General features: G+C 41.0%; 1 pseudogene; it reads left to right on the top strand.

Annotated features, from left to right (window-relative positions):
• Positions 1-134,421: 134,421 nt before the first annotated feature.
• Positions 134,422-569,586, top strand: LOC133344243 (CUB and sushi domain-containing protein 3-like; annotated as a pseudogene).
• Positions 569,587-576,716: the final 7,130 nt, after the last annotated feature.

Below are 576,716 nucleotides of genomic sequence, written 5' to 3'. Positions count from 1 at the left end.
CCATAGTGTAGATGCTTGCCCCGAGCTCTCATACTCTGATGGTGCATTGTCCTTGAGTTGTGCGCCTTTTGGCGTCATCTGGTCCAACCCATATGAGACTAGGCTCGAAGGAAAGCTGTCTTGGGTGTGGACCAATCAACTTCAAGGACAGTGCACATTATCAGAGTTATGTTCTTTTGTTTGTATTATGACTGCAGGTATTGCGGTCTATGCAAACATGACTCCTTGCAAAAAGGTGTCAGTTTTGTTGCCAGATAGAAGGGTAAAAAACCAATTATCATATTTTTACTGGCAAATGAGGTCCCCATAGTGTAGATGCTTGCCCCGAGCTCTCATACTCTGATGGTGCATTGTCCTTGAGTTGTGCGCCTTTTGGCGTCATCTGGTCCAACCCATATGAGACTAGGCTCGAAGGAAAGCTGTCTCGGGTGTGGACCAATCAACTTCAAGGACAGTGCACATTATCAGAGTTATGTTCTTTTGTTTGTATTATGACTGCAGGTATTGCGGTCTATGCAAACATGACTCCTTGCAAAAAGGTGTCAGTTTTGTTGCCAGATAGAAGGGTAAAAAACCAATTATCATATTTTTACTGCCAAATGAGGTCCCCATAGTGTAGATGCTTGCCCCGAGCTCTCATACTCTGATGGTGCATTGTCCTTGAGTTGTGCGCCTTTTGGCGTCATCTGGTCCAACCCATATGAGACTAGGCTCGAAGGAAAGCTGTCTCGGGTGTGGACCAATCAACTTCAAGGACAGTGCACATTATCAGAGTTATGTTCTTTTGTTTGTATTATGACTGCAGGTATTGCGGTCTATGCAAACATGACTCCTTGCAAAAAGGTGTCAGTTTTGTTGCCAGATAGAAGGGTAAAAAACCAATTATCATATTTTTACTGCCAAATGAGGTCCCCATAGTGTAGATGCTTGCCCCGAGCTCTCATACTCTGATGGTGCATTGTCCTTGAGTTGTGCGCCTTTTGGCGTCATCTGGTCCAACCCATATGAGACTAGGCTCGAAGGAAAGCTGTCTCGGGTGTGGACCAATCAACTTCAAGGACAGTGCACATTATCAGAGTTATGTTCTTTTGTTTGTATTATGACTGCAGGTATTGCGGTCTATGCAAACATGACTCCTTGCAAAAAGGTGTCAGTTTTGTTGCCAGATAGAAGGGTAAAAAACCAATTATCATATTTTTACTGCCAAATGAGGTCCCCATAGTCAGTAATGGTAATGAGTAAACAGCAAAGGTAATACATGTTTTAAGGGAGCTGCAAATCTGTGTTACCTTGTGTCCACACGAATGAGAATTGAGCCCTCTCCCCCATCTAACGCGTGTATTTTATATATAACAATTTAAAAGTAGCACTTAGTAGTCGGGGAGAAAAATAGTGTTACTTAGATGAACCATCATCAAACATTGGTTAATCGCTATCATGTAATTTTAAAGAACAGTAATGGTAATGAATAAACAGCATTGGGAAGAAATGTTTTATGGGGAGCTGCAAATGTGTGTTACCTTGTGGCCACACGAATGAGAATTCCCCCCTCCGAACGCGTGCGTCGGTAGGGGTGCGCATGCGTATATGCGTGGTTTGGCGCGCAAGGTAATTAATAAAGAACATAAATCAGCACTAAATGGCTAATTAAAGTACTTTGAAGGCGATGGACGCGAAATCGGAATAGCGATTGCAAACAGCAAAAGTAATACATGTTTTAAGGAAGCTGAAAATGGTTGTGTGTTACCTTGTGTCGACACGAAAGAGAATTGCGCCCTCCCCTCCACGAATGCATGTATTTTGTAGATAACACTTTGAAAGTAGCGCATAGTAGTCGGGGAGAGAAATCGTGTTACTTAGATGAACCATCATCAAACATTGGTTAATCCCTATCATTTAATATTAAATAACAGTCATGGTAATGAGTAAGCAGCAATGTGAATTTAGATTTGAAGTTTTTTTCCGAGACCAAGATGCTCTGCAAACCTTCGGGCTACTATCAAAGGTTTGTTCATGAAACCATCCAGATATATAAACATAGACATCACTTCAACCGGGAAGATGGATACAGATTGAGCAATCATGGGAAGGATGTTATTAACCAGATAAAACCATAACTGCTTTTGGCCTGCCTTCATATCTGCATTTCCAGTCTCCTAACACTCCCACTCCCAGCCCCGTCCACTTCCCCTCCCCACCCCGAAATGTTTTGCCGTACTTGTGTCCTCCCTACCCCTGCCCCACACTACCTGTATCTCTTCTCTGGCTCCTAACCCTCCCACTCCCAGCCCCGTCCACTTCCCCTCCCCACCCTGGCATTTTTTGCTGTGCTATCGTCTTACTTGTAGCATCCACTCCCCGTACCCCACACCCCCACTCTCCCTGTCTTGCCGTACTTGTGCCCTCCCTACCCCACACCCCCACCCTCCCTGGCTCCTCCCCTCTTTCTCTTGCCTATATGGCCTTTTTTTGCAGCAGCCCTTTTGCCCACTTCAGCAATTGTTTCTTGCTGTGGTTGTCCCACCTGATGACGAACGCTTGTGTTGCGCCTGAAATGTCGTGATTTAATTTATTTTATTTTATACCTACGTGACTTTACCGAAGGAACCAAAGAGTATAGCAATGTGAATGAATGTTTTAAGGGAGCTGCAAATGTGTGTGTTACGAATGAAAATTGGGCCCTCCAAATGCGTGAGTTGGTAAGGTCCAGCATGCACATATGCACCGAGTAGTGCATATAATACATAAATGAATAACCATAGAACTTTAAGTCTTTCAATATTAAATAGCAGTAATAGCAATGAATGAACAGTGATGTTAATACAAGTTTTAAGGGAGCTGTAAATCGGTGTCTCACCTTGTACTAAAGTATAAACTACATAGTAGTTTACGTGGTGGTTTAATTACTGCAGCTACTTACTATTAACATTCCTTCCCTTTATTAATGTTACCCCTATCCCCTCCCTTTGATGCTGCTAATCCTGCATAATGCACGGGCATAATGACCCCGCGCCAAACCTCCTACGCATTTCACAAGTAGTACTAATCGCATATCTGCATTCCCCATACATATGCTAAATTCCTATTGATATGCAAATTATTTTGTCAAGGCGCCCTTCCCCCCTCCATCCCAGCTTAAATAGTCGCTCCAAGCCTGGAGTGTGTCATTCAGACTCTGTCTTCTCGACAGACCTGTTCTTCACCTGAGGACGGCTGCTTGCGTTGTGGCCGAAACGTCGTGAGAATTATTTTATGTTTTATTATTATTATTTTATTATTTCCATTCTACGTGATTTTGCCGAAAGAACCAAGAAGATGAATCCCTGCAGTCACGAAAGCTTTAAATCGAAAAAGAATGTCCTACTGTTTGTAAATGGCAACATATAGTGGGAACCTTGTTTAAGGAGTTCTAGAGGTGCTGTCTAAAGCTCACTCGATTGAACGCCTTTCCACCAGAAGTAGCATAGCGACAGTTAGAGGCTCGCAATTTTGAACATGGTTGCGAGTTAAAATCTTGATCGGGGGTCAACTCAGGTCCTTCATCCCTCCGCGGACATATACAATGGGTACCACTTTGTGGGGAATTCAAAAGCCGTTGGGTGAGAGAATAATTGCCCCACCATATGTATGTGGAAATTCCACCGTTGGCTCAAGGATATAGATAGGAATTAGGATTGCCTCGTGTTCAATAGCATGGGAGACCTCTTTGAAATGTACTTATTTTGAGCGATTTTACCGATCTCTATCTTGTGTTGATATAGAATGCAACACTACCATTTATATGTTAATTGATTATGCAAGATACCTAAACAAATTAGCATGTTTTCCTCATGAAATGCAGTCAACTTCGATGAGAACGTGGACATCTTAAATTTATTTCATTGGCAATATCAATGCCTGTGCTGATGATTAAATGTTGAAAAATGCTCACTCTAATTAACATTTTTGCTACCATTGTGTTACCATGGAGATAAATTATAACCCACAGCGCAGCTTGTGGTCCTTACAAGCAAGACTATTTTTTTTCAATATAAAATGTGGAGAATTTTGGAATGCCAGGGACACAAACACTTAATCAGAAAAGTGCTCAGGATGTGATGCAGACAAGATCACTTTTTGATGTTTCTTGCATTCATGAGTGCTGCATCAATTGCACTGCCTTTAAAAGCACAGCTTTAGCACAAGGCGGGGGCACTTCGACACTGAAGGTTGTGCAGAGATTCACCAAGTGTGGTCTCATTGAAAGTCATATTTTTATTCCACCATATGTTACTACAGTGAGGGAAAAAAGTATTTGATCCCCTGCTGATTTTGTACGTTTGCCCACTGACAAAGAAATGGTCAGTCTATAATTTTAATGGTAGGTTTATTTGAACAGTGAGAGACAGAATAACAACAACAAAATCCAGAAAAACGCATGTCAAAATTTGTATAGATTGATTTGCATTATGAGGGAAATAAGTATTTGACCCCTCTGCTAAACATGACTTAGAACTTGGTGGCAAAACCCTTGTTGGCAATCACAGAGGTCAGACGTTTCTTGTAGTTGGCCACCAGGTTTGCACACATCTCAGGAGGGATTTTGTCCCACTCCTCTTTGCAGATCTTTTCCAAGTCATTAAGGTTTCGAGGCTGACTTTTTTTATGGGATTAAGGTCTGGAGACTGGCTAGGCCACTCCAGGACCTTAATGTGCTTCTTCTTGAGCCACTCCTTTGTTGCCTTGGCCGTGTGTTTTGGATAATTGTCATGCTGGAATACCCATCCACGACCCATTTTCAATGCCCTGGCTGAGGAAAGGAGGTTCTCACCCAAGATTTGACTGTACATGGCCCCGTCCATCGTCCCTTTGAGGCGGTGAAGTTGGCCTGTCCCCTTAGCAGAAAAACACCCCCAAAGCATAATGTTTCCACCTCCATGTTTGACGGTAGGGATGGTGTTCTTGGGGTCATAGGCAGCATTCCTCCCCCGCCAAACACGGCGAGTTGAGTTGATGCCAAAGAGCTCCATTTTGGTCTCATCTGACCACAACACTTTCACCCAGTTGTCCTCTGAATCATTCAGATGTTCATTGGCAAACTTCAGACGGGCATTAATATGTGCTTTCTTGAGCAGGGGGACCTTGCGGGCGCTGCAGGATTTCAGTCCTTCATGGCGTAGTGTGTTACCAACTGTTTTCTTGGTGACTATTGTCCCAGCTGCCTTGAGATCACTGACAAGATCCTCCTATGTAGTTCTGGGCTGATTCCTCACCGTTCTCAAGATCATTGCAACTCCACGAGGTGAGATCTTGCATGGAGCCCCAGGCCGGGGGAGATTGACAGTTCTTTTGTGTTTCTTACATTTGCGAATAATCGCACCAACTGTTGTCACCTTCTCACCAAGCTGCTTGGCGATGGTCTTGTAGCCCATTCCAGCCTTGTGTAGGTCTACAATCTTGTCCCTGACATCCTTGGAGAGCTATTTGGTCTTGGCCATGGTGGAGAGTTTGGAATCTGACTGATTGATTTCTTCTGTGAACAGGTGTCTTTAATACGGGTAACGCAGAAGCAATCAATCAATCAGATTCCAAACTCTCCACCATGGGAGCCAGAAATCTTTCTGATTGAGAGGGGGTCAAATACTTATTTCCCTCATTAAAATGCAAATCAATTTATAACATTTTTGACATGCGTTTTTCTGGTTTTCTTTGTTGTTATTCTGTATATCACTGTTCAAATAAACCTACCATTAAAAGTATAGACTGATCATTTCTTTGTCAGTGGGAAAACGTACAAAATCAGCAGGGGATCAAATACTTTTTTCCCTCACTGTAAATATAAAACTCTCACTTTTCAATATACACCCCTAACTATTTTGTATGTTTTTTGCATGAAAGATTTTATGTGAAAAGCATTAAAACGTACGACCAGCATCGCAGTTAAATGGTTTAAAATATATGCAATGGTGTATGAAGAAACGTGAAAAAATAATTACAATGAAAATTATATTTTCTCAATGTCTTTGGAATATGCATGTATATGATTATGAAAGTTATATGCTCAGACATTTTGACCTGATTTCCATAACATTAAATATAACTGGTCCGCTAAACATTTATGTGTGGTGCCACGGCCTCGAAGCAACTCTGCAAGTGCCGCGACCCCCCCCCCCCCCCCCATGGCCCCCACACTGAGCACACACATGCAGCGCACACACATAGTGTTCTGGCGGGGGATAGCCTGGCACAACGGGATTTAATCCGAAGGGTCCCTAGGAGGAAAATCCCACGGTTTTCCGTTGCCAGGAGATTGGCCGACCCTCGCAGGACAGGTTAAATTGCAGTGTCCCTGAGTTGACTTAATATTGTATGGGCGCAAAAAGGTTCACCGAGCAAGCCGCAATGAGTCATTCACGACATCGGGAGGGGCTGTGGTGGAATATTAATTGAGAAGGGCAGACCATGAGATCAGGGGATCGCAGCGCCACGACCACCCCCGACCCCCATACTGTATTCGCCAGTTGGGCGTCATTCCGGATTAACAAGAGTGAGTTATAAATAAACGGGCTGTAATCACAGGTAGGTGCACGACTGGCCGTGCGGTGCAACTCGACCCCGGGATTTTGAAGTGATGGGGATAAAAGGGGAGCCTGCGGCCATTCAAAGGAGACTCTTGGTCGCCAAGACCCCCACCCCCCGCCGTCCTGCCTTCTTGAGCCGCTTGCAGCATCTGTTATGCCAGCGAGTGCTGCTACAAAGCAGTGATAGGCAAGGTTTTTTTTCGTCCTCTTCCCTCCGACTCCTCACAGCATATGTGTGACGCCGTGAGTACAGCTACGAGGTACGTGGCAGGGTGTTTTATAATCTGGGGACTGAAGCAGCAGTAGGCTAGGCTCTTCTCGCAAAATATCTTCCACCCCGAGTAGTGTGGGGAATAAAAGTTAGCATAAAGCATAGGTGTGGTATCTGTGATTTCTGTGTGGAGCGACTGCGTAGGGGGACGCACGGCGAGAGTGAACGTGGGGCCGCAGCGTGCACATCAAGAGGTAATCCCTCATAGGTGTGAACGCATGCGTGCCGCTGTGTTAGCGATAGCTGCGGTGTGTAAGTCCGTGTGGCTCCAAAGCCAGCAGCACGAGGATGTCCCTCAGAGAGGGTGCTAGCACGGGGGGCCCCGTCACTCAGTTGGCGGTGGCCCAGCAGGAGCCAACCGACGCTGTGGAGGAGGGAGCGGAATGGGTGGACGTGGCACCCCACCTGCCTAGTGAGGGCGGTGGAGTGGACGTCAGGCCTTACAAATGCAGACTTTTAATAAAACAAAATATAATCAGTAAATTAAAGTGTTTTATTACAAGTAATTACATTATGTCTAATCTAATACATATATAAGTATTTCCATTTTTTTAAAAGAAAATTATATATCCCCAATATCCCAGTGAGAACACCACACTCCTGCACCAAATACGCTGTGAATGGTCATTCCGCAGACTGCTCCATATGATAGTTTTACTAAATATGTAGTTCATTAAAAGTTTAAAGCAATCCATTGCCAATCACGGGGGTTAGATTCCTGAAAAGGCCAAGGTAGGCAATTCCATGGTTAGTAAAATACAGGGGGCTACGGGAAATAGGGGATTAGGACCAACCACGGCCATACTCGTCAAAGCTTTAGTAACTTGCCTTTTTAATAACAAAACACCGAATAAAATATGGTACATTGCACAATAACATAGTAAAACATAAAGAAACATGACATTCACTTTGCATACCTTTGTAATGACGTAAGTGGAGTCACTATGGCGTTTAGTCCCAGCTGCTATCAAAGAGTGAAACTGTGTGTCTTGAGCCTCTCTCTGGCACCAGAGTAGATATGGCATGGAAGCAGGCCATAGGGGGCATGGTTCTGGTGACTGTCAGAGAGAGGGCAATAAAGGACGTGGCTTGAGGGACACGTGGTGCTCGGTCGAGAATCTTCTGGTGAGATCCAGAAGGGGGGTGTGGCTGAGGGTAGAGCGAGGCCATTCTCGGGAGCATAAGAGTGAGGTCCCGAGAGCAATAGCGGCTGTCTGCTGGAACGGAACTCTCGGTGCTACGTCTCTTCGGTCTTCAGTCTTCGGTCGTCGGTCTTCGGTCGTTACGCTCGGCATCGTAGCTCAGGCAGTTTGTTGCTGACCTGCCCCGTTTATGTAGTTAACCTGTTGGGGTCTAGTACTGTGGACGTTTATGTAGTTACCCTGTTGGAGCGTGAAAATAAACGTGTAGCTTCCAAGTCAAGTGTGTGCCTCCATGGAACCCACTACACCTTTAATACAGTGTGCTTCAAATTTTTTTTACACTTATATGGGACTATCGGTTTTAATGGAAAAAGAACGGATAATACCTGGTAACATAATAACAAATGTATGTTAATTGCTTCAAAAAGGCAAAGTCTCCACTTGTTTGCCATCATTGTCGACACATGCCTGGAATCTTCACCAGGTGGTCTCCAGAGCCCGGAGGGACATTTCTCGTGGTATTGTTAAAAATTCTCAGAAGTTTAAACATTTTTTTGAAGCACCCTGTATTGACGATGATGACAATGAGATGATGGGGGAAGGGCTGATTAGAAGGAGGTGGAGCTCAGCCCACCATCCCCCTCTTCTTCCAGGACATCAATGACAAAGGAGTGGCCAGGTGTACATCATCGAAAATGAATCAGAAGAAAACTAAAATTAAATAACTTTACCGATACGTCTTCAGGTCGGAAGATGGCAAGCATTCTCTCACACAACGGCTGTTGAATTCCCCACAAAGTGCTACCCATTGTACATTTCCGCGGATAGATGAAGGGTTTGAGTTGACCCCCCATCAGGATTTTAACTCGCAACCATGTCCATATTGTGAGCTCACTCAACTATATATAGGCTACTCATTAGATTCCTTAAGTAAAAAGGTAAAGGTGCAGCCCTGCAATTGATTGTTCATGCTACTGCTGGTGGAAGGGCGATCACTTGAGTGAGCTTTAGACAGCGCCTCTAGAAGACTCCTTAAACAAGGTTCCCACTATATGTTGCCATTTACAAACAGTAGGATATTCTATGTTTGCATTTCTCTGACACATGGAAGTGCACACATGCGATATCCTGGCATATTTCTGCTCTGCAGGAATTAAACACACCAGCTTTAATAAATGAGCACTGAAACAAAGCTTAATCTCAAGACAATGCCAGAGGCACTACTTTGTTCATTACTTGCACATTTTTGTGAAGGACAATATCAGTGCGGTCGTGTCGCTACAGTTCTCTGCGGTGAGTACAATGTATTTTAAAACAACGAGGCTATGCCTCTCTTAATAAAATTAACGCAAACCGCTTGCAACTTTCCGAGATTCCGCGGTGGACGGGGACCCACCATGCAACTTGCAGACGTCTTGGAATGGGAAAGCGTGAATGCAGTTGCGATGCGATTTATGCGCTGCAAGAATTACAGTACAGTACAAGAAAAAAGACGTACAGCTGATCACCTATGCAGTGCCATGGGTGGCGCTGGAGCATGGAGAACAGCTTCCCCGTGAAATTTGTAAATCCGCGTTGCCGACCCGTGCTTACCCGTGGATACTCGAATTTCCAGGACACAATTAGTAAATTGGTACAGTATACAAATAACAAACCATGTATACAAGGATCCGTGGTTGGCAAGTCCGCGATTGGCGAAGGATTGCTGTATTTGGTTTAGCTTATTTAGAAAATGAATGTCCAATAGGAGAAAATCACTTCCAGCAGACCACGTAATCAGTGAACCTGTGACTTCGGGTGACCACACTACCACACGATGTGCCCGTGAGAACCGTACTCTATGTTTTTTTGTAAATTAATCCCGCAATGTAAGTTACTCTATACATTTTGGAATATTTTGTGTTGATGCCCACAACTTCCATTCCTACCTCTGTTCAACAGACTCCGATTTTGTCGACAGAATCATTTGTTTATTGCATGTGTAATGCGAGCAAGAACAGGGTGAGTGCTGGCCTCCGCACCACTCACGCGGGCCGGAGTATTGAGGGGCGGAGCCTGGTTGACGGAGCATGTGGGAGGAGCCACTGCTCACCTGGGCTCCAATGGGAGTCGGGGTGAGCGGGGGCGGAAGACGGGGGCAGTACAGGAAGAAGGGGTCAGGGTCACGTGATAGGGAGGATATAGGGAGAGAGCCGGAAGAGATCTGGGAGTTGGAAGAGAGTGGAAATAGGGGAAATCCACGCTGGGCGGTGGCGGAGGAGTGGCGCCATTTGCCACGTGGTCGGCCAGCGGTGTACGTGGGGTAGCTAGCAGAGTGTAAGGAGCTAGTGGAGTGTGAGGAGCTAGCGGGGTGTGAGGAGTTAGTGGAGTGTGCGGGGCACACGGAGCAGCGGTGTGGCTGCGGAGTGTGCGGGGCACACGGAGCAGCGGTGAGGCTGCGGAGTGTGCGGGGCACACGGAGCAGCGGTGAGGCTGCGGAGTGTGTGGGGGCACACGGAGCAGCGGTGAGGCTGCGGAGTGTGTGGGGGCACACGGAGCAGCGGTGAGGCTGCGGAGTGTGTGGGGGCACACGGAGCAGCGGTGAGGCTGCGGAGTGTGCGGGGCACACGAAGCGTGCGCGGGGTGCACAGCAGTAGAGGCACGGGTCCGACAGTGGACGCCGCAGGGTGCGAGACAAGAACCCAATAAAGGACAAACGGAGACCTACATCGCCTGCAGAGTCCTCTATTACACATGCAATAGGTGAGGTCAGAAGTTAGGGTATAGTCAGAAGTAAGTTGTTGCGGCTTTCTCCATTATTGTATTTTAGTTGTGGTGGTGCATTTAAAGTGGTTCTTTTTTGCCGTTCCTGAAAGGAGTTACTAGTAATGGCTGTTGTTGGTTCCAATGTTTGTTTTTAGAGAAATGCAAGAAATACTGCTGGGTTTGTCATTACTATGTTGGCTTAGTTATCGAATACGTGAGGTGGGAGGAATACGTCATCCTCAAAAGTGAGAAGGATGGAGGTGGCTGGTACTGGAATTTTTTTTTTATTGCGCTCAGCAGGTCGGCACAATGTGCCAAGGGAAATTGCTATTAGTGGAGAAGTGTGTTGCTGCGTGGGTGTCGTCCCTGTGGGGCAAAAGCATCATTAATATAAGTGTCGGGTGATATGGTTAGCACACTAGACTTGCAGTCCAGATGTTCGTAGTTCAATCTCTCGGCACAGCAGTTGAAGCAACAGTAAAGTGTCTTAAATCTCCCACGTATGTACGTATGTATGTTGAACTTCTTTCGCACCATACGTAACCAACCGTGCTAATCATATAAATAGGTACAACCGCAGGTTATAGGCATGCCGTTTATGGTGGGGATAAATACATCCAATATGTCAAACCAGCATGAAGGAGTTGGCCAATCCCATGGAGAAGGGTTCTTTAGAGTTCCCTCTCGTGGATACCCTTTCAAAAGCAGTGGTGTGAGCAAGATATTTCAGGGCTGCATCTTGACTACCTATGTACGTATAAGCTAGTCCAGGGGTCGGCAACCTACGGCTCCGGAGCCGCATGCGGCTCTTTACGGGCTGCTTCTTGACGATATGTACTTATGTACAGTATGTACTCAGATGCATTGCGGCTCTTGAAATACTGAATTTTGTACCGAATTGGAAAGAAATGTCTCTTCTTGTTATTTTGGTTGCCGACCCCTGAGCTAGTCTATTCTTACATGCGGATGTTTCTGTTTGCTCATATTTTGTAGTCCACGGAATTTTTAATATTTTGAGAATATCTAACAATATTGTTCTATTAGAAGTATAGTTATTTCTAAATTGTTTGGGGCTATAAGGATATAGCCGAAGAATGCCTTGACTACCTATGTACGTATAAGCTAGTCCAGGGGTCGGCAACCTACGGCTCCAGAGCCGCATGCGGCTCTTTACGGGCTGCTTCTTGACGATATGTACGTATGTACAGTATGTACTCAGATGCATTGCGGCTCTTGAAATACTGAATTTTGTACCGAATTGGAAAGAAATGGCTCTTCTTGTTATTTTGGTTGCCGACCCCTGAGCTAGTCTATTCTTACATGCGGACGTTTCTGTTTGCTCATATTTTGTAGTCCACGGAATTTTTAATATTTTGAGAATATCTAACAATATTGTTCTATTAGAAGTATAGTTATTTCTAAATTGTTTGGGGCTATAAGGATATAGCCGAAGAATGCCGTAACAAGATGGATGCTCCTTAGTGGACTGGCTTGCCAGAGTGTTATGCTTTTAATTCACTTATGTTTCATTAATTATGGAGATATTTACTGTAATACGTGTTCAGTGTCCATCCACATGGGTAGCAGCACATCGAACAATGAGTGTTTTGGAGTTGGTGAACAGGAACCAAGCTTTGCATGTTAATTGTGACAACATCAACATTTTTGGGTAAGGTTAATATTAACAGTATTACAGTGATCCCTCGCTTATCGCGGTTAATGGGGACCGGAACCCCTCGTGATAGGTGAAAATCCGCGAAGTAGGATTGGCCCCCTAGGAATTTCCGTATATGTGTGTGTGGGTACCAGAATGTTTAAAATATGTATATTTATACTTTATATATATATTTTACTTAAATCTATTTAATTATAAAACCTTAATATTATACATTCACTCTCTCTCTCATACGATACGTATTATGGTGTTCTACACTCACCAATGACAGTAGTATCTTGAGACTTGACTCTAGTAATGACGACGACGACGATGACAATGACGATGACAATGACGACGATGACAGACCTGTGCAGTTCGATGAATGTGATGATGAATGATGATGATGATGGTGTTACTGCACAGGTATAATGAGGCCTTTAAATCAGTTAGAAAAATCCGCGATGCACTGAGGCCGCAAAACTTGAACCGCGAAGTGGCGAGGGATTAGTGTATATCAAATCACCACTTACTTTACAACGGGTGATTGCATTAGATGATCCACATTGACGTAATGTGTTCGAATAGCTTTTTGTTTAAAGTGGCTTTCAACTCGGTACTCAAGGCATGTATGCAAAATCTTAAACCAAGGAGACGAGAAACTAACATGATATAGGATATAGAAGTTAATTTAGAGAACCAAAAGCATGAGAAAATAAATTGGGTGCTGAAATAATAAAATTCACTGACACGAGTTTGCTTACTAATATCTGGATGAATTTGGTTGTCCTATTTCGTATTCACATTCACAGCCAATTTGTATGAATTTAGCACATTCCAGCAACTACTTCTTGGTAAATTCTCTCAACGAATAAATGTGTAGATTAAGGACATCTGTGGAAGAAGTCTAGTACAGTTATGTAGTGTCGTATAGTGGTGCAGTGCAGTGCTGCACTGCAGTGTAATGTACTGGTTCAGTTTAGTGGAGTGCAAAACATCCGAGGACGACACTGCACTGCACCACTAAACTACAGCAATAATAAACATCCGAGCCAGATTTGGCACGGTACATAAAATACAGAAATTAATATCTGGTAAAAATGTATTACCGAAGCAGTCAACAGAAGGTGTGTACATGATTAACTTCACTTGTGGCAAATGCTATGTTGGGCAAACAGGACGAATGATCGGCGCGAGACATAAAGAACATCAGAGAAGTATTAAATACTCCCAAGTACAACTGTCAGCAGTAGCCGAACACGCGTGCCAACAAGAACACTCAATTGATTTTGATAATGTTGAAATTATGTGCAAAACTAGCGACTACTGGCCAAGACTAATTAGATAATCTATCGAAATTGAAAGAAAAATAATTTTAACTGTTCAGATAGCTACCGACTTAGTGCCGCGTGGAAGCGAATCATCAAATAATACATTGTTTAAATGCATGCCTATACAGGCCACCATACTTCAATAGGGATTACAGTTGGTACGGCTATTTTAATACACACAATGGACAGGAAGGACAAGATCAAAGGGCTCGCATAATGCGCATGCATAATGTACGTTGACTCATTAATCCCCTCCCCCACCCACTTTGTGCAAGAGCGCAGAAGTGTGGTCACCACATCTACGCCTCTATATAAGGAACGAAACAGGTGGACTTCTCCAAAAATCTGGCTGTCATCTGATGAAGCAAGTTGTAATTACTGGCGAAACGTCGTACTCAGATTGTTAATGTTGTGGCTTGGCTCTCCAACACACCGGTGTGCTGTACTAGTGACGAATTGGCATGTTCTGTTTACGTGACAATCCTTACTAGTTGTCTGTGTCGGATGGTGGTGGGTTTTAACATCACATTTATATATTTACGCAATCTAACCCAAAAAACCTCTATTGTGGATGCTATTTTCTCCATACATATTCTCCTTTGTTAGCCTTCCCCTTGCCTACTGACCTCGAAGCTGGTCTACCCTTTTCCAACTTCCCCTCCTCCTTTCTGCTCACTCCTTGTCACGTCCGCTTGTCCTCCTGTCTCTACTCCCCATCGTTCCCCATAGACCTTGCTCGCCCTGGGCTCCTGTAGCCTCACGTCCAGCCTGTACCCAGTCAACCTATCTCCTGCTCCAAAATGTATAGGTATAACTGCTGCCCTAGGACTTACCACAATGTAGCCCTCTCTCTCCTCATATAGCCCTCTTTCTCTCTCTCTCTCTTCATATAATGAATGTGATTTTAAAGTTGTAACTTAATTGCACGTAATTTTGTTTTCCCGACGTAATTAACTTTCATAGCATAAATTAACGTTGAATGCTTTCGTGAACTACATGGCATTCATCGTTTACCATTATCTGTACATTGCTGAAGGAAAGCCTCCCCACAACGATCATATGATGTTTCCACCCCATCTCGCTTATCGGTATGTTGAATTCATGATTAAATCTAGATTTCTAAACACGCTTTATTTGCTTTTGTTATCTATTTCACAATTTTTATCCCAAAATGCCATCAATAAATGTCCTAAATATAAATGTTTTACTCATTAATTTTTAACCAAACGTCTTTGTTAAGTTGTTCAGTTATTTCCTGTAGTTAATTTAGATTGATGTTTTTATTCTGAATTATTATCAATAGGTGAAGAAACGAATGTTCTGTCAGCAATGCCAAACATAAAGTTCTCAGAAAATATGATTTATAATGTAACTGTATCCAGCAGATTATAACTGTGTATCAAGACTGTTGGAGTTGGGCATTTTAAGCATCTCCTATAGCCACTGTCTAATAGAATATCCAGTGCGGTAGCAAAAACTGGTCTGGTAGCTGCAACGTCCTGAGCCCAACCGGCGTGTGTACACGTCGAGATGTTCAGCAACAGCTTCCCTCACCCCAATGTTAGAGGGGAATTACTTGTATCCTGTGAGCCTGCCCCAGGCCTCACTGGATGGCTGCCACACACAGGCCACAGCGAGCTTAACGGATTCTGGCCCTTGCAGGCCAGCAAAAGCAAGTAGCATTGAGATGTTTGGCCAATACCATGGAGGATTGTTTTTGTAAAGAATAAAGAACAAGTGTAAATCAATCAGCACATGTTGTTCAGAACATTATTGTCCAGAGAAAATTACATCCCTTTCAACTCTTACAAGAACATGTGTTATCTCTATGAGCCTGATGAAATGAAGGACTTTTACATCACACAGTGTCCTCTAAAGCCCTGCTGTTTTATCTGAAGACTGTCTCATAAAATTGCATTCTTAAATGACAAATAATATTCTGTAATCTTTAGAGTTTGTTGAAATGTATCTAATTAGCCTTTTAAATGGGATCATTACCATAGATTTAAAACAAAAGCAAACAATGAAGGCTTTTTTCTTCAATTGTTTTTGATTCATGCAATTATTCAATGATTGAATCACCCAATCTTCCATTTGTCTTACAATTATCGCATCCCAATCATGTGCTATTTTTGTTGTTGTGTGTTTACTGTAGCTAGATCACAGAAAGAAAGCCTGCACATATCGACAAATGTCATGCACACGTGTACGAACTTATACAAAACAATATAGAAACAAAACGATCCCCTGTTCAGCAAAATAGACTGTTGAGTCTAGTGTCTTTTCCAAGAACCCCGAAGACTGGCAAAGCTAGCGAGGGAGTGATGCGGTGTGGTCAGCACTACACATGTCTGGCAATACAATACGTATGTTGACTAGATCACACCAGATATGACATTTTAGCTAAATCAACAGAAGGGAAGGTGCAGACTAGGTTTAGACACCAATTGCCATTGGATGTTGCGCACATGACTCATCGAGCTAAGAATCAAACGTGGGGGTCACTGGGTTGCTCGTTCAATGTGTATGGCAACCGGTGAGTACATTTGAATCACTGTGCACTTTTATGCGAGCAATCTCTGAGAGCCAGCCGGTGCATGCAACAGTTAATGGGGGAGGAAGAAAAAATTTACACATTTCAGCCGTGTCGTACCTGCGTGCTTCCGCACAGGGGAAATGCCACGTTTGTGTCTACGTGGACGGTCAGCTGCTCCAATACGTTTTTTTTTTTTTGAACTCTAAAAAGCCGAAATACGTCAGTGGGATTGTGGAGAGAAAAAAAAGCTCACGTGTATTTCCAGGTTGAAAAGAGAAAGGTCCTTCAGGGAAATAAAATTTGATGATGTCTTTGGTTTAAAGTGGAAGGGCCTTGAACGCACGGATGTGGAGGTTTTTGTAAAGCTTGCATGCGGAGCGGTACCCTCTTATCTCCATTGCTTCTTTTCTCCTCAACCAGAAGGAAAAATAACCTTCATGCTTCACGTTTTTATTCACATGCAAACAATGTTTTTGTCCACTTGTTTTTACGTGATTCTATTCAGTCTTGGCAGCCTCGGCAGCAATCACATGCATACATGGACATCAATGCATAACTGCCTAGATGCAATATCCAGTTGTGCGTCATTATTCTATGACTATATACTATATCATCATTCTAGGTGAAAGGAAACAAAGTGTTTTATGACCTTTCGTATGCATGGTTCGTGGTTTTCTGTGCCAAAGAATGGTAATCGTTAAAAGATAACACAAACAGCAAACCTTGCCTTAGCCTTCGCATGTTAACAGCTATAAAAGCTGGTACTCTCAAAGTGTATGTATAGCAGCAGGAGATCTTTACATTCATAAATCCTATCACTAATTACCGTCCAGCCATTATCTGCATTAGGGGAAACATGGCCACAAAGGGTTAATGTTTTCACTGAGAACTTGCGTAACTGCCCCTCAAGTAATACAATACAGGATTAGGTCTTGGGTAATAATATTCTATCATGACGTTTCAATAGAAGCAGTTATTCGTTGTGGTATGAGGACAGCCTACATAGAGCTATGCGCTACCGTGTTGTTCAACATTGGTGTACGAAAGCGATGAGACTTCCCAGTGGGTGAGCTGCAGGGGCCATGCTCACTGACTCATTGGGATTACACAGGCTTTCGCGACCACAGCCACTGGGACTGCACCAGGGCAGCTTATGTAGGCTTTAGATGTCTAAATAGTACTCAGGGTAAGATAAGGTCAGTTGCAAGTGTCAGCCTTAAGCAACTCATCACTAAACTTTTTCGAACATGTGTAGCAGAGGCCCACATGGTTGTGTGAATAGTGGGTGATGGAAAAATAGCCCCAACCGCAGCACTTTAAAACTGATGGTGAATGCGATTTGTTCATGGTCACCGAGATAACATTTTGAAAGACATCCTGGAAACTTTTCCAAACAGCTTTTACGATCCAACAACTAGTGGAACGAACAACAGTTGGCCCTGAAGGATCCACACAACTCCCTATGGGTTGCACTGAAGTTTAGAACACGACCGCAAATGAAAACTATTTTAAGCCGTGGTGTCTCCATCCATAGCTCTTGTGCTGCATTCGCCTGCCCTGATTTTAAGCATGACTTACATCACTCATGGTAAATTCACCTTCGTCGAGCCAATGCATGTGTAGTTAGTTGCAGGAGGCTTGGACGACGTGGTTGGAGGCACACTTATTTATTAATACCAACTTGTGTACAGTAACGGGAATACACAGCACTTGAAGGGGTATCGTCCCCTTCACTCGTCTAACAGGGAGACACCAACCTACGCCCGAGTCCTCCACTACAGAGCTAGGGGAGGCTACCTATCCCAGCCCTGGTCAAGCTGGGATCCCGGCACCCTGAGTCTCCAGACCGACTCTTATAAGAACGTCAGTCTGGGCTCTCGCGGCCACGCCACCGGCTTGCCCTGGTCGGTCCTGACAAGGACAGCGAGCCAGGGGAGCTCCGGGGTCTATTCTAGCTGGTCTTCACTCTTTGCTGGTTAAAGCTAACACTCGACCTCGAGCCCTCCGGCTCACCACCTTTTATAGCACTCGGCCCCCAGGAGGGGCCCGTGGGGGATGCAGGTGCGGACGTCGGTGTGAGCACCTCCTCTGTGTACGGCCCTAACCACGCCCCTTGTGTTTGTTACCCATCCGTGCCCATACGTCTTTACAATTACACCTCTACATCACCCCCCCCTGTACAACCCGCAGCCGTCCCCGGCTGCAACAAAATCACAATAAAGGTGCATCCCCCCCCAAACCCGTGTGTGCCTCGCGTAATTTTAACAAGAACAACAACAATAACAACAGGAAAAAGAAAAATAACCCGACGCACCCCCCCTGAATAAATACCCCATTCCGTAAAAGCAACATATATACAGTACCCCAGACGCCCCCTCCTCCTTCCGCAAGGGCCCCCCAACGGCCGACCTCACAAAAGTCTGCGCGTTTTGGCGCGTGTTCTCGCGGCGGGCCCGTCACAAGGGGCCGCCCCGGCTCGCCCAGTGGCGGGTGTCGACAGTCCGGGTGTGAGAGTGTCCGGCTTCGCTGCTGAGTGACCCCCGACCCCCCCGGGAGGGGTTGGCGGTCATGGGCACGTCACTCCTGGTGCACCTGGAGATGGAACAGTCGGTGTCAGGTTAGGCGAAAGCAGCGAAGCCGGGGAGTCGGCGGACCCCTCACACGTTTGGCCACGCATGTGTGTGTGAGGAACATGGGGCGGCGCAATGAGCGGTTTCAACCTGGAGGGGTGCACGTACCACCGACGCTTCCCCCACTTGACGCGTACACATTGCGGCCGCAAGACCTGTATGACCTCCACGGGCCCCCGCCACGGCCGCACCAGCTTCGACGAGGTCGCCAGTGGCACCTGGGGACAGTGCAACCATGCCCTGTCCCCCGGTTTCCATTGGGACACATGTGCCCGCCTCAGCCTAAGCCTCTCATTCGCCCTTTGGCGGAGTTCCGAATTTTGCACGGCCGCTTCCCGCGCCTCTGTTAATTTCCCGATGTTAAATTTAACGTGGTCGGACAATTTAGAATTTGCCTGAGGCGCCGAGAGCTTCAGCTGAGTCGTCACAGGCGGGTTAGCCTCGCGGCCATACAATAAGAAGAAAGGTGAAAATCCGGTGGCCGCATGGGGACCCATCCTGTAGGCTTGCAACACATCCGCAATGTGAAGGTCCCAATCGGTCTGGGATTCCGATACCTGCTGGGACAGCATGGACGTGATAGTCCGATGCAGCCGTTCCACCATCCCGTCAGTTTTTGGGTGATATGGGGAGGTCCGAATTTTCTCCGTACCCATGAGGTCACACACCTCGCGGAGGAGTTTCCCCGAAATTTTTTTACCCTGGTCAGTCAGAAGCCGTTCCGGAGCACCCTTGTCGAGGACGTAGCCCTGGACAAAGGCCTCTGCGACGGCTGCTGCCAACTGGTTGGCCAGGGGCCAGGCCATGGGCCATCTCGTGAAATATTCGACCCCTGTCAATAAGTACCTATTTCCCCTGGGTGTAGCGGGAAATGGCCCGAGAATATCCAGGGCAACGAGCTCGTTAATCCGGGAAACCTTTATTGACTGCAGTGGAGGGTTGGACCCCTTCGCTGGTGGCTTCCGCTGCGCACATTGAGTGCACGACCCCAGGAGATCCCCCACGTCCTTTGCCATGCCCGGCCAGAAGAAATCGAGCTGGAGCATGGCAAGGGTCTTGTGAGTCCCCAAGTGCAGGAGCCGCTCATGCGCAGCCCACACCACTTTACCCCTCAATGCTGAAGGCACCACCAGCTGTTAACGGCGAGATTTCCCGTCCCAGTGCATTAAAAGACCCTGTAACAACCCCCACGAGTCAACGTTCGCCGCCCCCTGACCAACCCCCCCTATGCAACGGCGCAAAGCGAGGAGGGAGGTGTCCTCCATTTGGAGGCATCCCCACTCCGCAACGGACAACCCCAGCAAGGAATCCCTCCCTTCTTGCTCGATAGGACCCGAAGTTGAAGGCGCATCGGCGGTGGCCACAAGGACCGAATCCGTGGTCACGTTCGGAGGCCTACAACGCCCCGAACCCAAGAGGCAAGCGCACTCTGAAGTGGGCGGCAACCGCGACAGAGCGTCAGCATTCGTGTGGCGGACGCCCTTACGATATGTGGTGACAAAATCGTAGTCTTGGAGAATCTCCAACCATCGAGACAACTGTCCCGATGGTTGTTGAATCCGCAAGGCGTACTGGAGTGCCGCATGATCTGTACGGACGGTGAAACGCCGACCGTACAGATACGGGCAGTACTGCTGAATGAAATAAACGATCGCCAATAGTTCACGACGGGTAACGCAGTACCGTTGTTCCGCCGGAGACAACACCCGACTACCGTAAGCCACCACATGCTCTACGCCACCAATGAGCTGCGACAGCACGCCCCCAATGCCCATGTTACTTGTGTCTGTATCGAACAAGAAGGGTTGTGAGAAATCGGGATAATTCAACGGCGGAGCCCCCACCAGGGCATCCCGGAGGGAGCGAAAAGCAGCCTCTTCCTCTGGTCCCCAACGAAACCTGACTCCCATGGACGTCAAGGCATGCAAGGGTTTCGCGATCGTAGCGAAGTCAGCCACAAACCGTCGGTAGTACGACGCGAACCCAATGAAACTCCTGACCTCCCCCACCGAGGTGGGAGTCGGCCAGGAGCTGACGCATTTCGTTTTGGCGGGATCAGTGGATATCCAAGAGCGTCCAACAACATGACCCAAATACCACACCGATTCGCGGAGCAAATGGCACTTCTGCAGTTTAAATTTCAAATTGGCAGCCCGCATTTTGAGAAAAACAGCACACAACCTCTGGAGGTGTTCATCGAATGTTTTGCTAAAGACGATGACATCGTCCAAGTAAATTAAACACGAATCCCATTGCAAGCCCGCCAAGACCAGTTCCATTAACCGCTGAAAAGTTGCCGGCGCGGAATGTAAGCCCATCGGCAAGCGGCTAAATTCGAAAAGGCCGTGCGGTGTACGGAAAGCAGTCTTAGGTTTAGATTCGTCATCCAGAGGAAGCTGCCAGAATCCAGGAAGTAAATCCAGGGTGGAAAAGAATCACGCCCCCGCCAAGGCATCAAGCGACTCATCCATTCGAGGAAGCGGGTACGCGTCGGCTACTGAAATTTTGTTCAACCGCCGAAAGTCGACACAAAACTGCAGTGAGCCGTCGTGTTTTTTCACCAAAACGATCGGTGCGCCCCACGGGCTGTTGGAAGGGGATATGATATCGGCGGCTCGCATGTCGTCAACGGCCGATTTGACATGATCCTTTTCGGCGGGACTCAACCGAAAGGGGATTTTGGCGGATTGGCGCGCTGTCACCCGTGTCAATGTGGTGTCGCAGCAATTTAGTACAACCAATATCAAATTTGTGTTGACTAAAAACGTCAGCAAACTCTTTCAGGAGAACTCGCAGCCTCTCACGCTGTGAATCGGACAGGTCCACTGATCCCGTGCAAAGCGCATCCAGCCATCCGTCATCACAGTCCGAATGCGGTCGCGACAGAGGATCGGTGCTTACCTGACACACGAGCGGTTCCTCATAGGGTGCCGGCGCAAGCACGGTCCCTTGAGGAACCACGGCCGTTCACGATCCCACATTAAGGACTGCAATGAAGGGGTCGCCATCCCCTTTCACCATGGTCTGAGCCGCTAGCAAATCGGGTCCATTGACCCCGGCTCGAGATGGTCCCAACAAGACCCCCCGATCCGCAACCCCCTCAGCAAACGGCCGACGCAACTTAAGAGGGACGAGCATCTAAGCTCCCAGGGGTACGCGTATAGTCCTTGCCACGAGCGCCTGCACGGTTGCAAATGCCCGATGCTCCGCGGTGGGGGAAGATTAAAATGTTACACATCGGCCCGACGGGAGTTCGAGGCACCCCTGGTCGATCGATATACGGATAGACATTTTGGCCAAGAAATCCGTTCCCAACAGGCACGGAACCGCCAGCGAGGAGGAAACCAATACCGGGCCGGATAATTTGATGTCCCCAATGCAAATTTTGGCGCAGATCTGCCCAATGATGCCCAGCGAGCCCCTGTTAGCAGCATAGCATGGCACGTCAACGGGGAGCAAAATACGGCTTTGAACGGGAAGGATGTTATAAATCAAATCAGATATAATGGTCGCCGATGCTCCCGTGTCAATTAAAATCCGCACCTCAACCCCATCAATGTGACCGACCATGACCGACGACCCCGCCAACGCTGCAACGACACGATGGGCGAGCTCCGACCACTGGCCCGGTTGGAGCGCTCGCCGCATTTCAGAACATTCCGACGCAACGCCCGGCGATTTTCGAGCCCTGTTTGTTTTAGCGAGTGAGTGTGTGACAGATGTGTGCACGGGCCAAACGTGTGAGGTGCCACGACTCGCCGTATTTCTCTGCTGGAGCTTGAGTGGAGGCGGCGCGGCGTCCTGACGAGGTGTCGCCCCGCGCTGACGAGGAGCCCGGCATCCTGAAGCCACGTGGCCTTGAAGGCCACAGTTGTAGCAGCGTGTGAGCGCCCCAGATGGCCTGGGCTGCTCTTGGCGGCTCGGTCCATTCCGAGCCTGTGGTCCCGCAGATCTCCATTCCCCCCGCCGCTCCACCCCGCAGACCTCCTTCGATGGGAGGGTGGGAGCCGCCATGGCATGGCCGGCCACCCCCTTGGCGGCCTTGCGATGCAGGGACCGCAAGCCCCCATGGATGTGGCGCGCGACCAGCAAGGAAGACATCTCTGTGTCGTCTTGAGCCAAGACGGCGACGTCCAGCTTGTCCGCGAGTAGCAACAGCTTTTCCGCCACCATAGCGTCCACTCCCTCCTCGTCCAGCCGTGGAAAAGCTGCCTTCGCCAGGGCCAGGAGAGCCGTCCGGAAAGCCAGAGGCGATTCGTTGGCGCCCCGATGGCGATCGTGGAACAGCTGCCTGCAGTCCGAAGGCGGGCCGTAGACAGCGGACAGCAGTGCAGCGTGGCGCGCTTTTCCTTAGGCGCCGAGGTGATGGTAGCCAGGGCGTCGTTGTCCAGCATCGCCGGCAGCGCGCGTAGTGCTTCGCCGTCCGTCCAGTTCGCCATCTCCTGATGAGCGAGGAACCGTCTCTTGAAGCCACCCCAGTCCCCGTCCGTGCCCACAAACTCTTTGAGAGGCGGCAGTCGCTGCTGTAACGCGACGTCTGTGGTTGTGGATCGTGCTCCGTCGTTCCCGGCACTTGGTACAGTGCGGGCGGGCTGCGCGTATGGCATCGCCGGTCGCTCCGTCGTCGACGCGCTGGCCGGTGTTGATGATGTCACGGCTTCTGCTTGGCCCTCGGCGGTCACCTGACGCGAGCCGGCCCAGCTCTCTGCTCCCACTGTAGCGATGGCGGGAAATTTGACTGCGAGCCGCGTCGGGGTGGTGGGAAACGGCGCTGCGCGTCGGCTGCCATCGTCGTCCTGCGCAGCCTCTCCAGCCCCCAGCCACGTGATCTCCTCCAACGTGGCAGCCGCAGCGTAGAGCAGCTCCGCCAGGCGGGAGTGAGCCAGCCGAAGTCCCTCGGCCGACGCACCCCACCCTTCCCGTCGTAGCGGCGTGGGTGTACTCGGCCCCAGCTGCTCGGATCCAACCTCGGCCATCTCTGGTGCCGAGCCGGCCGAGGTGTCCTCCATCTCCGGCTCCCTGGTACGCGTCGTCCCTCGTGTGTCCATTGTTGAACGATCACTTCTGACCCCAGATGTAGTATCGTCCCCTTCACTCGTCTAACAGGGAGACACCACGTCTAACCCCGCTAACCTACGCCCGAGTCCTCCACTACGGAGCTAGGGGAGGCTACCTATCCCAGCCCTGGTCAAGCTGGGATCCCGGCACCCTGAGTCTTCAGACCGGCTCTTATAAGAACATCAGTCTGGGCTCTCGGAGCCACGCCACCGGCTTGCCCTGGTCGGTCCTGACAAGGACAGCGAGCCGGGGAGCTCCGGGGCCTATTCTAGCTGGTCTTCACTCTTTGCTGGTTAAAGCTAACACTCGACCTCGAGCCCTCTGGCTCACCACCTTTTATAGCACTCGGCCCCTGGGAGGGGCCCGTGGGGGATGCAGGTGCGGACGTCGGTGTGAGCACCTCCTCTGTGTACGGCCCTAACCACGCCCCTTGTGTTTGTTACCCATCCGTGCCCATACGTATTTACAATTACAACTCTACACATGTATCAAAGACAAAGACCCCCGTATACCCTTGACAGACTGTTTAGGCAAATGCTATTAGCGAGCACCTATGAAGGCCGGAATGGCACACCACGCCAGCACTACATCCGGTCGCCTTTGTCTCCCGAGAGGCGATGTTCACACATCGCACCATGTACTGAGGACCAGTTCAGATAATCGTCACTGGTGTTGGCCGTGGGCGGGAATCGAACTCGGGTCACCGGGTTCGTAGCCCTACTGCTTCCCACAGACAATATATATTTACACATGGATGCACACATCAAAGAAATACTTTGGTCAAGAATGAGTTTGGTAAGAAATTAAACATTACTGGAGTAAAATGATGTTTCAATAACCTGTTCAAACTTGCCTCATTTGAATATGCACTGATTGTAATAGTAATTATAAACCTGCAGCCGAAATTAGACCTTTCAGTTGTGTTGTAAAAAATAGATTTGAAATTAGCATTATTATTTTTGCTGATTAAATATATATATCAGTAATTATTGTTCTATGGTTCTTTCGGTAAAGTCACGTAGATAAAAAAATAAAAAAATAAAGTGATTAAAAATATCACGACATTTCGATCGCAACACAAGCAGTCGTCATCAGGAACAGGGAGGTTAGCCTCTGAGGACAAGCTGTTTATAAAGGTTTAGAGATGGGCAGCGCAGCTAATGTTAATGTAGTAGAAATCTCCGACACCGGCAGTAGATCTACACCAATCAAAGCATTGCACCTCGCTCCACACACCCACATTGCTGACGGTGGAGGTTGACAAGAAAACCCAAATCAAGTCATGACCCAAAGTGGTTGATGACATCTTTCCAATGATTGCTGAGCTTATAACCATCCTGTCGGTTGAAATTGTGTCTGTTAAAATGGATGGCTTCATGAACGAATCTTTGTTGATAGCCAGTGGTCTTGCAAAGTACCATCGTCAAGAGAAATCAATTTCGTGTGAGCTAGCTGCATTAAAATAATGATCAGCCACGGCAGAAGTATTGGTCCTACCGTGTTTCAAATCTGCCTTATGTTCACGAACACGGTCCGAGACATGTTGCTTAGTTTCCCAAATGTAACTGCTGCCGCAGATACAGCTTAGTTTGTAGACGCCGGGATATTGCATGTGAGGAATCTTGTCCTTCACAGATGGGATCAGATCACTAAGCGACATGTCTCGGACAGTGTTCGTGAGCATAAGGCTGATTTGAAACACGGTAGGACCAATGCTTCTGCCGTGGCTGATCACTTTGGGCCATGGCTTGATTTGTGTTTTCTTGTCAACCTCCACCGTCAGCAGTGTGGGTGTGTGGAGCGAGGTGCAATACTTTGATTGGTGTAGAACAACTGCCGGTCTCGGAGCTTTCTCCTACATTAACATTAGCTGCCCCGCCCATCTCTAAACCTTGATAAACAGCTTGCCCTCAGAGGCTAACCTCCCTGTTCCTGTTGACGACCGTTCGAAACGTTGTGATATTTTTTTATATATTTTTTACTATCTACGTGACTTTACCGAAAGAACCGTAGAATATGAATTCCTGCAGTCACAAAAGTTTTAAGTCAAAATATCAGTAATTGTTAATTGCAAATTGGTAATTCTGCTTTAATGTTCATTTAATTTGTTATGCAGACGTTTCCGTTTTTTTTTCAGTGTCCTGGCTATTTTACAAGAGATATCCGTGGGGTTTGAGCACAACAGCAACAACAAAAAGACGAAAACGTCATTATTACAGAGAACCAGTACAGGATCTTAAATGATTATTGCATACTGTCTTCACACAGACGTGCTTTCTTTAGGTTACTTCATATTAAATTAAGCGCACCTGCTGTGTGACTAGTCACAGTCCAGATGTGCTACAATTTGCATTGGAACATCCAAAGAGAAAGGGTCATTGGTCTTTTATAATGCCCACTACATGCTTAGAAATTAATCCATGAATGTTATTGACACTAATTAATTGCATTCGCAGGTGATGCAAACTAATGTACAGACTGCAGATGCCACTTCTGATAAAGTGACCACATAAAAGGCCACTCTGCTGCATCCTGGCCATATTAATCCTTTTCCATCGCTGGAAAAGCTTACAATGTCTTCCTGCAAGCTGTCTGATGAGCTTTTCCCCTATTACGCTATCCAGCGATAACAAGTCTCGTAGGAAACCCAGAGGTAATTCTATTGACAAAAACAACAACAGTTGTTGCATATAGAAACACATAAAAAAAAAACTTTGACCATACCGAAATCTTGGCAGAACGTGCAGGATACTTGTCAGATAATGTCAAGCTCAGTTTTACACTGTGGCTAACCCACTGGTAAGCATGCCGGTAGGCACATGTAGCAGGGAGTATTTGTGTTGTGCTTTGAGAATAGAACATCTGTCCACAGTGTCCTTCAGCGGATTATATGCAAACTCCTGCACACGGTGATCTCGTACATGCACTGAATATAGCAAAAGTTATATGTATACAGCACTGAAGTGGATGCAGTTCATATATTTAAAATTACATTTCAGCATTCGTTATTTCAATGAGGGTTTGCACAACGTTAACTGCATGCACACTAAAACATGGTTTTCGTTTTACCGCACGTATAGAAATGTCTAATACAGTAGACGAAGGATAAATATGAGCTAAAGGTCATGTACAAGTTCCCTAAAGAATCTTACATTTGTCGGAGACACACAAATGGCAAAATAGCAGAATCTGTATTGTACCTGGGATGGTTATTATAGAAGGACCAGGATCGAAATTATGGAATTAAAAGGTGATTGAGAGCATGTCAGAGTGCCTAACAATCCCAATGCACACTCTGCCTTCCAACTAGATGAGACTGAATGGTTCATGCCCGCATATTGAGAGAATTCCATGCATTCAAATGTGTATTTTTGTCCCAAATTCACGTAGCAAATAAAGAAGCACTAAAGCTACCTTTGAGAAGCAAATCAATTGAGGAAACACAAAAAAGACATTTAATCTCTGGGAAGAAATGTGATATTAACCAGTGAACAAGCCAAAACGAACAACATATTACATTTATAATAACGATATATTAGGGTTTTTTTTTGGGGGGGGGGGGGAATCGCATAAATACAAAGGTGTTGTTAACCCACCACCACCCGACACCGCCAATTGGTAAGGTTTGTCATGCAAACAAAACGTGCCATTAGTTGCTACTTCAGCACACCGGTATGTTGGAGAGTAAATCCACATTATTTACAATTTGAGTACAAAGTTTTTCTGGTAAATTACAACCAGGTTTATCAGTCGATTTGCCAGAATTGGAGGTGGGTTAATGACACATATTTACGTGATCTAACCCAAAAAAAACTGTATTATGAATATTGGTCGTGAAAGCCTACAAGTTAAATGTATGAAATATTAACATGGCTTAGATTTTAAAGAGGCATTAAACAAAGTTTAAATATCAATGAATAATGTAATTATCACAACTACATTTAGCACTATTACTAATAATTCTAAATGTGATTATTGCAATTAAGTAATGAAATGTCATTGTGAATTGGCAGCATGTCACATCACTTTGTAACAATATCAATGTGCAGTTGTTTTATTGCGTGGAAATTCACAAGTTATATACACACTATTGAACATTTTTATAAAACGTACACACTTTATGGGGAAACATGTGATCGTTTGAAAAGAGCTGTATTACCCTTAACCGTTACAATCGTCATTTACAGTATATCAATGTTTTAGTGATAAACATGCCATATTCATATTCCTATTTTATTACTGTAATATTATTGTACGTACTATAATTTTATATCACACGATTTATTCCTAAGTGCATCGAAAAATTCTGAACATTGCGGACATTTTCACATTAAGAAAGGAACGAGAACAAATTACTTGTAACCACAGAACAAATGCACTATAAGAAGGGCCATTTCCCAACACTTCCTTTTTAAGGCAACTGTTATTTACAAATGATTGTCGTTGTGCCTGCGCACCACTGCCAATGCAGCATTGCCATATAACTTTGAAACCATGGAAGATATATTCCTTGGATCTTTCGGTAAAGTCACGTAGATAGAAAAAATAATAACAATAAAATAATAAAAATAAAGTGAATAAAAAATCATCAAAATATCATGATGTTTCGATCGCAACACAAGCATTCGTCATCAGGAGAAAAAAAGAGTGGTAAAGCTGCTGAGGTAGGCTGTTTTAAAGGTTTGAAATGGGTGTAGCCCAAGGGTCCTAAACGAGGTGGGCAGATCTAGAGATGTTAAAGTGAGAAATTTGCATGTAAATAATATCGGGGAGCTACCTCCACAACAAGGGCATGGAGGTGGCCATTAGGATAAGTGACAGCAGTAGAACTCAGTGGAAAGGCGATCGGCATTACCTTAGTGTCGCGGCATCTCTTCAGGAATGTGAGCGACTCGATCAGATGAACCTTCTTGTCTCGAAGTTTGTTAAAATATCTAATAGTTGTGTGGAAACCTTCCCAGTATTGGCGGTTAAATATTGACTTAAAGCTTTCGTGAATGCAGGAATTGATATTCTTTGGGTATTTTGGTAAAGTCACGTAGATAGAAAAAATAAAAACAATTAAATAATAAAAATAACAAACTTCGAGACATTTCTGAAGAGATGGCACGACACTAAGGTAATACCGATCGCCTTTACACTGACATTTGCTGCTGTCACTTCTCCTAATGCTAAACAGATCTTGTTCAGGGCTAGCCTAGCCCTGATCTTAGAGGGAATAAGATTGCTCCGATTTTAACTAGCACACTAACACAGCCGCCATTGCTCGTGTCCTCGATGTAGCAGTGACTCCGCGATCTTACATTGACATGCTAATCTCTGATTTACCATTAACAGGTTAAATGTCTCACACTAACACAGCCGCCGTTGCTCGTGTCCTCGAGGTGGCGGCAGCTCTGCGATCTTACATTGACATGCTAATCTCTCACAATACAATGGCCACCTCCGTGCCCTAGTCGTGGACATAGCTCTCTGATCTTACATTTACATGCAAATTTTTCACTTTAACATCACTAACCAGCCCACTTCGTTTATGACCCTTGGGCTACACCCATTTCAAACCTTTAAAACAGCCTGCCTCAGCAGCTTTCCCCTCTTTTTTCTCCTGGTGACGATTGCTTGTGTTGTGATCGAAATATTATATTTTTCTTATTTTTTATTCACTTTATTTTCCTTTTTATTATTTTATTGTTATTATTTTGTCTATCTACGTGTCTTTACCAAAAGACCCAATGAATATTAATTTCTGCAGTCACGAAAGCTTAAAGTCACGGAAGACATGTTGAGGAAGACTAGAGGTACAGAGAAGGCCACACCTCGCAGCCCCACACCTACAATACTTGGCAAGTCGTCCTGGTGACCCATCCAATTACAGTAATGCTATACCTCTATTTACGTCTCTCCCTTTTACGTCGTTTTGCAAATACGTCGTCACTCTATTCACACCGCTACCGGATTTGTGTTGCCTCAATCGCACACTTACGTTGCTGACAGAATTGTCCATACTTTATGGTAATTCATCTCCTCCCCAGCCTTTTCCTCCACCACCTACAATATAAATATATTTGATTTATGTTGTTTAGATATTCGTTATTGTACCTTTCAGAAACGCATCCCCGACGTAAACCTGAGGTATTACTTTACTGACTACACTGGCCAGGTTTAAATTCCGATGTCCAATCAGTTCACTGTAGGTATATACTGTACATCTAAGGGGAAAACATATTACTTGTGAATAATACGATGGGAATGGATCGTTTCCTCATGAACACCTATCGAGGAGATGGAGCCATGAAATCATCACAGGATTGTGAGAGCTGGTGGGGAGGCTTGGGGAGGTCTTCATCCAGTAGTGGATAGGGCATGCCTTACGATGTGCTGATAAACAATGGGATAGATATTTGCTGACTGTAATATTATATAGCACCATGATCGTTCAACACAAGCGCTCTTATCCTTCTGCTGGAGTAACATATTACGAAATTCACTTCAAATCATTTACATGTGTATGGAAGAACACAAATGCGTTGGGCCATTTTAAATTGAAGCAATGTAACCTGGGATTATGGAGTGTTAATATGGATGAATTTCCAAAAAAAACAATCTGTTCTGAGTTATCTGGGCTGCGGAAATACTTGCTGGTAGGTGTGATTAATTACCTGAATGCCGGCTTGAATCTGAGCAGACCGCACTGCATGCAGTTAATATCAGGCAATCACTCACACCTGTAGACACCAAGATTTAAACAGATTTCTTATCCACGTTCTGGCTCTGCACTTGGTGCACTCTACTGATTTCTATTAAGCTTGGGGAATTTCAAGCCTCCTATGTTAAAAAGGTTTTTAGACTTACATAATCAATCACTTCACTGGGGGTTTTCAATAGTTGAATGCCAATGTTGGCACATCCTGTCATTTTGTTCCTCAATCATCCAAATTAAGTTAGACTATCCTGCCATCTCACTACATCTGTCAATCTCACTTAATCAATATTTGAGAATTAAAAAACCCTTTAAGTCAATCAAACTGCTTGAAAAGTTATAATACGGTGCATGCGTCTTTTCTATTGTAAATGCAGGCGCGGTTCGTCTACTAAGGGTGTCGGAGCGCCACCCCACCAAGCAGCTGGAGATGAGAAAATATTTTTCTACTAAAATACATTTCTATAAATTGTTTGTTGTGTTTAAAACAATTAAAATATTATTCTTTTAACATGAATTGCCTGATGAAGATAACATTTTGAGTTGTTCATATTAGAAACCGCTGCAACACAGTCTGATTTGTGCCTCGGGGAGGTATCTGGTTGTCTGTGAAGGCGTCCGAGTGAGAAATAGCCCCTTCATTCGTTGCAATCAACTTCGCAATGTAGCCACACCATTTGAGACCCATTCAGGGTGGTGAAAATCCGCCCATGGCTGTAATGATGGCGTCATAACGCTAGGTTGAACTGAGCAAATGTAGCAGGTCACAGCCCTAGGGCTGTTGGCAGTGTCAAAGGGGTTGTGTAGTGTGGACTTGAGGGTCATGGGGACAGCATTTTAGTGCTTTGTTGTTTTGTTTCATAATGTTTATAAATGCCTACCGTTGCTAATATGTACTCAAATTGTAAATGTTGTGGCTTCAACACACCGGTGGGCTAAAGCAGTGAACTATTTGTCTTTTGTCAACGTGACACTTTTTTACTGATTGGCCGTGTCGGGTGGTGGAGGGTTACGACACATTTATAAATAACGCGATCTAAACCCAAAAACGTTGATTATGAATAACATTGGTCGCGAAAGCCTACGTGTTAAACTAAATATGGCAGTTATATATCTTTCATGGGAAGGCCAAACACAAGTTTTTTTCTTAATTAGAACACCATCTATTCAGAGGTCACTCACAACAGCCCCACCTAGTGTAAATGTCATGAGCATCCACCTTGCGAATGTGTAATGACAGGGTGACACCTGCTGGCCAGAAAGGGAATCACAGGTAAGGGCACGGTTAAGTATCAACCAATCAGAGAATGAGGTGTTTCTGGGGCAAAGGTAACAGGTGGGATTAGCCGAAATACTCCGGGAACTTGCTCGAAGGTTCCACGAGAGGGCGTGGCCATAGGTGGGGTCTAGCCACGCCTGGGGGAATATAAGGGGGAGCGGACCCAGGGCTCGGGGCTCGTGTGTGGGGTCTTAGCTCCTGGCTGCATCACTTTTTCGCCGACATCTCTCCCCATCGTCCGGCCACGTGGAAGATTTCCTGCGTGGTTTCCATCACCGTTATCGTCACGCCACCAGCCAGCGGTGTAGCCGAGTGAGGGTGATGGGACCACGCTGAGTGATCGGCTGTGTGTATAGCTGGTAGAGATGTTAATGCATAGAGTTATACTCAGTGTGAGGAAGAACAAGTGTTGGCCTGTGTTGTGCTCAGTTTGAGTAATAAAGAAGAAGTACCCTCTACACGACGTGTCGCGGAAGTCGCTCATTACAAATGTATGAACCAAATACCTTGCTGATCTCACCAATGAGCATAAACCATCACGCAAACACCGGTAATCCTCGCAGTGGGTTTTAGTTAACCATTGAACAAAGACGGCCACTGCATAGTGTGCTTTCAGATACGTTTCTGCAGCCACCTGCAACTCTCTTCCTTCTCATATTAGGAAGCCACTGGAGGGACGCACTCTTAAATCTAGATTGAAAACTCATTTCCTTAGACCAGTTTTTTCTTGTGTTTAGTATATCTTCCTTCCACTGCGCATCCGATTAAGACAGTTGGCTACGGTGCAAAATTAATTCCACGTATATTCCTACATTGTAACAGAAAAAATGTTGACCAATAAATAGCAATCCAGGTTTGTTTGATTTCAAAAAGCTCAACACGTAACCATGTTATTGTTTTTTTAGCAAGGCGTGCTCAAATAGGGCAACTAAATGCAATGATGCTCTAAAGGAACTTCAGATAGCAACATTCACATAAGCTAAGTTTGAAATATTGTGCTTGAGGTGATTATAACAAAAAACTGTAGCAGTCATTCACATGCTATTTAAAACGACAAGGTAATGGAAAAGGTCCTACATTGCTTCAACTTCACCACGTGTTTCGTGACATTAATTAAAAATGTTAACAGCATTGCGATGTGTGTAAAATTGTATACAAAACATGCCATTATTTCCGAGTACTTAATTATGATGTATTTAATGTACTTTTTGACGTACTATTTCCAGGAAATAACCGTAAGCAAAGAGTTTCAAAAATATAAATCCTAAAAATGTCAGGTAGAATACGAGAAGCATTTTTAAGTAAACACTAACGGAGGACATGGGATTTTATATGCTAGTAATTCTAAAACTAAATGATTATTGTAATAGCATAAATGTATCTATTCTTGTAAATACAAAAGAGATATTAATGTATTAATTATGTTTGTGAAACAGCAAAATAGCTATACAGATGCAGGACTATTTGAAGATGCAGGACACCTATACATTTTTTAACATGCCCACCTATTAAAATTACAATAAAATAATGGCTGATATGGTATATACCCTCTGGTAGGATTCACTCGCAAGGGTTTGGTTCAAAGAGATGTAAAAACGTTGCATTCTCTTTTTCATCATTTAACCAACTTTTGTGCAATAATAAAATTGCTGTATCACACATTGTTAAATGTTATACTGCCACGAGCTTTTACAAGTGTAGTGACATGAAATGGGTCACTACATAGCATAGCGCTGGCTGCTGGTAGGTAAGAGGATCTGCAAAGTGAAGCAGCCCTGATTGATAGCAGGCCACGTGATAGACCCGAGAGGGATCTAGGGTAAAGGTTACGGAGGGAACGCGTCGTGAGCCCGCTCGTGTGTTCCAGAAGGATGGCGTGGCCGGGGCGGAGCGAGGCCACGCTAACAGAATAAAAGGGGACCCTGAGCGGGGGATCGGGGCCGTCGTTGGAGTGGGATCCCCTCGTTGTCGTCGTCTTTAGCTGCTGTCCCCTTCGCCGCTGTCATCTCGTGCCGTCGTCGCTGTTGTCGTCCACTTGATAATTGCGCCGCTAGCAGGAGTTGGTTGTCTTAGCTCAGTGCCGTCAGTGTCAGATGGCTAGCGTTGTGTGCTAGGCTAGCAACCAGGATAGAGTTGTGTTTAAGTGAGAGAGACAGAGCGTTGTGTAACAGCAGAGAGTGTTTAACAGTGTGCTCGGTGTTAAATTAAATAATTGCCTCAAAGAGTTACGTTTCCAAGACAGTCACTACACAAGTGTAAGAGTGTACACGGAGAGAGAGCATGTAACAGCATCCACCCCCCCTTGTGCCAATACCTCGGGTTCCTCCTTGAAAGATTCCAAGCGAGCACCCTTCCTATTCCATAGTCTCGACTATGGCCAACTTGTTGGCCTCCACCCACGAGGTTCTCTTGCATAGAGCACGTGGTGGGTAGGAGAGCGAGGAGCCACATTCTGCAATTGTCACAGTAGGTGATCTCGTATCAGGCAGGTAGGAAATCTCATCGTAGTTTGCTGTAGTATAGCCTATGGTTAGACACAAAGTCTCGCCATCGGTACTGTAAAATTACGTCGAAATCTGGCAAATAAAGAGTCCAGTTTTTGCCCTCAATGTTTCTTAAGTGTCCACATTTCAGCTCCGCAAACTAAGACAGTAAACACAAAAACTTTATAAATATCGGGCTTTGGCCTTCTGTTCACGTAACACACAACACGATGTTAAGCAATTCCGTTAATCTGAATGCCGAATCCAGTTGTCATGAGACTTTTTGATTCCCAATTTCCATTGCTGTGAATGATATTATGTGAACATATCTAAGACATCTGCATTCTTACCACAAACTTGCGAGAGATTGCACAACACCATCCAAAGAATAGGTTTTCCCCTTTTTTCTTGCAACAAAACAGGTGTTAAGATGTTAAAACACCAACCTGAAACCTTTTACAAGGACTGATGTCTGCATTAACCGCAATACTTGTGGTCAGAATGCAAACAAAAAACATACGCTGATAATGTATGTATTGTCTTTGAAACTGATTGGTCCACACCAGAGACAACTTTCTTTGGAGCCTAGTCTCAAAGGTGTATGGTTAATGCAGACATGATTCCTTGTAAAATGTTTCAGTTTGGTGTTTTAACATCTTAACACCTGTTTTGTTGCCAGAAAAAAGGGAAAAACCTATTCTCATATTTTGGTACTGGCAAATGGGGTAGCATGATGTAGCTGCTCACCCAGAGCTATCATTACTCTGATAGTGCTTGTCTTTGTGCTGTACGCCTTTTGGCGTCCTCTGGTCTAACACCGTTTTGAGACCTGGCTCAAAAGAAAGCTGTCTCTGGTGTGGACCAATCAGTTACATTGGAGAAACCAAACGACATGTCTCGGACCGCATCCGTGAACATAAAGCAGACCTGAAACACGGTAGGACAAACACCTCAGCCGTGGCAGATCACTGTTACAATTCAGTGGGCTCACATGACATTGACTTCTCCAAGACAGAGGTTCTCTGCAAGCCATCTGGCTACCATGAGAGATTCGTTCATGAGGCGATCCACATATGCAAACACAGTGACAATTTCAACCGAGAAGATGGATTCTGGCTCAGAAATCATTGGAAGGACGTAATAAACCATTTCGGATCTTAACTGATTGTTGTTCACGTTTACGGTGACTTTCAGACCGCAGTCCACTCACTGGCATTGACTGTTTATCTTGTGTTCTCCACAGGGAAGGCATTATTTGCTCCGCTGCGGGTCTCCTACCACCGCTCTCCCATTGACATATTTCGTTGCTTCTACATACTATTAACATTCCCTCCCTTTGTTAATGCTACCCCCTACCCCCTCCCTTTGATGCTGCTAATCCTGCATAATGCATGGGCATAATATGACTTTGAAACCCCCCAGCCCACCTCCAATGCATTTCCCATAAATATTCTAAATTCCTCTTGATATGCAAATTATTTTGTCAAGGCGCTCTTCTTCCACCTCCAACCCAGCTTATATATACGCTCCAAGCTTGGCAGTGTTTCATTCTTCACCTGAAGATGGCTGCTTGCGTTGTAGCCGAAACGTCGTGAGAATTATTTTATTATGTTTAATTTTTATTATTTTATTACTTCCCTTCTTCGTGACTTTACCAAAAGAACCAAGAAGATGAATCCCTGCAGTCACGAAAGCTTTAAATCGAAATTTAACCATATTCAGTTAGTAATACGCGTTTAACAACTTTACCACATTGCAGCTACCATTTTGGCCTCGTGGTCTGCTAAGCCGCATATTAAATTATTAACACTCTCTAACCTTATCCCAGTAATCCCTACATCATAGCTATATCTAATACAGTAAGACCTTGTTTAATGCGATAGATGCATTCCTGAAAATTGTCGCTTTAAGTGAAAAAATTAAGAATGTCGCGATAAAGTTTGGGGAGATACGATGTACACACACACAGTGAGATGGCGGGACACATGAGGGAACGCTGCCGTGTTACTATATGATTCCGCGTACTGTTCTGTATCGCACCGCTCATCCGCTCAGATAAAGAAAGTAGTTCGTCGTCGACCGGTCATATTCCACGTTATAATGGGGGTGCGCGTTCCGCATTGTGCGAAAAGTGTTCCCAAATGGAAAAAACGCTTTATAGCGAAAACACGTTAGTGTGAACACACGCGTTACCATGCACACTACCAGTGACTTAATTCCACGTGCTTATACAGTACACACGTGTCACACGAGGTTTCTCAGTCCACATGGTGCAGAAGCACTGACCGGCTACAGCCAGATCTTACAGGAGGCTGCAGGATACGCAACTGTGCAGGGTGGGTGTATCCAGTGTTACACTGCGATTGTGTACATGCTGTACTGAGCCCTGGACCAGTCATATAGGCTAGGGATGCAACAAGTTACACCCTATTGTGAAGTTTTAATGGGGCAGTCTTCTCTCAGACCCCTTACTTGACATCCTGTGCCTCACCAGCCATCTAATCAATCATCTCTGCCGAAATTTCAACTGTTGCAGGACCTCCCATAGTGTCTCCTGATGCACTGAATTAAACATACTTTTTCACATCAACGCAGGTTTGAAGCAAATTTTAGCCGGAACTCCTGAACAGAAATTCAACAATGGCAAGAAGTGTGAATATTCCGTCAACCGTTAAGCTTTTGGGTGTGAAGGCAGAATTTTCTCACTGCGGTCAGCAGCAGATGATCGCACACCCTTGCCAAAAGTGCACAAACTGGAATTTTTCCAGACACTGAGAACAAATTAACACCATAACAGGTCTTCCAATCCTGCTGGTCTCCATGGTTTTTTGCATATTGGGACCACAAGTCCTAACTTCCAGTCTGCTGAGATACCAGAAATGCCAAACGGCACACAGAGCCGCATGTAACCACGTCACGATCATGTCATTCCTCTAACTTCAGCATTTGGCAGCTTTTCCACACACTGTGGCGGGTTGCCCACTGTCAATAAAGTGTCTTCAATTTGCAGTGCCGAATCACCTCATGGTGGGCAGCAGCCACAACGGCAACATCTTCTGATGTCAAGCTGAAAATAAAGGGTAGCATACATTATAATAAGAATGCCATTTGTAACACGCTCAATATTTCATAGACGTAAATGATCATAACTCTGAGGCATGGAGCCAAGCTCAATGTCACTCAAAAGCCAGGCACAAAATAAGCAGATGCTCAAAGTCCTCAGCCCAATAGGTCCTACATACATCAGTATCAGACGATATCTGACCATCATCGGTTACCCTAATGGCAGTTCCCTGAGACACGAGTTTCGAACGCAGCAGTTCATCTTCACTCACTAGTTTCCGCTCCTCCCTCAAAACTTAATTTTTTTCTCCTAGCTCATCCCACGACCTCTCAATCTCCCCGTTCTCACCATTACCGTTCCTGTTTCTTCCTCATAATCTCTCTCCATGGCTACCGCTCACTCCCCATCCATCCAACACATTCAATCAATTAATCATCATTTGCTCTCGTCAATTTATATTTTATTTAATTCACGCATTACAGTTTCGCCAATTATTTCCTCTCGTCTATTGTATTTATCCCATCTTCACCATTACGTTTGTATGTACCGTTCATAATATCTGTACAGTGCTTAGCCAAGACGCCAGATAAATTACGCAAAGATAAGATGAGCGCTTGATAAGAAAGATGAGGGTCATTTGACCGACGGTGGCTCTCGACTTTGCGAATAATACGTTTGTAATGCGGGCGTAAACGGCCTCGCGGATATGACGTCACGGGGGGAGGAGTTAGGTCACGTGAGAGAGAGGGATGAGGTCTTAATGGAGAGATACCGGAAGAGACAGGGAGAGAGTTGGAGATAGAGACAGAGTGAGGCCACGCAGGGCGGAGGTTGGAGAGTGGCGAGATCGCCACACACACGGTAAGACTCGGCACCGTCGGCCAGCGGTGACCGAGCACGGAGGAACGGGGAGCAGCGGTGGGGCTGCAGTGAGGGCAGCCGGAGGCCTGCACGAGGGAACCTGCAGCGGAGCTGCATCGGAGTGGAGAGAGGCTACGGGAGCAACGGCAGCATCGAGCTGCCAAGCGGGGAGGCTCTGAGCGAGGGCCGTGTGGGACAAGTTATAAAGAACCCGAATAAAGGACAACAGAGACAGACACAGTGAACGAGTCCTTTATTACACGTTGAACTCAATGATCCATGTCCCTCCCCAAAGAGGATTGCACCTGATGACTCAGCTGTCTGTGCAGACCATATTTGTGCTCCACCCTGACTGTGCAACTTCACTCAATGGTCTGAAGCGTCTCACCAGACTCAATGCTCTTGTTTTTTTGTTCTGGGCTTGATCCCAAGGCAGCCACAAAATTTCTCGCTTAAAAATATCCCATATTTGATCAGGGTCTCCCAGACGACTGAGCTTCTCTAACCAATTTAAGACTGTCAGAGTAATGCATTATAATAATGTAAAGGTGGGCATGCTTGGACTGCTATGTTATTCCTTTATACATTCACCTGAAGCTTGCCTTTTTCACGACCTTTGTGAGAGGAGGAAAAAAGTATCCGGCTTTTAAAGAGTTTTGATTGAAATTAGTTTTGGCATTAATGCTCTTAATCCTGACCTCCCCACTTACCAGTCTGCCAATTTCAAAATTGTCGTGCATGCCAACCACCGCCCACCATTCACCTTCCCACCTCATTGTAAATAATCCTAGCAATATAACATGCATGCATGCACTTTGAAAAATAGGAAGGAAAAAAATCCCACGGAGTCCAACTATTTATGGATTTACATTGATTTTAAATTTAAAGATAAGAATATTGCTTATATTCACACCGGATATCTATTTCATAGCTTTCAAGTACACTCATGAGCGATGATCCTTTTTAGCTTTTCAATGACGCAATAACTAATTGATTGTTGAGCACCGTTTACCACGTCTATGCATAACTGCATGGTAGAAGCATGTTAATACACGTCTTGTCCACGTGACTCTTGAATTTCACTTAATTAAATGACATGCCACTAAACGTGGGACACTATCCAGTGAGTGATATGAAATATGAATTCAGTACAGTGTATACTTAATACAAATACTGACATGGACAATGGACAAAACAGGTCCTAAAGCTGTGTAATTTACCATTTATTCTCCTTTTGATTTCATGAAATATATGTTTTTGCTCTACTTTACATTCATTATGGCTTGTCTATTTACATTCCCAAACACCAATGTCTTTATGGCTCATTTGATCTGATTGGATTTTTCTGCACACCTATTTATTAAGTCTTAAGAAGGGCACATTCACTCCACTTTTCCATTGATTTTACAGAATTATCCATAAGATCATTTTCAATTCGTTCATTTCATTTCCATGCTCTGGTATGCTTTACTAAAGTTTGTTTTTTAGGATTGTGCTAATATTTGCTCTACCTAAAGCCTCATGGTAATATGAAATTTAATACGGCCATGATGACTTCAATCATGATTTCAAGCCAATAGCTCGACTTCCTGGCCATTCCTCATTCTATACCAAAGTACTGCATCTACTCCCATTCTTTGTTGGTCTATTCAAAAATTGCTTTAAAAACAGTGCTTTAAAAAGAATACACCCCAACCCTTCATCTCTAGTCTGAGATTCAATCAGCCCCAAATCAATATCTGGAAAATTGAAGTCCCCCATGACAATAATATTCCCCATTTCTGATGACAGTCTAATCTGCTGAACCAACTTCACATCAGCTTTCTCATTGCAACCTGCGGGTCTCCAGAAATTGCTTATGAACGTGTCTATTGTTGTCTCCTACTTTTACAAAAAATAATATCTCAGCCATATAGCCGACACCCATTAACTTCTCCCCTTTTTGCATAATGTCCCTCTCTATGTAAAATAAGAATTTGGTTGTTCTGGGTCATTGTATCCTCTATGATATAAAATGTCAAATAATTAACCGAAAACCACTAACTTTAGGTTGTTCCAATGTGACCAATATGATGTAGTGCAATCCAAACACTTTCTGCGCATATCAGTGTCGTTTTACAATGTTAAATCATTTAAGATTCATATTAAATATAATCATGACAATATTATTCTGTCCTAGCCACATATTTAATTCATATCAATATAAATGCTTATTTGGATAAATATATTGTTGTCATCAATGTCCTTATTCCAAGGAGGCAAAAACAATTTATTCAAATCTACTTCATTCACCAATTATGCCCATAATAAAAGTTACACATTGTTATAGCATCTAGACTGCAATTGTATGTACAGCATATTTCATTACATGTTCATTTCTATTGACCTAGATTCAGCATTGCTTAATTTCCTTGTCATAGAACTGAAACCTGCAGTTTATTTCGTAAATAGTAATGTTCTTGTATCAGTTATTTTCAAATAAGATTGAATCCATACTATCTCCATCTAAGTGGCAGGGGTGAGTGGGGGGGGGGGATTAGGGGGACTCGCAAAATTGATCTATTCTAAATGGAGATTTTACTATGAAATAGTTTTGGTATTCGCAAGGTGATGGCTTCATCTTTTCTCCACGTGCCATCATCTCTCAATGTCACACATCACACAGCGTGTCATGGAAGCCCTTTTGTGCGGTTTGGAACTTGATGCCATCCAGATTATAAGCATGTTTAATTATGTTGACGACTTTCTTTGCCTTTCAAGAAGAAAATTTAACAACCATTTCCAATTACAACTTGTTAAGAGCGTGCCAGTATATGCAGGCATTGATACAAAAAATCACTCTTAACGATAGGTTTACCAAAGATTTGTTTTGTTTGGGTGTTAAATTAAACCACGGAAATGACAGCACCGTAATTGATTTTGGAGACTACTGGAAAGTCATCAAAACAGTGGTGCAAAAATGTAATTGCAACTAATTGAGTAGGCTTCATACTGTTGAGCATGCTGTGACTGTGTCACTGCGTTTCTTGCACCATGCCATATATAATTATGCCTTGTTTAGCTTTACAAACTGCAAAAATAAAGTTCAGATTGTGAGCACGTACACTACATGAGACAGTGGTGTGGACGACACCACATTCATGGTCAGTCACATCTGCCTCTACAGGGCTGACAATTACATTAGGTACAAAGTACATTGTACAAAATTTGCCGTCATGCATTGTCAGTGATGCATAAGCACAACAAACAAAAGCTCAACACATCGGTCAATAACACTACCCTGAAAGGAAAATAATAATAAATAAATAGAGCCTGCGTTTCTTCTTCATAGCAGAGAGATATGGAATCCAGAGAGAGAGACATTATAATAAAGCCCATACAGTCTCGAATGTATTTGCAGTCCCATCCTCCAGTCACACGACTGAGCTCAAACGACCCTGACTGGTGCTCGTGCCATGTGTGTGTGCAAGGCTATTACAATCAGTGCAATCCACCCCCTCCAGAAGACCTCGCCCACCGTAGTCTAGAACTGGTTATCCCTTTCACCAGTTAAATCTGGGTCGAGTCAATCTTACGATCCTGCAGCACAGCCAGTTTCTGAGCCGGGCTCCTGCAATTAAATCAGGGAGCTAGAAAGACGACTGTCTAGTTTATCCTTGGGAAGATTGAATCATCATCAGCCATGGTCAACGAAGTCACCGCCACCTCTCAAAATCACGTGATGCAACAATTCTCCCAACACCTGCTCGCAGACCAATTTCATCGCTCCATAACATAAAAAATTAAATCGGAAGACATTTTAAAAAAATTAAATGTTATTTCCCCTGCAGATTGAGGAGTGGCAGTATAGTATCGGCTCTTCTCTTCGTGGTGGGAGGTTCGGAGCATCCCCCGTCTAGTCTTTCTAATCCTAACCCTTTATATAGCAGTGTCTGTGCGAGTCAAATGTTCGCCCACAGCTTTCCCACCCACTGCCGCCTAGCACACCATGGCTTTCCCATGAGTGTACATGAGGGGTGAGTTTTTTCTCACAGATTTCCCCCGTGAGCTCGCATAAGGCCATATGTAATATTCCTGCTCTACGACAGCTGTTACTTTCTCCTGGGCACAGTCGTAGCCCTTGGATTCTAGCGCCGTGGCCAGTTTCATGATAAATTTACACCAAATTTGTGAGTTTCTTTGTTTATCTAGGCCATGTGGTTCATGATGCACCATGGCTGCTGTAGCTGATTTGTTTCAGGCACAAGCTGGGCCAGGTGCATGAGGCCACTCTTCTACATCAGCTGTGCTGGACCGGAGGTACGGGACCCCTGGGGTCGTGGCAATGTCCCAGGGGGTACGTGAGGTGATTTATAAATGTGCGAAATTATATCATACATGAGAGTCGTTGGTGAAAGATTAATCATCTATGAATTTTGCCAACATAAAATAACTCACGATACAATTTAAATCTACATGGTAACCTTGAAATATATGAAATACTTTTCTAAACTCACTCATTGAAAACGATGTGGTTTCCAATAGTAACCAGCGAGCACAAACATATCACATCACGCGTGTAGAGTGTCCGTTGATTTTATTTATTCGCTTGCAGTTACTAGCTATTTATGATTCCTCACAAAATGGACAATTGGTTATATACTCTTAGTTTTTTAGGGAAAGTCACGTATGTAAAAAAATTAATTAAAATTAATAAAAATAAAATAATAAAGATCACGACGTTTCGGAGGCAACACAAGTCTCCGTCATCAGGTGGGACCGTCACAGCCAGATTTGCTGTATCAAGTGAGGCAGGGATTCCAAGATGCAAGTTCTTAAATACAAGTTAAGGGGGAGGAGAGGGGGGGAGCTTATCAGAATGTGGTAGCCAATGAATGGAACGTATCGGGAGGGGGGGGGGGCTAAAAGAGATCACGAGGTGCACGTGTACGTGGACATACCTGTGCACAAGTACCTGTTGGTGCGCATGATAGAAGAGAACGAAAATTACCATGTTGTTTATACCAGTGTTGACTGACAATAAAAAGAGTACTGTTAAACGCTGGGGATGTTATTAACCATGCAAAAAAGATTTAACTACACATTTTTGGACCATCTTATCTGACAAGCACTATTTTACTTTACCGAGTGTTAACATCCCCATCGTTTAACAGTACTCTCTTTATTGTCAGCCAACACTGGTATAAACAACATGGGCATTTTCGTTCTCTTCTATCATGTGCTCCAACAGGGACTTGCGCACAAACACGTCCACGTACACGTGCACCTTGTGCTCTCTTTTACCCCCCCCCCCTCTCCCGATATGTTCCATTCATTCCTTCCCTTTATTAATGCTAACCCTACTCCCTCCATTTGATGCTGCTAATTCTGCATAATGCACGGGCATAATATGACTTTGAAAAACCCCCACCCACCTCCTACGCATTCTACAATGACTAATCCCATATCTGCATTTCCCATAAATATGCTAAATTCCTCTTGATATGCAAATCCCTTTGTCAAGGCGCTCTTCCCCCTCCAACCCAGCTTAAATATACACTGCCAAGCATGGTGGTGTTCATTCAGACGCTGTCTTTCCGACAGACCTGTTCTTCACCTGAAGACGGCTGCTTGCGTTGTGGCCGAAACGTCGTGAGAATTATTTTATCATGTTTTATTTTTATTATTTTATTATTTCCCTTCTACGTGACTTTACCGAAAGAACCAAGAAGATACCACATTCTGATAAGCTCGCTCCCCCCCTCTCCTCCCCCTTAACTTGTATTTAAGAACTTGCATCTTGGAATCCCTGCCTCACTTGATACAGCAAATCTGGCTCTGACGGTCCCACCTGATGATGGAGACTTGTGTTGCCTCCGAAACGTCGTGCTTTATTATTATTTTATTTTTTATTATTTTTTATTTCATTTTTTACCTACGTGACTTTACCGAAAAAACTAAGAGTATGAATCCTTGCAGTCACGAAAGCTTCAAATCTAGAATTGGTTATATATAGATATGTTCATTATTCATACATTTATTTCTCAGACCCATGTTGTGTAAGCCAATGGGTTACTCGGTTGAAACACAATTCAACAAGGGGTGCAGTTGCCAAAAAAGGTTGAGAACCACTGATCTACATTGACCCGGAGATATTGCGACTGTTTCTGAGGGCTCGGGTCCTGGGTCCACTTGCAGCCTCACTGGCTCAGGCTGGTAAGGTGACTTTCCCAGCTATAAAAGTGTGTGCTAGCTTCAAATTAGTCAAATGAATGCGACATATATAGTGTTTATATATTTACACTGTTTTCTAATAATTACGTATACAAAATAATTAATGAACAAATACAATCACTTCAGCCTACTTCATGATGTCATACAACATTAAGAAAAAAAATAACTTTTCTGAGTGGCTTCCTGCTACTCAGAGCTGGGTTCGTTTATGCTGCTGTCACACCTCTGCCCAGTCTGGGTGCCATTCTAGGATGGTGAGAGCAGCGAATTCCCAGAAGGGGCATTGGTCGGTGGCGAGGTGATTTTCGAGGTCTTGGTTGAAGGGTTTGTGGTCGTCGTTGGCAAGAAAACGAGTAAACCCCTTAGCAGTTTGCACGTTTCTGCGGATATTAGTGGCGGAATATTCGCCAGGGGATTGATGCGCATTGCGTGATTTAACTGTGCATCTAGCAGTTTTGTGTACGAGCTCCCGGATGAGTCTGGAGCACAGCGACTCTGCCACTGAATAGATCAGTGAGAGGCGGCAGTTCACAGCACATCAGCTGAGGTGCCTCAGTTCATTCCTGCAAGTAACTGTATCATGACGAGTCTTGATTTTGTCTTTTCACAGATATGTTTTACGTGGGGCTTGAAGGTCAGCCGTCTGTCCATGATAACCCACAGATTTATATTAAGTGTCATTGTTATCATTAGGAGGGAGGTGTGGGAGCGAGATATAAGAGAGGGGAAAATATGGAGAGGAACGGAGAGGGGTGAATCGAGAGTGAAGGGCGTGGACCAGAGAGGAAAGAGAGAGCAAAACAGAAAGACGAGAATGAGTAATCGTGACAAGCAGTGATGATTAGGGAGAGGCAAAAGAGATTGAGACAGGCAAAGGAGATGTGGGAATAAGGAGAGTGAGGATGAGAGGTGAGAGGGGGAATAGACAGAGGGATATGGGATGGAAGTGAGTGAGATACAGCGGAGGAAGGAGGGGAATATTGTGGGAGGGAGAAGTAGAAGAGTGGATAGAGGAATCGAGAAACAGATAGAGATAGACAAAGCGAGAAATCAAGATAAATTGGGATATACAGTATGTGTGTATGTATATTGAAAGGTAGAGAGAGACAGGCCTCTATACAGTATAAGGTTAAACGTTTTGCTGGCTGGCTGGGAGGGAAGGATGGACCGTCACGTCCAAGGGATGTGCGGGATACTATCTATTATTGAAACATGCAAATGAGCTATCACTGAGATATGATTGGTCATAACAGATTGGTCATATATGCTAAATCTTTTATCAGCACTGGCATGGCATTTGAATTTTATGCAGATAGCAATGATGTATTCATAATTTACATATTTTCTTTGAGCCAGCACAATGTGTTACGTGGTCTAGCATATGCCGAAAAATACATTATTTGTAAGCTCCGTGCAGCTTTAAGACATGCATAGGTAATATGGAATTTGTGTTCAAAAAATAAATAGGGGACATCTCTAAGGCAGCAAAGCCCAAAGGAAAGCAAAGGAAAAGCAGACGAGTGCACGCAATGCCACGAGGCCCGGGGGAATTTAAAAGATGAACACTTCCAAAAGTGTTTGACTAAAATTTGACAGTTTAAATGCAAATGCAGTGGAATATGATGTGCGTGGGACAAATATGGTCCTTTTGGCACTCAATTGCTTTTGGAGAGTAATATTGCTGCCTGCAGGGAAGACACAAAGTGCTTTTGGCGGCATTAAGGGGATGTGGAGCAAAGAGCTCATGTGGGTCAAGCGATGCGAATTGGGTCTTGTTAAGCCACAGAAGGTTAAACTGCTGGAGATAAAGTTATCCGTAGATTGCATAGTGACACGCTTCAAAAACTGTAATGAATGGCCATAATAGTATAATTTGACAGCAATAGCAGTGCTCTGACAAATTTTGAAAGTCCCTTTTATAGAAACTCTTGTTGGTGTTCAAGAATATTAAAGTAAACTATCAATACATATATTCTGTATAAGACAACAAAGCATAATTTATTTGGGATATCATTCAGTCATCTTTTCAAGTTACAATTATAGCAAAGTAAAATGGCCCCTATTTCAACTTTATCCTCACAGCCCTTAAATGACTCATTTAAAAGTTACAGCCTACAGGCAGACTTCACTTAAAATTATGACTCATACTCATAAACGTGCCTTGCATCTAAATGTTAAATAATCAGTCAACAATTATCAATATTATATAAAACACTCCATCATATACCATTAATACTTGTAGTACAAGTTTATATCCAAGCATAATTGAGCCACATATTACGTGAGGCAGCCTTGTCAAACACCAGTAATTACACCTGCAAAGCATATTTTAATGAATTTTTGAAACCAACAAATCACTTCAATAAAAATGTTTTAAGATGTACAGCGCGATGGGGAATTTTCATAAAGCCAGCAGGTAGGATAATTATATTAAATGTCTTCGTAAATGTGAGGGGAGGGAATCAATACAAGATATACCCTAGGCAGAGATAGTTTAATGACAAGGCCATTTGGCTGGTCAAATGTTGATTGATGCCTTTTTCAAAATTTGCCAGCACCACCGGTGGTGCTCTGTGGCAAAGCAAGCATTATCAGAGCATGCCATTCCTCAGAGGGAATCCTAAGCTGGCTGCATCCTTCTGGATGCTAAAGATCCCATTATATTATTTTCAGATGGGGATCTCCGTGTGCCAAGCATCATGATCAAACATGCCAATAGCCCAGTAGCGTCCTTCAAGAGCCTCCTCCAAAGAGGCCGATCTTGACACCGCTGGCACCAGTCATCGGCAAGTCTACTCAGCTCCACATCCTCTCATGTCACATCACTCCATCTCTTCTCTAGCCCGAGTCGCGCCCGTTTAGCCCCCTCTATCCGATGGCTGGGCAAGCGGGCTACATGATCCAGCCAACGCAGCCTTGCCTGCCAGAGGCGCTCACCGATGGGACTTTGTCCAGATCTTTCAAGGATTAGTGAGCTCCTCACACAATCCAGCTTGCTTAAACACAAGATAGATCATAGGCAGGTGTTGCACACTCGAAATGAAGGACATGGGCAGGTGCTCCAAATCGAGGGCAAACACATTTGTGGTTAATCTGTAAAATGCAACAGCACGTGTTTCACACACAGCAATAGTCAACCGAGTCGTCATTAACCATCTGACTGGTGTACAAGTGTGGTCAATCAATCACAGTTTCTCTTAAACCCAATTCTACTACTGATAAACCATCTTTGTCTTTGACAGTAACCGTTGCACTTCACTATTCGCGTATTACTTTAATCCTAAGCTGTATGTCTATCTATACCATCGACATATATCAGTATCTTACACCCATTATCTGTACTGTATGTGTACAATATACGAACTGTACTTGTCACCATTGTACCACTTACGACTGTACATGCATTCTATTATCAATAGCATTGCAAGTAGTCATACTCTGGGTGTATGGGCGTGGTTATAGACTAAACAGTGTTAGGGTTAGAGAATTACAATTACAGTACGTAATTACAGTACGTCATCCTTTACAGTGCATGGTGCTAAAACCCGTCCTATTGGATATATCACAAACTAACAATTCAAAGCCAAGCTGGAAGTCTAGAACAAGTCTAGAACGTTTCTAGAACGATCAAAAACAACCTTTTGGTCCTTTACCTGTAAAATGCAACAGCACGTGTGTCACACACAGCAATCCTCAACCGAGTCGCCATTAACCATGTGCCTGGTGTACAAGTCCGGTTAATCATTAACCCTGCCAGCCCCCTACAGGCCCAACTCCGTTATCGCATGCTGGTGTACACACATGCATCGATGTACTGCACAGCACATAAGGACTTTCACAAAACCACACTTTACTTCCTTGCTGCACGAGGAAATAAGTAAAAGAGTGGTCTATTCCTAATGTGCCAAACAGGCCAGCCTACATTTTTCTAACCGGCGAAGATGTTTCATTATGGGGGTCCACGTTTCGCAAGCATAGAGAAGAGAGGGCATGACTGTGACCAAGAAGACCTGAAGCTTAGTGTGGAGCAACAGGCCATGTAGCTTCCACACAGCGTTATGCAACCAATCAAAAGATAATGCCGCTCGACTAATTTGGAGTGCAACCTTGGCTGTCAAACCAGTACCGATCATGAGCGCACTTCCCAGGTATGGGAAACTTTCCACTCTCTCCACAACCGCCCCATCACCAATTGGGAGTTGTAGGGGTGGAGTGTCTGATGGTACAAAATACTCAGGCAGGTGCTTAGTTTTGGTGGGGCTGAGGGTAAGGCCCCACCTCTTAGTGGCATGCTCCAGGTTCAGCAGCAGCGCTTCCAACTCCTCCTCTGAGTGAGCAGCAGCTACCAGATCATCTGCATACAGAACATGGTTGACCAATAGGGAGCCATCCCTTGACCGCACCCAGGCATCGATAAGCCTCCCACTGTATATGTACCAGATGGAAATTCCTCCGGTACAGCCATCGAAGGCTGCATGAACTATGCGGTAGAAATAGATGTTAAATAATGTGGGAGCCAGAGGACATCCCTGTCGCACCCCAAGGTGAACAGAGAATGGCTCCGACTAACAGCCATGTAGTTTTACCTGGGCCTGCTCACCATCATGAAGGTCCTTAATTATTGTGAGCAAAGAGTCAGGGACTCCAAAAGCATGAATAACAACGCATAGCCCAGGCCTACTGATGGTATCATAGGCCTTGACCAGGTCTTGTTGGAATTCCCTACACCTCTGCTGTAGCAGATGGACAGAACATATGGCATCTGTGCAGGACCGCCCTTTCCTGAAACCACATTGGGGCTCCAAAAGCCTCTCCTCAGCGTGCCTGACAAAACGATGTTGAATAATCCTTTCCCGGTGCACCGAGGAGTGAGATGCCCCTGTAAGCCACCACCGCCACCATTCCTTGCTTCCTGTTGATGAGGAGGTGAGCTGACATTGGTCTGGGAATCAGCTTCCCACACTTCAGCCCCAAACTCCCACACCACCATTCTTTTATTCAGAAGAAGAGCCACTCCCCGTTGTTGGACAGATTTCCACCCCGATTAGAGGACTAAACACCTCTCTGCCCCCGAATAGAAAACCAGTCCACCGGACCTTCTGTATTCCAGAGATGTCCAGGCGATATCAGTCAAGCTCCCAACAGAGGAATGGTGACCTCTCCTCACCAGGGGAGCATTTTGACATTCCATGTGGCCAGCCACAGTGATCTGCTTCTGGAGGAACCCCGAGTGCGTGGAGTTCAATCTCCTGGCTCAGCCATATGAGGTTGGTTAAATAGACGTCATAGGCCCATGTCCCTCCACGCATCCGTATACGGTTATTTTGACTATTGTTTATTGTTGCATATTTAACACCTAATCAAGGGATTAAAGCGGCATTATATTTTCAAATTCTGGAAATCCTGCATTTGAAAACGTAACTTTAAATAGTTGGTTTTACACAATATAGGCGTTACCCCCCCCCCCACACACTTTACATGATATGAATGCTTATAATTCCCCAGTGTACTTCCATCGTTTCCAAGACGTCTGGGCAGCGTGCTAGAGTAGGCCAACGTAACATTAAGAGTAACTCTCTAAAATCTCACTCTCGTGGAGGATCTTCCAGTGGTGTGAGCTGCACCTTAAACATCTCAAGGTGATATTTCCCAGTCCATAATTCATAATTAATTTAGAAAGGATGGACAGGAGGGGTGAATGGGGTAGATGTATGCTTAACAGAGATTAGTATGGGGAGATCAGAAAGCCCCCCCAGCTCTGTGGGAGGAAAACAAGAAACTTGAGTCAATTAGTTTTGAGATTGCTGTTGGGAAGACGTTGTGTGGCGTGGATGCACGGATGGAGCCTTTAAAGGAAGTCATGGCAAGAATATGTTAAATGAAATACCGTGTAGTAACATTTTCTGTGATTGTAAATATTATTTTGTGCGGGTCTGCTGTGGCATGAAATGATACACTTCGTGGGAGTGGTGAAATCGACCCAAGCAACACAGTGGAACAGTTCACACAATGGCAGACTAGCATGGCACAGAGCTGTGGACAAGATCAAATGGTCACATCATCCTCTTTTTCTGTATTGGAGCTCAGCTCAGCGACTGCACAGCATTGTCCGCTGTTTTGCTACGTAACTTGAACTAGCACCTGCACTGCTGTGAATAGCCAACAGCAAACAACTGTGCTGTGACATGTGGCCACTAATAATGGACATGTCAAGCGCCCTGTTGGCTGCTGTGCTGATATATACTGTATCTTGTGCCGTTTTTTTCAAGTGCAGCTTGCAGCTGCGAAGGCATTCTGAAGACTTTGATACATATTTAGTTATTTGCCAGGCACTGGGGTAGCTGGACCAGCACTCATCTCAGCAATATAATGAGCAATGCTGCTGCTCACTGATGGAGAGATTCTTCTGTGGGAACTGCTTGGGACATAGCAACATCCAGTAATGAGACTTGCAGAACAGCTGATGAGCCACACGACTAAACCAAGGCTTAATTTCAGTCTGGTGGCGAAGCACTAAAACATATTTTCCCATCTATATAACCTCTAACATCTGGATGGAACAGCAGTTTTGATGCCGAACTAGGATCAGCATTTGCCACAAGAGAGTGGTTGCGTGGGGGGCAGCGGACCGCTGCCTGCGTGGCCACTGCTGACTGCCTAGGACAGGGGTCGGCAACCAAAATAACAAGAAGAGCCATTTCTTTCCAATTCGGTACAAAATTCAGTATTTCAAGAGCCGCAATGCATCTGAGTACATACTGTACATGTGTACATATCGTCAAGAAGCAGCCCGTAAAGAGCCGCATGCGGCTCCGGAGCCGTAGGTTGCCAACCCCTGGCCTAGAGCATGGCTGGAGGCGGTCATGGAGGCAGCATGTGGCTACATGTGGAGCCGTGTGTCCATCGAGAGCCACATGCCGCTGTGTGGTGTTTTCTGTGCAAGGACTGTGCTCTGCAGAAACTGATCAGTCACCTGCTGGCAGTATCAGTCACCTGCTGTCGGCATTGAACAAGGCGGCATGGGGCTGTGCAAAGAAAGGCCATGTGCAGTAATTGGAGGTCCCAATGGGTGTATTCCTGTAGTGCAGCATAACAAACGGCTCTCAACAAGTGGAAGGTCAATTACTGGCGCCATTCTGTGTCATCTGGTACCCCGTGGAGTGAATAGTAGATTAATTACTTTAAATGTCATGAGAACTCTGGCCATCTTGAATTCAGTTGCTGTTATTGGCTACGTTACAATCTCCAGCTCTGCTGCTTTGGGCAGGTTGGTTGTGGATATAATGACAATGATAGGAGCCGGATGCTATTTAAAAAAAAAAAGTTCTTTAAGATCCTGTTATTATAATGTGGACTAGAAGACCGGAGCACGCAAGTCCAATTGCAGGGCATTCATATCCATAATGCTGGACTTGGCAACTTGACTGGCGAATCATGGGACACGGTCATGTTCAATCCACCACGCTGAAATGCGGCACACTATATACAAGTCTTTGACTCTACACTTCCGCGATGCACCGGGCAATAGCAGAATCCACATCTCACTGTCTCACTGTGCCTGCTACTATTATATTTTGGGAACGGTAGTATAGCGGTTAGTGTGATTCACAACAAACCTGGCAGCCCGAGTTCGATTCCCGCTCATGACCTACACCAGTGATGATTATCTGAACCGGTTCCGGGCCTCCCCTAGGTCGACTCAGGCTCAAATGAGTGCCTAGTGCGATGTGTAAAGATCTCCACTCAGGAGAGACCCCTTCGTGTGCCGTTCTGGCTTTTATAGGTGCTACTCGTGAACAGAACTTGCCCCAACAGTATGTTAAGGCTATACGGGGGATCTTTGTATTTGCTACTGTTATATTCAACTCTCTCAGGTCCCTCATGGCCTCTTCCAAAGCAGACAGGTCTTTACATCTCCAATCCACACCATGCACTGTGGAAGGTCATCAACTGTACTTCTAGTTCTCCACCGAAGCCATTCACATACTGTTTGTCTCATTTCCTGAGGTTTTCTTATCAGGTATCAAATAAAATCATTAGTACATTTTTGATTCGTGCCATTCTTATAGCACAAGGTTTCCGCGAAGACACTATATATTACGAATGATTGTAGTTTGCAGTAGTTTCACAGGAGGGTGCATTGTTGCTATGCAGCCTTTGTGATTGCTGGCATACAATGGCCCACTCTATTTAAAATAATGCCACGGGATCTTTAATGTCCATTGTGACGCAGGTGGTCCAGTTATTACACCGGCAGTGTATCAAGCAAGAGAGAAACCAACCAAACAGTTCTGTAGTAAAAAGAAAATCACTTTGCAAAATGTACCGGTCAAAATAAAATAAAACGACATCAATATAAAAAAACACTATTAATTTGCTCATTTGTTATTTTACCACCATTTATGGAAAAAATGCATGCAAATTAAAATGATGAATCCGTATCACATGAAAAATTCACCAATACTGTCGATATTATTATTATCTCAAGAATTTTGACTGCAATTGAAGGAAGAGAAGAAGGATAACATGTATTGTTTTCCTTCTGACAAATGAGGTGTGACGGGCATATGTTCTCTTCAAACCTCCTCTTAAGCGTCAATGTGAACAAAATAAAAAACAAGGCACCAAAGCGAGAGACAAAAAATTCACAAAGGAAACACGTAGCTAGAAAACCACGCACTTCTGTAACCAAAGTGCTTGGCTACATCAAGACTCTGCAGAATCTTGAAGCCAAGAACATAGATCAAACACCAAATGCCAAGGACCACAGGCTTTGTTGTGCGCCTGCAGAATACCAACAACCTGAAAATTGCCACTACTCTAGATGAGGCCAGGTCCTTTGGATCAGCATTAGGACAGGCTGCATATAGAGTCCTGCAGTTGATAATAAAAAAAACACCATAAATAATGTTTCCGTGACCCTTGAACATCGGAGCCTTGCATCTTTACCAAAAAATAAATCTAAATCTCAATTAGGTATACAGTGAGGGAAAAAAGTATTTAATCCCCTGCTGATTTTGTACGTTTGCCCACTGACAAAGAAATAATCAGTCTATAATTTTAATGGTAGGTTTATTTGAACAGTGAGAGACAGAATAACAACAACAAAATCCAGAAAAACGCATGTCAAAATTTTTATAAATTGATTTACATGTTAATGAGGGAAATAAGTATTTGACCCCTCTCAATCAGAACGATTTCTGGCTCCCAGGTGTCTTTTATACAGGTAACGAGCTGAGATTAGGAGCACACTCTTAAAGGGAGTGCTCCTAATCTCAGCTTGTTACCTGTATAAAAGACACCTGTTCACAAAAGCAATCAATCAATCAGATTCCAAACTCTCCACCATGGCCAAGACCAAAGAGCTCTCCAAGGATGTTAGGGACAAGATTGTAGACCTACACAAGGCTGGAATGGTCTACAAGACCATCGCCAAGCAGCTTGGTGAGAGGGTGACAACAGTTGGTGCGATTATCGCAAATGGAAGAAACACAAAATAACTGTCAATCTCCCTCGGCCTGGGGCTCCATGCAAGATCTCACCTCGTGGAGTTGCAATGATCATGAGAACGGTGAGGAATCAGCCCAGAACTACACGGGAGGATCTTGTCAATGACCTCAAGGCAGCTGGGACCATAGTCACCAAGAAAACAGTTGGTAACACACTACGCCATGAAGGTTTGAAATCCTGCAGCGCCCGCAAGGTCCCCCTGCTCAAGAAAGCACATATACATGCTCGTCTGAAGTTTGCCAATGAACATCTGAATGATTCAGAAGACAACTGGTGAAAGTGTTGTGGTCAGATGAGACCAAAATGGAGCTCTTTGGCATCAACTCAACTCGCTGTGTTTGGAGGAGGAGGAATGCTGCCTATGACCACAAAAACACCATCCCCACCGTCAAACATGGAGGTGGAAACATTATACTTTGGGGGTGTTTTTTCTGCTAAGGGGACAGGACAACTTCACCGCATCAAAAGGACGATGGACGGGGCCATGTACCGTCAAATCTTGGGTGAGAACCTCCTTCCCTCAGCCAGGGCATTGAAAATGGGTCGTGGATGGGTATTCCAGCATGACAATGACCCGAAACACACGGCCAAGGCAACAAAGGAGTGGCTCAAGAAGAAGCACATTAAGGTCCTGGAGTGGCCTAGCCAGTCTCCAGACCTTAATCCCATAGAAAATCTGTGTAGGGAGCTGAAGGTTCGAGTTGCCAAACGTCAGCCTCGAAACCTTAATGACTTGGAGAAGATCTGCAAAGAGGAGTGGGACAATATCACTCCTGAGATGTGTGCAAACCTGGTGGCCAACTACAAGAAACGTCTGACCTCTGTGATTGCCAACAAGGGTTTTGCCACCAAGTACTAAGTCATGTTTTGCAGAGGGGTCAAATACTTATTTCCCTCATTAAAATGCCAATCAATTTATAACATTTTTACATGCGTTTTTGGATTTTGTTGTTGTTATTCTGTCTCTCACTGTTCAAATAAACCTACCATTAAAATTATAGACTAATCATTTCTTTGTCAGTGGGCAAACGTACAAAATCAGCAGGGGATCAAATACTTTTTTTCCTCACTGTATATGCCTGAAGCAAGTTGCGAATTTGTTTATTTAATGAGTGCTCTTTTGATTGAAAGTGACTTTGGACTTCAAACATTCAGGTGCACAGCAAAGGCCCCAAAGGTGCACTTTGTATTAAGTACTTTTGAGAGGGGAGCGGATAGTGCTTGTCAAGAAAATTACGGGCCCTCGAATGTATCATGTTGTTAGCTCTTCTATATGCACAACCCCAAAGAGAGCCAGCATCAAAAGACTTCAGGTTTTCTTTACCTGCATCTGCCAACACATGGGCACTTTGCAGCATCAATTTTTTTTAGATCAGCAGATGTCCTACATTTTAGCCGCCGAGTAACCATGCATTCAAAGGGAATTGTACATCATTCTGGACACCTATTGAAGCAACCTGAAGATAACCTACTATCAAATTGAATGGCAAGGCGTCACAAGCCTTATACTGTACCAACACTCGCAGATGAACTGAGGGCCATAGGTCGCAATGACAGAGATAGTATAATGTTTGAAGGTTATAGTCGGTTACAGATGCCCATTTTTCAAAAATATGGCCAGAACGCCAACAAAATCCAGTGTTAATTTCACCAACACTCAACAAATCCGAAGAATATAAATACAGAACTGTAAAGGAATGTGTAAGCATTTAAAGGAAAAGTCAAACATGTAAAAACCGATAGGTTCTTGTCATAACTGGACCAAGACCTTTCAGATATCCTAATGCTCATTAAAATGTCCACAGGAGTATAATACAGGAATACAGAGAATATTCTTGGCCAATAGCATGTATGTGCTGTAGGCGTGGTGATATTTAAAGTCATTGAGTTTAGAATTACAAGAACATAAATTACAAGAGTTACAAGAACAAAATAATGAAGGACATGTGTTGATGATCTCAAGCATGGCATCAGCATGGAGTTGATAGCTTTATCAAAACCAGGTGAGAGAACCATTCATACATTATTTTGCTGGTATGATGCAGTCACAAATACATAGTTAATGTGGTTTCCAAATATTACTACTTTGCATACATACTAGTACACAGCCTTCAGTCGATCCACTGCTGGACGAAGGCCTCCCAATGTAATTTTTGTCACAGGGGTTGTTGGATTATATTTTTGCCCAAGCTCGTCAAATTGCGGGTTGGTGAAAAGGGGCAGTCCCGGTGATCAACTCAGACATCACTCGCCACTGGTGTCGGCCATGGCCGGGAATAAAACTGATGCCGCCAAAGCTTTCGAGCACATGGGGGCTATTTGACCACAGTTCACCATGCTGGCTGGTGCAGATTGGTGATACAATTCAGCATACAATTCAGTGCTACATTGAATTTTAAAGCACTGCCCTCTGTTGCCTAGCCTGTAGGAATATTAAAAAATATATATTTAATCGAAATTTCTAATTCATTTATTCAGAACTGCTTTTGGGTTAGTTTGTTCTTCTTCCTCCACACCTCAGATTATCAGGGTTGGCTATGTACGGTGCGAAAGAAGTTCAACATACACACATATATCCTATAATACCTGTAATGCATATAGGTCAATCGTCAACGCACTATCCAGGCTTCCCAGATCTGATTAGACTGGGCACATTCTGGGCGATTTTGTCATAGGCATGGGATACATAACCTTTATGTTTTTCGTGCTTTGTGCAGACATTTTATAATGACATTTATATTTGGATACACTTTGCATGACTATGAAGCCTTAAGTCTAAGTAGTTCAACATTTAACTATGTTAAAGTGATTCCTAAATTCATGAAAATGGCTAGCATACTTGTACATATTTTCTATGTTATGAAACTGCTATTTCAAGGATTGTTATCTAATCTTTGTCAATGCCAAATAGGACAGTATGCATACTAACTCTCTAAATGTCAGTGTTTTTAGTCATACTACTAATGCAAATAGATTCGGTTACACATTTTATTTACATATGTTGGAGACTAAATAATTATTCAGGTGAGTTTTAGTGTGTGAATGAACGTAAATGAGGGTGGATGTGTAAGAATGCACTGTGCACACACCTATAATGAACTACACTAATTATTTACTCAGAAAATCCTTACCGAGTTCCATGACTCTATTTTGTAGAAGAGATGATTTGCCAAATGCTAGTGTAATAAACCCACTCCGGACGATATCGTATTCTCTTGTCTTGTCTTTATTCGTTCTTCATTTACACAGCTCTCTCTCACACGGCCGGGTTCCTTTTCCCCGTTACTACCGTTATTCCCGTTACTCCCATTACTCGAGCGTGGCGTTTGCTTGCTTTCCTCGCCCCCTCACACCGCTGGCTAACGGCGTTCGGGAGACAGCCTCTGGCCTGCCACGTGGCCGCTGGCGTGCCGGAGGCGCAGACGTGGTTTCTCCTCAACCGCTCCACACTGACCACGAGCAGTCTCTCTCCACCCCTTATATCACCTGGCTCACGTGATGCCACGCAGCCAATCATAAGCCTCACCCCTGGAACCTTATAGATGTTGCTATACAGCCCCAGGGCTACGCCCCTGGCTCGACGTCCCATTTGCTGCGGCCTGAGGCTGGCAGAGCCTATCACCATCGCCCAGTTACCCCCGGGTGCATCCTCATATTACACTAGGAAGGAGTGATTGCCATATGAGAGGAAATTGAAGTCAATGAAAAAAAAATTAACCCGTAAAAACAAAGTTTTTCACTATAAATCCTTTAAATGCGTATTCAATGGGCCACAACCCAGCCCACATTGGTCTTTGAAACGGGCGGCTAGAGTCCTCTCGTCCTCTGGCTTGAGATGGCTGCCACCTATGGGTTAAGCAATTGGTAATTAAATATAATTTTTTTTCCTAAAAAGTGTAAAATTTTGGGGAAAAAATTTCACGAAAATAAATTGTCACGCACAACGAGTCTGTGTGCAAAATGTCAGCTCGATTGGATCACGGGAAGTGGGTTAAAAAACGACCGAAACATTTGCACGGTCGTAAGCGTGCAAGCAAGTGAACTTAATATAAAGGATTTAAAACAACACGCATATGAGGGGGTGATGCTCACCCAATCCAAATCTTGACCACCTGACAGCCCCAAGCCCACGTGTGTTTAGTCTCATCTATGATCTCATTGAGTATAATCCACATACGTTTGTTCGTTTGTTTACAATGATGAGAACAGCTTCAATAATTAGTGTACATTCCATCACTTTGACAGTGTCGGTGGCACTGCACAATCAACTTCTGCATAGTTGACTGGAAATACACGGCAATCTGAAATATGATATCAGTTTCAGCAAGATGCCGAAGTGACTTGACTCTTAATAAACAAAAGAGTCTGCCTGAGGCTGTCACTTGTCTTTATTCAAGCATTAATGTCAGGATAGAATCAATTTCCCAAAAAAATGTCGACGTGAAAAATTAGATGACTGAATAAATTACCCCAATCCTTCAAGCAACATACCCATGGCACCATTCAGCATTGTTATCAGCAGGTATCTAACGCCGATTTTCAGGATGTGCTAAAATTTATGGGGATTGTGGTATCACACACTTGGCATGTATACAGCTAAATATATGAAATTATATGATATACATGCATCAAATAGTGTGCATAAGAATACGTGTGGTGCATTGATGTACGTTGTATGCAGGGCAAATTTCTCACTCGATATTTTCAAATTATTCTGCTGCGTGGCTGGCTTGGAGTAAAGATTATCGGCATAAGGCTCCGCCATTAATGCGGGAGGGATGCTTATTCATAATAATAATGTATCATTGTACCCCATATTGCTATAATTGAATACAGAATCTTAAACCTTTTATTGAAAACCAACTTGAAATAAAAACCAACATTGTTTATTACCAGCCAGCTGTTCTGGCTTAGATGAAGCACTGATTGCATGGAATGTGGTAGCGTTTCTTCCCCATGTTCACTCACAAAGCACCTCTTCAAAACTATTTAACTATTTTATATATTACCAGGTAACACCCACTGAGCTACATAGCTCTTTTTCAAGCAACCTGGCCACAAATGATAGCTCAACAAAGTGGCTTATCATGTGGAAATGTATTGCAGCCACAGACTCTGAACGCATTTTGATTCTACGTGTGGAGGGAGAAACAGGAGGACCCGGATAAAAATCTACGCGACCACAGAGAGAACATGCAAACTCCAAATATACGGGCATCATGGTTGATATCGAACCCATGATCTCCTGTATACCAGGCGAGGTATTTAACATCTTACCACATAGCACCCAAAACGCAGAAGCTGGCCCTACTGCCTTCCTTCTGTATACCCTCAAGGCAAATGCATCCCATTTTCATTTCAGTTTTGACTGATTATTCATACTGGAATATCAACTATTATAACAGTTGAGGGTATTTTCACGCATGAATGACTGCAGAAATTATTTGTCGTCACGTCTATTCAGGTCGTGTTTATAGTTTCCATATTTCTGTGATAGCGGTGGATTTTGGATGCGAAAAATACAATTATTTTGAAATGAACACACTTACTCTTTGGCAATCCAATCTCGTATTGTGTGCATATCATCACAAAGCAGGATTTGATGTAATTGTCATGGCTTAATCTGAGAACAGCACTGGCAGACTGCGGAACTCCTCTCGCTAAGAGAATCATTAACCTCCAGAGGCAGATAGCACACGCAAGCTCAAATTGACCTTTGGCGGACATCACGCAGCACACTGCTTTGCCTGCCACACAACACAAACCCAGGGTTCTGGCAGTTTGTTAAAGCGATCAATCACCATCTGACTGGCCAAATGGCATTGTCCTTAAACTGTTTCTGCCTTGAGGTTTTCACTCCTTAAGTTGACTCCCCTGATACGTACCCGGATTCGCATGCTAATAGTCCCTGACTGTTGGTCTAAGGATGATTTCCCCATTATACTATAATTTTACAAAATTCGTAATAATATGGTTTGTCACTGGCCAATGCCTTGTTATGAAATTACGTACTTGTCCACGCACCTCTATTTCTGGCATACTGGCAAGTGTTGCGGTTTGCAGTTCTGGGAAATATTTTTCTTCTTTCTTGGTGAAGTTCACCTACATCAATCTTTGAAACTGCCCAAGTGGGCCCTGAGAGCTGTCTTCAGGCTTAACTTTATACCAGTACTTTTTATTGATCATGAAATACAAATTGGATATTTTCAAAATACATTTGTCATACATATGTAATGCGAGCGAAAATCGGGTTGTTGCTGGGCTCTGGCCAATCACACGGCCCGGGGTATTGGGGGGCGGAGCCTGGTCTGCGGGGCGTGTGGGAGGGGCCACCGTTCACCTCGGCTCCAATGGGAGGCGAGGTGAATAGGGGCGGAGCCAGCAGGGCAGTATGGGATGCCCGGATCTGACGATCCGGAAGGGGAGGAGTCAAGGTCACGTGGGGGGAGAGGATATAAGTGGGAGCCCGGAAGAGATCGGGGTCAGTTGGGGAAGTTAAGAGGCTGAGCCACGCTGGGTGGTGAGAGAGATCCGCGCCATCGGCCACGTGGCCGAAGGACCTCAGCACGCCGTCGGCCAGCGGTGTGCGGAGTGCGGGAGTACAGGAGCTAACGGAGGAGCGTGCGCGGCACGCGAGAGGAAACACTGGTCCCTTACCAGGACCAGCGGGGTGTGAGGAAGAGTGGAGGAGCTGACAAGGGAGCGCGTGCAGGGCGCGCGCGAGACGACGCTGGTCCGCGGAGGAGACCAGTGGGGTGCGGAGAAGAACCTAAATAAAAGACAAGCGGAGACCAGCAGTGCCTGACGGAGTCTTTTATTACACATATTTGATGCTGCAGTACATAATCTATGTGGTTTTAAAATGTGTATGAATTCAATGCATATATATCATGATAACGTGTTTTGAAAATTAACAGGCACATATAACTGTTGGGCCCTTTTAAACCATTCCCTAAATTGAAGTAAATAGAGCAATGATTAAGCACATGCATTTCATAATGTTCAAAATTAGTTGTGCACTTCATGACAGCCACACAGGAATGGGTCTTCTAAGGTCACGAAAGCATGGCGCCTTCATGGAAATTCCCTATTAGGTGATCGATGTTCAATTCATGAAATGATATGACTTAACCTTTTATTAGACGGAGCTGATAAACCAATTCCATCGCTGGTGACCTGGATGATAGCCATTCAGAATGCCCTTCATGCTTTATTCTCACAAACAAGTTAAGATTATATTTTATCCCTCGTAAGATTTCTTGATATTGATTGTATGCAATCTGGGCAATTAATATCACAAGTGACCAATAAAAACACTTCTAAATGTTTGGCATATCGAGTTTTAGACCACGTTTTTATTTTATACGTAGGCTTTCACGACCAATATTATAATTCATAATTGTTCAGATTGCATAAGTAAAATGTCTGTCGTAAACCCTCCTCCACCCAACAGTCGATTAATTAAAGTGTCACGCAAAAAAAACGTGTCAAATGTATTACCGATGTGTTGGGGAGTAATCTCACAACATGTACATGGGTACTGACGTTTCGCTTTTAAGTGATGTTTGATGATTGCTTAGCTGTTGAATAATAAGTGCATATTATAACGTATGAAAGTGTGCACATTTACAAGCACAATTTAGATACATAAGATGTCAGCCTCGACAATAATTTGTTTTCTGAATACAAAATCTGCCGTCCTGAATATCTGGGTCAGTTGAAACAGCATGCACATCACCAATAAAGCAACGCTGACACATTTCGCCATATATGATATCATTTAGACTGCATTCAAGTAAAATGAGATTTAAAAGTGGACATTAATGAGTCATTCAAGCTTGGTAGACAAGCATTGACTGTTCATGATTGTTGCATGTTCAACACTTAATCAAGGGATTTGAGCGACATTTTAAAATTCTGGTAATGGTAAATTTTAAAACGTAACTTTAAATAGTTGCTTTAACACGCAATGGAAGTAAATCGGTCAGTGTTAGATGTAAAGTAATAATAAGAAACCCATTTTATTTTACAAAAAAAATTGTCTTTTGGGATACCTGAACCGTCAGATCCTAATTCAACATCTACATTAGCCAATATAATCTTAATATGGACATTTATACACTGTGCATTGTATTAAAATATGCCTTTGTTAAGTCGTCTTGGGAGTTATATTATTAAATGTGAGTTGGTGAAGAAGGCAATTAAGGACACATTCAGATATTGGTTCACATCCGTGGCCAGGAAATTTATTTAGTGCAGTTGCTATCAACTGGGCCACCACTCTGCCCCCCAACCCTCGAGAAGAGCTCTCTAGATCTGCATCTAATGTAGGTCCTTCTGCTGACAGTAGTGGCAGCAAGTCATTTCAGGGATACACCTTTTCTATACAGGCAGTCTCTGGTTTACAACGGTCAAATTTGCGACACACATTTACGACGCTTATGTAATGCCACCATGTATCGATTTATGACGACGCAGAAACTTGACAATTCCGAAAACATTTCAATAGTCAGTCTGGTGTCCAATGTGACTTGGCGTGGAGCTTTTCTTAATCTCAAATGTTTTTTTGTGGATTTTTATTTATCAAACCCTGTTAAAGATGTCTGATAAAAGAAAGAGCACATCAGCAGGTGATGTTTATACTGTCTCAATTATCTATGAGAAAATAGGGTCTGATTTACAATGATCCGGGAATGAATTCTGTCGTGAGTCGTGAAAATGAGGACGACCAGTACTTTCGCATACTTTTTCTGACTTAAACAAAAATGAAGTATCGAATTATATATTTCAGAAACAATGCAATTACGCATTCACTCTCTCACGCCATTCTGACCTGGAAAACTTTACATTCAATGAAGCCTCAAGCTCAACTTTCACATTGATATTCTGAAACAAATCATATCAGTCAAGGTATTCATATTTATTTTACAGCGCTGCTTATATAGGATGGAGGCGAATCAGTGTGCATGAGCAGACACTGCCGCAACTGCATATGCAAGGTCAGGGCTGCTAAGAGGATGGAGGTGGTGGTAGGGGCAGTGACGTGGGAGTCGCAAGACCCAACGTTTATTACGAGAGCCTGCAGGGCTATTGTCGTGGCTGCAAGGTTCAAGGTTCAAGGAAGTGGAAAAAGTGACCTAAATTGTTATATCTCTAAACTGTTGTGTGCAAATATTTGAAAGTGAATAAATGGTTATCGTATACAGATTATATCACACACCACTTCAACCATATTTAATATTGCATTATATAAAATATTTTTTTTTATAAACAATGTCATATGCTGCATCTAATTTTTGCACTCATACTAATGTATTATTGCTTTGGAAGCCTTTATTCAGTCGTGGATTGATCATGGTGCGATTAAATGCACGAGATGGATTGTGGCATTGTAGAATTATGAGGGATGGAGATAGCTCGGAGGCCTTAAACCAGCAGAGTGTTAACCATGACTGATGATGAGATATAAACATCACAAATGTATACTAACACTATTTTTTCTGGTGACCAAAACTTTGATCATATATATTTATTATGGCTGATCATTTATAATAATTGCATCTTTTCACGACCTTCATATACACCCAAAATGAGAGCCCTTTGAGAATATTCATTTTCTACAGAGTCATTGGGTGGAAATTGTCATGCTATAGGGTAAGGTGCATTATGCAATTGTAAATAACGTTAATCAATATACCGACATTTTGCTGTATACTAATTTATTTTCCAAAATCCATTTGCAATGCACACACCTGTCTGCAAACGTGAGGTTCAAGAGTGATAAACTCAATACATATTGACATGTGCCACTTAATAAATATCATTGCCTAGGGATTTAATGCATACTACACTTGACTAAAGTATTAATAACACAGATACACCTCAGTCCTCAATGCCCGCGTGGCACAAATGCGAGCCAAGCTCATTGCAAAAGACAATTTGTGCATTGGTGGTTGTGGCAACTTTGGGGATACGTGTGCTTGTTGGTGATTACTTCCCAGTTGGTATCTGCAAACAACCACCTGGAAGAAGAAAAAAGTAATTTCAAAATATTGCCTTGTTAGTAACATTGTGCTCATAATTCCTACACGTGCACAATAGACACAACATTGAGGTTGCACGTGTACAAATTGCGCAATCAACACCCTTAAGCCTGACACCACTTTAATGCCTGCAGAATAATGCAATGTTAGAATTGCCATGGCTACTACTTTAAGTGTTGATATCAGGTGGACATGTTTTTCTTCTGGTATTCATGATTTGTAAAAAAAAAAACTTTATCGGGGACAGCTCCGACAGACAAGTTGGTGTCAAAATCCAAAAATGTTTTCAATCGGTTTTCTGTCCAAATCACGAGCGAAAGATCAGCAACCTTTTGACAGAGAATGCATTACTTGGATGCCTTTAAACGGGAAGACATTAAATGTGTGATTGTTAATGACACTCATTCTAATCGATTATTATGATATATTTTTTTACTATTAAGAACATGACATTATATTACATTATTCAAAATCAAATTATCTACATATCTCAATACATATCGCACCTGAAAAGCCCTGACACAAGTTGAAACTCGGCTTAATCAATACATGTTGTCGACAACTATTTAAAGAATAAGTCAGTGTCCAATATTAGTGTTGGTGTATTGTATATGCCTGAAAATAATGCAATGACTTTTAGGATAGGTTTTTCAAGCAAAAACAACAGAATATATTCCAGTTATTTATGGTATGGACCTTTTGCTCAAGAGAAGAAGTTTCAAGCCACAACAGTTTAAGCATGTTGCACTGTTTCACCCGGGAAATGTTTCAGACTTAAATTGATGTAATACCAAGACATACCAAAAAATTAAATCATTTTATATAAAAATTGCAGTTGTATTGAAGAAATGTGACTTAATATAAAAAAATGTACAACATGATTTATCCATCTAATCTAAGATTTTTTCACACAGTATTTCACGTACAACTTTATAGTAAATGCCATTATTATTACGACAAAGCCTTGCATGACAACAAAGTCACATGGATACATCCACGAATTGCATTGATGTGTCAGAAACAAAAAACCCAAAACATCTCGGTTCTCTAAAGTGGCCTTGAACTCGGCATTCCGGAACAGAGCCCACAGACTTGAAGATGCGGCCTTGACTGCTTCAGTTGTCTCAGCTACAGTTATGTATCAGTGACAGTGCCCCGGAGGCCACTTTCCTTACCTTGTCATATAGTTCTGCTACAGCGCTTGCCTGGTCCATCAGAGGGAAAGTTATCCTCCAAGATGTTGCACCATACAGTTTTGCCATTAATGCCGCCAAAGTGTGTCTGTTGCCTGGCAACAGGTGTTTGCACAGTATTCTTTTTGTGTTTATGCACACGCCGTTTGAGGATTTTGCAGAACGCTAAAAGCAGCACAATTTCGCTCCAGTGTCTCCGTAACACTCACACTGTTGCTGCTCTTGCTGCTGCTGCCGCTGTCCACGGTACTGAATGGAAGGAATGGGCTAGGGCTGAACAATTAATCGATTTCAAATCGAAATCGCAATTTAAAACAATGCGATTAGCAAATCGCAAAGGCTGCGATTTTTTGCGATTTGAAAAGTCCTATTACTTTATTATTGGAATTGTTTTATTTTTTATTTTAACTTTAGTTATTTCACTTAACAATTGTTCTATGTTTGATTGTTTTATTTGAATTCAACCATTTTAAAAATACATGTTGAAAGCAAATTCATATATTTTAAGTTCTCATCCTTGCATTAGAATATATATAGAAGTTCATATTTTAATGGTATCATGTGGTAATACTCCATCACATGTTTTAAATCAATTACACAGTGAATATTGAACTGAAGCTTGACTTACAAAATAATAATCGCAAATCAAATCGCAATCGCAATATCTGTGAGAAAAATTGTAATTAGAATGTAACTGCTACTGCAGCCACAACTCAGTTTATAGACACCCGTGTATTGCATATCAGGAATCACATCCGTTTACAGATGGGATCAAATCACGGATTTTTTTGTACTGTGTTGAAACGAACCTGGATCTTGTGTTTGTTTTAGATTTTGGAAATATTTTTAGTAACCCCTGCTATGTATGACAAAGTGATGGTATTGGTTTGATCCTCAGATGGTTGTGGCTGCGGCAGCAGTTACATTGGGGAATCGAAACGACATGTCTCGGACCGCGTTTGCGAACACAAGGCAGATCTGAAACACGGTAGGACCAATACCTCTGCCGTTGCTGATTATTGTTTTAACGCAGTGGGCACACACGAAATTGACTTTTCCAAGACGAAGGTACTTTGTAAACCCACCGGAAATTATCAGAGATGTGTTCATGAAGCCATCCAAATATATAAACACAGACACAACTTCAACCGAGGAGATGGGTACAAACTGAGCAATCATTGGAAGGACGTTATTATTCAGGTAAAGTCTTAACTGACTGCGATGTTTCCATCCTACCTGCCCATGTCAGCAGTTATTTCCGACTCTCTGTTTGTCTTTCTCTCTCTGTGTGCTGCCCTGCTCGCACCCTTCTCCCCCCCCTTCTCTCTCCTCTACTGCAGCCGATCTCTCCATAGCTGCCGCGGTGGTCCACTTTACTCTAGTGACCCGGGTGCTGCGGGGTCCACTTTATGCCCTGCCTCCTTCCCCCCCCCCCTTCTCTCTCCCCCCTACTGCCGAGGCCTATATAACCTCGTGGCACGGCAGATCTCTCGCTTACTTTAGCAATTGTTTCTTGCTGTGGTTGTCCCACCTGATGACGATTGCTTGTGTTGCGATCAAAACGTCGTGATCTATTATTTTTCTACCTACGTGACTTTACCTAAAGAACCAAAGAGTGTGGATCCTGCAGTCACGAAAGCTTCAAATCACTTGTTTTTTTATTTATAAAAAAAATCCTCATGGGTCTCAAAACTAGTTTGTGTATTTGTAAAATTATATTAATGAGTGGCAATTATTCAAAAATGTTTAATTACATTGTAAATATAAAAAAGACAAATTAAATGTTGCTTCGAGAACACATTTTAAATCAATACAGCATTGACTATGCAAACATTAATTGTATAAAGTATCTATCATATGAACATGAATTCATGAAAAAAATTGGGTTATTTGCTAAGCAACATTTATTTACCAATGTGCCTGGCAAAAACCTACGCATTACAACCTACAAACTCTGAACACGCAGAGGAAAAGTTGTTAGAAGAAAGTTTCTTCTCGAAGATTCTCTCAGCGTGGGAAGCCAATTAAAGCGAGCACATCCACCAGCTGTGTGGGCACCGGAAAGGGAGGGATTGTGTTTTGGTTGAATAGACAACATCAGGGACATTGCTGATGGTGACAAGATCGGCAGGCTCGTCATTTTGAGAAATGCAGAGCTTCTTCCGAACTACATAGTGTTATATATATATATGTTTTAGCTGAGCAAAGAGGAATCAGTTCACTGAACAACGAAAGTGTGATGGCATGTCGAGACAACTGATCTTTTATATCTGTCTGCAGATGTGTGTGTTGAACATAAGTGGATGATGTTTACGTTTTGTTGTTGGAGCAATGGATTTAAATGACCACCGCAAAAAAAAAAACTACCAAAGGCGCAGTACATATGTAACTAAATTATTAATGCTAGCAGTAATGTTTCAGAGTAAATATCTATTTCTTACAATGAATGTATTCCAAAAATAAAAATTATATTTTTCAATTATTTTATTTTTTATTGAACACAGAGTACCCTATTGCTTAATTTGTGATTATTTCTGGTTTATTTGGATGCTTTCTTTCTTGAGTATTTTAGTGTGGAAGGAAACACTCTAAATGTCATACACCTAAGATAGCAACCTCCACGCTGTACTGTCTACTAAGCATATGTTCGCCGCCTTTAGGTGTCACATAGATTATCTGTGCATGACCCGTAAACTCTTTGCAAGTCACTAAATTACAGGCACGAACCAGCCACGGTTGCCTGACATTAATACATACAAGGTTTCATTATTAAACAGTTACACAAACAAGGCTAATGTGCTCCAAATACTCCAATGTAAATTTAATCTGGCATTAGAATTGTCATCCGGCAAATCGCCCGATAATGCTCGATGTAATTACCAGCAAAACGTCGTACTAAAATTGTAAATGTTGTGGATTTACTCTCCAACACACCGGTGTAGTGAAGTAGTAACTAATTAAAGTTTTGTTTACGTGACAAATCTCTTACGAATTGGCTGTGTCGGGTGGTGGAGGGTTACGACACATTTATATCTTAAATTTGGAGCTTTCGTGACTGCAAGAATTACTCTTTGGTTCTTTCGGTAAAGTCACGTATAAAGATAAAATAATAAATTAAATAATATTATTTTATCTTTATACGTGACTTTACCGAAAGAGAGTGACACATTTATACTTACGCGCTCTAACCCAAAAATCTTTATTAGAAATAATATTGATCGTGAAAGCCTACGTGTTACATTGCCAAGACGTTGCATCGCAAGAATTTGCGAGGGGCCAAGGAGTGGGATTGTCACTGTGGTAATAGCTGTCTCCATCACATTTATACATGATGGCAGATGTACAAGCAGGTGTTTCTTCAAAAGAAAAGTATAAGTTCCGGAAGGTTCGTGGGCTTTTAAATTGCAACTTGCATAATATTCCAGTTCTCATACACTACTCTCTGCACTGCTGTCAGAAATTGCATGAGGGATGCTGTAAATCAGGTTACGTAACAATATTCCGAATACATACCACGACACACATTTCCAGATGGGTTACAATTACCTTCATTAGAGCTGTTCACAAACATCTATCCACAGTTTTTTTTAGATCAGTTTTATTTCCCTATCTTTTTGATGTTCACAATATACATATCAACGAACATTTTTATGGAAGATATTAGGCGTAAATGGTTCAACCGGTCAGGCAGAGGTACCAGACTACATTTTCTGCAAGAGAAAAGCAAAGGAATAGGTATTGGTGCATGGCAGTCAAGTGCAGAGGCCATGATTGATACACTAGGGCTTCTCTCTTGGGAGGGCTGCCTGCCGTCTCATTAGCTTCCTTTTCTGACACAGAGCCAAAATCACAGCGTACAGCTCTCCGCGGAATAATAATCACAAAGGTAGCAGATTGCCTTTGGTGGAGCTACATGAAATTCGTTCATCATTGTCTTCCTACCGCATAAACACAGCGCGTTGCAACAAACGATATCAAGCATTTACCTACCATTCTGATGCTATTGTGATAAAGTTGTATGGTTGAGCATACTTCACTCTGTGGATATTTGTGAGCCATAGTGTTATAGTGGTTATCGCACTGCTATAATTCCGGCAAGCTATGCTGGTTTCCAGGGCATGCACAACACAAGTAACATTTGCCCGATGAACCTGGATTGAGTTTCACCTACAGCTGAGTTTAAAATGAGTACTTGGTGTAGAATACTTAATATAAGCACTGAGAAGACACAGGTGGTCATGAATTATGCTGCCTTCACCAGCCTCTCATGAGATTTTAATTGGTGCCACAAACATAATTTCCCCAACAGTCTGATGCTAAACAGTGGCTTGTTCTTTGCATTGGTATTTTATACCGCAACTCACCAAATAAATATGTTCAAAGACGTGATAGTTTAAATAGCAGAAGTTCAAAACACTGCTGATCAACAATACACCTCGTGAATCAATATCACCAGTTTCAAATGGACTATTTACATGATTGTGAAAGAATCACTGTGAAGTGCATCGTGAAAATCTCACCGTGGAAGCTCGTAATTAGCTGCAGGGCGGCTGGTTCAGGTAATTAACACACTTTCACGATATCTTGCAACAATCCATCACCATTACGGATTATTTTGGTGTAAATGTAACTTGTGAGCAAAAACCCCAGCAGTCACATTCCCATAGCAGCTGCTTATGCAGAAACGGTTCTGTGACTGCACGGCCATAAATATGCAGTTGTTAATTTCATGCCAGCGAGATTATTTCACGCTTGCGAAAACCCCCCGGTTGTTTACGTGTTGTGCACACTGTGAAAGACATTCTGTGACCTCAAAGTTGTTGAACGAGGCTGTTATGCTGTGGTTCACATTAACATTGCTTAAACATGTACACGAAGGTCTCACAAATGAAGTGAGACAACCAAGCTCATTACACACGAGAACCTCTTTAACTCACGTGGTCACTGAGGCTCAAACGTAGGTGTTAGCAATGTTGGCTTAACATTTCTGAAGGGCCAATACGACGTTTCCATGGGCATTCCATATCAGATGCGAACCATGCTGGTACAGTCCCGGAATAGCCTTCACAGCTTGGATTTTTCGCAAACGCATGGCTCTGTGGACTCAGACCCTCACCCCTTCCAAACCCCCACGTACCCTTCCCTCTGCTTGGAGAGAAGCCATCATATTAAAAAATAAGTTTAAATGCGCTTGGATTAGCTTACACCATCCCAAGTCGTTACATGTTAGTTTTATTATTTTCATCCACAGTCTTCTCAAAATAAAAAAAAATATGACACTGACGCAGACCTGTGGAGGTTTGTCACATCTCTTCCCCATTGGTCCCATGGCATCACGTGTGTTTCTGAGGGTGGATCAGCTACAAGTGGATAACCCTTCAGAAAATTGAGCTACAGTACTTGGCCCAGATAAAGGGGCTTGCTTGCAGCTTGAATGGTCAAGGAAGGTTGCTGTGGGAATCCTGTCTGAGCTTACTTGCCCTGTTTGCAAACCAGGCCACATCGGGTTTAATTATTTATAGGAACGCAGCGCAAGCTTCATTTGCATCTTATAATGAATGTCTACAAATGTAGGCATGTCTTCCCTACGTCCTACATTCATATGCATATGCTTTTAGGAGCAACTATAAATCAATATCAAAGTTGTCAATGTAGATCTTTCTTTTTTCGCTAGACGCCCGTGAAAACCACTCATACGATCAGAGAACATTCACAGTGGACATTCATTCACGATGTGCTTCACTGTTGTCAGTGTTTATTTTATTTTCCATTTGTGTAAAAGACGATTGCACCTGCTATAGCCAATTTACATGTGATTTCAGGTTACCGATGCCCATTTTCAAACTGAAATATCTAAGCCGAGCCAGCAAGAGGGCTTCACGGGGCGAGTGGTTTTCCACTGGCGATTTGCTGCACCGAGCAATATCCACACCGTGCTCTACTAGCATCAAGACATCTCAATATACCTTGGGGACATGCAGGGCTAGTGCTAATGAAGCCATTCATTGTGTGTGACGTCAAGTTCAGTGCATATCCAACATAGTGTCACTCGACCAGCTACACGTGTTTCAATGTGACACATTTTGTGTGATGCCAACGGCACGGCTCATCTTCTAGAGTGGAAAAAAAAAACTGTACCCTCTTGGTCCGCGTTGGCCGAGTTCAGCATGGCCCCGGCATAGCTCGGATATTCCAGAAGTAAACAGGTATTACAAAACGCATGATGACTTTTAAGTGATTTGTTATATGCTTTTGTATGCAACTATTCTGTGCAGTTCTTTGAATTATGCTTCACGGTATTTAAATATGTACGTGAATGGTTGAACTATATGGTGTGATGACACGATAGTTGCCGCACTAACATCAATCACTGATTTGGGCTACCTTACAAATGACCATAGATTATGCCTTACAAATGACACTGTGATGTGTTTACATGACTCTTATATGAATTCCTTCCAAAGGTCCGAAATCAATACCAGCCGATCGATTCGCTTATATTGAGACCACTTTGGCATTGTTGAACTGTGAACAGCACATTGCACGTTCAATTGAATTGGCTACTTGTTCTATCAAAAGTACAATTCAAGGATAGAAAAGTACCTCTTTAACTGAGATTAGGTCTGTTTATATAAAAAAAAATATGAACAATTTCCACTTGAATAGGCTTTTTGGTAACTATTTGACACCGAGTAAAATTACTAAATTGAGTTTTCAAAAATCGCGACTACATCCTTGCTCTTGTTTTATTAATTGCTTTTTTTATCCCAAACTTAATTTAGTAAGAAGAACGTTGTCAATGATATTATCATCTACGACATGCATCAGAAGAATAGAATATCATAAAACTAAATGGAACAAAAGGCTAAAAATTGTACAAAGAAGCAATGGTAGTTTTTTGGAATTACACTGAGAGACAAAATGGGGAAGACATAGATCATGAAATAAACACAAGATGGAATTTGGCCTACACTTCCATGCTGAGCAGATGTCTTCATAGAGGTAGGAGTCCCACACTTTACCCTACTACACGTGACCTACAAACTGTGACATTACCCATTCAAACTGCTGTATGCATTGAGGTATGCGCGGATTTAAATCACTTGCCCCATTGTTTGAATGGTTTCGCCGGGAGATAACATTTATAAGAATAGGTTTTACCCTTTCTGCCAGTATTTTTATATTTTGATACTGGCAGGTGAGGTCCCATCACGTAGTTGTTCACCCCGAGCTCTCAATGTCCTGATAGTGTGTTGTCTTTGTGCTGGTCGCCTTATGGCGTCCTCTGGTCTAACACTGTTAAGACGAGGCTCTAAAGAAATATGTCTCTGGTGGACCAATCAGTTTCAAAGACAATGCATATATTATCAGAGTATGTTTTTTGTTTGTATTCTGACCACACATATTGTGGTTAAAGACTCCGTCAGGCGATGCTGGTCTCCATCTGTCTTTTATTTAGGTTCTTCTCTGCACTCCCCACTGGCCTCCTCTCGGACCAGTGTCGTCTCCGCGCGCGCTCCGCGCACGCTCCCTCTCGCGTGCCACGCACGCTCTCACATGCTCCTCTGCTACCTCCTCTACTCCCGCACTCCGCACACCGCTGGCCGACGGCGTGCAGATGTCCTTCGGCCACATGGCCGATGGCGCGGATCTTTCCTCGCCACCCAACGTGGATCAGCCTCTTAACTTCCCCGACTGCCCCGATCTCTTCCGGGCTCCCACTTATATACATTCCCCCCACGTGACCCTGACTCCTCCCCTTCCGGATCCTCAGATCCGGCCTTCCCATACCATCCCGCTGGCTCCGCCCCATTCACCTCGCCTCCCATTGGAGCCGAGGTGAACGGTGGCCCCTCCCACACGCCCCGCAGACCAGGCTCCGCCCCCCAATACCTCGGGCCGTGTGATTGGACCAGAGCCCAGCAACAACCCCATTTCTGCTCGCATTACACTTGTACAAGGTTTCAGTTTGGTGTTTTAACATCTTAACACCTGTTTTGTTGCCAGAAAAAGGGGGAAACCTATTCTCATATTTTGGTACTGGCAAAGGAGGTCCCATCATGTAGATCAAATTAAACTGGCAAATACTGGACTGCAAGTCCAAGGTTTTCACACTGCCTGCAAGTATTAAATAATGTTTAAAACGTAAAAAAGATATAGTCGCAGCTACTCAAATTAATAATTTGACAGCAATCAAGCATTAAGCACAGGCTGCATGCCATAGGATACATTAAAGTTATTATTATCCCAGGATTTATATAATCTGAGCTAAAGTGCCACTAGAGAACAAACCACATCTTCTCGAATGCCTGACAGATTGGATTGTTTCCCCTTGTTATTAGTCTACTGCTGTGCATATTATTAAGTGCGATTCGTGGTTATATACATAAACAAACACCATAAGTACACCACAATTGCGATTTAATCAAATGTACCAAAGTTGTAGTTTATTGTTGCACAGCTGATAATGTGTGAACAACTATTTGCAGGAAAACAGAGATGCTCTTTGCATGTAAATACAAGTTTGATATTAATGTGACAGTATATATATATAAAACATTACAGATGCAAGTAAAATGTGTGTAGATAATGTCCACTATAACTACAAAGGCAGTACCTTGCAATATGTTAGATGCTTTCATGTTAAACCATATTCTCGTAAACAATGTACCAGGGAATTGCTAAGATGAATTTAAGCGCCAAGCATAGTGAGGTGGCTGGGTTTCTCAGCGGTCAGAGCACCAAGCTGGCACCGTCAAATTCCTGGGTTCAAATCCAGGTCGCTGTGATTAAACCGGTTCCTCAAATAGAGTGAGTTGATGGTTCATGGTCTCAGCCTGGTCACCAATGATTGCACGAGAAAACACCATCACATAAAATTTGGTTCTGCACTTAATTTTGCTAAACATGTCAGTTTGACCGTCACGTGACGAACATTACTGTTGGTGACAGGAGGCGGGGGTAATTTATAGGTAGCTCTCTAATATCTGTTTCCGTAAGTCATTCTATAACATGTAAGCTGGCACTGCTCCGCAACAGATATACATTCATGTTTAATTTCATATCATGATGGTGAGAACACACTCGTGTGATACATTTGTGGGGGAGAGTGTTGCAGAGTGGGGATTACAAACTGTAAACAATCGTACAAATAATACAATATTCACCCCTTTAATTCTGCTTTATCAAAGGAATGACCAGGACAGGTTCTGCTGTGGCTGGAAACCAAGCTCTAAGTGACTAATATGCAAAGCGCAGTACCCCAACTGCTTGCACTAGTGCTGGTTATTGGCCATTAATATGGTGCATGGCCACCTGTCCTGGTTTTCTCAGGATAATCCTCTTTTTGAGGAAGCTGTACTTATAAATCTGCAAGTCTTCCCAGGTCATTACAAATCCAGGTTTTTGTCAGTTGCATAATTACACGTGACTCAAGGCAATGGATTTTCGGTATTGTGCGATATTCTTTCTTTCATGATATCCCAGTTTTTGTACTCTGGAGGTGGCAACCGTAGACATTATGCTCGTAAAATGTGGTCTTAAATTACCAATGTGCTCGAGCGTTATTAAACAGAGGAAAGTAAAAAATGTTTGATCGTGGTACGTATGTCACAAATAAGTATCGGTCTGCTCATCTCTACAAGTTCCATATGACATCACTCCCATTACAAATTGTTATCCAGAATATTCCAATTAGTAACTTTGGCCAAGGTTTTTCATGGCACCTGCTGGAGCAATTTTCAGGATGGTGGATGTTGGAGGGATTCCACAGTAACCACCAGGCAGTTATGGGTGTTTGAGTGCTCTGTATAAAAAATGGAAATAGAACTGTATTCTTGTGTTGCCTCCGAAACGTCGTGATTTTTATTTAATTTTACTTTTATTAATTTTAATGTTTTACCTACGTGATTTTACCGAAAAAACCTAAGAATATGAATCCTTGCAGTCACGAAAGCTTCAAATCTAGAAATAGAACTGGTAGACATTCTGTCTTTCTCACTCTCCACACACACACATCACTTGGCAGACCTTTAAATTATGTCTTGTATTTCGATTTAAAGCTTTCGTGACTGCAGGGATTCATCTTCTTGGTTTTTTCGGTAAAGTCACGTAGAAGGGAAGTAATAAAATAATAAAAATAAAACGTAATAAAATAATTTTCACGACGTTTCGGCCACAACGCAAGCAGCCGTCCTCCGGTGAAAACCAGGTCTGTCGAGGCGACAGCGTCTGAATGAAACAGCACACGTGCTTGGAGCATATATATAAGCTGGTTTGGAAGGGGGGGGGGGGAAAGAGCGCCTTGACAAAATAATTTACATATCAAGAGGAATTTAGCAAATATATATGGGAAATGCAGGTATGTGATTGGTACTACTTATGCCCGTGCATTATGCAGGATTAGCAGCATCAAAGAGAGTGGAAATGGGAAATGCAGGTATGTGAATAATACTACTTATGCCCGTGCATTATGCAGGATTAGCAGCATCAAAGGGAATGGATAGGGGTAGCATTAATAAAGGGAAGGAGTGTTAATAGTATGCAGCTGTAGTAACTAAAACCACCACGTAAACAACTAAAGTATAAACTACATAGTATCATCAGTATACTAAATATACTCTACAATAAGCTGTATGTTTTTTTTTTACTTCTTTCGCATCACACAGCAAACAGTGCTAATTGGGAGTGCCTGAGAAGAACAGCAGACACAAAAGAAAAAATAATTTCTCAATAAATACGTTTTCAATCTAGGCTTACAAGTGCATAGCTCCAGTGTCTTCCTCGCATCGGAAGGAAGAGCTTTCCAGATGACCGCAGAAGCGCATCAAGAGTACTCCTCTTCTTGGAGTTACTGAGTTGAGCACTCTGGCTGCTTACACCCACATATGGGTAATGGCTTGACCAGCAACCCTACTTCACCAGCCTCGTACAAGCTGGCATGCCATTGCACGAATGTGTGGCAACCCACAAGTTTACACGTCACAAGAGGGTAGTGTTGCAGCTCATTGCGCAATCTCCTCCCTGTCAATGAGTCATAACACGGCCACGCCACATCCCATCTCTACTAGCTGTGTTACTTGGGCATTGTCCTCGGAGACTGGTCGACAAAGCCTAGATCATATACTCCTATAATAGAGGTTTTTGGGTTAGATCACGTACATATATAAATTTGTCGTTAAAACCCGCCACCACCCGACACAGCCAACTAGTAAGGATTGTCACGCAAACAGAACATCCCAATTCGTCACTAGTACAGCACACCAGTGTGTTGGAGAGCTAAGCCACAACATTTACAATCTGATGATAATATACACCTAGTCTTGATAAACCAGTGTCTCTTACACCTGTAGGGAAGAAAATTGTCCTATAACACATGCATGATTATGGGGTCTGTATACAGCTGAGAAGCTCTGAGGGTGTCTGTAAAGTAAAAATATTGTTTCTCCAAGTCAGTCCCTCTCTCATTGTCCTTCCCATCCTTCTCTGATCTGGATTTTACCAAACTGTCTTTAACCGGTGGTCGAGTCACGAGTTATGTTACGGCCCCTTACAACACTGTGGTAAGTCTCCATTCGAATTTTGAGAAATTATGTAAGGAACCATCATCATAAGCCAATCTCTATCAACTGGTGGATGAAGGCCTCCTGATGTTGTCACCATCCTTCAGTCTTTACGAGGCCACATTCCTTCTCGCTGATGCACATGCACGAATATTATTGTTGTATCTTCACAGTGATTATCCTTTTGGGTGCATTTCCTTTTGTTGCCATTCTATCACCGATCTCATCCTTTGCCCATCAATATGATGTCTCTATGTTGCTTGTAAAGCTCTCAAGGATTTCACACTGCCATTGGAAATGTAGGCATTTGGTTACCCAATGCCACATTTCATGTGATTTGATCATAATCATTTAATTTTATGATTACCTTTCATTCGAACTTTTATCCGAAACAACTTTATATCAACAAACGCATGGATGTCCGAAAAAACATCCTCAAATGACACTAACGTCACCACAGTCCATCCCTTTCACAGCAGACTTTTCCAATGATTGCCAGATTATTCTTTTGTTCTTTCGGTAAAGTCACGTAGATAGAAACAAAAATATTCACTTTACAAAATAATAATACAAATATTAACTTTATTTATTATTATTATTTTTTTTTATCAATGTGACTTCACCGAAAGAACCAAAGAATATGAATTCCTGCAGTCACGAAAGTTTTAAGTCAACTGATTACCAGATTATCCTGAAAATGCAACACACCTCTAATTTTACATTGAGGGGCCTCGCGGGGTTGACAAAGGAAAAGAGAAAGGGAGGAATAACAAACGAACTAAATTAGACCCCTGGGTAGATATGAGTGAAACATATCCTATATTAGCTTCATCAGAATGGCCGGGAGACTGTTGGCAGGGGTATTTAGCACTAGGTTTCAAGCCTAGAATGGCCGGAAAGGCTTGCTAATTACTGCATTAGTATCTCTACAATAATCAATCACGTTTCGACAGGTGATGTTTGAAATATGCTGTGTTTGGAACACGGTGACATTTTAAGAGTCCCAAGGCTACAGATGTTGAAAGAGACGACCTTTAAGGAGCCATCTCATGAATACGGAAACGGAATAGACCGTGCACAATTGAAACATTTAAATTATTTATTAAACAAAGCAAGGCATACAAACACGTTACCCGTATGTCACCCATTCAAATGAAACAAGTAAACATCAATGCGGTGCAGTGTTTTGTACTACTCTTCAAATGTAAGCTTAAAGTTGACTTCATACAGGTCTGTACAAGCTATAGATCCCTTTGCCCATCAGTATTGCATTGCATATTTTTGTTCAAATAACATAATAAATATTACGACGTAACATTACCATTTCATTCTCAATTGTCCGCATGCAGATTGTTTGGTGAAGAGTTGAATTACACTCTCACAGCCATACTTCATCATCAGCCATTGTCAGTCCACTGCTGGATGGAGACCTTCTCAATTCGCTGCCCTTTCTCACGATAATGCAACTTCCCATCACGTTGTGGTTGGTAAGGCGTTGAAAGAGAAGGTTATATTTACTGTAGGATGCGAGCATTAACGATGCTCGTAAAGATATTTACTTTCTTATTGTTGAAAACATACAACGTGCCAGTTCTATTATTATCTGCTGCTCCTGCTGTGACTCAGTGGCCCATTACTTGAAGAAACCATACCATAGATGACATTCTGCAACTTCAACCCAATTTTATGTAAGTTTGCAAAGCGCAATATATATTCTTAATGCTTTACGCCCCCCCCCCCCCCCATTCCCCCGGATAATCGAGAATTAGTCGGAATCGTTATTTATTATGGAGAAATAAAATAAGCTATAACGCTCTTTTTCACGGATGTCCAGTAGGGGCGGGTCAGAAAGTTACAAACCAACAAACAATTTAATCCAAAAACAGAGTTGACAGTAGGCAAGCGTTGGATTATGGGTAACTGAATGATTCATGGGTAACTGAATGATGGTCAACCAATCTACGTCTCTATATAAGGAACGAAACAGTAAGACTTCTACACAAATCTGGCTGTCGCCTGATGAAGCTAGTTAATTACCGGCGAAACGTAGTGCTCAGATTGTAAATGTTGTGGCTTGGCTCTCCAACACACCGGTGTGCTGTACTAGTGACTAATTGGCCTGTTCTGTTTAAGTGACAACCCTTAATAGTTGGCTGTGTGGGGTGGTGGTGGGTTTTAACGACACATTTACATATTTACGCGATCTAACCCAAAAAACCTATATTATGTTGTTTGCCTATTGTAATATTTCACATGTATATACCTGAACCTGTTTGGATGGGTATTTCACTAGATGTGTGAGCCTGCACTTGTCTGTATATCACATTTTTCATTGTTGTGTTTTCTGTTTGGTTTTGTGTGTGTGTATATTATGGTAATCTACATTTCAATTTGGTTTCCTTTTGTAATGCACGTCTCCCTTAAAAGAGAGACTAGTCGAGGCTGGTTCATGCCATCATAATGGCCATAATTCCACCACTCTTTTTCGGAAAGGTTAGCCAATTCCATATAAAATTGGAAACGTATGGATTTGACAATTCATGTAACGCCAATACTGTGCAAAATTTAAATAATACTTACACTACTCATCGCATTATAGCAGAATGGCCAAAAGCGGATGGATTTAGGGTAGAGTTGTTACTGCAAACTTTTTTGCAACGTTTCACTGGATTCTCACCTGGTTATGAATACATATTTCCATCTGACTGCCTGTGTTTGAATCGATTCAGTGTGTGTGTGTTTTATTTTAATACAAATTAAGAACAGGTAAATACAAAAATTAACTGTGCTGATAGATTAACACTATTTACATTCCGTGAGTGCTTGTGTAGTGAGTCACTTCGGAACCACTATTTGGGAGGCAACAACATTTATTCTACATTACATAACACTGTTACACACGGAACTACAATACACATTACTCTCTGGTTCTTTCGGTAAAGTCACGTAGATAGAAAAAAAACACCTGAAGACGGATGCTTGTGTTGCGATACGAAACATCGTGTTTTCTTTTGAAGCTTTCGCAGTCACGAAAGCTTCAAATCAAGACTACAATACACCTGTCTCTTACATTCGTTACACTATAACACGCCTATCTCTTGCGCATATGGGATAACTATAACCGGGTCAGAGCAGCCAACGTGCTGTCTGACCTACGATGTCGGAGACAGACACGTAGCACTGGGTTCCACTTCACCTGCAGACAGCCCCGATATTTGATCGGGGCTCCCCTTTTATCCCTCTCGGCACGGGCTGGCTCCACCCTCGGCCGAGCCCCCTCTGGAACATTCCCGAAGGTTCCAGACTACCTTGCACGTCTCACCTGCCCGGATCCGCCCTTAACCACGCCCCCTTCAGGAACTCTCCAAAAGATTCCCGACTATACTTCCCGTGTCCCCTCTGTCACCTTTGCCCCCCCATTCCCCACGTGCTTCACCCGATGCCGGGGTGACTCGTCCTTACATGCCCCCCTCCGCCAGCAGCCCTCATCATGCTCCCCCGTGAGCAAGTACGTGGCAATTACTGGCTGCGCTGACAGAGTGGATGCTATTCCATATTCTGTCGGTAGAGCTCCTTTGCCTCTTTCTTCTAGCACCCGGTACCACGCCCCTAGTGACTCACTATTGTACTGCAAGGTGTGCTCGCCTCTGCACCCATATTCCCTTGTTTTACAGCACTTAGCGCTACGCGCCGCAGTGATCCATTTTACATCACTACACTTTGTATAGAGCCCAGTTACATTTCTTACGACAATAAGTTTGTACAGAATATGTAGTATCCACTCAAAGGGTATACTTAGAACTCTCCAGTCTCTGCTACCACTTATCACTCACGGAACGTGTATGCAAAATAATAACGTAAAAATACACTTAACAGGGCGACTGCTTCATTTGTCGCAATATTAATACTCTATTCAGAGCAGAGACGAATGATGATAATTCACTGAATGCCATTATTTGAGTTAACTACCAGCTAGGGTATTTATGCAATATATAATTAATTTACCAATTAGTGTAATTTTTATTATTATTTTGTTCTCACATTTGCTTTCAAAACCCATAATTATTCTATCATAACCACACGCTACATACACATGAAAAAGAATGTAATGTTGTAGATGAGTGAATGCTGTTTGTAACCATGTTGTGACAGTGACACACACGGTTTGTGTCCCAGAACCCTGAAAGATGACAACGACTTGGGGAGGCCTTCATCTAGCAGTGGATGTATAGTGGCTGATGATGGTATACACGTAAACGACTGTTCACACAACTGTAAAGCTATACGTGCATTTTTTGTACCCCATTTTAGGATTTTTTTTTCGAACGCAATAGCCATTTAACTGTGCATTTTGTGAGAAAGGCAAACCAAACAGAATGATTCCTATGTGCAATTACTACAAGGGTCCATTTGCGATCATAAAGCTAGCAACCAAACACCTGCCAGGGAATAATCTTACTTCTAATTGGACCTTTGTAAAATGGCCTTACATTACGCTAACTCTCTTGGAAATGTCCTTTAAGGATTATAAACAATAAAGGGTGTTGGAAAGTGTCTTTAGCACAGTTCCCATCTGTACCCTCTAAGCATCAACTATGCATTTGGTACAACAAAAACTACAGCGCAGAATCATTTAGCTAGCTGCATAAAATGTTACGTTTAACATATGAATACAACAGTTACATTTATGCGTTTAAATGAGAAGCACAAGTGTAGAAGCATTACAAAATCTGTAAAATATGGATTATAGCCAAAACATTCCTTCTTGAATGCATATTATCGTTTTCTTTAAAGACACCTTAATCTGCAAATGACAGTACAGCACGAAAATAAGGGTTTTAAAATAAAATAAAAACACTGCCTGCCTGGGGAGGACACATAACTGACATGTGGGGATTGGCACAGATGGCCCAGAGAAAGAATTTGGTAAAGCAAGTCAGGTTAAGTGGCTTACGTTGAGGAAGATGATAATACAAGGGGATTGGCTTGCTTGTTGTTTGTGACTGTGACAGAATTGGAATTTAAAATCAATACGGAGAAGTCAACAGGGCAAGCTTTATCTCACGTGCAAGGCATTTTCCAGCACGTCACCCCAAAGCACGGACATTCAATTACACTCCAGCGTTACAATAGAAACTTCGTTGAGCCCTGCAGCCATCAGCATTTAGTGCCATTCCAACACTCAAATCATTTACGGATTGCATTTCAGCAACGCCGCAATAACACCCGTGCCCTATAGTAGCAGTCAAGGAAAGCCACAGAAGGCAACTATTAAAATAACTGTACGTTCTTTTGAAGGTGTCTTCCAAAGCAATCTTTGTAACTGCTATCAAACGGTGTCGATTGTAAAGACTCCCCCTCCCCTCTCCCCGAGGCTCGATTGCTTGTTAATTCCACACGCGCCTGAGATTAAATGGTCGCAATGATCACTGTAGCATCTTGGTGCGCGTTGCTTTGAGTACCACCGTTACGTGGACATTGCTGAGAATCTTTACAACATCAAGGTGATGAGGCAGTGTGCACTGTTGCCGTGAATGTATGCAAGGCCAATCAATACTGCTGGATTGTGCCCTTTGCTTTTTATTCCCTGTAAGGTTACACACGGAGAAAGGAATCGCGTCACTTGTTGTGCGCGCTACAATATACTACTGTGTGTTGATAATTGTTTATAGGATAACATACAAGCATTCCAAATTGATAATTCCGTTACAATTGTTTCCCTTGTTATTTCAAGCCGTCAACATTATTACAACATCGTCCATGAGTGTATAGGCTTGGCGAGGCATGCACCCAGCAGTTGATTGACCATGGCTGATGACTGTTGATGCCATTATTTACGGGCGATATGAATGATACACCTTTCACAAATGCAAAACCCCCTTGATACTTCTCTAAACTAAATTCCCCCTCATAACCTTGACAGACTGTTGGGGCAAGTGCTGTTAGCGAGCAGCTATGAAGGCCGCCACGGCACACGAGGGGGTGGGTGGCCAGCACCACGCCGGGCCGCCTTTGTCTCCCGAGTGGCGATTTTTACACACCACACCAAGTACTCATTTGAGGCTGAGTCGACCTCGGGGAGGCCCAGGACCGGCTCAGATTATCGTCAATGATGGTGGCCATGAACGGGAATCAAATTCGGGGTGCCGGGTTCGTAGCGCAGTGCGCTAACCACTGCACTCCCATTCCCCCACGACACTGCCGCTCCATATACACACACACAGAGGGCCACCAAATGTAAAACTGTCTCGCAATGTGTGGGTTGAAGTTAATGTCCCATGAGTGTTACACAAGAACTGCCATAAAGCAGTGGACTAACAAGGTTGTATGTATATGGTTTTGTGCTGTGGCAGCAGTTACTCTGTCACGTGGGATTTTGCCTGCAGTGTTGTGGTGCTGACTGCATTTTTGCTCATATCTCATAAGGCCAATAAATAAAGTGATGGCAAGATTGCACATTTGTTTTTTTCCGCAAGGGTCCAGCAGCACCTGTGCATAAATGCAGCATTATAATTGTAAGAATCTACTTGTTAAATGCCTCTCGTCTAATAAATGCTGTCAGTGGCCTGGGTCCTCCCATTTAATTCCTATTCTATCCCCCGAATCTTCCAGCTTCTTCTTCTTTCGTGTGTAATATAACCCTTTTTTTTAAACGTCTTACCCACCACAAACTGATGGGAAGTTGCATTACACAGGATCGTGAGAAAGGGCAGCAGATTGGGAAGGTCTTCATCCAGCAGTGGATTGATCATGGCTGTGAGAATGGAATTCAATTCTTCGCCGAGAAAGGGCACTTAACATCTACAACTGCACACTTTTTTCCGTGGCCTTTATTCTGTTCATTGGGAAGCACAGAGATTTGTTTATCCCAATGTATTTTCAGTGACAGATAATTATGACCGCACACATTAAGTAAACATACCGTAGTTGAATCCTAATATTTTATGTACTTCAAAGAAAAAAACCCCTTCAACATTTTCATTATCTAATGTAGCGGTGCAAGGAATTTTAGCTAATTGCAAAGGCTGTATCTTGTTGTCAATCTTTGTAATTTCCATTAATTAACCTGTCCAATTTTTTAAGCGACACCAAATCCCTTCTAATGTGTCTCGGATCATGTATCAATCAGGAGTGAAGTCAGACCCACCCCATGTACCATACAATCTGGACATAGCGAGCCATCAATCCCCACCATGAATGGCTTAATAAATAATGTTGGAAAGAGAGTGTGTTGGTTTAAACACAATTTGCAGATTGTTAAATTAATCAGCAACAATTTCAAGGCATATATACGGAAATGCATTTGGCTTCTAAATTTTAATATTGTGTATAAAAACAACTTAAGTTCTGAACATGAAATAGATCAAACAATCCATTACAAAATTAACACAAAATAAATAAATACAATTCTTCGAAATATTCTGTTCCTGGAAATGGTATTTTCTCACAAACTATTGTGATGATGCTACAGGCATCCATTTACTTTGAAACCATATAGCTCTATTTGAATTTCTATTGGTAGAATGAGTGACAGAGAGCAGGTTGGCACACCCCCATATCAGATGTTGAGCAGAGACTACAAAGGTGGTTTAGTCTTGGGACAATATTGTAAAAATTTCCCAGGAGATTTGGAAGCATCAATACAATCACACCGAGTGAACATGAACATATTTCAAAGGGAGGATGCGTGAGTGGGTGTAAGTAATGTTAGACAGACATCTGGAATTTGTTTTACTCTATAAACCCTAAATTATACTTTCATTCCTGCTGCAATGTATCATATACACCATACATTTAAATTTTTTGTCCGTGACAAGCATTTAAGACAATAAAAATAACCACATAAATATAGAGAATTCTTATCTTGACCAGTGAGCAAAGTGAAAATAGTTTATTTTATTTTTGTAGCAAAGCAAGGCCAGGTAATGATCTATGACTCAGAGTGCACGTTGGCCTTCTCTTGCTAATGTAAAGAAAAGGCCAATGACGTTAGCCTTCTCTTCAATGTAATATCACAGGGCTTTGAATCCCCACTTTGCAGCAATAGTGAGGTATGAATACTCCACATCGTCACTAAGCACGAACAGAATTTTGATCAATTAAGTTACACTCTTGCATTCCTCAGTGATTATATGAGCCAGTAACGTCATCGTCAGCTTTGATCTATCCACTGCTGGTTTAAGCCCCCCCCCCAAAGCTGTTAGCGTCGATCACGGTCCTGCGTTGTAGACGTCCATTTGGCTTCTGCACACGAGCTTATCTCATTGCTCTGTCTCGCCGAGGTGGATGTCTTCTTGTTACAGTAAATACAGCTCACATCAATCAACAGACCTGTGCCAGTGGTGAAAATTCCTAATTCACATCGCTGGAACCAGTCGCTGCATTGGAAACTGCTCAATTACGTCCTATAGCCACCGAACTATTTTACCAATGAAGTACTATTACTAAGGGGGTTGCATTGCAATTGCTCCTTAAAAATAGCATCTTACATTATTTATAGTTTATCCAGTGTAAATAATGCTTAAAGATGGACCTCAACTATTCTGTACACAAGTAATGATGCTAATTATCGCATCAATATTCACAATGACCTGCAATTAACAGTCCAATGTGGGACACCGTGAATGGCTCAATATATTTCATCAACAGGGCATCAAACATGCGTGGTAAATATTTATATATGAGACTATAAAAAATACTATATATTACAGTATATCAAAATAAGGGTGTTTAGCAATATGACCTCAACAAAACACCCACAATAATGGTAGACAAACATAGAGATAGTGTTATGATTGTAATGTATATGTTGATAAGAGCACGCTTCACACTGCATTGTGAATGCATTTTTAAATTTCCCACTGTGGTTTATAAAATAAATGTGTGCTCATTGCATGAAATACTGGCAGTTTTTATATTTAACGTTTAGTTTTATGATGTTATTGAACTGCACCAAAGTATGGAGAATATAGGGTCAATAATAAAGGACTTAGTGGAGCAATGTTTCATAATGCCAACATGTTCAGCAGACGTATAACGGTATTGCTTATGGCATATAAAACCAACGGTGTGCATTGATGCTGGGGAGATAATTCTCAGAGCAACTCCAGCAGGCCTGTTTGAAAATGGACATATTTTTCTTTATTGGAAACCAATTTACCATGTTAGTTTCCTGTGCTAAAGAAGTTCTTGTCCACAAACCCTGGAGTCCATTGGAAAATTTATGAAAAACCAATAAGCAATCCCACACGTGGACCAATTCTGTGTGCACATAAATGTGTGTGATCAAGTCTGTGCAATGGTGCACAAGCAGAAGATTTGAAAATCACCAAGGGAATTCCTATGCATCCGATTTTTTTGGGAAACAGGATAAAATAGTGTGATAAGCTGGGTTGGGATTGAAAGAAAAAAAAACTGCTGCTATTTTTTCAGCAATGCTATGAGTCACGGTTTTTATTTCTACCGAGTGGACAAGATGCGAAACGAAGAATTCCCACCCAAGATTCTGCTGCTAAAGTAACTAAAATGCAGCACAGATTTGTAAAGCCTTGATTTGTGCCATGCCCTCACTAAAACTGATTTAAAAACTGGGTTTCCATTATCGTCTCTACTGCCAGTATAAATAAGCTGGAGGGTGCTCGTGCATGGACTTTATCTGTAAAAGCTCCACCGGTGCATCAATGCCGTGTGGAAACACACGGAAGCATACATTCAGCCGGATGCACAATTATACTAGGATTCAGTATGTTCATCCTCATATGAGTGACTGATAGGTATTAGGTATTGAGCCTGTAAATTGTGGGCTAATACAAGTCTTCAGTGCATCTGAGACATTCTGCAGTGTTTACCTGGTTATAGATGCTTTTGACTCGTTTACAGTAGAACTCCTCTGATCCGTGACTATTTTATTTACGACTGCTACCGTCCATGGGACCGATAGGGTTTGTAAAAATGCTTATTATCCTCTCCCTCTTCGTTTTCTTTATCCATAATTGTCCACGTCTTTACCACCCCACATTGTGGAATGGTGTATTATTGTTTGCATTTTTCAGAGACATTGACAAATTCAATTGCGTTTACCCGCAATTATTTTGGCAGTTAAATGGAGCAAATTCACAGATAACCACGTAGATAATATGATTGTCAATGTTAATTTCCCATATGACTGTGGATAAGAAGAGTTCTGCGGTATATTATAACTTAATCAAATACTATTAAATAAACTAGCTGCATATATACACAGTAATCATTTTGAGTAAACTGCTGTAAAACATATCTTAGAAGTCACGTAGTGTTGACCCTTTTTCTAAAATCTAAGTCATAACACATTTCATTAAAATGTCATTAACAAACTTTTTTTTTAGTAACCCGCGTTTTTTATATACAGTCCTTGTATTAATTTCCTATTCTTATGAATGTGCGTAGCGTTACCTCAAATGTACAAGCACAGGGTGCTTTTTTCTTTCTTTCTACCAAGCAGTTATCGGTGAGTGACCTGATGCTATAAAGACTCAGTGCACTGGAACCCCCGTTGCTCTAAGGGATCACCCCAATTTTAGATTTTTCCACAAAAACCCAGAGGTCCCAGAGGCACTGTCTAAGTGCCCTGACAAGGGCATTAGCCCCGCGAGCCACCCGGACACTTTTTTTCCCTTTTCGACAGCTCTGCTAACATTCCCTCTGCACAATGAGCCCCTTGCCTGTGGAAGCCTTTCCCAACATCAATCAGGAAGCACAACTGCAGTGGGGGAGGCTTGGAGGAGGCTCGTGCATGTCTGACTCTTCCCCCCTCCACCCCGCACGAGGCATCAACGGCCAAGTTGACTTGCGTCAACGATGGCGCTGAACCGTTCGGCAGATACATGGGAGCCTGTGCTTGTAGGTCAGTGATCGTATCAATGCAATACTTTGTCAATCGAATTTGAGCGCTGCAGGAATACGACCTGTTAGTTATCCCCTTCAAGGGTATTGCGATTTTGGATCGCAGCGCTATTCTTTTTTGTGTTTCGGGAAATAACTAAAAGACCTCGTCCAACATTGGGCTGATAAATCATTGAACGGATCTTTGGACATAATCACACAGGCGGCAGAAGGGTTTACCTCACAATATTTTCCTCTTTCTTGCACATATGTACATTTTAAAGAAAGTGTGAACCGTTTTCCAGATATAAACGTGGATATGTTATATGGTATTGTTATGAATAGAAGTACACATAGCTTCTTTGATATGAGCAGAATATCATTGTGACTTTATTTAAAAGACTAGCTGTACTACCCGGCTTCGCCCGGGACTTGTATCCACCACGGCCGGCCGCCTTTGTCTCCCCAGTGGCGATGTTAATACGCCACACCAGTTACTCGTTTTGCGGCTGAGTCCCTCCCTCACCACTCTCCCTCCCTCACCACTCTCCCTCCCTCACCACTCTCCCTCCCACACCACTCACGCACGGCCGCCTTTGTCTCCCCAGTGGCGATGTTAATACGCCACACCAGTTACTCGTTTGAGGCTGAGTCGACCTAGGGGAGGTTCAAATAATCGTCACCGGTGGTGGCCGTGAGCGGGAATGGAACTCGGTTCGCCGGGTTTGTAGCGCAGCGTAGCGTTAACCACTACACCCACCGCTCCTCACACACCACACACGCACAGACACACACACAGACACACACACAGACACACGCAGACACACACAGACAGACACACACACACAGACACACAGACAGCACGCTAACCACTACACTACCGCTCCCCACACACCACACACGCACACACACAGACACACACACAGACACACACACACAGACACACACACACAGACACAGACAGCACGCTAAGCACTACACTACCGTTCCCCCTACACAACACACGCGCGCGCGTCCATAGGTACACATACACGCGCTTGCTGCAGACACACATGACTGTCAGGGTGCGTACGGCAGTAAACGACTGAAAAAAGAAAGCGGCAATGCTGCGCGAGGAACGCCTTAGACCTGCAACACATTTGTGTAATGCGAGCGTAAACACACAAACACATACAAACACATACACACACATACATACACACACATACACACAAACACATACACACACATACACACACATACATACACACAGACATACACATACACACAAACACACACATACATACACACAAAAACATAGACAATACACACACACATACATGCAGACACACAGACAGACACATAACACACATACATACACACACATACATACACATAAACACATCCACAGACGTACATACACACATACATACAGACACGCAGACATACACATAAACACATACAAAAAAACCCACATACATACACACACACATACACACAAACACATACACACACATACATACACACATGCATACAGACACACAGACATACACAAACATATACACACATACACATGACCCGGCTTCGCCCGGGACTTGGATCCACCACGCCCGGCCGCCTTTGTCTCCCCAGTGCCGATGTTAATACGCCACACCAGTTACTCGTTTGAGGCTGAGTCGACCTAGGGGAGGTTCAAATAATCGTCACCGGTGGTGGCCGTGAGCGGGAATCGAACTCGGTTCGCCGGGTTGGTAGCGCAGCGTAGCGTTAACCACTACACCCACCGCTCCTCACACACCACACACGCACAGACACACACACAGACACACACACAGACACACGCAGACACACACAGACAGACACAGACAGACACACACACACACAGACACACAGACAGCACGCTAAGCACTACACTACCGCTCCCCACACACCACACACAGACACCCACACAGACACACACACAGACACACACACACAGACACAGACAGCACGCTAAGCACTACACTACCGTTCCCCCTACACAACACACGCGCGCGCGTCTATAGGTACACATACACGCGCTTGCTGCAGACACACACGACTTTCAGGGTGCGCACGGCAGTAAACGACTGCAATAATAAAGCGGCAATGCTGCGCGAGGAACGCCTTAGACCTGCAAGACATTTGTGTAATGCGAGCGTAAACACACAAACACATACAAACACATACACACACATACATACACACACATACACACAAACACATACACACACATACACACACATACATACACACAGACATACACATACACACAAACACACACATACATACACACAAACACATACACAATACCCACAGACATACATGCAGACACACAGAGACACACATAACACACATACATACACACACATACATACACAGAAACACATACACACACACATACATACACACACATACATACACACAAACACATACACACACGTACATACACACATACATACAGACACACAGACATAGACATAAACACATAAAAAAACCCACATACATACACACACAGACATACACACAAACACATACACACACATACATACACACATACATACACAGAGACAAACACATACACACAAACACACACATACACACAAACACATACACAATACACACACACATACATGCAGACACACAGACACACACATAACACACATACGTACACACGCATACATACACAGAAACACATACACACACATACATACACACACACATACATGCACACAAACACATGCACACACGTACATACACACATACATACAGACACACAGACATACACATAAAGACATACAAAAAAACCGACATACATACACACACACATACACAGAAACACATACACATACATACATACACACATACATAGAGACACACAGACATACACATAAACACATACACACATACACATGACCCGGCTTCGCCCGGGACTTGGATCCACGATGGCCGGCCGCCTTTGTCTCCCCAGTGACGATGTTCACACACGACAGCAGTTACGCGTTTGAGGCTGAGTCGACCTAGGGGAGGCCCAGGTCCGTTTCAAATAATCGTCAGCGGTGGTGGGCGTGAGTTGGAATGGAACTGGGGTCGCTCAACCAGCTTAATGACTTTGTACAAAGAACATATAAAGAATCGATTATAATAACCAGGCTACAGTCCACATTATAGACTGGCAGTACACGCACTCAGCTTCATAAGCAGGCTAGAGTGTACATGATAGAGTGGCAGTACGCTCACCGAGTTTAATAAGCAGGCTACAGTCTACATGATAGACTGGCAGTACGCTGACCCAGCTTAATGACTATTTGTACAATGAACATTTAAGTAATCGATTGTTGGCGCGTTGGGTTTAAAAGTAATATAAATTGCACACATTGTGGTGGGGGTGGAGTGAATAGTAGGAAAAACTTTGATGAATTTACCTCAGAGTGGCGTGGTGGGTGTCGAGGCCTAGTAGCGTGCAGAGCCTGCGGCCTCGCCAAAATTGTCCAGCCGGCAAAGGCAGGGTACGGGTGGCGTGCCTTCCCCCCCCCCCCCTCAGCGCTCCAACAATACTGTGTAATGGCTATTATTTAATTATTTACGGAGCCTATGAAAGTGGCGAAGGCGTGGCTAGCCGTTGGCAGGGGCAACTGCCGTCCAATGAAACTGCAGCCCTTGGCGAAGGCGTCGCTAGCCGTTGCCAGGTCCAATGAAAGCGGCGAAGGCGTCGCTAGCCGTTGCCAGGGGCAACCGCCGTCCAATGAAAGTGCGTATGGTCCGAAATCCACACACACACACACACAGACAGACAGACATGCACGATTATATATATAGATGATGTTCGGTATTAGGTATCATATTTAAGAAAACACGATAACAAGCCAGTGTTTGTAACAATAGAGTATGAGATATGATTCAGACAGTGTGACGTTGCACTATCCCTGTAATAGCCATGGAAACAAACCTGCTTTTATTTCCCTGTCACTGAATGGTCCAAGGAGATGAACTCATGTCGCATAATAAAAAAAAATGTCGTAAAATGATAACTAAACATGGCTCTCTATGCAAAGTAACATTGCAAAAACAGCACTGCTGGCTTTAAACAGAGAAAGTTATTGGTCCATTCGCTGGGATGCAACATTGTGGAGGTACAACCCCTTGGGCAGTGGATGTCAAAGTAAAAAAGTATTTCCTACTTCAAAACAATCGTTGAGGGGTCCTAATATCCTGAGTTTTAGAGCCCTGCATCAGTAGTGAAATTCCAGATTCCCTTCACATAGGGCGAGTCTATCCACAGGATAGACTGTTGACTTCCCCTTTAAAGCGGTACGCATTGTATTTTAAGAGCCCCAGATGGATAAAGGACTGAGTCAACCTCAAACCAGGATTTGAACTCGCATCCTTTGGATTGCTGCAAGCCACCCACGTGCCCACTGAGCCACTAGAGGGCCTGTACTGGATGATACGGAAGCAAGTGATGTGAACCAACCGTAGTTAGAAGGAAAATTCCGATTCAGAACTAGGGAGTACAGAGCTCGCTTAACTTCTTGAGGCAAAAAATCTGTCTACGGGAAAGAAACCCTGATTCCAGCACCTGCAGAGATTGGGTGCATTACCCCTTGGCATGCAGCTGATCGAGGATAAGGAAAACGCCGGCTTTAAACTCTGCAGGAATGGAGACGAGTTCCGCCTCTGATTTCTGTGCAAGCCAAATGGAGCTAATGCAGAGGTCTACAAAGGGCAATATACTGGTGTTCGCTCCGACTAGGAAAACAAGGAGCGCCATTGAGTTGAGACCAGGGACGCAACCACGCATTGGTAGTTGAGGATATCCACTACTTGGGTAATGGAATCGTGCATTCAGAGTCCTACTTCCTTAAACAGGATCATCTACTTAGATTTGACCAACTATAAAATATAAGCTTAATGAAACATACCAAAAAAAACTTTTTTTGATAATACTCTTAAACCACGTGAAACAAAAAGTCGAGGAGATGTAATTTGAAGAACAGGATGGATTCAGCGCTGGAAGAAGTGCCTGCAGACGTGTTTTTGCAATTAGACTCCTCGCGGGAAAACGAGTGTGACTGGGACTGTCTGTCTGCACTTAGGCATGAGTCCTTAAATGCTTTATACAATTTTCCAAAAAATAGGTGTTGCACACTCTAAATGAAGAACGTGGGAAGGTGCTCCAAATCGAGGGCAAACACATTTATTGTGGTCAATCTATAAAAGCACGCGTGTAACACACAGCAATCCTCAACCGAGTCGCCATTAACCACGTGCCAGGTGTCCAAGTCCGGTGAATCAATACCAGTTTCTCTTAAACCCAATTCTACTACTGATAAACCATCTTTGTCATTGCCAATAACCCTTGCACTTACTTTAATCCTAGATGTATGTCTATTTATACCATCCACTCATGTCGGTATCTTACACCCATTATCTGTACTGTATGTGTAAAGTATATGTACTGTACTTGTCACCATTGTACAACTTAATACTATACATGTGTAGTGAGGTCAACTGAGTCGCAGACGTACTCTTGGAGGCAACACATTTATGTAACACCAACACACGGGGTAACTGCCCCTTAACAGAATAACAACCTATGGTGGTGACCACCAGGCTAACTACACTAGGTACAACGTAAATAGTTACTACGGACCGGACCACAACTCGGGTCCAGGTCCACGTGTTGGAGACTCGGTAGAAAGTAGAATGCAGACGAAGGCCTCCTCAGGATGAATAACAACGCCAGTACCCCTGGGGGACCCACTTATATTCTCTGCGGCGTGGCTGGCTCCGCCCTTGGCCACGACCACCTTCCAGAATCCTTGAGCAGGATCTTGCCCCCGACCACGTGACCAACCCTAGCCCCCACTTGGGGCCCCTTTGTAGACTTATCGAGTCAACCAGAGTGCCATGGCCTTTACTAACCCCATTCCTACGGCCGGCACTCCCACACCCTATCCTGTAGGGCCGACACTGCATGCCAAGCGTGGTGCCATCCAGCACTATCAATCAGCGCTGACCGAGCCCCTCTTGGGCCGGTACTACACCCACGTAATAGCGGTATCCGCGATGTCGCTACACCGCACGCCGTGACTCTCTAGGGCCAGCACTACACAGTGACATCCCGCGATGTCACTAATCATGTGTTCTATTCTCAATAGCATTGCAAGTCGTCATACTCTGGGTGCATGTGCATGGTTATAGAATAAACAGCATTCGGGTTAGAGAATTACAAGTATTAACTACAGTACGTCATCCTTTACAGTGCACAGTGCTAAAACCCGTCCTATTGAATATATCACAAACTAACAATGCAAAGCCAAGCTGGAAGTCTAGAACAAGTCTAGAACAATTTTATAACGATCAAAAACAACCTTTGGGTCCTTTACCTGTAAAATGCAGCAGCACGTGTGTCACACACAGCAATCCTCAACCAAGTCGCCATTAACCACGTGAATGGTGTACAAGTCAAGGTAATCAATAACCCTGCCAGCCACCCACAGGCCCAACTCAGTTATCGCATGCTGGTGTACACACGTGCATTGATGTATTGCACAGCATATCAGGACTTTCATAAAACCACACTTTACTCTCTTGCTGCACGAGGAAATAATTAAAAGAGTGGTCCATTCTAATGTGCCACATAGGCACTGGCATGCTTCTGTAAAAAACCCGCTCCGGACGATATCGCGTCTTGTTGTCTTTTCTTTATTCGTTCCTTGGTTACACGGCTCCCTCACACGGCGGGTCCCTTTTTCCTGTTCCTTGAGCGTGGCGTCGCTCGCTTCCACGCTCCCTCACGCCGCTGGCTGACAGCGTGTGGGAGACAGCCTCCGGCCTGCCACGTGGCCGCTGGCGTGCCGGAGGCACAGACGTGGTCTCTCTCTTCAGCCCATCTTCACTCTCCCATGAGCTGTCTCTCTCCACCCCTTATAACCCCTGGCCCACGTGATACCACGCAGCCAATCCTCAGCCTCTCCCCTGGAACCTTCCAGATGTTGCTATGCAGCCACAGGGCTATGCCCCTGGCTCGCCATCCCATTGGCTGCGGGCTGAGGCCGGCAGAGCCTATCACCCTCGCCCAGTTACCCCCCGGGTGTATCCTCATATTACACTTCTATAATATTTCCCTATTGGAGGCGATAGCTGAGATCGACCCTCAAATATGGATGTGAGACAAGGACATTGAACAAGGGTGACAAACGTAGAATACAGGCATTTCAAAATTCTGAGATTACTCTATACTTACCACGTGATAAATTACCAACAAATTATTGTCAAAGAAGCAAGTGGAATGGAGTGAAGAGTAATACATTAAGATAACCATCTGGTAAAACACTAAGATACTTTGACAACACAATACTTTCACATTTGCAATTTGTAAAGAGGGCTGCAAAGTTGTTTTGAAGTTAAATATGAGCAAAACAGACATGTACAATGGGTTTGTTGAACAGAAGACATTCATTTTTGGAGGGACAAACTGCAAAACACGACAACATATGTACCGTATGTGGACATGGAGTGATGAGATTATCTCATCTGCACGATCGAGATGAATAACGGCATCGGAAAACTATCAGGGATGGCGATGACCTGGGGAAGCCTTCATCCAACAGCAGATTGATCATGGCTGTTTGATTAATGATGATGCAGTGGAATGTTTTGCCCGGGTTTTTGGACAACATATTCGCACTGAAAAAGTGTTCACCTGCAACATACACACCAATTTATTTATACATGGTATGCAAGGCAAAAAAAGATTAAGATGTAGAGGGAATCAATCATATCTGTAAATAAAAAAATCAGTCTGACAGGCAAAGGAAATTAACATGTAAATTCCACAGGTATGGTTTTCCTGTGCCCAATAAATTTTGAACAAAAAAAAAACATGCCTATTGTTATATTTGTAGTACAATGCTTCTGTGCATGTTGTCTTGCAATTTTTGCCAATTTGTGAAGCTCCAATGAAAGTTATGATCCTGACACCACACGACCATCAAATGGCAGTAATCTATGGCTGAATTTGTTCTTGAATTTGCAGGCTGAATTCTCCAAGGGAGAAAATGTCCAGTCTGCAGCAAAAAAAAAACATGTTATGAATGCACAAATAAACACCAATTTGGCCTGAATATGGTGCCATAAATGGCAACTGCAAATTGTCACTAACTCAATTTTTTGCACAAATTGAATTTTCTTCGCTCTTGGCAGCATCCACATTTTAAATGTTACATTTAACATTATTATATAAATGCGCGTTTCTATTACAAATAACCTAAGCCCTGCTTTCAGTGTCACACAGACAGTGTTCGACGAGATTTAATCACCAGAATTATCTGTATAGAGTTTATACACTGCAGTTTTATTTTTGGAGCTCGCAAGCGACACGTTAGTTATGGTGCATAAGCCTCATTTTATTTGCATAATAAAGTGGAATGTTTACAATGAATACATTATTTAACTCATTCACATTTACGGTACATGTTTTTTCTGGTTTCATGAGCATTTCAACAACTGAATGGACTCATTATTTTTTAAATGATGTACTGTATGGCATACATCGATAATGCATAATTTATTCCAATTATTTTATCAGGTGGAGTGCTGCTGTGGTGTAACGGTCAGTACACGGGACTTGCAATACAGAAATGTGGCAAGTTTATTTTATGCTTCCCATCTCTGTCCACCTAGCAATAAAAATGGGACGGACGTAGTCGGTGGGCAGATCACGTGTCAGACGTGGTGGTGTCATTGTGGCCATTCCCACTTCTCCAAAATGTCTGGCTAGCATGGAATAATAGTCCAAAATACTCTCAAGATGAGCACTCTGGAGCTACATCTAGTGGAGGCCCTTTTGACGAAAGTGTTGTACGCAAGCAATTTCAGGGCTACACCTACCTTCTTTTGATCTATTTCATCACGAACGTTAGTTATATAATCTGATTAGCATAATGTACACATGTAAACACAGTTGCCACCCTACTTTTTAATATCCAATTTTTTATAATATTGAAAATTACATCCTTCAGGTTGTACGTGTGTCTATCCTCGTAGAGGTTATCATTTTTTTGAAAAGAAATTGACAAGTAGCTTTACCCTTGTTGTTTTTTTTGTTTCTACCTACAGCTGTTATTTTCTCCCACACTACGGTACTACAGCCTTCGTGCCTTGAACCCCAAAAGAAAATTACGGCAGGAGCACGAGACCTTAAGTGCTTGATAAAAATTTCCAAAAAATAGGCACTTTGCAGTTAGTGTCAATGAGCATGATGAATGACCGGACTATAAGTTTGCGACACCAAATATACTGCGGGGAATCTTAAAGCCTCGCTCTCGCTCAAGAAACTTGCCATCCTATTTTTGTGCATACGTAATGAAAGTGCGCAATGGTAATGTGCACACCCGTCCTGCTCAACAAAGATCGATATATATTACAAACAAGCATGTGCATATAATAATAGGAGAATGGATATGTCTGGATATAAATTATTAGGTTATCTTTTATTAAAGAGGTTTGGTCCAACTTATAAATGGAGGGAAATATTTTAACACTGTTGACCTTAGCCTTAATGCACCGTTATTTTTGGCAAAATACTGCGAAGCAGCTTACCTTCAACTGATATTGTAAAACAAACGAAAAAGTAATATCTTTGGGGAAACGTCACATATCAGTAGGGGACTGAGACTGGGCATTGTTCAACTTTCGACAAATTATTTGAGTGAACAAGACTAGTAATGTATACAGGTGCCCTCACACAGTATAATACATAGCCAAGGTTCTTGACCCACAATTTGAGTAACAATGAAAATGTTGTTCTTCCATGATAACTTAAAAACATGAGTTCCAATGGTGCAATGCAGGTGCAAATTCACGTATCAATTCTTAAACAAGGTGGAAAAATAATGGATATGCATCGATTATGTAAGGCTTTCTGACAAATGCATGATCATGTTTACTTATAACAGTGATTAATCGCTTTTGACATATCCAATGAAAGCATTCAAATGTCACACTATAGCTATCAGTTAATGGCCGTGCTTGCAGAGAAAACACAATCAAAAGCTTTGTTAAACACTGCTTCATCACATTTGTTGGCAAGTATCCCACAAAATTTAGAAAATATGAATCCCAAGACTCTTGATAGAACTGAGCACAGTGCCAGGCCTGAAAAATTGTATGTCAACGTGTGGTTTTCTATAATAGAATGCGTTAAACTGTAGGATTTTCATTGCAATAGCTGAAAATCACATTGTAATGCTGAACAGCCTTAGTATGTAATAAATGAACATTCTATTTACAATTTTTACTGTAGATGTTTATCGTGATTACCAGTTCAGTGCTCCCAATTATATTACGTAATCTATACATTATCAGCTTAATAAACATTGCCAACATACAATACGCTCTTTCCCTTACTATGAATTACTGCCGTATCCAAGTATTCGACCTCCGTGGGGAGACAATGATATCATATCTGTGTTGCACGTATTTCTAATCTCTGTGCACAGGTGATTGAGACCTAATGAAAAAAGCTAATTTAAACTACGGGTCTCAGAAACCTCATTCTCACACCTATCTTTGTCACAAAGAAAACACAGAAAACACGGCAGGCTCCCCCAACACCTCTGCTGTGTCAAAGGACTATGAAACATCTGGACATGCAGGTGAAGGGCATCTCATTTCACGGGTCATGGTCAGAAGACCTCATTATCACGTATTGGCCCTCCCGGTGGTGAGCACAGGCCATTCCAAAAGCAACGCAATCTGCAGAGATTTCAGAGTTCGTTTAGTGCCATGGTAGTTACTGTTACACTCGCGTGGCTAAATAATAACTGTGGAGGGTTGCTGGCACACTGCTTGGTCATGTTTTGTATGAATCCGTGACGACAGCACATAAACTTGAGAGCGTCCCGTATATACGGTATACGTTCTGAAACTTAGTATGCGTACATATGCCAGCAGTTTAATTCTATGATGGCATTTGTTTACATGTTAGTAATGCATATGAACTTTAACGTGATGATTTATTGGATGATAATGTTTGGATGATGATAATTTGCTAAATTAGCCCGACTTTAAAACATAACATTTTGTTAATATACATATGTAGATAACTGAATATGTATTTTTAATGAAAATGTTAATGTTTAAGTGAATCATAGGCAACTGATTCAACTGTAATGCTTTGGGTGATTTTACAAAATGACGATGTGTTATATGCTTTTCAATACCAGCCAATATCAAAGCTCCAGTGTTCTATATGTTCTTCAAACAATGTTCATTGAAGACTCGGCTTGGTGAGTGGTAAGGGGCAACGCTTGCTATTGTCACTTCTCCACAAAGCAGAGGAGACGGACAACAACAACTGCCATTTGCCACTAAGTGGCGGTGACATCACCACGGCGCTTGTGCCAGGCCATATGCCCTTTAAGTCCACTTGAAGTGTCGAAAGCCCGCTGGCAGGAGGTCACGGGACAGACCCAGGTGCAATAGGTTGACTGAGATGACTGGCCGATGCACCACCTGTGGCCTCTACTATATCAACTTGCTGTATTTTAGCCGCCCGCCACTCTACTTGTTGTTGTGAGTGTCACTCCTCTGCACTCCGCTATTGCTTGAGGGAGTCTGCCTCCAACTGTCCAGTAGCATCCTTCACGAACCTCCTCCACAGAGGCCGATCTTGACACTGCTGGTACCAGTTATCGACAAGTCCACTCAGCTCCATATCATCTCGTCAGTGTCTACACTGTCAAGCAACTTGGAATGTAAAATCACCGTACAGGTATCACTAACAACTGAGGGCCCTGGGGATGTATCAGGAAAATTAGTGTCTGTCATTCACTGAGCATGGATTGGTATGGCTATTTTCTTTTCCACTGCACGACTCAGGTGTCACACCTGTGGAAATCTATATATATAAGTAAAAAATTGTAGGTTTGTGGGTTTGTGTGCGGTCGCGCGCTTGGCTCTCCAATGGTGGGGTTTACACCCAAAAAAAGATAGCCAGGCACCACGCCGTAAATCCCGCGGTCAGCAAGCACTATTCCTTTTACACATCCGTCAACTTTAAATTAGTTTAATTAGCGATTTACTGCGATTTTTGTGCGCTTAGCCTTTATTTATCTATTATGCGTGCACGGCCATACCAACTCACGAGCCTCTGGTGGGGGCGGGGGGGGGGCTGCCCATGCCAAGTCACACGCCTTCGGTGGGAGTGAGGGTCGCGTTAAAAATCCTATAAAAATACACTTAACGCTCAGGTAAATTCGTCACTGTCTCATGTCCCCCCCACCACGATGCATGCAGTTATTACTACTATACAGTCGGTAGATGGCCGTAGATATTTCTGCAGAGCGGCCAGGGACATCGTGCCTGTGGGAGGTGGGGCAGGGGTAGCAGCCCAGCCCCAGACTGCCAAGGTGCCACCTCGGCCGGCTGGACAATCTAGGCGAGGCCGGAGGCTCTGCATGGGACTAGAACTCACCACGCCACTCTGTCAGGTGAGTACTTTGTGCTATAGAGTCGATAAATACTGCTATAGAGTCAGCATGTACTACTGTAGTGATAGCAGGTACCACCACAGTCCGAATGCACTGCTGTAGTGATAGCAGGTACCACCACAGTCAGTATGCACTGCTGTTATCATAGGTACCACCACAGTATGCACTGCTGTAATCATAGCCGGTACCACCACAGTATGCACTGCTGTAATCATAGCAGGTACCACAATAGTGGGTATGCACTGCTGTAATCATAGCAGCTACCAACACAGTATGCATTGCTACAGTGAAAAAGGTACCACCACAGTATGCACTGCTGTAATCATGGCAGGTACTACCACAGTATGCACTGCTGTAGTGAAAGCAGGTAGCACCACAGTTTGCACTGATGTCATCATAGCAGGTACCACCACAGTCAGTACGCACTGCTGTTACATTTTTAAGAGTAGTTTTGAAATATTTTTAAGACCCGGGCAATGCCGGGTACTTCCTGCTAGTAAGAAATAATTCCAAAAGCAAAGCCACTGCTGCTGCTTTTGCAGCTGTTTGGTTATTTTAGAGGACACAATGTTGCGTGTATGTGTGTGTGCACGCTCTGATGCCAATGACCCTGGCCTAAATTCTCAACCAGTGAACAAACACAAACCAAGTATGGTTTTCGCGACTTAGCCCCCAATCTTCTTGGTTCTTTCGGTAAAGTCACGTAGAAGGGAAGTAATGAAATAATAAAAATAAAACATAATAAAATAATTCTCACGACGTTTCGGCCACAACGCAATCAGCCGTCCTCAGGTGAAAACCAGGTCTGTCGAGGCGACAGCGTCTGAATGAAACAGCACACGTGCTTAGAGCATATATATAAGCTGGGTTGGAAGGGAGGAAAGGGCGTCTTGACAAAAGAATATGCATATCAAGAGAAATTTAGCATACTTCCCTTCTACGTGACTTTACCGAAAGAACCAAGAAGATGAATCCTTGCAGTCACGAAAGCTTTAAATCGAAATTTAGCCCCCAATGTTGAGAATGTATGCTCTCAAGGTTTATCCACGGACTACAGCGGGTATCTCTAGGAGTTGAAATAGGTAATATCATCTCATGTTCACGTTTATACACGTTGTTTGTCGTACAGTTTACCGAGCCAGTTTTAGAAAGTCTGATGTATCATCACCCACAGAATGCCTCCTCCAAATGCCAATTGTTCTCTGCCTGTTTGAATAAAAGGACATGGCATTCCAAGAAGCCTTCCATAGGCAAACATAACCTCGCATGTATACCTTGTGCAGTATGTGCACTGGGGAGACAAGAGGTGGCCCGGGTTGTTGCTGAATACACCACTCCCTTATGTGCCATGGATGCCTCACAATTAATGATCATTGTCAGCATGTGTCCAATGGTCTATGAGCCTTTATGTGGGAATCTGTGTTTCATTTGTAGACATGTGTAACTTTATTTCGTGGAGTTCCAAAATAAGTATAATGGTTTCATACATTTCAAAATTGTCTGCACGAGATGCTATTAATGTGCTCTCCATGTGTGTTATGCGCTGAAGATATAGTCGAGATCTCTCATTTATTATACATATGCATGCAGTCGTTAATTGGCATTCAGTAAATGATTAAGTTCTGCATGCTCGCGTCAAACTCTCATTAAAATGAGAAAGGGCATTGAAACACTGTATACAATTATTGCAATGATGCTCATGGAGGCCAATTATATTCTGGTTGAAGTATAATTGATCAACTTAATGACTGATATCCTTTATTTTTCCAGGTAAAATGCAAATTGAGATTCATTATCTATTTCTCAAAGGAGAGCTGTGCCACCATAGACACATAATTTTGTTGGAGGGTAATTTAAAAAAAGAGCTATGACACTGACAAGCAATGTCCAGGTTTTAATAACGGATGATGTCAGAAAGAAACGTATTTAATTAATTATTATTAATGATGTTATGGGTTTCTTAAGGTCTATATTTCCAAATACTCTTACTTCCCATGTGTCACACACAATGAACAATAACATTGCAAGTTTTTCGCCAACAATGCGTCCCAAAGTGTCAACACTATTATCCATGAATAGTTACATAACAGGCACATTTTCAGTATCCAATAGTATTTTAATGACTTGAATTATTTTAATAGCTCCATTATGATTGTCTTAGCATGTCTAGGCATTTTTTGGCTTTCCGACTATAGAGCATATTCGTAAATATATTCCTTAAATATCACATGTCCCTGGAACGATTTATTTGCTAAGATGCATCTCCTTGAATAACCTTCTCTTACTTTCTCCAGATCCACCATTTTTCAAAGGCACTGGCATAGGGAAATTCATTAGTGTAGCAAAGTACGTGAAATTCGCGCGTGCCTATTATGTAAGTGCTGTCTATTAAATAATTAAATTCAGATATTGCTGAGGATTGCTTCCCTTAAATTACTATTCCGCCTGACTCTTATCCCCAACAAATACTTGGTGAGGCTTTCGGGAGCGAATGCTGCCCGCCTCCTGGCCTTGTGCTCGTAGAAACCAATTCACAAATCACAGCCACAGTCAATAGGCTCGCCGCTCAGGCCATGCTAAGCTAATTGTGGGGCGGAGAGGACTCTGCCACTCAGCGAGTCATGCGCGCATTGTGACTCGCTGAGATTTAGACCTGCGTGAGCCCTATTCTTGGCAGTCGACATGAAGCGCCCTGACGATACGTTGACCGAATATGCCTCGGTAAACCTTCCCGGTTGAAGTAAAAAAATATAGATACTTATACATGTTTTTCTTATTTTATTTTTACCAGGTAAGGCCCACTGAGATATGTAGCTTTCTTTCAGAAGCGACTTGGCTCTTCTAATGATAGCTCAAAAAAGTGGCTTTATCATGTGGCAAGTTATAATTGCCAAGTACTCTAAAGGTATGCTTCTAAATGTGGCGGAGAAAGCTGGAGGACCCGGAGAAAAATCTACGCGACAACATTGAGTACATGCAAACTCCAAATATACAGGCGTCAGGGTCAGGCTCGAACCCATGACCTCCTGCATACCGAGCGAGGTAGTTAACATCTTGCCACCATGGTATCCTATTAGCTGACAACATGCGACTTCAGTTACAGGCCGGTCACTGTGACGGGTTAGTTTATCATATTTTTTGAACTCTTTACTAAAAATTAGTAGCTTATTTATTGATGTCTCTGCGCAAACAGTTACGTTTCCAATATGGTCTTTCAACATGTATTTTTAAACGTGGGGAGTTTTCATTTGGATGTTTGTTGTTTTATTATTAATCGTACACGATACAATTTTTCTTCACGTCGGCAATCTCTGCTAGACAAATATTGGCAGTTTTTGTTAAATAAAACATTGTATATGAAACTCAGCAGAAAGTCTAAGAAAAACGGATCTTGCCACCCCAGGTCATGTAATATTGACACTTTGCTGTTATATTTTTGTAACTTGGGAACATAAAATACGACTGTGCCAACGCATATGTCGGTCTGTATTCGTGTCAGCCACATATGATGCAGCAAAGGCCCTCAATTAAATTTTTATAACATAAGTCACGGAATAGTTATGGTTATTGAGTTTCCCCAAATGCATTAATCACTGAACCATGCGATAATTAACCCTGCTGCAATTTATTTGAAACATATGAACGGTGAAAAAAATCTAATGTCATAGAGTACCTGTTGATATTAAAAATGCTTAACATACCTTGAATGCATACATGCATAATTATATACCTACTGAAATGTACACGACAATATTGTACATTAATAGAGCATCGTATACATTCCAGCACGTTTCGACAATGCAACATCTTCAGGGCATTCATAGGCACCTAAATCGGCACGGCTTAAATGGCATCCTTCGGCATACTCGTGATGCCACTGCGTGGCGTTTCGTGTCAAGCTGTGCCCACGCTGCGTGTCCATACTCGTACAGATGGAAGGCTCATAAGGAGAAGCAAACATGACCTCGTGCGATTCGATATAAAGTGTCTGTACAAAAGGGCACCACCTGCTTCGAAAAAAACAAGTAAACAATGAAGTAATCCTATCTTGATCACACATACGAAAATACACGTTTTTTTATATCATTATTTTTACAAGACAATTGAGTTTTGTGTGTGTGTGTGCGTGTGTGATGGAACAGTGAGCATCTCTCGATAAGTGTTCAGCCTGCTGTGTGGTGCTGTGGTTAAATTGCAGGGCACACAATTGGAATCTTGCGAATTCAAATCCTGGTTACAATTACAATTCGGATTGGTATAGCATCTAAATGTGACCGCACCACAAGAAGCTTTAAAGAAACAGTGGGGGGAAATTATATATTTCACTGATGGAAAACTTTAAAAAAGTAGAGTGTTCCCAAAATAGCATTGCTCTTTGCGGTAAGAAAAATAGGACAGCTCATGGACCAGATGGAAAAATCTGTTGGCATCATCCAAGAAGATGGGTACACTTTTTAAACAAAATTACCAGACATATTTATCAAATGTTTACACATTAGTGAAATGCAATATTGTTTTGCCTGCAGAATAGAGCAAAGAGAACAATGCATGCTTAGAAATGTAGTTGAGCGTAGGGAGTGTTCGATACAAATCAGCAGTGTTACAGTGCTGCTGCCTGTGTTGTGCCCATCATGTGCACACACCACGGCAAGTGAGGAAAGTAGAGGAGGATTCTTCCAGGATTTTAGATTTCCCATCGATCTCTGTTGACAGTCAGTGCCACAGCCGGAGAGTACACGCTTAGTAGCTGCCCAGAGCAATGGTGATATTATCTCGGTCACAACAGGCCCACAGCAACTGGTCTGCCTGACGGAGAAATAGCGTCGTTCTTGCCCAGATCTTGCAAAGTCTTCATGAGGCCGCTTGGAGCCGTCAATAGATTATATTTTCTCTGACTGATGTCATTAATGATGATAGCAACGTCAACACAACGGTGTTGCATCACTCTATCCTGGAACGACCACATTTTGCTTCCGATGTGCATGCAGAAACTGCCATTGTAATGTGTGCCAAAACGGGAACAGTGCATAACGATTTGTAATGAACAATTTTGAAAACATTATATATCAGCAGCGTTTTTGTTGATGTAATATTTATGTATATACACAATTTAATTCAATCCGTTACATTCAACACAGATCGAGAGGAGCCAGTTTAGGAGGTTTGGCCATCTGGTAAGGATGTCCCCCGGTAGACTCCACCTGTAACTCTACCTGGGTAAGTCCCACTGGGTGAAGACCCCGGGGCCGGCCCAGGACACGCTGCTCGGCTGGCCTGGGAACGCCTGGGAATTCCCCAGGAAGAGTTAGAGTATAGTAGTGTGGTGCTGGAGTCTGTCTCCAGGGAAAGGGAGGTTTGGACTGCCCTACACAAGCGGTCTGAGAAACGAACGAACGGACATTAAACACATCTGTAATACGGTTAAGCAGTGTTTTAGAACTAAGAAAATACACCAATGTATCTATACTTGAAAATTATAACTTCAACAAGTGCAGTTTCCAACAAATATGCTTCGTGTACTTTTAAGCACCCAGTAATAAAAAACGTTTGACTGTCAACCATATATACATGTATCTATTTGAATGTTTGTATGCAAGCATGCAGGATGAATTTAAATTACCAAAGAAATGTGTCCGCTTGTTGTCAAACAGGATTTTGTTCTCTCTCTTTTTCTTTTCCAAAAGGAAGGTCTCCCACACCCCCCCCCCCCCTCTGCCACATTCCCAAGTGATGTCGACATATAGCCTGAAGCTCATGAATATTCACGAGCAATTTGCATGTCTTTGGCCCTGCTCAAACAAATTTACAAATTACATTTAACCATCGCAACGTGTGAACTTTACATTGTAACTTGCTATAGCGAGAGCTTTGAAATGTGTAAAAAATGAATAAAAAGTAGTCCAAATATCTGCCCCTTCATTTGTTTGCACAAATATTAGCATGTGTTCAATATCGGGTAAGTTTTTCGCAGTTTATTTTTATTTGAATGGGTAATTTGTATTTCATGCCCACATGTTCTGGAACATTTTCCCCTCTGAATATTAATTTAAATGTCGACGCAATAATGCTCAAAAATAGGTCAATAGAATTATAAACTTAAAAATGCTCCACGATTTAGCTTAGTGTCCTGTTAAGTGTTGAGAGTGAAAATATATCAAAAACATATTTAGCAGTGATTAAAAGATGCAATATTTTATTTCCATCAAGACCATAATACAAGCTGCTTTTGTGTTTAAATTCACATTTAGGAATTTAAGAAAATGTTAATGAAATTAAAGTGAAAAAACTATTCAATTGTGTTTTTTACTGGAAGAGGAAATGGATTTAAAGCCCGAGACAGTGCACTGTGAACCTAGGACATTTATGAAAATAATCGCGCTCACGCTGCCTTTGAAGTCTTCTTATTGAATTACCCAGAAGCAATATACTCAGGCCCAGGGCATAGTAGGGGGCATAACAGTGAGTGGAAGACGTGGATCTGACCGAGTTGAAGTAGCAACTTTTTTTACCCACCCTATGGCCTCGGGGGATGTGGATATATATATATGTGTGTCCTTTTTTATTCATCATAGTTGAAAGAGTTTGGTGCAATGGCTATTGAAAGAGAACATAACAAACACAAAATACATCACATGCCCCCCCCATGTCCCATCGCACCCATGCCTAGAGGAGATGTTCAGAGAACATACCTCCTCAAGAGGCTTCAGTCTACCATATAGGCAAAATATACTGCCATAGGTAGTGCACATTGATACGTAGCATGATCCATTTTAACAACAGAGGCTCGGCACTTTTACGGAATTATTACCTATTTCATATTACATTATGTTTGACTGAAACATGTTGATCATTCGACACGTTGAGTTCCATTAATAATAATACAAAAAAATAACAACAGGCATCGGGTCTGCATTTGTTATAATTTGCCAAGCTGTTCAACAGGGTTTTCATCAATGAAAACAAATACCGCCATTCCAGAGCCGCTCGTGAAGGAGGCCAGGCATCTTCTTGACACAACGCGAGGCTCCCCCCCCCCGGAGAGGACAGAAGTCCTTGCTTCGGCAAGGTCAGTCTCGTCACAATGCCGAGCGGCGAGGCAACCACGGGCAAGCAGATATCTCTGGCCTCTCTCGCCCACAGCCAAGCAGCCACACATGCCACGGCGCAGCAAGCGCGTGGAGAAATGACTGGGCCAAGGTTAATTCTGACCACAGCCATTCCTTCCGATGGTATGCTGGGAATGATTCTTTCGCCTCCACTGAGCGTACTGTAAAATAGGATTTACTGTAAATCGCACGGTGTCGTGAGTGAGGCTCAGATTATATGTCTTGGTGAACATGACAGCTAGCAGACTTCAGCCATTAGCTCAAGATAATTTCGACAAATGTGTGTGTGTGTGTTAGGGAAAGGGCGCAGGTGGAGGGGAAGTGGTGGTATACAGTTGTTTTTTTGTACTGTGCTGTGATCCTCCTAGTCATCAGTGGCAAGTGATATCTGAACTTGTTTTGGGTCTCTCTTCGGGTGACTTAAATGAATACAGTACTAGGTTCAGTGGGTAAACATCATCTCGGGGGAGACAAATGTGACAGGTGACCGGGACTGAGTTAATAGTCTTAGCCTGGTCACCAAAGACTGCACACACACACACAAAACATCACGTAAAATTGTGTTTAGCTATTAAACATATCCGGTGAACATTACCCTCTGTGGTAAGGTGGGTGGAAATGTGCTGCCCGCTTGTATGGATAAGGGGGTCACTTAAAACAGATTTCATAAGTAGTTCTTAAAGATCGCATTCTGTCGTTCTCCAGCATGGAGTTATGCAACTGCGAGAGTTACAATCAACGATTCCTCTCATGACGTGATGTCGCTGGCAATTGTCGTATGAAAGTGCGATGAAACATGAGTAGCACTTTCCCCTAAAGACTGTGACATTCAAAGGGGAATAGTTTTTGTATGCGTGTGTTTCAGCGTAAATGTGTTGTAAAAATGTCTCCTCATGAAAGAAGATACTTTTCTTACGTATTCAATTAAACAGGTTAATGTTATTTATTTTAACAAAGTAAAGTAAAAATGCATTTGTAATCATAATAGCGAACACGTATAGAAGATGTTTAAACGTCAAAATATGTCCATTTTAAATTAAATACTTGTTACATCATAAAGAAGGAAAAGAGTTGACGTTTTTTTCGAAACTGTTATGAGACTCATTTAGAATAGTACATTTTATTTTTCCAATGAAAATATAATGTTGGCTCGTTATGCTTGGTGATTTGGTACATGTAAGCCATTGAATGCACTGTTTATATATAAAACATAAATTGGCATTAAGCAACGTGCTTTCACAATGATGGCATCTCAAATAAAGGGAATGTAAAAAAAAAAACATGGCGTTCACAATAAATGACAAATTGTTCTTGTTCAATGTGTTTATCAAAACAAAGGTTTAAATAATGTTATCAGATCCAATCTCATCTAAATTCATCACCCCTTTTCTATATTTGTCTGTAAAGTAATGAATAGGCAATATGACTACTTATAGAATATACCACCACACAATTGGTTTATAGACATTCATTAATTCATTGATTCGCATAGATTTTTAGGCTCATAATGCATGATTTAAATGGTATGTCCAATAACTGAGTATTCACAATGTATGCATACTGAAAGCTGATTAGATAATAATGTACATTTAGTCTAATGGACAAATGAGAAAGATGAACTAAACGGAAGATCTGAGACAATACCCAAATGAGATAGCAAAAGACAAACAAACGCATAACTTCCTGACTGAACTCGAATCATGACACCTTTATTCCGGAGGAATCGTACACAGTTAATAAACATACATATGACAAAACACATGTTGCTACCACATTCATGAATGACTGACTGATAACTGATAGAGTATTCCATTGCGACCACTGTAAATTTGACTCCCGATTAACATGACCTCATAAAAGTCTTCCATTTATAAACGCATTTCCTTTATGGATACATATTTATAGTAGACGCCTGCATCCATGGGGTGCAGTAAAATATAGGCAATTAATCAATTTGCCACCATTGGATATATGCCTGACAAGTTAACCAATAATACAGGGCGATCGATTTATAGATACACAACTGGTTTTTAATAACCTATTCCTCTCTTCTTAACAGGTGATTGAATGTTGTTAAAGCTATGGCTCCATATCTTACAGAGGAGAATGTTGCAATATTTAATGAGTTTACTGATATGGTGGGGAGACATGTAGATACTTTGAGTTAATGGTGTTGTTTTCTCAATTATTTTTGCTATTTATTTGCGTGGATGTCTATCAAGGAGTCACCCCTCAAAACAAGCGATCCAACAAAGTCTAGTCTCATTTATATTTCATGTGTTCACTCAAACACTTAGGGAAACACCGGCAGTGGCGGCTCCTGCAAAATCTCTCAGGGGGGGCAAATGTCTGACCGCCCCCCATAGGTGCATGACGTCATTTATGGACGGCCCCATAAAACACATTTTCCCTGTTATCATTATTACTATTGACCATCGGCATTAGATTGGCCATGGCTGATGATGACAATAATCATATTTCCCGCGATACGGGTGCATTTGGGCACTTTGTTAATACAACACGTTCTGCAGGGCTAGTGTCGACAAAGTAAAGGCGAAAGTAATGGAATTAAGTAACTTAATTTTTAATGTCATAGGCCCGTGTGCTCGTGTGACAATATGCGGACATACAGTGGCGGCTCCTGCAAAATCTTTCAGGGGGGCAAATGTCTGGATGATTGATAAGGATAAGGTCCACCCATGCAATGGATAAATTAACAGCTTAAGCATGTAAAGGCAACTTCACTTCTTTAATATTAATGAAAAATAAAGTGACTCTTACAATACATCTTGTTTGTTTCTATACTCACTATTAAAACAAACCACTCAAGTTTATTTTATTAAAGATTCCACTAGGTGGCGATAAATTATATTGTTGAATGAAACGTGCTTACGTATGATGACGTTAGCACGTATGATGACGTAAGCACGTTAGTGCGAGCCCTCCCGGAAGCCATAGAGAATGCATTGGAGCGCCCCCCGGTCGAAAAAAAACATCTTTCAATGTAAGTCTATGGGGCCACTCGGGGCGATTCTCAGCCGGAGTGAAATCGCCCAAAAAGAGGCGGTACTCCACAGAACGTGACATGACGCTGATTGGACTATATCCAGAGGCTGACAGTGACGGCTAGCGTGACTCTGTGGTTCAATGACATTGGTGGTGCGTCGCCCAATCGCCCTAATGAAGAAACCGCCCCTGAAGACAGGTAATTGAAAGCATTAACATACTGTAATTGCACTGCGATACATCCCAGAATGTGCCTCTTTAGTATTGCTCAGCGTGGCAGCGAATATGCGTCACTGGTGTATCAGGGTGTCAAGAAAGCAATTCCATACTCTTGCATACTACCGAGGTCCAGGCACTTTCAATGTGGTTATGAATCAGGATGGGTGGCGATTCTGATTTTTCACAATGGCAGGGTGATGTAATCATGGCCTCACTGTATCTCAAGTCAAACAGTTCCATCAGTAACAGTGATTGACATCACGCAATAACCAACAGACAGGTATAGACACCATTGTGCACGAAAACTCAAGTAATATTGTGAAGTCATGTCCAATTAAAATTCATTTTGCGGTGTTTTTTTCCTCTCGCGTGATTTCTATATTCATTCTAGCACTTATCTGCATGCAGTCAACAGCAAAAGATCATAGGCATTCAGGGCGTTTTAGCTTAAACAACAGCACGGTTCATCAACAACAATGCTGGACGAGGGCCTCTACACCGTGCGGGTCATGTTGTTTTTTGTTACTGTACCCCACCACGCTGGTCAATGTGGGTTGGTGATAGCGTGGAGCATGGGCACGGGGGCATAGAAGTACAGTTCAACAATGACTTTTCCACACTGCCCTCTAGTACCCACCACATAACCTTGCATGGTGGTCACTAATCCAAGCAAGATCCCAGCTCATGCCTGCTTGGCTTCTGAGATCCGATGAGACGCGTTATGGGTGTTTGTGTGATAGGCTTAGGTTATTACCCCTAAGCAAGAATTAATGACATGATACGCCCACAGTAGCCTTGGTCTTACAGCTTTCCACACCTCACCGCCACCCTCTCACGAACCCCTTAATTCTTTTGTTCGGAAGAGCCACTCTGCTGTTTGGCAGTTTTCTACCCCGAGTGGAGGACTGCCCACCCCTCATGGTGACTGGAGCCAGAACCACTCCACCGGATGTCCTGAATGTCACAGAAATCGATGCAGTAGCAGTCCAGCTCCTGGCAGAGGAGTGTCAGCCTCTCCTTCCACTGTGAGCATTCAAACATTCCACGTAACCACTCGAAGTGGCTTTTGACATATCTGGAGGAACTCCGAGGGTTCTGATTCAGTCTCCTGGCTCCACCAAATGCGGTTTGGCCAGGAGACATCATAGACGTACAAAGATAAAGATTCCACGTAACATACTGTTGTGGCAAGTGCTGTTAGCGAGCACCTCCACATCTACACACACACCATTAACACATTTTGGGCCAGTGTACTGTGTCACACTGAAATTGTGTCACATTTGAAAAGATTTGTTTTTACATTCCAGGACGATGGGTATGGACACTTGTTTTTAAGTCACGCGAGTTATATCCTTTTACGTGTGTGTGCTTCTTAAATGTTTTACTGCATATAACGGTAACGTTGGTGGTATTCTAAATCATTGCCGAAATACTTTTTGGAAGAATGTGCGTGTTTTTAAACTCATTAAAACTCTTCATGGAATCCATTAACCAACACATCTACCGTGTATGACCACTACCTTGCCCACACATGATGCTCGTGCTTGCTCACAGCAGCGGCAATGCTCCCGAGCTGGGCAATGGCGTAAGAGCGTGAATAAAGAGCCATTCAAAGAGAGGCAAGCATCAAAACAAGAAGCTTCGCACTTAATTCACTAGCAGACTTCTTCTACGCCATACCTCACTGAGAGAAAAGCTCGACTGCCACATTATTATTAATCACCCTCGTAGAATTAACTAAAGCAGTAAAACATCAATCTTGTTTAACGACAAAGAAACTCTGCAGAGGTATATTTATGTGTCCCTGACATCTCTTGTATTTTTTTCTGAAGGCCATAACAGTTAACAGAGAGTTCTGCTCGAGTACCCCAATAATAGTTTGTCTTGTGTCAAGCATATCGTCTGTACGAACTCAGGTGTGCATTTATTGCCTCTGAAGACGCACTTTCTTGCCTCAATTGGTATTTGGAACCGTTTAACAAGTGAGCACATGTACAGGACTTCTCAGTTAATGTTTAAATATTTTTCAACTTATGATAAGCACAACACATTATATGTGTATTGCTATTTGTATGCCCGTCCCCCTCCCTCCCGATACGTTCCATTCATTGGCTACCACATTCTGATGAGCTCCCCCCCCTCTCCTCCCCCCTCAACTCGCTTTTAAGGGATTACATCTTGAATCATTGCCTCACTTGATGCAGCTAATCTGGCTGTGACGGTCCCACCTGATGACGGAGACTTGTGTTGCCTCCGAAACGTCGTGATCTTTATTTTATTTTTATTAATTTTGATGTTTTACCCACGTGACTTTACCGAAAAAACCTAAGAATATGAATCCTTGCAGTGACGAAAGCTCCAAATCTCGAGAGAAGATCCCCGAGACCACCACGGGAGTCCGGTCACAGGGCCCACCCGTCAACAGCTTGCCACACGGATCGTCGCTGAGCACATTCACGGAGCGGGCAGTCGTCTCGTTGGACCCCGGGGGTGGAGATTGGTTGCTCATTTGAGAAGGAAATCACTTCGTTGACCTCCTACGCAAATGGAAACAAAGAGATGTAGTCGAGGCAGGGAGGAGGATGGTGGTGGCGGGGAGGATGAAGAACGCAAAGCAACTGACAACAGGTTATGAAAAGCAGTCTAAACGTTTTTTACTACGAATTGTAAAAGTTTCCACTGAATTCACGATTTGCAAAGTGTGTCCCACTTGTTCACCGTCCTGATACCGTAGTCATGGAGAGGAGTGGACTGACAGAGTGTTACCGTATTCTCCAGATTATGATGTACTATATCCCCCTATATGTTAAAGATACAGTTGAGGGTGAATGTTATATTACGGTGTGTGTGTGTGATCAAATTTACATAACTCTATCCACACATTTGTGGTGTCTCATTTTATGAGAGAGGGTCCCCGAGACCACCACGGGAGAGACACCACAATCCAGATATTATGGTAAGCGTGGGTGTAAACTCACTCTCATGATTTTCCAAAATAATTGATCAGCACTTTGTCTTAATTTAGGGATTACCAGCTCCAAGCTAAGAAAAAAAGACACTGAGCACAAAAGGCAAGCTTACAACAACAACAAAAAACCGGAGTGATTTGGTCTAATACACATTACGACAGCCTCTGCCATATTGTCTATGCAGAAATGAAGGGCGCATGCTGTAATTACGCCTGTGCAGTGTAATAAACGCATTGGAAACAGAACTAATGACTCCAAAAATACAGCTTACATTATTTACAAAATCTGTTTGCCGTGTATAAAGATTCCTTGCCTATAAATTAACAACGTAATATTTAATCTTTTGGCAAATTAAATGACAAAAAACTGTCATTGAATTCCACACCCTTTGTTTCCAGTTGACAACTACACAATAGGAAATTGTTTATAGGGTGATGCATCCTCGGACTGAAATGAATGCATTCGTAAATACACACATACATACCAATTGGGGCAGTAATATTGCTTCTGAAATATATACACGTTTTTTTAAAAATAGAGTGCACACTTAACAAGAGGGAGGAAAGTGGCTGGGTTATTACTGAACCATCATATGCACCAAATTAAGGCTCCAAAAAATAATAATGCATAAATCAGAACCCATGTCACTATATATTACACAGAAGATTATTCATTATGACCATGCATCAAATCCAGGTAATTTGCAAGGGCACGGGAAGATATTCAGAGTGCAGCCCGGATACTTTATTATATTGTCTTCAAAGAAAGAAAAAGGTAATTTGGTACAGCTAAATGTGAATTCTTTTCAAAGAACAGTGCCTACCAAAGATGTCAGATGCCTCAAATTCATTTTATTGTGGTGCCCGTCGCGTTTATGAGCTCGTAAGGTTTTAACTACGACACATCTTTCACCAATTAACCACATTACATTTTTATTCTACAGGCATATATAAGTAGTGGTACCTTAGACACGCAAAAAGTAACTGACATGAAGATATTATTATTACTTTAAATGTCCAGATAGTTTAGGATTGAATGGCATGTGGATATGTATGCCATTTAATATATATTATTATTGGTTCATTGTGTAACATCCATTGTTTTATTTCCCATTCCCCAAGCCATCACCATCTCTCTTGGTCTCACGATACCGCAATCTCTCTAGGTCCTGCACACAAGCTGATACTGGTAAGAACCTCCTGGTTACACCAGCCCACAGGGGATTATTGTGTCCGTCCGTCCATCGTGCAGGGAGGGGCTGGGTGGGGAGGGGAGGGTGGGGAGGGGCTGGGTGGGGAGGGTGGGGCTGGGGCTGGGTGGGGAGGGGCTGGTCACCCCGTAGTGCCCTTATAAAATTCAACGTTTAACCTACTCACGCCGGCTTGTGACCGCCCTCACAGTCAGGCATATTTGCGGAATACACCACGCCGCCGTTGACCCTGGCCATTGACCGAGCAACCCAACGTTCCTACCAGCTCCCTCCGCAGGAATGTGTTTATATCACTCCATCTCAGTTATGGAAATTCCCTTGGGTGTATTCTCTCCTTTGCTTGTCACTCAATTGTTAGTCTCGACCACGAGTCATCATCCCTTCCAGCAATGGGTCCTGCCGAAACCTGCTGACCCTTCATTAGCAGTCAATACGATGTCTGTGTTATAGTCAATGTTTTCCTCTTCCTGTCTCACAATTCAATCCAAATAAGCACACCTCTCCATGCTTCTTTGGACACTTTTCCGATTTTGTTCAATTTTATTTGTCAATGTCCATGTTTCTTATTCTTTGGACATATTGGTATGTAGCTGTTTATTATTGAGTTTTGTTTTACAAAAAAACACTCCAGCCTGTTCATGTTCACTTCATTTGTCAGCATACCGATCCTGTATGCCCTCAATGACTGCCTTACGTATACATACTGTGACGTGTGTTCCAGTTATATTTCAACAACTGGTCCCACATGGAGCTTGCCTTGTTACATACAGTGACATGCAACATTTGCTTCTTCAAGAGTAATATGAACAACATTTTTAGCATGCTGAAATCATTATATGAAAGTTAAGTTCGCTAAACCCAAGAATCGCTGGTCCCAAATTGCTGCATACATTTTCCAAAGTTCCCCTTTCTGGATGAACAGAAACATTCTTCTTTTATTCATTATTTTTATAGGTGGGAAAATAAAATACAATTGGTGCCTTCCCTGTGTCCCTGGAAACTAGGAAATGTGCATTGCTGTCCAAAGCTCAAAACATTATACCCAAATATAAACAAAACAAACGGAAGTCTTAATTGAAACGTAGATGTTTTAAAATAATTAATTTGAAATGCAATGTTGTGGATATGACATAGTTATATATAATGCGAAAAAAACTACGTTTTTATGATTTAACTTTACAAATTAAACATGGTTTGTAATAGAATGACCACAAACGAAATGTTGACAATTTTATAGCGTAATATACAATTTTGAATTTGGATGCCTGTATTCTCATTAGTGTGAATTTGCTACATTAAAAATGTGGGAAAAGTGTGCCTTGTCAGTGTTCACTGACATTTCAAACACAAGATGAGTGCCGTTGCCTACGAACAGAACCTGCAAGAATTCAGCACGACACATTCAGGAGGCAGCAATTCCCCTCTGAATTTGACAGCGCGATGTCATCGTTATGGAATTCCTGCAATTATAGAATGGACATGAAAATCCCATCTTGCTATGTATGGATAGTGCACTCTCATCCTGCAGCAATCTACAACCTCGGCCTTTGAGATAGATTACAGCTGAGGCTCGACATGACCCAGTCGGAACCCAGTATCTAACTCCGTTAGCATGTTCTTCACGTTTAGAGAATTTATCTTGGCATTCTGGTGTGCTATCACACACTAAAATATTCAGTCAGTAATTTATCAGTAATCTCCAGCAGGAAGCTCTTGAAAAAAAGGCTTTGGACTCAATTCTGTCTTCCTGGATTCATGAAAGGCATTCTGTTGCCACCAGTAACATAAACCCTTTCGTCGTGTTATTGCCAATGGACATGTGCTTGGCATTCAGGTGAGGAAATTGTTAGTGCCTGTATCCTGCTGTTTCCCTCACTCTGAGGACATACACACACACACAATATTGTTGCTCGCAAATGCCGAGTCTTAAGATCCAATTAAGAATGCATGGTACAGAGTTACTGTTGGGTTGCATTATGAACGCTCAACGTGCACCTGTGCAGTGGCAACGAAATGACGTCGTGTTTCCCGCGTCTTTAACACAGGGAGAAAACAGCCGCATGCCTTGTTGTGACACTGGATGCTGAGAGATGGCTATATTAGCAAATGCACATGCCTGACTACATATTTCACCAATGCCTAATTCAATCCAGATTTTCACTTTACTGACATGAGACATTATTCAACACCTTTGATTTATTTCTCAACATTTAGAATCGAATACATTCTTTTTTTAACAGCTCCTTTGAGATGTTTTTTTTACGTTATTTTACCACGCATGCCAAATGCTGTGCTTTCCACAAACAGTTTGATAAGATATAAACACACATATATGTTATCGGAATATATAATGTCAAAGTGGTTTATTGCTCAATTGAACGTGGGGTCATGCTCATCTTCTGCTTATTGCCTGGAGCCCAGTGTTAGAAATACCACATTGCTATGGTAAGGGGTTAACACTCCAAAGGACGAACCACTTTAGAATTCACCACAAAGTGGCCCTAATTTTATCGATCCTGGAAGCATTTATGCACAAGTCGAAGCCAAAATGGGATTTTAAATCGCAACTTATGATAACTGCTATGCCACCCGGCTTGACTTATAGTATAATAGTATACATGTTTAATTAACAGTACGTTTTTGAAACCACAGCCAAATATTTCACAATTAATTGGTATCTATATTTTTGCAATAACATACATCAATAAGAAGAGTAAACTTATATCTCTATAAATCAATATGAAATGGTTAATGTGACAAGCTATACCACATACAATGAGCTGGAAGGTGGATTTGATTTAAATTCCAATAACCTATATTTAGGTATTAGTGCATGTGCATGCATGGCTGTTGAGAAAGAAACACAATATATAAGTTACATTACAGGCAGCATCAATAAGGCACAGATAATCCAGTCATATATCATGAAGATGGGTTTTGAAAATGTGGAGTGGATTCTGGGAGAGTCATTGCATTTGTGCGCTTTATTGTGAAGACCTCTCATTAAATCTCAAAATAAATAATTGTATCAATAATTGTATGTAATACGCCTAGCTTGCAGAGAAAATCCAGTGCTCGTGTTATAATGTCCGGGAGATATTATTTAAAATTGTATTGTTTGAAATGTCGACCGTGTGCATAGTCTTCAAATTTCATTTAAATATTTCCTATAGTGGATCAAAATTCCATGTTATAATCTAAAACTCGGGTTGGTATTTCAGAGTAAGCCACGGGCAAACTCCTTGTCACAATACTGCACTTGCTTGACGATTCATGTCAATGGCCTACATGACAATACACTCTGCACATTGATACCTCCACGTTGTGCTGTTTATATATTTGTTCCGAATGCAATACCATGCCTCGTACATGCTGTATAAATGTTGGGCAGATTTATTCTTTGTCTCCTTAGATTAATCTAATATTTCCATAATCTAATGTTTATATTAGATTAAACTCAGTAATATTTAGAGGCTAGCGTCTGCTATATTCCACACCGATCATACAAATATACCCAAAACATTGCAGGACTTCACATTAACAAAATATGGAGAAATATGTAAATATTTTGTTAAGCCACTGCTGGATGATGACTTCCCCACACCTGCACACCCAATGGAGGTTATTTGACCTCGGGGCTACAGTAAATAACAACAGCTTCAACCCCCACCCCCGACTCCACAAGCCCCCCTGCCCCTGCATCCCTCCTCCCATGCTCTTACCCTATATAATCGCTTGTCACATACAAGCTCTCTCTGCCCACTACAGTAAAAAAAAATTGCTCGGGTTGTTCCTCCTGATGACGGAAGCTTGTGTTGCCCCAGAAACGTCGTGATTTAGTTATTTTAATTTTATTTTCACCTACGTGACTTTACCGAAAGAACCAAACAGTATTTGACCGTACGTGACTACATTGGTGAGTGTAGGTCGAAGGCGGGAGATACAGATGTGGAAACATAGCAGTAAAGTACAACGATGCGTATTGCTGCATTTTCCTCCACTGCACACCACATATCCCTGCAGCCTACAACAACCTGTTGTGCATTCAAGCACAGGCTCGAATTTGCATAGATTCCAAGATCTAATGCGATGGGCACACTCCCGGTTATTTGGTCGTTAAGAATACTGCACATTAATCGCATCCGCAAGCAATTTAATATGACATATGCACTCAAATTGTAACAATCTGACTATTTGGCATCGCCATTAGGGTGTTTGATGCGCGACGTTGTGAGTTTAAATTCTGATGGGGTGTCAACTCCGACTATCATCGCCATGAGGTTGATACAAATGTGTGCTATTGTATGAGCAGTCAGCAGTGGTGGTTCTATGGTGAAATTGTAACGCACCATGGACTTATAGAATGTTTAATACTGGCTCAAGACCACTAACAGAGATGATTGCTGCTTCATTGCTCAGTTGAGAGAGATTGCTTAGACTTGGCTGATATAATTATGTAGATTTGTAAAACAATAAAGTACCTAATATTATGTCAATGAACAACATTTGTAACGCGCTTTGTTAAGCTTATCTTGTCTCATGATATCAGGAGAATTTGCCATCACAATGCAGACAGATTGTTACTTGTTGTTCTCTGTCCCATGATGTCAAGAAGTGTCTCTGAAGGCAACACAAAGCACTCTTCTTCCTCACGGAAAGCAATCACTATATTTCTTAGTTTCACTGCTTTTATGAGTTTCGTGAGTTTATTTTTCTTCACCAGTCCGAATGAGCTTCATGCAAATTGTAAGGGCTTTACTTGCTTTTCATTTTATTTTATTCCACACACACACGGATGCACAACGACACACGTGCGGTTTTAATTTTCTTCATCATTGCTGTGTAAGATGAGAACAATTTGGCGAGCCTCGTAATACATGTGCACAGATTTGCCGTGTTGTTTAAATTATTGATTTGAGCCGAATATATAACGGTATTTCCAGACTGGTAAATGGTTGAAATTCAACTGAGCCGCTCTGCTGGAACATTTTAGAATACTCTTTGGTTCATTCGGTAAAGTCACGTAGGTATAGAATGTCTGCAATTTTAAAATGTACTCCATTTTAACCCACACAATATAATTCCAATCATCTCATTCATAATTGTTTTCATTTTAAAATCTAATATTATTAGTGATGAAAGATGGTTTTCATTTGCAGTAAAAATATATTCTCAAAACGACACTGTGGAATCTTAAAGTGAAACAGGCAAGGTAAATAGACTTAATGATATTAAATTCATTGACACAAACTATGAAAAAAAACCATACGTGTTTATTTTGACAAAGGGGATATTATGGGCGATGCATATTCTTTTTATGGGGGAGCTTGACAAGGAATATCCTTGAAGTGGCAGTAAGAGTATATTTGTAATAACCATTTTTCTGTTTTGATATTTGAATGCAGCACACATTGATGGCACGTGCTGCTTGCCCTCAGAGAGTTGTATTGAAATCTGACCATATCAAAGGGATAGGGCAGTCAAACAATCTCATTCAAACGCCTACTTGACCGTTCAGTGTTATTGTTATTAATTATGGAATTGCACATATTACAGAATGATCATCAATACATCGTTACATTATCTATAAATATTTGGCACATGGCTATCCTGTCTACTGTTTCTAAGATGACGGTAAATCAAACACTTTGAATGTTTTGACTGTTGGTACATCACAAATAAGATATTCATCAAATATATATTCGTTTTTTTTCACCATCACTGAGAGGAAATAATGGGCATTATATTATGATACCCTTCTTCATAAATTATAGTTTTTCACTCAGTAATATTCACTGAGGCATCACCTTTAAGTGGTACTTTATGAATGGCTTTGTGCTACATACATCTTAAATAGTACAGGGAACAAAGCCAACGGAATAACTGGGTACGCACACAACTTTGACGTGACTTTTTTGTGAAGTGCCAATTGTAGAGATGGGCAATGTAGCATAGGATGTATTTAAAACTCAATGCATTCGTCAATAACACTGCCTTAAAATGAATATAAATTAGATTACATCTTGGGCAATGGCCCTTCATAGCAGAATGAAGATTGGACACTTGCCCAAATGTTGCCGATAACTGTATACATTTCGTTCCCTTCTAGCGCAGTCCTATCGACACACGTGTTGAGTTTGTTTTTGTTATTTGTGCACTGCCAATGCAAGTATCAAGACAACATTCATGCATCGTGTTGATTTGGCTATTAGCTGCAGTCAGTGGCAGACACAAGGGTGATGTGAGTTGGAGGTGAACCCTCCCCCCTCACCCACCACTCCCCTGCACAAATGAGAGAGACCTCAACAATCGGTGTTTTATTCATATTTATGAGACCAAACATGTATTGTTTTATTTGTTGCAGGGTCATATTTGAAAGCTTGAAACTTCAGGACACTCCCCCCCCATCCTCCATTGGGACGTTTCTAGATGCACCTGCGTCTGCAGTCTGATCTTCTCGCCAGATATCCGTGGCATCACCCTTTCGTGGGAACAACAGGACTTGATTAATAGCCATTGCAGGGGACACTTTATGAGCGAAGCAACAATGCAAGGTTGCAGTGCAAGGGAATGTTGCACGCTTTGATGTAATCATTATTCACCTGCCGCAGCATACGCTGGCAATTTCAGGAAAGAATGAAAATGTGCTTTGTGTGGTGTGTCTCCGTTGTCTAACCCTATGGTACTCGAGCAGATGATTCTCCACGTGCTTGGTGGCTTCTTCAAATTAGAAATTCCATTCAGAATTCCATAATGGGACACTAATCCATGGTTCAGAATCGTGATGGCTTGCAGAGGGCTTGATACTATGATCACAATTGCAACCGTGATTGCTAAAAATCCTGGCTTAGGATATTGTATGAAAGTACGCCTGTCTGTAATTAAGCTATTGAAATGCACCTTTATCCAAAAAGGTGTGCCAATGTCAATTTCAATGAAATGTAAATACACTAACACTTTAGTGTGACGAACACATTAATCACATAAAACACCCCAAACACTGACTCAGTGGACAAGAACTCAACCATGCTGAAATCTACATCCACTCCGGGTCTGTAGGAGACTCCAGTGTTGCACGTGTTCCCGGGGTGAAGTTAATTCTAATTTAGGTGAAGGCGTGTACTTAGTGATAATTTTTAATGGGCAGTCAACCCTCGTAGAAGGGACCTGGGAGGGGGGGGGAATAACTTGCAGCTTGAGTACCTTTATCCTCATTAGACAAGTTTTCATTGCATCTCTCAGGGGCTCAAGACGACCACCAATGGAGGTACAGCTGCGGTACTATAAATAGTATTGCACACTTCGTTCACCCATCCACTTACCCTTTAAATATTTAGGGATGTCATAACCTATGTAATCCTTAACGTTGGGGCAGAGGTTGGCGATCGATCAATAAAAAGCCGTACCTGATGTGGACACTAGGAAAAACGTAATGATTGAAGACAGCATGTCGATACTGCGCGTTTTGTTAACTGAATCCCTGTATCTAACAGTTCCTCTGACCCAAGAGCACAATTTCATGATGTTGCTTTTTCGACTTAATGACTTATGCTATGTCAATGACCTAATGCTCATCGATGCACAGTAAGCTGCAGGACGGGGCATCAATCATAACAACGTGAAGGCTTGATGAGAACTCTCCATCAATGGATCGTAAAGCACTTGCGTTATGACTCTCCTGAGCGAGCTCGTGCTGTGGAAGGATTACATCCCTGAGCTTAACCAGTCAATGTTGAACAAGCCCTCTGAGCTGCCAATGCCATGTCCACTACAGCCTATAAATGGGAACTTTTCACGTGACCATTTTTCACAAAACAGCTCATGAAGCCACATTATCTACCCGAGGTTGTTATTCTTGGACCCTATTTCGAAGCTACACAGGATGAGATTAACAGTCTAGTGACTTTTCAGTCGGCAAGAGCCATTCCTCGTGTTCCCTTCATATGCCAATCAGTCAGTGCACTGTGAGCACACAACGTCGCCACGTCATTTGCACGTGCCTCGACTTGCTTCTTGCGTGTGACACCAGCAGCACAGCTCAGTTGTACAATGGACGGAATATGCATGAACGTCTTTTGCGAGATCACTGTTTACGTGGCTGATATTCACTGCTCCTGAAAAATTGTACGAATTGGGGGTGAGGGCCGATTAGATGAAAGCCATGTCTTTGGGACAGTGGCTCTGAAGTCCGTTCAACATCAGTCCCCAACATCTTCTAAGTATCTGCTGCTCACTTTCTTTTAGATGCTAAATACACTTCACGGTTGCATGTTATGTCTTAAAGGCTACCATTGTTGTCGCATGATGGAAATATTTACTTATGCTCACTTTTTCGTGATGAAAGCTCCAACTCCATACTTATATGCTCTCATACAAGCAGGTACATTTGTTACAAAAAAATATTAAAAGTAGTTATTTGTAGGGCCATGACTATATTCTCAAAATTCTAGCATAACACAATTGCATTCAAGTAGAAGTGTAAAACAGGTATATTATGGTCCACGTTCTGGAGGCAGTTGTTTACCAATTAAATGCCAATTAGAGTACCTGAAAATATTAACAGGTCTCTTTCAGAATGTTACTGACTCAGATGTGCAATTATGCATTGAATATAATTGTATAAATGTGTGCCTGTGGTACCTGTACCAGATAATGATTTGGCTATTAGGGCAACTGTTATTAAAGTGCTACGAAGAAGTGCTTCAGTTCATCAAGTGCAAAGCCAATTCAATTTAATCATTTAATTCCATCCGTGAATTAAAGGTCAAAGGGATAATTAATGAAGCCTTCCGGAACAAAATATGTATTTTGATCCTCCAGCAGCTTTAACTTGCACCCACAGGGTAATGCTCTCGTTGGCTTGACAAGACTCTGCTTAAATCCAGATATGCATGCTGTGCCCTAATACAGTACAGTTGGTGAGAAGCAGATAAGGGACAGTTGAAATGTGTCCGATTCTTCACACCTTAACTGTGATGCTTGCACGACAAGAACGGCAGAATAAAGTTTTCGTGGTCATAGTGCACGTAAGCACGTTGCTTTTTAACATCTGTTCCAAATGACCGTTGCATCATTCTATGCTAATTGGGCTTTTGAAATTATGTTGAAACAAAGTATACATTCACGCCACACATTACACTTCACTCATCGTACATGTAAATGTCCTTAAGTAATTCTACTGGATGTTTAATGCTGAAGACTGTCAGTCAATCATTAAGTGGAATTAAAATATAATAACCTGCAACATCCAACACTGATTGTAATTAATAGTTTACCAATCACGTCTGTTCACATGTGGAATAATTTGTGGTGAATGCATCTATCGGACAGATGGACATGAAAACTGGACTTTGGTATGCAATAAATTGGAACATACTTTTGTGTTATAAAATATCCCAGTCTACGCTTTGTCTCAGCCTACATCTAGTTTTAAACTACGTTCATTTTCGTATTCCTTTTTTGTCAAATCAATTGAGTGCTTTCCATACCACATGCATATGTTCATAAAACAAACAGTATTCATGAAGTGTAATATTTATAGCTATTTTACAAATAGTGGTGGGCATTCTGTCACTTAAAAAGTGGAAATTTAGCACGTTATCCGACGTCCACAACCATCTCTACAAATACGATGGAGAGACGTGATCGTCAATTACATTGGGATAAGGCTTCACAGCGGACAAACGTAAGCACATTCCCTGTTATTGCTTAACCCAGTGGCTGTGGAATGTGAGTGGCTTTTAATGTATTTTCTTAAATGTGATGTTGCGGTGGGTATTGCTGAAAAAAAAAAACAGACTCTATCCGTGTGAAAGATTGATGCTCGAAAAACTGCCCATCAGTGTCCATGCTGGGTGCAATATTGTAAAAAAAAATCCGTGTGATTCTATTTATGCTTGAATTTAAGGCTATGGGGAATGATGAGTGAACAGAATATTGTATCGCCAACTTCAAAATCTAAACTTGTTATGTTCAGTGCTTCTGTCTTCTCCAAGCATGTGCTCCTGAACTCAAATTTAGTAGCTCTCGGGGGATTTCTACTAATTGAAATTAATTACATTTTCACGGAAAATAAAACATGACCTGCAATACTTAGCCACAATATTGACTTTTTCCCTTCCCTTTAATCTGCATTTAAATAAATATCACGAGCAAAGGACATCCATAAGTGTTTCTTGAGTAGGTCACCTTAAAGTATAAAAATGGCACCACTTCAATTTATTATTTTGGAGTTACACAACATATATGCACATACAGTATTGCATGTAAATACACTGAATTTTAATAGTATAAAAAGTAAAGTACAAAAATATGTATATTGATTATATTCGCCTCGACTCAAAATAGTGATAACAAGTAATCAAGTCATCGGTCTGCGTGAATTTGGGGAGGATGAGACTTACCACTTCAACAATATCTTGACAATCACATTTCCTGTAAAATAAAATGTCACTCTCCATTGTTGTCATTTGCAAAGCAGCACAATCTAATGGTTAGAGGCTGCACCAAGACAAGCATGAAATTGGAGCCTTGACCCAGTTCCAGTGGGTGAAATTTAATATTTTTTTGCATAAATGATCACTTGCATAGTACATTACTGGAACCCTGTGCTGCAAACAATAGGAATCCTCAATCTGACTGAATGACTCAACTTATTTAGCATTGGTAGTGGGTACACTGATAATGATCAATTATCCAAATTATCAGATTATAATCTGATCATTCCTTTCACTTTTTAGTTTTAGCATCGTTTCAGATTTCTACAACCTGATTATTAGTAATATTTCTGAGACGCAAGCCTTCTGCTTTAATTACCCTTCAACCTACCGTGCTTCCCATTTGTACCCCTGCGAGAGTTGACGTAATACCAATGCTCCATCGCACTGCTGGGCTTCCATGCAATCTTCTGTCATGCAAAGTGAACAAATAAATAAGAATCAATCAAGGTCGGCAAAAATACTTTGCATCGCAGATATTTTTTTTCTCACAAACCTTTTCGAAGTAAGTCGACCATACAAAACAATCGGGGTGGATCAGAGGTGCAGCAGTTAGCACCGTGTGCTACAAACATTGCAACCTGAATTAGATTCCCAGCCACGTGCTGACATCAGTCATGAGTAAAATGTGAAACGGATCTATGCCCCATCCCAGTTCACCAATCAACACTGACCCGCATATGGTCAAACAAACTCTCCGTGAGCAACATGGTATGGGGAGGCCTTCATCCCATCCGTGGATTGACAATTGTCTGTTATTTATTATTGCTATTAGAATTGATTCCAGTCTGGCGCACAGTTAAGGTCCATTAACAATAAACTATGAAACTATATACATTTATAATATTACACTTTACAAAAATTGAAGAGGCAATGTAGGTAAAACTAGTACCATGTATCCTCAGATACTCACAGCTTTGCATCGAAATGCTTACTCTGTCAATACCATTTGAATAAACAACCTCACATGCCCAACTTACAGGCTATTTTATATTGACCTGCAAATTCAACTCCTACAACTACCTGGTGAAATAAACTGGTGAAATGTGTAATTTGTTATCAAATAGTTGTAAAAAAAAACCTTTATAAATCAAGTTAACTATTGTGAGCTGGTGTCAAAACCAAAATTAGAATATGTACTGCAATTACATGACGCAATATATCAGTTTAACACGTAGGCTTGCGTGACCAATATTATCCACAATAATTTGTTTTTGGGATTATGCGATCTTACCCAAAAACACTTTTATGATGGATACAATTTATTTTAATATTTTTTATATTTTTTATGGCCTCCAGGTGTCATTTGTAGAAGATATTGTGTATTTCAATGCACTCTCACATGGATTTAATCAAACAATCATAGTCCATCGCAGATCATCAGTCCTATTTTGAACTCTGCAATCTTGTGAATATTCAAGCGTGCGTTGTCAAATTGTTAGTCTATGCATGAACGAGAAGACAGCTTGACATTTCAGTGATGTCAATGAAAATGCTCGTATTTTAATGTATATCAAATGTCAACCTTATTGATTACATACCAAGTATCCAGTAAATCAACTGCATTCATCTTTGAGATATCTCCAGAAAACAGATAAAGGGATAAATGGCTTGATGAAAAATATAGCTTCTGGAAAATATTTCATGGTGCGAATGATTATATATAAATATTTTTTTTGTTCTTTTAACAATTTTCATTAGCTCATGAGCTCTAGGATAAGGTTGTGTACAATTTTCCAAGCCTTTATTTCCACAATCAGTCCAAAAGGATCCCAGTAAAAGTGAGCGTCTGATATCACCGATGATGCATCTCTAAATGTGATAATTTGAGTATATCATAAAAAATGTGATTATAACCCATGGAAGTAGAGTAGAAAAGGTGCAATACCACCCAATGTTCTCGTATCAGTTTAAAACTACAACAATAAAGTGACCCTTACACTTTGGTTCTTTCGGTAAAGTCACGTAGGTATAAAATAATATATATCACGACGTTTTGATTGCAACACAAGCAATCATCATCAGATGGGAAAACCACAGCAATATTTTTTTTTTGCTGAAGTGGGAGAGAGAGCTGCCGTGGCAAGAGGTTATATAGGTAAAAAAGGGGGGAGGAGCATGGGGGGAGAGAGAGCGGGGGAGTGCTGCATGGACGCTTGGAAGTGGAGAGATAGGGGAGAGTGGAGATAGCGGTGGGGGAGTGGAGAGAGTGGGGAGAGAGTTGAGAGAAGGAGGAGGGCAGAGCGTGAAATCTTTCATTTAAAAGGGGGGGGGGGGGTTACATAAAGAAAAGCATAAAAGAAACGAAATGATGAACGAAGCAAAGTGCCGACTACACCGAGCATATTCTTGTTTCCTTTGATTGTAAAAAATTAACCCGTAAAAACAAAGTTTTTCACTATAAATCCTTTATATGCGTGGCGGCTAGAGTCCTCTCGTCCTCTGGCTTGAGATGGCTGCCACCTATGGGTCAGATGATTGCCTGCCACTATTAAGCAATTGGTAATTAAATATAATTTATTTTTTCCTAAAAAGTGTAAAATTTTGGAAAAATTTTTTCACGAAAATAAATTGTCACGCACAACGAGTCTGTGTGCAAAATGTCAGCTCGATTGGATCACGGGAAGTGGTTAAAAAACGACCGAAAGATGTGCATGGTCGTAAGCACGTAAGCAAGCAAGTGAACTTAATATAAAGGATTTTTAAATAAGTATAACCCGTAAAAACAAAGTTTTTCACTATAAATCCTTTATACGCGTGGCGGCTAGAGTCCTCTCGTCCTCTGGCTTGAGATGGCTGCCACCTATGGGTCAGATGATTGTCTGCCAGTATTAAGCAATTGGTAATTAAATATTTTATTTGTTTTCCCTAAACAGTGTAAAATTTTGGAAAAAAATTTCCACGAACATTAATTGTCTCGCACAACGAGTCTGTGTGCAAAATGTCAGCTCGATTGGATCACGGGAAGTGGGTTAAAAACGAGCGAAAGATTTGCACGGACCATGCGTGGCAGTGAACTTAATATAAAGGATTTTAAAATATATTCGCCTGTGGAGGACGCGGGGATCGATCCCGCGACCTTTGGCATGGGAAGCGAGGGCGCTACCAAGTGCGCTACTCCGCCACGGCCTGTGGAGGGGTTACGCTCTGGGCTCCTACACTGTGACGTTCAGCCAAAGCCATGAATGAGTTCTATTTGAATAAATGTAAAATAAAAAAATTTTGCCTAAAAAGTGTAACATTTTGGAAAAAAAAATTCACGAAAATTAATTGTCACGCACAACGAGTCTGTGTGCAAAATGTCAGCTCGATTGGATCACGGGAAGTGGGTTAAAAAACGACCGAAAGATTTGCACGGTCGTAAGCGCGCAAGCAAGCAAGCAAGCGAACTTAATATAAAGGATTTAACAAAAAAAGAGACGGGACGTGAGGCTGGGTGTGGAAGTGGGTGGGGCTGGAAGTGGAAGGCCGAGAGAACTGGGGATGCGGTGGGGGGAAGTTAACTCGGAAAAATAGACTAGTACCCGACACAATTTCAATTTAAAGCTTTCGTGACTGCAGGGATTCATCTTCTTGGTTCTTTCGGTAAAGTCACATAGAATGGGAATAATAAAATAACAAAAATAAAACATTCTACGTGACTTTACCGAAAGAACCAAGAAGATAGTACCCGACAGATATGATAGACAACAACCATAAAGCAGTTAGGGTTGTACCTGGTTAATAACATCTTTCCAATAATTGCTCAATTTGTATTCATCTTCACGGTTGAAGTTATGTCTATGTTTATATATCTGGATGGCTTCATGAACAAACCTTGATAGTAGCGTGAAGGTTTGCAGAGTACCTTGGTCTCAGAAAAAACAATATCATGCGAGCCCACAGCATTATAACAATGGTCAGTAACGTCAGAGGTATTGGTTCTGCCGTGTTTCAGATATGCCTTGTGTTCGCGGACACAGTCCGAGACATGTCGTTTCGTTTCCCCAATGTAACTGCTACCGCAGGTACAACTCAGTTTGTAAACTCCAGGATATTGCATGTCAAGAATGACATCCTTCACAGATCGGATTAGATCACGGATTTTGTGTACTGTATTAAATCGGACCTGGATCTTGTGTTTGTTTAAGATTTTGGAAATATTTTTGGTAACACCTGCTATGTATGGTAACATGATGGTTTTGATTGGCTTCTCAGGGGGTTGTTTCTCCATGGTTGGAGAAACAGCTTTGCAAATAATGCAGTCCGAGTACCCATTCATCTTGAGGGCCTGGTGTACGTGTTCCATTTCACTGGCTAGGTGGTGTTGGTCGGAAATGCAGTGGGCCCGAGGGTGTAGTGTTTTGATAAGGGAATTCTTCTGTGCCGGATGGTGGTGGGAATCAGGTTTCAGATAGGAATCTGTGTGGGTGGCTTTCCTGTAGACAGAGTGTCCCAACGAGCCGTCATGTCTCTTCTCAAACAAAACATCCAGGAAAGGTAGCTTACCATCCTTTTCCACTTCCATTGTGAATTTGATGGATGAGTGTATGAAATTGATGTGGTTGAGAAATTGGTTCAAAGCTGGCAGGCCATGTGGCCAAATGACGAAAGTGTCATCTACAAATTTCTTCCACAAGGAAGGACGTAGGGTGGATGTCTGGATGGCATCTGTTTCAAATTTATCCATGAAAACATTCGCTATCACTGGTGATAAGGGGGAACCCATGGGGGTACCTTCATTTTGTTTGTAGAAAGTACCATTCCAGGTGAAGTAAGTGTTGGTAAGGCAGTGCCTAACCAGAGTAGGATTCAGTCCATGTTGGACTAAGTCTTCAATTATTGCTAAGATGTCAGGTACAGGAACCTTGGTGGACAGAGAAACTACATCAAAGCTGACGAGCAAATCATCTGGGGACAGTGAAATACCCTTGATTAGAGAGACCAATTGAGCTGATTTACGTACTGCTGAGGTAGTCTTGTTGTGAATGGAAGCAAGGTGTCAGACAGAAAACGGGCCAGTTTTTAGGTAGGTGAGTTGATAGTGGAAACAATGGGCAGAAGTGGAGAATCTTCTTTATGGAGCCAGTGAAAACAATGTTTCATTTTAGAATCAGGGGATAAAAAGTATCTAAAGTCTAGTGGGGCATATGATCAATTCACCTTTGTTTTAGGAATGAGGCTTGACCATTTAATGACAAAGCAATACTCTTCAAATAATAGTTGAGAATGTGCTTGATATCAAACAAGAAGAATTTTTATTATGAGGAAGGGCCATGGTCGAAAATTAGTCGTTTGTGGTGTTATAATCAGGTTTGAATATGTATTTGTGTAGATAATCATCAAAACGCAATGTCAAATGTTGCGGGTGTCTTTTATTTTGGCGTGTCACCGCACATCCATTCACAATGACTGCCAAAAGAAACAGTTTCTCTGAACTGTAAAATGTTTTAAAATGAAGTACAAAACAACTACCTTTGAACGCGCACCCATTAAACCCAATGCCAATCATCGGGTCAATACATGTGCACATGCACATACCTCATGCTCAGTTGAATCATGCCGTTAGTCTGTTACATGCTTACCATTCCCCCACCGCATTTCAGTGCAGTCCCACTTTTATTTTGTATGAAACATGCCTTCTAACGTGCATATACATTGACTTTAGTCACCATCTTTATTTACAGCCATTATTAAAAGCAGCGTTATATCGGCTCAAACGCAAACACCGAAACACCCTCAAATCCCCCTGAAAATCACTACACTACGTTCCCTTTAATGCTGAATCTCTCGATAATTATGCTACCACCTGAAGGCACATCACAGGGCTAAATATGTTTTACATCTTGGACATCCCTGCAATGAATCAACATTCCCGATGTTTGGCATCAACACTCTTATATAGGTCACATAGTCATGCAGTTTCGAGACATGTGGACCTACCTTACCCAACCTGTATTCTTTCCGATACCACCCTTCCTCCTAGAAATATACAACACAAAACCAAATGGTATCATCCGGAATTCATATAGTCTGAGCGGTATCACAAAACTGTCCCCCACCCCGCCACCCCATTTTGCCAATAGCCACGAGCTAAGTTCATAGTTGAGAAGTACAATGCACATGAGAATGCGTGAACACTTTCCTCATTATGTTGTATGGGATTGGTATCATTCGCTGTCACTTTGTTTAGACGTCTATAGTTGCCAACAAAATAAAAAAAACTACCATACTTTTTCTGTCACCAGTGCCACTGATGTAGCAGGTTGCACATTCTGAACGCATTCTGTTGAATTGGGGCTGCATCCCCAATGCATTTTCGGCATGATTGATGTTGCAACTGCTAGGACTCTCCATGTCATGCCAGTCATAGGTGTTTTGACCATACTTCACCACACTACACAGTACAAATTGTTGATTGGGGGGTGGGGGGGAGGAAGAACCCAACGTGGTTCAGATAAAACCCGCCGCTGGTGTTCGCCATGGTTGATACAAACTCAGTTCTCCAGGTTCATGGAGCAGTGTACAAACCACTGCGCCACCACTCACCGTGCCTGTTACATGGTGACGTTAATGAGAACTGTGGTAAGTGGGTTTTTTTTTTAAGCAGAGACATGTATGACACAAATTGTCACTTTGGTTCAAGTTATTACTATAAATTAAACTCACTCCTATACTTTCATTATAATATTTCTGATTTTTTTTACGTTTGAAAACGTTGGATCTGTAGTACAATACAGAAGTTGCAGTAACAATAAAACGTATTTTATATGTAGATGGACCCAAATAAAAAATGTCCATTAAAATGTAAATGAGTCATGATTATAAACCTATTCTATGTTAATTGTGTTGTATATTTGTTCGCAGAATCTGATTTCTAAACAAGGAACTTGACCTGTCAGTCAGTCACGGCACTAACTTGAGTTATGTTTATTGTGCAGAGGCAAACAATGGCAAATTCTTAAAGGAAGGTACAAGGGATGCATTGTATTGACAATGACCTACGAACACCTTATACATCCTGATACGGGCCAGAATATAGGTCAAGGTAGATTTTGTTATCATGCCACACCGCATTATGAGAGCATCGGAAGATGGTACCGGTCAATCCTATGGATGATGTTAATTATTTTTCTAAATTTAAACGGACATTGTCATCCTTTGGCCATATTTACATATTTGAGCAAATCCATTAAACTAGTAAACGTCAAATGTGATTCTAAAGTAATCAACTCCATATATTAGTTGACCTTTTATCTGTCTTTTAAAAATAAAATAACATAAAAACCCGTTTTCCAAACATTGCCAGATAAAAGTTTGGCTCAGAGATGAAGACGGATCACACATTACAAAAAGCGGCAACAAAGTGATTTAGATGCATTGAAACCAAACTTTTCACGCATGGCAATTGAAATGAAGTTCTGAATTTTATATAGAAAGTACTGGTAGATGCAGAGCAAGAATATGTTGTACCATCGTCGCTATGGGACTACATTAGGCAGCAATCAGAAGCTCGCGTGCACATGTTGTAAGCAGAGCCACATGTGAGCTATAAATGTGTGAACATTAAGCAATAAAATAGGTGCCAATTTAATTGTTTCCTATAAGAGGCTCTGAAGACGTGTGGATATTTAAAACTCCAGTTGGTGAAATTGATTTGTACAACATTTTATAAAAACGAGAGCCAACATTAAAATGTTTTTCAGACTGTCGCCTTGACGGACCTGGTTTTCACCTGAGGACGGCTGCTTGCGTTGTGGCCGAAACGTCGTGAGAATAATTGTATTGTTTTATTTTTATTATTTTATTACTTCCCTTCTAGGTGACTTTACCGAAAGAACCAAGAAGATGAATCCCTGCAGTCACGAAAGCTTTAAATCAAAATTTAACATTAAAATGGTCAAATTTACTTGTGTGCTCAAACAAGCATGGGGCAATGCTCATCCCACGTTATCACGGAGCCAGTGGCCAAAGAAAGGTCCACATTACAATCAAATCAATGTATCTTTATGCATTAACTGATGAATTCCCAAAACTTAGTGCTCTATGTTATTGATTGCAGAGGGATGATGAAGGGTTGACTTAACCTCTGTCTGGGATTTAACGATGTAATATCCTGTCATCTGAATGTCACCACGGCACAGTATGCATTCGTATTCGATTTTAAAGAATGTAGCAGTAATTAATGCGCATTTTGCTTTAATTTACCAAGTAGATTCACTGTATAACTAAGCACGCCGCATGAACTAAAATCAGCTATCAACGCTTCAAGGAAAGTCCGTTGCTCACAGCACAGGACATGCTACTTTATTTATAGATCGCATCTGAAATTTCCAAGACAAATTAAATAAATATTACTCATCATGCTCCATGTACGTATTGAGTATAGCTTGGAATAAAAAATGCACTGCAGATTTTGTGAAACGTGTTGTGACACAACAGCCAAAAACATTGCAAGGGAATTTCAGCTTGTACCTCTTATTTGCTTCACAGTGGGAACGTTTGAATATGTGGACATTAAGACCACCTTTCACGACACGAGCAGAATGCTTCAGCATGTCGTCTGTAGGTGGAGATAGTAGACCACGGATTATTATTATTATTATGCTCATGGAAACGGCGTGGAGTGTATATTCTCTTACAACCATCAGGCGCATACATTCGCAATTCCACGAGAACGTAAATATTATGTTATTCTAAAAACGCGTACGACTTGAAAAATATAATATCGACAAATATAATATTCATGCCCAGAGAAAGGCTGGAAGAATTTCATTGCAGAGAATATAAATCACCACCACACGCAAATCATTTATAACGGAACTCACTACAATACATGCTGGGGAATTGTTATGATATATTCTGTAACATATTGTCTATTAAATACATTAAAGCGTACGGATGTTGTGGTTGAATTTTCCAAGTGGCTGGTAAGCACTCACGAACTTGCACATATGTCGTTGACGTGTGTTTATTTTTCGTTCCTACCCCTCCACACCAAAGTGTCTCTGTGCGTGCGTGCGCGTGAACGTGCGCTGCTGAGCGAGCGTGCGCGCACGCGTGAACGCGCGCAACGCCAGCGCGAGTCTGCATGCGTCTGCGCTCGGTGCGCGAGCAAACAGCGCGTGTTTCCTTCTCTCTCCCATCCCACCCTACCCATTCACCCCGGCCAGATGGTAGCGTCCGCAAGCGCTCCTACTGGATATTTTAGTCACGGGCGCTCCATCCCTCTCGCGGCTCAGCTCCGTGATTCAGGCGCTCTGGCTCCTACATTCCATCGGTGACATGCTGCCGACACGTCGTAGATGTGTTGCCGTGAAGAGCGGCTGCTCCGAGGGCATTAACAGTGCGGGGCGCGGGAGCCACAGAAGCCCACCTCTCTCGCAAGTAGCACAGACGATGGCTCAAGTTAAATCCGCAAGTGTTTTTGTGCTCGTTTTGGGAATGCTCGTGAGCGCAAAAGGTGAGTTGTGTGTGTGTTTCCCCCCCCCCGCTCCGTTCATTCTAAGCTCTGCACCTGTGTACACCGGCTGCTTTAGCAAGGAACATCAAGCGAGTACAACATTACGCATAGCCGACCCGGCAGGTATGTGGTCAGATTTGGGGGTCGTATCTTAAAAGGAACGGATTGTTGTTCCTTCAATAATTGTACTTTTGAATTCACTTTATCGAAGAGAACGCCAATATAGATTTTCAACAACTAATCTCTTTACTGCTCCACGAGGATAAATTGAAATTGATTACAGTCAGGGTTTTTTCAAACATGTCTCTTTTCTGGCATGTCTTTTCTTAGCCGGGCACAACTACAAATCTGCATTATTCCAATAGGAGTGCTGCTTCTGTCAGTTTCAAAAAGGCTAAAAGAATACAAAAGCTGCTTTTTTATCTCCTGCTGTGCTGAAGAGTGTGATGTTGGCACCTTGCAACCAGGGCTTGGCATCAACGTAAACTCTCAATAAGTAGCGTGCAAATGGCATCGCTTGTGGCTGCATTGGTAATGAGAAGAAAAAGTGGAAGAAAAAAAAACTCGCTTGATGGAGACATAAAGCACAACTGTGTGTCTTCGTCTCTTAAATTGGTTGATTGGAGGCTGTTGTTGAAAATATTTCCAGGTTCTCTTGCATATGCCTAAATATTTCAACATCTATATGAATGTGTTCTTGGAGGTACATACAAAAGTGCGTTACGTTTGCATGTATCGATGCGTTTACAGAACGAAGCATTTAAAAATATAAATATACATGCAACGTATATGTAATATAAAAGTATAAGCATGATGTACAAGCAACTATTAATCAGGCATGCGAGCGTGTAAATAATTTTGCTGTATGCAAATGTGTACATGTAACCATGTATAATTGCAACAAAAAGTGGATTGGCTGGATGCATTCAGAATTGATGTCGCAACTATACTATACAAAGCCTGGCTCTAACCACTTTAAACAAACTGCCAGTTGATCACGAATATGTGGATTCTGGCATGTAAAACAACACAACGCCTGCTAGAAATGCAGGTTTGGTTTGAGCTTAACAATAATTTCTGGTTCAATCCCTCTAAGAAAAAAAAAACATCAAAGTATGCCGCAGTCGGATCCAGCAATACCAGCGTGCTCCATCACGTTAATCGGCACCTTGCAGCAATAATAACCAAATGTGCTCATTTAGCAGGAAAGCTTTTGTCTGGTCTGTCTTAAACGGGAAGCATAATTTTTTTCCTATTTAAATTAAAGCTTACGTGAAGTGCCATTCGATTAATCTGAAATAAAAGAAATCACGTATGAGTTTCGACTCTCGCTCGAGGCTTTTTAATGCATGTGCGGCTTGTGGCACATGAGAACTGATTTGTGCGTGGTCTATTTATAATTTATAGAATCGTATGTTTTGTATCACACTTCATTTTTTGCCACCTAACGTCCTCGTCCACAAAAATGGTAATTTGCTAATTTACGACATTCCACCACAGCAGTGGTTTTAAAAATGCCCGCTCATGATAAAGGGCACGTATTTATCTCCTGATATGAATGCCAATTGCTCATATAACTCTTAAAAATGATCACGTAAACCCTGTTATGAATTATGAAACAAGCTGTGCCTAAAAATATTTCAGTCTATGTTATGCTTTGCCCAAAAGCATTCAATGTATTATTTGTTTATAATTTCAACAGCCAGGTCAATTTTAAAACTAAAGATGCACATACAATGTATCTGAAAACATAAGGGACATACCAACTATTATGGGAAATGCTACATAATTAGTGAAATATCTGTGGTGACATTTGTCTAAGCATTCAAGGGAAAATCATCCTTACAATAATAAGTTGATTTTAAAAACATGTACTCGACACAGATGTTGTATAGTTTTTGGAGGGGAAAAAACTGAAATCATCATGAATCATTTCAGTAGCAGCTTCTCAGCTACATGGGAGCGCACTTCCATGGCATTATTAGCGCTACTTCATGCAGACAAGCAACGCGGAGAGAAGAAATGAGCATTTACCCCATTGCAGCGCTGTTGTCTGGAATGTAATGGGTTAAATCATGGTTTATATCTTCGTATTCCAGTGTGGGTTTTTTCTGCAAGCTGTTTTTTTAACCATTGTGATGAAACTGAATTTATTAAAAAAAACGTATTTATTTTCAGTCAGCATTATGGTCAGTCCTATTATTGTGCAACCATTATTGTGTGTGAACAGAGGGAGGAGTGTATATTATTTGTGTACATTTCTTTCCTGTATGTAGCAATCGGCTGAAAGATGAGTGGAAATGGAAAGATTCCAGAAATATTGGTATACTGTGCCCCTGTCCTGAGGCAATCAATCTTGTTGTCCAGGACAATCATATTACCGGTCTGTACCATTTGACGAGCCTCAATTTGTTTAATAAACTATTTGGATTGGTATTTTCTAACGTAAGTATTCTATACAGAGCAAAAAATATATACCAGCTTATTCCAGTGGATATGATTATGAATGTGGCTAACGAGCCCATGACTGATGATATGCAACCATGACCTAATCCATCTGAACGAATTGTCTCACTGCTATGTACCACAATATAAATTCCTGCAAAAGGCCACTGCCCATGACTTCTCACATTGGCTATGCTTTTTACCTTTGCTGCACATGTGCAACCCAGAATCATATCCTTTCAAATTAAACCTGCTTTTTTTGTTATTCTCACCTTGGCTCGTCAAAAGCAGACAGCAACACATTCCAAATTCAATCAATCAGGATGTGCCACACATATTCTGCCGCTGAATGATGTGCAAAATCCCACGTGTTAATGAATGCAAGGTGTTTGGAGAATGCTATCAAAAAATGCGTGTGAGTGTCAACCATATGGCAGCCCACAGAAGACTGAAATTAGCATCCTGATTACTATTTTCAAGTAAAAGGAAACACATTTTGAATTAATAAATAAATACACCTACATGTGTCTGGTCCTTGTCAATCCAGGACTGGATGAAGGTCTCCCCATGTTATGTCAGTCGTGGGGTTGATTAATTCTACTTCACCTCACCGGTCAGTGCAAGTTGGTTGAAGGGGATGACGAGGACTGGATCAGGCAATTTGCAGTTGCTGAGAATCAAACCCATATCGCTGGGTTCATAGCATAGCATTCTCACCACTGTGTCAATGCTCAAGCCACGCTATGTCTGAAAAAAAACACCAATACCACGCTGTAAAAATATTGCATTTTTTATGCATATAGGCAATCTAGTTGTAAGAGGTGATTCTAATGCAAATTATACGCGTAATTCTAATACTCATATGCATTGCGTTTTCCATGAAACCACCATTACAGTGTATTTATTTGCAAAAGGGCTGCAGTAAACTGTGAATCCTAATGATATGTCAGAAGATTAGCTTTCATGTTTGGTTCCTCTGCATATTTTTTCGAGAAATTACTTTTTAAAATTAATTTATTATAGTTATGCACTCCATCGCTGTGTAAAATTGTTTATTTTATCAAATAATTGTAAGCATGTCCCAAACAATATGGATCATTTTGGTAATCATGGTCCATCTTGTGAAATGTAATCCGAACATCTCAAAAGCATTAAAATAAGAGCATCTTATGATCATTGTGCACATTAAACTATACCCATAGGTATCATAGGAAACACATCTATTCATGATATATTATAAGTTTGAAGTCTAATAATGCTTCTGCATTCCTAAAACAATAGTCACGATTTACTTTGATCAATATAAACCCCAATGCATTATGCATGCGTTGTTTAATTTATTACAACTAATTCATGTTTAATTTGGCAAGTTGGCTTCATGGAAGAACCGGGAAACTCGCAATCATACGGTTCTGAGCTCAAATCCTGGTTGGGGATTGGCACAGTCCATCATCCCTCTGTGATCCATAAAATAGGAACCACTTTGTGGGGAAGTCAACAGTTATTGTCATATGGATAGACTCACGCCTGCCATAGATACGTGGAATTTCCACCACTAGCTTAGGGCTGTATAAAACAGGAGATTAGCACCGCCTTAATGCTCATTTGAGCAGAAAATCACTTGGACTTTTTTTACTTTTCAGAAGTTGTGTTTTACAGTCGCAAAAATATGTTTTCATTACTTGCTTTGCCAGGGGGATGGGTTAACGTTGAAACTGCAGTTGCTATGTGAATGTGAATATTTTTTGGCTGGTGGTTTTGAACATTCTCTTGTTATAAGCTTCTCTGCGCAGTGCCTGCAGCCTAGGACAGTCAACTTAACAGGCTCCCACCTGCTGCTAGAACACAATATTGCACTGGCATGCTCACGCATGATTGTCGAAATGATATGGGCGCCCCCTGAAAGCCCGACCAACACATTTATTGAAAATGTAACGGTGCATACGCGCACCGGCAGATGAACCGCTAATGGGGCACGTTCCGTGTTTACACGACCTTTGCGTAACACACAATTGCACGCCGAACTGCTCGTTGTGCCAGCGGTGCTCTCAGTCACGTGGAAGCGTGCACGAGAGGAAATTTAGTTTCAAGGGTCATTTTTACATTCGTGTCGTTTAAGCGCGCATGCCCTCGCACAAATATTGTGTGACCAAGTGGAAAGTTGTTGGTGGCAAGGTCCTGTGATCTAGAGAATTTTAGGTATTATTGATCGCACTAGGGAACATGTGAATGATGACAGAGGGCATGCTGGGCATTGGAGTGCATGTATGTGGCAATATAGCAAATCCATTGGTAAGCTGTAAAGAGTGTTTTATATACCGTATGTATTTTGCTGATGAATGGGTTTAATGCATCCACTGTGGTTTACTTGCACAAATTCAAGAGAACTGCGTTTATCTGAAACCCTATTACATTCTCTTTCCTTTTGTCCACGGGCTCAGGCCAATCCACAGATTTTCCCCGTTATCGCAGAGTTTGTTTTACTGTAATCTGCATTCATCTGTGATTTTTTTTCTCCCCGCAGGATGGGAAGATATATTTGCAATGATAGTTAGGGATTATCAGATTCTCAAATGGCAACTTGCCCTCGCCCCCCCCCACGACTTCATCACAGATAAGGGAGATGCTACTATTGAAAGGGGTGTTAGTCAGGGGTTCTTGGATATTTTTATGCATGAAAAAAAACTTCAGAACTGTTCTACGATAATGTAATATTGTGTTTTTTCCATTTATATTCTGCCATTTACAAGTCATCTCTCTATATATAAATACGTCATGGTCTTTGTGTTCCCCTAGCATTATACGACTCACATGAATCATCAATGTGTTCCTATGGTGTCATACGATTCACAGAGTAAACGAGATGTTAGATGTCAGCATTGCTTCCTGGAAAAATCAATACATAAGGCTGCTGCTGTTCCTATACAATCCTATACCAAGCTGATTGATTCATATACAAACCTTGAGGACCCTAACAGGATGCCAATATTTTTTTTTGGCCAATGCATGACATTTAAAATATCATATTTTTCACATAAAAACGCACAATTGCACATAATTGTAACAAACATGCCTAATGTATTAATTTTCAATAACTTAGCCACACCTTATCTCAGTTCAAACACTACATCTCACAACCAAATGCATGTCTCAATGGTGAAATTGACATTGCTATATATAATAATAATAATGATGCCCTGTCGGTGATATTCTAATGGAAAACGTGCGTTCATGCTATGCTCTTTACGGTGCAAGTCAAACAGGTATTTCATTGCGATGAAGGGGTCAGGGTAGAGTAGCTCTTAGTGACATACATCACACGACGATCAAATCTGCAACCTCCTGTACACCAGGCGAGGTAGTTAACATCTCGCCACCGAGGCACCCCTTGTGGTAGCCAGTTCCGTTTGACCTCCCGGTGTCGCAGTTCAATGGCCAAATGTATTTAATCCCCCTACCTCTTCCAAAGCCGTCCCTGTCCACCCAGTAGTGTACATGGGTGGACAAGGGTGGGGGGGGGGTGAGCTACATTAACCGTGGCAACCTACCACTAATCATTATACTCTGTCACCCACCTACAGTTATTTCCCCATTTTTTTCTCTTTCAATTTCTGTTTCGAATAATCTCCCAGAGGATGTTACGCTTGACCAATGCGGTCGACACAAACTAACGGGTAATTTTATATGTAATGAGCCACATGAGTGCTGTACAAATGGAGCATTCTGGCAAAGTGGTAATTTCATACAGCACGGTGCCCTTGTTTGCCCCCCAATGCCCTTCCCCCACCCCCCTTTGTACTTTTTAATTGCTTGTGCTACGATACCGTTCCAGCGTGTTTACCTTCCTGTCTTTCCATTTTCAACTTAACTTTCTCTACCATTTCCCAGTGGAGGTGGACAAAAATCTATTCTCAGACAGAATACACGATCTGCATGCTCAGCACATTTTGTCCACTACTGGGCCAGGGCTTCCCATTTAACCCTCATGAGGGACATGATGGTTAATTGACCATACTTCCTCCATGCTGTTCAGTGCAATTTGGTGAATGTAGTAGGAGCACTGATTGATTTTTGTGCACTGCCCTCTACATGCCACAATGCCTATTACACTGGTATGTTTGTGCTTGGTGACTCTGCATCCAAGCTCCATCCTGGTTTTAAAAAATCCTGCTTAGCTACTGAGGCCTCGTAGAATCAGGTGCATGACTAGTCGTTCAGTAATATGCAGACTACAACGACGATATTGAATTCTCAATAACCCAGCAATATACAGGTTAGTAATCACATTAAATGTCACAACTAAATGAAAAAAATTATCCTCTGAATTTAATATAACCTATTGTGATGAGTCGTTATTTGATGGTCTTTTCTATCAAATTACGAACCCAATATATCCTTTGTCATGAAAGGAATAAACTGATGTTTACAACAGTTGTGTGCTATACACACCAATGGATTGTCAAAAATTGAAATGTCTTCTCATAGACAACAATGTCTTTTACAACAATTGAACTAATTGAACTAAATAATGTTTCTGTATAAATTCAAAATCTTGTCAGGAAATTGTAACTACTATGCAGATTTTAACTGCATCATCTATCTACTTGGCATCATACCTGTGCTCTACACTTTGACTTTGTGCATAATGTACCTATTTTCCTCTGCATGACATCAAGCTTTTGGACTATGTGTTTGGACTATACCGAATTGAACAAATAGTGTACATGAATAAATAATGGAGACAAATATGTTCCCTTCGTGACACGAAGAAACTTTTGACCATGGCAATTTTAAACTCTCTCAGGCTACATTAAATTAAATAACTTCGGGTCTCAGCAGGCATTGAGGTTAATCGTTTAATTTATAAAAGAATCCTGTAAACGGATCCATCATAAAATATATGTTTACTGGATTATAAAAAATGTCCAGGGCTGCTGTACTGTTTAGTTTGTGATGATTATTGCAGAGACAAACCCCTCTGCAAATGCCCAGAGCTGATAATGATGACAATTAGGTGTTCATAACCTATGCATAATGTAACTATTTAAAATTTTAATGCATTCAATGATGCCCTTGCCTGATCTATGAACATGCAGTAATTAGTATTTATTGACAATTAGCTGGGTACACAGCTATCAGCATGTGCTCAGTATTGATTTCTGCTTGAGTAAGGTGTTGGAAATAACATATGTGACCAACGCATGAAGTGGATTTGTCAGACTAATGCTCTGAAATGCTGACCTTCGAACGTAGAAGCAAGTATGATGCATGTGGGCAATGCATTAAAGTCTTATCTCCTATGTACACACGTGGGGAGGATATAAATGAATGCTACATATGTCGCCAAATTCAATAGAGAGTAAGTTGAGCACATCCTATTAATAATTGATACTAATTGCATGCATAATATATTACTTTTCATTATTTATCGATTAAATGTAGGCAATTTAAACAAGTGGTATTAATTTTATTTAAAAATGTTGTTGCCTGAGCAAAGCTTACAATATGTATTAGATGATAATGATAATGGCACATCCAGGGTTTGCAAGGCACATTGTGTGAGATGAAAACCTAAATGTATTGACTCGCCTTTTAATCACGTCTCTGTGCACGTATTATTTTGGGGAGCGGTAGCATAGCGAGGTTAGCACACTGTGCAACAAACCCGACGGCCCGCGTTCGATTCCCACTCGTGACCAATATCAGTGGCAGATATCTGAAGCAGTCCTGCGCCTCTTCTAAGTTTCGTCAGCCTAAAATTCGCATCTGGTGCGATATGTAAACGTTAGCACTGGGGAAATAAAGGCGACCAGGTGTGGTGTTAGCCACCCACCCCTCACGTGCCGCGTTGGTAGGTATTCGCGACCAGCACTTGCCCTAACAGTCCATTAAAAGCTACAGAAACGATATTTATATGGAGGAAGGAGGGGGATATGGTGGCACACTGGTTAGTCTGCTGCACATCAAACCACGGTGACCTAAGTTACACAAATAATGTTAATGACAAAGTGATATTAGAACTTGTCCCGGGCCTCCCCTAGGTTGACTTAGCCTTACATGAGTTATCAAGTTGCTGATAATAGTGTCACAGGGTACTTGTTGCAGTGTGTAACATCATCATTCGGGATACAAATGCGACAGAGGGATGCTAGCCACGCCCATCCTCTTGTTCATCATTCAAATCATAATAGTTGCTCACTAACAGTACCGGCCCCATCAGTCTGCACGGCTATAACAGGATGTTTGCAATTGCATTAAATGTGTTTTAAAACTGGCACAGTAACTTTGCCTGTACTCTTTGTGCATCGTTAATTGTCTTATTATGATTGCCGCACATTCATTACATGTGTCATAAATTCACGTCCATTATTTTCAAGTGATACACCCATCGGCCTAGAAATACGAATACATAACCCCACGTTGATTCAAGGAACAGGAACACAATGGAGATTGCCTGCAGTGGCACGATGGGAGCCTTCCATATTCACACTAGAAATCAGCAGGTGGCATACTTATGTTATGCCGTCCGAGCATACATTTTTGTTTCATTAGGATTAATTTGAATTCAATATAGTGAACTCCAGAATAACATCTTTTTAAGATGACAAATTAGCACGTACGAGTTAGGTGTGCGCATTCACATTCAAAGCATGTGGCCAATTGCTTCATGGAAAGGCTTCCAGTTTACAAAGCGTTAATAATGCTTTGGAAGGAATGCAGAATAATTAAAGCAGGCAAGTTGTCACATTGTTCCTTTCGACATCTCAATTCTCCTCTCAGAACAAGGGGAGTCCCTGTGCCCTATTGGCTACGTGAAGTACCATTTAAGATATTGAACTCCCTTTGTTCATAAATAGACCACCACTGGCACATTGTGTTTGTTAATAGTCCACTTGTGCCTGATTTTGAATTAAATGCATATTGGAGAATCTGTTTAAAGCAACAATAGCAGACTGTCAAGTCCATGAGTGTTCAAGCATATGAGTAAAGTGGCCACGAGAAGGCATGTCTAAAAATGGACAACAAATCCACTTTGCAGTATGAATTGCGATAAGTTATTGTATTACTTCAAAATGATTTCCATCATAAATGAAGCTGGCATTGTCCGAATAAAGAGACGCGCCATGTGTTCATTGCGTAGAAGGCTTTGCCCTTAAACGTCCTCGAAGCTGCGCACCTATTTCTTTAATAAAAATAAAACAATGTTTTATTTGTATTAATTTTTATTTCATTTTTTTTACCTACGTGACTTTACCGAAATAACTAAGAGTATGAATCCTTGCAGTCACGAAAGCTTCACATCTAGAATGGACACGGAGGTAACCTGTACATCCCGGGTTTAGACTGCTCTCCCGTCCGCATGCCTATCGCCGACTGTCCCTTTGACTCGTTTGACTCGGTCTTTGAATCTCTCTCTCTTGGTTGCTGACCTCGTACATCGCAGCAGCATGACATCCCTCTCACCTTGAACCTCATGCGACAGAGCCTTTCGAGTATCGTTCGAGGATCTGTGCCATTAGTGCATTTGCAAAGCAGCGATGAGTGGTGAAGTTGGCTCATTTATGGAACCTTCCACTCGCACACTTCCAAATCGACCACAGGCCATGTCCAATGCTACGAAGACTCCACCTCAGTTACCAACAACGTTTAATCAATACTCGAAGAAAATTAAACGCTGTTAAATATCCAAGGCATTGTCTTATATAATCTGTTTAATTCATACTGAGGGCGGAGTAGTGGCACAGTGGTTAGCACACCCCTCTGCAAAAATGGCAACCTTAGTTTGATTCCCGGCCACATCTAACATTAGTGTTAAGTGATATCTGAACCAGTCCAATCCATCACCCCAGCTTCACTAACCTGCATTGACCAGTAATGCTCACGTATGGTAAAACCCCCACGACTGGCACGGTGTTTGGAGGCCTTCATCATGATTGACAATGGGTTTGAAATAGCAATTATTTTGACTTCGTAATCATATACGTTGTTCACATAAATTATCATCATCAGCCACGTTCTGTCCACTGTCAAATGGTGGTCTCTGCCAAGTGTATATATATTTAGCTTTTCAGTGGAGACAATAATTTATGTACATGGTTGAAAAGTTTTGAATCGTTTATGCTAATGTAAAATTATTATTTGCCCAGTTTATGGAAATAGCAAGGCACCTGACTGGGCAATTTATATTTCAATTAATATATTAAAAATCTGTTCCTTTATTAATACTAACATAGCACGCTGGTCTTCTGACAACAGAGGACCATGGGAAGGACAGATGTTTTTCACATGCAGTACAAGCTCCTTATGGAGAGGATTAACTTGTAGTTGCTTGCCAAAATTAATTTATACATATAATGCTATGTGCAATGTGCAGTACCTGCTTATAAGGAAGTTAGCAGCTGTTCCAGAGGAGCGTTTCTAATTATAAATAACCCCTAAAGGTGCAGAGGTTTCGAGGGAGGAAGAAAAGGATGGAGTGGTAGGGGATTTGGGGATGTTATGATTTCATAGAAAAAGGAATATCCCTAAAGAAATTAAAATTGCCCTTAATCATTGTTACCACCTGTATGCCCAGCAGTAGACCTTACAGTTAGTAATTAGTTGCACGACATACTTACAGCATCCTCTGTCACGGCATTGTAGCTGAGGGAATCTGTCATGGAAAGAGATATGGAATGTTCCATTACCAAATGCCCTACATGTGTGTGTGTGACCCCAAATTCAATGTCAGAGCATGTCCAACACCGGTCCTTTGGAATAAAGGAGCCCTATTGGGTTGTCATGACCTAGGTCAAAACCTCCTACAATTGTGGTATTTTCCTGACTGCCTCAAAGGAGCTCGACAGCCGAACTTAACAGCAGTAATAGGCGACAGAAGCTCCTGGGGAAAGTGTTCCCACTGAAATTCAAGATCTGGCTTCATCACACGCACATTGTCTTATGCTGGACACATTAATTTACAACAGAAGGTTCACTCAGCAGAACTGAATGGAATGTAAAACACCAAAATGTTTACCCTGCACAGTGTTGAAATCGGTGCAACAAGAGACTGCCTCCCTCTTTCAAGGATGATGCAGCTCATGCGCGAGCCGTAGATGAAAAGTAGCATGTTTGGGTTACTCCTCTTTTCCCCACAACATGTGATTCATCAACTGACTCGGTGAAATCATTTTACATCACAGACAATTAGAACGCACAGCCAATTAAGAACCTTGCCAATGGCCTTTCATTTTCACTGGCAATTACATGCCTACGTATGTTTTGCCGGGTCAATAATGCTACCCTCTAAACCTCTATCACCGTAACAGAATGATATAAAGCAGGGTACATGCCATGTTTTAATTACATGCCGAAACAGAGCAACATCAAACAGAGTGGGCATTAAAAACGAAGCATAAGGAATTAGGTACACAGAGATTAGCTTCATCTGAACCAAGAACACAGCTTGACATCCATGACATTATGCTCCATCCCCTCTGGCTGTCTGCACAGCTGATGTCATCCCTCTTTTCAAGTCCAGGCTTACGACTTTCCTCTTCTCCTCTGATTATGGTTGACCATTTTAATGGATCCAAATAATTTGATGAGTACAGTTACTATCTTCTCTAGCACCCTAACCCTCTGCTTAAGTAACTCGCTTCACTTACAAAGTGCATTGTTCCTCCATATGATGTTATAATGTGCGTGTCTTGCTTTTTTATCCAGTGTTGTGATATGCAGTGGTGTTTAAATTAGTTATGAATGCAAATTGCATTGTGTTGTATTTATGAATGCAAGTCAACATATTCCAGCTGGGTGGCTGACAGGTCATTGGCCACAAATCAACCACAATATCTTGCTGATCTCGTCAAGGAGCATAAACCATCACGAAAACTCCGGTCACTCTCGCTGCAGCTTTTGGCTAACCATCGAACAAAGACGGCCACTGCATCGCGCGCATTCAGATGTGCTTCCATAGCCGTCTGGAATGATCTTCCTTCCGAAATTAGGAAGCCACTGGATCTATGCACCTTTCAATAATGTAGATTGAAAAGTGATTTCTTTAGAACTGAGTTTTGTGATTGTAATTTGATCTCCTTCTCCCACACCTCCGATTTGCCCAATTAGCTGCATACGGTGCAAAATAAGTTCAACATATATACATGTAAGAGTGCTGATCTTGCACCACTGAGATATCGTATTTGAATCCAAATATCCACGAGTCGTTAAACCAGGTTCCCATGTGGAGCCACGTGGTGACCTAAGCCGAATCACTAATGACAGCACAAAGAAGAAACATACTCCATCACATTAAATTTGTTGTTGCACTTAATCTGGAGAAATTCCAGCTCTTGGGATTGGAAAATATTGGTTTGACTGTCAAACCAACATTGCTTTCAGTGACAAAGTGGGTGGGGAAGTGCCGGCACTACTGTGTGGGCCAGAGGTCACGTGAAGGTATCTCAAAAGTAGTTTTGTGATATTTGCTTCTGTGGGTCACACGCAAAAAAACACAAAGGGTCACACTGCTCTGTTAGAGATCTGAATGAATACGTGATCTCATGACGTGACGCCGATAGCACAATCGGGATACAATTGGGGAGAAACACAACAGCAATTCCAAGATTATATACCCGGAGAGAAAGAAAAAAAACTCAACACATTAGTCAATATCACTGCCATGAAAGGAAAACTATACATAGGTGATGTTTCAGGCAATGGCCTTTCATAGCATATAAATTGAGAATGCTGTAATATAAATTGTTCGAGAAATTGTAGCCTGTTGTGCACAATATACAGAACATCTAGATTTGACAACCAATCAACCATTTGTAACACATCATTATGACTATAATAACCAATTGTAGAGTAGGACTAAGGTAAATGCCTCGTACTCACAATACATATAAATGCACGTGTGTGTGTGGAGGTGATATGGGTAGAGAGGTGGTGTAGCGGTTAGCGCTCTACGCTACGAACCCAGCGAACCGACTTCGATTGCCGCTCACGGTCAACACCAGTGACTATTATCTGAACTGGTTCTGGGCCTCCCCTATGTAGACTCAGCCTCAAATGAGTACCTGGTGCAGTGCATTAACAGCGCCACTGGGCAGACAAAAGGGGCGTGATGCTGGCCACCCACCCTCTCGTGTGCTGTGCTGGCCTTCATAGGTGCTCGCTAACAAAACCTGCCCCAACTGTCTGTTACAGGCAATACAGATAATCTTTGTCTTTGATATGGCTGTTGTTTCATTAAGTCGGCACAACAATACTAAATACGTACAGACACACTGTAATATTAACATACTTATGCAGTAACTTATTCTACTGCTACTGAGATCCTGATCTTAATCATAATAAGCATAGCCATGTCCTCTAGTGATTGGCAGTAGTTCTATGTTATCCAACCAAAACACGCAGTCCAGGATTTTTTTTTCTTTCTGGAAAATAGCCATTGGGGCTGAAGCTTGGAATATTATTCAGCTTCAGCAAAAATTGAAATCTATATATTTGACAGCGAGTGGCATAAGCTAAGGATTATGATGAGAACAGGCCTCTTAGTGCATTTCATCTTCATTTTTAGATTGGAGTTGTGGAATAATTTTTAAAGACATTTATTTCAATTATATGGAATTATATTTGTAAGTAAATTCGCCCGATGATTCCCAAATTATATTTTTCTATCAAAATTATTTCGATTAATTGCATGTTACTCTTATTACAGCTTACCTCAATGAAACAAAACAAATATTTTTACGTATGTTTTTGTTAATTTATGACATTTATTTGTTCATATACTTACTCAATATCTATAATATTGCGTGGTTTTATTGTACAGGTTTTATTGGCTGGTTTAATATTTTGACGATAGTGCCTTCTTCAAAGAAGGTTTCTGAATGTAAAAATATTCCTGTTTTTTATGCTTATCTGGGACCTGTCATGTATTGAATTGTGTACATATATATGTATGTTTGACAAAGTTATCCATGCCCGTAGTTTTAATGTATTACAATGACAAAGATCCCCATGTGGCGTCAACAGCCTATTGGGGCAAGTAGCGAGTAGCACCTATGAAGGCCAGCAGAGGACACACAGGGGTGGGTGGCCAACACTACGCCCGGCCGCCTTTGTCTCCCCAGTGTTGATGTTTACCACAACGCAGAAGTTACTCATTAAAGGCTAAGTTTACCTAGTATAGGGCCAGAACCGGTTCATGTATATAGGACTTCTTTCACACTCTACGGAGGTGCTGTGGAAGGACAACCGATGTTGGCTGTGAGCAAGATTCAAACTTGGGTCGCTAGGTTTGTAGCACAGCAACACTAACCACTGCGCCACCACTCCTCATATATTACACGCACACATACATACACAAATAAACTCACACATATAGATGTTGATCATTCCAATATGTATAGATTTTATTTAAATATTTATGAAATTAATAAAGATACCGATATCACAAAATGGTCTCATCAATTTTCTTTCATAGCATAAATTAGGCAGCGATAGCCACAAGTGACATACAGTGAAAGATGATGTTGCCAAGGATTTGTTTCCTGATATTTTCCAAAGCATTGTAGTGACCTATTTGATTCGAAAGGTGCTGATTGTAGGCTCACAAAGGAGTAGATACAATTTCACGAATGATTTTTGGTTTTAGGTCACGAGCAAAGCAGAGAGAGCTTTGACTGGTGATGTTCTCAATTTGAAAAGAATGGGGGCGTGTTCCTTGACTGCAACATCACCCACCAACCAATGATTTACATGCCCTAACAGGATTGCTTTAATTATCCTAAGATGTCACAGCTACTCCAAAGTCCCATCGTAATAATATGCAGAGAAATATTCACAGCAAAACTAATTCATTTTAATTCATTGCTGTCGCAAAACTATAGAAAATTAGAATTATGCATCATGCTATGTAAATAAATTAAATATATTTAAAGAACGGCGACTTTATATTGTGCTATGTGTGATGATGATGACCTTAATTGTACAAATATAGTATAGCCATTCTTTTAGCAGACATTAACATAAATTATTGTAATCAATAATCCAAAACCTTCCATCTCTCCGCAGTGAAAAGAAGCCATGAATTATTTCTACGTGAAATAGCTCAATGAGGGACTGGGGAACGACCTGGTGATGTGCTAGGTCATCGTGTGAATTGTTTTGATACATTGATATGCTAGTGCTCCCTTGACTTAAAGAATATGTAAGTGAACCCACATACAATAACTTCATACTCCAGCTCCCCTGCTGACTGTAACTCCATGATATTAATCAGAGAGGGCAGTTGAGAAGGTTGGCTTTCTTTTTATTGAGTCCTTTTCATGCCAGTTTTAAAGTCAAGCTGGCCTTACTCAGTGTTATGGGAAGATCATTGCAAACCATAGTGTTCTACAGAGGCTGGTTGGCAGCATTCCTTATTCATTTTACAATATTAAATAGCCCATAGTGGTTTTCAAAGGTACTGGCCACTGAGTGATTGTGCAAATGCCAAACTAACTTTCCAGTGAAAAAAACCCAACACAAAGCAACCGAAGGTAGCCTTGCAGCTTCACATAAACATCAATATATACAAATACGAAGCACAATAATGGATGAATACTGCCAATTAGAATTACCATTTTGTAAAAGCAGAACAGGTGCTACTGCGGTGTCCTGTGGTTGTAATGAAACGTAATATAAGAATACTTTTTCCCCTTTCTGGCAATAAAACAGGTGTTAAAATGTTAAAACACTAAACAGAAACCTTTTGCAAGGAATCATGTCTGCATTAAGCACATACTTGTGGTGAACATGCAAAGAAAAACGCATGCTCTGGTAGTATATGCATTGTCTTTAAAATTGATTGGTCCACACCAGAGACAGCTTTTGTTAAGAGCCTAGTCTCAAACAGTGTTAGGCGCCAAAAGGGGTACAGCACAAAGACAATCTACTATCAGGACATTGGGAGCTCGTGGTAATACTGGCAACGGAGGTCCCAATCAAACGTAACTTCATCGCGCAATTCACTGGGACACAAGTGGACTGATAATTCATATAATGGACTGTAAATTAATTATTCTTGATGCTAAAGATCAAATAGAGGCAGCATATGAAGGCTGCTAACACAGCACACATGGACATAACAGTGCATGCCTTAAGCACTGCTGAAACCGCAAAGACTGAAATGCTGCTTGTTTTTCTAGCAATAATAATACAGTGTAACATACAATTTAGAGTACAATTTTTGGTGAGGATAAAGGCCTCCCTATGCCATATCGGTCGTGGAAATTGTTTGACCATGCTTCATCATACTGATCAGTGCGAGATGAAGATCGGATTGTGGATCAGCACTGGTTCCGATATCAATCACTAGTTATGTTAGCCGTTTCCAAGAATCAAAATTGGGTAACCAGGTGCAGATGCAATGCACTAACCACTGAGCCACCATAACCCCCATTTAGTTTTTATAGGTGCACGTATATTGTATGGTTTAGAACATTGATTAATAGGCAGGTTATTTGCAGATTAACTGCTAGTTTACTCCTAGATAACCTACCAACTGTGCATAGATGATTTATACATCTTACCTCTACTAGGAAATGTTTCAGGGTATAAGAATACTGCGTAATTGACTGATGGTAAACATTGGTAATTATACGTTGGCATTATAGATCTGTGTCAAATTTGAAATAGCCTTTTCCCAAATTGTCAATGTTGGTAAATTGGCCCTTTTACTGTACAGTTATTTTATCTTCAAGGTAAGAAAACCCGGTGCTGTATCAAACGAAGGTGAATACGCTGCAGCCCTTGCTACTGAGCAACGATGAGATGGGATGCACAGACACACACATGCCCCCCCCCCCCAACTTATTTCAAAGGTTCTCATTTGTACCCACGCATCCTCTGCAATTTTGCTTCAGCTTCACGGAACACGTTTCCACATCGTGACCTTGCTTCTTAGAAGCACAATCACGTTGCCTTGGGTCAGCTCTGCGTCTGGTTGCAGTGTGTCCTGCCAGCTCGTACACGGGTGTCCTTGGTGGTGTCGTTTGAATACGGTTCCCTTGCAAGCACTGCTGTGGTGAGCCGCTAGTTACCATTTGAAGCACATGTCCCGGAGAGTATTTAGGAGGGTCAGTGCATCTGAGCGAGTGGCATTTTTGCCATTTCATTCTTCTTTTCACATAAATATGAATGCGGCCAAATTTGCAGCAGTTAGTTCACCCCTTTTTATAGATGAAGAATGTTGTGCAATTGAAATTGCAGTGACTCACGCGTCTATCTTTCAGAGGTTAGGCAAATTATTATGCAGTGTCTGTTGAAACTAGATCGCACTAGGTTTAAACACATATGTGGGTTAATGATATTGGTTGCGACTGCTTCGTTGCTTTTACAAGGTCATGAATCTTCGTTTGACGATTTTTGCTTATTTAGTGCTTCGACACAGGAGACATATCTTACTGGCCAGACGTGTTTCTGCATGATCACCTTCATCATTTGAAAACTTCTAATATATTTACGTGATGACAAACCATGAAATGTGGTTTGATGGTCGCTGTTGTAACATCCATTCAAATGTGATTTAACTGTTGCTATTATTGACTTGGAGTGGACCTATTTGTCTACCGTTAACATACTATTATCAAGCTCATATACTCTAAGAGAGACATCCAATTTAAAGGCAAGCTCATTTCCTCATGAGATGTACATATTTCTGTCCAACAAGTCAGGCAAATACTCAAAGTCTAACACGCACACATGAAGAGCATTGCCATTTATGTTACATTAAATAATTTGTTTAATGTACATATAATTGGGAGCAGGAACTTTGTACAGATTGGAAAGAAGCAAATGCACGTTTTTTGTGTCTCTGCTGTGCACCATTGAATGGAGTGTCGTTTAATTAGCACAGCTTAGTTTAACACTAGCATGTCAAGTGAATACCAAAAAGTGTTTCAGCTCTATAGGTTACATAATACAGCACGAACTATGTGGGTGGCAGTGGATAATGAAATGTTAACATAACGTCACACAAGGCGCCGCACAGACATTGCTCATTTTTATGCGGTGTTCAAAATGGGATTTGACATTTGCGTAATCGCACATCTAAGTGACAGAGTAGTAACACTTTTGCCTCATCGCAAAAATAACCGAGGTTTTTTTTCCTGACCCGGGCACCTTTCTGCGTCGAGTTTGTAAGCTCTTGCTTGGTTCTGCATTGGTTTCCTCCGGGTTCCCCAGTTATCTCCGAAAGGTACAAGCATCGAATATCGTTGGTGTTGGTTAAACATCACAAAGCAGGACTCTCCTGAAAAATAGTCTGAGCACTCAGTGTGGCTTTGCTCAGTCAAAAAAATGTTGCACCTTCTAGATATCAAGATGCCAGGGTTTGAAAAAATAACACAACATGGCTGCTTATGATTAGTGCCTTATTCTTTAAAAAAATGTTGACTCTTATGTAGCTATATCACACACACTCGCGGGTGCTGGAAACTAATTTGAAATCAAGCAACGTACTAAGCCTACTTAAATAGTTTATAACAGTGCAGTCAGTATTAGGCGTTTTTTTTGTTCCTCAAGCAATGGTATGAATCACATAATGAGCACAGCCAATTTATGCATTAATCATTATAATGTAATTTCCAGCATGGTGGGCCCAAGTACGGTGCGAAAGAAGTTCAATATACGTACATGCATGTATGAAAACGACACCATTTTTGTTGGTGATCGGGTTTGTTATGGCTACACTTCACCATACTAGTCCTTTCCAGCTAAAACCCCGCTTGCTTGCCCATCGCCACATATATAACCTTGTTGTAGCTGCTCTCTCGCTGGTTCAGCAGTTCCACTGCTGGATTATATTGTTTCCGCCTGAGGACGACCGCTTGTGTTGCGATCAAAACGTCGTGATTTATTTTATTTCATACCTACGTGACTTTAACGAAAGAACCAAAGAGTATGGATTCCTGCAGTCACGAAAGCTTCAAATCAAGATAGTCAATTGAAGTTGGTGAAGGTGGGTGCCCGAAACCGATTAAGATACCATTGATGTCACTCACCGCTGTTTTTAGCGATAGCCACCACTTTGCCCTAACCAAGTATCATCATCGTCATCATCGATGGCCGTGTTCTCCTCTACTGTTGCATGGCTTTCATCAACACTTCCAATGGTCCCGTGATGTCACAACCCATCTAGCTCCACAGTCTATGAACGTATCACTCCATTTCCATGGTGGATGTCTTCTCATGAGGCCTCCCTGCCCTCACTGCCACTCCGTTACCATTCTTGTCCATTGACCTTCAACACTCCGAGCAGCTTGTCCTGTCTTCCTAACAGCTGTTAAGATATCTCTGATTTGCCTTTGTTCCCTTATCTGTGGTTCATCTTTCTGTCGCTCAGATGTAATGCCCGATATTTATCTCTCTGTGCGTCTCTGTGTACTTTTCAGCTTGTACAATATTTCCCTTGTATTTGTCAATGTCTGTTCTGATACATCCATCATAGCTGGTAATATGCAGCACACTGGTTCTAAACGTTATTCGGTGTTATTTTTTTATCGCAGTATTAAACTCAGTTTTCTAAGGGACATTCCTACATTGGCGTATTCATCATTTTGACCACAGCCCACCTTCAATAACTGCAATAGGTATACAGCTTCAGTTTTGTCCCTCCAAAATACGCCCTTAATTGTTAGGTAATCTTCTTGTGTTTGACTTTTGTTTAACTGAGATTTAATGATCAGAATATTTATTTATACTGGAGAAATCCGATGAGCTATGAAGCTCTTTTTTACAGATGTCCAGTAGGTGCAGGTCAGAACATTACAACAAACAATGCAAAACACGACAGGCATACACAGTATAGGAAAGGTAAGAAAATCACTTGAACATTTATACTAACAAAACAAAATGTTTTACCTTCCCAGGTAAATCCCACTGAGCTATTACCTTCTTTTTCACAAGTGACCTGGCCATATTTATGTTTAACACAACTTCACAGCCTTATGTATTAAGTTCTTCAATCAATTTCTGTTTTTAATTTCCATTGGTTGTCGTGAGGATTGTCAACAACAAATTAATAATTTTCTCAACGTAAGTTCGCGCCTTGATTTTTAAAAATGCTTTTTGAGGAAAACATCTAATATCGCTATGCATAATATCCAATATTTTACAAACTCATCTTGGATCAATCACAAAAAACATTCCAACTACATCACTAAACATGTGTGCAGATTTACCACCTCTGCTATGCTACTGACAGGTCAACGTTGTATGCATACCAATATTACCGTTATTATTGATTATTCGCTAATGACGATTGTGCTCCTGTTTTCATATAATAACTGCATATTTGGGAGAGATGCTATATATATGAGATGAGTTCTCATATTATTGTTGTTGGCCAGTGAATTCTGCTTGCTCATTATTTTTAATGAAGCGTTGCAGCAGTGTTTGCGAAGACATCTGGGGAACCAATACGTTTTAATTAATTTATACGTGTGTAATTTCACTCGCGTATCATTATTATTATTATAACAAGTCATTTTGTTAAAACAATGTTGGTCAGAATTTTCTGAGTAAACTAAATAACGGATTTAATTGGCTCGTGCCTTTTCATATTTTTGTAGTCATCATCCCTGACGCGATAAATATTTGCGTTTGCAGTTTTGTGGAGGTGCATCACTGTAAACAACAGAAATTCCGTGTCGCTGCTCTCAGAAATGTGCTCTGCTTTAGCTTCAGACAAGGCCATTATATGTGCAATATATCTATAAGCTTGTCTGTGCACGAGCATCAGTAAATCACTGCATTTCAGTTCCCCTTCATATTCATTTCCAAAGTTGCATTCTCACTCATGGGTGCTTCAGCCATATCATTACACGTACGTAGCCATCTGATGAATGCCGTTATGTTTTTCATATTAATGATAGCTTTGTTGTAATTGCCATAGGGCATACGTGACTAAAACCACATTTTATTAACTTGAGAAATAAATTGCTCTTGTAAGAAATGGTTGATAATACAGGTGTGTGCTGCAGGGTTTTTACATTTGTATTTTATATAGATCATCACATGGCCTGGATCGCGTCTCAAGTTTTATTATGAACAAAATGGATCCAATTTACTATTCCACATAATCTATCAGAACAAAATGCTTCGAGTGAATAATGTAAATTTTAATCGCACACATAGACAGATATTTTTAGATGTAGAACTGTGATGAATAATAACTGGAACACACACACACACGCACTTTCCTGAGGATCTCTAATTATAGTATCCTCTTCAGCACGAACCAAACCACCCTACAAATACAGTACACCGATAAGAAATTCCATAAACATAAATAACTCCATGAGTAAACCACCTTTTAAAGAGAAAAATCACGTGGGGAAGAGTAATGACAAACACTGAGAGCAAAAGTGTAGACACAGCTAAACTGTGCAGGTAGCTCAGCCACCTGTCAGAAAACTTTTCAATTTTACTTGCTCGCCGAGAGAACAATGCTTTCTATGGGCTGCAAAGATTGAAAACAATTAAGCGACGTTGGCATCCTGGTGCCAAAGTAGATTGAAGTGCTGACGTTCAACCATTCGAAATGTCACGAACACACTTAAATAGAACTCCCAAGTAGTGGGTCTGTGACTTAAATAAATAAAAAATACAGACAGGGGTGAATTCTGCCTTCCTGCAGTGTTGGGAAGGAGCATTCATGACCGTGCATCCACACAACAGCAAGTGCACATTAGCATCACACAGCACTAACACTGGGATTGAAGGCATTAACTGATTTAGACTGATGTATGCAAATGTACGTGCCAGATGTGGCTAAAGCCAAGGGAATTGAGTTAGTTCGACAGCACAAAGAAGTATCATGTGAATCGGGCTTTCTGAATCCATTTAGGTTGCTACTGATGTTTACTTAGCCATAACAAACTTTCCCTTAAAAAAATGGTCAGCTTGGCATTGAGAATTTAAATGTAATGTACGCTTTCCTGGTAAACACTAAACATTTACATAGAGATAATAGAGGGAACACACGCTGTGAACAGGAAGAAGAGGTGGGGGGGGGGGGACACATTTCCTCTTTATTGTGGCTCCTTATGAATGTGTTTTTTATTCTGGAATGTTTAATAACACTGTAATTGAAGGTGTCACAGACTGGCCCTTTTATTCAAAGTGTGTGGCCCTGAGTCTGTGACGTGCTAATACGTGGCATGGGAACTCAATTACAGTACTGCGAGGCTGCATGGCAGATACAAAGTCTTGATTACTGCTCACCCATGCACAATCTAAAGCACCGGGGAATTCTCGAAGCATATTGTTTGCATGCTCTGACTGGTCAGAAATATTCTTTGCACTGGAATGGCATGCCAATGAGACTGATGGCTTTTATTGGATGCCATTATAAACAGCTATTGTAACGGCGCATTGTCTCTATATATACACACACATTTTGTTTGTTTATTTTCACACTTCCCAACTGCAATCTGTGTTCTGAGCAGCCTTAGACATCACCTTCTGCCTGACTACCCCATCCCTCTCAGGGGTTACATTTCGATCCCACGTGACTTCCTCTCTTGCCAACCGAACCTCAAGGCAACGTATCACAGCTACCTGTAACACATTGTAATGTGCCATAGCAAGGGACGCTTCCCAGACATGTGGTCTTCCACTCATTGCACATCCCACAAACCTCTTTGCAGCACTACATAAACACTCGGTACCACCTGCATACTGTGGTCTAGCGTAGACTTGTAACATTTTTTTGCGTTGAATTACCTGGCTGCCTGAACGTTTGCGAAAGTACTTCTGGCAGGGGTCACGTGCTACACAGCCATTATGAACTGCGTGAAATAGCATTGCTGTTCATGCCGAATGTACGACAGGCCAATGTCCAATATCCGGTTTACGACATTCGTTGTCTTGTCTGACTGTGCATTGTTTGTGTGTGCATATAATAGTATTAGGTAGTATAGGGGAGTGGTGGTGTAGTGGTTAGCGTGCTGCGCTAGGACCCTGGCGACCCGAGTTCGATTCCCGCTCATGGCCAACACTGGTGACGAATATCTGAACCGGTCCTGGGCCTCCCCTAAGGTCGACTCAGCCTTAAATTAGTACATGGTGCGGTGTGTAAACATCGCCACTGGGCAAAACGCGGCCGGGACGCAGTCCTGTGGCCACCCTTGTGTGCTGTGCCGGCCTTCATAGGTGCTCGCTAACAGCACCTGCCCCAAGAGTCTTTTACAGGCTATACGGGGGATCTTTGTCTTATACAATAGTATACACGTATATTGTTGCAAATTTCACCTTGCCATATGAAAGAATAAACACTGCTTTATAAAGAATAAAGAGAAAATAGCAATTGAACAACAACAAAAACACCTTTGCCTTGGAGACAGAAGACAATTTGGTAGCACTTGGTCTGCTTGGCATTCTAATTGGACTAAAACAAAAAACAGAAAATGGCACACTTTGAAGTGATAAGCAGAAAAAATGCAACACTGCCAACATGCTGCGTGACAGGATTAGAATTAAATCTAGCTAAATTTAGTCAGTCGATCGGGAAGAGCAAAGCGTGTTTAAGGGAGGATTTTTAAAAAGTAATATTGTTTGCATGCAAATGAGGTGTATGCTCTTAACACCCCTATCAAGAGCAATATCCCATATGGCTTACACACACAAACACGCAGAAAACAATGGTTTCTCATTTAGGCTTGAAGCACCGAGGTGATCTAGGGCAGGCTCAAGACATGTTTAAGATGATTTTTGCCACGAATGTTGTCTTTGGCGGAGAATTGAGCCAACATTGTTCGGATGATAACACAGTGTGAGACCACTATCATAAATGCAAAGATCCCCCATATAGTCTGAACAGACTGCTGGTGCAAGTGCTGTTAGCAAGCCACAATGAAGGCCAGAACGGCACACGGGGCTTTTACACATCACTCAAGGTACTCAATTGAGGCGAGGGGAGGCCCAGGACCGATTCGAATAATCATCACTTGTGTTTGTCGCAAGTGGGAATCGAACAGTGTTTTCACTGCTGGGGAAATTGGCAAGCATACACACAAACCCAGGCACAAAGGTATACATGCATATGTTTCCACAATCATGAACCTGGACAAATGTCTATATCTAAAGAAAAATCACCCCACGTCAATGCTATTTTAAAAAAAAATCTACTTCAGTAAATAGGATTGACATTTCTCAGCCATTAGTGCACGGCCGTTTTAAACAACGGGAAATTTCCTTAAACAGCCCCACCCCACCAGCCTCTGTCCACCCCGTAGTATAAATGACTGGGGCCAGCGTTTGTCGATTGGTAGACCGCATGCGGCAGGGTAAAGTGTGAGTGATCCCTCATCGTTCAAGATATCTGGCCAGCGTGGGTCGGCCGAATACTCTTTAAAGGGGGTGTCTAGAGCTCCCTCTCGTGGTGAGCCTGAGCAAACAATTACCTTCATTTGTTGTCACTATTATCATGGCAAATACTACCCATGTGTATCCTGGAAAAAAAAAAGGATCTCTTGTTGTTGAAGGTTTTCACGAAAGTGCTTTGTTGGCAATGCCACTTTAGCTGGGTTCACAGTGGAAGGACCACAATGCAATAGCGTGGTGCTTCTCCCATGAGACTAAAACAGCGAACATCAAATGCGGTTCTGGACAGCGCGTACGGCACGCATGCACGCTTCATCATACAGGGTTCACGCCTCTTATGCCGTGCCTCTTCCACCCTCCGCCATAGTTCAACGCCGCCTAATGATTGGTATGATGAGCCAGCGTAACACGGGTGTTTCCGTGAGAACTGCACTGCCCTTGGCATGCAAATGTTTGAGACGATGGTGGGTGAAGTACGACCATTTTAAAGGCCGTAACACAAGTATAATGGTCCCTTCAAGTGACAAATGTAACTGCTAATGTGCTGTAAATGGTGTGAAGTGGCCACGCAAGTGTGAACGTCACAGTATTCGACATACAAAATGCAATTTTTGCAAAAGAATGAAAACAATATATTACAAAATACACTGAAAGCATACATTTAAGGCATTACGTGCGCATGGCAATAGAGAAAGTAATGCCTGCAATCAGTCTTGTCTTAGGTGTGCTCAATTTCTCATGTGAATGCCATTATTCAATCGTGGGAGGCTGCCGTGGTATAATGGTTATTAGCACAATGGACTTGACATCTAGAGGTCACTTGTGTCCATTCGATCTCCCATCACAGCAGTTTTAACAATTGCATGTAGGTATGTTTCACTTATTTCGCACCGTACATAGGTGTGGGAAGGACAACAAACTACACGCAAAAAAGTAGTTCTAAAGAAATTCGTTTTCATCTAGATGTAAAAGTGCATAGCTCAGTGGCTTCCTAATATCGGATGGAGAACATTTCCTGATGGCCGCAGAAACACACGTTGGGCAAGTTTAATAAATTCCCCCACTCAGTAGTATTAATCCTCCATGATAGAGGTTTTTGGGTTAGATCGCGTAAATATATACATGTGTCGTTAAAACCCACCATCACCCAACACAGTCAACTGGTAAGGGTTGTCACGTAAACAGAACATGCCAATTCGTCACTAGTACAGCACGAGTGTATAGTGTAGTGTATAGTGTAGTAGTGTAGTGTATAGTGCAGTAGTGTATAGTGTAGTAGTTTATCGTGTAGTAGTGTAGTAGTGTATAGTGTAGTAGTTTATCGTGTAGTAGTGTAGTAGTGTATAGTGTAGTGTAGTAGTGTATCGTGGTGTATAGTGTAGTAGTGTATATTGTAGTAGTGTATAGTGTAGCAGTGTATAGTAGTGTATAGTGTAGTGTAGTATAATAGTACAGCACACCGATGTGTTGGAGAGCCAAGCCACAACATTTACAAACTGAGCACGACGTTTCGCCAGTAATTACAACTAGCTTCATCAGGCGACAGCCAGATTTGTGGAGAAGTGTTACTGTTTCGTTCCTTATATAGAGGCGTAGACGTGTTGACCACACTTCTGCGCTCTTGCACAATGATGGGGGTGGGGGGCGGGATTACTGAGGCAACGTTCATTATGCATGTGCATTATGCGAGCCCTTTGAACTTGTCCTTCCTGTCTTGTGTTTATTAAAATAGCCCTACCAACGGTAATCCTTATTAAAGTACGATGCTGTTTGTAGGCATGCATTTAAATAACGTATTATTTGATGAATCACTTCCACGCAGCACTAAGACGGTAACTATCCGAACGGTTAAAGTTATTTTAATTTCTTTCAATTGAGTGTCCTTGTTGGCACGCATGTTCTGCTACTGCTGACAGTTGCATTTGGGAGAATTTAATATTTCTCTGATGTTCTTATGGATGATATTGGTCGCGAAAGCCTACGTGTTAAACTGACTAACCAGTATAAATCCTCTTACACAATGTTTGCCCAGTGTGGGAGAGTAGGCCTAAATAGCCTCTGGTAGGGTTCTCTAGAATTCCCCCGAGTTGAGTCCCATCCGTCATTAGTGGCATGGGCAAGGAATGTCAACGCTGAACTTTTACCTATGGGTTGTTAGAACTGTACCCACACTTTGGCAAAAATATGCTTGTAATAGCATTATCAGTCATTAGTGCACAATTGAAGCTCTACAGTATTTTTTTCTGAAAGTGTTAACCGATCAAACAAAATTATTAGAACACTTTATAACTAAAAGAAATGACTAAGTGCTGCAACAACTCTTGAGAAGCGACACAGGCTTGGGCGAGTTAATCTTTGTTTGGCCTATTAACATCAACAAAGGGATACTGGAAGTCTTTCTTTGCCCCATTAAAGAGTGTGGGAGAAATACAGTTGTAATAACAATTGGGCTTCATGGCTGACTGCTTTATAAAGGTTCTCCTGATAATATTTCCTCTCTGCCTCAAAGCTGTTTTAAGACATTCATGTTTACCAATAGTATGCAATAATATTTTTATAAAATTTAATGGCGTCAGCTTCTCTTGACAGTTGTAATATTTTCGGTAGACGGCCTTTTAAAAACAATTGTGCTATATTTTTGACGAGAAAAAAATAAAAAATTTACCTTTCACATTGCTGTTTTTTTTCTGGCTCCTTGGCATTTTGGGCTTTTGGGCATGTGATCAGATATTAAAATATACATAGTATGAAAAGCAGTAATTTGATATTCGAGGCTATTGCTAAAATACCTTTGCAACTAGTGAATACACCTTGTATCCTGACACAAAATTACGTTATGATGGTTTCTCAGGTACAGATACAAATTCAGATAATTTATGAAGCAATGACCTCTATGATATTGTGCTTTTCACATTTCACCTGTCAATATCAGAACACATTTAATATCGTTGCATCGCAAAGTTGAATGTGCACTTGTAGAATGTCACTGGGATATTTTACGAGTTTACTTTAGATACAGGACTCTTAACCTTATTTGACAGTCAGGGTTAATTGATTTGACCCACGCCTGCCAGAATATACATGATTGACAATGCATTCTTCAGATATGGATGGACAGGGAGAACTGGCCAACCAATTCGGAGAGATGAAGGAACAGCTGTGCTGAGTGATTCAGACTGTGCAGAGTCCTAATACAATTTCATGGAACCTCATACATAGTTTTTTTGCTGCATGAGCCAATGACCCGTTTTATTCTGCTAAATCCTTGCCCTCATATCTATTACTATTATTAGACCCTCTATCCTTTTCCCCCAAAGTGAGGGCTGACAGATTATATTTAATGTCAGTGGTGAACTGCGGCGGCTTTGATATCTTTTTTCTCGTGAGGAATGCATTTACATGTAATCTTACAATCACAACTTTCAAACACCCCCCCCCCCCCCCCAAAAAAAAAGTTCACGGTGATGACGTCATTTCGCTCTCTTTAAGACCGGAAGCAGGAAGACTACTTCACAATTCTGGCAAATTGCCTGATGAAGCTGGTTGTAATTTTGAGCGAAACGTCGTACTCAAGTGTAAATGTTGTGGGTTTACTCTCCATCACACCGATGTGCTGAAGTAATAGCTGATTGGTACGTTTTATTCACGTGACACACCTTACTAATTGTCTGTGTCCGGTGGTGGTGGGTTAACGACACATTTGTATTTACACGATCTCACTCAAAAATAACCTTTATTATGAAAAAAAGTGTTTTCAACAAAGATGCAGCTCGATAAATTGCAATGTAGTTGTGTTATAAATGTACAATGTGTTACAGGCCAGGAGAGTTGCGGTGGAGTTCTGCAAGAATTAAGTGGAATTATTGAAAGCCCTGGATTTCCTCAGGGATATCCAAATAAAGCCAACTGCAGCTGGAAGATACTGGGCCAGGAGGAAAACCGGATCCAGTTAACGTTCGTCTCGTTTGCCTTGGAGGAGGAGTTTGACTTCTTATTTGTTTACGATGGAGAGCCAAATGCGGACAACTTGATGTTGAGGTAAGGAACACGATGACCAACCTTGACGTCGTGGAAATGATGTAAAAGCATTGACGTATTGATGGAGAGAGGCACAAAATAATTGTGGTGAATAAAACTGAATGACTAAAAATCATGGACTCGAAGAAGTGTTCTGAAAACGGTGTTGTTAGAAACAACAATGCTGTTGCGTATGTAACAATTTAAATTGAAAGAAAACGAATTGTATCGTGGTCTTGCTGAATTTGCTTCACGTTATTATAAGTAAAGCGTGCACGCATCCAGAATTACAATTATAAATGAACACAATTGATTAAATTATCACCACTTCATCATCAACCATGATCAATCTGCCATCGACAAAATATCTACGGCCAATTAAATTCTGGAAAAAGATTTTAAAATTTACAATCACGGGGTGGCACAGTGATTAGAAGACTGGGCTATGAGTGATATTTGAACCACTTGTGCGTGCTCCCTTCACCTACTGACACTGACCGGCGTGGTGAAGTATGGTAAAACATCTCCACGACTGAAATGGCATGCGTAGGTCTTCATCCAGCAATGGATTCCCAAATGGCTGTAAAGTAGAATAATGATTTCTAGTGGAATTAAATATATAACAACTGCAACATTTTTATTGTCATGGTCAAAAGTTACAAACAAAGCTAATTATAAAAAATGTAAGTGAAAATTGTGATGAGAATGACAGATGTCTTAGGAACGTTTGGTTAAAATAATAATCAATGAACACTTCAGACTGCACTGGATATCCATCCATTGGTGATGCTGGGCAAGTGCAATGATGAGGCCATTTTTAGTTTAACTATATTGTATAGAATGGGTCCAAGGTAAGGAAATTTATGCAATTGGCATTCTTTTTAATACCCAAGCAAGGGAAACATAGTGCAGGAGTTGTGGAGATTGCAGGTACTTTTAATATGAGTTTAATGGAATAGCGTACAATCTGTGATGACGAATGGCAATGTGCTTTCAAGAACACGATGATTTCCTAAGACGTTCTGCTCCGTGCTGCCTCCATCTAAATGGCAAAACATGTTATTAAACATTATTATGATGAAAATCGCAATTTTAAAACTGACACATTGGTAACATAAGAGTCCGCATTTTTTCCTAACATAGTCTGCGTGTGCTGAGTATTTGGTTAATTTACGGGAAAGAAGAAAGGGGAAAACAATTTAGTTTAAGGATGTATGCCCCCACTTTCAGGGTCACCCTGATCACTATCAACAGGAAAATAAACCTGTATCACCTGTACAATGGCCTAATGCAATGTATACGTAATACCACTCGACCCACGTATTCTTATTTAAGGCACATTATACTATACCATATTATGGTTCTTTCACAATTACGATGTGTTGTACTTAAAAGCAAAAGTGGAGGGACTTACCACTAAACCTCAGCCACTCGCCACAGACAACGTAATAAGTCAAGTTAACATCATGGAGACATCACAGAATCTCGCAAAAAAAACCTAAGTGTTCTTTTTTTTACACCCTTGGGTGTACTTTCAGAGATAACAAAAACAAGATCAAGCACCAGCACACATTTTTGTGACGGGTGCATCTTTCGTGCAATCATCACTGACAGATGCCGCCAAGCTTGCTGTGCATTAAAGTCAGGTTATTCCTGAGAAAATTATAAATATTTAACCAGACTCTCTTGGGGCATGAACCCACAATCATAGGGGGGATGGTTCGGTACCTCAAAACTACGACTTCGGTATTCAAACCTTTTTGTTTAGGCCATGCAACAAATGTAATCTTGTTTGATTGGGAACATATTAAACTTTAGGCCAGACTATTGTAAATGATGACGATGCAATTGATTTGAGCTTTCATTTATCTATTTGTTCATCACAAGTTAGTGCTGTGAAATAATTTATTTTAAAATAATATACGTGCATAAACATACGGACATCTATATTTAAAGGAGTTGCATAAATAAGTAACACCCACACAGGTAATTTCATAACTGATAATCATGCATTTGTCCACCATCACTAATTGTATCACTTGTAATGATATTTAAAATAATCGCAGAGGTCAACATGGACCTACCAGCAAGTCTGCATCAGCTGTAAATAATTAACAACTACAGCATTCTCTTTTACCTTTTCAAAGGGCCTATATGGCCCTTGTATAAATATTTAATGTATTTAAAAGTGTCTGGGATATAGTTGTCCCTTTCCACACGTTGATAATTGTTTTACATTGCCTACAAGACGTATAAATATAATTGAGAACAAAAGACAAATTATTTCCTCCAACATATTTGTGGGGCAAAATTTTTTTTTTTTACCACTTCGCTTTCAGTTATGGCACCCTTTCGTCAGTGTGAAGACATCATTTTCCTTTCAAACTACATGAGGTTTCGGTCACCCTCAGTGTAATAAATGGCATTATGTAATTTTATACCACTTAGCAATGATACACTTTTGTCCCTGGCAAAGGTGCCCATTTACAGTTCAGGTATAAATCAGTCAATGAGGTCATCTATGACACAAAATATGTTGGGTACAGAGTGTCTCATAAATATTCCCAACTGTCAGTTATACAATGTAGATAGTTTGCGCTGATGTGGGTTGCACAAGCCCTTTGTATAAAACTTGAGCAGAGATTCGGTGTCTCCAGAGATTTCAGTGACAGCGTTGACATTTTTGTTGTATATCCTGCCAAGGACAAAAGTAATGCATTCACTCGGATAATTAACTGGTGGTCATTTTGGATGCTCATGTTGCTGGGATTCACCAGTTGATAATACATTCCTCACAAGACGATTTACATTGCACCACAGACAGTACTTTCTTTAAAATGTCATGCAGGGTTTTCTTTGGTTATATCAAATGAGTAAAATTTCTGTGTGTTTTAAAATTCACGTGTATTTCGTAAAATGTCGGCAAAAATGAAATAATGCTGATCACTATTGTACTTATTTTATGAAAATCTATCGCTATAACATAATTCAGCAATAAAGATGTTCATGATACATAAAAAATATATTTTTGGCCTTTGCATTAATATGTAAAGATAGATATGCATGAAACTGCAATTAAATTACTTAATATATATGATCATGAGAATGTAGAATGTCCCACCTGATGACGGAGACTTGTGTTGCCTCCAAAACGTCGTGATCTTTATTTTAATTTTATTATTTTTATTAATTTTGATGTTTTACCTACGTGACTTTACCGAAAACACCTAAGAATAGAATGTAAGCATTTATACTTAAAGAGCATCATACATAAATCAAATTGTGTTATCTATCAATGTAGATGTGTTAAATATTGAAAGTATGCATAAAAAGATACATTATCATAAGTGACATTTAAACACAATTATAAATCAGATACAGATACGATTGACTTTTTTCTGTAATTTTGTGTGGCATGGATTTTTTTTCTACAAATGGGCAGTTGTGAATCTGAAAGATCCATTTTCTCTTGCAACCTTATCACTTGTTTTAACCAAACACATGTCATCTCTGGCAATCGACCAAAAGGGATAGCACAGATTTAAGAGGATAACTAGGTTTTGCTGTCACTTGTTCCTTGGCTTTCTGAAAACTCGTAACTTTGCCACTACTGCAAACTTCTCCCATAAAGAGTGGTCTCGAACACTGCTGCTGCCTTAATTTTTGATTCAGCATCCTTGGCTCTAAAGAAAATTACACGGATGAATGTGCATCGTGAAGATCACCAGCTGATAAGAAAAGAACACAGAGTTCTTGAAGCACGCAGCATATATGCTTCAAAATAAGTCATGCAGTACAAATTCATCAGTATGTTCTCATGTGAATTTTAAAGCCTGCCATTGGCATTACTATTGATGACTCAGAATGGTGGTTATGCTCTTCACCTGTCACCTTGATTAGCACAAAGTTTGTAAAAGGTTGAGGCAAGGGTCTAAATAGGGTGCGTGCACGCACAGGTGGTAAAAAATATACATAGACAGGCTACTTTATATATTTATATACAGCCTGCTTTATATAAACCGCAGGGCAGTGTGTTAATTCACATCCAGCAACTGAACACACATAAAACAGTAATGATGTTGCATCAGCAAAGGGCAGGACCTTTTGATGGTTACAATGATGCGGGTGTTTGAGTGACGTTTCATTTTATTTTAAATTGAACACCTACGAGCAAACATTGATTACAAAACATCAATTCCGTTGCCAAGGTGTGAATGCACAGACAATATAATGCATACTTGTATTTGCTATAAGTAGTTCAAGGATTCTGGCCTTACTGCTTACAATGTCACGTGTTTAAATGTATCCATAAATCAATGAGAGGCCATACATTCAGCATGATGTGGTCTTTTTAAAAGTACTTGAAATCGTATTCCTCATTAATTGTCTACCCCACTGTGATAATTCGTGTTTTTTTATGACATTGGGTTAATTTTTACAATGTTTAATAATTTCCATTGTGTTGTTACGAAAAATGTATCTCAATTAGCATGCTGCTGCTTTGTATTGGCTGTAGATAGGTCTGCTGTCTTATTTTTTTCAGACTCAGTGTCAGAAGGGGACTAATGTTTGTAGATATCACTCTGCATGTTGAATCAGCAAACATTAAATGCAAGTTACAAAACAAACCATGGTGATTTCAAGATGATGTGGTAGAGCAGATAATAAAATTGTCCCTATTTTGTGAACTATACAACCCTGGTCCATTGTTCAGCATGTACCTCGAAGGTGGCATCCTAAATGTCACGGTTATTCTGCACCAGTGAACATGTATGCACATGCAGATGCTGTGACATTACCAGAATTGTTCATTAATTAACAGTTGAAGCACATTTTGCTGCAGGGAAAAAGGGACATGAATTCATGATTGTTACATGCAATTCTGAAATTGTGCTACTTTTCATTGGATGCTTACATTTCAGGATGATCATGTTTGGGATTGAAAACTTTAATGTTTCATACTAAAGCATGCACTGGACACCGAATTAATGTAATGCTCAGCAACCAAACTTTCAGGGTACACCTCGCTGATAAAGAGTCACAATAAATGTATGTACAATGGCCTCCCTCGAGGCTTGGTGTGCACACCGTCACTATTTAACACGTATATGTGACCTGCCATGTACATCATCTCGCACATTCATTTATGCAGATGACATAGTCCTTGCTACACAGGGCACAAACCTTGTGAACATTGCCATTAGAATGGCAGCTGAACTAACTGTATTTGTGGCATATTGCTGTCACTGGAGGCTCCAACCAAATCCTTCCAAAACCAGCAAAAGCACTTTCCACTTGAACTATCATGCAGCAGATGACACCATTGATGTGTCCTGTGATAGCCCAGTGCACTATGAACCCACTCCAATCTAGGGGTTATCATGGACAGAAGTCTGACCTTCAAGCCCCACATAAAACAGTTCTGTGAAAAGACCAAATCAAGAATCGCCCTGCAAAAGAAACATGTGCGAACAAACCGGGGCGCCTCAGCGGATGTGCTGCCAACTCCCACCCTCTGGTCCGGGGGCTCGTACGCAAAACTGATATATGCACAGTTAAATACCGAAATGCACATCATAACCAGACCACTGAAACTGACACCAATACCCTGGCTCCATGTTCTGGGGAACAATCTGCCGCTAAATATCCACAGATGCATGCAAACTAGGAAGGAGTTTACACGTTATCTTGCCAACGACAACCACCTTCCAATCAACCGAGACCTCAACGATGTACGATGCTGCTGACTCAGATACCAATCCCCCTTCTGGATTCATGATGTCACCATCCTAGAATCTTGTAAAAATGTGGAAAAATATTCTTTGGGTCTTTCGGTAAAGTCACGTAGAACAAAAACAAATTTACAAAAAACTACGACGTTTCAATCGCCACACGAGCAATCTCCTGATGACGATTGCTTGTGTTGCAATCGAAACGTCGTAGTTTTTGGTCCAAAAAAATATTCTACGTGACTTTACCGAAAGACCCAAAGAATATGAATTCCTGCAGTCACGAAAGCTTTAAGTCAATGTGTAAGAATGTTGGCAAACAGAGTGGTACGTCGTGGATGCCAGAATAGATACCCAATTTTGGACGAAAAAATCGCACCTCCTGGCTTTGGCATTCCTCAAAGACACTCTGGTGTAACCATCAACTGCATCAAAACATCGACAGACCACAATGCACATCTCCTTCATGAATAGAAAAATAAAAAGAAGCTACAGAGTGAGTGTCAAATTACCAGAGGTGGGACAAAGTCATTGTTATGCAAGTCCAAGTCGAGTTGCAAGTCTTTGTACATTTTGCCGAGTCGAGTCTGAAGTCATCAAATTCATGACTCGAGTCTGACTCGAGTCCAAGTCACATGACTCGAGTCCACACCTCAGAGGTGGGACAAAGTCATTGTTATGCAAGTCCAAGTCGAGTTGCAAGTCTTTGTACATTTTGCCGAGTCGAGTCTGAAGTCATCAAATTCATGACTCGAGTCTGACTCGAGTCCAAGTCACATGACTCGAGTCCACACCTCTGCAAATTACAACCCAAACTATGAACCATCTCGTGAACCACCGTAGTCTGTGCTTCTTCAATGCAGGAGCAATAGCAACACCACATAAACTCTAGCAAACATTGACATTGGAAAACAAAAATATTTATTTCACGTGTGAAATGTGCACCATTGTGTATTTGCATAGATTCACTTGCTAGTGTGTATATTGCACATATATCTTATAAATTTAATTAAATCAACACAACTCAGGATATATGTTCATGTTCAAAACATATATAATTTTTGTCTACCGACTACCACATGTGATATAGCATAAGTTCATTATTTAGTTGCACGTTTTTCTTGCTCCCATTATTTTGGTAGCTTTATGAATGTTGCACAGACTTTGGAGTGCACCATTTGTAAAGCTAAGTGAGCACGTCCTTGCCGTAGCCTTTTTATAACATTAAAAGAACCAATAGCTTCATTAAGCCAGCTTGACCAGGAGCCAGACATTGATGGATGTCTAAGTGCTTCTTAATGCAAATTACACATAAACAGCAGCCGCACAATTTTCCAGCGTTAGGATTTAAGATCCAGTTCAATGGCTCTGAGGTAATCTTAATGTTGTGTTTCATTGGCTTTTAAAATGATTATTTAACACGTTGAATTGTACTGATTGGTTCTGTTTGTTTTATTTCAGTCAAGTACTTACAAAAATAAACAAAGTATAGCATTGATGTGAAGCTTTCGTGACTGCAGGAATCCATACTCTTTGGTTTTTTCGGTAAAGTCACGTGGGTAGAAGAAAAAATAATATTAGAGTATAAAGTATAGCATAGCTTTAGTTGCATATAATTAGTATGTTCTCTACATTAACTAAAGGTAAAGGTGTGGACCTGGAATTGCTTCCTCGTACGACTGCAGGTGGATGGGCCCCTGCTGGAGCAAACTCCACAGATATTTGACCTTCCACTGTGACTCGCCTTGTTAGAAACTAAACTATTGCTTTTATTTTATCAGCTAAGGTCCCTTTTGAGCTATATAGCTCTTTTTTTCAGAAGCGCCCTGGCCAAAAATAATAGCGGAGCAAAGTGGCTAATCATGTGGAAATTTATAGCAGCCAAATGCTCGAAACGCATGATTCTAGATGCTGCTGAGGGGAAAAATGCACGTGACCACGGGGAGAACAACTCCAAATAGACGGGCGTCAGGGTCGGGATCGAACACGAAACCTCCTGTATACCAGGCGAAAGTACCTAACATCTTGACACCGTGGCACATAGTCACCCTTTGCCCAACCACACATGGCCTGCCAATCGTCCAACATTGTGGTGCACTCATTTATACTGCGACCCCTGGATTGTAATCCCAGTGTGCTAACCGTAACACCACAGCAGCTTCCACCTATATAGTAAATAATATTGGAAAACAACACCGTAAATGTTTAAATAGATGGACGTCAAAAAGGTTGCTGGATATTAATGAGAATAATCTTCAAATCAATGGCTTATGTGTGACTTTAGCAGTGTAAAACAACATGCTAGGGCAGAGGTTTAGATATTGTTTGCCAGCGTCCCGTGGAAGTATTGTTTCGAACATTAACAACAAAAACATTATTTTCAAATACCATTTAGGATGTCTGTACATTTCCTGCACACCGAGGTGTGTTGGAAGAATATACATTTCCTTAAAGAATATTGTAAGTACGGTGTTTTTTTTGTACTGAAAAATTGAGCAGACATGTCACTTTTACAATGCAGCTTATCTAGAAATATCTCTTCATCGCTGTGGCAAACATTTGGAAAGATTTGCTGCTGAGCTATTATGCTCCAATTCTCACACTATCAGTGACCTGTCAATCAATGTTACTTTTAGTGAATGAGAAAAATAAACTTCAATAATTAAAATTACTTAATTTTTTTTACAAAAAACCCAACCCCTACATATTATAAGATGAAAACTCAAGTGCTATTTAAACAGCACGACAGTTACAGTTAGTTTCAAAGTCCACATAATGGGAATTTGAGAGCTAGAGTTAAGACTTCCAGATTTTGTGCCAGTGGGTAGTCCACTGCTGTATAAACCTGTCAACACCATAACTCAACATTTTAATCTTATTAAGACGAACCCCCGCAGGATGCTTGAAATCAAGTAATGCTCGGCAGTTGGCGGGGTAAATTTAGCCGGGGAAATTTAAAAGGAATGTTTTTCATCGAAATATAACTGTGAATAGCTGCAATAATCAATCTGTTTATAATCATATTTCATATTACCTGGGGAGTACGATAATCCAGTTTAATTGTGTGCAGCATTTTTAGATGACCTGCAATTATTTATGATGATTTTTTTCTTGTAATTGGGTACAACAAGTGTCCAAAACATTTCTATTTTAAATAGGCAAAAAATCCCCCCTGCTCATATGATCATTGAGTTGTGGTGCTCATTGCTATTGGTAGTCCAGAGTCAGTGATGGAAATGAACCATTCTTATGGAAAGTGCTAGTCTATGAAAGGGAACTAAAATTGCAAAATTAACACAGTTATTGCAATCAATTATGCAAGGAAGTTCAGGAATAAATACTGTAATGATAGAGTAAAATGCATTGAACAACTCTAAAGCTAAATTTTAAAAGTGTAGAGAGTGGTTCAATAAGTAAGCCTAGGTTTCCTGGAGAGGTTGTCAGCTGTGACCAATAGGTTTATTATGAATTGTATAGAAACCATCAGTCATTACATTGACTTAACTGTATATATTTGATAGAGGTACATTGTAGAAATATTATTTGTAACATTGTGTCGCTCATTGATTAAATTAAATTGATTCTGGGAAAACTGAATTAAAAACTGAACCCTACACAAATAGAGTCCGAGAGGTAATTACTCAAAGTATGTTACAATACAGAAAATATTTTGCTCTATAATGGTATGAACAAGAAGAATGTACAGCGCTTTGTCAATCCACTGCTGGATGAAGGCCTGCACATGTAGAGTCATTCGTCTTAGTTATTTCACCATACTTCATCATGCTGCTCTATGCAGTAAGATGAATGAGGTTGTCAGGACCTGTGCACATATCACTTACCACTAATGATAGCTGTGACCAGGAATCAAACCCAGGTTACACATTTTCATAATGCAGTGGACAAAGCACTGTGCTTCTGCTCCCACCAGAAACAAAATAATGTAGAAATCAACTTACCATGCAAGATACATTCATCAGTGTGCTGTCTGTGTAGTTAAAGCCCTGTCTTAACTGATGTTGGGTTAAAAGTGTTTCGCATTTGAAGCTATGGTCAATATGGAATAGATCTAATCCAGCAAAGCACTAATTGGACCGTAGGGTCCCGTGTGATTCTATTAACGGACTCTATACAGGAGATATTAAGCGTTTGCTTAATACCGTTTGGCAAAATAGCATCGAGTATTTAGGATAAAAATGTCTGCATTCCTTAAAACACATAAATGAAAGAGGGAGTCACAAATTTGGTCAACATTTTTAGTTTACATTTGGGGTTTGATTAAACATGTCGGTTAAAATCCCGTCATCTGAAAACTAAAACATTGCAAGAAGAAATTAGGTGAAAAGTTTAATGTTTATCACGCCTAATCGGCATTTGTCAAGGTGAGACTATTGCATTGCATCCATATCTAAACGACTGAGCTTGCATGGATGTTGTAAAGGGAACACGTGTGCACTGTTAACAGCAACTCCGTTGAACCGTTACTGAATGGCGAACGAGTTTTTTTTTGCTGTGTGTTTCTTTTCTCTAATTCACTTGGCTGGTATTTGGCACATTTAGCCTCAGCTACTTTCTGTGAATCCTAAGAACCTCGGGCTGGCTTGCACCTCCCCGTGCATCACCATGGAGATGGGCAGCACAAAGCATTGTGGGAAAGCCGTCCAAAGTCCCCAATGACCTCGCACTGAATGATTGGCTTCGATGTGAAAAACGCGGAGCCGTCATGAATGACTGACATTATTTACATGGGCTCACTGATGTGCACGCATCGTTAAAGTGTCATGAAGGACCAGTGACCCATCCATGTGGCTACTGATCAGACTCCCTTGTTCACTTAATGGTGGCCTCAAAAATATATATTGATGCTATTTCAGTGCGAAAGGCTTTGTCTGAGAGTAATTACATGGCATAATTTAGGAAGATATGGTTCTGATGTCTCCTTTTAACCAAGTAAGGGATTTAAGAAGAATCTGTTGGCACATTAAAAGTGCATCGTAAATAGAGTTGTTTAAAAACAAATGATGACCAGTAGCGTCTACCCAAAATGCAAAGATTATATTTAAAATACTTTAATGTGTGTTTGACTAGACTTGAATTTGCCAGAATTGTTTTGAGAACAAACATCACTTGCCATTTGGCATTGCCCAGACAATGTATTCAAATTGTGTCAAAATGTAAAACGGTTTATTATCAAAAGCATTCTTATGAGGCTTCATTGCTGATGAATTTCTTATTTTTGGGCTACACGCATGAAGCGTAATCCACTTAGAGGCATCTAATGCATCCAGGTGAAATCAATTCAGCCAGACTTCCTCTCAATCTCCACCATAGGCCAAAACAAAGATATGTTCCAACGTGTAGAAACTGATTAATAATCCTTGGATATGCCCCAGGTGGATGGTAATTCCAAGCTTGAACCCATTACACTTGGATCATTGTGGCTGCAAATAAGATGTACACAAAAACAGTCCCATAAACACTTTTCTACATTGCTACCTCCTGGTTCCCGGATGAAGAACTATTAAAGCGTACAATTGTGTTCACTCACTGTGCCATCAGATCAAGAACATTAATTAGGGCAAGTTCCTGAAGGTCACACAAGGAATGTAAATAGTATTCCAGTATTGTATTCTAAACAGTTATCTCCTCCCTATTAAGGACAGCCCAAGGCTTCAATAATTAAAAAAAACACGCTAACCTTGTGCATTCAAAAACCTAATCTCGTATACTGTTTGTGTGGAGTAGTGATAATACGAATTGAAAAAAAGTCCAAATGTGCCAATATCCAAGAATATAAATAAACAAAACTGAAAAGAAAAAAAACCTTGTAATTTTTTTTGGGAAACTCCAATAAGCACAAGATTAAGGTCGGAGGAGTGATTTTCCGGTAGGACCACAGATGTGCCTTTAATATAAATTACCAATGCGTGAAATTAAATGATATGTTAAGTGCAGGCAAAGCATATGCATAAGTATTGACAGTTACCACTCATGTAGGGGCTTAATTGTGACCTTGCTGCCATGGCAATTGTCAGTAGTGCTGCTCTCCCTCTCAATGAAAAGCTTTATTAAACCATCGCATGCACTCCACCGCAACATAGCACATTTTCTAATTGAGAGAAATGTCATGCAGTTCATCAAGGTGATAGGAACGTGAGACAAATGATATCTTAAGTATGCCATCCAGTGTACTTGTACAGCCCTGATGTCAATCAACTGTTGGATGAGGGCCTCTCCATCCCATGTGTGCTGATTCTTTTACCACACTTCGCCACGCTCCCCCGTGTGGGTTTAAGTTGAGCAGCGAAGACGTTCGACCATAGAACAGTACAACAATGTTGTTGTCTGCACTAGAGCAACTATTTCATGCATGGTGGTCACACTGACGCAACTAATCTAACTGTAGGTTATAGACATTAACCATTACTGGACATATGTGAAAGAGAGCTTCATAGCTCATCGGATTTCCCCAGGATAAATAAAGCTTCTGATTCAAAGTAAACCAAGTCGGCTGTGGTATGAAAATGTCACTCGAAGGAACGGTGGCCGATGGTCAAGAAAAATGACAGAGTGGTAGCCAAGTCATGGAATGCATCCAAGAGTATGTCCACCAGGGACATGGAAGGGTATGCAGGATTGTGAGAGAAGGCAGTGGCTTCGGTAGTTCTTCATTCAGCAGTGGATGGACTATGGGTGATGATGATCAAACTCTATTGATATCGCAGATAGCATACATTTCAGTACATTTACATGCATATGATTTTTTTTAGGTTATACGATGTAACATTGCATATGTCAACAATACAATGGTAAGTGTATACATACGCCTGGTTGGTAAAATACATGAAATGAGGTATGCTGAGTCGGTATTTTTCCCCAATATGGGGAGTCAGAGACACAGACACGAATGAGATGGCTGTGTTATAATGCAGGAGCAGCGGTGCTGCAAGTAGTGGCCACCCACTGTGTGCAGATTGATGGGACGCTGAGGGAGGAAGGAGGCAGTGCATTTCTGTTCTAAGAGCTCGACGAGGAGAATAAGGTCATGACGGTAATGGGAGATAGTTGGTAGTTGATGCAAATTAACTGGGATCCAGATCACATTTCGCGCATGGCGCAGCGCGGTTTTGTCAAACCACTACTGGATGAGGGCCACCGCAAATCCTTGCGGGCGGTGAAGGAACATTTCGGACTATACGATGCTGCTCAGTTGCAGGATGTTGAAGGTCATGGAGGAGGGGGAAGATGAAATCACCAAATACTCTCCACCACGTCCGCTAATGTACTTGTAAACATTCCAAAATGCAATGCTAAAGCTCACATTTGTAAATATACTTGCAATCCATGGTTTCTACATGCGGTAATACAGTGCACGTGACTGCAGAAGGCTAAAGTGGCTGAGGGAAATGGGTGGTGGGGTTGGCATGCCCACAGAAAAAGATAAACGACAAAATGTAATTTGTGAGTGGAACGGTTTGATTGCCCAACAGATCTTGTTAATATATACTCTAGATACCGTACTCACAGTAAACAAAACAGCATTGGGAATGAAGGGCAATAAAAGCACCTTGTACTTGCTAGGTCATCTGCCACGTTTAGCAAGTTTCTATTCACGTTTTGTTATGCATTGTTATGCATTTCCGTCCACCTCTTCCGATGTTTCACGATCTTCTCTGCCGTTGCAATTGTTCGATTACAATGGTGGAGACATGTTAAATACCTCGCCTGGTGTACAGGAGCTCGTGGGTTCGATCCCGACCATGACGACTGTATATTTGGAGTTGGCATGTTCTTCCCATGGTCGTGTGGATTTTTCACCCGTTCCTCCGTATTTTCTCTCCACATTTAGAAACATCAGTTTAGAGTATTTGACTGCAGTACACTTCAACGTCATAAGCTACTTGGTTGGCGTTATCATTTGTGGCCAGGTTGCTTCTGAAAAGAGCTATATAGCTCAGTGGGCCTTACCTGCTAAAATTGAAAACGGTTCATCGTTTAGTTTATAATTATGCCGAATCTATGTCTACCGTGTCTTCCCATTGCCCCCTGGGCCTTCCTATTTTTAATCTTCCACGTGATTGCATCTGTTTTTGTGTCAACCTCTTTGCGGTACCGGTCCTTAGTTTATTCTTTGTAAATCTTAAAAAATGTGCTTGATTCCAAACAGATTGTTGAAGAACTTTATTTTACCAGGTAAGACCCAAATAAGACAAGGCTGTCCTGGATCACACAAGCGACAGCTGCACAGTGCGATACGTTATTGATCTAACATACACAACAGGAACAGATCTATATGCGAAATTAAAGTATTTTTTTCTTATACAATAACACTTTTAGTTAGATGCATTATTACTATAATATTGCCCAGTTGGTGTCAGTGCTAACAGCGTTTCGTGGAATATTGTGCTTTTTTGTGCAACGTGTTTAGTTGAACCAGAAGATCACGTTTTAATTGTTATATTCATCATGTTTAATTCAAGTAATACAATTGGACAGCTCATACTGAAAAATGCACACGTTTTTGCCTCTGTGTTCCCACATCTGTCATTACTTTTTGGCATGCATGCATGCACTTCTGAATGTATTTTTTTTATGTAATCAACCATGTTAAATCATAGCTTATTGTTGGATATATATTCCAAACAACTTCAAAATGCATTGTTATTGCTTCAATTACTGTTTGGTTACACGTTTGTGCATGTAAACTGCAAATATATACACGCAACATTCACATTTATTGAATAACTCACATGTATATGCATAAGCAGTCGGCCAATCATTATGCAAATTGTAATAGAGTATGGATAGATTCATGCAGAGGTCGCTATTCGATATCCTGGTGCAGCAGCTGATGCTCGTGCAGCAGTAGACATGAGTACACCAGTTAGTTCATTAGACGTTTGCGTTGTGGTATCAGTATTTGAGCTACTGATCCAGTGTGAAAGAGTAGGCAGAATGCCCACAAGAGGGACACCCTAGAGATCCGTGTAGTAGAGGCCTCTCCAACAGGCAATTGGTAGGGCTGCAACCTTTATCTTAAATATTTAAACGTATGCCCTCACAATAACACATTTTAAACCATCTTCAGGCAGGTAATTATTTATTTATTCATGCTTGTGAAGATCTTACTCTTAATCCTTGCCTTCAGCTGGCAATTTATATGCCGTGAATGTGTTTGTAGATTAAGTCGCACTGTTAATGTCGTATATATCTCTGAACACCATACAGAAACTAATGCATAGCTCCTGTAATTAACTGACCATAAATCATACATTTTAGTGTTATAACATTTTCCATTCTGTTGGTGTATTTTATACTCTACAGCATACACACTAATCTAGGAAGATAAATATTGAACAAATATAAATTTTGAGTAAAAAATACAGTATGTAGTACTTATGAATATTCACCTACAAGATATGATTAATTATCAACTGCAATGCTATATTATTGTCTCACACATATGGGAAGGCATTATCAATCAGGGATCTGCATGGACAAGGATGTATATAAGTTTAACTTATTTCCCACCATACGTAGCCAACTGTGTTATTCGGAGGTGCAGGCTTATCGGAGGTGATGATGATGATGATTATGAGCTCGTCAAATGGTGCATCGGAGGTTAAAGAAGCAGGCCTACACTCTTTTATACCTGACCTCACTTTACATTATTTCAGTTAAGGGGTATAAAATGGACTACTGGGTTACGGAGGTGGGCGGGTGGGGGTCTTGGGAAATAATAATAGCTTCTGAAGAGTGAAGGAGGGCTCCACCGAATGCGTATGAAGAGTGTTGGTACAGATATAGGGATGGCTTTTGTTAGGAGGGAAGACAAATACATATTTATCCACGACCATTGCGAGAGTGATCAACGTGCAGAAGCAGCCTTAAAAGGCTGTCAATGGCATCAGAATTCACTCAGTATTATCCCTTTAGCTCCCAGGCATAAATTACTGTTCAGTTAGTGCGCTTTGTTTAATGTGTTATATGTAATATACAGATACATGCACACTCAAATGTATGCATCAGTTAATTATTTAATTGGATTATCCAGCCTGGGTATCTGTGCACATCATTAATTATCATAACATTCCCAAAAATAAACTTCAAAGAGCTGTAGTGCATTCGCAGTGTGATTTATGCTTATGTGAACAAATTATATGAAAAATATAAAAATGAATTTAATTGGATATTCATAGATTGACCGAATTTGGACAATTTACCAACCTCGAATACAGTCCATAGCTACAGTCAGTTCATAATATCTCCAAAATCTAAATATGTTTATTCATGTACTGTATTTGGTGCGCAATATAGTACTAGATGTCATTACTCAGTTACTTAGTTTGACATGATCTAACAATACAGTAGACCATCTGCAAAACACCTCCAAAATCTATGATTTTAGCAGGCCTTAGTTTGAGGGATAACCGAAGTATGTATCAAAGATGTGCATTTGTGTACGCACATTGCCCAGTCTACGTATTTTGCAATACAAGTACCACGTCTACTCAGGCTTAGGCACTACCTTTGTGGAATACTACAAATATTCTGAGATTTCAGGGAGAGGATTAATTGTGGTAAATGCATTCGTTGAACCACGCGGTTAGCTCACATATTGCACATCGCTCTGTTGTGCCAAATTTCACTTGCACAAATGCATTTCCTAATAACCTCTTGCTCTTTGCACGTGAAAACTTTTTTTGTCATTTGGAAAACGACTTAAGGCACGGTCTTGCTATCTACTCAGTAGGCACTTGGGAGATAAACGGGTTAATATTTTATATTGAGGGGAATAATCTGCTTAGCATCCTGTCTGAAGGACACTGCCCATGGTGGTGCTTCGCCTGCCATGGAGTATGGGGCTCTACATTAAGACCTTGAACCAAGACACAGATTCTCTGGCTGAGTCTACCTGCCACCACTACATAACAAGATGAGCTGTCCGTCTTGATATTTCCACTCAAGGTGTGACATATAGATAGCACAACTATATATTTTTTTTCTGCCACTGCCCATGAGCATGAAGCACTAAATACCACCATCGCATAGGCTTTGTGGTTTAAACTTCTTACCTGATTTATTTTGCTTGTCGTGAACTATTCACATGCGGTTTGTAGCAAATGTTGCAAGTGTCTGGTAGCTTGATGGAATGCTGATGGAAAAGCACAAGGACTCTTCAGCAGCTGTGGCCATGTGTTCCAAACACTGCATTAGATATATGGTTACATTTGCTCTTACTACAAAAATTACATATTTAACTGTAGGATTTGGATAAATATTGTATAGGGTCCACTCTTAATATAAAGCACTGCAGTTATCATATCGACATACATGTGAGGAATTATTAGAATTTTACCAAGCCATTTTTCTCCCACTGCATAGGTATCTATCCAAGGATCTGCACATTTGGCTTATTTGCATCAATTGGAAAGGGCCTATGCCTCAGAAAAAAACAAATTAAGGCAACATGGTGAAAATAAAAACATTGGACATGTTCCAATTCATAAGAGGTAGGGGACAATACTACCCTGTACGACCATACATTTTCTGTTTATGTACTGACATTTTTTGCAATAAAAATAATTCAGATTTTTACGGTGTCAATACGCTGTGCTGAAACATTGGGAAAGTTTATTTTATAGAGGCAATCATTCATAGGCAGTGACAAAAAAGAAAAATAGGAATTTGAACGGGGGCAGGGCATTAACGACACGGATAGTTGGGGGGGGGGGGGGGGAGAGCTCCAGATATGAGGGCAGCAGAAGAGAATAACCGACCTCCCACTGAGTAAAGATTGAAAACATTCCTGCGGAGGGAGTTGGTAGGAACGTTGGGTTGCTCGGTCAATGGCCAGGGTCAACGGCGGCGTGGTGTATTCCGCAAATATGCCCGACTGTGAGGGCGGGCACAAGCCGGCGTGAGTAGGTTAAACGTTGAGTATAGCCCCACCCTCCCTACCCAGCCCCACCCTCCCCACCCAGCCCCACCCTCCCCACCCTCCCCTTCCCACCCAGCCCCTCCCGCCCCACCCAGCTCCTCCCTGCACGACGGACGGACGTACGGACACAATAATCCCCTGTGGGCTGGTGTAACCAGGAGGTTCCTACCAGTATTAGAGCTTCTATAGAAAGCCTTGGTTGCTGGAGCTGAGAGTGCGTGGAGGGAAGGAGCGGTAGGCAGTAATGTTATTTATTTCGTGCATTTATTGGGTTGTAGATATTTTGTGAGGTCACGGGGTATGCGACCGTGTCAAGAGGGTAATTCCCTTACGTTTATATATCACACACACACACACATACCTACATACCGCTCCAGCCTTTTATGATAACTTTCAGTTGTTAGAGAGAAACGGACACTTGGAAAGGATCAGTCTTGATTTGTTTGTGCTAACGCAGGTGAGAAAAGCAGCAACAACAAAAGCTGTTGTGCAAAATGTGCACGCGTGGATGTATGCCATGCAGTTATTGGTCACGCCACGAGCATTGGTCTCTTTTGAAAGTATCTCTTCACACTGTTGATAACTTTTATTGTCAAACATAAGTTATGAAGGGAAAGCACATTTATAATAATTGCTCATTTAATGAGAGGCTAATATAGCTGGGAACTTTCACGTATTTCAGAAATGAAGAATCATCTAATTTTCGCTTGCATAGCGGAGATAGGTTGAACATAAATAAGCCCGAAGCAGAAATAATACCCTTGTCTTTGCAGCGACGTAATTGGACATGATGACAGAGTCAAGTGAATGTTTTAGCGTGCCATTAGAGTCTGATAAGATGGTAATGTTTAAATATGTGACAACTGTAAAACAAATGTGCCTGACAAATGAGGTATACACAAAACCACACTTTGTATCGGTCGATTTAAGGTGGACAAAGAAGCTATACATGGACATACGTGTGACTGGAGGCTCAATCACAATATTACAATTTGCATCTGTGAGGCGCATTTTTTATTACCTCAGTAAAATTAAGCCACACTTCATGAAATTTCGTGATCAGAGTTTGGGAATAGTTCAATTGAAAAATATCATTAAAATTATTTAGTACCAAAACAACATATACAATTGTAAATGAAATTACTAAATATGTTAGGCATATACAAAAAAGGAAATGTATTTTATGAACTGATTTTTGTAAGATAACTCCGTATAAATACCCCAAATTGCCAAAACAGATAGAAATTGTAGTTGTAACATGTTTGAAAATCTATGTAACCATTTTCCCTACTGGTAATTTTTGTTATCACTTCTCAATGTTATTTTTATTAAGTCAACTTTATTTTGTTGAACGCTTAAAAATGTTTAAAGCTGATGTGTATTTTCAATTTTCTCACAATGACGGTGAATTTGATTATTTAGAAAAGCAATGTGTTTGTGAAAATGGTAAATAATTTTAGCAACGAACAATGCTATTTGGAAGCATTGTGAAAAGCCTTTTGAGGATTAAACAAAATCCCAATCTAATCAAACTCAACGTCATAAGTACATGCTTTGCAAAAAACCCTCCCACCCCTCATCACTAAACTACTGGATGAACACGTGTATCGCTGAACTACGAGAATAATTTATTGAGTACATACGAGGTGAGAGTAAACCTAATCAAAAGTGACTGCCATTGATTGCTAAAGGAACAACTCTTGCAAAATGTAAATTAAGTTGTGAAGAATTCACTCATTATTATTACTATTTCAAGGTTGTTTGTGGATTCTCCAACTCCTCCCCACCAACCCAATCACCACAATGAAATTACCACGGGATCAGCAATCAGGGGCAGTGGTGTCTCAACAGTGGGTGAGCTGTGCTCAAGAGCAGACAGACTTTCTAGAAACATGAGACGAGACTGAGCCCCGAAAATTGTATTTGTAATCGTCTCGAAGAGAGGACACATCTCAATTTGAGCTGTTTGAAATTTCACCACTTTATGTTCCCAAAATGAGCAAGCTATGCTTGAATATGCATCTGCAGCAGTAGATGCATATTCCCTTTCCTCTTAATTTCATGGGGATTCTATGGATTAAAATGGTGGGGGGGTTTGCGGGAGAATTATTATAGAAATGCTTGACTCCGATATACTGAGTACGCATGTGTGAATGCATTTTCCCCTAAAATACCAGAAGTGAATGTTAGCATAGACAAGCTAAAAATTGTTTAAACAAGGCATGTTGTTGCACAAACTTTTGATGGTCTTGATAATCATCTCTAACTAAAAATTAATTGATAAAATAACATGTGAGTTTGCCGAGCACTATAACATGACATATATTACTTAAATTACTTGCTAGAGATATATAGTTTGAACTGTGAATTGCACATTTGACTTTTTACATCACAGAATACAATGTATGAACAGCAGTGTATAATGCCTGCACTACCCATATATAAATGTCCCCCAAATAATAGAATGAGAGTTGATTTCATTTTAAAGTTTGGTGATAGAAAAGCAATACACTTTGTTGTAGATTAATAGCTCTTTGATCATTTTCCTTCACATCATCAAGAAAAATATGAACAATGCTATAATCCATGTAAACAAATTTGTTTAACATCATGATATTCTAATAAAAGTTTCTGAATTAATTCCATAAAACATCTGGTTTGTTGGTGAAATAACACGAAATACACTTCGGCATTTAGGAGGGAAAAATACCTGAATACAAATAAAGCACAAATACATTCTATTCAACTGCTTGTTCATTAATCTTTCGAATAAAATAAAATACATCTCATGAATAGAATGGAAGACCATTCAAATTACACTTTGGAGATATATTACACGTAGAGAATGTAGATTTTATTTCCAAGCTAGGCCATCTTCTCACGCGACTGTCCTGTACTGTATGTATTTCATAGCAGGTGATATACGGAGGTAGTGCATGCCATAAAACACACGAGGTATAAATTGTCTTCACGGCAAAAAAAGTCGGTGTGTTCTAAGGAATGCATGTTTTGTCACATCGATTGCATGTGCATGTACATGCGCACACACACACAATTATCATTCTTCTCATATGGCATGTGTTGATTGAAAGAAACAACTATGATTTTACATTGAGGTGATTGAGCCAGATAATTGCATTAGGAGTAACAGAATGTATCGCTGTGATACCTCCTTATATTTGTGAATCGGGCATTGAGTCGGTATTTGTTCCATGGCCTGTTCTGGGCGATAACAATTGCCTTCCGAAGAGTTTTTAAATTTCCATTTGTGCATCAAACATCTGCATCTACCATGGTTATCTGCCGATTATCATTTACTTGTGCATGAAATATACACATGCAGATGTGACCTGCAATCCAAACGATTTAGGGAATGTCACTTCTGCATACACAGTTTTAAATAATCGATAGATCGGTTTGATAATTGACATATTACCTAAACATTTTTTATAAAAAAGATTGAAATGGATAGGATAGAAGATATTACAGTGCTTAAATATTCAGAAAACCAGACCATCCAATTATTTCAAAGCTGGAATTCAGTTAAACAAAGTTAAAAACTGAATTGTACGTGATTTTAATATATGGTTATTAGTGACCAAGCTGAGAGAATAAAACATTGGGAATCCAGTTTAATAATAGATGGCTGCCCTGATTCGAATTCTCATATAGCTATCTCAACACTCTGAATCCTGGGTCACCTGGACACCTTGCACTAGTTTTCTTTTGAAATCCTGTAAAGAAAGCCACGAATACAAAAATATATTTACGTTTTATTGAATTTGCCACCCAATAATTTGTAAGTGTGAATTGTTTCCGAGATTGAATTAGCTGTCATTCCACTAACGAAAAGTGGAATAATGGCGAAAATAGCAGCATGACCCATGCTCATTGTCTTTATATATATTTTATAAATACCGTGAGCCATAGTTAATCGACGTCTGGATGAAGGCTTCCGCAAGAAAGCAACATCTCTTTGTAATACATTTAACTTACGTTAATTTACCGCATTCAAAACAAGAGACCGACTTGCGATTAGCATTTACAAAAAAAAATTAGAAAATATATAAATAACCTGGCAAGGATATGCACGTATAATTTGCAAAATAGTAAATGATTGTAGGTGCTACTAACACCTTAATTGCAGATCTAATAGACCTGCAGGTGTAATGGAAGAATAGTGCTTGATATACAAGATTTATTTAGTGCATTGATGTGCTGGTTGCATTAGGGCAACTGGTTGTAGCGAGGGCACAAAAGGGCCAATCACTATTCTTTAACTGGCCACTTTTGGCCTCTAGGCTATAGTTTAACAGAACTGTTGCAGCTTTGCTGCCACAGCCAAAAATAGGCAGCTTATATTAGGCTGCCCCTGCACACTAGCAATAAATTGTCTTGACATAATTAGCCACCCATGAACAGATATAGTGTATCATGAAACACATTAAATTGCCTTACAAGTTTGTGCATTTATAGCGAGTCACCATAATACGCTCAAGAAAAATGTTTAGCTGACCTAAAACATATCCATTATTGGCAACACAAGGTTACTAGCCACCTGCCTTTGCCTAGCGTGCATGTCAGTTTTTGGCATGAAATTGGCACCATAAACAGTGCCAATGGCCAATTCACAACAAAACAACATTCACAATATCTTAGCAGCATTAAATGGAAAATTCTTCACATTTTACGTTAGATGTCAAGTGAATTTACATTGAAAATATTGCACCAAACCCAATTGTACATTCTACGTTTTTAGTTACAATCTATTGAAATAAATACATAAAAATCTACAGCCATTAAGCTCCCGCTCAACCAAATAAGTCTGCTCTTGTACACTATATTGTGGTGGAGTAGAATGCAAAAAACCCCACAAAAAACAAAACCCTGGTGTACACTGCAGCCAAATTAAATTAAGCAGCATGGTTTTTTGCATTACTGTCTATGGAATATCAGTGCTACACAGTTCTGCATGTTTCTATTACCTCGAGTTTAAGATAGATATTGCCTGCAGCTTTGTTTTCAATTCCTGCTCGGCAATAGAGTTTTAAAATAGCCTTTCTGCAAGATCCTTAAGTGTATTTTTTTTTGCAAGCGTATGTTATGGCAATTGAAAACCATTTTGCACTTTTTACAAATGAACCTAATTAAAAAAAACATGCATTTGGGGCACGTAAAGTTATATTTTGGAGATATTTTATCTCTACGGGAAGTGCTTCTGCACTCACTACAATTTTTGGAAGTAAGTGTCAAATTGGGAGGAATAAGGGTTTGGTACCTTTCGTAATGCTGTAAGAATCAGAATCTTGGTTTAGACTAGAGGAATGTGATGAGCTATGAAGCTCTTCTTCACATATATCCAGTAGGTGAAGGTCAGTAAGTTACATAAATAAACAATACAAAAACAGCAAAACAAGAGCAAGTTAGAATCAGGTAAAAAAAAGTGGATAAAACAGACAAATAAATAGAACCTAAGTATAGAAGTACAAATTTCACAAGTACATAAATCCGGCAGCCATGGTACAACCATTACATATATACGTAATGTATATATATATATCTTCTACTATATATAATGTAGAGACATCATAAAGCAAGAAACATGCGGTCTCCAACAATAACAAAAAAACAGCCACACACCCAGCAGAAGACATATTTACGGTTGCCGTTCAAGCAATAGGGTAATGCAGCGGTCGGGAACCTATGGCTCGCGAGCCATATATGGCTCTTCTGGTGACGGCATATGGCTCCCAGACAATTTTGAGTTGAAAAAAATAATAATTTTAAAATAAAAATAAAATCAGTTTGGAACTGATTTTAAAATACTTGTGATATTGCTTAATAATAGTGTCATTTTAAAGTAAACAGAAATTAGTTTTGAAGATAAAATTTCTCGGGTCACGGGTCCCGTGACCAGAAGTCGCATTAAAAGTAAGACATTTAATTTATTATACGTTAAAAATACTATATGGCTCTCAATGAAATATATTTAGAAATATTGGCTTTTATGGCTCTGCCAATCAAAAAGATTCCCGACCCCTGGGGTAATGTAACTTTTCCAATACTGTGGTTCTTTGTGAAACGCACCCTTTAATATGGCGCGATTCTACACCCAGCACTAACTGTGATAATAGTGACCGCGTCCCTCGCTGCAGAAAACATTGCACAGTGATTAAAACGTAAGCAGCAGAATTCGCATGCATAGTCCAAGTATTTCCAGTTTGTACAACAACGGATCCACCCATAACACGATTGTCCCGGAACAGTATTGTTATTTGGTAAATGCAGGTACACATCACGATGTTTCAAATCAATTGTGCATAGTAGCCTGCACGTCGTGGTGTTTGTTGCTGCATTAAATTAAAAGTGAATCAACGACATATAGTGGCGAGGGAATTGCAATCCACAAGGCCAGCTGTGGGATGGAGGTATGTATCCAGGTTGTTTATTTCAATGAGACCTGTAAGGACACTGTCAAAATCTCTGCATAACATTACAAGCATGTCTTCTTGGTTCTTTCGGTAAAGTCACGTAGAAGGGAAGTAATAAAATAATAAAAATAAAACATAATAAAATTATTCTCACGACGTTTCGACCACAACGCAAGCACAGCCGTCCTCAGGTGAAAACCAGGTCCGTCGAGGCGACAGAGTCTGAATGAGGGCATCAAACAAGACTATTTGCATGCACGCAGGGACAATCGACAAATGCATTGCGAGGCAAGTTGCGTGCGAGGTAGTCGCCGTTCAAATCCAGCGCTCGCTCTGATCGTTAATGCGGGAGCCTATTGGCACAATAATATGATGCACCATCTGCTTATCAAGATTCTGATTCTGCTTCAGAGTCGACGTTAAATATCCCCTGACGTAACGCATAAGAGGAGGCCATTGTGTGCCAGCGTCAGCATCCAAATTTGCCAAATTCGAAAATTACCCACACATTACTGGATTGTGATTTTACATAAGTAATGTAGTCACAGTCTGAAGCCCCAGGTGGCCGACCGTGCTTATCGAAGGTGCGGGTTGGGACAACAAAATAAACATAAATGCATTAAACTGTATGTTGATTAACTGTGAATAACCCAACTAATTATAGATACTGCATATTCTCAGAATAACGTGATCCATTTTGATTTATGACTGCACTAACCCCCCTCTGGTCTTCGCACCTGATAAGCTCACAGAGATGACATCACCTTTACTCTATTATGACCGAAACAGGAAGACTTTGTAACAATTCTTGCGAATAGCCTAATGAAGCTGGTTGTAATCACCAGCGAAACGTCGTACTCGAATTGTAAATGTTGTGGGTTAACTCTCCAACACACATGTCTGCTGCAGGAGTAACTAGCTGGCACGTTTTGTTTAAGTGACAAACCTTACTCATTGGCTGTGTCAAGTGGTGTGGGGTTTAACGACGCATTTTTATCTACGCGATCTAACCCAAACAACCTTTATTATAGATAATATTGGTCGAAAAAGCCGACGTGTTAAACCAAAATGAGACTCATCCTGGGTAAACAAAACAAACTCGAAACTTGCACCGAGTATACCACATACTAAATCGCGCACTGCTGCTCAATAAACTAACAAACTAACAAGTACGATACAATGTAGCATATGTTCTTGGTTCTTTCGGTAAAGTTACGTAGAAGGGAAATAAAAAAATAATAAAAAATAAAACATAATAAAATACATAATAAAATACAATTCTCGTGAGAATTGTATTTTATTATGTTTTATCTATATTATTTTATTATTTCCCTTCTACGTGACTTTACCGAAAGAACCAAGAAGATGAATCCCTGCAGTCACGAAAGCTTTAAATCGAAATTTAATGTAGCATATCTGACTATCACGTATCTGCCCAGAACAATTAACTGCCAAAAACAAAAAAAAATTCGATTGAAAAAAATGCGAATGTACAAACTCGACGAAGAGAGGCACGTTCGCCAGGAATCTCAAAACCGTGAGGCACAAGCTTGCGAATAGCACCACCCTGCCACTCGGCTTTGCAACACATTCCTGCGGAGGGAGCTGGTAGGAACGTTGGGTTGCTCGGTCAATGGCCTGCAGGGTCAACGGCGGCGTGGTGTATTCCGCAAATATGCCCGACTGTGAGGGCGGGCACAAGCCGGCGTGAGTAGGTTAAACGTTGAGTTTTATAAGGGCACCACGGGGTGACCAGCCCCTCCCCACCCAGCCCCTCCCGACCCAGCCCCTCCCTCCCCACCCAGCCCCTCCCTGCACGACGGACGGACACAATAATCCTCTGTGGGCTGGTAGAACCAGTGGGTTCCTACCAGTATTATTGTTACACGTTGCTCTCTAATGCAGTGATGGGCACCCTGTGGCCTTCATGGTGGCCTGGTGGGTGGGGGTCATGGTGAGTGCGCAAGCACGATGTGAAACTTGCGACACGCAGAGGTGAAGGAGAGCCACTACCGTGGCCCCACTCTCTCGTCTGGCTTGCCCACCACTGCTCTAAGGACTCCTACACACATTTGCATCTTGAAAATCATCAACTTTCTTTTTGCTCCAATTGTTTTCGAATGGCTTTACAAAGTTCTCGGAAATGTTTTAAGAATTGCATGACCGATGATAACCTTTAGTCTGTCATAGAAAATGGAACAAAGGTCAATGTAAAAACTGACAGACCATGAGAGAAGGCTGCGTTTTGAAAAACGTTTTTTACAATGGACCACATACATAGTGTCAATCAGATTGTAGAAAATACATCAATATTATTTACTGTAACATTGTCCTGTTTTTTGCTGACTAAGAAAAGGAATTTGTCTCGGCAGAAATTCATCCAGTTATCCAAGCTCACAATAAATGAGGCCTGCATTATATATATAAAAAAATGAATACAACCATTTAACTCGATTGATTGGTTTTGGTCTGCCATTGGGAGTGTGTGGACGTCAGTCCACGTTGCCCGGCTTACTCATTGAATACGGGAAGTTTTGCAAAATGTGTCGATTCATACCACGCAGAATTTGTCGGAATCACTTGTGCATACAAATTTACACATTATACCAGACACCTCCAAACGTGCCGAAACAAACCCTACTTTAAAAAAAAACAGGCGCTTTTGTTTGTAAACAAACACTGAAACGTGAGTTGTCGACCAGAGGTGGCTTGCTGAGCTGCATACTGCTCTGGCGTCTCATCCGTATTGATTGCCTCGCGGGCTCAGCATGTTCGTGTGGATAGTTGGATTAACTTCCTAAGGTGAGGCTCTTCTGTGATTATAAGAGGCCAAGGGCAGTTTACCTACTGGCAAAAAAAATATGCGCGTGCAGTTGTTGGAGGACCACTGGCTGAGAGGGGATAGTCTATTTACACGAAGCTTATGGCTAATGTATCATAATTTACAGCCCTTTGCCAATTCGCTGCCATGTCGGTCACAGTGGTTGTTTGACCATACTTCACCCTGATGGTTTGTGTGGGTTGCTGAAATGGAGCCCAATACTGGTCCAGATGTCACTCGCCACCGATTTTAGCCGCAGCTAAGCAATTACGTCAGCTAGTCAAAGACGCGGGGTGCATAGCGCAGGACGCTAACCGCTGCGCCACTGCTCCACTCGTAATTACCATTATATGACGATTTATTCATACGGAAATATCTGTGTCCATGTACTCCTGTGTGTGCGTCCGTGCACAAGTATATCCACATGTAATGCATGCATTTACTTAGCAAATATAATACCGACTGCATATACAATCCCTAAAGTAGCCTTCGCAAGACCTATGCACGGATTAAGCCAAAATAATGATTTTGAAAGTACATGACCAAATACAATGTTGGTCATTCCACTGAGGGATTCTAGAATGTGGTTAATGTACAGTGAGGGAAAAAAGTATTTGATCCCCTGCTGATTTTGTACGTTTGCCCACTGACAAAGAAATGATCAGTCTATAATTTTAATGGTAGGTTTATTTGAACAGTGAGAGACAGAATAACAACAAAACAATCCAGAAAAACGCATGTCAAAAATGTTATAAATTGATTTGCATTTTAATGAGGGAAAAGTATTTGACCCCTCTGCAAAACATGACTTAGTACTTGGTGGCAAAACCCATGTTGGCAATCACAGAGGTCAGACGTTTCTTGTAGATGGCCACCAGGTCTACACACATTTCAGGAGGGATGTTGTCCCACTCCTCTTTGCAGATCTTCTCCAAGTCATTAAGGTTTCGAGGCTGACGTTTGGCAACTCGAACCTTCAGTTCCCTCCACAGATTTTCTATGGGATTAAGGTCTGGAGACTGGCGAGGCTACTCCAGGACCTTAATGTGCTTCTTCTTGAGCCACTCCTTTGTTGCCTTGGCCGTGTGTTTTGGGTCATTGTCATGCTGGAATACCCATCCACGACCCATTTTCAATACCCTGGCTGAGGGAAGGAGGTTCTCACCCAATATTTGACAGTACATGGCCCCGTCCATCGCCCCTTTCATGCGGTGAAGTTGTCCTGTCCCCTTAGCAGAAAAACACCCCCAAAGCATAATGTTTCCACCTCCATGTTTGACGGTGGGGATGGTGTTCTTGGGGTCATAGGCAGCATTCCTCCTCCAAACACGGCGAGTTGAGTTGATGCCAAAGAGCTCCATTTTGGTCTCATCTGACCACAACACTTTCACCCAGTTGTCCTTTGAATCATTCAGATGTTCATTGGCAAACATCAGACGGGCATGTATATGTGCTTTCTTGAGCAGAGGGACCTTGCGGGCGCTGCAGGAGTTCAGTCCTTCACGGCGTAGTGTGTTACCAACTGTTTTCTTGGTGACTATGGTCCCAGTTGCCTTGAGATCATTGACAATATCCTCCCGTGTAGTTCTGGGCTGATTCTTCACCGTTCTCATGATCATTGCAACTCCACGAGGTGAGATCTTGCATGGAGCCCCAGGCCGAGGGAGATTGACAGTTCTTTTGTGTTTCTTCCATTTGCAAATAATCGCACCAACTGTTGTCACCATCTCAACAAGCTGCTTGGCGATGGTCTTGTAGCCCATTCCAGCCTTGTGTAGGTCTACAATCATGTCCCTGACATCCTTGGAGAGCTCTTTGGTCTTGGCCATGGTGGAGAGTTTGGAATCTGATTGATTGATTGCTTCTGTGAACAGGTGTCTTTTATACAGGTACCAAGCTGAGATTAGGAGCACTCCCTTTAAGAGTGTACTCCTAATCTCAGCTCGTTACCTGTATAAAAGACACCTGGGAGCCAGAAATCGTTCTGATTGAGAGGGGGTCAAATACTTATTTCCCTCGTTAACATGTAAATCAATATATAACATTTTTGACATGCGTTTTTCTGGATTTTGTTGTTGTTATTCTGTCTCTCACTGTTCAAATTAACCTACCATTAAAATTATAGACTGATAATTTCTTTATCAGTGGGCAAGTGTACAAAATACTTTTTTCCCTCACTGTACATATTTAGCCCTGCAATTTCTTATTCACCCCACTGTTATAATGGCCTCAACTAAAGGGAATTCTATAGAGCTGCTCAGAGAGGCATTCGACCTACTCTTTTACGCCAACCGGATGTCGTAGAAGAGGTAGGAGTATCCATATTTCATGTCACCAACGTGGCCTGCCAGTCGACTTGTAGTGCATCATTTATACTAAACTATAAATTAACTCTTTTATGAGCCATGCAGATGTTTTTTCAGAAGCGACCTAGACCACAAAGCTCAACGAATTGGCTTATCGTGTGAAAATATATAGCAGCCAAATACTCTAAATGCTGTTTCTAAATGCAGAGGGAAACACTTGAGGACCCTGGAGAAAATTCTGTTTGGTGGACAGAGGTGGGAGAATTTAATAAACTTGTACTTATTTCAAATGCCAATGTGGGATTTGAAGCACAGTGTGCTAATCATTACACCACAGCAGCATCCCTACATATCAAAAGAACACGTGGTATATTCCACCGAGGGTTACCTGCATATGAATAGCAATATAATGCCAGCTGAGAATATTGTAGGTGCAATCAGTGATGCCCGTCGTGTACACCTTGTACATGCATACATTACACATGCATACACTTGTGCACTGATGCATACACCCCAATACACATATAATTGTGGATGAGTAAACCCTGATCATCGCATGAGCTGTCTTTATAACCATACCAACTCTAGTCCCTCCACTAATCTCACACACATTGCCATCCTCTGAGCGTATTGCATGCAATGCTGAGCGCATGTATCATTTCTTTGCAAACATACAGCACGTCTGATAATATGAAAGTACCTATTATGTAGATGTTAGCTATAGCTAACATTGATTATAATGTTTGCACATGGTTACATTTGCCTTGTTTAAACATGCATGAGTGATAACACGATGAATGGAGACTCAAACTCTGACTTGTACTGTATCAGGCCAATAATGAAGTGTTTTCTAAGCAAGCAGTTTTCTGTTTGAACTTTCCTCCATACAAACATGATAAGAATCCTGAAATCAGTAGAAGCCTCCTGATTTATGATGAAAATGTTGATCTTTGACTATGCACAAACACCCTTCGATTTGCAAGCTCCTCTGCATGTACTGAATTGAAAGCAAGGGAAACCCCCCCCCACCCCCATTGTGACTTTGCAACCAGAGGATCGACCGATATCAGCAATTGCCTGCCCAGATAGTTGACTTAGCTGATATGCAAATATGATACTGTGACATGTTATGTTTTATAGAGTGCATATGGTAAATGGAAAAGCTTGCACTCTGTGAAAGTGGCTGCATGTCCTTGACACTAGCTCTATGGCGGAATAGGCATGGCCCAGAGAGCATGTATAGCATCCGCTGAGTGATGTGGATGTGTGCACAATGTCCAGGTTAAAACAGAAAACGCATCTCGGGCACTCAGTTTGAAGTAACTACTGATTGTTGAAATGATACGTGAGATGTGTGGACAATTGTGCGAATTATATATTTTTGAGCTATTAAGGTACATTTTGTTCATACAGTGATGTACGAGTAGAGAATCTGTTGCTCTGCAATGGAAAATAAGAGACAGCGGTCATTGTAATATGCTTCTGACAATCTTGTATTTGGAGCATTACAAGTAATAAGCTTTTTCCGAAATAAAATGGCAATATAATACGTATTGTGAGATATTTAATTACATTCTGTAGGATTTTAATGATAATCTGGTGAAAGAATGGCTTTCATATGAGCACAAATTAAAATGTTTGCTTAATTTTTTATGAACTGTGGTCAGTCTTCTGTATAAGTTGCTGTCACCTCTTCGGTGTCGCTATCTTACTAAATGTATTCAGAACTTCTTCCGCCGTTTCAAATCAATTCAATTGTTATTTGTTACGTGGAAAATCCCGTTTAGCAAGTTACCCAGCTAGTTTCAGTGGCCACGGCCCACAGCCTGTAGCCACGAACAGCAACAACAGAGTTACTGTTGGGGTGGAGAGGAGCCCAGCCAGCAGCCAGCCAGGAAACTTGAGGCATACATTTTTTAATAGTATGATCCATGATATATCATTACTCCATAACTGTATTAATGGTGAATGTTATCGTAATTACAATTTGATTAGTGGTGATGGTAGTCATAGTGTATTGTTAAAATAATGTAAAATAATGAATTAACCATTGATCTAGATAAGTCTCACAAGGTCTGGTGTCGTTGACAGGAGGGCCCTGTATTGGGGATGTTTGACCAGTTGCATTCATTATTGTTTGCATGTATGCATCTTGAACTTCTTTCGCACCTTACATAGATAACCGTGCTGATGGGAAGTGTGGAGAAGGACAACAAACTAAGCACATAAAGCGGTTCTAACAAAAATCAGTTTTCAATCTAGATTTTAAAGTTCATGGCTCCAGTGGCTTCCAAATATGGAAAGGAAGAGCGTTTCAGAGGGCCGCAGAAGCACATCTGAAAGCGCCGCGTGATGCGGTGACCGTCTTTGTTCGATGGCTAGCCAAAAGCCACTAGGGGGATGACCGGAGTTTGCGTGGTGGTTTATGCTCCTTGAGAGTTTATGCTCCTTGAGGAGAAATCCAACACTACAACTGACGATTTGACATGAGTGTAGCATCCACACGGAAAACCCATGTATGCAAGGAGGTGGCATCAAAATCTCTGGACAGCGATATAAAAAAAGTGCTATTGATGTACTGCTAGATAATATAAAAATAAGAAAAGCAATATTCTTACACGACTGTATGATACAAATAATCCATTCCACCTTGTTATTTCGGGATGCAATACAACATATTTCCATCGTATTCAAAAATGTATGCATTAAACCAAATGTGGACCAGCCATTAATCCCCCTGATACGAAAATACAAAGCGATTAATAATTGTTAGTTGTAGTGTTGGATTTTGTTTTCTTCTTCTTCTCAAGACATACTGCAAGCTGTAAATTACATTCATTGGACATCTGGGGTTGTCAGGAGCTTAGAGAACAAGGAAATTGCATTTCCCCATGTGGAGTGAGGTTTAGGGCACAAGGATTACAGGGGATATGACCCTGGAATTTTCTTCAGATGGGCTTATAATGGCCCATTTGTCCACTGTGATTTTGTAGTGTCTTTCAGCTGTTCACTACCACTGCTATAAGGCATTCTGAATATATGCAGTACAGTATATATAAGCTGCACATTAATCTCTGTCTGAATTATACACTCAAAGTGCATTTGTAAAGGATGCTGAAATTTGGCTAAGGCTTCTCCTTGAAGAAATGTTTAAAACCGCATCACATGATAAGGCATTGTTCATGATTATATGAGGAATTTATCTGGACTGGACCATCCTGTTTTCAAGCATACCCAGCTGGTATGAACAGCATATCACCACCATCAACCATTGTGTATGAATGTTATGTATTAAATTTCAGAACTGAAAATTTTAATGCAGTGTATTTCACCGCAAGTTGCCTAAATGTGTACCGTTTTACGGACATGATGTGCAAATTTGCTTGTTTTGTACAAATACACATTGACTTATAGCCACGAACATTGGTAGACCGTGATTACTGGCCAGTTTGCTTTCAAGGTGGCTCTAAACACCACGGGCTAAAACATCAAGCGCACTGAGCAATGCACTGACAACCTCGTGCATTCGGTTCACACATCTTCCAGTCTAAATAGAGATTCTGATTCTGAAATGCAAGTATAAATAATTACCATGAAATGTGAGAAAAAAGGTGCAGCCCTGCAATTCCCTGCTCACGCCACTGCTGGTAGAAGGGCCTCGGCGAGATTGAACTCAAGGGAGTCCCTGTATAGGGTATTTGGCCTAATTTTCCACACTGGTTCGGCATTTTGGAGAGATAAGGAGTTACACACACTTTACCCCAACACATGTGACCAGCCAATTGGTAATGATGATTGATACTGTCATTTTATAGCAATAGAATTTAATATATTATATCGTACCATAATTATATATTGTTTTATTTTCCGTCTGACATGGCATGAGAGAGCACTTCTGATTTCGATATCACTTTGAAATCCAAAGTCTGGTGACAAATTGTATACTTCAAACAATTGAAACAATACAATTTACGTCAGAAAATAACGTTTTATATTTGTGTTTCCGTGTGTTCTTTGTAATTGATGACATATTTTACAACGCATGTTGTTTCATATCATAATATTATCTAAAGACAACACACAAGACAATAACAACTCCTTTAGGAATAAATAGTTAATTATTAAACCACGTAGCACACAATGGCCCTCATGCACAAAGCCGAGAGGCCAGAGAGTTGGAATGTGATGTTATTAATCACATTGTAAACTAATATTGAACCCATTTACATACATTTGTTAAGAAGGCTTACCAATTTTAAAAGCGGACATGCAATGAAAAGATGTGGGTCTTTAATCTTCTCAGGCCGTAGGCAAAAAGTTGCAGCATTAACGTAAGTGTTGACAAACCAACCAGCAACCAGCGAATACCACAAATGGGTACACAGGCTTAATAAGGTTCTTCTTCGCTGCATTGAGTCATAAGCTCTTAGAGATGACTCTACAAGGTTACGATGTTACATAGACCTAAGGGCAAAATACAACTCAAAAAGTAATCAACTTGACTTGAACAAAACATTTTAATTGTTGGGAGTAATTGAAGAAATTATGTCAAACCAGTCTCAGGACACATGTTGGGATGGAGTCAAATTTTGTAGATTTTTTTTTCATTTTAATTCAAATGCAGCCATCAGGGTCTATTAACCCATTGCACATTGTATTTCTCATTAATAAAATTGCTGTACCACGAATAACGCCAAGAATAAAATCTTCGCATTTTCACGCATTATGTCCCCTATTTTAATCAGTGTAGGCTTTCCAGTGTTTTGGAAGTGGTGAGCAATAAAAAAAAATACCACAAATGGCTATGTTGTACATCCACTCCTGAATATTTGGATATACTATTAACAGTGAGTGTACAGTTGTTCCAGATGCATCCGTTATTGTGCGTGATTAATAATGTTACAAATGTAGAGGTGGGAAGTTGTCTGATATAGGTCTGCATTTGAGTCATGTTGCACCAAACAGCCAATGAACTCTTGCTCTTGTCATGAATAATGCACTGGAGATGGAAGTTGCTGAGAAGTATGTGTGCAGCCAGACACATTAATTGCAAAGAAAGTGCGAGCAGAGCTTTTATTTTTGGTCCAATGTATCTCTTTAATTATCATCCCAACCTGCTGATTGTGAACATAGTTCTACACATTGCTTACTTCCCCATCAACATGAAGTTAAACGACTTTTAAAACCCACATTTAGCCTGCAATGCACTAAGGCAATGATACCATTTAAGGCCCTTTATAGCTAGTGGACCCATGGTGTCAATTTTAATAGCTAATTAAAAATTTGCCAACAGGGAAAGTGATGCGCACTCGTGTTAAATGCTGCCCTACTATTATATAATTGTATTTTTATTTTCACTGGCTACCTGCTTTCAGGCAACCACCTGCAGCGATGGTTTGTCTCGTGAAAAAAAACCCGTCGCTTTATGCCCTTTGAAAGACACCATACTGCGAGAAGGTTCGCTGTGACTGGGTTTTAAATGCACTGAGATATGGGGAGGTTGTGTGACCAACCATGTGAAGCCACTACAAGTTAATACCAGTCTGCAAGGCACTAACCCTGTTCTGGTGCTGGAAAATTGGCTGAAAGCTCGTGGTGGTGTCAAGCTTCCATGATTTCACAAAAAGTGCAACTTTAACCCTTTGTCTTCCTGACATCTCTTAAATGTTAAATGCACAACTTCTGCAGAGTGCTACACACCTATATTATTCAAACAGAATATATTTTAACAAAATGTTTATAATTTGGACTTACAGATTGAACTGTCAGGTCAGAGATAAAGTTCGTTCACAATCACTTGTGCATGAAACAGTGATGATCTCTTGTATACAGCCCAGAGTCAATGATGACAATTACACATTCCTACGGTAGGGTGGGTCCATTAAGATGAAAACCACTTAATGTGTGCCTTGTGCCGTCTTCATTTACTGAGGGAGAAGATATTTTTGAAATAATATCAACACTTTCACCAAAGTCAACCTAATTCCATCATATAAAATGAGATATGGTTTGTTATGCTACAATGCTATGGAAAAACGTGGAATATCATATATATTCTAAAGACACACAGGCCCTATGCCCAAAGCATTTTAGATCTCCACGGAACATTCCCACTTAAATAATTAAAATTAGTGGTGGCCAGATGACCTATAGTTCAAAGCAGTGAGCAAGCACTGCTGAGATCCTGGGTTTAATGGCCAATAACTGCACACAAATGTCATCATGTTAAATTTGGTTTTCATATCATTTGGAAAAATTCCAGCTCTAAAAATTTAAAATATCAGCCTGCATTGTCCTGTAAAAATTTATGCGAAGAATTGTCTGTAGCTGGACACGTGGGAGTGTTCTAAGAAATGTCTTTATAAACAGGTCCCTTAAATGTATGTACGGTGAGCTTCTTTTGCACCGTACCATGCTTATCGGAGGTGCAAATTGATCTTGGAGGTAGTATTTGAAATCACTTCCTTGGGCTTTTCTCTAACACACAGGGTGATGCACTGTTCTCTGAGAGTTGTAAAAGGATTCTCAATTTCATGACATGGACAGCGATGGCAACTTTGTATGAAAATCGGAGGAAAGCCAAGCAAATATTTAAATAGTTTTCTGTAAATATTTAGTTTTTTTCTTATTATTTTAAACATGGCGTAAATATAAGGTGTTTTCATTGATATTGATAGTACAGAATTGACAAAGCAGGATAATGGAATTAAATCTAGAAGGTATCGCTCGAGTACAAGTAACTTAAATAATGTTTTGAAGTTTGTTATGAGTAGATATTTATTTTGAATGTGTTGGACTTGCATAAGCAGAATACATTAATGTTTTGAAATTAAAACATTTACCAATGGAAAGTTAAATGAACAATGCAGCTCGCAGCATGATCTGTTTTGTTAATTGTACAGATATCATATTTTAAAACACCTATAACAATTGGTGAATCTAGTTTAGTTATATATACAAATTTTAATACACATACAGACAGTCTCCTTTGCTATTATCTAATAAAACATTTATATTGGTTTGAAACATTGGTTTGTATATCAGTCTTGCAGTAATAATTCATTTTAATGGGTGGTAAAATTTCTCATAAATGATGTAGACACAGTTGGAGAATGCCTCACAATTTTCTACAAGCTAACCTTCATACTGACCTTCATCTTAAGTGCATGGCTATTATAACCGGGAGACAATTTGATGGCCTTGGTGATGTAAACAAAGAATAAAAATACCCTAATTAAAACAAATTTAAATGATAGGACAACAATGTTAACGAATATGCTACCCATGATACATCACATCTGTACATTCCGTCAAGTTGCTGTATCATTTGGTGTGAATGGAAACACATTTCTAAAATTGTATGAGCACTGCAATGCATGACGGAACATTTCACTGCTGTCAATCAACTATGGTACCAGAGAAGAAGAATTGTGAAGCAATGCTTAAAAACCACTTTGCAGACAACAACTGTTACCATGGTTGCATTGATATTTTACATTTTACAAAGTGTTGTCATTTGAGAGTTAACGACATGGATTATGTGCAGTGTCTGGCTGAAACATACCCCGTGTTTGCATGAGACACAGCACTTTGCCGTTTGGTCAGCTACGTAGCTTACATATAGGAGACTAGTGCACAACACAGCCTTTTCACAATTAAATTACAACTTAATGCACTATTTTTGGACATTTTAGGAAATTGTGTTGAGCACTGTAGCTTTTAACAAATGGGTACCTGCGAGAAAATATATTGTGGGCTGGGATGGGCTGTGATCGCATTCATTGCCGAATGATAATATCTAACAGCTGTCTTCTTAGGGATATGTTTTGTTTATTAAGTAAATATATAAACATACTGTGTTACAAACACAGTTTCGAGCAAAGTTATAGACAAAAAGTAAAAAAAAAATTGACAAATAACCTAAGATAACATCAACCTTTGGAATAAATAAAATCAGAAAGCATTCACCTAAAAAATGGTTCACATTGTTGAATTTTGAGTATACTAACAATCTGTGGCATTATGATGATTGTTGCGATTGTATTTATAGTACATACAGCTTATTTCAAACGTAGTTTTTTTTATTTAAAATAAATGCGTATTTTTTCTAATAAACATGCTGTTTATAGTGTGCACACTTACCATTCAATGGCCCCATCTAGCTATTTGTTATTTAACATATTTGCGTGTGCATGGTACAAAAATATATATTGCTGTAGCCATGAGACTGTTGGGGTAAGTGCTGCACCTCACATTAGAGCGGTTGGCTATCATCGGTCTGAAATAAGTTCAACATACACTATATACTTACGTTAGAGAGCACCTATTAAGGCCAGAACGGTGCACAAGTAGGTGGTGCAGTTAACACCATTAGGGCCCACTTTCCCCTTCCCCCAGTGCTGATGTTCACATATGGTACCTGGACCCATTTAAGGCTGACTCAACCTTGGGGAGGCACAGGGCAAGTTCTGATACCCCTTGCCACTGATGTTTGCTGTATCCGGGAATCCAACTCAGATCACCAGGTTTGTAGTGGAGGATGCATAACAACTGTGCCAGCGTGCACACACACGCATACTCAAAATATCAATCAAAGAAAAACATGCTCAGCATTGGGTCTTGATTAAAGACTCAAGACCCAACCAAAGTGTTGACTGCTGCATATTTATCGCTCGTCAGCATTACTTAAATTGCCATATGTTTGCCTGATAGGCGTTGCTCCGAAAATGAATAAATAGTTACGTGGCAGGCTCAGCAATAACAGCAGAATAAAGTATATATATAATGGGCATGCATCTGTAGAGAGGATATACTGAAGTATTTTTAGTGCACAGGGGTCGATGCAATAATTTAATTCATTATATTATCATCATCATAATCATTATTAGCAGCCATCCTTCCCAGTGCAACACATCAATCAATTTAGTTGCAGCATACAAACTCTTCTCATTGCTCCGGCTGCTCAATGGACTTTGTTGGTGTGTTGTCTCCTTACGTTGCCTCCGAAACGTCGTGATTTAATTGATTTATTTGTTCTTGTGATGTGTGCTGCTCAAGCCTACTTTCTTTTCTTAATATGCAGCATGATGTGTAAACATGTTTTTTGCTGTCTGGTATTTGCGTTTTTCTTTCTGGCTCTCAGCGTACATCCAATAATGCACCTCTCCAGGTTTCGTTGTGCACATTTCAGCCTTAATTTCCTCAATTGTTGTCCCATTCTGGCTTCTGTAACTGCCAGAGGTATACATGCCCTCAAGTGTTTTCCAGTAGTCCCTCCGACAAAAAAAACCTGTGCATGTATTTTGTTTTGATGATTTATCTTCAGCCTAACTTTGCAGACCTCTTTTACGACTGTCTTAGATCATTTGCTGAAGTTCAGCAACTAAATCGCTTCTGAAACGTCAGACTTTATGTCAAACAACGTGCGGTAAAACTTTAAAAAGACATCGGAGAGCAGTTGTCATTTTTTAAATACTATAATTATACTACCACGCTATACATTTTTTGCTATAGATGAAGACAATTACTCAATCCTATTGAGCCTTACGAAGCTCTGAATGTTTCACTACTGCTTGTAACCTACGGTGGAATGTGCTCGGCGGCACTATACAATTAATATATGTACATTTATTTCTTCAAGTTGATCAACATTACGTATATATCTGCTTCTTATCATGTTTTATATTGTTTGTCACTTCTACTATATGTTTGACAATGTTATTACCCATAACCGATAGTTAAACGTTTTATCTACGGCAGTGCCCACAAATACAATAGTGATATAATATTGTAACCACAATGATAATTACTATAATGGTAATAAGCAATAGAACAGAAAAAAGCAACAATACAAAAGAACAATAATACCATTCATATAACACGAATCACTTGTATTAATGTAATTTCCACGGTCAGCGAGATTATGCCTTACGCAGAGGGCATCGCTTTAATATTATTACTTCCTCGCTGTTTTCACTGCCTCGCGATTATGATATTAAACCAAAGCTAACTAAAAAAATAATTTCCACAAATGTAAAAGTAAACAAATATATAAATACCCTTTTAAAACACGCTTATATATGGATGCTACCATCGTGTAACGTTTTGCACACTGGACTTTTAATCGAAAGGTCGCCAGTTTGATTCAATATATCGGTGCCGCAGCTGAAACTATTAGTCAAGCTTATGTCTACCCAGCAGTACAATGGGTACATGATATAAATATATCTTCTTGGTTCTTTCGGTAAAGTCACGTAGAAGGGAAGTAATAAAATAATAAAAATAAAACATAATAAAATAATTCTCACGACGTTTCGGCTACAACGCAAGCAGCCGTCCTCAGGTGAAAACCAGGTCTGTCGGGGAGACAGACAAAAAGATATAAATGTATTTTTCGATATATATTCTCTTCACAATGATTAAGGCTGGCGAGTTACTCTGCCATGCATCAGCTCCCATTTTTTACGATGTCAACTCTTATTCACTTATATCAATGCGTTCATTTTCACTCTTTAATGGTAGGATCAGCTTTGGAAAATACAATTGATGAAAGTAAATCGTATGCATGAATTCTTATTGGTTTAACCTTCCAAACCAACAATTGAATAGTGTCTAGAGTTTGAGACAGCAATAATATACAACATGTTGTCGGGGATGTTTTGTTGCTGTTCAACCAGCATTATCTCACATCCCATGTGATTCACGATCATTTAATGAGACTCCATGGCTCATAATGTTCTTGAATATTCATGAAATTCATTTGGCAGGCTGTTTACATTTTGACTTTGTTACAAGATTGTTCACACACAGAGCTTGTTTCCATAATTGATGCACTCTGTTCTGAAGGACAAAGCCATACCAGCATGTGGTATTTTTCACTGAATGTCCTAATAACTTAATAGAAACACTTAAATATTTGGCTATGGCAGTAAAGTCTGAGTGAAAAATCAATGTGCCAAAGTAATGAAATGGCAAAAAATTAGTTGTGTGATTGTTTTGTTATTCATTTGGAGCTTCAATATCATTGGCTCTCAGTTAAAGGAGATTTATAGCATATTTTAACACAGCTGTCAATGTAGTCTATAGCAAAACCACATCTAGAAAGAATGTGGTGATGCATCGATTCATGCGTTGAATCGTGCTTTAAGAATAAAAAAAACATATTATTTCAAAGCCTCTATAAGTCTTTCCACAAATCTCGATACACTTATTACACCTTTAAATGCACTCCTCTGTGATATTTGAAACCATCGATTTCACAATATTCAATCAGGTGTTGAGAAGGAAGAAAGGAATCGGCCCATTTGAATAAGTGGAGTATCTTTAAATACATCGTCCTGTATAACAATGCTTGATCAACATTAACAAGGGTTAAATGTAAATGCAATTGCACGTATATATATGTATGATTATACACAACTGCTATTATATACACATATCTAAAATACGCCAAGTGTCTGCTCAAACCAGCTGCTGGTCTGTCAGCTACGTCGGGACAAAGGAGTCTCAAGCACAACCACCATTGGAAACTGCTCATGGGTATTATTATCGTTATATCATTAAACAGCAGATGTCACATCTGGAACTTTTCAGAGAGTTAGAATTATATCAATATTCTCCTGCTTAGAATTTCATAGAAAATACATTCGCAATAGATAGGTTCAAAGGAAATAACAAAAAAACTACGACTATTTCGATCGCAACACAAGCGTTCGTCATCTTCCTGATGATGGCGAACGCTTGTGTTGCGATGATGGCGAACGTTTGTGTTGCGATAGAAACGTCCGTAGTTTTTTGTTATTTTTTGTTATTTTCTTTGAACCTATCTACGTGACTTGAATATGAATTCCTGCAGTCACGAAAGCTTTAAGTCTACATTTGCAATATTGATACATATTTATTACGTTTTATTTATTTCAGTCCTTATGCAATGTGTGGCACTTTTCAGCAAGTTAGCATTAAATAAATTAAGTACAGCATACTTACATTTTCATACATAATATTTAAGCAACATTGAACTGTATGTGTGCAGTTTTATTTATTTATATGTTTTTCCACTTCTAAACTTTCCCATTGTATCTTAAAATAAATAGTTACGAGGCAGAAGCAAGGGAGTTTAAACTTACATTGAAATCGCAGTTCACACCATGCCGGTCAAGTTAGTTACTAAGCCATTTCTTAAGCTGGGGTGAATGGTGCTCGGTCTCAGCCAGCTCTTTATCCCTCCTACCTTCGAGCGTTAATCCTTGACCTCATTAAGGATCGCAGGGAGCATGCCATTATCGTGCCTCACCAGCAGAGGCAGCCTCGCCTCTCGGCAAACGCTGCTGCGAAAATGTCACAATTGCCATGCGGGGATAAATTAAATTGCAACTTTTTCCACTCTAAAACGATATTTTTTTCACCCTTCTACTTACTCCCTGAAGCAGTTTCAATGTCATCATTATAACGATGTCTTTGTGGTGGCGTATCTCCTTATCTTTCCACCGTAAAAGTGATCTTGAAAATGTTGGTTGAAGGGAATCTGTCTCCAGCAATCTTTCAGACATGTTTTTTTAAATAAGGGTAATTTTCTCAAAATGTCCATAACACCAGCATACCTATTTGCCTACATTTTAAAACAATGCTCCAGGATATGTCACATCTAATTTACTTATTGCTGCAAGTCATTACATGATGACAGTGTTAATACAGTATATCCAAGGGAGTGGCATACCATGTCATCGATTCTTGTTGGAGGCCTTACGAAGCTGGCACTATCCATACGTATACAATTATATTTTTTCAGGTAACATAAAGTGCTACCGTATTTGCACACAGTAAACATGAACGTCACCCATTTTAATGAACTATTCATCACGCACTGGTGAGAAAATTCCATAGTTCTGTTATTTTTCCCTTTTCTAGATATTCATTTGAATCCAAAATATTAATTCCACAATAGTCTGCTTTTTAATGAGTAACTAATTAAATTGTAACCAACCACTGTAATTAAATATATACATACCAACAAATATGATAATTTACCATTTTATTTTAGTTAAATATGTGAAGATTACAATAAGATGATACAATGTATGGCAATTATATATTAATCAACTACCAATTTAAATGAATATATTAATGACTGGTATATTGCGTTGACCAAATACAGCAATCAATACAATTTAAATATTAAACAGCATCAAAGTTATAGTAGTTATTTCACAGTGTGTTAAAAAATAAAAATAGCTCATATAACCTTTAGAGAGTGCCGAGCCAACTGTTGTTAGCCAACACCCATGAAGGGTGACACGACACACAAGGGGTTGGGTGGCTAGCATAGTCCCTGACCACCTTTGTTTCCCCAAAAGCTGATAATTAAACATCGTACCCAGTACTCATCTTAAGGCTGAGTTGACCTTGAGGAGAATCACAACTGGTTCAGATATATGTTAACGATGTTGACTGTGACCGGGAATTGAACACTGATCGTGGGTTCAAAGCACAGTGTGCTTACGACTCCACTGGCACTCCTCATGTTTTCATATGAATAATGTGTGCATCCAAATCAAATACCAGTGCATAGTACAACGTATAAGAGCACCTATTTAGGTAATGGCAGATGTATTTAAAAGAGTGGATAATTTAGCAATGAATGAGACCCTAGAATCAGTGAGATGGCATGACAAGACGAGATAATGAGCAGGCTGATGATCTATCGGAGTATTATCTCTGTATCTCTCTCTGAGTTTGAAGTATTATTATCTCACACAGCGAGAGTTTTTTTTTCTCACGAGTTTCCTCTTGCATCCAAGAAAAAGACCCCAAAATAATTAGTAAAATGTCACCAGGAGGACCTGTCTGAAAAGTCATTAGATTTTGTGAGGCTCTTCTGGGTAATGTGTAATTAAATTGTCAATAATATATCGCGTTTTGTCAAACCACTGTTGGATGATGACCTATCCGTCATGGGAGGTGTTTGAACGGAGACAAATGTCTACTTTGTGGTTTAAAAATGGCAATATTACGTGCTTTGTGGTTGCATACAAAAATCAGTAAATGACTCCACGTGGTTACTTTATATTCACATCACATGCCATGGACTAAATAAAAAATTTGAGTGAATTTAAAATGAAACTAAAATCTTGATTGCAAGCAAAATAGTTTGCTACAGCAGGAGTGAAATACCTGTCCATACAAGGGGTTTTGGAGTCAAATCATCCTATTTCTCCTTCAATATCTTTTATTTAACAACTTTTTGCCTTTTTTCAGAGGCGATCTGGCCACACATGATAGCTCATTGATGTTGTTTATCGTCATATGTGTACATTTATCGTCGTAGCAAATAACCTAAATGCATGTTTCTAAATGTGGAGGGCAAAACTGGATGACCCGGAGAAAAATCCACGCGAACGCGGGGAGAACATTTGAACTACAAATACTGTATTCAAGCGTCAGGCTCGGGATTGAGCCCACGACCTCCTGCGGACCAGGCAAGGGATATAACATCCCTTCACCAATGTGGAAAATACCCCATTTGTAATAACTGTTTGTTTCAGTCTTAGTTTGTGCTCTAGGAATTAAATTAAGAAATTATGTAATCCCATAAATCCAATAACAGCACAAATGCAATGAATTCGCTCCAGGCTGTTTTTACCTGACAATCAGGCAAGCAAACACTGGAATTAGTTTTGGTTACTAGGCAAGTGGCCTGATGATGGTGAACTGTGCCCACACGTCACTACACTATTCATTAGCAAGAATTTCCGCACACCACACATTTGATTTGTGCTATTGGCTTTACATGTGTTTCAATTGCATAAATGACCTTCAACAAACCATGTACATTTGCCCTATTGACCTCTTGCTACGTCTGACCGTGCAACGCAACGGAACCCATGGGTTTCCTGAGTGTGAAAAATGCAACAGTTATTTATAGATCCAGAACTCTCCATCTGAGCTGAAAAAAACTGCAGCAATTCTTCCTTGGCTAATTTTTACACATTTCAGTTTATATAATACAAAAAATGCACCAGTAATTTTTGCATTTTCATTGAAAAATAGCCATATGTGTAGTAAAGGTAAAAAATATGCAGCCCTGCAATTGCTTGCTCATACCACTGCTGGCTGGCTGAATGGCAAACACAGCTTGAGGGTAGTTGGCCTTACTCTTTTATACTGGACCTATGTGATATTGTAAAACCAAAAAATGGGACCATTATATTACTTATTTTAATTATCATTTCGAAATTTTGAATTTTAGGTGGACCGTGACACCAGCACACAACAATCTTCTCTTTTAAAACAATATATATTGCACTGGTTCTTTATTATTGATGTTCCTATGGTTGCAAGCCCCAAATCGACCCCCACTCAACGAGAGATCGCTCCTCCACTGCCACCCACATGTTCTTTGTGCTCCTGTCCTATGGCTGCATTGGTTAACCGTCCCTCTCTGCTCACGTCCAAGTTTCAGAACTGCCTCTGTCCTGTGCTCCAATGAGCATGGTTTTACACCTTCGATTAGCACAGATGGCTACATGTGGTGCGAAAGAAGTTCAACATACATACGTATGTACATAATGTACCTAGTACACTCCTCTCCATAACTTCTCCATTACATGTTTAGTGTAGTACAAGTCGGAGACAAGTTAGTTGCAGGAGGCACCTTCTTTTATTGTAACATCTTTCCGGGAGGCAACAGCAGCCCTGAGACATGCTGACATTGTGGGTCATGTTCAGCAAGGGAGAGGAGGCTTTGGACTAACTAGCCGTGCTGCTTGGAGTAAGGCCACTGCACCAGAGCGGCGGAAGATGGTAGTGCAGGAAGTACGCCATCAGGAGGAAGCTGCAAGGTGGGCCAAGGCAGTCTCTCTTGCCAAACAGGGACAGTGGACTCGATGGGACAGTGTGGAGAAGAGGAAGATCAGCTGGAAGGATCTGTGGGCCATGGAAGCGAGGCGGTTGAGCTTTTCCATCAGAGCAACATATGACGTCCTTCCAACACCAGTTAATCTTCACCAATGGTATGGTGAAGATCCGGACTGTGCCCTCTGTTCCATGCCAGCCAACCTCAGGCACATTCTCACAGGGTGTAAAACAAGCCTCACCCAAGGACGCTACACTTGGCGTCACAACCAAGTCCTTAAAAACCTTGCATCCGCCCTGGAGGACAAGCGAACTGCCACCAACTCCCTACCACCCCCAGCAGCATCACACCCCTTACGGACGACCTTTGTCCGCAAAGGGGCTAAACCACCAAAGAGCGGCTCTACACCAATAGAGCGAGACCAGCTGCGCTTGGCCCGCGACTGGAAAATGCTAGCTGACATTGGCCGGCAACTTGTGTTTCCTCCGGAGATCGCAACCACCACCCTAAGACCTGACATGGTGCTCTGGTCCCGTTCGCTCAAGAAGGTCTTCATCATTGAGCTCACAGTACCCTGGGAGGACTCAGTAGATGAGGCTTATGAGCGAAAACATCTGCGCTATGCCGATCTAGCTGCTGAAGCACGGAATCATGGCTGGAACACAGAAGTCCGACCAGTGGAGGTGGGCTGCAGAGGTTTTGTGGCAACATCTACAACCAGACTGCTTAGAGACCTGGGAATTAAGGGCCAGAGCCAGCGTTCGGCAATCAGAGCTGTATCGGAGGCGGCAGAAGGCAGCAGTCAGTGGCTCTGGATGAAGAGGAAAGACCCCAGCTGGGCCCCAAAGTGAGAGGGCCAGGAGGTATGCAGTCAACAATGCTTGACTCAGGGATGAGGACGCCCCTGCCATGCATAGTCCCATGGGATGTTGGCTATCAACAACAAGGCAACTCCTATGACTAATTGGGAATGGGACGCAAGCGTAGGATTGATCACCCTGTCGCTGGCCGCCTTTGGGGAGGGTGTATAGTATGAAAGGCCGAAACACCCTAGGACCCAAAGGTTCACTACTGACGATGCGCTCCCCAAATTTCACCAGGCTCACTGTTCATGAACTCTTGGAAGTGCTTGCACAAAGGATAATAACATCTCATCCTGTGTTCTTTGGAATCCGGCCATTCACACAAAGGATTGCCTCCTCTCTCGCTCAAGTTGCCGTACAGCCTGGCCTAGACACAACCCTAACCGCACTGCACCGACGGCGTCGACCGAGACAGCCAACAACTGTCCGGCCACGCAATTATCGTGTGAAGGCTGTAGCGACGAAGGCAGTAAAGATGACAGCGTCGGCGAAATGAGTCCACTCCCAGAACCGGCAGCCTGGAGCTCTCGCTCTCTGCTGCTTTCATTCTCTCCGGGTTGGCAAGGCAGAGCCAGGCCACGCCGGACCAGAGGTCGCAACTGGGTACCCGATACCCATACCCTACCCGATACCCGGCTACCCGTACCCGGTCGGGTACGGGTACCCGTTTGCAACCCTGGTGCGGCCGGGTACGGGTACGGGTAAGAAATCAAAACCCGTTTGCGACCTCTGCGCCGGACCCACTAGCGAGTTCCAGGGGCTTCCCAATGAGGTCTTCCATGACCCTTGCCCCAGTTCCTCCACCCTGCCGGCACACCCGTGTATATGCTCAACGGCATGTGCGCTAACTGTCCACCACAGTTGCCGCTACTGGACAGCAGTCGGCGCTATATCACTACACATGTGTAGGGACAGTTTGGAAAGAGAGAGACAGTGCGTGGGTGGAGACAATGAGGGGAAAGGGAACGTGCGTGGCCAAATGGTCACGAGCGATAATTACAGGAGGGAACCATGGGGGGATGTTCGGGATTGGTTGAGACAGTTCGGGAAAGATGGCGTGGCCAAGGGCAGGGCGAGGCCACGCCGGGGGGACTGTCTCCACGCCGCCGTCGTCTTCGGGCCGTCGCTGTCTCCGTGTCGTCACTGTCTCCATGCGGTCGTTGCTTGCGTGCTGTCCTAGCCATGTGTTGCGATCAAAACTTCGTGAGTTTTTTTGCTTTTAGTTTAGATTTTTTGTTTTCTATTTATGTGACTTTACCGAAAGAACCAAGAATATGAATTCCTGCAGTCACGAAGGTTTTAAGTCTAAATTCAATTTATTAATTGTCCTTAAAACACACTGATTTAATTATATTTCAATTTTTTGCCACTTTATTCAAAATATATTTTTCATACTGATGTTTTTAATTTAGGCAAATAGTAAAATATCAAGCCATTTTATCTTATGCAATAATTAATGATAATTCAACTGATTCCAAAGGTTTTGCCATAGTTAGTATATAATATGAAAACAAATTGCATATATTATGTACGAGGGGGTGGGTGACAGCACCACGCCCGGCCGCCTTTGTCCCCCCAGTGGCGATGTTCACACAGCAGACCAGTTACTCGTTTGAGTCGACCTAGGGGAGGCCCAGGAGCGGTTAAAATAATCGTCACCAGTGGTGGCTGTGAGAAGGAATCGAACTCGGGTCGCCGGGTTCGATTTTGGGTACCCGAGCCCCCCCCCCCCCCCCCCCCCAAAAAGTGTATTTTTCAAATTTTTGCATGGTGAACAGACACTTATTAAACTTATTTTGTGCCGTACGTAGCCAATCATACTTATTGGAGGTGTTTGGTTTTCATGGGGTCTTTTCTTCACATAATGTATGTGATTACTACATTCTTAATTTAGTTCATATATAATGCTTTTATAATAATTAAATTTACTTAAGACATAATTTATTAATCATACATTATCTTTTTTTTCCTTCAAATGCAGATTATCCTTCAGAAGGGACACTTTAAATTATTCATGAAAAATTGAATAAACATTTAGATAATTATGAACCTGGCAAGCGTATTCGGTGCAGTCTCCTTAGCAATTTTACAGGATGTTGAGAATTGGATTAAACTGACCGTATCTTAATAACACCTAGATCCATAAAATGTGCGTGGAAATAAATGCGGCCCATCATACAGTTTATACCTTAATCCCACGTGTTATATAAAAAGGACATGTATCGTTTGGATGTACGGATACAGTCTCCAAGGATGTGTACATTTACAAATTTTTGCTTTGCTTGTTGAGGGGGCGTTTGGAATGCATGATTTATTATTCTCTACTGTGCAAATTGTTAGTGCGGTGCAAATTATACACAGCCTCTCTGTAAACAATGACTTGAATAATAAACTGCTCATTGTTTAAACAGGAAGCATCACTATAACATGGATATGTATTGAGATATTTTGGTGTAATACCTCATCTATGTTAAATTACGATGTTTGGTAATATCTTATGTCTCCATCAATCTGTTAAATCTAAGTACCTTTAAAAACGTACGTGTTTAGAATAAGTAATTTCTGTTATTGAATATCTCCTGGGAAACACAAATATTTTAAGTGTTAATATTTAGTTCACAACGTAACGAATGTTGGTTCTAAACAGCAAAGGGATATTCAGGTTATTTTGTTGATATGAATCCCATGACCCTTTCACTTTTTCTCAACAGGTGATTGTATATTGTGAAAGAGATGGCTCCGTATTTTACAGATGAAATAAATCAACTGCATTTTGATTAGCACGTAGGTTTTCGCGACCAATATTATTCATAATAAACGTTTTTGGGTTAGATCGCGATATTTATAAATGTTTTGTAACCCTCCACCACCCGACACTGCCAAACAGTAAAAAATGTGTCACGTTTGCAAAAGGCAAATAGTTCACTCATCAAATTGCCTGATGATACTGGATGTAATTACCAGCGAAACGTCGTACTAAAAAAATGTAAATGATGTTAAATCACTCTTCAACACACCGGTGGACTAAAGTACTGAAATATTTGTATTTGTAAACGTGACGCATGTTTTACTGTTTGGCAGTGTCGGGTGGTGGAGGGTTGTGACACATTTATAAATAACGTGATCTAACCCAAACACGTTTATTATGCATTGAGATTGGCAAGGACACATTTGGAGGCTTTGGATAGAAAGTTGTTATTTCTAGAATTTCTCCCCATTATTTTAGTCGGGTATCTAAATATGATTCACCCATGCTGCGTGCTCTATATTTGCAAGCATGCAGTTACTCGGACTTCCACACCATATTAGAAATACATCTGTCATATTGCAAAGTGACTTAGAAATCTGTGAGAAATGCAGATTCATTAACTATGGTAACTTCTTATTGTTCATGAGCTGTGCCTAACTGCAAATCCATGAGCTGTGGTTAATTGGTAATTGAAATTTGATGACCGGATTTTGGGTCTGCAGTTTGAAGACACCCCTAAACTTGTGACCGGTGACAATAGAATTATACAAGTCTGGTCTCACACATGCACACAGTAGATTGTAGAATGCCACCCCTAACTTGTTTTCAAAAACAGGAACAAAAGTGTGTTTTATAATCTGGAAAATATGGCAATAGTCAACTATTGTATGCCTTCGGGTAAATCGATTTTTATAGACTAGCGTTTATTTTTTTTTGAAAGAATAACTGTAGTTGTCTAATTGTACCGCCGAAATGTAACTTTATATCAACACATTAAAAGCATAAAAAATATCTGTATATATTTAAATATATATAAAATATATACATTTTCTATGTAAAATTAGGGCTTAATTTCTCACGTAATATTTTCCAGGGCACTGGTAGACTGGGTTAGACACATCACTCGTAACAACAGCCATAGCAAGCCGGAGCGCTCCTGGATGTGGCGTGCTGGGTGTGGACGTATTTTTTGGCTCACTGACCCAGACAGACCCTGCTGAAAATAATCCCCGATTATAAATATACATATTAATAGGATATTAAGTTGCACACTGTAATTTGTGTGTGTTGAAAGGAAATCATATATTTGAGATAATCCATTTTAGTATTTAGTGAACTCAATTAACATGTATTATGCTTATGTTTACTGTCGAATACATTTCAAAAAACATAAACGCCTTTACAATGAGCTAACTTGTTATTCTAACAATGTACACTGTTGTACCCAACACCTAATTTTCCTTATTGTGCACATTTTTATACTGCAATTAAATTATATTAAAGTTATCAAAACTCACTTTAAATCCAGCTGTACTCTACTAATCTACTGTTGAACATTTAATGTAATTTGTTATTGAAAGTTTATCCATGTATATAACATTGTGGATTTTCCATTGCCTATGAACAAATCAACCAGGCTGTGTCCGATCTCGTCAGATCTCAGAAGCCAAGCAAGATTGAGCCTAGATAGTCCCTCGATAGTGCTTGGATGGGTGACCACTATACACAAACACAGGTGTTGTAGGCTTCTGCAGAGGGCAGTGGAACAAAATCCATTGTTCTACTGCACAATTGGACCATGCCTAATGATATCCGCCTTCACCAACCTGCCAGCGTGCTGAAGTATGGTCAATAACCCCCATGACTCATATGACATAAGGAGGCCCTCATCCAGCAGTGGATTGACAGACGGGCTGGGCTGTACGTGTACACGTTATAACAACCGTGCCCACCGTTTGCAAGTAAAGTGTTTCAATACTGCCTTTGCTTGCACCTAGTAAAACTAAGTGTCATGCATACGTACATGTACACCGACACTGTGGATATGTATCAAGATTATCCTCAACATATATCTTCCTAGTAGTTCAGTACTATCTACTGTTTGTAACCTGAGTGATGCTTGGTATGGTTTAAATAATTAAAAATTAAATACATCCATGAATAGCATTGCCCTAAAAGTGAAAACGCAAATAACATGCAATATTTCTGGCAATGGTTCTTCGTAGCAGAGAGTTTTGATAAAATAACTCCTAGGAATAACAACAGCGTGAGAGGCCGTTATCTAGAAGTGGATTGGAAAATTAAGAATGACCCTGCAACAATGTCACCTATCATATGTATTTTCCTTTTTAGGGCAGTGTTATTGACAAATGTTGGTATTTTTTGTAACTGTGCATGCACACTCTGTAAATGTAGTATCACATAAACATGTTGGAGGTATGGTTATATTTTTACAGGGTCCTGTTTATTTGTCATACTTAGCCAGAGTTGCCAGTTCAATGTTTATCTCACCTCCATTTTTTTGCATTTGGCTCATAAGGTCAAATGTGGTCATGTTCAAGTTCACGATGACAATGTATTCTCACTCACAATCAAACATTTCTATTTCCATTGTAGGAATATGCTCTCAGTTATATACTGTAATACAAAATACGAAATTCGTAAACATGGAATATTGGAAGTTGGCTGTTTTTATATATGCATTTCAGAGACACCCACCATATCAATATTATAATCCTGAATGCTATATATATAAAAACATGGTCGTAGTGTTTTTTTTTGTGAAATAGTATTCAAATTACTTGTGGCTGTGCATATTTGTTGTAGAATACAGATGCAATTGAAAGTGTGTTTCTCATCCGAAAGTTTGAAAAGTTCTCATCAGAATTAAAATGAATTTGTCAAGCTGGAATTATGCACGTATTTTCATATCTTTATTATGATTGCTTAGCTGCTACCACAGTTCTGGGCTGATATGTTAAAATGTAATTGCATTTTTGTTCATTCTTGTGAACATCCAATTGTGGACTTTAGGGCATATCAAACATTAGGGAAATTTCATATTAAGATATAACTAATCATATTATGACTTCTTATACCAATACTTAATTGGTTAACTGGGTCGGAAAATCCAAGTACAATGCATTTGTAATACCTATTATTTTAAATTGGTCGTTGCATGCAGTCATCTTATACAGTAACATCCATTTCTGAATCCAGCAAAGTTTAGATATAATTTTGTTTCCGTTCACTACAGAATTTTAAAGATGCATTATTTGTCAATTTAAGTACGACCAGATTTATCACATTTTAAAATTCAACACTAATGCACCAATGTAAACAGGATATTATTACAGGAAATTATTGCATCATAGCAGGCTACTTGTTTACAATATGCAATATTGTGCAGATCTGTAGAGTGTATATAAATCCCCAACTCGATATATGGAAAATCCAAATATTTTCACAGTAAACTTGTACCCTTGCCTTTCCTTCTGTTATCTCCCTTCTCTATCCAAACACCTTTCTAATCCTCTCGCTCTCAGTTTACCCAAACCACCGTAAACATCTTTCCCACAACACTTTACACTTGTGTAGAGGTGATACGCGCTGGGATTAGAGATCGTATGCCAGCGCGTAATGATTGGCTGTGTAGGTGGTGACGTGCGCTGACGGTGGAGGATCAGGGGTCAGCGCGGGGTCGTGGGTTACGGGGTACTGATTGGCTGTGGACGGGTGACGTGCTGAGAGGGAGTGATCGGGTGGCAGCGCGGTGTGATTGGTGGAGGAGTGTTAACACGCGCTGGGGAAAACGGATCGTAGAGAGAGTGCGTCGTGATTGGTTCATTAAGGAGCGATGCTCACGTTGAAGTACGCATCAGCTCCGCCTCTCGTGAGCAGGGGCTATAAAAGGGGATGCACACAGGCGTGAGGGCAGTGTGTAACCAGCGAAGAATGAAGACGGGGATGAAGACCTAGGGCCCTGCGGTACCTAGTCCCGCTGTCCTAACGGGACCGGGACTCTGTGTAACCCAGAGGCGAGTGTAGTGTGTGTAGCCATAGGCGTAAGGTCTACACGAGCCGAATGCAGTGTATTGTGTAGCCAGGGACATAGGGTCTACACGAGTCGAGTGTATTGTGTAGCCAGGGACATAGGGTCTACACGAGTCGAGTGTATTGTGTAGCCAGGGACATAGGGTCTACACGAGTCGAGTGAATTGTGTAGCCAGAGGCGTAGGGTCTACACGAGTGAAGGGTATCGTGTGTAGCCAGAGGCCTAGAGTTTACACGAGAGTAGTGGAGTGTGAAGTCGGAAGAAAGGAGACTACACGTTGTATTTTGATACGTAAAGATTTAATAAAAGTGTGTTCCCGTCAAGAAGTTCCTGCCGTCAATTCCCATACTTCACTTGTAACCACAAGTCCAACTTTTCCCAGCACCTTTTTTTCCACTTTATATGTATGAGGCGATAGTTGAATTCGTCCCAAACGCCGCTCAAAGTGTCTTCTTCCACTGAAGTCACCGCTGCTGTGATTCTGTTTTTGACGTCATCCAGATTAGTCGCTAATGGTGGCACAAAAACACGGTCTTTGATGTATCTCCACAAGAAAAAGTCGCAGGGTGTGGTGATGTATGGGGATCTTGGGGGCCAAGAGTGTAGCGCCAAGTCTTGGGGTCCCGTGCGACCTATCCAACGTTGAGGCAGTGTGTCTTGCGAATGACTGAGGCTAGGGGCTGTTTGTGCGCTGGGAGAGGCATCTAGTGGTAATCATGTGAAACTCTATGCCCCTCCCTCTCTATGCCCCGCCCTTTCTATGCCCCGCCCTTTCAAGTGGTAAGAGGTTCATTCATGGGCGGTTCGTGGTTGCAGAGATATAGCGATTTCAAATCGGGTCCTTGATTAATGAACACCCTGTATAATTGCAGCAATTAAAGCAATATGGTAATATTTTACCTGGTTTAAAAGTGACTGAACGTTTGTCTCTGTTATAAAAGGAATAGCTATTTAGAAAAACAAATATATATTGTTTATATATTCTTAATAAAACTATATTCTGAAAGAGAGAACACAATCACTTTCAAAGGGTATTCACCACATACATGCTGAACTTTGTTTAAGTGTGATATGTTAAGTAATATCACAATCATGCACAAATTAATCATTCATGACCATCAAGGCAAACACTGGCTTGTGTGAGTGTAACGGATTAATAAAGTGTATTCACAAAATGTGATGAACTTTCTGTGCTTTACACGTGATTATGTTTATGATATATAGCAGTAATTATTTGCACACGCCATTGTCGGCAGAATGACCTCCATTGGAGTGAGCTATGCATGTATGTTGAACTTCTTTCACACTGTAAGTAGCCATCCGTGGTAATCGGAGGTGCGGGGAACGACAACTATTTTATACACAAAAAAACAGTTCTAAAGAAATGAGTTTTCAATCTAGAACTAAAACTCTATAGCTCCAGTAGTTTCCTAATTTCGTAAGGAAGAGTGTTCTAGACGGCCGCAGACGCGCATCTGAAAGCTCACGATGCACTGACCATCTTTGGAGAGCTACTCGAGGGAGTATTTTACTCTTTAGCAATGGTCAAGCTGCTCGGAAAAGGTGGAAGAACCCACACTTTACCCCACCATATTCAGCCTACTGATAGCCTGTTTAGTATCCATTTATACTGCTGTGTAGACAGAGACAAGGGGATTCAAGACACTTACCAATTGCTTCCACTGCAGGATGATTGCACCGGTTACCACTGGTTTTCAAATCCAGTCTGATAACCATTACGCCATGTCAGAATCCCTCATGATTTTGAAATCTGCGATAATGTACTTGTTTTTCACAATGAAAAATATATCTCCTACCTCAACAGATTAACTGGGTTCTTGGAGCCGCCCCCGATCACAAGCTCAGGACCCCAGCTCAGCCTGCATCTCTCCAGTGACTTTGCCGTCAGTGCCCAGGGATTCAAGCTGCTGTATGAAGGTGAGTGTTGTGCTGCTACATAGCAGCAGGGTGCACAGCCACACAACATTAACCCCGTGCCGCATATCCCTGGCAATCGACTCAGCTGCTCAACGTCTCCCAAGGTTGCTGCCGCATACATTTTCAAGATATCAACTTTCTCGATGTGATATCAAATTTCACAATGATGACTATCACAAAATCAGCTTCCCCTGTATTTCAATTGTTTTTATGTATAAATGTATGTCACAATACAAATAGAGATTTCTTGTGAAACAGGTGTGTTGGATTTCTTTAAGTGTTCACTCAGAGTTAGCATTCATGTACAAGATCAGTAGTCTCTGCTGATTGTGTTTAGCCCTCGCCTACCGCCCTGCAGCTCGACTCCACTGGGACACGCTCATCATCAGCAGTGTTGCTCAGACTGTGGAGAGACGAGCCAGGTGGTGGAATGTGGTGTGAGAACGACGATAAATTCTTTTTTTTAAATCCTTTATATTAAGTTCGCTTGCTTGCTTGCGTGCTTGCTTGCTTGCTTACGACCGTGCAAATCTTTCGGTCGTTTTTTAACCCACTTCCCGTGATCCAATCGAGCTGACATTTTGCACACAGACTCGTTGTGCGAGACAATTAATGTTCGTGAAAATTCCCAAATTTTACACTGTTTAGGGAAAACAAATTAAATATTTAATTACCAATTGCTTAATACTGGCAGACAATCATCTGACCCATAGGTGGCAGCCATCTCAAGCCAGAGGACGAGAAGACTCTAGCCGCCACGCATATAAAGGATTTATAGTGAAAAACTTTTTTTTACGGGTTATATTTGTTACATTTTGCAACCTCGTGAGTTTATGAATACAATTTGCCAGCCACTTGAGCTCCATTTTCGGATCAACTTCTGGTCATTCACAGGCAGGTCATTCATGAAAAGCGCGACAGAACACAATGCAGAGCATTATGATTACCCATCCATGTAAGGCTGGTAGAGCAGTAGCAAAAACTGCTGCACTTGAACGTCTTTCTACTGCAATTTACTCGACTTAAGCCTGCCATTAAGCTTCTAGTCATGGGAACTTTGGAGTCTATAATGCCGATAATGCACATCCCGCTGAACATGGAATGAGGTATTAAACATTATTCTCTTCAAAAAGGGCAATACAGTTAACTTGAAAATTTGATTTATTTTGCCATGTTTTAGACCACAAACACACAAGTGTAAAAATTGGTGCCATTTTAATTTAGACAACAGGACAACTCGTTTTTGGAAAAGTTTTAATATCACACTTTTCATTGTATACGAGCATGCATTTCCATTTGTTTATTCAAACGGGAATGCTACAAAAAATGTAATCCTACAGCTTAAACTTTAAACACCAATATGTATAGATAATGGGATTCAGCTATCCATGGAGCCATAAACTGAGCACAGCATGAAATTGAGAGAAATTTTGCTTGCATAATCTGTATAATAGTTGTAAACATATGTGCAGTGGTTGAATAATAAAACTGGCAACCAGAAAAACAAAAACTGTAGTTTAATTGTTATATTCCCTATCACATGAATTCGAGTTACAGAATTATTACAGCAAATATTATGTAAATATATCATTTTAAGCAATCCTACATACAAGTGGTGGAATGCGTAGAACTGTTTATTTTATTAGTGTTATCAAATCTTAAAACCTGGGATGAATACAGTGTAATAGTAAAATACATGAACAAGAAATACCTAATCATATATGAACTTAAAATTAATGAAGATAAACAATTAAGGTGCAAAGTCAAATAACGTGCCAAACAACAGATATATGTTAACAGTTGTGATATATCAAATTTATTTTTCAATACAACCAATGACAATGCCTTTATGTCATCATATCAGTATAATATGCATGAACAATTTTCTGCCTCTAAGCATCTGCTGTGATTCTTATGATGGTTATTCACATATTTATTTTGGGTGGGGCGGGGGGGGGTTATTTCCAAACTAACAAGTCACAATATTTACATGCATCGCTCAGTTTGAATGACACTTTGAGGGCATAACCAGCAGTGGAACATTTGTATGCATTGTGCGCGTCTTTAAAGTTTGTGTGGCTGGCTTGGTAGATAGGTGGGGGAGGGGTGTACCTGAACGTGCTTTTTTGTTGTTTACAGCATGAATCCATATATTGCATCTGTGCACCGAAATTTCGGCTGAACTACGCTCACCGATTTGTACAAAACACTCAGACCAATGCCCTTTGAACGCATGTATGCCCGTCTGCTCAAGTCTGGGTTTGGATTCTTTGACTTACCATGAAGATGTGTTTGTATTGTACTTGTATACAACTGCTAGATGTTGGGAATTGACCACTTCGCAAAATGTAGGTCCACCTCGTTTATGCAATGCATGTATATAAATATTAATAATCGATGTGATTACGTGAAGTGAACCATTCAAAGATGTATGCTTATATTTTGTCGACATGTTTGTGTCTTGTTTGCATATTTGTTTGTATGTGTGCTATGAAGAAGGGACTTTGGCTGAAACGTCACCAATTATACATTTGCAACTTTAAGGCAGTGTGGTTGACGAGTGTGGGAGTTGTTTTTGTTGTTAATTGTGCTTGTGCACCACTGCTAAATGCAGCGTCATCCAAATAATTGATTTCGTATGGAACATAATGATTTTTGAAATGTTTACATGAGGATTTTAGTTTGCTTTTTTTTTCTGTGACAATCCACTGCAACAGGGCCACTGGATCAGAATGTGCGGTGTTAAAAGGAGAGATCTGCTGGGTCTCAAACTGAAAATCACCAAATAGTTTGCCTCCCAAAAATGTTTACTGACCAATATTTATATTAGCCACAGGAGGAAACTATCCACTCTCGGTTCTGGCATTACAATTACCACTGCTCATACAATTGTACCCTGCCATTACTCATTTGTCATACATTTGCAAAGTGCAATAGAAAACAATGTTGACTTTCACAAAGACCTTGTAATGTTTTTTTTTAATACATAATATCTTGTATTACACATTTCAGTGTTCAAATTCCGTAACAGATGCTTCGGCAAAATTATGGTCTTTATAGCTTCCCCCCCTTGATAATGTAATTAGTAATTATACTCACGATGCATCGTATACGTATTTCACATTCACATATGGCTAATGCAGTATTGTATGACTAAAAAAATAGACTTTAATACAATTTATGCCACACGCAATCAATATAATTTCATCATCATCAGCCTTGGTCAATCCACTGCTGGATGAAGGCCTCCAGAAGCCGTGATCCTGCTATGCAATTATCCACTTCGCACCTGCACACCGGCCAATTTCATCGCTCCATCTCCTCTCGTATGCATGCCATTACGATATAAATGGTACATGTAAAAAAATAGGATGGCAATGGTAGTGTATACTGAGTTTTAAAATACACGCAAAGGCATTACTGCTGCTGTATTTAGTCAATGTAGAGTAAATCATCGTTACGTCACTCATCACCAGCCTGGAAAGAGAGAAAACATGACTTCATGCCGAACTTAAAGACAGTCTTATTGCTGTAATGCTCCATTGAAATGGCCGAACTCGTTCGAATGACGACCACCCAAGTGTGAGAATGGAGAGCCATGTCAGTAAATACGTGGCCTCCTGCTGCTAGCTTAACTTAGTGGAGCATTATACCCATCTGCCTTGGGCTGCCGTGATCTAGGGGGGGATTTGTTTTGTTATTGGACTGTTTTTAAATAGAAATCAGAATTTTCCAAAGGAATAGCACAAATTTGGTATTGAATTTGATCACACTTTATAGACTGTCAAAATTAACGTGTTGTTAAACTATTGATAGCATCTTCATCGTGACAAGCCTTGGGCAATACACTGCTGAATGAAGGTCCTCCTTTCACAATCCTGCGATATCTCGCATTCAACTAACACATGTACATTGACCAATTTCATCACGCCATCTCCTTCCTGGACGTGTTCCACTGTCTTCTTCATCAGAGGAGTATAACAATGCTGTATCGAGGAGGTCTGGGACCCCTATGGTCTGAGGAGCTATCGTGAATAGGGGTACCTAAACCAGCTCGGTACCCAGCGAGAGACAAGACAAACCGTGTCCTTCCCCAGTCCGCATTGACCCCACATTGATATAAGATCATGTATTAATTATTATACGTAAATAATTCAAAACAATGTATAGGCCAGTTGATGATATATTCTCCATACCATCTGAACATATATAAATAAATCATGTATTCTTATGCCTCGAGTCTAGAGAATTCCTTTCGGTAATACAATGGTCTCCTACTACATATCTTAGATCCTCAAGAGATGTATTCGACATAGTTAGAGAGTATGAATTTCAAATTCATTTGTGTGTTGTAAATATACAAATGCATTTTAGGTTGTTCATCTCCACATTATGCCTAAAATATACGTAAAAATTAACTCATATTTATATACACCAACATATTATTATATTTTAATGGGAACTGTTTTCTAGACATGATTTAAACTGGTTTGGAAAAGGTTGTTCACTCATTTCAAGAGTCAGGTTATTTGTGGGTTCCACTGTATGAGATGTGATGCTCTTCAGAGTGGGAAAGGTTATAATTTAAATCCCCAGCAGTAGAAGAGTTCTGCATGTATCCATTTTTATTATTAAATTATATTATGAATGCCATGTTCATGCTCTTCATGTTCATGGTCTACGTTATGCTGGCTTATGGGTTTTCTAGAACAAAAAACTACGTTTTAATGATTTGCTAAATCTTAATTGCTGAGCCGGCAGAATTTTACTTTTTTCCCTTATGTCAGTTCTTTGTCCTAGCTCTATGAGAAGATGAATCGAGCATGGGTTATCTTCATGCACTTGCTACTAATTGTTTTACTACAATTGTGACAAGTTCAGCTCGTAAACATATGCATGCGATTATAGGGTTGTCATGAATTGCCTCCAATTTAAGCGTTTTTCCTTGCATGTTCCTGATGATATAGCTCTTTCAAAATAGCAGGATTTTTTCAGAAGGCTGGTCGGAATGAGATTAAAAATACTATTACACATTCATGCATCGTGAAGGACTCAATTCTGGCCTTATTTCATGGGATGTGCCATCTTGTGCTAAGGCCATTTGCTCAATGGGTGGAACATTTTTCAAGAACATGAGCTTATAATACTGCACCTGCACCCAATACCCGTATGTTGGATTCGAAGAATGAATAATGCCATCATATTTCTCCCAGCCACAAATGAAAATACACTAAAGTGTGCAATAAATAAACAGAATGATTTTCACCATTTGCAAATAAAATATAATGAATAGCAGGGGAAGAAATAAACAAAACTTTAGACTTTTTTTAGTTAATTAAAAGGGAGCTACCCACTCGTGTTAAGGGTGGTCATGTCATGTTGAATTACAGGTATCCCTCGATAAACTAAATTTCGTAAATCGGAATGGCTTTTCCCATGAATAAAAAAAAATAGGGATGCGTTTTGAATAGTCGTTCCAACTACACTCATAACCTAAATATATACATCGACATCACTTTTCACAATACAATAATGTTAATAAAAATATATAAATATTCAAACGATTGAATAATAACTAATTTAAAACAAAAGTAAGTATCATTTTTAGGGAACTCACCAAAAGAGCTGCACGTTGGAATGACTGGAAATGTGATATGGAGGCGTTACTGTTGAACTGGAGGGACACCGTGACCCTTTCGCGGATGAATGACGCAGCCTCCCAGGAGATTTTTGTTGTTGATCTCATGGCGTGTGCCATGTAAAAGTTAATTCATGTGAATTTTAAATATCGTTAGTTGAAATTTGCCAATTGCTTTAATGTGAAATGTCACAAACAGTACGTTCATAAATAAAAGGTTACCTGAATTTTTTTAAGTGTTTGGTAATATCTTTAGGCAATTGGGACTCTCTATCCTAGTCAAGCATTTAACACGGATTAATATATTAATTCATGTAAATAATCTTCAAAACACATTTTTACGTATGTGTGTATGTTGAACTTAATTCACACCGTACGTAGACAACCGTGCTAATTGGCCAAAAAAAACCGAGACCGTCTCGAATAACGGTTATATGTTTTAAAGTGAGCACACAACTAAGAGACAACAGTTAGCTCATGAAACCAGTAGACAAACCCAACAACATGCCTCGCGTCTACGACCCGTGCGCACACTCACACACTCACACCGCTCCTCCGCCTGAGCCACCACGCCTCTACGTTCGGTCGTCCAACCGTTACCCTGCATTGCAGCTCACGGTAGGGGGCCGTTCATAAATGATGTCACGCACCTAGGGGGGAGGGGGGGCGTCAGACATTTGTGACGATGTGTGACGAGGGGGAGGGGGGGAGATTGAGAAATGTGACGTCACATCAAAATGCGCAACTTTAAATATATATAGACAAAAAGTTCTACTTAATCAAATATACTTTTAAATACATGTTTTTTTCCTACAACAGCAGAGTGCAGCGCCGCATTAGATACGCACTACGATGACAATAGTTTAAACCGATTTGAAGCATGTTTTATTTGGGGGGGGGGGGGGGCAGAGCTTTGTGACGTCATATTTGAGGGGGGGTTTGACTTTTTGTGACGCCGTGTGACTAAGGGGGGTGGGGGGGGTTAAAAATCGTCCAAAATCGCGTGACGTCATTTATGGACGGCCCATAGGACTCCATACCAAGGACCAAGAACGTGACTGCCAGGCATCGTTTCTCCGTGGCACCTTCTACCCTCTGGAACGCTGTCATCCCACTGCAAATTCGCAGCACCGTTCAATATACGTGGACTTTTAAGAGACACGTAAAGGCCCCTGTCATTTTGATGTGAAATATCGTGCATGTCATAATTTTTTATTTACTATGATCATATACTATCCCATGGCCACTCCACATTTCAGGACAGCCCCACATTTGTTTTATATAAAACTTAGAAAGTATTTTAATTTATTTCCATGATCACCTTTGTCAAAAACTATATTTTATCGGGAAAAGCAAGGGCATCTAAAATGACCCTCAAATCCCTCCGGCATTACCACACTCCATCCACTTCACATTCGAATCTGCTGATAATAACGACAGTCTCTTCAAAATGCAACACTTGTTTCCATTCACATGGGGAACGCATCACATTGAGTTAAGTCCGTTTGAAACACTTTAACGCAGATTTCTGAAGGTGATCCTTATCCTTGGACCCTATCTGAAAAGTGCTTATCGTTGTATACTTAATTGTGTTGGAGGCATTACTCTTCCTCTTATTCCTGTGTTACTTCATGGAATTATCTCTCACATGTTTCATACGTGTTAATTGTGTATGCTACTGTGAGAGATTTCAACGGGAGCACCACTGAGGTTTAAAAAAAAAACCTATACTCCTAATTATTATTCTTTCGGTAAAGTCACGTGGATAGGTTCAAAGAAAATATCAAAAAAGAGCATTATTTTATTTTAACCTATCTACGTAACGTTACAGAAAGACCCAAAGAATATGAATTCCTGAAGTCACGAAAGCTCTAAGTCAAGATTTACTCCTAATTATTGTTAATCATTCATGGTAAAAGCAAATAATGACCAGACAATATTGCGATAACACTCCTATCGCTGTATATCTAAGTGGAACCAGTATAACTTATGATGATTGAGATAAACTAATATTTTCGGCATATTTAATAGCCATAATGTCTCTTTGCAATGCAGTGCCATGAAAATGAGCCTGTAGAGATTCCACGCTTATCGCTTTGGTGAAATGTGAATTAATTAGTTGTACTTTTCCTGCCATTAGTTCCACCTATTTACTTCACTTATGGTCACAAGTAACCCAATAGTCTCCTGTGAAAAGTGTAATTATACCCAACTTTCATTGCTGTTTGTCAGCTGGGAAATGACATCTTTCTATTCCTCTACAAAGCAATTGGGAGTGTTGTTTCGAAATACATTTTGATTGGAACCAAAAATAAACTGTATGTTGGACTTGGAAATGTGATTCATGTGAATATTTAAATACAAATTAAGATATTCCGCCTCCTCAATGTTACATAATTCAAATGTAATGCGTCTACATGCAAGCTTATTTAATTGAACAATATGATCAAAGTATAGTAACAATGAGATGTTATAATGCATATGAACGTTTATATATGTATAATTTAGAAGACATTTATAATTTTGGACTCGAAAAAAAAAACAAGGGTTAATACTAAACTGATATCTATTTATTGAGTAATAAGGATGACTCGAATGCATATTACCTATGTCAGATTTCTTGCGTGAGCATGTGAATACACGTTTCAATTTTGTGGTAAGAATACAATTAATTAAATACTATTTAAATCATATTCTAGTTAAATTTCCCGACCATAGTTTTAGGGTAGCAGTATATCCAGACGAATAAGCATCTCACCCAGATTAATGTACCAACCAAATCTGCCTCAGGGAAGATAGTGTTAAATATCTACAACAAAAGGAGTATGAAGCTATATCTCGATGTGCATGTTGGTGCTGCTCAACAGTAAGCACTCAGCAAGGACGGCTGGATTATGTTTTACTTATATTTTATCTTAGGAATATCAGCTGTTCTCATTGTTGGATGTGAAAACACAACGGGATCGTGGCTTCACACTTTGCGTCAAGAGGTCAAATAATGATGTGGTTATATCTATGTATTTAATACTCCGTTGTTTACATTTGTACGCAAGGCACTAATGATCACACTGTGAATTTAAACCTTCTTTTACGTAACGCTGTCAAGATACTACAAACAAAAAGTCAATGGTTTTGTGTTTTTAATCGACTAAAAAAAACATGCAGATGCGAATTTAAACAACAACAATGTTTTACGTTAAGAACTGTTAAAAACAACATTTATTATGTATCTTAATTTAATGTTATTGTTTATCGTTATGCTTGTTTACCCAGGAAAGCCTCCGTCTCACGACTCTTTTTTTCGGGAGGGTCCTGCCAAGTTTTCACAATCCCAATTGAGTACGTTGCTTGTCATTTTTCAGCATAGGGATATTTGGCCAATGCCAGTTACGTCATATTTTTTTTTTGTTACGGGAGGAAACTGGGGAGCCTGGAGAAAACCCATGCAGAACACGGGGGAGGGGGAGAACATGCAGACTCCACGCAGAAAAGTACCCGAATCAGGAATTCTACTTTCTGCGATGCACAAGTGCTACCAGGGTGCCACCCTTAAATGTTTCAACTGTCAAATGGTCTTATTGTTTTCAGTTTTTGGGACTTTGGAAAAAAATCACTAAAAGTGGATTTTTTGAAATGTGTAATTGGATCATTACCTGTAAACTAAACTTTTTTATTTGTGCCAGGTAAGGCCCACTGAGCCATATATCTCTTTTTCAGAAGCGACCTGGTCACAAATGATAGCTCAACAAAGTGGCTTATTACGTGGAAATGGATAGCAGCCAAATACTCCATACTGTATATGTTAATATATACACATTTCTTGAAGTTTTCTCATTGTCGTATAATAACGATAAATAACTGTGAAAGTTTGGCCTCGTGGCTGTCTATTTTGATATTCCCATGGCCCATGGGTGATCTCTGCAGGGCTTATACATAGTGACACCATTTTAAGCTTTCAATTAGAGACCAATTTATTCTAAATTTATACACAGAACCATATGGCAGGGCTTTTCCCAAACCGATCACTTGTTCTTATAGTCAGCCCTAAGTTCAGAAGAAACAAATAAAAACATGAAAAGAGCTGCAGGCAATACATTGTCCTAATTCCATCAGAGAACGAAATAATACTCATTGATATGTATATTGTGCAGTAGAACACTGCACTCTTTGTGTGTGCCTGTGTGTCAGATGCTCAGTTCTATATACATTTTCCAAACCACGTATTGCAATTCTGTGTGTTGTTTAAAATGTAGCATGATAAACAAATAGACATATTGTCCCTGTTCTGGACAACAGTGGAGTGCTATATTGTGTTCAAAAAAGATACTGCATTGATCAGCTTATAATCCTTAACATGAACATATTGAGGATAAAAGAAAAATCCCAAATATCAACATTAAAAGGCAGCAGATATTTTCAAAATAGACATATTACTGTTATATATCTTTGTAAATGAGATCTGATATTATAGTAAAGCTATGTCATCTACTCTACACGCTAACGCACGCATTTGTGGAAATGTAATTGTATCAGCGCACAATAACCTGTCATGCTATATCTGATTGGACAAATGGAACAAAACCTACAATGTTTGCAAAGACGCATGGATAGATGCAAGCTGGGAATTCAAATAAGCAAATAGAAAGAAGAACACACGGATAAAAGAATAAACACACATTAGAGAGCCATCATATTGATTCTTAACGAATGTAACAAGTGGGCTTGGGCAGGATACACAGTTAGAAGGTATGATAGCATATGGACAAGACTGGCTATGGAATGCCAGCCAAAGGAGTAAACACACCCACAAGTATGACCCACCATGGCAATGGATTGATGACATCAGCTCATGTGTATGAGCGAGATGGCTGGTGGTATATCATAAGTGTGGCATTGCAGGACCGTCAGGGTTCACGGTGATGAGGTGGGCAGGCAATAATCTAGTCGTGGATTGAGCATGGCTAATTATACGAATGGTGACGAATTGTTTAAAGAGGGGAAAGCGCAGAACGAATAAGAAATACCCCATCAACTCTATGTTGCACGTTACAAATGTGTTTTAAAGAATGCACAGGTACGATAGCTACACAGACAGAACGTTCCATGCACAGTCTCAGTGTCCTCACACAGCAAATGTACTGGAGATCTGAGTTGATAATGGGAATCCTTTGAAGGCACGAACCCATTGCATGGCAGCACAGAAATCATGGCAGTGCAAAAATCATCATTATCTGTCACACGGTGAATGGGTTGCTTGTTGAAGTCATGCAGTGGCATTGTGATTAGTAGGCACACCAGATGAATGTATCACCATGTTCTATGTTTGGAATTTGCTATGGGCAGGACCGGTAATGTGTGTATTCATTGAATTAGACTTCGTAAACTAAAATGTAAAAAAAAAAATCACTTGAATTGGATGGCTTATGCCAATAATCCCCACATTTTACATGAAAGCTCATGTTACCCGTAGATTTTCTGTTATAATCAAACTAGTAGAGCGTAGTTTGATGTAATTTTAGTTTACGTCATCTCAGCATTTCCAGGGTTTATTTTCCCATTCCATCAGTGCAGCATTGGGGAGGAGGAGTTCGTGCATTTACCCTTGAACAACAATTCAGTGACATGCAAAAGCATGATATCTTGTCTAAGACCACATATTTAAGTGGTGCAGCAATGCGTTACTTTCAGCAATTGCCTGCATGTTGGTTTTGACAATCGTACTCGATTGGGACAGTTTTGGAAATTGAATGACAGGACAACTATTCAACCAAAAGTCTCCATCATTAAATTTTATTAAAACCCCTTTAGAATAATGACATGGCCAGCAGCGTTGCATCCTCGACACAATATCCTATGCTGTGCATCTGATGCATTTTCTGTTTTTGATTGTTCCTATTCATGCTGCCTGGACTGATTCAAAGCAGTATATTCTGTTGATCTTTTGGTTCTTTTCATTGAAAATACCACTTTACGAATGATAAGTACACACTGTACTTGTGTCATTGTGTATCAACCTTCCACCTGGTCCTAGATGGCTTTAGAAGCATCTCTCTCACATTCCAGAAAGTGCCAGTGTGTGTGTTGTAAATATGAAATGGGCCCCACAGCGAATGCAGCACAACTGCTAATTTGACGTCATACTGTGCTTACTCACTCTTGCAAGATGTCTGGCCATTGTGGAAGAGTAGACCAACAAAACCCTCTAGAGGGCCTCTCCAAAGCTCTCTGTCTCTAATGGGGGCCCTTCTGTCAGAAGTGCTCTAAGAAGCAATTGCAGGGCAACACCTTTATCTTTTTTTACAGAATCACCCATTACATCATCATCGAAATTAGGATCGCTTAGAATCTTGAAGACCGTGTTTTTCAGGCAAGTGGAAGGCTGTCAGTCAAATGCTTTCACAACAAAGCTGGCAGTGGTTACATGTCTCCAGACTAAGCACCCGTAAATCCCTCAGGGTTAATGTTTCTCAAAGTAGTAGCCATTTTTTGTTGTTTAATACATGTGTAATGAGCGACTTCCGAGACTCGTCATGTCGAGGGCTTCTTCTTATTTATTCTCACACCGGGCACAACACAGGCCGATACATATATGTCTCCTCTCACTGGGCACAACACTGGGTAATATTTATACATCTCTACTTTAGCTACGCACAGCCAACCTCTCTACATAGCCCCATCGCCTACATCCAACCACACAGCTGACTGACTAGTGTGACGATCGTGGCGATGGGAGCCATGCAGAGGATCTTCCATCCAGCCGGACGACGAAGAGAGATGACGGCGAGCAGCGGCGCAGCCAGGACCCGGGACTCCGCAACAACCCTGAACCCTCGGTTCCATACCTTTCTGCGTGGCCAGGCCCCACCTCTGGCCAGGCCCCCTTCCAGAACTTTCGAGCAGGTTCCCGGAGCTTCCCGACTAACCCCGCCTTTTACCTTTAACCCACATATGCCCCCCTTCTGATTAGTTGTTACATAACCTTGTCCATACCCGTGATTACCCTTCCAGGCCGACAGGTGGCACCCTGCCATTACGCAGGTAAGAAGCCAATACACAAAATGAAGAATAAGCAGTCATATTATCATTGGGAATATGAACAACTTCCTGGGAATTATGAAAGAGTATTCAACTAAAATAAGATGTATAATAGTATCATGCTGCGTGCATAAAATATCAGGGACAATGTTAATAGCCTGGGTATCTTTGGTCATGTATTTTTTAGAAACAATTTGGATGTGTATGTATTGGTATACTGTATTTTATTTGAAACTAGCTTTACTACCCGGCTTCGTCCGGGACTTGGATTCACCACGCCCGGCCGCCTATGTCTCCCCAGTGGCGATGTTCACACACCACACCAATTACTCGTTTGAGGCTGAGTCGACCTAGGGGAGGCCCAGGACCGGTTCAAATAATCGTCACCAGTGGTGGCCGTGAGCGTGAGCGGTGGTGGCCGTGAGGGGGAATCGAACTTGGGTCACCGGGTTCGTAGCGCGGCGCGCTAACCACTACATTACACTGCGTTACGCTTCCACATGCGCGGGTCACATGACAGATGTGACGTTACAGCTCACTTGCCGTGCAAAAAAATATGCATTATTGAGCCCCCCCCCCCAAAAAAAAATATATACAAAAGTCTATTTTTATAAATTTTGCATGCTGTACAGTCTGGAAAGTTCCCACATGGCAAATTTCAAGTTTGTTGCATGTCGGGAAGTACGCTAAACATTTTGAACAGACACACATAATCACAAATTTCTCTTTTATATATATTGATGTTAGCGCCTGTTGGCTATGTATACTGCAAAATAAGTTCAACATACATACATCGGTTGTTACCCATATTGCCCCCGGCACCCGACTGAAAATCCACTTTGATAAGCCACGTCTCAAACCTCTAAAGTAGAGGGTTTTTGTTTTGTTTTTACAAATTGAGGTATTATGAAATAACATATGCAACATTAATACATCAGAAAATATATGATTGAAAGCTATGGGAGGAATTACATTACTATAGGGGGAATTTAATTGCAAGCCTGCCTGTTTTCATCTCCCTGACAAGCATTGTAGGGTTCCCCTAAAATTCTAATTACCTTCAAACCATCTGGTCAATAAAAGGGAAGTACAGGATTGTCTTACAAGTGTGTTTTCTCTTTTCTTCAGCAGTTAGTTCCCTCCAGGTGATTGTATTACTTTGCTTGCCTGCAAACTCATCGTGGTCTTCATGTGTGTGCGTGTATTAAATTACTGCTAAATCAATTAATGCAATCAGATGGTATGCCATAAATGAAATACTATTATGTATGACATACAGACATTGATCATATTGTCTGCTTAATTACTTGCTGTCAAGAAGACGGTATATAGTAGTATGATGTTTGTATGTGTAGAAAAGTACGATGTTTTTATGTTATTGTAAAGGAAGCACATTCTCTGAGGCGTTTTCCCTCCTTTGGCTGCCTGTCTTTCGTTAATCTACACCGGCCATTGTCTTTTCTATTGATGCATCTTGCTTGAGTGCGCTTTTGATGCCCCAAATGCACCCATGTTCTATGATCCTTGTGTTCCAATTCCTGTGGCTCAGTGTAATTCAAATCAAGCATGGACCCCCAATGCTTCTTTATGCATTCTGCAGCTTTAATTATATTGTCAATATCTCTGTGTTTATGATCTATATTTCATAGCAGGTGATATGCACTGTTTACAACGTTTTTGACGAGGCACATCGGTAGGCATAATTGTAATCATTAACTTGAGTTTTCCAAAACGACATATACACATGTGTACTGAACACGTTATTCTGGTAAACGTGCTGCATAAACACGTAGGCTTTCGTGACCAATATTATTATGAGGACTCAAAATTTGAGTACTCAAAATTTGAGTACTCAAATTGTAAATATTGTGGAATTACTCTCCAACACACCAGTGGGCTGAAGTAGTAACTAATTGGCGTTTTGTTTACGTGACAAATCCCTTACTAATTGGCTGTGTTGGGTGGTGGAGGGTTACGACACATTTATACTTACGCGCTCTAACCCAACAAACCTTTCTTATGAATGCTGCATAAAATAAAAATACTATATCTCAAGAGCTGGGAGTATACGAGGAATTGTCCAATATATCACCTGGGAACAAAATTAATTGCAAAAATATTGATAACTGTGAAGGAACACACACTAATGTTTAAGGCATTAAGTAGGAACTTTACAGTAGAAGTTGTGAATTGGTCATTTGGCCCTTCGGAAATTGCCATGGTTCGAAACATGAAATAAATCCATTTTGGCTTTATTTGCCCAAAGGTCTATATATACACACTTTTAATACATAGGCGGTTTAAATTAATATTTCAGATAATTAGATACAAAAACATTAGCCTTCCCGTAGCAATTATGATGATGTCTGCTCACCATCATTGCCAATACAACTTGTCCAGTGGTTCTTTAACCGACATTTTTGTAAGCGTTTAACTAAACAGCATATTAGCAACAACAACAAAAGCCACCTTGGTGAGTACCGAGAGGCACTGGGTGGAATTTAAGCAAAACTCCGTTGATATATTTTATGTTTTTCGCGAGTTGCCATCATAGTTTTGATGTGTGTGTCTCAACACGATGGATTTCTGCATCGCGTAATTTCGAAGCTCCCTCCGGGTAAAGAAAGGGCAGTGTTAATATTGAATGGAAATTACGTTAATATTAAATACCTCTGTTTTGCAATTTGTTCTTCACCTTCAAAGATAATTAAAGCTTTACAAGCGTATATAAGGATATATATATATTCCATATGTGCTTATATATGCTTGTCTGCACACCTCCAATAAGCATGGTTGGCTCCATAAGGTGCGAAATAAGTTCTACTTACATAGTATTTGTCTAACGTCATAGTACGGTGGCCTATGCATATAAATCATTGACACAATAACATCGGGACTTAAAATGCAAGTCACAGATGAAATTACATAGTTTTGTTGCATGTGATATTTCAGATAAATGGAGGACTATAACCAGTTGAGGATGCAATCCAGTAAATATTTTGCTGTGGAAACATTGTCCTTGTTATATATATATATATATTTTAATCATGTTTACAAACAGTAAGCCGATTATATATTTACGAAATAATTATCCATTCACTAAAAATACAATAATCACTCGAACCTTGTCAGCTCTAGAGGTTTTGGCAAATATAAATTAAACTTATTTAAACTTTATTGTCCGTTCGTTGTGATAATTATTTGCATTGTGTTAACATAAAGCCCTGGTTTTTATAGTTTTATCAAACTTAATAGGTTATTTCCTACTGAGAGAAAGGATTCATGAAATTATGGCATCGCCAATATCATCTCATCGCGTGACATCAAGTTCCACCGATATGCTGATGACACACAATTGCACACCACAGTGAAAGTCAAAGCTGATATGGAGAGCCTCAACAACCTCGAAGAATGCTTGCAAGCGATGTACGTTTGGTTTTGCACAATACGTGATGCTACTTAATCCAGAAAAATCGAAGGTTCTGCTGTTTGGCTTTCAGGCTCAGGCAAAAAAAATATGGGATGATCAGGTGTAGCGGTCACAGACTCCATGATTCAGTTTTCTACTCCTCTAAAGAGCCTCGGCACCACACTCGACCAGAATATGTCGTTTGATCACCACGTGCAAAATGTAGTCAAGTCCTGCAATTTTTATATCAGGGCTCTACGACACATTCGGCCACTATTGACTCATGACATATCCAACACGGTGGTGTGTAGCATAGTATCGACAATGCTCGATTATTGCAACTCACTACTCGAAGGGACATCTGGCAAAAAAACATTACCAAGTTGCAGTGTGTATTAAATTCTCTGGCACGTGTCGTGAAGGGTGCTGCACGATCTGACCATGTCCGTCCAGTGTTCGCTCAGATGCATTGGCTTCCGGTTGCCCAACGAATACATTATAAGGTCAAACTCATTACACACACAGTGCTTGCCACAAATGAACCACAATACCTTGCTGATCTTGTCAGCTAGCATAAATGATCACACAAACTCCGGTCATCCTCACAGCAGCGGCTTTTGGCGAGCCGTTGAACAAAGACGGCTACCGCATCGCGTGCTTTCAGATGCACTTCTACGGCGGTCTGGAACGCTCTTCCTTCCTATGTTAGGAAGCTACTGGAGCTATGCACTTTCACATCTAGATTGGAAACTAATTTATTTGGAACTGCTTTTATGTTTAGTTTGTTGTCCTTCCCCGCACCTCCGATTAGTATGGTTGGCTACGTACGGTGTGAAAGGAGTTCAGCATACATACATACATGTAGAGCGCCTTGTCAATCCCCGACTGAATGAACCCCCCCACTCTCCCCCATGTAGTGTCTGTCATGTTGCTAGTTTGACCATATTTCGCCATACTGGTCATTGTCAGTTGGCGAAAGGGGGACGGACAGGACTGGTTCAGCTATGGTCAGGAATCAAATTCAAATCTCCAGGTTCAAAGTGCAGGGTGTGAGCCACTGCAGCATTACTCCACTTGACACTAATTTAATGATCCAAAAATAAAATAATGATGTTAGTCAAATCTATATTTAAAACGTACATGGTTGGAACAAAAAAAACTTTGCGCATTCATCAAACTCACAGTTGCTGACAGCTGTGGAAATTTCCCCAAAAATTTAACTGAATAAATCTGCTGTGGCAGGGTTCTGCAGTCCTGGCCTGCCATCTCTCAAAAGAACAGCTCCTGTTTGAAACAGGCTTTCCAATTTTCAGCTACTTTAATACAAAGTGACAATAGAAGCAGTCATTTTTCACAGCATATGGGGATTTATAAAAGCACAATGCTCCCCTTTATAAACATTTGTTATCGCGTCACAACAGCAAGTTGAGGAAGTCCAACTTGGTGAATATTGCCATCGAGTGTAGTGCTTTAAGTTGTTTCAATTATGTGGTGGATTGACGCGAGTCATTTTAAAACTATCAACAGATCTGTTCAGCAAACATGTATAGTGAATTACTTCGGAGACACTAGTAATAGGAGGCACTCTCATTTATTCCAGCCATCACAGGCACAGGGGATAACTATATACTTGGTCAGGAAAACCGGCACACTGCCTGACAAACAACGCCGAGGAGGTGAAGGATGATGAAGACGTGACACAACAGATTTCATTTCAGACGACAGCTCCGACCCAGAGTCGGGGCCTCCCTTTTATCCCTACAACGTGGCCTGCCTCCGCCCTCGGCCACGCCCTCTTCTGGAACCTACCAGAAGGTTCTGGGCTTCACCTCACATGTCCCCTCAGTCACCTTTGCCCTACATCCCTTTCCCCGGCCTATCACATGCCCTGCTAGCAGACTGGGCTGCTGCACTCTCAGATCCCCCTCTCTCCCACTACCAGCGCTACTCGTCCTAGTGATCCATTCTATGTCACTACACATGTATTCCACAGCATGTTACATTATTGAATGGACCGTTTAATATGTGGTGGATTAGTAATATGTGCAAAATGCAGCTGCAAAATGCTAAATGCAGCTGCACTCATACCCGTAAGCATCATCATATTACACCCATTTTAGGATCCCTCCACTGGCTACCTATTGAGTCCAGAATCAACTTCAAGATTGCGCTCACTGTTGTCAAAATTCTTCATAGGCTATCCCCTGCCTATCTTTTCCCCTCTCATTTCAGTTTATTCTGCACCTAGGGTTATCCGCTCTTCTTCACTACATTTGCTGTTCACCCGAAAAATGTAACCCAAATCAGTTGGTGAACAAGCTGTCGCATGTGCAGCCTCCAAAGTCTGGAACACTTTCCCGCTACACATCCGACAAATTGAATCAATTAACTTATTGAAATCTGAACTGAAGGTCTATTTATTTGTCCAGGCATACGTCGGAAAATGGCCATTTATATTATGGTTCAACTGGCTCATAACTTTTTGGCCACTCCACCACCTCTCCTGTGAAGGTTCTCTAAAATCCTATGAAATGTTGGGATTGTTGTCTGGGGTATGGAGACTGAACGGATTTATTTACTTCAATGTATTTTCTCGGTGATGATAATTTTCTTGTTATGTGCATTTTTTCTTGTTCTTAATTTTTTATTTGCTAAGTAAGTTGGGTTTTGTTCTTGTATTATCTGCGTAAGGGACTGTCTAATTGATGTGCAGCATTGTGGGATACTATTGAATCAATGACGCTTGAAAACATGAAATGATTGTATTCATATTATGTTATTACTCATGATTGTTTTATTGAAGAAAGAGTTTGAAAGGAATATAACTGGATTATCGTGCCTTGTTTAAACCCCAGTACCTGCAGCATATTGTGAAGTAATTGGTTCTAAGGTGACTCAACAACACAACTCGCGCTCGTGTCGGTGAACATTTGCAGCTATAAATAACTACTGGAATAATGCTGATACTTCAGTATTGTTCGAAGTCTAAATTATATCTCAATAATTTCCAACTGTACTTACAATACATTACATTTCCAACTTCCAGAGTAGTTACCAACATCTTGCTCCTTACACTAACACCAGCCACCTCTAATGTTACGTTGAAGGCAACAATGCCAAGTTACCTTTCATCATCATCACGATTACCATAATCTGCCATTTCCCATCCACGAGCGGATGAAGGCCTCCCTACATCGTCGCCATCCGTTATGGTCCTACGATGCCACAGTTCCTCTTTCCTCTGCGCCACGAGCTTATCTCAACACTTATTGGGATTTCAATCAACAATCCATGCGTTCCTCTTTCTGTCTCAGTTGTAATTCCCAGCATGCTTCACTGCATGTTTCTTGGTGTACTTTTTAGCTTTTGTTCCATGTTCTTCATCGGAGAGGATGCTTCCATAGTATACACTGATCGTAACCTTTCGTATTTAGGCGCATAGTTATGTTGCTTTTATTGTAAAATAAACATATCCAAAAGCAAGTCATCTTGGTCTTGCTTGCCTTTTCACTTCGTGTTATTGACCCCCATTGGCATTCAATCACTCTCTTGCATCGAACTGCATAAATAGCAACGTGTAGGTCTATGGCTAAATTAGCCAGACCATGACTTCAAATTATGGTGAGCCCTTTTTTATTTTCCACTGTTGGATTTGATATAATGTGGACCATTGATTTAAGGTAGATCAATCACTTGTTTAAATCGACCTTAAATAACTGCCCTCGACATACATATTCCGTTTTCCAGTGGTATCCATCCAACACCTATATATTAATTTATTTAGAGAAATTGATGATGATCTTGACTGATTTTAAGAAACCATAAGCCTTCTTTGGCTCGGTGAATTCTGGTGTGCAGTTAATGTTTGGATATTTCAATCTTTACATTATGAAGAACCGCATGTAAACAATCAGTCCTAACGGATGCACTTTTTGGATGTGAGCTGCATCTGATGTAGGAACAGACGTGACCAGTTGTGAACACTGATCATAATTGTATTAATATGTTCATAAACTGTGACATAACATATTACTTTTATTATAAATAGTAATGAGAAAATACAAAGAAACACTATTGTTTAAGATTAACTGAAGCTTCCACACTAAATATCGATTTAGACCGTGGTGTAATGTGCTGCAGATAATTAATGCTAAATTTGCCATTGGTAACTAGAGCAGCACAATTAGTCTCAAAATAATAAATTGAATGGCAAGTCAAAGGAAAGCAAACGACATTGTGCATGGATTTGCATGGTTTGTGCTAATTGTGTATTACACAGGAAAACTAGCATTATTTCCATAAAACTTTCTGTGTGGTAGAAATATATATTCTGCGTTGACATAGAAATGTGGCAAAAACATACGCTGCCAGGCACATGTTTACATTTGTAAACATGAGATGCTACTTGTTCTATATTATTTCATGTGTGTGGGGATGTAAGCAGTCGTTTAGCACATCACTGCTCACTGGGGCATATTGTTTCATTCATGAATGTGAAAGTGTTTGAATTATACCATTCTCCTCTGCACTCTACACTCTACTCGCCCAGTAATTTGAAGTGGATTAAGATTTGAAAAAAGGTTAGTCCAACATAAGTGGTCACGTGGTATTATTCAAGTGCCCTGGAGGTTGTTTTTGAAGCATTTCTTTCATGTGAAAATAAATAAACGCTGTTTTCACCTTATCCTGTACAAAATACATGTCCCAAGGTGCTTTGATACAGTTTTCCGTTGGCCTGCAGAACAGCCTATTAAAGACAGCTCTGGCAAACTGTTATAGAAGATAATGTCCTCCCTTTTCAACTTGCATTCTAAAAACAGTAAAAAAATACGTCTATGTTGTGTTACTTTTTGTGTTGGTAATGCAATAGAATTGAAGTTGCTTGCTCATCACACCGGTGGTGGAAGAGCCTCTTCCAGAGAGGGCTCTATAAAGCCCTTCTCGACTCTTCGCTTACACACTGGCTCGACTAACTGTGGTGTTCCCGTTTATACTGCTGGGTGCCACAGTGGCAATATGTTATCTCCCTTGCCTGGTATACAGGAGGTCATGGATTTGATCCTGACCCCGATGCATATATATTTAGTGTTTGCACGTTCTCTCTCCCCGCGGTCACGTGGATTTTTTTCGGGTCCTCCGGCTTTTCCCTCCACTTCATTTAGAATTGACATACGTTCAGAGTATGTGGCTGCTATACATTTTCTACATGATAAGCCACTTCTGTTGAGCTATCATTTGTGGCCAGGTCGCTTTGGGAAATAAAAATATAGCTCAGTGGGCCTTACCTGGTGCAATATATAAAAATATATAGTTAAGAAAAATAGGGAAGATCGAGGCACGGGGGGGGGGGGGGTATTAGAAACATGCTCATTATTTTAACTGCCATTACAGGAGATCACATCTTACCGGCGACCTCTGGATTGCAAGTCCAGTGAGATAGCTGTTACCCCATGGCAGGATTCCTTATTGCCTTGTAGGTGGGGGGGGAAAGTTTCCAATCATCAATCATCGGTGATACGCCTAGCTGTGTTGAGAGCAGACTGCGATGTAAAATAAAATTAACATTTGTGTAGGTCAAAATGGGCGATGAGAAGGCAAAGTAGGCCAGTTAGTTTTCCAAGAAAGAAATCTGGGGAGTGATTGACCAAACCAGAGTGCATCCAAGCATGCCGAGATATAATCAGACAAGTAGTAAATCAATTGGGCAAGCCAGAAAAGAGATTGGCCAAGCAAGACATGACACAGTGACACATGCATTCAACCGTATTTATATTTAATGGAGCACTCCTGTTTGAAACTTTACAATATGCAGGGAATGCATGCTGCTGCATATGTCCTTTCCATGGTTTTAGTAAAAATACACGTGTCAATTATAAAACAACAATGGCTTAGAGACAATATACAGTTTAAGCTTGGAAAAGAGTACAAATCGTGTATGCTATTTATGTAATGTTCTTGTTTGTAATTCTTGACTTAAAGCTTTCGTGACTGCAGGAACTCATATTCTTGGGTCTTTCGGTAAAGTCACGAAGATAGGTTCAAAGAAAATAACAAAAAAATAACAAAAAACTACGACCGCTTGTGTTGCGATTGAAACGTCATAGTTTTTTTGGTATTTTTTTGTTATTTTCTTTGAACCTATCTACGTGACTTTACCGAAAGACCCAAGAATATGAATTCTTGTTTGTACTTTATAGTTGTATTTAGGATACATGCAATTTGATCATTTGTTTCACATACTATTGCATAATTGATATATATATACTGTATATGTAGTGTACAAAACAGTCACCCTCACGAATGAGTGTGGACAATATAACACTATTCTTTACCCTGGGAGAATGTCATGGCTTCAAATTGTATATTTGTGCTTTAAGAATATATTGTTTTGAATCGCAGATATTATCGATATCGGGTGCTCAGAACTGGTTCTCATATCACTCAAGAAACAAGTTAGCTATTGCCTGGAATTAAGCACATGTACCACGGGGCATGAACAACTACCACCCCCATGCTACAAATAATGGGAATGTCATGCTTAAAATGCTTGACTGTCTTCAGAAATGTACAATACATTTATGAATATTTGTTGAGCATGTCTGCTTAAACTCACGTTTGTGTTTGTTTTGAATGCGCATTACTTGTGTGTGTGTATACGCAAGTGTTCGTGGGGAGCGACTGTCCTGCAAACCTGGCGACCCAAGTTCAATGTCTGCTCACGATGAATAACAATGGCATTTATGTGAACTGGTCTGGGCAATCCTTTAGGTTGATTCAGCCTGAGTACCTTGTTTGGTGTCTGGGGAGACAATGATGGTCAGTCATGGTGCTGGCCACCCACCCTCTTGTGTGCCCTGCAATCAATCTTAATTAAATCCTTTATACTAAGTTCGCTTGCTTGTTTGCTGAGGACCGTGCAAATCTTTCGGTCGTTTTTTAACCCACTTCCCGTGATCCAATCGAGCTGACATTTTGCACACATACTGGTTGTGCGTGACAATGCATTTTCGTGAAAAAAAAATTCCAAAATTTTACACTGTTTAGGGGAAATATATATTTATTTATTTACCAATGTGTTAATGCTGGCACACAATAATCTGACCCTATAGATGGCAGCCATCTCAAGCCAGAGGACGAGAGGACTCTCGCCGCCCCGATGCCACGCATATAAAGGATTTATAGTGAAAAACTTTGTTTTTACGGGTTAATTTTTTTTAGAGCTTTCGTGACTGCAGGAATTACTCTTTGGTTCTTTCGGTAAAGTCACGTATAAAGATGAAATAATACATTAAATAATACCATACAATTACTTAATTTATTATTTTATCTTTATACGTGACTTTACCGAAAGAACCAAAGAGTATGCCCTGCAATCCTTAATAGGTTCTCGCTAACAGCACTCCCTCTAACAGTCTGTTCAAGGTTATACATATACGTGTCTTGTTTTTGCACGCAAGCGTTGTTCTGATGTAAGATGGCCCGTGGTTATGTATGCGTGCAAATCTACGTCTGTGCTGTTGTAGACCACGAATCCACTCGCCCTACTCCATCATGGCAAATGGTTGGGCATGTGCTGCAATTCGGTGCTTTTAGAGCATTTTTTTCTCTTCTTTCTAAAAGCGATGGTTGATGTATGTTATGACCTGCATCGAGTAGTTAATTTTCACCATAATGCCAAAACACAATGACCTATATGAGAAGAAGACTGAGGGATTGCTATCGTTTGCAGTCAGTCAGCAATAGGGCATATAAATTTTATAGTGGCATGTGATTTCACCTGAAAGGGTATATTATTTAGCTTAAATGAATAATGCCTTTGCAGTTAAATACATTTACCCTTGGTTTTGCATATACAACCCAATAACTATTTTACTTGATTTTTAAATAAATGTATTGATGGCATCGAGGCATATGACTTGTACATTGTTGGGGGTTGTGGGAAGTAATATGGTTAGCAAATATGAAATAATATTTGTATCGGAGTGAAATGTACCGTCTGTGCATGATATTGATTTATTTTCATGATTTTCAAAGCAAAGGTTTGGGGCGCATCTTATAATCTGGTAGGTGTGTATGTGTTACCAAATTATTTGAACTCTATTGACATTGGGCTCAGGTTTTGGATGCCTCTTAGTTCTGTGGCATTTGTAATCTAGACAATATGGTGTGTATATACCTACAATTTCAGGAACACCAGCAGTATATACAGGTTTTACAAATAAAGGTCACAATGCCAGTATTCAAATAGGGATTTTGGATTGTAAGCATCTGTTAGAAGACCTCCCTGGTGCTAATTGTGTTGAATATGATGATTGCGGTTTCAAAGAACAGAAATACATTATTCTGAAAATATTTAATCTTGAGAACAGCTTCAGATAGATAACACTATATATACACAATATTTTTTTCTTTTAAATCCTGGCAGGATGATGACAACTTCATTGGGTTCCAAATTTAATTCCTCCTACATATCTGGAAACTCACCTCTGTGTGCTGTGACAATTTCAGGATTATTACATTTGTTGAAAAGCTCCCATATCAGGTCATATCTCATAATGGCCCATAATTCTTAGTTAATCATTGAAAAGATACAAATGCATTTTTGTTGGCATATATGTAAATTAATATGCCACTTATTTCCATTGACCTGTTAACATACGTGTATATTTCCATAAAATTATCCATTCAATTTAAAATTACAAATACCATATACAATTAGGAAGACCGGTATAAATACATATTTACCATTCCTCAAAGTTTACATTACAACACATCAAGGGTGAATTACTGATTTCATGCAAACAACAATCTAAACATGCAATATAAGTAAAACAATATAGTTATGGGCATTACATAGAATATATATTCTGTAAATAAGATATGTTTTCATCACACGCATGGAATATGTTCTTAGAAATACATACTAAAATAAATGTTTGTATTCATGTTATCATTGAAAATAATACACGTTTATAATTAAAGTTTTAATATTTTATTTATAGTACAGTATGAAGCCAGCTTAGAATGATCTGCAAAGTCAGTTCTCTACAGCATAACCAAAATCACTGCATGAGTATGAACACACACATTGACATATTGCTCTTTGTTTAAAAACATGATTTTGAGAATCTTTGCATTCATAGATACCTTTTGTTATTCGGCATTCCAGTTTAATTTACGATTGCATATGTGTATGATTTTAGGAAATCACAAATGAATTTCCGTCACTTACTTTGTTTATCCTGCAAAATATATAAATCATGTCTAATTTCGAAAACACTACTATATGCTCCCAACAAGTTACGATTGAGAAATATAAGGAGTCATCATTTATATATATGGTCTGTCTGCTTGTTGGTCAATTGATTGTTGAATGTCGGTGGGCCACAGTGTGCGTGTGCCATTCATAACTATATTCAACAGATAATCGTGTACGTGCACTGACATCGTATGGTCAATACATATTTACATGTTTTCTTTGTACAGCTGAACAGCACCTACCATTTTTTAAAAATAGTGATGAATCTGCTATTCAGCATCATCACTCCCACTAGGAAATTTGCACCATATTCAATGTAATTTTGTGGGGGGAAATGGTCATGTATCGTGCATAAATGCATTCGAGAACATACAATATCCAAACATGCTTGAATTACGTACGTTCATAATGGTTCCTTGACATGTTTGTGGGTACAAATGATATTCGTCGCACATTATGCTTTGCTTGAGCAGGTGGCAGTAATTAGTACTGATTAAAACATGGTCTTAACAAGGCGCTATTTGAGGATATCAAATAGAATATAAAGCCTCTTACAAGAATGCAAATCATTTTAAACACCTGCAATGATTGATAAACGATGTAGTTCCATGTGCAGGTCGTTTTTGTGCTAAATGTATTCGATGTAGCGCACCACTACGGTTTGAACACTCATAAGATATTTGAACATGAGTATTAAATTAATGAAGCAACATATGCAATTATTACATTTTGCTGTTTACTCAGGGGGGTCTAAAGCATATTATTTGTTTTCATAATACCATCTTGAAGATTGGCCATATTTATGATAATTGTCTACGGTTAACTACTTTGTTTTAAATCTTGATTTAAAGCTTTCGTGACTGCAGGAATTAAAACTCTTTGGTTATTTCGGTAAAGTCACGTGAATAGAAATAATGACATCACGACGTTTCAATCGTAACACAAGCAATCGACTTCAGGTGAAAGAGGGGAATACTGGGAATACTCTCTCACCTGAAGACGATTGCTTGTGTTGCGATCGGAATGTTGTGATCTATTGTTTATATTTACGTGACTTTACCGAAAGACCCAAAGAGTACTTTGTTTTACTTATTCGGAACAAGAATATGAACAAAAGCGAGTGAAGGTTTTAAACCAAGGAAATGTAAAACTACATTCCTGAAGAACTAAAAAAAACCTTGCATGTGCACATTTTGCCCATGTCACGGTCACTTGCCTTTATTCGTTCATGGCATTGCAGTGGAATTGCATGCGAGCTTATGCTGAGCTGCATTAGTGCTGTGCGGATGTGGTGGATAGGATTTTACGGAGCAGTTGGGAATTGCACATCAGCACTAACATAAATGGCTTTGGGTGTCTGCCCACACCAAAAGTTTGAGCATGAGACCCCAGCTGTTCTGGAAATTGCACTGCTGGTCTCTACCAATATTAAGCGATGGCCTCTTTTGTGATACTATGTCTTACAATCCCTGCCTATGCCACTTGTTATATTTGTAATGCATTTTCTCTGTTTGATCACGAGTGCTTGACCTAAAGCGAAGTCAGTGGTTAAATAGTGACGGTTTTCTCATGTTGATATTGATGTGCATGTCACGAATGCTCTCCATCCAATGTTAGTGGGTGTCTTGATTTTGAGTTTGTGTGCGTGCATGTGTATGTAAAAACCCATACCAGCTCAAGGACACCGGTAGGAGGCTGCTAGACTTTTGTGCAGCCCATGGGCTTGTAATCACCAACACGCTGTTCCCGCATCAGCACATCCACGCAACATCATAAATGCATGCCGGATCCAAGCGAGAACATCTGCTGGATTATACAGTGATGGAACAGCAAATGCAGGCCCATGTCCTTGACACCAGCACCTACTGTGGAGCTGAGCTTCCCACTGATCATCGGCTTGTCATCTATAAACTGTGCCCTGCCATTCTTCCACTGTGGTGGTGGACCCCATTCAAACCCACAAGAGACTGGTATCGGCGTGATGATTTAATTTGCAAACGAGAATTTCATCACCGCTTGCAGCTGGGGTTGGCATCGTCGCCCCCTCCACACGATGCCAAGAGGAAATGGTGAGGTTCAGGATTGCGCCTCATTCAGCTTCTATGGCTACATTGGGTACACAGTCCAGACCTACCCAGAGACCCTAGATGACGGAAGAGGTGTTCCGGCTAGCTGAGAGAAAGTGATGGGCTCACTTCCACCATCCCCTTCGGAGAATGAGGAGGCTTACTGCAGCCTTCGCTCGGAGGTTCAAAGAGCCATGTGGTGCTCAAGGATAACAGTGGTGGTCACAGGTTGCCGAGGACATTGAAAATGTCTCAGTAGCTCGAAATTACAAATCACCATTTAATTTTCTTAAAAAGTAACTTGCAGTGACACACCTATTACCATCTTTTAGGGAAATAATTGTAGTTTGATCTCTGACCCCAGGAACAGGTCTACAGGTTCGTATGTCTACAGGCATTTACGTGAGGTTTTGGGGGAGGAAAAACATCTTCATCCCAGATAACATCATGGGGCAATGTGCCTGGAATATTGTAGGAAGTAGCACCCCCATGTGAGTGGCTGACTGGTGTGTCATCTGTTGAGGAAGTGCAAAGAGTGACCCAGAGTCTGAGATCAAGCAAAGCATTGGGCAGAAATGATCTCCCAGGTGAATTTCTGCGGGTGGGTGGCGATTTTGTGCAGGCTGTTCCTATATGACATAATTACAAATGTCTGGACCACAGGACGGGTTCTCCAGGATTGGATAAATGCCTTGATGATCCCCCTCTTTAAAAAAGGGGATCACACAATGTGGTTTCCGAATAGGGGTGGTCCTGCATCAACGTCAAATTATCTTCTCTCAGAGCCATTCCCTGTTCACCTTTGGGTGTCCTCTGCCCCTTCATTATTTGACAAAAAATGTTTATCACCTAGTTCCAGAAACTTTCTAAGGCTGTATAAGGTAGAATGCCCATCTGTTACAGTAGTGATCAACCATGTTATGTATGTTGATGAGTTGTGGAGAGAGTGGAGATGTACTCATACCTCGGCAGTGTGCTTACGATCAGTTTCAGTTTGGCAGCAGAGATTTCACTCCGAATGAGTAGAGCATTATATATCCATCAGCTGTGTAACACTGCGTAGGAGCTATCTAGCCTGTCACTCCACACGAAGCTGCATGTCTTCTTGGCACCAGTCATACCCTTCATTCTCTATCCTTGTCAAACGTGGACACCTCTGAAGGAACATCCACACTTGTTTCAAACATTCAGGCTGTCCTGCCTACGATCCATCTTGGGTTTAACCTGACTGGATTGTGTGAGGAGCTCACAGATCCTTGAAAGATCTGGACACAGTCTCATTGGTGAGCTCCTCTAGTAGGGAAGGCTGCGTTGGCAGGGTCACATAGCCCACATGCCCAGCCACTGTACGTGCAAGCAGCTTCTGTTTTGCCAAATATAGAGAGCTAAACGGACATGGCAATGGGCTGGAGAAGAGATGGACTGACGATGTAAAGAGAATGTGGAGCTGACTGGTATATGCGGTGTCAAGATCAGCCTTTATGTAGGAGGTTCGTGAAGGGCGCTCCTAGGCAGTTGGAAATCCTCCAACAACAATGGAGGGCCGATGAGCGACGCTCACTACAAGAAGCAGAGCACTGGGTGGCTAAACACACAGCAAGTTGGCACAGTAGCAAACACAGGTGATGTATCCGTTCGTCATCCCTGTCAGTCAACACCTGGGTATGTGAGCCTTTGGAATTCTACGTGGCCTCAAAGTTCACCTTGCCTGGTACAATCACTTTGGTGACATCTTATTAGCGAATGACGGCTTTTGTTTAATTCACTGTGTACTAGTTAGCTACTGTGCCATGAACCCGGTGACATGAAGTCGATTATCATGACCACTAAGTAGACTCAGCCTAAAATTAGTACTTAGTGTGGAATTTAAATATGTGCATTGGGGTAACAGACAAAGGTGGCTGAACGTGGTGCTGGTCAAACCACCCACTCGTGCACCATTCTGGCCTTAATAGGTGCTCGCTATCAACACTTCCCCCAGCAGCCTGTATGGTTATGCAGGAGATCTTTGTTTTGCATGTTGTTGTAATTGCTGTCAGCCCGTAACTTCACATTGCTTGGCAACAGCCTCCTTTGTTGCGTGGGTTTTTCCTGTGCACATTATATGGACAGTGTTGAATGCAAATTTCTTAATGAAAGGAAGTCTTAAAATTGTTGTTGCTATCTTTGCTTGTGCATCACTGCCAATTTAGTTTCACCAAATACATTCTTATAACTATTTTGCTATTTTTCGATTTAAAGCTTTCGTGACTGCAGGGATTCATCTTCTTGGTTCTTTCGGTAAAGTCACGTAGAAGGGAAGTAATAAAATAATTAAAAAAAACATAATAAAATAAAAATAAAACATAATTAAATATTTTGCAATTGAAAACTCAAAGATTATAGACGTTAATAAACTGCGTGCAGATAAACCAATGCAAAAGCAATGCAGGAAATTTAGCAAAAAAAGGTTACATGGTCCTAAAGATTCTATTGATTCTTGGAATTGCGGCTATATTGTTTGGCCGCTTATTGTGAAATAGAAAAATAGAGCACAGCAAGACATTTGCTAGTGATCTGACCTGCAGTGCTGATGGCTCTCTGTGACAAAGCTCTTGCCTCTGGCTAATGGTCTTGCTGCTGTATCTGTCGCTTTTCTTTAGACAAGTGTTGTCAGTTGGCAAGAACTGTGAAGCAAAAGGCAAATATAATCAAAGTTTTTTACCTTAACATTTCGTGAGCAGAGATTACGTGTCACGCGTCTGTGACTGCTGTGAGCAAATCTCTAACTTTACAGATAAACTATTCTATTGATCGTTTTTGAAACACCCAGTCATATCCCTCTTGCTTTCTCTCTTCTCGGTATTGTTTTGTGTTTTGTTGGTGTATTTGAAAAGAGCTGTCTAGGAACTGTTTTGGCCTTGATGCGGTCAATTACATGTTTGAGTGTAATTTGATGTGTGCGTCAGGGCTTTACGAACAGCTTGTGAAACTGGCTTGCTCAGCATTATAGCAAATAAAATATTGCTCCTGTTATCTTGAAAGACGCATATTTAGAAAGGGCAATGTATGGTAACTGGTATTGTAGAAAAACTGCTAGTGGTGGTTAGAATGACATGATGAGACCTTTAAGTGCATCTGTGCGTGCAAGTCTGTATATGTATAGTATAGCAATACGTTTGAAGTTTATTTAGTTTAACCAGGTGATAACTCAAGAGACCAGGATAGTCTAATTTGGAAGTGTGACCTGAAACATCATCATGCCCATCGGGGCAACGGTGGCCATGTATAGTCCCAGTTGAGTAATTTGATCAATTTGGACCATGACACCGGCACACAATGGCCTACTGTTGCAAACGTTGTTAGTCCGCTGTGTTTTCTTTTACTAACGTTTTTGCCTAATTTCCAAGCCATTTCTAGCCTGTAATTACCATGGCATGTCATACCATTGTTACAGTGTAACTTTCTACGTGTGTTTTCGTGCAAGTTTGTATCTATTTTGATTACATTGTCTAATATGGTGGGTGGTAACGAATTGTTAATTAAGCTAAAGGCTTGATAATTATTGTGTGTGGGTGCGGGTGGTGCACCCCTGTGATCCAGCAATGTGTAGGCAAGGGTGGATCACGCAAATGTTGCAGAATTCCATTTCCGTGGGTGTTGAGGTGCCATACCCTGGCTTACCAGGAGAAGGTGGAATAGCATGTGTGGACTAATCCTCCATCTGTTCCATCCGAGGGAATAATAGTTATTGTCCCTTGCATGCGTGGGTTTTCTCAGGGTGCTTACATTTTCTCCCACATGTATTAGCATTCATTAATTGACTGAAAACATTTTGATATATCGAGAACCAAAGAGCTTGGGCAATTAGTTGCAATGGTTCACTGTCTGGGTTCCTTTCAGCTTGGCTGTGGTTCCTCAGCAATTGTGAGATGCAATTTGCATGGATGACGCTTAAAAAAAAAGCATTATCATTCATTACCAGAAGCACATTCAACCAATATTCTCCTGCTACTAACAGTCAGGGATGATATTTGCTGCTATTAATCCAATGCTGTCTATATAATTTGTTTTCAAATTTATGTTTTATTCATCATGATTACACTAACACGTACATAAACACAGTAGCTTGATAACACAAACACGGTACAGCTGACGTTTTAATTAAAACCCATTTTAAAAAAAGAACCTCCTGACCTTTTCAGCAATTGTATTAGGCATGGTCTGTATCCATTTGTTATGAACAGATAGGTTTTTGTTTATTGTGTGCATTTACGTTCGTTTTTTTACAACAAGAGTTGTTCTTTTAAGTTGCCTGTTGCTTGGGCAACAAGAGCTCGTGGCAAACACAGACATTCTCCGCTTGCAAACCATAATAATTATCCATTCAAAATGCAACAGCACAAAAATATGCAAAATGGACAATGGTAAACAATACGAGCAATTCCATGGACTATGTATGAGGAATTATAATTAGGGCACCATGAGTTTTGAATTGAAGGTAATAAGAAATTAATAATGATCTATAAAAATAATTCATTATGTTGTTGAATGTAACTAAATACATACGTGTATGTATTTTGTGTAAATGCACGTGTGTGTTTACACAAAACAACACTACATATTAGAATGCAGTCTGGAATTACAATAAGAGTGTTTTGGTATAAGATATTCTCATATTTTTCGTGTCAAAACATATTTTTATATATATAACTTGTTCTCAACAATTATCCATGCACAGCATATATGGCGTATGTACAACTGGTTAATTTAGAGTTGATTTCCCCCCAAAAATGTATAATAATAAAAAATAAGACACTGCAGCTTTCTGATGTGTGTTCGAAGTATGATGTTTTGCTCCATGTTATCAGAGTTTCTTCAAGAAACCGAAATTATTAAGAACTTCCAATCTCTTACATCCTCCCGTTTACAATATGCACTGCTCATAAAATCAAAAGGATGAATATTCTCATGGCCACGGTGTTATGCTATGGATTGCCTCAGCTAAACAAATTGCAACATTTAGGATCCTTAAGATTCGAAGAGAAACACAAAGAAACAAGCCAATAAGAATCTGTTGAGAATTGTAGGAGTGGTGAAAATATGGCCCTGGTTGACCTGCACAGCCACATTATTACCTGTGGCACGAGGCTTTGCCTTAGAACAAGTAACCATGGATTACATGTCATAAGAACATGCTGTTGTCACCAGTATGCCCTCCGGCCTTCAAGTCTAGCAAACTTAATTTTAGTGCACCAGGCCTCGGTGAAGAAATTGCCATTAAAAAAATGTTGAAATCACAATGCTGTGTCAAGAAGAAAGAGGAAGGTGGAGACAATAGCAGCCAGTACAGAAGTTGACCCCACCAGTTGATCCCATCTTTCTCTTGTCTGCATGCATAATTAAAGATTTAAAACACAAACAAAATTTGTGGTCTTTTTTAAAACTCTAAATGAACTATGCACACAGTTACTGCTATGCCATTAATCAGTAATTTTCAACCAATTAATCAGTGTCTCTGATAAACAGTTTTGACAGCCTGTGCAGCATTTTATGCTGGTTGGCGATTTTCATACCGCTATTATTAAAAATGATTAAAGCATAATAATGAATAATTAATTATCCCATTTTCTCATGAATGCCCTTTTTTGTTTATCCAGTTCGCCAGCTGACTGACAAAACTATGCATTCCTTGTACACACATTACGTGATGTTCCCTTGAATTGTGTCCGTAATGTTCTGCTGTGACCAGTGGGCCTTTCAAGTATTTTACATGTAAAAGTGTCATTACTTGTAAGAGATTGTTTGACAAACAGCTCAGATTTTAATTATGTCATGCTTTATCTGCAATATGAGTTAATACATACAAGAATGTACTTGCATTGAACAGCTGTGGGGATAATTTGTATAAGCCATGGGACAATTAATAATGCAGCTTCAGAAAATTCCTCTAAGGCGGGTGTTACTAATTTAGCTAAAGAGTGTGAAACAGCCGACACTGTTTTCCATGCGCATGCATGCCATTGCATCAAACCTGCAAATTGTGAGAAAACCCATCATAGCACAAAGTGCAGAGGTCCGAACACCATACGTTTTATATGTGCTTTTTACACTTATTTGCGTGCTGATTGAAACTTATCCCATTGGGTATTGCATACTTTCAAGCAGGTGTAACAGTGTGTTTCAAATAATAATAGTTCAAATTTATAATGCGTGTTCCATCCTAGGATCCCATTGCACAATATACCCTTCACATTATTTGTCTGTCCATCATTATGTTTTCAAAACATTATCTTTGTCACAGGTGTTCACGTTGCTTGTGTGGGTCATATGTATATGCTGTACGTATATCTGCCAGGCATCTCATTCACTTCACCCATATCACCTTGGTTTGTCCCGTGACCTCCTGCCACCAAGCCTTTAACAAATCAGGGAGCCTCAAAGTGCACCTAGCCTGGCACAATTGCTACCGTAATGTCAATTAGTGGTAAATGGCAGCTGTTGGTGTCTATATATTGCTCAATTCACGACCTAGGTTATTGTTTCTGTTTTTACATGTATTTTTTTTCTCCAAAGTACTTCTTGCTTAGGTGTCTTCAAATTAACTGCAATGTATATATTTTATGAGTCGCATGGCCTCTAAAGCAATCAGTGCCACAATATAGTGGCTTCCACGTTTATAATGCAAAATGTCTGAATGCAAAATTAATTATACGTTGTTAAAAATCCCAATATCTATATTCATATCTGGTTTATGTATGCTCAAATAATTTGCATTCCATTATATTCCACAACCGTAATCATGATGGCTTCGCTCTTTTTTTGGCCACATTGCTCATCCCCAGGCAAACAAGGCTGAGTGAAATGTGACACCAAGTGAAGTCTGCTACAGACAATTCAGAGAAGGACCCACAGAAACATCAGTGAATTGTACTTGAAGGTGGCTTACTTTAGAACTCCCTAATGTGTTGTTTGGCGATGTTACACGTGTGTTGTTCGGAATGAGGTCTGATTTTTCACTCCACGTGTTGGGGGCTTCTAAATTATCTGAAAGGAGCAGCAAGTCGTTCGCCCCTCATTTGTATATTAGGTTGCCAGCCGCTGCTGCTGTTTGATGTCAGTCAGATGATGTTATTTCCTGTTCTGCCACTTGCACTTACAAGCTGATCAATGTTGAGCGTGATCTTCTTGCTATGGCACCCTATGAAGGAATATGTACGACTTTTTTTGCTTGCATTTTTTTTAGTTTTAATATTGTATAAATTAGCAGTGAAACCATAATTTAAAAAAACTACAACAATGTGGTGCAACATAGCCTCCAGTGCATTACTTGTGACTGCGATTGTGTGCTTCAAATGTCATTACTTTGCCCTGATATATTTGAAAGGTGACACAAAAGTTATTGAATGATGTGAATACAGATTCACGCAGACGCAGCAAGGGACATGCATTTTTCTTTTTAAAAAAACTAGTATTTTTTTAATTGAGAAACTGCTTTTTTTTCTTTATATTATTTTCGATTTCGTGACCTTAGGGGCCGTCCATAAATGACGTCACGCACCTAGGGGGGATGGGGGGTCAGACATTTGTGACGATGTGTGACGAGGGGGGGTTTGAGAAATGTGACGTCACGTCAAAATGCGCAACTTTAAATAAATTTAGACAACACGTTATACTTCATTAAATAGATGGGGCGTTTTCACATGTTGTGTATTGTCGGGGGCCAGACATCAGAACCCGCACTAAAGGCCACCAGGGGCCGCCAGTGGCCCGCAGGCCTTGCAATGAAGAACACAAACCAATGCGCCTCCTCTCCTCTTCCCTTTTATACGTGTAAATATATATTATTTTTGCATAACCCTAAAGCACATGGTTTATTTATCCTCAGAAATGGGAAAACGATTTGATTTTCTTTGGAATTCATGATAAATATTAAATAACCAGTCACAATTCTCATGGGCTCTGATGTTTAAAATGTAAAGCTCTTCATTCTTAAGAATATCAATATACTTGCAGAACCTTAGATGGTTGCGGCCACTTCACGAGAATACACACGATATGGGCACAAGCAAGAATAACATTTATGCTATTTTGGAAGAATCAATGACATTCATTCTGAGCAGCTACCCAAGACATGTGACCCGAAGCTCACCCCGAACGGAGACAGCCAAAGACGAATCATGGAGAAAGCTTCCTCATGTTGCCTCACAATATAAACCCACCCATCAATCCAGAAACAAGTTTCTCTGGCTAATACTTGTCTCATATGACCTGGCCCTGCCATGCTCTTTCAGATTATTATTTTTTTGCTTCGAACATGTGTACAGGTGGGGAAAATTGTTTATAGATGTGTCTGTGCGTGTGTGTGCATGTGTGTGTATGGATGCATGTCCCGAGTTCGATTCCAACTCACAGACAACACCAATGACGATTTTATGAATCCATCCTGGGCCTCCCCTAGGTTGACGCAGCCTATAATGTATACCTGGTGCGGTGTATAAACATTGCCACTAGGGAGCCAAAGGTCATGTTACTGCCCACCCACTGGGTGCTCGCTAACAGCACTTTCCACAACAGTCCTCTGAAGGCTATACGTGGGAGATTTTTGTCCTCGTTATTTTGTGGATGTCCATGTAAAAGTTTGTGTATGTGTTTTCATAAAAAGTAATTCTCATTTGCAATTACATACCTCATATGTGGAGCATACGTTTACATCATGCAACCCCTCATAAACAAATAACCCCAGAATATGTGAAAAAATAAGGTATCTTGAAGGCCGTAGATATATATTAAATAAAGCCATGCATATATCAAGCAGTCACATTGAATTTATGCAAAAGGATTGAAAACAAATCCTGAATGGTATTGCAAAATACAGAACTGCAACGCAGAAACATTTTTAACGTACGTACATTAGTACGTTTGTTAGTATTTATATTTATTATCATGGTGTGGTGGCACAAAATACAGCCCCTTTTTCAATCCACTGCTGAATGAGGGCCTCAGAATTCCATGTGATTTTTATTGAAGTTGAAGTATGAAGTATTTCGAACGTATTTCGCACCATACGTAGCTGACCGTGCTAATCGATTCGTGGGGATTATTTGACCATAATTCACTACGCTGGTCAGTTTGGATTGTTGAAGGTGGGGAAACAGATGTAGGGAACACGTAATTAAATTGGTAATGTTTTTTTTTGCTGCAATGCCCTCTTCTGACCAAAGCTTAGCCCTGCAGGTTTCCATTACACCTGTTGAATGCTTCACTTCTGAGATCTCATGAGATCAGGCACATTCCCAGTGATTGATTATAGGCAATCGAGTATAAATTGTATGAAATCGCGTCATTGAATTGATGACCTAAATATTTAGCCTCAATGTATTTCTCTTGGATATATATATATAAATAAAGCACTGTCAAGGTTGTATTTAGGCAAAATATATCAAAGGCTAAACACTTTCTAAATGGTAATAAAATAAAAAAAAGTTAGATTTTGAGTTCAAAATTTGCAAGGCCCGATCACAATAATAGTTTCCGCATATCCTTGTGATTGAACAACACACGATGAGATGGATCTTCATGTAACATCAGTATCATCAGAACATACTGGTGGATCCAGGCCCTTCAACAGGTTCATGCAGATAAGTGGAATAATGTAGTCTCAATTGCTCTGGAAATGTCAGAAATTGGCGGCTGCTTCGAGTTAAATGTGGAGTGCCCACTCAGAGGAAGGATGAGAGCCTTGGAAAAGGTAACTCAATATCAAATTGGCTCTCAGATCCAAAGACGAACACTCGGCCAGTCTTCTATGAAGCAGGCCAAACAATGAACTGCATGACGAGTTTTAGACAAAGATTGAGCGAGGCTTGTTAAGTTAAGTCCCATTCTGCATACATTTGTGGTGACACACGCATGTGTGGTGTATTTGGCAGCATATTAACGATGACGTCTCAATGGATGCCATTGCACTTACAGATATGTACGCTTGCTTGTTAATATGTTAACTCTGTTGCAAATAAATGTTTATTCTCGCTCGGGCATTTTTGTTGGCAATAGGAAATAGCTCAGTGGAGTCAACGCTTTGCAAAGAAGTTGAAATTCTGAAGCTTAATGCAGTTTCAACGTTTGAGAAGTCACTTTCATGAAATGCTAAGCATACACATGTTGAGTGTTTTCATGATTTCAAATTTTTTTTTTTAAAGAACGTGTCCATGTCTCCACTATAGATGGAGACATGGACACTGACACGCACAAAAGACGTGGAACAAAAGCTGAAAAGTGGACAAAGAAACAGTGGAGACGTGCATGTGTGAATTAAATTAATACAAATATAATTGTAAACTATACAACTATAAACAATGTTTATTTTACTAGGTAAGGCCCACTGAGCGACTTGGCCACAAGTGATCGCCCAATGAAGTGGCCTGTTATGTGGAAATTGTAGCAGTCAAATATTCTAAACGCATGTTTCTTAAATGTGCAGGGAAAACCGGAGGATCCGGAAAAAATCCACACGACCACTGGAAAAACATACAGGCATCAGGGTCATGATCGAACCCACGACCTCCTTGTATACCAGGCAACGCAGTTAACATCTCGCCACAGTGGCACCAACAGGACCCTGCGGGGTGGGCTGGTAGGAATAATACTTAGTACCGGTACAGAGATATCGACCAGGTATAGAACAGAGATATCGACCGGGTATAGAGGAGTTAAAGAAAAAATTACTGTATTCTAGTGTAACGTTAATTAAAAGTGTTTGTTTTGACAAGAAACGCTGTGAGATTTAAAGACTCGTAGTCTTTCATTTCCAACACCACCCTCAACACCACCCCTCCCACGGACGGACGGACGATATAATCTATTGGTGGTCTGGTCCACTTCGTTCCTACCAGTATAAACACACGTATCACACATGCAAGACATCACATTGACTGTTAAGGAGAGTAATTTGACCTTGGTCAGGACATGGGTCATCGCTGTGTAGATGATGGCTGATGGTCGAGAGCGCCGATGTCGTGGCGAATGAAAGCGAGAACACCCATGAGAGGTGGACCACCGTGGAGATGGATGCGTGAGATTAGCTCGTGAGTAGTGGTTCGAAGGTTTGTCACATTATGAGACCGTGAGTTGAGGCGCAGACTTGTAGAAGAGGCGCTTATTCAGCAGTAGATAGAGCATAGCTGGTGATTAGGACGATGATAATTCTGAGGATGTGTAATTCGAACGAGAACTACAACTTATTATAATATGCAATTGAACCATATATTCATTGGAAACTTTAAATGGGCCTGAAGTGTAATTGTATGACCAGCAGGAGTGCATTTTAGTGGGTTGTAGAGTGAGGTTGAATTTATAGTAAAATCGACCCATCATCTGACATTTCGTTTCTATAATTCGTAGAATATGGGTGAGTTGGTGATATAAAGGTTATAGATTAGAATGTGTTTTACACAATATATTAGAGAAAGGCAGATTAATGGTGGGAATATAAACATAACGTTATTACATACTATTAACCCCCCGCCCCTTCCCCCTTTGAATCAACATGTGCTGCGTTTTTGTTTGAAATTTAATTCTAAAGTTGTCTGATTCTGCAATTAAAATTTTCAAGAAAGTGCTTTCACATATGTGCATTGGAATTGCTGCTGTTTCATAAGAAGTATCATGTTCATGGATTACGTCGTGGTATGAATAGCTATAAATGTGCAGTTATTTTAGATGTCAGTCCTTTTGTTTTTATTTAAATACTTTTTGGCTGGATTAGTGCAGTTGAAAGACAGCAAGGTCTTTCTGCCTTATACATAAATGCACGATAACGTCCATATTTCTGAATGTGTTTGCATAAGCCATTGCTTCATTCATATTGGATTATCCCATATGATGGCATTATAAATACAAAGGAGAATGTTAATTAATTATAATATATATGTGTAAAATAATGTATCTATAGATGCATTGTTACTCAAGCTGCATTTGTAAAACACGTTTACACCATACATAGCCATATATGTCATGAATATTTTCGCAGTACAGATTTTGAAATAGAGATATGGATACTAAATTATGAAACAACAGAAATCATTAGACTCCAACCATATTTGAATGTAAGTCTTGTATCTAAGTGAACAAATTCATTGCTATTTTTATTTCTAAAAAATTTATTCAACATAAGCCATCAGAATTTGCTTAACTCGCCTCACTCTGCTGATGAGACCCAGGGGGTTGAAATTGGTTTAGAGTTTTCATCTTTCATCAAATGACGTGGGAGAATATTGGTCTGATAAGCCGAGAGGTCAAAGGACTAACACAGTTATATCTAAATAGAACAGAGTTCTGCATATGTATAATACATATAAGGCATGTTTTATGCATGGTATGCATATATTCATCTGAATTACCATTTACCTCCACATTTCTACATGATAAAAATCTACATTCGAAATGTTAGTTGGATGTAGCATTTAACATGTTTTTAAAGTATTACTATTCTGCATACAGCACTCTCTCGTTCCAGCTTCATAATCACTGGTTTGTCCGATTGGTTAAAGTGAGTGGTAAGGAGCCCATAATATAGTCAAAATTAGATTAACCTGTGAATAAAATACTGACGTAATCTCAGTTGGAGGATATGCAACACCAAGGTAGGTCCTGGTGTTAAGAACATGGGCCCGTATCTGCTCTTCCATCACTATATAGTCCAGCAGATAGTCTTGCTTGGCCCCGGCGTGCATCCGTAATTTTGTGTGGATGCCTGATGCTGGAACAGCATGTTGGTAATTACAAGTCCACGGCCTGTACATAAGTCTAGTAGCCTCCTCCCATTGCTATAGAGGTGATAACTCCAACCCAAGTGCCTGCATCATAACCCATTCGGGTATTAAAGTCACCCAACATGATGACTATCCCGATGGGCCTCTTTAGCTAGCACCTGTGACAGGAGGTCATAGAAGACATCTGACTCATCGGCCTGTATCCCTGCACTGATGTTCATCTTCTCTCGGGGCGTAAACCACCACCACCACGATTCCTCACCTTCTGTTGATGGGGAGGTGAGCCCACAGTAACCTGGGACTTCGAGCTTCCTACACCTCACCCTCACACTCCTATGCCCCCTCCATTATATTTTTCAAAAGAAGAGCTACTCTCTGCAGAAAGTAGAAGGCTGTCCACCCCTCATAGTGACTGGAGCCAGAACCAGTTCACATGACCTCCTGAATACCACAGAGATCCAGACGTATCAGTCCAGCTCCTGACAGAGGAGTATCAGCCTCTCCCTCACAGTGGCTTTTTTCTGTTTCGGGAAGAACTCCACGGGTGTGGGATCAATCTCTTGGCTCTGCCAAATGGGATTTGGCCAGGAGACGTCATAGATGCCTCTCCACCCAGAGTTTCCAGTACATGCTTAGATTGATATTTAAATTATTATATTATGGTAATGTTATTGAAGGTGGATGGGTCACCAGCTACTCGTACCCATACAGAGCCCCTGTTTGCCGCTATGGTGACTATGAGCGCCATGAGGGGAATAGTCAATTGGATTTGGCCTTCTCAAAATGTCATTGACTACAGCCACGACAGTGTTACCGACTGAAGTGGGGTTGTTGTTGCCCAGCCAAATAAGACACACACTACCACGGACATATAGGCACACTGAGAGATAGTCATACAAACACACACTCTCATTCACTCACTACTAAACATAAACACACACGTAAATAGCAATATTAGGGCACCTTACAAATACCACAACACGGAGTAGACTGCATGGGCAGCCCTTCCCTTGCCATTCTGAATATGGCGCAAATCTTTAAAAACAGCCATGCACATAGACGGTATTTTGTCATATGTCATCATTAAAACAGTTTCAAAAATTAAATTAAAGGAATTAATCAGTTCTCCACTAGCTACATTTGTAAACACTTTCTCAGAATGCTGATGGGAACTCAGATTGTTGGGGATATGCCAGAGGGAGGAACAAGACTTATTTCTTTCCACCATTAGTTTGACATTAAATCTTTAAATAACGCTAGGGAACAAGATGTAGCAAGCTAATTGCCCACTTGTACGCTTCTTATTAAGGTTAATAGTAGCAAACAGCTTATACATCTCCAGCCATTGAAGGCCGTGTTTGCATTTTAATTAAGGATTAATTTACGTGCAGTAGGACCCCATCAGAAACGTTATTAATTGAATAGATTGGACAGGAGAATTGCTGAAATTGAATGACCATATGTAATTAATCATGTATTTTTATCCTTAAAAAAACATGTACTTAGAAAGCATATTAATGATCTTTACATGAAGTCCTACATCCCAGCCTAGTGTATTTAATGATGACGTATTTTTATAATCGTTTGGTCATTTAATGTTCAAAAGGCATTTCCTTTTATGCATCTACATTTGAGAAAAATATATCTTTGAAAATCTAAATTATTTTAACCAGCTGTAATAAAATCGATAGTGACTGCTTTGCAAAATGGTTCAATATTTAAACTATGATGCTATTTAAGGAAAAGGCATACTTTTTAACGCAAGTTTTTAAATATAAACACACTTTTCAACATGTGGGCAGCAGCATGATGCAGTGGTAACATTGGGGCCTCACAGCAAGAAGACTTTGGGTTAGATTTTCAACAGATGTGCTTTTCTGAGTTTGTATATTCTCCCGCTGTTTCACATACATTTTCTCTGAATTCTCCAGGTTCCTCCAATAGCAAAAAAAATACATACCATTTAATTGGTGTTGACCAAACCTCCCTTTTCTGAAATATTACCTGAAATTAGCTCAATTGGGATTACACATAATATCACCCCCGACTGTGATATTTTGACAGACTCAGTAAAGTCTTTCCTGGGGCAAAGAAGTTGTACATAAATGAAATGGCCTTATTGCCTCCTGCTTGAGCTTCAAACACATTCTTATTTGTGCTGCATATATATATATATGTACTTTTGTGCATTCTGATGTTAATTGTAATTGGTGAAGAGACGTCTCATGGTTTTGTGGAAGGTGGGCCTCTAAGGCTTCCTCGTGGTTGAAGTGAGAACGTTATATATAAAACACGTTCCTTCGGAGTGGGCAGGTAGGAACTTGGTTGGACAGCGCATTCGTGCACGACAGACAGACAAATAATCCCTGGTGGGCAGTGTGGAACCTGTTGTTCCTACCTGTGTACAAGATAATTTGACTTGAGGTAGCCAGGCAGACAGCCAGGTAGCCAGCCCCCTTAACTATCGGCCCCTCCCCCTTGCTTAGGCCCCTCCCATTACCCCCCCTCCCTTAGGCCCCTCCCCTGACCCCCCCTCCCTCCCTTAGGCCCCTCCCCTGACCAACGCCCCATATCCTTAGGCCCCTCCCCTGACCCCCCCTCCCTTAGGCCCCTCCTCTGAACCCCCCCCCCCCCCTCAGGCCCCTTTCATGACTCCCCCCTTCCTTAGGCCCCTCCCCTGACCCTCCTCCCTTAGGCACCTCCCCTCTCCGTACCCGGCAGTAGGTCTCCACCAATCAAAGAGCTGTTTGTAAGGTCTCCACCAATCAAAGAGCTGTGTGTATTATATATTTATGTATGCACGACAGACAGACAGACAATAAATCCCTGGTGGGCAGTGTGGAACTTTGTTCCTACCTGTATCATCCACTGAGAGAGAGACGATGCCCATGCTTGTTCAGCACAGCCTACTTCCTCACAGGGAGGGGTGTAAGATGTTAACTACCTCGCTTGGTATACAGTAGGTCGTGGGTTCGATTCCGACCCTGACGTCACCTCTATATTTGGAGTTTGCATGTTCTCCCAGTGGTCGCTTGGAATTGTCTCCGGATTTTGTCTCCACATCATTTAAAGTTAACATGCGTTCAGAGTATTTGGCTGCATTTAATTTCCACGTGATAAACCTCTTCGTTGAGATATCATTTGTGGCCAGGTTGCTTCTGAAAAGAGCTACACAACTCAGTGGGGCTTAGCTGGTTAAATAAAAAAAATACATATTTTAACTCCAAACATCCTATGGAAATGTTCACAAGCCTCGGCTATTGTGTGCAGTTTAATGGACAAATTTGCCGTAAGAATAACCTATAATGATTTGAATTATCCAGCTGAGGCTGAGACAAGACAGGGCCTTCTTATAAACGGCTACAACATATATCAGTACATATTATAGTTTTCAAGACACGGAATTCATATGCATTGGTCACAAACAGGTACTAAACCTATACAGTTGAAAATAATATCGATGCCTTTACTGAGTCAGAAACATAATTAATATGATTTAGTATCATTACAGTGTTGGCATGTGTTTAAAAGGATATCCGTGAATTATGAATTAATAGAAGACTCCACATGGACCACACAAATTAATGATATAACATCAAGTTTGAATGGGCTAAACGGAACAGTTACGCTGAGGTGCACTTCTCATAATGGTTAGTACACTGTAATAAGAACTTGGTGACCTTACTTCGATTCCTAGCTATGGCTGACATTAGTGGGGAGTGCTATCTGAATCTCCACTCTCCTCCAAATATACCGTCTTGATTTATTCATGTCTCTGCTAGGAAATGAAAGGCTGTTGCCTGGAACGTTGCCGATTGTTTATATTCCCTCTTTAGGGCAGTGTCATTGACGAATGTGTATCATGTTTGTTGCGCGCGCTTGTGCACCACTGCCAATGCAGTATTGTAATTGTTGTTGTTGTTTTAGTTCCACAATAATAGTCAAACAACGCCATGACTGACATGGCATGGAGAGGTCATCATGCAGAAGTAGATTAACAAAGAACTGTAAAATATTTTTGTCCTTCATGCCTCGCTGTTAGATGTTTTTTTTTTAAGAATGAGCGCAACATTGTATTGCATCTACACTACTGTGTTTTGTCTTTCCACGGTGAATTTCATATTCCAAGACTTTTGATTAGCATGGAAGAGTAGACCGAAAATACCCTTGAGAGCGGCTCTAGAGCTCTATCTCGTAGGGGTTTTTTCCAGCAGCAGTGGCCTAAGCAAGTAATTTCACGGCTGCACATTTACGTTCTTGGCTATGGAGAATTTACCCCCCACTGTGGGAATGTAACAAATCTCTTACTGGCCTGTGGCTGCCAGAAGAGATGAGCACTGCCCCTTTCTCTGTTGAACATGCTGACATTGTGACTTTTTGACTTTGACTTAATTAGTGACATGCTGTGTCTGAGGTAAGCAATCAAAAACAAGGCCATGATTGAACAGAACATAGTAATGCATCAAGTTATCCGAGTCAGAAATGCAACACTACACCATGATTGAACCGAACATGCAAATCAATCACGTTATCTCTGACGGGTGTGCAATACACCGTCTTGATGAAAAAGGATCCTACAATGTGACGTGTTATTTAAGAAAATGCACATATCACGCCCATATGATTGAAATGAACATGCCAATATGCACATCTTCTGCTGAGTCCATATGGTGAATTTCCAGCCAGTAAATAACTTATTCAAGGTTTGCGTGACTGAACAAAGGTGGCAGGCACTGCTGTGGTAAGTTTATGTCTTTGACTGGATTAGCAGGTGCAGTACAATATCACGTTTCTTACTTGCTTGGAACTGAGGCATAGGCAGATATCTGGTAGTATTCTTAGGGGTTTTCGGTAAAGTGACGTAGATAGAAAAAATAATAACAATAAAATAATAATAAAAAAGTGAATACTAAATAATAAAATATCACGACCTTTCGATCACAACACAAGCAATTGTCATCAGGAGAAAAAAGAGGGGGAAAGCTACTGAGGCAATTTGTTTTAAAGGTTTGAAATGGGTGTAGCCCAAGGGTCATAAACGAAGTGGGCTGGTTAGTGATGTTAACGTGAGAAATTTGCATGTCAATGTAAGATCGGAGAGCTACCTCCACGACCAGGGCACGGAGGTGGCCATTGTATTGTGAGAGATTAGCATGTTATTGCAAGATCGCAGAGCGGCCGCCACATCGAGGGCACGAGTAACGGCGGCTGTGTTAGTGTGAGACATTTAACCTGTTAATATAAAATCAGAGAGTCGAAAATAACTGCTAATATTGGAAGGTAGGATGAAAACATCACAGCCAGTTATGCCTTAAAATGGTTAATAACGTTCTTCCAATGATTGCTTAGTTTGTACCCATCTTCTCAGTTGAAATTGTGTCTGTGTCTATATATCTGGATGGCTTCATGAACACATCTTTGTTGATAGCCAGTGGGTTTGCAGAGTACCTTCGTGTTGGAGAAATACATTTCGTGTGAGCCCACCGCATTAAAACAACAAACAGCCTGCCTCAGCAGCTTTCAAATCAAGATGATCATTCAATAAACTCCCGCATGTGCCATGATTTTGCACCAACATTTAGAAAATTAAACATTTATTTTAACATCTAAGTAAAGTTTTTTAAAATATATTTTGCCTCTTACCTTTTTTTGTATTTAATCCAATGCAATAAAATACATATACCTTAACTTAAATATATTCAGCTACACAATAAGTACCATTTGTGCCATTTGATGTTTATAAAGATGCCAATTGTAGATATGCAGTTTCGAATTCCAAACGAACTCAATACTTCACACAGCATGCTACGCCTGATGCTGCGAAGGTTTCTTTATGCAAAACACAAAACCCGTGTCCACAGTGCCTCCTTGCCCTCTCGCTCTCCAGATTAAAGCATTCATTCTTCATTTATGAGCCATTTTAACAAGGCGGTGCAATCTCAAGAAGGTGATGCCAGCTAACAATCCACCTTATGTGTTGATTTTCAATGCAAGTGCTCTCTCTCTCCAGTGTATTTGCTTCGCGAGTGCCTATAAAACGCATCACATGTAAAGTAAGTGCTGTTATTTAAGAAAATCAAACTAACCGTTCCTTATTAGATGCTCACTCTCGTGCAATGAGAATGGGAATTCAAGGTTGATTTAGACAGCCTGCCATTGTGTAGAATAAAACACCGTTGAATCAAAACAATAATTTCTCACTTCAACGAAAAGTAATACAAAGTACTCTTCGGTTCTTTCAGTAAAGTCACGTAGGTAGAAAAAATAATAGATCAATAGATTGCGACGTTTCGATCGCAACACAAGCAACCGTCATCAGGTGTGAAACAAACACAGCGGTAGGACTACTGACGTAGAAATGCTCCTCCTATGTCAGCACTCACGAAAGCTTCAAATCAAGATTAATACAAAGTACTTTATCAATAATAACATTCTTAATAATTATTTTAATAAAATGCAATGAATGGATGTTTGAAATAACATTTCTGAGAACTACAGAAGTGGTTATAATCTGCATTGTCAAGGCAAAATCCTATTCCACCTGTGTAATGTTTTTCATAATATGTTACTTTTTACTCTTTCGAGAGCATGCTTCATATTTTTTTACGATAAAAAAAAATGTTGCCTACGAAATACATTTCTTCAGAACAAATGCACTCTGATAACTTTCAACTCGGTTGTTCACCTTCATTTTTTTGGCGTTTTCCTGTCCATTATATCTGACACAAGTTCAATACAAGATTGGCAAGGAAAGTATCCTCGGCACAGTAATTTTTCAAAAAATGACTTGATCTTTGCTCCTGATTGATTTCATATCCTCTGAACAATCTTTATCAGAAATGGGCCTCCATTTGTCTTTGGGCCTCATTGATGTTATACAGTAGCCGGCTGAATCGTGGAGACAAGCATTCCATTTCATACAATTATCTATGAATTAACTGGCAAAACTGTTGGACATATTTCATATCTGCAAGATTTTTTTAGGATAAACAAAACTAACAGAATGTGAGATATGCCTCTACGATACTCATTCAGAGGCATGCTTTTGGCACAAATTTGCTACATTTACGTGTTGTGCATTTGCACGCATCTGTACAACTGCTGCCATTTTCTCGGGGCACACATTACGGGGAGAGGTGTTACGTTGATGAGACCTAGAAATGAAAAAACATGGAAATTACACGAATTAAATATTTCAAGAATTTTGACTCGCCACTTCCCAGAGCACTCTCTTGACATTTGTTGATAGCCGGCATTTTGTGAAACATTTCCAAAGAGGAATTTCTTCGTGTGCAGGGCTTTCGCAAGAAAAAAAAGTTATCCAGATATTCACGCCCCTGTGGACTTGGACGTCTTATTGACATTTACACTCTTGCTTTGATTCATACTTTTTTTACTTTCAATACATCAAAGCGTTGTACGTAATGATTTGTGAGTCCATAAATGTTTAATTGCACGTGAAGAAATAATTATTTTTATGGCAGTGTTGAAGGTTGTTGGTTAAAAATGAGGTTATATTTTATTACACTTTATGAAGGGAGAAAGTTAACATAAATACTGAAGTTCACGAAAAAATGCCATTGAGTTTTATCCCATCCCAAAACCACTACATGCCCAACCTCTCCCTCTCTTGAATGAATGATCATTAAATGTTTAACGTCTCCGCTAACATTATATTCAAATATGTATATGTATGTGACTTCACCTGGAATGGGTAGATAATAATAATAAAGCGTTAACTATTTTAACATCTGATGTTTGCATCTTAAATATTGCAACATAGAAATCTAGTGTACGTACTATCTACTTTTTCAATCTTGATTTGAAGCTTTCGTGACTGCAGGAATCCATACTCTTTGGTTCTTTCGGTAAAGTCACCTAGGTAGAAAAAAGAATAGATCACGACGTTTTGATCGCAACACAAGCGACCGTCTTCATGTACTTTTTGTCCGACTATATTCCAGAGGCAAAGTTTTCCGTGCAAATGATATAATCACACATTTGAAAATATATACCAAGCACTCTCCCGGCATGGCAGTTAAAACAATGGGCAAGTTGTTTCAATTCCCCATTTCTTTCCACTCGGCAGTATAAATAGATAGACCACAGTCGTTTTTGCAGGTCGCGGCTGGTAGGATAAAGTGTGGGTACCTACTTCCACCTCTTCCAAAACATCTGGCCAGCTTACAAGAAGGGAAAACGCCCTCTTGAGGAGCTCCCTGGAGCTCCCTATACTGGAAGCCCTTTCACCAGCAGTGGCACGAGCAGGAGATTGCAGGGTTGCACCTTTGCCAATCATTCTGTCTCATGTGTCTATCAGTGCAGCAAAAGGATGAAGCTTGTGCCAACAGCCAAAGTTCCTCCATTCCCCCCCTTATGCGAACATTTAATCTGAATTGGAAGTAACTCACAATTAATTAAACTTTGACCACTACAAAAACTGCAGCAAATGAGTTATTGTAAATGCAAATTCACATATTTTTGTAACGTCCCTCAAAACATAAAGTGCTACTTTTAGCCGTTTGTTACCTAGGCAAACTGGTAGTGTAGTCTATACTGTCATTCATTGTGCTAAATTTGTCAAAGAGAAGAGGATGATACAATCCTTGAACTTAATATTTTAGTTCATAATGATAACTCTTGAACCAGTGTCCTTATTTTTCCACAATTATTAACTTGTAGCTGTACTTACAATACACATACAATTAGTATCATTTTAGAAATTCACTATGTCAGTAAAAATGTTCAAGTGCTTCATGATGCCAGTTGTAATTACTGGCAAAACAACGTCCTCAAATTGTAAATGTTGTGGGTTTACGCTCCAACACACTGGTGTGCTGTACTAGTAACAATTTGCCATGTTCTGTTTATGTGACAAACCTTACTAATTGGCTGTGTCAGGTGGTGGAGGGTTTAACTACACATTTATATTGACGCGATCTAACCCAAAAAAAAACCTCTATTGTGGATAATATTGGTTGTGAAAGCCTACGTGTTAAGTTATTCTTCGTTTGCAATATGAAATTCCAATCTGTCTCCATTCCCACAATTGCTCTAATAAATACAGTAGAACCTCCCTTAACGATGGTAATTGGGTCCACGAAACCAGTCATTAAGTAATTTGGTCATTAAACGAGTATAGGAAATACATGTAAACGGCTTAATTCGCTCTGATAGCATCAAAAGTTACTTTTTTTCACCCAAAAAAATACTTTATAATAGTTAAACAATGAATATGAATACCTAAAGATACTAACAACATTATAAATGCATGTTAAAAGAAACATGGTTAATCAATGCATCAATAATATTTACTGTACCTACAACAGCCAGACGTTAACAGTGGATTGCTTGGTAAGCGGACACATTGGGCTGTATGGAGGCACTACTCTACTATCCACTACACTATCCACTATACACTACACTATGCAATACTATACACGACACTATACACTACACTATACACTACTATATACTACACTATACACTACACTACTATAGACTACAAATGGTGCTCTACGGAGGGCCGTCGTTAAGTGATTAGTTATTTTTCGATTTAAAGCTTTCGTGACTGCAGGGATTCATCTTCTTGGTTCTTTCGGTAAAGTCACGTAGAAGGGAAGTAATAAAATAATAAAAATAAGACATAATAAAATAAAATAATTCTCAAGACGTTTCGGCTACAACGCAAGCAGCCGTCTTCATTCTTCACCTGAAGACGGCTGCTTGCGTTGTAGCCGAAACGTCGTGAGAATTATTTTATTGTTTTATTTTATTATTTTATTACTTCCCTTCTACGTGACTTTACCGAAATAACCAAGAAGATGATTAGTCATTAACAGGCGTGGTGGTTAAGAGGGGTTCTACTGTTGCTCCATCTCCTCCTTAATTATTTGCTTAACCTTGATTCCCGATTTGTTTTATTTCAGTAAATATGAGTACAGTACATAATATACAATTGTGATTTAAATATCTACTGATAGGTGATTTTATATGTTGCGTATATGAGGAGTTTTTGTTTCATTAATGGCAAAAAAAATAAATACGTCTGTGGTAATTTTAACACAAATAATTATCTGCCAAAATGTTACTTTCTAATTTTAAGTCGCTAACACCTTTACTCTTTGAAGGGAAAAAATGTATAAGCAATATATATTTCTCAATTGCAATCGGAAATTAAATAATCTAATCACATGGCTGGCTATGCTGAACATGTGTCCATTTCTTGTAAATTATCAATGTTTAACTAATGTGCATGCCTTGCTGGACCAGGCTTTGGGTTATTATGCATATTACAGTCTAATTTGGAGTGTATGTGCGAGTAAACATACGACACCCAACTCACATGACAGCAATGGACCATAGTGTTTTTTGCATGTTGGCTCAAAAGATTCCTTTAAAAAAAGGCGAAATGTCCTGCTGGCTGTTTTTATTATTATTACACGCTTTTATTTAACTCACTCTGTCTGTTGTATCCTCAACTCTGTCTGTTGTCGTATCTTCAAATATTGTAAATCAATTTCAACCCACTTCCCAATGTCGTATCGACTGCAAACTTGGTATACGCATGTCATACTGGTGACAATACTATATTCTATCATTCAAAATAAAAATGTATATTTTAAGCAATCTTTTTTACATCTTATGTTTCCGCTTGGGTCTAATTGTCCACGCTCAACTCACGTTGGCTGTAAATCACCATGGCCCCTTACGTTGTGGCAAGCTTCGGGGCCACTTCCTGGAGTCGTGGAGTTCTGCCATTACTCATACGGTACATTTCATTAAAGCGTGTTTTTAAAAAAATATTTTAAATATTACTCATTTGGGACTGTGTTGGCATGTTGTCCAACTCCAACATGACACTTGCACATCAGCACGGGGAGCTAAACCGTGCGGCTTTTTAATGTATTTCCTTACATATATTTGCGTGATATTTGAAACGTTTAACTTTGTTTGGAGGTTAGTAATGCGCTGAAATAAGTGATTGGCTTTTACTACTTTCTTTTTCATAGTAATTGTTTATGTATAAATGTATTGTGCTTAAATATTGTAAGTATTTAATTTGCTTCTGAATTTAAATAAACTGTTTTAAAGTTAAGCCTAATTTTACTTTTCCAATTTTCTAAATGGATTAATATATCAGCTGCAGTCATGGTTGAGTTAATTTTAATTACTTGCAGCAGGCATATTTGATTAAATAGCGTTGTTCTATGCGGTGCATTAATGATATTGGTAAACATAAGTTGGACGCATCTTTAGTTACCAGGACATGATTGAAAGTATGCAGTAATTCCAATCATTGTTGAGGCTAGAACCCATTGTTTAAATGTTTTAGGTATACAATAAATGCATGATTCTATTAACGGCATTGGTTCCTAATACCACTAAAAACTAATTTATTTTGACTTAAAACTTTCGGTAAAATCACGTAGATAGAAAAAAAATGTAATTAAACAAAAACTATGACATTTCGATCACAACACAAGTGAAGTATTCTGAATGACGGCAGGAAACCACTTGACGGGTAGCACACTCTTTTATTAAATCTTGACTTGTTACGATACGTGTGGTCTCTATTCTCACACTACACACTCCACTGACACGTGTGGTCACTACTTCTCCCGCTACACACTCCACTGACACGTGTAGTTACTATAGCTTACGCTGCATGCTCACACTGCATTCCAGCCCCGTAACGTCCATGGAGCCTACAGACCCACCCCAAGCTTGGGGGTGGGTCACAACCTCTGGGTCCCGCGAGCCGGCCCTCACACGGACGTTCGGCCCGGGGTCCCAGGGTCCCGCCTCTGGGTCACACAGAGCTCCGGTCCTTACAAGGACAGCGGAACTAGGTGCCGCAGGGCCCTATCTCTTCCTCCGCCGTCTTCAGTCTTCGCTGGTCACCAACTCCCCGAGCGCCCGCGCGCACCGCCTTATATAGCCCTCTTGCGGACCGCGATGTGAGCACCCACTAGTCGACCAATCACGGCGCGCTGTTCCTACGATCCGTTTTCCCAGCGCGTGTTACCACTCCACAACCAATCGCCCCGCGCTGCCACACGATCACTCCCTGTCAGCGCGCGTCACCAACACACAGCCAATCACCACCACATAACCCATGACCCCGCGCTGCCCTGTGATCCCTCACCGGCAGCGCGCGTCACCGGCACACAGCCAATCACCACGCGCTGCCCCACGATCCCCACTGTCAGCGCGTATCACCACAACACAAGCGAGCGTAGTTTTTATTTTATTTACTTTTATTATTATTATTTCTTCTATCTACTTGACTTTACCAAAATAACCAAACAATATATTTTTTTTACGTAAGGTGCTTTATCAATATAATAATTTCTGTCGTGTTAATGGTCAGCGGACTGCACTTGCAATCTAGTCAACGGTGGGTTCTCCTGGCACGGCAGATTAATCTTTGGGTGAGTTTTTTGTATCCCTCCACCTCTATGAAGCCAGCAGTCTAAATGCGTACACCAAAGTTAGTTGATTACCAGGTTGTGTACGGACAGTAACGTTTAGGCACTCCTAGCTCTTCCAAGACATCCGGCAAATGTGGAAGAGTAGACCAAAACATCCTCTAGAGGACCTTTCTCGAGCTTCCTCTCGTGGAGGAACTTCTGCCTGCAGAGTATTTAACAAGCAGTTGCAGGGTTGCACCGTTTACCGACCTTATGGGATGGTGTAACGTGGCCTAGTGGTAGCGCATTCACCGCTCGTTGTTCAGGTTCATGGTTCGAATCCAGTGGCATGTTACATATTTTGTGACATTATTCGCAAGAGTAGGCTGTAGTGTGTAGGCAACATGGTCTAAATATAAGTATAACCAGTAAAAACAAAGTTTTTCACTATAAATCCTTTATATGCGTGGCGGCGAGAGTCCTCTCGTCTTCTGGCTTGAGATGGCTGCCACCTATGGGTCAGATGATTGCATTGCACCATTAAGCAATTGGTAATTAAATATAATATTTTTGTCCTAAAAAGTGTAAAATTTTGGAAAAAAATGTTCACGATCATTAATTGTCACGCACAACGAGTCTGTGTGGAAAATGTCAGCTTGATTGGATGACGGGAAGTGGGTTAAAAAACGACCGAAAGATTTGCACGGTCCTAAGCAAGCAAGCTAACTTAATATAAAGGATTAAAAAAAAAACATCACCAGCAAATTGGTCGTATGGAATATATACGCGGTAATAATTGCTTCCTACTGCAAGAAACTTGGCATGTCATGAAAATCAGTATGGCTTTCCTGAGTAAAAAAGTCGTGAAAATAATACTATATACCCTTATTTATTTCAGCAGACAAAATCCCATTTATAAGCACAATGGAAAAACAGGTGCTGAGATAAAGTTATTTAATACATGCTTTAAAAAAATATTGCATAGGATGAATTGAAATACTTTATATGGGTTCATATTTAACACACCATCAACAAAACGTCCCATACTTTTGTGATAAATCAACCATGCATACAACATCAAAAGGCATTGTATAGTATGTCTTTAAATTGTTATGCATACATGTTATTTCATTTTATTTAACTTGTACGCTTTCACAATCAAAATGATTCATGATACCATTGTATGGGTCCCAAACTGTAAATGTTGTAGGTTTTCTTTCCAACACACCGATGTGCTGAAGTAGTAACTCATTGGCATGTGCTGTTCACATGGCAAACCTTACTAATTGCCGGTGTGAGGTGGATGTGGGTTTACGACACATTTACATTTATGTGATCTAACCCAAAAATCGTTATCATTAATTAATTGAAATTATGAGCTTATAAAATAGACATGCGATTAAAGATCAAACAAATAGTTGTTAGCATTTATATTATCCAATTGTGAGCTTATGTAAAAATTATTAGTTATTGTGATATGATTTATATTTAAAAGTTTCATCTGCCAAAATGAAGAATGTATAATTTCCCCACAGCCTTTGCAAAGTTTCTAGATGACTGAGTGAATTACGTATGATCGTCCATTTGCTCTTTTGTGAGTAACTAAAATCAATATAACTCATGCGAGACAAATATCGAAGTTTCATACAAACATGTATCATGCCGAATCTTTGGTTTGTCTCTCATGTAACTCAAAGGATACCGAAATTAGTACAGTCTGGCTCCATAGCATATTTACCAGTTTTGGTTGTGAAATTTCCCAACGTACATTTTTTTACACGTGTAATTATGTTATACTTGTCATGTTAATCTAATAATTACCAGCACTGATGTACTGGATGAATACCCATCTATTCTGGGACCATAGCCTTTGTTTATTTGCATGAATGATAATTTTCCCTTAAAACAAATTTTTATGTCAGTTATTTATAATTATATTTTATTGTGAATGCAGTTGAAATATTTAACTATTCTTTTACATACATGTTTAATAACATCTATACTCATTTATATTGTTTCAAGTTTTTTTTTTTTAACGAAGTAAGAACTCAACAGACCAGCATGAGTCTCATTAGCAAGGTGATTTGAATCACCAATATGACAAAAATAAAACATTAAATAAAATACAGCAATAATGCAAATGGCAATCAGAGCGTTACATCAGAAATCGACACAATAAATCAATGTTCAATGTTTTCTCGGGACGATTATTTTATACTGATGATCACACAATTATATGCAAACAAAACAGGTCAACATCAGTCCATTACATATCTTGTCCAACATATACAAATCATTTTCCTGAGTAGCCTTTGTGTAAAAAAATCAATAGTGTAAATATCAACTCTATAGAAACAGTCGGTTTCATAATGTCAGGTTTCATTATAACTAAAGGGCTTTTTAAAACCTGAACCTTTTGCACATATATGAATAATAGTATCCCATAAACTACTCTTCTTACAAAAAAATGCAGGTTTATTAAAGGACAATAGCGCAGAGAATATGTTCCTCTGACAAGCCTGACTTGATCGGTAAGGGTGGACCAGTGGATACAAGGTCAGTCCTGGACACCATTTAACAGAAGCAAAGTGATCTATTGTGGGTCTTTACACCCCCCCCCCCTCCCATCAGGAGTGGGAAATGGGGGTAATTGAATACATTGTTGTACAGCCCCTCTGCCAATTGCCTGTATTGACTACACCTGGCATCAGACATTTTTAAGACCCACAATGGGTCAATCTGTGTCCTTTAAATGGAGTCTAGAGCCAACCCAGGATATGCGGGCAACTGCTGTCAGAAGCAATGAGTGCATATGGGTCATTGGGCAAAAGAGTTTTAAAGGAGATTATTTGTGAACTCTTGATATCCTGAGGTCACCCCTGCCACTGCCATCTCCTATAAAGATGTGCAGATTGAAGCAGCATTCTTCTGAAACTCACACGGTCATCATCAGACGTTAAATGGCAGAAATATATAGGTGTGATTTGTATTCCATAGGGTGTTATTATAGCATGTTACATTTTGTTCCAACAATTTGTTCGCTATTTAGCTCCGTGCAGTGGCAAATCAAACGGTTGTAAGTTTAAGTCCGAGTCAAGGGCAACTCTCTCTGTTGATGACATTCAAGTTCTGCCAATACTTTCTGTTAAGAGTCAACAGATTTGACCTCGCTTTCATCTTCACGAGCCATAGTCAATCCACTGCTAGATGAACGCATCCACAAGCGGCTGCCATTACCGGCCATTCCGCAATAAACAATCCACCTAGCACGTGTACACGAGCTGATTTCATCGCTCCTTCTCCTTGGGAATGTTCCACTATTCCTTCCCGTGATGTGTCCTGCTCAAGTCATGGACATTTTGCACCAGTTTCAATTATGTGTTCCTCTAATCCACGCATTTCTCTCTCTGTCAATCTTTGTACTGGAAGTCCCTGCTTAACGTGCGGCATTCTCAGAATGCCTTTTCGCGATAATGCCATTCTTCCATGAGGGCACACCTTTCTCACAACACGAAACACACACCGTTATAATGTAAAACGCGTGCCATTATAACGCGGTTTCTGTTGAGCTGCATAGCTGAGCAGCTCAAGATACAGTACACGGAATAATACAGAATCACAGTAGCATACCATTAATCATTTGGCCCGCCATCTTGCTGTGTGTCCATGCATCGTATGTCGCCAAACTTTAACGTCGTTACATTCATGAGGAAATAGTTTTCGCATAACGCGGCTCATTTCAGGAACGCATCTACCGCTTTGAATGAGGACTCAGTGTAATTCCAAGTTTGCATCTTTTTCACGAATGTGACATTTTCACCAATTGCCCAGGGGTACAAACAAACAAATGAGCACCTCCATGCAAAATGAAATGTGATATGAATATGACCACGTACGTCAGTGCATTAAAGCAGCGCTACATCTGGTTTTCTCAAAATTCATGGATGATAAAACTTAAAGGAATGAAAACTAATTTCATTCAAGACCACCATACGAATGTCTCCATCTTTGTATTTACAAAACAAAAACGAGTAGTGAACCAGTTGATCTTCGGTGAAAAATAAGACAGCTGTCATTTCCACGCTCTTCTCACAATCCTGTGCACTAAAAGTAATCTCTATTTTTACGTCATGAAATAGTAAAATAATATAAACCGTGATTGTTTTTTTTTCCCATTCTTATGCTGGTGAAATTATTTCACGAATAGGAGCACAAACTGAAACGTTGGAACACTTCTAAATGAACTCTGTCCGTCTTCTGTATTTATTACTCGTACAAAATAATGTCTTGAATATACCTTTGTGTATGCAACATCTGCACGCACTAGTGTGTGGTATTTCCCACACTCTATTCAAATACAAAATTTCCGCAAAATGTGCCTGATGATTGGTAAACACCTCCACTTAACGCAGAAAGTGCTGACTGAAACTATGATAGAGATCTTGTGTATGTTTGTATGTATGTATGTAGTGACCCTCACAATATGTTTGTTTACCAATGATCAGGCAAATGCAACATGTAAAAAAATACTTTGTATTTGAATGTAGACGATAGGTAAATATTGGTAAGGGGACCGTTGTAGGCCATGAGGACTGCTGTTTGGAAACCCTTTTGTCATGCTTTGTCATTGACTGATAAATAACATTCTCCCAGAATTCCATCAAAATAAAACAACAAATAGAATCGGTGACAGCATACAACCTTGTGTAACCCCAGTCTTTACAGAAAACCATTCACTTTGGTGTCTGCTTATATGTATTGATGGCTTGCTACTGTTCTTATTTCTATGAATTCTTTATTTTTTTATTTTTCTCAAGACACATCCACAAATTTCATTTCACGATATATGTTCCAATAACATGTTCCTGAGTACTCATTCGGTAGTAGTTTACATGTCTTCTTAAATATGATGATAGTTCATATATAATCAAGTATACTTATATTTCTGAAATAATACATTACATACAAAATACTGATCAGAATATTTGTAAAATAATATGATTATACTGTATGGAGTAATTCAATATTCACACAACAAAGTTGGGCAATGTTTAACTGTTGTCTGCAACATTATTGTATCGCGTTTGTGTAATTTCACGGGCACTAGTTTAATATTTAAAAAAACACTCATCTCGTCTGGATGCTACCCTATAAACTAAATTACAATGAGCATACTTCATTCCTAGTTGGAGGAATACATTTTGAACAATCGATTGGATCACAGGGGCACATATTAGACATCAGACAGCTTAGATTGAATGCAATTAAATAGCCATAGCCAAGCAAAACACAGCAGCTGACTGCAAATCAGCACAGACGCTGGATGATCAAACACTTCAACGACTGGAAAAAAAAGACGATGCTTGCTGTATCAGCATATCGTGATTTTGTTGAATAATAAACAAAGTCAACTAAAACAAAGATTGTCAATTGAAAGGGAACGGTGCTCGAATGTTTGAGTGGACATTCATGGCTGGATCGCCAGTGTTGTTGTGGCTCGGTGAATCTCGCGATCACACGCAAGGGGGTTGTGTGCGATTATTCCCGCGAAGTTCGGAGCTACATCAGCGGCGTGTTGACCCTCCTCGCACATGGGCAGCTGATGAGATGTCATGGAAGAGCGATAGGTGAAATGGGAGACAATCCAGGCAGCCGGGGACACATCATACATTTTGCATTCAAAATATGTGGGATCAAAAAAAAAAGATGTGCTGTAACAGTAACGATCCATTATTACACTTCAATAGCTATGACTGAGAGCAGTTACCCTCCTGTAAATGGCAGACAGACTGAACATCAGGGTCTTGCAATTTTTTTCATCCTGGAAACAAATTCCAAAACACCGCATGCAGGAATACACAGCCATTCTCGGGTTGTCATGCTGTGTATGTGGTCTCTTGTATAGCTGCATATACAAGATCATGTACATGTGGGATTGCAAAACACCTATTAAGACAATTTGCTAAATTCACCAATCCAAGACCCTGTTTTAAAAGTCTTAAGACTCCACAAATCTTTTGTCTGAACACATAAAGAATATTATTTTTGCATGGAGTGGTAGCATCGTGGTTAGCACTCATATGGATCCAGAGCCCTGGGTTTCATTCCCTGCCATGGCTAACAGTGGCAAGTGGTATCTGACCAGCATGGTGAAATATGGTTAAATAACTCCGAGGACTAAAACATTGTGGTTCGGCCTTTATTAAGAAGTGGATTGATAAAGTGCTGATAATAATAATAAGTATTTCATTTCTAATTATGGCCTGGTCCAATTGAAATGTTTGAGATAAAGTTATAAAATGCTGTACTATCCTAATGTAAGGCTTTATATAGTAATAATATAATATTAAAGGTGACATTATATTTTATTATTATATGAAACATGAATACAAAAACATAATCTATTTCTTTTTACATTTCCCCTCTCTAACATATTTAACATATACATACAGATATATCATTACATAGGCTTTGCATTTTGTATATTTTAAGGCCATAGAGATTGCACAACTTTGAGACGAACTTGCCTTTAATTTTTCTTTGGTTCTTTCGGTAAAGTAACGTATAAAGATAAAATAATTAATTAAAATTGATACTTGCATACGACGTTTCGATTGCAACACAAGCAATCGTCATCAGGTATAAATTAAATAGAAACACAAATCTAGTATACTTAGAAATGTAATGTAATACAATAGAGAGTCGGATAACATAACAGTCAACACCCTATCTGGTTGATTACGTTCTTCCTGAGAATGCTACATTTGAGAGAGAGATTAAACTTTACCGAAAGAACCAAAGAATAATTCCTGCAGTCACGAAAGCTCCAAATTAAGTTTGCATTTAATTCATTCATAAGTTTGCAAACGGTAATTTGGGCAATTTGAAATCATGAACGTTTCTTGGATCCCTCCAACCTGTATGTGTCCAGAAGTATAAATGGATACACCGCAGTTAATCAATCGTCAGGTTGCTTGTGGTGTGGTTTGGCTATTCTCACTTCTTCCAAGAAGTCTGGACCGCGTTGTAGCACAGAACAAAATACCACCCCGCCCTGCATCGCCTGCCAGCATTGGTGTGAGCATAGAAAACTATCTAATACTTGGAATTCGTTTTTGTAAGCGTGGTGAAGTGTACATTTGATTACGGGGGATAGTCGTTGTCTTCTTTGGTAGGTTCGCGGTTTCTGCTCCAATGAGCGTGGAGCAGTAATCATTCTCTGTTCACAGCCCTGAGCCAGTGGTGGACATTTCGCATTCGTATGATGGGAGTGGATCTTTTCGTAGGACAACCGCTGTTAAGTTCCCCACAAAGTGGTACAGATTGTAAGAACCATCGAGGGATGAATAGATCAATAATGATTTGAACTCACCACCTTCCAATTGCAAACCATGCACACTCTACTTCTACACCACGTGGCCCCTGTGGCGCTGTATTGCCCACAGTAATCTAGATGTGAAGTTTTCATGACTGCAGGGATCCATACTCTTTGGTTTATTCGGTAAAGTCACGTAGGTATAAAATAAAATAAATTAAATCACGACGTTTCGGGCGCAACACAAGCGTCAGTCATCAGGTGGGACGACCACAGCAAGAAACAATTGGTGAATTGGGCAAATCGCTGAATTGGGCAAGTTTTGCCCACTTCATAAATTATTTCTTGCTTTGGTTGTCCCACCTGATGACGGACGCTAGTGTTGCGCCCGAAATGTCGTGATTTAATTTATTTTATTCGATACCTACGTGACTTTAGCGAAAGAACCAAAGAGTATATCTAATTGAGTCACGGGAGGACAGAATGCAACAAGATATTCTTCCCCAGATCAAACTCCGCTGCACAGACGGTAATTCAAGACTGGGGCAGATTGAATTTTCTCTCTCAAACTAGAAATCCCAAATTATAAAAAAAATGTCACACGACAGTAAATGTCGGTGACTGTCACAATGTGCGTCTTATACTCAGTGCATGGGGTGAGCGGTGGTGTAGCTGCCTCACTGTGCTTTCGAACCCTGCTGCCCAAGTTCGTTTGTTGGAATAGCAAAACGTCAGTGGTGATTATTTGAACTGCTTCTGGTCCTGTGCTCGATCAACTCAGTCTTGAATGAGTGCGTGGTGCAGTGTGTAAAAATCATCACTGGGGAGACAAAGACGGCCGGGTCCTATGCCGGCAACACCACCCTACCTTGCACCGTACCAGTCTTAATAGCTGCTCCCAAACAGAACTTGCCTCAACAGTCTGTGAAAGGCTATACGGGGACTCTTTTATGCTAAATGCAGTATGTGTGTATGCATTGCATACATGGTATGATATTAAAGCGGTATATATGTATATACGCATATAGTGTAACAATATTCCATATCATAAGGGAGATGTATTTATTAATGACATTTGAAATAGGAAAGGGCAAGAACGTGCTGGCATCAAAATATGTGATAGCCTGTCATATTCAATTTGCCTCTGGCTGATACTACAGTACGTTGATTTATATTCCTTTCTCCCCCATTTTGGACCATTTTTATTGCTTCCCTCATTTGTCTTAGATTTTTATTTAGACCATTTAACGTTTTATTCTTCATTTTTTTTGCCAAATGCTACCGAGGGCAGCTGCTGAGGTATTTTATTTTCATGTTTTTATCCATTTCTGAGGAAAATATAATTCATTAGAAAACATGAAATCTGGCCTCAAGCTGAACTGACATTTGAAATATGTAAATGCTTGTGTATTTAGGAGCATATATATGTATGCGCACATTCAATTTGGTGGTTCATTTATCAAACGTTTTAATCCAAGAATGTGTCCATATTGTATTGAACAATATACAATATGAATAAATGTGTTATTTTATTTGATTAGAACGTGGTATTTTTAAAATAAAAATGAGGATAATTTCGCGTCCTGAAATCGTATTTGATATCTGTGGTATGCTTTCCTGCGATACATTTAGTTATTTACTGATGGCCAAAAATATTGAATGATGGACTGTGACAATAATCCTTTGGAGGAAGCTAACGCAAAATAGCAGCAGCAACAACAATAACAATATAAATAATGGCAATATTTGCAATGTTGCTATATTATTGTACGATTAAATCATTTTAACGTTTTATTGCGTACTTAAATCCCACCTTCAACTATTCTGCGATGTTAACATATGCCGCACGCCACGTATTCGTAGCCTATAACAGCCTTCACAAGCACGCTCGTGATAGTTTTATCACCCAGACGCAACGGTGGCCACTACTCCCGTCCTACTGCGACTCCTTCCATGCCCGTCCGCTCCCCTGCAGTCCACCACACGCCATCAACCCCCTTTGGCTGCACGGAGCCCCCCCGTCCTCTATCCACATAATGCAGTAACGGAGATTTACTGGCCCTTGGCTGATTTATAGCTGTGCCACACCGGCACCCCTTGGTCGTGGCGCTGCGCAGAATGCAGCCGACTGGTATATATTTTTTTTCACTTGCTTCCTGGCAGCACTTTGCAAACCCTTCACATCTGTTGACTCGTCTGCCCTTGCTGTGGCCTTGCCAGACCCCATTCGCTCCATCATTCGTTACACTACAAGCGCGGGCTGTCCGCGCAGAGTTAATCTTCTTAGGGCTCCTCGCAGGTCTGCCGTGCATGCTCAAAAAGGTTTGCATTATGATGATCGTTCTGTTCTCCTGTTCAGAGTGAAACAATTGGACGTTGCATTTGCAAATAGTCTTGCATTGGGATATGTGTTTGTTGGGCGGAATTAGACTTGATGTTTATTTTTGTATCATCGCATGATTAAAGGGCTTTCGTAGAGACGAGCTTTTTCTTCACCATGAGTGAAGCGCAGATACGTACATCGCCGTGACCGTTTGTACTTTGCACCATTAAACTTAGACTGGCGATTGATAAGCAGGCCAGAAGCCAAACATGGAAGAAGACAAAAACATGACAAGTAGCAAAATCTAAAAAAATTGAATGTTGACATTTATTTATTTCTCCCGCACATTTACATTTCAAAAAGATGCGGTTTTGTGTCAAGAGCTTCTGCTGCAAGGGCCAAGCCCTAAAAGAGATGTGGTGTTTTGTTTGCCTCAGCTCCTCAGCCACTGCACTTCAGTGCTGCACTCTGCTCTTGTCCCTATCAGCTTTGAAAAGAATAGCAGTGCAGAGTGAGCCCTAAGTGCACTGTAGTGTAAGGCTTTTTAAAGAGGCTGCTGGCAGCATAGGTATGGTTGCCTTATTAACCACGATGTGACGTTACATGTGAAAACGTCAAATAATAACATGCAATCATCTCAACGGTAAAGGTGCAGCCCTGCAATTGTTTTGCTCGCGCTACTGCTGATGGAAGGCCCTCCACTAGAGGATGCTCTATTTCGCCCCTCTAGACGGTATATGACCTATTCTTACATGCTCGCCAGACATCTGAGAAGAGAAGGCAGTACCCGCATTTCAACCCACTACATGCAACCTGACGAGTTGACTAACTCTGACCACAATAAGTAAAACAAACTTTTGCGTGCATAAATAAATATACTACATTATTTAAAAAAATATATATATTTTTTTAAATCCCATTTACTCTCCATTGTGATACACTGATTTTATATACATACTTGGTGAACATTAATAAAATATTCTTTTGGTCTTTCGGTAAAGTCACGTAGATAGGTTCAAAGAAAATAACAAAAAACTGCGACGACGTTGCTATTGCAACACAAGCGGTCGTGATCAGGAAAATGGAGTTAGCTTCTAAAGGCAAACTGTTTATAAAGGTTTGAAATGGGCGTAGCCAAAATGTCAGCAGCCAATGATTATGTAAGTGGTGGGCAGCGACCACGACAGTGGTGGGTTTTCCACCAATCAAAGGGCTCCACGGCAAGCACGCTGAGGTGGCTATGTTGATTGGTGGAAAACCCACCACCGTCGCGGTCGCGGCCCACCACTTACGTTATCATTGGCTGCTGACATTTGGGCTATGCCCATTTCAAACCTTTATAAACAGTTTGCCTTTAGAAGCTAACCCCCTTTTCCTGAAACGTCGTCGCAGTTTTTTTGTTATATTTTTTGAACCGATCTACGTGACTTTACCGAAAGACCCAAAGAATATCAATTTCTGCAGTCATGAAAGCTTTCAATCAAGATGCATAAAATAGTATAGTTTTATTTTGTATACTGTATGATACGTGAATTAATGCTCCAAATATCTAAACAGTTAGTAGCATTCAATCATCCTCTATACATAGATTTTTTTGGTTTTTAGTATAGAAAGAAGATTTAAAATACACATCACAAAGTGGATTTTGTCTGCCTGCTTTGAGGCATCTTTTTCACAGCACGTGGACATAGTCAGATAGCAAACTGCAATATACCTTTGTCTTTGGTTCTTTCGGTAAACTCACGTAGGTATAAAATAAATCACCTGATGATGGACGCTTGTGTTGCGCCCAAAACGTCGTAATTTATTTTATTTTATATCTATGTGACTTTACTGAAAGAACCAAAAAGTATGGATTCCTGTAGTCATGAAAGCTTCAAATCAAGAATATACCTTTGGGCAAGGGAAATTTGTTTTATACTCTATCAGATAATTTAACAGGGGAATATAGTATTTACTGAATCTTCTTAGCTTTGCATGACTATGGGTTTATAATTTATGGTTCTGTGCACTGGGTTGACCCCTGCACCACATGGCACGACATGACGCATGTTGCTGCTCATGTTTTTCTGATACTTTTGTTTTATGTAGTGCTATGTATGCACTGATGGTTATATAAGAGGACGTTTTAAAATCTATAATTTATAAGTACATGCATAGTTTCAAAGGACACCAAAGCGTGTCTATGTGCTATATTCCTGCAATAAAATAGTGTGTGTGTGTGCACATTACTCTTTAAATGTGTGATTTTGGCAGTATTTGGCAGTATTTGGCAGTATTTCAACAGCACTGTACTTCACTCTCGACAAGTCAATATGTGTTCTTATTTTCCACCAGCATCACATTCCCATTATTCTCATATCATCCTGACCTCCATTTTTTTCTGGCCAAACTTTGCCATTTCGTGCTCCCTCTGTTGAAATATCACTCGCAACCTTCGTATGTACTGTACAGTCATAAGCATGTGAGCTCTCCAATAATGAATCCATTAGTATTCTGATCATTTTCGAAAGTGAAAGAGTCAGCTGCAGTGGTCACTTGTGAACTAAGTGTGGATGTTGTCAAGTTTCTTTTCACAGTCCTTCAAGCTTATCCTTGCACCTGTTCTGGATCAGATTTGTGAGGGGTGTTTTTTTGTTGTGCTTTGTGCGGATTTGGCAGAAGGATTTCCCAGTTGAACACAATGTTTGGCAAGTTCATCCAATACTTTAAGGGATGCATGGTGGAGATTTTCAAATCTGACATTCCCCCCCCCCCCCACACACACAATTTCAAATATACCGATGGTGAAAGTAATAGCATGAAGAAAAAAAATCAGTTGCAAAATTTGTATTTCATTATTAGTACATTTAAAAGCATTGTCATGTTATTTTGGTAAAAACTACATTATGGGATTAACAAAACCATCATTGCAATTACATTGCAGTACAACTAAAACAGATATTGTATACAAGAAGCCTCCCATGTTGTTAATGAAACATCCCCTGAACGTTGCACAAATAATGACTCCATTGATGCTCCACTTTCATATACTATTATATAACTTTTTTTCATGATGCCACTGGGATATGTATGATTCCTTTGAAGGGTGCTTTAATCTCTCCAAAAAGGACTGTCTTTAATCCTGGTCAAGCAAACCATGAACTTGAAGGCATTCATGCTGGCTCCTAGTCTACTCGTCTGTCATCAGTTTGAGAAGAAGGAGGATGAGAGTGTGCATCTTGTGCAAATGGGGGTCATTGAGGAAATGGGATTTTCTGTGTTTGGATGAACTCAATACTATATTTAGTACCCATTGGGTATTATTGGGGAGAGTCTAAGACATGTATGTGCCAAGTGTGGCTCTTGGGTTGCCTATGCACACAGTGGCATGCAATTTAAATTTTAATTACCACTGTCGGTCGCTTGTGGCATAAGGTATAATATACATGTGCCCCTAGACAACATTCCTCCGTGAAAGATAAGTACGTTGTCTTGGAAATAAAATGGTGAACAATTAACGTGCTATATGTTAACTGCATTGTTTGTTTTTATATAGCCGGTGATTTTAAACAGTATATTGTTTGATTCACTTTTAATTTATGAAAAAAAAAACATGAAAGTAATTTTATACAAAATGAATAACCAGAGTTTTCAACTGACTCAGTGAAAAACAAATATGTAATTTGCATTTTGTTCCAGATTCAACATGTCTTAAATGGTGCCAAATTTATTCAATAAAGATACTTTTGTTTCAGAGCTCAATTAACCAATTAATGTATCCCATGTAATCACCAAAAGCATGAACTCAATGGGATAACTCTTTGGGTCTTTCGGTAAAGTCACGTAGATAGAAAAATAATAAAATGACAAAAAATCACGACGTTTCGATCGCAACACAAGCAATCGTGGTTAATGCAGACATGATTAGCCGAGGTATGCCTAGCTCTGCGATCTTATATTTATTTGCAAATTCCATCTCTAGCCCCGCCCACTTACCCTTGTGTTGTGCCCATCTCAAGTATATGTAACCTTTGGCTGCAGTAGCTCTCTCGCTGCATTTATTCCCGCCTCAGCAGTCCGCCTGCTGTGTTTTTCACCTGAGGACGATTGCTTGTGCTGCAATCAAAACGTCGTGATTTTTGAAAATCATTTTATTATTTTTCTATCTACGTGACTTTACCGAAAGACCCAAAGAGTATGAATTCCTGCAGTCACGGAAGCTTTAAGTCAAGATTCAATGGGATAAGTATAATAAACCCATTGTATATTCAAAATATGTTCCAAATGCAATGGAATTAAATATCATGTGCTATGCTCAAAAAACATCTCTGCCATTATAATGCTTGAAACCACATTGTGCGTGTGTATATATACATAGTATAAACAACTGCCACATTTATCTCACGCTAATTAGGAGAGTTCTATTGAGACTCCCGATGGCAAGTAATGTGCAGAGGTGCAGAGTTGCCCAAGATTAATAACAGGTTAGAGCTCACAGTGACGGTGGGGTTGGCAGGCCTGTGTTTTTTGTATGCAAGGCGTGAGCGAGCTTCACGGCTCCACGTTATTTAATTTTACCGTCCCCGTGATTGGCATCGTGAATCGGCTAAAGGGGGAATTGCTTCAGTGCTTGTCACCTCCACTCAGCCCCTGTTCCTTCCTTCCTGCCAGCTCACAGTGAACAAAAAAATGGCTGCATCTCCATTTTGTCTATCACAATAGGTTATTCGTTGTTTTGTTTCCTTCTCCGCAATATTGCACTGGTCCTTGGACAAACGTTACAGCGTATGAAAAAAACGCCCACAGTATTTTGTAACAGTTTTACGACACCTGTAATTCATATTCCCAAATTTTGAATAACAAAATGCCCCCAACTACTCTCCCCATCCCTGCTATGCTTCTTTCATTCATTCATTCTGTTATAGCACAGCGAGACAATCCACAATTACAAAACAGTCACGATCCCTTCATAATAAAATACTCAGAAAATGAGGAGGGACTATCATACTGCGCTCTCACCCTCACACCTTAACCCACCCTCAAGGCGAGAGCGCAGAGTGGCGGGTGTCTCTGTGTGCATGGCAAGTGTGCTGTAGCACTGATGTTCACCTTTACCCTTTAAACATGCTGTCTGCTGTGGGGGCTCAGATGGTCATGCTACATACAACCATAAACCAGGAGTATTGATTCAATTGACCATGGAATTGGATGGTAGAAAATTGTGCTTGCTTTTAGTTAAGGGGAACACACCATAAAAAATGCATTAGCATTTAGATAAAGGTGCTGCCACTTGTGCTTTCCATACTGATGATGTGCGGGTTAATTCCTATGACTTGCCTAGAAAGTGGTATGATGATACATACGTATATAAACATAATGTCAAGCATATATTGTTTAATTTCGGAAAATCAATCATTGCTGCTTCAGCTGTACTATCCGGAACAAACCAACTGTGCTGAAATTGTCGGTCTGTTATCTTTCTTTCAGCGCGATGAAATGATTTTATTTTATTTTGCGAATGACCAATGAAAACTCGAGTGGTTTATTGGCATAAAGAGTGGCATCAGTCATCGTCGTGACACACAACACGAGAAGATTCCACAGAACAATTATCACCAATATTATTCATAGTAAAGATATTATTGGTTCTTTCGGTAAAGTCACGTAACTTTACCGAAAGAACCAAGAATATGAATCGCTGCAGTCACGAAAGCTTTAAATCGAAACATAATAAAGATGTTTTTGGGTTAGATCACGAAAATATAAATGTGTCGTTAACCCGCCACCACATGACAGCCAATTAATAAGATTTGTCATGTCAACAAAACGTGTCCACTGGTTACTACTTCAGCACACAACTGTGTTGGAGAGTAAAACTACAACATTTAAAATTTGAGTAAGACGTTTCGCTGGTGATTACAATCAACTTCAACAGACAATTTGCCTGATGACGTTGGTTGTGCTGGAGCTAACTAATTGGCGCGTTTTTTACGTGGCAAACCTTACTAATTGGCTGTGTCGGGTGGTGGTGAGTAAACGACACATTTGTATGTACGTGATCTAACGGGAAAAAAACCCCTTCATTAAGAGTGCACAAAACAAGTTTGTCTCCCTGAGCGTCTCCGTGACTCCTTCTGCTCTGCAAATTAGTGATATTTCAGTATAGCTGGGCAGTGGTGGAAGCAGCAAGCACCGTGGAGGCAGCAGCAAGGGTTGGTAGATCACACCCAAACGTTGTGAAACTCCCTTCCTATGGGCGTCGAGGTGCCATACTGCATGTGGCTCTTCGCGAAAAGGTGGTACAAAACAAAATGCGGACTCCACCTGTTCCATCTGCAATGGAAAGAGTGTTTTTTTTCCCCCGCACCTCTGTTTGGCATGGTTGGCTATGTTCGGAGCGAAATAAGTTCGAAATACAATACTTACATGGTGTTTCCATACCGCACGCCTGGGTTTACTCTGGAAGCTCCTGTTTGTTCCCAAATGTAAGCACTCATTGATTCACCGACAACACCTTAATATATAGAGGACCGCAGATGTTGGGCAATTGTTGGTGCCGGCTCACTGTGTGGCTGCCTTCCTGCTTGTCTGCAGTTGTTTACTGCGCCTCTCAATGAGTTTTCCCCCTTCAAGAGTGAGTTTATACTGCGCGTGCTGTAAGTTTTCATTATTACATTACTAGACAGACCTTCCTTAAAACATCAATTATCTAAACATAACATTGGATTGTGACCCAGTGCTCATATTTGTTTACTCACAAAATAATATCCAACAGCTTAAAATAGTCACGTTAATTGTTGCATGCAGTAAACGGAATTACTTTATTTGTATGCAGAATTTATACAAATAGCAGAAGCCATGAGGCTTATTGAGATAGCATCAGTTTGAAAAGTCAGTCACACATAGTGTCAAGCAGTGGCCTAAGAAGGTTAAATGTCCACCTTCAGCAAAGATCATACCTGTACATTTGCCGGCGTGGCTAAATGTTAACTACCGCACCGGATATGCAGGAGGCCATGGGTTCGATCCCAGTCCTGATTGCCTGCTGTATGTTTGGAGTTTCCCTGCTCTCACCCTGGTCGTGTTGGTTTTTCTCCCGGTCTTCTAGTTTTTCCATCCACATTTACAATCAACGTGCGTTTATAGTATTTGACTGCTAAAAATGTCCACATGATGATAAGCCACTTCGTTGAGCTATGAATTGTGGCCAGGTCACTTCTTAAAAAATAGCTATATTGCTCAGTGAGCCTTAGCTGGTAAAATAAAAAATAGTTTACTATACTCTTTGGTTCTATCGGTAAAGTCACGTAGGTAGCAAATAAAATAAATCACGGACATTTCGACTTCCCGTATACCAGGCGAGGTAGCTAACATCTCATAGCCATCGAGTTTGAGCTGGTTAGATTGAAAGTGAGTCATTGGGCCAGGAACATCCGATTAGCATGGTTGGCTATGTACGGTGCGAAAGAAGTTCACCATACATACATATATGTGTGTAAGTATGCTCAGTGGATGTCGCACACCCACACACACACGAGTGAAGCAGTTTAACATCAGTGAATTCAAAGCTCTGCGTAAGTCGACATTCTTTTCCCCTTTTCACTAAAAAGTAAAACAACATTTATTTCATCCCCGAGATGTAAGATGAATATGAAACATTTTATTCACTTGGCTTTTTTAAACCAAAAAAAAGCGAGGCCATTATAGGCATGCGAAATATCACCGATGTCAATATTTTAGTTGTATTATGTTCCAGTTGCATGAATACGGCTTGCGGGCCAAAATAGAGGATTCATTCATGGGAGTTTTTTGTTTCGCTCTTCCAACAGTACAATTCATAATTGATGTAATATCGCCGCGTGAGTAGCGTGTGTCGCTCACCCTTCTCCACCCGACACAGCTGATCCATAACGTTGCCACGCGGTGACCAAGCGCGTGAGTCCTGCTTTGGCAACAGTGGTACGTTGGAGAGCAATCCACACAGTATGGATTCCTGCAGTCACGAAAGCTTCAAATCAAAATAGTTTACTAGTTTTAGTAGCTTGCTGACATACTATATAAACACACCACACTGTAATTGCAAACGAAATACATATGCAAATTATAGGCATGGAATTGAATGTTAAGACAAGTGGGCTTGGGAAGGACACATTACTAGGAGAAATGATTGCATGTGGTTGAGACTAATGACGATGTGGCAACCAAAGGAGGGAACACAATCCCAAGAGGACGTGCATCACAGAGATGGAGCAGTAAAATCAGCATGCATGCGCAAGCTAGATGCATTGTTGCATCACAAGAACGTGAGGGGTGGAAATGGCTTTGGTAGGTCTTCATTCAGCTGTGGATAGATAATGGCCAATGATGATGATTGTTTACTCGAGGCAAACGCATCCATTAATATTGATGGTGAAGATTGTTAGCTTTTTGGTTTCATATTTTGTCACTTAAAGCAGCTGGATTTCCTCAGATCAGTGATTCATAGGAGCAGCAATTTAAGCTATGGATGGTGTTCACAAATATAATTTGAGAACTGTCAATTAATAGCAGAGTCGGAATATTAGTACAGGGTGAATATGATTGTATCTCTCGCTATCTCGAATACAACTTATGTTTAGCCAGAAAACAAACTAGGGTACTATAAAAAAGTACCATTGAATTGATTTAAAATATGACTTGCCATCACCACCTAATTGAGAAAAATGAGTCGCTGGTTTGAGAATACAGTTGCTGAACCACAGGGGGGCTGAGAGGCGACGTGAGTCTGAATGCCTCTGTGCATTTGGTCATGGTGGCTTTGTTGAAATGCTCTATTATACAAATCACTGGACCAAACATGATTGATGTATATAAAATTACAATACAGTGGCAAGGAAATACATCATACTTATGGACAACAGGGCTTAAGAATGTTGTGGCATGTGTACGTGGCGAAAGAGTGCTGGCAATTACGAATGAAAATGTCCTTTTCTTTTGTTCTGTAACACGACAACCATAAACCTGTGCAGGATATCACCTTTGGAAAATTATGAATACAGTTGATATTATATGCGATGTATGTAAGTAGTTCACTGGAATAAAAACAGCTTTTCTCGACCATTTCAGTTATTCATCTTTGATTAAAATGCTATTTATTTACTCCCCTAAATGGCAAATTGCACTCTATGAAGCCTTAAAACACTTGAGCATATGCATAAAATAATAAGAATAATAATGACAGGATGCGGAGTGTAATTAGACTTCTGGATTGCGTATACGTCGATGTGCAGGTACTGCAGGTAGTTTGCAAAAAAAATTGAGCGACTGCTCATGCATTTAAACTTTACTTTCAAATTTTTTTCTTTGGAAGTATAATTTTGGTAGGACAGCACAGCCAGGCATTTGTTCTTCTTTCCCAGGGGATAACAAGAATACCTTATAGTATGACAAGGAAACAAACACATAGAAAGTAACATCAGGTCAACTCTACAAATATCATGCATTATCTTAGCCAGCTGTTCAGTAATTTGAAATACTTAACAATTATAATTTGATAATAGGTTTTCCCCTTTTTTCTGGCAACAAACCAGGTGTTAAGATGTTAAAACACCAAACTGAAACCTTTTACAAAGAATCATGTCTGCATTAACCACAATGCTTGTGGTCAGAACGCAAACAAAAACATACTCTGATAATATATGCATTGTCTTTGAAACTGATTGGTCCACACCAGAGACAGCTTTCTTTTGAGCCTCGTCTCAAACGGTGTTAGACCAGAGGACGCCAAAATATGTACAACATTAAAGTATTACAACTACTCTCATGCACACTTAGTGTACCATAAACAATTTTACATTGTGGCCGGATCAATAAAACATGTTTTAATATTTCCCCAAGAGATTTCTTTTTGGCAACAATAATTGACCTGACTGACCGAATGAAGGAATGTGGTTCCAAATGTCTCCAGCCCGTTTTATTGGGTCATGCCTGAAACAAAATTGTTTTATAAACCCAATAACTATAGATCAGAGGGGCTCCAAGGGACCTTCCAGAGTTGTCCTGTATTGGTGAGACAATTGCTATGCACACCGCCGTGTACCTGTGAGCCTCTGTGGGAAGCAGTTGGTTTGGTCATTTTGTCGATGTCCTCCGAAGGAAAGGAAACACATCTTTGGGGACAAGTGGTTTTCTCTTTTAAAATTCCAAAGACAAGTCGGGGGGATTTGAGACTTTTTTTTTAGAAGTTGATTACATAAACTACCATTGTTATTCACACATTCCTTATCTTAGCTGCAAAGAAAATTACGCCTCTTCCTTTGATAATTTGGATAAATGAGGACACATTTGAATTTTTTACGTGTCCTATTTTTTGTGCAGTTTGGATGACAAACACGCACACTTCACATCAATCATCAGTCCCTACTATAGTTGGTCATGGCTATGCGATTGTTATGTTGTACTTTTATTATTATTTCATTATTTTTCAGCTACCAATGTGAGTCTCATCTGTTTACATTTCCTATTCAGAGCTGGTCAGTATTTTGCCAACCACATTATATTAAATCTTGACTTAAAGCCTTCGTGACTGCAGGAATTAATATTATTTAGGTCTTTCGGTGAAGTCACGTAGATAGGCTAAAATAAAATAACAAGAAACGACGACGAGTGGTCGTCATCAGGTGATTAGTTGTGTGGAAACCCTCGCAGTAGAGGTGGTTAAATCTTGACTTCAAGCTTTCGTGACTGCAGGAATTCATATTCTTTGGGTCTCTCGGTGACTTTACCATTTATACTGTCGCGTTCTATCCCCAAAACCTTTATTATGGATTTCTTATGGCACTCTGCAATTAACAATTTTTTTTTAATGAATTTGTGTAGTTTTCATATTCCATGAATCATAGCACACTGCAAAGCAAATATCCCAACAATTAATCTGGAAGTTGTGTGTGTGGAGGAAAGCAAAAAAGTAACGTGTAATGTTAAAAGGACATAGAACTGCACATTGCATATTCATTCTCCAGTGAGTTAGATATATGTACTTTTCTATGGTTGGAGCTTCCAAATTCCTACTCCATTTTGAGAAAATATAACCAGGCAGCGACACCGATGAGGCAGCTGCTTGTTTTGAATACCGACGTACTGTTTCTTGTACTCATACCTGGACATGGATGGCACAAACATTTCCATATTTCATACTTTAACTTACGTCCCGGACACCGAGAGTTTGTGTTTCCTAATAGCAGAAAATATGATATTTAATCTTGATTTGAAGCTTTCGTGACTGCAGGAATCCATACTCTTTGGTTCTTTCGGTAAAGATGATATTTGTTTGACATTGGCACTGGCAAGCTATGAAAACGCTTTACCAACCATAGGCAAAACTATCCCAGTTGTGTCCTCAAAGAGCGCAAAATATAATCAATGGACTACGGCAGGTGCATGCAAATGTTATCACAATCACCGCAGGGCATGTTGTTTTATTAATGCTTTGCAAATAAAAATGTTGATGCAGTGATCACAAAGACACAAAGAAGATCAATTAAAATATTAAACAACGTTGTGAATAATGTAGGTAACAGTGACTATTTCACCACCAGTAGAATGCATTTGTGGAGATAGCAGGCTTTCAATATCCTATTGGATTAAGATATGGCTTGGAGTTTGAATTGTTATTTAAAGGTTGTTGTTTTCAAGTTAATAATTAGGAATCTATTGTCAATACCTGAGCTACTCAATGTGTCATTAGCCTGTTTGTACGTACTATATGTCTGAATCCTATGTAAGAACATAGCACAATGTTCCACTCTTAATGGCCTGCAATCAGTCGTGTTTCCACAGGTTGCTTAGAGGGGGTAAAATTACGTATGGTACACAAAACACAACAGAAGACCCACCAGCACAGATAAAATAACAACTTAATGATTGTCATTGCAATTGTCACATTTTTATATTCATACCAAAAAGAACAAGAAAATAAATATAAAAATTTGTATTTTGACCGCACTGAATGGCGATGACTTCATCCAACAATGGATGGATCATGGCTGATGATGATGACGACGCGTAGATTAATGCAATGTTTATATATCAATGTCTTTACCATTAGAGGATGAAAGGGATATAAAAAAATACTTTTACACAAATGTACTTGGGATACATTATAACTTTGAAGATTTAGATTCAATGCATAATTTTAAATAAACTTCTGGCCTGTATATATGCAAGTGAGATGATTAATATATATTACAATTATTATTACATATCAGACAATCTATTCTTTTACACATGTCAAAAATTACATATTACTTTTCAAAAAATCAGGCTGTGCTTTAGTACCATTAGGTTCTGTTTAAGTCTTGAGAAAATAGTACTATATTAAAATAATGTATCCTTATCCAATAATATTATGGAATTCTACATGGTATTAATTAGACGGTAGTACCAGTAGACAACATAATATCAGAATAAAAAAAATTATAATGGTGAACATATCAAGGAAATACATTCCAATGAGCTGGAGCAATGAAATTAATTTATGTGCACGGACGAGGTGGATCATTATGTTTCAAGATCATGAGAGGTGGTGGCGGCTTGGGAAAGTCTTAATCCAGCAGTGTATTGACCGTGGCTGGTGATACGCTTTCAAGTAAAACTCAAGTTTAGTTATTAGTGGCATAAATTGCTGTGTTTAGCATTTTTGTTTTTTCTAATTAAATAGTAATATACTGACCTTATAGATGGACACTCATTGTGTTGTCCTTGTTTATGCCGACCCTTAAGCCCAGCACGCCAGGAACAATTCCCCCAGTCCCTTTCCCTTCAAAGCCCATCACTGTCAGCATCCTTTTGTGCTTGTGCATGCCCTGTCAATTGCCCTTCATAATGAATCTGTTTTTTTAACAAGACCTAGACATTTTTACTGCATCCCGAGAATCCTCAAACGTATCCATCCAGACACTTTGGTTCATTCGGTCAGATGCAGAAGTATTTGCCATGATGTACCGTGCATGACGAAAAGGAATGGAGTGTGCCTGAGAAGTCCGTTCAGTGTGGAGATTGAAGGATGAATTAATTTCATACACAGTATCTGGGTGGATTGTTGTATCACGGAATCATGAAAGGTGGCAGTGGTTTGGGTTGGCATTCATCCAACAGTAGATTGGCCGTGGCTGATGATAATACCATTGTAGTACTGCAGGGCTGCAACGATGGAGAGGGCACAAGTACGCTTTCACCCAGCAGTGAATATACTATCCCTGTTCATGTCAAAAGACTATAATATATCTAATCTGCTTATTAAACGCTAGTTAGTGCACAATTATAACTGTAAAAGGTGATGCAATATAAACAAATAAAATAGATTAATATACAACTTAAGTGTGTGCTAGATAATTGGGGTCAATTGGTGCATGCATTGTTGTGATTTCACAATTTGATGGGTGATGTTATGGGTCACACCTTCCTGCCAGGGCCTATATTATTTCCAAGATATCATCGTTTATACGATGCCTAGAGGCTGAAAAGGAGATATGTGTAAAATGGATGGACATTTGATTTTCGACTGCTGCTCATATGACAGATGCCTGATCTGATTTGGCAGACATAGATGGAAATGCCTCTCTAAACATGTGTGTCAACACCCTTTGGCATTCATCAAGAGGAGGGGCAAAGGATGCTCATTGGCCTATGATTATTTGAATATATTGCATGACAAGAGCCAGAGGAAACATTAAAGACGGTGACTGTGGGTATTTATTTATGACATGGACAATGCACTGGTGGCTTCTTGATGTTGATCCATATCACAGATGCTGATAATCAGCTGATAGTTGCAGACTCAAGAGGAGGCATCAGCTTTATAATATAGACCTAAGCTTGTGATGAATCGATGTTTCGCTGTGGACCTTGCCAAAAGCAATACTCTGGTCAATACCGTGGTTTAAGATGCACTTTTTTGCTACTGTGCCCCGTTTTGAGAAATTCTATTGTTAACCAGAAGTTTGTAGAGTTTTGACAATTGAGGATCTTGATAACATTCACCCCAATCCGCACATCTGTGGTTAAAGAATGAGTGCAGTCGCAATAGTATGACCTCTCTATATGTAGGTTGCACATGGTATACTGTGCATCAACACAAGCTAGAGGAGTAATATCTAGAGCCAGTGTTATTCTTAGATCTCACTATGTCAGGTTATATTCCAGGCCTACCTTCCACCATCCACGCATTAACACAACCACCTGGAACACACGTGTGATGACACATGAAATATATACAGCATTCCCTCGTTATTTGCGAGGGATACATTGCAGAGATACTCGTGAATAGTACATTTCACGGATAATGATAATGGCCTTCAAAAACCGATATTTTGAATGAATTACCTTAAAAAAATACGTACATAAGCTATTAAATATATGGACATTATAAAAATAATAAAACAACATTTTAAATAATCAACATCAAGTAAATACATATGGAAGTTATTTAATAATATATTAAAATGAATATTCTTAGGTTTTTTCGGTAAAGTCACATAGGTAAAAAATTAAAATTAATAAAAGTAAAATAAAAATAAATTTCTCTTACTTGATACAGCTATCGTGCTGTGACGGTTCCACGTGAAGACAGAAGCTTGTGTTGCCTCCAAAACGTCGTGATTTTTATTTTATTTTTATTTTACTTTTATTAATTTAAATTTTACATTTTTACCTACGTGACTTTACCGAAAAACCTAAGAATATGAATCCTTGCAGTCACGAAAGCTTCAAATCTAGAATAGATTAAAATGAACTTACCTCAAATTATGATGATGCTGCCCAGTAGTAGGGTGCAAAACTTTCTCGAATCACATTTTCTCTCATCACTTTATCTCATCTCTTTCTCTCTCGATGCAGTCGTGTAGAGTTCCAGATACGACTCGTGGATAGCCAAAATCGTGGATAACAAATTTGTGAATAACGAGGGTATACTGTATGTGCATACTTGCTGTCTTTCCGGTAATCAGTCCTGGGATTAATACAAATGTTCGGTATAAAATGCACACTAGTTCCCACAATTTCTTGGCAATAGCGGTCTATGACCATCAATGTAATGAATATGTGCAAACTCTGCACTGCAGTAATCAAAATATGTATTTGTACTGGAGGAATCCGATGAGCTATGAAGCTCTTTTTCACAAACGTCCAGTAGTGAATGGTTACTTCTGGGGTGTGCGGACGGGCGGAGGGCACAGTAGGAGGGATGATCTTGACATTTATGAGTGATGTGCTCATGTGGCTCAGTGGTACACGCAGCTAAGTGGTCTGGCAACTGGTTCGATTCCAGTGGTGTCAACACAAGTCAATGTAGCAGGAGCTGGCACGCAGCACTTTGAAGGCACTGGCAAAAATCTGCCCTCGAGTGTTGGCTACGGGAGAATGAAGGATGCTGCTGTCCGAGCTGAATGGCAAAGTAGGTGCTGGAGCAGGTATGGGGTGTAGCAAGCGCTACCACCCATGCTGACAGCAGCGCAGATGCTGAAATCCCTTGCTTTGAGAATGACGATAGGCTTGGTGCACAGCATATGAAGAGCTTTGTGGTTGGGAGATGACGATCCTTTATAAAAAAAAATATATAATGAATGTGTTTTTGCCAGTGTGTTTGTGTGTGGAGCAGTGGTTTGCAGTGGTCAACCTAACTGCGCTTTAAACATACCAAATCTGGGTTCAATTCCTAGCTATGGATAACGTCGGTCAGAACTCCGGCCTGAATCTTTCCTGGGCTTTTGCTTTGGGATTCATCAAGAAGGTTGACTCAGCCTGGACTAGGTTGACTCAGCCTAAAATTATTGCCTGATGTGGTGTATAGACAACACAACTCAGGAAAAAAAGGGGGCAGGCATATGATGGTCACGTCAGAACTTGCCCCAACAGTCTATTGTGTTACCTCAGAGAAGTGTGCTTGTGTGTCTGTAAGACAGATTGTGTTTGTGAAACGGCGTGGACATTTTTGATAGAATTAGAGTCTGACTGTTCATGCAATGGCACACGTTTAAAATTATTTCTGTTTGAGGTAAAAAATATGATGTTTTCAAGGACATTAATTTGCAATAATGTGCACAACACAAGTGTTTTTAAATGCATTCATTTGCAATAATGTGCACAGCAGAAGTGTGAGCTTTAAGTCAAGATTTAAGTGTCAGCAAGCTGCTAAAATACATAAAATTGGACGTCTCATTACATTTGTATGGAGTATGGACCAAAGGTATTGTGGTGTTATGCTCGTCATAAACTCGAAACTATTTTTCGATTTTATCAGGTAAGGTCCACTGAGCTATATAGCTGTTGTTTCAAAAGCGACCTGGCCACACATGATAAATCAACGAATTGGCTTATCACATGGACATTTATAGCAGCCAAATCTTCCAAACGAAAATATACGCCACCACGGGGAGAGCATGCAAACTCTAAATATACTGGCGTCAGGGTCGGGATTGAACCCTTGACCCCCTGTATACCAGGCGAGGGAGTTAACATCTTGCCATCGTGGCACCCTTCACATGCTGTGCTCCTCGTAATGTACAAAAATGTTCCATTGACACCTGACCCAGCATTGCCTATCGGTCCACAGGGAAATCTTTTTCTCTCCATGTGCTTGTGTTTGTGGGTTTGAGTGTTATAGTCTAAACGCATGTTTGTCTACGCATATAGATTGGGAGCATAACACTTTTACGTTAAAGATTGGATCGTGAGCAAACGTGATAAGCATGCTAGGATCACAAAGGGCAAGAGGACTGGTTCAATACCGTTAACCTAGGTCAGAGTTTATGGATACACAACCCATGGTCAAATACGCATCATGGATTGAAGTGTTCATGGCCACTAATTACCGTTGTATTATTTACTATAATATATGCCATGGTATAAACTAAATACTATCTAAATGACAAGTGTTTGAATTAACTAATTTAAGACCACGCCACAATTTTAATGCATGAGCTTTAATCAGATAGCGTCTAATATGCAGTTTGTAAGAATCAGGTTAACATTTCAAAACAGTTTTACAATTGAACCCATAATTCAGCATATCTGTTCAACTGCTGCTTGTCCATTCGATCATTATTCATTTCGTGTGATATTGAAAAATAGCTGACAAAATATTCGTAATCTATGCTGATTTTGGTAATCCAATCGATGGCGCATCAGCAGTAGCTTGACGCGTCGTGTCTGTATCGCCCGTGAGAGCGTCTTAGTGGTCAAATGGGTCGCTTATCCGACGGGCAGATTGCACGTTACTACGTTCACAATTGAACGCCTCTTTCATGCGCCATTTGTGAAGGAAATAGACGGACCTGCCACGTGTTGCAAGCTGAAGCCAGATCAATCCTGCATTGGGTATTTGATGAATTGCTTGTTTGGGACATCGTGGAGCCATTCGGTTTGGCACGGTACTGATCGCCAATGTCCTCTTTAGCCATCAGACGTCTCTCTGCGTGACCCAAGAAAGGCTCACAATCCATGTGCTGCTGTACGGGCAGTTGTGGGCTAGCCATGATCTTATTTTTTATTTTCATATATTTTCTCTGTGCTGATAGTGTTCTTGTTATGTGTATTTATTTTCTCGTTATTTAAGTATTCATGTTTAAGTTTTTGATTTGCTAAGTAGTGGGGTTTTGTTTTTGTATTGACTGTGCAAGCGATTGGCTAATTGATGTCCAGTGTTGTGGGATGCAATTGCATGAATAACTCTAGAGAACATGAAATTATTAGTATTGTTATTGTACTCTCGAACTACAGCACCTTATCACCTGATATCCAATTGAAGGGATGTTGGAACGGCTCTACCATTAATAATTACCCAGTGCAGTATGAGTCCTATTTAAACAAATCGTACAACATTTTTGTGTCACCTTAGCAGCAGTTTCATTTGTTCTTTGGACCGACCCTTGAAGTTGAGTTATTTTCTTATTTCTGTGTTGTTATTTTTAAACTATATATTGCTTCTAGATTTGAAGCTTTCGTGACTGCAAGGATTCATACTCTTAGGTTTTTTCGGCAAAGTCACGTAGGTTGCTGTGGTTGTCCCACCTGATGACGGACGCTTGTGTTGCGCCCGAAACGTCGTTGATTATTATTTTATTTCTATCATTACCTCGACCATTTAATTATTATTTATTTATTTATTTCGTTTATTTTTTACCTACGTGACTTTACCGAAAAAACCTAAGAGTACTATATATTGCTATTCTTATTAATTGTGCATAGTAATTAATCAAATTCATTCAATTAAACGCATTTAAATATGGGCTTGTTCAAGTAATAATTCATTGACATGCATTTGTATGTGTGCAAACTTACATTTAATTTATACCTGATTATGATTGCTTGTGTTGCAATCGAAACGTCGTATGCTAGTATTTAATTTATTATTTTATCTTTATACGTGACTTTACCGAAAGAACCAAAGAGTAATTCCTGCAGTCACGAAAGCTCCAAATTAAGTTTGCAAACTTATAGTCTAATATTAAATATTGTTTTGTAATTATTATTGTTCGATTGTTTTTATTCACGTATTGCATGATCATAGTATTAATTATGTTGAATTCTCCCTAGTATGCATTCATTTATTTATTCATTCACGGATTAACGGGGGCACACAATTAAGATACCACACTGCGCAATTTCTGTGGCCCTGCTGAGATCCAATAACCCAGTTGAATTGGAGAACAGAATCTTGTGCAGAGCAAGCAGTAATGAAACCTCTCTAAAGATCCATAATGCCCGAAAAAATGGAATGCTATTGAATGTTCCGACCCTTACATTTAATTATGGTCATAACCAAAGTAACGACGTGTGCGCATGTGTGTCGTTTTGGGGAACAATAGCATATCCTTTAGCACACTGTACTACGGAACCGGTATCCTGAGTTTGATACCTGGCCATGGCTAACATGAGCGGAGAGTGATATTTTAACTGGTACTGGATCTCTTCCTTGTTCAACAAGCCTCAAATGAGTACCTGGTAAAGTATCTGCACAAAATTATACAAAGGTGGTTTGTCAAGGTGCTTGGCCCACCACGCTGTCATTCACCATTCCAGCATTACTTGGAACTCTCTAACACCACTTTCTCCAAACGGTCTATAGAGATGGAACCTGGTGAACTGGCATCAATTCCTCACCACACGTATCATAAAAGTAGTTATCAACTTTTCTTCTGCTGTCCTGCACTTCCAATAAGACAACTCCGAGTTTAATTAGTTTGCAATCGGGTTCAGTGAGTCCACATTAGGCCTACTTGACAGAGAATACAAAGGTGGATAACCACACTACTCTCTAATGCATAGTGACTGCGTTAATGCATGTTCATTAACAGCAATTTCCAAAAACGTAAACTGTATTTTGTTTTCAATCTGCTGCCGGATGAAGGCCCTGAGGGTTGCCACCTTTTCCACAGACCAATAATCCAGGACACATTTTTTCAGCCAGCGTCGGTGAGTCAAAACAGTGCATACTGCAATAAAGTTTAACACAATGCCAGTGCCGGATGTTCGTCCAAATCAATTCCCGCCACCCGAACGCAGATGTCATTTATCAGACTGTCCCGGTGGCAACCCAAAAAGGCCTCAACATCTCATGTCAAACTCATGTCATTCAATGAGTCATTTGCCACAGTGGTCAGTGATAGTTGGTGAAGGTTGGGGTGACCAGTTCATAATATCCACTCACCACTGATGTTTGTGATAACCAGGTATAGAACTCAGATAACTTGATTCATAGTGCCATGCGCAAACCACTGTATCACTCCTCATGCATTCATTTAGTATCATTATCTTCCTATCGAAATCTAAACAATTTTATAATATTTTTTATGCATCTTGAGTAATATATATTTTACCTAACAGGCACAAATGTATTTAAAAAATAAGTAGCATTTGCATACATGGTTACATTCGTCACACATTGCTTTATTAATGCGCTGTGACCCTTTAACATTTTTTTCCCATAACATGTTAATAAAATGCTGTCATTGGGTGAACGAAGTTGAAGATATAACAAAAATACTTGCCATTTTAACCAAATATTTATATTAGATTGCTACGAACAATTATTTGTGCTCATACCGATGGCTGTTTGAACATCAATTGAGTGATATATGCATCAACCGCATATATATATATACCCCAAGTAAGTCACAAGAGACATAAGGTCGGGGACATGTAATCCCACCACAATTAAAAGCCCAAATAACGTGTGGAGCCAATAAACTTGATCATAAGCGTATTGTACACATGCTTACTGGATATAGCCAATGTGTATTTATTTGCTAATCACAAGTCCCCCTGGGTGGGTTCAAAGTGAAATGAGTAGTAGGTGTGGGTGGTAAACAAGCACTCCACATGCATGTTTGTGTGAGAACTTATCCAGATTGTATTCCAAAATCCCTGATACCCTCAGTGTGCCATGGATGACACTCGAGATTTATCTGGCCCTTATTCATTAAACTTGCATTACAGCATGGCACCACTTTGTGCAATATTTTTCTTTGAGATGCACTTAAATGAGATATTAATGTCTACCTCATGCCAAACAGTGGGATGTCCAAGGTCGTGCATAGTGTGAAAGTAAATTGTGAGAAAATAGATAACAAGACTGCCCATGGAATGGGCAAGGCGTTGTTAAAATATACGTGGGAATATGATCTCTGTCTTGAAGAGAAAAATATGATGGAAATTTCAAATAAAGTATCTTCTTGAGCTTAGAGTAGTGCCCACTCTTTCTGTACAATTTTACGTAAAAAAATAAGTAGTCTTTAAATATATAAAAGTTTAAAACTGCTTGATTAAATTAAAGTATGTCTGTAGTTTGAGATTCCAGCGGCAATTTAAATATGAACTGGGCCTGAGCTTCTCACTTGCCCTTCACCAACCCATACGGACGATGGGGGTGAGGTCTGGTTGCCACGGTGGTGAGATGTTAACTACCTTGCCTGGTGTACAAGAGGTCGTGGGTTCTATCCTGACACTGACGCCTGTATATTTGGGGTTTGCATGTTCTCCCCGTGGTTGTGTGGATTTTTCTCCGGGTCCCCTAGTTTTTCCCTCCAAATTTAGAAATGTGCATTAAGAGAATATGGCTGCTATAAATGTTCACATCATAAGCCACTTCGTTGAGCTATAATTTGTGGGCAGGTTGCTTCTGAAAAGGAGCTATGTGGTCCTTACCTGGTAAAGAAAATACTTTATTGTTGATATTTTTGGTCAAACAGCCCTCATGACCAAAATTATTAATTCGGCCTTTATCAGTAGGGCATTGACAGAAGGCTGGAAAACAGTATTTTTTTATCACAATATTTTATCTGGTGATAGTTAATTCAATTAATAACGCAAACATTAACAATGAATATGCTTAACCACAATTAAGAGTGCCTTCACACAGGTAGTTTATTTATTTATTTTCAAGCAGTTTCAACTATTTCCTTGCAATTGATTTTCCCAGCTCCCCACCATAAACTAGCTCCTCCATGGGATCTCAATGGTGTAACTGCTCACCCCGAGCTCTCAATGTCCTGATAGTGCGTTGTCTTTGTGCTGTTCGCCTTTTGGCGTCCTCTGGTCTAACACTGTTTGAGACTAGGCTCTAAAGAAAGCTGTCTCTGGTGTGAACCAATCAGTTTCAAAGACAATGCATATACTGTCATAGGAATGTGTTTTTTATTGCATGTTCACCACAAGTATTGTGGTTCATGCATACCTGATTCCTTGCAAAGGTTTCAGTTTGGTGTTTTAACATCTTAACAGCTGTTTTATTGCCAGAAAGGGGAAAAACCTAATATTATAAACTAGCTCTTGTTTGACAGCTACAAGAAGGAAGCAAGACTCTCTCCCCTGGCCATGGCATGTATAATCTGCCCTTGAAATGCATGACTTTGGATAATTTGTTATGCATCTCAAGGGGTGGCGTGTCAGGCTTAAATAGAATGCCAGCACAAGAGTGAATTGGTAGTATTAAATGTGCTTTCAGAGGGGCCACCTGTCATCTCAAGCATTTCTCTGTACCGATAGTTGTTTCAGAATAAGACGCATTAAACATTATTTGTCAGCAACTCTGTGAGGACAGAAGTTGTGGCTTTGATGTTTATTGGTCTGGTGATGGGATGTCCTTTAATATATTTGTCTCATGTCAGACACAGTTTATTAGTAAGTTCTCAGGATGTTCTCTTTGCTTCAACATTTTTTTTACGTACAAATTGAACAAGTGCCAGGGTGACACAGTTATTTTGAAGAAAAAAAAAGATTGATGATCGTCTTATCAGATTATACCTGTCATTAAAAACACAATAACAAATTACATTTATTATGGCCAGTCTCATATCATAATCATATTTTCATGGCTTGATGACATCTCTACTTTTCACACAACTTTTACATTTAACGCGAACATTGTTTATAGAAATGAGGGATATTTTACTTAAGTGAAAGCATATTTCCTTTGTTTTTCGTCTCGTAAATGCACGAACTGCATACCTTGACACCAAATATAATTATTTAATGGGTAAAGGCTTTCTGGCCAGGTGAGTCTTGAACTTCATCTTCATTCAATCTTCCACGTCAAACATAAGAGAATAAATATTTACAGCCCCCCCCCCCCAATCCCCTTTTATCCCCATTACACTCTTCCCCAACTTTTCCAAAACTTTCCATCACTCTCTGCGAATCCCATTCATTTCCCCTATAACGTTCTCCCAACCGATCCCTTGCTTCCATTTCCTTTTCCCTAACGACCGATCCCATTTGAATGGATCTTCACCTTCAAATCCGATTGGCAGTGCCCTACTTCGGCTCCCCCCGTGATAGCTCGCCAATGAGTATCGGCCATGCTATTCGAACTCGCTGAGCTGTTAAGACTTGGCGAGTGGATATTTATGTATTTCCTAATAGGCTTTGCCTCTCGGCATCCCTTACACATATATTATTAGGATAGTGAGCTAGCATGTTCTTTGAAACAAAAAGAAAATGTATCACAAATGTTATTCAGGCCATGTTTTTGCGTTATAAAATAGTGGTCCATGTCTGCATACATTTATGGCACCTGAGAATGGTTCTGCATGGATGACTTTAGATTCAATGTCTGTTGAAAGTACATTCTTCTATTTTGCAGTCCCATCTAAAATACTCATTTATACATTTAAATGGGGTAGTCAAAAAGCTTTGGAAATGTAGAGAAATAAAGTGTGCAACCATCTCAGATACCTACAGCATGTGTTTCTGCATATACAGATAAATAATGCATGTGCACATTGATGAACAATAATGCAACAGATAAGATACTTAATTATGTCGGGCACTTATAGTGCCAACACATTGGGGGCCCTAAGCAAAAAAGAAAAATATAAGAGGCCCCACTTTCAATTCATAATATCCTAGTGAGGTGAACGTAGAATTGTCTACAAGAGATATAGATGTAACGAGATTAAAACTAAAATGTGTAAAAAAGATATGGGTGTAATGGCAAGAGAGAAGAGAGCCACACACAAGATGCAATGAGAGAGATTACCTAGCCATGTACGTTCATTGACTTTTATATTTATTGGAATCTGTGTTCGATAAGCTATTTTGTACATCCACATGTTTTTCATGAACCTGGGACACCTTGAGCCATTTATGGTCGTGCACTTTGCTTCATTTGGGCATGCCTACACCACTACGCTGTGGACATTGCACTCTGAAGATAAAATCTGGAGCCACTAGTCATGAGCATTACTCGGTATGATGATCACACTGCACCTGATTGGAAGGACACAGTGGCACAGTGGCACATTGCTTGCATGGACATATCAGTTAGGGTTGGTACTGATAAAATAAGACAAGGGGTAGATAAAAAAAATCTACATCTAAAAATGTAAATGTAAAAGTCTCACATCAGTTAATTTGTTGCACCAAAGGGACAGTGAGGTGTTCTTTCAAGTATCGATGGTGCAACACTGTAACAGCAAGAAATGATCGTGCCACTTAGCTGTGACTTGGGCTAAGTGCCATGCACAAGGTCCTGTAGCCGAGTATGATGAATTGCCTCTCCCTGCTCCTTATAGACACTTTGGTGGTTGCAGGAAGACGCAACAACATGCATGAAATTGATCTGCCATGGCCCCATATCTCCAGCAGATTATAAAATAGCAACGTGCTATGTGACCTAATGTTGGTTTATGAAGCTGAACAAAGTTTATAGAGTGTAGATAAATGTCCTGTATATTTTAAGACACCGCTTATATCTGCCCGTGTAGTGTTTCAAATGTGTCTGCTTTTTTTGATAATTCAGTTTTTTCATAATAATTAACAAAGACACTTTGATAAAAAAAATATTGTACTGTGATAATAATCTAGTACAAAGTATTATTTTATATCCATATATAATTTACCTAAATTAGCCATACCAGCTGTGTGATACGTAAAGCATTAAGCAGAAAACAATATTTTATCAACGAAACTTTACATCACAGCATTACTTTACCGTGACTTGATTGTAGAATTTAGTAAGTGGAGTATTTGACCAGTGATCAGCATTCTGAAGAGCGTTTCTATTTCTGGCAACCTTCATTAGTGCTTGATATGCAATTGTCGTTTTTATATTTGTTTTATCTCTCAAGAACGGAAAGGAGAAATAGAGGACTGCACTTTACCAGCGTGGAGGATATTTGTTTTTGCATATAGAATGGGAAGCCACTGGTGATACACCTTGAAATGTTATTTTACAAAGTAAGGCATCGAACCTTAAACGATGTGCTGAAACATGGAGCTCTCGTGTTTTTCTTTTCTTATAAGTTACAAATACTAATCTGTCATCAATATATCCTCGTAAAAAAATCTATAACTGACGATTCCAACACTTTTATTGCAAGGCCAATTACTATTAACATTTTAAATTGCATTCCTTAGACTCGTGGAAAAAAACTGTTCTTAAAAATTTAACTTTGCATTACACCGTGACATCTGCGCATAGTCGCGTGTTATACAAACACATAAGAAACATATTTGTTTGGATGACTGATCATAAACACATAACAGCATGCTATATTTTATGTGCTGCTATATGAGGCAAACCTGTCTGTTCAATGTCACAACATTAGAATTAATGTACATGTATTTCATTTGTTTAATTTCGTTTGTCAGCACTCTGAGATTGATGGCTTTCAAATACACAATATAATACAATTATTGAATTTCTAAATGGATTTTCAGTGTGAAGCTTGCGTTTTTTCTTTGTAAATTGATGACTTGTACAGCACAAAAAAATAAAAATTGCACAATGTTTGCTCAAAAAGCATGTTTTATTGGATTCGTAATGCAATCTATCTGTACTGAAATTGTAGTTTCAAATTAACTCACAGAATAACTGAAGGGGAAAATAAATAAACAAACAATATTTCAACATCGTTACTCTTCGTACATAACTGGCAATACACACCTAAAATGACGACCTTGCAAATGTAATTTCAGATGCCAGTGAAAATAATTCTCGAAGTTTAGGTTCTTGCCATATGAACACAATTTCTGAATATAGTTTCAAAAAATTCCTCAACTCTAAATATAAATGCATTGCTTGAAACATTTAAATTAATGGCGCATGGATTTATGCACTATTAAAGGCAGATAACATAAAGCACACTGGAAAAACTGTATTCACTTTTAGTGTGGTGGGACACGGGTCATTGAAGGAGTGGAAGTTAGAAAGTGATGGTTGTTTATTAACATCAACACTCTATTGGTTAACGATGTGGCAACATTTATTGGTATACATTTATATATATATATATGTCTTAAGGAACCTGGGTGGCCTAGAGATCAGAGCAATGAGACAGCACTGCCAAGATACTGGGTATTAATCGAAGTTTCTACCAGCAGTGATTTGACCAGGATCTCCAGTGTAATAAGCGTATGGTTTCAGCCTTGTGGTCACCAATGACTACAAAACCAAAATAAACGCCAGATTAAGTTTGGGATTTCATGTGTGGATAAAATGTGTGGATAAAAAAGTCACTTAGGATCTCATGAGTAGCTCTGTGATATCTGCTTATGAAAGCCATTCTCTACACACGGGGTATGTACTCCCCTGCTAACGTTTCAAATGGATATTTCAGCTCATGACATAATGCCAATCGTACAAATATAAGTTTTGTAACAACAACAAATGTAAACCGAAGAAAAAATATAAACAAAGTTGTGGCTTTCTTACCCACAGTTTTTACCCACAAATAAATGTACTAAATACAAAACCATTTTGTTATTTAAAATTACAACTGGAAACATGATTTGTCATCATCATTATTAGCCATGATCATTCCAAAAGTGGATGAATGATTCCATAACCCTTTGCCATCTCTCACAGTCTTGTGATGTTACAATATGCTTAGCACCAGCACATTTTATGTCATGGATATACTGTTGCTACTCATGCATTGCAATTCTCACCCACTGGTTTCCCTTCATTACTTCAAGAAATGTGTTCAGTCAAACTCACATACTTTCCTTAGCAGCCATTGAGGCCCCAACTTGCATATTATTTCATCCATGTGTTCTCATCCTGTATGTCTGTGTAATTCTGATGCATCTCTGCATATGCTTCTTCACGCACGAATTCAGTTTTTGTTTCACTTCCTTCATCAGTGTCCTTGTTTCTGATCCATATGTCATTGCAGGTAATGTGCATTGATTAAACACATTCTTCTAGAGACACATTTCTCTGTCATATTTCATTATCAAGTGCAACGTTCTGAAGGCACTCCCTCTCATCTGCCTCTTTATTTTCAGAATTTTCCTCATCTACGTCCATATTTGACCTTGTTTTCCAGTTGTATCCCTCCAACAGCTATCTACGATTGTTAGCGAACTGGTTGTACATGGCCCTGTTTGCTGACATTTATCTTGAGCCCAACTTTGCAGCCATCTTAATTAAGTTGTTCTAGCATCTCCTATAGATCATTCCCAGTTAACTTTATTATGATCCGTCATCAGCAAAACTGGGATATGCGTTCCCCTTTTATATTCATGTTTTTACGTCTCAAATCCAAATTTTGGAAAGTATCTTCCTTAATGTCGCTATGAAATTCATGCAAGTATGTCATCTTGCCTGACTCCCCTTCAATATGAATTAAATTTTCAAGTTACTATGACAAATAAAAATCAAAGAACTTTTGGTTTTCATTGTTATTTATACGCGTGCTTCTTGATGTTGCAAATGTAATTCTCAGCAGAAGGTGAGTACACATATATATATCAATTCCAGTTATGAAAATATTCCTTGTGATACCTATGGTTTGAAAGGTGTGGCATATTTCGATTTAAAGCTTTCGTGACTGCAGGGATTCATCTTCTTGGTTGTTTCGGTAAAGTCACGTAGAAGAGAAGTAATACAATAATAAAAATAAAACATACTAAAATAAAATTATGAAATAAAATAATATAATAATATAATATTATTTTATTTTATTATGTTTTATTTTTATTATTTTATTACTTCCCTTCTACGTGACTTTACCGAAAGAACAAAGAAGGTGTGGCATAAATAAAACAGATAATGGTATTACTGTGGTCATAAATTAGGCATGCATTCAATAATCACACCTTTCGACAGCATGATACCCCTCCTTAGTTATTAATACTACACAACCATTCCCAGAAAGAGGGACATGCTTTCTCAGAAAACAGCACCTCTGGCCAGGTTAGTTTGTGCTTGAGATTGGTGTTGTATGTCAGGGGACTCTTGTAAGATGCCTCCCAAAAGAAATAATCCTCACTCTGACCTTCCCAGGTGTAAAAAATAAACTTTGTTTGAACATCCAAAGTTTTTGCTTCTTCAGAATTGAAACATTTAAACCCTCTGGCCAAAGTGTGTGAATTTAATAACATTTTATCACTGCAATGGATTAAAGCTATAACATGGCATCGTACATTTATGAGCGTGAAAGCTGGATTAATGGTTGACCCTGAGTCATGGCCTCTTATGTATGTATATTAAACTTCTTTTGCACCTTACGTAGCAAACTGTGATTATCGGCGATCTGAAAGGTCTGTGATGTGATGTCTTGTGCAATTTCTGTGCACTTTCAAACGAGTGCTTAAAAACACGATTCACACCAGGGACCCTTATCCTACACCATCGGTGCCTCGAGCTCAAACTGATGTAGGTTTCTATCAGCTAGAATAAATATGTACTATACTGTATAAATATGTGCGCATAAATGTGCACGTGTATGTGTGTAAATATACATATGTAAATTATCTGTGACTTCAGATTTAAATATATTTGCAAGGTGCTTTTTTTCTTTCTTTTAACTTAGAATTTAAAAATGTTATCGCATTCGTGATTCCACCTGGATTCGAGTTGGCTTTGCATCTTTTGATTTGCCCTTTTCCTTTGCAGTTCTACAGATCCACTCCTGCGGAAACCCAGGAGTGCCAACCAATGGGATAATGCACGGCGAGCACTTCAACATTGGGGACAAAGTGCGATACAGCTGTGCCAAAGGACACGTGCTGGAGGGCCAGCCCATCGTCACATGTGTGGTGTACTCGGGCAACAACGTGGCCTGGGACTTTCCCATCCCGCAGTGCAGAGGTAAATAGAATGACAATAGCAGCACCAGCAGCAACAACATCAGCTTTGTTTCACCTGCTAAAATCAGCACTTGATTTATCATGTCTTCAACTATGTGTAATGTGAGGATATATCCGGGTTGCTGATGGATCACACCTCGTTACGATGATTGGCTCTGTCGGTCCTGGCCCATAGCCAATGGGGTGAAGTCTAGGGGCGTGGCCCTGATGTAATGGGAAGGTGACATCTGTAAGTAGAGGATTGGTTCTGCTGGCTTTAGCCACAGCCAATGGAGGGACGAGTCAGGGGCGTGGTCCTGGGAGCGTATGATGGAGTCTAGAAGATTCTATAGAGGGTAACCAGGATTGGTGGAAAGGTACCACGTGACGCGGGTATTAAAAGGGGTGGAGACGGACAACACGTGATCAGATCTGGAATGAACAGAGGGTGAGGCCACGCGGGAGCGGGGTCCAGGCTGCCACGTGGTCCAGGCTGCCCACGTGGTCCAGGCTGCCCACGTGGTCCAGGCTGCCCACGTGGTCCAGGCTGCCCACGTGGTCCAGGCTGCCCACGTGGTCCAGGCTGCCCACGTGGTCCAGGCTGCCACGTGGCCGCGCGTGTCTCTCTCTCCCTCTCACGCTGTCTGTCAGCAGCGTGAAGGAGTAAGATGGGAGTTTTGTGAACGAAAGATAAATAAAGACCGGATTCCAGAAGTCGCTTCCACGACCTTTATTACATATGTATTAAAATGCATATAAACGTGTCGCATAATCCCCATATGTATTCAATCTCGCATATTCCACATGAAAAGCGACTGTATCTCCGATGCAGCCTGTAAGTTATTTCTGGTCTTACTGACTGCTCCCTCTCTCTGCCCGACCTTGGTAATATAAAAAAACGGGCTATTGTTAAATATGTCAGAATCTGAGGCCATGATCATAGGCAGTCGACAGGGGCTTTCTTGTACACTCTTTCTCTCCCTGACCTGGCAATAGCTGAGTGCCTCATTTTGCCAACCACCCATCTTAAGATTCCTATGAGATCAGAACTTGAGTTTCGACTTCAACATTTCATCCATTGTCCACATTTCCAATGACGATCATGCTGGGCTTCATCAGATTCATCCTATCCTGTATAATGGTTGGTAAACACCACTACCTACCGTTTCGTTAGATCGGGACTGAACTATTGCAATGTTGTCTTCTCCAGCATGCCTACAAAATATCTGAAGATTCTAGAGTGCATCCAAAACTGCCTCACCTGCACAATATCTAGCACTAGACATAAACCCTTCACCTATTCCTCATACCTTTACAATGAACTCCACTGGCTTCCAGTTCAACATTGCATCCTGTCCAAAGTCGCTGTTCTCTGTTACAAAGTGGACACGCACTGTCTTATCGTACATTCCATCTCAAGTGGCCTCCTTGTCAAGCCCCAAATCGTTCTGACCAGACAAGGCAAATGTCGCTTCTCTGTCTCATCTCTGATCATCTGCAATTCACTTCCTCTTTGGGGCCGTCCATAAATGACGTCACGCACCTGGGGGGGGGGGGGGTGGTCAGACATTTGTGACGATGTGTGACGAGGGGGGGGTGGGTTGAGAAATGTGACGTCACATCAAAATAAATATAGACAACACGTTCTACTTAATTAAATAGACTTTTTAATAAATGTTTTCTCCTACAACATCAGAGTGCAGCGCCACATTTAATACGCACTGCAATGACAATAGTTTAAAGTGATTTGAAGCATATTTTATTTTCAAAATGGAATTATGGTTTTTTTTGGGGGGGGGCAGAGCTTTGTGACGTCATATTTGAGGGGGGGTCTGACTTTTTGCGACGCCGTGTGACGAGGGGGGGAGGGTCAAAAATCGTCCAAAATCGCGTGACGTCATTTATGGACAGCCCCTTACATTGGAGATGGTGCCGACCTGCTATCAGAATCTGAAGACTTCTTTCTCTTTAATTTATTCTCCCGCATGTCTAAATGTAATTTTAAAGTTGAAGTTGTGTAAGTGGTAACATAGAAAATAATAATTTATTAATTAGCGTTAGTGCATTGTGCTTGCAATCCAGAGGCCGGTGTCCTCTGGATTGCAAACACAATGCACTCCAAGTACAGCAGTTGAACAATTGGCAAGTTCCTTAAATGTCTCCGTCTCTGTGCACCCAACGTCATATATTAGTGGGTACACCAGTTAGTAAATAAGCAGGTGGTGTGTGATTTGGTCACGTGTGGGTATTCCCACTTATTCTAAGATGTCTGGCCAGCATGTAAGAATAGCCCAAATACCTTAGAACTCAGTGGAAGCCATTCCACCAGTCGTGGCGTGAGCTAGAAAGAGGTGTGACACATTAACCTCATACCTGTACCTATATTCATATGTGAATAATCATACATTATTGAACGTAATTTTTTTTTCAACATGAGCCCGTTACAGAGCACAAACTCCACGGACAAAAGTCCCAAACTCTCTGATCCTGGGTTTAGAGGAGGGGATAAATTGGGCTCACTGCCCCACCTCGGTGGGGATTGCGAGCATGCACTTGTATATGGAGAGGGGAAGACAATGGAGGAATAACTTTAGCAGTGAGGTGGATGAAAGAGATGGGGATTTATTTAAATATATGGGACCCTTTTATGTGAGTCTATCCGAAATATAAGTATATACTTTTGCTTGAAATGCTCTTAGATATGGTAATACAATAACATGCAAATTACATGAACCTATTTAAATTAAAATATATGTTAATGAAATAAATAAGTCTTGCATAATGTTACAATGACATATTTTGTCGTAATTTAAAAGTTGTTTTTCAAGCAAAATTGGAATATAACTACTGACATTGGTATAAATAAATCAGCATTTTTTCGTGAAAAAAGTAGTGCCTTCAATGTAAAGTGGTGCATTGTTGAGTTAATGTCGAATTATGGTTAACCTATACTACATTATAATTTGGTAAGGCTGCCGTATTTTACAACAGACATCCAACAACATGTTTAATGTCTATTATACAGCGACAAAATAGTGCAGAATATTTATGGTCTGCCAGACACTACTTATCTATGCTTGTTGCACAAAAGAAAACATTTTAAGTAATAATTTGATTAAAGTAAAGCATATGCACTTGGATGGAATCGCTAAGCATGCAGTTATAATTCTAAAATATCATTACCATATTGTGTATCCACGTGGGTAAAAATAACCCCCAGTTTGCCGTTGCTGTGATTTGCGATGATGCATAATCATGCTGTTAGATACGCCAACTTCGCCATGAAAATGATCAAGTTTCACTTTAATACCCAAAAATATAATTTAGAGTAAAGATTTAATCTCATCTTCATCATCACTAGCATTATTCATGATCTTTCCACTGCTATAAGTAATGTTTACATTCAAGCAAACACATTTTACCAAACATATTTTCTTTAGTTCCAAGGGTCGTGAGTGCATTTAATGTATCCCTTTTTTTGTAAGGGCAATTCCACGTGGTCTCGGTTGCATAGTCTCACTGTCATACCCTTCATAGTCTCATTATGACACCCGTACTGTTTGAACAAGACTCATATGTGACTCGAATGTTCTATTTACAATCCGTACCGTGGTTCTAATGAGTCGGTCATGCTCAATTAAACTCTCTCACATCACCTCAGGAGAAAGATGCAATTACTTGTACATGTGTTCATCCATTCATATTATTATTAGATGGAACATACTCTACCTCCTCCAAACATGACAGTGATTAACACTGCCTGCAAGGGCAATTGTCATCTTTGGAAAGGATATTAAAATTGGTAATCAATCGAGGCACATTTTATGCTTATAAGCATGCTTTGTCCTCGACAGTCATGGTCTGCATAAATCTATCACTCGTTTAAAGTATCTCACTAACATAACAAATGCGTGGATGTTCAGGGTCATTATATTGGGGATGGACATAAAGTATTCATTGAGTTGACACATGCTATAAACATCCAATTCCTACAAATTGATTGGCTAACTTGAGCACACCCAACCAACATATGATTATTATAACAGGTGGAGCAATGCGATGGACACATTGAGATTGTTCCAAATCGATTCTTCCCTTGCCCATCTCACTTCCTGCCTGCACTCAATGAGAGCAACAAGCAGTTCCATGCTGACCTACTTTTTCCCACGCAGCCACTCCATGGAGGCCGCTGGATTCACGGACATTCAGCAGCAGCAGTATGCGATCACCATCATCTGTTGATGATGTTTCATTGCTCTTACTCTTGCTTGTCTATGTGGATGATTAATTCAGAATTCGTTTTATTATAAAAGCTGATTTGTCCCATTTTCTTCCTAAAGGTGTTCTTGAGCAAAGCATATCATTGAGTTTATATACATTGAGTTAAGTTTAGGGTTTGAGCAATAGCACAGTGCTTAGGGCACTGCACTATGAACCCAGCAACCGGAGTAAAATTCCTGGTCACGGATAACGTGAGTGCCGATTGATATCTAAACTGGTCCTGGACCCACATTCACCTGCTCACACTGACCAGCTTGGCAAAGTACGTTCAGATTACCTCCATGATCAATTTGGCAGTGGGTTTACAAAAGCCTGTACATAACATCACATTGACTTTGCACTAAGTGGCCACTTGGAACATTTCTCCAGCTCAAGAGAACCTCTCTGAAAAGATCTTCATAGCTCATGAGATTCCTCCAGCATAAATACATATTCTGATTATTTTATTGTTCACCAAACACCATGATTGATTTCTCATCTTATGGCCTTGAAAGTGAATGGTTTCCTAAAAGCATACATTTAGGTGACATTGAGACTTGTGGCTTCAATGCACTCATGCCCATTTATTTAGACAATGAATGAATTACAGTCAAAGTAGCATATCATTACTTGTCACCGCTTTCTTGATGAGATGAGAAGCCGATTATTTGTGTTTGTTAATCCTACTCAAACTTGTCTAAAATCAGCAAATGCGTTTATATTTTCAGTTTGGTCTTGGGAAAGCAAAGCAATAAACTGTTTAATAACTTTATTACGTGGGCTAAATCGCAAGTAACATTTTAGGGCATTAAATCATGTTTGTAAACTAAAATAAATTAACAATCATGTATCTGAACCTACTTTAAATTTCCTTCAATTATGACATTTCTAAATGGCATAAAAAAGGTCTTCCTGCAAATGCAATGATAAATATCTGCTTATTGGAGATTTTTTCTCTAAGTAATTTATTTTCCTACCTAATAGAAAGTGATTTAATTTTGACTTAAAACTTTCGTGACTGCAGGAATTCATATTCTTTAGTTCTTTCGGTAAAGTCATGTAGATAGTGTGTCAGCAGCACACTTGGGCTACGCCCATCTCTAAACCTTTATAAACAATTTGCCTTTAGAGGCTAACCCCCCTTTTCCTGATGATGACCTTTTTAAGGAGTGTATTCATTATTGAAAGAACCAATAATAAGTCTACATTATAGACTGCCAGTACGCTCACTCTGGTTAAGAACCAGGCTACAATCGACATTATAGACTGCCAATACACTTAACAGCTTAAAAACCAGGCTACAATCTACATTATAGACTGCCAGTACACTCACCGAGGTTAAGAACCAGGCGACAGTCTACATTATAGACTGCCAGTACGCTCACCGAGGTTAAGAATCCAGGCTACATTCTACATTATAGACTGCCAGTACACTCACCCAGCTTAATCACCATTGCTACAGTCTACATTATGGACTACCAGTACACTAACCAAACTTAATAACCAGGCTACAGTCTACATTATAGATTTCCAGTACACTCTCCGATTAAGAACCAGGCTACAGTCTACATTAGAGTTTTTTATTCACTTTATTTTTTATTATTTTTCTATCTACGTGACTTTACCGAAAGAACCAAAGAATAGTAAGTGATTCTCAGTGAGTAAATGTACCTCGAGTTTTTGTTGTGGTTAAAAGCGAGTTATTGATATGCTGTGTGAATAACCAACTTGAAAGGCCCTTATTTATATTCAGGGAGGGGTGTGTACTTGCACACAATGATTGCGCCTTCAGCAATACTTTCTGAATGCCTTAGTTCTATGATTGTCATAGTGCATGGACATTGGGAATTGGTGCCAAAATGTTCCCTGAATGCGTCTTAATGGGTAACCCTTCATAATAACATGCAGTACCAGACGTTAAATAATATGGACTATTCATAGAGTGCATGAACAGAATATTTATTCTTGTCTCAAACTACTTTTCCACATTTTTTTCCAACTATGAAGTTGTGTTTGGTAATGATGTTGATCTTGCTAAAGTATTGTCATTGCAACTACAATTCTTTATTTTGAACTCAGTTATTGAGAATTCACAGTTATATATACAGCAGTTATGGAATCAGACGACTGAATATGCATTAAACATATGGGGATAGTTAATATTGGTTGCAATTATTTCTGGTTGGTGTAATTATTTCTGTACTTCGGATGTAATGCAATTAGGTTCCATAATTACAGAAAAGTGATGTGCTTGACGGAATACAAATAAATTGCCATTTCCCCATGTGAAAATTCGTATTACTATGGCAGAGACTAGTTTATACAAACAACGATCACTGTTTATTCTACACTCGCTGAATAAGCGGCAGGTGATGCTTATTATACCCACCATAGACGGATGATTGGGATGAGTCAATGTTGACTGTTAATTCGAGTTGTATCTATTAAAGAAGAGGTTCGTACTAACGTTATTAAACCTGGATCTTGTGCTCTTTTCTATTCGACAATAAACACAATGTCAATCCTGCAACTCTCACGGTCCCAGCAATGCAAATGACAGCGGTCTCGGAACTTTCTCGCTCTTCATCCAACCACCTCCACTCCTAAATAAAACAAACCGTTTTCTCGCATGCACATCCCCCCTTGGGTTATCTCCAAATTCACAACCGACATCTTAAAATAGACCTGTCCATTCAAAGTAAAACATGTTTTTCCAGATGTAACCAACGAACAACTGCCACCCACCTATCACTTATTGTTGCTTATTTCTCATAACACTGCACATGGCGGTAACCCTGAACACAGCTATACGCATAATAAAATGCACATAACCTCCTCATCACTCCAAGCCAATTCAAACCGATGCACCACAAGTCCCAATACACCGCGCAACCACAACCCATTGCTAAACACACACTACTCTTAGGTTTTTTCGGTAAAGTCACGTAGGTAAAAAAATAAATAAGAATAATAGAAATAATAGAATAATAGAAATACATCTATTTTTATTTTATTTTTTATGTACGTGACTTTACCAAAAAACCTAAGAGTATGAATCCTTGCAGTCACGAAAGCTTCAAATCTAGCATAAACACACACTGTACATACAATGTCCATTCTCATCACGTTTCCTGGCTGAAACCCCCAATGTCTCAACAATATATGCAGCAATACGGTACAAAAATCTCTCAGCCTTAAGCGTAATGTTAAACCACCAGATCCTTAATAAATGATTTGAAATAAACTTGTCTCAAGTCACCAGCAATACATTGACAAAACGTCACTTTTGGTTGGCTATTCACATTTTGCTTAATTTACTGATAGTGGCCTAAGACAATATGACCACAATGCATTTCTTCAGGAAGTGGTGGTTTTGCATGATGCTTAAGGCTGAACTTGTTTTTGTACACACGCAGTGCAAGCTTTCTAAAGTTGTAAAAACTTTTCGTTTCATGGCCTGAGCTATTGGTTCTGTTGTGATGGGCTTTCTCGTCATTTACATATTTGAGTTATTGAACCCCAAATGTGGCACTCTATAGTTCTGAGCCTCAAGATGTGCCCTGCCTCTGCCTCATTGTGACAGAATGAATCTGTGGAGTTTGGCAATGGACCATATCTGGTCACATCAGAGAGGCTGTGGGCTCTGGACATAACATGTTCAGCTATTGGTTTAGCGAAGTCTGCAATGACAATGCATGTTAGGTGTTGGCTGAATCAGTTTGCCAGCCTTGCCTGGGTTTCACCAAAGTACAATGGCTGCATGAGATATAGTCACCACATTGGTCGTGGTACACGTGGATACCTGAATCATGTGACAAAAGTCCCCTTGGTCACTGCACAAAGGTGGCATTGATGAACTGTGCACATGTTTTCTGGTGACTCCCTTATATATGTTTTTCCAGATCACTGTGAATTCCTGTGTTGTCTCTATCATAGACTTACAGTATCTTTACTTCACAAATTATGTAACAAAAAACATTCCCACCAATTGATCTCCCTACTGATTTTATAACGTGGAATCATACTTCGTATATAATGTTGTCCCTTTGTCTGGTTTAACAAATTATCTACGAGAGAAAAAAACCTTAACCGCCAAAGCTTGCCCTCTTACAAAGGTGTTTAAATTGGTGCTGTTATTAACATTGATGATTGTTCGCATGTCGTGGTGGATCAAGGGAGAGTGACGAATGGCTCTGTTGTGTCGTTTAGCTGAAGGGGCTTGTGGAAGGACTCTCCGGGAAAACAGTGGAGTGATATCCAGCCCCAACTACCCGTCGGAGTACGACAATGACGCGGACTGCACGTGGATTGTGCTGGCCGAGCAGGGAGACACCATCTCATTGGTCTTCAACGATTTCCAGCTGGAGGAGAGATTCGACTCCTTGGAAGTAGAAGGAGCTGATCCAACATCAATTTGGCAAGTTATTTTTGTTTTTTATTTGCCTACATACACAGCTGTGTGCATGCTTAAATATATTAGCACACTGCACTATGCAACCGGAAGCCTGACTTGAATTACTTGCCACTGATGTGACATATCTTCTCGTAATTCCAAGGCAGTGATGCTTTGAGGCAAGTGGTTTATAAACGGGTTCTGGGCCCACCTTCACCATCCACAGTGACCAATGTGGTAAAGAACAGTATGGTCAAACAATCTCCATAACTGACATGGTATGTGGAGGCAGTAGATTGACCAGTGGCTAAATCATGTGTATTGAGTCACTTCATTTTAAGCAAAGCACAATTTCATAAATGTTTGCATTTAGTTTGATGTTACAACTTTACCCCTTATGAAACCGTGATGATATATATATGAACACGCGGCTAAATGATTGATAATATATTTTTGGGTTCGGCCACAGTAATGATCTTGTCAAATTTGTTTCATAAGACCTTCGACCACCTGTCTCGTTTACAAGTGTTTAACACACCAGCTATTATTGTTTCAAATCACGAGTAAGTTGAAGACATATCTCACAACAAAATAGCACAATTAGATGCGACGCTTTGCTTCAAACTATGTTAAGTGTCTTTAGGAAATTCTAGGAAGTCTGAATAAACTGAGAATAACCGTGTCATCTTGCCTGGCCTGACTAACTTTTAAATTCATAATATAATAATACAATAACATCTTTTTTTATTATGATACAATTTATTAAATTTAGAATTTAAACTTTCCTGACTGCAGGAATTCATATTCTTCGTATAAAAGAAAAGAAAATTAAAGTAAAATTTTAATTTAAAATAAAGGCAAAAAACCCACGACGTTTCGATCTCAACACAAGCGGTCTTCATCAGGCGGAGAGAAAAGAGGGGGCAAGCCTCCAAATCCAACTGCTTATAAGGGCTTCCACAGTGAGTGGGTGGGGACGAGAGTTGAAAGGCAGCAGCAAAAAAAGCTGTGCGGCGTAAACAGCATGGGCGGGCCAGCCAGTGCTAATGTCGGAGTAAAGCGCGAGATCGAGGTGGAGCTGAAGGCGAGGGGCACAGTCCATGTGTGTTAGACAACGGGGGGAGGAAGGGGGTAGAGATTCACATTTTTCATCACAATACTCTCTGTATAGTTGGAATATTTAAGGTGTTTCTAACCGAGATGTGTTTTAGAAGCTGATCAAACTTGGCTTCAAAAGAAGCATTGTTTACATGCTTATTCATTTTTTTTAAACGAATAATGAAACAACTCCCAGGCGGCCTTGCTGTAAAATCAAGTCTGGTACCATAAAAAAATCACCGATGTAACATCTTTATTTTCTTAATGCCAAGGCCGTTTTATTCCAAGGCTTATTAGATAACACCGAGAGTAAGAGAACAAACATCAATCAGCATTGCTTGGGAAATGCTACCATAATTGCCATTTAAGGTTGAGGTTAGAACACTTTAAAATGACTTCAAATGGCAGGTAAATTTACTGCTTATTGTAATTTTTGTTATTTTTCCCCCATTTTTAAATAACGTGTTAAGCGGCAGTGACTGCTTTGGCACACAGTCACACTTGCACGTGTTGGGTTTTTGAAAGGTTTAGAACGATGCGATTTATTTACACCAATTACCATATGGAACATTCACTCTCGGTATTGCATGAAGTTGGTTGCAATGCCAGGTTAAGTCCTGTCAATAACACGTCTAGTCAGTGGTAAAGACTGCATTGTTGTAGACATAAATTGGCATTCGTTAAATGTATCTCTACATCCTGTGATGCATGAGAAACGGAACCTATTTACATTAAACTGCTATGCTTTCACGGCTGTCGCATACTTTATGTGTACAGAAATGCTATTGCCATTACATAGATAATGCGATTTATAAAAATGCTACATGAAAATGCACCATTTTAATGTAAACGTCAACAAGTGTAAAAAAAAATTGCCAATTATTTATCTTGGTTGTGGGCTATTGTGCAATTTGTCATGCTGCCCAATAAATTCTCAGCGTAAGTCAACACTGTAACATAGATTAAAAAAAAAGTTTCTATCTTACAGAAAACTTTAATCAGTGGCTTTATCAGACAGATAGCTTCCATTAAAATAATTTGCAGATAGTTGTCTCTCCTGGGCAATGAAAACACAAGGAGATTAATGGAAGTGTCCCCTCCTTCCCTGATTTGACGTAAAATATCATGATTACATTTTCCTCAGATTACTGGCTTCAAATGTAATGTGTCATGGATATATTTGAGGGAATAAATGTGCCATACTTGCTCTCGTTTAATAATTTCATGTAGATGTATTGATGACGGCACAAACATATGAACGTACCAAACAGTATAACAAACAAAGTCGGTATAATTATTGAAAAAGGAATACATTACTGGAATGCTACCCACTAGAGATCTGCATTGACTTTGAACCAATTCTTAATTTAGATGCGAATCTCCGTTTGAAAATTGTAGTTGAAAAAACACGTGCAAAGAATGTAAGCGCTTACAAAGTAAGAATGGCAGCAAGTGTGTATTTATACATTTTTCTGCATATATTAATTTCAATAAAAACAGTGTCGCTTGCTGAGCGGGCACATGCAATGTCATGCATTAAAAAGGTAAACATTTTGATCGATATGTCAAGCAAACTTAACAGGCTAGAGCATCTTGCTCAAACAAGCAATGGCTCGAGGCATGTTCTTACTAACACAGATATATATACCTCACTGCCTGAACAGCAAAAACATACATATTCCGCACGTAGCTCTGACTGATGTGGTAATCCAGTGTACCCTCTTGTAGTACATGTACAGCACCACGTGGCATATAGAAGAGGATAATTATCAACATCAGACATTTTGGCCATGTGGCCAGAACCATTTATTTTACTTGTTTGAAGCATTGTTATTGTTCAAACGTTATAACTGTACAAGTTAAAGTGTAGCTTTGTTATAGTTCAGTTTCCACTGTAACATGTGATATGGCTGTCAAATATTTTACACTAGTTATAATTGTTCTAGCCGATGAGACAAACACATTATAAGCATGACACTGAATCACGAAAATGCCTTGTAATTCAGTGGGACATGACGATAATGCGGCATCTATCATACATTAGAGACTCTGGGACATAATTTGCAAGAGTAAGATATTGTTATGCCCTGTTATGGCCCATATTTGAAAATGACTAAGAACTACATAAATGCGTGTACAAAATTAATAATGCCCCTTTTTAGTTAAAATAAATATGATATCTTAATGGGATCTTTCCCATTTCTAAAGCATATTGATTGAGATAAATGTATACTAAAGCACGCTGTCTACATGTACATATGTGGCCAGAACCAGTTGCTTCCTCTCGTTTGCCTTGTGGCACTGAACAACACCAAAGGGCTTCATCAGAATTCCAAGCAGGTAATAGAAAAACATTTTACCGTGGAACATCTCCAACTTGTGCATTTTGTTGTATTCTTGTCACTGACGTAATGTGCAAGGATAAGATAAAAGCACACACTGCATGAGTTTTATAGAGCAAAGTAATTGGTTGTATTTGGCTCCACGTGTGTTAACATTTAAAGGTCACCCACATAGGGGATTATATAAACTAAGGAAAAACCACAAAAAGACAATGCAAGCATCTTTAAGGTTTATAAAATAAATGGAAGATCAAATGAATTTCAGTTTCTCTTTCAGTTGAGTACAGTACTTATGTTTTAATGATGGACATGTTCAAAGTGCAATAAATATTAAAATAACATCATGTACACGTCACAAGTCTATGTGGACATTGTGTGAACAATTGCCGCTGGTCTCTTCACCTTGGATTTAAGAGTGCAATGGAGGAAGCGCTGAACTACCGTTTTTTTTTACATCACAGTCTCCCTTGGGACTTTGACAAGACTAACAATAGAAAGAGCATTCCAGCTGGATGATGCTGAACATTAGTAATAACGATTTGCATACATATCTCTCCACACCACGAGGTTGAAGAGGACCCAGGAACGGTATACACCGCTTGCCGCTGTGTTGCCAGTTATGACCGGAATTTGAACTGGGATGTTAGATTCTGAACACAGTGTGCTAATCGCTGTGCCACCACTGAACACCGCTTACAGTCGATGATATCACACTTTACATTTTCAAAAGATACCCTACGTAGTTACACATTTGTACCGTGCACAGAATTACTCTAGTTCAGAGGCTCAGGAGACCACCGATTGGATGGAAGGCAGACTGAAGAGGTTCCAACAATTGGCCAAGCTCTGTGACACCTATATTGGGATGTATGGCGAACTCCATTCATAAGTGATTATGCATGTGGGAGGAAACCGGAGTACTGAGAGAATCTTATTTTATGACGGGGGAAATCGTAGTTGTGTGGATTTTCTCCGGGTACTTCAGTTTTTCCCTCTACATGTATAAACAAGCGTTTAGAGTATTTGGCTGCTATATATTTCCACATGATGAGCCACTTCGTTTAGTTATCATTTGTGCTCGCTTCTGAAAAAGAGATATATAGCTCCGTGGGCCTTACCTGATATTTTTTTCGAATAGTTTAGTTTTATTCATATTCTGCTGGAAAAGCAAGTGGCCATATTGCCCGTGTCCTGTGTGGATTCCGTTGAGTGCTGTCCACTGTCTTCAAGGGATGTTGAAGCCAGCAGTGTCTGCTGCTGGGTCAGTAACGAGGTGTTGGTTATTGATGTTGCATTCGTCCCATGATTCCATACATCTGGATGATGGTTAGGTGCCAGATTAAGGCTCAGTGCCTCCGATTAGTACGGTTAGCTACGTACGTTGCGAAATAAGTTAATTATACACACATAGATAGATAGATAGATCGTTTATTGTCATTGTCACCAGTACAACGAAATTTAAAATGCTCACCAGTCAGGGCATCATTCATAAATTTAAATTAAATAAAACAAGAAAATAAAAATAAAATTAAATGAAAGATAATCAATTTATACTATATTTAAAAACAGCCCAAGTATACCCACATACCCACATAAGGTTACATTTTGTCATTGCACATCTCTATTTCACAGTCAATTGTAAACACTATTACTTAATAATTAATTAGCATTATTGAGTGTGGTGATCGCTGTAGGATAAAAGCTCTGTTTGAATCTGTTTGTCCTTGTTTTGACTGATCTGAATCGTCTGCCTGATGGCAACAGCTCAAACAGTGAGTGTCCAGGGTGAGAAGAGTCCTTTATAATGTTCTGTGCTTTTTTTATGCAACGTGAACTGTGTAGTTCTTCCAGTGTGGGGAGATAGCAGCCGGCGATCTTTTGGGCTGTGTTGATGACATACGTAATGACTGGTGATTCCCAGAATTGCTGGCATGCTTGTCAGCGCATTAGTGGTGGGGTTGTTCCAGTCTTCATAGATTGAAAAGTTGAAGTTGCTTTTAATTTGTCCCATCTCGTATAGCACGGTGGTGTTGCAAAAGATGGCAGGCGGGATCACGTGGGAAATCACCGGGAGCCACTCAGTTGGAGTGGACTTCAGCGTCCCTGACACCATCCTCATAGCAGTGTTTAGCTGCATATCTATGATATGTGTGTGATGGCTGCAGGACCATTCGAATTATTGCTGGACCAGAAGTGGAATATCTCAAAAACTTTGGAACTCTTGAGCTGATCACCACCCCACCTCAATGCTTCCTGAAGGAGGTCATTCAGGTCCTTCACTCATCTCGGTGATAGTGTGAAAACACTTAACATTTCAATTAATCTGGTCAGTGCAGGTTTGTGAAGGGAGGACATGGACGAGTTTAGATATCGCTCACCACTGATGTTAGCTAAGGCTGGGGGGGAAAAAACATCTGAAGCACGTGATGTCAATGTATGTCTGCATATTCCATCTGAAATTAACCCTGCCTGCAACTGGTCCCTATTGTTCTTGTGTCCCGTACAAACCACAGGGAGTTGAAGCCACAGGGAGGCTTAAATATACGTGTTCAATGAGACTGTTCAGGTAAATGGGATTTCCTACAGCTACTGTAACCATCCATGATGAGAGCTTATATTCCTCTCTTAAGCACACAACCCTACATGTAGAAATGTCCAAATATTGAGTCATCTATATTATATATATTTTTAATCTGAATACATAAGCACAATTAAGTAAATTCACAGTATGCACTTTTATACGACCGTAGGATTTTTATTGCACAATAATTAAGTTCCCTATGTCTATAGCAAATCTAGAAGAGAGCGGTGGCACAGTGGTGAGCACACTGCCCCATGAGCCCGACGGGCTGAGTTCGTTTCCCGGCCATGGCTAACATCAGTGGCGAACGATACCTGAAATTGCCTGCCAATCCCCCCCAAAGACAACCTGCATGGACCCAATGACCAACATGGCATAGACAGGCTTTAATTCAGCAGTGGATTGGGGGCACATGAAAACAGGATACTGTCATTAGGGGTACGTACATCTAATCAATGAGCCCAGAGCAGATATTGTCTTATGGATACTACCTGAGGTGGCATATATTAAGCGGTTCCAATTTCTTCATGTGGATAATAAGTGAATAAGGTGATAACTGTTGGAAATGGGTGGATGTTTAAAATAATTAACTCTTAGCCATAATTAAACCATGACAACTTGCGTATTTGCTACCTTAGGTGGTGCCAACCGCTGCTCTGGCCCATGGACTAATCCAATTCTGGTCGATATTTAAGACCACCTCCTATGCCGGAATCAACGTTCAGGAAAAACTAAGTAACACTTCTCACAATAGTAACCAATAACTGTGTGGTCAGCAAGGGCTGCAAACTAAAATGGCAATCAAGTGAATTCCAGCTTTTGTCTGAGCAGTGTAACTCCTTTGTTCTGTGAACCCCAGATGCATCAATGCAGGGACAGCTGAAGATGCAGTCTATCTGTCACATAGATCCCTCATTAAATCTCCCACCATCTTACCACCTGTGGTATGCAGAAGCCTGACTTGTCACCAATGGTTTACACCGTGCACGTAAAAAAATGCATCGCAATTTGGTTATAAGCTTACAAAATATGTGCTGTCATAATACTTGTGACACTATGCAAATCACATGACTGTGACCATATTTTTTGTTTCTAATCTCAGATGTGTCTCAAGCGTAACTGACATGTTTTATGTAGCTCACATATTTTTGGCAGAACAAAATTGCGTTGCCTTTGGCTTAAGGCAGTTGTGGCCTTTACAATGTAATGTGTGATGGAACATTGCAAAGTACAACGGGAGACCACACCAAGACTGTGCGAACTTTGTGTTCACGTGATTCACCTGACCGCAGTTTCTTACAGGGCTTGTTTACACCAATACGTTTCCAAGGTACGCATTAACAGTGGTGTAGAAGCGCATTTTGAAAATACTGTGCCATAATTTTCATGAGCAAACCCTGTCGTGCAAATGAAAAACAAATCTATAAAATTATAACGCGTCTGTTTTGTGGTGTCTTAGCAGATGTGTGCTCTGCATAAATGCCTCAACCCCCTTCCCCCCATCTTAAACTGTAAAGGAAAGTGTAACCTGTATCTTCACGTGGTCATAGATTTTAGTGGTGGCACTCTTAGTCTTGGGATAGTATTTATTTTTTAATGCCTGTTCACAGGGACTATATCGCACATGGACTTCAGTAGTGGAAATGCATTTTCATGAAGGGGGGACTAGGTCATAGATATGAATTTCAGCGGAATAGGATTAAGGTGATGGCAGTGGTCTAGATAGGGCACTGTGCGCACATGAGGAACGGGTTGAAAAGATTGATGAAGAAAACATTAGCCGTTATGATGCATGCACGATTTAGACAATATTCAATCGCATGGCAAATGATTTGAATAATTTCTTATGGGGAAGAAATTACATTACATCAGGTTAAAGCCGTTTTAAGATTGAGATCTGGTACTTTCAGCCTCAGATGGATTTCAGCAATTTAGAACACAAAATAATACATTCAGCTCTTTAATCAAGTAGTCTACTAGCTAAATCATTTTGTGGTGCAATCCATGAGGGTGTTTTTCCCTCCAGTGGCAAAACTTAACATCGTCATGAATTCAAGTGAGATATTTTTGTTATATAACATTTACATGAATTACTATTACTGCCCTGGGTAACCCTTCTTACAAGGGAAATCTGCTGCACTGATTTAGAGCACAAATTATACAGGGCAGGGATTGTAATCGCTCGCTATTGAGCCTCAACCGGGGTTGACATATGCCAAACCAATTGACATCGTCAGTGGGCCGTGGATTTACTGCATTTCAGTTTGAATGGGAACGTTGTACAACATAGAAAAAGGTGGACTGTCGCGAGCTTAGGGAATCAGAGGAATAAGAAATGTCAAGTAGATGGGAAATAGGCCAGTTCGCATTTGTGCCATTCTTATAGCACAAATGCGATTACGAAGGATCTGGTTTTGAAAGTAGGAAACAGAGAAAACTGTGGCTGGATATGGTACAGCTTCATTGCTGCACGGGTAATGTGATCGGAACGTTATATAAGTGTGGACATGTTTTCCTGGAACAACTGATTCTGGCCACCTGGCGAGCTTCATCCAATTAAAGTGGGAAACAACGCACACGCATGTTCACTATCGACTCTCAGCCATTAGGGATATCGTGATTCTGCACGCTGTGCATTTGAAGCTCAGCAAGCAAGAATGTAATTGAACATTAGCCAGGCAATTGAATTTTCTTCTGCTTTAGACGGACTCCATTGCTATTGTATACGCATTCACCTGTCTCCTCGACAGTTTGCTTTGCAAACTTGGTGATTATTAAAGCAAGCTGTGAGATTGTTATTATTCGGGTTTTAACTAACTAGGGGAAGCATTGTAAACTTCACGTGTTACTATGTGGGGCTCTTAATATCAACGCCATATACGATATCTGTATGAAATTTGTTTTCCCCGAGTTTTCACGTATTATTTTAATTGATCAATTTAAGTTCAGTCAAACTGCATATGTCCAGGGTTAAACGGGGCAATGGGTTGCCCCGAATCAAAATATCAGGGGTCTCAACTGGGAATTCACTCTATTATCTGGTATTATCCGGGGGTCGTGACCACGGACAATCCCGGAAAAATTAGAAGAATTGTCCACATAATTCGGTCGTTATTCCGTGGTCCTCACCCCGGATAAATGGAAGTATTTGCCAAACAACTATATTTAAGCATGTCCTGAACCCCAGATATGTGGATGGCCACACTCGAGAACCGGGTTTTACTGACCCCAGGGTACGAAATTTCACGGATTATTGAGTCACGAATAAACGGCGTTTTGCTATATAATATAGAAATGTGTAACGTAGTATGCTGGAAACGGTGTTGCTTCACCTGCCAGTCGTAGGAGCTACTTGACCATACTTAATCATGCCAGGCAGTGTAGATTTGTGACATGAGTACCCAGAACCAGTTCAGATATCACCAGCCAATGAAGTTAGCTGTGGCCAGAAATCCAATTCAAATTGCGGAGTTCATCGTAAATTGCGGGTGCCACTGTGTCACCACTCCACCACAGGTGTTTTATGTTTATTTTGAAGCGTTTTTTATATTATGCTCATGCATTGTCTATACATTGCTGTAAATATCAGTACAGCATTCCCTCGTTATTCGCGATCAATACGTTCTGTAGATGCTCGTGAATGTCAAATTTAGGAGATAATGATGTTTGAATGAATTACCTTAAATAAATCTAAATACGGACCTGTTCAATACTGTGCCTGAAAATTATCATAATAACACAAAAAAAGTTTGGTTATAATAATTAAAAATTTGGTACGAATAAATATTAAAGTGTTAAATAATAGTTTATAAATCAACTTACCTTTATCTCATCACTTCATCTTATCACTCTTGCATCACATTTCCTCTCATCACTCTCTCTCTCTATGCAGCCGTGCAGAGTTCCAGATGCGATTCGAGGATAGCCAAAATCGCGGGTAGCAAGTCTGTGTTGAATGGCTGTTTTATTATGATTATGCATTACACTATGTAACACGAGTTTTGTTCCTGGGTAGTAAGTGTTATTTTCTAAACGCTTATGCCTCAAAAGTATAGAAAATTTATATTATTCCCCACAAACTGTATTTTTGTGACCAAGACTTTATGTGAAGGAATAACACAACATACATACGTTTTCTCATTGAAAATAGGTAAATATCAAAATAGCAATGTCTTGGTCACAAAAGCAAAGTTTGTGGGGAATAATAGCCATTTTCTGTACGTTTGAGGCATAAACAATTAGGAAATAATACTGAGTAGACAGGAACAAAAAAAATTGTTAAAAAGTGTAATTGTCGTCGGTCCACAGTATTATCTATACATTGCTGTGAATAGTAGTACTATACAGTATTCTACCGTTATTTACGAACTTGCAATTTGGGCTTTGCTGAACTACCATGAAATATTTCTGCCATGTTTACAACTGTCTACTCGAAAATATTATTTTAGGCTAGACTGGTGCATTGTGATTCTGGCCACCCATAATTTTGTACCAAAATGTGAAATGTAGCTGACCCACAACAGCTGATATCCTTAAGGACAATAGATTAAAATTCCTGCATGCTTGAATGAAACTTACATGTGTGTCGATCCACTGCTGGATGAAGCTTTTAGCATTGGGACATTATTGTGGATTGACAACATTGGTTGTACATCATTGCTTTACATATAATTGGCTTGATAATAATTAGACAATTACAGTCATATTAGTGTTGTTAATCAACATTTACATTTCTCCATACTTATTTCACTTCATTGTTAACACTCAGTACCCATGTCTTGCAAACAGCAGTCTTAGCTTATTTAAGTGTACGGGAAAGTATATGTGACGGCAAGATTAGCACAACCCCAGAGGGTGGAAGGGTCTATTGATGATGTGTCTACAACACATTATCAGAGGCCGGAATGGGATCCCGAACTGGTGAACCATAGGATTCTCAGTCGTGATGCAGTTACTAGCTGAGTGTGCATCCGTGCATGTGTTATTCGTGCCCAGTATAATTTAGATTGTCTCTTGTGTTTTGTTTTGCCTGTGGCCAAATCACACGGAAATGTGCCCCAACTCGTCATATCTTAGAAGCGGAGTGGGCGTTGAGCCAAGATATTTCTATGATGGACAACCAACCGAGCATAAAAACAGATGCTGTAAGGCTGCGGCGGAGATACGTTATTACTGTAAACGGCAAAAAGGCCGTGTAGAAAAAAACATTGTATTCTACTATGTTCCGATGTCTATGCTAGCTGTCCTGATTAACCGATACTGACTAGCATGAAGTATCGGTTAAATACTCATGACCCATGCAGTCTATAAAAGTCCCCATCCAGCAGTAGATTAGCAAAAGGGCGGTAGGTGTGTGTCTTTTACTTTTTAGTAGATCATTAAACACGTTTTCATTTTGGGACATTAGCCATTAATAACTGATGTTATTTCTTTATTTAATGCATTCCTTATCATAGTATGTGTCACATATCCCGTGTAGCGTATTTCATTTTGGTTTGGTTTGACTGCAGAGTAGATGTGTATGGAATACAGTAAAATGGGACATTATATTGCATCCGTGGAGCATTTGCTGGTGTGTGCAGTGGCATTTGAATCAGAAATGTATACTATTGCCAGAGCGCATTGTTCTGGTGGGATCACCAAAACTAAGTTTAGTAGCTTGACCTGCACACCAAGCACACACCATTAACTTCGGGGGAATTTTTATACAAGAACAGTACCTTCCTTGCCGCAGTTTCTTTTGTGTTTGACTTGTGAAATGTCAAGGCATGCCTTGCTGGCATTTCAGGCAGCATTGTTTGTGATAGAATTAATAAGTGGCTAACAAAAATAAAACACAAATAAAAGGAGCGAACCCAGGACTAGTGGCTTTCGAACTTGTGATGCCTGCAGTCTTTTAAGGGGATGTGACCTATAGTTTATGAAGGAGAGTGAGGATGTATGACCTTTAACATGAACATATTTTAAATTAGAAAAAATACCGCATTTTTTTCTTCAATAAATGGCTTGAGAAATATCACAAGTTAGGAATACTGTAGGCATGCATTTTCGATTAGTGTTGATCCATAACATCGCTGTGATACTTTTATTACGTAGGCTTTCCAGCTTCATTACTAACACGAGGATGGCCTATATTCACCAACTGCTGAAAAGCTTCACCTTATTACAATAACCTAACCTGAAAGTCACAACTAATCAACTAGGAATCTACTATTCTTTGGGTCTTTCAGTAAAGTCACGTAGATAGGTTCAAAGAAAATAACAAAAAACTATGACGTTTCGATCGCAACACAAGCGCTCGTCATCAGGATATGATAACGAACCCTTGTGTTGCGATGGATACGTTGTAGTCTTTTGTGATTTTCTTTGAACCTATCTACGTGACTTTACCAAAAGACCCAAAGAATATGAATTCCTGCAGTCCCGAAAGCTTTAAGTCAAGATTTAGGGATCTTCCAATTATTTAATTAGATCACGTGCATGTCTGTGCCGATAATGACGTCATGCCATCTACTTACAGTCCCGGGATAAGAGAGCGTTTTCACTCGAGATCCGAGCTCCTATTAACAACCTCATGGTTGTCGTGAGGTTATACTCAAACACGCTAGTGTGCTGATGAAACGTTTGGCACGTTTGAGACGTTTGGCACGTTTTAGTCGGGTAACGCTTTTATTAATTGGCTGTGGCAGGTGGATGAGGCTTTAGGACACATTTCTACGAGACCTAATCCAAAATAAACCAATTGATTCATTGTGATGGTTAATTTATTTCTCTCTTTTTCATTCAGATGACTTCAGGTTTGTCCGATTAGTGCTGTCTGTTGTGGAAAACGTCAAATGAGTTACGCAAAACAGTTCAGCTTCATTTTGTGTTTACGCTAATTTTTCTTAACGGGGCTTCATTAGAAACAGCAAGCCGACATTTTGAGTGGCTTAAATACTTCCATGGTGATGCATTTACATTACCAGATGTGGTTGTTTTTTTCCCTATGAAAATTGAAGCTGTCATCCAAACAAAAAAGCTACCACATGATGTTGATCATGGCACAGATGGCTTTGAGCCTCAGCAATATTTTACGAAAGTGATTTTTTTTCCAGCATGTGTTGCCCTCTATAGCTCATTTCCCAAGACACAGTCCAATTTCATTAAGCACCTGTATCTCACAGGAGATGTAGTCACACCAGAGTGCACATTCAATTGTCATTAAATTATTGTTAATTAAGGAATATAATCTTATAAATAATTCATTCTGCTGAATAACACACCGGTATATGTGATGGCATCATTATTTGCAGCACACTAATACTGAAGTGATAATGTGCCTTTCAAAACAGAGATTAGTGATTCAGTTGGAGCTTGTGAATTCAGTCACCACTGATTTGATCATTAGCCTCTCCCAGTAGGTGGGAGGGGCGGCCTGGATACTGACGAGGGCGAGACGTGAACCCTGATCCATTGCCCCCGTAACACAGTAGTGAATCGGATTATCATTTTATTATGGTGGCGCAGTGGTTCACGCACTGCGCTGTGAATTCACAGCAAGCATCAGTGGTGAGTGCTTCCTGAACCAACCTGGGCTAGTCACTCGAACTAACCAAGTTTGGCAAAATAACCCCTGTGTCCGACATGATATGGACAGGCCTTCAGCAATAGCTTATCATGTGTATGTTGTATTGTTTGAATGAATTTCAGCACCCAATGTAGAAACTGTTTTTTTTTACTTGTCAATTCTTAGCACTTTTGATAGGATCAATGATGTTTAATTATCAATAATTATCTGATGCAGGAGTTTTTTTTTTATTCCTACAGTGTATATTTATATATGGAAATAAAAAGTTGCATTAAAGATATCACTTCATTATTGACAAACACAAACGGACGGCTTACCTTGATTTTTTTATACATTAATTATGCAATGCTGTGGTGGAGTATTTTCTAGAAGCTATTGGCAGTCTCTCTCGGGGTGTTTTCGTATCAGGCCGTGAGATTGTGTACTTTAGGAACTCTCGCAGAGTGAGAAATCACCCCGTTGTTAGCAGGAGATATCATCAAGCTATTTCTGAGATGCCTTTAAGTGCAATGCCTTCGTTTTGGCGCACACAGACACTACACGGCACACTTTCCCGCACGTCCTGCAGCAAAGCAATGTTGGTCACTTGACCGTCAAACCAATATCGGTATTATATTATTAAACGTTCTCACAGTTGGAAATTAGCCAGACAAAGCGAAACACTAATTTTAATGTGATTTAAAATAGTCTCAGCTTGGTAAATAATTTTTCATGTTTTTTTTTATCTCTAATGACTGTAATAAAAAAAATCTGAGATTAATAACACTGTACTTTTACAACTCCCTGAAATGGAGGAAGGCCTCCACACTCCATGTCGGTCATGGGAAACGTGAACATACTTCACCATGCTGGTCAATACATGATGGTGAAGTGAGGGGTGGCTTCGGACCAGCTCATATCTCCCTCACAACCGATGTTAACTGCATGCCAGGAATTGAACCCAGCTAGCTGGGTTCAAAGCAAAATGTGCTGACCACCGCCCAGCAGATAGTCGTTTGAAGTCTGTTGTCTTTAATAGACTTGTATGCGGGTATATGTTTACGACCAATAACGTTAGATAAAGTCATTGTACTTTTATTTTCAGAGAAGGATGGCAAGGAAAATCCCCCAATCGTGCAATCTTCCCCTCACTCAGGATGCGACGAATGTCTTGTAGGTTAAGCGCTCAATATGCCACGTATCAGCAAATCTTTCTTGGCACACAAGCTCCTATGAAAGGAAAGATGTAGCTGCATGCAGAGAAAGAGAAAACATTCCAGGCTTTGGTCTAATTGACCAGGTGTCTTTGCCAAGTTCATTGGGCTAATTGCTCACAAAAAATACAAGTGCAGAACCTTTATTAGAAGTGACTGGTTTTGGTAATGATTAAAAAGTAAAGTGGATTTCAGCAACCGCTGCGAGCACTGCCGCTAACACTAGAACAAATATAAAACAATTTATTTTCTTTTGTCAATCCACTACTGGAGGATGACCTGCCCATCCTGTGTGAATCATGTTTATTATTGGGCTATACTTCACCTAGCTGGTCACTGTGGGTTGGTGAAGGGGTTGCCCAGGACTGCTTCAGACATCGCTTGCGACTCTATGTATGTTGACCTTCTTTTGTACCGTACGTAGCCAACTGTACTAATCGGCGGCTGCGACTGGAATCGGAGGTGCGACTGATGTTTACTGTCGCCGGGAATCGAACTCTGTCCACCAGGTTTATTGCGCACTCTCTGTACGGTACTAACATTTAACACTCTTCAACTGTTACACTAATGGGGATAGAGTAATACCTGTGTAACGGCTTAAGTAGCGCAGGACACGTTTGACGGAGGCAACACGTATTTATTAACAAATGGGTACTATATAGTACGTAGCGCACCCTAACACTGGAAGGGGTAATGGCCCCTTCACCCAGTCTAGCCGAGGCAGTGTCCCTTGGCTAACGTTTCCCCGTTAGCTCCTACACTCATCTTACCCAGACCATCCTATAGAGGCTAACTTACCTGGCCCAGCTTCGGCTTAGGTCCGACCCTCAGCCACACGAGCCTGGCCCTCACAAGGACACAGACCTCGCTGCTCTGAGGTCGGCCCTGGCTTGCCCTGCTCGGCTCTTACAAGAGCAGCGAGTCAGGGTAGTCCCAGGGCTAGCTAGCTGCTCTTCAGTCTTCACTGGCTCTTCTGCTCCAACGACTGCCTCGAGCTCTCTCGCGCACCGCCTTATATACCCAACTGCCCCCCGAGGGGCGGGGCTGTATGCGAACGTTGATGTAGACACCCCATTCACGGACCGTGATGTAGACACCGCAACGTAATGGCTTGCTACACCCCGGTACGTAACACCTCTACACCTGTGTAGTGACTGACTCAGAGACACTAAGAGTAGGAGGCCTTAAAAGTTCACACTGGGTAACTGCAGTTCCCAATCAGGACAGCTGGTGGACTGCTTGACTGGCGACGCCGAGATTGTGAAGACGGAGACGACAGTGAAGACTCCAGCAGTACGACGGGGTCCCGTTCCAAACGCCCCGGCCACGCCCCCCTTCTGGAACCTACTAGCGGGCTCTCGATGTGCCTCTTCCGTAACCTTTCCCCGACATCCCTCTCTGGTCTATCACGTGACCCGCTGTCAGTCAGGGATGCTGTATCTGTAGATCCCCTTCTCTGCCAGCAGCCACCGCTTTGCTGCTAAGTGACCGATTTAATGTCACTACATCTGTACTGGTCCTGCACCTGCATCCATTCCCCAACTCACCCCACCCCTTACCCCACCCTTGCCTTCACAAACCTGCACTGACCAGTGTAGTGAAGTATGGTCAAAAACTCCCAACGACTGGCATGGCGTGATTTAACAAACAGTTGTGAAATGTCATCTGAATTAAGAATGTGCTCTAGTAGGAACACAAAATACTCCTATGTTTCATTGAATTCTACCACGACACATCTGTTTGCTGCATGGGCTGCATATTGATGCCTTGATAATGTTTAAAGCAAAACAATCCCCTTCTCCGAGAATCACCTCTGTTGCACTACCACGATCGATGCTGTGCCTTTATTCACGGTGTACATTTGCAATGCACCCAAGGTTGACCAACGAAAATGCCGATAGTTACCCACAGGAGTCCCCACTGAACAACAAACGCACACAACCTTTCTTCATGTCTCCTCTGCAAGTTGTGATCCTACGAAGCGCTCGTTGGTTTAACTGTATGCGAGGCCACGATACAAACAAGAAATCGCCAAAAATGTTGATAAACTGCAACATTCTAACACGTGGGCTGACGCGACAAATATCATATAATATATATATTTGTTGTTAGATCGCGTAAATATAAATGTGTAGTTAAACTTGCCACTACCCGACACAGCCAATTAGTGAAGCAAGGTTGTCGCCTGATGAAGCTAGTTGTAATTACTGGCGAAACGACGTACTCAGATTGTAAATGTTGTGGATTTGCTCTCCAACACCCCGTGGTGCTGTACTAGTAACGAATTGGCATGTTCTGTTTCCGTGACAAACCTTACTAACGACTGTGTGAGGTGGTGGCGGGTTTAACGCCCAAACACCTATATTATGGAACACTGTAACATCTCTTGGACAATGGAAACCCATAAGGGCAGTATGAGTGTTAATTGTTTTCTCAAATCATACTGTTTTTCACACATAAACGTAGCTCTTGATAACAGCTTACTTTAAATAAGATTATAATGATTTAAAGTGATGTACAAACGTGACATGTTATATGTATTAAACAGCAGGAACATATGCACAATATAATTGTTGGTCTCTGTACCCATCGACGCCTTGATATTAGACTTTATATTCAAAGAATAAAATAAAATTTCCACTCAGGCTGGTAATATTAGCAAACATTAAACTGTCCAATTCTCGACTGCTTCTAGTTAGCAAAGGTACTTAGAAATGAAGTAGGAGTAAAATGTCCAGTGAATGCAGGGTTTTGAAACCAGCTAGCAAATTCCAATTACTGTATGTTAATATGCTGACTAACACATGTTAGTGATATAAACTCACTAATGATTAAAGAGTATCAGTTTACACACATACAGGATGAACCATGATTAACCATAAATATGTGCCATCTGCTTCACTGTGGACTTTACATATTCCGTGACGTTATTTGAATAAGTATAACCAGTAAAAACAAAGTTTTTCACTATAAATCCTTTATATGCGTGGCGGCTAGAGTCCTCTCGTCCTCTGGCTTGAGATGGCTGCCACCTATGGGTCAGATGATTGTCTGCCAGTATTAAGCAATTGGTAATTAAATATTTAATTTGTTTTCCCTAAACAGTTTAAAATTTTGGAAAAAAAATTTCACGAACATTAATTGTCTCGCACAACGAGTCTGTGTGCAAAATGTCAGCTCGATTGGATCACGGGAAGTGGGTTAAAAAACGACCGAAAGATTTGCACGGTCGTAAGCAAGCAAGCAAGTCCCGCAAGCAAGCGAACTTAATATAAAGGATTTAAAAAGAGGAGGGAGGCTCTGTGTGTGCCGGCATCATGGTATAATGTTATCCAGATGTCATCAATTATGCGAAAACTGCTTGATTGTTTGAACAAAAAAATACCTCGCAATATTGCACCATATTTACAACCTAATAACTATTTGTAGGCCAGTGCTACACATACTTTGTGCTGCACAGAGACATCTACCACTGGGGTGTCCCTCGTTGCTAGGCGAGGGCAAGTAGTTACAAAACTTGAGATGAGATGTAAGGAGCGATTTTTGAGATTCTGAGGCAATTACGTGCCATATATATGCAATCCGAACCCTCACTAAAAACGCTTGCTTTTTAATTCATGGAATCAAGTTTGGCCAATTACTCACCTGTGACCTGGTATATTATTTACAGTGCCGTTAGCACTTAAAACTTCCTGGTTTCATTGGAAAACTGAATATCTATCCCCAATCTAAGTCAGACCTGGCCTCAGTCTGGTATTTGTTACCTAACAGCAGTGCACATCAGAGACTGAGGCAATGTAAATGCATCAATTTACATTGTTGAATAATTCTGCTCAATAATGCTCTTGCTCCACCCTGTGCATCTTACATGCAAACTACTAAGGGATATTGAGAGAGATGAGAGGCCCACACATATTCAAACCTGGTAGCTTATGTAGCTTATGTACAAAATACCACCCACGGCGCTTCCAACAGCATGGTATTAGATTTGAAATTTCTTTCAAATTAAACATGCCTGCGATTTATATAATTCACATTCCATGCAGGGTTAATTGGCTCAAAGTGCAGTCTCAAACCCAGCAAGATATCGTAACTGTTTTTTTTTAATGCCACAACCAATAATGTTTATTTATTTCCGTTACCTTTACTGATTTATTTTATTTTATGATTCTTAACTAAACTTAAGATGACGTTTATGATTCATTATCACGGAGACTAAAAATGAAACAATTGTAGGAAAATAATTAAAATTGCATGTACTATGTTATGAATTGTGATTATATGAGATAGGAGAAAATCATAAAAAATATATATGTATACAAAGACGAGAGAAAGGCTACAGGGTGTAAAATTAGGAATCTTAACTACACACTGTTCATTAGGGGGTGAGAAAATGTGTAGTCAGCATATTACTTTTGCAATGTATGCAGAGCGGGGAAACTGCCATAGATTGAAAATTGTGTGATTCGATATTCATTTTTCTAACCCTGTAAAAGTTTCCCTTCCCTGCAGGGTAAAAAAAATAAGCATTATGCTTTTCACTGAAAAATGTATATTGTAAAAATGCCTGCTATTGTGTTAATATGCAAAATTATGGCACCTTTTATATCATGTTACTGCAATTATATGTTAATGAACGCTATATAATCAACAGGGGCCGTGGTAGACTTTGGATATAGCGGAGGGGTTTATACATTGTTTTTAATCTCACTGTGCGTCATAGGTAAACACACGTACGAATAAAGGTCAGAATTGCTTGTCATAATTGGCGTTTTGCCAAAAATGGTATTCAAATTAGTATGCAATCTGACTTTCAGTAAATATGATGTTTTATCTATGCAAATGCACACATACATCTATGTTTAAATATCCACAAATTAGTCTATAGACTTAGCCAAGTGCTGGACTGCCATATAATTAGGCTGGCATGCCACAAATTGGAGTAGTTCTGGGACCAGCACCACACTCGGATTCGATGTCGTCACTTTAAAACCTGAGATGTACTCAGGCTTTGCACTATGAGCCCAATCATATGAGTTCAGTCCCTAGTCACGGCAAACATTGGTGGAGAGGGACATTGGAACCGGTCATAACTGCTCCCTTCACCAACCTGCACGGACCAGCATGGTGAAACAATCCCCATCACCAACATGGCATGGGGATGTTTTCATCCAGCAGTGGATTAACAAAGGACTGTAAAATATTATTACTGTTATTACTTAAAAGGCTACAGGCTTGTATCTGGCAGGCTCATCAGCGGCAGGAATGCCTACTACCGGGATATTTACCCACTACAGTCGACGTTCAATGTTCGTACGCAATGTCAGCCTTCATCATGCAGTCGCGCATGATCTCACTCCAATTCCACTGACCAATTATAATATGGGAATGAAGCTTGAAGAAATCACCACAGTCTGATGATGTTATGATGCAATTCCTGGCCAGAGTTTGATCCCACCAATAATGCGCTGGTATTTGACACACCTATACACGTGTGTAAGTGGGATTGGGCCAAATCCGCGACAAATCAGTTCAAATTGGCCACGTATGAATTGTGCCCCAGATGTATTAATATACGTTGGGTAAAACTGATTTCGACAAATAAAATACCTTTTGGGGAACAATAGTGTCATGTTCCTGGGTCCGAAAAGATCACCCTCCCTCATTCCAAATTTGTCGCGGATGGGCGACGATGCAGCCTCCTGGGTGCTTCTTGTTTGATGATCTCATGGCTGCGCTTGATTCGATTTCATTAATCGAAAAAGTGTCCATAATTTTTCAATTGCTTTCACGTGAAATGTTGTAAACTGAACGTTCCTAAATCAGTGAATACCTGTGATAGCCAAAACATCGCCTCTGTGTTCTGCGAAACGGACCTCATTCGGTAAACCGTGTCTAGCCATAATACGCGTTTGATAAAGCCGCGTTGAGCAAGGTTTTTCCTGTACACCTAGAATACATCCACGTCACCTGGAATGTGCCCAATCTCGTCAGATCTGGACGTTAAGCAGGCTTCAGCCTGGATAGTGCATGGGATGGGTGACCACCATGTGCAAAGAGACATGTGTAATAGACGTAGGCAGTAGAGGGTACTCCCCACAAATTCACCAATGCACAGTGAAATTAACTCTTCAATTCTGGACAGATTAAGAATCCGACTACTCCATAACTAATCTCCACCTTCGCTATATAATAGAAAATGTTAGCACTCTTCAGAAGTATGGAGTCCTCCCCTTTCCTTCTCACCTCGCAGACACCAACTATGTCCTAGTTTATTTCTGCCAGATCTGCCTCCAATTCAACAAGGTTTTATTATCCAGTGCTTGTGTTGTACATAGTGTTGGTCAAATCCAAAATGTGGCCTGTGATTCTAAACAACCCCTGTACCACCACCTACCCAGCCAATGGCATGGGATGCAATAACCATGAACAGCGGGGTATAACATTACATTATTATTATTATGGCTGGTGGATCCAGAATCGCTGGGGACCTGGGAGCCATGGTTTAGGGGCATCGGTCATGGTGGGTCTTAACCGTACTCTGCCACTCTGGTCAGTGCAGGTCGGTGAGTGAAAGGAACACATTTTTCACCTCCTGCACCTCCGATTACCACGGTTGGCTTCGTACGGTTCGAAAGAAGTTCAACATACGTACAACTGATATGTGTGCTGGTCAGGTAGTGCCCCGTTGAAGAAGGGATGTATCTGTACATCTAATGAAGAAATACTCTACAATGGAATCGGGTGGTATATGTATAGCAAAGCAACTTCAATTAAAACATTTAAATGTATACTCTCGTATGGCACAAGCATACTAAATTTTCTAGATTTATAAATCAGTTGCAATTAAGTTAGCTTCTTCCCATGATAATACAGTGCCATCCTCATATGAATTTTAATTAAGGTTAGATGCCTTATTCTATTGACATTTTAGAAGGTCAGAAGGAATGGTTTTACAATTATTAATATTTTAATAACTAATATACGATGGATGTATTTTCATATTGTGTTGTTTTCCATCACTTTGGTATTTGATTCATCATATAAGACATGCATAGTAAGTATTCACATGGTTGCGTGGACAAAATGTATCAAATTATAAACAAGTGTCATTGATACTGAATATATGATATTTAGTATAGGATTTCGGATACAAATATGCTTCACTGGCATAATGGTAAGCACATTGGACTTACAATCTAGAGGTCACTGGTTCAATGTTTCAGTGTGGCAGCTGAAACAATAGGCAACATAGCAACCTTTGGCTCACTGAAGAGACAGGTGTCACTTGTAACACATTTTATTGCATTCAGAATGTATGCACAGATTATGGCTCCTTAGGGTTACCACATATAGATTAAGTAAAAATGCGTGCAATAGCTGTACATTTGAAGTTGTGAAATTGTATTATTTGATGCATTTACTTGGGTTGCATGGTTAGGGTCCAATGGGACCAGTCGTGATAATCTAATCCGGTTTATATTTGTCCACGGTGGACGTCTTCTCAGGCTTTGTCTCTCTCTTGGCTGCTCGTAATCAAAACTCAATGTGCATGCAAGTAATGAAATTGCTTGCAGGCACACTGATTAAATTATTGTCACACTTTAAGTAAATTATACTTCAAGTAAATTATACTTAAAGTAAAATACACATTTTGCTGACGTTGATATGTTGCCCCTTGGTATAGATAGAAGTATATTTAAGTTTAAGCATACTCGTTTGGAAATGTAGTTTTGCACGAAAGATCAATGGGTCGTCATGGCCAGTACTGATGATGCCACACCAACAGCTCGTCAACACGTTCTTCAAGTTCAAGTTCATTTATTAGGTATAGCCCTGTGAGCCATTCTGCTCTTGAATCGGGTGCAACCGCAACAAACAAAAAACAAAAACATGAACAAGAAAACATCTTAAAGTGACTATGTGACGATGTGCAAACAGAAAAATCTAAGAAAAGACAGCAAAATATTGCAGAAAAAGCACTGTACAACAACGCTGTGTGCAAAAATCCCAATGGGATGCAAGTCAAACAACAACAACCACAAGACAACTTAGATGAAGGCCATCAGTCTAACTCCTGTACTACAACAAACAAACATGGCCAAACCAAAAAACTTTTCGAAATCACCAAAATAAAACCATAAAAGCAATGAAACAGTGATCATAGGAACTGTGACCGAATTTTCACAATAAACGACATAAACAACATGTACTACCAAACCCTGCAGCCATAGCTGGCTGCATGAGTCACTCTACAACAGTAGGAGCATCAGTCGGAGTATCAAACTTTTTCAATGCACCTTTAAGATCAGCACACTAAATCAAAACACAGATGTCCTCCACCAGATTCCGAGGCTGCTGCACAGCCAACAAGCGACCTCCAAGACCTGCACTTGTCTCCCATTATCTGGTCTTAGGTCTACGCCTACGTCAGGGGTCGGCAACCTACGGGCTCCGGAGCCGCATGCGGCTCTTTACCGGGCTGCTTCTTGACGATATGTACGTATGTACAGTATGTACTCAGATGCATTGCGGCTCTTGAAATACTGAATTTTGTACCGAATTGGAAATAAATGGCTTTTCTTGTTATTTTGGTTGCCGACCCCTGGCCTAGGTTTACGGAGTCGTGGAGGCCACTCCAACACCTGTCTCGGCAAACGGCCCTCCTAAATTCTGTCCACGTCCCCCAAGCCCACCCAGCGCAACTTCTTTATTTATTTTGTTAACCAAATCCTAACTACAACACATTTTATTTTTCCAACCTACAAGATGCTTACCCTATCCTCGTCCCACACTTTAGACACCGTCCTACTGAGTGCAACAGTTTTTATTTGCATTCTCATATTTACAATGCTTATCAGCTCGGTTCTCTCCAAAATTACAAGTTGCTTATCCTGTCATCGACATCATCATCATCACCAATGATCAATCCACTGCTAGATGAGGGCCTCCCCGCATCCATCTGGGACACCTTTCTCAAATGCCAACGACTTAATTTTGAGCTCTTTATTGTCCAGCTGGACAACCGATTAGCGCGATTGTTTACGTACGGTGATAAAGAAGTCCAACATAGTGAGAGCACTAATGCCTCAAATACCCTTTTCTTTGCAATCCGTCTTATCTTTCTTCTCTTCCGAAGTGATTTCCATAGCCCATCAGTACCCCGCTTTGTTTTGTATATTTGTTTTGCATAATTCACCAAAATTACGCTTTGGAAACTACCGCTTCACCAGTGATTGATAAGTCCCATTCACAATTACATTTGTGTAATGTTCTTTTCCTTTAATTGTTCCCGGGGCGATTAAGGTAAAAGCAGATGTCATCATTAACATTCGTAATGGCAGCGAGAGTGCGAGTAAAGGGTATTCAAACGTCCTGTCTCTAATTTTACTGCAAATGGACATGGCCAATGACAACACATTCTTACATTAAATATTTAGCTGCTCTGAATTTATAATGCTTAATGAATGTCAATATGGAAATTAGAATACAGTACATGATAACTAATGAAGCTCTTCATTGCAGCTGACATTTTGTTGATGATTCACAAAACGTGTGCAGTTATTTTAACTGCAGTGATAATTTAAAGTGGACTAAATTTTTTAGGAAAAATGCTTAATTACACATTTTCCTTGATAAACCTTAACTTCTGACATTTCAATTGAATTGTGTTTTAGGTACATACTGCATTGTATGCAGTTCTTATTCTGCTGAGCTTATGGCAATTCTGTGCATTTCTCATGAGTTATTTATGGAAAAATCTCCATTAGGATGCAGGTCTGTTGAATTCCCCATGTTGCTGCTGTTCACTACGGTGCAGCAAAAGTTTAAAGGAAAGATGAATGATTCAATAGTTTTTTTTTTTGTGCAGGTAGTTTTAATCGGCCTTTCTGGATGGGAGCTTGAAATGGTTCAGGCATGTCATGTAAAACATCCGACAGTGGCTCACTGATTTGGTCTATAATATGTCTGAATTTTTATTTGCCTTTTTTTCATGGGCAACTGCCATTGTAACATTTTCTAACCACATTTTTATTACATTTAGTATAAGTAGTATTGGGTAAATACATGTACAGCAGTGCCCTTGGATGAGGGCCTACTCAGTGCTGACTGGTGAAGAAGGGGAGCATGGACACTTGGAGCATAGAAGTACAGTACACAACAACAGTATTTTGCTTCACTGCCCTCTGTTTTATTATGTTTTATTTTCATTATTTTATTACTTCCCTTCTACGTGACTTTACCGAAAGAACCAAGAAGATGCCCTCTGCTGCTAACTCCGTAGCACATTCCCACAGTTTTTCGCAATCAGTTGTATTTCGTGATCACATTCACGCGTTATAATCCAGATTCAAGCCCGTTTGGCTCCTGAGATTTGATGAGATTGGCTGCATTCCAGTTGATAATGCCATATAAGCCAATAAAATATGGACAACATAAGTATCGTTGTCTTTATCAATGAAGACCACCTTGTGCATCCACATAAGGAGTAATAACATTGTTGTGCAATATCTTACGGCATATATGTATGCGTGCAAATATTCTTACATTTCGATTTAAAGCTTTCGTGACTGCAGGGATTCATCTTCTTGGTTCTTTCGGTAAAGTCACGTAGAATGGAAATAATAACATAATAAAAATGATTCAGTCTGAATCATTCAGACGCTGTCTTCTCGACAGACATGGTCTTCACCTGAGGACGGCTGCTTGCGTTGTGGCCGAAACGTCGTGAGAGTTATTTTATTATGTTTTATTTTTATTATTTTATTATTTCCATTCTACGTGACTTTACCGAAAGAACCAAGAAGAATATTCTTACACCACAACATACACATACGTACACATTGATATACTCTACATGTATTCAACACTTGATTCAACACAACAGTGATGATCCATCATCCCCCCTCTGAAATGTATGCTTTTGTCCTTTTGGCATGCAATTTGCTTTGCAGGAGAGTGGCTAAAGGAGAGCTGGAAAGCATTTTATTTTATTTAACGACACTCTAATTAGTGCCTGCAAACTATTTAAACTTTAATAAGATAAACAGCCGCAACATATTATGTAAATTGATATGTCACCAGAAGGCAGAAACATTACTTATATAAAAGTAACAAAGTGCTCTCAGGTAATAGAACTAATTTGTTCTGAAAATTGGTATATTAATAAAAAAAAAACTGGGGTGGGATGGTGCCACAGCGGCTAGAGCAAAGAAACCCAGTCATCTGGGTTTGACTCTGAGTAACAACAGCAGCGGGTGATATCTGAAACCATCCTGAGCTGTATTTTCACCAAGCTGCCTTGACCAGCGGGATGAAGTATGGGCCAACAATTGACAATGTCGTGGGGTGGTATTTATCCAGCAGTGGAATGACAATGGATTGGAAATACAGGAATAATAATAAACACTGCCTATATACAGTAACACTTCGGAGGAGATATCTAGAACTCCCTTCTAGTAAGAGCATCAACTTGCATTGGCGTGAGAAAATAATTTTAGGCCTGCACCTTTATCTTGTTTAACCTTCTTGTGACCAATCACCATATTTTAATTAAGTGTATAAAAAAAATTGGGGGGGAATTATGTGTGCTTAAAGGTTTACCGTTCTGTGTATGCAAATGCGGTACAGTCATTTCTGTATGGACATTGTGAGATAGCAATGCAGAGTTTAGCACCCACGGATATGTATATAATGTGAACCAGTAATGTAGCGTATTTTCCTATTTTAACTTGAAGTAAAGTTTAAGATGAGTGCCACAAAAACATGTTTTTTTGTGAGTTACAAATGCCTTCAATGAACAAAACAGATATCGTATACGCTTTTCAGCGGACTGAACCATTCAATACTTTCCTCCGATTCCCCACCTGCTTGGTTATGCTGGAATGGGAAAGCAATTAAAACATATCAAGATATGTTCCTGGAGCATTAGCCTTCACGCAATGTTTTGTTTTGACTACTTAAATTACTTTTATCAACTTATAACCAGCTTAAAAATACAAACTGAAAACTCATAATTAAAGTTTTGTTTGGGACTTCTAAAATATATATTTTTTTACATTTCAGTGAAAGAGAAACTCATGTAAATGTGTCACGTATACCTTGAACATCAAAGAATGTTGCTGCACCAACAAAATGGGAAACAAATGTAGGTTTATCTGAAAAAAGAGTACAAATAATATGAATATGACACTTGAAACAAGCACCTATTGGGTCATCAACATTGCCTCCTCTCACCTGATGTGTGCCATTTAAAGGCATGCCAAGATTAGCCATTAAATACATATTTGGCACATACGTGGACAATTGTAGCCAAGGAAATTTTGAAGCCAGGAAAATCAAATTGGATTCTTCAAGACGAGTATGGCTAATATATGCTGGACACTGGGTGCCCTGGCTAACTCGCACAAAGCATGTCGACAATTCTGTATGGCCCCAGGCCTTGTATCCCTTCCAACGGGCTCAACAAAGCTGCAATGGCCATGAAGCAACAAATATTTGGCTGGTTATATTTCCAATGTAGAGCAACACATCGTAATCTAATATAATGGCAATAGGTTATTGATCTTCTAGCACCTGAGTGGTTCATATTTTGTTGTTATGCTATTCTGAGATATTGTTGGCAAGCATTTATTTTTTTCTTATGCAACCTTTTTTTTTGTCAACGTTCATGTTCCAATGCAGCCAATAATTTTGCGGCGTCGAATTGTATAACAAGAAATGGCAGAGTCATCAAGTAATTTATTGAAAGAGGAACTCGTTTCAGAACACATAGGACACACGTGGTGCAGCAGAGTTTTTCACTGCAACACACAGTTGTTTTTTTTATATATGTATATTTAAAATATTTATCCTGAGAAGGCACACTGCACCAGGGGGTTGTAATGAAATGCCACTCACGTGAGTCTTTCAGGAATGATAGTAAGTTCATATATACTGTGAATGCTATTTTATCATTTATTCGATGTCATTTAAAACGAAACAAAACATTTCGTGTTCTCTTGTAATATATAGCCATAAAACAATAAGGTGAAAAAGTTACGCATTTATAACAACAGTTTCTGTAGAATGGTGACGTCAAACCCTCAGGTGGATTTGTGTGGAATAGTCCGTCAAAACTGCTCAGTGCTCCCTGCTACACGAGCAACGCCTCTAAATTTTGATTGACGTGATTCTACATATTTTCAGAGTTTTCACATATGTGTGCATATTTTGGAAAATTGAACCCACTTGTCAACTTTACCCTTAACCCCACTTTAGGCCATTCTACAATTATGCAATGCTGTCGTGGCACCTCCGATTAGCATGGTTGGCTACTTACGGTGTGAAAGAGGTTCAACATGCATACGAAAGTATCGCTACATGAATTGCCACATGCTTCTAATTCCATTCAGAATTGTCAATCATTTTTGAAGAAAAGTGGCAGACTGATAGCCAAATAGCTATGAATAGGTCAAATGTATGATTTGTATTTGTTTGCATGCTTATTCCTCAATCTGTCTCTCAAGTGTCATTTCAGAGGTGCATCTCTCTGTGCTTTTCAGCTTTTGATCAATGTTCTTTGTCAGTGTTCATGTTTCTCGTCTGTATGTCAGGCTTGACAATATGTACTGATAAAATTTTGTATATATATATTGGTATGCTTTTTACCATTATCAAGTTTAATATAGCAAAACATATTTTCTGGTCATGTTTACTTAATCACTCTTTACCCATTCCTTTTATTACATCATTTTAATCCCAATTTACCTTTACTAATTGCCTTATGTGTACATATGCTGCTTTGTTTTCAAGCTCTGTTCCTCACAAACGTGATATATTGTTTAACAGACTTTTTTTCCATATAAAATTAGCTGACCTATTAGGTAAATTATTGTATGGTAATGAAATATCTAAATTGGGAAATGTTTTCTAAAAAATAATGGATTTACAAACCTATTTCCAATCATATTCGAAATGTGTAGAAACCGACTCCAGACATTGCAAATGTTCATCAAATGTGCAGCTGAAAACGATAATGTCGTCCACAGCGTCAGGCCTACAAATCAGATAGAACAGACTGAATGGGCAAAAGACAAAACAATATTTTTAGTTTAGGGTTTTTGAATTTGCTTGGCTTATTTGCTTGGTTACACAATATCATACTTGATTTCAATTTGCAAGCTCTGGAATTTTGAAAACAAAAAAATATTTTTAAATACCATGAAAAAAAATCTGAATTTACCTCTTGTATTTTGATATATTTTTTTAAAATCAGCTCCTTCTGAATATTTCGTTTCAGCGTTGTGGATTTGGCACTTGATAAAAAATTGCCAAGCATCAATCTAAAGCGCTAGTCTACAGGGCATAAAACCATGGTCTGAATCATTTATAGCTAATAAAACTAATATTGCACCATTAAATGCCTTGAACTGATCTTAGCCTTCACCGTGCTGTGCATGACGCATTCCGACATCTACCAATTGAATCTTATAATTGGATTTGGTACATTTTTACATCTTCACCCTACTGTACATGTATGTGTAATGGAAAATGAACAGCACATACATACACCACGCTTTTCCTGCAAGCGTAGGCTTGACATTAATGGTGTCATTATCATATGATTGAAAAATGCCCATTGTTAATTTGTCGTAAATGCAATAACAGCTTTATGCTGAGACTAAATGTACATGTATCACCTTTGAATGTCTTTTAAATGCACAAACCTTAACGGCCAAGTCATTATCTGCAACATACCTCATTTGCTATTAAACTAGATTCGCATTTAATTAGCAACACTTAGCATTAAATCACAATGGGAATTGGCACATTATGCTGCATGGTGGGCTTATTAAACTAAAGAATGAACACAATCAACAGAGAATCTCTTGTTGCAAACATTTCTTCCCTTTCATAATCTCTGGGCTCATTCCACACTTTTTTTAAGATAGTAATTTAGAACGCCTCACCTCAGTAATGTTTAGGTTTGGCAGTTATTTTCAAATAACTACTGCTCTTTACAATCATCGTTCCACTTCAATGTGACATGCACATTGAATACCTGCATTACCTTGAAAGTTAGTAGTAATGTACAATTAGCTCTAAATTGTTAGAGTGTTAACGTTGTAGTTCTCATCTTGTACTGGGTACTTCGATGGACATTAGTCAACTGTTGCATTTTTGTCATACCTTCTCATACTTAAACTCTATGAGCAAATATGTGTATTAAGCACTTTCATATGTAAGCGTAATTTCATGGAAGTTAGCTTCGCATTACCTGTTGAAGCTTTTGTATTGTTTTATGCATATTTCAATTGTTTGTATGGCTATATAAAGACTAACATTTTCAGATTTTTATAACGAAATGGTAATTAATCAATATTACCATTCCACTCTACATATCTTCATATGTATAAAAGGCAAAGTTGTGAACATGTGTGTCTGTTCAAAATGTTTAGCGTACTTCCCGACATGCAACAAACTTGAAATTTGCCCTGTGGGTACTTTCCAGATTGTACACCATGCAAAAATTACAAAAATACACTTTTTGGGGGGGGGGGGGGGGGGGAGCTCAATAATGCATATATTATTTGCACGGCAAGTGAGCTGTGACGTCAAATCTGTCACGTGACCCGCGCACGTGGCAGCGTAACGAAGTTGTAGTGTAGCGGGTAGCGCGCCGCGCTACGAACCCGGCGACCCGAGTTCGATTCCCGCTCACGGCCACCACCGGTGACCAGGGGCGGTTTCTTCATCAGGGCGATTGGGCGACGCACCACCAATGTCATTCAACCACAGAGCCACGCTAGCCGTCACTGTCAGCCTCTGGATATAGTCCAATCAGCGTCATGTCACGTTCTGTGGAGTACCGCCTCTTTTTGGGCGATTTCACTCCGGCTGAGAATCGCCCCGAGTGGCCCCATAGACTTACATTCAAAGATGTTTTTTTTCGAACGGGGGGCGCTGCAATGCATTCTCTATGGCTTCCGGGAGGGCTCGCCCTAACGTGCTTACGTCATCATACGTAAGCACGTTTCATCCAACAATATAATTTGTCGCCACCTAGTGGAATCTTTAATAAAAGAAACTTGAGTGGATTGTATTAATAGTGAGTATAGAAACAAACAAGATGCATTGTAAGAGTCACTTTATTTTTCATTAATATTAAAAAAGTGAAGTTGCCTTTACATGCTTAAGCTGTTAATTTATCCATTGCATGGGTGAACCTTATCCTTATCAATCATCCAGACATTTGCCCCCCCTGAGAGATTTTGCAGGAGCCGCCACTGCTGGTGACGATTACTTGAACCCGTCCTGGGTCTCCCCTAGGTCGACTCAGCCTCAAACGAGTAACTGGTGTGGTGCGTGAACATCGCCACTGGGGAAACAAAGGCGGCCGGGCGTGGTGAATCCACGTTCCGGGCGAAGCCGAGTAGTAAAGCTAGTCTATAGATGTATGTGTGTCTGTTCGAAATGTTTAGCATACTTTCCGACATGCAAAAAACTTGAAATTTGGCATGTGGGTAGCTTCCAGATTGTACACAATGCAAAATGTATAAAAATAGACGTTTGCATTTTGGGGCGGGGGGGGGGTGCAATAATGGATATATTTGGCACAGCAAGTGAACGGTGACGTCACATCTGTGATGTCACCCGCATGTGGCAGCGTCACGCAGTGTGCCTGCCAACGTCACGCATCCTCCCCACCCTCTGCGTAGGCCGTGTATTAATCCAAGACAAAAATCCAAGTCTCGGGCCAAGCCGGCTAGTAAAGCTAATTATGCTATATTTTTTTTACTTAAAACTTTCGTGACTGCAGGAATACATTTTCTATGGTTCTTTCGATAAAGTCACGTAGATAGAAAAATTTTATAACAATAAAATAATAAAAATTAAAATAAAGTGAATAAAAAATAATAAAGTGAATAAAAACCGCAATATTTAATTATTTATTTTTATTATTTTATTGTTAATATTTTTTCTATCTACGTGACTTTACCGAAAGAACCATAGAATATATTAAGCTATTTTAAATTTTAGCCGCGCACAATGGTGTGTGCACTTTTAAATGACGAAGTCTTTGGGCTAATAATCTGTAAATGTAAACATTGCCATCAATGTTCAACAATGAAAGTGAATTGTGATCACTTCTTGAGGCAGAAAGATGCCTATTCACCCATAGATGCTATTCAAATGTCTTTGATATAAACATAGCATACATTTGAAGGTAGTAAACAAGAAAATTACACCGTTCCCATTCCTTTTGGTATTTTTTTATTTTTTACAATATTCTATTTATACCTATACAAATATAGTTTGTAATTTTGTTCAATATTTACATCAGCAATGGTCATCTCAATAATTAGCAGAGTTCAATCTGAGCTACTCCTTTCACCGCAGTAAAAATAGTTAAGTATTGCTGCAGCAGGGAGGCCTTGGATTGCAGCCCATTTCCTTTGGGTCTGTCTGGAGAGCACAAATTCCATCTAGTGCACATCAACAATAATGATACATCTATCCATTTTTAGAACTTTACATTTATCAGCTCCCAAAAGATTCTCTTGAATGTCCTTCCTTTGTCAGAGTAGTTTTTTTTCGTTCCCTATATATATTATCTGCCGTGTTTTGATGTTCAGCTTTTCTTTCAACACATTTTCATTGCACATCGAATTTGTTGATGAGCAAATTTTTTGCAAATATTTGTCAATGCAGTGTAACACGTAGGCTTTCGCAACCAATATCATCCATAATACAGGTTTTTTTGGGTTAGATCACATAAATATATAAAGGCAGAGTCACACCATCATCAAGATACTCATACATCGGGCTTTGGAAGTGTCTGATGGTGATAGTCCGAGAAGTGAAATTAAACATTTTAAAGAAGCGTTGCAATTGAACGGTTACAATGATGCACAAATCAACAGGGCATTGAATGCCAAAACCAAATAAAATAACACGAGCATTGAAACTAACCAAGTAATACAAATTATTAAAATACCGTACATCGTGGGAGTAACTCATACACTAGCCAGATGATTAGAAAAACAAAACATCCAAGTTAGATGTGGCACAGTACATAAAATACAAAAATGTATATCTGGTACAAAAAATGTATTACCGAAGCTATCAACATAAGGGTGTTCCAAATTACTTGCACTTGTGGCAAATGCTATGTTGGGCAAACAGGACGAATGATCAGCACGATACTAAAAGAACACCAAATAAATATTAAATAATCCCAAATACAACTGTCGGCAGTGGCAGAATACATGTGCAAAACAAGGACACTCAATTGATTTTGATAATGTTGAAGTTCTGTGCAAAACTAGTTACTACTGGCCAAGACTAATTAGATAATCTATCGGAATTGAGAGAAATAAAACAATATTTTTACAGTTCGGATAGCTACCGACTTAGTGCTGTGTGGAAGCAAATCATTACCGTTGGTACGGATATTTTAGCACACACAATCGACAGGAGATACAAGAACAATGGGCTCGCATAATGCGCGTGCATAATGTATGTTAATTACAATATAAATAACCCAACCGGCAATGGATATCCATAGTCATTTATATGCATTCATTAATACAACCCCCCCCCCCCCCCACTTTGTACAAGAATAGCACACAAGTGTTGTTATCACATCTACCCCTCTATTTAAGGAATGAAACAGGATTTCTCCACAAATCTGGCTATCGCCTGATGAAACTAGTTGTATAACTGGCTCAACGTCGTACTCAGATTTTTGTATGTTGTGGTTCGTTACTAGTAACGAATTGGCATGTTCTGTTTACGTGACAAACCTTACTTATTGGCTGTGCCAGGTGGTGGCGGGTTTAATGAAATATTTATATATTTACGTGATCTAACCCAAAATAATCTGTATTATGAATGGCGTGTAATTTAACTTTATAGAAACAAAAACACATTTATACTCATACTGTATATTTCTTGGTAAGCTATCATTTTTAAAAAATTATTTTAAGCATGTTATTGATTTGTATGTGACCAATGAGCTGGTGTTAACTAACCACTACGAGTGGTCACGTGGAATGTCCAAACGCTCACTGTGTCGCGAGCTGGACCAGTACCACCTGGATCTCTGTGGCACTCAGGAGGTCCGGTGGACTGGCCCTGGCTCCAGTCACCATGAGGGGTAGACAGTCCTCTACTTGGGGCAGGAGACTGCCAAACAACAGGGAGTGGCTATTCTTCTGAACAAACAAATTATGGGGGCATGGGAGCATGGTGGTGAGGTGTGGGAAGCTGTAAGCCCCAGGCTACTGTGAGCTCCAGATCAACAAGCGGTGAGGAATGGTGGTGGTGGTGGTTACCTATGCCCCTACCGAAGATGAACATCAGTGGATGGATGCACGCAAGGCTGATGAGTCAGATCACTTCTATGACCTCCTACCACAGGTGCTAGCTAAAGTGGTCCCTCGGGATAGAGTCACCCTGTTTGTTGACTTTAATGCCCGAGTGGGTAATGACATTGGCACCTGAGCTGGAGTATTTGGAAGGCATGGGCCAGTTCAGCTCAATAACAACGGTAGGGGGCTGTTAGACTTATGTGCAGCACATGGGCTTGTAATGACCGACATGCTGTTCCAGCATCAGAGCATTCACACAACATCATAAATGCATGCCGGGTCCAAGCAAGAACATCTGCTGGACTACATAGTGATGGAGCAGTGGATGCAAACCCATGTCCTTGACACCAGGTCCTACCGTGGAGCTGATCTGCTCATTGACCATCGGCTTTTCTTCTGTAAGATCCTCCTACCATTCTTCCAATCCGGTGGTGGGTATCCATCTAGGACCCCATTGAAACCCACAGTGGTCTGGTCTCAGCTAACTGATGAAAGTTGCAAGCGAGACTTTCATCATCACTTGCAGCTAGGGTTGGCATCGTCCCCCCTTCCACCTGATGCTGAGGGGGAATGGGTGAGGTTTAGGATTGTGGCTCATGCAGCTGCAATGGCTGCTTTGGGTACGCAGTCTAAACCTCCTGAGAGACCTTGGCTGACGGAGGTGTTCTGGCTGGCTGAGAAAAGCGACAGGCCCACTCTCGTCATCTACAGGATCCCAGGTTAGTGAATGAGGAGGCTTACTGCAACCTTCCCTCGGAGGTTCGGAGAGCCATGCGGCATTGCAAGGATGAGTAGTGGTCAGGGCTTGCTGAGGAAATGAAATCTGCGTCAGTAGCCCATGATTACACATCACTCTTCAATTCCATAAACAAGCAAATTGTAGCACCACAATTATCACCATCCTTAAGGAACAGGTTTGCAGGATTGCAAAACATTTTTGTGAGATCTTGTGGGAGGGGAAATTCCTCAGTCTGGAATATATCATGGTGTAAAATGGGGATGACTCTGCTGTGGTAGTGGTGCTTCAAATATTGGAAGAAGTAGTTATCCCCTGTGAGTGGTTGGCTGAAGTGCCATCTGTTGAAGAAATATGGAAGGCAGTCCAGAGTCTAAGACCAGGAAAGGCATCGGGCGGAGATTATCTCCCAAGCAAAATGCTGAGGGAGGATGGCATCTGTGAACAGACTGCCCTACATGACATCATAACAACAGTCTGGAAGACTGGACGGGTTCCACAGGATTAGAAGGATGCCCTGGTGGTCCCCCTCTTTAAGAATGGGGACCGCACAGACTTTAACAACTACAGGGGCATCTCACTCCTCAGTCTGCTGGGAAAGGTCCTGGCAAGGATTATTCAAAATCGCCTTGCCAGGCATGCTGAGGAGAGGCTTACAGAGCCCCAATGTGGTTTTGGCCAGGGTGGTCCTGCACAGATGCCATGTTTTATGTACGTTTGCTACAGCAAAGGTGTAGGGAATTCCAACAGGACCTACATCTCTGCTTTATTGACGTAGTCAAGACTGATAATACCATCAATAGGCCTGGGCTCTGGGTTGATATTCTTGCTTTCAGAGTCCCTCACTCTCTCCTCACATTCATTAAGGACCTCCATTATAGTGGACAGGTCCGGTTAAAGCTATGTGGCTGGGAATCGGAGCCATTTCCTGTTCACCTTGGAGTGTGACAGGCATGTCCTCTGGCTCCCACATTATTTAACATATTTTATCGACCACGTCGTTCAAGAAGCCTTCCATGGCTGCACCGGAGGAATCTCCATCTGCTACAGGTACAGTAGAAGGCTGATCGATGCCCAGGTGCGGTCTAAGGATGACGCTGCTGCTAGACCTGAAGCGTGCTATAAAGCACTTGCCTAGGTATTTCATGCCATTAAAAACTCCACCCCCTCAATTCCCCATTGGTGATTGAGCAGTTGTAGAGAAAGTGTATAGTTTTACAAAACTGGGCAGTGTGCTTATGACCAGCTTCGGTTTTGACAGCAGAGGTCTCACTCCGAATGGGCCAAGTGGCATTATATTTGCATTGGCTAAACCACAGGTGGTGCATCAGCCAGTCAGTCAACCCATGGCACATGGGTCAGTCAACCCATGGCACATGGGTCTGTCCCGTGACTTCCTGCCAGTGGGCATTCGACACTTCGCATGGCCTTAAAGTGCACATAGCCTAGCATAACTGCCAGAGGTGGGACAAAGTCATTGTTATGCAAGTCCAAGTCGAGTCTGAAGTCATCAAATTCATGACTCGAGTCTGACTCGAGTCCAAGTCACATGACTCGAGTCCACATCTCAGAGGTGGGACAAAGTCATTGTTATGCAAGTCCAAGTCGAGTCTGAAGTCATCAAATTCATGACTCGAGTCTGACTCGAGTCCAAGTCACATGACTCGAGTCCACACCTCTGATAACTGCCGTGGTGATGTCACCGCCACTTCGTGGCAAATGGTGGTCGTTGGTGGTAACTAAGATAATTTCTATTAATGTACTATTGAAAAAATTATCTACTGAAATTATGATATACGATGTTTGCAACTATCTTGGCTCTGACTCATAATGTGTCAATAATATGCAATTTAAGGTGCTAAATTAATTTAAACTGATTAAACATCGTAAACAGTTGATTATAATCATTACAACCTAAGTCAGTAAAGTCATATAATTACATATTTGTTAGTGTTTGTACGTTCATACATTTGGAACATCACTGTGTATATTATCATACACAGAAAATAACATTAACTGGGCTGTATAAATCAAAGTGGAATGGACTACAAAGAACCACACCCTTTATACCGCATTGGTACATTTATAAATGTTGGATGTATATTTTCAGTGCAATATTCTGCAACTTTATTTACAAGGGTTGAAGACAAATGCACGATTATTACAATTGGCAATTGTGTGATGCTGGTATGGCCATGCCACAAATTGGTACAGTTTGGTCACATTAAGATAGTAAACAAGCAAAACATTATACATTGACATTGATAAAAAAAATTGTAGTATTGAGTTTGAGATATATATGCTACCATATTTGTCATTCATAACTGTCCACCCGTTTTATTAATGTGGGACATCCATTTTTAGCAAAGTAAAAGATTGTTGGTGTTAACATTGATTTATTTTGACCTTGAGTATGGATAGAATTGCGACGGTGTGGGGGGAGGGGGGGGGTACATGATGGAGTTACCTACGCAGGGCACATCAGTAGTCACCCAATAGTGAGTGGAGGGCTTCTGATGAATTACAACCCCACAATGTGGCCCCATTGATTAAACCATAATTTGTAAATTAATTTAAAAAAAAAATATTAATGCTTGCAGAAAAACAAGACCAGAAATGCTTTTAAGTTGAGCTCGGAGAGAGAGAAAAATTTAACTGAATTGAAGAGGACTGCTGGTAAAGGATACAATGTGATTCAGCTGCTTTTAAACCATCCAAGTCACGCAGCATCTCGATTGTGAAGGGAGTACTCTGTGACCTGAAATTCTTCATCGGAGATGACCAAATCCCAACAGTGTCTGAGCAGCCGGTAAAAAGCCTTGGAAGGTGGTATGATGCAAGCCTGAAGGACAAAGACCAGGTGCAACAGCTGCGCAAAGACATCAGTAGTAGCCTACAGTCTATCGACAACACCCAGCTACCTGGAAAGTTAAAGGCCTGGTGTCTGCAGTTTGGTCTCCTACCCCGGGTGTTGTGGCCCCTAGCAGTGTATGAGGTTCCAATCTCAACAGTGGAGAAGATGGAAAGAGGAGTCACGAGCTACTTAAAGAAGTGGCTCGGAGTTCCACGATGCCTTACCACCATAGGCCTCTATGGAGATGGTGTCCTCAAGCTGCCCCTCACCAGTCTAACCGAGGAATTCAAGTGTGCAAAAACCAGGCTCCAGATGACACTGAATGAATCTCGAGACCCAGTGGTGAGCAACAATGCGCCGACCTTGACAACTGGGCACAAATGGAGGCCAGGAAAAGCAGTCCAGGAGGCAACAGCTGCCCTCAGACATGCTGACATTGTGGGTCATGTTCAGCAAGGGAGAGGAGGCCTTGGGCTAACTAGCCGTGCTGCTTGGAGTAAGGCCACTGCACCAGAGCGGCGGAAGATGGTAGTGCAGGAAGTACGCCATCAGGAGGAGGCTGCAAGGTGGGCCAAGGCAGTCTCTCTTGCCAAACAGGGACAGTGGACTCGATGGGACAGTGTGGAGAAGAGGAAGATCAGCTGGAAGGATCTGTGGGCCATGGAAGCGAGGCGGTTGAGCTTTTCCATCAGAGCAACATATGACGTCCTTCCAACACCAGTTAATCTTCACCAATGGTATGGTGAAGATCCAGACTGTGCCCTCTGTTCCATGCCAGCCAACCTCAGGCACATTCTCACAGGTGTAATAAAAGGACTCGAACACTTCTTTCTGTCTTCGTGTCTTTATTCAGGTTCACGTCTTTACCCACACGGCACTCTGTTATAACTCCTGTATTTGTAGCCCCCGGCTATTCACTGCTATTATAGCTTCCTCACCCCTCTGACTCTCTGCTTCATCTACTGTAACCTGCTCCCTGCAGACTCGCTGCTACCCCTATGTGCAGACCCTCTGGCTGTCACTGTATGCAGACCCGCTGCCCACTCTCTCTGTGCAGCCCCGCTGCTGACTGCAGCCTCCTTGCTGCTTCGGGTCGGTCACCGCTGGCCAACGGTGCCGATCCTCGCTTCCCCGTGTTCGTGGCGATCTCGCCACACCCCGCTTCGCCCTACGTGGCCTTCCTCTGTTCCTGGCTCCCAGTCACTCCCCCTGCTCTTCCGGTTCCCCTCCTTCTATACTCAACCCCTCTCCCCCCACGTGACCTAACTCCTCCCCCCCTGACGGCACCTCAGAAGGGCCTTGCGTCCGCCCTGGAAGACAAGCGAGCTGCCACCAACTCCCTACCACCCCCAGCAGCATTACACCCCTTACGGACGACCTTTGTCCGCGAAGGGGCTAAACCACCGAAGAGCGGCTCTACACCAATAGAGCGAGATCAGCTGCGCTTGGCCCGCGACTGTAAAATGCTAGCTGACATTGGCCGGCAACTTGTGTTTCCTCCGGAGATCGCAACCACCACCCTAAGACCTGACATGGTGCTCTGGTCCCGTTCGCTCAAGAAGGTCTTCATCATTGAGCTCACAGTACCCTGGGAGGACTCAGTAGATGAGGCTTATGAGCGAAAACATCTGCGCTATGCTGATCTAGCTGCCGAAGCACGGCATCATGGCTGGAACACAGAAGTCCGACCAGTGGAGGTGGGCTGCAGAGGTTTTGTGGCAACATCTACAACCAGACTGCTTAGAGACCTGGGAATTAAGGGCAAGAGCCAGCGTTCGGCAATCAGAGCTGTATCGGAGGCGGCAGAAGGCAGCAGTCAGTGGCTCTGGATGAAGAGGAAAGACCCCAGCTGGGCCCCAAAGTGAGAGGGCCAGGAGGTATGCAATCAACAATGCTTGACTCAGGGAGGAGGAGGCCCCTGCCATGCATAGTCCCATGGGATGTTGGCTATCAACAACAAGGCAACTCCTATGACTAATTGGGAATGGGACGCAAGCGTAGGATTGATCACCCTGTCGCTGGCCGCCTTTGGGGAGGGTGAATATAATGAAAGGCCGAAACACCCTAGGAACCAAAGGTTCACTACTGATGATGCGCTCCTCAAATTTCACTACGCTCACTGTTTATTTTATTCTTATAGAACACTGCAACACTGCAGTGGTGTAATGATTAGCACACTGGACTTGCAACCTATAGGTCATCAATTCCATTTCATCTCCCGGTGTGGAAGTTGAAACAACGGTGTGAGTTTCTTAAATTCTCCTGCCTCTATCCACATAGCTGTATAAATTGGTGAACCAAAATTGGTCAATCGGCAGCTCGCGTGTGGTGAAGAAAAGTATGGGGGATGATATCTCTTCAAAGATGTCTAGCTAGAGAAGAAGAGTAGTCTAAATATACTCGAAAGGGGCTTCCGGGAGCGTCTTCTATTAGAAGGCCTTCCGCCTGCAGTGACATTGAGGATGCAATTGTAGGGCCGCACCTTAACCTATTATTGCAAACACTGCTCACTTTTTCCCTCTGTTTTAATATCATGACACAAGGCAAGTCAGTGCTGTTGCCTGCCCTTTTGCATCTCACCATTGAAAACTTTTATTTTTCAAAATATATGAACAACTCCAAATGTACACAGCTTTGGGACCAAATGTGCCTGTAACTGCATTGTTGTGCAATCACTCACACAATTCTTGCCAAAGAGATTTCCGCTGGGGAGCATGCCATTATTATTCTCAATAGTAAATGCTTAACTGAAAGCCCCCTTGGCGAGGGCAGTTGCATTTCACCGGTTTGAATGTTTCCGAAGGCACCTTGGTGTCATGAACTTAGCAGTCACCTTCCTTGAGAAACAAGCTAAAACACTTTGCAGAAAATAGCGTGATAAGTTCATGCCAGTGCAACGGCGTGACGACACAAGGTGTCTTAAGAGCCACGTGTGGAATTGCATTTAATATTGACTTAAAACTTTCGTGATTGCAGGAATTCATATTCTATGGTTCTTTCGTTAAAGTCAAGTAGATATAAAAATCGCAACACAAGCGGTTGTCATCAGGAACATGATGACCGCTTGTGTGGCGATCGAAACGTTGTGATATTTTTAATCAATCTTGATTTGAAGCTTTCGTGACTGCAGAAATCCATACTATTTGGTTCTTTCGGTAAAGTCATATACTGTAGGTAGAGAAACAGGACTTGTTTTCAGCAGCCTACTTCTCTCTCCCACCTGAAGACGATTGCCTGTGTGGCGATCAAAACGTCGTGATCTATTATTATTATTTTTATTTTTAATCACCTTATTATTATTATTATTTTTATATCTACGTGACTTAACCGAAAGAACCATAGAATATGCATTTAATATTGTTACTGTCTCTTCCGACACTGTCATTTTCACAAATGTAACCTTATGGCGGGACCCCCGGGTTCCAAATAAACGGAAGTGAAAAATCGTGATTAATAATAAAAAAATTGCCGACTCCATCCCACCGCGCACATAAATGCCGCAACCCGCCTGGCGCAGATCATTCTGTTGTCGTGTCGTCCAAGCGCAGCGAGGACGAATGCCGTAGTCATAAACAAAACTTTGAAACTTTGATTAGCACATCGTGTAGAGCTCGTCGAGAGGAATAGATTGTCGTATCGTTCGCCTTCAACAGACGTAAAATGACGTCGCAACGCAGTTTATGCGAGAGCCGGGGGCTTATGGGACCCGAGGGTCCCACCAAAAGGTTCAAATGTAACTCACCTGACATCGGGGAAAGTTCGGCTTAGCTACAATGCAATGTATTTTAGATTTATATAGCATTTAAATGTAACTGCATCTGAAGACGTTGTATAAAACAGCGAGACATGTTCATCATGCAGAACTAGGAGGTATATACTAAGTAATGTATGTGTGGTGTGTTTTTCAATGGTCGAGATACTCATCAGCAGAGGGGAAGAGGGATATCTTGAGTCTGGACGGGAACAGAGGCAGATAGTTAAGAGAATGGATAAACTGGGGCAGAGTATATATGACTATTTGAGCAGCAGGGTACAAGACCATTCTCCCGCTGAGTGACGCTTGACCGGGGTTTTCGACATAAGGCCATGGTTACTGTAGTGGAGAGCGCTTGGAGGGAGTTAGAGTGAGATAAGAGGTTGGCAAGGGTCAACTCCACGGAGCATCTTGAAGACAGGGAGACCAATCTCGTAGCTATTCCAAGACTATGTTAGTAGCCAGTGGAGAGGTGATGTCATCATGTTTATGGATGCAAGTGAAAAGGCCAGCACTGGCATAGGGGAAAAAGTGTGAGAAGGCAATAGAGGAGCGTTGCGTTGGATGCGACGAGGTGAGATTAAGACGTTGATGGGCGTGTTAGAAGCTGCTGGTTGCAAGGAAGTAGGAGATGTGGTAGATGTTGAGTAAGTGGAGGTAGGAGGTTCCTGCAAAGCTTCAAGATGATTAAAGAGAACGGGAGCTCAGGATCAATAATTTCTCGAAAGTTGCACACACCTTTTGCCGTTGTGATCTCAGAACTTAAGAGGTGCACTTTCAGACGTAGTGTTTTTGTCAAATGAGAGGAATTCAGTTTTGGCAGTGTCACATCCACTTGAATTTTATTCTGCTCGCCACGACGAGTGGAATTTAACGGAGAGCTAAACCAGGAGATATATTTGCTTGATATGCCAGCATAGAGTATATGGAAGTGCTCAAAGTTAATCGAGTTTGCGTGGTCTGAAAATACAAGAAGGTAATATTCCATGTATCGGAGAGCAGTGTCATTGTAATTATGGAAACCATATTTTGTACGTATTTATGTAGAACTTAATTCGCACCATACTCAGCCAACCGTGTGGTCATAGATACATTGATGGAGAGTTGTTAAGAGAATAGAGCGACCAGAATAAAGTCTGATTCGACTTTGCCAGAGCTGAATGATAAGATGTATTGCGAGCCTTCCAAACGTGGTTGTGAATTTCATCGCCAACATTCTTCCAATCTATTTCAGCTCTGTAACCAAATATGTATTTAGTTCAGTTTGGACATTAAAGTATTTTATTTAAACTTTTTTTCACGAGGTAAGGCCCACTGAGCTATATAGTTCTTTTGCAGAAGCGACCTACGTGTCACAAATTATAGCTCAACAAAGTGGCTTATCGCGTGCACATATATAGTAGCCAAATAATCAAAACGCATGTTGATTCTAAATGTGGAGGGAAAAACCGGAAGACCCGGAGAAAAATGCACACAACCACAGGGAGAAAGAAGACATGCAAACTCCAAATATACAGCAGGCGTCAGGGTTGGGGTCGAACCCACGACCGCGTGCATAGCAGGCGATGGAGTTAACATCTCACCACCGTGGTGGTTCTTAAAGAGGTATGAGTCTACAGGAATGCCGAAAATGCACAGCAAAAGTGTCAATATGGGCAATCAACAGTGTAGGTTATGTGATGGAAATGCTTCTTCAGGCTGAGAGATGCATTGTAAGATCTAAAAAGTTGGGTATGGCGGATCGTAGACAACATATAGTTTTAGGTTTTGAAGGTGAATTAAAGTTTCATTTGGTAGAGTTAATTGTGCAGAACTTAGATTTAGAGATGCTATCATTGTGCAATCAGGGAGCTAAAATGTCATTGCTGTTCATAATGGCAGTGCTATGTGAGGTTTCATCCAAATTCATGCACAGGCAATATTCTAGACTTATTGCATGTACAGGATGGCATCGAATGTGCGTTGTGTGTGTCCATGTTTCCACTTAATTTCAAGTGAATATTAGAACAAGGACTGACCGCGATCTGCGAATTATCCAAAAGCCATCGTATATACCCAAACATCTTTGTTCACTCATTTCGCTATTCTTTTATTGTGTTTCCCACAGGTTGACAGGAGTGGGCCTGCCTTCTCCCATGATCAGCAGCAAGAACTGGCTTCGTCTTCACTTTGTGTCCAACAGCAACAACTCTCTGCGAGGTTTTACTGCACAATACCAAGGTATGTTGTTGTTATTTTATATTATTATAATAAATTTCACTTTACCTGCGCACCTTATTCTTGTCATGAGAATGCTGCAGATGCACCTCTGGGTATTACAATTTAAACTAATTATTATTGTGCTTCGAGGACCGGAGAAAGCTCACAATTAAGAAATGCAATCGGGGTTATTTATGAGGCTATCAGTCTGCTAATCTCTTAAGCCACGACGTGAATTTCCCAACTTAAAGTAAGCCATATGGACCTTGATGCATTCTGCTGAAAATACACGGGGAGATTAAGCTTGAAATGCCACTGTGGTGCTGGATGAATGATTCTCAGAAAGCATTTTATGGATTATTTCCTGGGGAGCTTGGTTCAGTCAGCCGGGTTGTCTGTGGAATGAGCTTGTAAACAATCAACATTGACCCTAATGCTCTCCGTGCTAAATAGGACTTTTTGGACATGAATCCATGGAGAGTTATGAATGTAAAACAATCTTAATATGATACTGCCGTGGACCCTAAGACATGAGGATATCAATATAGTGTGCCACGGATAAGTACACAGTCAATGGCGTATTAAGCTGGGAGGAATATTTGTTTAGATGTACTACTGTGTGTTCATTTCTAGACGATAATGGTGGCAGAGACTTATATGACGTAAAGGGTTGCGTTCCATACAATGCTGTGGAAATATAACATTTTGCTTCTAAATGCTCTTCAGCGAATTGAAGCGATAACAAACACATGTTTCTGGTTATATAAATGAAACGAGCTTTGCAACCAAATTATGTTTGTGCAGCAGAACGTCTTTACAGGAATACGATTTCTTTTTTTTTACCTTAATATCACTGTCCACTTGCCCATTGCTTTCAAACAGCAGCAATGTGTGAACTTCAAAAGGGGCTTGGCTAATGATCGCAGACTTTTTTTTCTCATGTCAGGTTAATTCAACCACACTAAGTCTTACCGTACATGGACCAAAGGAGACTATGCATCATCTTACCCAATGGGACTTTTAATATCATTATGGTTTAGTGGGAAATGCCTGAGGCTCAGAGTCAAACCAAGACACACTAATGAGACATATGAAAGGGACTATGATACTAAGAACAAAGTAGGGCCAGTTAAAGATAAATATTAAGGAAAAACATAAAAACTGTAAGTGGCTCAGTTATTGCATTTTTATGACGGCATGCTAAATGAGTGGGTACAGAGCTATATATTTTATATATATATGTGTGTCTGCCTTTTTGACAAATGCTTTCCACGATTTTTTTTGTATAAATGAATACAGTACATTTTAATACGCAGACATTGTGACACGTGTATAATGGACATTTCATTAGATGTCAGAGCAACCCATACATGTAGGTCAGTGATTATAAACTTTGTAAATTACCTTGACAAGTATATAGTTGACCAAACTATGCTTACGCTATTTTAAATTCATCAAAGTGAGTCACTTTCACATTTTGATGAAGATATAAATAAACCGTTTTCTGGAATTTAATAGACCTGATTAATACACATTTTTTTTCCATTTCAAAACTTTTCTGACGGCATCTACAAGCATGATTTAGGCTTGTCTCGGTGTTAAGGGCATCCAGTGTAGCTATTTTGTTTGTTTCTCACACATTTTTGATATGGATGGCTGTTCGACAGATTTAAAATCGAACACCTTGACTTCTGAGAAGGAAAGGTCGATACTCTCTAAGGAAGAGGCACTGCCAAAGTGTGGCATGCGATGTCCGTAATGCTCATTGTATTCTAAATGACTTTGTATCAATGTGAATGCTTGCAAAAATTATACCTTAAAACTTTGTCTTCTTACTATTAAAGAAGTAACAGTTAAATTGTGTAATTAAGTTAGTTAAGTGTAATTCTTTTACATAATTGCATAAAAATGTTGATTGGTAGAACGAAATTGAGCGAATTATTGCAGTTATTGAACTTTATGTGTACTAGAACAATGTCATTTTTTAATATCTTCTTGTTTGCATGGCTATTGCTTTTATGTTTCCATAGAATATAATCTTGTACTTCACAATGTTCTCATGTTTGTGTCGTTATCCTTGTATTTGATTTTTTCCCAAAATGTCACAAAAAGTGGTCACCGAAATTGTTGTCCAAACATCACATTGTTGTTGGAATTCACGTGACAGTGTGTCTGTTTTATTGCCTATGGAATCACTTGCTTTACTCATTCATTCACCTAAAAATAAATGTAGTCACTTTTTTTAAGACGCCATGCATGACACCTGAAGCATTTCAGTAGCGAACAGACGTGAAACAAACAAAATGCCAAAAGATAATCCACGGTGCCGGCATGAGGCTTTTTTTAACCTCCCTTTGGTTACTCCGTATGTCAAATTGGTGTTAGTGAGTGTCGGTACAACTATGAATGATTTCCATGGTGCGTGACATTATAAGTAACCACCCAAAATTTGCTTAACAGGTCGAGCAACTCGGCCGGCCGTACCGTCACCCAAAAGTAAGTGCTCCCCACGCCGCTGAGTTGCTCGACTTTGTGCAGCGTTTACATGGGTTCCACGTACGGTTGCCACCTCCCAGGCTAAACAATAAACCAGGACTCATCGTGGATCAAAAATAATAATAAATCACAGTAGCAGATGGTAAGCGCTAGAGTTCGTTTAAATATGTTGTTTTCAGAGCTGTATTGTCTCGTAACTGATAAAAAAAAATGGGGACCGTTAATGTTCCGGATATACATAGAAATTTCCCAGGATAGCTACCCCAAAAGAGGACAATCCAGGGAAAACCAGAACCAGGTGGCAACCCTAGTTCCAGGCCCGACGCAGACAGGCCAATACTTCCTACGCCCCCCCCCCCCCCGCACAAGATGGTAATTTCTCAAGCGAGTACACTCCTCCACTGATGTAGGGCATCTAATTTGGATTATTCCATGTTCTGCGAGGGGTGAAGTAGGGGGGATGCGACTTTGCGCGTGAGCCAGGACGCGACCAAGAGTTGACGTTAGCCTCGCTGAATCTCGCTCAAAGCCGTCATGCCCATGGAAACCATGTAAGTTAAGTTGGTCTAAACCGAGTTGACAGTGAGCGCATGCCACGTATAATTCAGTTGCTTTTAACTTAATGTTGACAATTAATTGCACATTTCCCGAGAAGGCATCTGATTTTCTCAGCAGGAATCTTTATCCTGCCACACAAACCTCCGTGTCTGTACGTGTGCACATTTTATGTCCAATTTCCTTTAGGTGAAACTAAATTAGAAAAAAAATCTATATTGTGCAGGTACATCTCAAAGGACAAATCTTATATTGAAAATATAACTTTGGATAAACTTGGGTTAGCCATTTACATCTCATCACCATGGATGATGATTGTTAATAAATTGTTTCATCATTATAAAAAAATACAGCTCAATGGTTTGATTTTTTAAAATCTATTCATGAATTCCAGCATAACATTGTGCTGTTTTTCATTCAGCTGATGTAATGATATGATCGTAACTCAATTTGGTTGCTTATTAATTTGCATTCATGCTTGTGTTTTCCTGTGTGCAGTGAAGAGAGCTATAGATCTGAGGACTAAAGGTGGAAAGGTCACTCAAGTCAAAGACAAAGCCAAGTATTCTATGAGTAAGTATGCACTCTGTTATTCATATAAAACCTTTGTACAAACAATAGTTGTTTGGAGATATTTTTTTACATTTGCTTTCATGACCACGCTCAGTCTACATGTTGCATCCGCCATCGTTCTTGACAATGTAACCATGCCTCAATGTAAACATTCTACTGCTACTGTGAAGGTGACTTGTTTGACTTCATGCATTTTCACGCGTATCTGTAAAGCCAGATTGTGAAATCTACTGCTGGATCAGGGCTTCATGCACACTGTGTAGGCAGTGAGGGATAATTGACCATACTGGACGTCTGTAAAAAAAGCTTTGTAGCTCATCGGATTCCTCCTGTAGTATAAATAAATATTCAGATTCTGATACTTCACCATGCTGGTCACAGTTGATTGGTGATAGTAGGGGGTGGGGGGAGTACAGCACTGCCCTCTACTGCCTACAATTTCTCCCTTATCTGTTTTATGCACAGTAGTCAAGCGCTATCCAGGCTCATCCCTTAGTTTTCTCGAGGCCTGGCGAGATCAGATGCATTCTCCGCTCCATAAATCTAGGCCGTTTGTTAGTTTATTTTATTGTAACTCGTAGAGAACACCCGTTGCTCTGCAAATGGGAAATAAGAGACAACCGTCATTTTTATACTCTTCTAACAATGCTTTACTCTGAGCACTGCATTCATTACTCCCACCTCTTCGGTGTTACTATCTATTAGATGTCTTCCAAACTTCTTCCGTCGTTTCAATTTAACTCAACGTTTATTTCCTCTGCGGAAAATCCGTTTAGCCAGTGACCCAGCTACGTTCGGTAGCAATGGCCTGCAACCACTAACAACAGAGTTATTGTTGGTGTGGAGTGGAGCACAGCCAGCAACCAGCCAGGAAACGCGAGGCATAGACTATGTTTAACGGTAGTGAAGTGGATTCAACTGAGTCGCAGACGTACTTCTTAGAGGCAACACATATTTATTAACACCACCACATTAACACAAAGGGATTACTACCCTTTTACCAGATAACCTATAGTGGTGGACCACCAGGCTAACTACTCTAGTTACTGCAAGTAGCTACAACAGACAGGACCCTGCCTTGGGTTCTCGTCCACGTGTTGGTGACTTCTTCTTGGATGTAGAACGTAGATTGTAGATCTTCAGATGACAACAGCAACGCTGAGCCCCGGTCCCTGTGGGGACCCGGATTACCTGCTCCCGGGTCGTAGCTGGCCCCACCCTTGGCCACGACCACCTTCCAAAAACATCTTGTCGTTTCCCGATCCTTCCCGTAGGATCTCACCCTGACACGTGACCACCCCCTAGCCCCCACTCAGGGCCGCTATGTAGATCTTACTTGTCAGTGCCTTCCAGGGTCAACCAGAGTGCCATGGCCTAGGATAACCTCATCCCATGGCTGATACTATCCCTCCTGTATGAGTCAGCACTGCACGCCACGCGTGGTGCCACTGAGTGCTATCCCAGCGCTCACCGAGCCCCCTCTAGGGCTGGTACTGCACCCACCTACGGGGTGTCCACGATGACAATGCATCACATGCCGTACCTCGCTAGAGCCGGCATTACTCAGTGACATTCACGATGTCGCTACATACGTGATGTCCGCGATGTGAGTGCATTACACGCCATGCCCCTCTAGAGCCGACACCACACAGTGACATCCGCGATGTCATTACATCACTCCCCCCCCCCCCGCTTCGTAGAACTCTGCCGTCCTAGCTGTCAATTCCCCCTTAAAACGAACTGAGTAAGGCGATAAAAAGAAAGTGAGTAAAAAGTGATTAAACGCTATGTGTGCCTCAACAAGTAACAACAACAATTACCAATTAAATACCCAAACCCACCTATACAATATTTACACTACCTACAAATGCACATTAACAACGGGAAACAGGGTGTGAGTACAGAACAACACGAGAAAAAAACCAGTGCAGTGAACCGCGAACACTCAGAATCCCCTTAATCACCAACATTTCCCACCCTCACCATGTATCAACACCCCCAATCACAATAAGGGTTAGGTTCAGCCAATAGCCAATGCGGCTTACCGAGTGTGACAACCAACTGAGGGAGTGGGACTGTGTGTGCGTGGGGATCGCGAAACCCGAAGAGTTTTTGAACAAGTCCTCGTGGCCAAGCCTCCAAGGGAGGTGGATTCGCTCTCCCTGGAGGTCCCGGGGAGGAAATGCCAATGTCCCGTCGAGCCCGGCTCCTCACGAAGAGCAGGCAGCCAGTTCGATGGGTTTTCCTCTCCCGCAGGAAATCTGAATCGATTGTAATGGTGAACAACAGGGCTTCGCCGGCGGCTTCCACCGTGCGCACTGCACACACCCTTTAAACAAATTAGCGACATCCTCAGCGATGCCAGGCCAGAAGAAGTCTATTTTAAGTGTGGTCAGTGTCTTATGCACACCTAGGTGCCAGAGGTGGGACAAAGTCATTGTTATGCAAGTCCAAGTCGAGTCTGAAGTCATCAAATTCATGACTCGAGTCTGACTCGAGTCCAAGTCACATGACTCGAGTCCACACCTCAGAGGTGGGACAAAGTCATTGTTATGCAAGTCCAATTCGAGTCTGAAGTCATCAAATTCATGACTCGAGTCTGACTCGAGTCCAACTCACATGACTCGAGTCCACACCTCAGAGGTGGGACAAAGTCATTGTTATGCAAGTCCAAGTCGAGTCTGAAGTCATCAAATTCATGACTCGAGTCTGACTCGAGTCCAAGTCACATGACTCGAGTCCACACCTCAGAGGTGGGACAAAGTCATTGTTATGCAAGTCCAAGCCGAGTCTGAAGTCATCAAATTCATGACTCGAGTCTGACTCGAGTCCAAGTCACATGACTCGAGTCCACACCTCAGAGGTGGGACAAAGTCATTGTTATGCAAGTCCAAGTCGAGTTGCAAGTCTTTGTACATTTTGCCGAGTCGAGTCTGAAGTCATCAAATTCATGACTCGAGTCTGACTCGAGTTCAAGTCACATGACTCGAGTCCACACCTCTGCTAGGTGCAACAAGCGCTCGTGTACTGCCCACGTGACCTTGCCCTGCAGGGCAGTGGACAAACCATGTTGTATTGGCGCAACCCTCCGTCCCAATGCATGAGCAGTCCGCCTCTAAGATTGACAGAGGCGATACCCCATTGATCTGCGCCCCCCTCAGGCTCTCTGATACGGTATCACAATTTAAGCAGGGAAGCGTCCTCCACCTGGAGGCGCCCCCATTCTGAGTGGTCCAACCTAATGACAGCGTCACGTGCCGCCGAACCCTCGGACAATTCAGATGTTACCACATCGGCCGACACCGCGAGGGGAGGGGGCAGGGCTCGGCGACTGGCTTACAGTGACCGGAGCCCGAAAAGCAGGCACACCTGCTGCTCGTTGGTAATCGCGACAGAACATCAGCATTCGTGTGACGGGAGCCCTAGTGATAGGTAACCTTAAAGGAGTAATCCTGGAGGACCTCCAACCCACGTGAAAGTTGGCCAGATGGCTGGTCAACACGCAGCGCGTACTGTTGTGCTGCGTGGTCAGAGCGCACTTCAAAGTGTATGCCATACAAAGAGGGACGATACTATACTCTTTGGTTTTTTCGGTAAAGTCACGTAAATAGAAAAAATAACTAATAGATCACGACATTTCGATAGCAGCACAAGCCATCATCATCAGGTAAAACAATACAGCAGGCGGACTGCTGAGGAGGAAATGTAGCGAGAGAGCTACTGCAACCAAAGGTTATATACATTTGTGGTGGGTACAACCCAAGGGTAAGTGGGCGGGACTAGGGATGAAATTTGCAAATAAATGTAATCGCACAGAGGGTAGGGGTGGGTGCCCTTGGCTAATCCGAGGGGGGGGGCTGCCGTAATGGGCGAGAGGGTGGGGATGAAATTTACAGAGGGAAAAAGGTGATAGAGAGAAAAAAGAAAAAAGATATCAAACTAACCAAACTTAGAAATGTTGTGCAACTCAGAGAGTCGGCCAACACAACAGTTAACACTATACCTGGTTGATCAACGTCCTTCCAAAGATTGATAAATTTTGCATCCATCTTCTCGGTTGAAGTCATGTCTGAGTTGTGTGGAAATTATCCCCGTAGCAACGACTTTACCGAAAGAACCAAAGAGTATGAATTTTTTCATTCACGAAAGCTTAAAATCAAGATTAGGGACGATACTGTTGTACAAAAACCACAATGGCCAAGAGTTCCCAGCGTGTGACACAATACAGTTGTTCGGCCGGAGACAGCACCCTGCTGCCATATGCGACAACGCTCTCGACGCCATTGACAATTTGGGACAAAACAGTTCCGATTCTGGTGTTACTAGCGTCTGTATCAAGGACAAACGGCAACGAAAAATCGGGTTAGAAGAGGGGAGCAGCGTTCACCAAGCAATCCCGGAGTGCAAAAAATGCGCCCTCCTTCTCCCCCCAATGGAATTAATGACTCTTAGCCATCAAGGCATGGAGAGGCTTAGCGATGGTAGCAAACCCTGGGACAAAATGGCGGTAATAGGACGCAAATCCTATGAAGCTGCGTACCTCCCCCACCGACAAGGGGGTCGGCCAAGTTCGAACACACGCGGTTTTGTCCGGGTCAGTCACAATACCCCATTCACTTACTATGTGGCCAAGATACCGAACCGATTTCTGGGGGAAGTGACATTTCTACCGTTTAAATTTCAGGTTGGCCACACACATTTTGAGAAAGACAGCGCGTAGCTATTCCAGGTGTTTGTCAAATATACGGCTGAAAACTCTCACATCGTCGAGGTATATCAAGCAAGAGTCCCACTGGAGACCAACCAGGACCAGTTCCATTAATCGCTGGAACGTGGCCAGCGCGGAATGAAGACTCATCGGAAGCCGATTGAATTTGAACAAGCCTTGCGGTGTACGAAAGGCTGTCTCGGGCTTAGAGGCTTCGTCTAGTGGCAACTGCCAGAACCCGGATAGGAGATCAAGAGTGGAAAAGAACCATGCTCCAGCTAGATCATCCAGTGAGTCATCCATTCGAGGTAAAGGGTACGTATCAGTGACAGAGACTTTTAAGCTTACGGAAGTCAAAACAAAAGCGTAATCTACCATTGTGCTTTTTAACAAGAACAATCGGTGCTCCCCGCGGCTAACATTTCGTCAACTGCCAGCCGAACGTGTTCTTTTTCCGCAGGGCTCAGCCGGTAGGGATTCTGCCAGATTCGAGCAGCATCGCCCATATCAATGTGATGACTCAAAAGGGTAGTGCGTCCAATATCAAATTTCTCTTACTAAAAACATCCAAAAAGTCGCGCAAAAACGCCCGCAGCTTCCCCCTCTGGGCCTCGGACAAATCCGCATTCTCGGAACAAAGCTTCTTTATCCATCCCTCATCAGGTTTCTGGTGTGGCCGCGTATTCGTCGTGGCACCCACATTGCCCACAATGCTTCCCTCAGGAAGCGCTGGCGATGCATGACCTAGCACGGTACTTTCCTGGATGACCGACATGTCTAACCCTGCATTAAGGACCTGAATGAAGGGCTCCTAGTCCTTCGATACCAACGTCTGCGCCCCAACCAACGTGAAACCACAACTGACTTTATTAGCAGCACTCAAGTGAATTGCTCCCGCCGTCGCCCCCCAGTCTAGTGGCTTCCACAATCGAAGGGGAACCAACATTTGTGTGCCAGGGGGAATCCTCACCGTCCTACACACAAGTGCTTGCACGGTAGCATTAGCCGTGTATAAGCGGGTGGGTATAGGCAAAAATGCCATTTGACGGCCGGATGGTAATTCCAAGCATCCCTGGTCAATCAAAATTTGCAGGGGCATTCTTCCCAAAAAACAGTCCCGAGCAAGCAAGGAATAGCAAGGGAAATTGAAACAAGAACCTGTCCTGTCAATTTAACATCCGCAATGCACACCTCCACTGTTATTTTCCCAATAATGCCCAATGAGCCGCCGTTTGCAGCGAAGCACGAAGCTTCGAAAGGGCATAAGGAACGACATTTAGGAGGTAAGATGTTATAAATAATATCTGAAATTATGGTCGCTGATGCACCGGTGTCAACGAGCATCCTAATTTCCACCCCTTCTATATGTTCAATAACAGCGGATGAACCTGCGGTCGTGGCCATCACTCCATGGGCCAGCTCTGACCACTGACCCAGTCGGAGCGTCCGGCCGGCCCGATCAACATAAAAATTGTCCTGCCCCGAGGCGCGACCAGAATGAAACCCGAACGCGAGAGATGGGTGAGGTGGATTCAGGGGCCAAGTGTGGAATGTGTTGTGACTCACCTTAGGGTGCAGTGGAGCGAAGAACGGTCGGGCAGATGATGGCGGTGGTCCGGGGAGGCGTCATCGTGGTACGTGGCAGCCCAACAAGACGTGTCCCGGCAGGCTGCAGATGTAGCACACGACGGGGCTGCTCCCGTCCCCTTGCCCGCCTCCACTCTGGGTCGATGCTCAGGCTGGGACAGGCTCCACGTCTTCAGGTGTATCCGGCCCCTCACGGGACGTGGAACACGCCACCAACCCTTGTGCCATTGCAGGAGCTGATGAGCCTGAATGCATTTCGCAACCCTGATGGATGAAAGATCGTTGTCGTCTAGACCTGGCAGAATGATGGTGAGGTCCTTAGCCAAAGCCAGAAGTCTCTCAAGGACCAACGAGTCAAATCAGTCGTGGTCCACTCTTGGAAAGGCAGTCTTCGCTAGCACCAAAAGTGTGCTACGGAAGGCAAGGGGTGTCTCGGTTTCCCCTATCTTTCGTGTAGCTAACTTGTGGCACACGTTGGATGGCGGCTCGTAAATGGCCGCCATTTGGTCGAAGGCTTAAGTCAACATGGCCCTCTCCAACGGTGGGATGATAAGGAATGCCACCAGGGCGTTATCATCAAGGACGGCGGGTAGCGCTCTTAGCGCCTCCGTCCACCCCGCCAAGTCGGCATTCGTCAGGAACCGCCGCTTGAAGGCCACCCAGTCGCCCCCGGCAGCTGTAAATTATTTCACGAAGGGAAGTCGTCGCCGGAGAGATGGAACGTCCATCGGCGATTTCGATGCAACTTCGAATTAGGCGGGTCCCGCGCTCCGCTCTTCCGAGAAGATGGCAGCTGCCAGTGTGGGCTGCACCACGGAGGTTTCCACTTGGTGGGAAATGGCGGCGGGAACTTAGTCGCCGCATGGCTCTATTGCTCCCTTTTCAACCGCTGGCCCCGTGATGTGGAGCTCCACGAGGAAGGATGCCACGGCATGGAGGAGCTCTGTGAGGTGGCCATGTGCAGCTTGGAGCACCCTCCCTGTTGGCGTGGAGAAGTCGCGTGCCCGGTCGGTGCTCTGCTCCGCCGGCAATGCTTCACCTCCCTCCTCCGGGACTGTTTGCGGGATGAGATCTTCGTCTTCATCGTCCGACGTCCCGGTATGTAGTCTGCAGCGCGTAGACATAGTCTACAGCTAGCTAAGTAAAATAGCGTTTGGCCACTTCTGACACCAGTTGTAGTGGATTCAACTGAGTCGCAGACGTACTTCTTAGAGGCAACACATATTTATTAACACCAACACATTAACACAAAGGGGTTACTGCCCCTTTACCAGATAACCTATGGTGGTGGACCACCAGGCTAACTACGCTAGTTACTGGAAGTATCTACAATGGCCAGGACCCTGACTTGGGTCCTCATCCACATGTTGGATGACTTCTTCTTGCTCTTCAGATGACAACAGCAACGCTGAGCCCGGGTTTCTGTGGGACCCAATTTATATGCTCCCGGGTCATGGCTGGCCCCGCCCTTGGCCATGGCCACCTTCGAAAAACCTCTTGTCGTTTCTCGACCCTTCCCGTAGGATCTCACCCTGACATGTGATCACCCTCTAGCCCCCACCCAGGGCCTCTGTGTAGATCTTACTGGTCACGTGCCTTCCAGGGTCAACCAGAGTGCCATGGCCTAGGGTAACCTCATCCCATGGCTGACATTCTCCCTCCTGTAGGAGTCAGCACTGCACACCACGCGTGGTGCCACTGAGCACTATCCCAGCGCTCACCGAGCCCCCTCTAGGGCTGGTACTGCACCCACCTATGGGGTGTCCGCGATGACAATGCATCGCACACCGTGCCTTGCTAGAGCCGGCATTACTCAGTGACATTCACGATGTCGCTACATACGTGATGTCCGCGATGTGAGTACATCGCACGCCGTGCCCCTCTAGGGCCGACACCACACAGTGACATCCGCGATGTCACTACAGTAGTATGAAGTATGATGCTCATTTGCCCAGGAAATTGAAATTGAGTCCCATGTAACTTTTTTTCACGAAGGTCCTGCTAAACTTTCCCAGTTGTGGGCAATGATTGCTATGTAGAGTACAGTATATGCCAATTTGGTAATCTGTTGAAGCTTCCAGTCAATTACTGCCCTATCGGAGGTAACTCTTCCTATGCTGCACCCATGTTCATTCGTGCTGTTGATTACTCTGTTCAATTCCAAGCCCAATACCTACCTCTTCTCCTCAGCTTATGACTGACTAATATATATACATTATATATGCATTCCTGCCCCTTGTGATGAACAAATCCCAATGTTGAGTTCAGAATATTGAGATGCTGTTGTATTTGGCCGCTATATGAATCCAAATTGTATTGTCATGTATTGTATGTACCAGCACTATCATGTACAGAGATGTAATCATTGCATCACGCAAAGAAGATTTTTTTTCCATGACCAGATAAAAATAAAATTTGCATACGAAGATGTAATTTATTTGATCACAATTTGTAATGTGTTGTTGCATGCAGTATACCAAGAGCATTGTTTGTTGACTCTTGTAACACAGCTTAAGGTTTCCATGAAAATATTATATTTGTTTTGGTTTGTCAAGTTTGACATGCCAATTTGGCATTGGTGGATTGTTATGGAAGAAGATCAAGTCAGTTTGCATGATGTGTAATTAGCTTGTACAGCAAGGAACAATTCAATCATCTGTCACACAATCGCAGTGGGAATATGGCTTCAGTGTGGTGTACTTTTATAAATATTATATAGCCAAATATATCACAATCAGATTTTCTCGGGAGTGTGGTGGTCAGCGGGGTTGTGCTACAAACCAGGTAAACCCGTGTTCGGTTCCTGCTCATGGCCAACACCGGTGACGATTATCTGAACTAATCCTGGGCCTCCCCTAGGTTGACTCAGTCTCAAATAAGTAACTGGTGCAGTGTGTAAACGTCGCCACTGGGGAGACAAAAGGCCGTCGGGCGTGGTGCTGACCACCCATCCCTTCGTGTACCGTTCTGGCCTTCTTAGATGCTCGTTAACAGCAATTGGCCCAATAGTCTTGCTATACGGAGATCTTTGTCTTTTTTTTATTACTGTATTCATTATTGTTTCTGCGTACTAATCATCAGCGTATTGGACTACATATTAAAAATATATAATTTCCTTTGGAAGATGACACATTCTACTCTATCTGTAGTGTTTCATTATCCTCATGTATGCTCTTTGAGAAGCATTGCCACTTTTAGTTGGAACAGAGCTTATTGTATTGTCATTCATCTGTTCGTAATTTTGTAATCATTTCCTTGTGAAAGTTACACTTTTCCACTGAATCACAATTTCAAAATTTTTAAAGAGATTGCATAAATATTTCACCATTTTTTTAACCCTTTTTTTTACAGTTAATGTTAATAGAAATAAAATAGTCAACCCAATGTAATCACCAGATAAACGTCATACTTAATTCGTAAATGTTGTGGGTCTCTCTCCAACACACCGGTGTGCTGAAGTAGAAACTAATCAGCAATTTTTGTTCACGGGACAAGCCTTACTAATTGTCTGTGTCGGGTAGAGGTGGGTGTACGACACATAAACAGTACATGTACGTGATCTCTCCCAACAAACGTTATCGTGAACCCAATGCCAATTGGCCCAGTGGATAGATCATTGACCCAATTGGTTACCACTCCACCAAAGTGTTATTTGACAATTCGATTAAAACCACAATGAGATTAATAATAATAATTGTTTAATGCAAAACAGTCTAGTTATTTGCTTATATTACATATAATTAGTTGTGAAGGTGTATGCAACATCCTGAATATCACTGCATGATGATTTATCAGTATAAATTTCCGTGCAATATTTTTTCTGCTGTTTGTCAAACTCATCCTTGTGAATATTTCCACTGTGTGTCTAACGTGTAATGAGTTTTGTAATTCACAATGCACTCCGAATTTATTGCTGGAGTATTTAATATGCTGGATCTAAATGAGAGATTTGATTTTGAAGGAAGAATTAATTTCAATCGCATATTTAGCAATTAATATACAGCTGATGAAAGGAAGCTGGAGGCAGCGTTCAATACTCATGTACCCTTTGTAGATGTACCTAATGCAAACACAATTATTGGAAGGTCTGAAGCTTATTGAGCTCCACAGGTCCAGGTTTACGAGAGCAATATGCAACGTGGCTATCATGCATGCGTTTGATTAGATTTTTCTTTGATGCATATCTCCTGCACTTGCATTGTCTTTGATGAGAAAAGCACACTTTCATTTATTGCTTTCTAAATCGAAATCTATTCTTGAGTGTCTTTGCAAATGAATGCATTCTGCATAAGTGCTTCGTGATTTGACCAATTAACTGCTGGCTTGTAATGATTATTTAATGCAGTTAAAACAAGCGTAGTTAACCAATGACAATAATGTTGGTAAAAGTGGCGTGCGTTTTAAATAAATAGTTATTTAAAACACTCAAATTATACGCGAGGACCTGTAATCACGCTTGAGAATGAGATATTGAAAGAGCACGCACACTTGCGCTCGTAATTTTAATTGTAATGTAATATTATACGATTAAAGCACAGAGCTGGGGCTTCCAATGAGCAGTATTGTACAACCACGTTAGTCAAAGGTCAAAGCAGTTTCCCCTTAAATCGAGTTTGGGGGGAGTACTCATCTCTTTTTGACAGCCCTGGGCCAATAGGAAACAACGCAGCTATCCTATGGTGGGGTCGAGGCTCTCCATAGGACAACCACTGTGGACTTTTTAGATACCAGTACTGGAATACACACTGGTCACTTTGACCTCGAAGTGAGGTTAATGTCACCATTTCCCAAATCAGCACTGTACCACTCAGTCTGATGACTACATACAAAAATAAACATAAATAATACAGGTTTTTTGGGTTGGATCGCGAAAGTATAAATATGTTGTAACCCTCCACCACCCGACACAGCAATTAAGGTTCGTCACGTAAACAACACGCCAATTAGTTACTACTTCAGTCCACCGGTGTGTTGGAGAATAAATCCACAATATACAACAAATTTATTCTTACACAATCTAACCACAAAAACTGTATTATGAATTATATTTGTCGCGAAAGCCTACGTGACAAAAACAACACTCGCCAACAGAAGCCGCTGGAGCGATGCACTTTTAAATCTAAAATAAATAAAAAACTCATTTATTTTTACTTTTCATGTTTAGTTTATTGTTCTTCTCTGCACCTCTGATTAGCACGGTTGGCTATGTATGGTGCAAAAGACGTTCAACATACACACATACATACAAAGACAATATATAATGAATCGGCAATATTTTGGGCAATGACCCTTCTTCACAGCGCAGGTAAATAGCGCTGGCGGAATCTTAATGTACATCTTTTGTATACACATGCATATGTTTCCCCTCTTGTTGAATTCCATGCCACGCGTGTGCATGTGCGGCGGTGTGCGTTGCAGCAGGCAAAAACAGGAGCAGCACTCACGCGTCAAGCACCTGCCCTGATCCTGGGGAGCCACAAGACGGCAGAAGGGTCGGTGCCGACTTCAGGTTAGCTTGGCCAATGCTCCGCAGTCACCTCACTCATTTGCTCTCGAGGCACATTGGTGTAGCTTCACCCGGTTTCACCGACCAGGGCCATGTATTCGGGTTTCGTCGCGGCAGATAGTTTCCCCAGCAGAAATATTTCCGCCAAAGGAATTGTTGCTATTCACAAGCTGTCTAAATTGCCATCACTCTACATCAGAATGGGCAAAGTAGAGAGGCAGGGTGAGGTGACCACGCAGCACATTTCCCGACCACTGGTAAAAAAATTACTGGTCAAACCTTGATCTGTTTAGCGAACACATGAACGCATGTACTTACGGGACAACATCGCATATCCGACCGTCACATATCCGCCGTGACCAGTAATTAAAACTCACTCCCAGTGCAATATTTATGCATGGTGTAACTCATTTTCTATCGATGCTTGCAAATCTGACCTGTTCACATATCTGCCAATAGCTTGGTCCCCAGCAATTTTGATATGCAACTTTGTACTGTAAAAGTTTCCTGTACATGTTTGTGTGCACTAATGTGCTTCGCGAAGCTACTCAGAATGTATCCATCCAGCATAGGAGAGGGTTGTGCATCCCTGGAAATTATATCCATTAACAGCTCTGAATGAGTTGTGAAAATTCCACATTCCTATGGTGAGGACGACCATCTCCGTAAGATAACCACTATCGACTTCATATTCTTGGTTCTTTCGGTAAAGTCACGTAGAAGGGAAATAATGAAATAATACAAATTAAACATTATCAAATAAAATAAAATCGATTTATTTCGACTTATAACAAAACAAAACTGCTCATTTTGCAGCTTTCTGTGCCTTGGATGTTGATGATGGTGACAGTGACAATGCTGTTACTGTCACCATGATTGCTCACTAACAGCACCCCTTATGCATCTGCATATTGTTGTGCATGCGTGTACACATGTGTGTGTATATATGTGGGGAGCGGTAGTGTAGCGGTTAGCGCTCTGCGCTATGAACCCGACGACCCGGGTTCGATTCCCGCTCATGGCCAACACCAGTGATGATTATCTGAACCGGTCCTGGGCCTCCCCTAGGTCGACTCAGCCTCAAATGAGTACCTGGTGCGGTGTGTAAACATTGCCACTAGGGAGACAAAGGCGGTCGGGCGTGGTGCTGGCCACCCACCCCCTCGTGTACCGTTCTGGCCTTCATAGGTGCTCGCTAATAGCACTTGCCCCTACAGTATGTTAAGGATATACGGGGGATCTTTGTCTTTGTATATATGTGTATGTGGTGGGTCCGGCAAAAACAACCCCCTACCTCCTTGTTGGTCCCGGACGGCAATGCTGTGGTGAGCAGTGTCATGGGGGGAGGGCCAATTTGGATTGGCCATTCCCCTCATGGCGTTTGTAACCACCACAGCGGCCAAATGGGGGCTCTGGACGGGGGCTCTGGATGGGTGCGAGGGACTGGTAACCCCTCCACCTTCAATTAATTACAACTTAACCACGATTTAAAACTTTAATTAAGCTTGTGCCAGAGACCCCGGGGGTACAGGCATCTATAACGTCTCCTGGCCAAACCCCATTTGGTGGAGCCAGAAGACTGAATCCTTACCCTCGGGACTCCTCCAGAAACAACAAAAACTACTGCAGGTGGCCATGTGGAATGTTCGAATGCTCACTGTGGAGAAGAGGCTGCCACTCCTCTGTCAGGAGCTGGACTGGTACCGCCTGGATCTCTGTGGTATTTAGGAGGTCCGGTGGACCGGCTCTGGCTCCTACCACCATGAGGAGTGGACAGTCCTCTACTCGGGGCAGGAGACTGCCAAACAACAGGGAGTGGCTCTCCTTCTGAGCAAAAGGATGAAGGGGGCGTCGGAGTGTGGCAGTGGGGTGTGGGAAGCTGTAAGCCCCAGGCTACTCTAGGCTCGCCTTCAACCAAAGGCGAGGAGCGGTGGTCGTGGTTACTTATGCCCCCATCGAAGACGAACATCCGTGGAGGGATGCAGGCAATGCCGATGAGTCAGATGACTTCTATGACCTGTCACAGGTGCTAGCTAAAGTGGACCCTCGGGATAGAATCATCTTGTTGGGCGACTCCAATGCCCAAATTGATCATGATGCTGGCACTTGGTCTGGAGTGATTGGAAGGCATAGGCCAGATCAGCTCAATAACAATGGTAGGAGGTTGCTAGATTTTTGTGCAGCCCATGGGCTTGTAATTACCAACACGCTGTTCCGGCATCGGCACATCCACACAACATCATGGATGCATGCTGGGTACAAGCAAGAACATTTGCTGGACTATATAGTGATGGAACAGCAGATGCGGGGATGTACCTGCTGAGTCTGCGGTGCCTCAAATATTGGATGAATAAATAACCCCCTGTGAGTGGCTGGCTGAGGTGCCATCTGTTGAGAAAGTACTGAAGGGGATCCAGAGTATGAGACCAGGAAAGGCACTGGGCAGAGATTATCTCCTAAGCAAAATGCTGAGTGATGATGGCATTTGTGCACAGACTGCCCTACATGACATCATAACAACAGTCTGGAACACTGGATGGGTTCTGCAGGATTAGAAGGATGCCCTGGTGGCCCCCCTTATTACAGGGGCATCTCACTCCTCAGTCTGCCCGGAAAGGTCCTGGGCAAGCATTATTCAACATCGCCTTGCCAGGCATACTGAGGAGAGGCTTGCGGAGCCCCAATGCGGTTTCCGGAAAGGGTGGTCCTGCACAGATGCCATATTTTCTGTTTTTCTGCTACAGCAGAGGTGTAGGGAATTCCAACAAGACCTACATCTCTGCTTTATTGACCTGGTCAAGACCTATGATACTATCAGTAGGCCTGGGCTCTTCATGCTTTTGGAGTCCCTGACCCTCTGCTCACGATCATTAAGGACGTTCCTGATGGTGAGCGGGCCCGGGTAAAACTCTGTGGCCGGGACTCGGAGCCATTCCCTGTTCACCTTGGGGTCGAAAGGGATATCTTCTGGCTCCCACATTATTTAATATCTATTTCGACCACGTAGTTCGTGAAGCCTTCGATGTCTGTACTGGAGGAATTTCCATCGGATATAGATACAATGTACCAGATGGGATGGGATGCCCGGGTGCGGTCTAGGGATGGCTCCCTATTGGACAACCATGTTATGTATGCCTATGATCTGGTAATTGCTGCTCACTCAGAGGAGGAGTTGGAGGTACTGTTGCTGAACCTGGAGCTTGCCACTAATAGGTGGTGCCTTACCATCAGCCCCACCAAAACTAAGCACCTTTCTTGGTATTTTTTACCATCGGACACTCCACCCCCACAACTCCCAATTGGTGATAGGGCAGTTGTGGAGAGAGTGGAGAGTTTCCCATATCTGGGCAATGTGCTCATGACTGGCTCCAGTTTGACAGCAGAGGTCTCAATCCGAATCAGTCGAGCGGCATTTTCTTTTCATCGGTTGCGTAACGCTGTGTTGAAGGTACCTGGTCTGTTGCTCTGCATGAAGCTTCAGGTCTTCTTGGCCACAATAATTTCATCCCTTCTCTATGCTTGCAAAACGTGGACCCCCTTAATGGAACATCAACGCCGGTTAGAATCTGTTAGGCTGGCCTACCTACGACCTATCCTGGGTTTAAACAGGCTTAATTGTGGTGTGAGGAGCTCACAAATCTTTTAAAGATCTGGACAAAGGCTCATCGGTGAGCTCCTCCGGCAGGCAAAGCTGCGTTGGCTGGGTCATGTAGCCCGCATGCCCAGCCACCGCATGCCTAAACAGCTTTTGTTCGGGCGGATCGAGGGGGCTAAATGGGCGCAGCACGGGCTAGAGAAAATATGGAGTGATGTGGTACAGGAGGATGTGGAGCTGAATGGACATGCTGATGACTGGTACTAGAGGTGTCAAGATCGGCCTCTGTGGAGGAGGCTCGTGAAGGATGCTACTGGGCAGTTGGAGGCAGAAGCCCTCCAACAACAATGGAGGGCGGAGGAGTGATGCTCACAACAACGAGTGTAGCACAGGAAGGCTAAAGCACAGCAAGTTGGCACAGTAGGGGGGCACAGATGGTGCATCAGCCAGTCATCTAAGTCAGTCGACCCGTGGCACCTGGGTCTTCCCCGTGACCTGCTGCCAGCGGGCGTTCGATGCTTCAAGTGTCCTCAACGTACACATAGCCTGGCACAAGCGTCGTGGTGACGTCACCGCCACTTAGTGGCGAATGGCAGTTGCTGTTGTGGTGGGGAGCGGTGGTGCAGCGGTTATCGTACTGCGCTACAAACCCGAGTTCGATTCCCACTCATGGCCAACATCAGCGATCATTATCTGAACCGATCCTGGGCCTCCCCTAGGTCGACTCAGTTTCAAATGAGTACTTGGTGCAGTGTGTAACATAATCGCTACTGGGGAACCAAAGTCGGCCGGGCGTGGTGCTGGCTACCCACCCCCTCATGCGCCGTGCCGGCCTTCATGTGTGCTCGCTAACGGCACTTGCCCTGATAGTATCTTAAGGATATACGGGAATCTTTATTTTTGACGGGAAATCTTTTTTTTTTGTATAAGTGTGTGCACTTGTGTGCACACATCCTTACTCCATCAAAGTGAATTATTTTCCAGGAGGGCTAGACTTTTTTGTGGTGGAACATCCACCACTTTGTGGCAGCAAATGTGGCAGAAAATGTGGCAGAACATATCATGCATGTGGCAGAACATCTCATGTCACCACACCCAATCTATATCAACTTTCTTTAGCATTCCCCCGTGCTCCTTCTTAATGTGCCCACTTTGTGGACAAAATTCCGCGAGATTAAATGAGCTGTGGCATAATCACAGCACCCAATGGCAACACAGCCCTCTACACATTCTGTATGATTGAATTGAGCCGACTTTGCACAGAATTGAGTGTAATTCTCTCACGACGGGGCAGGACAGAAACAATTCCAGATCTGAATAAATGCTATGTTCATCACGTCCTACTTTTATCCCCCACAAAGCCCAACTCAATCAAGTGTCAAACACGAGCCATTCTTTCCCTATCGCAGCTATGACTAAGAGCTCACAATTTCAGATTAGCAAATTTTGATGATTGCATGACCCAGTTCTAACACCTGTTCCTCTTTAGTAAGTTAATGCATCATTAAGAAGTGAAAGGCCCAGAGCAAATGGTGTTGTTGCACTCTGAAAGGCACGATTATCATCAATCCTCAATTATGCTAAACGATATATTGACGACAGCTTTGAAAATTATTCTGATAATTGTCATGGTTATCATTATACGCATCATCATTATTTATACAATCACCATTTATTATCATGATTTCATTACAATTTTAATGCTGATGCCGAGTCTTATAATCCCACGGCGGTGCCATGGTTAATGATGCAATAAAAAAAATGCCAAGGGCAAGCCAACCTACTTAGCTTTGTCGTGCTGAATGATTATTATCGGCCAAAGGCTGAACCTAATTAATTCATAATTGCACTGTGCTGATCTTTCAGGTTGGGAGCTACCGTTAGATTCTCTTGCAATGAAGGTTACGTACTTCAAGGTTCCAGCAGCATCATCTGCCAGCGCGTGAACGAGATTTTTGCATCTTGGAGTGACAACATGCCCAAGTGCAAAGGTGGGCAAAAACAATTTTCCGTTTATTTCATAGCAAGTAAGCAATATGTGACGGTTTTATTTTGGGTGTTTAATTGGACGTCAAGTTAAAATGCGCCTGAAATGTTACTGGCAACGGCTTTAGGAAGTGATGAGTATAAGATGGGAGGAATTCAATTATAGGCGAGGCGTTTGGCATAAACTTGAATAAAATAAAGTCGACAGGTCTGAGCCCCACTGCGTCTTGACCCCATTTCATGTCATTGTTGTGTTTTGCATAAAATATAATTAATTAATCACACTGCAATATACAGAAAAATGTGGCGATTTCTTCATCACTTACCTGAATCATAGAGAAAAGCAACACGAAACATATAACCACATTCTTTAAATATAATATACACATTATATAAGTTTTAATTGCACTTCACTGAGGTTGACGCTCAGAAATTAAGAATAATAAAAAGTAACATCAAATTGACCGGTAAACAAAAAAGTGAGTCGGCTTGGGCACAACACGTTGCTAGGTGGCTGATGGGGGAGACCGGTGATGGAACAGCAGTCGAAGGAGGGAGACTCGGCACCGAGAGCATGGCAACCATGGATATTGAGCAACGATGTCAAACTCATGCGCCGGAGCTCGATGGCCAGTCGGATTTGCGAGACCACGATGAATGGCAGCGATATGGGGAAGCAGTGGATAGGTCCTGGCAGCTGACGAGGTGATGCATTATGCATGAAAGCCAGGTGTTTTAAAAATTAGATTTCTACTCAATGCAATACAAATAGAATGTCACGTAGTTTAATTATATGGATCAACAAGCATTAGTAAAATCACCAACATGATTGTTATTAACCTTAGGTATATGACATTTCACAAAAGGCATTTAAGTTTAACTAGCTGCAGATGTCTTTGTTAATTTTCATTGAATTATCAGCATAAAGATTAGCTCCAAGTTACAAACATAGCATATGTGTGTATTGCTTCGATGGCATCCAGTATTCTTTGGCGAATGTGACCTTCATTTTTAGTCTTTAACGATTGTATTGTATCAGATTGTACGATATTTTACACTTACACATACAACACAGCCAGCCTTGATTTTTGCGTGGAATGCAGCGTTATTGTGTCTACTGTATATTATCTTTGGCCAACATTGCCGTTTAACGCATTAATCTGTCACACAGCGGCAATTGTCTTGAATCTACTGTGTCAACAACAACCACAACAATACAAATTTACGTAACATCTACATACATTTGTATCTGAAGATGCTTTACATATATTTAAACCACATATGAATGCGTATCAGAGGGAATGGTTGGTAGGGCAAGGAAACATAGACCCATGCATGGTTAGAGTCAAGAGCAAAACTCGTTCCAGGCATGAAAAAAAAAATATGCAAAGAAAATAACATGTGTATTGTGAAACACTTAATAACAGTAAGACATAATAGATGTAAGATCAGATTTATGTAGCTTTTCTGGCCATCATTTCACCAAGAGGTTTGGCCAAAGAAAATATGAAACAGGTTCAGTGATATTGCCCAAAGAAGTAACGAAATACAAATTAGTAGCGGAGTCCAGCAAGGAGATACACTCTGACCTAGGCAATGACGTGAAAATAGTTCCTACCAAAACAATTATTGAAGAAGTACAGATATAAAGTTGAATTGTGATAGTGTTAACCACCTCAGAATCGCTGACATCATAAACTAACAATTATTTTTTAACCTAACAAAGAAGACTGCAAAAGTGGGGCTAAAAATGATTTTGAGCAGAGCAAAAGAGATCCACAAGTTTGCTGAACAGAAGGAGCTAATTGTTGGAGGGACACAACTGATTATGCATATCTGGGGCAACTATTGAAGTCAGACTGAGATAAAAAAAAATATATAAAATTAATAGATGAGCAAGGGCAGTATGGAGTGCATTTATAATACAAAAATGTATCGTTAAAAATGAGATAGCAATGTGCCTGAATATTTTCAATTGGTGCACAAACAGCATAAAACAACTGTAAAAGTACACTAAGAAGCAAGATGAAGCGAATGCTAGGAATAAAGAGGGACACGTGGATCAGAGAACATATGCAAGTTAATTGCATCACATTTTTACAATCTGTGAACACTTTAAAAAGATTCCTCCACTATCCATATTTTTGGTCCCCTTTTATATTTTTCTTATTTAACTTGCATATAGTTTTAAAGCACATACTTTCCTTTTTATCTGCTAATTCCCTTCAAGCAGTTATAGATTCTGAGGTGCTAAAGTAAATTTTTCAACAGCAAATCAGCACAATGGGCTATCACACGGTGCAGACACATGCTCCCTCGAGACAGCTTGACCTTGCCCTGTTTTCTTTTACACGCCCTGTCATCCAAAGAGCCACTTATTTTAGTTCAACTCATCGGTCAGACTTCGCTGTGTTCCCATCCTTTTCTCTGTGGTGGATGGGTGGAGGAGAGTTTAATAGTGCACAGCACCGAATGCCTTTGGGGACAGAACAACTTATTTCCTGGCTTTGCTGCGGTAAAGAGGGATGTGGTGGGAGGTGTGATTATGTGTAGGTCACAGAGGTCATTCTGCAGGAAGCAAATTCAATCAAGCCCAAGGACAGAGGTCACCTTCCGTTTATTTAAATTAATTTAATCAAAACTGAGTCTGTTGGGAAAATATACTACTTGTATATTAAGATGGTTAATACAAAACATTGATTGATAAAAAATGAAGAATACTGAACGTTTCTGAAGCTTGCTGTGCAATTAAGCTGAGATATACAATGCAGGAACTGTGCTGAGGTGCATTGTTCTCGTACATACTGGGACCCAATATTTGTTATATTTGATACAAGTATGTTAATTATTACATGATATAATCCATTATTTATCCACTGCTGGATGAAGGGCCCCAATGCAATCACCATCCCTCATGGTTTCGCAATCTAACTTTGCATTGGTCACCCTTGCAAAGTAGGCGATGTTGCATGTATCTCAATGGATTTATTTAATCTCCTGAATAAAAAAGGATACAACAACGACATCTGTTTACTCATTGTTTACAGAGAATTGCAATACTTTAACGATGGAAAGATGCCTTAATTATGATATTTTTAAAGGGAGCTAAAACTGACTTGAATAATTACAGACCCATTTGCCTCTTCTCACTTATTTATAATTGCTTACATTGAGAACAACATAATAGAACATTTAAAGACCAACCAACCACATGATCACACTGAGTTTGGGAATGGTTTATATCATATTATGGAAAAGACTAATGCATATCAAACAGCATTATGCCTAGCCTTTGCAGATTATTAAAAGATGCATTTGATTAATTGGAAATCGATGCAGTCATACAATCTCTCACAAACCAAGTCTGAAATAAAAAATATATTTAGAAACATTAAATCAATTTACAAAAATATAATAGCTTGTAAAATACTGAGATGTTTACATATTAAAAGGAGACTTAGATAAGGAGATATGCTTTCACCACAATTGTTCAGAGTGACAATAGCATTGAGAAGAAAATGCAAAGAAATTTTATAAAATATTAACTATCTCAATATTTGTAGAATGTAGTTTTTATGACAGCCTATGGGTATGGATTACAGAGAATGATTGAAAAACCTAATCAAGACGGCCGCAAAGTGTGAGCAAAACACAAGTCATATTGTTCATGAAATAACAGAATTTGTTGGAGACACACAGGTGCAAAATACATAATAAGGCTGGGTATATGTGCCTTGGGCAGTTCTTGCAGGCAGAGATCAAAATGATCAAAATAAGAGGCAGATAAGAGCAGGTTTGAGTGCTTTGAAAATAACGAACTTGATAATGATAAGCAACATGTGCATAATAAAACATAAGAACATCGTGTCTGCAAAATCCATTATCATTTGTTCACAGTTAAAAATTCTAGCAGACAAGATCAGACCTTACCGTCATCACTCTGAACCATGCTAAATATTGACATTATCATGGAATTATCAACACAGTCTGTAATGTAAAAAATTTAAGATTGGCATTTGATTTGGTTTTTACTTTTAAAACTGTTCATATTAAACTGTTTGCATTATATGCAATACATTTGCATCTCGTAATTACAGTTGCATACAATATAAACTTAATTTGATATATAAACCAATCTCTTCCACCCATTTTTGTGTGTTTTTCTGTATATCATATATTTGGAGTACTGTTTTAAGCATGAAAATCAAAGCTCAATTGTCTATTAGAGTGTATTAATGGTTACATGCCTTACCTTTACCAAGCATAGTCAGCAGGATTATTTAAAGAATGCAAACGCTGTTGGATACTGTACTTTTTATTTAATATATGTAAAGTTTATTGTTGTTCACGAAAGCAATTTTGGATTTTTTTATAAAGAAAAGTTTCCTCAAAAACAATTATTCTCTCAAGTCTCGCATGAGTATTGCGCATAATTCCACTTTGGATTCTGGCCGAGTATAATTGTCTCTGAAATGTTTGTGTACCACACGTAATATTTCCCTAATGGCCTTTAAAATCTCCACCTTTAATCACGGGGTGCTTTGCATAAGCGTTTTCAGAAGGTGGTGTGGTATAGAATAATACATTTACTGCAATGTACCAAGTACCACAATACTAAACCAAGCTTGTTCAAAAACGGCTTCATTTTATTCCTGATGCGATTCAATCTTTTTTTTACGTTTTTATTGCCCTGGTTAATACAATTTCAGCATCTGCACTATATTTTGCAGAAAATGCTTTGTTCTTGGAAACCGCTTCATTATTTACCTGTTTTATTTTTCCTACGTAGCCATTACGATCCGTGGTGCAAACCAATGTATACGTTTTTTTCTTACAGCAAAAGACCCAGGTGTATGAATGTGAAATTGACTGTCATATCCAAATTGACTGTCAGCCACACTTCAATGGTTCAAGGAACTCCATTGTGCGTCTTTAACATAAAGATAGGCCAGCTTCGCTGATAATTAAATTGATATGCACCTTTTTCCATTAAAACTGCATTGCCATTACTTGGGAGAGCAACTTTATGCTACCTTCCATTTTTATTCTATATTGTATCTTCAGCTTTCTTATTTTTTTTATAATAAATACACACAAGGAATGTATTTCGTTGTTTTGTGTACCATTGAATTTATTGTATATTGGTCAATTTTCCCAATGCCAATCTACATTAATGTGAGTATGCAAGTCAAATGAAAGGGCATTTATTCATTTTCAGCCCTGCAATTACTTGCCAATGCCCATGCTGGTTGAAGGACCTTCATTAAAGTAACTCTAGATAGCTCCCATTGAGGATATTTGGCCTACTCTTCCATGCTGCCCAGAATTCTTAGAAGAGGTGGAAGCACTCAGTTCACCCAAACATAAACAATCTGAAAGTCGACTAACCCATCAATACTGCTCGGTAGACAGGGTCTAAGGGATTTAAGAAACCTGCACAACTGGGCTTGTACTTTTGAAAAAAAATATTTAGTGCAGGCGTCCATCGCAGAACGCGCAACATGCTTTCCTGCATGTTATAAGGGGAGGGGGCGCGTGACTAAAGAAAAAAACCAAGTATTTAATTTCATTATTTTATCCCTGGATTTATAAAATAATTAAAATGTAATACTTAATTATAATACTATTTAGCCTTACAACATTGACTTAATAAGGAGTTTAAAACAAATAATTGTACTTAAGATTGAAACGATTACTACTTACAAAGGTGGTTTAATACTTCGTAAGAAGTAACTCCAGGGCTTCTTGAACGCTTCCATTGGATGCTTGCAGCAGCACGCGTAATGCAACCAAAGGGATCAGATCTATGATGGCTACGCCCAGCCCATGACAATGGACGCTGCCATGATGCAGTGTATGGGCCTCTGTGAGAAACCACTGTATAGCTCATTGGATTCCTCGAGTATAATTCAACATTCTAATTCTTCTGGTTCTGATTCATGTTGAACTTATTTCGCACCGTACGTAGCCAATCGTGCTTATTAGAGGTGCGGTGCAGTGACGTTATAAGAAATGTTTTTTTTTAACATTGAATTTTTACGTTGATTCGTTTCTCAATCTGCTTGTCTTGGTGAACGGCAGCATATTGAAGAGGGTGGTCTAGACCACCCTTTCCCTGGCGACGGACTCTAGCTCTTCCTGGGGAATTCCCAGGCATTCCCAGGCCAGCTGAGAAACATATATATATATTTTTCTACCTATGTGACTTTACAGAAAGAACCTACAGAGTATAGTCCCACCATCGTGTCCTAGGCCGGCTCTAGGGTCTTCGCCCAGTGGGATGTGCCCGGTAAAGTTCCAGGGGGAGTCTACCGGGAGCCATCTTTACCAGGTGCCCAAACCACGTTAGCTGGCTCCTCTCAATCCGAAAGAGCAGCGGCTCGACTCAGAGGCTGTCTCGGATTACTGAGCTCCTCACCCGATCACGGAGAGTGAGCCTGGCAACCCTGCAGAGAAACCTCATTTTACCCCCTTGTACCTGCAATCTCATCATTTTGGTCATTACCCAAAGCTCATGACCATAGGTGAGGGTGTGGATGTAGATTGACCTGTATACCGAGAGCTTTGTTCGAGAACTCAGCTCCCGCTTCACTACTACGGAACGGTACAGCGCCCGCATCACTGTGGATGCCGCACCGATCCATGCGCCGATCTCCCGCTCCCACTTACCATCACTCGCGAAAGAGACCCCGAGGTACTTAAACTCCTCCACTAAGGGCAGCTTTTCCCCTCGCACCTGGAGAGCACACTCCACCATCTCCCGGGAGTGAACCATGACCTCAGATTTGGAGGTGCTGATCCTTATCCCAGCCGCTTCACACTCGACTTCAAACCATTCAAGTTGCACGCTGGAGATCACAGATTGATGAGGCAAAGAGGAAAACGTCATGTGCAAAAATCAGCGATGCCACCTCCATGCCCCCAACTGGATACTTTCCATACCTCGGCTGTTCCTTGATATCCTGTCTATACAAATCACAAACGATCCACCTTTGATGGAGTTCAACACCCTAAGTGAACGACTTTGATTTAACACCAAAAATACGGACACAGCTCTCACTCTGGGAATAGAGGGACCAGATAGCACACACAAGCGGCACCGGTACATCATACTCCTGCAGCACTTCCCACAAGACATTCAGGTGAACATGGTCATATGCTTTCTCCAAGTCTACAAAGCAGAGGTAAACTGGAGAAGCATACTCACATGACCTCTCAAATATCTGTGAGATGGAAAAGAGCTGGTCCATTATTCCACAACCCTGACAGAATCCGCATTGTTCCTAGTTAATCTGAGGCTTGACCACCGAGCGCAGCCTCCTCTCCAGCACTCTGGCATAAGCTTTACCTGAAATGCTGAGGAGTGTGATCTCTCTGTAGTTGGAGCACACTCTCTTAATAGAGGTGACCATGACCCAAGTTTTCCAATCCAGAGGTACTTCTCCGCCCTTCCATGCAACATTGAAGAGGCATGTTAACCACGGCACTCCTACACTGTCCAGCACTTTCAACACCTCTGGGCAAATCTTGTCCACCCCAACAGCTTTGCCGCTATGAAGGCCCTCGACCGCCGCAGCAACTTCAGCAGCCGTGATGGATCCAACCCCCCAGCTGTTTCCAGGGCTGCCTCCTGAGAGGAGGTCATGTCGATCGGGTTGAGGAGTTCATCAAAGTGTTCCTTCTATCTCTCGACTATTTCCTTAGTTGAGTTAAATTGTATGCCACCCTTACTGAGAACAGCCTGGTTCACGTCCCGTCGACCACCCAGAACATATTTAAGGCTGCCCGGTACTCCCTCTCTATGGCCTCTCCAAACGTCTTCCATGCCTGGGTTTTCACTTTAGCAACTGCTACCGCTTCGACCCTCTTAGAAAGCCGGTGCCTCTCAATTCAGTCGGGAGACCTTTTAACAAGCATAGCTCAGAAAGCCTCCTTCTTCAATTTGACAGCTTCTCTCACCATTGGTGTCCTCCAGCGAGTCCCAGGGTTGGCACCATGACAGGCAGCAACTTCCTTCAGGCCACATCTTTTTACAGCTGCATCAACAATCGAGGTCCTGAACATCATCCAATGACCTCCCGTGGAGTGGAGGAGAAGTTTTCCCAGAGGTGGAAGTTTAAATCTTTCTGCACTTGGTCTTCTGCCAGACGTTCCCAGAAAGCCGGCACTATATGTTTTGGCCTTCCACATCTAACTGGTCGGTGCCCCAAGTGTCGAATCCTACCTACCACTAGGTGGTGATCAGTTGACAGCTCTATCCCTTTCTTCACCAGAGTGTCCAGAACATACGGCCTTAGGTCCAATGATACAACTAGAAAGTCAATCATTGCTCTGGTACCAAGTACACTTATGAGCATCCTTGTGTTCAAACATGGTGTTTATTATTGACATTTTGTGACAAGCACAGAATTCCAAAAACATCTTACTCTTCGGGTTCAGATCAGGGGGACCATTCCTCCTGATCACACCTCTCCAGCTATCTCCATCGTTTACCACTTGAGCATTGAGTCGGTAGGTGGCACTCTATCGAGCACTGCACCTACTGTCTCCAAGAAGACTGAATACTCTGAACTGCTATTTGGTGCGTAAGCACAGACAACAGTCAGAGTTTTCCGTTCTGAGACCCAAAGTCTTATTGAGGCGACCCTCTCGTTTATTGCGACAAACTCCAACTGAACAGCACCCAGCCGGGGCCTTGTGAGTATTCCCAGACCCGCCCGGGGCATCTCACCAGGGGTTACTCCGGAATAAGAGGGAGACCACCCCCAATTGAGAAGTTTGGTTCTAGTGCCAATGCTGTGTGTGGAGGTGAGATGTACTATATCTAGTCGATACCTTTCCACTGGATCCTTCTCCCCCATTCACGTGACATTCCACGTCCCAATAGCTAGTGTCCATTGCCAAGGTCCAGCCCGTTTGAGACCATCTCTCTCCCTGCCATACTGGCATCGCACCCGCCCCTCACCCTTTGTCCTGCGGTTGGTGAGCTCACAGGACAGCGCCGCGTAGCAATTACGGGCTGGGCCCGACCGAGATACGTGGATCACCCGGCCACCAGGCATTAACCAGCGAACACCACCCCCAGGCATGGCTCCAGGGAGGTGTCCCGGTATACCTTGTCCAGGCGAGGTTTTCTGATTTTTATATTTCAGAAGTATTCATGCGGGGCTTTTGTTTTGACCGTTATTTGTCTGGAACCTCCCCCCAGACTTATTCGCCAAGGGAGACCCTACCAGGGGTACAAGACTCCAGGCGACATAGCTCCGAGGATCAATGCAACACAAAAATCCCACCACCACAATAATGTTACGATCCTTCTGTGGGGATTTGAATTTTTACCACCACCTTCTGAAATATTTTATTTTTTTCTTGAGCGTGTAGTGTGAAGTATGTCCCGAAAATATTAATCACGTAACTGTGAATTCGCGATATGGGGGTACATTATGTGAGGAATGCCTATACATAGTTCATAAAACAGATTCCCTGAATAATGTTCATGTTTTAATTACTCAACTTATGCTGCCGCATTTTTGTGCTTGCACTACAAGTGAGCGTGTAGGACGTTACTTTGAACTTTCACACTCCTGCAACGCACACGATTAGCAGGGTTAGCTACGTACAGTGTGAAAGAAGTTCAATTTACAACGTTATAGATAAACTACTGACAACCCCCCCAAATATACAACCATTTGCTTTCAACATAATGTATATAATGATTTCAGCAAAGTGCATCATTTCCACAGCCATTGGAGGCATGCCTATATCACTGGGTAGAACATATCTTGTTGTTATGAAGTGGAACGTATTACAATATGCATAAATATTAGATAACAACAAGGATATATGTGGATTGGGCACTCATTATATCTTATATGCCCATGACGTCGTGGAAATATTCTCAAATTATATATCTTTACCAAGAGGACATCACTTGTAAATTGTGTATAGCAGTGGTTCCCAACCTGTGGTCTGTAGACCATTGGTGTGACCCAAGGCCTTTGGAAATGTATTCAAGACTTGTCACCACTGCTCGCAATTGACTGAATCTGCTGATTGCTGGCATTGGTTATCGACAAGTAGATTTAATTTATGAAAATATGCTTTTGGCGCATCGTGGTCTGTAATTTGTGGGCATAGAAAAGCTGACAACCACTGGTGTATTGTATTTTGAAAACCATTGTCAAATTAATTTATTTGTGTTAAAATAATGCGATTTACATTTTTTATTACCATTACGAATGGCATTTGGCTATTCCTTTATGAAGGTAATTGATTATATATATGCATTATTTAATATTATAATTAGGCTTTTTCCACACAGCCTGAAATCCACATTCAGTATGATGTGTAATATACTGCCTTGCATTTATTTGAATACCTATGTAAAGTTAGATTTTGTAAAGAAAAAAAGTGTTTTCTCATGTTTGTAAACATTATTGTCTTTTGTCATCATGGAAATGTGTACACAACATGTAATACAGCAAAGGTATATGCAGCCAACACAACTATTGAATTTGCATGAAATATGCATGGAACGCATTTCTTCATTCTGCCGCATTTTAATTACAGTTCACATTAAGAAAAAAAATACTCTTGCCATGCCATTGTATGCCAGCTTAATGTTCGAGCACTGAGCTCGCCTCGGGCAAATGATTACTAACGCAATCCTTTCAGGGCCATCAGTATCAATGACACAAAGGCATTGGGGTGCAGCCTTGCATGCTGCCATGTATCCTGCCCACTTGTGTCCCTCCACTCGTTTGTTTTCACTACAGGAAACTAATGTAATATTTAGAGGCATGCTTTTCAGTGGAAGTGGCCCGATTTTTCAGATCCTAAAATTGATCACGGTGCTTTAAATCCCACGGAGTCTCGTTCAAATCAACATTTCATTCCCCCAATACATCCGATTGAGGAATGTGAATGCGATGCCATAGATGTTTGCACTTTTAGTCCAGAATGCGTACACATATGTAATCCTAAGCTTTATTTTCAGTTAATGTATGAAATCAATATGTTGTTTTCGTCCCTTGTTGCTGGTTTTGCAATGAGGGCCAAACACTGGTAGAATTTATAACACTTGTTTCAGGCGAAATGTGATATAAATGCATACTCTAAAGAAAGACAGTTTTGAGCATGATTCAAAGGGTTTTTTTGCTGTTTGGGGTATAATCACGTTGCTATTGCTAGTTTCAAAAGTAAAGTAGATAGGGAAATTCACATCACATATGTCTCCACTTAAAATAAATACAAATAATGAATTTGTGTGTCCAATGGCATTCCAGCTTAGCACAATATATTTTTTAAACTGTACTGCACTTGCAGGGAAGGAAAACATTTTGTTAAATTCATATTTCCCTAAATGCATTTTTATTGTGCTGTAAGTATCATTTCATTTGATGAATATTGTACATATACATTTTAACCTATACGGCTCGTAGTACATCAATCTGTGTCACAGAACTGCTTCGGAAGATAACTTTGCAGAACTACTGAAGTCACTTTAATATGACCCTTTATCCACACTTTGAGGCACACATTTTAATTCAACACGTTTAAGTTTGTGAGGCAGAATTAAGCCAAATTTAAAGATGGACTTTTTTTGTGCAGTCATTGGTGACCGGCCTGAAACCATCAACTCACTGCGACTTGGTAGTCCAGTTTAACCACGGGTGACAAGTCTGATTGTCCATTGATTTCATCAGCGCCAAATCCCGCGTTGTGATCCACAAGTCACCCGCCTCCTCAACATAAGTGACGTGAAATGTTCGTCATGAATGAGACCATACCAGCACGAATAATGGTTTTCGCTGTAAGCAGGTGCTCCGCTTTGTTGCATGAAAGAAAATAACTCTGCATCGGTGTCTATTCATACACGTTGCGGTGATGATGATGGTGATGAAAAATAACACAGACACAAACACAAACGCACTTCATACACTAATGGGTGTTCCTGTGCACACTTATATAATATTTGGTCATAACACTACCTCAGGCTTCAGATGTGAAGACAGTTCTCTCGAATATTGAGGGTCTTTGAACCATCCTTTTCATGGTCAAAGTTATTCTTAAAATGCTCACATGTCCATATGTAAATATTGTAAAATATATATTCATATTTAATAAAGCCAAGTAGTGAAAATATATTACATAACTGATTCTTTTACATGAACTATGATTAGAAATATGTAGTATTCCATTTTTAGGATTGTCCATTGAAAGATACCGTGCTGGTTTCTAATGACCATCTGACCACCTTATAAATAAAATGTTGTAAGCGAATCAAATTGGTAATGTTGGATACAAACATTAGGAGAGTGTTAAAATATTTAACACGTGCACTGAGATTTGTAGGAGACATGGAGAGGCTTTGAATTCAAATGTTTTTGCCATGATTTATCCTCTTTCTTTCAGTGGGATATTTATTAATTGGGCTATTTATACAGTTGGGAATTTATAGAGTAAACAATCAGCCAGTTGGCTAAGTGGAAGAGCAAGCGGCTTGCAGTCGGAATAATTTAAGTTCAAATTCTAGTTGGTGGTTGACTCAGCCCATCATCCCTTTCAGGGCTGATAAAATTGGAATCCTTTGTGGCGGAAGTCAACAGTGGGTGGCCTATAGAGAGACTCGCCCCACAGTACGAATGGGGAAATTCCATCACTGGCTCACGGCTGTAAACGGGAGGTGTGAACTACCCTGATGCTCATCTGAACAGGAAATCAAGTTGTCTTGTTCGTGACCGTCTTCATATGGATCACCATCTCCTTCTCCCGTAACCTCAATTTAGCATGTAGTGGAAAAAAAAATCTCCATTCAGCCTCATAGTCTGCACAATGTATACGCGTAAACCCACATATGTGTAGTGTGGTATATGTAGCACACATATAATAATTCTCCATAATAGAGGTGTTTGGGTTAGATTGTGTAAATATACACTTGTCATTAAACCTGCCACCACCTGACACAGCCAAATAGTAAGGTTTGTCAAGTAAACAAAACATGCCAATTAGTCACTAATTCAGCACACATGTGTGTTGGAGAGTAAACCCACAACATTTACAATGTGAGTACAACGTTTCGCCAGGTAATTAATACCAGCCTCATCAGGCGGCAGGCAGAATTGTAGATACATCCTCTTGCTTTGGTCTTAAACAGAGGGGGCAAATGTGATGTCGTCACGTGTGAGACAATCAGGTGCGAAGACCAGAGGGGGGTAATAATTCGATAGAATTGACCCATTAACTGTTACGTCTTTCACCATGCTTGAATTGTACGTGTTGTACTCTCCACAGGTATTACATGCGGCGCCGCATTAACTGGACCCAGTGGGACAATCACCTCCCCTAACTTTCCGGTGCAGTACGACAACAACGCCCAGTGCGTGTGGACCATCACAGCATCGCGTCCTAGCAAGGTTTGCCACGTTCGAAATCTTCTACGTGCACATTTCAATACTCTACACGCTAATTAACCACTGTGATGCTCCTGCAGCAAACACTATGATTGCATGTATTAGCCAGTGTTGTGTTTCATCAGCAGTATGTATTTTTTACGTGTTTTGATCAAACGACTCTCAAGTGTTTATAGTACAATCTTAACTTTGGAGCTTTCGTGACTGCAGGAATTATTCTTTGGTTCTTTCGGTGAAGTCACGTATAAAGAAAAAATAATAAATTAAATAATAGCATACGACGTTTCGATTGCAACACAAGCAATCATCATCAGGTATAATGAAATAGCGACATAAAATCTAACCAGAAAAAATTATAGACAGACATATAAGCAGACAGATATCACCAAGATACACAGAGCGGGCAACACAGGTACAGAGAGGGGTGATCGTCTCTGTGGGGTGGCCTTAAAAAGACAGAGGGGGGCGGAGGCAGCGAGAGGGAGGGGTTAGAGACAAAATTTACATGTCAATGAATACAAAAAGAAGTGAGCAGTGTTTCTTTTCCTCTCCCTAAGCCTGCTCACTTACTTTAATGGAATCAACCATCCAAAGAACACACTGAGTAATAATGTTTCTAATTTTAAAGCTATTAATTAGGCAAGATTCGTGATTTTTGTTTCATTCCTATAAAAACATTGCATTTTATATGTATTTTTATTATATATTTGCAAAAGCAAGTTTCTATCTATTCCTGTTTTGTAAGCTTGATGTCTCATTTTTTTTTCTATTTTCCGAAAATGTCCTTAAAACTATTATTCTTCGATTTGATAATTGCCATTCTACCAACTGATTCATAAAAATTACTGTTAACAATTATCATACACGCTTACCAAATTAATCCAATCCTTAATGCCCATCATTAAAATAAAACCAAAATGAGCCCACATTGCAATTTTCTGATAGTCACAGCCCTTAAAAGTTCCAGAAACATATAATATGGCGTTTCTGCATTTTTTTATGTCAATGATTCATGCATTAATTCAATAAATAATGGATATTCGTTAATGCTGCTCTCCAATATGTTTTCGGCCTGTATCGCATGTTGTTTGGCTGAATGTGTGATGTTTATGTCCACGCTTTTTCAGCACCTAAATCAAAACGTCAGATATCAGGCAAAACCCAATATTATATCGCAGAGCTATATAGCACAACTATGAATACCTACACGGCAATTATAAGCTAAAATTCTCAATTCCTTTGGTATATCACCCGTAATTGGGCACTTGAAGCAGAACTTATAGAAAATATGCTCTCAGTTAAGCGCAGTGGTTTTAACATTTTGTTTATTCCCACTCGGCTCAATCATGGCTGTGGATTAGCTGATTGCCAAAGAGACGTATGTTTTTGAGTGCGTTGGTAATCAAAGGACATTCGTACAACGTCAAGGGGAAAACGTCATCCTGCAAAGTTTTCTTCTCGTGATAAATTAATCCCTACTTGTCTAAAAGCCATATCAGGAGAAAATACATATGCAGTAGGCAGACTATCGATAATAGATCATGTGTGATTTGCATCCAGTGCCCTTTCCCACAAATTTAACTCCTAAAATTGGCAAAACAGCAGAGACATCCATTGAACGTGGATCTAGTTGATACATCTTGTACATGAACAAAATGTATCCAAATTGTTCCAAGTCCGTCAGTGTGTTCCTATTGAAGTCCCACAACTCAATCTCTAAATCTGAAAGCTGACTGGCTCACTCATGCGTTGAATAGGCTTTGTCTAATGGAAATACAATTCGTAAAAATGGGAATTTGACATTCATGGGTGCATTGTTGTCTGGAATAGTTGTGGAATTAAAAAACCGACTCAACGTTACCACACTTAAAAAAAAAACTCACATCATGACAAAAGTACAAAGCAAAGTGAACTGCAATGAAAAAATGTCATTCACAAAGCTATATTTTTTTCTTTGAAGAAACGGTTTAAATGTTAAAGGCAAAGGTGTAACCCTGTAATTACTTCTTCAAGCCACTGCTGGCAGAAGGACCTCTGCTAGGACGTAGATCACCCACCACACTGTGGTAAATCTATTTATACTTGCTGAGTGGACAGAGACAAGGTGGGGGTTTAAGAACCTCTGGGTTGCAAGTTCAGTGGGTTAACCATTATTTATGTATTTTCCCCTTAATAAATGCAAATTACATGCGATTGCATGTGTAATTAAAAATACATCTCCAGAAAAATCACTGGAAAATGTGCCTTTTGATATTTAAATGCATTTGTAAACAGGTTTATGATGGTCTTCTGACTGGATTTTCATCTATATGTTTGAAGATGCATTTGGATTAAAATTTTATTCCAAGTGGATACACTCTAAATCAATGCGGATTTAGGTTCTGCATAACATGAATTTGATTGGATTGGATTTAAAGCCAATACGTTAAAGATCCACTGACCTTTGCATTCATGAGATAAAGGTATATGAATTTATTGTGGTTGATAAGTAGAAAGAACAGTTTGTGTAATGAGGTAATTTTACTCTTTTGCGGATTTTTTTGGGAATGTAAACAGTTAACTTTTAATTATAATGTTTGCATAACGTGCATTCCCTTGGCTTCTGAATACTGAAGCACATCTCTGATTCCCCTATACAATATAACACGTGTCCAAAACTATTGATAGTATATAGATGTATCCCTCGATTTACCAAAGGGATGTGCTATTTAAAAAAAAGCGTGTTTTTTTTCAAATGCTGCAATGGGAGATTGAAGTGGCATTATCTGGATTGCAAGCGTCCAAACTACTACACCAAGACAGCATCTACCATGTCAGAAGAGTGCATATGATAGGCGGGGATATGTTTCAGACAGCCATTCCAAATCTACTCCTAGCCTAGAAAATTATACATCTATATCGCTAAATCTTGACTGAAAGCTTTCGTGACTGTAGGAATTCATATTCCTTGGGTCTTTCGGTAAAGTCACATAGATATGTTCAAAGAAAATAACAAAAAATAACAAACAAACAAACTTTTTGTTACTACTTTTTCCGTAATTTTTTGTCATTTTCTTTGAACCTATCTACGTGACTTTACCGAAAGACCCAAAGAATACTTGTATCACTTTTCACAATTCTTAAACATAATAAAGAACATCAATATTAAAACGGTCGAATCGTAATTAATTTAACACAAAAAAAACTTTACCTTTTCAAGAAACCAACCAACACAGATTGAGTGGTAAGGCGATGTGGAGGCGTTGCTGTTGCACTACAGGGACACCGTGCCGCTGTCACTGATGGATGACGCCGCCTCCTGAGTGCCTCTTGTTTGACGATCTCATGTTGGGTGCCGTGGGAAATTTAGTTCACGTGGAAATTAGATTTCGTTAATCGAAGGGTGTGCGTAATTTGTCAATTGCGTTCGTGTCCGTAGAAGTGGCTACAGTTTTATTAATGTATATTAGTGTCACACAGCAATCAAGTGTGCTTCCAACCGAAACACTGTTGGAAACTGTCATAATAATTGTAAACACACAAACAGTCCTTATATGAGATATAATAACGCCATTCTATAAAAAAAACAAATAGTACATTTTATTTACTACCAAGCCGTTTTGATTTATTTTGTCCTTTGCATAGTAGATCAGCCTATGATAATTTATGTTATGAAGTCAAGCAATATCCCTTTCTATTTGTTTATTTGACAGCTATTTTGGGATTCTTTAAGTGAAGGTGAGTGACAGGATGTGTGCAACCTGCCATAGTAATAAGATGGAAAAGGCACAGAAATGGAAGGAAATTGCATTCTGTTTTTGCCGTCGAAGTGGACACAGAATTGCTGTGCAGTGTATGTCCATTACATATCCAATTCCTTTAGCAATCACAGCATTTTTTAGATATGGCAGCAGGATATGTGAATTGTCTTTGAAAACCATTTCATACACTCTGCTTATTCATTTCTAAAAGTATATATATATATAAATTGGCAAATACTGTATAATGGTAAAGTACAACACTCTGTGCAGTGTCGTGTTTACAATAGGTATATGTAAGCTAAAAAGTATGCAATGCAGTGCACATTTAACTTTTGTCGCATGTAACACTGTTGTCACACTGAGGTTTAACACTGTATGTATAAACTACATTGAATGTTTTAGAAAGTGATGTAAGCAAATGTCTGTTAAGTCTCTCAGACCTATATTTCTGCCAGTGCCTTACAAAACCAATACATTTTTGGATCCATGGTATGTATGTTTTAGACCCATGTAACACAGGGAATGTCAACATCAGGCATCCACATTTCAACTGCGGTTGAACTTGCGCTATCTCGAGTGATGTGGGGGACAAACATCAACGAACCTATTATCCACAATGGTATTTGGTTCACTGCAAAAAAACATCACCATTTGCAACCTGTTAACTGACCCGAGCAGCGACGTTGCAGACTTCATCCTTCCACGGAAAAATTGGACAAACCTCTACCGCTTGAGGACAGGGAAGATGTAGCCACTTTCTCCACTAGTGGAATGCGAGGAGCAGCCTAAACTGTGACCGTGGCCACCCAAGTCAGACGGTCACCCAACGTACTGAACTCCTGCCCTGAGAGATGAATTCCCAGTGGCATGGCTCACCTATAGTCGTTGAATGGATCACTAACTGCGGCATCAGACTATCGCTGCTTCCCCAGCCATACAAAGAAGAAGGATCTGCAAATTTACTCCATTTATCTGCGGATAATAGAAACAATAGAGGGAAATTATAATTATAGACCCTGCAGGAGCCATAGGTAATAGGGTCACGGAGAAGAGGAATTCTATTGCACATCACCGTGCCTCATCTGGAATAAACACCTTTTTTCGTGGGATTTGACCAATATAGCATCAAATTGCGAGTTAAACTTGTATAATTTTGACCGGCATTCTTGGCAAAGGAAACCGAAGCTCTTGCAACCGGCTGGCTATCCCAAGGCGGGGCCATGAAGCCCGCTGTCGGTGTGAGAGCCGATCGAGCCTCCAAGTAAATCCCTGCACGAAGTTGAAAGCAAATGCAGAACTGAAAATGGCCCTAATGTGTACTTAAACATTGTCATAAAAAAACGGACAGACATGTTCTATACATCTACAAATGCATTGGAATTGTTTGCTTATCATTTTTACCAGTTTGATCATTAAAAGCATAAAAGCATAATATAAATCTTGACTTAAAGCTTTCGTGACTGCAGGAATTCATATTATTTGGGGGTTTTCGGTAAAGTCACGTAGATAGGTTCAAAGAAAATAACCCAAAATAACAAAAAACTACGACGTTTCGATCGCAACACAAGCGGTCCTGATGACGACATGCGGTCCTGATGACGACCGCTTGTGTTGCGATCGAAACGTCGTAGTTTTTTGTTATTTTTTGTTATTTTCTTTGAACCTATCTACGTGACTTTACCGAAAGACGCAAAGAATAGCATAAAATAAGTTATGACAACCAGTATAACAGGTAATCCATTATGGGTAAAACACTATGTCCATTGGAGTTCACATGTATGTTGGATCTAATCACAGTTCTGCGTACATATGTTCTTTATTATTAAGGCCACGTAGATTAAGATAATCTGGAAGCCATAGAATGCATTTTAAAAACGACCATTAAAATGTATTAGAGCTGAGTCCCAGACTTTTTTTGCCATATTTCATTGACTCTTGCCTTCCCCATGAAACTAGAAACTTCATTTACAATCACAAGTTAATTACGATGCGTTATAATACTCTGCAAACTTCTGGAGGAGCTGCATTCCCTTGCTGACTGTGTAAACTGTCATATGATATACCTCCGACTATTTCTTCAATATCTGCAGTGTTTGATGTCAAATAGCTGCTTTAATAGTTTAAAGAAATACTTCTTGTAGTATTTGCAAATGTATAGTGGTTTAAATATAATTGACTACGTGCAAAAAAACTTTAGTCATCATTTGGGTGTGATAATTAATTGATTTTATGAAAAGACAACTCCAATGAAAATTCTGTTATTGAACAAATTACATTGATGCATACTTGACAACCCTATCAGTTTAAGCTGTAGGCTGCTGATTCTTAAACCGCCTTTCTACGTAGTGATTCTTTAAAGCTAGTCATACCACTTTAGAAATACATTTTATCCAGTAAAAGTCTTTCAAAATTCGCAGTCTCCCACAAATCGTAGGATTGGAAAGTACTGTATGTTGATGTTGTTCATATTTTTCTATTATATACTGTACATATCATTCATACAAAACATATATTGTAGTTGCAACTTCGGTCTATGTGTAACTGATCATAAAAAATGATAGGACCAGGAACATGCTCTGTATAGTTTTAAAATGTTCCATAAATATGATATATACTATGTGGTCACTTGACATTGTGAATGTGACAGTTTTTATCAGAAGAAATCTGACATTGGTATTACCAAGATCAGCAGGGGAATGCATCTCTTCCACAAGTACAGAGTGAAGGCATTTTTAAGTTTATAGGCTTCGTTGTTTACGTGAATTTGTGGGTACTCGCTGACAGCACTTACCCCTGCGGCCTGTGTATGCTACATGGCAGATATTTGTCTCCGTATGTAATGCTCGCATTGAGTGGAATGGTCACACATTGGTTCACGAACCCGGACACCTGGGCTTCCCCTAGGTTGATTCAGCCTCAAATGGGTACCTCGTGTGGTATGTAAATATCATCATAGGAGAGACAAAGGTACATGGAGGGTGCCAGCTACACCACCCCCTCGTGCACCATGCTGGCCTGCATGTAGATGCTCGCTAACAGAACACTTGCCCCAACAGCCTGAAAATGCAATGTGATGGATTTCTGTCTTCTATGACTTTGTATGCTTCATTTGTCATACATTTACAATATACACATTGGGTTTTCTGGGTTATTTTGAATATTTTGATCAACTCAATCATCCAAGCACTTCAGATAAACGAGTAGACATGTGCACACATGCTGGAGTGTAAATGGCCAAAGCTGAGAGGTGAGTTCAGTCTGTTCAATATATTCGGAGGCCAGCTGTGGTTGATTTCTTCGAAGTGGGTTTGTTAATTTAAAAGCCACTTATAAATGTCTATCAAATGAACATAAACATGTTTTCTTTTCATTTTTCAATCATTCTTTCCATGAATTGTGTTTCAATTGATGCCATGATTACAATGGCTGTACAGGAACAACGGAATATGTTTATGGCGATCACAAAAATATAAACTTTTTGTTAATTTATTCGATTTATAAATTCAAAGGCATTTGTAATCATTGCTTGACATATCTAAAAATCAGCAATATTGTTAGACAATATATGTAATAGGCCTCTGCATAATGCATTCCATTGAATAAATGTGGTGTAAATTCCGTTTCTTATCTGCTAAGGATTATCACCAACGACGGATAGGATGTTGCCAGTGTAACACCTAGCTTTACCACCACGAAAATGAGAGATATATCTTATCCCACATATCATAAATGTAATGGCCAACGGTGAGTTGGCTGTTAAGTTATGACCTATGACCTTTTGGCCTGAAAATCAATACGAGACAAGATATAGTGGTCTTGTACCACCCGTTACCATTTTGTCAAGATTGGTCGAACGACTTTAGACATCTTGAGTACAGACAGAGGAAGGGTTGATTACTCACTGCCCTTCACATTGATGTAAGAGCTATAATGAGTAGATGATAATACACACGTTACAAAGAAAGACTTTCTAATTATATATGTTATATACATGTATAAACGCACGTGGGAATTTACTGAATGCATACAACATTAAAAACCTTTTTGGAGAGAATATGTCTCTAGAGAACTTGAAAATGACATGTGCAAATGAAATATATAGTTCAATGCCATACAATAATTGTAATAGGTGTCAAATTGTGATGAAATAGGAAATTCATGCATTTTGACTGAATTTTTTGCCAATTTATTTGCAAAATATAAACTATAATGCCGTAACAATCCTAGTTGCTACTGTTGTTTGTAATCTTTAACATGGATGTAGGTGCTAATCAAGGCAAATACATTCGCAAATTATTCATTATTATACATATGGAAAATACAGGTTTACAGAATTCCTAAAAATGTGATTATTCCTTATTAGATGTATATGGCAATATGCATGCAGGCATGGCTGAAAGTACAATGAAACACGAATAACAAAACGCACCTTAGCAGGGGTTTGGAAATGAAGAACACATGCAGTGTGCACAAATGAGGAACACAGGCTTGCATCCATAGATGCTGAACCACGGCCATGTAATGCAGAAAAATAAACGTGTGGCCTTGGGTTATTGCTAAGACACGTTCGTTTTGTCATAGTTTGTTTCACATGGAAAAAACGTAAACAAATTGTAGGGCATTGAGTTGAGCGTATTCATGATGTATTGTAATCTTTAAGTTAAACATTGGATAAATAAAACATTTACATTGCAGATTGTGCAAATTTTACATTCAAAAAAATCCACAGGAATTACGTTTTCTGTTTTTGCTTATTGCGGAAATGCAAATTTGCCAGCACACCAATGGTGAGGATTATGAAGAGATGGCATTTAAATTTTATAACGTATAGGAATATGTACATGTGATGAATCAAATGAAATTACAATAGTTTATATTTATTTTGCTATATAGTGGTTTAAAAATATATCCTTAATTATCAGTTAATAAATACACGTGGTATTAGAATAGTAGAGGGACGGTGTTGTTATGAACGTACTCTGCAATGAAGCCAACAGCCTAAGTTCAATTCCTAGCCATGGCTCACATAAGTGCCAAGTTATATCTGAACCAGTCATGGGGGGGCCCTCCTTCAACCGTTTGCACTGACCAGGGTGGTGAAGTATGGCCAAACAACCCCCTCAACCAACCTGAAGTGGGGAGGCTTTCAGCTTACAGTGGATTGATATAAGGGCATAAATGAAGCGTTAGTGTTTAGTTAATCTCATTGTTCTCATAACAATAGGATCATGTTTAAATATAATGTTTACTCACGTGAATACAAACACCATCATCGTTATGTTTACATGAAATGTTTTAAACGGTTAACATCATTTATTTATTTATACTAAAAAATCTTGAAATTCACATCAATACGATCATTATTCCTGGTGCGTGTACCTCTTGAGATGTATGGCCATGCCTTTTCAGTGCTATAAATAATCATCTTATCTTATTGCTGCAGGTCATAGAGATTAATTTTGAAGAATTCGATCTGGAAAGGGGATTTGACACCCTGACGGTCGGCGATGGTGCTGAAGTAGGTGATCCCAGAATGGTGCTGCACGTGTAAGTATTGGATTACATATTCCTTACGGAAAGTCCTATCAGTGGAGCTGAAAGCACACCAACACACACATACACACATTCATGCACATATCTACACATGCGTTTTCTGTTTTCTTGGTTCCAGTTTTATGGATATACTGTATACATATATGTATTGGTTAGTTTGTAGATATGTGTAATGGTTCAATGTGTATATATGCAATGAGAGGCTAATATATATGTAATTGCTCAAGTCAGTTTTATCCTTATTTTGCATAGAATGATGATCAAGGCATTATCTATGATTTAGAGTTTTTTTTCCGTGTAAATGTTTAGTATGCAGGTCAACTAATTTTGTTTCAACAATTGATCTTGCTTTTTTATGATGTCCATAGCTTTGCAATCTTGTCCTGGACATTTCCACTGTTTTTATGCTGTGATGGGGCAGAGTTTTTCTTCTGAAAGTGTGACATTTGGAACACTTTTTCTTCATTGGAAAACAGCTGGAAACTCTTGACAAATATCATTGGATTGCACTAGCCAGGTTTAGGAAATGGTCTTCTACCATGGCTCACATGCCTACTATCAATAAGATTATGTAAACGACAAGGAGATATCAAATACTATTATGCCTATCTGTTATAGATGATGCAAATGAATAAGTCTTGGTGGTAATGGGTGCAGTCATTAAAACTGTCACGAACCAAGTGCTAATAAAACACACGAATATTTATGAATAAAGAACGGTTTACAAAGCTCAAAAAGTAACAACATTCAAATAGTCCAATGGGGTTTCAGAGAAGGAGATATATTTTATCTCAGGGTTGTCATGGCAACATTCAAATATTTTATCTCAGGGTTGTCATGGCAACATTCAAATATTTTATCTCAGGGTTGTCATGGCAACATTCAAATATTTTATCTCAGGGTTGTCATGGCAACATTCAAATATTTTATCTCAGGGTTGTCATGGCAACATTCAAATATTTTATCTCAGGGTTGTCATGGCAACATTCAAATATTTTATCTCAGGGTTGTCATGGCAACATTCAAATATTTTATCTCAGGGTTGTCATGGCAACATTCAAATATTTTATCTCAGGGTTGTCATGGCAACATTCAAATATTTTTGGGGGGAAAGTTAATTTGGAGATGTAAAAACGTAAATATAACAAAATAATAATATTTGTCAGTGTTACAGTCATTATAGCAGCCAATGGGAACTAACTACCAAAAGTAAATGAAAGAAGAACATAAGGTAAAAGAAAAGTAGTTATTTTGAGAAAAAACAACCACGCTCTATAATTAGTTCGGAGGGATACCACTGGAAAATACATCAGAGTGTGTATGCCTCGGCCGTTTGTTGAAGGCTGACTGGGAACAAAATGATCAAATAAAGAGGTGATGTGGAGCAGGTTTGAGTGCTTGTGGACAAATGAGCTTAATAACGAACAGAAAAATACCGAAATTGACTAAGGAAATGGAATAACACGTGAAAAACACACACAAAGGCAATGGCGATGTGCATGCTTGGAATGACACTGAGAGGCGGAATGAGGAACACACGGAATAGGGTCAGGCGGTATTGGTGCATGCCTGTAATCCATCACCGTGGAGACGAGGGTTGGTGTTTCGCACAAATGTTGTGAAAAGACACCCCTCTGCGAGGTGCCACACCATGGCTTTCCAGGAAAAGGTGGTACACCAAATTGTGAATTAATCTCCATATGTCCCTTCTGTATGGGATAGAGTGTTGCCTCCTCGCATGCACAGCTTTTCTTTGGGTGTTTCAGTTTCCTCCCACACGTATTAACACTCATTACTTGGCTGAAAAGATTGTAATATATAGAGGACCACAGAGCTTTGTCAATTGTTGGTGATTGCTCACCGCCTCTGACTGCCTTGCTGCTTGTCTGTGGTTCCTCGGCGATTGTGATGTGACATTTGCATGAACAACGCAATATTAAAAAAGTCAACAAAAAATGACTCCTTCGAAAACAAAGTATATTAGAAATATTAAGTGGGCTTGGGCAGGACATGACAGTTGATAGCAGTGTGGCTGGTGTTCAGGCTTATGAGAGTGACAGCCAAAGGAGGGAACATGCCTCAGATGATGTCCAGAAATGAGATAATTGCCGGGTTTGTTTTCAGGAACTAGATTTATTCTTACATAGAAAAGACATGTATGAGATGGTGGGAACTTGGGGAGATCTTCATCCAGCGATGAATACATCATGGATGATGGTGATGATGAAGAGTTCACATGTACTTATATAACATTCATGCAAAAAAATACATGAAATATAAAAAGTCAGTGGGCTCGTTTTATGGAATATTAATTTTACACTATTGTGGAATTCCGGCATAATGCAGAAATACTGCAAAAGCGTTTCCACTTAAATCACAATGCAGTTTTTTTGGACATATTCTGGAAAAAAAGTTGTAATTTTACTAAAAAAGGGATGGCCAAACGATCTCAACAAACTGGCCAAAAAAGATGATGAATTGGGTGCATTGTCTTCCTGCTCACATGAGCGTTGGGTGGTGCTCACGTTTTACAAATACAGATGTCTCCACATGATTACATCATGCTCCGGATACCACCACTATCTTGCTTCGTGCAAAAATACAGAGGGGAAATTAATGAGTTGATGGCAGATATGCATACCCTTCAATACATTAAAGGTGGAGCACATCAACAGCGAACAATGTAACATCCAACCGCTGAGCCACATCTCTTTTCCTTGCTTCGATTGCAATGGTGAGTAAGAGTGTTCACGTTGATGCTCTTTAATCCAATTGAATGTTGATTGGCCCGAAAGCATCTCGATGGTATCTCCGGTCCGTTCGTCAAAACGCAATGCTCGCCACTTTTTTTGCCCGCAGGCGACTCGATCACATGCCCGGCCACACTGCCGGGAAATAGCAATCGGATCGGGGATCATCGTTCAGAGTTTTCACCCGTGCACCGCCACACCTTGCCTCCCCAACCCCCCGTTGCCTGCAGGTTGACAGGCACGAGTGTGCCAGACCTCGTGGTGAGCATGACAGGCCACATGTGGCTGCATCTGCAGACAGACGACAGCGCCGGATCGCTGGGCTTCAAGATCGTCTACCGAGGTGAGCCCGCCCACTCCCGCTCCCTTGGAGCCCAACGATTACCGCGGCGGCACAATGGCACATGCGAAATGGGCAATGTATTGGTCACTTTGGGCACAATCATTCGGCATCAATGGCTCTCGATGTCCCCTCGTCATTTCGTATAAGTGTCCGGTTAGGCATACTAAACTGGTTCGGAAGAGAGACGTTAGATCAATGGCTATCAAATGTATTACAAATTGATGTGCAATGTATTTGATTGAGAAATGCTTTCATATTTGAATTCAAGTTACTGCGATCTGCTGTGGATGTGGATGCATTTAGCCTATTTTGTAACATATTTAAATGCGGAAAAAAAAATGATGACATATTATTACAATGTTCCACCGTTATGCTTTATAGCATGACAATTAAGTGAAATAACAATATTATTTATCTATGCTGTCATTTTTAGCACTCTTGGTAAACTCACTGGCTTGTCATTATTAACATCAAAATGTTAGTATTAATGTGTTTGTGTGTTGGCTAAAGAAAATTCACCCATATGCAATAAATACATATGCGTATGCTGATTTCCACGCACTCATATAAGCACACGTTAGAAATATTAAACAAAGCACATTTAAAGCCCCGTTGAACCCAGCAGTGAGTTCTGGTGTATTGATGTTTGTTAACTAAATTTGTAGGTAATAGGTCACGGCTGGGTCCTTTGGGATCTAGAGCCATTGAAATCCACTTCTGTTATAAGGGTGACTGGCAGGGATGATTGGAGTATTGATTGATGAATTAGAAACTGGCCAATCGGGCATTTATTGGGAACGTACCAACACTCAAGAGATGATCTGACTTGGAATGAGACCTTCTGGGGCCACGAATGTTCACTTTATGTGCAGTAAAAAAGCAATACGTGTGAATTCACAGTTCTTGTTATTGTAAAGTCAAGTTTACCGGTGGATTAAAATTAAGGATCTGAGAAACGAATGTTCTATGTAATACCAACGACTGCACTTGCACTATTGTGCATGAGCAAAAGGACAAAACGACATGTCAAATTGTGTCGACACTTAAATGATAGAATACAGTACATTGATAATTCGTTTTTTTGTTAAGGCCACACTTTCTTCTTAAACACATTACAAATCTATTATTGATTCAGGCCGATATCATAGTGTCTCCCTTGCAAATGAGCAACGTTGCTCATCTACCATGACCCAGCACCAGTGGTGGAAATTCCTCATTACCATTATTGGGGCCAGTCTTCCAAAGCGTTTGTTTACTATGGCTGTGTAGACAACCGGTGAGTGCCGTTGGCTATGTACGCTGTGAAAGAAGTTCAACATACATATAAATACGCTTTTTTGAGTTACATAATATTTCAGCTGATGGATGTGTGCGTTGTTTATGCTCTAAGGGAAATAGCAGGTGTTTTTTTTATGTCAGTACAACCAGAGAGACATAGTGGTCATTAAACATGTATTAATTATTGATTTTTACTTTTTACTCAAATCAGTGAATGGGATTCATAATTTTTTAAAGAGCAGATCTGGCTGATGCAGCCAGCCACTGAATTTCTGGGCGCACTACCTGAGGAAGCAGTTGGAGCGAAACGTTGTCGTATGTTGGTTGTTAAATTCAGCCATTTACAAATCTCAGCCACCGGTAAGGAGCTTTATTGGTCAGCATTTTATCAATACACTGGCACGTGTAAATTATACCTTCGTAAAAAACATGGACATCTTGTCAGGTGATGGAAGGTGACTGACAGGAATGTTAGCATAAAACTCCAATGCTGCCTTGCCCAAAAAAAGAATATAGATCATTGTATTGGCTACGGAAACCAAAGTTTTAAGTTAACCCTGGCATACCATGAGAGAAAGTAAATAAACCTTTCTACACACATGCTGTAGACCAAGCAATGGGTATGGTCTACTGTGGGTGTACATGTGTTTGTCGCTGTTAAGCCACGACAAAAATCTCGCATTATAGAACCCCATAACACTAAAGTCAGCAGTAGCTATAAATTGAAAATCTGGGAGGTGGTATGGGAGTTGACCTGTGCCACACATATCACACTACAGGGAGCCTTCACGTATTTCTATTTTTATGCCCGATTAAGTCAGCACACACACACACACCACTTCCATCATGGCTGGATCTAGACTCCATTTATTGTGGGTAGAATGATCTATTATGGGTCTTTAATATTACCCTATGCCAGGTGTGGCCAATGTGGGCCAGTGTCGAGTGGCTGCGTGACAGTGTATTCAATTACCTCTATTAGTCAGACCCGATGTGGGTAGTTTTAAAGCCTTTTTGCCGATCACTCTTCCCACAAAAAAAACGGTGACTGAAATCAGCCCTCCTGACATCCCTGATAATTTCTGTATTAGTATATATTTTATGTATCTATATATAAACCTTTGTGATAAAAAAATAATACAAACTGTTGCTGCTAAAAGCATTGTATACCTGATAGAATGTATCCTGCACAAATGCGTTTTCACCACTTTGGAAACAGTCTTCCACTGACAAGCCTGTTTCACACATCCTGTGAATAAAGAGCAATGTTTAAGGGCTTGGAGTTAAATGACGTAATTAGAGCAATATCAATGTTAACGTGAAACACTATGCATTCATTACACATTTCAAATTTTACGTTACGTATGATTCCTTCATTATGGCTCTGATACGAATTTCTTATCCCTGTCATAGCTGCAGAAAATTATGATAATAGATGTGTGTTTTATTATTATTTATTTTTACATCACTGCAAGCGATGTATTTTATTCATGATCATTATAACAAACAAAAAAACAAACCTCATGTGAAAATACTGTTAGCTGTTTAGGAAAAAAACAGATGAAAGACAGAGGTCATTGGCAAAGACATTGTTCAATGGCACACCCATTGCTGCGTTAACAGTGTTCAGAATATTAAAGCAATTGTGTGAGAAAAATCAGCACCTCATGTGTACATCAATCAGTCATTTCTGGTAGGTAATTAAGAGTAGAATGAATGACCTCGTTTTTCGGAGTTCGCATTTTATTTCAAAATTTGAAGGAAGATACCTCTCTAATTGCAGTAAAATTAGGGCAAGCCCGATGTAGTCGCATTTATTAAATTATATCAGATGCCCCATGCCTTTAATATGCATACGTCGTGTATCGTGATGTGTTCACGTTGTTTGAGGGCTGTAGACACTGCAGACTCATTAGCCAAGGAAAACCTATTAATTTGTTCCACTCTTTGCAGCGGGTCTAGTTTGAGAGCTTCATGGTGGGGCTCACTCTCACCTCCAAGTTTGGAACTCGTTGGCTTCACACTATATTTAATCCGGAAATATATTTTAAGCATATGCTATATTTGCAACTATAGAGTACCATTATTCTTGAGGAACTATCATTGTGTCAATTTAAAAACAAATTGAAGAACTGCACAAATTAAATTACTGGGTTCTGCTTCTGTTATGATGAACAACAACATACATAACCCAGGCTTTCTACAAAACAATTACACACAAACGCGTGCATTTGTGTGCAATTTTCAACCAACCCTGTGCCTACATTATACTATATTTCAATTGGTAATGTTTATGCTGCTTATCATTTCAGTATGCATATGCAGTCTATATGTACTCTAATAAAAAGCAATTGAGGAAGCTGTGGAATTAATCAGTCATGGACCCACACTCTGCAAATTGGTGGGTTTGCTAATATAATGAGCACGGCTGCATGTAAGTTATACATTAGTTTATTTCACACATACATTAATCATTGTTTCAGAAAAGTATTTTCTTCTCATTTTACCAGAAAAGCCTTGACAATTCTGTTCGTGAGGATTCTTGTTCGGGCAATAAATTGAACATAGAAAATTACATTTATTGCGACGTTGCTAACAATGCTTTTATTTCCACTGTATTTATGTTAACAATTTGATGTTGGCAGCGTTACTGGTTTATTTCAATGTGACCTGTGCATTATTTAATTATGCTCCTGTACACAGCACGTATTTATTTGCCCAACAATAAGAGTAATGCGTGTGGCGACAGAAAAAAATGTATCTGCCTTGCTGCGGTCTGTGGCACGGAAATCCTCGTAATGAGCAGCTGACAGTAACAGATGTAGCTGCACCACATGTATCACGCTCTGCCTGCCACCGACAGCAGTGTGCTAACTCAGGACAGCAGGTGCATTGGTAACACGCAATTTGTCAGAGTGTGGCAGGGCATGGCTGGATTTCTACCCCGCCCTCCCACTCGGCTCCTTCCTTGGCTTTAACTTGAGACCTCTGCCATTATACTTTGCCGTGCTGAACACAATTTAAAATAACAAGCAATAACAGTTTGAAGTGTTTCGTGGCGCACCGTGTTTCCACGAATGCATGCTAATGGTGTGCGTTTATAATACTTTGGAAATAATCATTAAAACACATTTTGCTCAGCTATTGCTAAATTGAATGCAGCATCTCAACTTAATTAAATAACCATCTATAGTTGATAATCAACATTTTCAGAATGAAGTGCATTCATTACTACTCATTGTAAGTGTTTCTTATCACCTGTTTGCAGCTCACATTCGAATCCTATTATAAACTCATGTCTGTTTGTGAAGATAGAATATATTTAGATACAATGTAATACTTTGTTTAAAAATGCAATCACTATGGCAGACGTAAAGTCATTAAAATATGATTTAAAAAAACTGCAATTTCTTCATAAATACTGACTGAATGAATTCATAGTTTAACGTAAGGCCTCTGTTTTTTGTAGTATCACTAAAATACGGCTTTAACGGATTTTTTTATATATATAATAGGCATGGCCCTTGAGGATTGTGTTAAGTAAAAATGTTCTTTTAAAGGTCCTTTACGACACTGCTTACATGAGCCAAGCTGATTCCCAACAGTACCATCTGCCTTGAAGACAGAGGCCACATTTAACGACTGCACAGATTGATTCATGCTCCGTGCTTAAATGGTCACGAGAGAAATATGGTTCCTGGCAGTTTTTAAGCCAAAAAAAACCCTGTCACTTGTTGACCAAGAAAGGTCTACACATTACATATGAACCGGTAAATGATGACAGTCTAAACCATAATTATTCAGGCATATATAGTTGAAGAAATACATTTGAAGGAGTGATTGTTTTGGTTAATATAAAAACCCGTGTAGTTAATGTGTAAGTAACACAATGATATTACAATGTTTGCAGTTTGGTTAGATCTTAAGTAACTTGTGACGATGAACCATAAATATGGTGTTTGCATAATTATTTAACATGTACAAAACATGCCATTTGACGGTATGCACATGTACATTTTCGTTTTTTGGTATTTCGTGATACATTGAATCATTTGACGTAAAACTATATATGTTAATTATAGCTTGTTTAGGCTGGGTGTGCATGCATTTTAAAGACACGTGTTTTAATATAATGTAATTTGTGAGAGGGAATTACACGTTAAATGTTTTGTTGATATTCACACTACAGTGGTTCATAGATTTTACTTGTGATTTATACATTTTCATTCAAGGGAAATACAAAATAAAAATGTACATTGCATTAATAACATACGGTGGCACATTTGCTAATAAAAATAACATGCAGAACTGATGGATAGAAACACTTATTTTCCAACTAAAATTTATACGAGATTGTACATTTTGAATATGGCTTTTTCAATAAACCTATCGTACCATCCTTTAGAGAGAGTGAAGGCTACTTGAGAGATTCTAAACTTATGCCTTGTGGAAGCAGCATAGTAATTGCGAAATCATGACCGCACATTGAATGTCACGAAACAAATTGCTACCATTACAAGTTGTTTTTATGCTGCACGAAATTGCAACTTAAGCTAAGTTTGTTTACAATAATTATACGAATAAAAAAATCCTTTTACCGTTATCCATATTGCAACAACAACACTAAATGAGTGGCTGGAAAATATTAGGCACAGGTATTGGAACCATGTGGTTAATACACTGAACTTCCAATCTAGCGTTCACCAGGTTGATCTCCTGGCACCCAGGAGTCTAAGTGGGGTACATCACAGTTAATCGATCAACAAGTCGCGTGCGGTGAGTGAATGTGTGCGTGCTCCCGCCTCTTTAAGAAGAGCAAATAACCTCTGGAAATGTGCTCTGATCGAGGCCCTTTCACCAACAGTCGTGTGAGAAATACATTGGGGGGCTGTGTCTCTATCTGTACCTTTTACTGAAACCATTGCTATTACGGGTGCTTTAACCTATTAAAATATGCGTGTGCATGTTGAACTTCTATCGCACCGTACGTAGCCAAGCATGATAATCAGAGGTAAGGGGGGAGGACAGCAAACTCAACACAAAAAGCAGTTCTACAGGAATTAGTTTTCAATTTAGAGGCATTTACATATATCACTCATGAGCTTAGATAGGACAAGTGGATATGTTGGTAGCCTTGAATACTCATAATCCAGTTTATGTTTGCAGACAGTGGCAACAAAATGTGGAACATGGAAGCCTAAAATGTATGTGTATACTGCTGTGGGGAGCAGTGTTGTAGCGGTTAGCGCGCTGCGCTATAAACCTAGCGACCCGGGTTCAATTTCCGCTCACGGCCAACACCAGTGACGATTATCTGAACCGGTCCTGGGCCTCCCCTAGGTCGACTCAGCCTGAAATGAGTACCTGGTGTGGTATGTAAACATTGCCGCTGGGGAGACAAAGGTGGTCGGGCGTGGTGCTGGCCACCCACCCCCTCGTGTACCGTTCCGGCCTTCATAGGTGCTCGCTAACAGCACTTGCCCCTACAGTCTGTTAAGGCTACACGGGGGATTTTTGTCGTTCTTTCTCTGTAGTTCGGGAAAATGTACCTCAATTCACATTCAATTCCTTAACATGAAGTTAAGTGAAAGCTACATAATGCACTGACGGTGTGTGACAACGTGGTTATTGTTTGATGCATATTGATTCATATAATAATCACTCTACTGACGACATATTATGGTTCCTATAATGCTATGTTTCATTAATATTTATATCTAAGCGTTTTATATACTGCGCTTTCTATTAATTATTCATCTTATACCATAGGATAAGACATACAACACGATTTCCCTGGGGAAAATAGCATATCATGTGGTCAAAAAATTATAAAATGTATATTAGACAAAGGATGAACATGTTATTATAAACTCATAGTGGCAGAGAAAACATTGATTAAAATCCAAGATTTATCTTGCTAGATTCAACAAAATTCCAGTCTGTTGTTTATTGATTTTTTTTGCCAAACAAATAAATTCAATTTTCAGATTTGCAGGCAAATAATACCAACAAAAGGTAAGTCCACATGTGTTAACAAAATCAATGTAATAGCATGCTTCCCCGTGAAAAGTGTCATCCGTTTCAATGTATCAACGTAGGTATAGATTTCACAACTACACAGTAGATGTTGCCTTGTAATCTAATTGTTAACCTAATATCATGGACATGATTAATGTACCTATTCCAGCTGTCATTGCACCACTTCTTGACAGTCAATTGATGATGGTCAATTCCACTTACAATAATAACATTTCTCATAATTTGGTATTCTTTTGCAGCCAATGCCCCAAAAAAATAGAACAATTCCAACACTGCACATGGCACGAGCGTGTGTTAGTCGATCAGCTGGTCACGTGTGGTGGGGGAAAGTGACGAAACCTCCAAGATGTCTGACCAAAGTAAATTAAGACTAAAACTATTCTTACACTATTTATTTTGCCAAGTTAGGCCCAATGAACTCTATAGCTCTTTTTCAGAAGCGACCTGGCCACAAATGATTGGTCAACGAAGTGGCTTATCATGTGGAAATGTACAGCAGCCAAATACTCTGAACGCATGTTGATTCTAAATGTGGAGGGAAAACCCGGAGGACCCAGATAAAAATCCACGGGGAGAGACATGCAAACTCCAAATATGCAAGCGCCAGAGTCGGGATCGAACCCACGACCTCCTGTATACCAGGCGAGGTAGTTAACACCTTGAGGTACTCTATAGAACTTCCTCGAGTGGAGGCCTTTCTGCCAGCAGTGACGTGATAAGGCACTGGCAGGAATGCTCCTCCACCGTGACGAACATCTCGCAATACAAACACTTTGTGCTTCTTCGATCTGAACGTCTCTTCGCCGAGTTAAGATTCTCTCCCGATGCTAGCCACACCGCAAATCGTTGGTAACATAGGTAGCAGATTGGCTTCACCGTGAAATGTGTCGGGACGGGTGTCGTACAGAGGCCGTGACGGTGTATTTTTTTTGGCTCGCGGTGTGTGCGCTCGCAGAGATTGCGGAGAGGAGCTGCGGAGACCCCGGGGTCCCTCAGCACGGGAGGCGGGAGGGCTCCGGCTTCTCCCACAGAGACTCGCTGACATTTGAGTGTCAGGCAGCCTTTGAGCTCGTCGGGGAGAAGACCATCACCTGTCAGAGCAATAACCAGTGGTCTGCAAACATCCCTCACTGCATCTGTAAGCATCAACTTTGTTTAAGCAGTTTAACTATTGTCCACTTAAGTTCCAGTTTGTAAACAGGGTTTTCTCTTTCCATCGCAATGCTCGACTTTGGAATTCGCTCTGATAATTTATTTTCCAAATCTCTAATAATCTTGCTTATTTTGATAAAGCGTTAACTGTTATCTGTTTCAACTTCGAGAGTGTTGTTTGTTGCTGGCCTGTGCTTGATGCAACTTGCTGACCAGCCCCTACTAAACGTCTGTGAAAAAGTAACTTCATAGCTCACCTGGATTCCTCCAGTCTAAATCAAGATTCAGATTCTGATCTTCATGTACTGAGCAAACATGTTGCATGTTAGTTGTTTTACTTATATTTATCTTGAGTCATTAGTACTTTTCCTGATTATAATATTCAGATTATTTTCAGAAATTAATTTCAACATATGTTATTATGATTGTCATCAGCAAATCATGTTATTTTCATTATATTATATTTATGCTTTCGGTTTTCAAATCCAGTTTTCATCAACCATATTCTAATGTCGCTGCAAATAACGATTAATCCCCCTTCTAATATCTCTTTTAGTACTCGACGAAATATCATTGCAGCTGGTCCACTTTTTGTAAATAGTTTTTATTCTATCTAATTCTATATTTTTAGGCCTCGACCTTGTGGGAGTTTGGATGACTCCATCCCATTAAAGTAAATACCCTTTAATCACCTACTGTATAACAGCTGGGCACAATTGTCGTTGATTTCATTTGTCTTTTTCAGATTAGCACGCAGGCTTTCACGACCAATATTATGCAAAATAAAGTTTTTTTGGGGGGTTAGATCATGTAAGTATGATGTCTTTGCTGGTGAATACAATCAGCTTCATCATGCGATTTTTCTGAATTGTGATTGTTTATGTGACAAACCTTACTAATTATCTGCATCGAGTGGTGGTGGGGTCACGACAAATTTATATTTATGCGATCTAACCCAACAAACCTTTATTCTGGGCTTTGCCAGATTCTTATTGATAATACATATATGGTCTATGGTAGACAAACCTTTAATTTAAAGTGCTTGCTCACATGGTCGATCTCTACATTATCTATTTTTTTGTCCCAACGGTGTTGATGAACGGACTTCACGTGTAAAAAGGGGTTAATTGGAATTTCATTCTTCCAGTTAGTGTTATCACTCGTATTAAATAGAGCAATGATTGAGGTTTCATTCCATGATGGAGGTATCTTTTTCTCAGCATTTAGTATTTTTTTTAAATACAACTGGTCCCAATATTTTGACTTATGTTCATTACTATGAAGGGCAGTGTTCACCTATCCCAGCATGACATCTGGTTCTTCCACCTCTTAATTTGAAAAATAAAAATTCTGGGATTTATATTTTTTTCTCTGCAGGCATCTGCATACAATGCCTCGACTCATGTTAAGTTCCTACCTCTACCATGTGTTATTGTCCCATCTTTCTCACCAATGGCTACTGCATTGTCAATGGTCAACATCCTATTGGCAAAAATCTGATCGCAGGAATTGGCTGTGAACAAAGCTGTGCAACTCGTAGATAAGAGAGAGCAATGTAGGGACTCTATTCAGAACATCGTCGGTGCTGAACAGATGGATGGGACCTGAACAAGAAGATGATGAAGATGAAGAAGATGAAGATGGCAAAAATATGAAAATGATGATGAAGAAGATGAAGAAATTATGAAGAAGATTAAGGAAATTAAAAGAAGAGGCCGTCCTTCTTCCTGATTTCATACCCCCCCCCCCAATTATTTTAAAAAATAGACTATATTTAGCATACTAGATTTGAAATTGGAAATAGTTATCTTGTATTCAATAGTAGAAAGATGATGACAGAGATGCTTCAAGGAAAACAATATCCAAGTAAAATGTACAACATTTTACAACTGTGGATACTGGCAAGTGCAGTCATTCATCCATCCATAGGGGGTATACGTTATATTTATAAACTAATAGCAAGTGCTGAACCATAAAGTCAGCAAATTACCTAGGACTAAAGTTCATAGTTAACATCCTCAAGCTTACATTTTTTTTTTCAAGAACGGTCCCAGGTGATGGACCAATCAAAATGTGTCAAACAATTCCTCTCCGCGATAACTGTTGAGATTTATGAGAGTGACCGCACAAATTCCTACCCACGTTGCCACACTTTGTTGACAAATCCCTCACACCGAAAACCTTCCGCACATGCGTGACAGAAAAATCCAAGAGCTGCGAGTTGTTGGGATGAATACATATAAATGGAGGTCGGCTTTTGCTCTGCTGCTGATCCTCACCAAAAGATGGATGGTGGCCGTTGTTCTTCTGGTGAAGCAGAAACGTATTTCTTCATTTCCTAAAATGCTCCGCAACAAGGTGCCATTGTCCCTGGCGAATGTCTAACATACTGGCAGAAGGTGAAGAAGGAAAAAAAAATAATCGCCCTCTGCATACTCTCACTCGACACCTAAGCAACAGCCTTTGGAAATTCGTCTCAGCCACGCTTCGGCATGCATGCGGAAAGAGCACGGAGATGACGGAAGATTAGTCAGAACTTTCTTTATAAGACATATGTGCAACTCTGCAGTGGTCTCTGTGACATGATGCCTCCTCTGGGGCAGGTGGAATGACCAGCGAGCGTGAGGTTTTCAATCATGCTTTAATGCATAGGTTTTTTTAAAATGTAGATATAGTTTAGGGAGTGGCATAACTGGTGCATGAGGGTGCTGATTTTGATCTATGGGTCCCATTCGAGATGATGTGTAGATATTTTTTTCAGCAGAATATTTTTTTCCAATATAGTTTTAATATGGCTATATATATAGTAGGCAAATACGCTCTTAGCTAAAGTTTAACTTGGAAGCTTATGTTCTTATTGCAATTATATATATACACGCATATTTATATGGGGCCGTAAAAGTGTATGAAGTTGTGCCAACTTCATATACTAATTATTCGGTGGTCTCAGTATCGTGTAATTTAGAAGACACTAAACGAATTACATAATATGTAGGTGCTGGAACTATTCTTAAAACAAACTAAAAAGTGCGTGTACTATTTACATTCCAAACTTTTTGACCGTATACATTAGCACGTTATCTATTAGCATACATTTTCGGGGATGCAAAAATATAAATATTCGTTATTTTGCTTCGAAGGAGTAACATGAGGCTGAAAGCACTAAAGTCACTCCAACTTTTCCATTTTAGTCTAGTGCGACATAGACGTAGAAAGGGCATCTGTGTTGTGCTTGAAGGAAGAAAGACATCTCTTCATGCAGATATGCAGGAGATATATGCATTATGCTGCATCTATTCTACATGATTTATTTTGTAGCCTACACCATTATAATTGTAGAGGAGCGATAGCACACGTCTTATCTTCCTCGCCTGGTATGCAGGCGGTGGAGGTGTTCGATCCAGACGTAGATGCCTGTATATTTGGAGTTAGCATGTTCTCCCCGTGGTCGTGAGGATTTTTTTCTCCAAGTCCTCCGGTTTTTCCCTCCACATTTAGAAACATGCGTTTAGATTTTTTTGATTATTTTGCTGTTAGAAATGTCCACGTGATAAGCTACTTCGTTGAGCTATCGTTTGTGGCCAGGTCACTTCTGAAAAATAAGCGAATACCTTAGTGGATTTTACTTTGTAAGATAAAAAATTGTTTAGTTTAAATTGTATTAATGAATAAATTAGCAAATTACTTCGTCGAATCTATGGTTACAGCTAGAAATATTCGAATATCAATTTTTTTAGATTTCAGCTCCAAAAATTGCAGCCCAGAAATTAATTAATTCGGGTTCCACATCAGGGTCAGACTAAAGTTCTAAAACACATTCCTGCGGAGGGAGCTGGTAGGAACGTTGGGTTGCTCGGTCAATGGCCCGTGTTACCGGCGGCGTGGTGTATTCCGCAAATATGGCCGTCTGTGAGGGCGGGCACAAGCCGGCGTGAGTAGGTTAAACGTTGAGTTTTATAAGGGCACCACGGGGTGACCAGCCTCTCCCCTCCCCACCCAGCCCCACCCCTCCCACCCCCCACCCAGCCCCACCCTCCCCACCCAGCCCCTCCCCACCCAGCCCCTCCCCACCCTCCCCACCCAGCCCCACCCTCCCCACCAAGCCCCTCCCCACCCTCCCCTCCCCACCCAGCCCACCCTCCCCACCCAGCCCCTCCCCACCCTTCCCCCAAGCCCCTCCCTCTCCACCCAGCCCCTCCCTGCACGACGGACAGACGGACACAATAATCCCCTGTGGGCTGGTGTAACCAGGAGGTTCCTACCAGTATTACTTCTTCAATTCTAAGGATTGAATAAGCAATTTAATACATTAGCTGCTCACTCCTTGTGAAGCATGATGGTAAAGCTGTGCTATAGGTTGCCAGGTGTATGTGTATATATGTGTTTAAGATTAAGCTAAACTAAAATATTGTATTTCCTAGGTAGAAGCCCACTGAGCTATAAGCTCTTTTCCAGAGGCGACCTGGCCACACATGATAGGTCATTGAAGTGGCTTACATTATGTCAGAATATGTAGTAGCCGCCAAATAATATAAACGTGATAAGATAATAGATTATATTATATAACTTGGTTTTAAACTATCAGAGCTAATAACAAAATAGTGTGGTTTTTTTTCCCAGGAAATCCTTACTCAGTCGAAATCTTGTGTACTGCTCAATTTATATTGGATTTCGGAAAATATAAAACCTGAGAAGGAAATTGTCATGCTCAGAAATGTGTGGTTTTAAAAAGAGAAAAGGAACACGTGCCAACTAATGTAAATCCACCATAACCAGGTGCCTGCTTATGGTGAACATTTACTGTTATCATTTAAAGATACTCACTTATCCAAATGTGCGAGCCACTCAAGGACTTATTTGTATCCATCTACATTAAAGTCACGTTATGCACACAGGAATTGCAATTTAAACGTGGTTTCTTTAATTATAATTTTAAAAAATATCCTAAAGTGCTTTACGAAAAATGGATCTTGCAAATAGTTCACTACAATATGTATGTTTATTGAACTTCTTTCACGCCATATGTAGCCAACCATGTCCGTGAGATGTGCGGCGGAATTACAACAGACGAAACATAGAAAGCATTTCTAAATAAATGAGTTTTCAATGTAGATGTAAAAGTGCATAGTTCCAGTGGTTTCCTGATATCTGAAGGAAGAGCGTTCTAGACAGCTGCAGAAGCCCATCTGAAAGTGCACGATGCAGTGAATGTGTTTGTGTGATGGCCGCTGCGAGGATGACTGTAAGTTCGCGTGATGTTTTTTGCTCCTTCACGAGATCAGCAAGGTGTTGTGCTTCATTCGTGGCAAGCATTTTGCGTGTGACGAGTGCGGCCTTGTTTCCCTCAGGTTTTTTTATGTTATCGATAATTACGATTATTTCCTCTGCTGTTCCTTTCAGTTCCCTGCGTGTTCAACTTCACATCGCCGATCGGCATCGTGCTCTCACCCAACTACCCCGAGCACTACGGCAGCAACATGAACTGCATTTGGCTCATCGTTGCGCCCGCCGGCTCCCGCATCCGCCTGGTTTTCGCCGACTTTGAGGTTGAGTCGCAGTTTGATTTCCTGGCGGTGAAAGATGGAGACCGGCACGACGCTCCTCTTCTCGGCACCTTCTCCGGAGCTGATGTACCTGGGAACCTCGTCAGTGCGTCCAACACGTTCCGCCTCGAGTTCCTCTCGGACCATTCAACGCCTGGCCGCGGCTTCAATATCAGCTACACCAGTAAGGAACAGTGACACACTGGAACGTCCGCAAATCTGTGTTTACATACGTCAAAAGTGAAAGTCTCTCCATGCCCAAGCGAACATGAGGCAGTGGTCATCTTATTCTTAGGTTTGTTCCGGTAAAGTCACGTAGGTAAAAACATTAAAAAGTAAAATAAAATAAAAATCACGACGTTTCGGAGGCAACACAAAACGTCGTGATTTTTATTTTATTTTACTTTTTAATGTTTTTACCTACGTGACTTTACCGGAAAAAAACCTAAGAATATGAATCATTGCAGTCACGAAAGCTTCAAATCTAGAAGTGGTCATCTTTATTCATTGCCCTGAGTGGAAGGAAATTCACCATTCCTATAGCGGCTGTCAGTTCAACCATCCCAAGGACAATGACTGCTGACTTCCCACACAGTGGTACTTGTTTTTATTTCGTATCATACCCAGAGGGATGATGGGCTATATGAACCCCTGATCAGGATTTGGAATCATCTTTATTGTGGCATAAGAGCATCTACCACAAAAAAGTGGCCACGTGGCTCTGAGGTCAGAGCGCTGAGCCTGCACCGCTGATACGCTCGGTTCGAATTCAGGCAAATCGCTCGTGGCATGGTGCAAAATAAGTTCAACATTCATAATGGGTTCTCAAATGTCATTGAGTTTATGGACTCAGCCTGGTCGCCAATAACTACACGCACAAAAAATTGCATAACAACAGATTTGGTTCTACGTTTATTTGGCTAAATTCCAGCTCGATTCCCATGAGATGAGCATTACGTCTTGGTGGCTGAGTGGGTAAGAAAGTGCTGCCCCCGGTTGTGGGGTTATTCTCTTTAGCAAAATGTGCTGCACAGCTGTGCGAAATACACGTATGGGGTATTTCATCCCACGAGACCAATGGCACAATTATGGCTACAATTGTGGGGAAATATAAAAGGAACAAAAAAAGCACCTACCACAGTACCTCCTGGTCAGAAGGTGCCCAATGGGTCAAAGTCAATGCTTCTCTTAATGCAGTTTGAGGCTTGCACTGTGATTTCATTCACACATTGTAAATGGAAATAATGGTAATGATGATAACGATAGAGATTCTGCACTAACCTTGAGCCAATTAGAAAGTAGAAGTAATGAATCTGCAGTAAAATAGTTAGATTAAAAGTATCCTCAGTGGTAAAGAACTGCTGAACATGTAGTTTTATTAATTATTTTTGAAAGTTTGTGTGAATTTTCTGTATTGAGGCTGATTAATTTTGCAGTCACAGAAGATTACTCAGCTAGCTATGAACCTATACACCTAAACATTATTATTCTATACACACTTTTTTTTTCTTGCACGAAAAAACGCATCCAAAATGAAAGATGAAAATGTATCTAGTGTAAGCATTATATAACCCATGGATATGTTAACACAACACAGTCAGGCATAAGTAGTACGCTATTGAACTGACTAGCATGTGCATGCGATGTTTGTTTTTTTCCAGCCTTTGGACACAACGATTGCTATGATCCAGGAAATCCAGTCAATGGGAGGCGGTTCGGTACAAAGTTCCATCTTGGCAGCATGGTGTCTTTTACCTGTGAGAAAGGCTTTATCAGAACAGAGGGCTCCGAGATCTTGACCTGTATCTCAAGAGATGGCAACATTGAATGGAATGAAGATGTCCCCAAATGTGAAGGTACAGTTCCCTTATGAATATAAAATAATTCATAGATGCAAGCGTATAAGGGGGAGTCAACAACTATTGAGACTAATTACACTATGTAACACAATTTTTGTTCCTGGGTACTAAGTGTTATTTTTTTTTATTGCTTATGCCTAAAAGTACAAAAAATGGCTATTATTCCCCACGAACTTTTATTTTGTGTCCAGGACTTCATTTGAACCAAAGACACACATGCACACGTTTTCTCATTGAAAATAGGTACATTTCATAATATCAATGTACTGGTCACAAAAGCAAAGTTTGTGGGGAATAATAGCCATTTTTGTACTTTTGAGGCATAAGCAATTAGGATATAATACTTACTATCCAGGAACATTTTTTTTTTTACACAGTGTAATGATTGTGGACCCTAAGGAAACGTATTTTGTTTTTATTAAATAGATGATCTATGCATGGATATTCAAAATAATAACATGAGGTTGGTGGGAGATTTTCGAGTATATTTTGTGTATAATATAACACCTACAAATAGCCTTAAATAAATATCAACATCATCAGCCATGGTCTCTCCACTGCTGGATAAAGGCCTCCCCAAGCCATTGCCATCTAGTATTTGTGGGTGTATGCCCTCCTTTGGCTGTCACTTCGTCCTCAGTCTCTACCACCAGCCGTCATTTCTCCTGGCGACATGTCCTGCCCTGGCCGAATTGTCCGAACTGTCAATTTGATGCCTTTCATTTGCTATTTGTTTTTATTATTCTTAGGTTTTTTCGGTAAAGTCACGTAGGTAAAAAGTTAAAAATAAAAATGTATAAAAGTAAAATGTTTTTTTTTATTACACAGTGTAATGACTGTGGACCTGTGGAAACGTATTTTCAAGTACTTGATACAGCTAGCGTGCTGTGACGGTTCCACCTGAAGACGGAAGCTTGTGTTGCCTCCGAAACGTCGTGATTTTTATTTTATTTTTTATTTTACTTTTATTAATTTTATTTTCTTATTTTTTTACCTACGTGACTTTACCGAAAAAACCTAAGAATATGAATACTTGCAGTCACGAAAGCTTCAAATCTAGAATTTGCTATTTGTTCTCTGATCCATGTGTTCCCCTTTCTTCGTCTCAGTTTCATTCCAAACATGCAAACCTTTCTACGCATCATTGCGCACTTTTTAGCTTTTGTGTTCCAAGTTCCAGATCTGTATGTCATACCAGGAATTTTTACTGGATTCTTTAGGAACATTAGTGTATATATACACATATACAGTTGTTTTTCGTTTCAAAATGTACTAGATTTCATACTGTAGCATATACTTTATCTACTGTCACTGACTAATTGTACTATTTTTTGAAATAAAAGAATTGCATGCAATAAGCCATCTAAGGGTAAGTAATTATGTTTTGTCACGTTTTTTTGCTTTTCTTTTTTAGCACGACTGGCAATAATACATTTGGTTACATATATATTCATCACTTATTTTAAACACATACAATACATGTCGAAAGTCTTATTAGTTTTTTGGGTGTCTTTTGTTGTATTATTCATGCAGGCTATCCGAGAGTTGTATTGCCATTTCACTGTCCATGTATTCATCCTTTTTGGCGTATAATTCAACCACAATAAGAAGTAGATGAACCAATCATCATAAAATTTGTAATATACCATATCTGTAATAAGGGACCTGTGAGTGATCAGATTTCCACGCAATATTTCAAATGCAATTACTGAAATTTGAATTGTGCTCAAATTAGATGTACAATTTTGTGAGATTACCCTGAAAGAAATTAACTATATTACACTGTATCAAAGATTATGGTTTTGGATTTACGGGTTAGCATTCAAATATTTGCATAGACTTCAATAAGATTCAGATGTTTTATGCAAGAGCTTGTATAAGACAAACGCCACGCTTAATATTACGAGGCTACAGTACAATTATACTGCAAAATATTTCCACATTTTCCTAGTTCTTAGCTCAAAATAAAAACCCTTCCCTCTAATAGTAAATAACCATGTTGCCCAGATTATAAGATGCTCCCTTTTAACCTTGACAGTAAAGAGAATGATGGAGGTGAGTCTTGTAATCTGGTAGGTGAGAGTGAGTGACGTTCATGACACCGGCTTACTTTCTGGAGCATCTTATAATTCAGAGAATACAATAAGAAATGCAGTGTTTGACTATTTAACTATACTTTTTTTTATTTTACCAGGTAAGGCCCACTGAGCTATATAGCTTTTATTTCAAAGCGACCTGCCCATCGCAAATTATAGCTCAACGAAGTGGCTTATTGCGTGGAAATTTATAGTAGCCAAATACTCTAAACGCATGTTTCTAAATGTGGAGGGGAAAACCGGAGGAACCAGAGAAACATCCATGCGACCACGGGAAGAAACACATGCCAACTCCAAATATACAGGTGTCAGGGTCAGGATCGAACCAATGACCTCCTCTATACCAGGCAAGGTAGTTAACATCTCGCCACCCTGGCACTATAGTGTATTTATAGTGTTTTATACTGCGAGATGAGATTGATTTTCTTCACCAATGGAGTTGGTCAGCTTGATTGGAGACCTTGACAGATTGACCCTATGTTATCAACCTCTAGGCCTCACATTAACACATCTCAGAGAATCTACGAATGGAATTCAAGGTTCTTTTTCATCTTGTGATTGGCATGGGTCAATAAAAATTGTTTAATTCACAAGGGCCTGTGTCAGTCCATTGCTGGATGAAGGCCTTCCTATGTCATATCATTAATAATGGTTATTTGATCAAACTTCACCATACTGGTCATTTGTGGAAACAGACGCTCATGAATTGCAAATTGCTGAAGTTTTGCCAATTTTATGTGTAATTAGCCATAATTCCTCCATAAGGAATTGGATCTAAAATGTAATGCAACTAAAATGTTCTGTTATGCAGGGGGGGGGGGTATGTAATATTACAGCCAGAAGTCAACTATTGTGGCAGAAGAATATAGACAGTATATATTTAGAATATATGCCTGAATGTGACGACCTGCTCTTGGTATACCATTAAACCACTGTACACGTCAGTGGTTTAATTTAGTGGCTACCATATTGGTAGCGACAAATTTATACTTCTACAATTAATATACTCTTGGAGAAATGAGGCGTGATTCGTTTTTCTTTCAAAAACAAGGTTTTACTGATGAGGCAGCATTGTCCTTTTTTCAAGCAACGGAGGACCTGTAATCTGTGGTGACAATTTAATCTAACAAAACACACAAAATGAAGGGGCTGCTCTTATGGAGAGCATAATTGATTCTTTGAGGTCAGGTGTGGATATAATGAGTTGGTTAACATATCTATATACTCTTCCTGGATAATTGTTCGTTCAAAACTGTGGTGAAAATGCATTGTTATATTATAAAATTATATTGTGATTAATTCCTAAAAAGGTTCGTATTTTTTATTTCCACATGTCCATTTATAAAATTATTTTGTAACTGACGTACGTGCTAAGGCATTTAAACAAAGTTGTATGAACACAGAAAAATACTAAATGTCAGTATGAAAAAAAAACTAGATCAATAAAGCGATTCGTGTGCATGTGGGTTCATTGTCGCTTTCAAAGTGTGCAATGTGTCATTGGGTTTTTAAATGTGTTTCAGCACCATGCGGTGGCCACCTGACCTCTCTAGCTGGCATTATCCTGTCCCCGGGCTGGCCAGGCCTTTACAAAGACTCTCTCAGCTGTGAGTGGATCATTGAGGCTCAGCAGGGACATGCCATCAGGCTCATCTTCAAAAGGTTAGTCTCTCTCTCTCTCTGCCCTCCTCCCCAAAGTAAAAGTGAAAGTTGTACATGGTCAAGTAGATAGACCTGACTGTTGACTTCTTCACTTACTACAACAACAAGAACAAAAAGCTGTGTATGTAGACATTGGATGTGATTTCTCAGCTCCGGAACTACCAGTGATGCCGTTTTCACATGCACGCCGTGTATTATTTGGTGCATTAGTTAGGTTTTGTACCTAATGTTCACTCAATGGCAATGGTATTAAGCTGGCCCTCTATGCATCTCTATGCGTCTCAATTATATGGATCCAAAATCTATGGTACTTCAAGAACACATTATGATGACCTTGTGAATAATTGTTATGTCCTACGTACATGTGATTTTAATTCTCGTTCAGTTATTTCAATTATCAAATCACTCAAAGTCACGTCTGCTCTTGCATCACTTAGTCTGATAAATAAGGCAAACGCCGGTCTTCACAAGTGATTTGCTGGAAGCAATGTGACAATCATTTGTGCCATTTATCCAGCTCAATGAGTATTTATGGAAGGTGCCTAGCTTGTGAAATGCACATACATTACTGTCCAAACTCTGGTCCATCGAGAGATCTAGAGGCCTTTCTGCGTATACATTTTTCATCACTTTATACAGTGGCGGTTAATGTAAAAATCCATAAACGTGTAGATGGCAGCCACTAAAACATTGATGGTCACTTGACCTCTGAATTTCCAATACATAAAAGCTGGCCTATAAATGATTGACGTCTTTCAAAGGTCAGGTGATGGTAGATACTATAAAATACATAAATAAATGTGTAAATCTGAATTTATATGTGTGCTTCTTTTTACCAGGTTTCAGACGGAAGTCAACTACGATGTACTGCAGATATACGATGGTGCATCTGCTTCATCTCCCCTCACTGGATCCTTTCACGGGACCCAGGTTCCAGAATTCCTTGCCAGCACTGGCAATACCCTTCTGCTACATTTCACCACCGACAACAGCCGCTCCAACGTGGGCTTTCAGATCCTTTACGAGAGTGAGTCATTCGAAATCAAGATTTATCTGTAAATGATAATAAAACCCGTCACACCAGGAGGATATGTGCAGGCTGGAAACAAATAGGTTTAACAACACACAGAGGTGTTTCCCACATACAGCAGGAATGCAAGACTCCCATCATGGCTTGAATGCATTGTCACATGACCTCCAAAAACTGCTGGTGGCTTAAACAATGCTGAGAACATTGTACATGCAATGCACTCGTCACATGATGTGTATTCAAGGCACGATGGAAGCGATGTCTTCCTGCTGTTAGTAAGCACACCTCTATGTGTGGTTACATCTATTCATTATTGACACTTTACACAGTCTGCATACACAGTATGCGTATGATTCCTGGCTACTTAAATAAGTTCGTGTATAAAGTATTGAATAACGCTGTGTAATATTCTTATATCGTTTTATGTGCGTGCACGCATGTGCATCGATATGCGGAGACATTTTTGAACTGAAACTCCGCACTATTCGTTCTTCCTGTCGAGCATCGATGTGCAAAATGAGCGGAAACTTCAGGGCACTTAAAAGCAAAAATGGTGGCCTTTGATCAAATGTATAAAAGCACTTTGGTAAAAATGTAACTGTGACAGGCATTTTCCTGCCTCGATATTTAATCAAAGTGTTATTTTATTTGTCTGAAGCTTGTGTTTCTATTTCTTTCATGGTGCTGTTAAAGCTAAACTGGAATGTGTTTATACATGCACACACACAAGGGGCAGTCACACAGCATTGGAGAAAGTATTGTAATAATGCAGACATATATATCTCAGTAAGGTTAATACAGCATCGATGCTCTTATTTTAAAGGCTTTAATTGAATACAATATTGATATGGCTTATTAGTATTACATTTTTTTAAATCTTCGTTTTTCTATGGGTATATGTATAAACACAAGTCGACATGTAGCACATTATACACATCGATGTTTGAGCTCGTGATACACATTCGCCGTTGTGTTAGATCATACTTGATTCTTAAAATGAGTTGCAATCCTGAATCATAACTATTAATCGAATCTGCCGCCAGGACGGGCATGACTCATTGCACGTACTTTACGAGTAGCCCGCACATTATAACTTTAGACATGCAGTGGTTTATTTACCGAGTGATTACCATGGTGTAGTTGGCACACTGGACCTGCAATGCAGAGCTCCCTGGTATCAACACACCTAAGAAGCACCTAATCTTTTTTTGTCAGAATCTTTATTGAGACTGGAGGAATACAATGAGGTATGAAGCCATATTTCACAGATGTCCAGTACCGGCGGGTCAACAATTGGTACACCACAGTTCGTGGATCAGCAGATTGTGCACGTGGTGTGGTAAACCATGGGTTACTCCCACCTCTACCTAAGTGCCTGATCAACATGGAAGAGTAGGCCAAGTGCCTTCTAGAGGCACTCAATAGGGCTTCCATCGCAAGCCATTCTGCCAGCAGTGGCATAATAAAATACAAAGCGGAGCTTCACCTTCACCCGATTTGAGTGGCTATACACCTAGCTGACATGTTGATGTAAATATAAGCTAGCCTCGCTTACAACATTCAACCAGATACTTATTGGCCACCTGCCACTTCTGGGTTGGTGATTCAACAAGGGGGCGCCCGCCCCTCTGAGTCACCAGGCAAGCCAAGTATTTACACCATTGGAACATCATTTGCCGGTAAAAAATATGATAATTGTTTTTTTACCCTTTTATCTGACAACAAAACTGACACCTTTTTTACAAGGAGTCATGTTTTGCATAGATCACAATACCTGCAGTCATAATGCAAAAAAAACATAACTCTGATAATGTATGCACTGTCCTTGAAGTTGATTGGTCCACACCCAAGACAGCTTTCCTTAGAGCCTCGTCTCACATGGTGTTGGACCAGATGACGCCAAAAGGCGCACTTGTGCGCCTTTTGGCATACATTATCAGAGTTATGTTTTTTGTTTGCATTATGACTGCAGGTATTGTGGTCTATGCAAACATGACTCCTTGTAAAAAAGGTGTCAGTTTTGTTGTCAGATAAAAGGGTAAAAAAACAATTATCAAGCCAAGTATTATTGGTTTTAATAGCCCAGCCTCAGTCTTATGATGTTCTGGCAACTGTGCAAGGATTGCCTGCGATTGCCGTGTGGAAGGTCAAATGAGCAGACCCACTGTGATGTAAGCCTTTTAATGGGTGGATTTGAAAACCTTGTGAAAAGCCCCCATTGTGAAGGATTTGCCATGGGATAGTAATTTACAAAGCAACACTCACCATTCAAAAAGGTTCCAGGATCATAGCGGTCATAATTACCAAACCGTGCGGAGAGAAACATAAATAGTAGTTTAACACGTAGGCTTTCGCGACCAATGTTATTCATAATCAACGATTTTTGGGTTTCGATCGCGTTTATTTATAAATGTGTCGTAACCCTCCACCACCCGACACGGCCAATCAGTAAAAAATGTGTCACGTTGACAAAGACAAATAGTTCACTGCTTTAGCCCACCGGTGTGTTGAAGCAGCAACAACATTCACAATTTGAGTACGACGTTTCGCTGGTAATTACAACCAGCATCATCGGGCAATTCGCCAGAATGGTGAGGGGCTCCTGTGTCTCCCGTTCTTATATAGAGCAGCAGCAGGATGACGTCATCATTAACTCATTAACTCATCAGGTGCAAAGATTCAAGGGGGGAGTGATTGTAATTATATACTAGATTAGTAATCAGGCTATTGTTACGATGCGAGTTGTAGATTAGTAATCATTTGGAATGTGTTTTATTGTGATTATGCTACATTAGTAATCTGTTAGTGGTTGTTTCCCTTATAAGTAATTGTAATGTATCTTATTTAATAATACGCTTCCAGGCCGCACTAAGCCTGTAGCTGTCTGAGCGATTAAAGTTATTTCTGTTTCTCTCAATTTCAATCGATTCTCTAATTAGTCTTTGCCAGTAGAAACTAGTTTTACACAACACTTCCACGTTGTCAAAATCAATTGAGTGTCCCTGTTGGCATGCATGTTCTGCTACTGCCGACAGTTGTGTTTGTGATAGTTTAATATTTCTCTGGTGTTCTTTAAGTCTTACACTAACGTTACGCCCTGTCTGTCCAATATAGCATCTGCTGGCTTTAAACTGGGGATATGTGTGTTACCTGCCAATATTCAATGTTGTTCACATTTGGAAGCTGCAGAACTTGAAATGGGGTCCCTAGACACCTTATCAAGAGTGCACCGAGTGTTGTAGCCATTCTCTTTGCAGAGCTTAAATTGTTTTAAGTAAGTACACCAGATGCCATGTGGCAAGAGTATAAGGAATGCAATTAGAATATACTGGTTTTCTTAGTACTTATTTCTTAATGAGACTCGTATCAACATGGTTTGGACTTCACGTATAAGTACACATATGAGTGAATGCAGACTCTATGAATATAATGATCCACACCTCAGCCTCAATTCAGGTTAATGATTTGCAACAAAAATACATCTTCTTTGTCTAATTTTATATTGAATTAGAGTTTGGGATTATTCATGCAGACTTTCTTTTTTCATTAGCACACGATAACTGTAGATATTAAAAATTCTCTGCCAATATTTACTAAGATGCAGCGTGACTTATTATATTGCATGCCTTAGAAATGGGCAGGATGAAAATAATAAAAGATATGTTCGAGAAATTGCAGTTAAATTGGCTACAGTGTTTATAAAGCAAATGTTTATTGGATATACAGCATCCAGTCTGGCTCGTCGATAATTTATTTATTTACATTTTAAAATCTCATTATTTCACTAAATAAGCTCTTTGCAAGTCAATGTTGTCCATTTTCTAATTATATACTGGCTTTAGTGGCTCATGTACATACATATCCTATTTGCAAATGGTTGCATTTTAAGACTCTAAGGATATATTAGCCTTCATTTCCCCAAAAGAGCAATCTCATATGACTGTGAGATTAGAAAAACAAAAGTATGGTCCGCTTACATGTTATGATTAATATGTATGTATGCTCAGATTTACCAGAAGCAACACTGCTCTAAAAGTTTTTGCCTGTGTATACTCAGCTATTGTGCGTGCATTTTTCTCCGGGTCCTCGGCTTTTTCCCTCCACATTTAGAAACACGCGTTTAGAGTATTTGGCTGCTATACATTTCCACGTGATTACCCACTTCGTTGAGCTATCAGTTATGGCCAGGTCGCTTCTGAAAAAGAGCTACATAGCTCAGTGGGCCTTACCTGGTAAAATAAAAAAAATAGTATGTTGGACTTTAGCACCGTACGTAACCAACTGTGCTAATAGTAGGTGATTGATCAGATATACTGGGGTGTTTTAGATGTAAAAAAGGTGCTGTTCACATCACAGCTGGAGAAAAGCCCCTCTAGAGCGTAATTGTCCTACTCTTCCACACTGGCTAGATGTCTTGGAATAGGTGAGAGCCTCCACATTTTATCTCACCACATGCAAACTGTCAATCAATCATGGTGTACCCATATACATATATTGCTGGGTGGACATACGTGGGAGGGATTTAAGAAATGTCCCCATTGTGTAAATTGCCACACCAAGAGATCGAATTGAATCTAAACGAAACCAAGTAAGGACCACTGAGCTATATAACTCTTTTTCAGAATCGACATGGCCACAAATGATAGCCCAATGAAGTAGCTTATCAAGTGGACATTTATTGTAACCAAATACTCTAAACGGATGTTTTTAAATGTGGAGAGAAAATTCAGAGGACCCTGAGAAAAATCCATGTGACCACGGGGAGAACATGCAAATTCCAAATATACAAGCGAGGTAGTTAACATCTCGCATCCACGAATCAGTGACATTTGTATTATCCCATTTGCTACCCAATACACATGGCAGCTACAGTTGCATATAACTCTTTGTTAAACATCCCATTTTGTGCAGTTTCCAACACTGTATGTTATGTTAGACTAAATAAAACAAACATTCTGATCATAAACCGTTAACATGCATACAAATACAATTTGTCATCGTTACAATACATAACCCATTTTACCCATTGATGACAACGTTTGATGAAAGCTAGAAGTATGCCAAATTATTAAAATATTTTACAATTGTAAAATAAATTAAACCTTCTAAACGGTTGCAAAAATATCTTCAGCACAAAAAAATAACATGGCATGAAAAGTGGCGCAAAGCGTAGAGAGATGCATGCTTGGAATTACATTGAAAGCGTAGAGAGATGCATGCTTGGAATTACATTGAAAGCGTAGAGAGATGCATGCTTGGAATTACATTGAAAGCGTAGAGAGATGCATGCTTGGAATTACATTGAAAGCGTAGAGAGATGCATGCTTGGAATTACATTGAAAGCGTAGAGAGATGCATGCTTGGAATTACATTGAAAGCGTAGAGAGATGCATGCTTGGAATTACATTGAAAGCGTAGAGAGATGCATGCTTGGAATTACATTGAAAGCGTAGAGATATGCATGCTTGGAATTACATTGAAAGCGTAGAGAGATGCATGCTTGGAATTACATTGAAAGCGTAGAGAGATGCATGCTTGGAATTACATTGAAAGCGTAGAGAGATGCATGCTTGGAATTACATTGAAAGCGTAGAGAGATGCATGCTTGGAATTACATTGAAAGCGTAGAGAGATGCATGTTTGGAATTACATTGAAAGCGTAGAGAGATGCATGCTTGGAATTACATTGAAAGCGTAGAGAGATGCATGCTTGGAATTACATTGAAAGCGTAGAGAGATGCATGCTTGGATTTACATTGAAAGCGTAGAGAGATGCATGCTTGGAATTACATTGAAAGCGTAGAGAGATGCATGCTTGGAATTACATTGAAAGCGTAGAGAGATGCATGCTTGGAATTACATTGAAAGCGTAGAGAGATGCATGCTTGGAATTACATTGAAAGCGTAGAGAGATGCATGCTTGGAATTACATTGAAAGCGTAGAGAGATGCATGCTTGGATTTACATTGAAAGCGTAGAGAGATGCATGCTTGGAATTACATTGAAAGCGTAGAGAGATGCATGCTTGGAATTACATTGAAAGCGTAGAGAGATGCATGCTTGGAATTACATTGAAAGCGTAGAGAGATGCATGCTTGGATTTACATTGAAAGCGTAGAGAGATGCATGCTTGGAATTACATTGAAAGCGTAGAGAGATGCATGCTTGGAATTACATTGAGAGACAAAGTAGGGACACATCAAATAGAGAATACACACAAGTTTAAGGGACATCATCCAAACTGTTAAGCACAGTTCATGGGACTTGAGCAGAACATGTTACTCGATGAGGGGATGCTGGATGGTCAAAGAGCATAACCGTGTCAACGAATAGAACGCATTTGATAGTTCGTCCACCGAGGAAATTTGGTGATGAAATCAGCTGGTGTGTTAGGTGCTAGGTGGATTATTACATTGCTGAATATTGAGAGATGACTGGAGCCAACAGAAACCTTCAATGCAGCAGTGGATTGATCAAGCTGATGATGGCGATTATGATATTTTACCTGCTTAGATATATGCTAGGTAGACCTAATGTACAACGGGTATTGCTCACTTAGATCCAAATAGCATAGCTCATTCGAGGCATTCACCTGCGAGACTCCACACGCATGAGGGAATCATGCTAATGTAAGCCCAGCAGGTTCATTATAATTTCAGAAAATAAGTCCCAGCGTTACCGGAGATGTTGCTGCTAAGAAGCACAGTTGAGAAATATTTTCACACTCATTTAAACTTAACAACAAAAATTTATAACGCTCTTGGATATGTATTTGTTTCTTTCATGTGAAGAGAATTTAGATTGCGGTCCTGTTTAATGACATAATCGCACTTTTGGTGGCTTGTTAGATGGAGACCGTGGTTTACCTTATCGCCATCGTTATCTCTTTCTTCGTGATAATGTGCTTCAGTAACATTATCAATAAGAGCCACCCCTTGGAGATGCTGTTAAGCTCACTGCTTGTCTGCTTTTGTGTAGATATGAAACATCTAATGGTACTCTTTGGGGGAAAAAAAAGTAGGCCACTCTGTGCTGCTATCTTGACCAATTTTACCAATTAAAATGTCCCTTAATGTTCTCAAACTCTCTGTCCAGTGTGAAACAAGACCTTTCCATGTATGTAATATGCAGCTCATGTCGGTGTATTAGGTGCTCTTGTTCACGTCACTGCTGGCGGAAAGGCCTTCACTAGAGGTGCTCGAGAGAGTGGCTTTAGAGGGTATTTGATCTTCTTAGAAGAGGGGGCGAGTACTCATTATTTTCCACCACACACGACCTGCTGATCGACTCACTGTGGTGTACCATTTGTACTGCTGCGTGGACAGAGGTGGGGGGGATTTAAGAAACTTGTACCATTCATTCAACTGCCACACCGGGAGATCGAACCAGTGATGTTGCCACAGTGATGTTAACTACCTCTTCAGGTATACAGGACGTCGTGGGTTCGATCCCGACCCTGGCAACTGTATATTTGTAGTTGGCACGTTCTCCCCATGGTTGCGGGGATTTTTTTCCGGGTGCTCTGGTATTTCTCTCAACATGTAGAATCGACATGCCTTTATAGTATTTGGCTGCTATACATTTCCACATGATAAGCCACTTCGCTGAACTATGATTTGTGGTCAGGTCGCTTCTGAAAAATAGCTATATAGCTAAGTGGGCCTTACCTGTAATTTTTTTTTGATATACTTCAGCTTCATATTCTTGGTTCTTTCGGTAAAGTCACGTAGAAGGGAAATAATAAAATAATATAAATATAAAACAATACAAATTCTCACGACGTTTCGACTGCAACACAAGCAATCATCATCAGGTGTGAAATCGTTCAGCTTCGTTTAAATTGCAAGTCCAATTTACAATTATTGTTTTGTTTGCATTCATAATGACAATGAATTGTATAAATATATCTATTTGTAATGAAAATGGACATGTAAAATGGCGGACTCGTGTCATACGTGTGAATGGGACATTTGTTGCAGGCATCACACTCAGCACGCACCTGTGCCTGGATCCGGGCGTTCCTGTGCATGGACAGCGTCACGGCACGGATATGTCAGTCGGCTCCATGGTCACCTTCAGCTGCAACTCCGGTTACACCCTCAGCCACGAAGAGGCCCTGATCTGTGACAAGAACCTGCAGTGGAGTCATCCCATGGCCAGTTGTGATGGTACAGTCACCTGTATTACAACACAACACCTCTGGAAACAATCTCCCAAAAGCCATGCGCACAATCGGCTCCATCACTGCATTCAAGTCACAACTGAGCAACACATCTATTTTAACTTTCGATTTAAAGCTTTCGTGACTGCAGGGATTCATCTTCTTGGTTCTTTCGGTAAAGTCACGTAGAATGGAAATAATAAAATAATAAAAAATAAAACATAATAAAATAATTCTCACGACGTTTCGGCCACGACGCAAGCAGCCGTCCTCAGGTGAAGAACAGGTCTGTCGGAAAGACAGCGTCTGAATGAACACCACCAGGCTTGGCAGCGTATATTTAAGCTGGGTTGGAGGGAGAAGAGCGCCTTGACAAAATAATTTGCATATTTTAATTTGTCATACAACTAACTCGCATCCACAACCTGCTTTTATTTTCATATTTTAAACAGCTATAGATAGTGTATGTATGTGTTTTTCATTGCTTAGAATGCTCTATTTTTATGTTCATGAGTATGCATGTGATTGTCTTCCTTTGAGGGGCAGATTCGTGACAGAAAGCAACAATAATATTAACTTGATTTGACATTACCTTGGCGTGCGCCGCCTGTTGCAGGCATTCGCACCTCGAGCCCAGCAGCCGCCCTGGTTAATACTGCAAGGGCAAAAGCCGTGCGGAGTAACTGCTTCACAGTGTACGCTAAGGATGCCATGAGGTTGTTTGAAAAAGAGTAGGCCATGTGTGCCACGGTCCACATTTGCCAAGTTTGAGAATTATTTGCATATTTCTCAATTGGATAAGATTACATCGTGCATAGCCCCCCCCCCCTACCCCCCTGGCAGACTTTTCTCTTCTGTAAAACATGGTACCTTAATTAAATTGTTGCATTATAGGAATAGCAAGAATACCAAATGTGCAATGTTGTTATGAATGACTTAACTTTGTTTTAACTTGCTGTCACATATATATGTATTATTTTGCCATCTGTACATTCTAATGTATTAGCTCACCATTCACCATATTAACTGTTGGTCTTGCCTACATGCAGGATACATGTTTGCATGCAGTTCGTGTAGTAGCATCTGTGTCTGTCAGTCTCATCCCTATTTCTGTCCGTCTTTTAGCCATCATTATGGCATGTTGATTGTTTTCTGGTAGAACATTTTCTGAAAGTTGATCATCTGTGCAATTACGTTCTATTACAGTACTCATTATGCTTCACTGAATTGTGTAGAGCATCAACCTTTTTGGCTTCATGTTTTGGCTATTCACAAGGCGTAACATGTGATTAGGGTATTTTATGAAATTATATTGTTGCGTAAAAAATGTGGTCTTGTAAATTGTTGTAAATGCATCAGTTATGCATGTTTCTGATTTAATGGTTAGTATATTTCTAATTTGCTAGAGAGGAAAGAGAAACTTTAATGTGAAAACAGATTTATATTATGTATTTAATTAGCATATGTATATTGAGTACACGTGGATATATATACATATCTCATGTATATTGCCTCATTATGTTCTTAAATTCAGGTCACAATGAGACATCCAACAGGGTATTAAAATCTTGCTGTGATTTATGAATAAGTGGCCGTATCTCAAGTTTAGATGCCTTCAGAGGAACTTTATTGGGTCCCTAGACAGGCTCTAGTCAGAGAGTACATTGCCTCCCAATGTATCTTGGTATGTACATAGGCTGATGCCGTAGCCCAAGAAGCCATCTTGAACATCTTTAAAATGTTTAAAATATAACTATGCGCTCGTACTATTGCATTTTCTTTGCAAAGATACACGAGCTTATGTTCACGGAAATTCAACTGCAATGTTCTTTCGACTATATTCATGAATGCATGATGATGACGTAATTTTGTTTATAACTATCTCATTATAAATGCTTTTAAACGCGGTTGCAGCTTGTCATTAGTGCCTGGTTAGGCCTAGCCCCAACTCGATGAAAACAGATTTAAAAAATAATAATCAACAACAATTACGTGAGCATTTTAACGTTTCTAAGAAGCATTATTTATTTTTTCACTTAGATTGCGTGCAACTTTGCAAAAGGCAACTATTCTTCGTGGGAACTAAACTCGTTTCCAGTGTAGTAGCCCCTGATAAACAGGTGCGAGCGATTGCGCAACTTTTCTGCTATCTGGGCTAACCCCTACCGGCCTGCCGTGAAGCGATCAAAATGCAGTTTTAAATGAATATATGACATGTTCCTTAGTCGTTTTATCTTGGAGGTAAAGGTGCTCAGCAGTGATGGTCCATTAGCCTGCCGTGCACCCGCTCGTCAGTGTACATATGCATATCGCTTGTATTTATTACATTAATCCCATACAGTGTTTCATTCTTCCTCAGTCTTAATGACGTGTTTTTGGTGACACTGCGTTGGCAGTGGTGCACAAACACATTTACCAAAACTCGCATTCGTCAATAACATTGCTTTGAAAGGGAAATTAAAAAACAGCGATGGCCCTTTTTTGTAGCGTGATGTACTGTGGCCTATTACATATTGTCATTTAAAGGCAGTGGACATGATGAATGTCTTGAGTTTCTACTCTTATTAAGTGCATTTTTTTAATTTCCTGCATGAGAATGGCATGCTCCGCTTAATTGGCACGTGAACAATGTTCCGGTCAGAGTAAAAAAAAAAAGCTTTTGGTGGCCTTTCTGGCTTACTCCAAATACTGGCTTTCTCAAGCCTGGCTTCGTGAGGTTTTTCCACTATATTTGAAAGCTCGCGTTGTGTTCTGCTCGCTCTAGGTGCAATAATAACGTCGATAGTGAGATTCCGCAGTGCTGTGAAAAAAAAAACTCAGCATGTTGCCCACGAGGCATTATCATACGTGCATGCGATATCAATAAGCCTCGCTACATAATAATTCAACCTCACTATATTGTTATTCATGTCATCATTGCTTCCACCTGCTGAATGATAAATGTGCTTAAAGCAATGTCCAGCCTTTAACAGATTAACTTATGGATCAAAACACAATTAACGCATTTCGGTTACAAAAAATGAATGTGAGAATTTTAATTCGTTCGAGGATTGAAGCGATTGCTTGTTTACGTGCTACGTTCATGATTGCTCTCGGTCTTTGCTTTAAAATTCTCCTGTGTGTGTTTTGTCAAACAGCACCATGTGGCGGATATATCCATGCTTCCAGTGGAATAATCCTATCCCCAGGGTATCCAGATTACTATCCTAATACTCTCAACTGCACCTGGACGGTGGAGGTTTCCCATGGGAAAGGTAATGCCAAAGGTTATAATGTGTTGGCTGTATTTATGGCACCTGCTGTGAATGTTAACAGCAGTGCCACAAAATAATTCATTACCGTGCCTTCATATTGTTCCAGATATATTTGGCAGGAAGTATTTGCTGTCATTAAATATGTAATAGATTCACAGAGCAACCGCAATATATTACTGTTATTGATACATTTTTATGCATACATTACATTGCTATAGCTAAATTGTTACTTTTTATTTTTTCCGCACAGTATCAGAATTTAAGTTTGTAAAAATATATAATTAGTTGACACTGGCATATCCAACATACAAATATATAAACCATATTGTTCACCCTTTTTAGCCACGTAAGCGACCATAACAAATCAAGCACAACGTAGCATAAACGTGTAATGGTTCAACTGAATTCAAGACGTGGACTTGGAGGCAACACATTTATTCAGTTCCAACACATGGGATAACTTCCCCTTAACAGAATAACAAGCTAAGGTGGTGACCACCCGGCTAACTACACTAGTTACTACGTAACTGCTACTACGGACCAGGACCAACGACTTCGGCCCGGGTCCACGTGTTGGAGACTCATTGAATGGAGAACGTCGATGAAGGGTTTCTTCCAGGATGAACAATAACCCTGGTCCCTCTCGGGACCCTGCTTATATTCTCTGTGGCGTGGCCGGCTACACCCTTGGCCATGTCCACCTTCCAGAATCCTCGAAAAGGATCTGGGTCCCAATCACGTGACCCCCCCCCCCCTAATCCCCTCTTGGGGCCCCTCTGTCAACTTAACCGGTCACGTGTCCTCCCGGGTCAACCAGAGTGCCATGGCCTCACACAACCTTATCCTACGGTCGGCACCCACACACCCTGTCCTGTAGGGTCGGCACTGCACTTAAAGCATTGTGCCATTCAGCGCTATTATTCAGCGCACGCCATGCCCCTCTAGGGCCGGTACTGCACCCACAGCATGTTGACATACAGCGATGTCACTACAAATGTAAATAACAAATCACAACAGTATTTCTAAACACATTCTGGTCACTGTGGTTCCCATGAGATTATTTGCTTACCCCTTGTCTATTTTACTAAAGTTATTCTTTCAATGGCAGATAACAATAACCCATCTAATGACATAAAGTTTTTTATTTACAGTATTTGCATGATTCTATTTGTATAAGGAATGCATAAAGCAATGCAAAACTATTTGGAATGGTGCTGGAGAAAGTGTGCATGGCTCTGGCCCTTTTGTTAGTGAGATGTCTTCTCCGGTTATTATCGTGCCATTTGGTTTGTGCATTACAATGTTGAGATAGCTACAAGGCACATTGCCATCTGTTTGGCTACAAATCAATATATTAATTTACAAAAAAGGGCAATTCACGAAATCTATCAAAGCGATGCCAACTCAAAAAATGAAATCGGAGTTTAAAATCTGTTAAGATATATCAGCTTCGCCAACATGAATTAACACTCAGAAGAAGCATTGTTACACAGGAGGGTCTTGAGTATAGTGTACGGGTCACCAGGCAGTGGTAGGGGGGGTGGTCAGCTGGGCAGTCTTCTGGGCTCTAGCTTGGAGGTTTTCATGCTAGTCACAGCAAATGACGTATTCATGACTTGATATGCGTTCATTTACAGCGGGTAGGAAACAAATGATCATGACGATTGTAATCTTGAATCTCACGATGACCGTGACAATGACAACAGCGCTGTGACCACAGTATATTGATTGTGCTGATATTATTATTATCATGCAACAAATGGACATCACCCGTGCTTCTGCTTCAGGAGTCCAGTTTACGTTCCACACGTTCCACCTGGAGAGCTCGCACGACTACCTGCTCATCACGGAGAATGGCAGCTTCTCCCAGCCTCTGGCTCGCCTCACGGGCTCCACGCTGCCCCCCGTGCTCCACGCGGGCGTCTACGGAAACTTCCAGGCTCAGCTGCGCTTCATCTCCGACTTCTCAATGTCCTACGAGGGCTTCAACATCACCTTTACGGGTGAGGAGTGGCACTCCGGTCAGCTGTGAACAGAACCACGTGGTGCACACAGAGCAGAGGGCACACATCCGGTGGCGGCTGAATGGGGTCAGGGTTTGGGGGTTAAGATGCTGTCGTCATGGTTAACGCAATGGACTTGCAATCCACTTCGATGAGATCTCCCGACATGGACACATTTCTTAGATGTTCCCACCTCCATTCACCGAAAATGATAAATGGGTACAACATAGTTAATTGCTTCGAAGGGTTGTGTGTAGTGGGTAAGGTGTGGGTATTCTCACCCACACTTTGCCTTCTACGATGGAGGCCAAAATACCATTTGGAGCGGTTCTTGAGGGCTCCCTTTAGTGACAAAAAGACAAAGACAGATCCCCTGTATAGCCTTAACAAACTGTAGGGGCAAGTCCTGTTAGCGAGCACCTATGAAGGCTGGAACGGTACACGAGGGGGTGGGTTGCTAGCACCACGCCCGACCGCCTTTGTTTCCCCAGTGGCGATGTTTATACACCGCACCAGGTACTCATTTGAGGCTGAGTCGACCTGGGGGAGGCCCAGAACAGGTTCAGATAATCGTCATTGGTGTTGGCCATGAGCGGGAATCGAACCCAGGTTACCGGGTTTGTAGCGTAGCGTGCTAACCGCTACACCACCGCTCGCTTTAAGTGAGGGCCTGTTCCCACAAGCAGTGGTGCGAGCAAGTGCAGGGATGCACCTTCACCCTACTCTAGGAGCCGAAATATTTTATCGTTCACTAAAGTGAAGCCAGCGTTACGGATGCAGCCCCCTAACCTACCCCGACTACAATTGAACTCGGAGTGATGCACCTGCGGTAGCTTACCACTGCCCGTGCCATGTGTGTTCAGAGTACAACCTTGAGCCGTGCAAAGACCCAGGCATGCCAGCCTACAGCCGGCGAGAGGGCTCCAGCTTCACGGTTGGCGACGTGCTCTCTTTCTCCTGTTTCGCCGGGTACCGGCTTGTTGGCATGCCGAAGCTGACGTGCCAGGGGGGTGGGAGGCACGTGTGGAGCTCTCCTCTGCCGAGGTGTGTGGGTAGGTGGACCCACACCCCGATTACCGCACGCACACACTTGTCACAGCTAATGAGGCGTTTTTGATGCACGCACGCCAAGGTGCTATAATATGTCAAATTCAACGGTTCCTATTTTGTTTTTACGTCGTTTGTAATTTTCCTGTTAGTCTGCTTTTCTGTATATATGTAGTGCTCGAACTGACACGACAGCTTCTTGTCTTTCCTCGTTACTTTATTCCGCGTATGTTGCTCAACATCTCTTCCGTCAACACCGCTCAATGTTCCTCCGCTCACACCGACCCACAACTCTTCTCCCCGCTCGCTCGCTGCGTTCCGTTGGCCTCGCTCGCTCCCCTCTACTCCTCCGTCGACTCTCCTCTCCGCTCTCTCTCTCTCCAGTTCGGCTGCTCTTTATCAGCTCCGCCGTCCAACTCCGTCGTACGCTCCAGCTGCTTCCTACTCTCCGTCGTCTCACTGTTACTCTACTCTTCTCCACTGCTACCCTACACTTCTCCACGGCTACCCTACACTTCTCCACTGCTACCCTATTCTATACTCACTCTGCTGCTCCGTCTCTCCATCTGTTGTCTCCTCCCAGGCACGAACTCCCATCTCCTCCACAAACCCCTGACTTTATCCCCGAACCAATTAACCCCTAATTAATCAGGGCATCCCCCGCGACGCCCCCCCCGCTGCCACGTGGCATGTTTTTCCAGACACACTGGCGCCGTTCTCTGACAACAACCCCTCTCGGCCAATCAGCGCCCTGCACCCTTAATTACCCCCTGCCACCTGCTACCACCCTTAGACATCACGCCACCTTAATTTGGACAACAACAACGACCAGCCAATCAGCGCCCTGTGTCCTCATTTGCTTTCACTGTCCGCCGCGTGCGCGCACACCGACCCCAGCGCGTGACGCGTATCTCAAGCACTACATATATATGGCACTGCAATACGAATCCGGAGATCTGTATTCGATTTACAGCCACAGCTACAATGAGTGGCGAGTGTGAATGATATGTGAACCAGCCGTGCCCAGCCCTACCCTTCACCAACCTGCACACACTCGTGTGGTGGAGTATAGTTTAACAACCCCGATGACCAACATGGCATGGGGAGGCATTCATCCAGCAGTGGATTGTTGAAAGGGCTATACATGTAGAAATATACAAGTCTATGGTTATTTGTACTTGTTCAATGTTTCATGTGTCCATTTATTTCAATGTGTTGGGATTAAATATAATTTTTGGATTAACGAAATGTAAATTGAGATTGAATTAAATGTGCATGGGTGCTGAGCTGACACAAGTGCTGGGTTCAATGCATGAGCTCTGAGATACATGAAGTCTTAATGCTCACGTTATCTGTACCTTCCATATAGTGTTACTTATTCCAGTGAATTAAAATAAAAGCACATTCATATAACTTTCCCTTTGAATGTGTTTTGAATATTTACATTTTTATTTACAATAAATGTGTGCAACTGATTAAATACATTTCCACATGTAATTTGTTTAAAAGTACATGTATAGCAACTACTAAATTAAATATCAAATTACCACAATTAACTGTTTTTTTCTAATATTTTAAATGCAAAATGATGTGAGATGAAAAGTAATAAAGGAGTCAATATTAGAATTTGTGTATGTAATATCATAACCACAAAATAATGAAGTCTTCAACTATTTCCATGTAAAGTACTTAGGTGTATGGACAAAAATGAGAAATTGCATGCAGCAAAAAAATGTATTGCCTAACCATGAATAATAACTAGATTGTGAAACAAAGATAGCGATGATGCGAGGTTTTGCATATCATATGCATGTTTGAACCATCTGACAAACCCTAAGGGCATGTTGTCATAGAAACATACAAAAAAATCAGCTTTTTAAGACTTTACAGATTTTAAGTTAAAATTAGCATTGTGATAACCCCCCTTCGCTGCATTGGCATTATTTATTAAAATGTTTAAATCAGGAGAATAGAGTTTATTTTATTTATGGAAGTGTGTTTGATGCTTTAGACAAATACAACGTATACATACGTGAATAAAGGAAACTTCATGTTTCAAATGGAGTCCTAAACATTTGGGGAGAATTCTTTAAATATTAACAATGAAATGATATGAATGTATCTAGTAACATTTAAAGAACTGCTATGGGTGATACACACCCTATAAAATAGCACTAATTTGAAGGAGACAAGATAAATATTCTTACATTATAACTGATCGTTACTATAAACCTTGAAAATTCCTTAGAAATGGGCCAGTCAGGAGCCGACTACGAGTGGAGCGGAGTGGTCAATTGGTGGTACCACAATTTTGTCAGGCCCCTCCGTCCTTGTAAATTGACACTAATATCAGCACACCTGGTCCTTGCAACATCTGCTCCATGTTCGCTTTGTGCCAGTGTGCAAGGACAGCAGAAGCTGTCAATATTTCACTGATACCAACCCATCTGCTATGCGGATAGAAGGTTCTTTGAGCATTTGAAGCATGAGATGAAATGTGTTAAATGGAACAAGTGGTTTTCTTTTCGCAATTTAGCTTCACTTTAAAACGGCTAATGCATTTTTTCAAAGTGTATTAAGACACTTAAAACACACTTCAGACGCTGGTTGTAATGAGCTTTAATCTTCATAGGCTATAAATGTAACTGGATTCGTGAAATGAATGCCTGTGATTTTTATTTTACATTTCCACATTGCCCTCGGATGATTTTCACAATTTAATTATTCATTATTTGGCAGTAAATCTGTTTTATGGAAAGAAAAATGGAGAAATGACCTCAAACCCACCTTTAACAATGTCATCTTGGAACAACGGGTGACAGTTATCGGTATTGTGATTACAATTATAACGATGAAGATACTAATCATGTAGACATTGAAATAGGCATTGGCATCACTCACTTTATTGAAATGATCTTGCGGCACATTGGTCAAATGCCTATTCCTCACTTATATAATACATTCTTCATATCAGATTATAATCCTTTTATCTTTCTTTATCGCACAATTCTTGAAATTGTACAAATAAATGTGTGTCCATTTAAGCAACATCATGTTGCTATGAACAATATAAAAGTGTTACCTGTAGATAGAGATATGCATATAGATTTATTTAATTGCTGATTACAACCCCAAATTGTGTCGTCAAAAATCACTTCTGGTCGTCATTTCAACAGGCTTCTCATTCCAACACCTGACAGTTCTGTCAAGCAGTGCAGATGGAGAGAGGGCAATTGCATCCCATTCATCCTGTGCATCTAATTACACATATCTTGCTGCAAAACCAGACTTACCCGAACTAAAGTGGGAAATAAATGTAGTGTTTGTTAACATTTTTTACTTTGTAAAGTCATTGAGGGATGGCGATGATGTGGGGAGGCAATCATTCAGCAGTGGATTTAATCATGTCCAATGGTGAATACCAAGATGAAAGTTCACTGGATCACTGAGCTTCAGAAGCTGCTTTAAACAATTGTGACTGCTCAGAGTCTAACCCAGGATTTCAGTGTTGTTATCGGAGTGCTTAAACATAGCCACTAGCTTCCCGAGTCACCCAGTCGACTGATTGGTTGTTAATCGGGAAGCAGATAGGATCCGGATGTCATGCAATCTGCAAACCTGGTAGCTAGTTAATCTTGTGGAAAACAAGAGGAGACAACTCTAAAACTGTTTTGAATTGTTTTTAAAAAATGATTCTCTTCATTGCCCATTATGAATTAGGGCTATGCAGCCAGCAGAGAGTGACTCACTTGTTTATGTTGCAGGTTCTTTAACGCCCCCATTTTAGCACAAAGTGTGCTTTGGGATAGAAAGTAAAAGCATGAACAGCTACACTGAGGTTACATGAACAAAGTACCAAAATACATTGTATAAAGGGAGCCATATAAGTAGACACGATGCTGCCAAAGTTGTTCACGGAAAATGTATGATTAGTTGAACAGTGTTGACGTACGCATGACTTAGGCAATCATCAAATTGCAGTCCATAAAATTGTTGTGATAAGTAGTTGTGCTATTATATTGTGGACATTGGTGAGCATATCTTGCTAATTCGGGTTTTCATGTGTCCATTGCCACCCTGTAGCTGAGTGTGGAATGTCAAGCATTGGGACGGATGGAGAGCTTCTATCTCCCAATTACCCCGGGAGCTACGACAGGAAACACGAATGCATCTACACCATCGAGACCGAGGCTGGAAGTGGCATCCGACTCATGGCTAAGACCTTCCGTGTGGCCGAAGGAGACTTTCTTAAGGTACTCTGTGCACGTGTGCTCATATTCGTGGGGAGCAGTGGTGCAGTGGTTCGTGCACTGCACTACTAACCAAGCGATCTGAGTTCGATTCCCAGACATGGCCAACATCAGTGGCCAATATCGCCACCGATCCTGGGTCTCCCCTAGCTTGACTCAGCCTTATATAAGTACCTTGTGTGCTGTGTAGACATCAACGCTGGAAAGACAAAGACAGCCAAGCATGGTACTGGCCACACTATTCCCTTAATCACTGGAGTGACCTTAATAGGTGCTTGCTAACAGCACTTTGTCATAGTTGGTGTTTGTAACGCGTGTAATTGAATGTAATTTTCTACTAACCGCATGAGGGTCAATTGAAACAGTATTTGTTGTGGAACACACCTGTAACCCAGTGATGTACAAGATGAGTTTGTGGATTACATAGAGGAAAGACATTGCGTTAATAACAATCAGGTGCAGCCCAACAAAGCGTATAAAAAATGTAGTATAGCAAAGTAGAAAACTTGAGTGTCCCCATAAGCACGAGCCTACTCACAGCACATGGTGCCCTTCCACATGGAAATGACTAATTTCATGGATGCAAAAACACAACTTTCTCTCAGTATAATAGTAAATGCAAAACATGAGAAGAATTTGAGAATGTTGTCATTTCGAGGATGTGTTTCATCCGTACCATTTTATATTTGGAAGCGTATGAATATTAACATTTACAACTACTGTGTAGTTTAACGCGAAGGCTTTCGCGACCAATATCATCCATGATATAGGTTTTTTTTTTATATAAATTTGTCGTTAAACCTGCCACCACCCAACACAGCCAATGAGTAAGGTTTGTCACATAAACAGAACATGCCAATTCGTTACTAGTACAGCACACCGGTGTGTTGGTTGGGCCAAGCTACAACATTTAAAATCTGAGTACGACGTTTCGCCAGTAATTACAACTAGCTTCATCAGACAACAGCCGGATCTGTGTAGGTTTTCGCCATTTTGCTGCATAGCTGTGCTGGTGTGTTTTTGGATTGTACTGCATGATATCTCACATTTTGTTCCACGTGCATGAGGCTTCTTTAGGAACTGAATTTAGCAGCTCACTCTTTATCTTATTTATATTGCGTTTATTTAGCATGACACGTACATAGCTCTCTAATGTACGTTGTAGAACGTGGATTGAAATATCGGACATTGTGCCAAACAACCACCGGTAACAACCAGAAAACGCATCAGAGAGATTCCATTCACAAAGTGTAAAGCATTGTTAACTGAATAATTGATTGCGTGTGTGATTTGCGCAGGTTTACGATGGAAATAGCAGTTTGGCACCGCTCATTGGGACGTATTCCAAGACGGAATTTCAGGGTTTATCCCTTAACAGCACTTCCAACCGTCTGTGGCTGAAGTTTGACACGGACTCTGAGGGCACAGAAAAAGGATTTCGTCTGATATATTCAAGTAAGAGAAATATGAATCACAATTTCAATTAATGAGCCATTTGTTTACCAATAATCACATCATGTGTATGTTGACTGCATGGTAATACTATCAGTGTGCTAGAGACTATTTGGTGCTGGCAATAACTTAAACTTGTATACATTATTCAACGTGGTATTTCCCAACGTTGTACCTTATTGCGCACATTTTCAATTGTTGTGTTTTTATCAAAGTTGTTGGTGCTAATGACACCCAATTGTTTCATGCTATCAGCAGTATACATGAGATTTATTTAAAATTAGCCAAAATGCATGTCTTTAATTACAGTCTGCTTGAAATTTCATAGAAGACATCAACAACAGACATGTCAATGTTATTTTGTGGTTTGTATTGGTTGGAAAATGCACGCAGAATGATAGTTTAATTATATTATTTACTGTACTAATGCACATCTGTTTAACATATGTGATAAAATGTACACTTAATTTAGTAATACCAAAATGACACTTTATGGCAGCCAACAACATAAAATGTAATAATTAAAAACCAGTAAATGCAGCCAGCAATATATTACCTAACTAGTTTGATGTCTTGTGCTCACAAGAACAAATCTTCCCACAATTCTTTGTCAGTAATATTGAATACATTTTAATTTTAACATGAGTTTAGTTCATCACGTATGCTTTCGCGACCAATATTATCTATAACAAAGGTTTTTTGGGTTAGATTAATTAAATATAGATGCGTCAATCTTGATCTGAAGCTTTCGTGACTGCAGGAATCCATACTCTTTGGTTCTATCGGTAAAGTCACGTAGGTATAAAATAAAATAAAATAGATCACAACGTTTCGGGCGCAACACAAGCGTCCACCTGATGACTTTACCAAAAGAACCAAAGAGTATATAAATGCATCATTAACCTGCCACCACTCAACACAGACAATTAGTAATGTGTCTGGTACCAAAAAGCTACCAATGAATAACTAGCATTATAACGATTGAAAAACTGGTCATTATAAAAAAAATCAAAATGTAATTTTCATCAAGCCCCTTGGTTGTCAAATTCAGTCTCCAACTTTCATTATCTACTCTGTCTGGCCTCTCTATGTATGTGCTATGATATATGAGATATATATTTTTAAGCCATAGTGTTATTGATGAATGTGTTTTTTTTTACAGTCATATAAGTATTCACCAAGGGTGGCCAAATCACGGCTCACGAATCACGTGCAGCTCCAGGGCAATTCGTGTGTAGCTGCACTAGAGATGCAGACAATTGTTTTACTTTCCAATACTGCATAAGTGTATTTGAAGCAGTAAAAAACCATCTGCAGAAGCTGGAGTGGCCTAATTACACTCTCCGCTTACAGACATAAGTATTCCTGGGACACTCCCGCAGATTTCTCAATTCAAAACTCCATAGCTAATCAACATGAGCGACCTGGCTGTCCTAGCCAATGCATGTGTAAAGTCGCACGCATCTTGTGGCTCTTGGCCATATTTTGGCACGTGGCTTTTAGGGTCAGGAAGTTTGGCCACCCCTGGATCATACACAGAGTCACCTTAAATGACATTGTAATTACATGTATTCGTGCTGATTTTAAATGTTGAACTTCAAACTAAAAGTACGGTATTCACCGTTGGATTATATTTTATATCTTGTGATAAAAAAGAAAAGAGTTTTATCACCTCTCATAAAAAATATCAAATGAGGCTCATAACACAACAGGCCTCATAACAAAATAAATGGCTGCCACATTTCGAACGGCATTTTCTGTTTCTCTCGTGGCAGGCTTTGAGTTGACCCACTGCAAGGAACCAGGTTCCCCAGAGTTTGGCTACAAAATACGAGAGCAGGGACACTTTGCTGGGGGCACAGTCACATATGGCTGCAATCCGGGCTACAATCTCCATGGCAGCAGAACTCTGACGTGCATGACGGGCAGCAGGCGGACCTGGGATCATCAGCTGCCGTCTTGCGTTGGTGAGCCAAGCACACTCAAATAGGGCTCGGTGTTTTAAAAAAAAGCATTCATTTAATGTGTTTGATTCTGCCTTAAAAATAAATGTCTAACTCGATTTTCTGAAATTGCATGTAGCTACAGTCTATTGTAGTTAAGCGGTCGCCAAGAGATGACAGTGAAATAAGAATGTTAGCAGACATGTCCGTATCGGTTTTATAAGTGTTATCCGGTGACATTTTACGTATGTTCAGCTTCTTTTGCACCGTGCATAGCCAACCATGGTAATTGGAGGTGCAAGGGAAGGACAACAAACTAAGCACAACAAAGCAGTTCTAAATAAATTCGTTTAGATTTCGTATGGATTTTCTCTGGGATTTCTGGTTTCCCCCAACATGCAAACATCTGAATAAGGATTGGACAAATTTGCCAATGTAGGAACCTCATGAGAAAGATAGAAAACGTGGCGAGGCTTTTCTCGATTAATATGGCAAAATTAGTAAAAGGCAAACTATGGTATTAATATTAAGCTTGATTTTTCATATCATGCCAGAGCTATGATGGACCAACTTTGTAATGCATGCTGAGAGAGGATACTTATTTATTTAACATGCTTTCATGAACTATTTTTTGATCTAATGCTCGCACACCACGCATTCATATAGAGTGATGTTTTATATTTGAACGTTGCTGGACGCTAAGGGGTAATCTCCAAAACTTTGTTCCTAAAATTCTTCACATTAAGGTTTCTGAAGCAATGCTGAGCAATGTGACGTAGAAGATAGCACGAGCAATCTGCTACAGATATGCTATGAGGCAAAGCATATCTGTAGTATACCTCCAATGGATATGCTACAAAGAGAAGCAATCAACGTGATGTCAAATATAGAATAGTAAAACACGCATGCACCATTTATTTGTTGTAAAACTATCGATGTACAGTAACTAATGCATTGCACATTCATGTAATAGCGTTCTAAGGACACATAGATCACTACTTTAGCCCACCGGTGTGTTGAAGAGGGAATCCACAACATTTCCAATTTTTGGGCAAATTGCCCGATGATGCTGGATGTAATTAACAGCGAAACATCGTACTCAAACATTATAAATGTTTTGGATTCGCTCTTCAACACACCGGTGGGCTAAAGTAGTGAACTATTTGTCTTTTGTCAACGTGACACATTTTTTTACTGATTGGCCGTGGGTGGTGGAGGGTTGCGATACATTTATAAATAATGCGATCTCACCCAAAAACCTTTATTGTGAATAATATTGGTCGCGAAAGCCTACGTGTCATTCTTAAGTCAGTTTTATTTTTAATAATTAATGAAGTGTGGGCCATTTCTAAACAAATACCAAGTTCTTGCATGATAATATTTATGAATACAATTGTGTATTGTTTAAGTGAAGCTATCTCACATGTATCATGCATTTATTTCATTTCAAGCACATAAACCATTAAACGTGTTTGATGGTGGCTTTAAAATCAGGTTAGATCCCTAGCTTGATTTGCAAACTATATAAAGCAATATTGTGACTGTTCTTCAAAGTGGTTAGCAACCGGTCACGATGTGGTATCTGCTTCTGCGTTCTGCGTATGCTAAGCAATTTCCCCGACAGAATGATGTGCACAGATTTGCAATTTGCTTTAGCTCAAAAAAGGAGAGCACGATTTTGAAAATTATAAATGCCACTGATGGCTTAATCCACATGTTCTTCCAGTGGATGAATGGGTGCTGATATTCCTATGATTAGGCTCCACTCTCTTCTGTGCATTGTACATTGTGATGGGTCAGACACAATCAGCGGATTTTGTATCTGCTGGTCAAGAGGTCGAGAGACTGCATGTCGCTCTGTTGCTCAGGTTTTGACACCTTGGCGTAATGATGAGCTTGGCACTGCTGAGATCCAAGCTTTGAATCTCGACAGCCACCCATAACTAAAGTGGGATTTGAAGTGTCGTGAGTTGACGGTCTCAGCTTGGTCAGCAAACACTGCAACAAAGGGTATTATTGGCTTGTGATACCCAATATTTACAAGGCATATGCAAGATATGGCCCATATGAGGATGAAGGAGCCTACGGAAGTTACTTCAAAAGCAGTTTATATGACATTAGGGTTTAAAAATTATGCCCTCTTACTTGCGATCTATTTGAGGAACATGATCTTCCACAAGGTGGTGCACTGCTTATTCATAATCATCGTCACTGCCGTCGCGTATTACCTGATATCACGCTTTACACAAGTGTAAAACAAGTTCCGAATCGCCAACGGGATTAAAAAACAGGTGTCAACAGAGTGCTGCACATGAGTAGTAACACACATGATCTTAGAATCACAATATTGTTAAGACAACCACTAACATAGTATACACTGGAGTGTGTACTAAACTAACAGAATAACTAGTTCATCGTGACATCATTACATGTGTAGAAGTGTTACGGGAGGGCGAACAAACACACCAGGGGTGGTTATGCCCGCACGCGGAAGGATGCTTACATCCACGTCTGCATCGTCTAGCCTGGGGGGCTGTAACGGCGCTGTGATCCCCCACGGCCCCACCCCTCGGGGGGGGTGGAGTTGCTATATAAGGCGGAGAGCCGGTGGGCTCGGGGTTGAGTGTTTTAGCTTAAGCCAGTGAAGAGTGAAGACCGGCTAGATAGGCCCTGGGACTCCCCTGGATCGCCGTCCTTCTAAGGACCGACCAGGGCAAGCCAGTGGCGCGGCCCCGAGAGCCCAGAGCCGATGCTCTTGTAAGAGCCGGTCTGGGGACTCAGGGTGCCGTGATTCCAGCTTGGCCAGAGCTGGATCAGCTAGCCTCCCCTAGCTCTCTAGTGGAGGCAGGGGCGGTTTCTTCATTAGGGCGATTGGGCGACGCACCACCAATGTCATTCAACCACAGAGTGACGCGAGCCGTTACTGTGCCTCTGGATATAGTCCAATCAGCGTCATGTCACGTTCTGTGGAGTACCGCCTCTTTTTGGGCGATTTCACTCCGGCTGAGAATCGCCCAGAGTGTTCCCATAGACTTACATTCAAAGATGTTTTTTTTCGAACGGCGGGCGCTCCAATGCATTCTCTATGGCTTCCGGGAGGGCTTGCACTAACGTGCTTACGTCATCATACGTAAGCACGTTTCAGTCAACAATATTATTTGTCGCCACCTAGTGGAATCTTTAATAAAATAAACTGAGTGGATTGTAATAATAGTGAGTATAGAAACAAACAAGATGTATTGTATGAGTCACTTTATTTTTCATTAATATTAAAGAAGTGAAGTTGCCTTTACATGCTTAAGCTGTTAATTTATCCATTGCATGGGTGGACCTTATCCTTATCAATCTTCCAGACATTTGCCCCCCCTGAGAGATTTTGCAGGAGCCACCACTGAGTGGAGGACCTGGGAGTAGGCTAGCCGGGATAGAGATCGTGGGATCTCCCTGTTAGACGGGTGAAGGGGCCGATACCCCTTCGAGTGTTGTATACCTTGGCCTGTATAGAGTGGAACGGTTAATTAATAAGTGTGCCTCCGACTACGTCGTCCAAGTCTCTGAACATACTACACATGCTTAACATATACTAAGTGACGAGCCACTGACTGCAAGTGTGATACGGGAACACGGACTTGATGGATAATTATGGCTTTTCTGAATAGTACTTTGTCTACTGAATGTTGTCCTTACGACAGTTGGAATATAGTTGTAAAAAAATAATTAGTTTATGAATTCTAAATTCAGTGACAGTATGTGAATGTATATGTGTGTGTGAGCAAGAGGACTTGGATCTGAATACGGAAATATCGCATACATGAATGCATGCTTAAGCTGAGCTATGTAATGGAAAATATAATTTTGGGTCATTTAGGTTCTGTCTTTTTTTATATAGAATGCCCATTATATTGCTCACATTGCATTGATAATTAATTCTTCTAATATAGGTTATGCTTGACATATCACACATTTACAATTTCTACAATTACATAAATGAGTCACATCATGCTCATTCGTAATTTTGTTCAAATAATATCGCATAGCGTTACACAGTGTCTGGAATGAGCACATTTGGGTGCCGTGCATGTAGTGAGTTAAATGCTGAAATGAGAAAAAAACACAGAAACCAAGAAGATCATCTGAAACAGAATTGGTGCTGCAGAATATTTTTAAGACAGTTGCTTAATAATTAAAGCCAGCTACTGCTGGCATATCATTATTTAGGCACAGCAGGTTTATAATGACTGCAAAAAAGTTGAAATAGTTTCAGGGTAAAATAAACACGTGAAATGTTTCACAAGATGCATATATTTTTATTGGTTTAATGCAAAAAAGACAAGATCGTGTCTAATGGTCCATAGGGATATAATTAGACGAACAATAAATAAATGACAGGGGAAGTCTGGACTGTAGATAATAAAACAGCTGTAGGAGTTTATAATTAATACAAATGTAGATAATTTAGGCATGCACTGTATTACATTTAGTAGGTTTTCACTCCTATTGTGTTTGTGATTGGAGAGTGTTTTTGAAATAGTGTGTGCTTAGATGAAGTACATTGATCAGCATATTGGAAATGTATGAAGATGCAAATTGGCAATTAAAGCATTTAATAATTAATTTACTCTTTTGTATATTGTTGATGGAGCAATTTGATGATTGGCAGTTGTGCAAACTCAATTGGTGATTTGAGTAAACCACAAATAGATTGTGCATTGCTTAATGTGGTTTCAGAGGGGGAAAGCGTCCTCTCTCCCGATCCCTCTGCCACGTTATCAAAATCTGTGTGCGAGCAGTCCACAGGCTTAGCCTAAAAAGTATTTTGAACTGTCAATCTCTAGAATCCAATTTATATAGCGAGGCAGCAAAGTTCTGCTTTTTCAACTTGAGGGGTGGCAGGGGACTGCACAGATTGCAGTAATACCAAAGTTTTGAGTCAGTAAAATTCTATAAACAAAAAAGGAACACTATAAAACATGGAAATAAATCACATACACTGTAGCACACTGAAGCAGAGATCTGCTTTCATAGATTTTTCTCAATTACGATTTAAGCCATCAACAGGATCTAATTTTGGATGGCAACCTCCCATTTAAATCAGCCTGTCATCTGTGCTGAATGTAGCTCGCTAAGCTGCTGGAATCTATTTAAGTAGAAATGTTCACCCACTAATTTGTTATTATCACTGGACAGTCACGTATGCATGATGCATAATCGTGATGATTTGTTTTGATCAAGCGCCCTATACTCGGTAAGTTCCAGAGCACTCTGCTTAGCATCACATCTCAACACATTGGAAAGGGTACCCCATTAGTGGCAGCTGCCCCTGTGGGTACAGCGTGATATAGCACCTGACCTGCAAGTGAGCATTCATCTGTCAGTAGAAGGTGATGACTGCTATGTGTAATCGAGTAACTTGAGGATAATTTTAGAATTTTGGCAATTTGGGCCCTGACGCCGATACCAAATGGCCTGCTCTCGCGAATGACGCCAGTGCATCTTTAACAACCACTGTGAAGCAGTTGGCATATATTATCATAGTTACTACACCTGCAAGCATGGCATAATTTACTCTTCTTGGCCTGTGCATGGTACATGTAAACATGAAGTAAAACATGGGCAGATGCCCCCCAGTGTTTAGAAAGGGTAGACTAAACCAATTTGCTTTGCCCCCACAATGGCTTTCATGGGTCACCTTAATTACTGAGCGTGGGCCCTAATGGCTACTAACAACTGTAAAGGATGCCTCCTCGTATTTTCCTTCAGAAGTACTTTATTATTCAACAGTTCTGAACACCATTCATGGACTCTTATTCCACTCCATTCTGCCACACGTCTCTCCTTTTGCAATCTTCGCAAGAACCCCGTACTCACATCATGCACCCTCCATCTCCTCTCCTCCCAAACCTCCTAGAATCTCTCCGAACCTCTGCCCAAGTTCCCTCTTTCACTAATACTCACTCCACCTCCTACTCTACCCCTAATGGTCTCCTTCATCCATTATTACGTTCCCGCTCTTTTCCCTTGAAAATGTCCTGGCCAGTCCCATGGTCCCTTACTCATTCCCGCGGTTCCTGGAGTGGCTGTGGGAGTAGCCAATAAGCAGGGCTCCCAGCCTTACGTGCTGCCCCCCACGCCCCTTCGCCCTTCTAAAGAATAGCCATCCTCAGTTGAATAAGATCTATACTATTGAAGTTAACCTTGACGAAACAGTGATGCATCTCAAGGGTGGTTGATACCAACAATAACGAACAAAAGCCCAAAAGAAAAACAGAACATCGACAACAACACAACAACAAAAGTGACAGTGGCATAATAATAGGTGCCGTCAATGGCATCAGCACGGAGGACAATGGCACCTGGCTGCCTTCAGAACGGCAGTCCTTAGGTGCAACTGTCATGGAAGCTGCCACTGGGTGTCCCTTGGGTCTGCATTGGCTCCTACAGGGGCCCCTTGCAGTGGGTACAAACACAGACGGAGACGACTTCATTCCCCTGGTGTTTGCGGTGCATGTGACGGGATCACTGCTAGGGCTTGTGCAATTTGGTTGATGTGCTAATGGGGACCTGCTGGCAGTGCAGCCATTCCAGGTCACTGACCTCCAAAGGAAGTGTGTTTACTGACCTCGCCCATATCAATTCGTTGGCTGCCTGTGCCCTCTGGATGGTTTGTAGAGCTGCTTTCCGAGCCTTCCGTAAGTAGGTCACTGATTTGTTTAAGCGATGCTGACCATTCATCAGCCTGTGCAGAGACCTCCAAAGGCTGCATCTCAATGAGTGGTGTGGGGTCATGACCATACATGAGATAGAATGGCAAATACCCCGTGGCACTGTGTGGTGTGAGCCTGTACGCTGACAAAACCACCGTGAATTGGAGATCCCAGTCAGTTGTTTTTGTCTTCTACCTCGTGGTGCAACATATTTGCAATGGTCCAATTGAGATGCTCCACCTTCCTGTCAGTCTGAGGGTGGTACGGGGATGTACGCACTTCTCATAATATCACAGCCATCTATAAACAGTTTGGACGAGAAATGTCTATCTTGCCTTGTTAACAAATGCTCTGGAGGACCCTTGTCTAGCACATAGCCTGAATGAAAGCATGGGCGATGGATTGAGTTATCTGGTCCAGGAGCACTCACACCATCGGCCAGCAGGTACAAAATTCAACTCCTACAAGTAAAAATGTATTTCCTCTGGGGCTTTTTTGCAATGGCCGTAGAATGTGCAGCTCTACCAACTCATTGACCCTGGACACCAGTAATGGATTGTAAGGGCACCTGGGTTGTGTGAAGTGGCTACTTCCTGCATGCACACTTATGGCAGGATGTCACCCATCGATATACATCGGACATCATGCCAGGCCTAAAGAGAGTGCGCATAACCTCCAGACCAGTGAGGTGGAGGAGCTGGCGAGAATTAATCTCCATGTCCAGCTTATGTTGTAGAGGTGTTGGTACTATCAGGCCTTGGGCACGCCCAAATGCGCATCGGCTGAAGCAACCACCACCTCCTCATCAGAGTCTCTGAGTCAGCAACGAGCCACACCCATAATGCATGCGCAAGGAAACCATGGTGGTAGCTTCGACAACGTGTTGGCATTTGCGTGCTGCAAGTTCTTTCGATGTACAACTGAGTACAAGTATTTCTGCAATCGCTCCATCCATCTGGTCGATGTGCAGTGAGGGCTACAAGGCAACATAGTTTGTACACACTGTGAATTGCCATCTATGCACAAATTTAACTACGGCCAAGAGCTCTCTACGGATCACATAGTGCTACTGTTTTGTAAAGGACAGTGCGTGGCTTCCAATAGGCAATGCCCACTTCTTGTCCCAGCAGAACTTGTGACAGCATGCCTCAAATTACAACATCGCTAGCATCATTATCCAGATGGAGAGTCTGTGATGTGCAAACACAGCTGCACGAAAGCAGCTTTTCCTGCAGGACCCCAGTAGAATCTCTGATATTTTTCCATTAAAAAGATGAAATGGTTTTGCCATGGAGGCAAAATATTTTATGAACTGGCGGAAGTAATAAAGAAACCTTAATAATCTGTGGACCTCGGACACATTCATAGGGGTTGGCCACGTTCATACACATGCTGTGTTTTGGAGATCCATGGCGACCCCTAACTCAAGAGACCACATGCCACAGATTACTCACTGAGTATTGCAGCAGATGGAACCTTGTGGGCTTTAGTTTTAAATTTGTATCCCCGAACCACGACAGAATGAGGCACAAGTGAACCAATTGCTCCTCAAAAATTCAACCAAAAACAGTGACAGCATCCAAATAAATCAAACCGATCTCCCATTGAAGCCCTGCGAGCACCACTTTCCATTAGGCATTGGAAACTGACCGGCACCATATGGAGACCAATAGGAAGGTTGTTAAATTTACCAAGTCCATGTGGGGTTATGAATACGGCGTTGGCCACATATTCTGTATAGGGGGGCACTTGCCAAAATCTTGACCAAAAGTAAGGTGTACTAAAGAATGTTGCTCTCGCCAATGTGTCCAAAGAGTTGTTGATGCGTGGTAAGGGGTACTCATCAGCCATCATTACTTTAAGCTGCCAGAAATCAATCCAGAATGGAATAGAACTGTCCAATTTATTTTCGGACACGAAAGGTGCCCCCCCCCCCTCCTTGAGCTGGTGAATCGGCAAAATAATCTTTGAACACATCTCCTGAACTGCCTGGTAAACCAGGGTATTTTCCACTGTGCTCGTCCACGAATGGGGGCCATGTCCCCTCTGTCGATGTGATGCTCGATTAAAGTAGTGTGCCGGGGTCATACATACTTCTGCTAAACATGTCAGCATGTTCTCATGGCAATTCACAGAGCGGAAAGACTTGGTCATTCAACAAATGTTAGTTCTGCATGAAGATGCCTTCCATCCAAGAATCATCAATGGCCTCTGGTCAATTGCCACCACCATCTCAAATCATCCTCCATAGGTGCCTCATTCAGGTGATTGACATGCTCTAATAACATCTCTCCCTGTATGGTGGTAGCAGTGTCAGAGGTATTTAGGACCTGCAAGAACAGTCCTTGGTTGTCCCATACTATTGTATCTGCTGCTGCTAATAAGCTGCCACATTTGGCAAAATTAACACGGATGAAACTTCCTGAGCTGTGATTAGGTGGGTGCAGCATCCCCGTAGAATAAGCACATGGGCGGCTGGAGGAGAAGTGATGGAACTCACTGACTCGAGCTTGCACAGTCGGTGTTGTTTTTCCCAGAGCCTTCTTTCAAGAAAACAATACTGAATCCCTGATGATGTCTCTACACAACCCCTGACACTATTCATTTTAATGGGCATACGGCACGAGAAATTATCAGTGCCCAGTCAACGGGGGACTGGGGGGGGGGGTGCCATAACCAACTAAGAACCTCGACTGTAAATTCTCCATTGCACACGGGAGCCATGACCTGCCCAATTATGCCCATACTGCCCCCATCTGCCACCACATAACAAACATGAATGTGAGACAATTGGCGGTATTGTTTCAGAAAAATATCGTGCAGAGTACGGGAAATAATGGTAGCCAAGGCACCCATATCGATAAAACTGATGCCTAGGATTGTGCTGCACCAGCACCGACTTTTGCTGGACACCTCTTCAACAAGTATCCCACCGCTGCCACAAGATTTAAAGAAGGTCCCACATGTATTTTCCTTGAGAGGTCCTTTATTGTCCAAAGTTCTGGCAAAATCCCGTGCTCACATCATGTGCCCGAATATCTTCTGTCCTCCAGAACCTCCTAGAATATCTCTTAACCTCGGTTCATGTGCCCTCTTTTGCCAATCCTCTCTACACCTTATCCTCCATTCCCATAACCTTTCTTCCGTTCCTGCCCTTTTTCCTTGCTAATTCCCTGGCCAATCCTCTGGCCTCTTACTCATCCCTGGCCAATCAAGGCTCCCGGCCTTATGTGCTGCCCCCAGACCCTAATCTGTACGGTGTCTCTGGCACCAGTAACTGCGCCTTCCGCCCTATGGCCGGTTGAATAAAATGTGGGGTGCACTTCTCGGCGTCGCTTACACAACTTTTAAAGTGTTTCTGTGCACCTAATTCCATCTTCTGCACTGTTTACTTATCTTCCTATGTCGTGTTGTATGTTGAACTTCTTTCGTGCCGTACGTAGCCAACTGTGGAAAGTGACTACATAACAGTTAGCTGAATGCTGGTCACATTGTATGATAGAAGGTGTAAGTTTTGCTTGCCATGAAGATCTAGTGTTGTCCCAGACAGTGATGTGTCGATCTTGTGGCGACCTAACAAGCTTCCTCTCACATACTCTCAGTTCAGAATGGTATAACACAACACGGGTTTGTAGAGATTTCCTCTGAAATGAGCACACCCTATGCTGCCTGTGACTCGGGCACACTCATTGTCCACACTATCTCAAGCACGCACGGAGTGCTTTCCCTTGACACCACTCATTGCACGGTGTTGGCTATGGTCGTGTAAGCTGGCTTCTCTTGCTCTGTTGCACACAGCAACGTGGCTCCTCACGAGAACAAAGCAACGCAGGTCTGCACTCCAGGGTTCTTCTCAGCTTGCATCCCACCAATGGCCGTGCACATGCCCTTATATGCCCCCGTGGGTTCCATTGTGCTTCATATCGGCCCTCAATTAAAATACGTGCGTGCATATTGGGAACACTTTCGTATGTATGCATGTTGAACTTCGTTCGCGCCCTGCGTAGCCAACTTTGCAAATAGGAGGTGCAGAAAAAATGCTGCCTCATGCTCAATCTGAGCCCAGCAGTATGACTCAGCAAAAGTATGTCGGGATGCACTGATTAGGAGGTTGTAAGTAGGCCGGCCTTAAATCAGAAGTGTGCCTGTGTGGGATCAGATTCTGGAATTCTAGAGGAAAAACCTCTCGCCTTACTCTCTACCGCCTCTACCAGCAGCCTGGCTCCATGCCTTTTTGTGTTCTACATTACGTGGGGCACTACAAAGGAATGATATCTCTCATTGTGGTAGAAGGGTACCTGTTTGGTTGAGTGTGTTTCCTTTGCGAGCAGAAGATTGTTTGGTTGAGTTCGGAATGCAAACCACAATGAGCCATCCGTTCAGAGCACTTCATCAACAGTCATGCTGCACAGAAGGTCCCTTATTAAAATAACTGCGTTGCATTTACAGTAATTATTTAATCAGACACTATTTTAAACTTTCATCATGCCAGATTTTGCTGAAAACACTTACAAGTCAATTCACAACATATAATAATGTAGTAGCAGTGATCACACACCCATCACAAGTCCGACCTCTCTCTCTCTTACTTGGCACCTCATATACGCATCACATCTAACTCAAGACACATCCTTTCCATACACGTATTCAATATGTGTATGGGGTAAATAAATAATACATATGCCAATTCATATTTCGAATTTTTTAATTGCCATTTTGAACAACATATTTCCTACTGATCAATGAAGCATGTACATGTACCAAAATGCATATGAATACTGAACGCTATCACAGACTCTCTTCAACAAACACATTCTATCAGAGAGCCAGTCACGTCGGATTATGTTACATCTACTGCACATGTTTTGGAAATGTGTGAGATCTAAACAGATTTTTCCTCTGATTAATAATATGATAATGAGTTCAGATGTTGGCACTGGTCATCACGCCTGCAGTGCTAACCACCCAACCATCCAAGGAGCCTGGTTTATGGACACAGAGGTCACCTTTAAAGTATGGCCAAAATGCTGACGCTAAAGAAAGCACAACGCATGCAGCTAACATTTTACACCCTTGCTTATCAACACTTTCCATCCCATAGTTGATCATAGTCATCATCAACCATGTTCTGCCCACTGCTGGATGAAGGCCTCATCAGGCTTTTACCATCCCTTGATGCCGCAATCCAATCTCTCCTGCACTAGAGCAGTGGTCATCTGCTCAGTCATGTTGTCCACTTTGGTTGCCATTCTGACACCAGTCTCATCCACTTCCAGTGATGTCCTATTGAAGGCCTCTTACTTGCATTCACAGTTTTTATTATATCTCTAATTTATGTTTGTTTCCTGATCCACCTGTTTCTCTTTTTGTCTCTCAATGCAATTCCCAACTTGCATTTTTCCCCACTTTGTGTACATGTCCTTTGTCAGTGTCCCATGTTTCTGACCGATATGTCACTGCAGGTTATATGCATATCTGGTACCAGATGGCAATTCACCACTATTGGTAGTTATAATGAGCTTCAAGTAAATTTAAATACGAATTATAAAGCTGTGGGGGACTCTGTAAATGACAGTTGTAATTATTTGGCTGATTATATCATTTGAATACCTCCCAAGAATTTTCAAAAGGGAAAATATAAAGTGCGTAAAAACAGCGGTGCACTGCATTACGTTAATAACTACAATGGTAGTCACCTGAGAGTTTGCTTCATATTGTGCAATTTCGGCTTGTCAAGTGTGTTACAACTATTGATTTTAATTTTATGAGAGCAGAGAGGAAAAGGAGCGATGCTCATAGAGGTTTCCCAAAGTTCCCACAAATTGCACACACCTCGGATGATGAATGTGCAGTACTGATAATTGATCTTTTTTTTACTACAACATGACATTGGGGGTTGAGGATGTCTGTCCGAATGCATGTGCAAACGAGGCAGGGAAAATCTAGACGTATTGAAAAAAAATGCATCAACCTTCACTACAATAATTGTTCTGATTGATATTGTTACTGGTCTAATTGGTGACTTTTTTCAGCATTTATAACCAGCCATGCAAAATACTTTGAAAATGCATTATGGCCTATCGTAGGTTTTATTTTTTTATTGTTTAAGAAAATTCATGAGACATTTCACAAATGACATATGAAACAAGACCCATAATTCGTAACAAAATGAATGAGTTTCGTGTTATCATTAGCTATAGTCTGTTTGCTGTTGGATAAAGGCCTCACCATGCAGTCACTATCCATCATAACCCTGTGATGCCACAATCCATCTCAATTTTCACACATTAACTGATGAACTGATCCTTCATTCCATCAATGTGTTAATCATCCTCTTGGGCATGTTCTCTCCTTCACAGGCCCAAGTATGTATATATCTGTTATAGTTTTCTATTGTCTAGCGACTCAAGCACTGCGCCATACGCCCAGCAAACCTACATTTGTTTCCTGACCATGAATAACAACATCGGCAAGAGATAACTGAACCGGTGCTGCACCTGGCCCTGACGCCACCATTAGCCCAGCCACACTGACCAGTTTGTTGGGGTATCGTTAAACTTGTCATATAAAGCTTGCTCGCAAACCCCATGACCAAAGAATTTGGTGCGGAAGTCTGCATCTGTCGATGGATAGACAGTGCTGTCGAATTCTACATTTTATTTTGCGAGCAAGCTTTATATGACAAAGTATTGCATTTGGATACATTTTTTCCAATTTCCGTATCTTCGGCTGATTAGAATTTAGGTGGTTTGAATGAATGACCCTAAATATGTTTTTCATCATCTTGAATTGGTAATTTAGAAATTATGCATTATGATAAAATTTGCTTTTTTGTGTGAGTTTTTTTTTGTGACAGCCTATATCCCACATAATGTATAATTGATTCTGCTTTAAAAATCCCGATGGGGTGTTTAATTTAAGACATTGAAATCAACAGCAGCTGGCTGGCTTTGATTATCCTCAGCTTTAATTGTAATTCATGTACATAGATTGCCTATCTGCAGAGTTTCACATTTAAACTTGTCATGTTAATCTCCAACGATTGTAGATCATAGAGAAACTTAATTCTCCGGTCTAGAGCCCACGTATTGATGTGTCAACACAAACCACTGGCTGTATATAAATAGAAAGGGCTACTCCCTCGTGTTTTATCATTTGCTTATTACCATGGATGAACATGTCAGTGGTTCCGAGGCAAGATAACAAGATGCTCTAGAAATGTCTAAATAAAAAGAAAGTGAATTTGTTTCTGTATGTTTTCAGAGAAAAACATCACTTTATTTTGTTTAGTTTTTCTATAAACGTAGGTGAATTGCCTTTTTCCAGGCATTGTCTGTCTTTATGAAAATAATCCTTAATCTTTTTTTTTATTGACGTATCTGAAAGACAAAATAAAAGTAGACCAACCAGATCTAAAGGACAATTATAACATCAACATTTTCAGCTCATGTTCTCAAGGACTTACTACAACCCCTTTCACAATATATAATCACGCATTAAAAACATCAGCCAACTGTTTTATCTAAACTAAATTAACCACATTTGTAGGTTTCACAGAGCATAGACTTTCCCTGAAAGTCCCCTTCATGCGAGGCATAAACCCATGAGATGTAATTTTACTCCACCATTCCGAACGTAGCATCGTTATTTATGCATTAAAATGTATTAACATGCTGATCAAATCACCTGAAATTGTGCCGATGTTTCTAAGATCTTGGAAGCTCAGCAGAGTCGAGTGTGGATAATAATCATTGGATGGGTGGGTGAACAGTCTTGTGGCCTTGTTTGAGGATGGAGGAGGCATCTGAACACTCTGAGGGCGGTGGGGGGTGATGCATGACACAGCCAATGTTTATTTAAACAAATATTAAATGTGAATTATAATGAGACGCACTATGATCTGCACAGCTTGAGCCTTAAGGGTAACACTATTTCTCCTAAAATAAAAACAGGGCTCTACCTTCCAAATTATAAAACAGTAGAAAAAATTTTTGGTCAGTAGTGCTCCTGCTGTGTTTGTTTCACCTGATGACGGTTGCTTGTTTGCAATAGAAACGTGACTTTACCGAAAGAACCAAAGAGTATGGATTCCTGCAGTCACGAAAGCTTATATATTCAGAGCCCAACTCTAAAGTGGTGACTGTGGTATTCTGCAAGCATTTCAATCATTCAAAGCACAGCAGTGATTAAACCCTTTTTTATTTTGTGAACACGTGAGTTTTTTTATATGAGTGTGTTATATATACACGTGTTTTTAATACTCCCACTGGTTTACAGAGAGATAGGAATGGGATTAAGGAAAATTAGAAATTCATGAACCACTGCAGGATCCTCATCGGAGTTATGTTAAGCTAAGGAGAAATTAATATTTTAAATATTTGCATAAAAAGTAGGTTATCAGAATTACCTTCAGGACAGTGTGCTTAGCTTATATAAAAAGACACATACCAAGCAATTGATATCGTGTGCCAACCAAAATTAGTTTTTTTATTTTACCCAAAAAGAAATGGCCGTTATTATTTTTATTTAGTTTCTGCGTTGTTAAAGTCAAAGTTTTCCCACACTGCTCTGAAGTCGGTGGGTTTAATTTAATACGCTTTCCTCTTTGCTTAATCCTCTTTCCTTGCAGCTGTCTGGCCTTTGCAGAGCCTCTTCAAAACAACATCGTATGCCTATGTATGGCTACGAGGAGACTGAGAAAGAGGGCTTCTTCTTAGTGCCAGGGAGTTGACATAAGCCCCATTTTGTCAAATATTTCCAAAACGACAAAATAAACAGCAGCAGCAACAGCACTTTCCTAAACATTCAGTTCTGTTTACCAAAACTGTTACACAGATGCATATACAAGCTACTGGAATGTGAATATAACGTATGCTGGCAATCTATTTTGAAATAAAGAGCAAGTCAACCGTTTACTATGGATTAGGTTTTACTTTTCTTAATGGTTAAGACTCTAATCTGAGATCAAGAAGATAGAAGCCACTTGATTAAAATATAATTTGTGGCCAGGACACTTCTGAAAAAGTTCAGTGGGCTTTACCTGGTGAAATAAAAATCGTTTAGCAGTTTTAACAGTTGCTTAAGGATGTAACCTGGAATTAAGCTCCTCCTCATGCCTATTCAGGCTGAAATTCACTTCCACCTTTTCAATTTCCTCTTAATATAAAGGTAAAGGTGCAACTCTGCAATTTCTTGCTTGAACCACCACTAGCAAATGAACCTCCACTGCAGGGAGCTCCAGAGAGCCCCTCTATAGGGGTATTTGGCCTAATCTTCCTAACTAGCTAGACATCTTCGAAGTGGTATGAGCCCCCCACACTTTACTGCATCACACACGGTCTGCCGATTCACCAATTTGCTATGCATCCATTTATACTGCTGAGTGGACAGCGAGGATTTTAGAATTTTGCCCATTGCTTGAACTGCTGTGCCAGGAGTTCAAATCGACAACCACTGGATTGCAAGTGCAGTGTGCTCACCATTACACTGTGGGCAACGTTCATTTCTATACAGTTTAACTACAAAATATGCATGTTTGTTCCCAATGTTTTACGAGTCAAATGATTGTTATTTTATGTTCAATTCAGTCCATGAACAAGCCTCAGTTATTGTTTATGCTTCATTAATCGATAGTTACACTGATCATATGCATGGGATGTTGGTACATCGAATACATTCCAATATCAAATAAATGTTAAATGTTCGTCAAACAAATCCTTGATAAGTGTATGTTTACTCTGCAGTTTATATCTTATAGGAGAAATTATTTTTAAGTTTAACATGGAAATTAAGTCAACATTGTAAGTGTACATCCATTTAAAGTTTGAACAATAATAGTTGGAGCAAGTGAATTCATATAATTGTAATGTATTGTCAACATTGAAATATTTAATAATAAAAATATATAGCGCCATGAAAAAATAAAGGCAAACTTAGAATATGTAAGTTTCAATAGGTGCGAGAGTAGGCAGACACATTTCATTCAAAGCATTATCATTGATGTGGATACTATGTGTTATATACCATGGTAATACAAAATGAAGTATGTTTAATTATGGATAAAGTGGGCATCAGACGAAAACCTAAACAGGATAACATTGAAGAGCTGGGAGTAGCCCTGTCTCAACTATTATTCATATTTGAAATGCATTCTAGATTTGAAGCTTTCGTGACTGCAAAGATTCATATTCTTAGGTTTTTTCGGTAAAGTCACGTAGGTAAAACATCAAAATTTATAAAAAATAAATTTATTTTATTTTATTTTTATTAATTTTGATGTTTTACCTACGTGACTTTACCGAAAAAACCTAAGAATATTTGAAATGCAGTTGTTCTGCTCCGATTTTAATTAGATTTTGTTAATTCTGTATTCAGACGTATTGCTTTTTCATGTCATGTTGATGAACCAGCACACTCTGGCAAGTGAGACTATCCTGGTCTCTTATGCGCAATGCAAATGAAACATACTACCATTTTAAGTACAAGTGCCTTACAACAGTAAACTTATCCACAATAACCAAAGAGATTGTATACGAATCCGGTGAGCTCTGAAGATGTTCAATTTAATCATGAGAGAATTCATTGCATTATTTCATATTCTTCTGACGTGCTGTCGGTAACCTATGGCATTGTCTTGTGCTTTCCAGCTGAGTGTGGTGGGAAGATACAAGGAGCCACATCAGGAAGGATTCTTTCACCAGGCTACCCTGCCCCATATGGACACAACCTCCAATGCACATGGGAAATACACGCCAATGCAGGCTATACAATCAGGTCAGACTGATTTTACAAAATCAATTTTAATCTGGAACACGGCCAACCTTTCTTTGTTCTGTTGGGAAAGTTATGCAGCCACCACTTTGCAATTATACAGCTTCACCCCCCTCACGTTGGCTTTGCTTTTATCTTTTTTTTCCTACTGGCTGCTCACGCTTGTTCACTTAAAGGTAGAGGAGATCCATGCCGCTGCTTTTGTTTATCTGAATCAGCAACAGAGAAGGCCATCTTTTGAACAGTGTTTGAATGGAAATTGATTCGCCGTCTGGAAATTCCGTGGAGACAGACATATACTGTATAATGCACATCTGCATTTAAATAAAACATGATCTATAAATAAAATCAGTTCTCAGATGCCAAACAACTTGTTAATGACAGGGGGGGGGGGAAATATCAATATGTTTCACATGTATGTCTTTGAACAAGAAAACCACATGCCACCCGATATCAAGGCTACAAATGTATAAGCACAAGAGCCATCATTTGTGTCATCACAATCCCACTTGTGCCAGACAAAGTACACCTTGAGTCATATTCAAATGGTGTCGACTTTCAGACAAAGATTCCCCCCCCCCATTTAACAAATACGGACTGTTGGAGCAAGTGCTGTTTGCGAACACAAATTAAGGCTGCCACATCCATTGACCACGTGCTATAACTATCAGCACACCCATCCGCTTTTGTCTTCTTAGTGCCAATCTTTAAACAGCACAATGGGCCATTATTTATGACTGAGTTGACTTAGAGGCCCATAACTCGATGGAATAGTACTATCACTGAAGCTATTTCATAGGATAGGAATTTAACCTAAGAAACCAGGTTTGCAGTGTGTTGCACCAACCAATGCACGACTACTGCAATGGCAAAGATCCACCGATTTAGCATCAATATACTGTTTGGGCAAGTGCTGTTTGCAAGTAGTACCTATGAAGGCCGGCACGGAATACGAGGGGGTGGGTGGATAGCACCACGCCTGGCCTACACACACATACTAACTACACACACGGAATACGATTTTATTCATGTCCAGAAAATGTATAATAATAACCAAGATAATAAATACGAATAAATGACTAACAGACATTGATATGACATATCACTAATTTGGTAGTGCTTTATTATTTAATGTGTTCCATTGCATTTGGTTAAAACATAAATAAGCGACCTGCGTTCGGGTTCGGTCTCGACCCTGACGCCTGCCGTATTATTGGAGTTTGCGGTGTCTCTCCCCCTGTAGTCGCCTGTTTTTTTCCCCTTCACATTTCAAAAACTTGCAATTAGACTCTTTGGCTGCTAGAAATGTCCACGTGGTGAAGCCACTTCGTTCAGCTATTATTTGTGGCTGAGGTCGCTTCCTGAAAACAGCTGCATAGCTGAGTGGTAAAATAATCAAATGAATTCCCACCCACGGCTAACATCAGTGGCAAGTGATATTTTAACCAGTCCTGGGGGGGGCCTTCACCCATTTGCACTGACCAGTGTAGTATGGTCAAGCAATACTCGAGACCAACGTGGCATGGGGTGAACTTAATCCAGCAGTGCATAGACAAAGGAATGTACATTAGTTTTACATGACAGCAGTTATACATGATGTGTGTCTATATGTACAAACATCGTGTGTGTAACCATTTTGCCATTTCCAGATTTAAGGGCATTTTTTTAAAATCTTAAGTATTCCCGAGATTTGCCATGCATTTTCTGATTTCCATAGGGGAAGAACATCACGTTGGATTATGCCCTAGCTATCCAAAAACACATCTGCCATAGTTTTCCCGGGAGAGTACATGTGCTATTAATGGTGATAGTGTCAGGGACTATGTGTATGTGTCCACTGCTTAATGAACTACGTTTAACCCAGTGTATTCATGAAGAATCACAGCACAGCCCACAATACTCAAGCACTCCATGGCACAGCTCTCTGCAGGAGAAGTCCTCTGAAGATGACCGTTTAAAAACATTCAGTCTGCTGCAGGGTGCCAACAAAACCATTTGCATCTTAACTGCACCCATTGTTTCGTGTTGTTACCGTGACAGCCAGTGGAAGACAGACAGACGAACCTGGAGAAAAGTAAAATCGTTGAGCATTGCAAAGCATTGTTAACATCCATGGTTAATTGCTGTAGTATGTGTCTCTCTTCAATGATCATCATCGTCAACGTAATAATTTATTTATATCGCGCCTCCCTTGCAGCACATCATGAGATGTCAGAAAAAATGGGTATTTGAGATAATAACACAATGAGGAAGGGAATGGAGATCAAAAACTATGTTCAAAAAACGAAACGGTATTGATAACATACACAACAAATAGATCGATCGATATTTTTTTAACGTGACAATATCACCCTCAATAAAGTACGCATCAGTGCATATTACAAGATAACTGAAACAGAGTATAGAACAACAATGAAAATGATCAACATTTGAAAACCTAATCTGTGCTTGAGGGTGCTCCCTTTTTCACCACTAATTTGAACTAGTCAGGAATCATTGTGTGTGTGTGTATGTGTCAGTGTGTGTGTGTGTGTGTTGCACCAAGCTATTGCCAATCGTTATTTTTAACGTAGTTTGCATCTTTTAGAGGTTGTTTTGCAGCTTAACGTGTGTACTTAGGGTGATAAATCAACTTCCCCAGAATGGAAACAAGGGTTTCTGAGTGTGGTGTTGACCACACAGCACCACCTTGCGTTGCTAATCACACTCGTGCTAAACATTTCTCTTTAGCATCCACAAGTAATATCATAAAACACAATTAGTTGTGTCTGTGTGTCGGTGCAGTATATACTGTATACGGCATTTGAATGTGTGTTTGCCTATGGATGATTTAATCCGTTTACCGAATGTCCTGGACAATACAATTACATGTAGTTCTCCCCCCTTCCGATACTGTCAAATAGTGTTCTTCCTATGCTATGTCCTGTTTTTTTATGATAAAAAATGAAACTCAAAGAGGTGGCAACACAAACTACAAAATATTGCACAGACCGTTTTATGGTCATGACAGCGAAATTATGAATCGGCCACGCTGCTCTGAGGTGTGCAAGGCACTCGAGCCCCCTTCATCTTTTGTACAAAGAAACTGCTGTCGATGAGTAATGGGTGGCGGCTGTCGTGCTTCGCGCGTGCACTGCTTATGCTCTGCCTGTGCACTGCTTGTGCTCTGTGTGTGCCCTGTGTGTGCTCTGCCTGTGCACTGCTTGTGCTCTGCGCGTGCTTTGTGCGTGCCCTGCGCGTGCCCTGTGCGTGCTCTGCACATGCTCTGCACGAGTGCTATGCACATGCTCTGCACGAGTGCTATGCACCTGCTCTGTGTGTGCTCTGCCTGTGCACTGCTTGTACTCTGCGTGTGCTCTGCACGTGCCCTGCGTGTGCCCTGCGCGTGCCCTGTGTGTGCTCTGTGTGTGCTCTGCGCGTGCGTGACTGGATGTGTGGTGGACCCCACGGGTGCAGCCTCCACTTTGTGGTGTTCGACACGGAGGCGGCACACGACCTGCTCAAGGTGTGGGACGGGCCCTCCGTGCCCTCCCAGGCCGGGGTGCTGCTCAAGGAGCTCAGCGGCTCCGTGCTGCCCGACGACATCCACAGCTCCCAGAGCTCCCTCTCCCTGCACTTCCAGTCCGACTTCTTCATAGGCAAGACCGGCTTCGCCATACAGTTCTCGTGTGAGTCTCCTCATCCAGCGCTCACTGAATCACTCGCTCACCAGCAGTCAGTCATCTCCGTATTACTCTTCTTGTGCTACTAGCATGGTTACTGTTCTAGATTTGAAGCTTTCGTGACTGCAATGATTCATATTCTTAGGTTTATTTCGGTAAAGTCACGTAGGTAAAAAACATTAAAAAGTAAAATTAAATAAAAAATAAAAATCACGACGTTTCGGAGGCAACACAAGCTTCCGTCTTCAGGTGGTACCGTCACAGCCACGACAGCTGTATAAAGTAAATGAGAGATTGCAGAAGCCACCACTCCGTTTATATAATGGTTGGAGGAGGTGGTGCAGCAAGAGCCGCATACTTTTATTAATATGGTAAGGTGAGGCTTAAGACTAAGAATAGACTGCATAACAAAGGCTGAGCCTTTGTTATGGAGAGGTGCGGTTTGTGACTCAACCTGTAACAGGGAGACCACCACTAGACATGGTAAAACTGTGATGGTTGTCTGTCAAATAAGATTGGCAAATAAGTGTAGTTAAATCTTTTTTGCATGGTTAATCACATCTTTCCAATGATTACTCAGTTTGTAACCGTCATCACGGTTGAAATTATGTCTGTGTTTGTATATTTGTATGGCTTCGTGTACAAACCTTTGATACTGTTCCCGTGAAATTCACTCACTGATCTATACACCCATGCTGCATATCATCCGTGGTGTGTTCAACTACCGCGTCGCTCGACTTTGGAATTACTTATCATTGTCCCTTTTCTGAAGTTCGTTCAACTATGGTCAAAAAAAAAAACTCTTGTCTATTATACCTTTTGTTACACATTCTTAACAACCCAGTCTCACTTTGCCATTTCAACAGTTTAATTTCAAACCAAATCCAATAAACCATTAAAATATAAAATAAAAAAATGAACAACCAGCTTTCCTATCCAAATGCCATCTCCAATTGATTGTATAATTTTAGATTCTCATAGTAAATATTTACACCGTAGTTTATTCGGCAATTTTACGTGCAGCGGAAAAAGAGTCATGCGAGCTAATTTTAGAGGTTTTAATACGAGAAATGAATTTTACATCAATTTTATGATGCTATCGTACCCGCCAAAAGCACATTGGATTTCGACAACGGAATAAGGGTTCCTTATTTTTATCAGTCTTCTTTTCTTTGTTTGCTTATTCCGCTCTTGACAATGTGTGTCAATCGATGAACAAAAGAGCACAGCATAATACTATTTTGTGTTTCTGGGCACAACCATTAACCAGATCAGATACAATAAAAGCATTCCAGAAGCAACTTATCCAGTGTCCTTTTATTTAACTCAATTGTACAACAAAGCTCCCTGACAGCTTGTAAAGTGATTTATAGTGCTCATATTTGAAGTTCATGATATCTGAGATAATCTCTCATAGTGTGTAAAGATACACAAGCAAGCCCGATACATGTGGGCTTGCCACATTGGTGTATTTAAGATGCATCTCATGGCTCTTATATAACATTTTCTCAACAGACCCCATTGTTGAATTAATACCTGTATAATCCCAACGTGGGAATATTTACAGAGTAGTGGGAAGCCCATTGAGATCAAATTACTTTGAAGGCTCGCGGGTATCACCTTAACCCCCCCCGACCCCACACTGACTTCCGAAAGCTTGCATCGCCCCCCTGCACACACCGCTCCCAAGTGACACGCAACTGGCCATTTTATGATTTAGAATTGGACTCACATCACGCGCTGGGTTATTGTTTTTTTTTATTACAACAAAACGCGAGCCCAATACAACACGCCGAAAGGTTCTAAAGACAGGGTACCGGAACTCCGCGACTAGCTGTCCTGGCGCAATGGGACCAGGCGAAAGGTAAACGACACAATCGCTTATTGTTAATAATCATGATAATAATCAGCGCCGGGGAAAATAAGCCAAATTAGTTGGGCAAATGTCTACTTATATATTTATTTTTTGGGAATAGCGACCTCGCTAGCATAAACTACATATTATAAGCTTTTAAATGTGCCACCTCATTGCAACCTTTATAAACAGTTTGCCTTTAGAGGCTAATCCCCCTTTTCCTGATGACGACCGCTTGTGTTGCTATCGAAACGTCATGGCTTTTGTTTGTTTTTTATTTAAAAAACTCAGGCCACAGTCTACATTATAGACTGCCAGTACACTCACCGAGGTTAAGAACCAGGCTACAGTCTAAATTATAGACTGCCAGTACACTCACTCCGATTAAGAACCAGGCTACAGTATTATTTTGTATTATTTTTACATGTATTCACTTTATTTTTATATTTCTATCTACGTGACTTTACCGAAATTACCAAAGAATATAATTGGTGGAAATTTTAAGGAGTTCTACAGACAAGCAGATATAATGCATTCAGCTTAGCTGTATATATATAACAGATTCACATTTGCATCCCTATTTCATCAGCCGATTGTACTTTATGTATGGCCTATCTAAAATGCTGAGTGATTAAGATTGGAGATTACTCTGCATTATTAGTGCAATGGATGTCTTTGTTCATACCACACGCATAGGTCACAACACGTGTAAAGAATGCAAGCTTTGATTAACCATCTGCTAGGAATGTAGGAGGACAATAACGTAAGAATTGAAAGCGTGACACGAGTGCATTCTGTCCACTTATCAATTTGGACCGGGGCTCAAATTTAATCTGATGACATTTAACTTCTTGGGAAAATCACGCCTTTTGCAATACAACACAGTGTGCATTTTGTATTCCTTCCATCTGTATTTAATGCCCATTTTATTTATTCACGAACACTCGCATTATACCAACACAATACGCGAGGACCCTGTAGATCCATTTCTTGCTAATCCATGATGAGGAATTAAATTGAAGATTAAAGTAGCAAGGTAGTAATTTATATCTCAGAATCCAGCAATCATAGCAGTTAATGCAACTTGTTTTGTTTGATTTATCTTAAAGGATTTGCCATGTACAACTTCATCTCAGCTTTATTCCCACCAAATTCTGCTCCCCATCCAAAAAGGTTGAAGTCACCCAGCAAGGCCCGTTCGAAACACAAAATGCAGTTCTAAAGAAATGAGTTCACAATCTAGATGTAAAAGTGCATGGCTCCAGTGGCTTAATAATATCGCAAGGAAGAGCGTTCCAGACGGCCACAGAAGCGCATATGAAAGCGTGCTATGCAGTGACCATTTCTGTTCGATGGCCAGCCAAAAGCCGCTGCGAGGATGACCGGGGTGTGGGGGGAGGGTGTTGTTTAACCACAATTGACCACCCTGGCTCTGTACAGGTCAGTGAAGGTAGCACGCGTTTGCCTCGCTTATTGCTGAGTATGGTACCGGTGCCCCTATCTCCTGTCCAGTATTGCTACTCACGACTTCAGGATGCACGGGCTTCTTCACCGCGTCAAGGCAGCGCTCCGTTGAAGACAAAACCGCAGCTTAGCTGGCAATTCTGCCAGTTTGCCGCAGCTTTCAGAGTGCCATTTAACGCCGCTTCGTTTAACTCAGCTGAACCTCTAATAGATAAGAACGATGAATAAAGTGTCAATAACGGTAATTTAGAAGTGCCTTTGTGCTGGGATACGTCTCCATGCTTGCCTTGGCAGTGTTTGACAAAAAGATAATCAATTGCCTTGGTGTAATGCAGCCGCTGTGGCCAGAGCTTGCCGTGATCCCGGCGTGCCAACAAATTCCACGCGGAGTGGAACGGGCAGAGAACCTGGCAACATCATCACCTTCCAGTGCCAGCCTGGGTACCAGCTGCAGGGTGAAGCCACCATCGTGTGTATGCATGGGGAAAATCACTACTACTGGCAGCCCGACCCACCCACCTGCATAGGTAAGATCTCCGTCGCGCACACACCGCACCAATAAGTTGAATGCTTGCATTATGTATCTCACTTTCCTCTTGATAGCCGGTCAAGTCAAAGACAAGTGAATTCATAGGCATCGACCGTTTGTGGAAATTTCACATTTCTATTGTGGGGGCAAGACTGTCCACTGTTGACCTCACGAAGTGCTTCCCGCGTTACTGGCTCCTGAGGGAGGATGGCATGTGTGATGTGTCATCAACCAACCAGGGTTTGAACTCACAACCTTCCAATCACCAGCCACTAGCTCTAGCACTGAATCTAACACAATGACGTTAGCATTGTGTTAGATTCTATCCATTAGAAATAATAATAGCAATGTTATTTAGCAAAATGTGAATGTATTTGGAATCTGTGTGCACAAGTGAAACACTGTTTATGTTTGTTTGTTTCAGCTTACTGTTAAGAGTGCGGATCACATACAGCATAGTCTGTACATGCATATGTATTATTTATTAATGCAGAGGCCGGGCAGTTGCAACAGTGGTTAGGGTGCACAGCTTGCAATTAGGAGGGTGTGAGTTCCCAGTCGGGGGTTGACGCAGCCCGTGATCTCTTCAGGGTCTATTAAACAAGCACGCACTGTGTGGGAAGTCTTACAGATACTCTCACTGCCGCTAAAGGAATGTGGAATTTCTACCATTAGCTGAAAATAGGAGATCGGTGTTCTAGCCAACGCCTGTCCTGGTTTTCCAGGATAGTCCATCTTTGAAGTAGCTGTACTAGGATATATATATATGTATGTCTTTCTGGGGCATTACAAGTTCTGGCTATTGTCAGTTGTATAGTTCTCCCCTCTTCCTGTATTGTGAAATATTTTTCTCACAAGATATATCATTCTCGGAGACACTGGGCCCACATCATGTGTCCCTCTCACCTCCTCTTTGGCCCTCGTTACTACCTCATCCGGTCACGTGTCTTCTCGGGTTCACTCAGACTACCATGTCCTCACCCGACCTCTCTCCCTCGCTGTCACCCGAACTATGCCCCCTAGGGGCCCTTCCGTCCCGTACTCATCCCGGTGCTAGAGAGAGACTTCACACCGACAGTGCCGCTCTTCTCTCGGTACAGGCGCTACACCACAGAGAAACTACGCGCCACTACACATTCAACTAAAGCTGTAATTGTCAAGAAAAATCGTTCAATATTAATATCATCCCATGTATGCAGTTAACATGCAAGTATCTACATGCCCCATGTTGCTTTTTCGGACATTAATTTTATACTTGGTAATTTGTACAGGACTTTTGCCTGCAGAGGTTTGCAACTAAGTGGTTTTGTCTTGAGCATTGAAAATCAAAGCACTTCGCGGCAAAAAAGGACAAAAAACAGTGCTCGCATTCTAAATCATTAACGGTGCCACCTTTCTCAAGGGAAGAACGTGACAGTTGTGTCTGGAAATTTCCTGCCAATAATACACCTCAACGTTGTTCTCCAGTGGACAAAACTGAACGCTCAGAGTTGCACTGGCGCCTTTAAGCTCTTTCAAAGTGTTTGAGCAGAATACTGTGCCTAATAAAATCATGCTGCTTTTGTGTAACATAGCAGCGAGTGTGCAGTCAGTTTGTTATTTTGTTTGTTTATTTTTAAACATTTGAAGAAAAAACATAAAATCAACTCGTGTGCAATTTAAGTGCGTGGTGGATTATTAAATTGCAAAATCGTCATCGCTAGCAACAGCTTAGGAAGGCCTACATCCAGCAGTGGATTGATCATGGCTGATGATGATTCAGTGGAAACAGTGACAGTGTTTCAAACAGTTGTTAGGAAAAGACAAGTGGATGAACTTGCTGTGTGACACACGGATATAAAATACTCCTTCAACAAGGAAATTGTGTTCAGAAATAATTGACATAAACAAACATTAGACACTGGGGAAAACGCTACTATAGGAACAAGGAACAAGTTGATTAACAAAAGAGCATTACGGTTTATGGTACATTAAGCGATTACGCTGGTGGTGTTTTTAAACATTGGGAAAATATTATGTGTACACGATTGAGTTCAGAGGTTAAATGTGTAGGAACAAGCTCGTGAAAATTTCACACCACTCCCCCAGAATACATGGACAATTAATTACTTAACCATACACATTCTAATGAAAAATGGGACTACAGAAATAAATCCAGAGAGACTGACATGTCCTCAATTAATTTATAACAACTCTGACTTTGGATGTTGGCAGGGTTTACGCTTAAGAAGATGACTATATATCGACATTCGTTTTAGGTGACCATTGGGAATTAAGTCAACAAGTGTTTTAATGATGACCTTGATGGTACTGCATATGCTCAGAGATGTCTTTGAATCGATCATTCAGGATGATGTCAAATGTCAATTAAAATGTATGGATTCACATAAAGCATATTCAGATTAATATTTTCTTGAGGATTTGTTGTTTGACTTTCTTTAGTAAATTATGTAGCTGTAGCATATACATAATTTAATTTCCTTATCTCGACTTTATGGATGCAGGACATGTGTTTATCATTTCTATTTGCTTTCTTGTAATTTAATATGAATAACCTTGTAACGCATTTGGTATTTTGGCCTGGCTACAATAAATCTTTCATATGATGCAATTAAATTACATTATACACTGTAATGTGACAGAGGGAAGGAGAAACACACAAAAGTAAACTTTGTTGTGGTTTCATTTTTTTTTAAGCCACCATGTATGTTATTAAATACCCACAGAAACTTTTTGCAGGAACAATCCCGGATATTGGATGCAAAACATCTCACACGTTCACGTTGACTAATTTGCACTTGGTTGTATTCATGTGTGCATGTGTATTATATTTTGCGTATATTTTCTTTCACAGCGCCATGCGGGGGAAACCTTACAGAGCCTGCTGGTTTCATTCTCTCTCCTAATTACCCGGAGCCATACCCTCCTGGGAAGGAATGCGATTGGCAAGTTACCGTCACGGCAGACAATGTTATTTCTCTGACCTTTATCAGGTATGGCTTCTGCAAAGCGCTTCTCTGCACTATTGTGACATTAAAGGTCATCACACGGAAGCATAACTGCTAAGCAGTGCTAGTAATGTTACTTGTTAATGAGCACACTCTGTAAACGAGCCTCTGGTCTTTATAGCCCTTACAGTTCCTAATCAGTGAATGGGGTCATCCTTAAAGGTCATGGTAATTTAATTGCATGCTGCATATGGAGTTTAGTTGGACTCTTCCGATGAAGTTCGCGTACGTTGGTGGACATGACTTGTGGTGGAGCATAACAAGGTGAAGTGGCTAATTGTTGAATTCCTCGCGTGCACAGCAGCTTGATATACTATGTTACTGCATGAGATATCCATGGATGCAATATTCAGATCAATTTTGTTTGATGCAATGCTTTAGTTCAGGAATCTCAGAAATAACCCTCACATTTATTTTTGTGGTGTATATGTGCATTCCGTAATGCTTTCTCAAATTGAGTGTGTTTAATATTTCATTATTTATTACGTCATTAAATATATGAAGGCTATTGAACTGACATATACCATGTTTAATGTAGGCATAGTCCAAGGCAAATGGAAAAAAATACATTACGTATAGTTCTATAAAAGTGTGAGTCTGGCAAGGTCATATCATTCATTTTCGGTTAACGACTCACAAATAACCTCTACTTTGCTCTGCTGTAAATGTTTTCCTCAGTCTTAGCAGTCTTAACACAATCTTGATTTGAAGCTTTCGTTACTGCAGGGATCCATACTGTTTGGTTCTTTCGGTAAAGTCACGTAGGTATATAATAAAATAAAATAAACCAGTCTGCTTTTTCATATTTATTTATTTTTTACATCACAAAAACCACGTCCCTCTGAATGAAATATTCCACCTCTTGTCCGCCCCTTCCATACTGAATGGCAGTTTTGATACCGAGACCAGCTACGACTTCCTGCACATATATGATGGCCCGGGCTCTTCCAGCCCACTGATCGCCAGCCTGCAAGGCTCCAAGCTGCCCGGGCGGATTGAGAGCACTGGCAACAGCATGTTTATGGCCTTTCGCAGCGATGACTCGCTCAGCCTCAGTGGTTTTCACATTGAATACAAGGGTGAGGTCGCCTAACGCAAGCACAACTTTCGACTGAAAGCAAAACTACACACACACGCACTGGCTACATATCCTCACATTTCACCCATGCAATTGTAAGATAGCAACGTACGATGGCATTATATTGTTTGTACAGGACATGTTTTATTTGTGTAAACGTGGGGCCTCTTGGCAGATCGCAAAAGTGATTGAACATGATTGTTTAAATGTTGAATGTGCATAAATTCGTTTTGTGGGATAATTTGCAAGTGTTAAATGATACATTTCCTACTATGTATGTTTTATGTAAATGTCTTTATTGAAGAGGTCAACATTCATACCCTTCAATGAAAACAACGGTTTTAGGATTTGTATTTTTATCTCTGTGAGCCAAGATTTCGTTTTCATTCATGGTGATTGTGATCTTTATGCTCGGCATTGAGAACTAAAGTCCACCGTTTTAATTTCAGAGTGGGAAAAATGCACATAATAAAAACTAGGCAGTTTTCTCACCAGGTAATGGCATGTTGCCCAATTGAACATGGTGTGGAATTGTTAGTGGCCCATACACTTTGTCTCACAACTAAAAGTTTTGGTGAAAATGTAATCTGCACAGAGAAACCCCAAGAGTCCTGCTTTGATCCTGGGAACATACAGAATGGCTCCCGTCTGGGCACAGATGTCAAGCTACGATCTACCATCACATATTTCTGTGACGCGGGCTACACAATCCAAGGCTACTCAACTCTGCTTTGTGTTATGAGCGAGGATGGGAGACCCATGTGGAACAGACCCATGCCATCCTGCCATGGTAAGTGAAGGATCTGCAGCCGTTAGCATTAAACCCACATATTTTGTACGACCACTCTTCCCCCCACTATTTTGGGAATATGCTGTTAAGTGCTCTCTGCCATATGTTACAGCTCCATGTGGGGGCAAAGCAACTGCCTCTGAAGGGGTGGTCCTTTCTCCTGGATACCCCAGAAATTACAGCAGTCCTCAACATTGTGTGCACACCATCACCGTGCCCAAGGATTTTGGTAAGGGTGTCTCAAACTACGTTGGCTTTGATTAGATTTTCGATGGAAAAAGTGGTGCGATCCAAAAATATCGAATTATGACTTGAAATTATTATATTTGTAACTTATCGTTTGGTCATATGATAATTATTACGTAGCTTCAGTCTTAAAATCCCCCTCAACCTAATGTTAACTCTCATGACTGTTCTTGAATCACCTGAATCTTTACGTGAGTGAAACACACCCAGCGCAACCTTTTGCAGTAACGTCAAATACAGCAACACAGCGAAATACGCATTATGATCCAGCTCAGTTTGTTGTGATACCTTCAACATGTCACCTTGTGTGCATTGCTGTTCAGTCATCTTCGGTCAGTACGCGACCTTTGAGACGTCGGTGAAAGATGTCGTCCATGTGTACGACGGACCCTCGCAGAGCTTCTTTTTGCTCAGCGCATTGTCAGGCTCCCACACAGGTAACCTTGCACATCGTTCATACAAAAAAGCACTTAGCCAGCAGAGTAACGTTCATCAAAGTTATCGTCTATTTTCAACATGGCGTAAAGTAATTTGATTTTACATGCCATTCATGCAAAAGTGGCTGTAAGTCTTGACCGTTCGCCAGGGAACGTAGTTGAAATTTATACTCTTTATTAACAGAGTAACCGCATATTTAGATGTATTATCTGCTATAGCAACCTTAAAAAACAGAAGATGATGCATTTCAGATGGCTTGGGACAGAACTACTGAGATTCTGTGGCGTTTGAATTCACATGGTCACGTGCTTAAATTGGGCTCTCGAGTGTAGTGTGTTGATCGTCTCAGCCTAATAACCAATGACTCATCATCATCCGCCATCATCAGTCCACCGCTGGATGAAGGCCTTCCCAAACCACCAGCATCTATAATGATCCCGCGATGTAATTGTCAGCAACGTAGCACCTGCACACAAGTGGCATACAAATAACCACTCAAACAAGCTCATTATTTAACATTTTATTTCGTACATAATTTTAATAAATTCCAGCACTGACAATTAAGGATAGTCCTATGAAAATCTGTTCCCACAACCGTTCTCTGATGCAAGGATGCTTTGCTCCATGAGAGTTGCCAATTAATCGTTCATCCCGTGACATGATGCCCGGCAGATTCATAAAATTATAAAAAAAAATAAACTGATAAAATAAAGATTATCTGTTTTGAAATGGGAGTCTTTATAACTGTTGTCATTTATCTTTTCCATTGTATTCTTCTCAATTTATTCAAATTTCATCACAAGACGAAGATTGCATTTAGAAATCTTGCAGACAAATATATAACAATGCAATTTGTATTTATTTTCCGTAAAAATGTAACCACGTTTTAAGATACTACATGATTAGGAATATCGATTTGACTGTCATGCGACAATCTCATAGGAGAGCGCATGGAATAGTGCAACCCCTATTTGGAGAATTTCTAACAAAAAATATTTTCTACAGACAATTTCTTATGCATGTAGTACATTTCACATATTGTATCGTATTTTACATTGGTTTGAACATGTTTTTATATTTATGGCCTTTGGTATGAAACTGACAGATAATGACCTCCTGCTACCAGTAGAGTTCACTATACAATAGGCTGCCTACCTTTGGTAATTTATGTACAAGCAAAATTAAGGAAATAGTTTAGGTGGGTAGTTATTTTTTAAAGAGGATACGGTATAACATATTTTAGTGCTGTATAGACGAAATAAATTACTGCACTTCCATATGTGGTTGAATGTGATGTTGTGTCAGCGATTGTATTTGTAATGCTTTGTGTCTCCTCTATTTATCCAGGGAAAGTTATACCGTTAAGTTCGTCACATCAAATTACAATTGTGTTTTCGCCGAGCAAAGGATCTAGTGCCAGGGGATATCACTTTGTATACAGAGGTAAAACATTTTTTTTTATATTTTGTATTCATCATCATCCACCATGGTCTTAATTCTAGATTTGAAGCTTTCGTGACTGCAAGGATTCATATTCTTAGGTTTTTTCTGGTAAAGTCACGTAGGTAAAACATTAAAATTAATAAAAGTAAAATAAAATAAAAATCACGACGTTTCGGAGGTAACACAAGCTTCCGTCTTCAGGTGGAACCGTCACAGCCACGACAGCTGTATCAAATAAACGAGAGATTGCAGGAGCTACCACTCCGTTTATATAATGGTTGGAGAGGGGGAAGGGGCAAGTACAGCACACTTTTTATTCATATGGTAAGGTGAGGCCTAAGAGGGTGAGCCTTTGTTATGGAGAGGTACGGTTTGTGACTCAACCTGTGACAAGGAGAAAACAACTGAACATGGTAAACCTGTAACTACACTTATTTGGACAATCTTATTTGACAGACAACTATTACAGGTTTACCATGTTCAGTTGTTTTCTCCTTGTCACAGGTTGAGTCACAAACCGTACCTCTCCATAACAAAGGCTCACCCTCTTAAGCCTCACCTTACCATATGAATAAAAAGTGTGCTGTACTTGCCCCCCCCCTCTCCAACCATTATATAAACGGAGTGGTAGCTCCTGCAATCTCTCATTTACTTGATACAGCTGTCGTGGCTGTGACGGTTCCACCTGAAGACGGAAGCTTGTGTTGCCTCCGAAACGTCGTGATTTTTATTTTATTTTACTTTTATTAATTTTAATGTTCCACCATGGTCTACCCACTGCTGGGTGAAGGCCTGTCCACTCCATTGTCATCCCCGCAGGGCCGTGCCACAATCCAACTCATTCCACGTGAGCTGCACTCGTTCTCTTGGCGGGTACGAGCTTTACGTTTGATGCCATTCCCTTGACGAGTGTTGTCCATTGTCGTTGGCCCTCCATGTAGTGTGTCCTGCCCAAGGCCCTCTGACTTTGCTTTGTAGTCAATGCGACAGTCTCATTTGCATGTTGCATCTTACATGGTCTTATATATTTAAAAAAATCTGCATATAGCATAAATTATGGTTTCCCAAAAGGAATCTAATAAGTGTTTCTTGAGTCTGTTGTAAAATGCACATGAATCCGGAACTGTTCTATACGTAGAAAAGTGGGTAAAACTATTTTGAGGAATAACGAGTTCATACCTAATCTCTTTTAGGATAACGTTAATCCAATGCTAATAATATATGTGTGAAATTACATGGAGGTTGCATGTATCGAAAAGTTTTCACTGAATGTCAGACGATGCATACTATCCACAATAGATGTTTTTGGGTTACATCGCGTAAATATATAAATGTGTCGTTAAAACCCGCCACCACCCGACACAGCCAACTAATAAGGGTTGTCACGTAAACAGAACATGCCAATTCGTCACTAGTACAGCACACCGGTGTGTTGGAGAGCCAAGCCACAGCATTTACAAACTGAGTACGACGTTTCGCCAGTAATTACCACGAGCTTCATCAGGCGACAGCCAGATTTGTGGAGAAGTCTTACTGTTTTTTTCCTTATATAGAGGCGTAGATGTGTTGACCACCCTTCCACGCTCTTGCACAATGTGGGAGGGGGGGGGTATTACTGAGGCAACGTACATTATGCATGTGCATTATATGAGCCCTTTACGCGATCTAACCCAAAAACCTTAATTATGGATGATATTGGTCGCGAAAGCCTACGTGTTATGCATACTATAATAACGCATTTAGATAATACTAATTATTAAGTACACCACTTTGTCAAGCCACATCTGGATGTAAGCCTTCCCACAGTATTGGCCATTGGGGGGTTGTTTGACGATACTTCACCACATTGGTCAATAGTGGTTGGAAGGGGGTGGGGCGGGGGGGGGGCAGATCTTGTGAATATAAATGTGTTGATAAACCCGCCACCATCCAACACATCCAATTAGTAAGGTTTGTTATGTAAACAAAACATGCCAATCACTTATTAGTTCAGCACACCGGTGTGTTGGAGAGTAAATGAGTACGACGTTTTGCCGGTAACAACCAGCCTCATCAGGCGACTGCCAAAAATGTGAAGAAATTATTCTGTTTCGGTCTTAAATAGAGGTGTGAATGTGATGTTGTCACTGTGAGCCAATCCAGTGTGAAGACCAGAGGGAGGTTAATGTAGTCATATACATTGCAATGGATATATATATTCGTTGGGTTATTCACAGTTAATCAAAATACATGATGTATGCACATTTTGTATGCACATGATGTATGTACATTACGTTAATCTAAGAGTATGCTACTGTTTTTAGTCGTGACCAAGAGTCAAACTTAGGTTGCTGGGTGCATTGTGCACTGTGCTCACAACTATGCCACCGCTCTACGCATTTAATATCCCATTCGTAAAATATTTCCCCTGTCCCTTTATACGTGTGTCCGCCTGAATGACTCAAGCCATGGCACGTCTGACTTTGTCCTTTCTTGCTTTTGTGTTTTTAAGCCGTTCCAAGGACCAGTGCAACCCATTGCACTTCAATATCAGAACCCCTACATGGCCGCAGGATAGGTTTGGATTTTTCTGCGAATTCCATTGTGAGGTTTGAATGTAATCCAGGTTATACCCTTAAGGGAGCCCAGGCTATTCAGTGCGCAACAGTAGCCAATGCATTGGCTCAGTGGAATGACTCTCTGCCGACTTGCTACGGTGAGTGTAATAAGTGTTCCCGAGTAAAACCTGGCAGACGCGATCATCATAAACATTTGGATGGCCCTACTGTTTACAAGCAAGAGCACAGACGTTTCAGTGGTTTTTTTTTGTAATTATTATTTCTTCAGATGTTTGAAATTCAGATTGCCTTAAACCAACAAAATATGTATGTGTGTAATGTTTTACTTGCGTACACACGCAGTCCTTTTAACACTATACTGCTGGATGAGGGCATCCCTATGCCACGTGGGTTGTGGGAGTTATTTGGGCAAAAACTTCTCCATTGCTGATCAGTGTGGGTGGTTGATGAATATGGGCAACCAATGATGTGGGCACATAGAAGTAACTTACAACAATGTATTTTGTGAAAATGTATTTATGTTTTTTTTTTGCTGAAAAGTTTGCATGAATGTTTAGACAAAAGTACTTATTTTTATGAAGCGTGTATAAATCAATAATAATTTAATATATCTGCATTATATAACAAATGTAAGTGACCTTTGGCTAATGTGCAGATGCTTCGGTGAACTGCATGGGCACGTTTGGTAGGCTATGGATGATGGCCTTTTACTGGAAGAGTTTCAATATGCAAATGATACAATGAGTATTAATACCGTCTCTCTACTTTTGGTGGAGCGTTAGTTTGGCATCATTAGTTTAAAGCCGCACTTAATGCCCCTAGGCATGTTCAGATTTGTGTCCTATCCACTTTTTTTTAACCTATTCAAATTGATTCTCTTTTTTTCTTGCTTTTTTTTGTTTTCAGCTCCCTGTGGAGGCAATCTGACGATTTACACAGGGACAATCCTGTCCCCTGGCTATCCGGAGATGTATGATAACAACTTGGACTGTGTTTGGAGAATTAGTGTACCAGAAGGAGATGGAATCCAGGTGCTAAACACACTTTTAATTATATATATCAGCATGAACATATTACACAAAATGCCGCATTTACACACTTACACAGGCAATTACCTTTATTATTTTAACGTGTAGCGTTTCCTACAAGTCCCTATATACTATTTAATTTGTGTGCTGTGTCTAGATATACATGTGATACAAATATATAGTTTTTAAAAATGTTGTACTTAGTTACTATTCTCTTTTGAGGAGACCATCATTTTACTATGATTTAAAATTAAAATCAATGCTGCAAAAGAAGCGATACGTGGATCACCGCGGGATAGAGGTTTGGTTGAAATGGGGGTTCTTGGTTCATCAGCAGTAGCAGAATCTTTCTCATCGTCATTGTCATCATCATTTACCATCATAAACGTTATCATATTCAGCTCTGCATCATCTTAATTCATCATCATAATTAATCATAATAATCACTGTCATAATTTCTTCATTGTGTTCAGCATCGTCTTGATCGTCATCGTCATTGTTTATACTTACTGATAATATAATCTGTCAGTGACTTAGTGGTGCATTCTGCACGTTGGTAGATGGCAGAGGATCTCTTTTCCATACAAACACACACTGTCTATCTGTTACGCTAGTGATCTGGCTACCATACTAACACATACGCTAGTGTTCTGTGTATCTGTTACACTTGTGATCAGTCTCCCATACGAACACACACACTCGTGTTTTGTCTATCTGTTACGCTAATGTCCTGTCTCCCATACAAACACACACGCTTGTGTTATGTCTATCTGTTATGCTAGTGTGCGTGTTCGTATGGGAGCCATATAGAGCCCAGTTGGCTCGTTCTGGACAATTGCTCAGCACAATCAGTACACATGGCTCACATTTCTCTTGGTACTTCCCCGGCTACTGATTGGCTGTGGGGTAAAAGCAATGTCATGACCCAACCTAATTCGGAAGATCATTTTTACTGAATTTCTGCATAACACTGATACTAATCATGATTTTGGAAACAAACTCTACATCAATCAGTCATTTCTCACCCACAACCCCCCCTAACAAAACAAACGTCAAGGCCGATTGTTTCATGAGAAGGAATAACTGTGTCTCAGTTTTTGTTTTAAATATCAGAGGTATAAATTAAGGTGACTGGTAATCAATTGAGTTTGTCTTGCTAGCCAGTTTAAAATAGGATGGAATCAATAATTATATGGTTATTCAATACTGGGGACATCCATAATAGCGTCTATTTGTACATAAATATAGTTTAGCTGCATTCACACATTGTTTACACTCACTTCACGTGCATGTAACAATTAACCTTTCTCACAGGTTCAATTTGTTAACTTTGCAACGGAACATAATTGGGACACGTTGGATATTTACGACGGACCTGATGTGAATTCACCCAAGCTTGGAAGCTTCTCTGGTAATTAATACTTCGCTATCAAGACACATGTTGAATGTTGTGTTACGTACAAATTGCTTCAATATTTGCATCTTGTATCAATTAGCAATGCATGCATGTATGTTGAGTTTCTGTTGCACCATACGCAGCCAACCATGCTAATTGGAGGCGCATAACATACACATGGCATCGTGTTGTTTAAGCTTCTCTATACATAAAAAATTATGGATGATTATTTTCAGTTATATACTTTCATGATCAGTATACTCATTGTCGTTTAACATTTTTCCTTTGTTGTGTTTTACAGGGACAACAGTTCCAACTTTCATTAACAGCAGCTCCAACCAACTCTACCTGCATTTCCAAACAGACCTTAGTTTGGGTATTGTAGGCTTCCACGTAAAATACTCGGGTAAGAAAGTGTAACCTTCACTTTGTCTATTGCAACATAAACGCGGTGTAATAGTCTGTTAGATATAAATGAAGAGAATTGTAAGCACATATTGTAATTGTTTTTTGACATGTTTTTAAGAATGCAACGCAAGGACGTACATAAATATCTAAGTAAAGGAGGACTGTTTTGTGATATGTCGTGGACACTTTCTTCAGTACTCCTAATGCAATGTTTACCAAACGCGTTAAGACAGAACTATTTTGAAGCACTAACGGTACAAACGCAAGCACCTTTTTATCTCACGAGAATACTTTTTTGAACCATCACTATCCCAGTATATATTTACTGGGGCTTTCACCGTTGCTCCATTGTATTATTTATGTATAGTGTACACGTGAGTAACATATAGACAATTGCGAGCCATCATGGTGATTTAGTGATCCGACACCATGAACTTAAATAATTCTCTCATCATTATAAATTACACCCAAGAGAGGGCAATAACATTTTAATCCAAGCATTTTTAAAAAGCCAATCCCACACCAACTACTTTTTTTTTCAATGCACTGTACTATTTTTCCCCTTTGAAGTCATGATGACTGACGATCCTATGTTGTCTTAATTTTGAAATAAAACTGAATGTACTCTGTTGCAAGGAAAAATAATGGTACGTTGCTGTCATTCTTGACTGTTAATGCTGATGCTATTCATAAACATGTGATATTCGTACTCTTGCCTTTTTTATGTTCTCCCCAATAGCCATAGGTCTTTCCTCATGCTCAGAGCCCAACACTCCAAGTAACGGTATAAAAATGGGGAACAGTTTCCTTGTCAATGACATTGTGTCGTTCGAATGTGAACCTGGATTTAAACTTCAGGTAAGCCAACCCTCTGTAACGGTGCATCCCTTACGTAACACTCTGATATAGGTTCGGCCAGGTGGCTGAGCGGCAGAGTGAGCGGCTTACAATTGGAAGGTCGCAGAGTTCTAATCCTGGTGAGGAGGGCAGGGGGAAAAATCCTTAAATTGGAATGTGGAAATCCGACCACTGGCTCCAGGGCTGTAAGATGTTCACCATCTCAGCGCTCATTTGACCGAGAAAATCGCTTTGACTTCCAAAAAAATATTATTTGCACTATATATTATTATTTTATATATACAGCGTATTTATACGTTATGCATGAGTTTTGGTTGTGCGCACACATGATAAATCAAAGACTATGTATTATTTTTTTTATTAAATGCTTTTATTTAATTCAAAGGAATGTTTCCCAGAGAAAGTCTTGTTTTTGAGGTAGTAGACATGCTTCATGTTTAATGAGTAGCAGTACAGCATATGACAGTAAAGTCTATTTAACTAATGCATAAGCAATTAGCATGTTGGGATATTCTGTAGAATGTATGCAGACATTGCCAAGGAGCTACTGAAATATTTACCACAAACTGTCGACACAATCTCCACATTTTCCACATAATTAGCCACCTTTAACTTAAAAATAGCTTGTAGTCATGTATTAATGCATGGCAGTCTGGTTAGCTATGGATGACAGTTATTTTGTTGATAAAATTTAAAAGAAGAATACATATGTATTGGAAAATGGGCTATTCAACCAGCTAAATACACTATGTAAAAATATATATAATGTCTTCATGTACATATGATTATAATAGTGATTGATTCCACCGTATTTTTGTTATACACAGGGTCATAAGCATATCATGTGCATGCCTGGTCCAGTGCGACGCTGGAATTTTCCTCCCCCTATCTGTACAGGTAAGTGCTGGAGACTATTTAGCATCAGCATTCTTTCACCACGTGATAAGCATTTTTCTAACCTAGTATATACTCCTCATTATCATCAAAAGCCATGGTCAACTGGCTTATAGATGAAAGCCTCTCCAAACTGCCACCATCTCTCCAAATTCCACAATGCAACAATCCACCTCCATCACTTCATCTCCTCAGCACATGTCCTCTCAGACACGTTCTGTTTCTTACCTGGCAGTTATTATTTTAACATAATTATTTTTGACAATCTGCCATCATTCGTTCTAGAAATGTGCCCTACCAAACGTCACATACTTGTATCACGAATTATTAAATATATCCACCGACAAACCATGAACATGTACCCATGTATTATAATGGATTTGGACTACTGGATGTCCAAAAAAATCCTGTAACTTAAAATATTTCTTTCAAAAGATTTGTGTAATAGTTTTTTTTTACATTAATAATCACAACACACATTATTTATCAAAAATGTGCAAGACAAGATCTTATTTGAAACGGGTGACCATCAACACCAATGGACCAGGGAAAAATATATTGGTGAGGACCTCATATTTCCCAAAAAATACCCCTTTTTCACATTTTTTTCTAATTGTAAATAGGACAGGATATGATCGTGTCACAACTGTGCATGGATTCTTTTGGGAAACCGTTTCACGGAAATTTTTTTTTTTTTTAAAAAGAGACTGGAATTCTTGTACACCCTAAACACATTCTGCATATATATGGGAATACCCCAATTTACTTTTCCCCCTTTTACTTTGTTTATCAAATATGTCGTCACTTTAAAATTACTACCACGACCTGATTTGCGTCACCTCATCCCACACTTACGTCGCTGACAGCACCATCCATCCTGTCTCGTATCCATCGCCTCAGCCTTCGCCTCCAACGACCATGTCCACAAACTACTTTGCGTCACACGTAAATAAATGCACTGTTCTTGAGAGTACAATATATTATTTACATACAGTTTTTTGATGATTTCGAAAACAATCGCTTTGATTTATATTGTTCCGATATTCGTTGCACATTTAATCAATGCATGCCACACGTAAACCGGGGTATGACTGCCAGAGGTGTGGACTCGAGTCATGTGACTTGGACTCGAGTCAGACTCGAGTCATGAATTTGATGACTTCAGACTCGACTTGGACTTGCATAACAATGACTTTGTCCCACCTCTGAGGTGTGGACTCGAGTCATGTGACTTGGACTCGAGTCAGACTCGAGTCATGAATTTTATGACTTCAGACTCGACTTGGACTTGCATAACAATGACTTTGTCCCACCTAGCAGAGGTGTGGACTCGAGTCATGTGACTTGGACTCGAGTCAGACTCGAGTCATGAATTTGATGACTTCAGACTCGACTTGGACTTGCATAACAATGACTTTGTCCCACCTCTGAGGTGTGGACTCGAGTCATGTGACTTGGACTCGAGTCAGACTCGAGTCATGAATTTGATGACTTCAGACTCGACTTGGACTTGCATAACAATGACTTTGTCCCACCTCTGATGACTGCACTCATAGTCCAGCATCAATCCCCTGTTTCACATTGGTTACCAACAACTATTCTCAGTGCACTGCTAAATGAAAACTACCTTACAGAAGCACCATGTCGTAAGCATGCGTGTCTAATCTTGATTTGAAGCTTTCGTGACTGCAGGAAATACTCTTTGGTTCTTTCGGTAAAGTCATGTAGAAAGATAAAATCATATTTTTTATTTCATAAATTTATTTTATTTTTTATTTCTACGTGACTTTACCGAAAGAACCAAAGAGTAATGCGTGTCTAAGTTGACAACATGTAATGTTGATAAAGATTTAACACACTCCAGCAGAACCTCCAATGCAATGCAGTTCTCTCTTATAGCTACCTTCTTAAGCTTTGTTTTAACAAAATTAGGTCCTTACCAATATATTTCTGTTCATATTTTTGGTTAAAATTATTGTTCATTATAACATACTGTATGTGACATATCCATGATTAGCGCATATGCACCAATGTTACATCACTGTTGTAATCACTTGACTGTGTATTGAATGCAGATTTAAATCATGACGACCTCTAATATGATCTTTTTCTCTGTGCCCTTGCCTTGTAGCGGTCTGTGGTGGAACTATGACGGACTTTAATGGCATTATTCTCAGCCCTGATTTTCCTGGAAATTACCCAAGCAACGTAGAGTGCCATTGGAAAATTGAATTGCCTATCGGTTATGGTGAGCTGAAGACAATTTATGAAACTCCGTGGATTATCGTTGGTTTTGTTTTCATTATAAAATAACGATTCTCGAATGTAAAAATATCGACAAGAACTGAACAATTGTGACATAAAAAATGTAACTGATAAACTCATGCTCAAGATATTAATCCAAGGCAGTAGTGTAGCTTTTTGTTATTTATCTTAACTGGTGATGGTTCATTAATTTGTAGCAACAAATCTCTTTTTTTCTCTTAAAACAAATAATAGAGGGTGGACACTGCTAAATAATCTCTATAAAAATGGATTGTTCCTTAGTTATTGCTTCCACTAGTACGTGCATGCGGTCCTCAGCAAAATCACGAGGAGTGTTCCATTTATTTTATAGGGGTAGGTTAATGTCGTTCCATATCTCTACATCCACACTTATTTCACAGCAGCACCGTTGGTTACTTCTCGCGACAAAAGTCAAACTGTAGTGTAAGTCACACACAGCATATGGTCCTGTTTTGTGCGGTACAATTTTAGAGTAGTTACAAAATAAATGTGTAAAAAAACGTTGAATCCATTGATTTTTGGCTCGCATTTGTTTTCAGGTGTGTATCTTCAATTTGAAAATTTTACGACGGAGCTTGATCACGACTACCTCGAGATCCGTACCGTTGCAAAATAAATGTGTAAAAAAATGTTGAATCCATTGATTTTTGGCTCGCATTTGTTTTCAGGTGTGTATCTTCAATTTGAAAATTTTACGACGGAGCTTGATCACGACTACCTCGAGATCCGTACCGAAATAGCGGAAGTAAGCAGCACAATTGGCCGATTCAGTGGGCCCACTGTGCCCGCCGCACTCCTCAGCACCACTCACCGGACCACAATGCACTTCCACAGTGATTATTCTCAAAGCAAACCGGGCTTCAAGATCTTTTACGAAGGTAAGGCTCGCTCGCTTGGAAACAAAAAATGACCAAATGTGTGGTCGACGCCTATGGGCTATCTGTCCATGGATCGTGATGATAATGAAGGCTCACTACAATCAATCAGACTGCAGAGTAATAACAAAAAACCTTAACAAAGTAACTGTTTGCATGGAGACTTGTGTTGTTATACTTTTTCAGCCAAAGAAACATGTTTTTTTCGATTTATCATTGATACATCTCTAACTTAACTAAGTACATATTTGAAAAGTGAAATAAGCATCTGGATAACAGATTTGCTGAATTGGCACAGACAAATCACTGCTGGTGTCATGGTTATCACACCGGATTTGCAATCGAGAGGTCAATGATTCTACCTCCCAGTTTGGCAGTTAAAACAATTGGCAACTTTATAAAATCCGCCTCCTTTGTCCACCTGGTAGTATGAAAGGGTGCATCACAGTTCGTCAATTGGTAAGTCGAGTGTGGTGGGGTGAATTGTGGGTAATTCCACTGCTTTCAGGCTGGTCAGCATGGAGGAATAGGCCATATGGCCTTGAGAAGGCTCTCTAGAACTCACTCTAATGGAGCCTCTTCTACTCGCAGTGGCATGGGGAAGTATTCTCAGGGCTGCACCTTTACCTTTTTGAATCAGTGCAGAAATTTCAGTGTGCAGGTTGACTTAAATTGTCTCGCTCTTTACAGGAACAAGGGCATTACATGGTTTTAGAATGTTAGCTCCCACAGATTTCCTCTGGTGCATGATTTCTCTACCAAGTGGTGTACTGGAATGCACTGAGCTTTTTTTTAAATGTCCTTTCTGGCAATGCACTGGCGTGAACTAAACCGCTGTGCAATATTCATATGGTGGGTAACATTGATGTAACAAATGATGTGTGTCACAATTAATGTCTGTGCACCTGTGGGGAGGTGTAGGTGTGGGGCATTAATTACGGAATATGTAATTTGTTATATGGGCAGTTTGAATTATTGCCATTTACTCTCCTGTCCAGCCTCGACCCTATTTCCCACCAGGGAGGAAAATACATGTAATATATATAATGTTGCATGCAAGCGCGCGCTCAGATACAACGCACTCACGGGGCTTATTTTAGCCTCGTAGATGTAAATAAATGGTATCTCGTCATATCCTAATGTCAGTCTCTACTTACTTAATTAATGCACTCTTTAAGACATGGGACCTGTCAGCGATGTCAGTAGATAGTTATTCTCTTATCCTACCTTATAGGAGCTTCCATTATGATCTTGCATTGTAGCTATACATGCATAACCAATCAAGACGTTTGGATGCAAAACTAGCTTAAATGACTGATTATGTTATCATAAATGTAGAAAATATTTGGTTATTTTATATATACAAATATAAAGATTAACATATTGTGGTCCAATTTTATTTTACAGTTAAGAGCTTAGATAAATTTGTGTAATAATTTCACAAGTTGAATGTGATAACTTTGTTGGGTTACTCGAAATGTCAATCAACATCGCATGATCTGAACATTCAATACTAGACTTTATATGATCTATTTCCCATGATGTAATTTTAATGAGTATAAGATTAAAGTGAATTTCTAAGAATGTATATTTTTTAAATGAATGTCCATGGAATGTGTTTTATAATTTCCGATGTTGGATGTTTTGTATTACTACGTGGTAATGAGGAATTACATTGTTTTTGTACCACTTCATTTTAAACTGCATTGACATTAATTTCGATGTTTTAGCTCATTAAATTTCAAAATAACAAAAAGTGGTACCGTGAATCTAATTTATTGCTCCATGTGAACATTACACGGTTTCCAAACCAAACTAAATTGTCTCATATCCAAATAGGAATCGGCATTTTTAGAGTTCAGAATTTTGCCTGCAGTCATTATAACCTGAGAATAGATTCGTTTGAATCAGCAGATATAATTATGCACCTCAAGCGCTTCTTCTGTGGTTCAGTTCTGACCACTGAACCATTGATTTCATTTTGATTGTTGCTTTCATTTTTTGTGAGCGTCTGTAGCCAGAAGGAAATGTTATGTGCTTGTCTATGCATACATTTGTCACAGTTTTTTCATGAAGCTAAAATTATTGAATACCTTAAAGTTTTACCAAAACCTTGCTTTGAGATTGTTTAAAAAAATATGCGATCCTTTGTCCTTGTGAAATTATAAGCTAATTTTAGTAACATGTTACAGTGACTCCTTTTATGAAATGATATTACTCCTTAGAAAAAAAGTAATTAAAATACGTGCATCTACAACCTTTTGTCAAGGGCCTCCCCACACATATAATTTTGGGTCCTGGGGGTTATTTGGCCATACTTTACCATGCCAACCCCTTAGCAGCCTATAACACCTGTTAAACATGGTTGTTATGGTTGTGAGAGCTGTACTACATTTGAAACAGACCACACTGAGACAGGAGAAGGAGACAAGTACATTTAGTTTTAAGTTTGAAGTTATTGCGATATTTTAGTTTAGGGTGTATGACAGTATGTCCTGACTCTTGCACTCAATTGTAGTGACTGTTCTTTTAACTACTGCTGTTTTTTTGTGAACGGTTTAAAACTCATAATTACTAAAATCAACTGACAACAGATTTTTGTGAACGCACCAGATCAGCCGAACCCAAAGCCTCGTGTTAACCCCCTGTGCACACACACACATGCAGCACTTACCTAATTCTCCCCAGTTTCAATAGGATCCCACATTTATTTTACGTAAAAATTTCGACTTTATAAATTACACATTAGTGTTTAATCCCTTATAAATAATCGGTGTTATACAAGAAAATACAGACATTTAAAAATAAAATTCCATCCCCTGCACTGCCAAATCTCCCAGAAGTTTCCATATTATCTTGAAAATGCTACACTTGCACGACGACACGTGCGGTATGTGAAATATTTCTGCAAAAGTTGAAAAGTGCACGAGACACATGGAGAAGTGCATGCTTTTAAAGATGCTTATAGACCAGAAATAGGAACACATTAGCCAAGGAACAAAACTTTTCAGAGATGTAACATTTACTGCTCAGCGAAGTAAGTGGGCTTGGGCAGGACACATCCCTAGAATGGACGATTACCAATGGATGAGATTGGTGATGGATTTGCAGTAAAAGGACTGAATGTGCCCAAGAGAATGGCCACTATGGAGATGCACAGTTCATGTTCATGTCCACACTGAGATCGGTTCAGGTGCAGGAGTGAGATAGATTGTGGGGTGTTGGCATTGGGAGGCCAACATCTAGCAGTGCATAGACAATGGCTGATGATGATAATGATCATGACCATAATGATGCCCACCCATTAACCTTCAAATGTATTTATACTTACCCCAAACGTAATATTAAGTGTGCTGTAAATGAATGTTGAACTCACTCGTGTGTGTGTGTATCTGTGTCCATGTATATATCTGTGTGTCAAGCGTATGAGTTGCAGAACTGTCCGGACCCAAAGCCATTCCGAAATGGCTTTGTCGTGGGTTCCAACTTTGGGGTTGGCCATTCCATCTCCTTTGAATGCTTCTCAGGCTACGTACTGATGGGTCAATCTATTCTAACCTGTCAACATGGTGTCAATCGGAACTGGGACCATCCCTTCCCCAGCTGTATTGGTAAGTCCACTGCAAATCAAAATAAATGCTACAAACATTGCAAATGGCCACATAGCATACCAGCGCTGGGCCAATTCTTCAACCACATCAATTCAATACAAGTTACCATTCTTGGATGTGTTAATCAAAAAGAGACCAAATGGCTCAATGGGACACTCTGTCTACAGATACCTACCTAAAACCTGACTCCCACCACCATCCATCTCAGAAGAATTCCCTCATCAAAACTCTACACTCATTGTATTTCCGACCATCACCACTTAGCCAGTGAACTGGAGCACGTACACCAAGCCCTCAAGATTAATCGATATTCGGGCTACACAATCCGTAAAGCCATCACCCCAACTGTTGGGAAAGAGCCCTCTGAGGACCCAATCAAAACCATCACCTTGCCATACATAGCAGGGATTACAGTACGTAAAATTCGTGATCTATTCCCATCTGTGAAGGATGTGATCTCTGACATGCAATACCCCGGTGTCTACAAACTAAGCTGTGTCTGCGGCATTAGTTACATTAGGGAAACTAAGCGACATGTCTCAGACTGTGTTCATGAACATAAGGCAGATCTGTAACACAGTAGGACCAATACCTCAGCCGTGGCTGATCATTGTTTTAATGCGGTGGGCTCACACGAAATGTATTTCTCCAAGACGAAGGTACTCTGCAAACCCACTGGCTATCAACAAAGATTCGTTCATGAAGCCATCCACATATATAAACACAGACACAATTTCAACCGAGAAGATGGGTACACACTGAGCAATCATTGAAAGGACGTTATTAACCAGTTTAAGTCATACATGGCTGATGTTTATATCCTACCTGCCGATGTTAGCAGTTATTTCCGACTCTCTGAGTTACATACACGCTAAATGTCTCACTAACACAGCCACTGTTGGTTCTTGTCCTCGAGTTGGCGGTGTCCTTCGTTTTTTAACGAGGTGGATGTCTCACTAGCACAGCCACCATTTCGGTGGTTCGCTTACACTGACATGCTAATCTCTTGCAATAAAATGGCCACCTCCACAGCTGCGTCGTCGTGGGGTATATCAGCTCTTCGATCTTACATTTACATTCAAATTCCATCTTCAGCCACGCCCACTTACCCTTGGGCTAAACCAGGGGTCGGGAACCTTTTTGACTGGGAGAGCCATAAAAGCCAAATATTTCTAAATATATTTCATTGAGAGCCATATAGTATTTTTAACGTTTAATAAATTAAATATGTCTTACTTTTAATGCAACTTCTGGTGCTGCATGGTTTTGCTGATGGCCTTGTAGTCTGGTTCATACGTGGTGAGGTTGAGCTTCATGCAGGCGTGACCCGTGAAATTTATCTTCAAAACTAATTTCTGTTTACTTTAAAATGACACAGTACTATTAAACAATATCACAAGTATTTTAAAATCAGTTCCAAACTGATTTTTTGTTTTTTCATTATTATTATTTTTTTCAACTCAAAATTGTCTGGGAGCCATATGCCGTCACTGGAAGAGCCATATATGGCTCGCGAGCCATAGGTTCCCGACCGCTGGGCTAAACCCATCTCAAACCTATATAACATCCTGCTTCAGCAGCTCTCCCACTAAACAAAAATCATCTGATGACGATTGCTTGTATTGCGATCAAAACGTCGTGATATTTTATTATTTTTATATCTACGTGGCTTTACCGAAAGACCCAAATAATATTTCAAATGAAATTAAACAAAACATATGTAAATTATAATAATAAGGCACCTGGAAATTATTATATTAGAAATGTTTTGGTTATAGTTAACATATGTATGTGGATATTTTTCAACATTGAATGTTTAAGTCAGTGTTATAAATATTAGTATATATGTGTACAATTATCACATTAAAATATGTGAGTATGGCAAATTTCAAATGTCTGTGTTAATAGAGATAAAGCAATTATGGCACGATTATGACTGTTTTGAGAACATGAAAGTGGATATACGCATAGGCACATATGTGTGTTTCTTTTATTTTTTGAAACATACATTTACTGAATATGAAAAATGCAATGCTATATACACATGAATGCAAATACACTTCTGCATTAAATATTAATCACCCGTGGGGAACGCTGTGAGTAAGCTCGGAGAAGAAGACATAGGGAAAGAACATTGTTATAGGGCCCAGAAGTCTGAAGCAAGAGGTGGGGATCGTGTGCCCCATTTTCACAGCTCCCTGTGGCGGCAACGTGACGGGCATGAGCGGCACAGTATACTCTCCGGGATTCCCCGATGAGTACCCCAACTTCCAGGACTGTGTGTGGATGGTGAGAGTTGCGTATGGACACGGAGTCTACATCAACTTCACACTCCTTCGCACCGAGCCGGTCTACGACTTCATCACCATCTGGTAAATATACCCGTATGTGTGCACGTATACAATGGAATTGTAGCGGTTCGCGCACTGCGCTACAAATTGGGCGACCCGTGTTTGAGTCCTGCTCACGGCCAACACCAGTTAAATGTATTTGAACCGGTCCTGGCCCTCCCCTAGGTCGACTCAGCCTCAAATGAGTACCTGGTGTGGTGTAGTGTGTGGTGTGTAAACATCGCCACTTGGGAGACAAAGGCGGTCGGATATGGTGCTGGCCACCCTCATCCTCGTGTGCCATTCTGGCCCACATAGGTGCTCTCTAACAGAACTTGCCCGAACAGTCTGTGAAGGCTTTATTGGTGAGCTTTGTCTTTGTGTACAACGGGCGTGGTGCCGGCCACCCATCCCCCTCGTATGCCGTGCTGGCCTATATAGGGGCTCGCTAACAGCACTTTCCCAAACAGCATGTTAAGGCTATACAGGAGATCTTTGTCTTTGTGTATGACGATACGTATTACCATGGGCGCTATGTAATCACTTGACAGGTCTATCCCAAACACACAGTGTTATTAAAAGTAGGTCCGCATAATAGTATTGTATAGTAGAAGATGGTTGATTACAGAGCGCATAACTGCATTTTATTCAGAATTCATTAAATGGCTGTGCCATTTTTTACACAGTAATAAAACACAATATAAATAACAGTTGATAGTTAAAGGTAAAAGTGCAGCACTGCAAATGGCTTGTGCACGGCACTGCTGGCGGATGGGCCTCCACTCTTGAGGGTATTTCTCGCCTCATTTTCCATACTGACCAGATGTCTTGGAAGATAATGATTAATAATACCCAAAAATAATAATAATACAAATTAGTAGCAAAGCTGACAGATTAACAATATTATTTTTGCAAAGGCTCTTAACATGTATTTCCCTTGAAAAGTCATTAGTAACATAATTATGGACAATAAAGTTTTTTTTACATTGTAGTCCGAGATGACCTTTCCCCATAATTAGGGCTCTTTTAATTATGCGTCTTGCATTCATTATTTTCAGTGGTATTTTTCTTCTAATGCCACTAGTTAGCCATGCCATATTGGTGTTTATTACTGCATAGAGTTATAGCTTGACCTTTAGTTCTGTCTAATGCTTAACAGCTGCAGTTCAAGATTGTCTTACAATTGTTGTGTGGTCCTAAAGGTGAGCTCTTCCATTATTGGAAATTGTATTTGTATTCTTCAATTGTATATCAAAAACGTTATGAATATAAGATCTTATAAAAATGTTGGTTGTTGATCTGTATCGCCAATGATATGTAGTCAACGTTTAGTGACATTTCCAGACATGTACTTCTATAATCAATTTAACAGCATACTTGTTCAAATAATTGAATGTCTCCAGATCTGTTCACACAGTAAATGTGTAAACAATGTTTTCATATTTTTTATATGAATTATACAATTGTGACCCATCCGTAGTTCAATGAATCATCACACTTCAAGGCCACAATTTAATTAACAAATTTCAGAATATGTTGTCTGAATGTGTTGTGATACTGGACACACTAGTTTAAATCAGGAAGAAATGCATTGCAAGTGGAAGTCAAATCGCATTCGTAAAATGGTTTCCTTGAAAAAGAGTGCAAAGAGCAAAATTTTGAACAATACATTTGATGCAATGTTTAAAAGCAAAATGGGAAAAATACGAAAGAAGAAAATATGCACGTATTTCATAACATGATAAATGCACATAACCGATGCAAACAGGGTGGAGGATGTTGTGTGTTAACAGCGTCGCTGCGAGTCACTGGCCGAGCGATAGTCAACCGTGACACAGCGTGTGAAGCACACGTATGTTCTGTTGGCAATTCTGTTGAAGAGTTGTCACCGCAAATATTGAGCGATTGGGTAGTTTTCCTTTCTTACTCCGCTTTGGATATGTTGCCGCTTAAACAGACGCTGCCAAAATAATACAAAGAACGTACAATATCCGTTTTCTGCCAGTGCAAATTTTGAATATCATGTTCCACTTCTTTCACCTCAACAATAACCATGACCCTAAAGATAAGGTGATTACGCACACAAGTTGTGTTTGGACAAGCATTTCCAAAGATGAGATACAAACTTTTATCCCCAACAATAAAAGGCAATATTTGCATATCAATCTGGAGTTTTAAAATTATTAATAATGTAAAAAATGTAAAGTAAAAATGAAAGTAGTTTTCTGCTCCAATAAACATGGGATGGTGCCATCTTCCTGTTTATAGCTCTGAGCAAATGAAACTCCATATTCCGAGGACAGTGGTTATTAAACATATTTGGCAGCCACTGAAATTTTTAAAATTAGATACTTATTTGAAAGAATAACAACACTGAGATGTTGAGCTGAATGTTCTAATCACCATGGAAACCCAGCCTGTATTGCATGAATATAGACCATTTGGCAGTTGATAAAATAACACTATTTATTAATTTCTCAGGAAGCCCACTCTAAGACTATGGGTTGGTCCTGCGTTTGCATGTTTGGCCAACACCAATTACATTAAATTTACTTTGGCTCTGGGAGGAAACTGAAGAACCAAGAGTTCAACCCACACAGAACTGGGGGAGAACATAGAAACTCCATGCAAAATGTTTCCCGATTCAGGAATAAAGCCGAGGTGCTTCTTGCGACAAGGCACAAGTGTTATCACTGCGCCACTCTATACATTCAGTGATTCAAACTGGTAGGGACATTTAAGTGGGATTGGGCAGCACACATCACTGAAGAGGATCAATCAAATCAGTCAAAACTTAATTTCTATTGCACTATTCGTGCAAAAAAATGCAATACATAGTGCTTTACAGGCATAAACAATAAAAGTGAAATTGTAGGCAACATAAAATCACGTTGTAAAACATTTCTAACAAAGACATTAGAAAAAAAATAAGACATTAAGAAAATCCTAATTAAAAACAAGTTTAAAAAAGTAACTTTTTAGATGTATTTTAAAAGTGCTTAATGATTCTGAATCCCTCAGATCCCCTGGCAGGCTGTTCCACTTGCTAGAACCGGACACACGTGATTGACAAAACTAGTGACAGAATAGCAGCGAAAGCAGAGCATGTATCCAAGAGGACAACCACTGCGCAGATGAAATCAGTTTTTGTGCAGGTGTTGGGTGGATGGTTACATCGCTGGATCGTGAGGGATGGCAACAGCTTGGGGAGGCCTTTATCTGGCAGTGGATTATATGTGTGCATATTAAACTTATTTTGCACCGTACGTAGTGAAACATGCTCATCATAGGTGTGGGGGCAGGACAATAAACTAAATGCAAAAATCAGTTCTAAAGAAATTAGTGTTCCATCTAGATCAGCGGTCGGGAACCTATGGCTCGCGAGCCATATATGGCTCTTCCAGTGACGGCATATGGCTCCCAGACAATTTTGAGATTAAATAAATAATAATAAATAAATAAATCTGTTTGGAACTGATTTTAAAATACTGGTGATATTGCTTAATAATACTGTGTCATTTTAAAGTAAACAGAAATTAGTTTTGAAGATAAATTTCACGGGTCACGCCTGCATGAAGCTCAACCTCACCACGTCGTATGAACCAGACTACAAGGCCATCAGCAAAACCATGCAGCACCAGAAGTCGCATTAAAAGTAAGACATATTTAATTTATTATACGTTAAAAATACTATATGGCTCTCAATGAAATATATTGAGAAATATTTGGCTTTTATGGCTGTCCCAGTCAAAAAGATTCCCGACCCCTGATCTAGATGATGTAAAAGTGCATAGGCTCCAATGTCTTCCTAATATCGGAAGGAAGAGTGTTCCAGACGGCCGCAGAAGCGCATCTGAAAGCGCGCGATGCAGTGACCGTCTTTGTTCGATTGTTAGCCAAAAGCTGTGAGGTTGACCGGAGTTTGCGTGATGGTTTATGCTCCTTGACCAGATTATGGATGATAGGAGAATGACCAAGTTTAATCCGTTTAATGGTGTCTATCTTCCTAATTAACGCACTAGTTTGGCAATATGCATCATCCTCATCATCGTCTTCTTCACAGGCAACACATTTGGGAGTATATGGCAACATATACCATCCAGGGGAAGCTTCTCAAGCAATTTCCAAAGATTTTTATTGCAGTGCAGTTTCTGAAATGTCCATTGGAGTCTTGTTTGAAATAATTCATAACCAATATAGATTGCGTTGTAATTATGTGATTGAACAATCATCAAATGGAATATTATAGAAATGTGAAAAAAATGAGCATGCTGTATTATGCAGTGTGGAAGGAATGTTTGATTGTTTAATCGTATAGCTATGCATGCATAATATGACATTAAATAATTCATAAGCTGTTAAAAAAACACAGCTATTTTATATATTACATTCGTATGTCTTTCATATGTTCAGTATAATTGGTAGATTTTGTTACACACTTCCATAAAATAGAAGAAATGTAATGTTTTCATTTAATAAATAATGATACATTTAACTTCACAATTTGACATCACGTTTAGTGACACTCAAGCATCGCATTTCTTTAGATGTAATTATTTTATTTGCATAGGACATTTAGGATTAGAAACTGTCTCACACTTAACACGCATTTGTTATGCGTCATATTCTATTTGTTGTAAATGAAAAATGCATCAGCTGCACCCGCATGGTATTAATAAATAAAGAGTAAGTCTCACTCACAGTGTTTAATCTATTAAACCAATCCTTATTTTTACATTATTTGTCGGTGCAGAAATTGTCACAGGGGAATCATGCATCGGTTGTACTTGTGTTTCTTCTACTTTGGGTACGGAATTGGTGTACACTTTGATGTTTATGTTAAATTGGAATGTTCTTTTCTTAAACCTATTTTGTAAGCTCGTGAGAACGTTTGGTGTGTGGGCAGGGTAACGTGATTATAACACATTAATTATAATGCCTACTCTAACCAATAACCATATTTAACATGAGCAAATTACGTTTTATTTATTTTATCGCAAATAATGTAACACCACATATAATGGTGTTGCGGACATGCTTTTATCCATGTGTTGATTACGTTTTTCACGTGGTTGTGTAAATAACAACACCATTACGTTGTTATTTTTTTCTCTCGTAAATTTCATTTAAACTTTCCTAATTGGTTTCATAACAGTAGGGTTTGAAGAAGGAGATATCACAAAAATAATTTTGAGATCCCTTCAATTGCATGCAATCTTATTTTTCTACACCATTCAGGTGCAGACTGTCCCAAACACCCTACTACAGATAAATGCTCGTCACATGGTTATAAAACTAATGTTTTTAATTCTCAAAGCTAAAATGTGGCCAAATTAAGTAGAAACAAACACATTGTATGTGATGTATTAGTTGTGCAATTATTGGTGACTGGGCTTAAAACCATCTCCATGACTGAAAATTAGGAACCTGGATAAATTTCAAGCTGTGTTTGGTTGCTGCATAGTCATCACATTTCATATAATTATTCACAATGAAAGAGTGTTGAAACTAAGATGTTTAAGTATAGTGTTTTATAGCGGCATGCACTGCTTGGTATTTATTTAATCAAAAGCTATCACAACAACATCCACTTGCATAGCATAGGCCTCTGACAAAACCATGATAGGTGCTCTTTTAACACATTCAAAATACCATCTCATTGAATTTGTTTTACATGATTTCAAGAGAGGAAGTGTTTCCAATAATTTCAAAAGCATATTGTAAAGGTTATGGGTGTGAATAAAACAATATAGCTTTAATTATATGAAAAAAGGTCATGTTGAGAATTTGATCATTTATGTTCCTGATTTTTGTTGGCATGAGTGAAGCAATATAAGATCAGATGCTCATTTCCGTATCTCATGTCCAGCCAGCACATTCATCCTGTGGTCGTTTGCACATTTCGAACTGGTTACCCTTCATGCGGTGAATGCGTGCAGGGATGGACCTGAACAGAATGCACCACAGCTCGGCCAATTCAGTGGCAACACTGCCCTGGAGTCTGTGTATAGCACTTCCAACCAGATTCTGCTCAAGTTTCACAGCGACTTTTCCACTGGGGGCTTCTTTGTTCTCAGCTACTATGGTAGTGTCCTACTCTCTTTGCTTTTCATTTATATCGTACCAGAGAGGCTGTTGTGTTTTTTTCGTGACTTTAAATATGCATAATGCGTTATCTGTAAGCTTTGCAAACATAGCGGAATTACTCCGTTTTCTATAGCATGGTAATGAAAACAGTCCGTCTTATAATACCGTTGAGATAGTTTTTGGTATTTAATTTATAAATGTAAGAAATAATCTGTTTGTTGCATTCAAATGGGTTTGAACAGATCAAGCTTTAAGTAAAGTGTAGATGAGTTATTGTGTACGTTTAGACTGCTTAGCTTGACATGAATGCTTTCCGTTTCTCTGTGGTTACAAAGACATGGCTATGTATTTCTGCATATGATATAATTACGATGGAATTTTGTGTGATTTTTGATCAATATTGTCTTGTACATCTGCTAATGTGTTCCTGAAAAGATTTTGTGAGATAACGAGGTTGATGATGGTTGAAATTAAAAGGTTTTTTTTGTTTAATGCTCTTTGTATTTCTCCTAACAAGCCTACCAGTTGCGCGTGTGCCAATTACCGCCTTCTGTGCCGCATGCTGAAACACTGATGCAGGATAAAGAGCTGGAAATCGGTAATGATGCATGCAACAAGTTCGATTGCCAACGGATGCTGATATCGTGCATTCGACACCGATTCCACACACACAAACTAACATTAAATATAAACTGCGGAATAAATGTTATGTAAAGCGTTTACGTACATTAAACAGGTAAACACGTTCACAGTATTAACAGTTTAATAATGTAAACAAATTATGCAAAGAAGAATGCCATTTGTATAGAATTGAGGAGTGGTATACTATACTTTTTTAAACCATGCAATTGCATAACTGCATTCAGATGTAAATCGTTTCACTTGTACTGACACCAAAATGAGTGAGACCAGTAGATGTGCCATGCAGCACCAGTAAGTGCACTACTAAGTTGTTCAGTACGACTGGTAGTCCTCAAACGTATTGTGTTTTTCAAGCGAATTCATTACTACCTTTATTACTACTATGCAGAATGATTTACCACATGAATTGGGTTTTTTTGTTATGTATGCAGCGCTATATTCTCCGGAATGTAACATGTTTTTTGTGTCTTTTAACCCAATAGGTGTGCTACATATTCGTATAAATTTATTGGCACAGGGCATAAGTTTGGCAGGCATCTTAATTTGCAAGTCATGTTATAGTTGTGTGTCGAATGCATAAGTGAACAGTGCTCATTGAGAGGTCATGTGTTGCGCTCAGGGGACACAGTTCACTATCGCTGTGAGGCCGGATTCACGATCTTATACAGCGATGTGCTCACCTGCCAGCTGGGAACCCGTCTACAGATGGACACCACTCCGCCAGCGTGCGAGGGTGAGTCATAGAGGCCGTCTTGCACACATGCAATGAGTCATGACTAAGGCCCCTTTTAAAAAATACATACGTACTCATAAGGATGATGAATTTGATTTATTATTCGCTTGTATGCCACGGCATCTCAAAGCCACTTGCAAATACGCAGGAAATATACAAGAAGAATATACAAGGAATGAAAATAAATACACAAAAGATGAACGTTTGAGGGACACGACCAGCGCGGAGACAATACTGTGACCCGTACAAACACAATAGCACAGCAACGGTGTCAGAGAAGTCTGGCAAATAACAATGGAGCAGAACACAATCAACCGAGGTCACAGATCCCAACACCCCACATGCCCATCACCACCCCCACGCACTGCCGCAAAAGACAACCCAGTACACCGCACCAAGTGTGCGTAAGAAAGCCACATGGTTATTGTGAAGGGGTGCGGCATGTGGAGTGACGTAACCCCCTCATGGTTATTGTGGAGGGGTGCGGCATGTAGAACAACGTCACCCGCTCATGATTATTAATGAGGGGAGGGGTGCGGCATGTGTAGTGCGCGACGCACATGAATATTAATGAAGGGGGGGCTCTTTTGGATTTAGCACTGTGCTGCTTAGATTTATTTTTACCGTCACTTTCTGTTCAGAAAGGTCATATTTGAAGTGACTTTGCGTAATAAATTATTTAATTTTAGCTCGACCTTCCTCTGCGTTAGTGTAAAAATCCACCCACTCATGGATATTAATGAGTGGGGGGGGGGGGGGCTCATGTGGAGTGACGTCACGCGCGGGACACATTCTTGGCTTATTATAGTAGTAATAGTTTTAGATACCATGGTGATGAGGGTCTGGAAGAGGTCCAGTTATAGCACGTTCGTCACTTGATGCAGAGGTATTCAGCATAAAAAAAGATTGCTTATTTTTTTTATTATTATGATAGAATATAGTATTGTCATCAGTAAGACATAAGTATACGAAGTTTGCAGTCAATAGCACATTGGGAAGTGGGTTAAAATTGAGTTACAAGATTTGAGGATACGACAACAACAGCAACAGACAGAGTGAATTAAATAAAAGCGTGTAAAAAGGCACCATCTGCTTCACGGTGGATATTAAAGATCCTGTTAAGTAATTTTAAGAAGAGTATGCCATTGCATGCTGGCATCATCGTCCAAATATGCCAAATGTAAATTTTACGCATATATTTACATTTTTTAATTGGGACACATAGCAATTGCCTCCTGTGAAAATGTTGCATAACCTTAATGAAAGAGAGACTGAGGACTCAGGGAAGCTTTTCTAGGTAAGCAATTGTAATACTAATACAGCAATAACAAAGAGAGCAGCATACAACAAACTTAATTTGACAGCAGTTTGATTTTGCTAGCTGCGAGAAAAGGCTCCTTTGCATTTTCATCGAAGCAATTGTTCTGTCACCTTTTTATTTGTCGACTTATTTTTAGTTCATATAATGCCTTTTTTAAATGTTTTACCTGGCAGGTTTTAATGTTGAGAAAGGTGACATGTAGAATTTGTGCATTCCCCTAACTTGACAGGGGTCGTCTCAGACATGTACTCACAATGCTCTAACACAATTACAGCAGGGTGCTATTTAAAACGCCACTGCAACACATGCATTACAACTCAAATTTGTTTCATTGCAGGAAGGAAGCATTCGGGTGGCATTTTATTTGGCTTTAAATACTTTTGTGAATATCAATTTATCAGTGTCTGTTTTAATACAATGCAGCATGTGACATTTAAAAAAAATGTATCTACATCTTGCCTTTGCAACTGTCATATTCCTACGCATATGCCATATTGCAGTTGGACAGGATTGTTTCGTGAACGCTAGGTTCTGACTGATCCTCATATTTTCTCTGTTTAGCGTAATGCCAAGGTATGAATATGAATTTGTATGCTTTTCTGCAACTGGAAAGGGAAACAAATATAGTTGCCGTGTAATTATTCTCCTCATGCTCTGCATCCACCCACACTTGGCATACGTTGTCACATATACAGCTGCATTTAAATTCATTATTCAATCATCAACATTTTCATCGATATTCCGATCATTCATAAATATAAAATTTGTCTCATCTTTGCCCGACTTTGTCAAATATAGTATTTGCTGTTTAACGTAAAATGTGATGTTAAAATATATATCATTTGATTTCATATGTTTGGATTTTATGTTGAAAGCAATGTTCAATCCTATTATTATTTTTTCAGATGTATGCAATTTCCTTTCATTTGTGATATGTAATTGTCTGTTATGTATATATAGTTTGCCTTTAACGTTGTTCAAGAAATATTATAAAAATGCAATTGTGATAAGTTGACTAATCAGATATGTAGTATTCTTGCTATGGTCATAGGAACATGTGCTTTTATACAATAATTAACCTATTGATATGAATATGAATATAAATATATTCATTAATTAATATTTTATTATTATGTACAGTAAATTCCATTTAGTCCTTCTTACTTTGCTTGGTAATTGTGGAGATGTCAACTTTAGTGTTTAAAAGACAGGTGTTTTAGACAGGTGTAATATGAGTACTACTTTATGGATTATTTGGACTTTGACGAGATGTGAAGGATGCTAGGAATTTCATGGAAAGGTATGGTAAGCGAATTGAACATTTTTGTTTAACAAAATGCAGCAAAGGAAGAGATTTCAGAGGTAATCGGGGTAACGGAAGTTGAAATAGATGGCACACATGTGTCGGATGACGCAGGGCGTGTTAAAGAGACACATTTGGAGTTGCACCCAGAGGTCAGCGATAAGGGGCTAGACCCAAATCCAATCTTCCAGATATTGTAAGAGCAGACAATTGAAGGTTGGCCGTCGATTTTACAACAACTCTAGAATTTGGCAGCAGGAAGAATGTCCTCTATGTTTGTACAAATGTGTGAATAGAACATCACTGTGTATGCATTGCACAGCTTTTTTTAACGTAAAAAAAAATGTGTCAGTGAATTATTAATTTTAGCATATTGTGCAATCTGTCAAATTTGATGTGGTTTCCTGTCACGTGAATAAGTGATTTGTTCTTAAATGTAAGTATCTTTCTGAACTCTTCCAAAATAAATCATTCAATCATCGTTCAAAATCAAATATATCGTTCCTTCTCACTCGTCACCCATTTGTGAGCCCAGCTCTGATCTTCCTCGGAAACAGACACTTCATGCATAAAATTAGCATTTCCATTATTTCCTAAAAATAGCTTTGTGCAGTTCAACTAACACCGGAAGTCATTCGTGGATGCGTATACATATATATGCATATGCCAGCACAGCTCAAATAATTTATACGAGCGGTTATACGGAAGGATTATTTATTATAATATATAAATATCATTTCAGCATCACTGGAGATGCAATCCCTGCGTACAAAATGTCCTACCAATCACACCCATATTTTTGCTCATACCTCTGCATACACTTGCATATTTACATTGATGATTACAATACTAATAACAGTAATCTAAAAAAAATATATATATATTTTCGGTGAGAATTCCGACTGCCTGATCTCTGTTGCAGCACTGTGTCCAACAAATGAAGTCCGCACGGAATCCGTGGGTGTGATTCTGAGCCCAAACTATCCAGCCAACTACCCATATTTGCAGACATGCCTTTGGACCATATCTGTGGAAAAGGCATACAATGTAACCTTGTTCATTGAATTATTTCAAAGTGAAAAGCAATATGACGAGTTGGAGATATTTGATGGTAAGTGGGATGCCGCTACAGTATAGGAGCGTAAGATATACGTGTATGCATGTTTATACTTTTTTGGAATGATGATACAAAGCTTTCTCATAAATAATGGAGTCATTATATAGTCAGTCAGGCAGTATAATGGTCATAATACATGGTTTAATTGGGATGGACTCACTCCTGTCATGGATGGACTCACTCCTGCCATAGGAATTTGGAATTTTCCCACTGGAAAAAGATTACCTTTAAAGACAACTTTGTTTTTATAATTATTTATGAAAGCAGTTATCCCTGGCATTCTTTCGTCTCAGATTAATGTAATAATTTAGCGACCTTTGCCCGATGAAGGTTGTGTTAGTCATGGGTGTAGTTTCATCATATTTCACACTGATCAGTGTAGGTTAGTGAAGGAATGCCCATGACTGATTCAGATATCACTTACCACGGATAATAGCCATGGCTGCAACTGCACTCGGGTTACCACCTTCTTAGTGCAATGCGAAAACCACTGCCACGTTTCCTCCAACGTCCATATACAGTACTCTATATATATCTGCACAAAAATCAAATACAGTTCGGTTGAGATAGTGTAATTTTAATGGAAGCATTGCCTCAAGCACGTGTCAGTGTTTTTGAATATTTTTGCAAACACAGAGCACTTTCCCCTGTGTGATCCCTGTCAGCGCAAAATATTCAGCATTTGCAAATGCGCACTCACACTTAACCTTTAAAGCACTTGTCTATGCATAACTCAGGAGTAGTGGCTTCTAACATGAGCCGGAATCCTCGATGCTTCTTTTACGATGCATTATTTTTTCATAAATACTCAGGGCAATACCTAAAACAAATATATACTGTACAGTATAAGAAACAAAAATAAAACAGTTTTTAGAACCACAGTTTTAAGCATTACCAGTAAATGTTATAACAATCCCGATATGAATGTGCGCAATAGCACGGTTATTTTATGCCATTTTGTCCCTGCTGCCCAGTCAAACACTCATCATTCTCACGGAAAAAAAAACCTCTGACAAACGATCATTCATTCAAGATCACAATCTTAGTCATTATTTTTTCTTCTTCTTTCCGGCTCTCGCTGCGTCTTTCCCGCTGCTTCTCTTTCACTCTTTCCCCCTGGAGGGCAAAGCAGCCAGAGTCCACGACTGCTGGCCCTGAGTGGGGACTACTCGGCACCGATCAGCGTGACGAGCACAGGCCATCAGGTCCATCTGCGCTGGGCGTCCGACCAGGCCACCAGCAAGAAAGGATTCCGCATTCGATACACAGGTTACAGAAATTCCCTCCTGCCCTCTTTCACATTACACTGATGAATGCAACTTCATGAGCCCTGTCTGTATCTTTTATTTAAGGCTAATATTTGTCAAAAAGGCACAATCCGGATGTGACAGGGTAGCTTATGCAACTCATGTTTGCGGCAGAAGCCTTGAATATTTCGGGAAGTCTATGATCATAGCCCTTAGTATTGCTAAAACATTTCATTGTTTCTGGCATCCCACGCTAACTGCAGTTTTAAATATGGCTTTTAAAACGAAATATGAACTTTAACATGGCATACACAACTATTATCTATCTATATCATGAGGTGCTGGACGCATGGAGATGGTTTGCGTTTTGGCGGAGAAAATAATGAAATAACAAAATGTGGAATTAAGGTATTGTATTGTGACTTGGAGCTAGGGAAGGTTTATTTTATGGAAGCACTTTAAATTATTGTTCCAAGTGTACTCTTCGAGAGAAGGCCGCACATTGAGAACTTTCTTCTCTCAAGCTCTGGCCATCCACTACTGCGGGCATCTTCAGGAGTTAAATCAGAATCTTTATTTAGACTTGAGGAATCCAATGAGCTATGAAGCTCTTTTTCACATATGCCCAGTAAGTTGTCTACAGATGTCTGCCGAAGCAAATGGTGAAAGTTTCTCGCAGAAGCGCATCGCGAATACTCAAGAGAATATGCTGAACATGCGGCCCAACACAAAAGGCCATGCTTGGATCGCAAAACTCTGTATTGGTTCAAATAATCTGAGAGTGTTTTCCATGTTTCTCCTCCCACAGCCGAATACTGCAGCATTCCAGCAGCACCAGCTCACGGCTCGGCCACGAGTCAAAGCGGTGGGCATTTAAACAGCGTTGTTTGGTGGGCATGTGACAGAGGATACACGCTCATAGGGAAGAGCTCAGCCGTCTGTGTTAAAGCCCCCCAAGGATTTCATATGTGGGACTCTGCTGTCCCGACCTGTCAAGGTGGGTGTCTGATATGCCATCTCTGCAATGACATGTAGCATATTGCATCAGCTTGCACCAGCTGTTTTAATGAATGCCACAGTTCATGTTCTTGTCAATTTTGACAAGGCTGAGAGGCAATATTCCATCATTGCATAAATGCGTGCCACCGCAAACTCAGACCTCGCATTTTAACAGGATGTACGTTGTGAATAAAACGTGTAAAGTTTTTGTTTTATCTGGATTAAAGCTGTTCTAATGTCCATAATAGAGTTTTTTTGGGTTAGATTGGGTCAACATAAATGCGTCGTTAAACCCGCCACTACCGGACACAGCCAATTAGTAACGTTTGTCATGTAAGCAGAACATGCCAATTAGTTACTAGTATAGCACACCGTTGTGTTGGAGCGTAAACCCATGACATTTATAATTGGAGTACGACGTTTCGCCAGGAATTACAACTAGCTTCAGGAGACAGCCAGATTTGTGGAGAAATCCTCCTGTTTCGTTCTTAAATAGAGGGATACATGTGATGCTGTCACTTGTGAGCCAATCAAGTGTGAAGGCCAGAGGGGGGGGGGGGGCGGGGGGGTTAATGTATGCATATACATTATAATGGGTATCCGTTACCGGTTGGGTTAATCACATGGTAATCAACAAACATTGTTAATGCACATTATGCATGCATCATGTGCATGCACATTATGTATCCTGCCGTCTTTTGTGGGAACGAAAATCCCAGTAACGAAACAGGAGGATTTATCCACAAATATGGCTGTCGCCTGATGATGCGGTTATAATTACTGGAAAAACGTCGTACTTGAATTTTAAATGGTGTGGGTTTACTCTCCAACACAGGTGTGCTGTACTAGTAACTAATTGGCATGTTCTGTTTACGTGACAAACCTTACTAATGGGCTGTGTCGGGTGGTGGCGGGATTAACGACACATTTATATCTACGCTATCTAACCCAAAAAAACTCTATTATGGATAAGTTTGGTATCAAAAGTCTACGTGTTAATCTGTTCTAATACGTTCATAGTGTATTTTTCTGTTATGATTTATCAACCAACTTCATTTCTTCGCTGAGAGGCCTTTTTGGAGACCTTACGAGAAATGTACAACTTGAAAATGCTTTGCTTGTGGCCATCGGCAAAGAAACTTCACAGGAAACATGACCCCTGTGATAGAGAAGCCACATAGAATTTAGGTTCTCCTGCCACCAAGTAATCGCTGGAGCTGCGTGCAATACATTTACATAATGTGCACCTCAATCTCAGGTTTATGAATTCCCACTGGCAGCACACAGTTAAATGCATCACGTCGTTGAATTGTTAAAATGGTAAATACATTAATATATGCATAGCCTATATGGCTATGTGGCATTAAAATAAAGGATAATATCTTTGGATGGCTTGCAATCGGGACTTTTTTTTATATTGTATTCATGTTGGCAGAACCCAATGAGCTATGAAGTAATATTTCACAGGTTTACTGAAAGAGCTATGTTTATCCTTAATTATTTACAGTTGTTTTTTAATTGCTAGCATCACTGTCAGCATCACTATCACCATCATTTGCCAAAATGCCAGAATGAGCCTGGGCTGAGGGCCCATGTACAGAATACTAATACTCTACAGGCATAATAAACATGGCAATGGTGTTGTATCAAAAAAGGCAGCGTAATAGATTTTTCTTGCATTAAAATTAAGAATGATTAATTCATAAATAAAATAGACGGTACGTGAGTCAATATCGGCTGAGGTTTTTGCATGTGTAAACATCGCAAGCAGCGGATTAACTATTCCTTTGAATGATTCCTCTGATGTTTCACGTTTGATTTGCCAGCCATCTCGTGTGGCATCCCAGTCTCTCCGGCCAACGGGGAGATTCTCACCGTGAACTACTCCGTTGGCGGGCGAGTGACCTACGGCTGTAACCGAGGCTACACCATGGGGCCTGGAGATGCCAATGTGGCTGTGTGCCTGGAAAACGGAACTTGGAGCAACAACAACCAACCAACAATGTGTAATGGTATGCCCCTGCCTTGAATGCTATACGACTGTTTCAAGAATTCAGAATCTTTCTTTAAACTCTCAGAATCTGATGAGCTCCGAAGCTCTTTTGTCACATGTCCAATAGAGGCCGGTCGGCGAGTTACATCGACGAAAAAACGAGGTTCAACTAACGTGTTCAGAGCAATATTTTTTTTAATTAGCCCTGTCCATCTGTATGCCCTATACAAGGGTGGCAGGGAGGGTATGGTAACTTCCATGAAGATGATCCAATAGAGGAACATTTTATGTTCAAAGTCATATCACTATTTTTTATTTACCAACTAGAAGCTTGGAAATATCGATCAAAGGGTTGCCAAAAATGTGCAGACACAACTAAACATTTTGCCCTGATTGCTATCCATTAGCTTCTGCACTTATGCAAGTTGGAAAGCGTTACAGAACCCATGCATACGCACGATTTTTCTTCCTTGTTTAAATGATTTTAATTACGAGTCAGTCTTACACATAGGGTGAATTTTTATATATCTTATACAATCCCTAATAAAATCACATCGCATGAGCTGTACCTGCCACTGCATATGAGCGACTTGAACCTGACATCTTTATAATGTTTTGTCCACCACTTGTGTTTCCCCTGAGTGCTACTATAATAGCATGATCTTTTTTTGGTTATGTTTTTGTTCATATATATCGGTCAAAGGTCATACATAGCTCTTAATACCATATGTCCCTGGTTACTTCTGGTCAGAAAGAGTCATTACTTGACATGGTGCAACATACATCACTCAAGTAAGAGCTGTTACTGACAGATTGACTCGCATATGGACAATTCAGTTTTTCACAGTGTGTAATTTTTACAATTGCAATTGCTGGCACAGATGGGCTACTATTTTTCCGATAATATCACGGGATCCTTAAAGTCCACTGAGAAGCAGACGACGCGCAGTATTTTTATGGTTAACACACCTGTAGTATTAACCAGGGTGGCTGCTGCACCCAAACCACAATCCTCTACGGCAAGTCGCAAGCGCGCTATAGCTCAGCCATATAATCTACTTGCTGTGCTGCCTGCAAACAATTAGCCTGAATTGTGCTTTATACAATTGCATTATTATTGTGCTTGAAACAACTATTTAGGATACACTTTTAATTAATAGTGGTTCATCCTGCTAAGTTGTTTCAGTGCTGAAGCTCTGCATGAAATGAAGCAGCTCAGAAAATGGCCCAAAAAATGTTGTTAGGCATTAACCAAAGGATCCTCTCCTTGCCAGCTGCTGCATACATTGTACAATGGTACAATAACATAGTTGACAGACAAGTTGTTTGATATCAAGCAATTTGATAGCAAACTCAAGTATCGTAATTAAATTGTACTGTTATGAGTTATTGGCAAGAGCCTTTGAATTCCATGGTATTAACCCTGCATTCTGCTTCAGAAATTGAGGACACCAAACTTTATTGGTGAAACCTTTTTACTCTCTCTTTTGAAAAAGAGTGGCTTTGAAACATTTGCGACTGTATATTGTGATTGCTGTTGGTCAAATACATGTCATATATGCTCTTGTTGACTTAAACAGTAAGGAAACACTGAAATGGCACTTAAAAATATTGTCTGCTCAGGAATAAAAAAAATGGACGAAAAATAATGTGCAGATATTGTGTATTGGGTAATTTTTTTCACGTATATTTTTTGCAACCATAAACTTTTATTCAAGCATACATATTTATCCTATAAGTATATTTTAACACCACAATTTATTGAAAGAGACGTGAAAAAAAACCTTGCTGTGCATATTGTGCGACTATTGTTACACATATGTCCTTTTTAATGATCACTTATTTTATTATCGGTGTTAGAACATAAATGTATTTATCTGCGCCTTCCAATTAGCACGGTTGGCTCCTTACGGTGCGAAAGAAGTTCAGCATACATACATAAGTATTTATGCATGTGGAAATAATCAGTGTTCATAATCATTAGCACTACAATGCCCTCATCATGCTTTTTCCCATATTTTCCATTCTATTCAGGAGCAATTTATTTCAATTCACATGTCATCTTCCATCGGGGTTCCATCGTGGCTGCCATCTGCACCTCCGATTAGCACGGTTGACTATGTATGGTGCGAAAGAAGTTCAATACACATACTAACATTCTATCACCAGGTCTGTAAATAAACTATCATCTATTCAAACATCGCGTCCTGTTCAAATCCGATTGTTTCCCTTTAAGTGGACGCCATGTCTCCGGGGCATGTTAATAACATTGTCGTGCATGTTTTTAGTGTGTACATTTGAGCTTTTGTAAGTATTGTACAGACAATGTATGCTGAAACGGCAGAAAATCCACTTGTTGGGGACCGAGCAGTTCAATTCAGTGACAACTGTTCGCATACTGTTAAAGCATGTTGTAAGCAAAGTGCCCTGTGTTTTCCTGTTGCGTGCCAAACAGCTATTGCCTGCATGGACTTCAACACCTTCTCTTTGGACCACGGTAGCTGGCTGCTCCTCAATGGCAGTGATTATAAATATGGCTCGCGTATCATCTTTCACTGCCAGCCGGGGTACACCTTGCTGGGCCCTCGTATAATCTACTGTCAAGAGAATGGGGCATGGAGCTGGGAAAACGACCAGCCCAGATGCAGCTGTAATGCACCTTGTTTTACCTCGTGTCACATTTTCATACCTATGCTCAAATGTTTTTGCCGTGAATTTCATTGAGTCTAATATTCATGGAGATGGAACACTTCAGTACGAATGTCCAGGCAAAGTTCAACCCCCATTACTTTAGCTTAGTTATTGTGCTGGGGCAAGGCTGACTTTGATAAATGTGAAGCATGCTTTATCGGAGAAGACAGCTAAAAGGGAAAATTACCATTTGTGCTTGCTTCGAAAAAATGTGTTCACGCATCTCCTAAATGTTGTACCTTGAATTTCATTTAACATTTATGAACCATAAAATATCAAATGCGTCAGTATAAATGTTAATTTGAAATGCGGAAATTGCATTTCAAAGGCTTTCACAATGTATAAACGATAAAGGTAAAAAATACATTTGCATATGATTCTAAAGACATGCAGAAAGTTTAACCATGACTGCCTAAAGTTTTGATCTTGCATGCAAATATAATTGGACCATTATGCATACCAAAAATACGCCTCATCACTCAATGTGTCATTATTCTGTCATTTGTTGCTTCATTTCTAGTGATCTCTTGTGGGAGCCTTTCCGCTCTTCCCAATGGCAGGAAGATTGGCACTCAAACGGGGTTTGGCTCCACAGCCATTTATCGTTGTGATCCTGGATTCACACTTTTGGGCTCACAAGTTCGAGAGTGCCTGGCAAGTGGCCTGTGGAGTGGCACCAGCAGCAGGTGTATCGGTATGAGCAACAAACTGCACGAAGTGACATACATGGTTTCCAAAAGGGTGTCACGGTGGCGAGATGCGCACTGCCTCGCCAGGCATACAAGTGGTCGTGAGTTCGATAAGCCACTTCGTTGAGCTATAATTTGCGGCCAGACTGCTTCTGAAAAAAGAGCTACATAGCTCAGTGGGCCTTACCTGGTATAATAAAATTAGTTTCGAATAGTTAACTTCAGATCACACGTCTTGGCTTTGATGGTGGTCTTGCACGTTTAGTTATGCTATGGTTGGAACACAAAGCGAGTGCTATAAATTATAAAGTCAAGAACAACGATTGTATTGCAGTGACTTCTTTTGAATGAATGCAATGAGCACCCCTTACATAAATATGGTTCGTGTGAATTTCTCAACAACAAATGGGGGATTTATTTTTGTACATGCGGGAAAGGTAATGATAGTTCCAGTTTCACGTTTATTTCATTTAACTCGGTGAGAATGCAAGGGGCCAGGATAGTATCGTTTTCAAGAGTGACCTGGGGTATTCGTTTGCCATTAGGGGGCAATGACAAATCCCAATTGAGTAATTTGCAGGTGGAAAATGTTGACTGCACACAAGTGCCTACCTTGGCGAAGGACGTCATAGGATCTTGAATGTCCACTGTGAAGCAGATGGCCATTATTATTATGATGATGATGAGCAGGTTGGAGTGCTTTTGGAAAATTATCTTGATAATGAAATAAAAAATACCAAAGTGCCAAAAGTATTAACATTGTATTCCATTCATATATATAAACTACTGTGACATACGAATCAGAAACATGAACAATGACAAAGAAAATAGAGCATAAGCTAAAAAGTTGGCAAAATAGCATGAATAAGCACGTGCTTGGATTTGCACAGAGAAACTAAGAAGAAAACACAAGTTTGAGACATCATATTGACAGTTTAAAAAATGCACATGGTGTTTAGCAGCACACTTTGGACACCCATTTAAATGAGATGTTCCATCTTGTGGAATAATGAAATAACAATAATAATAAATAAATGAAAACTTGCTATAACGTTTATATTTGCATAAATATTTATACATATCGAGAAGGAATGATGGACGCTGGTTCAGACTTACAACGAAGCAACAGGAGGGAATCTGTCCATGAGAACGTCCACCATAGAGATGGAGCGATGAGATCAACTCGTGTGTATGAGCTGGATGGATTTTTTAATCGTGAGACTATGAGTATTGGTAATGGTTGAAGGAGGCCTTCATCCAGCAGTGAAAAGATCACAGTTAATGATGTTGATTATACAGTAAACTAATTATTTTGTGCTCTAGTTACTGATGTTTACTAGACAACTATCTTATGGTGGGCAACTGACAGATGCTTTTGCTGTTGAAATTAAAGTTTTAGACAGGGTCCACAGTTTCATTGGGTGGCATATTTATTGTTCTCGACAGGAGATGACAGCTGACTGCGCATAGCCTTCAAGTGGGTCGTCAGCAAAAATGATTAATTTGTTGAACGCTTGTTCATTAAAGTGCAGTCTTTATGGGTACGTGCTTACAGATATTTTGTGGGGTTTTAGGAAAACGTGTGTACATAACTAATAACACGCTAATAAGTGTTCACAAAAAACAATGTTCAACAACAGTATTCTTATAATGATCAACCTTAAAATTGGACAATCCTGGGAGTATATGTGTTCGTTTTCATTGATAAAGCAATGCACTTTATGATATGTATTGACACTTTATTGATGAGCAACGGTGGGACCTGTCATTTGCATGTTTGTTTATTGATTATTCTTTTGGAGCATCACATTCACCAACACATTCAGCTTTATCTAACTGGCACCATTGACACATGTTACATGCTCGCTGTCTGACTATTGGCAGAAACTGTGATTTGTGATGAAGAAAATATAATGGAATGCTTAAGGTTCGGTAAGAAGTGTTGCATTTTAATGGGTTTCTGACGGATGGTTGTGAGAAGACAAAGCTGTTTATTACTATTCCAATAATATAAAAAGTGAGGCTTCTACAGAGTCTCATAAATATGCTGCAGTAGAGTATTTAAAATCACTGATCTAGGATGCTATTTGATTTTTCATTAGTCTTTCCTAATTTATTACAATTGTGCTATCAGCATCATATCATGAGGTGACAAATCCGTTTAGATATTTCTCATAGCAGTGGGGCCTGTGTGTTAAGGAATAACCCATGGATGAGTTCTTTCATGGATCATCTCCCGAAAGATCCAAATAGCCGTTTTACATGATACACGGCAGTGATTTGTCTTCAACAGCACGTAACAAAAACTTGAAAATAATCAAACGCGAGATAATGACAAACATACCCGAGACCCTCAACTGTGCATCGCTCATGCAGTGGCAGACATTTGATGGTTTAAAAATGGATGCAATATTACCAAGTGTGTGTGTTTTATAGGAGCGGTGGCGCAGCAGTTAGCACGCTGCGCTACCAAACTGGCAACCCGAGTTCGATTCCTTGCTCACAGCCAAAACCCAGTGACGATTGTTTGAATCAGTCCAGGGCCTCCTCGAGATTGACTCAGCCTCAAATGATTACCTGGTGCAATATGTAAAATTTAATTTGTGATTTAATTTAGTTGTTTTCATTTTTATTATTTTTTACCTACGTGACTTTACCGAAAAATCCAAAGAGTATTATTAGATACAGTATTATAACAGGTAATTGAATGAGAGCTAATGTTATCCTCTAAGTAAATGTATGTATGTTGAATTTCTTTCGCACCGTGTGTAGCCAATTTTGCTAATCGGAGGTACGAGGGAAGGACAACAAACTAAACACAAAAAGCAGTTGTAAGGAAATCAGGTTTCAATGTAGATGTGAAAATGCATAGCTCCAGTGGCTTCTTAATAATATCAGAAGGAAGAGCGTTCCAGACGTCCGAGGAAGCGCATCTGAAAGCGCGCGATGCAGTGACCCTCTTTGTTTGACGGCCAGCCAGAAGCCGCTGCGAGGATGACCAGAGTTTACATGTAAATGTAAAGGTGTAACCCTGATACCAAAAGGGCCTTCGCTCTAGGGAGCTCAATAGAGCTGCTCTAGAAGGATGTTTGTTCTACTCTTCCATGCTGGCCAAAAGTCTTTGAAAAAGTGGGAGGACCAATGTTTTACTCCACCACGCACGAGCCAGCTTGTCGATGAACTGTAATTTACCGATTTATATTGCTTGTCGAGAGATCGAAACCGACAACGTTTGAAATGAGAATTCAGTGTGTAAGTGGAGAGGCATTATTTGATTGATATATATTTACTTGTGAGAAATCAGTGAAGGTTTAGATGGTAAGTACAAAGATAAGAACAAGGATATATCAGAGCAACAAAGAGATTGGTCTGAGGTGGATGGGAAGGCTGAGAGGGGGAGTTGGTTCTTGGCGTGGCCGTGGGAGTAAGAGAGTGGGCACGAGCTGAGATATGTGAGTGAGAACAAGGCCGTGCAGGAGTTCAAAGATAATGAGAGGGAGGTTGTAGCCGAGGCGCTTGGATTTGTTGATGAATTTAATGGGCTCTTATTTACGGTAGCCCTCCAGCTTCAAACAAAGTTACTGCATTGACACAGTGACAAAAGAGATCCACCACGCTGTCTTTTGTTATCAATAAATTGTGTCGAAGTTGAACATGCGACTTTAAAGCACAAGATAGGACAATATCTCCAAATGTCTACCAATTTCCCCTTAGCACTCAGGGATGTTTTAAACATGCATGCAGGTACACACCATGCATGCAGCAGCAGCAGTGACTGCTGCATGAGATTAGATTACCGTCTTTATGCATATGCGGCATTGCACTCTATTCTTTAAAACAGTTTTCAATGAAGATAATGTGGCAAGAAAATTACGGGACATGATGTGACAAACAAATGCGTTTGCATATTTAAATGGAAAATCTTGTGGGCCGATGCTTATCATTTAACTGGTTAAGATTGCAATGTGAGATACACATTTAATATTTGTACTTCTATTTGCAAAAATAACCCATAACATTACATATAATTTCCTCCATCATGAAGCAGGTTAGTAATAATAAAGACATCATATGTATTACTAATGAAAAATATTTTGAAATTAACTTCAAATCATAGCATTACCAATGAACTGGTCGTGAATGACGAGGTAACAGCATACGATTTTACTTTGCAATTGTTTACATATTTGTACCGGTGGAGCTCACCGACAGTCTGAGTATTTTATTGCTTGAGATATTGTTGGCTTTTGTCCCTTAAAACAACGCCCTTGGTTGTTTGATCGAGAAGAAGTGAAGTACGGTATTTTGTTCGCTGATGGAGCAGTGAACAGAGGCGCAGTTAATTTTGTAGCGACTCAATTTCTTCGTTGCTAAAATGTAACGGTGTCATTAGGGTGTTTAGAGGGGAATAAATATTAGTTCAGGTTAAGTTAGAGTTCATTGTCAATATCCTAAGGTTAATTGTGTTATTCTTCTTTGCTTTTATTATGCTTGTTTTTATGGCGTTAGACAACGATGTTATATAAGGTGTTGGGTGCATTATACTAATTCATGTTTGCTTGTTATAATATGCCAGCATGCATCAGTTGCTGTCATTATGGTCATATATCGAGATTCACTCATGGTCATTTAGGTGCAAAAGATTAGGAGGTTAAGAATGAAAATCAAACCGCTTAAGTTTCACTCTACAAATGTATTTATCACCTTTTTAATTACATTTCCATTCAATATGAGGTGAGCGGCATTCAAATGCATGGTAACACATTGGTAAGGGGCTGGTGCACTAACTGCATCATCTTCCCATTCCCTCTGGTCTACACCATCACGCACAGTGCGTTAACAATACTATACAATGTGCATGAATATGTCACGTGACTTGCACAGGATACAGTTATGCCCTTATTATTTCTCCAATTCCAGTTTTCAGAAAACACCTTTAGTCGGCGAGCAAAACTTCACAGATAACCAACATTCTCTGCGTGATGGCGACGCTCCTTAACCGTGCGCGCTCACGCACACACACACAGCTGGACACTGCGGCGTTCCCGATCCCGTGCCCAACGGAGCGGTGGTGGGGGAGAGCTTTGGCTACCACGACACGGTGGTGTACCGCTGCCAGCCCGGATTTCGCCTCGTGGGCTCCTCCGTACGCATGTGTCAGCAGGACCACCAGTGGTCCGGGCAGCCGCCCGCCTGCGTGCGTGAGTAACCGCGCGCGTTTCGCCCGCGGCTTGAACTCTTTGCCACCCCCCTCTCTCTCTCATCCGTCGTGAGCGCGCCGATGCCTCCGCGTGCCCATTGGGGAGAGGGCTATGGGGGCTAAGGAGCCTATTTGAGTGCCTCGAAAATTGAAAGTTCACCTAGCCTTGAATTGCCTACGCCTATTGTGGAAATGTGGTATTTTTGTGCAAGTGTCGTCTTTGCAAATAGAAATATAAAGGGATCGTACTAATACTATTTTACACGAAGAATAACCGGTGTCCTTGAGGCAAATACAAAAACATTAAGATTCAAGGTTGGACAATTGCGTAATTATGCATGCTCCATTACTTAGTTTTTACATATATGTTTTTTTGGCATTTAATTTATCACTGTGTGAGTGCTGTTCTAAACCAACGATGTGTCCTTTGTACGGTGCTTCTTGACGTGTGAATGGACTGGCTACAGCAATCAGCTGTGGGCACCCCGGTACACCGGTGCATGGCCTGACAGAAGGCAGCAGCTTTCACCTCTACGACACCGTTAACTTCACCTGCAACTCCGGCTACATCAGCGAGGGCGCCAGCCAGGCCCAGTGTATGCCAGATGCCCTCTGGAGCCAGCCCCTACCAACGTGCAAAGGTACAGCAGCCCTTTGCATGGCAGCCTGGAAATTGAATTGCTGGTGAAAATAGAAATACGGAAACGTGATTTCAGTTAAAGTTATTGTCGGAGGTGTAGAAGCACACGAGCGGGCTCTGTGACCACAGGGGAATTGTGCTGTGATGAACAGGGATGTGTTAAAACACACCCATTGGCAATTAACGTATATGTGTGTAATTCATGATGTTACGAAAGCGGACGCTCTATATAGTATACATCCAGTGGCTTCGGGAATCAAGAGTATTACACAGGGACACAAATATCACAAGATCACAGTTGTGTATTGTATAATTACCCCATAAATTGCATTACTTTGAAGAGGTGACCCACTGGGCACGGAGCTGCCGTCTGCTATACACGTGAAGGTGATGCGAGTTCGTTGGCATCTGCTGCTGCTGCTGCCTGGTGTCTCTAGTGGTAAGCTGCCCTGACCCTGGAGAACCGCTCAATGGGGTCCGCAAGGTGAACAAAGGCTACGGCAAGTTCGTGTTTGGCTCCGTGGTCTTCTACGACTGCAAGCAAGGTTTCTACCTGATCGGCTCGTCAGTGCTAACGTGCCTGCCCAATGGATTGTGGGACAGGCCCATCCCACAGTGCTTTTGTGAGTACTTTCATGGAAATCTCATGTAAAGTGGAACAATAATTATAATGAATGTTTCATAAATACAAATTCCAGCTATTTTCAATCCACCACACTTTGTCAGTAATGGAGGTGTTTTTTTTGTTCCCTTCAGTATGATCAGCGCAGGTTGGTGAACGTGTAGGGGAGGGCCGAATCGGTATTGATATAACTTGCCACTGATGTTAGCCGTGGCTGGGAATCGCTCTCGGGTCGCCGAGCTCACAACGCAGCACGCTAAAACCACTGTACACTATAAAGTATATTACAGTATAAGTATGAGAATAAAAGCATATGTATTTGTTAATAATTCACTATTAAAAGAACGCGAAGTGGAATTTTTTTTCCGGTGGAATTAAAAAAAAATTCATATTAGTCATCTTTATTGTCGTACATGAATTTGATAAACAAACTGTTCCTCATATTATTTCATTATACAGTTTACCAAGCTGAATATTAAATGTAATATGTCTCGAAAAGTTATTGCTTGTATTGCAATAACATAGGGGAATACACTTACTTGTAAGACTATGTTGTTTTACTGGTGGCTGACTTCTCCAGATTCCTCCATGTTAAAAGTTAAACCATCCTAGAGCATATCTTTTAGTTGTCATAAATCAGTGTGGGAAAATTTGTGGCTTGAGAAAAAAATCCGTTTCTTAAAACACATCTTTTTGTTTTGTGGCTCAGGCTGACAAGGGTACTATGGAAATTTCACGCAAACTTTTGCTCTTCGTAATGCACTTTGTGAACTCCGTATGACAACGCCAATATGGCATGAATCAAAACAGCATAGAAACCTATCGGTGGCTCACTGCAGCCTGTTACCAATGCACGTTTCACAGTGTGTACGTGTCTTGTACTTCAAGGTCCATACACAAAATCTGAAATGAAGTAATACAAAACACACACTGGTCCCGGTTTCCAAGCCATTTCTGAGAAAAGCTATTTTCTGACCTTGCAAAGATGAATGATCTACATTCACTTTCGAACACAATGAGGCCAGATCTTCCGGCTGCGGGGATGCTGTCCTGCGGTGGTGTAATGGTTAGCACCGCTGCACTTGCAGTCCAGAATTCACCAGTTTGATTTGATTTTCTGGTGTGGCTGTTGAATCAATGGATCAAATTTCTTAAATCCTACTCCCGCACCGCGCTTCCACCACCCTAGCAGTATAAATGGTTTTTGTCACTGTTAGTCAATTGGCAGGTTCTGATGTGTGGTGGGTTAAAACGTGGATAATTTAATCTCTTCCAAGATCTTTTGACCAACGAAGAGGAATAGACCAAAATGCCCACTAGAAGGGCCCTCTAGAGCTCCCTCTAGTGAAGGCCCTTCCGCCAGCAGTGGTGGGAGCAAACAACTGCGAGGCTGCACCTTTTTGTTAAGCCAAGTCCAATGTTAATAAGATGCGTTGTCCTGCAGTGGTGAGCTGCGGACACCCAGGAGTGGCCCCCAATTCCCTCCTGTCTGGGGAGAGGTTCACGTTCGGGGCGACCGTCACCTACAGCTGCACGGGGAGCCGGCTTCTCATCGGCAATGCCACTCGCTCCTGCCAGGCCGATGGGCGCTGGACCGGCGCCCAGCCACACTGCTCTGGTGAGGCACACAAATTTACCGCTATATTTACCCAAGAATGTCAGTGTGTAACACTCCACGTCGACCAGCCCCCCTCATTAATATTCATGAACAGGTTACGTCCTCCACATGGACCCACCCCTCATTAATAATCATGAGCGAGTGACGTCACTCCACATGGAGAAGCCCCCCTCATTAATAATCATGAGCAGGTGACGTCACTCCACATCGAACAGCCCCCCTCATTAATAATCATGAACAGGTGACGTCCTCCAAATGGACACCCCCTCCATTAATAATTATTAGCGGGTGACGTCACTCCACAAGGGGGGTGAGGTGCCTCCTCCCCCCTCCTCAGCGTCAACTTACAACCCTCACTACAAAGGCAGAACCCTCACGTCACGCGATCTCCGTCACGCTGTTGAGACATAGAAGTAAAAAGGACCTCATGATGAACACGGGATTATAACCTATAAATAAAATAAGTCTGTGTCACCGCGCCCTTACAAATTGCACACGAATGGATGCAATGAATATATCACGTCGCGGTCTGCTTTTCGGTTGCAAGTTTCAGATTTACTGCAATACACCCGTCCTCGGACGGGCAAAAGGCTAGTTAAAAATTTTTTCGTTTATAATTGTTATTATCGCTCTTTACTTTTAAGAAAACAATTTAGCAATATCTACAATTTGTATCTTGAGGAGGCCCATGTACTTTGTAAGGTTAAAGCAATGTATCCAAATATTTGGTCCTGTTGGCCAGCGATTTTTCAGGCAGCTATCAGACAAACCTTATGACATCGCAATATACGTATTGCTTAACATCAGCATCAGCAGCAATAGTCATTCTATTAACCGCTGGTTGAAATTGTTCGCATGCAGTCACCGTCACTCGTGGTCCTGCAAATCTACAATCTATCTCACAACTTAGACCAGTGGTGCCAAAGCTTTCTGGAATATGTGGAAAACAGGAAACTCTGTTGTAAAGTTCAATAACCTAAATCATTCTAATTAGCTCACTCTGTGATATATTTCTTTTATTTTCATTAAGAATGAGTAAGGATTAAGATGGATGAGCCTTAACAATTGAAGCTCCATCCCATGTAATGCGTGAACTTTGATCATGCAGCCAAAAAGCTGCCACTGCATATACGGTTCCGTGTGTCTTCTAACTCGTGGTTCAGGAGACTCGGCAGGCTCGTGCGGCGACCCCGGCATACCGTCGCATGGCCACAGGAGTGGCGAGGAGTTCCGCGTCAAGAGCGTCGTCCGCTTCGGCTGCGCCGTCGGCTACGTGCTGCACGGCCCGAGTGAGCGCAGTCTGCCTCCCCAGCGGCTCGTGGTCGAGAACCCAGGCCGAGTGCAAAGGTAATCCAAGCCGGGTTCACATGTGTGTCCCAGGCATGTTGCGTAAAGTGTCGCTCCCCGCGCAAGGCGCAACGCAGGTGCTGTCACTTCGAGGGCAGGCATGGATGGCTGCCCGCACAGATGAATCAGCACTTAGAAGTGTATCTCCCCCACCGCCCGCCCGTCCCATTCTTTATGGTCTGAAAGCATGTCCTGTTGTAACGTTTGTAAAGCATTTCAGTGAAAGAATAGTACACGTCCGGGAGGACATTTACCGAGGAGATGGAGAGATTAAATCATCTCCTGTCCATTTGCCAAGTGGATAGTCACGTTGTGGGATTGCAAGAGATTGCAGTGGATTAATGGTGATAAAGCATTTATAATAGTTCCCCTGTGATATCAATATGCATATTCACTGATATTCATGCTTTTTGTGTTACGTTTGTTGTCCTTCCCCCACATCTCCGATTATCATGGTTCGCTACATACGGTGCGAAAGAAGTTCAACATACATACACATGTACATACAAATGTACATACACATGTACATACACATGTACATACAAATGTACATACACATGTACATACACATGTCTCGTTTTGGCAATTTGTACCATTGTTGGGGATAGACATCAGCATGCTCTTACATCAAATTGGATGAAAATAAATATTCGCCAATCAGACCCATGCAAGATATCAGGTTTTTTTAGTTTAGTATTATTCCCAGCTTGAAAACAAGTGCAAACACAGCAACAAAGTGTATCGGAAATGCAATTAGATGCCAGCGTGGGGACTTTGTGTCAAATTGCTGCTTTGCTGCGTCCAGAATAGCGAGGACGTGTGGAGTGCCCTTCGCACCAATGGAAGCTTTTCTGATTAAATAACAGAGCTGCCCACCAAGGATTGAATGACACAGACAGTCATGTTAAACAGTGGAATAAATGATACATGCTCCATTGCATGGGGACGTAAGAAGTAAGGCTCGATGGGCTCATTTTGTCCAAGGTTGAATTATTTTGGTCAGTCGTGAGTTGATGCCAGGTAATGCTGAACTTGGTGAATTTTACGAACTCGGGCCTGCTCAGAGTAAATGTCTACAAGCCTTGTCATAAATCCCACACCTGTGATTAGCACGGTTGGTGTACGTGCTGTGCAAAAAAAAGATAAGCTTACGTACATACATAAATGCGAAACATACGACATTTATAAATTAACATCTAACGAAATGGTAAAAAATCCTACATTTGCACGTGGAAAAAATCTGTAAATGGAAACCAATATATTTTAAGCTTAATTTATTTGTACTCTTTAAGGAAAACTAAAATGAAAATGTCACCTCGCCTTGTTAAGCTGTTTACAAATGCATTGATTCATATTCAGATAGACTGGGCATATTCTGAACATTTGTATGCTAGCAAAGTGTATAGTCTTGCCAGTCTAGTGTGAAATTGGAAGCACATTTAAAACTGTGCTGTTAATACCAGAAGTAGTGCATAATGACTGGAACAGAGTGAAATGCCTCTGGGGTTGTGGGGGGCAAATGAGCATTCATATAATTCTCACAGCTCCCTGCATGTCATAATCAATGTGCTCAAATGTAGCATCGTCACATACATCTGTTTTTGGTTAGCATCTATTTAAAAGTATTCAAGTGCTGCATTTTTGTAACATATCACACTATCATTATCCTGGTAACCATTATTTCGAACAAAGGCTGTCACTGCATCGCACGCTTTCAGGTGCGCTTCTGCGGCTGACTTCTTCCTTCTGATATTAGGAAGCCACTGGAGCTATGAACTTTTAAATGTAGATTGAAAAATAATTTCTTTTTGTGTTTAGTTTGTTAGTTTCTTGTCCTTCTCCCCCACCTCTGATTAGCATGGTTGGCTACTTATGGTTTGAAAGAATTTCAACATACCTGCATTATTATTATAATAGCCAATATAACAACGATTTTTTATATATTCTTGATGTGAAGCTATCGTGACTGCAGGAATCCATGCTCTTTGATTCTTTCGGTAAAGTCACATAGGTAGAAATATCATAGATCGCAACGTTTCGCTCGCAACACAAGCAATCATCATCAAGTGGGACAACCACAGCAAGAAAAAACTGCTGAAGTAGGCGAGAGGTCTGCCGTGACACGAGGTTATATAGGCCTCGGCAGTAGGGGGGGAGAGAGAAGGGGGGGAAGGAGGCGGGGCAGAAAGTAGACCCCGCAGCAGCACCCGGGCCACTGGAGTAAAGTGGGCCACCGCGGCAGCAGGATAAACGGATATTCTGACCGTACAATCCGAAACTGTCTCCCCAGCCATGGGGAGACTACCATCTGAGGATCCAACCAATACCATCACTTTGCCATACATAGCAGGGATTACCAAAAAGATTTGCAAAATCTTAAACAAACACAAGATCCAGGTTCGTTTCAACACAATACACAAAATCCGTAATTTGATCCCATCTGTAGAGGATGTGATTCCTGATATGAAATACCCGGGTATCTACAAACTGAGTTGTGGCTGTGGCAGCAGTTACATTGGGGAAACGAAACAACATGTCACAAAACGACATGTCTCGGACCGTGTTCGCGAACACAAGGCAGATCTGAAACACGGTAGGACCAATACGTCTGCCATTGCTGATCATTGTTTTAACGCAGTGGGTTCACACGAAATTGACTTTTCCAAGACGAAGGTACTCTGAAAACCCACCGGCTATTATCAGAGATTTGTTCATGAAGCCATCCAGATATAGAAATACAGACACAACTTCAACCGAGAAGATGGGTACAAACTGAGCAATCATTGGAAGGACGTTATTAACCAGGTAAAGTCTTTACTGACTGTGATGTTTCCATCCTACCTGCCTATGTCAGCTGTTATTTCTGACTCTCTGTTTGTCTTTCTCTCTCTGTGCATCTCTCCGATCTCTACTCCAGTGACCCGGGTGCTGCGGGGTCCACTTTCTGCCCTGCCTCCTCCCCCCCACCTTCTCTCTCCCCCCCCTACTGCCGAGGCCTATATAACCTCGTGCCACGACAGATCTCTCGCCTACTACAGCAGTTTTTTTTGCTGTGGTTGTCCCACCTCATGACGATTGCTTGTGTTGTGATCGAAACGTCGTGATCTATTATTTTTCTTTATATTGTTGTAAGCGATATTTAGAGGATAGCAGCATTGTTGGGGTACGTTACAAAAAACGTATTTTATTATCATGTGTGTGAAATCAAATATTTGAATGTCTGCTGATAATTTAATGCACATTATTGTCTACATAAAGTAAATCTTGATAACAAATTTAATTATTCTGTGTGTGACACCATACCTATGAATACATCTTTAAATTGTTGTCCCATTTTAATGCAGCATTAACTAAGGTAGCCAATTTAACGTAATCAGCTAAAACACAGACGTTGGACATTCAAATCTCCATGCTATACGGACTGTACTGGCTCTAGAATATATATATATAGCCTATTCCATATTAACTCAAGTCTCAAGATAATGTCCTGATGTTCTTACAATGTAATTGAATCTTCTTCTGAGGAGCAAACTCTTTAATTCCCGCTCAAGGCTTGGCATATTTATTATTTATTTATGTCCTCTTATGTTGTACGCCATTCGGATAGCACTTGCGATTTTAGGACAAAAGCCATATAACTGCCGAAGACGAATTAAAAACCGAATAATTTACTAATGTCAACGTAGTGCTGTCGTGGCAGATGGAAGCTGATGGTGCACATTAAGTGGATATTTGAATTAACCTGCCCAATAGTGCTGACCAAAGTCACTTGCATATACTTTGAGCGCTGAATACTGCTACATCAATACTGGATGCGTTACGAGCGCCTCGACCCCCTGCTTCTATTCCTTATGCTTTTGGTCATAAAGTAATCGAGGCGGTTTTCATCTAATCAGCTCATTTGATTGTTTTACACGCATGAACATGTTTACCTGTTGACACTCCCGTTTTATAGAGAAGCCCTCATAATAGGATATCAAGGAACTTTCTTATGAGAGCACTGAAAGTGACCTCTGGTCTGCACAGTGAGGAGGCACTGCTTTTCGACCTGGCCTGCTATGACATTTGTCATTATCAAAGCTGGATTTACCAACATGTTTACAATGTCTTTGTTGTTGTTGTTGTAAAGTCATTGGTGCTAGGCTGGAACCATCAACTCACCCCACGTGTGAACTTAGTTTAATCATACGGAGTTTCCTGGATTGAAACGTAGGTTCTTCTAACCTCTGAGCTACCTGGCATTCCTTAGCATTGTTGTTAGCATTAGTAAAATAGGAAATTAATTGACCATACAATTAAATTTCACCAAATATATTGTATGTCAAGAAATCGCTTTCGATTTTGATGGCAAATAGGTCATCATAAAAACGACACATTTTTTATTTTATATTCAATCTGATACTGTATAACACATTTTCTATAGCTATATGTTGGGCAGAATGCATTGAAGAGTCACCACATGTAGATGATATAAAGTAACCATACTCGTCGTATGCTAGTATTTCATTTAATTTATTATTTTATCTTTATACGTGACTTTACCGAAAGAACCAAAGAATAATTAAGTTTTAACCATACTCTATTATTGTTGTGATGTTAGTTTCTCATTTTCTGTGCATATTGAACGTTTAAAACTGCATTTGGAGCAAAAATTACAGGAAATAGCTCAATACACAAATACACACATCTAATCTGCACATGTGTATCCAAGCCAATATATATAGACTTTGGTATTTTACACTCAACTGTAAATATTGGTGTAGTGTAACACCAGTTTAATAAAGCACAAACTTTCATCAAAGGGCTTCAAGAGCTTCAAATGTAACTCGCAATAAGCACGCACGCATGGAGATACGGCGAATATATAACCACACCGCAGATGTATTTTATTATTGGACCATGAAAAGTTACAATCCACGAAAATACTTAATCAGACGATGTGACCTGCAAGAGGCAGATTCTCATGATCTCAAACTACCCACCTGTGAACTCGTATATACCAGCAGAATTCGGTGTGAATAGATACATTCATGCTTGGTAGTGACTCAGATTGCGGCCAGAAGACCAAATTGCACGGTCACATAATCCTGGCAGCATTCTGAGCTTAAAAGGGGGCCCGGGGTCGTGAAGGAGCTATCCATCATCTGCACACTCTCTTAATCAAACCCACAGTGTCCGTGAATCATGCCCGATCCCAATTCTGCGCTGACTGCACTATCGCATGGCTTCCAGTCAGGGGATTTAAAATTGCAATTAATATATATATTTTATGTTCTCTCTATTTGGGAACCGCATTATCGAAGACGATTTAGTTTAATTGAGTGAAATGATTTATGTGATGTCATTAAACTGTGCTATTTTATTAACAAATGCTGATATTAAATAAATTACACGTGTGGAATACTTAAATATTTTTTTTAAACCGACGTAATGTTTTTTTGCTTTTTCCATAAACGTTACATTTAATTATCTTTGATGTGATAATATACACGCAATCATTCATGTAACATATTTGAAAGCCAGTAAGTTTGCTGTGAATACACCGAGATGAACAAAAAGCAACCCATGGGTGAGATTACACATGCAAATTAGAGGCATACTACTGACTTATTAAACTTAAGTGTGCTTGGGCAGAACATGTCACTAGAAGGGGACGATGGCCGGTGATCGAGACTCTTGACGGAGTGACAGTCAAGTGAGGAAACACAACCCAGAGGATGTCCCCAACAGAGATGGAATAATGAAAGCAGATCATTTGCAATTGCGTGATTAATTGTTGCATTGTGAGACCATGACGAATGATAATTTCATAGGGAGGCAGGCCTTCATCCAAAAGTGGATAGATTAATGTCTGCTGCTGCTGATGATGAAACTAAATTATAAAATAATTATATAAACTCAAGATCAATTGAATAATGCAATTATGGTCCGGTTATCATTTAAAATAATTAAAATTGTATGAAATGTCAATTTTGTTCGTTGTAACATGCACATAACTGCATACAATTGTCAGCATGGGTACTAACTCAACTTATTTTTCTGTATGAATGTGGTTCTGGAAGAAACAAAATGGATTTCATGTTATCACAGACAAAGAGACACTGTTTACTTATGCATTAAATAAACATGACAATTAAGTAATGCAACACATGTACCAGAGTTGCATTGCAGCTGCATTTTAAGCAGCATGCTTAGTTACTTGCATCTCCCTTATTATGAAAGTTTGGGAAGTAATAAACATGCTTAGGGCTTGTTCTTAACAGCAGCTTAGTGCAAAGCGTGGAAACTTTGTTATGCACAAATAACGATACGTAGTTCACATTAACATGAATGTTCATTTATGTGCATGATGTTATATGTGTGTATGTGTTTGTTGATATGCTTGTGTGCAAAGGATCTCTAAGTTTACAGATAATAATTATTATGCATGGGCGATATGCTTGTGTGTATTTGTGTCTGTACATGTGTGTGTCTGTCTGTGTAGTGGGTAGCACTCTGCACTAACGAACCCAGCGACTCGAGTTCGATTCCCGCTCATGGCCATCACCAGTGATGATTAGCTGAACCCGTCCTGGGCCTCTCCTAAGTCGACTCAGCCTCAAATGAGTATCTGGCGCAGTGTGTAAACATTGCCATTATTGAGACAAAGGCGGCCGGGCGTGGTCGTGGCCACCCATCCCCTTGTGTGCCATGCCGGCCTTCATAAGTGTTCACTAACTGCACTTGCCCCAACACTCTGTTAAAAGGTGATGTGGGGGATTTTTTGTTGTATGTGTGTGTGACTGTATGTGTACATGTGGAGCAGTGTGCCAATCGTGCTAATTGGGCGAGGGACAACAAACGGAACGTTGTGATCTAAGATTTTTCTACCTACGTGACTTTACCGAAAGAACCAAAGAGTATGGATTCCTGCAGTCACGATAGCTTCAAATCAAGAATATAAAGAAAATCGTTGTTATATTTGCTATTATAATAATAATGCATGTATGTTCAACTTTTTTCAAACCATGAGTAGCCAACCATGCCAATCAGAGGTGGGGGAGAAGGACAAGAAACTAACAAACTAAACACAAAAAGAAATTATTTTTCAATCTACATTTAAAAGTTCATAGCTCTCGTGGCTTCCTAATATCGGAAGGAAGAGTTTTCCAGTCGGCCGCAGAAGCACGTCCGAAAGTGTGCGATGCAGAAGACCCATTCCGTCAGCAGTGGCATGACTAAGAAAAACTTGAGGGCTGCACCTACACCTCACTCATTGTGAACTGAAAGGGACTAACTGTATTGTAATAGGGCATGCACCACGCCGGCTCGTGAAAATAGACGCAATGCATGGAGGAACCCGCTCGGGCAGGCAGTTGACAGAATGCTTGGTGAGGCCCTTCCGCCAGCAGTGGAGTGAGCAAAGCTATCGCCGCACCTTCACCCAGTAGCGCTCATCCCAGCAGCAGCCTATACCATGTATGTATCTTGAACATCTTTTGTACCGTACGTAGCCAACCGTGCTATCGGATGTGTGGTGTGGGGAGAGATCCAGCAAACTAAACACAAAACAATATTTCTAAAGAAATTAGTTTTTAATGTATATTGTAAAAGAGCACAACTCCAGCCTGGACACCCGAGCATGGGATGTGCGTGTGTGCCCAGCGGTGTGGTGCGGGAACCCGGGCGTGCCGGCCGGAGGTTCCATCCTGCACAGCGACGGCGTGGTGTTCTCCAGCTCCGTGACGTACGCCTGCTGGGACGGCTACCAGATGTCGGGCCTCTCCAACCGCCTCTGCAGCGCCAATGCCACCTGGACCGGCGTTCTGCCTGTGTGCACCGGTGTGTATGAATGAATACGTGTGCACACACGCACATATACATCGAGTGTCCAAAAACAATAGATGAGCCATGGAAGTTACATTTCCGCACTGTTATTATGTCTGTAATAATCACAATGATTACTTGGTCTAGGTAATCATTATTATAGATAATATTTTCTTATAAAGAAATCCCTTAGATTTTTCACGTACATTAACGAGCTTTGTTCGCAACTTTTATTTAGTCAGGGGTAACTATTAACATGAGATGTCCTAAAAAAAAGGTAAGTTTGGAAAATATTCCTCATTTGCATGTGGTGGCATAGACTGGTAACATGTCAACTTGGAAGCTGGTTTGTTGAATAATGTAGATATGGAGTCATGATATGTCACGTACTAACCTGCACATGGCAATGTGATTCTTGTAACATCCAGCGTAGCATGCAGGCTACATGCTGTACCAGTTGTTAAATTGCCTCTCCAGCTAAAGTGCTTCAATTGTGCTTTCTGTTGCCCCTAGGCTGTGCTGCATTTGTCCCCACAGTGAAGGGGGAGAGAGAGAGAGCTGTCCAATGTTAGTTCTTCAAATGGAAGCAGTAGGCAATGAGAGCTATGTTCTACGGATAAGTCCGAATGGGGATGAAACAGTGTACCTTGTCTTTCTGTCCCGTTTGAGCCGGTGGTCATCACAAAAGTGTGTGCAGAATATCCGCACGAATGGTGATCCCTTAAACTGCAAAACAAGCTTTTATTCCTGTCGTGTTTTGTTGTTTAAGACACATTTGCGCTGATATGTTATCAAGTAGTGTTTTAACCTCCGTGTGCAGAGTTTGAGTGTTTTCCCCTTGTACGCGTGAATTTAAATCTGGTCACCACTTACTACAGGCCACTTATGCAATTGTTCCTCACAGCTTGACTGCAAAAGTTTAAATTATGGACCACTCACGGTGGGGTGAAGTGTGGGAATGGTCTTTATTTTCCAGTTTGTGTGATAATTAGCAAAATAGCAAAGCTAAATGCTCTCCGAGAGTCATGATTATCGAACCTTCATGGCATATGGAGCCCCCACCCACACACACATTACATTTCTGACTTTTTAAATTCATGATGGTTAACATAAAGTTTGAGCTGCAGGTTTAAGGCAGCCGATCCAACAGTCGGTCTCGAGTCCTATTCCACAGACTCGTAGCTCTGAAGGTTCTAAAGATTAATTTTCAAACTCAATCGCTTCAATTTTAACGTAAGACCATCCTCCAGGTTGACACAGGTTTGTAATTAAATAAAGTTTGCAAAGCTCAGTAGTTATAGCCGCGCACTCCCACACCTTCCTGTGTGATGGATAAGCAACCCAAGCGCCAGCCAGCAGCACTTGTCTGCACAATCTTTCAGGATTGCGAATGTGCAATCATTTGTCTTCAAATGAACATTAGTGTGTCCCTACAAGGCATTTGGCAAGGAGCGGTGTAGAACAAAATTGATCCCTGTGTATGTAATTGAACACTATGGGAAAAATATGAAGAAAACGGTTCTAGTATTATTACATTTTTCAGAAAGTCTTTTTGGTAATTGTGATCTAAAATATCCCAACCCTCAGGTGCTTTATAATTATATGAACCTGTATAGTTTCCACTTGATATCATTCAAACTACAGTACATTTAATTCAAATAATATCTCTCGGTGAAACATTTCAATACTTACCCTTCATGTGCATGGATTCTCACCAGGCATTCTAGTTTATTCCTATAAGCACACATTCTCAATACATTGCCAATAATCCCAAGAATATCCATCTTGATGCTTTGCTTGATACATAAAGAGCTGATATTATGGTTATATAAGTAAATCACTGTGCATTTTTTTTTTATGGTTAAACCGTCCAATGTGTTTTTGTGTTCTGCTGCGCACCATGTGGTAGAAGCCAAAAGCACGTCTTTTGTAGCAGGCCCGCAAAAACCTACACAGTTGTACAAGCCCGCAAGCATCTCATACGTGCATCTGTGTGATTTCGATTCACAGTCATCAGCTGCGGAAATCCAGGAGTCGCTGCGAATGGATTTTACCTGGGAAAGGAGTTCACATTCAGCCGAAATGTTTCCTACCACTGCTACCCAGGATATAGCATGAACTCTGGAGCCACTGCTGTGCGCTCATGCCAGAAGGATGGCACGTGGAGTGGTGCTTTACCCTCGTGTCACGGTGAGTCACCCACAACAAGCCAACCGCATGCAGATCACTACCTCAGGCATTAATGTTCACTGCTGTGTCGACGGGCCAGAGAGGTGCAATATTTTAATATATTGATAATTGATGCCCTTTGTAAATATATTACGTGCACAATTCGCACTTAAAGAAAACGACGGAAGGAGGGACATCTTTAGGTGCCAATGTGCACAGCGAAGGAGGGTTGGATTTCCAGATGACTGTGGCAGAGGAGCAGCATTCATCTTGCCTGGTTTGAGAATCAGGGTTGATGAGGAAGCTACTTGAGGTCTCTTCTGGTTTAAAATCACCACGATTAACCTCGTCTATCCAAGTTGTCCTGTACATTTGAGAATACAGTATCCCTCTGTAATCGCTGTTTCTCAAAAGGAATTGACATGTTAATGCAGTACAAGTACATTTAGTGGCATTCAATGGGGGTTAGGCATTTCTTCTCCAAGTGTAGTCTGAATGAACATAAGCAAATGACAAATGAGGAAATAGAAGATGATGTAAATTCGATTTACGTAGTATCTAAGTAAAGTTATTGTTTGATGTCAATTTATCTCTCTCAATTAAGTGACTGCAACTATGCAGCTCACACTACTGGAGATCTGCGAAAAAGAGCCTCGTAGATAAATACATAAAGATTCTGATGCATAGCAAATGGCTGCTGGAAACGTGCTATTTTGGGAAGATTTATTAATCGTTAATTTGCTATAGTTCTGACACCTCGGTACATGGCCAGGGGGAAGTGTTTGGATGTGTGACAAAATGACGGAGTTCTTTGCAGCTCTGGCTCAAGGAAATTCAAAAGCATCCGCAGGTAAAAGGGTTCACAGGTGAGCTGATTTATACACACAGGTGGATAAGTGAGGAAGTAGTTTGCAAGACATCATTTCATGTGCATTTTAATAGTGCAGGAATTTCCCATCAATACTGAATTTCCAACTTCGATGGGAGCACGATGAAATTGTGTAATACATTCCGTGCTTCGAGTTGTTGGTACAGAGCATTCTAATTTGCAAATCACTGAAGAGGGAAATGTGTTTAATTGCATGTTGAAAATTAGATGTGAAAGCATTTTCACAAAGTTCTTAAATTGGTTTTACACATCCAGTCTCCCCATTATAGCATGTTCATATATATATATATCTTCTCGAAATGTTCTCCCCACATTTTACCATGCTGAAAAGTGTTCTCCAGGTCTATACTGCACTCCCTCTTAATTAATGGTGCAAGCCACCCACCCCCTTCTCGAACTGAATGGCGTATACTAATTGCCAACTAATTCCCCACTAATGAAGTGGCGCCTACTTCATTAATTCGTTATCCCTGGGTACACCATGTTTGAAAAAAAAAAAGAACACGACAATAACCGCGTTGTGTTCCCTTTTTGCAGTGATCACGTGCAGGCAGCCTGCCGAGGGTGCTGAACGGGCGGCTGTTGGGCTCAGACTTCTCGTGGGGAGCCAGCGTGAGCTACAGCTGCTCCTCGGGCTACGAGCTCTCCTTCCCTGCCACGCTCACCTGCGAGGGCAACGGCACATGGAGGGGCGACGTCCCACAGTGCCTGCGTAAAAACACACACACACACGCATTACATCACGTAGCATTCACTCGTTAGGCACAAAGTGCTTGCCACGAATGCCTGGCCGATCTCGTCAAGGAGCGTAAACCATCACATGCACTCTGATCATCCTCGTAGCGACTTTTAGCAAGCCGTCAAACAAAGACGGTCAATGCATCGCGTGCTTTCAGACGCGCTTATGTGGCCTTCTGCTACACTCTTCCTTCTGATATTAAGAAGCCACGGGAGCTATGCACTTTTAAATCTAGAATGAAAACTCATTTCTTTGGAGCTGATTTTTTGTGTTTAGTTTGTTGTCCTTCCCCTGCACCTCCGATTCACATGGTTAGAAACGTACAGTGCACAATAAGTTCAAAGTACATACATACATCCAGCATACTCCCCAAGTACAACCGGTGTTTAGTACTAAGTCTGCTCAACATTGCACAAGCACACGCTGCTGTTGTTATTCGAGGCAATGGCCTTTTTTTCAGTGTCGATATGCCATTCCTATGAAAATGTTCTTACGCGTTAAATGTTAACCCACAATCAAGGAGACGTAGACGACGTAGTCGGAGGCGCACTTATTTATTATAACTTTACACTCAACACAGGCCAATGTATACAACACTTGAATGGGTAACAGCCCCTTCACCCGTCTAACAGGGAGACCCCACTAACACTAGCCTGGCGAGCCTGCTCCCAGGTCCTCCACTCGAGAGCTAGGGGAGGCTAGCTAATCCAGCTCTGGCCAAGCTAGGATCACAGCACCCTTAGCCAACCAGACCGGCTCTTACAAGAGCATCGGCTCTGGGCTCTCGGGGCCACACCACTGGCTTGCCCTGGTCGGTCCTTAGAAGGACGGCGAGCCAGGGTAGTCCCAGGGCCTATCTAGCTGGTCTTCACTCTTCACTGGTTAAGCTGAATACTGAACCCCGAGCCCACCGGCTCTCCGCCTTATATAGCAACTCCCCCCCGAGGGGTGGGGCCGTGGGGGATCACAGCGCCGTTACAGCCCCCCAGGGCTAAACGATGCGGACGTGGATGTAGGCAGCCTTACGCGTGTGGGCGTAATCACCCCTTGTGTGTTTGTCCTCCCGCAACACCCCTACACATGTTTGAAGATATATGTGGTGGCTGGACAAAATAGTTTTGAGAATCAATGTACTTCCAGTGTTGTTTACTGCTAATAATAATAATAATTTACAACTCTTTGTCAATCTACTGCTGGATCACATGCGGGTTCTTAGTGTGGTGTGCTAATCGTTACACTGCCACTCCACCCAAAGTGTTATTTTAAAGCCATGTATTTGAGTGATCATTTTACATTTAAACAGGTGCACTCATATGAGGATGACCTATTTTATAAAATAGTGTATTTAACATTTTAAAAAAATATTTTGGCTACTGCTCATGAATGTGAGGCTTGTGACCATTGCACAGAAAAAGTATGATTACCTCACACCAGTGGGAAACTATTTTGCTAGATAAGAAATGGGACACGGTGAGGTTATTGAGTTAAGTTTTATGCCATTTCAGTATTTCCTCACCGCTAAAAGGCAAGTTCAGCATTTCGATCATTATGAATGAATGCAACAAACTCATTTAGGTGTGCAAATGTTATGTAATTTTATATATATATATATTAAGACAGCCACAGTCAGTCTAAAAACTTTACACGTATTAATCACACGTTGTGTTGAATGAAAACATTTTCCAGCTGTTCTGTCTCTCATATATATGTATTCCACTATAGTTATACATATGTATGCATATACTACTTCATGTGCTGGTCATGAATCTGGATTTTTAATATTATTTTCTTTTTTTTTGTGCCTCCAGCTATATATTGTGGGGATCTAGGTGTCCCTGCGGAGGGCAGGAGGGAAGGCACAAGCTTCATGTACAAATCTAAAGTGGCGTTCAGCTGCAAAAATACCCTCTTGCTTGTCGGCTCCTCATTACGGATGTGCACTGCTGATGGGACCTGGAGTGGAACCCAACCACGTTGCATCGGTAATACTCTACATTTCTGATATATGCTTGCACTGTGTATATGTAGGCCTGTAACCAAATCAATTGGAATGTGCCTGAGACCGTCAGACCCCAGAAACCAAGCAGGTTGAGCATGGATAGTGCTTGGATTGGTGACCCACCATACGTTGTGGGCAGTAGAGGACGGTGCAGCAGTAGCAATTGTTGCTTTGGACTCCCCCACCCTCATGGCCCAAAATGTGTCGGGAGGCCCCCATTGACAAAAACAGGACGTAAATGTGCACGTACAAATCTCCACACTTTGTATTATCCTGTGGATGGTTTATTTACATGATCACTGCAATGTAATCACCTATGTCGTGCTTTATGCAAATTGTACTTGTGTCATGGTGGTATTTATACACACGTGTGATTTAACATTGTCAGGAATGGCATTGATCCTGGTTAAGTTGGATCACTTGCAGGAGGAGGTGCCTAAGCACGCTTGCCTTTATGATGTGTTGTTTGATATCGCATGCACCAGCTGAAACCATCATAACTCATTTCCCCTAATGAATGATCATGGTTATAAATGAAGTTGTTTGTACTGGCCCACTGAAACATACTGGACTGGTTTTTAAATGCCCACTTGGATTTAATTAAATTTGGAGTACAGTGACATTGAATTTCAGCATTTGCATGATGATTTTTTTATATTTTACCAACAGGCATCCAAAGACCAGAAAGATGTTTGTACTACGACTTTTAGAAATATGAAAAATATTTAATCATGCCTACTAAATATACAGGCTCATGTTTTAGCATCTGTGATATGCAATGTAAATTAATTATGATTTTAAAAAACACCTGAGGCCATTGCTCATTTCTAATTCAACGTTCAAGTCGAGACTGCATGTATAAATAATAATGTTTCATTTCACATAAAAAAGTGTTTTCACCTTTTAATAATCAATTAAATTAAACACAAAGTGAAGTTTCATTTTAATTATGGAAAGCACAGTTACAGTGGATGAGTAACAGTTTGTTTGGAGTGCTATAATATTAGCTATCCTGCATTTTCCAAGTGGCCCTTTGTGAAATGCACCAAACAGAGTGAGTTAGATCGTTTTCTGCACAGCTTACATGAAATAGTGGGCACGCACGGTGGTGTCGTCCGGATATTAGGAAGTATTGCATTGGGGAAGGTTTCTTGTATTTATTCATTCATGCCTCGTGTATTCAAACCAGCATAGATAAATGCTGGATTTTTAAAACAATATTTTACATCAAAAGCAATACACAGAGAATCAAATATCAATACTGGTTAACCTAAATGAAATGTAAAACAAAATGTAATGCATATTCATATAAATAGTATTACTTTCATGATAAATCTAGATTGAAAATTCATTTCTTTAGAACTTATTTTTGTGCTAAGTTTCTTGTCCTTCCCCCGAACCTCTGATTAGCATGGTTGGCTACATAGGGTGCGAAAGAAGTTTAACATACACACATTGTTCTTAAAATATCCTCTCGAACAGCTCTCGAGAGCTCCCTGTGGTGGACGTCTTCATTCCAACAGTGTAATTAGCAAGCAATGCAGGGAGGCTCATCATCATGAAGATCCATGGGCACATAGCCCCGTAGGTGTCCACTGCACTTTTCGTCATTTGTTTCTACTTTCCTCTCTGGCTTGTGCCACTATGCTCACGTAGTGGCCACATCTTTCTGGCAACAATCTCTTGTGATGTCGTCAAGCCGTTCTCTGTTAGGTCTTCTCTTTTCAGTTCCTTCCATTTTTCCAACAAAACACGCTTTTAATTCCCCTGCTGTTGTCCATCCTACATATTTGTCAAAATAGTGCCAGTTTATTTCTCATCACCGCCTGCATCTTGAGGTCCTCTTCTATGTGCAACATTTTTATTACGTTCACATTCGTCACTCTTTGGGCCCAGCTTAGATGCAGTATCCTTCTATAGCAATACATTTTGAGTGCCAATATCTGATCTCTGTCAGTCTTTTCAATGTCCAGGTCTCGTGGGCATACAAAGCTGTACTGAACATGCATGTTCTTAAGTTGTTCAGTTTGGTCTTGTAGCTGATTTGCTTGCTAATTCCAGACGTTATTGAATCCTGCATTACTCCTTTTGCCTTTGTGTTATGTCTTTCGTGCAGTTGTTGTCCCACGTCAGTAGACTTCCCAAGTATACAAATGCCTTTACATTCACAATCTTGCTGCTTTCTATTCTAACTTCCTTCCCAAGGGTCCAAGAACTCCACACCTGTCTTAGACAGGTCGTCGGACTATATTTTGTTTGGACACTGTTAGGTATGACGTTACCACTAGGCACAACAATGGTCTTTACAATGTCGAGTAAATAACAAAGAAAATATATTTTACAATTATGTTAATTTGAAATATAATGCATGTCATGAACCAAACTCCACTTTATTAGGAAAACGAGCTTGCTTGGATATCTGCATAATGCCCCCTCTCCCCCTCAGTTCCATTTCTGTATTAAGGAGCAGCCAATTTATATAATTTGCGAATTGCATGGAAATCATCTATCACTCATTTAACTGTATTGGCCTTGCTTGTCGTGTGCACACTGGAAAACACTGGCCCGTTTCATTTGGCTAATTGAGGTGATGTTTAATGCATTCACATTCATTTGCGAAGCACTAAATGCACGTTTAACAACTTCATAACGGCCTGTGAAAATGTCACTTCAAGCCAAAGGAAATTAGTTGCTTTGAAGTCGACTTATGAGGAAAAACAGACTTCTGTGCCGCATTTGTGACGCACTTGAAACTTCTAATCAGATAAAAATGAACACGTAATTATTATTTGTACGAATCTAGTAATGTACACACACAATTTGCCTTGCACAAGTGTGGATTTGTACTGCAATACATCAGTTGAAACGGTATAATACAGATCTTAATTTATTTTATTGTTCCGTTTTCTCCCAACTATCAAAAGACCCGTGTGCAGGATATCATGGATAGAATCGAAATGCTTAAAGTGGCATCGTAATTAAAAACTGTCATTGGAATAAAGGAACAACAGAAACATGCCAGCACACATTTTAACTATTGCTTTTACAAATATGTAGGGGTTATTACGGGAGAAACGGCGGACAACAAACACAGGGCTGTCGGCACTCACATACACGGGGGGTCACACCGACGTCCGCATCAGTTATTGCCCACGCCCCCAGCCCTCGGAGGCGATCCCTATAAAAGGTGGAACCCAAAGAGCTCGAGGCAGTTCGACACGAAGCTGACCAGTGAAGATCCAAGACTCGGAGATTAGGCCCTGGGACTCCCCGGTCTCGCCGTCCTTATAAGGGCCGAGCCGGGTAAGCCAGTGGCGCGGCCCAAGAGCTTCCAGACCGCTGCCCTTATCAGGGCAAGGCTGGTTAGCTGGTGCCGAGATCTGTGCTTGCCAGGGCCAGATCAGTCAGCCTCCCGTAGCCCAGTAGAGGAGGACTGGGGGACAGGACAGAGGGCTTAGTACTAGGGTGGGTTTCCCATAGTACGGGTGAAGGGGCCGATACCCCTTCAACTATTGTATCTGTCCCGGAGTTAATAAACAGTGTGTCTCAACTTCCTCATCGTCTCCTCATCAACTTACTACATCTGGTGTTGGAAGTGGGCCAAGCATGGATACGAGACGGAAGACTCGTGCCCAAGACCCAGGAGAGGATGACGACGAGGGAGGGGCAGTGCAAGACATCGCCGCCGACGTACCTGCACAACTGCTGCCGGCTCCGACATCGGCGGGGCCGTCGGAGAGGGCCGGGACGTCGACTGACGAGTTGGCGTTGGCTCACTCGCGGCTGGCGGAGCTCTTGTATGCAGCGGCCGCTATGCTGGAACAAATAACTCGCCTGGGGCCGGGAGGAGCGACGCGGCGGGAAGATGGACAACGCCCGCCAGAAACTCCCGCCTTTACAACAGCGGGGCGACTCGAAAATCCCGCCACGAAGACAGTAGGGGCGGAGGGAGGAGTCCCAGCTCGTCACGCGGGAGACGGTGCCCAGCCAGCAGCCGCCACGTCATCGGCGGAGGCGGGTCGCGGTGGCAGCCTATCAGGGGTTGAAACGTCACCACCAGCTGACGCCAGCACCGACCATACAGTACGGGGACGCGCTACGGATGCTGCAAGAGACGCTGCAAGAGGATCGGAGACGGAGCCGACATTCCAGCAACGCCTGCCGGCCCTGCAGGTATTTGTTGCAAGCGACGGCGATTGGGGGGGGTTCCAGCGCCGGTTCTTGGCCCATCAAGAGATGGCAGGCTGGTCGGACAACGAGGCGCTGTGTGCTCTCCCGGCGTTATTGGACGGCGACGCCCTGGGCACCCTCACTGCTGCACCCAAGTCGGCACGCTCCACCATTCAGTCGGCGCTGCAGATGCTGGCCACCGTTTATGGGCCGCCCTCCGATTGTCGCCAGCTCTTCTATGAACGGCAGAAGGGTGATAAGGAATCGCCACTCGCTTATCGCACGGCCCTGCTGTCATTGGCGAAAGACGCTTTCCCGCGTATGGATGAAGAGGGGATCGATGCGATGGTGGCCGAGAAAATTTTGCTGCTGGCTGACGATCTGGACTTCACCATCTTAGCGCAGGACGATGCGGATATGTCATCACTGCGGGCTGCAAGGCACATTCTCGCCAATCTCATCTCCCAGCGGAGGAAGGCGAACAAAGCTGCTGCACGACACACCGTGGCGGCAACCTCTTCTGGAATGGAGGGAGCCTTCGCTGCGGATCGTTCTGCAGGATGGCGATCTGCCGAGCGACCGGCTCGGGACGTTCCAAGCCACCGAGACCAGCCCAAGTCCTCTGGAACGCTCGTCGTCTGCTATAATTGTGGCCTCCGGGGCCACGTGGCGTCCGGATGCCGGGCTCCTCGACAGCGCGGTGCGAGACCTGGAGCTGCGGACGGCCCTCCTCACAAGCCTTCGCAACATCCTCGGGCAAGTCATGGCACCCCACATGTTCGGCCTGCACACACACCCACTTTCCTATCACATGGTCCGATACACAATTCTCGGGGGTTGGGTGCTGGTGCGTCGGGTCGCGGCATGTCGGGGAGGGCGCTCCAACCGGGCCAATGGTCCGAGTTGGCTCACCGAGTTGTGGCTGCATCAGCGGGGTCGTCCGTTGTCGCGGGGCATATTGACGGGGTGGAGGTACGGCTATTGGTCGATACGGGAGCTTCGGCAACTATCATTTCAGATTTGATTTATAATATCCTGCCCGTTCAGAGTCGCCCGTTGCTCCCTGTCGATATACCGTTTTACGCTGCGAATGGGGGCTCGTTGGGTATTATCGGTCAAATTCGAGCGCAAATTTCGATAGGGGACATTAAACTATCTGGCCCGGTGTTCGTCTCCTCCTCGCTGGCTATTCCGTGCCTGTTGGGGACAGACTTTTTGGCCAAATTGCCCATCAAAATTCTGATTGACCAGCAATGCATCGAGCTTCCATCGGGCCGACGTATGACGTTCCTACCTGCCACCCCTGCCGTGCGTGTTGCCTGTGCTACGGTACAGGCGCTTGTTGCTCGGACGGTGCGTGTACCCCCGGGGGCACAGATGTTGGTACCCCTGCGCTTGCGTCGACCGTTCGATAAAGGAGTCTCTGACCGGGGCGTTATTTTGGGACCATCTAGAGCCGGGGTGAGTGGGCCAGATCTGGTGACGGCCCAGACTATTGTTAAAGGGGATGGGGACCCGTTTATCGCGGTCCTCAATGTCGGGACACGGACGGCAGTGGTTTCGCAAGGTACCGTGTTCGCACATGCGGTTCCGGTACCTGCGGAAACGCCGATCATTGGCCAGGTGGCCACCGATTCTCAAACGCGATTAGCCTCAGACGCTGACGAGGTTTGGCTGGATGCGTTGTGTGCTGAGTCACCTGACCTGTCTGACGCACAACGTGCTAGATTACGCGCCTTATTGCGAGAATTTTCCGACGTCTTCAGTAAACACAAATACGATATCGGATGTACCAAATTGCTACGCCACCATATTGACACCGGTGACAACGCTCCTATCCGCCAAAATCCTTTTCGGTTAAGTCCCGCCGAAAAGGATCATGTCAAATCGGCTGTAGATGACATGTTGAAATCGGACATCATTTCTCCCTCGACCAGCCCTTGGGGTGCACCCATAGTGTTGGTCAAAAAGCACGACGGGTCCCTAAGGTTCTGCGTTGATTTCCGGCGATTAAATAAGATCTCGGTGGCCGATGCTTATCCGCTTCCTCGAATGGACGAATCGCTGGATGCCCTCGCGGGATCGCGATTCTTTTCCACTTTGGATTTGCTCTCAGGATTTTGGCAACTTCCCTTGGACGACGAATCCAGGCCCAAAACAGCTTTCCGAACGCCGCACGGCCTCTTCCAATTCAATCGCTTACCCATGGGATTACACTCTGCTCCCGCGACGTTCCAGCGCCTGATGGAATTGGTCCTCGCTGGCTTGCAATGGGAGGTGTGTTTGATTTACCTGGATGACGTTATCGTATTCAGTAAGACGTTCGAGGAACACCTTGATAGGCTTCGGGCCGTCTTTCTCAAAATGCGCGCTGCTAATTTGAAATTCAAGCCACAAAAGTGCCATTTGCTGCGCGAATCTGTTAAATATTTGGGTCACATCGTCGGCCGGTCAGGTATCTCAACCGATCCCGCCAAAACGCGTTGTGTCAGCTCCTGGCCTATTCCCACCTCGGTGGGGGAGGTTAGAAGCTTCATCGGCTTTGCTTCATATTACCGCCGGTTTGTTGCGGACTTTGCTTCCATCGCTAAGCCACTACATGCCTTGACGTCAAAAGGGGTCAAATTTCATTGGGGGCCGGTGGAGAACGCCGCTTTTGTCTCTCTTCGGGATGCCCTGGTGGGGGCCCCGCCGTTAAGCTACCCCGATTTTTCCATGCCGTTCGTGCTCGACACGGACGCAAGCAATACCGGGATTGGAGGCGTGCTGTCACAAATTGTGGGTGGCGTGGAGCGCGTTGTGGCTTATGGTAGTAGAGTACTGTCCCTGGCCGAGCAGCGGTACTGCGTCACCCGCCGCGAACTGTTGGCTATCGTGTTCTTTATCCAACAGTACCGGCCATATCTGTACGGCCGGCATTTCACCGTCCGTACAGATCATGCAGCGTTGCAGTATGCCCTACGAATTAACCAGCCATCGGGGCAGTTGTCCCGATGGCTCGAGATCATGCAGGATTTCGATTTTGAGACAACTTACCGGAAGGGGATTCGCCACACCAACGCCGATGCCCTATCACGCCTGCCGATCGCCCCGGATTGCACTTGTTTCTTGGGTTCGGGCCGTTGCAAATCGGCAAGTGACGGCCGGGATCGGGTTCTTGCGGCCGCAGTTGATACTCCTTCGGACGCTGGTCCTATTTCGGAGGGTGGGAGTGATTCCCTACTTGGCTTGTCAAGTACTGAGTGGGGTCGCCTCCAAATGGAGGATGCGACCCTCCTGGCGCTACGACGTCGCGCGGAAGGATCAGGTCAAGGGAAGTCGGGCGTTGACTCATGGGGGTGGTGCCAGGGCTTACTCATGCATTGGGACGGGACGATCCGCCGTCACAGGCTGGTGGTGCCTTCCACGTTGAGGGGTAGGGCTGTATGGGCTGCTCATGAACGGCTCCTGCACCTGGGTACCCTCAAAACACTTGCCATGCTCCAGCTTAATTACTTTTGGCCGGGCATGGCAAGAGACGTGGACGATCTGCTGCGGTCCTGTACCCAGTGTGCACAACGGAAGCCGCCGGCGAAGGGAGCCAGTCCACCGCTCCAGTCCATTTCGGTCACCCGGGTTAACGAGCTGGTCGCCCTTGATATTTTGGGACCGTTTCCTTCCACGCCGAGGGGTAATAAGTACCTGCTGGTTGGCGTGGAATATTTCACGCGATGGCCTATGGCTTGGCCCCTCGCCAACCAGTCCGCAGCGGCCGTTGCGGAGGCTTTTGTTCAGGGCTACGTCCTCGACAAAGGCGCTCCGGAACGGTTGTTGACCGATCAGGGAAAGAATTTCACTAGTACCCTTTTACACGAGGTATGTGGCCTTCTGGGTACAAAGAAAGTTCGTACCTCGCCTTACCATCCACAAACGGATGGGATGGTGGAACGCTTGCATAGGACTCTTACGTCCATGCTATCCCACCAGGTATCTGAGTCCCAAAACGATTGGGATCTACGGATCGGGGGAGTCCTGGCGGCATACAGGATGGCTCCTCACGCGGCGACCGGGTTCTCGCCATTTTTTTTGATGTATGGTCGCGAGGTTGACCCGCCTGTCGCGACTCAGCTGACGATTGCCGCGCCTCATGCTAAGTCGAAAATCGCCGACCATGTTAAATTTAACATCCTTCGCTTGGCGGAGGCACGGCAGGCGGCCATGCAAAACTCTGACTCTCGCCAGAAACAAAACGAGAGATTGCGGTCGCGCCGGACTCACACGCACGAATGGCACCCGGGCGACCGAGCATGGTTGCACTGCCCTCAGGTGCCATTGGCCACCTCGGCTAAGTTGTTGCGACCATGGAGGGGCCCCGTTGAAATTGTGCAGGTTGTGCGGCCTCAATGTGTGCGCATTAAGTGGGGGAAGCGTCGGTGGTTTGTGCACCCTTCACGGTTAAAGCCATTTTTTGCTCCGCACGCTTCCTCCCACGTAAATGGCCGAACATGTGGGGAGTCCTCTGACTCCGGGGGGGCGGGATCGATGCCAGCCTCTGATCCACTAATGACTGTCCCGTCTTCAGGAGCCCCAGGACTGAAGCCCTCTGGGCTGCCAGCCTCCCCCGTGGGGGGCGGCGCTGGCACGTCCGGGAAACCGGACGACCAGGCACCTGCTGATGCGACACCTGCCACTGACTCTACCAAGCCGGCCCCTTGTGACGGGCCCGCTGCACGGACTCGCGCCAAAACGCGCCGGTTGTTATGATTAGCTTTCCGCGCGTGTTCCGTTGCTGCGGAACCCGCTCATTGTATATATGTTTTTTTAATGGTTGTATGTGTGTGTAATAACGATGACCACGCTATCTGCTTGTTGCTTGCTGTCCATGTAAGTGTGTGCGTGTGTTGGGAATGGACGGAGAGTCTGCTGTGGTTGCTGAGTTTCAAAGGGAGTGTGTGCGCTGCTGCGTGGAGTTGTTATCTTGATGGTAAAGTTAATTATTAACGTGGGAGCGTCGGGTATCCTGTGCTGTACCATCTCGTGGGTCACCGTGCGCGATGGGCTTAATTGAAAAAAAAAAAAATGTTTTTTTGGGCTGTATTATGCTGCGAGGTGCTGTGTGCGATGCGGTCGTTGCATGAGAGGGAATAACTGTGTTGTGGTTGAAAAGTTACGACGGGATTGATGGTGTGTTGGTCGCCTGCAGATTTGCTTGCTATTGTGCTTCAATGTACGCGTGTGATCGCGATATGCTGATTGCATGTGCTGTTATACCGTTCTGTATATGTGTTGCGGTTCCGGGTGGGGGTTTTTTTTTTTTTTAGGGAACCATCGGTTGATGTTACGCTTGTTCTTGTTATTGTTACTGTTACGAGGCACACGTGTATTGACGGTGTTAATCTTTATTCTTGGGGGTTGAGGGATTGTTGCAGCCGGGACGGCTGCGAGCTGTACAGGGGGGGGTGATGTAGGGGTTATTACGGGAGAAACGGCGGACAACAAACACAGGGCTGTCGGCACTCACATACACGGGGGGTCACACCGACGTCCGCATCAGTTATTGCCCACGCCCCCAGCCCTCGGAGGCGATCCCTATAAAAGGTGGAACCCAAAGAGCTCGAGGCAGTTCGACACGAAGCTGACCAGTGAAGATCCAAGACTCGGAGATTAGGCCCTGGGACTCCCCGGTCTCGCCGTCCTTATAAGGGCCGAGCCGGGTAAGCCAGTGGCGCGGCCCAAGAGCTTCCAGACCGCTGCCCTTATCAGGGCAAGGCTGGTTAGCTGGTGCCGAGATCTGTGCTTGCCAGGGCCAGATCAGTCAGCCTCCCGTAGCCCAGTAGAGGAGGACTGGGGGACAGGACAGAGGGCTTAGTACTAGGGTGGGTTTCCCATAGTACGGGTGAAGGGGCCGATACCCCTTCAACTATTGTATCTGTCCCGGAGTTAATAAACAGTGTGTCTCAACTTCCTCATCGTCTCCTCATCAACTTACTACAAATATAAGGCCCTTCTATATAATTTGCCCTGGGCATTACAACAAGTAAAATGGTGCGCTAATTTACTCTAAATTATGGGACACTGCCTTCAACTGTGGATAATGTGTGTTTACGAGTGCTAACTAATATCAGCATTCACTTTGAGGATGGTGATATGACGGTACCAAACAAACATCTGACAGCGCCCCATTCTTGTTAACGAACACTGTGTACGGAGTATAAAGGCAGCAGCAAGAAGTTCTACAGTGATTCCACATGTCTTTGTTATACCTCTGTGGATTGCACAAACCGAGTACACATATCACATGCAGAAGACATCCTGGCACATCCAATTTTAGGAAAATCAGACACCATATTTGGGCATATTCAATTTAAATGGTAGACATGCTTGCCTTATATTGGCTAATTAATATGGGTAAACAAATTACTGACTTTGCTAGTGAGAAGATTTTAGTCTGGTCATTGTTGCATTCGTGGTCAATGTTTTTTTCTTTAAAACTACGGGGCGATGACGTGGGCCATCGGTAGCGCGTTCCCCACTTGTTGGAGAGGTTCACGTTTCGAAACGCCTACTGTCTACTTCCCAGGAGTGGGATGTTAAAGATCCCGTGCGTGATGTCATTCACAAGAGTAGGCCATTTTTTTTTATCAAAAGCTGTATTTATACTGGAGGTATCCGATGAGCTATAAAGCTCTCTTTTCACATATGTGTTGGTATCATAGTCAGAATTTACTAAATTTGAAAGCAAAAAATACCCACAAATTATCCAATTGGGATTTTGAAAAGCGATCATTGCCCCCCACGGCAAAAACTTGGCAGGACCCTGCTGAAAAACAATTAGACCTTTCAGCAGGGAAAGAAGCATAATCATGAAAATAAAAAACCCATGTTCATAGAAACATGTGGTTTTCAACTGTTTATCATTTTATTTATATATCTCTTTATGTTTGTCTATTTCAATTGTGTGTGCGTATTGAGAGCCCACTGTGTGATGATTATTGTTTGATTGCAAATTCTGTGTTACACGTTTAAGTATTTTAAGTGCACTCGTAAAGAGAAGGTTCCGTCAAATACATATATTGTGACCACCAGTAATTCCTCACCAGAAACGTTTGAGAGATAACACGACTGAAAGTCTTTTTGTACGTGGCCACTGTCATACATTCGGGTGCTCTTCTTTAAAAGTATCATCCTTTCTCATGTTTATTAAAAATTGTAATCCTCTGACCTTTCCCACACATTTAGACCCTTTGCAGAACACGTGCCCTAACCCCGGAGTTCTTCAGTTCGGGGAATTAAACAGCACTTTCGGATTCCAGGTATGAAACGATATAAGTATACATTACGGATTTTTCACCCATTTTTAATTGTATGCAGCTGAATGAGGAAAAATATTTAAATATATACGATTAATGAGTTGTTTGCATTAATAAGTGGATATCTGAATTGCATTTCGTGGCATTTCCTGGCACTATATTAGTTTTTGTTCCCGTCATCAGGCGTGGCCAGTAACTCTAATTGAATGATTCATAGCTTCCTTTGAATTTCGTTATGTTCTGCATGGAATGATAATGTCAGTCATTTAATTAAATACCCAACTCTGCTTCTAGGGCGAGATGTACCAACGTTGGTATATCATCAATCAGATATTTAGTGCTGCTTATGACCTGTAAAAAAACTTTTCAAATAAAAATAGCTGTGTTTAAATGTACGTATATTCAATAATTACAGTATGGGTCTTGGGGGCTGAGCGGTGGCACACTGTGCGCTGTGAACCCAGTGACCTCGGTTCTATTCCAGGCCATGGCTAAATTCAGACATCATGGCTAGTGATACCTGAACTGCTCGAGGCTCACCCCCCACCCCCATTAACTTGCACTGAGCAGCATAGTTAAGTATGGTCAAACAGTCTCCGTGACTAACACGTCATACGGGCGTCTGCATCCAGCCATGGATTGACAGAGTTGTGAATTAATTTATTCAGAACTCAAAACGGGTTGGTGTATCACACCTGCAGAACACGGTACACTTTCAATAAATTAATTAACGAATTTAAAATTGTGTACAGAGTGCATAGTTCTATTAATATGGAGTATAATGAGGTTATTTTTGTTATTTGAGGATTATGGATCATGCAAACACGATCATGTGTGAGGCTCCCAACTTGCAGGATTAAGAAGTGGCCAGTAGATATAAATATATTGCAAAAATAATAAAACGTTGCTTACTCAACTGAACATATGTTTTCATGTGATCCTCATATGTATGTGCATGCATTTTTATCCCACAAACTGCCAAACATTGATCAATGTGCATTGGTAACACACTGCAAAGGAAAATAATCTAAATATAGAGTTCAGATACTCAGCGAGGCTTTCATATGTAAACAACAAATACATTATTAATTGTGTACCTCAAATATGCATGAGTAGAAAAAAAAACCGCATGATGCTGGTGTGAACTCGCATGGCCATGTTCCTGCCCTGCAATTTTTTTTTTTTTGACAATGTTAGTGTCAGTTTCATTTTTGCCATGGGCACGTGTCATGCCTATGGGGGCAGTGTGCAGTCACGCTCGTGGAAACACCTGACAATCTGTCTATCTCCTTTAACAAGGTTGGCAGCAAAGTGAAATTCAGATGCGGAAAGGGATACCACATCCTGGGGTCCACAGCGAGGTCTTGCCAGTCCGATTACGTATGGAGCGGCACCCGGCCGCAATGCATACGTAAGTTTAACGTGAGCACGTTCATAATCTGGAGAGAGAGAAAAAATACAATGGTTTATTAAGTGTTCTGTGATATACGTATTCGACTTGAATTCATAAAGGAGAGGGGGGGGGGGGCTATTAAACAGATAGGGGGGAAAAGTGTTCTGTGATATACGTATTTGACTTGAATTCATAAAGGAGAGAGGGGGGGTGCTATTAAACAGATAGGGGGGAAATGTATCATGCTAATTTAAAGTGTGTCTTTTGGTGCATTTGTATGAACAGTAAAAGTGCATTTCAATACGTTTTATAATTATCTATGCTTTATATATTTTTTACCAAGTATGCAATACATCATGCAGTAGTACACAGCTATAGGCATTTTAGCAGGATTTTTTTTCGTATTGTACATTTCAAAAGCTTTGGTAATGTATGCAATGTAACGGTTCCCTTAAAGTTGTTGCTCACACCAACTGCTGATGGAAGGACCCCGACCAGAGGGAGATCTAGAGACTCTCTGGATGGGGGATTTCAATGTGACGGTCCTATTTGGAAATGAGTGTGCATGCATGTGTTTCATTATACATTTGCGCTTTTCAGTTATACATTTTGTCACACGGCACAAGTAATGCAGGTGCTGAAAGACACTGCGTGCCATGCAGTAGCAGGCTGGCTATTACTTACGGTGCCAGTTTGTGAGCCACAGTCCCAAATGTATAAGTATGCTTGAGATTTTTTTTTATATAACCAAATCACTGCATTGAGCCTGTGGCCACGAACACGCCGTATGTTCATGAAAACCGTGATGGGTCTATATTGTTGAGCCAGACGAGAGAGAACTCACGAGACCAGGATAGCCTCATTTGCAAAAGTGACCTGGAGTATATTCCTGCCAGTCGGGGGCGATGCTTGCTATGTATGATCCCAATTGAGTAACTTTAGTTGTAACCATGCCTGGGTACAGCAACCCCAGGCTGCTTCATGACCAGCCTCGTTAGAGTCCATCCATATTCATCATATAATTAAAGCTCCTCTAAACACAGTATGCCCATTTGTGGTGTTTATGCATTAATTGCTTAAACTATCTACACGCATACCCCATCAATTCCAACCTCATTCCTGAAGTTGAAAGGTAGATTTTTTTTTTGCGTAATAAAAGTTAGTCTGATAGTGGGATTCAACTCGGTTTATTTTGCATGTGTACGAAGCTGAAATTGGAAGAGCATCAATATACTGTGAAATATACTACCTCAATGTGTAGGTTTTCACAATTTGCCTGTATAGTCCTCTGATGTGTTTTCAAGTTGTACTACTACGAGTACTGATGGATTCTGTCGTGTGTGTGCCTCTATCCAGCGCACAGCTGCAGGCAGCTGGAGACCCCAGAAAATGCAGACGTAGGGGCCGTGGACCTGCCCGGCCTGGGCTACACGCTCATGTACAGCTGCCAGCCGGGATTCTACCTGGCGGGGGGCTCGGAGCACCGCAGCTGCCGTCCCGACGGGACCTGGTCGGGAAAAACTCCCATCTGCCATCGTGAGTCGCCAGCACGTCCGCGCAAATGCCTCCCTTCCTCGCAGGCCATCCTGCACTGGAAATGCTTGTTTGAGCATTATTTCATCGCAGCAGCAGCAGCAGCAGTAGTTTTATCATCATTATAGTCAGCAACAGCAGTATCAGCAAAGGCAAGAGCTAGGTCATTATATCTGTTTGTGTGCTTGGTGGCCATCCATTCAAGCACTATCCAGGCTAAACCTGCTTAGCATCCAAGGTATGTATATATGTATTGAACTTATTTCGCACCGTACGTAGCCAACCGTGCTAATCGGAGTTGTTGGAAGGGTCTGACGGAGTCCGGCGAATTTTGGGTGATCTGGTCACGGGAAGATTTTACTTTAACTTTTTTCTTCCAACTTCCATTCCGATGAGGTCCGCATGGATGTGGTATGCGAATGGCTAATTTAGGAACTTAATGCATTAACTTCATAACAATGAAGCATAGGTTTTCGTGGTTGCTCTCTGATGTGGTTCAGGTTGCAGCGTGTGTTGTTCGGCACAGTGTCTGACAATTTGCTGTACGTGCTGGGAGTTTCTTGAGGAAGCCAATAGTTAATTTGGGTACTGATTAGTTTTTTTTGCGAACACAATAGTTTATGAAGCTTTCAGCATGTGGCGCGAAACCGGGGACATCATGCCGAATGACACGCGGGTATTGTTATCATAATTTCATCGCTAGGTTGTTTGTCATTTATCTTACTTAATTACCCCTTTAACAATGCCTATGAAAGGTGGAAAATGTATTAATTGGTATCATGAAATTATTTAAAGGAAAATAAAAATAAACTGCAATCCTGTCAACTTTTAAAGTACACCATATAGGTGCAATTAGTATGCATTTAACGCTCATATACAAGCCTTTAGAAATCAAAGCCTCGGACTGTATGTACTCGGTATAAAGTACACCTGTGGCAATGGTGTATTTGTACCTGACCGGGGACTTGTCTTGGTTGAGTCAGCCTTAAAGGAGTACTTTTTGATTATGTAATATAGGTAATATGATACTATTAATAGTTTCTCACTCGTAACACGTTTTTCCAATTATCTTTCCAGGCTGACTTGGACAATATTTTTTTCATTTTTTTACAACTCATCAATATATATATTTTTCTGATTTTGTTTTCGTAATTTGGTTTTATATCTGTTGTTTTATTTTAATAAGCAACTACTATTTTGAGTAACCGTAGTAGCAACCACGATGACTAAATCACCTGGAATGCGCACGATCTCGTCATATATCGCAAGCTATGCGAGGTTTTAAGCCTGGATAGTGATAGGATGGGCAACCACCAGGCATGAAGCAGACGCTGTAGGCCACTGTGGAGCTGCGTTGTGAACAGAGATACAGTACAACAAAGCCTGTTGTACTGTAACTATGCTCCAACATCTATACTCCACACGTTCACTGACCCAACTTGACCAGTGTGGTGAAGTATGCTCAAATAATGGCTATCACCCACGTGGCCATGGGGATGCCTTCATGTAGCAGCGCATGGACAAACAAAATGGGTTGCACGTGTACATGCGTGTACTATAGGCTCATGAGCTAAACTTTAAAACCTGCTATATTGGTAGTGGCCTAGTTGTTTGTATTTCTTTGGCTCTGTTGTTCCATTTCATTTTCTGCCACCAGCTGCAGCCTCCTTGAGTTGTATTCCCATACGGGCCTCTAATAAGCGCTAACTCCTGGCAGTGGGTAGCATGCAGGCTGACCTACAAAAAATGTTTCCTTCCTGCCCACATGGGAGCTTTTGATGGATGCTTCATTTCTTTACTGTCTCAAAACTGAATCTTTTCACATGTTTGTGTTTTCTCTATAACATGATCACGTAATAAAGAGGAATTACATCTCCATGGGACACGTTTTTCCAGTAACAAGCTGACAAACGAAATGCAGACTTGATCCTCTGTAAGAGGTGTCTATTTGGTGTTTGAATATCTTAATAGTTGTATTTAGGCCTGAAAGGATAAAGTATTTTAAAAAATTGTATTAGGATTTATATAACAAAGAGGAATTGTTTAGCAGCCTTAGATGCACCAGACATGGCATTGGGTGAAAAAATGTGGACAAGCAGGGAGTGCTTGGAATCACTGGGTACAAGTGGGATGCTATTCTGGATTTGACCATTGTTATGTACAAAATACGGACTCTATCTGGCCAACCAAACCTTTTTGAAATCAATACAGAACTGGGATGAATAAATTAGGACATTTATATTCAGTGGGGTGAAAACAAATAGAGGGAAGGAATTGCTTGTGCTATATGTAAATCGTGGCAGCCTTCTATATCACATAGGGTTTACAGTCACTACGGAGGAGTGGAATTCTTAGCCTCTCAAGGAATTAAGCGTGGAGTTTTATAATCAAGAATATTTCAGGTGGATAGTATTACAGCTTTCAGCCTCAATATCTAAAGGGGTACATCAAATATGTGCTCCAACAGCTAGCTGTGAAGATGTAGAAGTGTTACAAATGTATGAAGATAGTAGACAATGACTAAATGAGGGCAAACACACAACACAATTATAATGGGACACTTCAACGGTAGGTGAAAGGAGCAAAGGTATAATTGGTAAATTTGGATCGAGAGAAAAGACTGTCAATTAGAATTCGAAGCCAGCAGGGATGTGATGATAATACATCCTTTTTTATATAAGGAATATAGAAATAGCCATGAAGGAGTCCAAATCAAGAAATAGAAAATTACGGTATTTGATTCTCATGGACACACCACAGATAGTCAGAGATGTCCCTGCCCCATTAATGAGAGCTAACCAACGTTGTTTTACTATTAGCATATCGTACCACTTTGTCATGAAGTTGATAAAGCTCTCTAGTATTTCCTTCTTCTTGGTTCTTTCGGTAAAGTCACGTAGAAGGGAAGTAATAAAATAATAAAAATAAAACATAATAAAATTATTCTCACGACGTTTTATTATGTTTTATTTTTATTACTTCCCTTCTACGTGACTTTACCGAAAGAACCAAGAAGATGAATCCTTGCAGTCACGAAAGCTTTAAATCGAAATTTAGTATTTCCTTCCTATGTTATTCCTTCCAATATTAGGAATCCACTGGAGCTATGCACTTTTAAATCTACATTGAAGCCTTCTTTGTTTAGAACTGCTTTTTGTGTTTCGTGTATTTTCCCCCCGCACTTCCGATTAGCATTTTGGCGATGTACGGTGTGAACGGAGTTCAACATACACACATTCGTACAGTACATTTGATAATAATTCTAGTGCATTTTTTCTCTCTCTCTCCAGCTGGACTCAAACCATGTGAGAAAAATAATAGCGCACTTTCAACAATTCATAGCCCTCACGCTGCAGGTGAGTAGGGCCATGTGATACGACACAGCTGAATTATTGCAAAAACATTACACGTACAGTGTTCAGTGTGAGTACTTTTCTTAACTACATTTTTTATCTAGCTACGACTACATTCAGATGGGGTTTTTCTCACCATGGTCTTGATTCAGTGATGTACATTGTAATTTGAATGTTTCAGACAATGGCCCAAACCTTTGCTTATTACATATACGTTTTGCTCTTAAAAGCAGTGTTCTTGATGGATGTATTGAGATATGATTATTTGTTCTTATGCACCACTGCCCACGCAGTAACAACATGTTTTTAATAACTTTTCCCATTTAATGTATTCAATACAATGCGCTTGTGCTAGGAGACACATACGATGCTGTAATTTACAGTGAGTGTAGGAGGCAGAGGGTGAATGCATTTGGGGGAATCGGTGGAGTTGGTGGCGAGAAAAGTATTGGGCGTTGGGTAATGAGTGGAAATATAAATGAGCGGGCCGTTTGATCCGTGCTATTCTTACTCTGGTGTCACGGTAGGGGACACCTTGTGATGGACATCCTGTGACAGTTTGTGGTCTCAAATCTAAAGGCAGTTTGTGGCCAACTATAAAAAAGTGACTTCTAATCGTGCCCTAGCATGAACTCTCTGTGACCATGGAAAACACCTTTAGGAGCTGCAAGATTAAGTTAGGGGTTACATTCATTTATGAGGTACTGCAGTTCCTTTTCTGTGAACGTGTCACCTTTTAACAGTCTCTGGATACAATCATCGACTGAAGTATTGATCCTATTAAGCTCAGAGGCTACACTTTTGTTCTCCACAGCCCTTGACGTGACTCTGTTTGAGGAGTCCATTTGGAAAGGCTCGTTCGACTTCAGAGACACAAAGCGTCCGGCTTCGTTGCTGACGAACAGCATCGACGTCAATTCAGGCCGACTGAACATCACCTTCTTGGCCACTAACATGGAACTCAATTTAGCAGGTGATTGCCGCAACTCTTCAATGGTATCGGTTCGTTTACACATCGCTTGTGACACGAAGCAATTGCAACACACTGGGTGATAGCGATGCCGTGGTGGCGAGATGTTAACTCGCTCCCCTGGTATACAGGGTTCGACCCTGACGCCTGTATATATGGAGTTTGCATGTTCTCCCCGTGGTCGTGTGGATCTTGTCTTTGCACTCCGGTTTCTTCCTCCTCATTTAGAAATGTGTGTTGAGAGTATTTGGCTGCTATAGATTTCCACATGATGATAGGCCACTTCGTTGAGCTATCATTTGTGGCCAGGTTGCTTCTGAAAAAGAGCTGTATATATCAGTGGGCCTTATCTAGTAAAATAAAAATTAAATAGATTATTAAAAAAATATGAAATAAAGATTTTGTTTCCAGTTGTATTTGTTTACAGCTGTCCTCAACGGGGAGTGCAGCCACACTTTGGAAGGTGGGAGTGTCCTCCTAATGAATGGTTCCTCGTGGTTATTAGTCATATTACAGATCCACAGTGATCCGTTTCCATCTTCTATATGTTATTGGCAAAAACCAAATGTAAAATATTTAACTTTGATCAGTGACAGTAAATCTGTGTTGGTGTATCCTTCCCATATCTAAAACTGTGGGAATGTCTTCTTGGTTCTTTCGGTAAAGTCACGTAGAAGGGAAGTAATAAAATAATAAAAATAAAACATAATAAAATTATTCTCACGACGTTTCGGCCACAACGCAAGCAGCCGTCCTCAGGTGAAAACCAGGTCCGTCGAGGGAATGTCGGGACACCCACAATACCCACATTGGCTTACCGCCTGCTCCTTAAACACAGTCCGATAATCGTACACTTAATCCAATGTTACACATGTATCCATCAACACTGACACACCACGCATTAGTATGTCCTTCTGAATGGAGAATATTGCAGAACATGGGAAGATTGGCCATGCTAAGACACTGGATGTAAATGACAACTGCCAGTTGGTGAATGATCACTATGGACCTGCAGCCGTCACGTGGTATTAATGCATATTCTCTCCGGTCGCAGGGGTCTTCAAGAATAAAGAGGGAAATGTATTCCTTCGAGTCACTCACGTGAAACGTTTTGATCAATCTTTGTTTGAAAAGGTGCCTGGTGATTGGAGCATGAATGGGTCTGTAAGTACTTTATAAGTTATGCCAAGCAGCTAAGTTGTGGTGATTTATGTGTGTGCATACATGCAAATATGAAGACGGACAAACACATCTTCGTAATAATTCAGTTGTGCATAATGGTACTGCAGACTCTCGTTAGCAATGTGGATTGACCGTGTTAAGGTGCATCTCGTCACTAAACTCGTGATGCTGAATAGGGTAGGATGGCTTTGGATGACATTCACGGTATTTATTACCAGTAAGGAATGCTATATGTATGTTGAACTTATTTTTGCACCGTGCGTGGGCAACCGTGCCAATCGGAGGTGCGGGGGAAGGACAACAAGCAACAAATTAAGCGGTGAATCGGGTTAACTGAGGAAATGCCAGGAACTGCATCCCAAACGTTGAGCACCTGCCCTTCCCACCACAGCATCCGACCATTCCAAAAGAAAACTCACTTGCTGGCGAGTGAGTTTCATGCATCAGTAAAGCTCTCCCTTTAACCCTCTCAATCCTCCTTTTACAACCCCCAAATGGTATTGTGCTTGATTTATGGCTTTAATTTGTATTGTGCGCACAAGGGGAACTTGTGGAACTGAACTTATTCGGGTTTGTTTCTTAATATAACAATGGACAAAATAAGAATTACAAAAAGTGTTCCTTTATGTATCAGTTTGGTGGGTTGGTACATTTTTGGACCGTACTTCTATAAAGTAAAAGCATAGTTTCTTCCTTAGTTTGAAGAAAAATATAAAAAATAAAGCCAACAATTGTTTTAATTTTTTTTAAAACTCCATATACTACTTTTGTTCATTCCACATATCCAAGTTCCTGAAAAAAAAAGCTGATTTCTTTTTTCAGTTCAAAATAGTTTGTAAATCAGAACGAAAAAAATAACATAATGTGAGATATTTTTGGTAAATGTTGATCATCAAAATTAACTTTGGGATGATGCAAAGTTTCCTCACACAATTTCTGTACATATAAATCCATCTTTGGTTAAAACAATTCTTGCCAGGGAAGTTAGATTTTATAGTTGGTATATACGAACATTATAAAAGCGTTTGTGCACAGTCAAGCAGACGAACGAAGCTGCCGTTAAGCGCAAGTGCTGTAGGGTTGTTAAGTTTAAGAATGAGTAGATGAATGGTTCATCTTGTAGTTCTACAAAACCGTTTTGATGAAATATATGAATTGTAATATTTTCTGAGCATTTCAGTGAAACATAACTATGTTAGGAATATTTATCTGGGTAAATGTGTCGAACATATTACTTTAGTTTCACTTCATCAATAGTTCTTAACATATTAATCAAGCATCTGGTGGGTTAAACATTTTATGGATCAAATGCTACAATTGCTCAATTTAATACAAACATGTCATCATGTCCAGTGCTGTATAACAATAAAATATTACCCGATAATAAATTTCTGCTGTTTTATTGACAGTGACTCATTTTAATTGGTCTTTTTGACTACCAAAGCATATGCATTTTCGAGGCATATTTTTGAATGTAGTACTGCTTGCTCATGTTTAAAAAAGCAGTGTACAGTCAGATTGATGGCTTCATAGTGCAACGTGCATGCCCTAATGGGTTGTTTTATATTTATAATAATGTTATGAGTGTTATAAAGTATATTCATGATGTGTTACAATGAGAGAATGCCACAAATGTGGTCATTGTGCACAGCACACTTTAATGCAGGGCGATAATACATCTCTCCAAATTAAGTTATGTTCCACAGTACATTTTTTTATGTCACATTCCAGATGTACAAAATACAGCAGAGTTATTATTGATAGTTTGTTATACGGCCCATAATGGCAATGTTCAGCACAGGGGATTGGACTGCCCTGCAAGTTAATCTGAAGTAACGCGTTGATCATAGATGATGGAGTGTGTCTGTGATGTGATGTGTCAGCTCAAATTGCCTCTGCTTTTATGGCACAGGTGACAACCGATATTGATGGTGTGACACACGTTTATCAAGGATTCATACAAGCCAAAGAGTATGGTTCATTTGGATTTAAGAAAATAGGTAAGTATTGTTGAGAACATGAAACAATTTTTTTTATTTTACTCTATAGCTCGTTTTTCGGAAGCGACCTGGCCACAAATGATAGCCCAATGAAGTGGCTTATCGTGTGTAAATGTGTAGCAGCCAAATACTCTAAACTATTTGCTGGTTAGTTGGTGATTAGGAAGAAATCCATTGCATTCACACACCAGGTATCATATTGGCTTTTGTAATAATGCTGCCAGAACATAACACAAAGCACATATTATGCTGCAATGTAAAAAAATTACTTGCTCAGGGATATAATGGAGCTCATAAATCTCTGCTTAAGTGAGGCATAATTGTCTGCTCTTGAACTATACTTCAATCTTTCTAAAACTTTTCCATAGAGGCTGTTCTTTGAATTATAAATTGTATCTTGTGAGCCCTCAGACTCAAAGTAATTTTTTTTTCGTTGTGGCTTCGAGGTCAAAATGTTTCAGTGTACATCTGCATGTGTGCATTTAATCTTGTACTCATTGTAACAAATGTAGAACCTCTTAATTGCAGGTTCAGTATTGCAATTTATACTCCTCTGTGCAGATAAAAAATACATTGCATGACAACTCTAGACATAGAGTATTTTCATATGAATGTAGCGGTGCTGTTTTGAAAGAAACAATTGTTACATGAAACAAGCAAAGCAATGGATGTTTTGTGTTGTTGTTATGCCTCAAAATTAAATGAACGTCAGAATTTAGCATTGAAGTAAAAAAAACACTGAATTTGTCAGTTCCGGACTCCTATAGCTTTCTGAGAATTAGAAATTGTGTTAAAACACAATGCTCAAAAAGCCCTTCCAATTACAAATGGACCAACAACAGCAGATCGCCTGCTGAGTGCATTGCTAAGAAATAATTAAATAAGGCTTTCAAATTACATGGGCCTTATTTTAAGTGCTAGCCTGCAGCGTCAAGTTTTTCACACGAAAAACAAGGTTCACTTGAGCAAAAATCCAGGCCAATTACTAACTGCAAAAAAACAGTCATAATGTGCACTTACAGAAATTGCGTTGGTCTCACTGGGGGAACCACTCAATTGCCCCTAATGTAGACATACCGGAGAATTTTGTGAAATAGGCCAGAATCTCTTTGTAAGAATGTGACACAGCCTCCGCAGAAACATTGGGGGGGGGGGGGGGGGGGGCAATGCTCTATCCGATGGGAGACATGTGCTTGGCTGCCCAACGTTGGAAAGCGTTGATTCCCTGCGTGGGTGGGCGTTCAGCCTGGCAGAGTATGGCGCACGGGCTTCATGCCTTGAGCCTTGAGCCTTGCTCGTGATGGATCGCTTTTTCCCCCCCCTTTGCTTCAGGAGCGGAGACACGGGGCCCCGAGGGAGGCACGGACCCGACCGGCCAGCAGCATGGCACCAGCAGCAGCTCTGTGGCTGTAGCCATTCTTGTGCCCTTTTTCGCCCTCATCCTGGCCGGTTTTGCTTTCTACTTGTACAAGCAGCGGTGAGACATGATGGAGAGAGAAAAAAAAACGCAGGTTTCTTGAATTGCATTAGGGTCACCCTTAACAATCCCTTTCACGAGTGTAGAAATAGGGCTTGAGATTTTAATTCAATATTTTCTGTTTCCGTGTGAGCATTTTGCCATTTTCCTTTTCTATTTTGTTTGCGACACAGAATTGAAAGAAAAAAAAGATTCGTCTCCTTGTATTATAGCCAAGGTCTGCTTTCTGATATTAACTGTCTCAATTGATTTTCTTCAGGTTAAACACAAGGTTCATTGATGAATTTGCTCACGAATGTAATGTTTTGAATATTTGAATGACGTTGCTGTTTAGTGATGTGTATATATTTCCCCATACATCAGTGTTTATTTGCTTTTGTCTTTGTGTTGCAGGTCAGCTCCAAAGCCACACTTCAGTGGTTTTGCTGACCATGAGAACAGTAATGGGCAGACAGCTTTTGAGAACATGATTTACGACAGCAGTCTGAAGCATGGAGAGAGCAAGGCAGTGCGGTTCGACCCCAGACTCAACACAGTCTGCACAGTGGTAAACACCTGCTTTTAATATGAGGCTGCTATACGTGTTTCAGTTCACCGTGGCTAACATGCCAAAAGGATCCGGAAGCATCTTAACTGTTAATGCAACATATTAACGTATGTCTAATGTATTATTACAAATTAAATAATAGAAATGCAGTTTATATAAATATTTGTCCTATTCTAAAGTGTGTTAAAGTTAAAGGAGCAGCTCTGCAATTGTTTGTTCATGGCGTGACTGCTGGCAGAAGAGCTTCGTATACAGAGGCATTCGAGGGAGCCCCCTTTAGAGGGCATTTTTGGCCTTTTCGTCCACACTGGTCAGACACCTTGGAAGAAGTGGGAGCACCCATTTATACTGCTTGGTGACGGGGGGGGGGGGGCAGGGATTTAAGAAACTTGCCCATTGTTTCAACTTCAGTGCCAGGATATAGCACGGTTGGCTACGTATGGTGCGAAAAAGTACAACGTACATTACATATGTATGTTGAATTGGATGTATGTTGAACTTACGTAGCCAGCTATGCTAATTGTAGGTGTGGGGAAGGACAACAAACTAAACACAAAAAGCAGTTCTAAGGAAATGAGCCTTCAATTTCGATTTCAAAGTGCGTAGCTCAAATGGCTTCCTAATATCGAAAGAGGGGCCGTAGAAGCGCATCTGAAAGTGTGCGATGCGGTCGCCGTTTTTGTTCGATGCATAGATAGGATTGAACCAGTGACATCTGGATTGCAAGCCCAGTGTGCTCACCAGTACACCAATAAACAGCAGTAGCAATCCTTAAAGTGTGTATTAAATAGAACTACTTTTATCTAGACATTTTTTTTACAAAAATGCCTATGTTGCTATCATTGAATTTTGAGGCTTGAAATGCTTTTCAATATAGCTTTAGTAAACGTTTTTAAAATAAATACTTTGAAGCTTACACATTCATGTCGAACCTTAACATTTCCTTTCATTCTTTGGAATGTGTTTTTATATTTTTTTTCTTTCACAAATTGATTGCTCGCCGGGTCTCGTGAACAGTTTTTCTGTCACTCATACAATCGCACAGGACCAAAGCCATCTTTTATGAATGCAATGTATGTATTATGTACATTGAACTTATTTTGCATCGTGCTAATCGGAGGTGCAACGATGCTTTCCACATATCACCACACTTCGTCTGATATATTAATATTCCCACACCTGCAACATTCTTGTTTCAGGTGACCCTGCATTGTCACTTATCATAACCAGCCTTAGTGCATTTTTCCTTTCGTTGTATTAGCACAATGAGTTGATCACGATTGGTTGGGGTGTAACATGCTTTGAGCCATCTATTCCAATTACCAAATTGCGTGTGTGTGAGAATCTATTACAGTATTTTGTATTCGTGTCTTGTGCATTTAGCTCATGTGACATCCCAAATCCACGAGTGGCACTACAGTGCACCCTAATGGTATTGATGTGTTTGTCTTTGTTTCGTTGTTTTTGTGCTCACGCACCACGGATCTTCCTCGTAAAATATACTGGGACAACTGGCTAAACGGGACCGTCATCCGTGTAACTAATACAATTAACTTAAATCTTGATTTGAAGCTTTCGTGACTGCAGGAATCCATACTCTTTGGTTCTTTTGGTAAAGTCACTTAGGTAGAAAAATAAAAAATAAAATAAAAATAATATATCACGATGTTTCGATCGCAATACAAGCGGTCGTCCTCAGGCAGAAAAAATAATACAGCAGTGGAACTGCTGAACCAGGAAGAAACACGTGGCTGATCATTGTTATAACGCAGTGGGCTCGCACGATATTGTTTTTTTTCCGAGACCAAGGTACTCTGCAAACCTTCGGGCTACCATCAAAGATTTGTCCATGAAGCCATCCAGATATATAAACACAGAGACAATTTCAACTGAGAAGATGGGTACAAGCTGAGCAATCATTGGAAGGACGTTATTAACCAAGCAAAGTCGTAACTTGCTGCGGTGCTACCATCCTTCCTGCCGTTTGGCTGTTATCTTCGGCTATCTGAGTTACATTGCCCTGTTAGATGCCTCTGCATTAACGGTTTGGGGCCTCACTAACATGGCCGTCTCTGCTCCCTTAGGCTCGATGTATCAATGGTTCTGGCTGTGTGAGGGGCTGTGTGTCTCACTGGCGTGACCACCGTTGCGGTGGTTCTCTTGCGTGGACGCGCTTGCCTGCAGCGCCGCAGCTTGTGTTACACATAGACATGACATTAACCTGCTAATCCCCCTAATCTCTCCGCCTAATCTCTCCCATCAACATAGTGCTAATCTCCCATTAACACTGCTGTTGTGCGCAAATGCGGGGGCGATACTCATTTAATGCTAATCTCTCTCCCTAATCTCTCTCCCTAATATCCTCCATTAACACAACTGACGTGCTTGCGTGCGGGGATGGAATTCCTTTCCAGCTCAGACCCCGCCTGCTTGCCCTTTACCACATATATAACGTCTTGTTGTAACAGCGCTCTCGCTGTGTTTCTTCCTGGTTCAGCAGTTCCACTGCTGGATTAATTTTTCCGCCTGAGGACGACCGCTTGTGTTGCGATCGAAACGTCGTGATATATAATTTTTATGTTATTTTTATTTTTCTCCCTACGTGACTTTACCGAAAAAACCAAAAAGTATCAATTAACTTAACTTAATGTAAAGAATAATCAATAATTGAATCAAATTTGCAGTCCAGAATTGTGACATTTAATCAAATGGCAAGTAGGGTTAAATGATCATTGCAGATGGAATAATTTGGTATAGACCATCCTTATATAAGTGTGGAAGCTATTCTCAATTACGTAACAATAATGTCAACATATATTTCGTAAATGACAATGAGAACGAATGTCGTTTTGTTTCGCCGGCTTGCCTGTTTTTGTGAATTATGTCACAGAGTGTTTTAATGAATAGGATGCTGCTTAAAAATTAGAAATGTTTTTTTAGACAACTGAGACTAAATCAGTGGCGAAATATACTCATAACGAAGACAATCGTAATTTTTAAAAATGTTGGTTTCCCGCATGTGTTAATGACAACAATCTTACGTCTTTTTCTTTCACAGCATATGGCCACTACAACTGTATGACTGCTGCTCGGTATTATACTATGGGCGTTAATCACCGATCGTCAACACACATGAACCTTCTGCAGTCCGACAGCTTTTGGAAACTTTCCAAAGAGGAAAATGCGTCTGTATATTTACTGTATACATATACATATAGGCTTTTACAGCACTTGTAAAATAATTTATTTATAGCACTTTGTCCAAAGCACCCATCCAGCCCTGACACATTCTACAAACATATGTAAAATATGCGTTTGCTACATTATGACTTTGCCGGAATCAGTGATATGTTTGCTTATGACTATACATTTTGAGAGTGTACAAATCTGCTGCAATAATGCCATCAACGTATTACATTTGGCTAAATTGTGGAAATGTTGTAAATCATTTCCCACTGTGTAATTTTTGATGCAAAAATGTAAATAGGTATATTTTTTGTAAAGTTGTTTGTACATTTAAAAAAATGGCCTCTGTATTTTTAACAAGTTATTAAAAGTAAGTAATTTTTAAGATGACTTTCTGATGCAACTTATTTTTTATGTGTGCATAAAACATTACTGTCTTGAAACTGAACACGTTGGATTACATGATGCCGTTTATGATGCACAATGTGATGGAAAAAGTAAATTTCTTAAACTTTTACAGTTTTGCCTCCAAATATCTAACTTTATCATATGTACTTCTTTTTGCAAAGAAAATGTACTCTATCCGTATAACACATCACATTTGAAATTAATTACATATCAAAATATGTGTTATCAATAATGGTAAGGAAATAAGGGCATACAAATGAGTAGAGTATTTGTTTCCAGGTAAAAACAACTTGTTTAGTTGGGTACTTGTATCAGTTATAGCTCGGCAAACTAAATCTAAAGTGAAAAACGTAAATTGTTGTGATAAACATTATTGTGCCAGAAAACGTCCTTCTCAAGCAATTGTGTGCCCTAAGTGATGGAAAGTTACATTTGTATTAATGCCATTAAAAAAGGGGGCGATGTCGACAGACCTAGTAGAAAAGGCAGCATCGGAGCCTATCCGTATTCAGTTTGTTAAACAAGTTTAAATGCTGGCCAAGTGAATACAGGGTTTATTTCTTCGCTCTCTGCGAGCAGTCTGAATGTGCAATGGAGATGAAGCCACTTTAGCAAAGATGCCCTTGTTACCTGCACAAACTAAATCTGATTAGCAAGAATCAATTGCCACAGCCAAACAAAGGTCACTAATCTTGTTTTCACCCTCTAAAGGAATAAGCTGTCTAAATAATTATTTACGGTTGCACCCCTGTGTATTCAAGTTGTTTAAATTGGGTGTTCAGAAATAAGGCGTCTGCTGATGGTGCACAGCATTGTACAAAGCTAGACAACTGTAGAGGCGTGCAGAAGTTATTTCCCCAATTCATGTTAGTTTGCCCCAGCTTATAAGGGTATGTTTTTGTATAGGCTACAATAGCTCATTATGCATAGGTTAAATGGTCTGCTACTACAGCGGAAATGGAGTCATTGTGTATAGTTATTATGTGTAGTACAACATGAATCAGCATTTGTAAAGCATCATCGATAGAAGTCACCCAAAAGTGCTAATTTGTACACTGGCTGTAAAAATACTGTATGGCTCTAAAAGCTTTTATGTGCATTAAATGCTATGTATTGCTGCACAATAGATCAAAAGACACTAAATACAGTAATGTTGATGCTGATTTAGTGAGCATTTTAATTTTATTTAATAAAATTAATTAAAATATGTGCACTGAGAACAAAATACATTTTTGTATTTCTTTTTCTCATAAAGCGAAAATGTGTAATTGTGTAAATGACATATACATTATGGATACAAGTTACACTTTAATGAAAAACGGAACATAAACATAACAGCAAGATGGATATGCAATGCTGTGTCATATGTTTGCCTGATTCAATGTCAAATCCAGACTAACATGTCAAATTAAGTCAGTAGTTTTCTGATCAAATGAGCATTGAGGTGGTACTCATATTCGGTTTACAGCCCTCAGCCAGTGATGGGATTTCCCCACATCTATCGCAGGGGCAATTTTATCCGTAGAACAACAACTGTTGACTTTCCACAAAATCGCATAAATGGTATCGTCCCTGGAGGGATGATGGGCTGAGTCAAGCCCCAGCCAGGATTATTGACGTAACCTTCCCGCTTGCAAGCGTCTCTCTCACTCTACTGCTGAGCCACCCGGCTGGATGACATCATGTGGAACAGTTGAATGCAAAAATTGACCAGTGCATGATTAGCTGCCCCTCTCCTATCTGCTTACACACAACATCCCAATTCCTTATTAACAAGCATAATACTCCAACTAAAGAGGAATCACACTCATCAACGTCCCAGGTAAAGCTAATGTCAGAGTTCTGGAGAGGAAGCTCAGATTTGACAGCATGCACGAACCCGAGCCTCAGATTCAGGACGAACAATGTGGATTCCGTCATGGTCGTGGAACAATGGACCAGCTCTTTTCTCTCTCACAGATATGAGGGGTCATGGGAATATGCTTATGCAGTCTACCTCTGCTTTGTAGACTTGGAGAAGGCATATGACCATGTTCCCCGCAATGTCTTGTGGGAAGTGCTGCGGGAGTATGATGTACCGGTGCCACTTTTGTGTGCTATCTGGTCCCTCTATTCCCAGAGTGAGAGCTGTGTCTGTATTCTTGGTGTTTAATCAAAGTCGTTCACTGGGTGTTGGACTCTGCCAAGGGTGCGTTTTGGTCTCCACTCGTTTGTGATTTTCATGGACAGGATATCAAGGCGTGGCCGAGGTATGGAGAGTATCCGGTACGGGGGGAATGGAGGTGGCGTCGCTGCTTTTTGCAGATGACGTCCTCTTTACCTCGTTAGTCTGTGATCTCCAGCATTTAGTTGAACGATTTGAAGCTGAGTGTAAAGTGGCTGGGATAAGGATCAGCACCTCCAAATCTGAGGTCATGGTTTACTCTAGGGAGACGGTGGAGTGTGCTCTCCAGGTGAGGGGGGAAACAGCTGCCCTTAGTTGGAGGAGTTTAAGTACCTCGGGGTCTCTTTCGCGAGTGATGGTAAGTGGGAAGCAGGAGATCGGTCAACGGATCGGTGGGGCGTCCGCAGTGTTGCGGGCACCGTAACCTTTCGTGGTAGTGAAGCGGGAGCTGAGTTCTCGAACAAAGCTCTCGGTTTACATGTCGATCTACATTCCCACCCTAACCTATGGCCATGAGCTTTGGGTAATGACCGACAGGATGAGATCGCAGGTACAAGGGGCCGAAATGAGGTTGCCAGGCTCACTCCTCTGTGACCGGGTGAGGAGCTCGGTAATCCGGGAGAGCCTCAGAGTTGAGCCGCTGCTCCTCCGGATTGAGAAGAGCCAGTTGAGGTGGTTCGGGCACCTGGTAAGGGTGCCCCGGGCGAAGACCCCGGGGCCGGCCTAGGACACGCTGGTGGGACAATGCCGCTCAGCTGGCCTGGGAATTCCCCAGGAAGAGCTAGAGGCTGTCTCCAGGGGAGGTCTGGACCGCCCTACTCAACATGCTGCTGCCGCGACCCTCACCAGGACGAACAAACTCATTTTAAGGCACATTTTACATCGTCTCATGCATACACAACTACTGTCATTTGTTTAATGAAATCTGATACACGCAAAAAAGACTGCTCAGGCACCATTTTAGTATTGAAAGCATTGCAGACATGTATTGGCCCACCAGAGCAAACTGCAGGAACATGGTTAATGATTTGCCATGAAACTGTGTGCTGTCAGTGACTCACAAAAAGGGACATGACAAGCTCGAGACGTGTGTTTACTCAACATTATATTTTATAAATGCTGAACATAACTGCCTGGTGCCCTTGTCCTGGTAACCAGTAATGCCCAGTATGTATTAGTGGCTGCCATGATCAGATGTTGATGTTACACTTTGGATAACTGAGCACAAAAATAGCCATGGCAGTCATAACTCAAGTGTGTACAGTATTTGCGGACGCAAGCATCGTGTCCACCAGTGAAGTCATTTGCTGCTCGACATTTTCCATTGCATATTAACTGCACAGGTGAAAATATATTTTAGAAAGTTCCACCTTCCTGCATTTGTAAGCATTACATGGCGAGTGCATTTTACAAATATCGTCAAGCAAAATATCACTGGATGACATTTTTGAGAACATTACACATACCCACTGTCAGCTTTGTGCTCATTGTACACATATTGTCCATAAACACATAACGTTGCTGAATTGAGTATCACACAGACAGGATAAGCACAGTATGGATATATAACATCTGCAGTATAACTGCAATTGTGTTTGTGTGTGCTCCTACATCCTGACTACTTTGTCGCAGTAAAATGTCCACGTATCATTAACAACCGAGGCGGTTTACAAAGATGCACTGCTTGGATTTGAAATAGCATGATTTGTAAGCCCCTCTTTTCAACATCGATTTGCTGGGTGCAACAGTGGGGATGCATTGTGGTGATTTAGAGCATTGTGTGAAGGAGATCACGCCTCCCCCACATTGCATTCTTTCACCAAGACCCGGGTGTAATGAACAGCACACCGTGCACATAACATAACGCTCGCCTATATGGTTCCTCGCGGCACGGTGTACAAACCGGGGAATCAAGCGGAGCAGCATTGCTTTTGCTTTTATCAGGCGGAGTGAGAGCCCAGAACCTCTGGGATGAGTCCAGAAATATACGCTGTTCAGACTGACTTGAGATGAGTGGCAAAACAAAATACCCTGGTGAGAAGCACCAGTCAACTGAAGAGACGTGGAACGAGCCCCAGGCAACCTCTGCGGACACTGGGCTGGAGCCTGGACGGTAAACAACATGCACCAAGGAATGTAAAGTACTTTTGCGTGTCTCATGGTTTGATTTACAAACACAGCACACACCGGTCGGTCATCATGCTCCGTTGGCCGACCACTGGCAAAGAAGACGGCTGCACCCAGAAGGGCAGGGGAGAGAGAGAGAGACGGGGATGGAAAGGTTTGCCGTGGAGGAGGTGGCACGGCAAGTTGCGGGGAGCCCCCCCCCCCCCCCCCATTGGCAGGTTTATATACACGCGGCCTTCCCCACCACCAACACCCCCTCCCCTCCCCCAAAGTGCCCACTCAGCCCCCCACACGTCGTACCCCTGCCCTGCACCCACGGTCTCGGGTTGTCGCCAGCCTGAGAATAACCACGAGAGGCCGACAAAGCAGCCCGCCCCAACCCACCCACCCCTCCTGCAGGCTGGTAGAAATCTTTGCCAGTGCCGCCTCTTCTAGTGGGGGTCAACTAAGTGGGGATTTAGTTTTTGTAGCACCTCTGTATTTCTCATATGCAGAGCAACGCGTGCATTAGCTCACCGGGGATGTGCAATAGCATTGATTGCGTTCTGTTACACGCGAGGATGTGTTACTAGGACCGTGGCCCATTGTGCTGTGTGTGAGAGGCAGGGTAAAACATTATTCATGCTAGAGGACACACCTGTCAACCCCTTATCAGTGCATACCTTAGTACAGACCAATTCAGACCTTATTGGGCACCCCGTGCCCCTTATAAGTCTCAATGTTCACCCTACAAAGTCCCATCACAAGCGAGAAACACAAACAAATAGATATTCTTTGCTCGTATTGAAACGACTGTACGCCGTATGAACCTGAAAACTCAATCTCCCTGTGTAGAGGAGAGAAATACTCGGTGCGCACAGTTAAGCGGGTGTAGTGGAGGGCAAACAGGTGTGCGCGTTGCAACATTTACTTTAGTTGTAATATCAGCGTCATGTCACGAGATGTATGCAATCAGATCTGCGATTTAACACGTAGGCTTTCGCGACCAATATCATCCATAAGAGAGGCTTTTTTGAGGTTATATCGCGTATTTATATAATTGTGTCGTTAAAACCCGCCACCACACGACACAGCCAACTAGTAAGGGTTGTCATGCAAACAGAACATGTCAATTCGTCACGAGTACAGCACACCGCCTTAGTGCTGCATGGAAACGAATCATCAAATACTACATTATTTAAATGCATGCCTATAAAGGGCACCATACTTCAATAGGGATTACCGTTGGTACAGCTATTTTAATACACACAATGGACAGGAAAGATGAGATCAAAGAGCTTGCATAATGTGCATGCATAATGTACGTTGACTCAGTAATCTCCCCCACTTTGCGCTAAGAGCGCAGAAGTGTGGTCACCACATCTACGCCTCTATATCAGGGCCGGATCTTGGTCCCGTGAGGCCCCTGGGCACATGTCTTTTGGAGACCCCCCCCCCTCCCCCTGATTTCTTATATTGGTGTCTTTCTTGCCTTCCTCCTCGCAAAATTATCCTCTTGATCGTCAAAATCTAGCTGTCTGACAAGGTCTGACTCTATTGACATGAGTGACAATGAGTTGAGATGTGTTTGGTACATGCTACTCCGCGAGTAATTTTTATTCTGCCTAAATGCCCGTTAACCCTGGCAGTTTGTCACTGGCAAAGTAAAAAAAATCCGAAGTGCCCCGAAAACATTGGGGAACACTGACTGCAGATTAAGTGCCAGCAACGGCTCAAGCAATTTAGTTGGGCACTTCTCACCCCTAAGAGTCAGACATAAAAGACTTGAATTAGATTAGTTTGGTGGCGAAGTTCATGTCCAGGTCTGATGGATATGCAGCGGAGAGTGCATTTACCTTTTCAACTATGACATCACGGTTAGACACCTGATCTTCCATAAACAGAACTCCAAAGAGACTGGTCAAACACTTGTAAGCGTCCAAGCGATGTTCAAGGCATGCCACTGTTAAATCGGACCTGGATCTTGTGTTTGTTCAAGATCCAGGTCAGATTTAACACAGTGCACAAAATTCGTGATCTGATCCCATTTGTGAAGGACAAGATTCCTGACATGAAATATCCCGGCGTCTACAAACTAAGCTGTATCTGCGGCAGCAGTTACATTGGGGAAACTAAGCAACATGTCTCGGACCGTATTCGTGAACATAAGGCAGATCTGAAACACGGCAGGACCAATACATCTGCCGTAGCTGATCATTACTTAAATGCGGTTGGCTCACATTACATTGATTTCTCTAAGACGATGGTACTTTGCAAGCCGACTGGCTATCAACTAAGATTATTTCACGAAGCCATCCATATATACAGACACAATTTCAAGCGAGACGACGGTTTTAAACTCAGAAATTATTGCAAAGATGTCATCAACCACTTTGGGTCATGACTTGATTTGTGTTTTCTTGTTAACTTCTCCCGTCAGCAGTGTGGATGTGTGTAGGAAGGTGCAATGTCCCACCCCATCTCTACCCCCTCCTTTCTCCCCCTATCTCTAACCTCCTTCCTCCCCCCATTATCTACTCCTACATTAGCACTGGCTGACTTACGCCGTGCATCTATCCTCCTCCCATCGCCTCCATTGTCTACTCCTACATTGGGCACTGGCTGACTGGCTGCCCCGCCCATGCTGGTTGTGCCGTGCAGCCCTCCTCCTCCCATCTCATCCCCCGCCAACTCACTTTGGAAGCCCTTATAAGCAGTTGCATTTGGAGGCTTGCCCCCTCTTTTCTCTCCGCCACATGAAGACCGCTTGTGTTGCGATCGAAATATCGTGGGTTTTTTTCTTTTATTATTTACAATTTATTATTATTTCTATCTACGTGACTTTACCGAAAGAACCAAGAATATGAATTCCTGCAGTCACGAAAGTTTTAAGTCAAAACTGACCTCAACAGTTTGAGAGGTCCAACCCAAGGCACTCCACCATCAAAGTCACAGCCTGCTCAACTTTTACAAGTGTGGCTCTCAATTGGCTCAAAGCCCAGGAATCGCTCCACCACATTCCCGCTGCTATTAACAAACCGGAATATGAACGTCAATTGGTCCACATGTGACGGGTCTGGGGTGGAGTCAACAATTATTGAAAAATATTTGGCATCCCGAATCTCATCTGCTATTGTTTGGCGAGTTTTCTGACCCATTAGCTCAATGAGTTATTCACATATTGTCTATGACAAATAGGACACTGTGCCTCTTCTGTTTCCGCCAAACTTTTTAATATGTTCAGCTAATAATGGGTCAAATTGTGATAACAATTCTAGGATGCCAAGGAAATTGTCGTTATGGGTTGACCCCAACCGTTCATCATCTCCCCTTAAGGCAAGTTCTCTTTTACCCAATAAATTGATAACTGCTGCAACTTTTTTCAAAATGTCCCTCCAGTATTTACGTTCCCCATAAAGTTTCTGCATGAGATCTGCATCTCTAGCACTGCACTTTGTCCGCTGGTGCAAGGCAGGCATGCATGATCTGTGTTCTGCGCTCTGTTCGTGTTCCCCTATTATTTCAGAGTGCTTTCAGTCACTAAACCCCTGACTAAAGCCACCGAGCTTGCTGGAAAACAGTTTGCATGCAAAACAGTACACACAACCTGTTGAGGGTGAGTATAGTAGCCACTGTCTAGAAACATTTTGCCCATTTTGCAATATACAGTTCAGAAGTTCATTGTTGAAACTTCTCATCTTTTCACCAAGCGCTCTATCTCAGACGGAAGCTGAGTATTTTCCCTGCGATTTTGGAAGGGGACTGCTCTTTCAATAAGCAGTAACTTAACAATGTCACTGACCTCATAGCACTAGGAATTGCTTGTTTGCTGATTTGATTCTTGTGAACTGCCGAACTGCTCCTGAGGTGGAAATGATGGTTCTTGTATACCATTAGCTGTTGATGGTTTGCCATCAAAGGATGGCTCTGGGGGAGTGACAACATTACTGAAAACTCAACGAGTGCTAGTTCCTTCCTCACAGCTGACAATAGTGCTGCTGTCATTAGTATTACTATCAGTGGGTTTTTAAAAGAAGGTGGCAATGAGTGGAACACTTTGATGCAAAACTGC

The sequence above is a fragment of the Lethenteron reissneri genome, chromosome 19 (assembly GCF_015708825.2).
Source record: "Lethenteron reissneri isolate LAM-NWPU_2019-01 chromosome 19, ASM1570882v1, whole genome shotgun sequence".
Taxonomy (NCBI): Eukaryota; Metazoa; Chordata; class Hyperoartia; order Petromyzontiformes; family Petromyzontidae; genus Lethenteron; species Lethenteron reissneri.
The sequence above is the reverse complement of the archived record's forward strand: the minus strand, read 5'-3'. Positions and strand labels throughout refer to the sequence as shown.